This window comes from Clarias gariepinus, chromosome 14 (genome assembly GCF_024256425.1).
Source record: "Clarias gariepinus isolate MV-2021 ecotype Netherlands chromosome 14, CGAR_prim_01v2, whole genome shotgun sequence".
NCBI lineage: Eukaryota > Metazoa > Chordata > Actinopteri > Siluriformes > Clariidae > Clarias > Clarias gariepinus.
The window spans coordinates 14,651,269-15,227,984 of record NC_071113.1 but is presented as its reverse complement, the minus strand read 5'-3'; the positions used below and the strand labels follow the sequence as shown (position 1 = coordinate 15,227,984).

The 576,716-nt window shown below is 37.8% G+C and overlaps 32 protein-coding genes and 1 long non-coding RNA gene across 59 annotated transcripts; 10 read left to right on the top strand and 23 right to left on the bottom strand.

Annotated features, from left to right (window-relative positions):
* Positions 1-76,666: 76,666 nt before the first annotated feature.
* On the bottom strand, positions 76,667-122,208 carry spata20 (spermatogenesis associated 20). The gene is made up of 16 exons (XM_053511951.1): positions 121,719-122,208; positions 120,246-120,374; positions 119,996-120,060; positions 119,745-119,899; positions 118,241-118,384; positions 114,860-115,049; positions 114,558-114,688; positions 114,338-114,442; positions 112,800-112,874; positions 112,025-112,237; positions 109,338-109,530; positions 107,286-107,454; positions 97,226-97,434; positions 93,076-93,275; positions 92,342-92,422; positions 76,667-79,634 (listed from the first exon to the last, which is right to left on the bottom strand). The coding sequence occupies exons 1-16, from the start codon at positions 121,916-121,918 to the stop codon at positions 79,464-79,466; spliced, it is 2,430 nt and encodes an 809-aa protein (XP_053367926.1). The 5' UTR covers positions 121,919-122,208; the 3' UTR covers positions 76,667-79,463.
* A 48-nt stretch (positions 122,209-122,256) lies between these two features.
* On the top strand, positions 122,257-137,517 carry dhx8 (DEAH (Asp-Glu-Ala-His) box polypeptide 8). The gene is made up of 23 exons (XM_053511950.1): positions 122,257-122,414; positions 123,761-123,846; positions 124,859-124,931; positions 125,046-125,137; positions 125,253-125,359; positions 125,858-126,184; positions 126,383-126,527; positions 128,359-128,562; positions 129,111-129,198; positions 129,308-129,405; positions 129,491-129,638; positions 130,110-130,291; positions 130,451-130,645; positions 130,785-130,970; positions 131,280-131,490; positions 132,169-132,350; positions 132,444-132,584; positions 132,664-132,819; positions 132,954-133,091; positions 133,215-133,343; positions 135,594-135,790; positions 136,370-136,549; positions 136,655-137,517. The coding sequence occupies exons 1-23, from the start codon at positions 122,306-122,308 to the stop codon at positions 136,872-136,874; spliced, it is 3,594 nt and encodes a 1,197-aa protein (XP_053367925.1). The 5' UTR covers positions 122,257-122,305; the 3' UTR covers positions 136,875-137,517.
* A 152-nt stretch (positions 137,518-137,669) lies between these two features.
* etv4 (ETS variant transcription factor 4) lies at positions 137,670-162,397 on the bottom strand. 5 transcript variants are annotated; one of them, XM_053511953.1, is made up of 13 exons: positions 162,313-162,330; positions 161,636-161,743; positions 160,885-160,975; positions 160,609-160,656; positions 156,135-156,188; positions 146,102-146,231; positions 145,784-145,978; positions 144,895-145,187; positions 143,276-143,344; positions 142,591-142,638; positions 141,542-141,714; positions 138,736-138,837; positions 137,671-138,631 (listed from the first exon to the last, which is right to left on the bottom strand). In XM_053511953.1, the coding sequence occupies exons 2-13, from the start codon at positions 161,690-161,692 to the stop codon at positions 138,404-138,406; spliced, it is 1,488 nt and encodes a 495-aa protein (XP_053367928.1). In that variant the 5' UTR covers positions 161,693-161,743; positions 162,313-162,330; the 3' UTR covers positions 137,671-138,403. The 5 variants fall into 5 exon arrangements, with proteins under 5 accessions (XP_053367929.1, XP_053367928.1, XP_053367931.1 ...); XM_053511954.1 differs by lacking the exon at positions 162,313-162,330 and having other exon boundaries at positions 137,670-138,631; positions 146,102-146,228; positions 161,636-161,826; XM_053511956.1 differs by lacking the exon at positions 161,636-161,743 and having other exon boundaries at positions 162,313-162,397.
* Positions 162,398-191,166: 28,769 nt separating this feature from the next.
* On the bottom strand, positions 191,167-197,215 carry meox1 (mesenchyme homeobox 1). Its single transcript, XM_053511867.1, has 3 exons — positions 196,244-197,215; positions 192,161-192,333; positions 191,167-191,819 (listed from the first exon to the last, which is right to left on the bottom strand). The coding sequence occupies exons 1-3, from the start codon at positions 196,722-196,724 to the stop codon at positions 191,697-191,699; spliced, it is 777 nt and encodes a 258-aa protein (XP_053367842.1). The 5' UTR covers positions 196,725-197,215; the 3' UTR covers positions 191,167-191,696.
* A 57,107-nt stretch (positions 197,216-254,322) lies between these two features.
* On the bottom strand, positions 254,323-259,481 carry sost (sclerostin). The gene is made up of 2 exons (XM_053512343.1): positions 259,110-259,481; positions 254,323-256,693 (listed from the first exon to the last, which is right to left on the bottom strand). Exons 1-2 carry the CDS (start codon positions 259,342-259,344, stop codon positions 256,293-256,295), a joined length of 636 nt encoding a protein of 211 aa, XP_053368318.1. The 5' UTR covers positions 259,345-259,481; the 3' UTR covers positions 254,323-256,292.
* A 12,117-nt stretch (positions 259,482-271,598) lies between these two features.
* On the bottom strand, positions 271,599-280,321 carry dusp3a (dual specificity phosphatase 3a). The gene is made up of 3 exons (XM_053512330.1): positions 279,914-280,321; positions 276,926-277,158; positions 271,599-275,521 (listed from the first exon to the last, which is right to left on the bottom strand). Exons 1-3 carry the CDS (start codon positions 280,081-280,083, stop codon positions 275,313-275,315), a joined length of 612 nt encoding a protein of 203 aa, XP_053368305.1. The 5' UTR covers positions 280,084-280,321; the 3' UTR covers positions 271,599-275,312.
* Positions 280,322-301,047: 20,726 nt separating this feature from the next.
* Positions 301,048-303,843, bottom strand: arl4d (ADP-ribosylation factor-like 4D). 2 transcript variants are annotated; one of them, XM_053512346.1, is made up of 2 exons: positions 303,694-303,843; positions 301,048-302,876 (listed from the first exon to the last, which is right to left on the bottom strand). In XM_053512346.1, exon 2 carries the CDS (start codon positions 302,784-302,786, stop codon positions 302,184-302,186), a length of 603 nt encoding a protein of 200 aa, XP_053368321.1. In that variant the 5' UTR covers positions 302,787-302,876; positions 303,694-303,843; the 3' UTR covers positions 301,048-302,183. The 2 variants fall into 2 exon arrangements, with proteins under 2 accessions (XP_053368321.1, XP_053368320.1); XM_053512345.1 differs by having other exon boundaries at positions 301,048-302,923; positions 303,694-303,834.
* Positions 303,844-309,423: 5,580 nt separating this feature from the next.
* Positions 309,424-316,061, bottom strand: tmem106a (transmembrane protein 106A). Its single transcript, XM_053511824.1, has 8 exons — positions 315,864-316,061; positions 315,142-315,287; positions 313,613-313,676; positions 313,145-313,298; positions 312,886-313,026; positions 312,731-312,774; positions 311,911-311,964; positions 309,424-311,699 (listed from the first exon to the last, which is right to left on the bottom strand). The coding sequence occupies exons 2-8, from the start codon at positions 315,257-315,259 to the stop codon at positions 311,591-311,593; spliced, it is 684 nt and encodes a 227-aa protein (XP_053367799.1). The 5' UTR covers positions 315,260-315,287; positions 315,864-316,061; the 3' UTR covers positions 309,424-311,590.
* Positions 316,062-327,248: 11,187 nt separating this feature from the next.
* nbr1a (NBR1 autophagy cargo receptor a) lies at positions 327,249-337,203 on the bottom strand. 2 transcript variants are annotated; one of them, XM_053511134.1, is made up of 21 exons: positions 336,967-337,203; positions 335,560-335,622; positions 335,384-335,402; positions 335,216-335,238; positions 334,908-335,090; positions 334,587-334,664; positions 334,188-334,396; positions 333,939-334,058; positions 333,551-333,796; positions 333,136-333,295; positions 332,731-332,979; positions 331,851-331,976; positions 331,684-331,759; positions 331,486-331,596; positions 330,269-330,445; positions 330,030-330,164; positions 329,441-329,882; positions 329,261-329,352; positions 329,037-329,103; positions 328,324-328,426; positions 327,249-328,107 (listed from the first exon to the last, which is right to left on the bottom strand). In XM_053511134.1, the coding sequence occupies exons 1-21, from the start codon at positions 337,066-337,068 to the stop codon at positions 327,928-327,930; spliced, it is 2,961 nt and encodes a 986-aa protein (XP_053367109.1). In that variant the 5' UTR covers positions 337,069-337,203; the 3' UTR covers positions 327,249-327,927. The 2 variants fall into 2 exon arrangements, with proteins under 2 accessions (XP_053367109.1, XP_053367110.1); XM_053511135.1 differs by having other exon boundaries at positions 330,281-330,445.
* Positions 336,960-342,159, top strand: psme3 (proteasome activator subunit 3). Of its 2 annotated transcripts, XM_053511138.1 has the most exons (12): positions 336,960-337,072; positions 337,556-337,579; positions 338,149-338,181; positions 338,257-338,319; positions 338,411-338,515; positions 338,860-338,914; positions 339,552-339,670; positions 339,772-339,840; positions 340,300-340,367; positions 340,862-340,916; positions 341,178-341,264; positions 341,380-342,159. In XM_053511138.1, exons 1-12 carry the CDS (start codon positions 337,067-337,069, stop codon positions 341,458-341,460), a joined length of 765 nt encoding a protein of 254 aa, XP_053367113.1. In that variant the 5' UTR covers positions 336,960-337,066; the 3' UTR covers positions 341,461-342,159. The 2 variants fall into 2 exon arrangements, with proteins under 2 accessions (XP_053367113.1, XP_053367111.1); XM_053511136.1 differs by lacking the exon at positions 336,960-337,072 and having other exon boundaries at positions 337,442-337,579.
* Positions 342,160-342,928: 769 nt separating this feature from the next.
* On the bottom strand, positions 342,929-370,346 carry skap1 (src kinase associated phosphoprotein 1). The gene is made up of 12 exons (XM_053512201.1): positions 370,195-370,346; positions 368,632-368,737; positions 367,868-367,893; positions 367,636-367,749; positions 356,586-356,666; positions 356,412-356,495; positions 356,171-356,295; positions 355,983-356,046; positions 354,978-355,217; positions 353,601-353,654; positions 353,376-353,485; positions 342,929-345,468 (listed from the first exon to the last, which is right to left on the bottom strand). The coding sequence occupies exons 1-12, from the start codon at positions 370,232-370,234 to the stop codon at positions 345,376-345,378; spliced, it is 1,137 nt and encodes a 378-aa protein (XP_053368176.1). The 5' UTR covers positions 370,235-370,346; the 3' UTR covers positions 342,929-345,375.
* Positions 370,347-377,229: 6,883 nt separating this feature from the next.
* Positions 377,230-395,826, bottom strand: hoxb1b (homeobox B1b). 4 transcript variants are annotated; one of them, XM_053512205.1, is made up of 6 exons: positions 395,499-395,826; positions 384,988-385,057; positions 382,984-383,035; positions 381,138-381,570; positions 378,633-378,974; positions 377,230-378,499 (listed from the first exon to the last, which is right to left on the bottom strand). In XM_053512205.1, the coding sequence occupies exons 2-6, from the start codon at positions 384,999-385,001 to the stop codon at positions 378,165-378,167; spliced, it is 1,176 nt and encodes a 391-aa protein (XP_053368180.1). In that variant the 5' UTR covers positions 385,002-385,057; positions 395,499-395,826; the 3' UTR covers positions 377,230-378,164. The 4 variants fall into 4 exon arrangements, with proteins under 4 accessions (XP_053368180.1, XP_053368178.1, XP_053368177.1 ...); XM_053512203.1 differs by lacking the exons at positions 377,230-378,499; positions 378,633-378,974 and adding exons at positions 379,236-380,741; positions 386,792-386,941; XM_053512202.1 differs by lacking the exons at positions 377,230-378,499; positions 378,633-378,974 and adding an exon at positions 379,236-380,741.
* hoxb5b (homeobox B5b) lies at positions 388,442-390,370 on the bottom strand. The gene is made up of 2 exons (XM_053512206.1): positions 389,785-390,370; positions 388,442-389,312 (listed from the first exon to the last, which is right to left on the bottom strand). Exons 1-2 carry the CDS (start codon positions 390,368-390,370, stop codon positions 389,065-389,067), a joined length of 834 nt encoding a protein of 277 aa, XP_053368181.1. The 3' UTR covers positions 388,442-389,064.
* hoxb6b (homeobox B6b) lies at positions 391,600-393,983 on the bottom strand. Its single transcript, XM_053512207.1, has 2 exons — positions 392,322-393,983; positions 391,600-391,889 (listed from the first exon to the last, which is right to left on the bottom strand). The coding sequence occupies exons 1-2, from the start codon at positions 392,743-392,745 to the stop codon at positions 391,636-391,638; spliced, it is 678 nt and encodes a 225-aa protein (XP_053368182.1). The 5' UTR covers positions 392,746-393,983; the 3' UTR covers positions 391,600-391,635.
* Positions 395,827-397,106: 1,280 nt separating the features above from the next.
* Positions 397,107-409,166, top strand: LOC128541181 (uncharacterized). Its single transcript, XR_008365624.1, has 4 exons — positions 397,107-398,451; positions 406,995-407,100; positions 408,815-408,891; positions 409,037-409,166. It is a non-coding gene; the product is annotated as an uncharacterized LOC128541181 (long non-coding RNA).
* Positions 398,444-399,965, bottom strand: hoxb8b (homeobox B8b). Its single transcript, XM_053511456.1, has 2 exons — positions 399,237-399,965; positions 398,444-398,997 (listed from the first exon to the last, which is right to left on the bottom strand). Exons 1-2 carry the CDS (start codon positions 399,646-399,648, stop codon positions 398,690-398,692), a joined length of 720 nt encoding a protein of 239 aa, XP_053367431.1. The 5' UTR covers positions 399,649-399,965; the 3' UTR covers positions 398,444-398,689.
* On the bottom strand, positions 403,466-411,048 carry ttll6 (tubulin tyrosine ligase-like family, member 6). Of its 5 annotated transcripts, XM_053511451.1 has the most exons (17): positions 411,031-411,048; positions 410,831-410,942; positions 410,243-410,331; positions 409,000-409,155; positions 408,798-408,836; positions 408,545-408,663; positions 408,336-408,466; positions 408,066-408,222; positions 407,792-407,935; positions 407,535-407,620; positions 407,229-407,454; positions 406,906-407,084; positions 406,553-406,741; positions 406,266-406,425; positions 405,661-405,903; positions 404,568-404,838; positions 403,466-404,412 (listed from the first exon to the last, which is right to left on the bottom strand). In XM_053511451.1, the coding sequence occupies exons 4-17, from the start codon at positions 409,151-409,153 to the stop codon at positions 404,156-404,158; spliced, it is 2,355 nt and encodes a 784-aa protein (XP_053367426.1). In that variant the 5' UTR covers positions 409,154-409,155; positions 410,243-410,331; positions 410,831-410,942; positions 411,031-411,048; the 3' UTR covers positions 403,466-404,155. The 5 variants fall into 5 exon arrangements, with proteins under 5 accessions (XP_053367426.1, XP_053367425.1, XP_053367427.1 ...); XM_053511450.1 differs by having other exon boundaries at positions 410,831-411,040; XM_053511452.1 differs by lacking the exons at positions 410,243-410,331; positions 410,831-410,942; positions 411,031-411,048 and having other exon boundaries at positions 408,798-408,882; positions 408,980-409,133.
* A 2,245-nt stretch (positions 411,049-413,293) lies between these two features.
* On the bottom strand, positions 413,294-442,495 carry srcap (Snf2-related CREBBP activator protein). The gene is made up of 35 exons (XM_053512075.1): positions 441,728-442,495; positions 440,014-440,087; positions 437,025-439,915; positions 436,729-436,770; positions 436,262-436,471; positions 435,752-435,937; positions 435,490-435,630; positions 435,163-435,352; positions 434,869-435,038; positions 434,679-434,766; positions 434,481-434,570; positions 432,971-433,129; positions 430,836-431,044; positions 429,438-429,615; positions 429,180-429,316; positions 428,918-429,087; positions 428,572-428,764; positions 428,328-428,464; positions 427,962-428,148; positions 427,573-427,742; positions 427,305-427,456; positions 427,000-427,200; positions 426,738-426,899; positions 426,432-426,605; positions 425,497-425,802; positions 425,197-425,336; positions 424,764-425,074; positions 424,439-424,641; positions 422,987-423,156; positions 420,379-420,575; positions 419,597-419,711; positions 419,390-419,509; positions 419,077-419,256; positions 418,884-418,967; positions 413,294-418,775 (listed from the first exon to the last, which is right to left on the bottom strand). The coding sequence occupies exons 3-35, from the start codon at positions 439,716-439,718 to the stop codon at positions 414,705-414,707; spliced, it is 11,937 nt and encodes a 3,978-aa protein (XP_053368050.1). The 5' UTR covers positions 439,719-439,915; positions 440,014-440,087; positions 441,728-442,495; the 3' UTR covers positions 413,294-414,704.
* A 466-nt stretch (positions 442,496-442,961) lies between these two features.
* fbrs (fibrosin) lies at positions 442,962-454,297 on the bottom strand. Of its 3 annotated transcripts, none has more exons than XM_053512076.1 (19): positions 453,885-454,297; positions 452,195-452,788; positions 451,729-451,911; positions 451,394-451,426; positions 451,217-451,246; positions 451,073-451,121; positions 450,215-450,539; positions 449,809-450,026; positions 449,415-449,692; positions 449,257-449,301; positions 447,979-448,074; positions 447,631-447,714; positions 447,417-447,455; positions 447,252-447,323; positions 446,981-447,143; positions 446,589-446,669; positions 446,273-446,356; positions 445,972-446,179; positions 442,962-445,857 (listed from the first exon to the last, which is right to left on the bottom strand). In XM_053512076.1, exons 2-19 carry the CDS (start codon positions 452,489-452,491, stop codon positions 444,318-444,320), a joined length of 3,825 nt encoding a protein of 1,274 aa, XP_053368051.1. In that variant the 5' UTR covers positions 452,492-452,788; positions 453,885-454,297; the 3' UTR covers positions 442,962-444,317. The 3 variants fall into 3 exon arrangements, with proteins under 3 accessions (XP_053368051.1, XP_053368052.1, XP_053368053.1); XM_053512077.1 differs by having other exon boundaries at positions 447,631-447,699; XM_053512078.1 differs by having other exon boundaries at positions 451,729-451,893.
* Positions 454,298-455,975: 1,678 nt separating this feature from the next.
* Positions 455,976-460,231, top strand: chmp2a (charged multivesicular body protein 2A). Its single transcript, XM_053512103.1, has 6 exons — positions 455,976-456,131; positions 456,852-457,019; positions 457,114-457,293; positions 459,035-459,165; positions 459,274-459,335; positions 459,426-460,231. Exons 2-6 carry the CDS (start codon positions 456,852-456,854, stop codon positions 459,545-459,547), a joined length of 663 nt encoding a protein of 220 aa, XP_053368078.1. The 5' UTR covers positions 455,976-456,131; the 3' UTR covers positions 459,548-460,231.
* A 1,831-nt stretch (positions 460,232-462,062) lies between these two features.
* Positions 462,063-465,683, bottom strand: msl1b (MSL complex subunit 1b). The gene is made up of 8 exons (XM_053512090.1): positions 464,394-465,683; positions 464,038-464,231; positions 463,653-463,960; positions 463,492-463,556; positions 463,306-463,373; positions 463,055-463,182; positions 462,854-462,926; positions 462,063-462,729 (listed from the first exon to the last, which is right to left on the bottom strand). Exons 1-8 carry the CDS (start codon positions 465,039-465,041, stop codon positions 462,639-462,641), a joined length of 1,575 nt encoding a protein of 524 aa, XP_053368065.1. The 5' UTR covers positions 465,042-465,683; the 3' UTR covers positions 462,063-462,638.
* Positions 465,684-468,257: 2,574 nt separating this feature from the next.
* On the top strand, positions 468,258-469,287 carry gip (gastric inhibitory polypeptide). Its single transcript, XM_053512104.1, has 4 exons — positions 468,258-468,352; positions 468,475-468,612; positions 468,720-468,840; positions 469,110-469,287. The coding sequence occupies exons 1-3, from the start codon at positions 468,273-468,275 to the stop codon at positions 468,820-468,822; spliced, it is 321 nt and encodes a 106-aa protein (XP_053368079.1). The 5' UTR covers positions 468,258-468,272; the 3' UTR covers positions 468,823-468,840; positions 469,110-469,287.
* An 809-nt stretch (positions 469,288-470,096) lies between these two features.
* On the top strand, positions 470,097-472,599 carry snf8 (SNF8 subunit of ESCRT-II). The gene is made up of 8 exons (XM_053512102.1): positions 470,097-470,442; positions 470,557-470,607; positions 470,726-470,864; positions 470,960-471,064; positions 471,248-471,320; positions 471,908-472,049; positions 472,138-472,212; positions 472,300-472,599. The coding sequence occupies exons 1-8, from the start codon at positions 470,389-470,391 to the stop codon at positions 472,435-472,437; spliced, it is 777 nt and encodes a 258-aa protein (XP_053368077.1). The 5' UTR covers positions 470,097-470,388; the 3' UTR covers positions 472,438-472,599.
* Positions 472,600-473,085: 486 nt separating this feature from the next.
* calcoco2 (calcium binding and coiled-coil domain 2) lies at positions 473,086-479,574 on the bottom strand. The gene is made up of 14 exons (XM_053512087.1): positions 479,516-479,574; positions 477,720-477,930; positions 476,437-476,533; positions 476,015-476,163; positions 475,646-475,771; positions 475,434-475,568; positions 475,228-475,343; positions 475,045-475,114; positions 474,792-474,947; positions 474,498-474,668; positions 474,286-474,381; positions 474,002-474,176; positions 473,873-473,898; positions 473,086-473,751 (listed from the first exon to the last, which is right to left on the bottom strand). The coding sequence occupies exons 2-14, from the start codon at positions 477,894-477,896 to the stop codon at positions 473,590-473,592; spliced, it is 1,656 nt and encodes a 551-aa protein (XP_053368062.1). The 5' UTR covers positions 477,897-477,930; positions 479,516-479,574; the 3' UTR covers positions 473,086-473,589.
* A 116-nt stretch (positions 479,575-479,690) lies between these two features.
* Positions 479,691-488,328, bottom strand: stx4 (syntaxin 4). The gene is made up of 11 exons (XM_053512101.1): positions 488,191-488,328; positions 486,639-486,743; positions 486,114-486,213; positions 485,900-485,974; positions 485,738-485,808; positions 485,534-485,642; positions 484,648-484,721; positions 483,943-484,080; positions 483,637-483,747; positions 483,452-483,537; positions 479,691-480,468 (listed from the first exon to the last, which is right to left on the bottom strand). The coding sequence occupies exons 1-10, from the start codon at positions 488,218-488,220 to the stop codon at positions 483,457-483,459; spliced, it is 894 nt and encodes a 297-aa protein (XP_053368076.1). The 5' UTR covers positions 488,221-488,328; the 3' UTR covers positions 479,691-480,468; positions 483,452-483,456.
* A 1,389-nt stretch (positions 488,329-489,717) lies between these two features.
* Positions 489,718-496,841, bottom strand: si:dkey-220f10.4 (tubby protein homolog). Of its 4 annotated transcripts, none has more exons than XM_053512094.1 (12): positions 496,733-496,841; positions 495,626-495,809; positions 495,292-495,448; positions 494,075-494,302; positions 493,673-493,810; positions 493,391-493,560; positions 493,135-493,293; positions 492,596-492,708; positions 492,394-492,508; positions 492,114-492,212; positions 490,202-490,373; positions 489,720-490,066 (listed from the first exon to the last, which is right to left on the bottom strand). In XM_053512094.1, the coding sequence occupies exons 2-12, from the start codon at positions 495,671-495,673 to the stop codon at positions 489,933-489,935; spliced, it is 1,533 nt and encodes a 510-aa protein (XP_053368069.1). In that variant the 5' UTR covers positions 495,674-495,809; positions 496,733-496,841; the 3' UTR covers positions 489,720-489,932. The 4 variants fall into 4 exon arrangements, with proteins under 4 accessions (XP_053368070.1, XP_053368069.1, XP_053368067.1 ...); XM_053512092.1 differs by having other exon boundaries at positions 489,721-490,066; positions 493,391-493,563; XM_053512093.1 differs by having other exon boundaries at positions 489,721-490,066; positions 493,391-493,563; positions 495,626-495,684; positions 496,733-496,833.
* Positions 496,842-497,008: 167 nt separating this feature from the next.
* On the top strand, positions 497,009-503,541 carry snx11 (sorting nexin 11). The gene is made up of 7 exons (XM_053512100.1): positions 497,009-497,154; positions 498,523-498,574; positions 499,798-499,884; positions 501,749-501,849; positions 502,056-502,151; positions 502,513-502,737; positions 502,831-503,541. Exons 2-7 carry the CDS (start codon positions 498,530-498,532, stop codon positions 503,219-503,221), a joined length of 945 nt encoding a protein of 314 aa, XP_053368075.1. The 5' UTR covers positions 497,009-497,154; positions 498,523-498,529; the 3' UTR covers positions 503,222-503,541.
* Positions 503,542-506,392: 2,851 nt separating this feature from the next.
* On the bottom strand, positions 506,393-516,481 carry arsg (arylsulfatase G). 2 transcript variants are annotated; one of them, XM_053512088.1, is made up of 12 exons: positions 516,346-516,481; positions 515,724-515,961; positions 515,391-515,578; positions 515,139-515,184; positions 514,858-514,968; positions 514,631-514,768; positions 512,404-512,597; positions 512,209-512,289; positions 509,910-510,018; positions 509,711-509,831; positions 509,514-509,604; positions 506,393-508,083 (listed from the first exon to the last, which is right to left on the bottom strand). In XM_053512088.1, exons 2-12 carry the CDS (start codon positions 515,945-515,947, stop codon positions 507,806-507,808), a joined length of 1,581 nt encoding a protein of 526 aa, XP_053368063.1. In that variant the 5' UTR covers positions 515,948-515,961; positions 516,346-516,481; the 3' UTR covers positions 506,393-507,805. The 2 variants fall into 2 exon arrangements, with proteins under 2 accessions (XP_053368063.1, XP_053368064.1); XM_053512089.1 differs by having other exon boundaries at positions 515,724-515,895; positions 516,346-516,466.
* A 65-nt stretch (positions 516,482-516,546) lies between these two features.
* Positions 516,547-523,526, top strand: LOC128541597 (monocarboxylate transporter 7). Its single transcript, XM_053512091.1, has 6 exons — positions 516,547-516,610; positions 518,982-519,237; positions 519,351-519,494; positions 520,507-520,635; positions 520,813-521,616; positions 521,734-523,526. The coding sequence occupies exons 2-6, from the start codon at positions 519,000-519,002 to the stop codon at positions 521,973-521,975; spliced, it is 1,557 nt and encodes a 518-aa protein (XP_053368066.1). The 5' UTR covers positions 516,547-516,610; positions 518,982-518,999; the 3' UTR covers positions 521,976-523,526.
* Positions 523,527-523,657: 131 nt separating this feature from the next.
* LOC128541601 (archaemetzincin-2) lies at positions 523,658-528,867 on the bottom strand. Of its 2 annotated transcripts, none has more exons than XM_053512097.1 (7): positions 528,782-528,867; positions 527,975-528,332; positions 527,722-527,895; positions 527,383-527,511; positions 525,745-525,908; positions 525,354-525,530; positions 523,658-524,867 (listed from the first exon to the last, which is right to left on the bottom strand). In XM_053512097.1, exons 2-7 carry the CDS (start codon positions 528,255-528,257, stop codon positions 524,742-524,744), a joined length of 1,053 nt encoding a protein of 350 aa, XP_053368072.1. In that variant the 5' UTR covers positions 528,258-528,332; positions 528,782-528,867; the 3' UTR covers positions 523,658-524,741. The 2 variants fall into 2 exon arrangements, with proteins under 2 accessions (XP_053368072.1, XP_053368073.1); XM_053512098.1 differs by having other exon boundaries at positions 528,786-528,838.
* Positions 528,868-529,576: 709 nt separating this feature from the next.
* On the bottom strand, positions 529,577-536,083 carry gna13a (guanine nucleotide binding protein (G protein), alpha 13a). Its single transcript, XM_053512096.1, has 4 exons — positions 535,734-536,083; positions 534,890-535,116; positions 531,876-531,926; positions 529,577-531,746 (listed from the first exon to the last, which is right to left on the bottom strand). Exons 1-4 carry the CDS (start codon positions 536,011-536,013, stop codon positions 531,174-531,176), a joined length of 1,131 nt encoding a protein of 376 aa, XP_053368071.1. The 5' UTR covers positions 536,014-536,083; the 3' UTR covers positions 529,577-531,173.
* A 537-nt stretch (positions 536,084-536,620) lies between these two features.
* On the top strand, positions 536,621-547,440 carry rgs9b (regulator of G protein signaling 9b). 2 transcript variants are annotated; one of them, XM_053512084.1, is made up of 19 exons: positions 536,621-536,894; positions 538,553-538,649; positions 540,004-540,054; positions 540,335-540,441; positions 540,560-540,611; positions 540,799-540,857; positions 540,969-541,045; positions 541,179-541,260; positions 541,481-541,543; positions 542,058-542,087; positions 543,353-543,414; positions 543,529-543,642; positions 543,726-543,841; positions 544,090-544,177; positions 544,373-544,511; positions 544,606-544,688; positions 544,785-544,908; positions 546,132-546,553; positions 546,685-547,440. In XM_053512084.1, exons 1-19 carry the CDS (start codon positions 536,829-536,831, stop codon positions 546,839-546,841), a joined length of 1,989 nt encoding a protein of 662 aa, XP_053368059.1. In that variant the 5' UTR covers positions 536,621-536,828; the 3' UTR covers positions 546,842-547,440. The 2 variants fall into 2 exon arrangements, with proteins under 2 accessions (XP_053368059.1, XP_053368060.1); XM_053512085.1 differs by lacking the exons at positions 546,132-546,553; positions 546,685-547,440 and having other exon boundaries at positions 536,626-536,894; positions 544,785-545,532.
* A 990-nt stretch (positions 547,441-548,430) lies between these two features.
* mrtfab (myocardin related transcription factor Ab) lies at positions 548,431-576,410 on the top strand. 5 transcript variants are annotated; one of them, XM_053512080.1, is made up of 18 exons: positions 548,431-548,569; positions 552,729-552,922; positions 565,493-565,558; positions 567,303-567,358; positions 567,516-567,591; positions 567,876-568,022; positions 568,152-568,312; positions 568,459-568,575; positions 569,294-569,547; positions 569,686-569,863; positions 569,941-570,345; positions 570,557-571,435; positions 571,970-572,173; positions 572,263-572,379; positions 572,545-572,685; positions 572,823-572,909; positions 573,032-573,092; positions 574,972-576,410. In XM_053512080.1, exons 2-18 carry the CDS (start codon positions 552,805-552,807, stop codon positions 575,502-575,504), a joined length of 3,600 nt encoding a protein of 1,199 aa, XP_053368055.1. In that variant the 5' UTR covers positions 548,431-548,569; positions 552,729-552,804; the 3' UTR covers positions 575,505-576,410. The 5 variants fall into 5 exon arrangements, with proteins under 5 accessions (XP_053368055.1, XP_053368058.1, XP_053368054.1 ...); XM_053512083.1 differs by lacking the exons at positions 548,431-548,569; positions 552,729-552,922 and adding an exon at positions 553,904-554,105; XM_053512079.1 differs by lacking the exons at positions 548,431-548,569; positions 552,729-552,922 and adding an exon at positions 562,123-562,438.
* Positions 576,411-576,716: the final 306 nt, after the last annotated feature.

Below are 576,716 nucleotides of genomic sequence, written 5' to 3'. Positions count from 1 at the left end.
GCACGGACATCGGAAGAAACTTCCCCCGGGAGAGAACTGGCCACAGAAACAATACAATTTTTTTTAATGAAATGTGTTCTTTTTACAAATTGAAATTATTTATTAAACTATATTTCAATAATTTCAACAATTTCAATATCATCTCAACCATCGAAACACATCCCTAAGCCAATTAAAAGCCTGTACAGTACCAAAAATTTTAAAGTGGGCACAAAAGTGTGCCGTGTGTGGGGGGCAGCTCTTTGAAGTTGTGGCAGGGGCAGGGCAATAGACTCTGTGGTACACTCTAATGAGGATGAGGAGAAGGCATGTTGATGTAAAATGGGTTGACGCCAGGGTTTCGGTGGTGTTTGACTTTTCTTTAAGTTCAGTTTCCCTGAGGACCCAATAACGATACTATAACCAGCTCCACGTGCTACAGCAAACATGTTACATTTAGCACATCTTCATCACAGAAAACAAAATCGTATAATTATCTCCATAATTAATTATGTAAGGATCAGTGGTGATGGTGGCAGTAAAGTACAGTTTACTACTATGAAGAAATTACACAAGATCAATAAACACTTGAATGTTTAAATGAGCCATTTTACAGCCAAGTCATCAAAGCCCCAAATTCAATGTCAATTTATTTGTTTTTGATTAGTGATTAATTTTCTACATTCTACAACAATACTGGGGATTACAAAACTATGAAATAACACATATGGAATTAGGTAATTATGTAACAACAACAACAAGTAGTCCGTTGTTTTTTTAAACCACTGAGGTCAGCCTTTCTAAAATAGTTCTTGCAAGAACAGTATTGACAAGTACATTTGCAAAACCCATCAAGCACCATGATGAAACTGGCTCTCATGAAGACCATCCCAGGAAAGCGAGACCAGAACCTAGTGTACCTCTGCTGCAAAGGAGAAGTTCATTTGGAGTTACCAGCCTTAAAAATCACAAATTAACAGCACCTCGGGTTAGAGCCGTTATGAAGGCTTTACAAATCATGAGTAGCAGATACATCTCAACATGGCTATGGCTCATAGCTAATGAACTTTTTTTTTTTTTTTTTAAGATTTTTTACACAGAAATGTTGGACTGCAGAAAATTATGAACATGTACAGCACTCAGTAATTGGTCGGGGCTCACTTTGCATGAGGTACCACAGCAATGAGGCGTAATGTGGAGGCGATCAGTCTGTGGCACTGCTGAATGTGTTATGAAAGCCCGGGTTTACTCTGATATCGGACTTCAGCTCTTCTGCGTTGTTGGATCTGGTGCCTCTTCACAATATCCCATAGATTCTCTAAGGGGATTTGGTCTGGCGAGTTTACTGCCCAATCAAGCACTGGGATATCATGGTCCTTAAAACAGGTATTATTACTTTTGGCAATGTGGGCAGGTGGCAAACCTGCTGGAAAACGAAATCAGCATCTCTATAAAGCTGATCCGCAAAGTAAAGCAATAAATGCTTTAAACCTTTCTGATAGATGCCTGTGCTGAACATGAACCTAATAAAACACAGTGGACGAACACAAGGAGATGACATAGCTCCCCAAACCAGTACTGACAAACCATACACTGAACCGCAGACAGATTGGATTCTGTGCCTCTCCTCTCTTTTTCAAGACTTCGGGACCTTGATTTCCAAATGAAATGCAAAATGAACTTTTATTCTGAAAGGGGAACTTTGGCCCACTAAGCAGCCCTTTTGTCCTTAGCCCAGGTAAGATGCCTCTGATGTTGTCTCTGGCTCAACAGTGGATTGACACAAGACAGTTGACAGTTGAGCACAGGTCCTGGATATGTTACAGTATGTCTGTGTGTGGTGGCTCTTGAAGCACTGACTTTAGCTGCAGTCCACTTTAAATTCTGATTGGGCTTTGTTTCACAGTCCTCTCACCCATTTTTGAGGGTGTCAGGGTTTGTCTTCTGGACAACTGTCAGGTCAGCAGTCTTCGCCATGATTGTGTAGCCAACTAACCCAGACTGAGAGACTATTTAAAGGCTCAGGAAACTTTTGCAAGTGTTTGAGTTAATTAGCTGATTAGAAAGCGACACCATGATTCTCCAATATTGAACTTTTTCACAACATTCTAATTTTCCTTTCTGAGTTTTGTTTTCCATTAGCTGTAAGCCATAATAATCAAAATTAAAAGAAATAAACACTTAAAATATATCAGTATGTGTGTAATGAATCTATATAATATATGAGTTTTACTTTGTGAATTGAATTACTGGAATGAAGAAACGTTTCAGTCACTCATTGTCTTTACAGCTTAATCCTGTATACAGAGTCGCCGGGGGCCTAGACCCTATCCCAGGACCCACCAGAGGCAGGGATCAAACCTGGCTGGGAATCGAACTCAGACCCTGGAGGTGCAAGGCGATAGACCTATCCACTAAGCCACCATCAACTTTTCAATGATATTTAAATTCACTGAGATTCACCTGTGTAGGCTGTACGTTCTTGGACTGTAGAAGGAAACTGGAATACCTGAAGTCAACCAGCCAATAATAATAATTGTACATTTTTATGAATAATAAATTCATAAAAATGTACATAGTAAGCTGCAAGATATCCACACCTAACATACTGTATCGTTTCATTTTAGTCAAGAGGTTGAACTTTGCTTGCACCTTCAGCATTTCATTCCAAAGCAGGCTGTCTAAAGATCTGCAGGACTAAAAAGCATGAACATGTCCACTGTGGCTTTATCAGCGTACCAATTATCACCCAGCTTCCTGAGCCTTGTTTAAGCTACACAACCAGCATTAACAGCATCCCATAGGCTCATAATAATCCTGTGATTAAATCTAAAGGCCTGCATGTGCACCATACTGATGTGATAATAGCCCATTCATATAAAACTCACATAATCAACTGATAAGTGAAGCCAAACAGTGTGGAAAAGGAAATATATAATCAGTCTGAGGGGCTCTGGGTTCACCCAGTCCAGTGTGTTAATTATTTCCTCAGGTCCAAATAAACTATTAGCTTTGAGCTCATACCCCGGACGTCCTTGTCCGTTTTTGTTCATCCTTATCAGAGGATTCCGATTGCAGACAATCATTACAACATATGAATGTAGGTTGCTAAAATATATGTTGGCACACTGGCATGAACCGACCAATCAGTGAATTCTATAAAATCTCACCTGCTTTCAGATTTATGTAAGACATTTAAATATTAAATGGGAATGTTCTTTGCTCCGTTGTGTGTGCATAGGCACAGAAATAACACAACAGCCACCCGAGAGACTCACAAGAAGTATGCAGACAGCCCACCATTTCATTTCAGCCTTTGGGAGGCTCTACTAAATTAGTCTTTTCATTAATCCAGACATTGCTTGCTTTTTTTTTTGTGTGATTTTCCCTCAGTTAGCCTAATAATAGAGGAACTGCTGCAATGTTCGTGAAATTGCTGTGCCCTCTACATTGAATAGGTTTTTGCTGTGCATGTATTTGAAGGCCAAAAACATTGTCATTTCCTAAGCTGGAACACAAAATATAATGCATCACTGTACCATAAAATGAGTGTATTCAATCTGTCTGGCAAGATGTCTAAGGTATAAGCACACTCTGTACAATGGTTCTTTAAAACTCACACACACACGTAAAATGCAAGAGTCCCAGACATCTCTGGAAGCAATTCAGGCAAGTTTACATAGCATTATTATCTTTGCATGAGAAAACACCCACACAGTGGAGCGTATCAAACATGTCTCATCATTTATAGCCACCTAAGCAAAAAAAAAAACAAAAAAAAAAACAAAGCTTCACTACAGCTTCCTACCACAATGGAGAAACATTAAATGCAAGGTGGCTATAGAAAATTATCATGGGATATTATCATTGTCATCAGGACATTCTTATATTTTAATAGTTTTTTTTATTTTATTTTTTTTTAACGAAGAAAAAAAAGAAACAGCCTACAATGTACTTTCATTATCCTAGGATCCATTATTCCAGATATCTATACCTTATCTACAGTATATTTCACTGGTGCTTCCTGGCATCTGCCATTTCCTATAAAAGTGAAACCATGTGATCATGGTGATTACTCATAAACTGTAATGTTAATCCACTAGAAAAAACACTGTCTTTTCTCCAAGCTGTGTTCCTCGCAGAAGTCTGCATGATGAAGGCATGCAATGCTCAGGATGCCTACAATAATAGCAGCACGAGGCATGTGAAGTGTTGCCATCCACGCACCCCTCTAATAAGCACCCATTTCTCCCTCCATCATTACTTTAGGCTTCTCTAACTCTCTTCTCTCTGCCCTACTTTCATCGTCAGTTCTATTCTTCTCTCCCTCCCCCTCTTCCCCGTTCAAGTTTTAGACTTTTTTGCAATATTTATGAGGCGAGGTCCAGGGACAAGAGGAATATCTACCGATCTCTAATTTATCACTTCTCTGAATGAAAAATAGCTATTTCCAGTAGCTATAGGGAGGCAGACTGTGCATGCATCCAGTCCTGTCTCTTGACCTTTAAGCATTATTCTGTCCCTTCATTCATACTGTAAGTGCAGCCCCGCGAAGATTCCGGGGGAGAAGAGAAGCGCAAACATCCATGAGAGAGCAAAGAACAAATGTTGATGGCTGGAAAGTCACTAATGAATAATCCAATACAATGGAGTAGTGTAATACAGTGGCGGGCTTTGCTTTATGACGTTGTTACATACTGTACTGCTTAGCTTTTGGTGACAGCATGATGAAGATTTATCAGTTGCAGTGAAACTTTTGTGAGGTGCATCACATCTGTCCCAGTCGTGCTATTCAGTGACTATTTTGGTCCGACCGAGAACTTTTAAAGCGTTCGAGTGGGAACTGTTTTGCTCAGTTAAATTTCCATGGATACACAAACATAATCACAACACAGACGATCATAACACACTAATTTACTGTACTTACAGCCAAAGTAGTTGTTTGTGTAGCGGCCATATGGCAGAGCAACAATTTGTGTCGTGACTCAATCATCTGAGATTGACTACAGATTTTCTCTGCTGATTTTTTTTTTCTTGGCTGCTTACGCAATAGTTCTCTCGCTTGCTCCTTTGGATGAGAATTATTTCAAAACAAAACCATTTAGCCGCTGAAAATGATTTCAGAGCCTTAATCAAAGCAGGCACGAATGCACGACAGAGATAGCAACTTCAGTAAGATTGCAAAAACTATGTGCATTGCAAATGAAATCAAAGGCAAGTTCAAGCATGCTCGCTCGGCACGTTAAACGTGAAAATGTGAAATTCCGTTCTTATTATGGGATTTCTCCTCGAAAATCAAGCCCTCTCAGAATCAGATTACTCATTCACTGATTGTGCACTTCTTCCTGAAGATTTTTTTTCTATATGAGCCATCCACTGTCACACCAGAATGTCTAAACTAGGTTGAAGTAGGGTACCGTAAAAAGTGCTCAGGTCACTATGCATGCTCCACAGAGACAATTAGGCCAAATGATGAGCTTTTCAGCTCGGTTTTATGTCTTCCCATTAACACTTACACTTTTCCATATACTGTATGAACAGAGGACACACACACACACACACACACACACACACTAGTTGATTTTTGAAAACATCTGTGCAACTTAGGTGTATGGAACCAATATGGTTCACACAGAATATATCAAATCTACCAGCATCAAGATAACCAGCAGAGTCAGAAAAAATGTAGGTGGCTTTTTTTTTTTTTTTACAGCAGCACTTGGTGTCATCCTAATATAGTACTCTGTAGTGCTTCCATATTCTTAGATGGAAGAAAAATCAGACATTTCACAGTCTCTGAGACATAGCAATTATTCATCCTGTGCTAGCACGTTATCTTCCTGGCGTGAGGGTTTCATGCTTAAACATCATTCACGAAGGTGGCCATATTGTTGCCAAGCCACCACTGAAGGATTCAATATATCATGAGGTAAGATAAAAAAGAATTTAACCCCTTAAACTTTAATTTTTTTAGAACATTGCTTTCGTTCTTAAGTTTTACTTTGGTTGCTGAATAATTAATAGAAATATTAATAGTAATATTCTTTAAGATGGGGAACTGAAAACAGTGGTTGGCCCTTTGAACACGTTATGTCTCCAATTTGTTGCCAAGGCTCATGTTCTGGTTGTGTGAAAAACAAAAACCTAACATAATTGAAACAGTCATTATTTTATTCAATTAAATAATGCAGACTAATGAAAATGAATAAAAATAAGTGAATTACGGTTTAGACATAGTCTCCTTTCATGATTCTGTCGTTGATGGACAAATCTTTAATTATGTCCAGCATAGTATTTTTTCTTGGCTTCATCACTGTGTTCGGATTTCTCTGTGCTGCTAATGTATTTAATAGCCCGTTTGCCATTTATAAAAGTTATTCAACTAGGAAAAATGGTTCTTACTAATGATGGGTGATGTGTGTAATGCAGCAGGCAGGGAGGAGCGCATGGTTGTAGTATGTCACTATAGAATATATGAATAGCATGCTACAATCAAACAGATAAAGTTACAGTGCTTTGCAAAAGTCAATATGGTGGTTTTAATATGGTAATACATCAGCCTACTGGGGACAAAAGTCACCGCGCAAGAGTGACCACCAGAATGATGCAATGCATATAGTTATACACATCCAAATGGATAGTTCTTGTTATACTTAATGTTCTACTCTGTTCTTTCTTTTTGGCAGAAATTCATCAGTGGTGATAACTTCCCCCTCATTACCCCCTCTACCCCTCTTCTGTTGATGATGAAACAGAAGAACCAAGATTCCAAACCACATATGTACAGTATAAACCAAATAAACAACCACGATGCCCCAGCTAATAGAGGTTTCCTACTAACATACCATACACTCTCCTCCTTGAGACTGAGTTGAATCAGGGACCTCTGTTCTTGGTTTTGGAGAGCAAGCTTTGCTGTTAACCCCAACTTTAAACGATGAGGACACTACCTACAGTATGCATGCACGTTGGGTGTTCCCCATGGACAAAAGAAAAGGAGGAAAGAGTAAATGAAAAAAGTAATAATGTCATAAGCTACAATTACAATAGTAACAGTGATTAAATATGTTAATTTTTTTTTTTGGTCTTTGCTTTCAGCATATGTATTAGTGTTGTGTAAATGATTTACATATGTAAAGTACTCACATTAGAACATAATTAGAAAACATCCATAGCTGCTAGTGACAGTGTTAAACAAGTGATCTGGTATATATAAGAATTTGGATGACTGTATAAGAGAAATACGTGAATTCAGTGTAAAACATTCCGCATACATACAGTATTATCCCACTTGGTCACTAGCGTGACTAACCGGAAAACACAGGTTTCACTTGATTTTTTTCCAAGAAAATCACTCTCTTACTCATTGTCTATACCTCTTTTTCCTGTATTCAGGGTCGCGGCGGGCCTGGAGCCTATCCTAGGAGACTTTGGGCACAAGGCAGAGGAACACCCTGGACAGGGAGCCAATCTATCGCAGGGCACACACATACACTCACAAAACTCTGGGCAATTTGGGAACACCAATTAACCTAACCTACATGTCTTTGGACTGTGGGAGGGAACTGGAGTACCCAGAGGGACCCCACAAAGCACAGGGAGAACATACAAACTCCATGTGAACAGAAACAGAAATCACATCCCAGTGCATTCCTGTCCTCGACACAAGCCATTTCCATATGTTTGTGCCATTTAAGGAGTTCCTGGGAGCTCAACATTTCAGACGTGAAGCATACAGTCTGATGATGATGCCAGCGTGCTAAGAAAACTTTCTTCCCTAATGGTATTAACGCACTAGTTAAATGCTAGTAAAAATAATTCAATACCTTTTACCTTAAGCAGCAATAACTTGAATCAGTCTCTTACATTTTTTCTGTATAACATTGCTTCAGTTCACTGAGAATTAATAGAGGGGAAACACATGATTGTATTGTATGGTCAGTATTGAATATTGAGGTCGGTATAATAGAAATGACTGACAAATCCATTAAAAGCAATATGACAATCATAAACACACACCCCACCCCAACTCCGCCCACAAATCCATTAAGCAAGTAGACAGCCAGTTTTCTCCAAGTGGCAATGTACAGTAGTGTACTGAGCTTAAAAATGTTCTTTCACAAAAAGAAAAAAATATATACAGTAACCCTACTTCAGAATGTGAAGCTAGACACATTCTGCTCCAATGAAAAGTACTAATCAAGCCCTCCATGCATGATTTTAAACACTTCCTCACCCACGCAGTCTCTCACAGTCTTCTTGTCTTCTTATGTCTGTATGCCACATGTACCTGCTGCAAAAAATCTTGTCTAAAAACTCAAAATCAGCCATTGCCCTTTAACGAAGAGTCCAAAAGACACGCCATTTTACTGCGGTGTTAATTCAAAATACTCTACATATAATGAATAATAATAATAATAATAATAATAATAACTCACTATAAAACACTGACATCATGAATATTCCACTGAGGGTTGAGTCGGTTAGCTCTTTTAGTTCTTTTGTATGCAAGTGTGGACAGAGTGAGTGCATCGGGTGAAAATCCAATATCAGTGTTCCAAACAAGCTGAAGTCCAGAAGATGATGTAAAAGCTTGCACAGGAACAGATTTAGCATAACAGACTTACAGTAGGAATAAACCAGGCCACACAATTCGAGGGAGCACTGTTATGTCACTTGCTAGGTTGTGAGCAAAGGAAACATAGGAACCACATCACAAAAGCTTGTATGGATACAATAAAAGCTGAAGGGTAAGCATTATCGGAGCAACATATAACGAACAAAACATCAAACCAGAACATACTGTAGAGCTTCGACATGAGGCTTAGTTGGTTAGTCTTTAAAATGTGTGCTCTTTAATCAGCTCACTGGGGCTCAATCTAGAGCCACAAGGACTTTAAAAGAAACCGAAAGAACAAAGATGATGTGAAAAAAAGATGGAGTAAAGGAAGTAAAGGAGCCTGGATAAATCAGAATTGCTGTTGAGTTAATGTCCCTGAGAGAATTTGTATTAGACGTCTATAATATAATAGTGAACTGTCTTTCACGATAAGTTCTCGACAGATTTATTAGTTATAGCCTTCAGGTAAAAAATCTTCCCGTCCAAGGGTAAGAATGAACCGTAACCTTTCAAGAACCTTGTCTGTTGTCTGAATGTGATTATGGCCCACAATGCACTGCCTGTATCTAAGGCTCTTTTAGAGGGGAAAATGAGAGGAGCACATTAATAGTTTGCCAGAAAAATGCCCAACAACAATAAAGACAAAGGCAACTAGCCTGGTTGGGTGGGGGGTGGCGGAGAGGAAGTGTGGGCGGTCCTCACTGCACCCGGACCAGAGGCCATAAACAGCCACAGCTCGCATTATCACCATGTAATGATGCACCAGTAAAGCCATGATGAGATCCTCATTTGCAATTCATAACACAGCTAAATTAGCCGACACTGATTTATTTATTTTTGTTTAGCGAGAGGCTAAGCCCCTCGCCAAGGATTAAAGCGTGCCCCAAACTGATGAGCGGTCCCCATTAAAGCCATTAAAAGACATTATATTTAGATGGGTGCAAAAATATGCAGGCCTGTGCTTGCGCAAAGTGGGGCTGAGGTGAAGCACAAGAGGTATGCTGAATCTCTAACCACTACTTAAACATTTAAGGACTGAAAGACTTTGCTGTTCAAAGACTTGTTCTCAGTGCATAACCTGATAGCTGGGTCCTGTGGCACCTAAATTCTGAAAAACAGGCACAGCAAATAGAAAGGTCTATGACTTAAGACGTGAACACATACAATCAGATGAGAAAATGTAATTTATAGTAAAAAAAAAAAAAAAAAGTAATCAGGAGTGCTCTGAGAAGAACTAAAAGAATTCAAAATATCACTATTGATTCACTGAAGCTCTTATTAGCAAGCCTTGAGAACATACATAATCTTCTCAAGAGCAACACGCTCATTTCAAAGGGGGTAAAAAATGAGATCTGAAGAAAATATGCGCCAGAACGTTCAATATTCAACAGTTAAAACTCTTTTTTCTTACCCCACTTGACATTTTGTTTAAGCTTTATTTATCAGAGACTTTTTAGTTTCTTTTTACTTTATTTATCAACATCTTTTTAAAGATGCTGCCTTGATTAAAAAAAATAGGTTGATATGTATAAATAATGCAATAATACGTGTTCAACAGGAAATAAATTAAATTGGTTATAGGAATGCACACTCTGAGAATAAATCTGCGTATTGCTGTCAAGGATTTTCATGTGAAACAAACCATAAATTGTAACAACCACCATGTCTGTGATGTTTTGCTTGCAAAAAGTAGGCTTGATTACTTTCTTACAATTTGACACTTTTTTTTCCAAACCTGAGGCTGTTTGCACTGAGAGTTTGGTATATTTAGTCAAGTGTGAAGCTGGTGTAGAACCATTCTGCACCACGTGAGAAAGCAGTTCACGTCACAAGCTAAGTATACAGTACATCATCTCTTATTTTGTACAATTTGTATGCATTTCATATGCAAGTGATATCTGTGTGAAAAACAAACCGTTGTCTAAGCACACATGAAGCAAATGCACTGTTAAGATTCTGCAGCTTAAACACTGCATGTCTGCAGCCGGACAGTTCAAAAGTATACTGATTAAAAACCTTGACATAAACGTTAAATAGATGATCGAAGATCTCTAACACACAGGCACTCGAGTGGTGCTAAGGCAAGCTTGCCTGAGAACGGAGAAATGTATTACAGGGCAACTATTCATTTGAAGTAACACAGATTGCTCCGAACGCTCAGATAACATCACCAGGAACTGAAACGGACTAACAGGGCACAGGTCAAGAACGTAAGCTCCCTTTTGTTTACAACAGCTCTGAAGATATGAATGACAAATAAAACATGATAGATTAAAAAGATATCTGCAACACCTGATTACAATCTCACTTTCCCAAACCTTGTGCTATACTTTATTTTTCTCAATATTTTTCATCATGGACTTGAATAGCCTTGTATCCTTTTACTGTATTTCCTATAGGTCTATAATGTCCTAAACAAACAATAAAAATTTTATGCTAATGAAAAGACAGCAACAGAACTAAGCTACTATTTTTTATTTCAAATACATTAACAATGGCCGTTCAAGCCAAACTGGGACTTTCAATTGTGCTGAATAACATAACACAGTTATTACTGATACCCTTATTTCTCTATATAATCCCTTGCTACACTAAGGTATTTATCCTAGAGTTGCTTGGATACCATCAAGGTAGAAAGTTTCCCAGTACACCTAAGCTGTCTTTATCACTGCTGAAGAAGGAACTTTTTTTGGGGTTCTGTATGGGGTTGTAGCAATAACTGACAGCCGAGTAACCGTAATGTGCAAGTGGTGCAGTGGGTGATATGAGGTTGAGCATTCTCCTGAAAATAACAAAATGTCTTTTGTGATAAACCAAGCTGTTTTATTGTTAAAAGCAGTATGCACATCTTATGAAACCTGACAGTAGTTTGCACTGTTCATTTTGATGCCACGGTGTAGAAAATCCACATGAATGATGCAACGTTTGTCCCCAGAATGTATTGGCCACAACTTTTCCTGCAGATGCAATTGCTTGGGACTTAGTGTGACTGTTGACTTTCACTATTTTGATGCACGTTGTTTTGATTCTGGAGTTAAAATTTCCTAATAGGCAACAATGCAATCAAGAAAATCCTGGTCTTTCATGTCAAAACATTCCTTTAATTCACTGCAGATTAGCAGTGTTCTGTGCTGGTTGAGAGCATGGGCATGGGCTCTTGCTCTTGTAGGAGGATAGCTGTTTCCTCTGAGGGTGTTACATTCCCCTGTGATGCAGCACAAGCAGTAGTTTTGGTCATATCCTGGAGAAAGCACTTGTTAGCCTTCACCCAATCCAGCAAGTAGCTGTTTTATGATAATTAAGAGCTGGCTTTTGAGTGTGACTTGGGCAGTATCAAATTAGGAAATTAGCTCCCTAAAAACCATGCCAGGTTGTTAGACTATGATAACTTTGGCCTCAAAAGACATCAAATGATGCTATATTACATACAGTATATTATAAGATAACATTGCTGGCAGAGGGCAGAGAATCTGGGAAGAAGCTGTCCCGATCCATACAGTGTAGCTAATCTGGACAGTAAATGCACTGAGTTGAGAGAAAGGGGGAGAAATTAGGAGGTGAAAAACAGAGGAGAGATCCAGAGGTGCCCTGCCCATGCTTTTAGAGTGGGAAGTTGATTAGGAAAGAGGATGGCTGTCTGGCTCTAATTTCTTTATGGTTATTTCAGTGCAGTGCTCATTCATCTTGACTCTGATGAGTGGATATGAGATGCCATTACAGAAGTGGCTTAGTGAGAGCACAGATGCTTGAGCTGCGATGATAGCACTAGCACTACATGAACAAGATATTAGATTTAAACAATTGGATAGGTATAACATCATCTGGGTATATAAATAAATTATTACTGTTATTTATCTTTACAGCATGGACATCTCCACAGAGTACCTCTAATTAGGATTATCCTGAATATGCATATGACACAATCACGCCACAAAATGTGCTTAATGAGATCATATTTTTTATATCGTAGCTAATTTTCAGAGCCCCCCTGTAGAAGTCTTGCCCTTTAGAGGGTCCTAACAACTCCAACTATGATATCATGTTGGCCACAGAGATGCTCTGCTAATACAAATGGCTTTAACCCAAGGATCATTAAAATAGCTGTGATCTTAACAAGCAGGCAACAACACAATATAAAAATAATAATAATAATTGTGAAAGTGCTCGCTGGGAGTTTTGCAACACTCACATCTCAAAACACTGGATCTAAATGAATTATAAAAAAAAATATTTATGATAGGAAAAGCCCATTCAAAGCATTAGATGAAGAAATCAAGGTTGTCATTATGATTATAATTTAATAGGCAGTGCAGGTCTTAAAGTTATAAAGCTGTGCTGGTAAAAACAAAAGGCTGCAGGGTTGATATGCATATTTTTTATGACATTGAGAGGACTCCAAGTACCACCTTTAGTGCCATACACTAAGGAATTATTTGAGTTCCAATTTTATTTTATTTTATTTTATTATTCAGTTCATTATTTTTACCACAAATGTTATCTATATAAATCAAGGTTAAAAAAAAACATCTGTAGAATTTATTCACCACAAAAATATAAAAGAAAAAAAAAAAGCAGCTTCCCAAAAAAAATCCTGAATACTTATTTTAAATCTACCTCTTAAAACAACAGCTTTTTTATTTCCTCTTTTTTTTTTACTAACAGCATTGCTAAATCTGAATAAATTAAAGTAGAGTTGATTCATTTACTATAATAGTGCCTCTGACAGCAGTTCCGGCTGTAACATAAATGATTAATACTTTGTTGATTCTGTAGCAACAGCTCATTCCCAGAGACTGGTATGGACTACACTACAGATAATTTAAGGCTAATGCTAAACAGATATAATAAAATATATCTTATTTAACCAAGTTTGGTATTCTTTAAAACCTGCTGGGCATATAGTCAATCATTAAACGCTCAATCCATGCCTGCTTGATTGTTTCCTGAAGATCATGTACAGAAGATGGTTTCTTGACCGCTACTGACCGCTACTGATCACCATTGTCCATCAGTCTTCTATTGGGTTTAGGTTTGGAGATGACCAAGGCCATGGCTCCAGAACCTAAACACCATCGTCATATAGGCAGTTAATCATTAGTTTTGTAGTTAATCAGCACAACTATTCAGCCAGATATTAGCCTAGAACTAGTTAATGAAATCACCTCTTTTGTGCACAAGGGAGAACTTTTAGGCATATGCTACCTTTATACTTTTGTCCACCACTGTATTTTTTTTTTTTTTATTGACAGAATTGACTGGGATGGTTCAACTGGAACGTCTGTCTTGATTAATGTTTGATTACACTCTGTTATATTTTTATTGGTTTAGTCTTGTCTATTCATGTCTATATCTTGATTTAACCTTAATTCTGCCTTAAAGTTTACAGTAAGTAGTTCTGTGGTTTCTTCGCCACATCTACACATTAAATGGACTTGCTGTAGAGAAAAGTAAAGTTTTTCATGTCTGTTAACGATCAGACAGCTTGTAAGCTAAAATGTGTCTTGATTGTATGCAAATTAGGGAACAGCAAATTAGTGTGATTCCCAACTCTATATAATATAATAATAGATTGTGCAGCAATGATAATCTCATACATGCTGGAACATCTGCAGTGTACCCTAATGTAAAGAGCACTAACTGACTAGAACTGCATTTTTTAGGCGTTTAAACTACTGTGTGCACTTCTAGTGAAACACATTCATTTCGGACTGTCCTATTTGCATTAAACTGTCCTTATTTATATAGTGAAGCTGCACAAAAGGTTCTTTGAATAATGTGAAATTTCGCTCTGACCCAACCAGACAACTGTTTCTCAGTACAGTCATAATCACACATCATATCAGCAAGCTGTCCAAATCCTCCCATTTCTAACTGCCGTTTGAAAGAAAGTGTGATAACGAGCAGCATTACACAAGATGGTTTCTGATGGAAAAAGGAATTATTCATGGTAAGAGAGAGAAAACAAAGACAAAAGCCTGTGTAAGGAGGCTACGTACTGTATGTAAAAAAAAAAAAAAAAAAAAACAGGAGGAGAGAAAGGCAGAATGGCTTGGCTAAAGCGGATGGAAGAAATCTCTCCCTCGGGACATTCACACTGTTTGTGCCCATTACCTCTATTTATCAAATCCCTCATTCCTTGCCTGCTCACTTTCTTTTCTCCCTGCCTGTTTTGCTCACTCTCCATATCATGCAACCCTGGCATTTAAAAAATTTCCTCATCCAAAATCACTAGTGAGCTTTTTGAATGCTGGGTGGAAGTACAGTGCCCAGTCAGTGATCATTTAGAGGGTACTGGAGAACGCCAGTGACATTCAGAACACAGCAGTGGCCTTCAGCTTCCTCCCCAGTAGAATATCATCCTGTGTCCAGTGACAGAGCTCCTCTCTGAGAAAGAGTGCTAAAGTCTGGTGGTGGCACATACTGTACAGTGCTGGCACACTGATGGAAAAAAACAACAACCCAGAGACAGGCACGAGTGCTGTGGCAGCTATATGCTGAGGAAGCAGAGCAGGGATTGTAACTTTAACCCTGCCTTAGCTTTAACTATTTACACTAATGCTGCGCTCATGACATGACAATCCCACAAAGAATGCTTTACATACTGCAGTACATATTGGGAAATGCCAAGCTCCATCCAGGCAAGCTGGGGGTGGCCAAGTGTGTTTATGCAGAACGGAGAGTCTGTATAGACGCTGACTGTTGATGTGACTCAGTCTCACAACACATATATTCCCTCATGACAAAATCAACAATGTTATGTAACAGACAAACAAAAAGATTTGAGCCATTTACCAAAGCGACTGCAATCGATACAGCTATATGTCAAATAAGTCTACTGGCAATCCAAGAGGTGAACACAATGGTGCGTTATGTAGCAAGTGCTTTTAATACATGTGAAGTAACTACATACTTAACTGTAATGTAATTAATGAGGATGTGTACTCGTGCATACAGCTAGCAGTCAGTTGCTAATAGCAACATCATTTCTGTTTGTTTTTTAATACACAAGTATAATTTGTAACAGGATTTTTATAGTTTTTATCTTCTTTAATTTACTTTATTTCTTGATTGATTGCAACAGGATGTGTGGAATCACCTATGCTATTAGGGGCATGAAACTGCAGCTGCCCAAAATATGTCACATTAGCTAACATTTAGCTAGATGTGCTGCTTCTGTAATCCAACCAAAATGTCAGTTTTTTTTTTTTATATATATATATAAATTTAGTCCTGTCCAATTCTTTTTTCCCCGATTTTCTCCCCAATCTAGTCGTGGCCAATTACTCCCCGTCACTAGGGGGCTCCCACTCAGATCAAGGCTACTACAACCACTCAGTCGGGAGGACGAAAGCTATCCCGTGTTTCCTCCGAACCACGTGACGCGAGCCGACCGCATCTTTTCGAACTGCTCGCTCACGCACCGTTAGGGGTGGAGTAACACACTCGGAGGAAAGCGCTAGCCGCTCCTTCTGTGTGCGCGAGCTCACAGACGCCCCTGATTGGCTGTAGCGCCGTGACTAATGTGGGAGCGCAAGTACCTCTCATCCCTCCCCCCTGAGAGAGCTCGGCCAATCAGCTCTCTCTGTGCCTCCGGCTGTGAGAGGAAACCAGCATCACCCGGGGTTCGAACCAGCGCTCCCCGGATGATAGGGCGAGCGCTTTACCACTGCGCCACTCGGAGGCCAAAATGTCAGGTTTTAAACAAGTGTGTAGTTTTATGGTACTGTAACTAAATAAACTAAATACACAGTTTGAAACTTGTGTCATTTTATGTAATTACTGTATAGCTGTGTGAAAAAGGCTAATGTGTAAGCTAACACAGTTAGCTGTTTTAGCAAAAGTTATAACCCAGTTCCCACTGTCATTGTTTTCTACAGTAAGATGGCTTGTGGGGGAGTGTGAGGGTGACCTGTTGTGATCTGAAGCTTGCTAGCATGTGCTATGATTTTTTGGTTATTTTTGTTAACAATTAGGGATGGAGCTACAAATTTGAATGTATTTTATGTCCACCGCAGTTTGGCTGTATATTCCATAAGCATATTCGTTATCATCTGCCGTCTTCTGTAGTCAATGTTCCATGAGTTTTAGGCACCAGCATGTATCATTTGTATATGGAAATAAGCTAGAAATAATTGTTAAAAGATGTTCGCAGTAAATTAGCCTTTAGGCACAGCAAATGCTTTTGAAGAAAATCAAATATTTTCTTTTTTTAATATTTACTATAAATAGAGCAAACACATTTACTCTAAGACTGACTTGCTTGTGTTTTATTTGTATGGACTATGTGGTGATAAAATCTGTATCAACATAATGTTTGTAAATTTGTTCTTATTAGCACAAGTTCATATAAATTCTACAGTGTTTTTTGTCAATAATTACAGTGCAGCAGCAGAGTAAAAGGCATTTCCCATACTTTTAATGTATGTCAGATAATAACCTGGTGTAAAACCTGACGTTTTGTTCGGTTTCATGCTACACACGTAGCACAGCTAGCTACAGTACATGCTGAGTAAGTTGACACTTCCTGTGCGAATGCAGTGTAATTATTTTTAATAATGAAGGTAATTATGGACATTCTCACACTAAAAATCGAGAAGAAAAGAAAATGCCAATTCAATACAGTTTATACAAATGCAACTACCATTACCCTGCCGCATGGCTAATTCACCTAAAAAGAACAGTCTCTTGTGCTTTGTACATTAGTCATGTTATGCTGCTTCCATTGTATATAGTAGTGTTAGTGTTGGAAATACAATCAGCAGTTTACTACACTAGTTAGAGCAGCTGGCCATCGACATTCCACCCTACTTGACTTATCTGAATTGTCCCCTTGGTCAGCAGTAACAATTTGTGCAATGTGCAGCCCATGAAGTGATATCTGGAAGACATTCTGATAAGGCCAGACAGATAAACCTGTGTGGCATAAAGTAAAACAGACACATCACACCAACAGAAAAATAAAATGTTATGAATAATAGCAAAACCAAGCCAATATGGTTACTTGGGATTTTACAGAGCCTCTGCTGCTTTATGCAGTAGGAGACTTAATGCTTATACTAGAATCCCCCAGACAGCCCTGAAGGCATGACCTCTGACCCTCTGAGGACACTCCAATATCAGATGAAAGGAATGACGTAAGCCTGAGAAAGACTGGTTCTTCAGCTGAGTGGTCAGGGCAAGAGGGCAAGGAAACACTCCCAGACAAAAACAGAAAAAAAATGAAGTATGAGAGACTAAGAATGAGCATGAAAGATCTAAGAAATGTTGTTTGGAGAACAAACAGTACTACACTGGTGGGCAAAATCGATCATATATAACACTGCATCAAAATATATACTGTACAATATAATGTATTAGCCATGTCTCTGGTTACGAATGGTATTAATGGTGACACTAAGATGACACTGTGCTATGATTTCACCAATAAAAATAGGAACTCTTATTAAACATAAGAGTGTGATCTGTTTTTAAGTCTCTGGCATATCTGAATTGTAATGAGTGTAAAGGGTAATACATCCAATAAAAAATGATAATCTATGCCATCATCCTAGTACTATTTCTTAGAATGACCATTTAACCATCCTGTGAAGGAAAACAGAAATGCATAAATAGATTCATAAAAGAAAAAAACAGACAAAATCCCACAGCATGGGGAGAGATAGCAGTTCGGGCCGCATACAGGGCAAGCCCCCTGGGATAAAAAGACAGGAGCAATACGCAGACCTCTCCAGGGACCTTATACTAAGGCCGTTCTCATGACTGCTTAGACATCATTATTGGCATGCAGTGAACAACATTATGCAAATGTATATAGATTTAACTGTTTAGCTTTCGTTTACAATGCCTGGCTCGAATAAAAGTCTCACACTAATATTTCGTTCGACTGCCTTTTTCCAGTGATTATGGAAATAATTGCTCTTGATTCCAAAACCCCTTATTCTCAGTTTGAGTCCTGGAATACACCCATGGAATCAGGAAAGAAAAAATGCACAGGTGTACTCTGGTCATTCAGTACATTGAAGTCATCAGCTGACTTCTTTTTATTGCCAGGTAACATTTTTAATAAAGCAACCCATGTCATGCACACTCAAGCCGCGACCGGCACTAGGACCCGGAAGTAAGGCGGTCGCAAACCAGGAAGTATAAAAGGAGTAAACAAACCTCAGTACAACGCTCAGTCATTGAGTTGCCCGATGTTGCCTCGTTTGCGGTCATCTAACTGTGAGTACTCACCTTTTTGGTTTCGCTTTCTTGCTGAGTGTGTATTTATAGGACGCGGGTTAGATTGTGTCTTTCCCTTGCTCCCCAATCGTGAGAGTCCTTAGACTAACTGCGTGATTATCCTGCCTATTCGTGTCCCTCCGCGTTTGGGTTTACCAGTCACGCTACACAGGGCTAACCGCTAAAGCTACGTCTTCTGGTCATCTCAGGTTAGTTCTTGACAGAATGACTGAGCCTACCGCGGTGAACCCAGCGGAGCATGCGCGTCTCTGCGGTGTGGTGGATCAGCATGCCGCGCTCATCAATCAGCTAACCGGAGAGCTCGCTACTCTGCGTCAGAGCGTCCAAGACGTCGCGGCCTTGCGCCGCGAGGTGGCGGAGCTCCGGCGGGAGAACGCGGATCTCCGCGCGGCTGTTGCTGACGCGACGAGCCGGCCACCCGCCGCGGCGGCCGCAGCGCCGCCTCCCCCCCCTTCAGATGTCTTTCTAGCTCTACCAGATAAATGGGACGGCACGGACGGAAGATGTAATGTGTTCTTGACAGCATTAGATCTGGTGTTTGAGTTCAACGCCACCAAGTACTCCACCGATCGGCTTCGCATTGCTCTTCTCGTATCGTTGTTGTCCGGGCAGGCAGCTGAGTGGGCCACGGCAGTGCTTCGAGCAGACACCGATACCGCTCATTCTTACAACGAATTCACCAGCCAGCTCAGACTCACCTTTGAACATCCTGCGGGCGAGGTGGAGACCGACACAAAGCTCTACCATCTGCGGCAGGGAGGATTGTCCGTGAGTCGCTATACTGCCGAATTCCGAACCCTCGCAGTACAGACAGCCTGGGGAGACGCCGCGCTCCGGACATCCTACTACGAGGGACTGGCTTCACGCATCAAGGATGAACTGGCCGGACGAGAACTCCCCGCCACACTGGAGGGGCTAATCCAACTCGCCCTCCGCATCGACCAGCGCCTCCTCTCTCGTCCGAAGCCAGCCCCGAGGACCCTGCCGCCTGCTCCAATCCACGCCTACACGTCACCTCGACCATCCACCACCTTCACTTCCGCCATCACTGAACCTGTCGGATCTCCACCTCCTGCCGTGGTTAACACCGGAGCCGGGGAACCCATGCAATTAGGACGCGCCTCCCTAACCGTGACAGAACGAGAACGCCGGTTCCGAGAAGGGCTGTGCGCCTATTGTGGGTCAGCGGCCCATCACCGGGCGATCTGTCCGCTCCGCCCGGGAAACGCGCAGCCCCGGTGAGCAAGGGGAGAGACTCACCGGGCGCCATCCACCTCTCCACCACCACCCACACCACCACTTCGCGTCTCACGGTTCAGGTAACCCTCCAATTTGGCCACAAACGGGTCCGAAGTACCGCGTTCATCGATTCCGGTGCTGCGGGGAACTTCATTGACTCCACGTATGCCAAAGAAATGGGGGTAAAGATCGAGGCGTTATCCCAGCCGCTTCACATCACCTCAGTCGATGGTCGGCCCCTGTCATCTAGCCCCATCACTCACCAGACCCAACTTCTCTCTTTCATCATCGATCAGCATCACGAACAGCTACAGTTTTTCCTCACACCTATCTCATCACCTCCGGTCATCCTCGGTTATCCCTGGTTACTGCAGCACGACCCTCTCATCTCATGGGCACAGAACCGGATCCTTCAGTGGGGGCCGACCTGCACCGAGCTCTGCCTCCGGGCACCGGCTGGGACGTGTCCCAAGGAGTCCGAGGTCCCCGACGTCGACACCGACGCCATTCCACCTGAGTATCGAGACCTGGCTGAAGTATTCTGCAAAAAAAGAGCCACTCACCTACCACCTCATCGCCCATACGACCTGGCGATTGAACTTCAGCCAGGCTCCGCCCCCCCCCCGCGGCCATCTTTACTCTCTATCGACCACCGAGACACAGGCTATGGAGGAGTACGTCGCCAACGCCCTGCGCCACGGTACCATCCGACCCTCCTCCTCACCAGCCGCCGCGGGGTTTTTCTTCGTGAAGAAGAAAGGGGGCGAACTTCGCCCATGTGTCGACTATCGGGGGCTAAACAAGATCACAATAAAGAACCGACATCCGCTGCCACTCACCAACTCTGCCCTGGACGCCCTCTCTGGTGCCACCATTTTCACGAAGTTGGACCTCCGGAGCGCTTACAACTTGGTGCGTATCAGAGAGGGCGATGAGTGGAAGACGGCGTTCATCACACCCACTGGACACTACGAGAGCCTGGTCATACCCTTTGGACTCTGCAACGCACCCTCGGCCTTCCAACAATTTATCAATGACGTCCTCAGAGACATGCTGGGCCGATGGGTGTTCGTCTACCTGGACGATATTCTCATTTATTCCCATAACCTCCAGGAGCACATCCAACATGTTCGGGCGGTTCTTAAGAGATTGCTCGCTCACCAACTGTACTGCAAGCTGGAAAAATGTGCTTTCCACGAGCACTCCACCACGTTCCTGTGTTTTGTCATCTCGCCCCAGGGTGTGGCCATGGATCCTCAGAAGCTCGAAGCTGTGCGTCACTGGCCCCTACCCAGGACCCTCAAACAGCTTCAACGTTTTCTGGGGTTTGCGAACTTCTATCGTCGCTTCATCCGGGGCTACAGTACAGTTGCAGCACCATTAACTGCTTTGACCAGGCCCTCGCTTCACCCGTTTCGCCTTACACCTGCTGCCATCTCCGCCTTCCAAGATCTGTGTCATCGTTTCACCACCGCTCCCATCCTTCTCCACCCAGACGCCAACCAACCTTTCGTTGTGGAGGTGGACGCGTCGGATGTGGGCGCCGGCGCTGTTCTCTCTCAACGAGGTCCAGACCAGAAACTGCACCCGTGTGGTTTCTTCTCCAAAAAATTCAACCCCACTCAGCAGCGATACGGGGTAGGGGACCGCGAACTGCTGGGCATAAAGTGGGCCTTGGAGGAATGGCGTCACTGGCTCCAGGGCGCCAGTGAGCCGTTCATCGTCTGGACCGACCATCAGAACCTAATCACCATCAGGAACTTAAGACAACTGAATCCACGACAGGCACGGTGGGCTCTATTTTTCGAACAGTACGATTTCCACCTATCGTACCGCCCGGGGTCCAAAAACACCAAGGCCGACGCACTTTCGAGCCAACATGACGAAGACCTTCCCCGGGCGGATCCCGTGCCTGTCATCCCCGCTTCCCGGATCATCGCACCTCTTCAGTGGAACTTGGAGACGAGGGTCCGCCAGGCACAGGCCGCAGAGGCCGGGCCGGCAGGCGTGCCGCCTGGACGACTCTACGTACCCCAGAACATGAGATCAGACGTCCTCCAATGGGGCCACTCCTCCGCGATCGCCGGACACCAAGCGACGAGAAGGACCCTCTCATTCATCCAACGGGCGTTCTGGTGGCCGTCCATGAGAAGGGACATCATCGAGTTCGTCCAGGCGTGCCCGGTGTGCGCCAGGGCCAAGGACACCAATCAGCCACCCCCGGGAGAGCTTCAACCACTTCCTGTTCCTCGACGGCCCTGGACGCACATCGCCCTGGACTTCATCACGGGCCTGCCGGTTTCCGAAGGGAAGAACACCATCCTCACCATTGTTGACCGGTTCTCCAAGGCTGTGCACCTGGTGGCCCTCACCGGACTCCCATCAGCCAAAACCACCGCTGAGCTAATACTGGAACACGTAGTCCGCCTGCATGGGTTCCCCAAAGACATCGTCTCGGACAGGGGGCCCCAGTTCACCGCCCGGTTCTGGAAGGCCTTCTGCCGTCTGATCAATTCCACCAGTAGTCTGTCATCCGGATACCATCCTCAGACTAATGGTCAGACGGAACGGACCAACCAACAACTGGAGCGCTACCTAAGATGTTTTGTGGCCGACCGCCAGCGCTCCTGGGCCCGCTACCTCACATGGGCAGAACTTTCCCACAACCTACACGTCTCCTCAGCCACCAATCTAAGCCCATTTGAGGTATGCTATGGTTTCCAACCTCCGATGTTTGCCCATCAAGAACCGGAGGTCGACGTACCATCAGCCCAACAGTTGGTCCGTAGGTGTCGACGGCTCTGGAACCAAGCCAACCTCGCTATCCAGAAGGCCAATCAACAGTATACCACTCAACACCGCCGTCGACACCCTCCGGGACGTTTGTACAGAGTAGGTGACAAGGTATGGCTATCCACAAAGAACCTCCACCTTCATACCGAATCCAGGAAACTCTCACCTCGCTTCATAGGACCATACCGCATCACCCTAAGGATAAACCCTGTCACCTACCGGCTCCAGCTGCCTGCGGCGCTCCGGATCCACCCGGTTTTCCACACATCTCAACTCAAACCCTTCATCACCTCTCCAATGATTCCACCCACCCCCCCTGCTCCTCCTCCCCGCATCATTGACGGTGGTCCCGCCTACACCGTGCGTCGGATCCTCGATTCACGCCCTCGGGGCAGAGGCACCCAGTACCTGGTCGATTGGGAAGGCTACGGTCCCGAGGAACGATCGTGGATTCCGGCCCGGTTCATCCTCGACCCCAAACTCATTCGAGACTACCGTCGTCGGGTATCCTCCACCCCAGGACCGTCAGGAGCCGGTCCTGGACAGGGGGGTACTGTCATGCACACTCAAGCCGCGACCGGCACTAGGACCCGGAAGTAAGGCGGTCGCAAACCAGGAAGTATAAAAGGAGTAAACAAACCTCAGTACAACGCTCAGTCATTGAGTTGCCCGATGTTGCCTCGTTTGCGGTCATCTAACTGTGAGTACTCACCTTTTTGGTTTCGCTTTCTTGCTGAGTGTGTATTTATAGGACGCGGGTTAGATTGTGTCTTTCCCTTGCTCCCCAATCGTGAGAGTCCTTAGACTAACTGCGTGATTATCCTGCCTATTCATGTCCCTCCGCGTTTGGGTTTACCAGTCACGCTACACAGGGCTAACCGCTAAAGCTACGTCTTCTGGTCATCTCAGGTTAGTTCTTGACAACCCAGATCATAACACTGCCTCCAGAGGCTAGTAAAGTGGGCGCTATGCATGACTGGTGCATCGCTTCAGGTGCTTTCATTCTTACACTGATAAACTCATTGATGTGGAACAGGAACCTAAAGAATCTGTAGAATCTGAACCCATCAGACCACATTTTCCCATTGCTCCAGAGTATAATCATTATGCTCTCTAACTATTATTTTTTTTTAATTTCTTTTCACATTGGGCTTAGCTTTACTATGCAGCTTATTTTACAATGCATCATCACCAATTGTTTAAGTCATTTCTAATTACTATCATTCCGGATTTTTTTCAGCAAAGCTGACAGATCACCGCAATCATTCCAGGTTTTAATAATGCTTTAGACAGTTCTTAACAAGATTTCAGTCAGTTTAACAATCTCCTTAGCTGATTTTTTTTTTTTCTTTCTGGATGCAGGCCATTCTGAAATGGCTTTTTTTTGGCCAGGCAGTATATAAAGATATAAATAACAACTGACATCTTGCACCATTCTATAGGAGCAGTCACAGGGCACAGGACTTCAGTTGTGTGTGCTGTATGGAGGAGATGATGAGTGGGCTAAACCAGTAATGCTATTTTGAATCCACCAATATGCCACTGTACAGGATCCCTCTTGAAATTGCGCAACCGCTGAGGTATTTACTATCTATACCACCATAGTCAAACAAATAATAACTCAGTAGCCAAAGCTCTCGGTTCTCATGCCTCTGCAGTGCATAGCAGCAGGGGAGGCACAGAATGGAGCTGGGGAGGAAAGAGAGGGTAGAAGAACAGGGGGCTAAAGAAAGCACAAACAAAGAAATAATAATAATAAAAAAGTCAGAAAGCAAACCAAGTGAAGAACTCCCAGTGAGGTGAGAGATGGTATATCAATCTTCAGCAGGGTTAAATTGGGGCACATCAATAGGAGATCGTAAGCAGGAAGCATGAGCTTTATTGTGCTCCTAGCTTACCGACTGACTGCTGGGGGAATCGATTAGAAGGAAAGCTGGGTGAAATTCCATCTTGCACACCACACACTAGGTTTCCTCCATAGCCTTAGAGAAAGAACCCACTGCACAGCTTCCACTTTGGTACCAGTTTGTTTTTTGGTGCTGTATGTTTATTTTCTTGTAAGAAGTTAGCAGTTGCCATCACATTACAGCAGCATTTAAGGTTATACTATTGAGAAATCCAATGTACAAGTAGTAGACATTGCAAACATTGGACACTACTTTCCAGACAGCAATAGTTCAATGGCTTTGATAAAGAGTAGTGGAAGTTGAAGCTTTGGAGACCCATACATCTGAGCAAAACTATCCTGATGAGATGATGAAAGAGTTGGACACACGGCTAGGCTTTTCCCACACTCCTGACTGTAATGTCACAGACATTATTTATCTATGAACTGACTTGGTATCAGCTACGAAATTAGGATTTTCTTCCAAATCATCTCAGACAAAGAGTATTTACTTTCTATGATGATGATAAAAACAAACAAGTAAATACAAATCTACCTATTTTAATATAAAAACATAGACTTATAGAGCCCTGAAGGCATGGATATATTTATATAGATATTTATATATTTTTATATTCTATATACTGTAGATATTTATATAGCCTGATTACAGTAGATATATCTAAATAATTAAAACATTACTATAACACTGGTATGGGTGTTTAATATTCATTACATATACAGAAAGTACATCCTAATGACAAAAGTAATTCAACTTGTTTGGTGTAGCTTTAGGTTATTTTGCGTTTTTTTTTTTTTTTTTTAAAGAATTGTAGTTGGAGTAGAAATTTTGCTAAAACCTTGCAAACCACGACCCAGCAAAAGCTGTATTAGAGTTGTAAAGACTTGTAAAGACTTCCTCAAACATTCCCTGTCTGACTCAGGTTCATCTTTCACTGTTTTAATGCACAAATACTGTAAGGCGTAATTTTGACTGTCAGACATGAAAAGCAAACATTATTGGATTCATTGAATTCGTGATGAACAATTCAACCTTAGCACCGGCAAAAACATGTGCGGTGCATTATGTAAAGTAACATACTACTTATTCATTCTGTTATTTGTAAGCAACACAGAATAAATTGAATGAAGTAATCTGACATGGTCATATGGATAATGTATTGCAGTTTAATTTAGTTCGCAGCCACACAATAACAGTCAATAGTCACCCTACGGTCACCTCTAATTGGACCCATGCTGTTTCTTGCTCCTTCATCCTTTACCTTTTTTGTTCAGCTCTATTGTTTAACTGTTTGTTAAACAGTTTGTTAAAAAGATCGTAGAGTTTAAAAATCTGTTTTATTGCTCGACTGGTTGTCAAATACTATACAAATTATAGGGTACCATTCAAAAAACAAAAATTCTAAACAAAAATTATCACATTTTAAGCACTTAAAATCAAAGGTTGTGACTATTTTTTTTTAAAAAACTTTTGAGTAACTTAGTGTAAACATCTCTAAACATTTGTGCTCTGAGTCAGACTAGTTAAACCTTGGAAATCGTTAAACTAGAAGTGGGCATAAGCACATAAGCATGACACAGCACCGCTTTCCTACAGACGTCCCTTTTCTACCCTGCTGGACCAGCCACAGGATTTTGCTTTCTATCCAGCAATAAGTGTTCTTGTATTTTTAATGAATGATACATACTTTTGGTTGTTTTGGGAACTTCTATCTGTGATTACAGATCGCGCCAGCCATGTAGTCACATCTAATATGACAATCTCTACTGTATATAGACTATATAAAGTTGGGGGTTGGGGGAAAAAAAATGTCCCTCTTAATTAGCTCACTGTGCCTGACTGTGTCATTATTAAGTTTTGGTTATTGTACTTTCAATTGTTTACTTTTCATAATGTTGAATGTTTTCATCATTTTCGGGGGAAAGCTGACTTTAAAACATCTCATCTTAAGTTTGTATATTGTTACCCCCTTAATGAAAAGGTAATATGTGAGTATGTGAAAAAGGTTTTTTTTTTAAAAAGGAGAAAAAAAAGAAGGCACAAATAAACACACCTGAATTTTCAAACAAGACTTCTTAGACATGAAATGCCATGTTCTCTGCCACAAGGCTCTGTCTTAGGCCCTTCTGCTTTTTTAACCATAATAATTTACCTTAGATATTTACAATATGATAGCATGTATGACATAGTATTGTATCATATTGAAGATATTATTTGAAAGCATGCCATTAATTGAAAAGTTCAGAAAAAAACAAGAGGAATTTGTGGAAAATCAGGAAAGGAAGCTTCGGACCTCTTTGGTAAATAAAGATCAGTCGATTGTTGGTTATCACTTTAAGGTTGATGATGCTATAGGCAGCTTCTTTAATTTTTAAGATGACTGTTCAGCACACTGGCACTTCTTTTACTTAAAACTAAAAATATGAATCAGATTTTTTGTTTTCTTTTATATGATCCTCAGTACCAATAAGAGATGCATTCCAGATTTGGTTTGTCTCAAGCTTTATCCCTACATAGGTCATCAGAGGAAGTATTCTTTTAACCTCTACCCCCTTATTCTGTTCTATTCACTGAATAAAAGGAAAATAAAATTTCTGTTCACAAGCCCTGATAAGCTTTTTCAACAGGATTTTAAATGTCCAAATGTCCATTTTTGCCCACTGAGCCCTCAGTAAAAGCCATTCAACACCGAATCTCTCTAAATAATGGCTAATGGAAAGACTAGTGTCACTGTAAGGAGCAATGCAATAACCGCAGCACAGACCATTCACACTCAATCTAACCTAAGAAGCCTTGAGTTTCAATAATCCAACACAACCATGACACATGACACCATGAGACTCTGAGACACACAGTGATAGTGTGCAGGGCGCACAGGAGAGGAAACGCTGTCCCACTTTCATAAACTCATGATGGATAGCACTGTCTCGACACTTCTGCTGAATCCAGAGATTGCCAACATCTGCGGGTGGCTCAGGAACACAGGCTAGCCTAACTTGCTGGCCCATGTATCCGTCTTCTGATGAAAACAATTGGCTGAGATCGTTCATTCCCAGTGGCATACTTTGTAAAGCAAACTGCTTCTGCCTCCACACTTCATTATACTCGACAGAAATGGCTCATCCTGGTCGAGAAGCATTTTCGTTCATTATTCACAAAATAATTACAGTATCAAGGGAAGGCCTTGCACTGAAAAGTGCATAGGAACACCACCATAATGAATAAATGTCTCAATACTACTAGAATCACAAAGGGTTAAAGTTGTAACGTTTTCAACTTGTATAAGTAATAAGAAGAAGCAAGACGCCAGTTGAGAGACTCTGGTGAGACAGGCCGTGTAAACACTCAGATCTTTTCAAGCTTTCAGGGGACAACCGATGTGGAGTTGTTATAAACACAAAACATAAAAGTAAAACACACTGTCTGTGCTCTTTGTGTATCGCTTGCACTTACGAAGAGTAACACAGACACGTCTCTGTTAGATAAGAGCGATAAAGCATTAGCTCGGGGCTCAGCAATCGTCATGTTTCCTGAAAAGAAATTCAAAATAAATGCAGACAAAGCCGATTTTGTTGGAGAGGAAAAGCTGAAGCCTCCTATTGGAGTTGTGATTGCTGCCTCATGAGCAAAGACACTCAGCTCCAAATAAAGTTTGTCATATTAAACTGAATCTTATTTCACGTCTCTACCAACTTGCACTGTTTTCAACCACCGAAAACATTTCAGCATGCCTGAATTAAGTTACTGTATGAAGTTTTTATACCTTCAAGGGCTTAGAATATGAATATGCTGCGTAAAAACTATTTCAAATATTGACAACATCTTTAGAGTCACTGCACAAAAGAAACAAAAGGAAGCAAATTCCTCTAGTAATAGCTATCTACACTTCTGTGTCTCTGAGGTCTAATTTATGCACAGGCATCTGCTTTTATGTTTTGCAGTTACCAATCCGTCAATGAGAGTAGAAGTCAATCAATACATGCAATTTAGCACATCAACTTTTTTAGTGGATTTATGCGATATTACACAGGTGTTACTTAAAATACCTTCACTTCTCAGAGCTACAGATTAGCTGCTGGTGTTGCCATACACCATTTTGCTTACTTAACTGCTAAGCAGGCATACCTTAATGAACTATCCTTTAACTCAACTCTAAACTAAAGTGCTGCTGCCTTTAGAGAGACCAATGTATAGAAGACTGAGGAAAATGGTTCGCACTTGATTACATTTCAAACTGGTTTCCATTATTGTCTTATTTTCACACTTAAAAACTGAAAGAAAAACCCCTAGTTTTTAATAATATTACTCTACAAGGCATGACTTAGTTCATCAATATACTGTGTGGTTCACATTCTCCGTTTCCACGTCTTAGACGACCAGTCATCTGAGCTAAATTAGTGGGAGTAAATGCCCTCCCCCATACAGTATGCACACACGCAGACACAAACACATGCACGCGCACACACACACACACACTGATAGACACACTGATAGACACACTTTAGATAACTGTCATTAAAGATAATAGTGGTTTGAGGTGTGTGTGGTGGTATTTTCTTCTTCTGACATCCTCCTATAGTCCCATAGGTCACATTTGCACATCTTACTTCTCTGCTTTTCTTTCTACCCTTCAAATTTGAATTCTTGTCCGATCATACCAAAGGGAGCCAACGTGATATGGGATAGGCAAAAAAGAGCCACTCCTTTATACAAATTCCACCATACAGTCTGCTAAAAAGTCATTTTTAAAAAAGGTGCCTGTCAGTAATATGTTGCGTATTGATATACACTTCAATACACTTCAATGAGATGCACTGGAGCACACTAAGATATGACAGATGAAGGAGTAGAAAGGAAGTAAGTAACTAAACACTCTCTGTATCTATCCAGACTAAGAAGGAGCAAATGCAAATTAAGGCTTTTATGGATAATATTAATATTAGCATATATAACAAAACAAAAAGATCAGTACAAAGCACAATTTATCCCTAAAGTGCAGTCTTGGCCTGGTGAATATATTTCCAATGGTAATTTAATGTAAACTAGCACTTCTGTCCAGATGTTGACTAGCGGTGAAGACATGTTGAGTCTCTCATTAGGTGATTTACGGAGAGGTGATGAAATGGTGAGGCAAATGAAACACAACGAGCCATTGGTTTGTTAAGGCCCTGAGTGTAAAATGGAGTAGATCTGCATGTGCACATGCTTTGTGAACCATGCCAAGGGAGAATCTTCCCTGGTGTGTTGTGAAATTGAGATGGTCAGTGGAGACGTCAATCTGATGGGCAACGCAAAACTCAACATATGGGAGGACTGTCACACCTTAACTACTGCATGAAACCATAGCAACAAAGACATGGAGAGGTAAAAGGGGAGAAGAAAGGAATGAGACAGAAAAGAAAACTGAGGAGAAAAGCAGGAGGAGTAGGTTTTTTTTTTTCATAAAGGAGAACTGATTTCCATGACAACCCTGGCTAGGGAAGGGTGAGTAGCGAGAATAGCAGAAGGAAAAATACTCAATGTACAGTATTATATGTCTACTCATTCCAAAGCTTGCCAGACTTGGAACTCTCTAGAGGGGAAAAACTGATTAAAAAAGAAAGACGGCTGGGGGAAGAGAAGAGGAATGAGACAGGGAGAGAGAGACAGAGAGAGCCAGAGAAAAAGAGAGAGAGAGAGAGAGAGAGAGAGATCTGGGAGACCCATGGATGCATGCTAGTTGGCCGCTGTTCAGCACGGGAAGCTTTGACCTTTTGTGAGCGCTTATCATCATAGCAGACCAAATCAGAGGTTGCATGAAACCGAGATGTTGAAAAGAAGGTTAAACTATTAGACGAAAGATTAAAACAATGTAAAAAAAAAAAAAAAAAGCCACAAAGAGAAAAAAAACACACCATATTGCAGCGCCACTGGCCGCTGCCAAAAGCTCGTTCGACTGTCCTTCTCTCCGTGTGTTTAGATTTCCTAGAGGGAGGAGACCAGCTAAATAATTCACATTCATGCTTGATTTAAGGCAGCTCTTGTTTTTCAAAGTGCTTTTGTCATTAAAACTAAGACTTTGGTTAGATGCCTATTATCTTCATTCAGAACTGCTTTCAAGGTGGAAGGTGAGGTTATTATTCTGAGCTGCTATCGTATTAGCATAGAGCTAAAATGCAATTACAGTCATAGTTCAAGGCAGTTTCAAATTAAACACACCTTTAAAGAATTTGTCTGGTGATCGTGGTTAACCAGCATAAGTTTAGAAAGTCAATTTAAAAGGGGCGCTGCAGTAGTGCTGTTTTTGAATTACTTTGTCTATTGTATTACTAACTGGAAAATACTATGTGGAAGAAAAGTATGCATCTTAAAGGCACGCAGACATCTTGTCTATTGGCTTGTTAAGTATGTATAAATAATAATAATAATAATAATAATAATGATGATGATGATGACAACAACAACAATAATAATAATGATACAAAAGATGGGGTGTGGTGTTATAGGAACTCAATTCATTATATACCTAAGTTAATTTTTTTGCCTGTACTGCATGCTCTAAAGTGTTTTATTCTGCTTTCACCATGGCAATTGGCAAACACTTACTTTTATTATTATTATTATTATTATTATTATTGTTGTTGTTGTTGTTGTTGTCATTTAATTTTATTAACGAATGGGAAATCATACTTTTAGGTCATTAAGCAGCATTTACATGTTAACTTGGAACTTCCTTGAGAAATTATTCCCTGTTATTACTTATAGCAATGATGTCTTTCTTTTTTTTTCCTCAAAAAATAAACCCCCCTCTATTCTGAAGCTTTGCAAGTCACATGATAACATGAGCATTTCCAAAATCCTTTTTTTTATGTTTTACCTTTTGAATTTTATACGGTACAAAGAGATTTTCTTAAAATGCTGGACAATGCTCAAAATATCAAGTTAAATGTTTAAAACATGCAAATGTTTGGTACATTACACTGCAAAGCCTGTTTGCACCAGAAAATTGATATTCAACATGTAGGCTAGACGTTGCTACAAAAAAAGCTGCTTATACTTTTTTTAAAGTTGAGTTGTGATTTTATTATAGAGAATTAATCAACACTGTCTAAAAAATTGGGTTCAGGATTTAGGATTGTTATATCTGTGTGTGTGTGTGTGTGTGTGTGTGTGTGTGTGTGTGTGTGTGTGTGTGTGTGTGTGTGTGTGTGTGTTTGTGTGTGTGTTTGTGTGTGTGTGTGTGTGTGTGTGTGTGTGTTTGATCTTGGCCAGCTATCTGGTTCCGTGTCTCTAGCTCTGCAGGCAGTGAGGTCCAGCTCGAAGCAGGAGCCCTCTGGGGTGTTTCCCAATTCACTGCACACCACTCTGATGATTACATCCCACAAGACAAGATAAATAGTGTGGTATGACAGACTCTGCAGCCAAGCCTCTCATTTACTTCCCATGGGACAGTGTGTGTACCACAACAAGTCTGTGGCTTTTTCCAGTCCGTCCTCTGACAGGCCATTGGCTTGTTTTTATGATTAGAAAAAAGAAAATTGTCAATGAATATTCTGGTCACGTCACATGTTTGAACAGAGCTCCAGACTACTGTCAGCTTATTGATCATTCACAAATAGCATGTCTGCACTTTATAAATGGCAGAGTGTGGCAAAAGTTGTAAAATAAAGGTTCGACTAGTGGTATCTCTCACTACCATATGACTGCATGCTTTTGTTGTTGTTGTTGTTGTTGTTGTTGTTTGCTCTGTAAAAAAATTTCTCTTAATAATGCCAACATCTTCCTAATATAGTAATTATAATATAAAGTCAGGGTAACTACAACTATTAATTTAGTAGACTCATCTGCTCTTTTCAACATTAGTAGCCTTAACAATTGTTGAGTCATTGGGATCTCAGATGATAACCCGGTGGGATAAAGTCCCCTTCCATGAAGTAATCATGAGCACTATGCACATTGCACACAATTAAAAACAAGTCAGCCGAAGATTAATCTCAGTAAGTGCAGGGCTGGACAAATTATAAATTCATTAGCCAGCCCACCAGGCAAATGCAAGCTTCGATGCACTTACACAGTCTTGTCTTTTGGTTACCTTAAAACTCATATTAATTCGGCCAAAAAGAAAAAAAAGAATTTACATAATTTAAGTCAAAATCAAGCTGGGCTAGTTTGCGGGCTAAATGCATTAATATAAATAAAGGAGCACAATTGCCAGAAAAAAAAAAAAATGTTAATTAAATTCTTTAGGGTGAAGGATAATCTTTATCCTCTCCTTATAATGTCTTACGAAGCAGCATATCCGGTTGGTAGCAGTTAAAAGTTAAATTGAACAGTAACTGTATGTTGTCCACGTTTGGATAGTCTTGCTAGTTATGGGTTGACCCAATTCTGTCTTCAGAACTGCCTTAATTCTACGTGCCATAGGTAAAGGTGCCGGAAACCTTCCTTGAAGGTTTTGGTCCATATTGCATGATAGCATTACGTTCTTGGTGCAGATTTGCTGTCTGCACATCCATTATGCGAATCTTCTTTTCCACTACTTCCCACAGGTGCTGGATTGAGATCAGGTGACTGTGGAGGCTATTTAAGTGTATTGAACGCACTCTTTTCAAGAAGTTAGTTTGAGATGATTTACAGTAAGCTTTGAGATCTTAATGATTTAAGATGCCATAAAGCTTAAATCGTTGATCAGCAACACTGGTACTTATACCAGACTTAAAATAGTCTGAACCACTGCTATAAGGCAGAATAGATCCATGCTTTCATGTTTTAATACACATTCACACCTTGCCATTTGATTGTCGCTGCAGAAATCAAGGCCAGGCAATGCTTGTCCAATCATTAATTGTGCAATCTTGATGAGCCCCTGCAAATTGTAGCCTCAGTTTTCTGTTCACATATGACAGGAGTGGCACCAGGGGTGGTCTTTTGCTACTGTAGCCCATCTGCTTCAAGGTTTGACATGTTGTTCTTCGGCATACCCCTGTGCACAGAAATGTTATTTCAGTTACTGTTGCCTTTCTATCCGCTCGAACCACACTCGTCATTTTCCTCTGACCTCTGACAACTGCAACTTACTGGATATTTCTTTTTTTTCAGATGATTCTCTGTAAACCCTAGAGATGTTTGTGCGTGAAAGTCCCAGTAGATCCGCAGTTTCGAAAATACTCAGATCAGCCTGTCTGGCACCAACAAACATGCCTCGTTCAAATTCTTCCTTATTCTGATGCTTGGTTTGAGCTTCAGCAGACTGTCTTGACCATGTCTACATGCGGAAATGGATTGTCTTACTGCAAGGCGAATGGCTGATTAGATATTTGTGTTAAAGAGCAGTTAAACAGGTGTACCTAATGAGTGGCTGATGAGTGTACAGTATATGCTGTACTGTATACAACAAAGAGGATTTGTTTGTTTCTGGTTCATGAATGCATAAAAGGCATAAAGTAATCACTACATGTGCAACAGTCTAAACCTATCGAGCAACTGATTAACCTCTCATACAGTAGCTGGACACAGTGTAGTAGATGGTCATATAAATGGGGTGACATTAACAATAAAAAATAATACTAGAGTGAAAATAGACCAGTTCCTGTCTTGCTCTTTGAGGTTTTTTTTTTTATTATTCATAAACATAAATGTACTTTAAAACACATTTAAAAGAAACTTATAAAACATTACACACCACCATATGACCAGAAAGTCAGGGCTGATATATTACTTTAGCACACAGTGTTAGCTACTATGTAAAACATTAATTACTTTCATCTGTTCACTTCCTTCCAAGTATCTTATCTGATGCCACTCTCCCAAGAAACCGAAATGCAAACATTTTAAATGTGCAGCTAGACAACAAGCCCAGAATAGCGCATGATGCTCACTGCATTACCTTACACACACTGGGACTAAAATGAGACCCCATGAAGCAGTACACAATAAAAACTCTCACAACAATAGACTCCTGCCAAATGCTCTGGATTTGTTTCTCTGTTCATTTTTTCCCTCAATAACTTTGCTCTGCCAAATAGCAAGGGGAGTTAGGACCTGGTGGACTCACTCCAGAATGGTGCTGCTCTCTTGAAAATTAAAAGCAGACGCCTATTTTTTTTTCTTTCTTTCTTTCCTTCTTTCTTTCTCTCTTTTTGTCTTCTGACAGAGGGAGGGGGCAAGTAGGCAAGGTGAAGGGGGTCTGGAACTGTTTTTGTAGCCACATCTTGTAGGAAATCCTGAACAGAAAATGTTAACGAGAGACACGAAAAACCACCAGAACTGTGTCTGGTTTAAACCCCCCACCCTCACCACCACCACCTCACCCGCCCCATTCTGTGTGACAGAAGCATATACAGGCAAAAAGGCTAGCCCCAGCAAACCCCCCTCTCTCTTTCTCTATCCACACATATCCCACACACAAATTGCCTCGCATAGAGCATTAGAACATTGCGACTCTCTCCAAGGCACACACACAACTCCTCCAACTAAATTACAGCCCTACAATAGATTCCAATAAAGCATAGGGGGTTGGGGTTTAGAAAACTGAAACCGTATAAAAATTAAGACGTGTTCTGGGGAAGCCTGACTGCAACACTTAATCTAACCCAGATCACAAAGACTGATTTGTACACTTGTTGCATGCAAGGCTCCAAATTACCACGCACTCATGATAGCCTTGAACCTAAAAGAGAAAAGTTCAAAAACAATAAGGCGAATAATGAAGAGTTCAAACAGAGGACGATGAAAACAATTATCATGAGATGACTGCATATTTACATAAGACTTTCCACCCTTTCCAAATTGTGCTATTTCTACCTTATTTGCCCTTTTTAACATAATCACGTCAATCATAATCATAATCTCCTCTAGCATGAAATAACAATAGGGTAAAGAAAAATTCAGGTCAGGCCATAACATTTAGGTGTAAGATGGTGTCTCCAGAATCCTTTATGCTGATTCAGAACCAGGGGCATCACCTTGTGTATTTTTTTTCAGTAATGGTTTGGAAGCTGTAAATGTCACCCTCGTTTCTTGTCAACATGCCGCAGTAACAGCAGCACAAAAAGCCTGGGTTTATTGTTTGCCACTGCACGAGCGAAACACATCCCAGTAAAAAGCAATGAAGCGCTACATTGTAATTAGTGTACAGTCAAGGAATTTCGCCACATATCCTACCCCCTTAACTAGTCCTCAGGCCTGTAAAGCTGTGACTGTGTGCCACCAGACAGGCGTGATCTACAGGATAATGTGAAGCCAATTAGTATTTCATCAGTTTATCATGGTAACATAAAAAGTGCAATAGCGGGTAGAACTTGATATACAGAAGAGCTAGAAGAGTTTACGCTAAAGAGTTTGCTAGTTTGTAGGAAATATTTTAGCTACTTGTCAATTAACATAAAATCATCTAAAATCTGCATTTACATAACTGCATCCCATCAAAATGATAAAACATACAACATAATGAAAGACACAACACTAACTGGAACAACAATATCTCAATGTTTTAGCTTTTGTTTGGACAGCTTAGCCAGTTAGCACAAAGGCTTTTTGCTTTAAAAATTAAATCACAGAAATCCCTTTGGTCATCGACAGATGTTCTTTTGCTGGTGCTATGAGGTTGCTAAAATTTTGCTAAGATCAAACCGCAATAATGTAATATTACCACAGTTTAAATTCTACTTTACTCCAACGTCCCCAACAACACACACATGTGCGGCACCCACCCTATGACACTTCCAGTGCCATTCTTTGTTAAACACAAGGTGAGAGGTTCAGCTCATAGCAGATAGATGCAAGGTTCACAAGCCAGCCTACATTAACACACCTCTGAATATATAATTTCATACAATTACACCCCGGCCAGGGCTTGCAAACAAACAGCATGGGTTTATGCATGTTTCAGTCCCAGATTCTGAGATCAAAAACTCATTCTGCCAGTCACCAAACACCTTGACTAGTGAATCAATAGTATTCTTTTTCATGCGGTTCTCTTGTGCACCCAGGTTATGAGTTTGTGAAGTGTGGACTGTACATAATATAACAAATACATCTAAACCAAAGCAAACCTTCAAACCTTCACTCTTTGCCATGTCAACTGACAGATTTAGCATCCATCCCTATTTATGCATGTGGGTTATTTCATAAATTTTTATCTTATTAGCATCATTTAGTTTCTACAGTCAGTTTTAAAAGAAGAAGTGTGTTAAAAAAATGTGCCTTCACAACCAAATGCATTATATTAAATTATAATGTCTGCTGTAGTGTTTGGATAAATCCGATCATCTGGGTTGTTTTTGTTTTTAAGTTTAAAAACTAATAATTTGTATTTATTATTTTTTTTTAAATAATAAACTATTCCACTTACACATTAAAACAAAGAATTGGGAGTTGTAAGGCATGCTATGGCTGTCCTAGGGGTCACTACAGCACCCCAAATCGCTCCTTGGCACCGCCCATGGGTACTAGAGTTAGCTGTTCTATCCAAACAACTATAAACACTATAAACACATTTTTCATCACTGCAGAACCACTTTACCATGCTGTGGGACTGTTTAAACAGCTAACAAGCCAACATGGTGCTTTCGCTACACTTCTGTGTTAATAGATATAGCCCTTTACATCAACTCCACTTGGCAAGTGGTGCAGATGTGGTTGTGTTCGCTTATTTTTTTTTATGTTTGGAGCCTATATTTTTGCCATTCCCTGCTTAGAAAAGAGTAATAAAAACAGAATGGAGTTAATGGCCCTTGGGGAGAAGTCTATAATAAGACTGACATAAAGGACACATAAACACAACACAGCAGTCTCTGTTTTCAGACAGACTGTCTCAGCATTTGATACATTTGCTTTGATCATGTTATGTCCTGACATCATATATGAAATACATAGGGGAATAGAGCACTGTGTATGGGACACGCTTAATGATGTTGATATTAGGGGTGTAACAGTAAGGAGAAGTCACGGTTTGGTTTATACCTTGGTTTTAAAGTCACAATACGTTTTTGGTGAAGTGAAGTGAAAAGACGACATGACATTTTATTTTTTATAAATTAAACTTGGAAAGAGGAATTTGTAAAAACTTATAAAAAGTGGCAAACTGGCTAAAATTTCCGGAACCCATTAGAAATGCACATAAAGGCACATACTTTTTTTTTTAATTTATTTATTTAATTTTTTTAACTATGTCTAGGTATCTAAAAGAATAGTAACAGCACTATCTGTAGCCAATGGTGGAAACAATAGTCCTTTTAATAAGAGATATTTAAAGGATTTTAATAATTTTACTTAGACATTTGCTGTTGATAGTAACTCAATGAAGCATTCCTTCTGGAAAAAATGTAAATTAGGAGCATCTCTTTAATGACATGAAATGCTACCACAACTGAGTCAACGTGGGCCATTTTTTGAGTTACTAAAAGTAAGATTTCTTACTATTAAATTGATTATCCCTGCAATTACAAGGATTAACTTTGGATTACAGACATATTGGTTTGTTAAATCTAAAATGCTCACTATACAAATCGCTGTTTGAGAAAGAATATATACATCTGTTCTCTCAAATGATGGAATTAAAACTGCCGATATCTTAAATGGTTATATTTAGCAAAATTTTATCATCAGATTTTTTTTAAACAAATCAACATTGCCCAGACCACATTTCCTCTGCTTGCTTGCTGTCTTCCCCTGGTGCATGGTGGTACCATCTCTTACCCAGGCAACAATGCACAGCCACCTAACCGTCGATTAGATATAAAAGAAAATGTAATTTATCGCACCAGGCCACCTTCTTCCATTGCTCTATCATCCAGTTTTAATGCTCATGTGCCACTGTAGACACTGTTGGTGGTGGAGAAGGATCAGCATGGGTACCCTGATTGGTCTGCAGCTCTTTAACCCCCTATGCAACAAACTGTTATACATACTGTAGAGCTGTGTTTGGGAGGTGGGCTAGAAATAAGTACTGTTCAGTTCTGGGGTCCATCACTGTCACCTGGAACCCTTTGGCAGCTAAGCATGTCCAAGAAAGGAGATAAAAAGGATATACAGACAAGTCAGACATGCCAGCAAAGATTGATAAGCAATCAGGAATACCTCACCTCTTGAGCAGTGACAATCCCTCCTCACACTCACACTCACACACATGTCACCTCCATACACATTCATAATGTGCACTGACAAAGGCACACAAACAAGTTAGATGGAGGAAACGTAAAAATTTACTGAAAACAGAAGTACAGAGAAGAAAGTAAAAAGAAAAAACAACCTCGGATCTACAGCAAGAAAAACCCAGGACACTCTGAGACACATGGCCCAGTCTAACTGTGACCGGATAATACAGGAGGTTGTTACTTTTATCCTAGAAAAGTGTATTAGAGGATTGTTGAGGCTCAATCTCTCTGGTCACAACACAAAGAGAAAGCAAATAGAAATGGTAGAGGTAACAAGCTGCAGAGGCCATATGGGAATTTGGTTAAGCTGGCCAACATACATCCCACACCTTCCAATTCGTGCTCTCTCTCTCTCTCTCTCTCTCTCTCAACTACACCCCCCCGCCCCCCCCCTCATGCCATTCCACTCAGCCCAAGTCTCCTCCAAATCTCTAATGAGAAAAAGCTGGTAAGAAAATCCTGGCTTGATTCCTACATAAACTTACAGACATCTCACGGAAAAGCCCAGAGAGAAAGCGAGAAGAAAAAAAATAGGAAGGAGTGAAAGAGAGAAGTGGGAGATGAAACAAAGTAAAGAAAAATCTGACTATTGACAAAAACAGAATGAGCATGTCACTACCATCATAATATGGATGTTTGCTGATACAGTGTTTGTTCTTTAATGCTGTTTTTTAACATTAGTGCTTATTTGTCTAGAAGTGATAATGGGCTAATAGCAAGATAGGATTTATCACACAGGGCAGCTATCACTGTTAACTCAATGCATGTATTGATTTTGAACAGATGCACTGTACATTTTTAAAACACACAGACACACACACACACACACACACACCATTTTTTACACTTCTACATCATTTGTCAATACTGTTTTTTTGTTAATGTAACAAATAATGATTGTTTCTGTGGTTTTATTACCCAAACCAATATAATTTGCCAACAACTGAATTCTTTTTAATTATTATATAATAAAAACAACATGTAACACTTTTAATCCTTTTATAGTTACAGTTAATCTTGTGGAAAAGTCCACAAAACAAGTTCCACTTATGTTATAACAGCTACAAACAGTTGTTCCATCACCAGCTTCTTCTCTCTCTCTCTCTCTCTCTCTCTCTCTCTCTTGCTCTCTCTCCTCCAGCTAAGATGAAAAAATGCAACTTGTCTTATCACTTGGACCACAGAGTCCAAAGTCATCTGCCTTGCAGACTTTCCCGCAGTGTAAAATACTCAAAGCGTTGATGTGGAGTCTCCTTCTTTAAAAGTGAAACAAACACTCTCCAGAGCAACCAGCAAGCTTAACCATAGCAACCATTATACATCCACCCTTTCGATAAAAAAAAAGGATTCAAATTCAATTTAAGACACGTTATCTCATGCAAATTCAGATTAAAACTAAACAGGAATCTAAGGAGGTTGCTCACTGAATCTGACCAGTTGAACATTTAAAAATCAAGTTGTTTTTCCAACCTCTGGCACTCACTGAATGTTTTGTTTATGTAGTTGTTGTTTTTTCTTCACACTAGTCCATCTGTCACCAACAAACATGTCGTGCCCAACGATCACATTTTCTCCATTCTGATGTTTGATGGGAACATAAAATAAATGATTTTGTGCTTTGTAATGCTGTTACATGATTTTAACTAAACAAGAAGTTGATCCTTTTAAAGTGACCGCTTAGTCTATTTGCAGACAAAACCACACAAACCCTCATTCCTAAATGCTTCTTAGTCCCAAATAATAATGACTACAATAAAAAATAAAGTTCTAAAATTTTAGTTTTGACTTTTTTCCCTCAGAATTTTAACTTTTACTTTTCGTAGACTTCTGACTTTAATCTTATAATTCTGACTTCACTCTCAGGATTCAGATTTTTTCCTTAGAATTCTGACTTAAATGTCCAAATTCTTACTTTTATTTTTCTCAGGATTCTGACTTTACTTTGAGAAGGGTTTTAAAAAAAGGTTTAAAGTCAGAATTCTGAGAAAAAGTCAAACGTAAATAATTTGTTTATGTGGCCACAAATCCACTTCTGTACATTAAAAGTTCATTAAATGATTACAGAAATAAAATAACGCAAAGGAGAACAAAATGCTAACTTCATGGTCAAATGCACACCAGTGTTTTCTCCAAAAAGATTTTATATGGCATAATGCTTCAAAACAGAAGCTCTGCTACAGAGAATTTAGGTAGACATGAAACAGAGCAATAATTTAAAGTACAGATTAGCTGATGTGTAATTATAACTACCGTGCCTCTTCAAACTGCCGGCTTATAGATGACTTGTTCTGACAGAGTGTCATAATGAGCCTCTGTACATTAATTCAAGGCCTTGGCATATATGATATCCTGCCTGAAATGTGTGATAGGGAAAAAATGAAAAGAAAAAAAGAAATGATGAAATTATGAATTATTAAACAGAAAGTAATGGTAATTTTTCTGCACTGCAAGGATGTTTCAAAAACCTTTTAGACTTTAAGACTAAAGAAGGAATCGGCTGCTTGATTATGATTAATCGACAATAATTAAAGCCATAAATGCTACCGGAGTCAAATCGTCTCTCATAAATCAACAATATGATAGCATTTGGCAATGAGGTACCAATTAGACCAGGAGTAACAAAGCAGAAGATGTAGAAAGCTGCCAAGTTGAATGTGCTGCTGATATTATGAGAGTGCAGAGACAGTAGCAGGAGGTGCCAACAGCTGAAGCACTTTCAAACAGAATAAAAATCTAGCACTCGTGATGGGAACGTTTGCTAATGAACAGAGCGCTTTACAAGCTTCGTTCCACATCCTGAAAAATCTACCAAATCTAACTCATGTCTCTGACACAAAACGGCATTTGCTTGAATTATATGACCAGACAAGAACTTTTAATGAGTGTAGAAGAAAACTAATAGGCATTCCCTGAGATTTAGTACAGTTCTGGTAGCCTCAGGTAAAAGCGACTGAATAAACAAAAAGCAAAGAGAAAAAATATCACTGTCAAATCGAGAGGCACTGATTTTTTTTACATTTTGAAACACTACAGTAAATGCTACAAAGAATTTAAACAACCTAATGGTATCGGGAAGATGTTCTGCTCCCCATGACAATCACACACAGTAGAATATGCACGCATAGACAACTTCAGAATGACTTGGTGATACGAATAAGAAATCATCTGAGCTCAGGAGCTTTATTTTTGTATTGTATATAGCTTAGTCCCTAATATATAATTATGTACAAAATCATTCAGTATTTCCAAAAATAACTCCATATATATGGCTGTAAAGAAAAAAATATAGTACAAGACAGACCAGTTTTCAGATGGAAACACAAAACCTAATGTAACCTAATGTCCTGGGATTTGCATAAAAAAATAGAAAGGAGCGAGTGTGACAAAGTTAACAGAAGAACTCATATTCTCCAGCATGCTCAATAAAACCTAACAGCTATTTTCTTATAAAACTGCACAAATCTGTGTTTAAAATCCCTGATTTTAGGCAATGAGTTTTCACTTTGAATATTGACTGTTTATTTATTTATAAACATAAATGTTTATTATTTATTTTATTGCTTTTTATAGTAGTTTCTTTTATGCAGAAATGTGTTCAAAAGCATATTTTGCTTAAGCCATATTTTTGTATGTGCCCAAGACTTTTGCACAGTATTATAAGTAAAACAGTTGTTAGGTTTTACTGAGCTTGCTGGAGGATATGAGAATATAAGTTACATATTCTTCTGGTCTTTACAGCCATGCAGATATTCTCCTGTATTGTTTAATTTTTAAAGTTATATATGGAAATACTGTATGATTTTGTACATAATTATGCAGACATGATAAACATATATAACAAAATTGGCACAGCATATAATATGGTGCCTAAGACTTTTGCACAGTACTGTATATTTGTATAAAAAATATACAAGATCAAACTCTTAATGCAATCTCCTTAAGTAAGAATTTTTATTTAAAATACGAACAACTATAAATCACTTCATGCTTCTCAAAATGTGTTCTTATATTCCTTGTAAAGTTTGGATATGGTAAGTGCTCCAGACTTGTAAGCCAGCAGGCCAGACATTTTCTGCTGGTTAAGTAAGTGTTCACTTCATGTTCTATTTTACAGGCAGATTAGATAAGCCAACAACTATTTATTCCTTGAGATAGAAGTGAGACAAAAGATACTGGCAGAAAGGAAGAAAGAACGAAAGAAAAAAGAAAAAATACTTTGAAGCTAAAGTTTTCAAAATTCCTTTGTACTGTAGTAGTTTTAGTCTGAATAAAAGTGGCAGCGGTGCCATGAGAATTGCTCTGGAACTATCCAGGCACTAGCCAGAATAATAGGCGACACCTAATGGAATCCTGTGCATCTGCCCCGCACTCAGTCATTTTTAGCGCCATTAGTGAAGATTTTCCAGACATCAAACTGCAAATCATTCACTAAGTACTCAATCTCTCTCACACAGTCACACACAAGCTGCACCACAAGCGCCAAGTGTTAGGTGGAACCAGAATACGTCAGACTGACAGACAACCGCTAGCGCTATAACATGCCATAAGGAACTGAGCTATAGCAGTGAGTAAATGATGCGAAGACACAAACAAAATGAATCATGAGGCTTAGGTTATGATGAATGTTTGGAACGATTATGCAGGGTTAAACGTATGATGCTAAAATGCATCATTTATTTTAGGGTTTCTAAAAACACTACAAACAGCATTCGAACCCTGTCCGGGATCATGCGGCAGTTAGGCTGAGATTCCCTTTTCTCCAGAGAATCCAGACAAGTTCCTGTTTCCTATGATCACAGTGTCTAATCAATCACACCTGCATTATACAAGTATTTTAAAACAGTGACCTTTATGTAATGGCTTGAGGGACTAAATGGCAATTTTACACTGTACCTTTCGATGAAACATTTATTATTGAACATGTACCTGGATGTACCGGGAAGAGGCACTCATCACCCAGAGCAAGCTACATTATATATTTGCAAAAATACTTACTCTTATCTTACATTTTCTTTGCTTCTTATCCTGTACAGGGTCACGGTAGGCCTGGAGCCTGTCCCAGAGAACAAGATGGGGTAAACCCTGGAAAAGGTGCCAGTGCATCGCAGGGCACAAGCACACACTGACTCATACATTACAGGCAATTTGAAAACACCAATTAGCCTACTCTGCATGTCTTTGGACTGTGGGTGGAAACCGGAGCACACACAAAGCACGGAAAGAACATGCAAATACAGATCCAAAAGTGGGATCCGAGCCCGTACTGCTTTATTTTTTGCAGCCATTTCTGGTCAACAAAATTTCATCTTTGACAATCCAATTTTGCAGAATTAATGGTAATTTGAATACTGGAAGATTTACTCCTTTCAATACTGGAAATCTTGCTCTGGGATACAACTCAGTCACTATCTTTTTCTATCAAACACCATTTCAAATAAATAAACAGCCTGCCAATGTATCTGTGTAGGAGGATGAATCTGGGACAATGAATTTCCTATCGCGCACTTAATGAGGTCCCTTTTGGGTCCTTTCTCACACAGACAAATACATGGGACCTGAGAAGCAAGGGAGATGTAGAAAAAATGGTGGCCTTTCAATGATATGGAAATATGGAAAGGCGAAAAGACCCCCTTTTATCGGTGAGGAATCACAGACATCTAATACCTCTATAATAGCTCAGGCCGAAAAACCCACATGTTTTTCCTAAAGCCAGTTGGGGCCCTTGACAGCCATTTTGCATGGATGTAGGCTTCTGTGGTGAAGTAGAGAGCGTGAGGACGACTGAGAAACAAGCAAAGAGTAAGACAAGTGTGTTTGATTGGGCAGCCTTTCAGAGCCCGCAAGAGCGATCATATTTCCCTGCGAAGAAAAACAAAGAATCTGCACCCAGACATCACAATCAGGTCCAGCCCGCTTGCCTGTCCAAAAAGGCATTCTTTCCTTTGGAGAAACTGCTACGAGTCCATCTCAAACCAAACAGAGCACCTACACTAAGAAGAACCCCCCCCCCGCCACACACACACACGCTGCCTGCAAGCCCCCTGACTCTCATATGGGAGCCACAAAGATTTCTGTGCCAGCAGCAAACTCTTAAAGTCTTTTCTGCTTCCAGTAGACAACTTTTTGAAATCATAAATTGGAGATTCTGAACATCTAACAACTACTTAAAGATGTATTACTATAAGAACAGAATTACCTTATGTGCTGGACCTTTGTAAATCAAAAGGTTTGTAAGCTGACTGAATTTCATTCACACAGTGAGACAAAGGCGGATTATTGTCTCATCACCTGTTGTTTTTAATTTATACCTACTGCAGATAATTCTGAACTCATTCTGACTGGTGTATTAGGTAAATCATGTAAAAGACAATGTTCCCCATTTTCCTGTGCTGAGCAGAAGCCATGGTGCCAGACAGCAGGTGTCTCGTTGAAAAGCCTCTATGGAAACCTGTGAGACAGTCACACTACAGCAAAGCAGCTGTGATTCATATGCAGCCTGACTAATACTCTCAGCCATGCAGGTACAGTAAGATTGCTGAAAGGTGGTGGCTGGTTGCATGGCCTGGATGAATTCACAGATATACATGGGCCTGGAAAGTGTGTCTCAAGACGGAGATCATTGGGGCCAGTGAAAGTATACTTTTAATGCATACAGAGATCAGGCATAAGCAGCCAATAACCCAGGGAAAAAAACAGCACTGCTTTCTCCGAAGTGTCCTTAGTAATCCCTTGTTCATGACAATAAAATACACCCAGTCAGCAGCAGAGTTCATCAATGTGACACTGACAAATTAGGAGATTTTATGAACAGCCCCAGACAGACAGCGACTTTGCTGGCTAATGAGGTACAATGACTTCCCTTGGCTTGTCTGTCAGACTTACGTTGGAATACCACATTATCCATGCAGTCAGAAACTACTGTGATCATATTTATACCAGACAAAACTCATAAAATTTGATATCTCATCACTATCTTTACGTCTTGCAGAGAAAGTCATGCCTAAAGCTTAAAAAAAGACAACTTATTAAACGCAATCACTAAAGCCATGAATGACCAATATTCTTTCATATTAGTAGTCTACAATATTAGTGATCTAATATGATCAAAATTAAACAGCATAGCAGGATTCAAAATATGCAAATGCCTTAGGACACACTGCATTTAAAATGAGAGCACAGAGTAAAAAAACAAAACAAAAAAAACAGTGCTTAATTTCCATAATGCTTTTAGGCCAGTTGGAAGGATTTTCATACTTAAACTCTCAACAAAATGAGTCACATCTGTTATACTGCAGTCATGCACCATACCTGCACAGGTGTGTGTACGGTCTGAAACACACTTTTTCTCCCAGCCATGTGGCGCAAACAGATTAATGCTTTGAGAATGAAAGGATATGGATTGCAGACCATTTTCAGACACCAACTCCGAGGACGTGTGGTTTGCTTCAGGTAGAAGAAGACAACAGGTGCCAGCGAGGGATAGGGCAAAGCCTCTCCGCCTCCCTCGGCCGAAGCTGCTTCCTCGGCCACTGTGCATCCTGTGCTCTCCCTCCTCTCTGCTCCTTCATCAGCTTCATCATCAGCTCCTCGCTCTCCTCCACCAGACAGATCGTTCAATCGAATGAAGGTCCTGGGAAGAGAGGATGTCGGATCTTCTTGCCTCTCTGTGTGTTCCTCAGAAATATTTCCTCCATCCTCAGCCATCATTCACCTCCTTAAAAGATGATGGTGTGAGTTAAAAAAATATATAATCAATAGTCAGATGACGTCTTAGCATTAAGCATGTTGTATAAAAAAAAAGTATCCGAGAGGAAAAAACAAACTTTATTATTGATCAACTTTTTTTTTTTTAACTAAAAGGCAACAGATGGCAATCATTTTTATATCCCTCGTAGTATCATCTGTAACAACGTTACATTTCTATAATTTGTAAACATCAGTAAGAGTATTCTTTTAAGCCTATAATTATGCAGCCTGTTATTATAACTGGACGGGTTTCAGTGAGAACCACGAGCAAACAATTCAGTCATTATTTTATAATAAGCGCTGCCAGTAAGTTAATAGAACCTCACTGGGAAAAATGCTGTTAAACAAACAAAGACATTTGTGTACACTCAATGCACGTCGACTGTTGGACTGAAGAAAAAAACATAAAACAATTAATAAAAACATTCAATAAAATCGCAAAGTTTAGATATTGAGTCTGTAAAATGTTTTTTATGCATTTATATACCAGTGATCATCAACACTAGTGGTCATGATGATGATGATGAATGAAGAAGACGGGCACCGCGCGCCACACACACACACACACACACACACAGCCGGGTGTCAAATTGCGCATCGGTCCTTACCTGTAGGCTAACTGCTTGTGGTATTAACCCCGGACGGAACTCACTCATCGCATGATCGTGTTCAGTGACAGAAGAAAGTAGCCTGAAGACAGAAAGCTGGCGAAAAGTCAGGCTCGTGCGCGGAGCTTCCAGGTGATGCTTGGAGCGCAGGCGCGTTTCCGGGCGTCGCGCGACAGCCACATGCCCTCTAAAGTGCGCAGAGCTCAGAGATGCCTCAACCCGAAAAGCTTCTCTTCATCAGAACGACTCGGAGCCGTCAAAAAAAGCTTCGGGGAAACAGTTAGAAAGCGACGAGGAAAGCAACTGTCCAAATAAAATAAAATAAAATAAAAAACTGTTGGTTCCTCCAAGTGCGAGCTCCAGTGTTTCTCCGCCGAGCGCGTGCGCTTTCATTGAACATCAGGTTAAACACACACCAAGTAGTTTTTTTTTTTCTTCCTTTTTATTAATTGTTCTCCTGAAACACAGATGTGCTCCAATCCAAAGTGTCCACTAAATTTAGGAATCCATACATCTTTATGTTCTTTTCTGAAGGTGCGGTTATCAGTTTTAGAACGCTTCTCACAAAGTGTGGCGAGGCAAATAAGAGGAGAAGAAGAAATACTTGTTCTCTAGAAAATAATCGTTGTCCATTATTGCGAAAATGCGCACCGAACAAAATCTCCGCTTTCTCTCCGAGTCGGCAACAACGATCTAGCGCACGAAGGAGCCCATCCAAACGAATTCACAGCTGGATTTGGGTTCAGTTTGCAGTCCCCGCCTTTTCGGTAGCGCTGCAGCCAATCAAAAGCAAGCAAAAGTCAGCGTGCGCGTTTATAGGCTGAGATAAGTGTCCGTCAAAAATTCGACTCGCAGAGGGAAGGAGACACATCTGGAATTGTATTGTTTACCGTAGCCAGTAAAAAGCGGGGATTTATAATTGGACTTGGACACACTTTTTTGATTGGACAACGATTATTTTATGCAACAGAGTCCCTCATACAAAGAGAGAAATTAAATAGGTATGACTGCAACAGTAAAATATTGTGCATTTATTTTTAAGGCTCAGTTCAAGATTATGAGACGTCATTATGAAAAAGTGCAACGCATATATTTAGTGCATGCAGTTAAATGTTTTTTTTTTGCAGTACATATTTCAGTTAATAAATTGCACATTTAATGTAATGACGTGCCATATAGACGGTGGCCACAAAGTCTGGATCCATATGTACAATAAATAAATAAATAAATAAATAGATAGATAGATAGATAGATAGATAGATAGATAGATAGATAGATAGATAGATAGATAGATAGATAGATAGATAGATAGATAGATAGATAGATAGATAGATAGATAGATAGATAGATAGATAGATAGATAGATAGATAGATAGATAGATAGATAGATAGATAGATAGATAGATAGATAGATAGATAGATAGATAGATAGATAGATAGATAGATAGATAGATAGATAGATAGATAGATAGATAGATAGATAGATAGATAGATAGATAGATAGATAGATAGATAGATAGATAGATAGATAGATAGATAGATAGATAGATAGATAGATAGATAGATAGATAGATAGATAGATAGATAGATAGATAGATAGATAGATAGATAGATAGATAGATAGATAGATAGATAGATAGATAGATAGATAGATAGATAGATAGATAGATAGATAGATAGATAGATAGATAGATAGATAGATAGATAGATAGATAGATAGATAGATAGATAGATAGATAGATAGATAGATAGATAGATAGATAGATAGATAGATAGATAGATAGATAGATAGATAGATAGATAGATAGATAGATAGATAGATAGATAGATAGATAGATAGATAGATAGATAGATAGATAGATAGATAGATAGATAGATAGATAGATAGATAGATAGATAGATAGATAGATAGATAGATAGATAGATAGATAGATAGATAGATAGATAGATAGATAGATAGATAGATAGATAGATAGATAGATAGATAGATAGATAGATAGATAGATAGATAGATAGATAGATAGATAGATAGATAGATAGATAGATAGATAGATAGATAGATAGATAGATAGATAGATAGATAGATAGATAGATAGATAGATAGATAGATAGATAGATAGATAGATAGATAGATAGATAGATAGATAGATAGATAGATAGATAGATAGATAGATAGATAGATAGATAGATAGATAGATAGATAGATAGATAGATAGATAGATAGATAGATAGATAGATAGATAGATAGATAGATAGATAGATAGATAGATAGATAGATAGATAGATAGATAGATAGATAGATAGATAGATAGATAGATAGATAGATAGATAGATAGATAGATAGATAGATAGATATACCAAATGCTCTTATCTATAACATTTTATAATGTATCAGAACTGGTGAAGATTTACTCCCTTACCCCCTTTAGTGCAACTAACAAACAGGTACTGATAGACTACTGACTTAAGATGGCCTCAATGAATAGGCATCTTGAGTCTAAAATTAAAAGAAAGAAATGCCTATGGATCAAGACTTGTGGAATATATGCAGTTTATATATATATATATATATATATATATATATATATATATATATATATATATATATATATATATATATATATATTAATCTTACTATTTAGAATTTTATTTGATGCAGCCAAACAGTCTACTGTCTTTGGGCATCTGGTGAAAATATGTCGTGACAGCACACACACCATACTAATACAAGGGGAAGGCAAGGTAATCCCAACAAACATGTCTGATGAAGATAAAATAAACAAAATATTTCAAAACATACCAAACCAAAGGAACAAACAGTTTTATGATTCACTTCACACCGGCACTGAAACTTTCAACTTGGTGGAGCATAACACTACACTTATCAGTCGAACAGGACCACCTTTGTGGTGAGGTTTTACCACACTGCCACCTATGGTGAAAACGTATATGCAAGTAGGGAAGAAATAGACAAAAATATTTTGATTGCAGAAAGAGTAAGAGGTGAGCTGTGGTTGGTATGTGTTTTTAAATCTTTTGTTACAGAATAAAACATCATAAATCATGACTGTACTTTAGACTGCAGATGCAAATCTAATCAACTTATGGAAATAATTTCCCTTTACTGAATAGAAAAAAGCTTTTTTTATGTTCATTATAATTATCTATGATTTAATATGACTTCAAAGACAAATTCCAGTTTGGCTCTTAATCACGTACAGCACTTTCAACAAAAAGACAAGGATGTATTCTTCACTGCAGTGAATTAAGGGGAATTATAAATTCATTTAAATATTCTGACATGTCTTTTCCAATGATTGCTTGAGCACTTTATCTGTAGCTAGAAGGTAATCATTTTATTATTAACACAGATATTTAATACAAAATACAAGTTGGGATTGTTTAAAGGATTTACTTTATTCTTTGCATTGTCATGAGGCATATTAACACACACACACACACGCACGCACACACACACACACACACACACACAACACCCACACAAAACACCCACAGACAAAAGATTCTCTCAGGAACATTATACATCTTTTCTTCATGATTAATATTCTTCTGATTATCAAATGAATAACTCAATATGCATTCGCCATGGTTAGTGTCACATGGCTGAGTCAGGATCAACAAAAATACTGCCATATAAACAAACTCATGCCATCTGTATTGCACAGCTGATGGTGTCTCCCGTCTGCAGGATTTGTTCTAAGCTGAGCTATGTATTAGTCAGCCAATACGTTAAATCAACTCTGGCACAAAACAAATCTCTGACGTTCTCTAACAATTTCTATTTCAGAATTGCCTGTACTGTTTTCATGTCTGGCTATTTATTTACATTTTAATGAGTGGGTAGTACACTTAAAATGTTTTCTGAATGCATTCAGTAAGCAATCACTTATTAAAATCTTCTAAACCCATTAAATCCATTATATATTCATCCAGTTGGTGGAGTTGAATTTTTCTGCATTGCATCATTGGAGGGTGAACTTTGCACAGTGACCTGAAGGTCCAGTCTGAAAGCAAGAGAGCCTTTTAGGGATCTTCTTATTACTGTGACATGCTACAGAAAACTCAGTGGTAGACTCAATCTCTGAAATAAGAAGATAAGAGCATGGCCCAGAGCCAATATCTGTAGGTCACCTGCTGCTGGGTTTCGTCATGCGACTGCATTGGGTACTCTTCCTTCAATGTAGTACAATAGTAAATATTCAGTTCAATTCAATTTTATTTGTATAGCATTTTAACAATTGCCATTTTCACAAAGCACCTTCACACAGTCAAAAGAATTATTTAAGTTTGTATGAAATGTGAATGTGTATGAATTAAAATAATGAGATTGTCCCTGATGCGCAAGCCAAGGACGACCACTATAAATATAAATAAATAAATATAATTTACTTTAGTTTCAGAGTCTGCTGTTGAATAATCTGGAACATTACGTAACACTTTGACATCATTTTTAAAATTCTTTCTACCATAATCCATGTTGTTTGTGGTTGTTTTGTGGCATGCATTGTACAGGTTTAAAAAGAAAGTCACAGAAAAGGTTTTTTTTTTTTAAGTTTCAAATATTTATGGTGGGATATTTTTGTTGTCTGCCACAAAAATATCCATTAATTGAAAGTTCTGCTATGACATCAGGTTAAGTTTTCCAGCGCCAATTTTATGTTTGCGTGTATTTTTAAGGGTTTAAGTTGAAGTATGATTTAAATAAGATGTACATTTATATATAGGCTAACTCACACTGGGTTATTTAGTTTTGTCATATACAGTATAAAAGCGTGTTTCTGTTTGTGAGTGTGTATGTGTGTGTGTTTAATTATGAACATGATTTATTAGCCATAGTTGTAAAACCAAAGCATAAATAAAACACCATAATGATTCCTCCAAAAGACATTTTATTAACTTTTTTATTATCATTTTATAACATTTTTAAATATAATGTACAAAATTATTTCCTCATCGATTCTGTGTAGAACCTTACAATACATTCAAAAAAAAAGGGCAAGACTCATTCAAAACTCACAAGCAGACCTCTTTTAGTAAACTAGATCAGTTAAACATCCCATGAACCCATGAGGAACCATTTTATAAGACCGTACTTTACTTGATTTACTCTAAACCAGCTACAGCTACAACTTTTTCAGCACTGTTACCGCAACTGTATTTGTTTGGTGCATCACCTTGGAGGCGGGATGCCCTCGGTGTTGTATGATTTCCTCAGTTAATTAGGATGATATGTTTGAGAACAAACAGTCTGGCAGAGTTTTGTTTGTGGCACAGAAAGGAAGAAACAGAGCAAAGGCGCCTCAAAGCACCATCTTTCATCTTTCTTTGTGAGTTTCCTCCAGATCCCTTTAGTCAATGCTCTGTGAATCCACTCCTCTGTGGAATGTGCTAGGTTACTCTGCTGCGGTTAAAATCCTTCTCTCAGGGGTAGGAGACATTACAAACCCGGCCTTAGCAGTCAATAATTCACTGTGCAAACAACCTCGAACAGACAAATCTATTTATTTAATATATGCAGTTATTTAGAATTTCCAATATGTTTCATATTTTAGATGCTCCAGACAGACATATTATCTTGACAGAGACAGCTTCATATCAGCCCACACTTAAAAAAAAAAAAAAGAGGTTAAAGTAATGCTTTAGAGTAATGCTTAAGGTTGCTTTGTTTTTCCTCTTTCGAGAACTATTAAAAATGTTTTGCGTAGGAAACTAAAACACTGTTCCAAGGGTTCTACATTTGTCTAAGCTAAGAATCCTTAACTAATCCTTTACTAGAAAAACCCTTGAGGAGACTTTTTTTTCTCTCCCAAAAGCCTCCAGGAGAGTCAGAGGTTATTCTGCTTGTTGGCTTTTTATCTGCAATTGCTGTTACACAATAAGCTCAGCATAATAGCCTATATATTTTTAAAATGTACATTAGAAAGGATTAGTCTTTTGAGAACATGGTAGTTACATCATATATTAGTTATTCGTTTCTCTTTATTTCAGGAACATTTAATTATGCAAAATGCTTAAACGTCCCATATTTTATCATTTCTTTAACAAGTTAACACCAGTTACCATTTTTTTAACAAGTTAACGCTCAGAGCTCTCCTAAAGTGTATCTGTTAATGTTCTTGAAATTTGAAACCTAACCAAATTTCTGAACCTTAGGAATACAGCCATAATAAAAATGCAAGCAAGTAGGGTTTACACATTACCGGTTGTGTGTCATACATAATGTATGAACGACTAGAACTGGGGGATAGTGCGATGTACCATAGAACAAACGCAAAGCACAATTTTAACAAACAAATTTTAACAAAAGAGTTTATACTTTTTGGGAGAAATTCATGGCTGGCCACTTTTGGCATTTTAATTTACAAAGTAAAAAAAATTTTTTTTTGGCAGCTTATAGATAATATGTTACCTTTCCATTTTAAATATTGTTGGCAAATCATCTATATAAAAATAAGTCATTTTTAGAAAGCAAAAGTTTCTGTCTCACATAAAAAAATAAGATCACCTTAATTATGTACAGTAAGAATTTTTAAAGATTAGTTTTTTTTTACAAGATTGGCAGCAACACATTGAGTCACCATGCAATCTGGCGATTACACAGATCACCTTGAACAAAGAACTACACTGATGAAACCATCAGGGTTTTAGACAGAGACAGCAGGGCGGCTGGAGGGTAATGATTACAGAATAACGAGAGAAGTGGCTATTTACTTTACACCATCTCACCAACTGACAACAAATTCCAGTATTCTATATATAATACTGTATATACACAATCTATATAATATATAGAATGTATTAACTTTTTTAACTTTTTTAGTAAATCTATATCCATTTTTACTTAACTGTGGTCAGACATTAGCAGCAACTGAACAGTTGAAAGCAATTCATTTAAAAATGTAAAGAAAAAAAAAAGGTTTCACAATGTAAAACTTTTACTTTTTTTCTTTTGTCTTTGTACTGTAATATTGACCATCCTACTGCTACTTACTGTAACTCATACAGATCTCATATCGATAGACAGATAGATCTGGAAATGAACATGAAAGGCTACGAAAAGGATAATCGTGACATACAGTAGTCACAAAACAAACGAAAAAAAGAAAGAAAGATTTTTTTTGGCCCATGGTGGCTGTGTACTTTCCTTCTAGCATATTTTTAATAAAGTATGCTATATTTGTTATTACACCAGACTTATAACATTATAAATAATCTACTGATATCATTGTTAATTTATATATTATAATGTTTTCATTATCAGATTACTTTAACACAATAGAGACTCCTGAATAATATTATTTATAGCTCTCTTTGCACTCTCTGTTCTCTCTCTCTTTTTTAAAGTACAAAAAATTATAAAATGTCCAATGAAATTAGGGAATTATTTGATTGAGATTTGCTCTTATTTCCCTTTATTCTTTTATACATACAGTATATTCTTTTTACATCTTCAGCTGCCACTGTATCATGCTCAGGATTGCTTTTCTTTTGCTAGAAAATTAGTTTTGCTGCTGATATGATGTCACTTCTGCCATCTGCGGACCCAGTGCACAGAGCTATGAGCATGTGTAGAGAGTGTAACAGGCAATGGGCTATTCTGGCCTTTAACTTTTGACGCTACCTAACTCTTTAAGCACAGAGAGCTAATGGGACTCAGCTGTGGGTTTCCAAACAAGAGAAAAGAGGCCAACCCTGCTCCTTTTATGAGTTTCACCTGAACTGACAAACGGCTAATAAATAAATAAATAAAAAGATCTGGCTGTATCTTTCCTTATGGGAGTCAGAGTCAGGGTGATCACTCTTCTGTACAGTTTTATTTCTGCCTGTGTTTACCCCTAGACATAGGACAGATAGACATAGATAGACATTGAAGCAGGCACAGAACATTAGCTTGCTGAAGGACAACCTTTTAAAATGTGTACAGAAAAAAAACAAAAAAACAAGTCTGATGCGTTTTGTACAGTTTACTGACCATTAGCCTTACACTTCAGGGTTTTCTGGATTTCTGTGATTTCTTATTAACACTGCAATATAATTAGATTTTAAATGCAAAAAGCATTTAAACAGATGCAATAGAACTTAGTCAATAAATAACAATTGTCAATACAAATAGTTTATTGTATACACTTACTGTGCCATCTGCTTTACCAGGAACAGATTTGCAAATTCTCAATTATGCATGTATCCAATGAGCCAATCATGTGGCAGACGCAAAATGCATAAAACCACGTAGATGCAGATCAAAAATGTAAACATTCTGTTTATAAAAGAGAGGGCAGAAGAAAATGGCCAGAAAGGGTTTGGTTGCCTTATAGGGTTTATAGTAACTTATATAATTACTCTTCAGACAACAACAATAATCTGAAAACACTGGACATTTAAAAATTAAAAAGCAAATCACATGGTCTTTTCACAGTCTTTAACCGTGTAGTTTGGTGTGTCTGTATCAATGATAGCCTGAGATTCTTGTTTTGGACTGACTGGAGTGAAACCTGTCTTGGGGTTCTGCTTTTGTAGTCCATCCACCCCAAGGTTTATGGTTTAGAGATGCTTTTTCCTGAGTTGTAAAGAAGACTTATTTAAGTTACTACAAATTCCCTGTTAGCTGATCAGCCTGGTCATTCTACATGTGTTTTACAGTTAAAGTCGCAAAGATAACTTTGTTCCTCAAATTTGATGTTAGATGGATACAATAGCTGAAACACTTGACCTGTATCTGCATGATTTTATGCACTGTGCCACAGTCACGTAATTGTCTAATTAGATGACTGCATAATTGGACAAAGGTCCACATGTTCCTATTAAAGTATATGATGTGCATTTTTATATGTATGACAATTATATGTTATTACACACTTATTTTAGCACCAGTAGAAGATTTCACTGTACAGCGTAGTCTAGACTCATATACATTAAAAACTGGCTTGGAATTCTGTGTTTTCTTCTATGCTATATCATGTACAGCCTGCCTTAAGTCATTATTCTTCACCTCTTTGATTGTGGTTACACAACAGTATCACTATACATTAAATATTCAGGAATCTAACTTCAATTTAGTCCTATTTTCATTTTTTATGTTTATTTTTCGACCAGCTTAAAGACCACAGTTGTTAGTGAATGAGTATGCATGTTGCAGCGCTTCATTCTTCCTCGCTTGCCTGTTCTTTTTCGAGCTGCCGTGCCCATCTGTTCTCGTTCTGCTGGACTACAGGCCAGCCACGGTCACTAGGCTTGCGTGACTTTGTGGTTCTATGCGTGGGCCTCCCTTTATGTAAATTGTTGTATGATTTATCAAAGTGTACTGATTGAAATCACCATGCAGGAATGTAAATTGGAAGCAGTTCAGAGAAGTGGGACCAGGCTGAGCAGATGTTATAGGTGCTGCATATAATCTGCATTACATACACACACATACACCTGCTCTTTCACATCATCTGCCAGCTTCATCTCTTGGTCGCCGCAGTGAAGCTATGCAGTGATATTTCGGCCATAATAAAAATAGATTTTCTTTTTTTTGTTTTTGGTTCCTCTGGTGTGTATGTGTGTGGTCTGTCTTGTAATGCATAACATTACACACTTACAGTGGTCTTGTGTAAACATGCAAAGTATCAAAACATACACAAAACATAAGAATGTTAATAGGGAACCCTTTAAAACATAAAAAACTGGTTAACACATCTACTTTCTCATTCTTGTTGGGAGTTTATTGGTGTGGAAGGACACTATGCCACTGAATTAAGCAAAACATTAACAGAGAGAAAACTTTTGTACGGTCTGCTGAAAATACTGTAAGCTTCAAAATCCTATTACTTCAATACTCTTTAGATTTCTGTGTACTGTATGTGCAGGGAAACAAGCTTATGAACATTACAAGCTTTTCGAGGTAAAGTACAGTCATGAAGCTTAATATAATAGATAAAATAATTTATTTGCATTTTATACTGTACATTACAGTACAGTGATTTTTTTTTCACATATCCCAGCTTGTTCCTGGAGCAGGAGTTGAATGGAGCTGGAGCTTGAACCCCCAAACTTCTAATCAGCAGAGGTGGGTAGAGCAGCCAAAAAATATACTCAATTAAAAGTAGCTGGACTTTAAAATAATATAACTCAAGTAGAAGTAAAAAGAAGTCATATAAAATATTACTCAAGTACTAAGTAACTGTTTCAAACGTAATCAGTGTGTGTTTGTATGTACAGATTACAGATTAATTTTCAGATTACGAGCATAATTTGTTCCGGAAGTGAGCTCGTATTCCAAAACACTCGTAAAACAAATTTAATTTTCCCATAAGAAATAATGGAAACTTAAATTATTCATTCTACAGCCCAAAAAAATAAATACATAAAAATTATTAATACCAAATATTAAGTAAAAATAAAGCAAATTAACCTGCACATTACCTTTCAAAAAAGTAAAAAATAAATCCCGGCAGATAAGCGTTTCCCTTTGTGCATGCAGGTGCTGTGTATGTGTGTGCGTGTGTATGTGTGTGTGTGTTAGCCTAGAGTAAGTGAAGACTCTTGCTTTCAGCCCCTCCTGTCTCCCCCTTTTCATCTTACACATTAAAACTTGCTCCTCTTTTTTAAACAAACTCACACACGCATTAACGGAAAGACACTTCTCAACTAAATTATTAAAGCTTCTCCGCTTTTTTTTAATGTTGCTTGCGACAGCGTAACAGCCCGTTAATTCATGCTCATGTAATGATGAGATGGACAAACTTGTCGATGACCTTTCTTTTATTTTCTGCATTGTCAGGTTATAGTACAAACTTTCGGGTGGATCCTGCACTTAATTCCAACAAAAAAAACAAACTAAGAACAAAACTAAGGCTCAATATCCTAACTTAAATCTCACACTCGCGTTCACACACACCGGACTGCATTACCCACAATGCATCTCCCGCACTGGACTACATTTCCGTAAACAGCGGTCATAAATCAATGTCTCTCTCCCGCTACACTGTTTTATCTGAAAATTAGCAATAAACATCGCTAATGACACTCATGTGAGCGCAAACTAACAGAATCACTGCTGTAAAGTAAAACAAACAAACAAATGACCCAGCACCTTACCTCAGAAAAGATTTGCAACAGAGTTTCTTCGGAGAGCAGAGTGTGTGTCTCTCGCCTTCATTTCTGTGCGCGCGTGTGTTTTTGTGAATGGGTGGTTTCACAGCTGGCACAGTGTCTAATTACACTCGCTCGCACGCGCGAACACACACACACACCGCGATGAGGAAGAAAATAGATTTTTAATCTCTGTATTGAGAATTTTTTCTTTGTAACCCTAGGGTCACAGTGTTATAGTAAACAGTACACGCGTGCACAGATGTTGATTATACCAATAAGAGACGAGCACTAAGACCCAGCAGGGGAGACGATTCCGCAGTGCAAGAGAGAGAAAAACCGTTGGCTCAGTTGTGATCACGTGACGCTTGGCGTCAAAACAAGAAGAATGCGTGAAACATGATACTCGGTGCTCGTAAACCAAGACAATGCTCGTTTTTCAAGTTAAATTTTATTAAAAATCTTTGCTCGTCTTGCAGAACACTCGTAAACCGCGTTACTCGTAATCAGGGTTCCACTGTGTGTATATATATATATATATATATATATATATATATATATATATATATATATGAAGTGTGTCATATACTGTACACTATCGTTCAAAAGTTTTAGAACACTTGCAAAATTTCTTTTTTTTTTAGTGATTTATTTTCTACATTCTACAACAATACTGGGGATTTCAAAACTATAAAATAACACATATAGGATTAGGTAGTTATGTAACAACAAGAAAAACAACAGTTAGTTGTTATTTTAAGACACAGAGGTTTTAATTTTTAAGACGAGAAGTTTATTTAGAGTTATCAGCCTGAAAAATGACCAATTAACAGCACCTTAGATTAGAGGCGTTATGAAGTCTTTACAGAGCATAAGTAGCAGAAACATCTCAATATCAACTGTTCAAAGGAGATTAATGCATTTTTTGGACGCCTTCAGCATTCCTTTACAATGTAGAAAGAAATAAAAATCAGGAACCATCATGGAGTTAGAAAGTGTTCTAAAACTTTTGAATGGTAGTGTGTGTATATATATATATATATATATATATATATATATATATATATATATATACTTCTCTATCTGCCAAAACAGACACTGAAGGTGTGTCTGTTTTGGCAGATAGAGAAGACACTGCAGAATAAAGCTGTTTTTTGCAAGCGAAACATGCATTGTATATGATGTATCACACGTGTGTTGGCGATTAATTTTGTACAGAAATATACCTGTATATTCATAGACTGTTGAAGTAACATTATATGTACTATTAAAGTTACATACAACATATAATCACAACATATTATCACACAACATATAATCATACAAACATGAAAAAAAGGATTCTATATTCACTGCAAGTTTGTACACTAATTGAAAGATCCCGCTGGTAGCAGCATAGATTTATGGGCGTTCTGCAAAATTAGAGATCCAGAAATTTTGTTTGCGCATGCGCAGTGAGCATATGTAGAATGGATTCACAGGTAGGATGAATTTATAGAACACCGACTGAAGACCTGATTGGTCAAACAGAGTCATGTGATTATTATCTGATCGGTGAAATAGTCAGGTGATCTATCTACTGGCTGCATGTGTAGAATAAACGGTTAGAAAAATAACGAAATAATTTGGTGTAGCCAAATGTAGTGGAGTAAGAGTAGCGTTTCTTCTTCACAAATCTACTCAAGTAAAAGTAAAAAGTATGGTGTAGTAAAACTACTCATAGAAGTATTTTGTTTTTTCAAAATGTTACTCAAGTAAATGTAATGGAGTAAATGTAACTCATTACTATCCACCTTTGCTAATCAGTAATCCTAAAGCTTATCTGTTGAACCACAACTTCCCTATAACTAAAAAAAAAAAAAAAGGATTTTACAGTGCCTATTTTTTTTTTTTTGTGGCCTAGATGAGGTAACAAGATGAATTAGGGGAGCCTCAGCCCTAAGGCCCTGTGGGGTCTTAATCTGGCCATGCTGAAAGGACAATGTAATTGGTCATCTGCAAGGTTAGGCAAATGGTTTCTAACAGTGAAAACAGGCCGACCTTGGCAATGTTTAGCAACGAAAAGTACCAGACTCTGCACTGAAAGCTGAAAATGGGATATGCTGGGATTTTTGCCATAACCTGAATATGCAACATTGTTTTGAATATGCAACATTTTCTGATAAGTGAAAAAAAATAAGAGAACTCAACACCACATGCACAGATTTTTCTTAACCATGCCAAGCCGCGTATACCATCATTCATCTGAATGATGAATCCCACTTGATCTTTCATTAGAGATGCATAGGTTTAGCATAGGATTAGCATGTAATTAGCATAGGCATCGTTCCCTAAACACCATATAAGGACAGGTGCATGTTGGGCCATATGCAAATTGGGCACAAGAATTTGAGAGATGCCACCAAAGAAAGGAAGTAGGAGGAAGAATTAGAATTAGAAAAAGAAGAAGAAGAAATCAAAGAACTTTAAACAAAGTAAGCATGTGGTCTTTTAGCAGCAATGGCAAAACATCTGTGATGCTGTGAATGCCGTGTTATTAAATAATAAAAAGTAGTTTGCTGGCAAATGGAGTGAGGGCATAACATCCGTCACCTATGTTACAGTTAATAAATATCATTATTCAGGAGCCTCCATTATGTTAAATAATAATAAAAAAAAAATTAATAGCAGTTGAACTGGATAATGGTTTTCATAATCATGTTTTAGATGGATCATGATGATCAAAAATGTTTCAGTATCCATACATTTGTCTCATAAAATCTGTGTGATCCCTAAAATTGTGCTGACTTTGTAAGCCCTGGATGTCCAAAGCATGTAACAGCAATCTGTAAACCAATTAGAAGCAGTACACATGCAAGCACACAAGGGTTTTTTATAGTCGTCCCAAAAGTCAGACCAAAAGTATCTTTTTAACCCATAAACTAAACGATCCAATCATTAGGATACCTTTAAATATAATAACCCAAATTTGATTACATGATACTCTTTGTTCCTTAATTATACAACTATGTTTTCATGCATTAGACAAACAATTTACAGACTGGGAAAAAAATGGCAGTTTTTTTCCCCCTTTGTTTTGGTAAGAGTGCTTTCGACCACTTGTCATTTACTCGTACCTAAGAGAAGAGCAAAAATAAGAAAACATTGATAAATCCTAGAAATTTAATGGGTACCAACAAAATAAGAATAAGAATTTCATGAAAGCCATTGTATTATACCTACATTGATTTTTAAAGCTTAACAATAGATGTAATAAAAGCATTAATCCCTCATGAAACACTTGGTGGAAAATGAGCTGGAGGAACGAATAACTCTTCTTAAAAGGTAATACAATAAATCATTTTATATACAAAAGAAGGAGAAAATTGTTCTGTTCCGTAAAGGCTGGCGTGTCGTTGTGCATCTAAAAAAGGGTCAGAAGCGAAATACTCTGACGGCTGATTGTGGCACTGCATTTGAATCAGAAAGAACACTAGTGAGAAATTGAGACCACTTGTGAAAATGTATTGCTTTCACAACCTCGAACACTACACTGAGCTCCGATCTTATCGATAAAGATAATTCTCATTGCGTCCAACTTGGTGAAGTAGCTGGCAGCCAGAGGTTCAGACAAGTAATATGAGAAAGGAAGTGAGCAAGTGATTCAAGAGTAGTGATTTTCTCCCTGAGATCGCGGCACTCGATTAGCCCGAGCCGTTTTAACCATACTGTATCTGCAGATCTCATCTTACAGACAAGCCAGTTCACTGGGGATTTGAACACATGCATGTGTTTCACCTATACATCCAGCAAGGAGTGAGTCATAACATTTGCTAACAATAATGAGTTTAGCCAGATTAAAGTCTCTGAAATGCTTTCAATCACATTCATGCAGGAGCAAGGTTTTAATTTCAGCAACATAATGACCAGAGCGCATTCGAGAAGAATGTCTGGCCTTCTCTTTGCACAAAGAAATCAATGTTGTCATACTGTAGATAAGGTCTTAATTTCTGGCTTCTGCTGTATGAAGCAAGATTTTGAAGAAACACTTACCTGACCTTAAGGTGAACAGATCTGTGATTTATCAAAGCTAATGCTATGTGGACGTATTGAGCAGGACATCTTTGTGTATTTAGAAAAGAGTTACAAGCAAAATAGTCTTGTGTGTGGCTGACGTTGGCGCTGGCTCTAAATCAGGAACAATACCAGTGGTCAGATCCATGTCAGATCCATGTCATCTGCTCAAAGTTCCTGAGCCAAACCGGGCAGATGGTGCTGCATGTTGACATTTGGACATCAATATTCTTGCAGAGTTTTGATTAACTTCTCATTTCTCGCGTTTACATGTGTCCAGAAATGTCAATAAATGTCAAGGAAATGTCAAGGGCTAGTGTGGCCAGACCAGTTCTGGTGGTATTGGAGCATGCTCCCTAGCCACATGTGTCCTTCTCACAATCTCATCTAAGTGGTAACAACAAACTGATACTTAAGGGATATTACTTATATTATTCATTAATGTAAAAAACAAACAAACAAAAAAAAACTCACTGTTCTGGATTTAAAAAATTAACAAATAGTTATTAGCCAAATATTGCAAATATTGCAGTGACTAATATGTCTCAGCTATCAACAATTATACATTTGTTATCTTAAACTAATAAAGTGAGCAGCTTCTCATTTCTTAAACCAGCATGTCAGAAGATGCTTGTACTGTGTTCATGAAAAAGAAGTTACTGTGTTCACTGTGTGACTAAAAAAAAAAAAAAAAGAAAAACACTGAAGATATAATACTAAAATTCTTGTAGTTGGTTTAAGAACTGTTCATGCCATTATTAAAACCTGAAAGGATAGTGGTGAACCTTCAACTTCACAGAAACAATGCGGTCAGGAAAAAAAATTGTAAAAGACTGAGATCAAAGATTGCTTAAAAAATCAGTGAAGTTAATACCACAGCTATGATTGTGCCTTTCCATATACACAATGCAACAATAACTCACAGGATTGGGACTAAAGATATGTGTGGCCATAATAAAAATCTTCAGTTGGGCTGTGGAGCAATGAAAAAGGTCATATGGTCTGATAAGTTCAAATTGACCCTATTCTAAAGTGATGAATATGTCAGGGGAAGAAGCCATTCACCTATCATGCATAGCGCCCACTGTATAAGCCCCTAGAATCAGTGTTATGATCTGTGGTTGCTTCAGTTGCTCAGGTCTAGGCTCAGCAATGTTATGTGGCAATAAAATAAAGTCAGCTGATGATCTGAATATATTAAATGACCAGGTTATTATATCTATGGGTTTTTCCTCCCTTGATAGCACAAGCATATTACAGTGAAAGAGGGGTTCTGGGAGCATAAGAAAACTGTCTGACCCTAATCCCATCAAAAGTGTTTGGGATGTACTGGAGAAGACAGAGTGGTTCGACTCTCCTGTAGTCAATACAAAATCTCAGCAAAAAAAAAAAAGCAATTCTGGGTGAAAATAAATGTTGCAGACATTTATGTTGTTGTTATGAGCCATTCAGTATAGAATTACTGTAGCTATTTAAAATAATAATATTGTTACATAATGTACACATAAAAGAACATAAAGGATGAAAAAAGTCTAGTCAGATGAAATGTTTTGCATCTTTACTTCATGTTAATACACATTCATTTATTCATTTATCTTCTATATCATTTATCCTGTAGAGGCTCACAGGGAATGTTTGTGACCACATTAAAATAAGAAAAGTTTTTTTTGTTTTCCTTTTATTTTATCAAAAATAAATAATAAAAAAAAACAAAGGTTTAAAAATGTTTAAATAGTTTAAAGAAATGCGTAAATATTTAACATTCAAGATCCTGCACTATTTCTAAGCTCCTATTTAGGTCAGATTTTCCTCATGCATAATCTCTTTTATTGCAGCATGTGTTCAGATGAAATTGACGAAGATGACAACTTAAGGAGTCATGCCGACATAAGTGCACACAGTCATTAAAAGAAAAACAGGGGGAAACCAAATATTGACAAGTTATGAAATTCATGTAAATATTTCTAAATTATATTTTTCACTCATGTTGTTGTCAACAATGCTTAATGTAATGTTGCTTAAATAAATAAATCACCATGGGTTGGTATAACTCATTTGCAACCAAAGTTTACCAATAAACAATTTCGGTTGATGTCAGAAATGTTGGACCAGCATTTAAATAATAGATCAAAATGTCACTAATGTTACTAATTTAAAACAAACTAACCTGTATAAAAAGAACTGCACATGAACCCATAGCTTAAGTCTGGGAGCTCTGGTTGTCGCCATCTTGACAGGAGCTGACTCCACCTAAACCCTGGTTAATCCATAAATGGGCAAATGGCTAAAGCAAATAGAACCAGGCTGTTGGTTGGAACATGCCTACTTATTGTATTTTAGCTAAAATGTTAAAGAGGCTAATGTTAATTTATATGCTAACGTTACTTAACATTTGATTAAACACTGTCATCCGTACCCTATATGACCTGTGTCAACTCCTGCAAATGTTTATTTCCATTATAAATTTGGATATTTTAACATGGGGCTCTATAGATATTCACTCACTTTGGGAGCCAGCTCCCAGGTGACATTTAGGAAACTGCACAGTTTGGCATTTCTGTTTTGGAAATATATATACAGTATATACCAATACAGAAATGCCAAAATGTTTAACAGATTTGTGTAGAGACATAGAAATAGTGGAACCTCTTGAATATTACCTAGAAGAACTGCCTCCCACCCTACACACTGTATAAATGCAGATCATTTACTGCTTTCTGTTTCACCCAAATGAGGATGGGTTCCCTGTTGAGTCTGCTTCCCCTCAAGGTTTCTTCCTATTACCATCTCAGGGAGTTTTTCCTTGCCACTGTCGCCCTCGGCTTGCTCACCAGGGACAAACTGACCATTTTGATTCATACAAATTCAAATTCCATACAAACTTAAATAACTCTTTTGACTGTGTAAAGCTGCTTTGGGACAATGCCAATTGTTAAAAGCGCTATACAAATAAAATTGAATTGAATTGAATTGAATATTGACTAGTATTTATAGTACTAATAATGGTATTATTATTATATACAACATTTTGTTTGTTTTCACTTTTAAACAGTAAACAACTCATTTTTTCCAGTGTGGTCAATTATGGACCCCAATGTATTTTTTCGTGACTAAATTATTGCTTTTTATGTGCAAGTTAGACTAATAAGCAGTCTTTGTGTTTTTTTTCATAAGTTTGCTTAAAATGGACAATATACTGATCAATGCTTTACATCGTCTCTAGAAATGCGGTAGCTAAACTTTAGTTTTTCACAGAGCAGTTTTCAGTCTACCTTGCTTTGAATGACATCATTAATATGGCCAGATTGCTGTGACTTTGTGTCATCTGCTGATTAGCATAATAATATATGCCTGGCTTATGTCACACAGTATCATGTTTGTGTGTGTGTGTGTGTGTGTGTGTGTGTGTGTGTGTGTTTTGAGAACGAGCATAGTATTAGATGGATCCGATACCAGTATGAGTATTAATGCCTCTATCCCTGCCTCTATTTTTTTTATTCATGAAAATGTAATTAAGGGAACAAATATGCATTTGTATTTTGTAACCTTAATTAATAGTAGAATAAAGTACAATTATATAAGCAGGTTCCCTGTTGGCTGAGCTATTACATATTATGAGGTTACAAGAACATGTGACTTCTCAAATATAATTAAGCAGCCTTTATAGTCTACAAGGCAAACATAATGTGTGTGACAGAATTACAGTCATTCTATTTGCAACCCAAGGAGCTACTGTAATTGATATACAGTCTCTCTGGGAAAAAAAAAGGTTAGCAGGTATACCTGCAAATGATCGAGTACATCTACAGAACCGCATGTGTGTGCAAAACTGAAATAGAAATGTGTCAGTGGGAAAGAGGGTCAAGCCATGTATGTAGGCTGCCCAGAAATGTGCTGGGTTATTAGCACTGAATGTGTGACATGTTTAAGTGGCCCATTGCTCCAGTGCTACATACTGTATGAAGGCAAGGATTAATTTTGCACCGCTAAAATGATAAACTAGACCCTTTATTCTCCACCATCTCCCACTGATCTAGATAGCAAGGACAACAGATTTGAAACCTGTTCCTGAGGCTCAGTTAATACTGCAAACAAATCTACAAAGAAAATCAATACAAATCTGCTATCCCCATGACTAATATAACACATTCTAATGCAATTAGCTTTTTTTGTTTCTTTCTTTTCTTGCATGCATTAGCGTTAGGAATAAAAAATGTGGAACAGCACCTTATGAATACTCAACGACAAAGAAATCATCTACTGAAAATATTACACTGTGAAATGTAATAAACCTGATAAACGACAATAGCATTCTCATTTAATTTCCAGTGCATCTGGAATGGGACACAAATGATGTAGCGTCGGCTAATAAAGCATTTGCTCATCTCATCTTCCATTCTGATTGCTGTTCTTTGACACAGTGCAAAATAAACAGCAATTAAATCATGATCAAGATCCATAAAAATAAATGAGTCAAGATGCCACCAACTGCGATGACGAGAAAACAATCCAACCAAAAAGACTGGCTAAGTGCAGTAAGTATGTAATTGTATCTAACTCTTATTGTGTGCTTTCCCCTCTCTTTATTGTTGCGGTGAAGCACATTCTTTTTGCTTTGTGTTCAGTTTAGTGTTAGCACTGGTTTATATACTGGATTGATGCTTGTGGGAATTTTTTTATCCTTGAAAGGCTTCATTTTATTTTAAATACAGTGAACATGGAAGAGATGTAGAGCTGGCTATTTGTCTCAGTTTGGAGACACTACTATGGCTTTACTTTGCACTGCCTTTGTACTATGCCATCAGTATTTGATTCTACCATAGAGATGACAAGACAAAAAAATAAAGAGATATGGAAGAGCTCGGAGAAATACAAACACAACAATGATGAAACGCTTACAAGACGTCCACCACCATCAACCCTCTGACCGCCTTGTCTTTTTTTGATGAAGAGCCGATGGGTTCTGCACATATGCAAGGTATTGTTCTGAATTTTTGAAGACATGACTAATGTTTTTCATAGAGAATATTGTCATCTGACTGCTAAATTTAAAATAAACTGGAATGCTCAAATCTAATCTGGTAATTTTCTGAAAAGGGACAGGGACATCTAATTCAATTCACATTTTAAATACAAGCTTTAGCAGGTATGTTAGAACAGAAAAGTCACCAGATCTTGGAACAGGGATCTCCTGCATGTCCATTGGCACAGACAGAAGTGAAACTCTCAGACGATACTGCTTACCAAGAGTGTTGGGCTGCATTTTATTATTTGTAGTGTCTCCTAGCATTAAATCAACAGAGACAGCTTTTTGTTTTGCTAAATGCCTCCGGTCTGAGGCCCTGGCTATTGTGCTGGAAGATTTAAATCAGTGCAATCAATCATACATGTAGCCTGGACTTTGTCAAGTTGTTCAAGGCCACAATATCAGACAAGTGCCTTGTTAATCTTAGATGAGAATGTGGCTCTTAGATAAGACCACACGTTTTCAACTTAGATCACTATGTAGTGTAGTTAAGGGCTATATTGTACACTGCCTGGCCAAAATGTCACGATTTCAAAGGGATCAAATTATTGGGCCACATCAAGCAAAGAAAACAACTGAAGAGATTTAAAATAACCGGAACTGCATCAAGAACCCTTTTACACGTTATCAAAACCTGGAAGTCATGTGCTGATGAGGTAAGATTGAGCCTATTTCAGAGTGATGGGTAAAAATGGAAGTGCAGGAAGCGATGCACCCATCATGCATAGTCGACACTGTACAAGCCTCTGAAGGCAATGGTATGATCTGAGGTTGCTTCAGTTGGTCAGGTCTAGGCTCAGCAATGCTCACCATACCATATATGTATACCATATACAGGGTCACAGGGGGCCTGGAGCCTATACCCATATGCTCATTAACACACTACAGGCAATTTGGGAACACCAATTATCTGCCTGATCTGCATGTATTTGGGCTGTGAGAGGAAACCAGAGTATCCAGAGGAAACCAACCAAGCAATGGGATAACATGCACACAGAAACAGTTATTGAACCTGGCTGGGAATCGACCCTGAACCCTAGAGGTACAAGGCGTGAGTGCAAACCACCACCCCAGCGTGTCGCCCGCTCAGCAATGCTATGTAGCAAAAAAATTTAAACAGCTGATGACCCAAATGTACTGAATGACAAAGGCATCATATCAAAGGGGTTTTTCTTAACCAATAGCATAGGCATAATCCAGGACTTAAATTGTGAAATTCAATGGTTCTGGGAGCATGAGGAATGTTTTCACACATGAATTGGCCACCAATTACACTGTGTGCTGTAAAAAAAGATAAAGGTAATAAAATCTTAGAGTATGCAACTATTTATTTATTTATTTACTAGCTGTGCCCAGGACTTTATTTGTGTGGAATATCCCCCAAAAATGACAAACTAAAATAGCTACTCAAAATCTGTATTTGCAAGCCAAGTCAAATAATAAGTAGGTATAGTACAACAAAAATACAAGTCACAAAGCAAATTAAATAAGAACCTGGTTAAATAAGAGCAACTAAACTTTCCAGACAGCAATATTATCCAAATCACAAAGCAAACTATAGATTCGATTTTTGTAAACCAGGTTAACAATTAAGTAAAGCATTTTTTTGAACGTTGTATTCATTCCTTCCTATAGAGAACATGGAGTAAAAGCCACAGCGCCATCTGTTGAGTTTTGAGATAAACTAATGATTTTTTAAAAAAGATTTCTTATTCTGTATCAGTCATTAGCAAGTTTAGAATACACTCCCCGCCATCTGTGGCGTTAAAATACAATACAATATGCATGATATAAGGCCATTTTTTATTTAAATTTCAAAGTAGCAAATCTTCTCTTCCTGTGGCCCGATTGCGATGAAACAAAGCCTATATGTTACCCCAAGCTTGGCCACATACAGCTCTGAAAACCCCATTAAATGTAGTTCATTAGTTTTTACATGATATGTGCACAAACAAACAGACAAAAAAAAAAACATCTTGATGTGTTTTATTACTCATCTTATGGAATTTTGGCCCCAAATAACTTTTCCGCAAATATCTTCAATTTACAGACATGACAACTTTACAGTTTATTATATGTATAGACTGGCCAGGTAGTGAATGAATAAACTCAAGAATAAATGTAAGAGAATGAATTAAGAGGAAGAAAAAAATTATCCAAAGGTAATCATACTGGGTAATGGTTCACAAAGCATTATTCTAAGATATAATCAAATTATAGCTGGCTGTTTTTGCTCAGATGTTCAATCTAATTGTTTAGTCAAAAGTATTGACTTTAAGCAGATAATGAATGTAATGTGGCCATCAATTTATATGCTATGTGCTATACCCTGCATAAATCCATCCATCCACTGTGGGAGTTTATCAAATCCAACCATTTTCATGAATAGTGTCATAGCTGCATAGAGTTTGTCATAAAAGACTATTTAGAAATGTCTACCATAGGGAATTTTGCCCCTACCATGCATTCCATGAATATAACTGTCTTTCACCATGTGAAACAGTAATGATCAGGCCAAACCATATACAGTATATGAAATATACATAACCTCCTTCAGGGTTATGCTTGCTGCCTTGAATGTCCAGTTTGAGTTTTGAACAGGATGCAAAGACCCAGTCAGCTTATGCACCAGAGACCTAAAACAGATGGCACAGTGTGTTCATACCAGACGTCCCTTCATTTCCTTCACCTGCATTAACACTTCCAGGGATCTGAAGCACACCACTGCTGTGTCTCCTGTTGCTTGGTTAGCATTTCCTGTAAGATCTCTCTACCCATTGCTGCTATAGTTATGGACATGATCTTATTAAGAGCCAAGAGCAACTATGCCCTTTTTTAGGAATAAATCCAACAGTCGTACACTTTGCGAACCAATATGTCAGCTCTTTTATATCGGGTTGCATATCTCATTGATTTATGCGCAGGGCTTCATCAGGCTGTTCCAATAGTGAGACCATCAGTGTCTGTAGTGGAGGCATTAATCTCAACTTTAGTGCTTCTACATCTTCCACTGCAATCTAAATGTGTGTTATTTCCTCAGGCTGCAGCTACAGCAGAGTTTTGAGTGTGCATCAGGGCTTTACAAATGAATTTGAGAAACTGTGGGGTTTGGTCTTCAAATGGCTGTTTCAAGTGGAAGATCTAACTTTTGGTTTCATTTTAGTCTACAGAGCATTCATTATTAGTGCTGAGCTACATGCCTGCTTTATACTCTGAACATCAGTGTCTGTGATTATACTGTATATGAGGAGTTACTGTAATATGTACATAGGAAAACATCCTTAACGTCTTAGGTTTCTTAAGTTATGCATGCATTTCTGTGTGAACAGGTGACAAGTCAGGGAAAGTCAATGACTACTAGGCAGTGGGCAGTATTTCGCCCCATGGTCTCTGCTGATGTTACCTTTAGAGGGAAGGGTCATTGGAAATCTATACACCGTTATTCTGATTGATCACCTTTATCCTGTGATGAAGCTTTTCAAGCTTATCGTGATGGGAGTGGTCTGTCACGGAATGTCAATTTCACCATTCACAAAGCATCATGGTTCACAGAGGGAGTTGATGCATAAGAAAATAAAATAAATCCGACTCCGTGATATTCCCAGTTAGTAGATCCCGGACTTATGAGAGATTTTAGACTACTGTGTGAGGCTTTCTACACCAATCATTACAAACAACTGAGGGATTTTCTTGTTGAAAAGAGTGCTGTTCATCTCTCTCTTATGTAGTTTTAGAATTTAGAATATGACTTCTAGAATCTGTGCCAAGGCACATTGAAATTATTATTTTGTCCCATTTTTGTGGCCCAATATCATACATTATATTCTTTTTAGTTTACTTTTACATATAAAGTGTAATCTGTCTTAAATATATCCTAAAAAAAAAAAAAACTGTTCCAGATAATATAAGTGCATAGACAATGTAGAAACCTTTGGTTCTCAAACAGGCTGTTGATACACAGATAAGCTAATACACAGCATTATTGATATCCTATATTATTGTTTCTACAGATGTTTAGGCTTAAAAAATATCTTTGACCACTGCCCTTACCTACACTTTAATAACTGAATTATTTTGAATAGATTGCTGGCGGAGTGGTGGCTTGTGGATAGCACTGTCGCCATGCACCTTCAGGGTCTGGGTTCGATTCCCGCATGTGCATGCATGGAGTTTGCATGTTCTCCCTGTGCTTGGTGGGTTTCCTCTGGGTACTCTGGTTTCCTTCTACAGTCCAAAGACCTTTAGATAAGGATAATTGGCATTTTCAAATTAGGTCTCATGCCCCAAGTCTATTGGGATAGAGGCTGAGGCCCTATATATAGGATTAAATGGTATAGACGATATGTGAGTGAGAACCGCTGTTCTGTTTTACATTGCCATTGTTACATAACTGGCTGAGTTTATAAATGCATGCATGAGCAATGTGACAGGTGTTCTGCATTTATCTTAAAATCTGACTCTTTAAATTATTGAGAATATGCCCAAAAAAATGTAAACCAGCCGCTAAAGTTGACAGTCAGCAGACACTAAGAACATGCTGAGATACTAAAAGAATTCATTTAAATTCAACAGGCATCTTAGTATTTCACTCAAGTGGTGGTGTTTATATAACATCTTTTTCTTCATGTCAAAAAGGGCTAGTGCATTTCTACTACATGGGTTATCTTCAAAGCTGGTTTCTCCTTTATCCATCTGTGCACATTGTTAATGTCATCATCCCCGTAAACATGTGCAGTGGGAGACCATCAACTGTGACTAAGGGGATTTTTAAAAAGTATTTAAGAGCTGGGTTCAACAATGGCGCCAATGCATCGCTTGATGTGTGACGGAGACTATGTTGAGTAGTACCTTTGTATAGAGAATGTATTCCTCTACCAACATGTGCATTTGAATAATAAAAAAACTATGCCCATTTTGGCATTACATTTGGAACAGCCCTCACATTTAAAGGGCACATATTATGTAAAATTGGATATTTAGATAGGTCTCTAGTGTGCAGGCACAGACAAAAATGTGAAAAAAAAAAAACATTCTTTGCTTTCTGCCCTTTTTCCATTTCATATTAACCAGGGTTTAAACAAGCCAATTAAATTGTCCCACTACTGTGACCTCATATAAGATGTTTCCCTGCCCTGTCCTGCTGGTAAGGCATGAGTAGGCTCTTGTTATACATACACACTGAATCAGTGCTTTTGGAAGAGGATTACAACATCCTCAAGAGTTGTTTTATCCTGTTAAAGGATGAGGAAAATCTGAAGGTTATCTTGGAAAGACTGAACAGAAGAGTAAACACTCTAAATAGGAGGCCAGTCCATCATAGTGGCATTTACCTTTACCAGCATGGCCACTCACCAGCATGCTTTTGGACAGTGGGATAAAACTTGAGATGTATTAGACAAACCTCATAGAGAACATGCTGTACGTTGTACTGTCAAAAACCCGAGCTCAGGATTGAAACTGGCACCCTGGAACTACTGTATGTACGAGTCTTATTTTATTCTTCCTACACCATTGGCTAAGGTTGGACTTGTTTTGCAGAACCATTTAATAGAACATACAGTAGGTGACGACAAAGTGCTGACTGAGTTGAGTCTCAGCTATGATTTGTATGCATATCCGGCCACCTGATTAGCAAGTAATTATTCAGATACACAGCATTAAGCAGTAGGGCCCAAGCTAAAATGACAGGTAGCTCCCCTCTGGCTTGAGTGCTCAGGGTGCTACAAAATGTCACATTCTACAAAGGCAGCTTAGTGAAGTTAAATTACCGCTTAAGCACAGTCCCCAGTGTTTGTGCTCTCATCCTTTTCTCCGACCTTCTTCACTTTTGAATATTGATGTGTATCTCCTGTCCTCAACATCACTATCAGCTCCATCAGCTTCGTCTCTGAACAAGGCCATTGAGAATACTAAAATTAGATCAGCTGCAATGGCGACAGAGGATAATATCCTATCTCAGAGCATTTAGCTGGTTAGAGAGGAAGCCACAAAAATCACAAACTAAAATATGCATGCAGGTTTACTAATGTTTTGGTTCTCCAGCAATCTGGACACATGTGTCTGATCAATGTGGTGACAGTGACATTAAATTCTAAGTGGTTTTCCTCAATTGATCAAATGGCCATAAGCCGGTTAACTACATGCAGTGGAGTGTGATCTTGTAGCGAAGAACAAGACAGAGGGATGGCTAATTGCTTCCCTTGGGAAGAACAAATCTGGGGGAGAAACTCCTCTGCGGAATGGCATTCGGGTAGCTTGATGAACCAGCAAAAAGAGCAGTGACTAACACTGAGGTAGAGCACCACATGAAAATGACTCAGGTAATTAAACCAGTGAATGGTTATATTAAGTAGTCCTGAAACTCTTCAAACATTTTCAGCCGTGCATTATCTTTCTCCAGACATTGAGTAACCATCCAATTTACAAGAGGGTTAACAAGCTGCAATACATGCAACATTTTAGTGAAAATGCATCTGATCTAAAGTTTCTTTCATCACTCTGAGGTTATATAGCTTGATGCCTATAGAGAGCGAGTTACCTTCCCGCTCAAATGATCAATAGAATATGGATCTATAATCAACATGGCATGAGCAGTGGGTTTCACCGCCTCCTTATGGGGCAGATACCCTACCGATGATCAACCAATATGCCACAAGACACACACTGGAAGAAATCAATGCCTGCCTAACCTCCTGAGCAGTCCTTAAGTGTGTGTCTCCAGCCTGCTATAGACAAAGTCTGATGAAGCCTTGGCACTGCTGGAAACATTCCTTTTATAAGACTGAGTCATTCATGCTAAAAAATCTGTGAAAGTCAGAATGTTGAGAAAGAAAAAAAAACTCTTGTTTTGTCAGAGTGACAAAATGAATACCATTACAAGCACACCCATACTTTTCAAAAGGAAGAGTAAATCTAGCAACCTGTAAGAGGTTTTTAGATAAATTTATTTAACAGAGTGGGTGCGTTTCCCTTTTTTAATTGCATATGCTGGTTGTCCTTCTGTAAGAGCTCCTGTTTCTAATGTTCTAAGGAAATAAGGAAAGGTTTCAGGTATACAGAACTAGCAGGAAATTGATCACGCTGAGCAGAAAAGCACTTCAGTTCACACAACATGGCAAACAGTGAGGCAGAATGGCTTAAATAGGTGAAGACCACATCAGGTTCCAATTCTCGTCAGATTTCTAGGAAGATTTGCAAAAGCTTTGACGGTAACAACCTTGGTTTCGTTAAGCCTGTACCCACTGTAGCCTCCTGTTTTTGGGCTGATGGTGATGGTGTCTTGACGTCAAATAAACTGCCGCTTAACTAGAGGCATGGATTTCGTCCCACACTATTCCATGTCAGTGTTGTAAGTGAAAGATGACTGGCAGATGTACATGCATTCCCAATGAAGTGAAAAGTCTATATACAGTATTTATACACTATATTCTACATATTTTTAGAATTATTTATCCTGCTTCCACATTGCTTCATCCTACACTGGTCAGTCCCCACAGGAATTGGCTCAGAGATGGTGTAAGAAAGAAAATAACCATAGTCAACATCCCAAAGCTTTTGTCAGAAAGGCTGTACAATAAACATATGGGAGGTGGTGATATCATTCTGCATTTCAGGGCATTTGTGCCTGTGCATTTATTAATGCTGCTTCTGTTGAGAAAAACAAAAGAGGAAATCCTATTGGGACAAAGCCCCCTTTGAAAGCAGAGCAGTGTCCAAGGCACCTCCTGAGCTCAGGTTTGGCCCTGGAAACCAGCAGCCCCAGCTGACTGAAGCAAAAAATAAAAAGTGACATTGTGGTGTTTTACATGGAAAAATGGGTACATCTGCATCTAGTCTGAATTTAAAAATAAAAAAAGCAGTGTTGTTGTACCTACAGTACATATGTCATATTTTTCCCAACATGCAATTTTATTCTTTTTAATAATAGCATTGACACTAATTATCCTTTGGTACAGGTTTCCACTAATTCAACTTATTTTTATTTGACCCAAAATAAATCATTACCATCATCTGACTGGAGTCCAGGTCACGTGATTCTAGTCCACATATTTCCTACATTCTGTACATTCACTCTTTGGCCACTTCATTGGCTACAGCGGCTTGTAATGGTGGAATGGTGTGGGAATATTTTCTTGGAACACTTTGGACCTCTTAGTACCAATTGGGCATCATGTAAGTACCACAGCCTACCTGAGTATCGTTGCTGACCGTGTCCATCCCTTTATGACCACAGGATAATATGCCAATAAATCAACTCAAACTTGTTTCTTAACCATGACAAAGTTCGCTGTATAGCACTTTTGGGATGTGGTGGTACGGAAGATTTGCATCATGGATGCACAGCTGATAAATCTGATGCTACCTGTCCAATATTGCCCAAAATCTTAAAGGAATGTTTCCAGCACCTTGTTACTTCTATGCTAAGAAGAATTAAAGCAGTTCAGAAAGCAAAAGGGAGTCCAAAACCAATAAGGTGTACAGTACCTAATGGTCAGTGAATGTATAGTATGTATCTACAAGATGTACATAAAGAGACAAGTAATAGCTCCATCATTTTTAAGAATAGTTAGCTTGCTAAATATTGGAAAAAGGGTAACCAGGACAATGAACTGCTTTGCATCTAAAATAGGATCGTCATTAGCGTAAAGCCTAAAGAAAAACAATTAAATACATAAGACCAATCACACACATAGCTTCTTTCTATACCTTGCTATGTATGCCTAGTGTCCTGCTAAATATGCTACTGAAAATATCAGCAAATACAGGGGTAAAATGAATGACAGTTATTTGCTTGCATGCTTGTACAAAAGTACAATGTATGCTGTAAATTGCAGTGTAAGAAAATGTCAACTCATTGAAAATCATGGAGATTCCAGGAGTGAAGAGGCATCCCATGTCCAGTCTCTCAGTGCTGTCACATTCCTACACTTACTGTAGATAAAGGTATGACCCAATGTCCACAGGGCCTCAGGTGGCCTTATTACACAGGTAGCCGCTAAAGGTAAGGAGGCACTGATCTAAAACCCACTCACGGTAATGATCTCCAAGGGGACCTATGCTTCCACAGCTCCAAGGCGGGGTGGGATCCTGAAGCTTTTCAGACCGAGGTAGGTACTGGAGTTTGGGGTATTGTTACAAGTCATACTCGACTCATGACTAAAGAAAGAAAAAACCCTAATCCGTTAGAACAATAAAAAAAACTAAATTATAAAAACATTAGAAGCTTTGTTTGTCAGCTCTGTAAATGCCATACACAATCCTTTATTTCAGTGTTACTGTGCAGCTCAAAGTAGTTAACTACAGTACAGTATGTACAACCCTGGATTAAAAAAAGGAAGAAAAACAAGGTAAAGTACAGTGTTGTTAGCAGAAATGTGTTCACAGCAAGTCACCAAATGTAAAGAAGCAAACCGGTAAAGCATCAGTTACAGAAAATGTAACTAAATTATATAACTAAAATCCAAATTCTTTACCTATCAAAACTACTGTATATCCAGGATTTTTGTTTATCTTCATTCAATAAATAAGGTGAATGCACTATTTGAAAGCTAAGCTTAACACAGAAACTAAAGTGGTGGCTATTATTACTATCTCTTTCTGGTTACACTCACTATAAGTTGGAAGAATTATTGTTGTGCTTCTTCCCAGGACAGCGTGGGAAGCGTTCAGATGAGTCGTGATAGAAATAGATTACTATATTAAACCTGAATAAAAACATGACTAACAGAAGACTGATTGTTTGAGCATTACAGTATATTTGAGAAAACAATGTCCAAAATGTGCATACTATATTTCAAATGATATATAATTCCACAGTCTTTCCGGATTAAAAAAAAAATCATTGTAAAACAATGCTAAATCCAATACATGCAATGATCTCCAGAGAACAATTGATGTTGAGATGTGTCTGCTACAAAGAATGTAGAATCTTCATAATGGCTCTAACCCAAGGTTGAGTAAACTGGTGATTTTTGAGGCTGGTAACTCTAAATGAACGTCTCTTCTGAGAAGAGGTAAGTTGTGGTCTTTCTTTCTTGGGATGGTCTTCGTGAGAGCTAGTTTCATCATGGTGCTTTATGGGTTTGGCAAATGCACTTGACAATACTGTTCTTTTCCAGAACTATTCCAGAACAGCTGACCCTCGTTCTTAAAATAACAACTGAATGTTATTGTTGTTGTTACTAAATTATGTAAATCCATATGCATTATTTCATAGTTTTAAAATCTCTAGTATTGTCATTGAATGTACAAATTAAATATATGATTCAGCATGTTAAAAAAATGTAAAAAAAAAAAAAAAAATCTAAATAAATCTTGTCTAAACATTTGACCTGTACTGGATGCTTGTTTTCATGCAATGTATTAGTAAAATGGTGAACCTGGTGCTTTATATAAAAAAACAGTTTATTACTTTGAGAAAAAAGCTACTACTATTATTATTATTAGTCTGGTCTATGTCCCCTATATCTCTCACTCTCATTCTCTATAACACTCATCCTGTCTGGGTCGTGGGAAGCTATCCCAGGGAACTTAGTGCACTTTCCAGGGTACACCTTGGATGGAGTGTCAGATCACTGCAGGTCACACAACCACACTTAAAATACTAGAATCAATTTGGAAAGACCAATTAGACTGCTCTGCATATCTTTGGACTATGGGCTAAAAAATCTGAGGAAACCCACCAACCATGGGGAGAACATGAAAACTCAACACGCACAGACCCAAAGCAGGGACTCAAACCCTCAACCTGAGGCCAGAATGTTAACCATTACGCCACTGTGAAACCTATGTCTCTTTATCTTCTGTGCAATATACTGAGAGTGAAATTTTCAATGCTTTATATTTTTTAAAAGATGAGGCTTCAATGGAAATGCAGCAGTGTACTTTATCTGACCGGCTGAGGAGTTGTGCTAGAAGCAAATGCAGAAGATTTGAGTAAAGCTGAGCTGTACAGACTATTGATGAGGACTGACTGAAGAGAGGACAGGACAGAACTAGAACACAGCCCCTCCTTACCTGCTTTCTTTGTAAAAGCTTGCTTGCCAGTTCACATTTACTGGAAAACGTGGCTCCCAGCGGATCCTGGGATGCCAGGGAAGGAGTTGGCAGTGACAATCAGCGCCTACTGATGGCATATTTGTCTGGTTCTACTCTCTTTGCTATTATTCATGGGTAGGACAGATTTTATTTTTTTTGCCTGCATCTTGTTCGGTTTCTATGGAGAAAAAATTGTAGCATAGACCTAATGCCAGAGTTTTATTCATTGTTTTCTATTTTCTTACATTTGTTTCCATTTGTTTCCTCGCAGCTGTGTTGCCGTCTGCCATTCACATCACACTAAAGCCCTAAGCTCATATTTAACCACATGAAGTCCAGATCAGAGACATCAGATGAGAGAAATTATGAGATTTCCGAATGGCCTTAATATTGAGAAAGAATGAGATTGAACAAACGACTTAATTTTGACTTTCCATATTACACAATGCTTGCGTCAGTGCAAAGAAACTGGAGCTGTATCAGAGTAATGCGAGTTACATTCCTCAGGCATCGTTTAAATTATGAATCCCACCCATACTAAGAGAATGTCTTCATGTTAAATTCTATCCATCAATAGATAATAAGCAGCAGACACACACTAAGAGAGACTGCATGTTAGAAGAATGCTACTCAAGTCAGAGTTTTCAGTATTGTTTCAAGCTAGAGCTTAGTTTAAACATTGCTTGCTTTAAATATTGGTCTTATAATCTAATGTGGAAGAGCAGGATGGGATTGAACCAAAGCTGGATCACTTTAATTGTATAGACTGGTTGATGGAAAACATGCTGGTTTATTAAGTGCATTCAGCTGATACTGTATATTCCCTGTGGCATTTAACAGGTTTGGTTATTGAATTTTCTTGCAAATTCTTGGCTATAGGGTATGTTTTGAGCGTGCGAAGGCAATACAGAGCAGTTCTGTCAACACATGTACAGTACTTAAAGAATACAACAACCTATAATGCCACTTTAGTAAGATCAGTCCTTACTCTAGCAGGAGTCTCCTGAGCTCCTGTGGGCATGTGACGGGCAAGGCACAGGTAAAGTCCTTGCACACGTATGCAGTAGCTTTACCCTCTTGCTGAATCAATGAGGTGAGGACAGGCAATTTCTTGTAAAGGATCCCTTCTGTATTCCCATCTGCCAGTATCAGAACCTGGAGAGAGAGAATAATAGATGCATAGCTAAAAAAAAGACATCAGTAAATGTAGTTAAGTGGTAAAGACATCAATGTGGTAGTAATTTAAACTTCTAAACATCTAATAATCCAGAGACTTACAAAAAAAGGGGAAAAGGGGTGATCTACTCAACATTTAAAATCTTAGAATGACTGATCCACTCACACTATACCATTATAAAAGTTAGGAATGATTGGCTAAGGACATGCAGGATCATAGCTTTCCTGCCCTGCAAAGAAAACAAGAGGTATAATGCTTCCATTTGTCCTAACTTTCCCACACAAACAGATGGAATATACAACTAAATTTATTAAACTGATTCAGAATTTCATGCAGAATTTGTTCTTTTCTAGACTCTCACTGTTCTTGCTGCTAGCTGCAGAGGGTTTTACACTACAGCATTCCTCACCAAGAAAAACAAACACGCTAGAAAATATTGGAGCCCCTGCAAGCATGCATTGAGCAGCAACCAAGCTGGGAGGCAGACGCTGAGCCGGCAGTTAAAAAATATTAGTCGACCACTGGGAAACCATAGCTAAATAGAGCAGTGTGCACTAGGCTTTAGTGGCTCATCTCTAGTTGTTAAGGCTTGTATATGGCCCTTCCTGGCATCTAGGTAGTATCTACACAACTACAGAGACAATCCTGGCCTCTCTTAACCATCCTTGTATATAAAAAAGTATATAAGTTTTAACTAAGCAAACATACAATCACTGATAACAATACAACAATATAGTCTCTGTGGCACTGGTCTACTAAACAACACAATATGAAATCAAAGCATGTATAATTCAGTTTTATTGATTTTCAAGGGTGGGGTTCTGTCTGTGGCTTCATGTCCCACAAATTTTATTGAGAGAGAAAAGCCTGAAATAACTCAATCAAGGATGAAGCCAGTCAGGGGGCTGGCTGACAGTCAATGCATTGCTGCAGGTCCAGTTAGCACAGCAGCAGGGATGGCCAGTGGGGTAGTCATGCTGAGTTTTCACTCCTATAACAGAAGGGGAAAACTTATTGGCATTCACCTTCCACCCAATACAAAAGCAGCAGGAGGAAACAAGCATGCTTAGGCACAGAGAGGAAGTTGGAGCTACCCAGGAGCAGACAGTGACTGGAGGGAAATCTACATTCTATCCGTAAATACCAAAAATGCGGCCCTGTTTTGCAGAATGTGACAGGGGTTACTTGAGAGAATATTCTGTGAGCGGAAGCATCTAGTCAGCCATGAAGCAGCAAATCCATTTGCTTTCTTTTCACCTCTCTTGGTGAAGAAAAAAAATTCCATATTGTGATCTTTTGACAGTCATGGTAACAACTCAACCTTCTAAAATCTTTTTTTTTTTCTTTTAAATCACCCAAGCAACAAAGCTTGTGTCTAGTGTTAAAGATCCAACTCAAAGGCCATGGAGAATTTTACATCATGACCTCTTCACTAGCAGTCTGGAGCAGCTTCCTGTCAGACGTGTGGGGACATCACATGGGCTGTCAGGAGCCAGACTCGGAGAGTAACAACACCCCACCAAGGCCAAACACAGGACGAGTAGAGACCCTCTAGGGTTACAGAAAGAGACCTTTTTTTTTCTTACATCTTAGAGATCAGCATAGTATTACATAGATGGTCAAACATTGTGTCTCACACAAGTCCTTTTCTAAACATACTGTATGGTGTATGAGACTCTGTCAGTGATTCACCACATTATAATAAAGAAGTTACGGGAAGAACTTGAGTCAGAAGAAACAATTCTTTAATCACTAACATGTAAACAATTCCAAACAAATATAATTTAATTTGTTCTAAATCTCAGCTCTCCTACCAACCATGAGATGAGCAAACTAATGCAGTAATAACCATCAATTTATTTGTCTTATGACTCATTCAGTTTTTTTCCATTACTGATGGAGAACTGGAACATACCCCATTCTTACACCTCACTCCCTGTCTAAACCTCTCACTAATACTTATCTTGCAAAGCGATTCCCATCTCCAAGCTGTCAAGATTTCCACACACAACACCTACTAGTGGCCCTCAATTCCCTTGAGCTATCTAACCCATGATTTCCATCACTACCATCACATTGTGATATCCATCTTCCAGTCTGTCAGCTCTTTTTCCTCTTGTGGGTGCGCGCACACGTGCACACACACAGGCGCGCGCACACACACACACACACACACACACTCGATTAGTCTGGGGAATTTCATCAGGTTTGTCCCCTAGCAGACTAGAACTGCTTCAGAGAGCTTGAAGCTGTCAGCACACACAGGTGGAGCACATGGCCATTACTCATTTCATTATCTGCTGTTAGTTTATTTCTGAGTGCATGAGGCATGGAGCATGTCAGCCTCATTCCACTGTCTCCATTAACCTCTCCCAAGATAGAGAGCTAAGGCGCAATCATGCCAGGCAAACTTAATAAGTGAGTAAACTTTTATTAAGTAAAATTGTATTATATATACATAACAATCTATTAAATATATTAACTAATAAATGCTTACTAATTTACAGGCCCCATCTGTAAACATGCTAATTTATGCAGTTTTCCAATCAACCAAACATGTGGCAGGAGTACAGTGCATAAACCCATGCAGATACAGGTCAAGAGCTTGAGCCAGTGTTCACATCAAGCTTTATCTGTCCTGCATGGTTGAGCATGTGCCTACTGCAGACTGAGATCCTGTTATAACAGTTTAACCTGATGCTGTTGTAGCCCATCAACCTCTACGTGTGAGGTGTTGTCCTTTCTGAGGCACTTTTCTGCTCAAGCTAGTGGTAAACAGTTTATATTTGAGTAGCCATAGCTGTCCAGTCAGGTCAAACGAGTCTAGCCTTTCTGACCAGCATTTCCTTTTTGTTTTATACAACATCTGGCACCAACCTTCATGCAACAGTTTAAGTCACAAAGGTTACAACAATTAACAATTCACAATTTATGCAAATGGTTTTACATCTTTATTTTTTCTGCCTGACATGCAGCCTAATTTCTCTAAACCGTCTTTATCCCAGATTACTGTACTAAAATCCACATGGAGTCTAAAATGAGGAAAAATTAAAAATCCACACAAAAGACAAAGATTCTTCAGCTCGTTAAGGGCACCTGGCATCATAAAAGTGTATTTGGAACCTATGACAGGTCTCCTGCACTAACAAACAGCATCCCATAATGTTGTTTCGATAGGGCCGCCCATGACCTGGCTACTTCTCCACATTTAGCTCTTTACTCTTCAACTCTCTCCAGGGTTTCTTCCTAATTGCTCACTAGATTTCATACTGCAGCAAAGCAGCCTTTGCCTTTGAGAATGAGTACTTGAGGGAACGCTCTGCCAGGGATAATGAATGCTTTCTGACAAATCCAGGGTTAAAGCTTGACCGGTCGATGTTTTTACTCCCTAAGGTGACTTTTCACAATAAAAGTGGCAGGTCTACACCTCAGCGCTTTTATAGTAGATAAAGCGACTAACAGGATTTTATAAAACACTCTTAAATTCCTAAATCTGACTGGTCAGGTCAGAAGGCCTTGATTAATTTTCTGTAACAGCAGTTCTGACAGTTTTGCCAGCTGTAATTCAAATGATAAATTTATACAAAATGAATTGAGAAATCAGGTAAAAATGCAAAACATTGTTGACAATTAATAATAATAATAATAATAATAATAATAAAAACACTCTATTTCCGAATACATCAAATGCATCTTAGAGCAGCACAAGTTATAATACACCCACACAGACAACATATCAAGTTAGGACACACAAACACACCACAAAATGTTTCTAGGACTGTGATATCTAAAAGCAGATATATATTTTTCAGGAGGCTTGCACCTGCTTTCTTACACCAGAAAATCAGCAAACAGATGGCACTTGAGGAAATGAGAGGCTCCAAATATAGGCAGGTGGAGAATGCAGCCATTCTTTATGACATTAATTAACAAAGACAAAGATCCTGTTTAATCTGACAGCAGATGACAACAGAAAAAGAAGGATGCAGAGATGGCACTTAAATCTCCAGGAGAAATCTGGGTCATGTTCTGAGGCACCTGAGGCTAGGACACTTGATACCTGGGTCTCTGGAGATCAGCATGAGCATGGTCATGTGTGGGTGTATGTAAGAGAAAGTGTGCGTGACAATAAATGATAATTGTTGTTAAGATTGTTGTTAGCACATTTTACAGCATTTTTATTTAATAAAAATTATTAAATACCACAGTTAATATTAGTAAATACTAGTAATATGATAATGTATTCAATAAGTAATGATAATTATGATCAGTAACATTTATTTTCTCAAAACATTTTTCAGTGTAAATAATGGGTCATTAATAAACATGAAGCAATATATCATTTTATGCATAAATGTTTTAATTATTAAATATAAACAATGTAACCTTGGATTGCGAGTAAAGTGGTTTGCGAGTGCCAGACAACACAGCACATCACCAATCAAACCTGAGTGAAATCAAACCTGAGTGGCCAGAGCTGCCCAGACAGCAGAGAGGGAACCTACACGATACTGTGCTTGTTTTAATGTTATGGCTGATCGGTGTATACACAGCACGCATCGCAGGGTCTTTCAATAATTGTGTCTTTGAGGAGTCTTTTGGATTCTATTTGACTGAGAACCGCTAGACAGCATGTACAGCCAAATTTCCAAGAACTTCATGTACCACGAATTCATGAACTTAATTTAATATGCTGTTAATGCTCGCTGTAACAGATGAAACTAATATTCAGAGCCGAAGAAAGCAGAATACCTAACAAGGTAGCAGTGTTCTCGGCACATAAGCATTTTACAGCAGCAAGACAAGAGAAGACCAAACTTATTTCACCATTTCATCAGATTTCCTTAAATAGGAAACTCAACTCCTCCACTGTGGCCACCTGTCTGACATATGCTATGCAGTCAATTAGTTCTTGCAAAAACAGTTTCGTTACTGTAACTAGATAGATCAGTTCTAGATTTCCAGTGGGAATAACATTGTACATTATTGTATTTGTAGAGAATGTTAAACATGTCTGATTTAATCGATTGTTCTATGCTTACCTACACTAAGCATGCTATGTTTGATGAAAATAAGGATACATGATGACAAAATATGCAACAAAAGACTGCACAAAGAACTGATATCAGCTTGAATAATAATAATATTAATAATATTAATAATAATAATAATAATAATAATTGATACAGATACATATGGATTATCAGATTTTTATGATACAAGAGCCTGTAAAATTTCCGTAAAATGCTGAGTAGTACTACCTAGCATAACATTTAGTGAATCACTCAGAGAGCGAATAAAAATGAACAGCTGTTCTGGTTTAGCAAATATTTGTTGTGTTGTTTGAGAGTCTGCAAGTCCTGCCTGGAGCTCGGTTGTGTTTAATTGCCTACCCTCACCCCTTTCTTTTTCTCTTGCTGCTCAGGATTCCTCTCTAAACCTCTCTGGCTGCTGTCATGTCTCTAAGGTCTTGTTAGAGAATCACATTTATTCATTCCTATAATTCCTTAGTTTAACACTCTTTGCATCCTGAAAGGTCAAGACTGCAAGTCAGGTCCTAATGGCCTAGTTTATGTCCAAGCTTGCCATGCAAATAAAAAGAGATACATTTGTCTTCTATTAAAACCCCCTTATAAATGCTCTTAACCAGCTGATTATAATTGAGTAGTTACAATGCATACTCGTGACCAGGGCTGTAGTGAAGGCTCGATGAATGTTTTAAATTTGTGAAATATTGTTTACCCACCTATAGCATTAATGCTGCTTTAAAATTGAAATTGAAAACTTTAAAATTTGTTAAAATTATTCCACGAACTCAGATTATTCATAGTGTTTTGTCAAATCAAACTGTAGTGTATCTATATTGCTGTACATTACTGTGACTCTTGTGCCAGGCAGTTGATCAGTTAATGTTTGCCAACATGGATATATGATTAAACGTTTTTTGAAACGTTGAAATTGTCTCCTCTTGCCAATGCCAGCAAAAAGACCACAAACACAAAGTGAGAATAAATGAAAATTATAAAACTGTGTTGTGAACATTCTTATTATATTTTTATCATAGGACTAGACAGGTAGTATTGGGTAGCTTCAATTCCCATTTTTTAACCAAAAACTATTCCTAATATGCCCTGAGAAGGTTTGGCACCCTGTTCAGGGTGTGCCCCGCCTCGTGCCCTAAGTCTCCTGGGATAGGCTCCAGTCGCCCCACAACCCTAAATACAGGATAAAGTAGTATAGGTGATGAGTGAATGAGTAAGTGAGTGGGAACTATTTCTAATATTTTTACTGGTATGCTGTGGTTTGCCTTACCTTGATCACATAATTCATAGTTTTCATCTTTTCTTCTTTTCTAGTTTTTTTTTAAACTGCTATAGCCCTATTTGTGACACAAAAAGCTGGTTCTAAAAGTGGGCTCTGGGAACACCAGGGTTCCGTGAAGCATTGTCAGCTAGTCTGTTTGTTCTATTTATAATCAAGTTCTTATAACTTTTGACCTATTTGACTTGTGTCTTTATTGAGTGCTTCTAGTCCAAACCTCAATACCACCCCAAAAAAGTAATGTCAACAGGGAGCCAATGTGCTCCGTCAGTAGGACCTTCTATGATAGACAGAAAGCTCTATGGCTAAAGTAAACAAAATATTTACACTTTTAAATATAAATATGTGGGCTGTACATATTACTTTACAAGTAAAAAGTTCCATGGCAAGCAGCACGGTGGTTCGATTTCCAGCCAGGCTCGATTCCCATCTTTGTGTGCATGGAGTTTGCATGTTCTCCCCGTGCTTGGTCGGTTTCCTCCAGGTACTGCGGTTTCCTCCCACAAAGATATGCAAGAGTCCAAAGATATGCAGGTTAGGCCAATTGGCGTTTCCTAATTGCCCGTAGTGTGAATAAGTGTGTGAGTGAGTGTGTGTGCCCTGCGATGGATTGGCACCCTGTCCAGGGTGTACCCTGCCTCGTGCCTAAGCCTCCTGGGATAGGCTCCAGGTCCCCGCGACCCTGAATACAGGATAAAGCGGTATAGAAGATGAGTGAGTGAGTGAGTGAGTGAGTGAGTTCCATGGCTCAAAAAAAGTTTGAGAACCCCCTTATGAAAGTACAAAGTTCTACTAAAATATAGCATCATAATATAGCCTGTCTGTCTCCGGACATGGAAGTCAGAGTACTACCGCCAGCAGCTGGCTGCCATTATCAGAGTGATAGAGTGCTACTTCCAAAATATTCAGCGTATTAGAACCATTTTCATGAAACTACATACTTGTAATCACCATACGCTCAGTCTGATCACAGCACAGAGAGATTCGTCCCAGCAATTTTAATCAATCTTAATTTTCTACACTGTGGTTTGCGCTAAATTGATTTAGTTGGGGGTTGGTCCAGATTCAAGAGTCTGGCTGAAAATCTGAATTGAATAAATATGCACAGATGAGATTAAAGAGGCTGAAGATTCTCATGTACTGTAGTTCACTCCTTGCAATTACACCCTGTTTTTGAAAAAGAATGAACAGGTAACACGATAATTAGATTTAAATTAAAACGCATTCTTAAATATAGCTGGTTAATGGATCGGGCGAAATGCATTTTCAGCTCTCTCATCAAAAACAATTAGTCAATGCTCTAAAGGATTAGCTTCATAAAAATTCAATGCACATGGACCAAGAGTTCACGGGAGTTAAACAAGCAATTAGCACATGGAGGGAGTTTTACACTTTTATCCATGCTAACTTGATTAAGTTCTTGGTGGTGATTAGGCCAAACATTTAAGTCTTTAAAATTACCATGGGTGTGTTCACTGATTATGATTAAAGAGTACACATTTAAATATGTCAATATGTAAATACAAAGCTTCACAATATGAATAGTGGCAAGTGAAATGCTGGTTTAGTAATGTTCATTGTACAAAAGTACAAAAGTATTGAACAGTTCAGGGTAGAGACAGAATTCAAAACAAGAAACTTTGTGCTGCAATGATTTTTGGATTTGCCCATTACGTTCAAATTTAGTCCATCGTGGAGACAATCCAAACTACAGTTTGGTAATGGAGTGCGTCACAGGCTGCCCAGCTGCTTGTGTGGTGGAGAATCCAGTGGTATTTCAAATTCATGTTTGAGACGAAAAAATATTATCCACTACAGTCTCTGCGATTCTCAATGTAAAACTCAATTTTCTATTTTGCACATGAAAGCAGTTCTCCATTGCTTTAGGACGTGTGTGAGTTTTTAGATTTCAGAGATATTGGTATGTTGACATATTGACCCCTCTGAAGGAACATATGACAGTAATATAAACAATGTATTGAGTGCACTGTTTAAAGAATATCTCTTTTAGTTGAAACTGAAGCCATTGCATGCCGACCTTCTTCAGTCATCGATGCCCTGATTAAAGTCAATGACTTTCATTAGACTAAATTCTAGTGCTGACTCTGCACATGAAAAGCATCAGTAGTTTTAATAACCTTCCCTTACTTATACCCATCCAACATGGAATTAAATAAGGCATCTGTTTCTGTTTACATTACATTATGCTTGAAGTCTTCGTAAAGTTTTTTTTTTTTTTTTTTACCCAAAACAACATTTACCGCTACACAGATCACATCATTTCACTGTGCAACACTGATGGACAACTTGACACCAAAATATAACAGCATTTTCCCTGGGTCTCTAAGAATAGGCCCCATACCCAGAGGATTTAGGGTAAGGATGATGATTTGCCTGCAGGTTCAGCTCAATAAGAGAAAGTCATCTATTTTTCAAAAGGGTCTTCCAACAGTGCAATCAACAGGGTGATGAGATTGGCGGTCATATCTCAGTCAATTAAACAAACAATTCCGGCCTGGGCCCATGTGAGGCTTAGCCTCTGCAGAATAGGCACCTGTGTGGGCTGGCTGATTTCTTTATCATCACCTGGACAGATGAAATTCTATTCAATCTCCTTTTAACTAGCATCACTAACTCATTACTGCCAGCTTCCACCACCCTATGCTCAGCTGTGTCTAGGCAACAGCCTGAGGTCTCCCCATTATCAAACCCAATGGAACTGTGAGACATGTTAAAATTCTGAGCACATGAGAATAAACAATTGAATTTGGGCCTAAATATAATTTTCTGCATTTCAAAAGACTGTAATCGTGAACAGTATCTATAAATAGACTGGGAGCCAGGTGAATCTTAGGAACCTCTGTATCCTTTTAGATACCAGATCTATGTCATTCAATATGCATCTAAAGCAAGTGGGCAGATCATCCACCATGGGTTGTATTCAAAGTTTAGACAGGAGGGAACAGTATCTAGTTTTTTTGTACACATACTGTAGGTAGAACTAAAGTGATTTAGCCATTTGTGGCAAATATTCTCACTTCCCATACACTTTCTTGTACACTTGAGAAAATACAAGGGGACTTAAGACATGAGGCAGGGCACACCCTGGACTGGGTGCCAAACCATCGTAGGGCACAAGGACATACACACACACACACACACACACACACACACACACACACACACTACAGGGAATTTGAAATTGCCAATTAGCTTACTTTATGTGGTTTTGGACTGTGGGAGGAGACCCGGAGTACCCGAAGGAAGAATGTGCAAACTCCATGCATACAGACTTAAGCGCGGGAATCAAACCCGCCTAAGCCACTAACCTGTAAGCCACTGTGCTGCCCAATATGTATTATATACTGTATATATACAGTATTATAAAACTAATTCCTTATAACACTAACACCAATTCCTTTTTTTCACACAGAGGATATTAAGTTTAAATGCAACGTGAACTATAAGTATGAGTGCTTGTTCAGCTCATCCTTTAAACTGCGAGCATGCTTTCATAGCAAAATACCTTACACTTCTCGCTCTCTCACACACATAACAATTCCATGTCCTTAATTTGGTATCTCATTTTGGTGTGCACAAACACAAAACAAGTGTTATTTTTTTAAGTTGGCAGATACTGAGCACTAAGGATGGTGGCGGAAATGGTAAACCAAACTTGCAGTGATTCATGTGATAATTGCAATTAGACTATTCATGTACCTATACATTGATAGTATATTATCTATTAGATTTTTATTTCAATGCTTTATTTGGTGCTCCATGTTCATTTATATGGGCTTGTGTTAAAAGGTTTTGGTCTAGATGATATTGAGAAAATGTGTCTCTTATGCTTCTACTTAAGAAACCAATGAGGTGTGAAATAATCTGAATTGGGAGCTCAGGAAATTGACTTTTGGGCTGCGACTCGACCCTTATTTGTGATTATTTAGGTTATATGAACAACAGAATGATAAATCATCTAAAAATATTTTTTTTCTTTTTATACCTTACAGTCACAATGGTTTTTAGTGACAAGTAAAGGCAGACGAAGCTAATCGGAATGACGGCAGCAGGACAGTGGAACAGGGGGCAGCTCTGTGTTTCTGTCACTACACCACAACAAGCTTATAGGAGCTGACATTCTGTGTCTTACATAGTGAACATTGACAGCTATGAGTCAAGTCAAAACCAAGATCTGATGTTAACAACCTGGGGAGACTGGTTGAGGACATACTGAGTTCAGTGCTAGGCAAAGCAACAGTTATTTCTAATGAGTCAGTTTATATGGGGAAGTTCATATCACTCATAAAACTCTTGCAAGGATTTCAGTGCAACAAGCCTAGACACAGGAAGCATATAGCAGACTTTAAAGTTAGCGTGAAGTCACTTATCAATCGAGTGGCATGGATAAGTTAGCAAGAACAGGTCTGTTAAGTAACTACATTGTAAAACGTTTGGACATAGATATTCACCGATGCAACACGCACACACACACACACACACGCACAGACGCACACCATTCAGCTAGCATGATGAAGCACAAAAGCAGTCGAGGCTGTTCTTCCTCCTCTACACTGTAGCTGCCGCCTTTATATCTGTAATCCACTTCACCTTATCTACTTTATTTAAATCTTGTCACGTTACTTATATAACAGGATAAACGTGTATCTAAAAGTTCAACATAAGATTTCCCTGGATAGCCAGCTTCAATCCTATGAGAAGGGTAAACGCATTAGAAATAAACAAAGAAGGAAAAAAAACAGCCCTAGTGAGGATTCTCTCTCAGTACTTTAAGCAGTTAAAACCCTAAAATGTCAGCTTTATTCCCTCTCTCTCTCTCTTTCTTTGTATGTGTGTGTTTGCTCTCTTTGTCACAGATATTGAGTGAGGGGCCTTATGTGTAGATTTGAGGAAAAGGGCAGTCAGAGTGAAAATCTCTGAGCTATGATGACCTTTACAAGAAACAAAAAAACACAAAGTCAGGTCTCCAGCTGCTTCTACAGTAACCACAAGTTATTTACTAATTATTCCCAAATCATTCTGCACATGTTGTGCTGTGCAGCTATTGTCCCACCTCAGGCTTTAAAGTGTGCATGAAATTTAACAACTTGACCTTTTTGGTTATCACTTTTGGTCACTCATTAACACTGGTGCATTCATTCATGATCACTGTGTCATTTAAAAAATACTGTTCTTTTATACAAGAAACAAATTACACAATCATACATTGATCAGCCATGATATCGAAACCAGCTGTCTGCACAACAGCCCTGACCCATTGAGGCATGAACTTCTGGAGGTGTGCTGTGGTATTTGGCACCACGATATTAGCAGCAGATCTTTTAAAATCCTATAAATTAAAAGGTGGGTCCTCCATGGATCAGGCTTGTTTGTCTAGCACATCCCACGGGTGCTCAATTTTATTGAGATCTGGGGAGCTTGGATCTTTCATCAGCTTACTCTTTGTCATGTTCCTCAAACTATTCCTGAACAATTTTTTAAAGTGGGTCAGGGTGCATTTTTTTGCAACTGCTTGAAGTCCAGCAGGTTTCCCAAGGTTTCCAAGCAGAACATTGGCCAGAGCAAATCCCAGATGAGCTAGTTTCCCGTGTTTCCCTGTGTCCATAACTGACAGTTGTGAGCCCATGACCCTGTCACTGGTTCACTGGGTGTACCTGGACTAAATTTTGGTAGTTACTAACCAGAAACACCCAACAAGACCTGCTGGTTTTGGAGATGCTCTGACCTAGTTGTCTAACCATCACAATTTGACCCATGTCAAAGTTGCTCAAATAATTTTTTTTGCCTATTGTTCCTGCTTTCAACACATCAGTTTCAATCTCACTCGTTACCAAATGTACCACAGTAAGAAGACAATCAATAAATGTTATTCACTGTCTGTGGTTTTACTGATTATGTATTAATATAATATGATCATATAATCACAAGATTGTAAACTCAGCAAAATGAAAAAGTGACAAATCTGCAACTTTGGAAAGATAACACGATGGCTACTAAAGGGTGCTCCCAGTTTAGTATACTGAAACTACACTAAACATGTGGTTAAGGGATTGCATCCAACCTTCTGGCCACTAGCTCCACAAGCTTCATCCACTTGGGACTCAATTAAAGTGACATGAAAGGTGCCCCCGCTGGAGCATAAAAAAGAGGCAACTATCTAGGCTCCAGCTCAAAGTGAACTGCTGTACTCCCCAATCCCTTCTTTCTCGCTACACAGATTCTACAGACCATCCGAGCCAATCTTAGCGATGCTCGTTCGTCCTACATATCCATGAGAAAATACTTCCATTTTTAAAAATATTACATCAGAAAAACAACAATAATAATAATAAAAAAGACTTACTTTATAGGGAAGAAATAGGGAGTTGACACATGCAATAAGATTGGCTGTGTCCTCTGCATCAGGCTGGCCACAGATGATTATCTAAGAAATAGGAAGAAGGAGATTAGTTCTGTCTGTTGCGGTAATGAGGGGGGGCAGGTGTGCTGAGGTCCAAACTGCCCTTGCCTAGACTCTCAGTATGTTATTTTCTCCCTTTAAAAGACTTCTCCTCACTGCATAAGCTCTAGTAGCCTATTACATCTTCACAAATTTTAAACTGTTTAGCAAACTAAGCAGATATTGTCTTTATAAAACTGCATAAATTGTACCTGAAACTATATTTTAAGAAAAAGGTAATGATCCCAGTTATTAACCTTTTTTTATTAATTACCATTTAGAAACTTTTTAGAAGTCTACCTTGCTCTACAGCAGAGTAGTAGTAGTCTACTTTTGCACAGTACAGTACATGACGTGATGCAGTGTAGTTTCTATACAGGCCTTTCTGTCACGCTTTGATCACAAGATGGCATTGATCCATTATATGAAGTAACAATACTGACATGTTTAATTAACCGACAAGACATGTTACAAGCCTGTGGTTAAAAAAAAAGAGAACACAAAATTAGAGACTCATTTGCACCTATGGTCAATTTAGTATGACCAATTTATTTACTGTACCTGCATGAGAAACCTGGAGAAAATCAAAGGATTAACTGTTCACCGGGACACTGAAACTATGTGCTTTCACTGATTACCTGTTTAAACGCATTCTGATGTGCCATAAGGCCACGGACCATCTCAGGCAGGACAAGAGGCACCTTCAATAGCCTATCTGAGAAGGCAGTCAGCAGTTGCTGAGAGCGCTGCATCCATTCTTGTTTACCCGTCAGGTGTGAGAGGCGCAGCAGGTTCATTGCGGAGACAGAGTTTGCACTGGGTTCTGCACCATCCTGATCTGAGCACAAAGAGATCACTATGAATAAACACACAGTAACCGTAGCAACCAGGCTATTTTCACAGCCTGATATAAACATAGCTGTTTTGGCAAAGTAAGTGTCATTGCACTGATGTATTATTCAAATTATCTATCGACCTTTGGCTATTTATCAGGCTGCACAGGGCTTAAAGTGCCTGATATTGCAGGTGAAGTGTGTGACCAGTCATGAGAATGGGTTTATCTTCTTTGTTTGATTGTGTGTGTGCGTGTGTGTGTGTTCTATGCTCTGACCTCATGCAGACAGATCTTTTGATGAGCTGGTGGCACCTGGAACTGAGGTGATGACGGACATATAACACAGCACAGTCCTCAAGTAGGTGCAATTATAGTATTAACACACTCTCCATTTGAGACACAGACACATGATAGTCATGAAGACAATTTTCTGTTCATTCTTTCATTCATTGTTTTGTATATATTTCTAAAAAGCTTAAATAAGTGTAATAAATTTTTTTGCCTCTGCAAAAACACACAATATGACTAATTAACAGTAATAAAAATATATACTATTTGTATGCTTTTATTTGTAATTTTTGTCCCAAGATATCTAGAACAGGGATGGCATAATTTTTATTATGCTATTTTTTTTGTAAGGAAAACCACTAGTATACATTAAAGGTCTCATATTTTCCTACTTTCTCTTCAACCTTGTGAAGAATTACAAAAAACGTTTGACCTCTGTCATTGCCAACAAAGGGGATATAACTATAAGTATTGATGAATTATTAAGTATTGATTAATTAAGTTATTCTTATTTTTTACTTTCCTACTTTCTTTTACCTTCCTTGGAGTATCGGTTCAAATTCTGTTTGCAGATATCCAAACGCTTCTGTTTATGCTCTTACTTGAGGTGTTTTAGCAACAGGTACACATTCAGACCACAAAAAAAATAAATAAAATAAAATCACTCCATGCTGCCCTTTTTTCATGCAAACCACCAGTGGGGTATCCATTATTGCTTACACTGCAGTTACAAATTAAGTGATATAACACGTTCACATGGGGTAATCCTTGCCCAATATAAAAATGGACAAAAAGCTGAGATTTTTTTTCTCCTCGCATCTTTGTACACAAACATTAGAAACCCATATAAATGTCTAAAAATTATTAAAACATGAATGTTGCATAACAGGTCCCATTTAACTCTGACCGATATACAAACCTCTGAAACAAGATGTTACTCATACACAGGAACAAAACATAACTGTATCTAAGTTATGTTGCTGCTATGGAGAAAAGAAGACTAAATGATTGGATGGATGATTAAATAGAAACTGGCATGTGTTTAGTGAAGTAATCCATCTTCCAGTGACAGTGTGGTGAAGGAACAATGTCCTGACACACCACAGCTCCACATAGCTCCTAATGGAACTTTACATGCTTGGATCACTATATAATGGCACAGTCACTCACAAAAGATGCCAGATCTGTCTTATGTCCCATTTAATTTATCAGCGCCAGCAACAAAAGCATTAGATCTCCATGCCTTCATCCATATCTCGCTGGTGTCAGTGTCATTTTCACAGTGCCATGTGGAGCAGACCAAGACACGGTGACATGTCTGTGTGTTACTGTCAGCATGTTCGTCCAATTCCTTGTCACAAAATATGGAACTGAGTCATTCAGGGCATCGGGACCTAGGCTCTAATACCAGCAGCTTTTTTTGGCTTAAAAATACCTAGAGGAATATACTTGTAGTATTTTTTAAAAGAGAACACATGAAATGTGCAATAAATATGAACAATTAAAAAACATTAACATGTCTGAAAGATGAAAGCAGGAAAGAGCATCAAAATAAGAGGTTAGAAGGGGGGCATTAGAAAAGGTGACAGTAGAGTAATGAAGGGTTCCTCTGACTTTGCTAGCATGCTATCAGCCGTGGCATGATGAGAGTGCTATGCAGTGGAGTGATGCTGAACTCTGAGTGACAGCAGGAGATCTGCATCACCCAGTGACTCACTCCCTCATACTCCCACACACACACACACACACACACACCCCTGCACAATCAGCCCATCTGAAAGACTACGGTCCTTCCACATTACAGGCTACACTTCATGCAAGATATGTCATCACCCAAAAGTCTTATTATGCAGATAACATGCATCACTATTAAAAGATAAATCTCATATCCGCAAGAAAAATGCAATCAAAATGTAATGTGTACCCAGTAATCCCAAAGTAATATTTGTAATCTAATGCAATGCAATGTAATAAAAGAGTTACAAACAGAACAGATGAATTATAAATGCTCATAACTACTCAACACTGGGCTCAGAAGGGTAATGCAAATCTTTTGAAATCATCTCTGTTTGTTCCGTTTCACTTCTACTTCATTGTAGGACTCCTACCGCATGGATGGTATACTGTACAAGTGACAAGACATGTACAGTGGGGCAAAAAAGTATTTTGTCAGCCTCTAGTTCTACAAGTTCTCCCACTTAAAAAGATGAGAGAGGCCTATAATTTTCATAATAGGTATACCTCAACTATGAAAGGCAAAATGAGAAAAAAAAATAGGATTTTTAAAGAATTTATTTGCAAATTATGGTGGAAAATAAGTATCAAAGAGCCAGAAATCTTGCTTGTTTGTAGGTAAACAAATACTTAATACTTCTCTGACCTCTGTAACAACTTCTTTACCTGTTTTAATGGCATCTGTTATCAGTATAAAAGACACCTGTCCACAACAGTCACACTCCAAACTCCACTATGGCCAAGACACCAGAAACCAAATTGTAGACCTGCACCAGGCTGGGAAGACTAAATATGCAATAGGTAAGCAGCTTGGTGTGAAGAAATCAACTGTGGGAGCAATTATTAGAAAATGGAAGACACACAGTACAAGACCACTGATAATCTCCCTAAATCTGGGGCTCCACGCACGATCTCACTCCGTGGGGTCAAAAAGATCACAAGAACTGTGAGTAAAAATCCCAGAACCACACGGGGGACCTAGTGAATGACCCACAGAGAGCTGGGATCAAAGTAACAAAGGCTACCATCAGTAACACACTGCGCCGCAGGGACTCAAATCCTGCAGTGCCAGACGTGTCCCCCTGCTTAAGCCAGTACATGTCCTGGCCCATCTGAAGTTTGCTAGAGAGCATTTGGACGATCCAGAAGAGGATTGGGAGAATGTCATATGCTCAGATGAGACCAAAATAGAACTTTGAGTTTGGAGGGGAGAGAATGCTAAGTTGAATCCAAAGAAGACCATACCTACTGTGAATCATACAGTAGGGCTGGAAACATCATGCTTTGCGGCTGTTCTTCTGCAAAGGGACCAGAACAACTGATCCGTGTAAAGGAAGGAATGAATAGGGCCAAGTATTGTGAGATTTTGAGTAAAAACTTCCTTCCATCAGCAAGGGCATTGAAGATGAAACGTGGCTGGGTCTTTCATCATGACAATGATCCCAAAACACACTGCCCGGGCAACGAAGGAGTGGCTTTCTAAGAAGCATTTCAAGGTCCTGGAGTGGCCTGGTCAGTCTTCAGATCTCAACCCCACTGAAAATATTTGGAGGGCCAAAATACCAGCAACAGTGTGTGAAAACCTTGTGAAGACTTACAGAAAATGTTTGACCTCTGTCATTGCCAACAAAGAGTATATAACAAAGTATTGAGATGAAATTTTGTTATTTACCAAATACTTATTTTTTTACATAATTTGCAAATAAATTCTTTAAAAATCTTACAATGTGATTTTCTGGATTTTCTTTTCTTATTTTGTCTCTCATAGTTGAGGTATACATATGGTGAAAATTACAGACCTCTCTCATCTTTTTAAGTGGGAGAACTTGCACAATTGGTGGCTAACTAAACACCTTTTTGCCCCACTATACAGTATGTGTGTGCCCGAGTTTGAGAAATAGCACTATAAGAAAGAGTGTGTATTGTCTCACCCTGTTTAAGAGACAGCAGTATAGTGGGGTCTGAGGGGTCACTACAAAAGTAGCCACTTCCCTGGGCATCCCAGAAAAGCTGGTCCTGCATTTCCTGTAGTTTCTCAGCCCACTGAAGCCACCGAACTGAATGTGTAGCTTCAAACAAGTCCAGGAGGCCGCTCACCACAAAAGCATAATCATCTAGGAACCCAGCAATGGGTGAGTCACTAAACAGAAAGACAGGGAGAATTTACCAGTCGGGTATAAGCATGTAGAAGACAACTCAATAAGAGATCTTAGTCTTAAATATTGTTTGTAATATTTGTACTATTAGTATATAATCCAATATGAATTCATTATTCTATGTGGTGTTCCAAACTAATATAAATAGAAGAAGGGTGTTTTTCAGAACACATCTTATACCAAAAAGTAAGTGTGAATGAGCAAAATTTATCATACAGCACAAAGCAATGCATTTACGGCATTTATTTGGTACTTTCTTCATCCTTAGTAACTATCTGGTCATACCTGCAGTGGTTTAAATTAGGTAACTATTGGTTCTTGTTAAGTTTAAGTTGCTTTTATTGTTCGCCAAGCCTCGATATACTTACTGGCCAGCGCTAACACGCTTCTTCTTGCACACAAGCTCACACATACACGCAGCACACATGATGCGTTTAAAAGGTCTATCTCGTTTATTCACTGGAAAAGAGATACTTAAGCATCAATCAATTACCTTCTATGTCTACTACATCAAAGCCATTCATATGTTGTATAGAAACAAAGGGGCTCAAAGGAAAAAAAGGATTCTGGCGAGCCATTAGAAGTATTGCCACATATGGAATGAGGACGCAATTAGGGTTTTTTTAATAGACATATATACAAAGAGAAATAAAAGGGATAAAGGCATGAGAAAGATAACAGTTTATAATAATAATAAATAAAAAACCAGTAAGAAAAGTAAATTTATCATTTATGACTAGTATGATGTACCTGAGCTGGAAGAACCAGAATTCACAGCACATACTAACAGTACTGACATTTCTCCTTTTTAGTTCTTTTCCAATAGTTTTCAGTGTTTTTGGTGACAATGTAAATGTATACTTTTTAAAACCAAAAAAAACCTTTGGATATAGTCCAAAGCCAGTTTAGATTTAAATCTAAAAAAAGGTACAGATATAAATATTTGTAACATCAGGTGTACAGAAGTACTAACAGTGACATTGTATAACACATCTATAGATATACATAGAAGGCCTAAGCAGTTAATGTCACAGCTTGGCCTTGATCCACTGCTGGCATTTTGTTTCATTTATTTTATTCTATAATTTTTATTTATTTATTTATTTTTAGAAAACTATGAATGCCAGAGAAGCGTTCCTGGCACCAATGCTCCTAGCAGAGGGACAAGAAAAAAAACATTCATTTGTACAGAATCCCTGCTGAGTCCGGCCCAGACTACAGATCCAGGTGGAAACTATTATATTTGCCTTTACAATATATCTAACCTATGGCTGCATTGCTCTATCTGCTATGTGCTTTTAATATGTTTCTTTCTTTCATTGTAATTCTCTGGACATTTCGTGAACAAGAAAAGTGTCAGACCTGTTCTTTTACTGTAGGCAAATGCAAAACCTAAGGTTAAGAACATAGAATGATTAGGTACTTTTTCTGTTGTATTTAGTAGACTGATGTAAATCTGCCAGCTTACTGTTTGTGCATTCCACATCCACACACCTTTTGGTTTATTTAAAGTTGAAATCACTTCTAATTACCCTTATTTATTTGGATCAATACTGAAAATACAGCAAGGCTGGTGCTTATACTTTCAATACTGCAAGGCTAGAAATAAGAAAATAGTAAAAGTAATGTAATCCAGTCAGAAGACTACATGCCGTCAATAGCAAAGGTGAAAGATTTTGCTTGGTGTGGACTCTTGTGAACTGCAGTGACCTTAACTTTACAGCATGAGTCTTAAACTGTTTAATAAATAGCTCAGAATAAGATCCAGCAGTAATAAAGTGTATCTAAGCCATAAATCGAGTAGTTTTGTGAAAAACATTGAATATAAAAATTCTGAGATCATGAAGTTTAAAAGGATATGTTTTATATGATGCTCGTTGCCCCACTCTCACTATTTTTTTTTGTTTTGCTTCTCTAAAGAAAACGAAAAGTGCGTGAGAAAAAAAACTTTTAATCGTGAAACTTTGAGAAGGAAACGTCACAGATAGTTATGAAGCACTAGATCATTCACAGCTTCTTTATTCTTGTACTGTCTGTGCAGTCATATTAATTTCAAGTTCTGCATTGATCATAGTGTTAAAAGTGTAATGTGTGATATGATTCTTTAATATTATGACATAGACTCTAATGCCATCTGCATTCATATCACCTTAAAACTTACCCATTTTTAAATCAGTGCAAATGAAAAGGTTCTAAATGACCGTAGGTTCTTTTACTTGGTCACCTATTTAGACTAATATGCAATGTAAATGTTGTTCATCTTTTGACTGCTCCTGTTAAGGGGTCGCCACAATGCCCTTATAGTTCCATAGATAATGGAACCTTAAATAAACAAAAGTGTTTTTATTTAAGGTTATTAATAACTGTCAATTAAAGAAAAATATATAGATATTGACTAAAGAATATACGATACATGGACTGGCACTCTTAAAAATCTTTCAAATAAAATGCAGGCAAATTCTTCTTCTTCTCCTTTAGGATCTCTGTTGACTATGACATGTTCTCTGAGATATAAACCTTAACTTAAGAAAGCATTACTGACACCACAGTTATAAGCACATGGTGAAAATGCACAAAAAAAATCATTCTGCCAGGAGGTTAAAATTTGCCCACAGTTGGAGAAGAATAATGCTGAATCAACACAGAAATTGAGATAGGACAGGAAGTCAGTGTTCTCCTATATTCATACTGTATTATTCTTCTGATCTGAATATTATTAAGACATGTAAATATAAGATGAAGGTTTATCAAATATCACTTGTGGATATGCCAATAATATGCCAATGCTAATATTTTTAAAACTGAAAGAAGTATGATAATATTTTATCTTTCAAAATATTGTATTGAATGTGACTGAGCTCATGTTTATGAAAGGTGCCATTCATTTTGGAACTGACTGTAGCATTGACAATAGCGTTTAATTAATTAGAACAGAATATAGAATATATATTCCTTTCACAAAACTGGATTTAACATTTAGCTTTCTTATGACCTAACTTGAAAATAATTGTCAGTACTACTAACTTCTATGATATTAATGTGGAGCAAAGATGCCAACATGTTTTGATATCTACATAAATTAAACATAGGTTTTGTCTGTACATTGGACAAAACTGAATGAAACTTTTGCAGTACACAGATATTTACTTGATGTTTAACCTGTACCATAAGTGAAATCAAAATGGTGAGTAAGAGTAAAAATAACCTTGTAAATTTTTATTTTGTTTTATTTGTATTTAAATAGTATTTTTATGTATTTTTAGAATTTGTATAAATTTTGTATTTTTTTGTTTTTGTTTTAAGACAAATCTAGTTTTTCGATTTCCTATCTGTGATTCACTCTCTAAACTGAGTGTAAACAAGGCATAATACTCAACCTTTTGGTAAAATTTTATTTCTTTGTATTAAAAAGTTAGACAGTCCTGTTGTACTGAAAGACAGGCAGACATGTACATGGGCTTTAACCTGAAATAATAATGTGACTGATTACAGTAAAGCGGATCAGCTTATAGATTTTAGCTTTAACTTTTTAACTATTTACAAACCCTTTATCCCTCAACGACGGGTATTTCTGCTAGTAATTGAATAAAAACAGGAAAAAGACTAACAATAAAAATCTATTAAAACTAAGTGATAATTTTTGTAATTCCCATATACATTTAACAAGCACATGTAACATTTAACATTTGGAGTCTCATGGTCATTCAAGGAGCTGCACAACTGCGTTGGACACATTTTTTAAAACCAGAGCTTACCCTTGGTATCAACTAAACTAATAGCTTTGTTTTTTGTTTTTTTTTAAAGACATAATGCAACTGTTTTTTCCAGATACAATATAAAAATAACAATAATAACATTTATACAAAAAAAAAACAATTTTACAAGGCCTTCTTTGGAAGGACAGATGTCTTGGAAATAAACTATACAAGGACATCAACAGGACATTGATATTAGTAAGCGCTGCAAAGGTGCATTGAATAACAAAGGCAGATATCTAATAACATTCTTTGAAGCACTTTGTTGATTTAAAGAAATATATCAGGAACCTTTTATCTACAGTTCTCAGGAATGTCAACTGAGGTGACAGTGTATCTAGCTGAGTGTGGGAGAAATTTTACAGACAGAACTGAAGATAAAACTCTATTAGGAAGTAAATTAAAGGTCTAGGGCATAGAGTGACCTCCATTTGTTTGTCATATTAACGTAACATAAATTCAAGTAAGATTTGTATTTCATTGATGAATAGCTACTGTATGTATGAAAAGTGGGGCAGTGCCTAGATATTTACATTCAGTAGTGAAAGTCAAAATGCGATCGTAAATTGTGATCTATAGATAGAAAACCAAATGTATTCATAAGCCAAATTAGTCTCTTGTACAGTAAAGGAGACTATACCTCAGGATTTCTCTGTTCACAAGAGAAAATCACATTTTTTAAATAAATTTTTTCTCACACTGTTTGTTTAGTTGACTCTACAACTCTACTGGATGCTGCTCTGTTACTATAAATAACTACAGTTAAACCTTGGATTACGAGTATATTTTATTCTGGAACCATGCTTGTATATCAAAGCGAATTTCCCTATAAGAAATCATGAAAACTTTGATGATTCATTCCACAACCCAAAAATACTTATATAAAAATATTTAATACAAAATTTAAAGTAAAAATAGAACAAATTAACCTGCTCTTTACCTTTGAAAAGAATCCAGATAGATCAGTGTTTCTGTTAGTGTGTGTTTGTGCGCATACGCGTTTGTGTGTCTGTAAAAGTTGTGTATGTAAAAATAAACAGTACACACGTGCACGGATGTTGTCAATAGGAGTGATGCGCACACACTGAGACTGAGCATGGGAGACATTTACCCATAATCCCGCAGCGCACGACAGAGTAGTACCATTGGCTCAGTTGTAATCACGTGACGCTCGGCAGACAAATCGCATACGTACTACTCGTATATCAAGACCTCGCTGGTTTATCAAGTTATAATTTAATTTATTCGTCTTGAAAAATGCCCAAGTTACTAGAAATCCAAGGTTCCACTGTACATTAAATTTATACAAAATTACACGTTTCTAACCAATTTTTAAGTGAGCAGTCCATTCTGTGATCATCATTCCTTTTTGCCACTTGTAACTTCATCAAAATACAAAAGTTGAATATATACAGTGAAACTATTACTATTTACTTAATATCTATACAGAATAAGGTATCTAAATGCAAATAAAAATTGTGCAGCATATGGAGATCTCCTCTTCATGCAACACACATGCTAAACAGGATGACAGATACCTCAGAAATGATTTACAACTTTCTATCACAGTATCTCATCCAGACATCACAATATTATTTTTTTAATTTATGTCATAAATTAACACCTATTCAGGATTTTTATTTTACTTTTTTAACTATCAAGAAAAACTGCCATCTACCTATGAAATAATCACCTATTTCACTCTGTACAATGGACTTTAATTTGCCATGTAAAATATTCATAAGGATGAGCAGAGAAAGGAAACGATTCCTTGGGAGGAAGAACTAAAGTGGGGCAGCAACACAATCAACAGACGTGCTCCAGTGTCTCCTCTCATGTAATTTAATCACCTAGTCTGCCTCTGCCTTTCAGATTCAGAGAAGAAAAGTCCTCCAGCAGCAGAACATGGCAAATTAAGAGCAGCTTGACATCCAGAATTTCAGCTTCTGGGCTCTATAAACAAAGAGTATTGTGTGTTGTGGCTCATGCGAGCACAACGGCATGTCAACTCTTTTAACTGTATTTACACTCTGAAGATGACTTTGATTTCTATGATGCAGTATAAAAATCTGCAATGTACAAAAAGTACATTACAAGAGCAGTTTTAAGATTTATACTGATTACTCAAACATAATTTAACAGATATCTGGATCCGGATCCAGACTTACTCAGGTGCATAACGTAATTTTCTGGGTTGCCCATTTAGATTATTAAAATTACTTGCTTACCTCTAAGATTGGCAGGCATTTTTAGTAAAACTGCTTCAGCAGAAGACTACAGTTGCATCCATTTAAAACAAGCGCTTGCCTTTAATTTTAACCCCAAACAAATTAGGCCATAGAAAATGCAGCATAATAAATTAGACCTCATTTCAAGGCTGTCAGATACTCTAGAACTTCAATGTTTGATGTTTTGACTACTGCAATAAGAGAATTACAAGGCAAAACTCCACAGAATCCTGAGACATTAAGTTAAGTGTCATGAAAAGTTCTAGTCATTATAAATACAAATTATATAAAATATTACTTATAAATTTCATGTATTGGCATTCGTTCAAATTTCTAGATAAATGAATTTTTTATTTAAAAAAACTATACATGTTCACCTCCGAGATCTCTTCCCAAGATGTGGGAAGCATCAGTGAAATGTTAAGGAGAAACAATGTGACATTTTGGACAATTATTAATGATTATTCAATTCACATTTCATAATGTCAAATTTATATATTTAACTTGGCTCTGGAACTTTTGGCCACAGTGAATAGTGCACAAGAAAATAGAAAATAACAGGCACAAGTGTCTGAGAAGCCCCCACATTTAATAAGAAATAGCAATTAATCACTGTGAGGCCTGGAGTCATCTCTTAACTATAAGAATCAGGCTGTATACAAATACTGGAATGGGCAGAATACAGTCCACACAATGGAATGGTAAAATTTGGATTATTTAAAACTACACTCTCTCGCCACTTTATTAAGAAAGGCTGGTGATCTGCACATACATATTAGAGTACACAACACATCAAATAGATGGGCTACAACAGAAGACCTCATTGCTTTCCTCTTCAGTTAGTCAAGACCGAAAATATGAGGCTATTATTATTTTTTTGCTTTTCGCCCCATTTAGTGTAACTCTACAGACTGTTTGTGTAAAAATCCCAGTGTCTGAAATACACAAAACAACCTTCTGGTACCAACCATCATGCTACGAACAAAGTCACAGAGATCACACATTAATTAATTCTGATGTTTGAAGTAAAGCTTACCTACAGCCCTTGACCTGACTTTTTTTCACTGCTGCTGCTTGATTGTCTAATTAGATAACTGACATGTTGAATGTGCAAGGTTACAGATATTGCTATCAAGTTGAACAGTGAATATTTAATATGTATTACAATACAATTAATTAAATACTATCAGGCAGTATTTTTATTGCCAATTTATTTATCACATAAACTACCAATATGCATGCTGATATATTAGAAGCATTTGCTATGTTTGCATACTTGGTGGCATACCCTTTAAGTACAGCATTATAAAATATAATCTGAATGCATTTCAGTTGTGACACCTTCATTTCTGTACTCAAAGTGTCAATAAAGTAGAAAAGTTATGCTTATATGAGAATCATGCTAATATGTATAAATAGGCTGCGATATATTAGCTTTGGTATCTTGGCCCAAGGAACCCTGTACCCTAACCCTAACCCAAGGAACTCATCTTCAGCATACCTAGCCGTGGACCATTTCAGGCCCCAACTTTGTGTATATATATATATATATATATATATATATATATATATATATATATATATATATATATATATATATATATCTCCAGGTCACATGGTCTTGTGCCCACTGCAAACGTTCACAGCGGTGTCTTGGTGTCAGTGGAGTCACCTGCAACGGTCTTCTGGCATTCAAGCCGAAGCAGTGGAGTCGGTTGCAAATGGGTCTGGAAACCCTAGTACCCCTCACATCTCTTAAATTGGCTTGCAGCTGTGTGGCAGTTGCATAACGATGTCTGAGTGCATGGGTCCTTAGGTACTGGTCATCGTTGTGGTCTGTCACTCGTGGGGCTCCACTCCTGGGTCTGCCATGAACTCTGCCAGTAGTTCTGTGTCTTGATGCAAGTCTGCTGATGACACACCAAGTTCAGGAGCAATATCTGACTGCCTGCCACCGACCCGAAGGCGCGCCATGGCCAGGTGGCGCTGCTTGTCCATTAAGTGACGTTGTCTGTTCATGTCTGTTTAAATGATGAACTTGGAATGACTTACTGACAATACCATCTTTTTTATACCCACAGAATGTTGAAATTGATGTCACATTGAAAAAGGTTGTCTTTTGGAATTGGCCCCAATATAAGGCACACCTGTACACAATGAGACCATTACATGGAAAACACAAAATGAGGTGTGTCTATTACCCCAATACAATTGCCTTCCTATCCCAAAACAGTCTAAAGTGAAACAAACACCGTATGTATGACATCCACTTAGTCTCTTAAGTAGTGTGCATATATGTCTACCAACACATGTATATTTCAGACCTGTGGGAAACACACTTCAATATTTAAAATTTCCTGCAATATAGATATAGGTAGATGACTTAAATCTTGATAGCGCTTACATAGTTAATCGGGGGCATGCACTTTTTAGATGCTCACTTAACTTTAACTGGTGACACATGTACGGTTGAACTTGATTCACTGTCCACTTTAGAGAAAGCCAATACTCATCTTAAAATTTTTTTTTTATGTTTATTTCGTAAGAAATATGAGAGGGAAGATCAAATGTGCAGCGGATGTACCCAACATAAAAAAAACTCTCCACAGTTGAAAACAGCATGCGCACAGAGATGCTGCTGTGTTTGGGCGCTCGCCTTTTCGCCCACTGTATAACTGAAATATCTCTATATTTCACTTTGGCTCGCCTCTTGCTGCTTCACGTCTAGTCTCTGAACAAAACAAAAAGGTGTTCTGCACTCTCTCTGTTTACATTGTAAAATTATCAGTTATTTTAAAATGCTGGCATATTCCCATTTTTAAAACTTTAGTACCATAGTACTTTTACAGAATACCATGCAACACTAAAAAGCAGGAAGATGTTTCTGAATAATACATTTATACTTCTGTGTATTAACAGTAATAGTTTCATCTTAAGACTCATGGTGCATAAATTAGTTAACTAATAGCATGCCAAGCCTAACCATAACACTAATATACTGATTCATTATTTATTGGCATGAAACCCTGACATAAAGCGATTGCTTTAAATTGCACTGCCCTAAATTTCTACTTGACTAAAAAAATAAAAATAAAAAAAGCACTATGCAAAAGGAATGTAAAGTGCAGAGAGAATATCGCTGTCTGCCAAAAATGAATTTCAACTGCAGGTTATGCAGCATTTTGGGTTTGGGAAAAAGTGGAGAAATGAAAGGATGCACTAGCCACTTTGAATCAACAATGGCTTTTTTTGTGACTTTCTTTCTAAAGCAATGCCTATTTCAGCAGTGCATTATATTTATCTTTCTTATAAAACAAAGATCCTGAAAACAGTAGTGAGTCCAGGTCTGGGACAAATGGAAAATTAAAATAAAAATGTACAACAGATATTTTATTTCTGTATAATACTTTGATAAGCACCAAGCCGAAAGCACAAAAAACAAGGGAGAAATTCTGAAACCAAAGTCAATGCCCATGTGCATTTGTTTTTACTGAATCTGGGTTATTTCTACCTCTACTAAGGCAATAATGAGTACTGAGTGTGCAATTGGAAACAGTATGGAATGTGTGCTAGTTTTCCTGAATAAATGAAAACACATTTTGTGTGCTACAGCCTGCACTCACTACATACTACTATAACAGATGACCGTTTCCTTTATAATGAGCATTTCTGTTGGAGAAATGTCTGCTGTGAAACACTGACATTCATTCAAAAATAACACTTTTGTGAAAAAAAGAGAGAGAGAACTCATTCCTTTGTGTAAAAGAACACAGTTCTCATCTGTGTTTGCTTCTCATGATTTCTGTAAGCGTGTAATCCAATCATGAGGGAAACTAAAGAAATATTCCTTACGTTTGCACGACCTCCATGTTGTCACCTCGGTAACACAAGCGCAGCATGCGCTGTCCTTCCTCATCCCACAGGTGCTCTTGAAGAAACTGTGCAGTCTGTTCTGCTCTCTGAAGCAGAATCTGGTCTCCTAATACTGCCCCCACACGGGCAAATCCTGACAGCATCAGCCCTGTTACAATATGTACAGATACAGTAAATGTCAGTCATCCATTCAACATACAGAGCAATATTCAGAGCTAAGCTTACACACTAAGGGTTTTGTATACAGACGCTGAAAATACACACCCTGATATTCAGACCTCAGCTGTGAATGTGATTCTGAGATAAAACTTTTTAGACTGTTTGGAGGGCCATACCAGGTTACAAAAATTCACCAAACAGTTTAAAAAGCAACTTAATCTGAGATGTTGCTTATCCCAAAAACAGATAAAGGACTTGATAAATAAGTAGAATTTAAGTGAGCCATAAATGTATTAAAGTAAGTATAAGGTCAGCTTATTGTCAACATGTAATCGTTACAAGAAAGCATGAGTTAACCAAAGCACTGGAATTCTGTTATTACTCCAGAACATAAAACAACTCAAAAGCGGTGTCATAAAACAGCTTCCAACCCATCCATACATTATTATTTCATCACCTTGACTGATTAAGTCATGACTAGAAAATAAAACCAAAAATAAAATTAATGGATGTACTGGATCATGAGAGATTTACAACATTACAGACTATTTATAAACCATTATACTGACCAAAAAAAACTACATTTATTTTATCGTAATAAAATGTATTTAATTAAATCTGTCATATTTTAGGTTAAACATCATACGATGTTCAATTCGTAAATATTTATCCCTTGCTTTTATGTTATAGCACATCAAAGAAAATAAATAAAATCTACAGCATTTTCTATTCCTGAAATTCCTACTTGCGTTTAATGGCAATGATCTATATGCATAAGAAAAGATTAATCTCGTACACTCAAAAACTTCAGACAACTAAAAGCAGGTGACTGCATATTTTTAATATTTTCAGAAAATTAACTTCATTTTCTTATACCATCTCTGAACATTCCCCCACCCATCCATACTTTCTGTTTAAAAGTTTATTAAACCTTCTCTAAAAAGTCTAAAGCCTAAAAAAAAGTCAGCATTACTAGAAATATACCCATCAGTTTTTCATTTATTCATAGAAGTATGTGAGACGCTTTGTCACTGATTAATGCAAGTTCCTTCAGAGATACAGATACAGTCCTAGTGAATTACCAAAGTAATGGCATGTATTATACTAAGAACTGCTGTGATTAAACATGTCTCATATTTCTTCAGTTTAAAAAAAATTACTTCATTAATCACTATGGGAGCTAAAACTGTGCACAGGGCTCTGAAAGGACCAGGGCACCCGCTGAAGGTTTTGATAGCCTTTCATTACCTCAGCATGTACACAGAACAGAATGTGCTGTGAAAAATAAATGTGGCACCGCATTAGTCAATCTTAAGAAAATATACACAGGAGTGGTGCTGTTAGGAAACATAATGGTGCAATTGTGCATTTAAAAAACATGATCAGTGTATGTACCTCCAAAGCAGGTTGTGGAAAATAATTTCATTACCATTTTTTGATAATTAGTTGTTTTAGCCATTTTCGAATCACTATATAGATTCTCATGAATTAAGTTTATCTAGAATTCTTTAAATTTTGGGTTCTGATTATATAAAAAATAAATTTTAAGGAAAAATATTTTAAAACACAATGAGACGTCATATGTTCCCAGTATACAATATGAGATTTATAGAGTTTATAAGGAAAACTGATTTATTACAACAAAAAACTAATTGTAAATGCTAAATAAGTATACAATAGTCTTGAGCCATCCCTCACTTCTCCATATTAATTAAAATTAAATGACATAGATTAAATTAAAGAAATGGCAGCACAGTGGAACAGTGTTTAGCACGGCAGCCTTGGTAACCACTGAATCCGGTTACATTTATTAATAGCTGCATAAGCCTGAGTAAAAAGATGGAAATAGATTATGGTGCATATGATTCGTACCATTCCATGAGGCCAGCATCTTAGTGTCCCGGTGAGGTGGAGGCCGTGCTCTGCGCACATCAGCCAGTCTGGCCCTGGCACTGGTAAGCACTTCAGTCAGCTTATTCACACTCAGGCCAAAGTGCGCAGCAGTGAGCTCCACTGAATAACGCACGATCAGCACATTCTGACCCTGCAGCTCTCCATGTGGATCCTACACGTACATATAAACCCAAAAGAGGAACACAAAGTCTTGATGATGCATGCATATTACATAGTAGAAACTAATCTGGTATATGATAAAAATATAAACATGTTTTAAGATTTTGGACGAAGTGGATCCCGAGTGACACAACTTAAAAGCAGTCACCCTGTTGTCAGGAGACTGTGGCCACAGCTATGCATGGCTGAGTGTCAAGGGAACAAAAGAGGCCATGTTCTCTGCTTGGGAGGGTGTATACTCCTTTCCTGCAGCATGGACAGCAGTTCCTAAATATGTGGTTGGCTGTTTTTATGTGCCTCGGGGGAAACAAGTTACCCTTAATAATGAAAGAGTCCAATTATAATACTGGAGAAAAAAAAATAAAAAATAAATAAATAGAAAGTTTCACATAAGTTTAAAAAATACTAATTGAAAACTACATTTAACTGCAATAAAAATAAATTTAATTTTTTTTTCTTCTGCAAAGTGACAAATGTTTAAAAAATTTATAACCATGTGACTTTATGCGTATGTCTGAGCATATGACTAATTTATGTTGCCATCCCGGTCACATGATTTTATATTACTATGCAGTTAATAATAATGCAGGCCATGTATCTTTGATGTATTTATGATGTAATAAATCCCTCTTTTAAGAGCTAATCATCCACATTTAGGATTATAGTATCTTCTGGCAGTGGGGGCATGCTCAAGCACTGGTCTGTGAAGGGAGAGGGGAGTTGGGAGAGTTGAGTGGCAAAAGGTTGCACCTGTGGGGAATTTGTTTGATGATTGTTCTGTGCTGCAGTGAGCCACAAAGGAAATAAGGAGGGCAGAGGCGAGAGTTCCGTAAGGAAAAGCAACACAGAAGTAAAAGAGAGACTAAGAAAGAAAGGAAGAGAGAAAGTATCACATTTTTGCAGAAAAATTCTAATTAAGAAAAAGGACAATAAAGTCACTCCTGTGACTCACAGGTTGCTTCCTGCCCTTCAGTTTTGAACTTGCTATACTAGTTCCAAACCCCAGGAATTGAAGGAATAGGGTCTTCTGCCCTTGCCAAAATCACCTCGTTCCTTGCCAGCATCCACCAAGTCCAATACCAGGAGCTTCTCTAACTGTGGGCAGAGAAGTAGAACTGCTTCCAGACCCAGACTGCTCTAGACACAGTCAGAGGTTCGGCAGGTGCTCCTTAACCTGGTTTATTTCAGGGTGCTATAGGTGCTAAACTCATGCACAAGTGCTACTTATGAAAAAGGGGCTAGAGAATATCTCAGAGGACCTTGAGAATCAGACTCTTTGAGAATCAGACAGACTTTGAAAGCTGTATGTAGGAAGTCTTGGGCACAAGAATGCTCATAGCAATTCCAATCCTAAACACTTTTCAAGTGATTTCAGGCATAAGCCATCACACAAGAAGTATATTAATGCAATCCAAAGCCATCTTCATGGTTATTAAGAGGAACTTTCCCTAATTATCACAGGTTCTATAGGCAGACCATATGAGCCGTCCTCAGCAGCAGTTAGGCGTCGCAACTCCAACCAGAAACAAGGCACCAGGATGGATCAAACAGGTCCAGAGTGTAGTTGCACGGAGTGATGCATTAAACAGAGGATTGAGAGCCATGTTGTCCCAGGATGAGGAGAAGTGCCTGGTCCTATACATCAGCTACAAACCCTCAATGCGAGGAGCCAGGTGCAGCACTGCTGATCGGTATCCGATGCTTTCATTCAAGGTGGTCCAAAGGCAGAGGTTCAGATGTCCATGGCAGATTTCGTATCCCACCAATGGAGAGGTGGGACACAGCAGCAAACTGGATATGTTAACAGTGAATATGTTCTGACTGTCCATGCTTCAACTTCACATGCTGCAGATGGTTTCTAAATTTAGTGGGGCTAATGTTGCTAACAGTATCTTGTTTGCATGCAAAATAAAACTGTGGGCTAGTAATTTAAAATAATTTTCAGAATGTACCAGAGAATTTCACCTTTTTTTTAATCAACTTCATCTTATTATTGTATCAGGGTAGTCCTAACTATTCTAAAAAATGTTAGGGGACAAAAAAGGGTTTTAGCAGCAACAGATCTATTGTGTGTGTGGATATAAGAATGCAATCTATTTTTATATCTGTTTAAGGGTTAAAAATGAAAATGTGTCTTGTGTGAGCTTAAGAAAGCTAGGTTAGATATTAGTGGTTGGACTGACAACGGGAGGGAAATGCCTGAAACTTGAAATACCCAAATATGGTGGGTTAACCCTGTTTCCATTTCATGCATTCTGACTGGCTAGATAAATCCACTTCTATAAAAGAGATAAAGAGGCAGTTACCCATTTGCATTTTAACGCTACAGACACTAAAACAGCACATCTGAAACAGGAGTAAAACAAGAAACTTCTGGGATCTATGATCTATGTGATATTTCAACAGGAGCATTAAAAGCCACCTTTTGGAGACTCTAAGACTTGTTCAAAAAGAATTACAATATTTGACCTTTAAATAAACTCAACCTGCTCTGGCTGGACATTGCCTTGTTCTTTAACACCGTAATGATGCATAAAGATGTCAGCTTGTGTTGCACGTCCCTTAGCCTCCTCCACCGTGTTTGAGAGCAGCTTCCTGATCTCTGCAGCTGTCCACACACAGAATGCCCCCTCTTTCTTCTCGCTGGACTTAGCTGTGGGCAGAGAGTCTGCATCCTCAGCGCTGTAAAAGCCACCAGACTGCAGGGGGCAGCACAGTGTTATAAAATAAAGTGAATTTCTTGATTATACAGTATAAGGCACAATTTTAGGATTTTGACAGAAATAAAAAAAATTGCCTGTATTAATACAAAATTTTATTTTCCATGATAAACAACAAGGACAACATACACATGAATTGATTATAGATATACTCTGCCAAAAGCTCTAGATATTCCCAGGATGCTTTATTAAAATGGATCCTTAGAGACTGAGGTACACAATTAATATGAAAGTTTTTTCTGAGCCTTGAGATGTATCCTTATCCTTTTAGTGTAAATGCACAGAATCTGCCCTGTGCCACAAGAGCTCATGTAAACACACCCACACAGTTGTGGTACAATAGGATGAGAAATTCTATAACATATAACCCTAATTCAAAGGATTTAATGGCCTTTTATTCACTGACAGTGAACCATTTGTTATAGTTAACCAAGTGCATAAAGGTGGCATGACTTCAAAATGTGTGGAGATTTCCCCCCTATCTGCTTACTGTAACTCAGCAAAGCAAAGCAAGTAAGAACTTAAAAGATTGATGTTGCACCTGATGGCTAAGGTCTCTGGAGACGTAGTGCAACACGTCGCGGGACACATCTGCAAACAGACGCTCGCCAGACACCTGTGTTAAAAAGCAGCAACAGTAACATACCATAACGAGTGCTGAGCTAGGCCATAGTTTTCAAGGAACACCAGACTTCATAAATCACATGATTATCGATGGAAGTAAAGAAACATTTAAAAACAAATAGAAATTAATAAACTTAATAAAATGGCCATCAGCTTAACGCCAGTTACAGGAGGATATATGTTGGCAGAGCCCAACAATTAACAAACAAACCATAATCTGTTGATAATAAATGGCATATGTTGTATAAAAGCAATATCAGACTTATGGTTGTGCTGCTGTACAGAATATCAGTACTGCTGTGAAATCTTCAGCACTCGGCCTGCTCCCTCATGCCACATCACTGCTGTTCTCATATTTAGTGCAACAGCACTCCCTCTCATGTGATATTGCTCAACTATAGAACAGAGCTGTTGAAATTTAATGTAATATTTTCTATTACATCATGGCTCTAAGAGTTCTTCCAGCTGTGACACAAAAGACAGATTTATATTAATGTGCTTGTCCTAAATGTGATTCTGTTCCTATAGTAACTGTTTATTCGCAAAGAAATTGTATCACAAATACTACATATTAACTAAAGATAATAATTAATATATTTAAAAAATCTATGATTTTTTAATCTTTAGGATTCCTTATTGTTCAATAAAGATAAACAATAAGTGAATCATGAATTAGATTAGTATGAAACATTTATGGAATGACTATGAGCGATTTTTAATAATAAATGATTACAGAAACTTTAGAAAGGTTGGAAATTACAATCACTGGCAAAAAGTTGTGGCATAAGAAAAATAAAGTGCGTCTGTTTATGATGTTATAGGAAAATAATCCCTTTTGATTTTCGTTAGGCTTCGTGAATTATTTTCTTATAACGGCAAACCCTAACATTTTATGCTTTTGGTTTTATTAAGAGTCACATAAACATTTGCTCACTATCCTGTTCTTTATTATTTTGTGAAATTAGTAAAACCAAAAAAAAACTTCTTATGGCACTCAAAATTAACTTTACGCTGCAGAACTTGCCTTGACACTTACAAACCAGAGAATTTCATAAAATGCCAAAATGTCTCTTTGTAGAATACGTGTACAACGTGTACGTTATATTATTTTATGTGGAGACTCAGCTATTCTGCTACAGAAAATTATGCATATATTTATTCAACAGAAACTAACACATTAATATGAAGCTTGCAAACCATACAACTGTCAGAGGTACTGTTATAGAAATCCACAGTGCTGGATAAAATAAACTTCTAAACGAACACTTACAAGCTACAGTATACCTATCTGTAGGTCTCTGGTATTATTTAAATAAAAAGTGACATCTAAAATATCTTCATGCAGATTAGTGAACTAAAATGTTTGCATTTTTGAAAAAGGAAGTGTTTAAAAAAAGAAAAACATACAATTTGTTCATCAGACATTCACAAACATAGCCACATGCACAGACCGACCTGATACGCAGTGATGTAAGCCACTGCCAGCTGCGCCTGATCATACAGCATCTTCTCAAAGTGGGGCACATGCCAAGATGAGTCTGTAGAGTACCTATGAAAACCCTGAAACAGGCAAAAGAAAGAAAATGAGATAGACAACAATGGAGACTTGATGCAGTTCTATATTGTGTTTTTTGCCCTTTTATCACCACATATCTTACAAAGCCTGCAAATTTACCTGACCTATGTGGTCATGAATTCCCCCTAAAGCCATCATTCTGAGGGTGTGAAGGGTGATCTGCAGTGCCTCCAATCCTTCTGTGGAACCACGATTTGCAGACCAGTATGACATCAGGAACATCAGGTTTACTGGAATGGAGAAACAATGCCAATCTGCATTTAACTGTAATCAACACAGCAGTGAAAAACACCACAGCTGTATGCAAACCCGCTACATCTGCAGATCAAATCCATGTTTATCCATAGCAGCTCTTGGGGTTTGTACCTATGTGCCTTCAGATCCGTCGAGCATTTGTTTACCTGGCGTAGGGAACTTGGGTGCATCATTTGAATCCTCATATGTCTGGGCCAGCTGTTGGAAACATCTGTGAGACACATCTTTAGCTGAGGGTAGAGTTTCTTCTGAGTGAGCAGAAATGGTTGTGGCCTTCCGCAGAGCATCCATCACGCGTTCCCCACCGGATTCAAGCGCTTCTCTGTTAATCTTCCACTGAAATGGATATCAGCATAAATGAAAAGTCAGACAAGAAAACATCCACAGCAGACCTTTTCTTTGTTATGGTTACTTAAATCTGTGTATCTGACATGATGCTTCATGTGTATTCATGCTACTGCTTATGATGTGTGCATAGTAAAATAGCCAATGACCTACAATAATACCCTGGGCTACTTACTGATTAACCCAAATGCTGTTTCTGCTGTGCCCCCCGCATATTCTCATTAGCCTGCAGACTGGTTATTTACTTTATATGTATATATACATATACAGTAAAACTTCGAACTGTGAGTAACACGGTTTACGAGTGTTCCGCAAGACGAGAAAAGATTTTTAATACATTTTGACTTCACGAGCAAGTCTTTGCGTTTACAAGTACCAAGTATCATGTATCACGCATGCGCTTGTTGTTTTGACGGTGAGCGTCACGTCAACTGAGCCAATGTTTTTTCTCTCTCTTGCGCTGCGGAATTTGGGGTAATCATCTCCCCTGCTGGGTCTTAGTGCACGTCTTTCACTGGTACAATTAACATCCGTGCAAAATCCATTTTCTTCCTCAGCCTGTCGTTATGTATGTGCGCGAGTGTAATTTGACACCGTGCCGGTTCACACACACACTGTCTCTCTCTCTCTCTCTCTCTGTCTTTGCCTTTAGTGTGTGTGTTTGTGAACCGGGACTGTGTCAAATTACGCGTGCGCGCACATACAACGACAGACCCAAAAACACACACAGAGCCTTCGCACATAAACGGAAACACTTAGCTGTCGGGATTTATTTTTACTTTCTAAGGTAAAGTGCAGGTTAATTGCCTCCGAGTGGCGCAGTGGTAAAGTGCTCGCCCTATCATCCGGAGATCGCTGGTTCGAACCCCGGGTGATGCTGTTTTCCTCTCACAGCCGGAGGCATAGAGAGAGCTGATTGGCCGAGCTCTCTCAGGGGGGAAGGATGAGAGGTTCTTGTGTCCCACATTAATCACGGCTTTACAGCCAATCAGGAGCGTCTGTGAGCTCACGCACGCGGAAGGAGCGGCTAGCGCTTTCCTCCGAGTATGTTACTCCGCCCCTAATGGTGCGTGAGCAAGCAGTTCGAAAGGATGCGGTCGGCTGGCGTCACGCGGTTCGGAGGAAACACGTGATAGTCTTCGGCCCTCCAGGCTGAGTGGTAGTAGTAGCCTTAATGTGGGAGCCCCCTAGTGACGGGGAGGAATTGGCCACGACTAGATTGGGGAGAAAATTGGAAAAACCCAAAAAATAATAATAAAAAAAAGTGCAGGTTAATTTGTTTTATTTTAACTTTATATTTTGTATTAATTACTTTTAGGTATTAATGTTTTGGGTCTGTAGAACTAATAATTTGAGTTTCCATTATTTCTTATGGGTGAATTAAATTTGTTTTACGAGTGTTTTGGAATACAAGCCCACTTCCGGAACGAATTATGCTGATAATCCAAGGTTCCACCGTACTGTATACGTTTATTCCTTTTTTATATATACAAGTAGCAATCTCATGCTTTGTGAGGTTGAACAGCAAGTAGTGGCCAATCAAGTAAAAAAAGGGTTGTTTTTCGATGCACACAACCTTTTTAATTGAAAATACCGTTGAAAATCATTAGAAACATTAAAAACAATACACAGTTTACAGCATTATAAGCTTCCTAATCTGCCAGGCTTACTTTTGCTTCTGGCTCTCTATCATAAAACGAGTTTGCACCGTTTGACCAACAGCTTCCCACCACAGTTCTTACTACATTATGCCACAGAGTTTTGTTAAGTACGAATATATTGCCAAAAGTATCTTGCCTGCCTTCTCATGCATATTAACTTGAGTAACATCCCATTTTAAATTTTGCTTTGTGGATGGTTGCCCAGTCATGTTGTAACAGAAAGAGGCCATCCCCAAACTGTTTCCACAAAGTTGGGAGCATAAAATTGTCCTAAATGTCTTGGTATGCTGAAGCCTTACGGCTTCACTGGAGGTGAGGGGCCAAGCCCAATGACTGGAAAACAACTCCAGACCAGTTCTAACATGACTTTACACCAGTACACAAAGCGAGGTCCCTTAAGACAAGGATGAACGAGTTTGGTGTGGAAGAACTTGATTAGTCTGACCTCAAACTGATTGCACCTTTAGGATGAATTAGAGCGGAGACTGTGAACCAGGCCTTCTCGTCCAACACCAGTGCCTGATGCAATGCACTTCTGAAAGAATGGTCAAAAATTCCCATAAACACAGCCTTGAAGAAGAGTTGAATCTCTTATAACTGCAAAGGGTGGGCCAAAATCACATTAAATTAAGAATTGGATGTTACTCAAGTTTATTTGCATGTGAAGGCAGCTGAGCGAATATCAATATGGTGTGTATAACCCTAGCGTCAGTACCCGTCGTTGATGGGAAAAGAGTGTGTAGAAATAGTTAAAAGCTTAGAGATAAAAATGAGCAGATCAGCTTTAATGTAATTAGTCATTTTATTATTTCACGTTGAAGCTGATGTCTGCTTGTCTTCATGTATAGCAGAACTCTCTGCCTAACTTAATATTACAAAGAAATAAAATTTTCTAAGGTTGAGTATCTTATGCCTTGTCTACGCTAAGTTCAGAGAGTGAATCACAGATGAGATATTGAAAAAGTAGATTTGGTAAAGATAAAGTTTTGTCTTAAAATGACTCCAGCATATTACAATTCACTTAAACCAACTGTAGTGCTGTTATTTCAGTACTGCAAAGGTTTAATTTAATTTGGTCTAGCCAATTTTGTGTGATGCTGTGACATAATCTTGCAGCATCTGTATAAACGATATCATTGAAAAATCGAGTTCTGACCAATGAACAGACAAAAACCTATTTTTTTTATACAGATAGTCTTTGAACAACATCCCAATCGCATAATGCCCTATTTCATAAAACATATTGCAAATGTTAGGCAATGGTAAATTAGTACCTGTAATTTATTACTGCCGGAGTGAAAGTAACAGAGTACTGTAACTGAAGTGACTGCAATGGCAAGTCACAGAAGGAAAACTTTATTTTCTTGGCTTAAACTTTCTCCAAAAACCCTTCGAACACATTCAAACCACTCATAGCATCTGCTGTGTTGCACAGGAAGTATCTTTAGATTCACTGATTACGTGAAAGAAAGAAGTGTTCATATTAAGTGTGTAGTTTGCAAAGGTTCATTTGTGCTGTACCTGCTCCAATATACGCAAAAGCACAGTTTTAAATCCAGGTCTCCTCCCCAGGTCTCTTGGAGGGAAATATGTAGCTCCAATAAACGGTCTCAGATCTGGAGTAAGCCAAACACTCATTGGCCAGCCACCGCCTTCAGTAGTTGCCTGATGAGGAAGAGAGAAAAAAATGGCATGTCACATCTCTAATGAATATTTCACCAACCCATAATATTACAACAAATAAATGAAGCAGGCAATATGCAAGCAATAAATCATAATGAGACATAATGCTATAGGAAAATAATCAGCAACGCTGTAGTGCGATTCAGCATGTTACCACTCTGAAGTTTTCCTTTAAAATCATGTCCTGGAGTGTATTTGAACAACATCCCAATCGCATGATTACTTTGATTAACTGAAGAATGATGTAGCTTTTTAGCCACTTCTATTTAAGTATAAAGTTGTAAAATATCTGTAAAGACAAATTAGTTGCCATTCTCATTATATTAACAACATTTATAAGAATTTCTCCTAAATTTCATAAAGCAAAAAGGTGTTTTATGTTACAGACAAACTGAAAAGCAGAACTACCGCCTGATAAAAAGAAATCACACTGAAGACTCCTTCAATAAACATTAAATTCAAAGCTCCTAAAAGAAAGCTTCACCAATGTCAACAATATTTCCATTTCTTGTTCCGTAATATTTTCCAATAACCTTAAATTATAGTGAATTATTTCATTATGAATGAAATAATTATAAACATATTAAAAAGAATGCTTTAATATAAACCAGTAATTTCAACTGCATTACTTTCAGTTGTTATAATTACACCATAAACACCATCTGACCAATTAATTCAACAGTGCTGTTGTATAAGACAAAGATAACGACTTATCATATATATTTTCTTGTGAGGCAGAATAAAAAGCCTAAAAGATGCGTTCAAGTCAAAACTGGACTTGTGATGACATTTCTTGTGAATGAAGGCATAAAACCGATTGTTTAAAAGAAGGTTGTACATCTACGAATGAGGTGCAGTCAATCCCATAAACATTGAGTGGAACACCTCAGACTTGAAATTCAACAAATAACTTGCTAACGTCACCAACTTACGGAAGAGAAAGATCTGTTTGTGGGGACTTAACACACAATCATTTACGAACACCTCTTGAACAATACAGGATCTCAGGGTTATTGCCACATTCTCTATACAGCCAGTTCTACATGTTTGAGTTTCTGGGAGACCAGTGTTTCAGAAATGAAGCATGCAGTCCAGTCATGGCGGAAGGTGTACTGAGAAAACTTTCTGCATTGATGATATCCGGGGCAAACGTGAATTGGTGTAGCAATTACAGTATATTATATAGAGAAATGAAGGTAGTTTTTACTCTCATAACTGTGTTCTGTTATTCTGCAAAATCAAAAGTCCCAGTTTGACTTGAAGACACTCATTTATAACGTTAGGGAAAATTAGTTATTCATCAGATACTGGTACCACTGATGTTTTTTATAGTGAAGCAAACCTGTACAAATGTCATGTAGACTTTGTCAACATCAGGTCTCTCCTCCCTGTCAACTTTTATACAGACAAAATTATCACTGAGGATCTTGCCAATCTCCTCGTCTTCAAATGACTCTCTCTCCATCACGTGACACCAGTGACAAGTAGAGTAGCCCACTGTGACAAGATGAAACCATGAATGTGAAAAAGGATTACGGGGATTACAAGATTACAGAAATGGATTCTGGTTTATACCATCTGATGTGTGCTTACCTGATAAAAATATGGGTTTATCTTCACGTTTTGCTTTGTCAAATGCCTCCTGACCCCAGGGAAACCTGGAAATAAATAATAAATAATTATAGTTATTATAATAATAATAAAAAAGGTAAGCTCTGAAGACATGCACTTATTTAAAAAAAAACAGTCAAATATAAAATAAGTGTATTGTGGAGTATGTGGGAAAAAAAGGTTTGTGTTTACTACATTTTTTATTTATTTATTTGTCTCGGCAGTTCCTCACCAGTCCACAGGGTTGTGGGCATGCTGCTGGAGGTATGGGGATTTCTCTTTGCTCAGGCGATTTGTGCGTTTTGGTGTCTTTCTTCCATCGCTTCCGGAGGCCATACTGAAACACACTACCTGAGAAGTCCTAGGATCAAACAGAGTTAGATTTATTGTAATTTAGGAAGCCTATTTACAGTTGCCCCTTAGAGATTTGCAACATCTGGGAAAATTCTAGTTGGATATCTCACTACACTTTTGCTAGTGTTGAACTTAATCGAGGATACAAAAACTGAAAGTCAGCCTGCTTTATCCATTACATAACCAGCTTCAATGGGTGTTTGAAGTCATTGTCCTGTTGAACCATTCAATTTCAACCATGTACAGTAAGAAGCTACCACCAACATTCTTAAAGATAAGATGCCTCACTTTTACTCCTTTAACTACACCTTATGTGTAGTTATGACCAGAGGCTAACCGTAACCTCTGGTCATAACTTTCCACTACAAGGTTTTTTCTTCGTTAAAGTGATCAGCTGTTTAAAACTTCAGCTTAAATGTCTTGATTTTGAAGCTGGAGCTTCTTTCTTGGACAGCAGCATTTCAGTAAAACTCACTTGGGTGTAAACTATAACAGTGGAGTTCCAGAAGCTTCCTTGGCAGGCCTGTGGCTTGGTGGTTCGTGGGTTACTCCTTACCATTTGAACAAATTTTCTCTCAGCTGAAGGTGACAGTTTGTGTTTTCTTCTAGACCCTGGCAAGTGGCCAGTCCAATTTTTAAATTGTATCTTGAGGCACTTTGCAGCCTGTCACAGTAAAACATTTGTTTCCATTTCTTTTATTGAATTTACATTATTTAGTATAAAGATATGAGAGAATGTTGTGCCAACATTCTGCTCCAGAAAAATACAAAATGAGTGAAGTCACTACAATACCAATATTGTCATAAAATTTATGTTGCACGTACGACTGTAACTGTAACGTAGAGCTTCAAGCTGGTCAGCGTATTGACATTAGTGAACCTGTACAGAGCTGAAGTTTAGCAAAAAATGCACCATCAAATAAAACTAATGGCACATTATACACATTAACTAATCAGACCACCATGTTTGGAAGGCTGTAGTAGTAAGGAGGGAGAGAGACACATTATTATATATATAGAGAGAGTATTTATATTGTTAAAGGCTTGGTCATTCACCACTGGGGGTTGAAAAGCTTTCAGTAAGAACAATGTGAGTTATATCTGTCTCTAGCCACTCAAACAGACATTCTGACATGGTGCCTGATTTAAAGACAACTCTGTTAGACATCATGTTTACAAAACACCCCCGGGGAAAGCAGTTTGTTTACGTCGGTTAGCCTGCTGATTGGGACAGAGAGGCATTCAGCATGTGTGACACTGCGTGAAGAAGCGCTTGTGTTGGAGCGACCCCTCTCCAGTGACTAATATTACAGTGAGGAACAATGAGCTCCTGGTGTTTCCGGTTTGTTACCTGAAGCTGGCCCGGGACGCAGTGCAGTGACGACTACAGTAGCTGTCGGTGTGTACAGGTGTGTCTCCACAGTCCCGCCTCTTAGACAGAGTGACACTCGGGGGAGTGTGTTTTTTAAAGAAAGCTGCACTGAGCAGACTCGAAGTCGTGGGAAAAGTCGCAGACGACAGTGTCCGAATGCGGAATAATCTGAGCATCATAAAGCCCGCAAACAAACAACAGCACTGTCCGGAATCTCTGATTCAATGGGAACTTCACAAATCAGTCACTAGAGGTCACTATAGGACCGTTTACTCACAGGTTGAAAAGAACGTTACACTTTTCCACAATTCGACGTCCGTTTAAAGAAAAAAAGACTAATGACCAAAATCAAACAATCAAGAACAGACAAAGCGGGACAAGCAGATAAACTCATATTTTAGTGTGTCTATTGTACGATTATGCGGAACATCTACTCTCTCCACACGAGGGCGTCATATGCGTCGTGCTGAAAATACCCGGAAGTAAAAGTCCTTTGCCCCGCGAGTAGAGCGTTTTTACTTCCTGTGGTTCGTAAAAAACAACAAAGTAGATAGATCGAGTGCAACATGGCCGACCTCGGTGAGGATGAACTGAAAAAACTTGAATATTTGTCTTTAGTGTCTAAAGTTTGTACCGAGCTTGACAACCACTTGGGAATCAGCGACAAGGACCTTGGTGAGTTTACATACATTTACTAACGTCGAGGTGCTTTCTTCCTCACTGACTGTTACGCAGTGCCTGTTAGCTAGCGAGCTAGCCGCTGAGGCTGCTGTTGAATAAAGCGCGTTAAATCGCACGTGTTACTGGGAGTTATTATCACTTCATATCGTGAATAATGTCATTTTTCGAGTCAGCTGGTAATACGGATGGCTGTTTTGGGGGCCTAACGTGGCCTGTTAGGAACAGCAGGAATGGGAGACGGCTGGAGTAACTGTTACCTGTTTACAAGCTGTATGTATCCCTGATGGGATTAGAATGGACTTGAGCAGCTGACTGAAACACAGTGTAGTGACCCAGCAGCAGCGCCGTTACACATCAAGGAAGAAAAACTGATTCACTCTCTGTTTTGGTTAGATTTTATGTAACATGATGTGTCGTGGTCTTAACTCAAATTGTGGTAGATTTTTCGACTGCTCTCGTCGAAGGGTCGCCACATGGGACCATCTGATCCGCACACAACTTTGGCACAGGTTTTACACTGAATGTCCTTCCTGGCGCCACGCTAAAGTTTTATCTGATCTTGGGACCCGCAGTTCATCCAGTGGTTTGGGGATTGGGTTGGAATTTAACCTGGGCCTTTGGCATGGCAGGCAAGAACCTACAATTGAGCCACTAATGCCTAAGTCTAGCCAAAGTTTAACAAGAATTTTAAAAAGTGGTCTTAAATAGAGTATATGTATACCTATATCTCAATAAAATATCTTTTTGATTAATTGTTTAGGCGTGGGCCGGTGTTTGTGATGTTTGCACAGGTGGTTTAGACACAAACGTCCTTCCCGAATGTAACAGCAGCCAGTGTCACATTCCCTAGGAACAGTGAGGGCCGTTACATTTGGTGACGTTCACAATGTGATGCTGCCAAATGTAACGTTTTGTTGGCAGCGGCAGTTCCCTCGCCGAATGTTATGGGCCGGTTCACATCGAACGTCAGATTAAAATGCCACTTAAATAATTATACTGTGGGCGTGTCACAGAAATTGCTCAGTGAATCTAACAGTAGGCAGAATTAAGGGCTGGCAAAACATTGAAGCATTTACAGCACACTCCAGTAGGAATGGTAGCACGCAGGCATCAGGATCTGCATGTAAGTGAGCCTCGAGTAATCTCTAGTCAAATACAAAACAAATTACGTGTTATCTAATATATTGGTGTGTTACCCTGTAAACCAATGTAATTAATCGTCCAAATTGTTGTTAGGGTTTCGGTAGGGTTTTCTCCACCCTGCCTTGTAGAACAGTACAGATTTTGCCATAATGCAAACACTCATCATTGTCATAATACTTTGTGTTTTTTATTTGCAGCTGAGTTTGTCATCAGCCTAGCAGAAAAGCACCCAACATTTGATAATTTTAAGTCAGTGCTGATCAAAAATGGAGCAGAGTTTACAGTAAGTCATGTTTATTATTAAACAAATAATAATTTATTAAAACAGTGAAGTAATTGTTTTAGGATTGGCCAAAAATGTCACCCTATCAGAAGGGTCAACTTATTTAGCAGTATGAATCAAGGAAAACAAATAAGGAGATTTTCAATTATTGAAGCTGGTTCAACTCAACTTTGTGGAAGAAATGTGTTTCGGGGGAAAAAATTTAAATCACTTAAACACTTGAAGCTGCATGGTAAAAACTTAACAGTAAAAAGCACAGCTATTTTTAATAGTGAAAGTAAGAGCATTTCACAATGTGATGAGGACTCAGGATTGGGTCTAAACAGAGTGATTGAATGAAATATTGTTTTTCTTTTGGGGGGGTAGGCAGTCAGGCATAATTTACAGTATGTTGTGAACTAGAATAATAATCAAAGGTTAGTGATATGTTTGAAAAAGGTGATATAGGGTACTATTAATGTTTTTTTTTTGTATTTTGTTAATGAAGGACCAGTAAAAGATTGAAGCAATATTATTCAAATTTGCCTACATTTGTTTGTAATTAACACAGTAATAAAAAAAGAAAATGTGATTTTAGAATTTGATATCATGATTTTGAAATTAGGGCAGCACAATTTGATTATTTTTGACATATTGTGAATTGTACTGCAAGATGTAACTATTAAATGTGCTGTTTTGTGTTAAGCAAATGTATTTATTTTAACAGTAAATAATTACACACATGATCTAATTAAGTAGATATTTATGTATTAAAGAAAATATATATTGACAAACTCTACATGCACTATGCATAAATTACTTGGAATAAGTTGCAGCGTTTTGTGATTAAATAGTTGCCCATATTGCTGTTTTCATTTTTATGTGATTAATTGTGCAGCACTAGTTGAAGTAATAGTTTGCCAAAAAATCATGTTTGTCTTCCAGTACAGGTTTATTTTTAATATTTCTTTTTGTTTTAATTAATTCATATTATGGATATTGTTTTATATAGTCCATGTTCTGTTCCTTACAGGACTCACTTGTTAGCAATTTGCTCCGTCTCATTCAAACAATGCGACCACCTGCAAAAGCGTCGACTAGTAAAGGTAAGTAGCCATTTTGTTTGTGCTTAATATAAAAAGTTTACATTTTCAAGGACTGCTTAAAATCTTTTTATTTTATTTTTTTAATGTAATTTTGCCCTTTGATAATTTCTGCAGGAAGTGAGCCTGTGGTCAAGCCAAAGAATGAAAAAGACCGGTTAAAGGAGATGTTTCCTGCCTTGTGCAGAGCTGATAATCCCATCACCAGAGTGAGTTGTTCTTGCTTGCTTTCTTTTATTTTATTTTTTTTAATGTGTTTAAAATATTACAAATAGAAAAATAAAATGTAAAATGGTGATAATAAATCTGTTATTTATTGACCAGACTATGCTGGACGAGGATGATGTAAAGGTTGCAGCTGATGCTATGAAAGAGCTGGAGATGTTTATGCCCAGTGTCAAGACCACAGACTCTAAGAGCAGCAAACAGAGGTGCGATTCATGCTGTTCATTGGAAAAATTTAACATGAATAAAAATGGGCTTTCTTGTTAATATGTTATATTCAGTCTAGCTTAGTTTTACCTTGGAGAAGGTTTGGTAATGACTGAATAAATCTGATCTAAGTAAATTTGCTCAGACTACTGCTGATAGTCTGGATTCACTACACATTCTTCCCTCAATAATGGAACACGCCACCAAGTGTATGCTTAGAAGTAATAAGTACTCCAATAAACACTGAACATAAATAGCTCTACTATGATTGCTTTTCAGTTTTCTAAGTTCATGCTGATTAAAATCCTGCATTTTTGGTAACAACTTAAATTAAATACACTTCCTAAGTAAATGTAATCCAGTTCGGACTTTGTGACTTTTATGTGAAAGCTTATTGTTCACAAGACCAAAATTTATTTATTTTATATTTACTTATTTATCTATTTGTGAAAAGTATATTTAATTTTTTTAATACCATTGAAATCTGCATTGTTCAGATCTGAAGCGAGCAGCAGCAAGAAGAGTCGAAGAAGCAGGAGCCGAAGTCGGGACAGGGACAGAAAGAGACGCCACCGCTCTCGTTCTCGGTCGCGTTCCAGATCTCGCTCTGCTGAGAGGGAAAGGAGAAAGCGCAGGACTCGCTGGCATTCCCGCAGCAGATCCAGGAGTCCAGGCCGAGGGGACAAAGAGAAAGGCTCAGAGCGCTGGAGGGACAAACATGTGGACCGTCCGCCCCCAGAGGAGCCTGCTGTGGGAGACATCTACAATGGCAAAGTCACCAGCATCATGCAGTTTGGTTGCTTTGTGCAGCTTGAAGGGTTGAGGTTAGTTCCAGTACTGTTTTCCCCTTATGTCTGCATTTGATTTGCTTTTATTCTGTGAAACTAGTTGAGAAAGTAATAGACATTTTAATTTAACCGCATTTGTATATGACTCTTTTCTTTGTGTGTTATTTGTTTGCATACAGTGAATTCAAGGCTTTTTTATTGTCATTTAATGGATCTACTTGCATTTGAATATAGGAAACGCTGGGAGGGCTTGGTTCATATTTCTGAGCTTAGAAGAGAGGGCAGAGTGGCAAATGTGGCAGACGTAGTCAGCAAAGGTCAGAGGGTGAAGGTCAAGGTGTTGTCCTTCACAGGTTCTAAGACCAGCCTGAGCATGAAGGTAAGTGGATTTAAAATGCCCATCCAATATAACTTATACAGTGAAACCTTGAATTGCAAGTAACTTGGTCTGTGAGCATTTTGCGAGATGAGCATTGCGAGATTAACATGGTAAACGAGCAAGGTCTTGACATACGAGTAGTACACATGCGCTTTTTTCTGTCTGTTGCGCGTCACGTGATTACAACTGAGTCAATGTTTTTTCTCCTTCTCGCGCTGTGGGATTATGTGTAAACGTCTTCCATGGCCAGACTGAAAAAATAGCTTTATAAATGTGTGCATTTTGCATGTACACTACATTTTCTGCACTTTGAGAAGTTGGATGTTAATGGCATGCATACTTTTGCAGTGATGCTTGAAATCATTGGTCTTCCATTGTTAACCATGGTGACCTGCAAAGAAACGTGTGCAGCCATCATTGCGTTGCATTAAAATGGCTTCACAGGCAAGGATATTGTGGCTACTAAGATTGCACCTAAATCAACAATTTATAGGATCATCAAGAACTCTTGATGATCCTATAGGCTTCAGGGCGTCAGCGAGGATTCAGCTGCGGGATCGGAGTGCCACCAGTGCAGAGCTTCAGCGCATCTACACGCACAGTGAGGCGAAGACTTTTGGAAGATTGCCTGGTGTCAAGAAGGGGAGCAAAGAAGCCACTTCTCTCCAAAAAAAACATCAGGGACAGATTGATCTTCTGCAGAAAGTATGGTAAATGGACTGCTGAGGACTGGGGCAAAGTCATATTCTCCGATGAAGCCTCTTTTTTGATTGTTTGGGGCATCTGGGACAAAAACGTTGAAATTTTGGGTCCATGGCCTGGAAACTCCCCAGATCCTAATCCCATTGAGAACTTGTGGTCAATCCTCAAGAGGCGGGTGGTCAAACAAAAACCCACTAATTCTGACAAACTCCAAGAAGTGATTATGAAAGAATGGGTTGCTATCAGTCTGAATTTGGCCCAGAAGTTGATTGAGAGCATGCCCAGTCGAATTGCAGAGGTCCTGAAAAAGAAGGGCCAACACTGCAAATACTGACTCTTTGCATAAATGTCATGTAATTGTCGATAAAAGCCTTTAAAACGTATGAATGCTTGTAATTATATTTCGGTACATCACAGAAACAACTGAAACAAAGATCTAAAAGCAGTTTAGCAGCAAACTTTGTGAAAACTAATATTTGTATCATTCTCAAAACTTTTGGCCACGACTGTACACAATGCTCCTGCTGCACAAGCTTAGCTTAGCCGTCAATGTCCTGCCGAGAAACACAGTATCAGTATGCATAGGTATATGCAAATGAGTTGTATGTTGAACCCCGAGAAGGACATACCTAAAAATAATAATAAAAAAAACATGATTCTATTATACACTATTATCTACTAACACTTGGATAAGTTTTTGTAAATAATAAAAATTAATTTTAATGAAGTACATGTAAAGAAATAATTCAAATAAAAACAAATTGTTATTTACAGATTTTTATTTAATATTGAGTGAGTAATGGTCAGGCATTGGTGGTAGGTTTCTCTCCTGCCATGCAGAAGGCCCAGGTTCGATTCCCAGCCAATGTCCAAACCCCAGCCACTGGACCCAAGCCTGTATAAAATGGAAGGGTTGTGTCAGGAAGGGCATCCGGCGTAAAACCTGTGCCAAGTTGTGTGCGGATCGGACAGTCCGCTGTGGTGATCCCTTGACGGGAGCAGCCAAAAGACTAACAACAAAATTGATTTGGTACTGTTGAGACATTAGCTTGACATGGTGTTAGCCTGGCGTTAGCATGACTAATTTGTTTCAGTATGCAAGACTGATTTTTACTTTTATATTTGGCAGGATGTTGACCAGGAAACAGGTGAGGACTTAAATCCTAACAGAAGAAGGAATGTTGGTGGTGAGGGTCAGGAGGAGTCAGCCATGAGGAATCCAGACAGACCCACCAACCTTAACCTGGGTCACGCTCCTGAGGTCGAGGATGACACACTAGAACGCAAGAGACTGACCAAAATCTCTGATCCTGAAAAGTGGGAAATAAAACAAGTATGCTTTTCTGCACAACTGATTTTTGTTGTTTTAGTCCATTCTCAGCTGCCAGCACACATGATTTTACTTATCAACTAATCAACATTTTTTTTTTATTGTAGTGGGTGTAGTAGAGCAGGGAAAACCACGAATAAGGTTGAGAACCACTGGCATAGGCGACACATAAGAATCACTATCCATCATCTCTTGCCTTCACACTACTCCTGAAACCAACTCCTCTGAAAACCATTCCTGGAAATTTAACCAGAACCTTAGAAAGCATTGATGTATACTAGCTGTTTCATTTTCTAGTTACATAATTTCCATCTGTACAGCATTAAACATGTTGCACTTTCGGTTGACAGATGACGTCTTTTTTAGAACACTCACCTCCATTTATGTAGAAGGATTTTGTCACTTCTAATTGTTTAGTTTTTAGAATTGGCCAACTGGGCACCAATAAATTCCTCTTTTTCACTAGTGAAAATTGTGCTGCCGCAGTAAAAGCCCATTGAATTATATGTTATATGTGTGGATATTTATTTATTATTCTTTACTGTCTGCAGATGATTGCTGCGAATGTTTTGTCCAAAGAAGAATTTCCAGACTTTGATGAGGAGACAGGAATCCTGCCTAAAGTAGATGATGAAGAGGGTATACTAGAGTGATCTTTTCCTTTAGGGCTCATTCATTTATTGAGCACTATAAACCTTTATGTACATGTTGTGTTCACTTTGTTTAACTTTGTTTGTTTATCGCTCAGATGAGGACCTGGAGATTGAACTGGTGGAAGAGGAGCCACCTTTCTTAAGAGGACACACCAAACAGAGCATGGATATGAGTCCTGTGAAAATAGTGAAGGTAATTAAACTTTTTCAATTAGAAGATGTAAGATGTGACAAAGGTTGTTTCTGTAAATCATGCTCTGTTTTTGTTTTGTATTTAGAACCCTGATGGCTCGCTGTCACAGGCAGCCATGATGCAAAGCGCTCTAGCTAAGGAAAGGCGGGAAGTGAAGCAGGCTCAACGTGAGGCTGAAATGGACTCCATTCCTATGGGCCTAAACAAGCACTGGGTGGATCCTCTACCTGACGGTATGATTGTATTATGTTTGAAACTGCTGTTTTAATGACGTCAGTTCTAGCTTTAGGTAGAGGCTTGAAATATTGAACATGTATATAAATATAAATATACAGACCTGCATTCTAGAGGCTTGGAAGAATGGCTCAGTGTTTCTAGACACCTATTCTGATCCCCAGTCAAGATTGTCCTGTGCAGTCACCGCATCTAAAATGCTCTTAGACAATTTTTAGAGAAGTAGCCTTGTATGTGCAGTTTCTGAGCTTAACATTATGTAACAAGCACTGCTCTAACCAAGCATGAAAGGGGGTACTGTATGCTTTAACAGTGGGTTTGATGCTCAATTTGCATCTTGTTAAATGGGTTGATTTGAAGCTGATCTAGATTTTTCTTGGATACCTATATGTTCTCCTGTACCAATCATTAAATGCAATCTCTCTCCGATCTCCCCTCACCTTTATTTACCTACACACACACACACACAGCTGATGGCAGGCAGATCGCTGCTAACATGCGGGGTATTGGCATGATGCCCAATGACATCCCAGAGTGGAAGAAGCACGCTTTTGGTGGCAATAAGGCCTCATATGGAAAGAAGACACAGCTGTCCATCATTGAGCAGCGAGAGAGTCTGCCCATCTACAAGCTTAAAGAGCAGCTCATTCAGGTTTGTGTTTTATAGCTACAATACATTTAATTAGTATCTGATTCATAATTATGATGATGAAAGCATTACTTTGGAATGTGCTGTTTTTTTAATATGTTTGAAGGGTTTTGATGGCAACATGGGAAATAACTCTGCTTTGACGTTGACATATTGTTGCAGGCCGTTCACGATAACCAGATCCTCATTGTAATTGGAGAGACGGGCTCAGGGAAGACCACACAAATCACCCAGTACCTAGCTGAGGCTGGATACACAGCACGTGGAAAGATTGGCTGCACACAGCCTAGAAGAGTGGCTGCCATGTCTGTGGCTAAAAGAGTGTCAGAAGAATATGGTTGTTGTTTGGGACAGGAAGTAAGTAAGCTATTTTAAAATTCAAGACGTTAATATTCAGCACATATGCCTGCCAAATTCATTTGTTGCCTTTAGTTATTTAATCCTTGCTCTGCCTGGGATAGTCTCAGTCATAACATCATTCTTTGTGTTTACACAGGTGGGCTACACTATCCGTTTTGAGGACTGTACAAGTCCCGACACGGTCATCAAGTACATGACAGACGGTATGCTCCTGAGAGAGTGTCTTATTGACCCTGATCTAGGTCAGTACGCTATCATTATGCTGGACGAGGCTCACGAGAGGACCATCCACACCGACGTGCTCTTCGGCTTGCTCAAGAAGGTAGGGCCATTACAGGAAGTCTGTTGGAAAGGAAATGAGTGTTTTTTGTTTTCTTGAGAGCACTCTGTTGCCCGTGGAGTGTAACTGTCAACCTAATTAGTATAGCAAGAGTAAAATAACTTGGAGCACCTGTGATTTTTTTTGTTGTTGTTTTTTTCCCCCTCATTAAAAGTTGGCTAATGATGATGGTAACGACTTTTATAAGTTAGTGGCTTTTGTAAGTCGCTTTGCATAAGAGCGTTTGCCAAATGCCTGAATGTAAATTTAAACCTCATAGACATCACAGTGTTTTGGATTCCTTTTATGCAGACGGTACAGAAACGCACAGACATGAAGCTAATTGTTACATCTGCTACACTGGATGCCGTGAAGTTCTCCCAGTATTTCTACGAGGCCCCCATTTTCACGATCCCAGGTCGTACGTATCCAGTAGAGGTGCTCTACACTAAAGAGCCTGAAACAGATTACTTGGATGCCAGTCTAATCACGGTCATGCAGATCCACCTCACTGAGCCACCAGGTAAGCTGTAGTATTTAAAATTGACCAATGTAAGCTCTGTATTATAATTGCCTGACATGTTCGGACAATTCAGTATTTTGGAATGGGTCTGAATAAAATCAGGGACATCCAGCATGTCTAATCTGAGTGATCTTTTTTCACGTGTACAAACATCATGAAAGTCTCTCTTGTAATAAGTACACCAGGATAGAAGTTCCAGGATACAACCAATAAAATCTAATTCAGTGGTGGTAAAGTGATCGCCCTATCATCAGGAGATCGCAAGTTCGATTTCCGGTTGACGCTGTAACCTCTCGCAACCGGAGGTCTAGAGAGAGCTGATTGGCCGAGCTCTCTCGAAGGGAAGAGGGGTACTAAGTGCTCCCACATTAATCACGGCTCTACAGCCAATCGGGGGCGTCTGTAAGCTCTCACAAGCAGAAGGAGCGGATAGCGCTGTCCTCGGAGTGTGTTACGCCGCCCCGTTAGCCGCAGAAAAGATGCGGCCGGCTAGCGTCTTCGGCCCTCCCGACCGAGTGGTAGTAGCTTAATGTGGGAGCGCGCCTAAATGACGGGGAGCAGTTGGACATGACTAAATTAGGAAGCAAATCGGGGGAAAATCCCCCCCAAAAAATTAATTTATCATAATCATATCAAGTGAGTAGTTATCACATCAGTAACATTTGTCTGAAATTGTAGGTGATATTCTGGTGTTTTTAACGGGTCAAGAGGAAATCGACACAGCTTGTGAGATCCTGTATGAGCGAATGAAATCACTGGGCCCTGACGTACCAGAGCTGATTATACTGCCTGTGTACTCTGCACTGCCCAGTGAGATGCAGACCAGGATCTTTGACCCAGCGCCACCCGGCAGTAGAAAGGTAACAGCTTCTGTCGTGTAGTAGCTAAGTACTGCACCCTTACAACATTAAACAATTTTTTTACATCTGATTCTTTGTCACCTATTTGTGCAGGTGGTCATTGCAACAAACATTGCTGAGACTTCTCTGACCATTGATGGGATCTACTATGTAGTGGATCCAGGTTTTGTCAAGCAGAAGGTGTACAATTCGAAAACCGGCATAGACCAGCTTGTGGTGACCCCCATCTCTCAGGTACATGCATGTCACTGAAGGATAAAGTTTAGGTGCTGTAAATCTGTAAAGGTTTAACTGTGTTTCTCTGGTGTTTTAGGCCCAGGCTAAGCAGCGAGCCGGACGTGCAGGTAGAACGGGGCCTGGCAAGTGCTATAGACTGTACACAGAACGTGCATACAGAGATGAGATGCTCACCACCAATGTGCCTGAAATCCAGAGGACTAACCTGGCCAGCACTGTGCTTTCGCTTAAGGTTTGTGTTTGTATGACTCATACACATTTAATAAATTTTAGAATAAATGATTAACATAGACGTGCTGTTATTAATCAAAAAAAAAATTTTTTGTCGGCGCTACTTTTGTTAATCCCGTTTTTGTCATTGTTTAGGCTATGGGCATTAACGACCTGTTATCATTCGACTTCATGGATGCTCCTCCTATGGAGACGCTAATCACAGCAATGGAACAGCTGTACACGTTAGGAGCTCTGGACGACGAGGGCCTACTCACTCGTCTCGGACGCAGGGTATGAGTTATTAAAGAATGTGTGTGTTCTGTTATGTTTATTACAATTATTAAAAGAAACTTGCGTTCTCAGCAGTTTCTCAGAATGATTGCTAAAGCAATTCCTCGTTTCTGTTTGTTTCAGATGGCCGAGTTTCCTCTGGAGCCCATGCTGTGTAAGATGCTCATCATGTCTGTCCACCTGGGCTGCAGTGAAGAGATGCTGACCATAGTTTCCATGCTCTCTGTGCAGAATGTCTTCTATAGGCCAAAGGTAGTGTTCATTAATCACACTTGCTCAAGGGTCATGCCCATGGCCAGTGTGTAATGATTCCATTTTCCTTTTTTTTTTTCCACCACATTTTTTTATTTTCCCTTTCATATAATTCATACTTCCAAAAATGTCAAAAGTGGAATCTTTTTTTTTTTTTTTTTCTTCTTCTTCTTCTTTGGGCTGTTCCCCTCCAGGGGTTGCCACAGCGATCCATCTGCCTCCATCTAATCCTATCCTCTGCATTCTCTTCTCTCACACCAACTAGCTTTTGTATTTACGTAGTTTCTAACCTTTTTTTGCAACAAGGACCAGTTTTGTGTTATAATAAATACAACATACAGTAACAAAAGTGGGACCCCTGAGCTTGTTTCCCTGCCCGAAACCCGAGATGGTCCCATCTACTGTAAGAGCGATGGGAGATGCTGACACAGTGTTTTCCTTATTCCCAGTTTGCTCCATAATTCCAAAATTTTCACAAGAATAGTTTGGATTTTCAGTGACGTACTTTAAAGGTCACCTCAATTATACAGAGCAAGCTTGGAACTTGTGAATCACCAGTTGAAATAAACCTATAATTTCGGTAGGACTCTTGGCAATTTCTTTTAAATGCATATTTTTGTTAGCAATCACAAAGTCTCATCTGCTGTCTAATCATTGTATCTTTTCTCTGGTTCAAAGATGCTATATAGAGAAGTTTATTTTTATACTCATTTTATACTTATTTTATACTTTAGCTAGAGGTAGCTTGTAACATTAGCTTTATGTTATCAGGCATCAAAACCTATACAGAAGTATATAAAAGAGACACAGAGAGAAGCCAATGGAAGATGCTCTGATACTTTTTCAAAATAAAACACTCTGCAGATTGCAATAGTGAATAAAATGAAAATATATATTTTTAATTATTTCTGTGTGCCACGCTACCTTGGCTACATGTTCAGACAAAGAGGTGTACTTAATAGACAAAATTGTTGGAAATGCCTAGCATTAGTGTTTCTGTTTCCCAGCCCTAACCTAAGCTCGGTGATGAAGTTAATCTAAATATCATCTTGTGTGTGTGAGCGTCCATGCCAAAAACCTTCAACAAAGTGAAGTATGACTCAGTATGTGCAGTAAATACCTCTGTCATACAACCATTTTCCCCTTTCTTTTTCTTTTGTCTCCCATGTTTCAGATTATATAAATACCAAAAACACTTTTCCCTAAATTAAGACCTACAGCATTTGTGTTCTCCAAAATTGGTGATGGATTTCTCTCATCCTTAACTTACAGCACCTTCTTTTTCATAGACCACTACACATCTTTTAGCTTTAGTCAGTCTTGTTTTTGTTGCTAGCCTTATTAACTCTTATTCTCCATGTTTGTTGTGTGTTGTTACAAAATAAATGTTTGTATACCTGACTAGCAGGCATGTAGTGGGTCTTTAAGTCTCTATCACAGTTGAGTCATATCCACTTGCCATAGCATACACTGCAATGGCTGTCTACATTTCCCCCCATCGAGAATCAGACATGACTACTCACTGCCAGTTTAATTAAGTGCTTTTCCTGCATTATATCATGCACACTGCTGAGCTTACTGATTTTTCCACGTCTCTGGGAATTGTGTTTTCCTCCAAACAATATACTCCTGTTACCTTTGCTTTGAAAAGGTTCGGCTAAGGAGCAATGCACAGTGCTTCTTTAAAATAGTGTTCCTTATTGTTTTTCTTCCTAACACAGGCATTGAAATTCTACCCATAATCCTTTTGTCTTTCTGTTCTCCTGGGTATTTTTAAATATTATACAAGCAGCCATGTCTTCCATGATTTCTACTGGCTTCTGGATATTACCTTATTTGGCCCAAAGAGCTTACCATGATCCTCTCAATCACTGCTGTTTTAGAGGTTGTGAATCTTTTATGTATGTTCCTGTGGTACTTAGAAACCCCTGGGACTCCTTGTCATTTGAAACTACCCAGTAAGAACACTTGAGGAAAGTCCAGGGAAAGATGGATGTTTGCCAGTGGTATTTATTGCAAAGCCTTGCATATTGTCATACATCAACTCCTCACCTTGCTGTACCGCTTCAGTATGCACACAGTCAAAGGTATCCAGGAGATTCCCACCACTCAGATTATCAGGCGTTCACAGCTATTAGATATGGTCCGAATCATAATCAGATACTGAAACACCAGGAGAAGGAACAACAGTATTGTGTTTCTAAATCAATACAAAGTAATGTTCTTAATCATCTCTATGCTGCATTTCAGGACAAACAGGCTCTAGCTGACCAGAAGAAGGCTAAATTCCACCAGCCTGAGGGAGACCACCTCACTTTACTGGCTGTGTACAACTCTTGGAAGAACAACAAGTTCTCCAATCCCTGGTGCTACGAGAACTTTATCCAGGCTCGCTCATTACGCCGTGCACAGGATATCCGCAAGCAGATGTTGGGCATCATGGACCGGTAAGGAATTTTATGAAAGTTATATTTATGGCTTGTACAAAATACAAATTGCATTTATAGTACTAATCAAATTTTTGGACACACCAGTCGAAAGTTTAGACACAAGTTTGGATTTATTTTCTACATTCTAGAATAATACTGTATTTTTCCAAAACTATGAAATAACACACATGACATTAGGCAATTAAGTAACAACAACAACAGTTAATTGTTTTAAGACATGGCTGTTTTTGGAATAGTCCTTGCAAGAACAGTATTGTCAAGTGCGTTGGCAAAACCAATCAAACATCATGATGAAACCATGAAGACCATCCAGGGAGCCAGGCTTAACAGAGCTTTCATGGTGCCTTTAGAGCCTTTATAAAGTAGCAGACACATCTCAATAACAACTGTTCAAAGAGATTATTGCATATTTTGGATGCCTCCAGCATTGTTTAACAATATAGAAATAAATAAAAATGATGACCATGGGATTAGAAGGTTTGTCCAAACTTTTGACTGGTATTAGAGTTTTATTGCAGTTGAAGCTGTGCATGCAGTAAAGTGAATAGGTTTTGAGGGTTCTGTCATTTTTTTCAGACACAAGTTGGATGTGGTATCATGTGGCAAGGCCACAGTACGTGTGCAGAAGGCAATCTGCAGTGGTTTCTTCCGTAACGCTGCTAAGAAAGACCCTCAGGAAGGCTATAGGACTCTTATAGACCAGCAGGTGGTTTACATTCACCCCTCGAGCGCTCTCTTCAACCGACAACCTGAGTGGTACGTCTACATCAACAGTGGAAATTTATCAGCCTGTAATGTTGTGTTTTTGTTCCTCTCTATCCCTCTGTCCTCTGTGTAACATGCATTTTCATCTTCCTTCAGGGTGGTATATCATGAGCTGGTGTTGACCACCAAAGAGTACATGCGAGAGGTGACCACAATCGACCCACGTTGGCTGGTAGAGTTCGCGCCGGCCTTCTTTAAAGTATCCGACCCAACTCGACTCAGCAAGCAGAAGAAACAGCAGCGTCTCGAGCCTCTTTACAACCGTTATGAGGAGCCCAACGCCTGGAGAATTTCCAGAGCCTTCCGCAGACGCTAGAATGCTGTTACAGTATACTTGTGGTCTGGCCGTGCCCTTTAATGCTACCAGTGATGCATTGAAACCATTATGGACAGATCTTGAAAGCTTTTTTTATATATTTAAAAAAATATATAAAGTTCATTTGTTAGTACCTAATATTTGGCATTTGGAATGCCCCTCCTTACATCTCTATGGGACCTTTTTGTCACTTTAAATACAAAATCTAGTTTTCAAACGAGTAAATGTATAACATTTTGTTGCATTATGTATTTTTTAATGTAACCTCTTTTTTTTCCTGAATACTTGGGATGACCTGGTATTGTAAAATAATGTACAGAACGTCTATTGTGTTCTGCAGCTTAAATGCAGTTTGAAACGCATCTGATTTACTTTTATCAGAGCGACAGTGATTAAAGTGCTAAAAATGGAGTTTGTGATAGATTTGGTTAGTATGCTGTTTTTTTTTTTTTGTTTTTTTTTTAAACACCACCCTTGTTTAGCAGTTAAGGTTATTTATTAGCTGTTAGACCATGACTCAATTTTGGTTCCAACTAAATTTTTGTTGTAATAGTGTTTTACAAGCTTTTTATGTAAATCATCCATTGTATTTTATGGTTTTGGAGTCCTTGTGCTGTGTAATAAACTTCAAACAGGAAGACAAGATCAGTATCATTTCTTCTTTTTTTTTCCATTGTATCATGAAACACTTCCTCATAACTGGAAGTCCATTCAAAACATAATCAGAAAATAAATATCACAAGGAAACACATCATGTGGTCATACCATAATCTTAATAATATATAAAATATTGAAAATAAAAACACTGGAGTATGGTTGATAAACATAACTGTAGTATTTATTTATAGTTTTATTCAGGTTATTTGGATTATACTGTTACTGCTTAGAGAAATGCCCTCCAGGACTCCTGGTTCAGCACATCATTCAAGTCACAAGTCAAAGGTCTCCTGGCTCTTTGCTGAATGAGTAGTCATGTGACAGAATATTTACATCCTGGAGAGCAATTCTGGGTTTAGTCGCTATATCAAACAAGATTTCAAGAACACTGGGAAATATTTACGTGAAAGTGACGTATTTAGTGAAGACTTTATGCTGCTCACATTTTTGCGAGCTGATATATTAGAGGATTTGCATTATGGCTTGTTTACATATGTTTGTTCATAAAAGAGCCCTTTGCGACTAATTGATCACTGGTTTCTTCCAGCAGGTTGCATAACTAAATCGTACATAATTTCCTCACCTTTGTATCCTGAACATCCATATCATAACGCTAATGTCCAATACCAAAGTGGCAAAACAGTCTTGTTTCAGGGATAGGAATAATAACTGGGTCTTTTTCTTAAGCACTTTGCTTGAACCACAGGCACGTGTTTGTATCGAAGAGGCCACAGAGCTGAGAGGATGTCCCTAATGATATTAATTTAAACAAACCAAGAAAAAAAAAATAACACCATAGCCTTATATATACAAGTGGATGGGGTTGACATGTGCAATAGGTGCATGGGGGAATATCAGGGCTGTAGATGGCATTAGTACATGTAGCCTTTGGAGTAGGCCTGAGGGCCCAAGTTGGTGGCAGCAGGTTCGGAGGGGTAAGACACTCCTTCGTCCAAGTGAGACAGTGGCACCGTGTCTTCCTCATTGACATAGCGCTCAAACTCGGCCTTCACGCTAGGCCGCTGATTGTCAGGGAATGCCAAGGAGATCAGCGCCTCCGGTTCACACACAAACTTGTAAACGTAGCGCTCACCGGCCACCTGAACACAAGAGCAATGATGTGGTCAGTTACATCATGATTTATAAATATATATGGAAATATAGTATAGAACAGAAAAATTGTGAATTAGAGTCCTACTCATACCTTTTGCATAATTCCTTTCTCATAGTAGTAACGCAAGGAGCGACTCAATTTGTCATAATTCATGGCTGGACGGTTTTTTTGCATCCCCCAGAGCCTGGCGACCTAAAATAAAGAGAAATACACATGAATGATTTGAAATGAGCTGCTACCATGAGAACCTATTCACATATTGTACCTTTTCAGTTGTTGCAAACTTGTATGCATGCTGTTTTTTTTGTTTTTTTTGTTTTTTTTATTGAAAATGGGCTTGCATATAGAATGATACAGCTGGAGGCAGAGCTTTTGGGTACAAAGACCTGCAGTTGTGGAAAACGTTTTTATTTAGTGTTCAAGACTCAGACATAGTCTCAGTGCATCAGTGTAGGCTAAAAAACATTTCTTTAATCAAGCCTTTTGTTAATATTGTATTCTTGGGTAAAAGAGCAGATCTGGTGGATTTATCAGCATGGTGTGTTTTAGTGAATAGAAATGTTTGGATGCAGTCATTCCCCCAACTCCCACACATTCACTCAGGTGTGTTGGTGGTTGAGTGGCTGGCCACCTTACAGCCCCACGCACCCTTATATCTGGTATCTGGGCTCCTTTTGTTTAGCCCTTTTCCTTATGCCATCATAGCTAGTCTTGCAAGAGTCCCTGCTTTCACTTTACCTGGAAGTTACGAAGTGTGTTCAGGTCAAAGTGAGACTTGTGATGAAAATTCTCACCGATCCTTGAAAATCAACTGATAACTTGTCATCTATCTGTAGGAACTGTAGGCCCAATCATTCATGCACTTTACAGGAACTGTACTGGGAGTTATTGTCATTTCCCCTACTGTATGCATGCTGCAAGCCAATTCCACATGTTTGGGCCATTAGCCGAGTTCCTGGGAGGCTAGCATTTCAGATGTGAAGTATGGCTCTGGTGTACTGAGAAAACTTTCTAACCTGATTGTATCCAAGCACTAGTGAAACGCTGAGGTGAGTGCCTTATGTGTAGCAGGTAATTATATAGGAAATATAATGGCAATTTTTTACTCCTTGTACATTGACTTTATTCATCTCTTCCCCCTTCACTAACAAACCTCAGTGAGATGGCTCATTGACAGTCCCACTTAGAAACCATAAAGATGGCTTAGGGCGGCAATTGCTATGAACAGTTATGTAGCTAAGTCTCCATCATTGAGCAGTATTTTTTTATCACTTCCTTGCACAGTAAGATCTGAAGTCTTGTTAGATTTTTTTTTTTTTGCACTGACATACGTACAGTATATAGTACTGTATACTTAAATCAACAGTCTGGGTGTTTATTTAAAACACTGGAGATTTGGCTGTGCATAAGCTCATACATTCCTGGTTACACAGTGCACATTTGAATCAACTTAACCGCGTACCAGTAGTGAGAAGACAGGTTTCTACAGAGCAATGTCTCTTACCATCAGCTTTTCAGACGAGTTTCCATCTGTAGGAACTACAACTACCCTACCCATACCTCAATAACAATGTTAACCATTAGGAATGTTTTCTGCGTACATGGCCCAGATGAACAACTAATGACATTTTCCTTCACATACATTTCTATAATGTTTAAACATTACATTATTAAATGTATGCGAATCTAATACCACCAGCAACAATACCTGCTGTAATGATATTTCGTCACTAGAGGGAGTTACTTACTGTGTCCTGTTTTAAACTCTATTTTATAAATAAGTTTGGACATTCCAATGTGGTTCTTTTTTTTTCTGTCACTAAACTGACTCTTTATATACAACACTGTAAAAGAACCCTCACTTTCTCTGTACAAACAGACCGGCCAGTGCAAAACTGGAGCAGACCTAAGGATCTGTCAATTATCTCTTCATACATTAGTAAAACATACTTCTTAACTGCTCAACAAATGCTACTTGAGACTTATGAAGCTGTCCCAAAGGTGCTGGTTTTGTCTGATCCCTCGGAGAGCTCCCAGGTCTAATTGGCATAGTAATACCCCAACACTAATGAATGATTAATGCAGTACAGTAGAACTGGCCTGATGGAGGCATCTCTGCGTGACCGTCTGCTGACTCATGCTATTTAGCCGTCTACTGATCACAGACAATGGGAGGTTAACATTCATGCTCCAACCACAACAGCTTGCTTTGACTCGGCCAAAGTGGAGGTCTGTAATATTTAGTAATGGAGCCACACTCCATTTTGTTTCCCTCTATCGTTAAGTGAAGTAAATAATGCATGGCTGCTAATGGAGGCAGGCTTTGTGTGGGTGGGTGGGTGGGTAAGCCCTGGGGAACAGCTTGCTGATCACAGGAAAAATCTTTTCATCTTTAGATGAACCGTTGAAACAAATTTACTTACGAATACGATATCTATAAAATATCCATGAATTTTCAGTGATAGGTCAATAAAATAAAAACAATCAAGTATTTTAAAACCAATAATATATGTATAGTTTTTTTTTTTCAAGCAAAACAACTGAGTGTGTAATCCTGAGGATGTTGTTGCCTCCTTATATTTTTATGCCTTAAGTCCAGGAGTCTTGGTCTGCCATTATCTATGAGTATCTTTGCTAAATGATCATTCAATCGTTTCTTCCTTCTAGCGAGACTCAAAGTGGATCCAGATCCAATCAAACAAACACTGGTTATTCCAAGTTTATTAATATATGTAACTTCATTTATTACATTTTTTTTGGGATGGTCAGAGCAAACCAGAGGAAACCTATGAAGACATCATGGACAACACTACTAATCCACTTTGCCACTTTGTTGTCTAATAAGTCTGATTGCTAACATCAAACCAAAGGTACAGGCGATCCAATAAGACCTTACCTCTTCTGGCTCGATGAGTTTGAACTCCATGCCACGACCAGTCCAGGCAATAAAGTGTGCATTGCCAGGATCATCCAAGAGAGCTACCAGAAACTGCCAGAGCTGCAGAGAGCCACGCCGCTGATAGGGGGCGCCATCTCGGAACACACTGCTGCCCTCCTGTTTCACCTCACCTACAGACAGAGACTTTACATTAAGTGTCCCTTAACTGACAAAATACAGTACAGTTGTTTAAAACAGAACATTATTTAATACGATCGAGTTATGTACCTCAACACCATACATAACATCTTCAGCCTTTAAAGTAATAACTGTATCATTAGATCCTTTTTTAAAAAAAATTCGTATAAATAGATTTTGTAATCATTTTTATTATCTAGATAATAAACATAAAGTGATGTGGCAGCTAGTCTTCTCTCGGATCCAATAACTAATTTATGCTAAAGGCAATGTAGCCAGTTTTGTTAATAAGTATTAAATGTAAATATTGTATTTACATTTAAAGTATTTGGGATGTGTGGAAAATACTCCAGACATCATTAAGAAAAGGCATTATTAAAAATAATTGTTCCCATGGTGTTTTACTTCAGCCTGGTATTAATAACCCTGTGCTTAAGGAAATCAGACCGTGAGAACTTTGCGGGTTAAATGACAACTTGATTGCACTTCTACCAGTTTAGCCAGTGAAATGATCTAAAGCTATGCAAGACCCATCAATCACCCAGACCATGGGAACTGACAGCTCTGTTTCCTTCAGTGCGTCACAAGAGCCTAGGACATCATCATGCATGAGAAACTATAGTGTGTGACCCAGCTCAAGATAACACATGCTGCTCATTATGTATCGTGGTGCTGGATGCTTTTGAGCAGTAGATGATGTTTCAGAGAAAGGGCTAAAATCATTCTAGTCAGTGTTAAGGGTTTTGTTTCCTTTCCCGTGGTGTTAGACTGCATCGTCTTCTACTGTGAAGCAAATCTCAGTGATAGTGTGAATGTTCGAAGAAATGAAGAAGTTTAAAATACATGTGAAGTCCGTATGCTTAAAATACCTTCGAATTTCTCTGGAACAACGCGGGCATCACTTTCAAACATGTAGCCTAAAAACAGGACAAAGAGGAGTGCATGGTCACTGCTTTAGTAATGTTATTGTATCATATCATGGTTAGGTCAAGCTAAACACAACATGATAAAATAATGGCAGTAATTAAAAGAAGTCATTTCTGTCTGCCATCTAAATACATGCAAGTTAACGACATAATTGTATAGTTTCATAGCCATTCAAGTATATTGGACATTTTCAGGCAAGTCAAAAGAAGAAGTAATTACATTCTCATTAACTTTTAATGTACTGTGCATTCAGTAAGGAAGTGACTAAATGTCTATAATTAATGCCACATTAAGAAGTTGCTTGCGACTAAAATGACTCAAAATGGTGCGACAAATAGTTCTAGGTGAGCAAAGAAGTGGGGTATTTGTCTTAGCAACAGGAAAAATACTGGCCCTGTCCAGTAGTAATATTTACCCTGGACTTCATCAAGCAGCAGTGAGACGAATGCTTGTGCCAGTGGAAACACCGACCTGCTGACTTGGTTAGCCAATGACCGCACTGGCCAATCCTAGCCAACTATGACTGATGTGTATGAGATACACGCCTCCTAAACCTGAAATTTTGTCTATGCCTAAAGTCACGAAAGGAACTAAAATTTAGCAAAAAAAAAAACAACAGAATTTTACCCTCATTGTTGTGCTGGGGATTGGGGTAGCCTTCGTTGTGGTGGTACATGGAGGTGCAACCAGGCACATCTGCAAGGCAACACAAAGGGATATGGCTTTGAATGACAATGTAAGGCCTCATATTACTCACTCGAAATCAAATCTGACCCTTCTCATTCTGTCGGAATGAGGTTTGTGAATCTGCTGATGTGATAACATTTATCTCTGAATGAATCAAGGACGAAAGCTAGATTCATCATATCACCTGTCAACCAAGATCTTTTTACAGCCATGACCAAATGAAGCACAAGGACATGATATTATTGTCGGTATTGTTGTTATTATGGCAATTCATTTCCTCCCAAGCTTAAAGTCTATTAAAGTACTAAACAATCAAGACAAACTCTGTCTCTGTCGCATGAGTAAATAAGTACTGGGGAGGGTGTAAGGTGGAGCAGCCTTGGGTCTATATAGTTACTCATTCCTAGGGAATGCAGTGGCACAGGCCAAGATGAGATAAGATGTCACAAGGGAAAACAGAGTTCTAGCTTCAGAGGTTAAAGAGCTATGTCATTTATAAAGCTAGCAGCTTCGCTACTGTATATGCATACTATCAAAGAGAATGTCATGTAAGAATATTTCTCATTTAAAGGAAAGGTTTCTGATTTGTTTAAGGAAAAAAATGAAATGTTCACACTCTTCTTGGGCATTCATGTAGTGCAGCCACCACAGCTGAACTGGAATGGTGTTTCTACTGATAAACTGTGGAGCATCATCCAAGATAGCACACAGACCAACTACTTTGTTCTCATGCCTCAGTGACCCTTATTCATGTGTTCCTTAGGTATTACATGTTACAGCTATGACGATAAATTTGTTTGTGTAAACGCACCCCGTAGTCTTGCAGAAGAACAAAGAAACAAAAAAGCTGCTGGTTTTTATTCGTTCCCAATGAGTTGTGTGTCCGTGCAGTTTCTGTGACACAGCAAGGAGACAGCACTGGCTTGCACAATGCAGTAAATGCTAAAGCTGAATGTGGATGGTCTACTTTTTCCTGCATCTACCTCACTCTGCCCTGCCCCCTGGCTTCATACTCATGCCCCCTTCCCACCACCACTGCAGCTCACATTACCACCGCTACGCTTGTTTTTCCATTATGAGTTCATCTGCCTGCAGAAAAAGGAAGCTGCTGCTGCAACCCAACACCCTAAAGCACTCCAAAGGGGATTCTAGTCTTTCCAGTGCCCTCCATTTTCTCAATGAAATTCCTATGCCTTGCTGCCTTTCACAAAGTTTAGTAGAGGAGGGGTGGTGAAAAGACAGGGAACAGAATAACTGGACAAATACAATTGAGACCTTTACAAAATGACATGGATGTGTAAAAGAGGAATTTCTACAGTAATAATAATTAAAAAAGAAGAAAATGACTTTTCTGTGCTGACAGAAGTTACCTCAAGCATCTTTTCTCTTAAAGAAGGATACGAGATGTGTCATCATTTTAATGGATCTCAGCATTGTATGGTTAATGCATGAGTATACATAGTTAAGGCTTTCTGATCTTAAACTTTCCTTGCGCAATGTGTAATGTGTTTTGTGAGTTATATCCAGGCCTCCATGCTGTACCACATGATAACACTCACCAGGCTCATAGGTGTAGTCAGTGGGTTCCTGCTTGACCATCATATGGGCTGGAGGGAACCTCTGAGGGGCCACTGTGCCCATATGGGCTGCTCGCTCATACAGCGGGTCCAGAAATTCCTGCTTGAAGCTTTGCTGGAGGTAGGGCATGCAGGGGTCTGAGTGCTGTCGGTGGTACCCGCTGCTACCCCCAGTGCCTGCACCTCCTGCAGGTGTAGAGGGCATACGCTGCAGAGCTTGACCTGGAGGTCCAAATGGAGCACACATCTCTCCTGAGCCTGTTGGGAACCTGGAGCTAGAAAGAGTGAATCAAGGCAAATCTTAAGCCATACATGGAGCAACTGAATTTCCACTACTGGTTTCTCAAGGCAGAATATCATTTCCATAAGAATTATACTGCTTTGTTACTTTATTTTAGTGGTCACCACATTGGCTTATTTGATATACTAGATCCGGCACAAGTTTTATTTGGATGCTCTTCTTGTTGCAATCCACTCAATATCTCAGGGCTTGGGACCGCCACTGAATCTCAGTGACTGGATATACATTTAAGCAGTTACAGTTAGGGACCTTGCTCAAGGAACCAACAGTGGTGACCTGGCAGTGGCAGGAATTGATCCCCTAGCTCTCCATTCAGCAACCCTGAACCACCACCTCATTCATCGCTGCTAAAGTTTTGAATTATTTCTTTATTTGCATATTCTGGGATTTAAAAACAAAATCTTAGCTGCTGAGCTAAAAGCAATAGTGGTAAATAGTAGTGCTGACACATTTATCCAAATCCACCACTACTATAAGTAACTATGTTTCCAAAACATACTGTAAAGACTTATTAATTTATGTGAAGTTGGTTTACATTGTAAAATACAGCCATTTTCCTGGTGGCATTACCTGGGATTCATGGGGTAAGTCTGGCCATGATTGGGGTGTGACTGAGTGGCAGAGGGCGAGTTCATGTATCCCGTTTCAGGTCGGGTGCCCACCAGTGGTTTTGGGGAGTAATGCTGCATGGGGGACATGGGAGTCCCAGGGCAGGAGTTTTTGGGTCCTGCTCCTGCTGCTGCTGCTCTCTTCTGTTCATAGGCACTGTTAAGACAGGCAGCATCACAAACCATTTAAACACATCAATACAACAGAAGAACTCTAGTTATCAGACATTCGAGATTTTTCATCCTTTAAATCAGTCTAAACAGGTGAACTCCTGCTGACCTGGCATAAAGGCACTGCTCTCCGCCGGGATAGCTAAAGCTCTGCTTGTGACTGCAGGACTGGCTGGGGTCTGAACCTGGGCTCTGGGGTTCCTTTTTAATCTTCACCGGCGGGCTGTGGAATGCCACTGCTGCAACACAGACAAACAGGTTCATTAATATAGCTACATTCCAACTGAGCCCTCTTAAGCTTAAGGAGCAGCCCTAGGACAAATACTTTTGTCTGCACTGGAAATACCAGACTAGTTCAATGAGTCCCCAGACCAAAACAGGACCGGAGATATGTGACACACATACATGCGTTCCAACTTCTGTTAAGGAGATGGTTAGATCCTCATTCCTAACTCACAGCAAACACAAAACACATCAGACACACCTAGTGTTAATTAATGCATTCATCTTCACTCTTCTACTCCAGACACAACACAGCTATTAACGCTTCATAAATATTCAGTCCTAAAAAAACATCTAGTGATGGACAGAGTTCGTGTGCCAGCCTTCTGTTGATGGTTATATCATTGAAACTGGGGTGTGTCATTTACTATTTTCAGTGGTAACATGCTCAAACTCAAACCAAACATTTCAATTGTAACACTTCGTCATATAAAAGTTCATTATGCTCTTTAAACATAATTTTTTTTATTATTTTTATTCCTTAGTTTGCCTAATTATTCAAATAACTCCATAACACAGTGCTTCTGTGATTTGTCATAATTTACTTTATAAAATTGGTGTTTATTCAAGATCAAAACATGCACTATGAAATACACCATAAAGTGTTAGAAACAGAAATGACACACCTTCCAACTCCAATTCACAAGCACTGCTTACAAATGATCATTAAGTCAACAGACTGGTACGAAGGAAGGGAAACAACAATGACATTTCCTAATAGTTCCTCTTTGAGCTTGTCAAAGCATGTCACTGATGACAAAATACTAATATTAATAATAGACCATGCTCGAGTGAGTGCACTTGTCATGGCCAGACCCAACAGATATCCATTAAAGGTGGACTTCCTTTACGTGTAACCTGTTCACCTTGTGTTAAATCAAGACTTGTCATAGGAATAGCCAATGATCAGGCTCCGCTCATTGGCTATATTGCTGTGTGTGGGGCCTGGGTCTGCGCAGCAGCGCTGCACTGCTGTTTATTATTTGAGGGGAGCAGCCACAGCTCTCAGACTGTGCGGTACAGGATGTTTTTCTGGGCCGCTCAGGGTAAACAGCAGCAGCTGCGCTCCTCCAGCTGAGCCCCAGCCTATGTTTATAGCTGTTTATGTGTTGATTGTCGTGGGTGCAGACCTGACTGAACAGGCACGGTTGAAACCCAAGCACAGGTAATTACACAATACCGCTTAAGGACGAAAGATGAAGAGAGAGAACAGCCTACTCTTACTGTACTACTGCGACTAAATTAACAGCCCTCCCACATGCATCAGACAGACAGACAGACAGACAGAGAGAGAAAGAGAGAGAGGAGAAAGAGAGAGAGAGAGAGAGAGATGGCATTTTCCCATGCTGGCCCGGGTGACATGGAAATGTTGGCTTAGGATAGAGCTCAGAATGGATTACAGAGTATTTAAGGTGGCTTTTCAGACAGGGAGACAATGGGATAAGCTGTTTAATACACTCAGCACATTAAAAAAGTGCCATACAGTCTACTAATATTAATTATAAGGTTATATATATATTGTGTATAAACTTATAAGCTAATATATAAGAAATAAACTTCTAACTATGCACAAAAGGTTGTTCAGGGTTTCAAAAATTGTTAACTGGTAACATTCTGTAACCCTTCTTGACAAAATACCAAGTAACAAGTTTATATCTGAATAAATATGTTGTGCATTAACTTACACTTGCGCTGTCTAACCAAAACATATACACTGTTAAAAATATTGTTTCCAGATAAAACTTATTAATCACAGCAGTAATTTTTTAATTAAATGATTTTAAATATTTGCTTATTTAAATCCAAACAACCATCTTAAACCATGTAGACAAAAAAAAAACATGGTCGAGGAAAAAAAGATGAGGCTGTAAAAAAAAACAGGAATGTGAATGTGAATCATGTAAACACTTGGTAAAGTTGCATCATTAAAAGAAATCCAACACTAGAAATCACAGCTATGATTAATAGTGAACATAAGTGCATTTACACACACGCACAATATGATAAGAACTCAAAAGGATTAGTGTTAAACTTCTGTGTGGCCATAAAAAAAAAAAAAAAAACTTGTTACTGAGACTAACCAGAAGGAAAAATGCTTGAAATTGCTAGGGAGCAAAAAGATTGGATTTCGAAACAATGGGAAAAGGTCATGTGGTCTGAAGCGTTCAGATTCACACTGAGTAATGGGCACATGAGGGTAAGAAGTTAAGCACATAAATAAAATGCAGCCATCATACATAGTGGTCACTGTACAAGCCACTGGAGGCCATGTTATGATCTGGAGTTGGAGGTCAGGTCTCAGTTCAGCAATGTTATGTCACAATGAAATAAGGTCAGCTGACTACCTGAATGTACTGAATGACCGTTACCCCATCAATGAATATTGTCTTCCCTGATAAGCAGGAGCATATTCCAGAACAAAGATGCTAAGATTCATTGGGCCTAAATTTTGATTGAAAATGAGTGATTCCTTTTTTATACATGGATTGGCCACCACAGAGTCCTAATCCCACCGGAAGTCTTTGGGATATGCTGGAAAAGAATGGTTTGACTCTCCTGTCTTCTAGATGCTGATTTCAGGCAAAGATGTTGGAAATAACATTGTTGAAATAATGGCATGGTGAATGCACACCGTAATCAAAGCTGAAAAATTGGTGTGCCTTTTTTCTCTCCAAGGCAGTGTACTACATTTTGTACCTGTAAAATGTCGAACCATGGCCCATTAATCTAAACAAGTGTCATGGTTGGAAGAAATCCTTGAGAAAATGTAACATTATCAAGACATTTCCTGCTGCCATTAAACCTGCACTGAGTTTATATACCAGTGGCAGGAGAGTAAACAGAGATGTGACACTAAAGGTACTTTGCCTTATATTTTTCCTCTCCTCTTTTTGCAGTAATTTGACGAAAGCAGCCAGTCTCTGGTTTCTTTCTTTTTTCGATTCATTTAGAAGTTACATCACATTTCCTTAAACCCTCTCATATTTCACAGGTTTTGTTTCTTGTAAGGGAGGAAGAAGGATCATGAATCTGAATGTGGATTGTGACATCTGTGTGAAGTGTTTAGATATTCTCAATTGAATGAAGTACACAGTACATACACAGAATGTGTTGCAGATTCGGAGGTTAAGCACCAGACTAATCTTTCCACCAATCTTGACAAATACAGAAAACAGTATCAAAATCGAGAACATGGACATCTTACTTTACATACTGTATATGTTCTTCTCACATCCTGAATTGCCATTCAATTAAATGGACATGTGATTGTGTTAAACACCAATTTCTGCTTTTACTCGGTCTGGATCTTCCAATCAAAGGCTCGAACTCAACGGGCTGACATGACAATTCTGTCGTTACTTTGCATTGACACCTCTCTTCAAGAACCACGCATACGTGTGAAAAACCAGTAGCATTGTGCGTAAATGACGAGAATGTCTCTCTATTGAGAAGGGCTCTAAAGAGAACCTGGACCTTACATATGTAAATAGCATGCTTCAGAGGAGAGGAACAGGGAGGTGAAGGGGGATGGTCATGGTTGAGTACTTTAGGAAGTGTGGATCATTATGGAAAGCCATTCAGACAACTCCCACCACAAACAAATCTCAGGACCCCGATACCCCCACTCCCACCTCAGACAAAAAGACAGCCACCAGCTGTGACAGATGGAGGCATCGTTGGCTCCTCGAAAAAGCCTCTTTAGCTCAGACACGTGGACCTGTCTCAACATGAAACCTTACGATAGAGCATCCAAAAAAATCATACAATGTTTCGCTTCTTTTTTATTTCTGCAGTATATGGAAGAATTCTAACACCATGCTCTTGTTTAGCATAAGGTTCAATAGAAAGCTAAACTCCAAAACGGTTCATACTAAAACTGTCCTAAGCCAACCATATTTTTTCCCCCTGTGGTCAACCTCAACACCAGTGAAGATCTGGACAGTTTTAAAACATTGTATATTCATGTCAGGATTACTTCCTGCACGTTTTCAGTTCATGACAGCTGCAGACGAGGCCAGCTCCTAAATATCTCAACAGGTACAGTGATTCACCGATTATGGTACGTTTATATCACAGGGACTATAAACACACAGCAGTGCACCAGAGCACAGGCCAGAACATGTGACAGCTGCAGGCTGTAATTTGTTACAGTGAAAGAGCCTGGAGAAAAGAAAAAAAAAGCAAATGAATATAAGTAAACATTGTGCGTGATAAGATTTAATTCAGTCCAGCATTTGTAATGGACTTTGTATTCGAACCAATATTCTGGGAGTAAATATTCTTTTCCCCATGTGGGTGTATTGGATTTGTTGTTATGTTACAGTATATATATTAGGCAGAAGTGAGAGGCGGACTGCTTGACTGGTTAATATATCTACCTTGCACCCCACTGGGCCACTCCATTCAACAGTGATGAATTAATGTATCTGACCAAGCTACCAAATGTGAAAGAAGGGCTTCAAAAGATAAAATGGACATATTGATTTTTGGTATTCTCCTTAACACAGCGACCCATCACTCTGAAATCAGTAGCTGTCAAAGCCTATAGTACCAGACTGTGCACATAATGGTGATGTGAGAGTGTAATGAGTGACAATCACAGCTGTCACAACCCGTCTAGGCAAAACACTTTCAATGGAAGAACGCCAGCTTGCCAAGATGAGGGCTTAGTTATGAATAGAAGTTTTTCATCATGTATTTCCCTAGATTTGAGCTTGAGAAATACTTCAAATATGAGTCAAGTGCTGGCAAAAAATTATATTTCAAGGTTGGGATCTGGAGACCTTGTTTGATTTTACTTAGGTTTTTTTTTTAATTTTTTATGCGTATTCACAGTCTGTTTTTGTATGTAACTCAATCTTCAACAACATAATTAGTGGAAAAGTCGAGTAAAAAGAGAGGGACAAAGAAAATGAGTGGGCTTCAGAGCTTTTAAAGAAACAAGTCTGCCAATTCCACAGAGTACAGGAACATGTGCTGGACATGTGGTGCTCAGGTCAACAAGCGGAAAGAGAGCTCATCTCTCAGTCAGAGAGCGCGCAATATCTGGCTCACCTTTAAACTGTGCAACCCCCCTCAACACACATACACACAAGGTTTGGATATCACTTTGAATGGTCTGCCGATACTGAGGTTCTCACTGCGAAGAGCACCATATTGTATATACAGTACCATGTGCAATATGTATAAGATAAGATTTCAGAAAAAAAAAAAGCTAGTGGCGCTTGCACAATTCTTCACTCTTCACTCACTAAGCTCACCTTTCTATATTTGTAAGTGTTAATAGATTAAAATATCACAAACAAAAATCTATGAAAGTAAACTGATGCAACGTCTCAGTAATTATGCGGGCATGCGTATAAGAGTCACCCTTTGCATGTGACAAGAGTGATGCATGTTGCCAAATTCAACAGTTTCACTTCCCTTTACAGAGGATGAAGGAGCCAGATGGATTTGGTTTATTGAAATACAGAATTGTTTCCACCACCATCTCATATGTACTCGGTAAAATGTGTAGAAAAATAAACATGGGAAAATGTTTAACCTTATGGAAGAATACTAAGATTAAACAGGGAGTAAAAAAACATGAACCACAAAGTTAAGCATGGAATGATGTAATCTTATGCAACTTGGACGTCATAATGCACGTATATGCGTGTGTGCATGAGAGGGAGAGAGAGAGAGAAAGAGATATGAAATGAGACTGCATGAAATAAAACGTGTGAAGACGTATGTAGGAGGAGTAATTAATCTCCCTCCCCCCTCCCAAAGCTGCTCTCTTTAAATGTTTAATGCATTTATTGATTTCTCTCGCATTGCAGAAATTATATAAAGAACCACACGTTAGAGATATCCATTCAGAGCAGTGATGTGTGGCAGGGAAAATGGTCTCCTTATCTCCTGAGAGAGATAACACATACCCATCGAATTCCTGTCAAACTCATGAGAAACACATTTCCACCAAGACCCCGCTTACTCTTGCTTCCAGTCTGGATTGAAGTCTTAATTATAATAGTTTGCATAACAGAGACACTCAGCCTGATTCCTGCTGTCTCTCATCTACACTTTGATTGACTAATCCATCATTGCTTTTCCAATATATTGTATGACCTGGTGTGTGTCAGCAGAACCACCAAGACCTGCCTAAATGAACGGGAAAGACAAAACTGAGTCAGAGAAATGACTGGATATGGATTTTACCACACACACACACACAAAAAAAAAAAACATAATCGGCATCAATATAGGCTGTCAAAACTCAGAAATACAGCTTCCAAATGGTGGTTGTGACAGTGGTGTGATTCCCCAGCAAAGGCCTCCTGTTCTCCACACTCCTCTCCCATGTGTTGTTAGATATACGGCCGCCTTGTTATCATTAGTACTCCCCCACTATTGCTTTTTTTTTTTCTTTCAGCAGCAGAAAGGAGGGGAGCGGGAGGGGGTGAGCAGACGACGTCCTGGGCTGGTTTGGCTTTTGCATTCTCCTTGCTCTCTGCCCTCCCTTCCTCCATCTCCTTCTGGCCCAGTGAACGAACACACACACACACGCGCACACACACACACACACACACACTGTCCATTCAGTATGCTATACCTCTGCTTGACTGAGCTGGAGGGGGATGTTCCATTTATGTCCATAACAGTTACAGGAAATATTTTTCACCAAAACACAGGGATTACAGAACGTTATGGTTTCAAGTGTAAGCTTGTTTTAGAGTTCTTCATTAACAAAATGGTTTAGTACATTCGTGCAGTAAACGTAAAAAAAAAAAAAGGAAAGAAGAAATAAAGGAAAGCATAATGAAGGAAGGAAAGCATTACTTTCTTTTGGTCACAACTTTTTTTGGGGGGCAGCTGGATTCATGAATGGTGATCCCAATTTCCCTCAGTGTACTGCCTCAGCCAGTCCACACAACCAGCTCATTCATACAAATGTGGGGCTCAAGCATGCATCAGGTCTCTGTATGTGTGTGCACGTGTGCATGTGTGTGCGCGTGTACGTGTGCCTGTAAATGAGTTGTTTCTCTGCAAAAAAATAAGGAAAATGAGGGAGGGGGGAGAAAGACCAGCCCTCTCTATGTGATAGGACGAGTGCTTTCTGCGCATTTCTGGCAGTTATGAGGATGTTTTTGCAGACTTGTTGCATAGCAGCTGTATTTTGGAAAGTTTAGAGCCTTCTAGCAGTACAAGGAACCAGGGGGATCATAAGACATGAAGATTTACTGACATGAAAAATACAATAAAAGAACAAACAAAATGCAACATAACTTCTAGACTACACAAAAACTGTGCTCACTGCCTTCACCAAATTTTCATGGTCGTTTCCTCCATGTTTCCATTTTGATCAGGGACTCGTCTTTGCAAATCTGGATTTATAGCCACAACTGCCTATATAATTACTCCAAGGCACAAGACCAAACAATCAGCCCACACAACACTGCAATTGGAGGATTAGATCACATCTTGGAACATTCAGAGTGAGTAAGAGAGAGAGCGAGCGAGAGAGAGAGAGAGAGAGAGAGAGGAAAAGAGAGAGCGCAAAACAGATTTTCACATTTTCGACTTGGTAGAGAAACAGAAAAAGGGAGGGGTTAAACCTCCATTCAGAAAAAGGAAGCGTGAGGGTGGAGCCTGCTGTAAGACTTTTTCATGAATGGAGAGTGAATTCTCTGACTGATGAGATTAAAAGCCTTATTTTCATAAGCATATTTTATTTTACATCATCCAAATCAACAGTAAAAGAACAATAACATTTGAACAGTGGTTTGATCATATTTTGATCACTTTTAGATGGTGTACAGAAAATCAGATGAAATACATCTGCCCCATGAATTAATGAATAAACATAATCAAAGTGTATAGATTATTCGATAAAAGCCTTTGAAATAGAAACATCTCATTTATCATCCTACACATCATCAGTTACATACAGAGTAAAATGGAGTTTTATAACTGTCTTGGTTTATAACGTCTAATACCAAACCCTATTTTAAAACTTGTAACTTGTTAAAGTCTATAACATTGTTCAGACCCTGCTGAGATCTAGCATGGCTCTAAAAGCAGATTTGCGAGTAAATTAGCTGGTAGATTTTCTGGTAAATTGCTCTCTACAGACCCAGTCAGTGGAATGTGCATCTGGAATAAACAAGTGTACACTAGTGCAGCAAGCCACAAATTTGGAACACCAATCTTGTCTTTTAAAGGATATCTTTCATCCACTGTGGGGTTTGTTCCAAAACACAACAGCATAAGGTCACAGATGCTTCATATCAAGGCAAGGATAAAGTCAGCATGGATAAATGTACAAAATGGAGAGAAAAAAAACTGTGACAGTTTTTTTCCCCCAGCCATGTGGTTATATTGCACAAGAGCATGTACTGCACTGAAAAAAAGAACATTCCAGCTTTCCCAGTGCACCATGTGATCGCTACTTCTCAGTTACACTCCTATTGCAACAATATTAATGAAGGAAAAGAAACACGGGGCAACACGTGATTTGATCACGGAGTGTTTTGATTGTGATGTGTTCACAGACAAAACACAATGAGACTGTTATGAAATGTAGTATACTGACATGACTTATAAGGCTTCTAAAAAGATAGGGCTTAAATGTCAGATTAGCTTCTGCCACATGCGTCACTACAGTGCTACCGTACAGAGTACAGTTTCATATCTGTAAAACCAGTGGTTTCAATATATCTCCACTACGGTAACCACAACCATGAAGAGCCCAATCTTATGTTCATGGTCACCTTCACCTCTTTTCTGAGTGAACACAGACAGCCAAGCGTACATTTGTTATTACTGCATTGTATAAGTATAAAAGGGTGGGTATAGCTGTCAATCAAAGCTTAGCTCCACTTAGTTAATAAGATGGCGCTGTCAAGCTGAGCTTCCATTGCCTTCAGGAGTAGCTGTCACTGACACACCACACTGTGGCAATTGGTTCTGCCCTTAATGGGGTTAAGTAGACATGACCCTCCAATGCCCCAGAGTTCATCTCCACTTCCTCCTTCCCTTTGTGAGACCACAGACAAAAACAATATGTTGTGGGAGCATCTGTCACCACAGGTCAGGTGCATGATGGGGTTAAATAGCAATGTTTGCATACAGCAACTTTAAGCTTGTGAGACATAAGATTCGGAGCTCAATCCTTTACTGAACTATGGTTAAGTTCAAGTTACAATTTCTGTTACGGGAAAAAAAAGGTTATTTGTATGACTCACGCCTTGAACTCTGTAACCTCTTAGAAAAATGCCAGCAGTGTTTCCACAACAGGACTTGCAGACTTGCCACCGTGGTAAAGGCCCAACCCATAAGTCTGAATGGCTTCGACAAAAGGTCCAGGAGAACTATTTACAGAGTGCACACCCCTCCACAAACCCTGGCACGCCATTGTGTGGAGACAACAAAAAAGGAAACCAGCTAAAAAGGCAGCCTTGGCGTTGTGCGGTACAGGAATTTGCTTTCCCATTTACACCTCTGACAAACACAAAGGCGAATCTTTGTGTGCAACTTCTGAATGATCTTTTACCGGTTTCCTGAGCTCCTCAATTGAGCCTTTGAAGCACATGCAAATGAAAGGTGCTCTTTAATACGAGCATCCATATGTATATGTTATAGTAGCAGGTTGTGGAAAAAGTGTTTCTCACAGTGGTTCTTACGCCGAGCTCCGGGACGATGCTATTATATCGCTGATAAACACAACAACCACTCCTAAGCCTCAAGCAGTTTCTGAATCAGTCACTCCCTATCTCTAAATGAAGAGCACTAACGTTCTATCTCGTGTTTTTTTGACCCATTGATAATTTAAGCATACTGTCAAATGTTGCCAAAGTTTTAAAAGAAGATTTACTTACAGTTTTCTGAGATGAAGTCAGGAACAAACTGCTCATCACTGTCAGGTACTTGAGCTGTATTTAAAAAGAAAAAAAAAGAAGAAAAAAGAAAAAAAAACATGCTTATTTTTTGCATTTACACTTCTAAAATATCTTAACAAAATGAAGACACAGGACAAAAGACAAATATGGAATTGTGAGACTGAGAATGTTATGGTTCTACAGATTGTTTTGTAATACATTGTTCTTACTACGCAGGTGGAGGACCAGAGTCATAATTTGTCTTTACACAGAGCCATTTGTTGAGTATGAGCAGTACTCTTAGCAGAGGAATAGACTAAGTGTGTCCATTAGGCTGGCCTGTCTCTCCCTTCATCTTCATCTGGGTGAAACCTGAGTTACTGCCTCTGGACAGCCATGTGACCTTCAACTCTACTTTCCTCTGCGCCAGCACTTTTCCATCGGCGGCAGATCAATACCTCGGTTGAATGTTGCGTGTGTGTGAATAGTTTAATTTCAATCAAATATACAGTAAATAAGTTTTTTTTTTTCTTTATTTCAAACCTCTGCATTTTTATTTTTACCCGAGCGGGAAGAAACTAATAGCAAAATTGTTGAGTTGTTATTTCGATGCCAGACATTTTGGACATCACATCCTCTTTTGTGTTTAGTCATTTTGTAACATGCATACACATCCACTTGTCGGAAGAAACACATTTGATTTGACTGTGTGACAATTTATCCTTTGCAGTTATTCAGAACCTGTCAAGCTATGTTTCGCTATACAAGCACGCTCTGCAGTTTATTGATCCAACTGATAGTGGATCAATACTAGAGCATTGGAACTGATGGTCAAGCCGCCTAACACCATCCGATACGCTCAGCATCAAAGTGTCTGGTCTTATCTGGCTGATGGACTTTCAGAGCTGACCGATGTAGCTAATATATGGGCAAATCTCATTCAGCATATGTTCCGACAAAATAAGAAGTGGAGAGATGTGCTGAGTTCATGTCTAATGTCTCCCCTTGCTCATGCCCACACCGAGACATCACTCTGACCAAGTTGATGTGGTTAGTTAAATGAAGGGATTCTGGAATTCATCACTTGATTTAAGCCTTATGAAGGCTGACTCTTAAGGTCAATTAAAAAGTGGTTATAGAGAGAAGCTTTTTCATAAAAAAGAAAATGTGTTTAAGAAAGTGGTCATCTGACCTTTTAATTTTTTTTTTTTACATTATTGTAAATTCTTAAGAGGATACAAATGTTTGCTTCAGTTGAAGAACAAGTTACATCTGTAAACAAGAATATTAGAGATTCTCAAATTTCCATTGCTTCAGAGGTCAAACTGAATAAAGCCAACGCACAGTTGGAACTGGAATCTTATATTGCTAAGTGATGCACAAGAAATGCAATAGGAGTCTGCAGTCATGTAAAGTTTGCATTTTATAAACTTGCAAAAGAACATGCTGGTTCAATAAACGACCATTATCTCAAGGAAAGAGAATTGTCTAAAGTAATTCTGGCTCAACCTCTCACCCTGACCTTCAATCACATTTCTTCCAGCTCTAGAACAGTAACTGGAGTCTTTCCATGACTTGGATGACTTTCATGAATGATGACTGTGCTCTTCTTTTTACTGAGACAAAATCATCATTCATGGTCATTTACGTTTGCCAATTAGAAATCTGAATAGATACGAGTTACAGACACACTTGTTATGCAAAATAATCTTTTTGTGGTTGCAGGTGCACCATTGCCATTATCACAGTCTCTGTGTCTTTCTGTGGACACAACACACTCATTTACTCTCCAGTGAATCTGAACAAGGAGTGAGAGAAACAGAGAGCTCTAGGCAGTGGCCCTCTGTTGACATGCAGCCCAGGTAGAACTAAGATTCGGAATAAACCAGATCTTGCTGCAGTAACTGTTGCACCGCCAGTGTTTTTAATATTGACAATTAGCCACACAGTCAATATCATAAAACACTTTTTAAAATGACAACACCCGTAAGCATAAAAAAAGTTTTTGTTTTTTTTATGTTTCTGCTATTTTTACTATAGGAAGATTGCAAATTAGGGTCAAGCATGATGTAGTTAACCAGACTGCAAAGAAAAGGAAATCAGTGTTATAAAATCGCACTGTAACAATCATAATCCAAAAGTGCAAGTGGAAATAAACTGTAATAAAAAAAATCTTAAACATGTCACAGCTACATTGAAAAAGCTGATTTTCCTGCACCACTGACCTTTACTTTCCTTGTATTGCAAGAAGGAGAAGCCTGACTGTCTAACAGGCCTCATGCCATCTTTCCTTTCTTTTTAGCCAACACGCTATAACACAGAAACTACAGGAGCAATACTGAAACTAAAGACCATTCTACCACATCCTGTTTGACGAAAGTGCAGTTTCTCTTTTGGGCATACTCGGTGAAATTACATTAATTTCCTACATACTGCCCCGTCCTACTGATATATTGTAATTTCATTAGTCCCACTCAAGTTTTCTTCTATTTAGCCCCGAGGAAGAGCACAAAGCTGTTTTTCATGAGTCAGCGCCAATATTTGGTGTTCCAGATCAAACAATATATCATTCAAGCTAGTTTCAACATGCCTTAAAAAGAGCACATGCAATGTGTGTAAAGGAAAAAAACAACAACAAAAAAAACATTAAGAATTGTCTGGACATTGATGCCTCTGGCTTACTAGTTTCTGGAGCTAGACCGGATCTTAACCCAATCTTCTCCTCTCCTTCTCTCTCTCACTATGTGTATGTGTACGTGTGTGTTGTGCGTCAGTTCACTTCCAGGAACGTCTTGTCGAGGGCTTTGAAATGCAAGTCAGCACAAGACTGGAAGTGTGTCTGTGCAAGCATGGAGACATGTTTCCTTTTTCTTTGAGGGAGGCTGAATTTATTTTTTTTTTTTTGGGTTTTGGGGGGGGTCAGGCGGATCCTGGGAGGAGCCAGGAGGTTTTTTTAAGCACTAAAGGCTAATGACAAGACTCTACAAGCTTCCCCATTCACAAATTTCTTGACCTCCTTCTCGTTCTTGCTCTTACCCTTTGAGAAAAAGCCCTAAAGCCGCTGTTTTTGTTTCAGTGTAGTGAATCATTCACAACCACAAATCACCTAATAATAAGCTGTTCAAACAACTCACTTAAAAAAAAACAAAAAAAAAAACAATCACACTAAGAGGGGTAAGAGACGAAGGAAATCCTACTGCCTTTTTAACTTCTAATAAATTACATAGATAAGTCTAATTGTTTTTTATATACTAAATGTAGTGCAATGCAGTGTATGTAATAATTTACCTTAGCACACAGCAAAATAACTCTCTCTCTGATTATTATATAATGACCTTCATAAGTTACTACATCTTATCTTGTTTTAACTAAAACTTGTTGGATCTTTGACTAAACTTGAGAGATGACAAACACAAATCATATACTAAAATTTTTTTCTCATAATAACAGAAAGTGAAAGAAAATATGGAAGGAAGTAGCTGTGAGGCATGAGTTATGAGTTTAAGAAGAGTCAGTTAAAAGTCTGGAGAGTCCCCATTTCAAAGCCCTGAGCATTAATCACCCCAAGCATTAATTACAGCTACACTTTGACGTGTGGCCATTGACCTTGAACTACAATAGCACACTGACTGTGACCCATTCTTATCCCCTTTTTCTTCATTTTAATAAGCTGTCCTGGGGAACCTGCTGTTTTACCATTAAAACAAAGTTTACTTTATATTCATGTCAAATATTTAATTCCATAAAACCAATTGAGATTTTGAATAAAACAATTCTATGGTTGGGTTTGTTAATTATTAAAATGTCACAATTATCTGTAGATAATGTTTATAGCTTTATAAAATACACAGACAATAAAAGTATTAGTGAATTTTGTTAGCAATTTTTTTTTTTTTTTAAATCATAAGTTCTTTTAACATCCTGTTATGTTTTTATCATCAACCCAGATACTGTATAATGTTTCTACCAAGCCACATTTCACCTATTTGTTTCCTGACCTTCCATCTATAATGCTACCTATTTGCATTAACTGTAAGAGTCCATTACAGACTAAGTAAACATTATGTCCAAACATTATCTATATCTAAGTACCAGATATTTTATAATCAGATAACCAGCTTTAAAACCCACATAGAACCAAACATCCTTTAAGCATTAAAAATTGACCGTTAATAATAAAATAAGCTGGGCAAGATGTAATATGGTATCAGATTCATACGCGAGTTAAAATCCCATTTTCTCTCTGATAAAATAGACACTAGACACTGGCCAAGAGTCAAAGAGATCGTGTTTCAGTCTATGCTGAACTATCCAGCCATTCATCTAATCAAAGGAGCCATTCCTTCTTGGTATATAATTAATCCCTTCTTTGCCCAAAAGCAACCAGACACAGCTCTACCTGGGTTATACTTGAAAATCCCAAATAGCCAGCACAAGCAATAGATATGATACACAAAGAACATGTCGGTCTCACCTTCTGTGAGCCATGTCTCCTGAAGCTGACTTAAATCTTGAAAGAGGTCTATGGGGTAAAAAACAAAAAATAAAACCTATATTAGAACATTGTGTACACTCCTCAGAATGTGTGGAAAATATCAACTTATTTAAAGTTTTATATATATATATATATATATATATATATATATATATATATATATATATATTAAAACAAACATATATCTGTCCTGAGTGTAATGTCCGAAATAAAGGCCACAGTAAGTGCGTTTCCTAAACTCGCTTGCTACTTTACCTTCAGATTCCTGAGGGGGTAATTCGGTGTCCATGTATTTCCTTTTTGCTGCCACCAACAGTCTATTTAGGGGCCCATTTCCTTGCGACCTCTGGAAAACACCAGGAATATTATGTAAGCGGAAACATATTACAAATGTGGAAGAAAAACAATTGTCATTATGGCAACATACAGTACACTATGGCCAGGTTGTACTGGTAGGCGTACATGTAACATTTAAATACACTTCATAATTCTTTTTCCATCTCAGAGCTGGATATTAAAATTATAATGCCATCATTTATTGATATCTAAATTCCTATTAGGTAGACCATAAAGTGCTGTAATAGAGTTATGTTTAGTTACACAAAACAGGTCAAAATGGGTCTGGTCATTCTTTGTGTAAAGTGATTTAATTCCTGATTTTCATACTGACCATCACATAGCTGGAAGAGACACTTTCTCTGGAGAGTCGTCATCATGCACGCGCACCATTATGCCGATTATAAACAACAACTTTTTAAACTAACTGCAACAGCTAAGCTACAACTGGACACAAAACAAACGGTACATTTGAAATAAATGTTATAATTAATAAGTAGTACACAAGTTTTACTGAGTTATTTAGGTGTAAACTCGGAGCGGTTTCCCATCGCAGTGCTGCGTAGCTCACACACACACTCACACACACACACACACAAACACAAAAACCCCAGCAGAAGCAGCGCGCGCGCATTCCCCAAAGCTGTACTCTTTATAAAGCCGTACTTACATTAGCTAAAGTGAAAGGCACTTGCTGATCTAAATATCCATCCATGTTACAGTCCATGCGTTAACCGTTCGCGGTCATCGAGGCTGTGTGGAGCAGAATCGGAGCAGCCTGCACGAAAAGAAGGCAGTGGGACACACGCACACACATGCACACACACACACCACGAGCGCGCGCACACACCATACACACAGACAGACAGCGGGAGTTGTGAATGGGGCGTCCAGAAGGCTGCATGCGTAATGAGCTCCATTCACAAAAACACACTCTCAGTGCTTGCAAACCCTAGCCTAGTTAGCTTAGCCTCGTGCAGGCAGTTAATACAAACATATCATGCTTCTGGTATTAAAGAAAAGCTTTGGTTAGATCGCGCGTTTCTATTATTATTATTTTTTTTTTACCGTTATGAGTATACAGTAATATAACAGTAGTGTTTAGAATTGTTTTGCAAACGTGTATAACCCTGTTCACTAAAGCATGGATTTAAAATAATTATATATATAAAAATATATACTAAAGTGTAAACTTTTTCAAACTGTTTATATTTAAGTGTGAATGCAAAGCGTATCATGTAATTTAGTTTACATGGTGTTAACTGTAAATAGATTTAACCGTAACGTTTTATTTACGCGACCGGATGGCACACGTAGACCTTATAATAATTTAATGAAAAACTTTACTGTTTTCTTTACTGTTGCTCTGGGTAGGAGCTACTTCTCTGGCTTTTCGGATGTCCGCTCAGTCGTAAAGCTTCCTGATTGGTGAATTTCCTCTTTCAAGAGCTCAGATTTCTCTCTTTGTCCTAATGAATGGTCTTACTTATGAATGAAGCCTCGACTCGTTCCTGTGCACCAATCAGATTCAAAACTGTACCAGAGCCTAGCAACGTGGGGGCGGGGCCTGGGTCTGTCTGACCAATCACCGGTCGCGAAGCCAAGAGTTTTCCTTCTAGACTTTGCAGTTGTTTTTCATTCACAAAAAGGAAGGAGAAAGTGGAGGGAGGGGAAAAAAACCCATTCATAAAAACTTGCCCTGGCATGAATGTACTGAGTTGTTTTCGCTCTATCAACAACAGACACGGTTGGGAAAAAACAGCACGAAGTCCGTCCTTAGCAAACCTGTACTGCAGTAACTCATCTGAATGCCCTTGCTTTACTGACAATGGCTTAGCGTCACAGTGTATTCAAATGGCATTTAGCCCTGTTTTTCATCACGAGCTGCCTCAAAAGAGGGGTTAGCAAGAAGGAGTGTTTCTTATAAACAACTATTGAATGTCTTTGTGTTTTTGTAGGATTAAAAAACTTTTTTAAAAATTTAAAAAAGTTTTTAATTGTTTCAAACTGTTAAAAGATCAGAGGAAAAGGTTAAAATGTAAAAGTTTTTCTTGTCAGTATTTTGTTATCCATACAGTATATAAGCTTGGACTTATTTAGTACAGAAGTACAGTATGGTTTTGACATGCTTCCTTCAGATTTGTGAAGGTTCCAATATCCTAACATTTTTATTTAACTATGAAAATGATTTTATCATAGCATTTAAGTGATAGGTTATGATATTGTACAATGATTTTCCATTAAACTCAGACAAGACTCATGCATATACAACCCACCCAACAAGCACTGTATTTTAACACAAATGGTAATTTTACTTGTTTTCAAAAGGGTGACAAAATCACATGAAAGAACCATTGTGTATTAGCTTTATTTGGGGAAAACACTGACGTAACTCCATAGTGTATGTCTCAAATAAAAATCTTTTCAGCTTTGCTAATTTCACCTAAAACCTGCTGACAAACTTGGGGTTGTTGAAACCCATGCTATTTTTTATGATTTAATGGTTAAAGCATTAAAGCAGAGGAGGGCACTGGGTTAGCATTCTGCACTTTGACCTCCCAAGGAGATTCCCATTATCTTCCAGAGCTGAGCCATTTGTGTGAGGCATGAAGCAAATGTTCACTTTCTATCCTGCCAAATAACTGTGTACACAGACAATAACCAAATGTATACAGACACCGTATAAAGGTTTCATCTTACTATACCCAACTAACCTACATCCTTTACATGTTTAATACAGTGTCATCTTCTTTGTTGCAGACTCCTCCTTTAATCATCCATTAGATCTTTTATTGACTTACTGGGGGTTAAGTCTGCAAATCCATTTTACCATAATGCTTTCTGTGGAAATCACTTCAAGTGTTTATTCTATTCTATTCTATTCTATTCTATTCTATTCTATTGTGTCAGTACTGGCCAGCACAATATGGAAACATATGTGATCATTTCCTAGCGCAAAAAATATATTCAAAATCAATGTGCATTATATAGTTAAGAGAACTTTTTGTGTACTTTTTACACAACATTATTATCATTTAACATAAATGTGTGCTTAAAGGATAGCTTGCAAGATATTCATCTAACTAAATCTTTTTTGGGAATAAAATGATGATAGATTGATTGCAGGCAACAGTGTGATTGCATGATTAGTATGTGCCTGGTTTCTTTCTTCTTTATTTCAAGATATAATTAACATTATATTGTGCAAAATATCTTGATAATTAATATAATATTTTAATATTTATTTTATATGAGGATAATTTCAGAGAAATAAGAAATAAGAACGCCCCACTTCAAAATGACCTTGTGCAAGACTGGGGAGAGACATTGTACACACTGGTGGGGAAAGAATTTTTCCTTCAAACTTCAGACACATGCAATGACTAAAAATATTCTCTGAAAACGTTTGACTGCAGACTTATCTGACATGCTTTTTCTGCCAGGTTGCCAAATTAGGTCTTGTATCCTGCACTGTGCTTGTCCAGATGCATGCCAATGTTAACTCTAGGTTCCTTCAGTTGTCACAGTCAAGAAATTTTCACTTCAAACATAATATCATCACCATAGTTTTTTGTTTAGACTTTTTTTTAAAGTAAAAGTTCAGGACAAACATTTTTAAAAATGTAAAAAAAAAAATAATAATAATAATAATTAAATAACCTGGTGTTAAACATGCTCTAGAAATCATGTATACAGCTTTGCACATCATTTTGATTATTAATGAGCATAGATTTTATAATGACAGCACTTTACAATATATTGTTTATGCTGGCAATTCCAAATATTTAATGTGTATCTCCGTAAATGGATAGCAAATCATTTTATTACAACTATTCCTTTCATCTGTTTTACAAGCCAGCAGCTTACTAAGAAAATAGCAGCCATAAATAGTGACCACAGTCAAGTGCATGGTTTGTGTAGAGTGTAGCTGTGGTTGTCTGTGGCTGGTTGTAAGTCATTGTCAAATGCTGTCAGATTTATACCCCTTGGAACTGAGCCTGTGTGTCACTTTGTGTTTGCCTATACCCACCCACATTAAATGATTTCTCACCAGGCCCCATGGAATGCCTGGCACCGTGTCACACATAACCAGATGAATATGAGGCCTTTTTATATCAGCTGCCACTGTATGTGTTTGCCTGTGCCTGTTCGTGTGTGAATGTGTCTGTCTCCGTGTGTATATTTTGTCCATTGTATAAGTACAGCTGTGCGCAAAAGTCCTGAGCGCATGCAAAAAATAAAAGCTATAAGCAAAGATTGCTTAATAATAAAATGTAGTGTTTTTACATAAAAGAAACATGCATAATTAGCACTAAAAATAATAAAATACACACAATGAATAGTTGGTGTGTAAACACTTGCATCTAATTTCATGTGAAAGTCTACATTCGTTTTTCCTGTAATGTTGTTATTTAAGTTTTTTAAATTATGTTTGGAAATATTGAATGGTTTTGTGCTTAGTAATGCAGACATGATAAACATCTATAGCAAAATCTGTAGTAAAGATAACTTGGGTGTGCAAGACTTTGGCCAAGTACTCTATTTCCAGACCTTATGTTCCCCCTGTGTGTTTAGAAAGCCTGCTTAAACGTGCTAGTGCATATGTAGGTATTTGTTGTGCTGACGGGTGTTTGTGTGCTTTGATATTGCAGCCTGCCTGTTAGTCATTCCTGCTGTGTGTTTGGTTGTTGCCTGGATGCCTGTGTGTGTGTAGGTCTGGGCAGGAAATGTCTCTGCTGGCATTTGAGAAACACTACATGAATCAGTCCAAGCGTGGCATGAGCACCTGCAGCCCAGCATCCTGCTCCACACAGAGGCTTGTTTGTCAACAGGCCTTTTCCCTGTTAAAGTCAGGGTCTCTCCGTAAGCACTGCGGTATGGGAGATCAGTTAGACCTGAACAATGGAGTCCTGCTTAACATGCCCACCCTTCAGCAAAGGCTTTCTCATGCCCACACAGCTGCACCAGCCCAGCTGAGCCTATATATCAGGACAATGTCCCTACTTTTAATTCACTATTACCATGTATCTCTGGCCACCTGCCAAACAACAACAGATCATAAAAATAAACTTTAAAAAAATAGTTTAAATCAAGAAATATTACAGTGCTGGGGGCACACAGTAATGTGTTGTTAGAGTCACTAACACTGCTCGTTTTGTTTAAAACTCAATTGTTGGCTCTGCCAAAGTGCTGACACTTACACTTTGGCACATCCTGTTTTCCCGTTTATTCCTAAGTCAATCTAAGGACAAAGTAAGTTCACATGTATGTTAAATATAGTGATTTCCTTGTATCAACCTTCCGAGGGAAAAAATGTCATTTGGCAGAGGATATGTTTTAAATTTAAGCTCTTAGTCATTGTTAAAAAGTGAAAAAGAAAATCTATTGACTAAACCAATCCAGCCATAGCAATGCATTTATTAAAAATACTTAACCTAAGAAATTAAATAGAAAGTTTCACTATGTAGTTAACACAAACTTCTGCCCAGAAGCAGCAAATTATTAGAAAAAAGAGAAAAATATTAGGAACTTACTACTGTCATGTGGGCACCAGATAGCAGCTAAAGATAAAAATCAAGGGGCAAAGACCTTGTCGAATGAACATACTAAATTTTCAGCAATTATTCCTTCATTTGTCATAACTGCCAGGGTCACTGCAGAGTGTTACAGAGGTTTAAATCCTAATCTCTGGTTTAGGCTACTTGCACTTCAGATTTAACGTTAAAACACAAACATTCACAGATCTTTAGGAGTATGCATTTTTTCACATTACACACATAGAGCATATTTACAATGGAGACTGTATTCACTATAAACAGAAATAGATGCTTAAATTATTAAAAATAAAGGCTGCTTTAGGTAAGTAAAGGCACTTAGATTCCTAATTAGGACCTTCTGATAGGAATATACACATATCATATTTATATTTGAGAGAATATTGTTTATGATCATTTATAAGAATAGGAATATAGAATTATATAAGAATTTAGTTGATAATAAGAACATAAGAGACTATTGTTATTCCATATGTATGTTTGTGCTTTTATAACACTTTGTGTGCAAAATGTTTTATTTAATTCTAAATATTATATTAGACTCTTTACTGTAATCAAATACAATGATTTCTTTTCCTTTCTTGATTTTTTATGTTTTCCGAGTGGATTACTGCTCAATCAGTCCAACTGCAAGTTGTAATTAGTCTGCAGCCCTATAAGCCTAGCTATATAAACAAAGCAGAGATTTCCCTCTAAAGCAGTATGGGGGCGTTTGAGAGACCAAACAAATCAGCCTCCATGTTTAGCTTGGATTTATTCAGTTATGTGTTACCTGATAAGCTTCAGCTTGAGCACAGATGTTCAAACCCTGTATAATAAATGCAGATGTACAGTATATGGTGTAACTAATGGTGCATAATTTTTTTTATCCATATTTACCATGTTTTCCACTTGTTATTGAGTTCTTAATAGAGACCCTTTTAACTATGTATGCTTGTAAATTTCTCAGTTGCATTGTTTTTGATGGTTTGTTCTTGTTCATGCAGTAGCTTGTAAAGAATAGACTTTAACTTTCACTGAACCCTGTAAATCACAGCACAGGGAACGTGTGAACAGTGGTGTGAATCGCTCATCATGTTACACACCAGCCTGTAAAAAGCTGATGGCGGAGATGAGAGGCAGCTGGAATGTAATCTTTGTGATCAGAGAGGCATGTGGAACCTGTGCTCTGTAAGTGCTCAGATTATCAAACGTGCTAAACATGCTTACACATCTTAGTATACTTTTATGCTGAAGCCATTCTAATTGATGAAATTAGTCCATTAATAGTGCATGCCCCCCCGAATAAGGGGAAAAAATCTCTAGGCGTAATGAGAAATCAGTGGTTGATTATTTGACTAGCAGAAAAAACATTTTTAGTGTTTCTAAAATATTTCTGTATGAACTCCTAAAATAACTATTTCTTAACCATTAATTTACCATTATGATTTTGTAGCCGCCATATTACATGACCAAACAGTCCTGGTGTGAAATTTACAAAGGGTCCCCAAGAGAACACACACATGCAATGTTTGAGTAGACAGCTGTAACACTCGATAATACTGTAATCCGACTCGATAAATGTTGAATTAATTAATATTGTATTGTTGCTTTAACTTTTTACAGTATTTGTTAAGACATATTTGTTACGACAACAGGTTCCTGAAAACTTTGAAATACAGACTGAATACCTTCCCTGAGATGCAACCATGTGATTTTATAAGACAACCCCCTCCCCCCATTCCCCCGTGCCGGACAGACACATGGTGGTGCTTCAGTACTCGTTAAGTTAAGGGATATAAAAATGCCCGTGTTAGTTTGGCTTCCGAGTCGTTCATGCTCATCTATAAGTGTTATCAGATATCGGTTAACTTATCTGAATGAAAACCGAATTCTCTTGTTCTCTTTAAACAGAGCTCCGATGTGGAGGATTGGGTCAGAGGGGTGACGGCTGGGCTTTTGGATCTACTGGAGGAGCACGATCATGGTGTTAAAGTTGGAGTAGGTCCTTGAGGGCCTGGGTGACTGACTATGCAGCAGCTTTAGGTGATGTTTTGCCAGGTCTGTGCTCTCCAAAAGGACTGCACGTTCGCCATCCAAACCATTTCTATTGGACTTGGAGAGACACGCTCCCCTCAGATTCACATGTTGGGAAACAAACTGTTGCCATAGAGACTCTTTTTTGTGTGTCTGACACACTGGGAAAAAATCAAATCTTTGCTAGGCTTGAAAAATGGTTATGATATTGTAATATAAAAAAATCACTGAGAGAGTGATATGCATCCGATGTATTTTACTGACCTTTAAGTAAAATAGAACATGTATTCTCCTGTTTTATGCAGGTCATTGTTTTAACTTTAATTAGTTTTGAAAGAATAAAGTTTTTGAAGTAATTTTTTGTTGTTTTAATTGTTGGAGTATTGTGGGGCCAACTTAAAAAAGCTGTTCAACTTGTTACCAAACCTTTTTATATTGAGGCGGCCGGGGTTTTTTTTTTTTTTTTTTACTGTGTTGTGCTTAACTTGTGTGAAATCTTTTTAACATGTCAAATTACCATGAATATAAATAACCGGAACCCCTTGATACAAATTATATATTTTAGACAGATTTATTTTGCATACCAGTAAATTATTAAACCCTCCTCGTCCCTCTGCTTGTCCTGACCCCAGGAAATCTTCCAAACTAAATACAGTATAATTATTTAGTGTAAAACATCCACAAGCAGGAGAGTAATAGTTACTAGTCTTGCAAACAGAAGTACAACTGTGTGTCTCCTACAGGGCTTTATTTATTAGGCTCGTTTGAAAATTGTATTTGCCAATATATCTTCCATACATAAACTGAGGCTACATTTACCAATAAAATGTGTTTTATAATAATAAATACTTTGAATGTTTTCTTTTAATTGCAATATGCTCATTTTCCATTCAACTTTTCGTGCCATTACAAATTATTTAAAAGAAACATAGCCTTCCATCACAGGACTGAATGCAGGTACACTCTGATGTCAGACTTCTGCCCAATGTCACTGGATGAAGTCAGTAGCATGAGATCATTTTTCCATTCCCCCTGCACACAGGACTAGTGTAAGGGACACCTTCAGCTCAAAGTAAGTAACGGAGACTCATCAGGTTCAACTTAGATGAGCACGCTCTATCATGTTTTGTCACCCTCGTGCTAAAGCTTATCACCCTGCCCCCCTAACACACACACACACACACACACACACACACACACACACACGCTCACACACACATGTGGCATATCATTGTATATACATATAACAAAATGTGCAACTTTTTCCTTTTATATCTTCAGTCTAATATAAGCTCCTTTCATTATGAAGTGATATTGTGGTGGGAACATATTATGAGGAATCATATAATAACAAGAACCTGATCAACATTTCTTTCTGCTCTGCCCCTAGTTTATCTATCACAACATGACATCAGCCTTTGTCTCAGTTACACATCCTCCCCAGTGTCCTGATGGCTGAGATAACGCAGGAAAGTCACTGATTAGCTGGGAATCTCGTTACATTAGAGCAATGGATCCCTCCCTTCCTCTTTGTCCTAATTGAGATCAACAGAGGCAAAAAAAGCAAGCAGGTGTGTGGAAATGCAACTCTCTCTCTATCTTTTTCTCTCTCACTCACATGTTGTGGCGTCTCTCTGTTTCTCAGATTATTTCTCAGATGCTCACAGGCTAATTTCTTGAAAAAATAACCTTGCCAATCACTCTATCGAAAACCATTATAAGAGCACAACTGATATAGTGCAATTCGTTTAAGGGGACCTCAGAATGGAATAATATATTAGTCAGCTGCAGTGACCCAGATACTAGGTTTGTACCAAATAAAAGAAATGAGACTAAATCACTCGTATATGCACTAAAGGTTTTTTTTTTAAAAAGTCCTTAAAAAAACTGAACAACTTTTATCAATCATGCACATGTGGCTCTGTAGACTGGGTGTATATTCATTCTTGGAGAAATGAAGAATCATAGCATGTGTCATACCACTTTGATCTTTCTACAGTGCTGATGAGTTTGAATTATGGCATTTATTATATAGTTTTCCACTTTTAGCCATATCACATCAGTCATAGAGAGATGACACCTGTTATTTTCATCTGCTTTAATCCGTCTGAGTAATATCTAGCTTTCTTTGTTTCTATTATCTGCAATAGGGATTCTTGGTTTCATACAATGCCTTGTTTATGCTATTCTTAATTATGTAGGTATTAAAGAAAAGTTTGAGATGTGTTGTTTAAAAGAGCAGTTTAACCTGAACATATTACTTCCCCATGAGATCCAGTTACATTACCTTGAGCATTATAATGCATTGCTTAAAGAAAATTTTAACAGCTTCCAGAAACAAGTTACAACATGAGAAATGCAACAGCAAACATATTAACACAAGCTTTTAAAAAAATCACATGAAACCAGTTTTCAGGTGGCTCCACTAGCTTCCTGTTTACTTAGAATTGTACTCAGAATAAAGTGTTATTGCTGATTTTCATTATTTTAAATTATATACCACCTTTATACACCATCAGGCCATATCTATCACCGGTTAAAACAAACAAAAAAAGAAGAAAAAACAAGAACTTTTAACTACCTTTGTCTTGTTACTCAATACATTATTTGTTGTATTTATATACTTCATACCTCTACCTTAATTAGAAAATTCTGATTTTGTAGTTGTTCTTTGTTTTTATTTGTTATAATTTACATTGTTAGAATTTTTGTTCTTTGCACCTTACATATTATTTATTTCATTATTTTTCATTTCATTTTATCACTTTATCTATTTGCCTATTTTATTTTTGATTACCTTTTTCCAGCTTCACCCTGTAAAGCACTTTAATTAGCTCTGCATTTTAAAGGTAATGACATATAAATAAATTATTATTGAGAGGGAATTTAGACACTATCTGTTATTAGGGTTACCTTGCTATAAAAGATGGTATGTACCGAACTGGTCAGACGTTTAACAACTGACTAGATCATGTGTTGAAACATGGTACAGCTCAAGTGAATTGCATTCGCTCCACATAAAGCCCTGGGTATCAGGTAGCTCCTGTTTTGCAGTATCATACTCCAGGACGTAGTGCCAAGGTGAATCTCAGTCAGCGTATCCTGTGACCTTTGATCAGAATAGTGGAGTGTATCAGCTTTACCCCAACCCATCGCATCTCATTCAGCTCTGGGCAATCTATGAGGTGAGAAGATCTCTAATTACCTATAAGCACAATATGTCCATGCAGTGGGGAATGTCAGCACTAACCTTTTTAGTATCATCAGATAGTGCCATCAGGTCACAAACACAAAGTTATATACAGGCATCTACCATGAGCTATCAAAGAGTACTCATGTGAGTTACAGGTGTCAGTCAACGAGTTTTTTGAGGCAGTAAAAAAAAAAACGCATCCTTCTTGGCACCTCGAAACACTTTAGATATTATCCTTACACCTCATCTATTAACTTAATTAACTTTTTTACACACATAACGATCATTTTATCAATAACTGTATATGTTTTACATGCAAATGCTAGAGCATGATGTAAAAATCCCAGGAGATAATTTGTTCATTAGCAGTTAAGTGGCTAAATGACACGAAATTAATACACGTTTCATAAGTTCTTATTGTTCCCAACAAATTATGTATGCGTCCCTAAAATTAATATCCACCCTGTCATTTTTAGGTAACTACCTCTTTGGGAAACTAGCCGATGTAATCAGTGATATCATGATAATCATTTTCATCTTTCCTCAAGATGAAACATCTGCTTTATGTAAAATAAGTACTTGCACTTACATTTCCTAACTTTTTACCATATTGTGTTTGTAGTTTTAGTAGACAGTGTTACAGTGTAGCTTTTCTCGGTGATTATTTCCTTGCAAAAATGCTAGGGCTAAAGGTTTGGTTAAACGCAGCCTCCACTAGATGTAGTTTGATGTTGTCAAGCTAATACATATAAAACTTTTCAGAAATGCAAAATATATGTGATGAACAGTACACAGTCAACCTTAACAGTGAATCACTGTTCTACTGAAACTCCACCATGTATTCATTGAATGTAAACTTTAACAAAAATGTTCACCCTGTCATGGATTCTTCTGATTATTCCAGAGGGTGGACATGTGCACTTATGCTTTGCCACATTTTGGGTTAATTTGATTTTATCAACAGCTTTTCCCATTAAATAAAATATATTGTTGAGGAGGGGACAATAAACAGTGTCCTTCTAATACGTTACTATGGAGACAATGTATGTACTTTACTTTGAATTTTTCAGGATGACAGGATGGACATATTTTGTGATTTGTATTTATAAAAAAAAAAAAAGTGCTTGAGCTTGACCAACAGGGATTTCTAATAGCCTGAGATCTACTTACTAAAGTTAAATGAAAAATCTCGAATAGTGAATAGTGAGTGTATACAGCATGTGTAATGTCACAGGTAGTAATTCGTCCATTTTACATTCGGTTTAAATATGACCAAAGTCTTGGTCATTAAGAATTTCTCGGAAATTCTTTGACTTTAGTATCAGACTCTTTAGTGGTAACGGATGCCACCACGTGGTCAGAACTGGGACACATTTACACACATAAATGCGCGTTTTCAGGCTGAAGGTTTTAACTGGAAACGCTAGAGCATGTTGTGTGTGAAAATCCCAGGACATCATTAGTTTCTAAAATATTTCTATAATATTTAATAAGCCCATCTATTGGTGACTCTGCCACAGTTTAAGTCACGATTTAAAAGTGCCTTTGGTTTTCTCATCCGAAAGGAACCAAGGAAATTCTGAGAAAATGTTTCGTTATATCTGACCAAACATTAATACGTACTGTATATCAGTTAAATTATAAGTCTCTTAAAACGTGTTTCCTTCATGTTATTTGACTGGGTCTATGTTTATTTTTACACGTCCTACATGCTACTCTGCTAACTTCATTGAGTGCAGTTAAGTGGATAAATGACACGACAATAATATACAGTACTTTTCTTAAGTTCTTATTGTTCTTAACAAATTATTTAATACATCAAGTCATTTAGATTTACATGCCCTTTTCATACTACTACTACTACTACTACTAATAATAATAATTATTATTATTATTATCTTTAATCAGTGATATCATGACAATCGTTTTCATTTTTCCTCAGGATGAAACAACTACTTTATGTAAATTAAGTATTTGCACTTACATTTCCTAATTAAAAAAAAAACAATTTTTTTTATCAAATTGTGTTTGTAGTTTTAGTAAACAGTGTTACGGTGTAGCTTTTCTCTGTGATTATTTCCTTACAAAAATGCTAGGGCTAAAGGTTTGGTTAAACACAGCCACCACTAGATGGCAGAAAAGCTCTCACTTCACTGTTGATCTTTAATCATCGTTTATTACTAAAATAACAACAACGAATGGTTGAAATCGGTATATAAGTCGATAAATCAGTATATTACTATTTTACTATTTTAAATTATTGTGCTATTTTAAAATAATAGTTTTATAATATAATAATTGTTTTATAATTATATTATAATAATAGTAGTGGGACATGATGGCACCTGCAGGGTTTGGGTTCAATTCTCACCTCGGGTCTCTGTGTGTTGAGTTTGCAAGGGCCCCGCCCCCTCACCCCAACACCCCCCACAGGGTCTCCATCAGCTACTCCAGTTTCAACCCACAATCTAAAGATTAGGCTAAGTGGCATTCGCAAGTTACTTGTTGTGTGTGAGTGTTGTAAAAAAAGGAAAATAACTGCAATGGTCACCATTGACCTCCATGGGCCCTAGTTGGACTACAGAGGTTGCTAGCTGGATAGATGCCATAATAATAATATCTTTTATACACAAAAAATTTGTTTTCAATGTTAGTAGTAACAGCAGCAACAACAACAACATAAACAGTATTTTTTCTTGTTTGTGCTATTGTCAACTATGATAAAATCATACCCTTCAGTACAGTCTTTTTAAACATTTGAAGCCAAATTATGTGAATAGAGTAGGAGTTTGTGTAATTAGACATGGACAGACTCCCCCATCATGGGATTTAGTGGGATTTAGAACAATTTTATAAGCGTGAGTGGTGAAATCCAAAGAGGCTGGAAATACTTCATCCTTTCCAAATCTATCAGAAACAATTATTCCTCAGTATGTTGTGTACACACACACACACACACACACACACACTCACACACCCACACAGGCAGAGAGAGAGAGACACACACACAGGCAGAGAGAGAGTGAGAGAGAGAGAGAGAGAGAGAGAGAGAGAGAGAGACACACACACACACACACACACACACACAGAGGCAGAGACACACACACACACACACACACACAGAGGCAGAGACACACAAGCAGACACTATTTTTAAAATCATAATACTTTGAGGTAAACATCTCAATAAATCACCTTAAACAGAGGAACATTATATTGTTTATATTTTCACAGAAGTAAAGTAGAATAAAAAAAATCTCTTTTTCACTCATATATCTGAAAAAAACATCTTTATTGTCTGTTCCATCACCGACAATCCTCTTCATCTCCTCCTCTTCACCACTCAACGTTTTCCCCTTTTCTTCACTTTTTCTTTTCTCTCAGGGCTGTCTGCATTTTCCCTTCCTTCCTCTTGTTCTCTGCCTCCTCCAAGGCATGTCTCGAGTGAAATATGGGCCAGAAAGATGAGTGAAAGTTTGGCTGGAGAGAAACACATGGCTTAGTGTGAAGTGTTGAAGGCCAGCAGGTAATAACAGAAGCTTTCTTTCTGGCACAGGCAACAGGATTTCAGCATTTTTTTTTTTGTCTTTGAACACTGTATAGACAGCAGAAGCCTTGGAAATGTACAAGAAAAATCATCTTTATAAAACTTTTTGGTGTAAATAGCTATAGCTGAAGATCAGAAAGAAGCTTTGTCACAAACTTATCAATACTAGTGTTCAGTCTTACACTGAACTGGCTTATCAATACCGGACTGGATCTGGTATTGATAAGCATCCAGTTAAATTGACTTGTTAGTCACTTCATCTTACTTTGACTTTCTTAAAGCCATGTCACTTACTGCAGCTCTGTTGTGTTGGTTTGTTTCTTGTCACTTGTGAAGCTTCTCCATAAACTTGCTGTGCTTGTGATAACCTCAAGCCTGCAATCCCTCACGCCCTGAATGTGTCGTCTTTTCACTCCTGCAGTATGAAATAGCAGCTTATTACACGTTAAATGTTTTAGAGTCATGGTTTTCAAGCTGGAGCTATACTACCAGGGTCTGACAATTGTATTAATATAATATGAAAATTTAATAATGTTGCTATTAATGTAGCTATTCTAGTTATTATAAAAATATTTTTGTGGCTATAAATTCAGTTGCCTGGTCACTAAAAATGAATGGCATTACGTTTTTGTCTTAGCCTTAACATTTTAAAGGTTTGATTTTTTTTTTACTTTAAAAGTAATGATTTTAACTTTTATTAAGTCTTTTGTAAATGATTAAACATTCAAGCTTAAAATGTAATACTTCTTCATTTTTATTTGCAATCGAAATAACAGCAAGTTATAGCAATGACAGTAAACAGTGTTGAGTGATAATAATTTGTTGCAAAGTTTCCAGCATATTTCTTTCTGCTTTAAAAGGTCTCATAAGTTGCAATCATACATGGGTCAAGTGATAAGCTATTGTGTTATCCAGGACTATTAAAATGATATTATGGTTTAGTGTGATTGTTCAGCAAGTGTTTAAAGATTCCCTGAGTAGTAAAAAAAGATCCTGCTCCCCCTTTGCCCCCATCTCCCCTTGTACCCTCAGGCCAGGCCGGAGTGTCAGCACCCCCGCTGGGTCCTGGCTGTTTATCTCTTCCGAAGTGGCTGTGATTAATGAGGCCCTGAACACATCCTCTTTCCCCTGAACCAGCTGAGTAAACAGGCCACGTTATTCCAAGTCAGACCGCTTTGGGAGCACAGCTACAGGTAGCCAAAACGCTGCAATACAGACCGAAGTCCTGCCCCCACATCCCTCCAGTTGGAGAGGTTAGGAGGGAAAGAAGTTCTGGTCAATACTTCTGAGTTATTATGTACAATTTTTCTGTATACAGTCAGTAATGCATTTAAATAATAATAATAATAATCAGCCAGGGGAAAGATGCTTGGTGTTAATAAGAAAAGTGATTAAAGTGACATCTGAAATTGGCGTAGCAGGCAGCATGGTCACCTCAAAGCTCCATGATCCCTGGTTCAATCCTGAGCTCAGATTTCTGTCTGCATGTTCTTCCTGTATGTTTGCGGATTTCTTTTGGATTCTCATGTGATCCCCCATCTGCCAAAAAACATGAATGCAGGTGGATTGCCTAACCAAATTTATTCCACAGGTGCAAATGAGTGTGTGTAAGTGTGTTTAGTGTCCGGCGCGTGACTATGCTCACCCCACAATAAGCAGGATAAAGTGTTTTCTGAAGATAAATGAGTGATAAAGAAAAAATTTAGCTCTGTACAAAAGACATCATTACATATGTCTAAAAAACATACGGTTAAAAAAACAGCTGTTGAGAAAATGTGACTGAGAACATCAGTGCAGAACGTATTCTTACTTTAAGCAAAAACAAGCTGCACAGAGAAAGATAATATAATAGACATGCAGTGCATAAACATGTTCAGTAAAAAGACAAATTATTTGACATTTTAATGGTGATATAAAAAAAATACACCAAAGAGAATAGTACAGGCTGAATATAGGTGTGAATCCTGCACTGAGAGGGTCTAATGGTAATGTTATTGTGAGAGAAATTTTGCAGCCATTGTTTTAGTTCACTTGTTCCTTTAGAATGGTCACTGAATATCAGTACTATGTCATTCTATAAAACACTCGTTCCTACAATCAAACATTAAGTAGCCTCTCCAAAGCTGACAAGGTCCTCATGCTCAAGTGTATGAGGGTTTTATATATTATTGCCTTAACAGTCACCACATCTCCAGTCACTGAACTGTAGACTGACATGTTAGTCAGTGCACCCAACCACTATTTTCAAAACAGTCATTAAGAGAAATATCTTTTGTAAGACTGGTGTTCATCCTTTCAGTAAAATTTTAAAGATGGGTCTAATTTGTGGTGGTCCAACAGACATTATACATCTGAAGAGTTGAGGGCCTTGCTCAAGGGCAATACAGCGGCATCTTAGTGGTGGTGAGACCTTAGAATATGTAGTCCAATGCCTTTACCCCTGAGATACTCCTGCCCCTATTGAGCTTGAGCTGTCTACCTTACTTCTTTTCCATTATTAAAATGATTAGAATCATTAGTGATTGGCTTCAGTCACTGCATTCCTAAGATAAAGTAAATTTGATCCTTTCTATATATCTTTTTTATTGACGCGTATGCATTTAAATCATTCTACTCACCTCAAGGCTGGACAACTGATGGCCACAGGCCTAAAACTTCACTGTCACACTGAAAGTAATCGAGCTGCTTTGAGCCAGTGTTGACTGTATTTATTTAGAAGATTACAGAGTCAGATGTTTGTTTCTCATCCAAAGCCCAGGTGTTAAACATTGTACTCTTCACTTAGCAGGGGGCTTTTCACAGTGATGGTGTGAGTGTTATGGTGGTTGTTCCCTCGTTCCCATTCTCAGCTAACATGGTAGGGTTTTATGTTCTGTCTGTCATCTCACGTTTAGACCATTTGTCCATAGGCATTTCCTCCTTCATCTGTGTTTGTTTCTGCTTGGTGTCTGACCTCACACCTTTTAAACTGAGAATAATCTTAGAATTTGAATTAGAGCAGAACCTTTACACAGCAATGAGTGGGAAACAGCTTGAAAAGTCTCCCTCACTCACTTTACTCATCCTGGTCAATTGCACATGCTGTTTTTGAACAGTTTAATGCATGTTCATTTGAGGTGTTAACTTTGTTTAAAATGCTATATAAAATCCTTCTTTCCCTATCTGTAAGGGAAATGCATATATGAGAAAGGTATTCTGTAAGGTATGCATATATGAGAGACTGCAAGCTTGCTCAAGTAATTTCTTTTGCTGAAACCAAAAGGTCCTGCTTGTTGTTGTTGTTTTTTTTTTGTAACTAGTTGAGCTGAGAAGCTAAGTTTTGCATTGGGTCTATGTGGCTTAATGAAGGGTGTAGACCTATTCCTTAGGCATGTATTACTGCATTCATCATAGGCACTCTTATACAGTATTTATTTATTTATTTATTTATTTATTTATTTATTTGTGACTGGGTGATTGATTATTACTCCATCTCAAAGTAAAAGATTGTATGACCAGACATATGACAGGCTAAATGTAAAAGAAATCCTCATTTACAAACACTCTAGCAGTTTCTAACAGATGCTATAATATGCCAGAAAAATGGTTGTCATGATATTTTTCATTCAACTTCTCTGTTATTCTAAATGGAGGTGTGGGCTGAGTGATAGGGAGAGGGCTGAAAGGCCCAATAGTCACTGGTGACAAGGACTGGAGACATTGGCAGACACATCTCAGAGGCACTCCGTTCTAACCACGACTTCTTCCAGACTCGAGTTTTGGAGTACAAGAAACACATGTAGCCTGGTGTTCCATGGTGTTCTCATTACAATCAAAGTGACAAAGCTAAAGTGACAAGTAATATTTAACATAGGCTTCTGTGGGCAATATAAACCATTAGGCCAAAAAATAAAATCGCACACTGTAATATTTCAGTGGACCACCTTTTGCTTTGATTACGGCCATGCAATGTCACAACTATCACAATAATGTCACAATTTATTTCCACCCAGAGTTACATCAATTTTTCTATGTAACTCTGATGGTGTTGTTGCCGTGTAGAAAGAAAAGATCTTTTATTGATGATGGGAGAGACAGACCAATGCAAAAAGCCTTCTCCAGCACATCCCAAAGATTTTTAATGGGGTTAAGGTCTGGACACTGTGGTGGCCTATCAATGTGTCCTTCCTGAACCAGCCTTTAACAATTTAAGCCAAATTGAGCCTGGCATCATCATCCAGGAATATGTCCATTCCATGAGTGAAGAAAAAAAAACATTGCTGAAAAAATCTGGTCATTTAGGTAGTCAACTGACCTAATTTTCTGCATAGATAACAGGGTCAATGTGGGCATCAAGCCACATGATATTTTTCCAATGCTCCCCTGTCTATGCTGTATGCTCCCTTGAAGCCTTTTTGTGAATATTCACACTGATACGTAGTTTTCTTAATGCAAAACAGTTGTTTAGTCCTAATTTCTTGAGTTCCCTTTACATTGTATGTGTGCAAATGCTCCTACTTTCATTAGTAATCATAGTTATAAGTTCTACCTTTTTATTTTAAATTCAGGATGTTTTCCCAACCACATTTTTCTTTAAAGGTGAGGGTTCACCACTATGCTTCCAGGTTTTAATAATGCTTTTTACAGTTCATAACCCAATTTTAGTAGGTTCAACAATCTCCTTAGTTATTTTCTTTTCTTGCTGCACGCCAATAATTTGACCCTTTCGAAACAGAATAACATATTTTCCATGACCACAGGATATGTCCATTTGACATGGTTGTTGAAACCATGAAATTAGAAGCTAGTCATTGCATCAGTTAGGGTTAAATGACTTGTTTTTGGCCAGGCAGTTTATATGAAGTTGTGTTAAAATTAAGAAAGGAGTTTTAAGTTATAAGCAAATACAAATAAAACATCTTCATCAATAAATACAAACAACATGAAAATGCCACATGTGGTCAGTTGGACTGTTACTTTTTCCATCCTCTCACAATATCTTTGCTAACATTATTGCATAAGAAAATTAGCAGAGATGCATTATATGTTGCTTATTTGCTTGGTTGCATGAAGAGAAAGGGTTTTGTCCGTGGTCTTGTGCACTGCTAGGTGCCAGACATGCCTACATGGATGCTAATGTTAAAGATATGTGGTTTTAGGAACATGGTGTCACACTCATAACTTGTTTGGTAACATTTTCTTGGTATGTAACATTATGGTATGTTATAATATCACACAAACATTACATTAAACCTAATCTTTACTTATCATAATCAATATTGGCCTTCACGGTCCCTATTGGACTACAGAGGTTCCTAGATTAATGGACGGATGCTGCACTAGGCTTGAAATATTTTTAAAAATAATTTGTCATAATACAGCAAAAAAAAGTTTTTTCAAGTTACTGATTTTGTTTTTGCATAATTATCACACTTAAATAATTGCGATCATCAAACAACAACCTGGGTAAATGCAAAATTTAGTTTTTTTTTTATTACGATTTCATTAATTAAGGAAAAAAGGCTGTCCAAATCTACCTGGCTGCATAAGAAAAACTGATTGCCCTCTAGCTAAATCATGAATAAACTGTGAGTTTTTGTAAGCTGAGTCAAATTTCACTTGCCACACCCAGGCCTGATTACTGGCAGGCCTGTTTAACCAAGAAATCATTTAATAAGAACCTGTCTGAAAAGTGAAGCATGCTAAAAGATTTTAAAAAGTAACATGATGTAAAGAAATACAAGGAAAAATTTTTTAATTAAATGTCTGCATGTGCCAAGCAATCCTGGTGGTAGCGGGTCAGCTTTACAGCTTCGGGAACTGTATGACTTGCCATAATTGATGGAACCATAAATTCTGTGTTCTACCTGAAAATTCTGAAGGAGAATGTCCGGCAATCAGTTTGTGACCTCAAGCTCAAGCGCACTTGGGTTATGCAGTAGGACAATGTTCCAAACACACCAGCAGGTCCACCTCTGAAAGGCTTAAAAAAAGTAAATAATTAGGGTTTTAGATAAAGAAAATAAGGTTTTGGAGTGACCTACTCAAAATCCAGAAATCTGATTGAGATCCTTAAGCAGGCTCAAAATCCCTCCAATGTGGCTGAATTAAAACAGTTCTGCAAAGAAGATCCTCCACAGCGATGTGGAAGGCAGTTATGATGAAACTCTTGATTGCTGTTGTTGACACCCACACTGGCACAACTAGTTTTAGGGGACCAATACTTTTTCACATAGGGTAAGGTACATTTGGATAGCTTTTTTCCCTTAATAAATGAAATTATCATATGAAAAATGTATTTTGTATTTACTTTGGAATAGGTTTTTGTACTATTAAAATAAGCTTGAGGATATCAACCATTTAAGTGTGAAATTAACAGAAGTTAACAGTTAACAGAAATTAGTAAAAAATTTTTTTGATAAAAGTCAAATCAATCTTTTCTGTGGTGTACATTTCGAACACACTGTGTTAACTGTTTCTTGTCTTTTTAAAAAAATATTTTTTTATGTAATAGCTTATTACTGTATATTTATTATTATATCTTATAATATATAGTATATTAAATGACCATCAACTATGTTACATACACTGTTATTGTTTACATATTTTTTTATTATTTTAATTACATAATTTATTCAAATATGATATTAAACTGTTCATGCAAATGAGATGTGGTCCACCAGGAAAGTCAAAACTATGGGTCAAAATAAGAAAATTGTCAACTATGTTACCCAATTTATATGCATAATCTAAAATAATGTTAATTGTTAAGCTTTGCAACTAGCAGATACAGTATGTTACACTAAGTAAATTTATTAACAAACATCTATTTGCTCTATTGAGAAAGAATATGGTTTTTGTACTTTTTTACTTGTGAAATGTGCCCTAAATTAAATAATACCTTTATTAAATATCCCCATTCACTTTAAGGGAGCTATTGTGTTAGACCAAAAGCAGCGTGACAATTTCAGCAACTACACAAAGAAAAAATACTTTAAGAACCTTATGGACAGGACATGCAAACTACATGCACACAGACCTGAGGTGGGACTCCAACCCTGGAGATGCAAGGCCACGGTGGTAACCACTATTCAACCGTGCCACCAAATATGGAAGCGAAACAAGCGAAATCTGTATAATTGCATTTTAAAAAATGTACTCCAATCTCCATGCACTAAACTGGTGAATGTCAAAGTGTGGAAAAAAGCTTATTACAGCATTCACAAACAACAGTCAAAATAAAAAGTGCAGAGAGAATACAAACTTGCGAAAATAAATAACCCAGTAAATTAACAAGGGAAATAATGAACCGCAGGAATATGTTAGAGTACAAGAACTAGTATAGCAAGTTGTTGGCACCATTCTTATTAACTCACACCATGTATGCATTCATGTTTATGTCCATGCCTGTGTATATGTTGAGGTATGTGTAGATGGGGTGGAGGTGGCAGACCGTGGCCTGCGTGTCGCCTCTGTGTATTCTCCCGAGGCTGTGGGCTGATCTGTGGAAAAGTGCTTGACGTTCTTCCTCGCATTGGCCTGAGACGAGCCAGTCCAGGAGAACACAAACAGAGGTGCTGCATGAGCCACAAATCCCTGCTTCCTCTGAAACTTCCAACCCACTTTTTTCCTGTCCAAATTCCAAAGCCATTAAACTTTCCTGGCAGCCGTTCAGAAAACAGCGGCGTAAACCTCACCCAGACCCCCACCACCCCCACCACAGCACTCCTGTCACGACCCTCTACCCCCTATACACCAGCGGCTCAGGATATCAGAGATCTGCCGCCCCACTCCTTAAATAAAGATCTGACTTCATAGTTGTTTTTGCTGAAGATCAAGTTTCCTCCAAAGTGTCTACTGGTTTTTACAAAGGGTCAAGATGAGGTGTGGGTGACTGGGGCTCTCTTTCCACATGTTTAGTCTCAGACATGTCTGACTGCATGCCCTAAGAGAACAGAGATGACATAAAACATGGTCATATTAATGCCAAGTAAGTAAACAGCTTTATGATTTCAGTGCTGTTCCAACAGCAATCCCTAAACTAAGTGGTGGCTGTTAAATCAACACCTCAGGTCATTCATGGATGAACCTATACTGTGAAGAACTTGACTGGTTTAAATATTTTCCTTTTTTTATGTCCATTGTATTGACAGCAGATAATAAAGGTCAATGTTTTTTATTATTATTATGCTTTCTATCTGAAGAAAACATTATTATTATTATTATTATTAGTAGTAGTAGTAGTAGTAGTAGTGGTAGTATTAGTAGTAGTAGTACTAATAGTAGTCAGGAATTTAAAATAGCTGCTACTATATAATATAGAAATTTTTTCATCTCAACAGAAAATTAAAGAGTTAAAGAGTTAAAGTGTCTATGTTAAATAAAAGACTCATAAGCCCCAGGCATTACACATTATAATCCCTACTGCTGGCAGTAAATAATAGAATTACCTTTCTCCTTGCATTAGTAAGAAAGATGTGACAAATATAACTGATGACATAAAACTAAAGCTTTTTGGGACTGAATTCTGACATTAATGCATGGATTTTGGTTAAGCTGTGTTTCAACAATGTGTCACAGTCAAGGCATTCATTGTACACAATAATGATCCTCATTTCTATCTCTGTCTTATATTTTACCCCATTTATTTACTTCTCCAAAAGTTCAGTGGAATCAATGGTCAGCGCAGCTGCTGTGAGCTGTAAAAAGCTGGGCGAGAGTGATGATGAAAAGTTCAAGGCCAGACCAATATAGCTAAAAGGCCGTAATGTCTGTAAACCAAGAGTCAAACCAAAAGATTTAAAATGAGAGACAACAATTCTATTTGGGGAAAAACGAGAATGAGAGAAAAAGAAATCATTTCTGACACCTTCAGTGAAAGATAGGCCAGAATCTGCTGGCTCTCAGCTTCTGAATAGGGGCTGCATGGGGGTGAGAATGGCTGGGCTCTGATGGGCCATGCTGTAATAATTCAGAGACTAGCTAGGAGAAAGCTAATAACCTGCTAGGCATTGGTTTACAGTCATTCACCCTGAGATCTGGACTTCTGGATGAGACTTTCCACTCAGACGCCAGTAAATTTCATCGTCATCGCTGTGAGTGTAGACTTCCTGTCTTTCTCTTAGATGGATGGAGGGAATGAAAGCCGGTGGCAGGTGCAAGTAGGGCTGATGACCTGGTCAAATGAGTAAGGCATGCAGTTCAGCTCAAACAAGTAGTATTGTTGGCTACATTTTTTTTTTTTGGTAGCTCCTGATTTGTGAATCAAAGACTAGTTCATATCAAAGGCAAGTGTTGTGTGGGATTAGGAGTGTAAGTCCATCACCAGTTCATACAGCTGCTAGAAGTTCCGTCTCATAATCAGACTGTCTGGCTATTGATGTCTGCTGATGTGAACGTAATGGCTGGGAAATTTTACACCCAATGCGCAGGTGCATCAGTTCTGTCTTTTAGATTTAAAGAATAAATAGGCTTAAAATTAAGAACAAACAGATTTAATAATGTTTGGTACATTGCAAAAATATTTGTGCATTTACAATATTTATTTTACAGTTATTTTACAAGGTAAATCATTGGCACTTTATATTTCCAGTAAAATGCCTCACATGAAGTGAGAATGGTAAGGGTTCTCTGCGAATTAGTGGGTAATTATTGTTTTTGTTGTGAATCAACTACTACTAGTTTTGCAGGGAATATGTGACTGCACATGCTAGGAGTGCCCTGGTCGTACACACAAGCTGCAATGTGTCTAATTAGTAAGCCTCCTAACTCCCCCTTCTGACCTTGGCCTCTTGATTTTCCCAGTGTAGCTCCACATTGTGTGCAGCTAAATGTTCTCAAATATCTCATTTCAAACAAGGGGAGGCTAGAGAGTGAGAGCTTCTCTAACTTATCCTACAATAAGGGTCACCAGCACTGTTCCTGGCATTTAACCATGTGGAAGAACACAGTTTCATTAATCAGTTACTTCCTGATTAAGTTGGATCAGACCTCTATGATTTGGTTTCGAAGTGAATTGCGCAGTAACAGGCCATTGTGCTAGAATGAGAGGCAGGCATGGAGCATGTTGTGTTGAGCAGAGACACCGGAAAATTTGATTTATTCATTGGAAATTTTGCTTGTACCATTGGGGAAAAAACTTCAGGACATTTCCACAACTTCATGCATTAATACAGGACCACATGCATAAATCATGGCATCACATTTCTTTTGAAAAACCTCTGAATCTGGTTTATGCATGCTCTAGCAGTCCCCTGCTTACTGTAGGTGATATTTTTTTTAAATAGCAAAAGCAAGTGCTATAAGTTGACTGAGTAAACCAATTCTTAGAACTCTTGCAGTATTGCTCTTGCACATGTATTGAACATCTTTATCTCTACACCTTTGCCCAAGCTTCTTTGTCGAAAGATAAATGCCGGGCAGTGTGCCAGGGTAGCTGTCCACACGTCGTCCGTGCCAGTCGGGTCAATGTGACAACAAGGGCCTCTGTGTCTGTGGCGTGGGGTTTGGTGTGCTGGAGACGTGAGAGAGACACACAAGCAGGGAATTACTGCTGCTTCCACACTAATCCTACCCAGACCAAGAAGCTTACACGAGCCATAGAACACGTTTTTGAAAGCAGGTGCTAATTAGAGGCAGCTTATTGAAGGGGCGGTATTGGTGGCTGTAATGTGTATGTGTATAAAACAAATGCGTCGGCGTGCTGTGACATCAGCGCTCCAAAATCCCCGGCAGAGAACAAGAGAGAACGCAGACACTGACAGGACCTCCATTGTCTGATGAACACATAGGTCCATGTGTTAGAAATCATCCTCCCACGTGGCGGAGGCAGAGATGCAGACTGTAACTCAAGCCTGGGTCTAGAAACATGCTGTTGATGAAAGACAGTAGGGGAAGGAGAATATTAAAGCCAAGGCTCCAGAAATCCCAGCCTGTCACGCCACAGCTCAACCCTTCCCCCGGGGCCTTATGGGAGTTGAAGTCTGACCGTGGGCGCAGAAAAAAAGCGAACAGGAGGGAGGTGTGATGGGGAGGAAATGAGGAACCGTGTGATCCATATCAGCACTGGGTCCGTGGATAAATTTTGCTCAAATATAGGTTTTGTAAAGATGTGGACAGAACCAGTACAAAGTGCAAATGTTTAACATCTCCCATCTCCCAACATACCTGTACTAGCCTTCCAGTCTTCTTTTTTGTTGGGAGGGTTAATGAAGATTCATACTGTTTTTAAGTCATTAAGTCAGTTTGTAAAAATAAAGTCAATCCTAAGCATTTTAAACAGGCAAATATTTTTAAAATAACTGTAACATTCATGCCAAATCACAACATCCGATTGCTCATATGACCTTTAAAAACAGTGTATGAATTGTGTGTGCACAATGGTCACACTGCTTTATTTTTAGATGCAGGTCTTGCATGACGGTCACTTCCCACAGCTGAAGTGTTCCCATGGACTTTCTGAGCTGAGTGATAGATCATGAGCTGACCCAGAACAGAGGCTCCTTTGGTGGCAAGTCACACTGGCATACATGCTCAAACCAGATCATTGACAACAGTTAAAAAAAAACAAAAAAAAAAACCTTAGACAGTATCTTAAGACATGGTCATGTTGAAATAAAAGTCAGCTTGAAATAAAATATCACTTGAAGTGGCAATAACTTTAAGAGAAATGGAGTGACTGCTGAGACATACATTTTGGCCTTTCAAAATATGTATTACAAAAGCCAAGTCTGGCATTTAATGCGGGCAGTAAAACAAAGCTAAGCACAATCGTTTTTTTCTTTCTTTTTTTGATGAGCCTTGGAATTCCCTGTAAAGAGTATTGCTGTTACAGTATTTTACAGAGGCATTGTGTTTCATTCACCTGGGTCACATGAAGCAGCACCTTATTTGGGAATTGAGGTGATGGGGCAGGCACTCGATAAGAATCTGCATCAAGTATTAGACTGGATGATCAGGCATCAAGTATTAAGCAGAGACCTTTGGGCTTCTGGTGCATTTCTCAGAGTGATGCACCAACATGGATAGACAGACAGATAATTAGATGCTGGTACAAACAGATGAAATAGGCTTACATTAGAAATCATCATAAGATAGTATAGACCCATTGATTGTTAAGTCTATTTAGTAATTAAGAGTGCAAGAAGAATATCAATTGTCTGGGTTGCAGTAATGTAAGAGCAGGTCATCTTCAGCAGGTAGAAATATTCGGTTTGTCTAGTCAGACTGACCTCATGCTTTCCTGCTCCTTTCAGCTATAGGATCCATCAGAGGAGCATTACAGGAAGTCTCGCATAATTTAAAACTGTGCTGTGCATCCCTGGCCCAACTTGACTGATTGTGCAATGGAACCGCAAGATTTATTTTTCCTGGGGGTCCCACTAATCATTAGAGCTGCATTTCGGGGGAGGATGGCCTCAAACGTCCACTGACCACATCCTACATGTACACATACATACAAGCTGTTTAAACAGTCATGCTCACAAATACAGGCAACATACAGTACAATGCAGTTTATATACAGAACTACAAAATCCTGGAATCACACACAAACAGACAACATGTATTTGCATTCCAAGCTACACAAACCTGGAAGCATGCAAATGTACCTTGCATCCTCTTTTTAGTGCTACTGCTGTCTTGGGAGTCCATGCGGAAACCATCGCACGTTTCCTCTGGGCTGCTTTCCTCCCATCCAGAGGTTTCTCCCGCTTGTTTGAGGGCAAAACTCAGACTGTAGTGTGGGGAAAGGGGAAATAGGTTTGCAGGTTGCTTAAAATAACACTGCAGATGAGAAGAATGAGCAGCAGGCATGTGCCTGAGAGGAACTTTTAGAGACTCTTGTTTGCCAGATATAGGCCAGCGTCCCTGGAAATTTAAGGGAGACCATTTGAGAGAATGGGGTGTCAAATGACTCGGTCTCAGGACGAAACTGGAAACAATATCGAATAACAATACATTTTAGAATATCTATCTTTTAGGAATTAAATTTTTATTTACTTATTGGTTATTCAGTACATCAACACATTGGATGTGAAATTAAGTACTGAGCATAAAGTATAAATTGAAAAAGTTGAAAAGTTAATTTAAAAGCATATACTGCTACACTTGTCAAATAGGCATTTTTATATCAACATCAAATTTTAAAATTCTGTTTTGTATTTAAAACAATAAACAGGCACAGAATGGTCTTTTTTATTGCTTATTTCAGGAATATACTTGGCAAAAAAAAAGAATAAAATAAAAACTGAAGCAATTTTTTTTTTACTACATTTAATAAATTCTAATTATGAAAAGTGGAAAAAATACATTTATTTGACTAGAGCAATAAAACATGAACAAAAATGAATATTAAACTTAATACTTTTTCTGTGGGATAAATCTCTAAACACTGGCTTTTTGTTCTTTGGACTATCAGCCAAAAACTGATATCTCGTAACTTTTTTTTAGGCCCATGAGAAGAATTTCTTTAATGAATAACTCCTTACCTGTGGCATAGTTAAGCATACACAAGAAAATCAGGAACAAATCTTATATGTTTAAAAAATTTGAAACCGATAAATAAGGCAGTGCTTGATATTTTCTATGCTGATGCTCTGCCAAGTCTGTTTCTTGCTTAAGGGGCTTTATGCCTATTTTGAGTAGTACAGAGTATTCTATATTTTTACATTGTTTATTCTTTGTCTTGCTGCAAAGTGAAATGTTTAAATATGAAAAAATAAATATGTGCAACACTATTTGAACATGCAAATTTTTTGCCTGGATTGGCATTAATAAATGTGTTTATTGACTGTCCTACAATGGCCTGGAATTCTAACCTCATGGCTTTTTAAAAAGAACAAAATCAAGAAACTTGAAATTATCCGCTTATATATATATAAGCGGATAATATATATATATATATATATATATATATATATATATATATATATATATATATATATATACTGTATATACTGTATATATATCAATTTTAAATTTCAATAAGATTACTACTTTTTACTCTTTTGTACCTCTTGCTGTTTCAATGAGAATGAGAGAACATTAATCTTGTATGCAATTACTACAAAAACAAAATAGGATAATCCTTCCTCATTCCAATATCTGGAAATCTTTTTAACATAAAAAGCTGTTTAAATGTGCTTTTAGAAACAATTCATTCTCCTTACATTGAAATGACATATAAAGTGAGGTCCCCTGGTATTTACCTAATTCTGCACAAAAGTGTTTTGCGTGCATATTTATTTCTTTGGTAACAGAAAAAAACATTTGCAAACCCTATATGCACAAGCATCTTTAAGCTGTTTAAAGAAGTAAAGTAACCATATACTGTATCCTAAATTAATATTATGGTTTTCTATTCAAATTATATTACCATTAATTAAAGAACAAATGCTAAACTAGAACAAATCCTAAACTATTTCTTGTAAAGCACACTTTCATAAATGTCTTCCCTTCTGTTAAGACTAATCTAATTTCAATAAATTATTATGAAGTAATATATAAATATCGGCTTTTTGAACAGTTTATAATGTCATTTTAATTGCCAAAATAAATCGGAAGTATGCACTATTTTTATTGTAACTTAGTTCTTTTTCTCTTCAAATTAATTTGGTAATGAAAGAAAAAAAATCCCTATCCTTTTTTAAACATATACGATTTAATATCCTTGCAAAGAGAAATTTAATATATGTTTTCGTACAAGAATATTTATTTTTGAAAATGTCATAGGTGTAAATGAACCATTAACCACGATATGTCTATTTTCATTAGGAGCTTTAATACTATAATTATGCTTTATGTGTAAAGTTTATTTTGACAGCCATTACCTCTAATACAATAATAGTGCTCATAAGAGTGGAATGCAGAGGAAGTATAGCAGGATGGGCTAAGAGGATCTGTGGTTGGCTGGGGTCAGGGGTGCTGGACTAGTTTGGACCTACTGTGGGTGTGTATGGAACCATTCCTACACCAATCCAGCGCAGAGGCCAATCTCAAGGTGTTGTTTGGTTGGACGACAGTAAAGGCCCACCATTGTAAAGCCACTGGATGTCGGATGCCTTAACACTTTTTTTTTTAAGGGGGAGGCAGGAAATTAGATGACTGGCTACCTGCTGCAACAACATCCTGTACTTGAGAAGTCATCTTTGCACCCTTACCCACCTATTTTTTCCCTTCTCCTAAGCACTACGCCAGTGGTCAGCCGCCAGACTTCTGGTGTGTGTCAGACTCCCACGTGGGATTGTCCAAATTCCAGTCAGGGCTCAGATCAATTCTTGTATCCAACCAGATGCTTCCGTTAAAGCTAGAATCAAGGCCAAGTCTTGGTTTGAATCCAAACAAATGTAGATACTATTTAACACTAAGGTAGAGTGAGAGCCCTCAGGCAAGTACCTGGTTTTAAGTTCTGTATTCAGTCAAAAAGGACCAACCACAGCGCTAAAACATGTTGCAGCTTATAGTAGCAATAACAAAATCCAGTATCTCACACTTGCAAATGATCATCCCTGGAAAAAAGGTTATTCATCTTAATTGGTGAAAGACTTCAATATCCATAGCACGCATCCAACCATATGCTCTGCTCATACATGAAAGTGGATTATATATTGCTTTAAATGTCATTCTTGGCCCAATAAATTTCAGGCATAAAGTTGTAATATGGTCCCTTGTGAACTATGAATCATTTTTTAAATTTCAATTTTTTTCAAACATTAGAAATACACATTTGTCTAAAAGGTTTAAGAAACTGTACATGTGTACCCCAGACTACTGAACAAAATGCCAGATCCTACACAGTGTCTCACTGAAAGCCAAGAAGTATGGCTTCATGATTTCAAATTATAATTCAACATTTGCAATTGTTTCCATTTTTAAGTGATTTATTAACTTTTTGCATTTTTCAATATGCAACATCTGTGTCTTATCAATTTCATTACATTCAATGGAAAAAAAGAGGTAAAACTATTGAAAACAACTGTTCAACAGAAAAGGTATTTTAAAAACAACTTGACAGCATGACTTATAATAAAACAAAGAAATGTAACATTAAGGACTGGTGCATTGGCCTCAGATGAGCAATCCTCATCTTCTGAGTGATCCTGTGATCCTTGAACAGTCAGGCTTTAAAACCTCTGCCACTGCAGTGTGGTTACATCGACTTGTCATCACTGGGGGCAAAAGGTATTAAACAGACTTGAACAATGAATATGAATCACATTTACGTTTGAGAAATATATTCTCTGATATAATGTTCTCAGCTTGCGAGTGAATGTCCACACCATGTCCACACCAGTGGCCAGTAAGAATGGTGTCCATCCAAATGTGAGAAATATCCTCCATGAAACAGTTTATCTGGATGTGTAAAGGGACTGGAGTAAAACCTGACATGGTGTTCATTTTGTTTCATATTTATGGCTCCTCTGTAGCAGTGAAAGTCAGGGTCATCACTCAGAGCTGGGTGAGGCTGCAGAATCCAACTCATCTGCTTCCAGATCATGAGGGGAAGCAGGCTGTCCACCTTTCACCCTCTTCCATTTCATGCGTCTGTTCTGAAACCACACCTTTACCTATAGAGAACGGCAATTATTACTATACACAGCATTAGTATCCATTAAATTTTATATTTGGAGTTGCAAGTTACTCTAAGCACATTTTTTATTTATCTATGTTTTTTTTTTTTTTCCAGAAGAACCGAGAACTATTACGAACCAGTTTTGGGATCTAGCATAGTTTGTGTGTAGGGTTTGGATGCACATGTACTTCTGGGCAAGGTCTAAGTGATAAAGAGTAGGCCTTATAATTGTTGCTAATGTTTCATTTGATTCAGTCGGATTTGTGTAAAATTCATAGCTGCTGGAAATAAACATGGATTATATCGTAGTTCAAAACTGTTGAAAAAGCGATGTACCTGTCTCTCTGTGAGGTCCAAGTTAACAGCAATTTCATAGCGGCGCAGGCGAGTCAGGTAGTTGTGATGAGTGAACTCAGCCTCCAGCTCTCTCAGCTGCTCTTTAGTAAAGGCTGTCCTTTCCTTTCTCGCTTTACAGTTTGAGTCAGGCTTAAATCCGGAGTCCTGGATATCTGAAATAGACAGGTCACGAGAAAGGTCTTTAAGGCTGAAGGAGTATTCTTCATATTCATAATAATAATAATTATAATTATAAAATATTAAAGCATATTGTGACTTTCCTCATTTATGTATACACAGCATTTTGCTCTACGTGGAATTGTCTTTTAAAAGAACATCAAAACACATTCCAACAGCTGACCTCTATTTCACACATTATGTTTAAAGTGACTCCCATGTTACGATATATTTGCTGGTTGCTGTGACCCATCCAGGCCACACACTTCCACAGAGGTGCAGGAAGATCAGAGGAGTCATAGGACCGAGTTATATTGTGTCAAGGCGGTAGGGAGCATGCCAAACAGGCTACAGAGGTCTTGCATTAAGAAGGAATGCACCGAAACATTGTTAAAATTGCTACTAAAAGAACAAAGGGTTGGACAGGTACAGCTGAAGTGTGTGTCATTCTTTTTTTTTTTTTTTATCTTGGTGGGGACCAAATGTTTCCACAAGGACAGGAAATCTGACATTTTTGACCCTGTGGTAATTTGTCTTATTCCAGTGAATTAAAAAAAGAAATCTATTTTAAATTAAATAAAGTCAATTTCATTCAGTCTATTTAAAAAAAATAATAATTTATTTTGTTCCTAAGATCACAGTTACATATAGGCGTAAGTAAAACAATTAATTAGCTTTATTATTAATTATGTTCAAACAAATGTGTGTGTGTGTGCGTGTGCACTTGCGTTTGTGTGCGGGTGCGAGCGTGCATGAGGGAGTGGATGTGTGTGTTGTGTGGTGTGGTGTGCGAAGTCTGTTTTCATGCCCAATGCATTTCTTACCACAGTAATTTAACATAATCTGACAACTCACAATGGAGCAGAAACAGAAAATTTACTTTGCTGTGAAGTGGGAAAGTGGAGACTCTGACTTTTGTCAAGCTGTCCATAAAATACTTTAAACAGCATGTGAGGACATGGCAAGTTAAACATTTTCCATTACAAATGAATTGGTTGGTCGAATAAACTGTTTGCGCCACCCAGGCCTTACGAAGCCAATTAACTCCCGAATCATAGATCAGCATCTAGCAGCTCCACCAAGAAGTGATGCAAACCCTGCAAGTCTGTAATTTGTGAGAATAACTGAGAACTTGTGGTCAGGGTTCACCAGATTCACACAGTCAGACTGAAACAGACTGCAGTCATATGGACAGATGTGAGTGCAGAAAAGCACAACAAAGCAACGTTCTTATATGACAAGATGTCAAGATGTGTTGTCTTAAGATGGTGCATTATTATTATTATTATTATTATTATTATTATTATTATTATGATAGGAACACCATTAGTTAAAGCACATTACCACAACTAGTACATGGACATGTGGTAGCAGGTTGGGGTGAAACACCTGGCATAGTGTGTGCATGTGTATGTGTGTGCGTGTCCACCTAACAGTCTGTAATAAATTTCCTCAGCAAAAGCCTATAAAGTTTTACTGAACAGCCCTAACCTCAGCAGGGAGCTTGGAGGACAAACGACATTTGGCATGTTCTCAAATTGTTGGTCCAAATGAAGCCAAATAAGTCTGCAAGTTATGTCAACAAATTAACAGCAGTCAATTGGTTTTGCCGCATGCATTTAAAGTCATTATGACAAGTTTGTCCTCTTCAACGAAAAGCGGCGTTGCATAGTATTTTGGAAATACTTAAATAAATACCAAAAGCAGGAATCCGAAAAATAAAAAATTGTAAGAAATAATTTCACATTTCTCTTTAACTATATTAATTAAAAAAAACAATTTTCTTGTTTACTTCATTTACTTTTCTTTACCTTTTATTTCCCATTCAGTTATAATTAAGATTTCACTGTGATACTGGAATAATCACATTTCTTTTATAGATAGTATGTCTGATAACAATTATGTACAATCAGTAACTGTTTTGTTGTCACATAATGTGAAAACCCAATAAAAATGCAAACAGAGCTGGCAATGATTACCTTGTCATCATTTCTAATTTCACACAATGTTTCATATTATTTTATTCTTTTTTTTTTCACAAGAATGCAAAAGCGTCATACACTTATGTATGCCAAATATTTCATTTTTAACTCTGAATAGATTTCAGAACGGTGCATTTTTCTTCAGTCATTTCCACATTGAGTTCAGTGAGGGTTCTGTTACTGCTTAATGACAGGAAAATGTCAGTAGGTATGAGTGCAGGAGTGGAATCATATGGAACTAACATTACAGATGTGGTCTGGCAAGTTTCTACTGTTAGTGAGTTAGGGTTACATTAAGGTAAATCTAAAAAGAGGCTGCAGATATTTATATTGCATATGAAGTCATAAGGAATGGGTGACCTGAGGAGATAGGAAACTTCAGAATGGATTTTTTTTTATATCTAATCATTTCTACAAACCACTTACAATTGTTTTAGAAAGAGAAAAATAATTTTACATTTCTTTTTTGGCCACTGAATTATAAAACCACTCAAGCACTATTTGGGAAATATATTTATCTTTGAGAACGTTTTCTTTATTCCAGAAAGGCTGCCCTGTCTAAGTTTCCACAGAGAAGTTGAAATTAATGCCTGCTCCAGATGTGCCACAAACTTTGACGTTCTATTTTCCTTCAGTCAGAGCAGTACGTAATTGGAAGTGTGCAAAAAGCGAACTTCTCAAGCTATTACATATATTTAATCATTTCTAAATAGTATTAACTATAACCATAGGGATCCCTGAAATTCATAGTCCTGTAATCCTTTTCAATGTGATGGTACATTAACACCAGACAAAAAAATACTTTTCAAACAGAAGAGAAACTATTAGGCAACTAGAAACAATTGCTTCGAATCTATTCTATATAAATCTATATGTTTTTTGTTAATACCTGTTTATTAATATTAAACTAAAGAATTAGTATCAGATTCATAACCTCAGAAGATAACACGGTTAAAGTGTGAACGTTGGCCCATAGGCCGCTGTTCTCAATTTAGCGTTAAATGTCTTCTTTATTGGTGTATTTATTATTTTTAGGTTAGTACTCACACACACACTATATATATAAAACAATGTGGGTGTACCGAAAAAAATGAAACAATGGAGGGAAGCTACACAATAATAAAAAAACATATATATTAAGTGATCTTTCTTTTAGGGGTCACATGCTACATGTATTTCTATACATTCACTTTTCCTGTAAGCCTAAGGCATTATGCGTGAGCATATAATTATATTCAGTGTTGTCTTCTGGCAGGTGCAATATGCTCATTGTTACAGTCCAATGTTGTTTGTTGTTTTTTTAACATGTTGTGAAATAATTACTTCCTTATGAGGAGGCACTATTTAGAATTTACATAAAGCATAATTTAAAAATGATAACTTCATGCTCTTTTTTAAAAAGGTTGATTGTGTGAAATATACAATATTTCATGCGATAATTTAAAGGTGGTCTATTTTTGTTTCAGAATTTAACAAATAATTTAAAAAATTATCAGAATTATTTTCCAGGGCTTAAAAAAACAATTTCATCAATTGCATATATTTGTGCAAGTTTACCATCTAGAGAGAGAGAGAGAGAGAGAAATTTAATTTATGAAAAGCGTTTTTTGATTTATAAAATGCAACATGCTTGTAATCTAACACACTATAATATTTTGACTGTAAGAAATTTCTATACAGCTTCCAATATATAATGCGTTGTATCTTAGTTGTATGTTGCTGTAGTTGGACTTTCGGCTACTCTTAGTTTTATATATTTTTTGAATATCAGAATTTATGTGGCTAATTAAAAACAATATATTGATTAGGTTTTAGTGTGGTGCTGATCACATGATTGATTAGGTATTTTATGCATCTTTTGATTGACTGTTGTTTGTTGTGCCAAAACTGACACACCATTAGATTTCTATTCCATAAGACTCACCTGTGAGTTCTCGTTTCCTCTTGCAGCTCTTCTTCTCTGTATCAGTAGTGGCTATGTTCTGAGGCAAGTAATCTCCCTCCAGCCCGGATGTCAGTGTTTCAGGCAGCCGGTCTGTTTCTGCGCTGCTCATGTCTGTTCCTCCAGCAGCTCCAACTGTCACAGCAGCTGTATGACAGGGCTCCTGACCCCTGCCACGTGTCTCACATGGGCTGAACTGCCATTCTGCCCGCTGGTACATGCCTTGTGCCTCCTGGTACAGCCTTTCATCCCGCGGATACGAGTGCGGCGCTGGCACCAAGCACGAGCTGGAGAAGTCTGTGTAGGTCAAGAAGTCAGGTTTCTGATGCAGAGAGAAGGCAGCTTGCTGGTACGGCTGTAGAGCGCCTCCGGAGACACTGGCAGGGTGAGGGGCTCTGGCACAACCCCAAAGAGCACTGCCAGGATGAGAGCTTCGCATACAGCTGCTAGCTGGTTGATCCATGCTGAATCAGAAATGGAAGTTTAGAGGCACTTACACACAAACACCACTACACACACCAAATATGAAGCAAAAGTCCCTCAGCGAGGCAGCTGGTTGGCGCTGATGCAAGTCTGTGTGGGAAACGTCCACTTTAGCTTTTGTTTTTATACACGGATCGTCATCTTGCAAAGTCAATCCTGTCAAATCGCACAGTCACTCGCCAAACTTCTCTCCCACTGCTTCAGAGTGTTGGACTATAACTTAACACAAAGTGTGAGGTCAAGGACCCTCTAGCAGTGGTGTTACTGCAGCATCTTTTTCTCTGTATCTCTCTCTCTCTCTCTCTTACACACACACACACACACACACACTCCTTGGCTCTCTGAAAGAGTTGTGTGTGAAGAAGTTGTGGCCCACACTCTCACACCCTCTAATTCAGCATTAAGGTTAACCCACTGTATCCACTCCCAGCTGCATGGGCCACTCTCGCAGTTCTGAAGCATTCCTGTCAAGTGATCCCACCTCCCTTTTAAATGCTTAGGTGGGAAAGAGTGGCAAGTTTATGGACTGTAACGTGAGCTTACAGAGGAGGAGTCGTCCAGACCACATGTTGGTACCCTACAACCCAGCCCTGCTTCATCTACTATTAATCATGAAGGGAATTTTATATGCACATCTAATGGGATTTCCAGGCACAAGCTTTTAAAGGGACATTGTCTGTGAAATATAAAATGAACACCCACATGGGAAATCAGTCCAACTCTTTTCTTTTTGTTCTCCTTAAAACCCCATTTTCATCTCTTTTTATTTGTGTGCAATTTAGGTTTAACCCCTAGATCATACTGTGTGTGTGGTGGCAGTGGCAGTAAGAAGGAAATGACTTCCTCCAGAATGATATAAAAGTCACATTATGGTACTTTTTTCAGATACATTTAAGCTTGAGACAGGAAAAAATATGAAATTACATTAATTCACACAAGCAGCAAATTTTTCAGAATAATTTAAATGACATCATTATTAAATACCAAAATCTGCATGTATGATATGACCATTTATAATATGTACTATTTCTGTCTGTAATTTCAATTCAATTTAAATGTAATAAGCTCCAGAAGGGGTTGACCATACTCTGAAAAAACCTAAAAGAGAAACTGATTTCTTCTTTTAATTTTGAGCAAAATATTACTTTTACTAATTACTAATGTGTATTTTTTGTACATAATAAATACTTGTTATAAATACTGTAATAATGAAGGATGTGGTAGACTCCCAATCACCCCAAAAGCATTTGAGGTACATTGTGCTTACAACGCGTTAATCAAAGTTAATCACTGAAAATATACAATTTAGGCACGTTTGCATGATTTTTTTGTAAATGTGGTCAGACTGTTATTTCCGCACAAAATTCAAACAGTTCTAAAATTCTAAATTCTTGCCGTAGGCTCTCTTATTGCATCAATCAGTTTGAATTATTAGTGAATGTTTACACTGACTCATTGCTCTTAGCTGCTGTTCGATCTCCTCTGTTATTTCAGCCCATTTGAGGTTTGAATCCATCTCAAGGGCTCAAGCCTGTTGAGAATGATGGAAATTATATGTTTACATTGCTATTTGTAAATAATTGTGGTTGATGCTCCAGCTTTTTCCTCATACTGTTCCTTGGCTCTCTGAGCAGACGGCCTTCTCCTCACCTCCAGCAGAATATTCATCTGAGCCTAAGCGGGCTGAGGTCAGCTTGAAATTTTTTCTCTTTCCCTTTAGCCAGCAAATATCTGAGCCATGAAGCATTCCTCTCTTTACTGGCATTGTGGGCCATACCATAACCACAGGGGTCTGGGGTTACCTAGCATTTGTGGTTAGTGAAGGCCATCTGCGGGAGAGCTGTGTGCATGTGTGTGTGTGTGCGTGTGTGTGTGTGTGTGCATGTGCGTGTGCGTGCGTGTTTGTGTGTGTGTGTGTGTGTGTGTGTGAGCGTGCGTGCGTGCGTGTGTGTGTGTGTGTGTGTGCAGTGTGCATTTTTGGAGGGAAAGTAGATGTTAGTCATAAGCTGATCACCCCAAACTGAAACCTGTTGCTGTCACTCTGGCAGGGCAGTTTCAGGGCAGTGAGAGTGTTTTCATGTTTTTGTTTGATCCATCTTCATGACACAAGGGAAGATGAAGTGGATGGGAGGCAGGAGTATGGCCACACTGGGTCATCTCAGCCTGGGGTCAGAAAGCTGTGGGAGCCCAGAGGAGCCTATGGGCCTGCTACACCCCTGCTGATGTCCACTTCTCTCAGCACAACTGGCTCTACACATGCTGCATTGCAAGAGCTTAGAAAACATTTATCCATCTTATATCCATAGATTGATTAAAGCATGTCATAAAATATTGAAGTTTTCAATAAAAAAGTAGTATGTTTGTTATAACGGGCTTCTCAGTGGTATTAAGTATTACTTATTACTACTTTAGAACCCTGAAATCACTACGGAAACTTATAGAGATAAAGATGATAAATCTTTTTACATTGTTATTTGTACATAATTGTGGTTGTTGCTCCAGCTTTTTCCTCATACTGTTGCTTGGCTCTCTGTACACGAGGTCTTCTCCTCATATAGAACAGAATTTCCATCTGAGCAATAAATGATTGTGGTCAGCCTGAATGATTTGAGTTGCTCATCAAAAATTGGGAATTTGGCTAAAACCTATTTTTATCTTTTATCATTGGCAGCATTAAGAGGGAAATGACTACATTTAAAAAAAAAAAAACAACAACACACAATTCAACACTTTTCACACAAATTTAAGCTTTAAAAAAGTAAACCAAAGCAGGTTTTCTCCAGGATCTGCAGTTTTCTCCCACTTCCCAAAAACATGGCAGTAGGTGAGATGACAATCGTAAAATTGCCCCTAGATGTGAATAAGCGTATGGGTATGGACTGTCATTGTGTTTGGGGTATGTCATGTTAAGTGATCTGAGGACAGGCTCTAAATTCTTCACAAATCCTGGCCAAGATAAAGCAGTGACTGCAAAGGATAAAATTACTGGCTGACTAAATCCGTATTATGTATGAATTAATATAAGAATGAATTAACTGAAAAGAATATTTTAATGAATCAGAATAAATGCAGGAATTGAATAGATAGATAGATAGATAGATAGATAGATAGATTTGTTTTATTTAATTAATATTAATATATACATATATCAATTTTGCTTATATATTGGTGAATCATTTTGAATTAATTCAGGTTTCAGGCAGTCAGGTTGGCTTGTGGTCCCCCATATATGTATATATAATATTTTTTATTGTACCCCAAAATGTGCAAGGAAGAGCTTCTTGAGGCTTATAGCGCGCTGATTCAGGAATGAAAAATAAATTTATGCTTCCCTCTTGTGGTGGAAATCTAACAAAGTCCTACATATTTGAACAGCTTCATACAAAGGTCCTTGAGAAAATGCATTTTATTTTTTTTGCTATGTTTCCATTCATATTACAGCGTTGCAAAATATTGGCAATAGGTTTGAAGAGCTTCTTTTATTCTTCTTTGGTGTTTACTATGCTCTAGGGAGTCTCATTGGGGCTTCAGGGTCGACTTGCATCTTGTTATGCTGTGTGTTTGTGGAAAACCTTCCTGTCCTGCCCTACGCAGCCCAGATCCAGACTTCCTGCAACGTAAATTGCTCTTTAAACCATACGTTCAGTCGCTCTCCTGAGGCTTCAGCAATGGCCTGCTAAATATCCTGATTGAGAACTGCCTCTGCAAATATTTCCTACAATTTCATACAAGTATGCTGGTTACTTGAAAGACTCATACCAACACAACCCTCCCCCCTCCTTGCGTATAGAATCACCTGGCTTCCACCTCCTTAGTCATCACTGCTATGTCTTATAATCCAGCAGTTGAATTCTGAAGACAATTGTGGTTTAAGATCTAAAGTGTTCTGTTTGTTGAATCAGGAGATCTGGTTCAGTGCATCTTAAATGTATCATAAATTGTTGTTGCTTTGTGAAGTATGTTATTCATGGTCGTGGTATTTTTCTCTGCCTTCAGCGGAACATCTGCAGAGAATGAGCTTTCCTCTGGAGGTCTACTGCCCCTGACAGTGAGCCACATCAGCTCCATCGCAGGACTCTGCATCTATCACTTTCTCTCAGGCATGAATCAAACCGAACATCATATATTTCTGGTCAGGTTCCATTGCATCAGTTCTTAGCTGCCTTTTCAACTCCACCATATAAAGTATCAAATTGTTGGAGCAGAATAATGCCAAGGCTTGGTTTGTTTTGGAAGGAAGCACACTACGCTCTCTTCTGTCATTTAATTTTCACAATGAATTCCACATGTGCTGCTTATTGTGTCATCATCATCATCATCATCATCATCATCATCATCACTGGATGCACTTAATGCAGGCTTGAATTTCTTTTTGGAAACATTTGTTTCCAGGGTGATAATTAATATTATATTCTTTAGAGGATAGTGTGTTGCACTTCTCTATTGTTTTACTAAGCTTGGAATTATTTTTCTTCCTGATTAGAGTGGAAGCTGGTGAAAAAAATGATCTACTATATGTTTCGAGTCTGTTTTTGTACAGATGATTAATTTATTGGACAAGTTGGTCTGCTAATTCTGCCTAGTATTTAACTTACAATAGCATAGCAACACAACATTTAAATGTTTGCCTGAGAAATCTATTCACTCTTATAGTTCATACAGCTCCAGCTCCATAGGAGAGCTTCAAAAACTGAACTTTGTTTATAATTGGAATTATATGATTTAAGAAAAATGAGTCATCAGTAATGAAGAAACTGTTTTTCAGTGATGCTACATGATAAAATAAAGAAGAGGCAGTGCTGGGTGCTAATCAAACTCACTCTTCATTTAAAAGAAAAAAGAAAGGGAGGAGAGACATTCCAGATGTCATCAGTAAACTTGGCGCAGCTCCGGTCTCTGGCCACAGGAACACTACGTACCTGCCCTGCTAAATCCATTAGTCGTCTCCTGCACAGAGACCCACACATCTTGAGAATTCTCGGAAGTCTTTCAATCGGACTGTGCCTCCCTTTGCCAAGCTCTTCCGAAAGGATGTAAAATAGTGGGTGGTTAAACCTACAAACTAATGTGGTGTTTGGGAAATCCATAGGTTAAAGTGTGGGAAATGGCTATGATTAGATATGGACTGTGATTAGATGTGGCACAGCCTTGATTTCTGCTCTGCTTTGACTTAGCTCAGCTCACTTGAGCTGGTTAAATGGAGGATAGCAACACCTGACTAGGTTACAACAGAACCAGCGCAGGTGACACAGTTTGTCTTTTGAGAGTGCATAATCCAGTCAGTCAGCACTTTACTTTAAAGAATTTACTTGAAAACTCCCCAATTAGTAAAGTTTTGTTGGAAAAAAACAAAATGACAAGTAGGTGAACAAAATAAAGATTCGTTAATGAATATGTAATGTTTTAAAATTTCTACCACATCCTACAAAAAAAATATTACTTGCCTATGCTTTACGCTCCTTGCTTTGAAAAGAAGGCAGAAACAAAGTGATGTTTTTGAAAAAAATATTTTATTTGATCTTCCTGAAGGCCAGTGAAAACTTTTACTGCCTTTGTTTTTGGTTAAAGTTTGACATACTGGACATTTATGCACATTATGTGTTTGAAGAAAAGAATTGAAGAGTCAGTGTTTTAAAAAGGATAACTTTGCCCAGATGAACCTTACAGCAAAATTCTAACAATAAAAGAGTCAGGTAATTTTCCGGCCGCTCAAAAAGTCTCTTCCGATGTGTGAGTTCCAACGTCCACATTTTAGATCCAACTTAAAGATCTGATTCCTGCAGCACATGCAATATTCTTTTAGTTTAGTTTAGTTTTGCTTTGTCCAGAAGATGATGGAAATAACTATTGTCTTTTAGTTTGTCGGTGGTATAACAATAGCTATCAATTTGAATATTTATATCTAGATGCTGGTTTTTCTGTCACATAGTCAATATAAAGAAACGGCATCATTGATTATTGACTTCATTAAACTTAGCCATGACATGCAGTGTTTCAAGCACAGGTTAGCATTGTTAGTATACTTCGGTTTCCTCCCACTCGCACAGTCCAAATACATGAGATGTAGGCTGAAGGTAATTTTCAAATTGTGTGTGTTTGTCTCCTGACTTACGTGCCTAGACATCCACTGATCAGAATAAAGAATGCAATGTAGTTGAGTAAATAAATAAATGATGATAATTAACACTGAAATGATGAGCGTAGCGTTACAAAAAAATATTAAACATGCCTAAATTTAATCCCTGTTCTTTAAGAGCACCTTTTATGCCCACCAGAGCATCACCTCATTACACTCACATATTAGTCTGTGTGGTTTAGAGAAGGTTTTTTTTTTATTTTTTATTATTTTGTTTTAGTTCTCTTAATTCACTTAATTGGATGTTTATTTAATAACTTCGTAATATGTGTACATAGCTCCATCTAGTGGATACCAATAAAGTACTGCATTTTCAATTTAGTCTACAGTGTATCATAACACCTTGTAAAACTCAGTGTTCAAGCTATAATAGTTATAATGTATCATACAGGCTCTTATAGCATCTTAAATTAATCACGTTCAGACAGCATGTTTATAGGTGTGTATAGATGTTTGATATTAAAAAAATATCCTAGCACAATGTGCAGTCAAAGGCAGACAGGCGTAATACTTCCACTATAAAGGCAGCTGGTGGCCAAATCACTTACAGATTTCAATTTATTTCTTGGTAAGGGGGAGTAGTGTGTGCTTTCTACACATTTTCAGTCAGAACTGTAAGAAAATGTCCAGATGCACTGACATTTCACCTTACACACTTTGAAAATGAAAGATTATGACTTTAAGTTTAATATGTCTAACATTGTGCTATGCTGTGTTTTCAATATGTTTCTATCTGGCATCGCAGTGCTGCCCTCAGCCATTAAGAATAAATGTGTTGCAGTGGTGCATGATTTATATATGTGTGTGTGTGTGTGTGTGTGTGTGTGTGTGTGTGTGTGTGTGTGTGTGTGTGTGTGATATCCTATGGACTGTGGTGCCTCAGGATGGTGGAATCAACAAAATTATAAACGTGTGTAACATATGATGGATGGGGTGACATCCACCACACAGCTGTTTAACTACAGAACACACATGTAGAATTGCAGAGTCTGGTTGGCTTCGGGTTACACAAGCATTGGAGTCTGTGATATAGCCATTAAATGGTCTTTATCGATGTGAGTACTGAGAGAGTACGGTCAGGGATGCCCACCAAGAATAGAACAAGAAAACCTTTTTAGATGAAGAAGTAATTGCTAAGATTAGCTACGTGACCCAGTTGTTGTCATTTCTGGTGACGTTATTCTTCATTGAACGTGACCTTGGCCCATGGGTATTAAAATTAAACCCCAGGATTCTGTTTATAAGCACTTTCTAAGAATCTTCTACATTACTACAGTTTGGATGGCTGAAATGTCCACCAGGGAATACATTTATTCACTGTATTGTCAGGTTTATGGATTTAAAAGTTTAAAACACAGCAACATAACATACTGTATGCTCCCTGTTGTAGTGGCTATGTTGAAACCATGTTTTTATACTCCCCTGAGTCTAAAGTTGACCTAGATTACACCACCCAAGAACTGTTTGCATAAGAACATCTGTCTTCAATTTAAACCGAACTGGCCAAAATCATTTCTGTCATTATTCATAGACACTGAATGACCCTAACATTTTTTTAATTTGACTCCATGACATTACATCATATTTATTTACATTTTACTGAAACGTACCATATTGAGAGGAATACTCTTTAGCATACACAGGGCACATACTGGATCTGGTAGTCCTCACTTTTATTATAAATAAATCTAAATCTAAATATATAATGTGAGGATATTGACACTTATGGGACAGAGCAGAAATCATGCTCAAATTTGGCTCTGTTCTCTCCTATTGCTAGGTGTAATGAAAGTGCAAGTGCAGTACTACAGCTTTCCACTGGTAGATGCTCTATGACTTAGGTTCACACGCTCTCACTAGCAAAAGTTCAAGTCCACATAGAGATCGGAATATTTCAAGGGATCTTTTAATACTTATTTATTTTGATACTCAATAAAACCTATTCCCATATTGATTACATGGAATGCATAAAATACAGTAGACTATATTCTTAATGAAGATGACCTGATAGTGATTCTTAAGCACACATTCTATTTAGGTCTCTCTATTATATATTACTTTACTTTGTTGTTTCAAATATTTTATTAACAGCAAATAGAAGAAATTCTTTGAGAACAAATAGAACATGATTCATGCAGTTACAATGTGACCTGGTGCACAAGGTTCTCCCGAGCATTGTATCATGCATAGTTTGGCCATTTTTACATTTCACATTGTTTCAAAGCCTTCCTTTACACCAGAGTACAGTTTCAAACATTTGCCTCAGTAAACACATGTCCATAAATCAGCTCAGAACTAGCAGTTATATGACAGTTTTGCACTGCACTACAATGTATTTTGCTCAGTTTTGGCTGAACAACTGATTCTTTGCAAAGCTGCAGCTCTGTGTCCTTGTCTGTAGTTTATTAGGCATTAACATTCAGATACAAATAATGCAAGAGCACATTGAAGTATGTAAATATGTAAATAAATGATGTAAAAAAAAAAAATAACAAACATGTATAACAAACTTAACAATCTTGTTTTTTTTATTTCTGGTTGGCTTTTAATGATTTCTTTATGTTTCATTCTTTGGAGCACCCAAAACTTGTCTCTGAAAAATTTCTGTCCGTATGTCTGTCTGGATGTCAGATTTTGACACAGCATCATGAAAAAGACTTTAATTAAACTCTGGCAGTTATTTGGTATTTGCCTGAAGTTAAACCTGCACCATAAATAAAATGTTAAGCAGAAGTACATTTATGAGCAGTTGCAGTACGTGCCAGATTAGAAACCGCAAGTTTTGACAGTGTACTGTGCATGTGTCAAACTGTGGCAGAGGTGGGTAGAGTAGTTGAAAATGTACTCAAGTATACATATTTGGCAGAAAGAGAAGAAACTGCAGTATGAAGCTGTTCTTTTGCAAGCAAAACATGCTTTGTATATGATGCCAGGGATGCTTTACACATGTGTTGGCAATTAATTCTGTACTGAAATATACTTATATATTCATAGACTGTTAAAGTAGCATTATATGTACAATTAAAGTTAACATATAATCACACAAACATGAAAAAAGCATTCTATATTTATTATAATATATCCCACTATTATTTTGTAACATGGATTTATTTATGGGCGTTCCGCAAAATTAGAGAAAGATGCGGAAACTTTTGTTTGCTCATATGCAGTGAGCATATGTGGGACAGATTCACAGGTACGATGAATTTATAGAGCACCGAATGAAGACCTGATTGGTCAAACAGAGTCATGTGATTATTGTTGCTGCGATTAGTGAAACAGTCAGGCAATAGATCCACCAGCTGCATGCGTAGAATAAATGGTTAGAAAAGTACTCAAGAAAAGTAAAAAGCTTTTTTTTTTTTTTTTTAAGTTACTCAAGTAGATGCAACAGAGAAAACGTAACTCATTACTACTCACCCCTGAACTGTGGGCAGGTCTGAAATTGACCTCTGGACAGAGTTTATTGAAACTTTTGCAGTATGCCTACTTACCTATCTACCTGAAGTTTAACCTGCACCATAAGTAAAACCAAAATTCAACATTTGCGATGTTAGGTACTGGAATTAATAATCTACTTAAAAGAAAACTTGCACAATGTAAACAAACACCTGCACAAATAGACATTAAGTAGAAAATTATATTTTTTACTGTAATTACTTAATATTTTCACTGCTAAAATAACAGCTCTTTATATAAGTAGATTTTAATATGCTGGAGTCGTTTTAAGACAAAACTTAATCTTTATCTAATCTACTTTTTAAAGACAGGCAGACATGTATAAGGACCTTAACCAGAAATAATAATATCACTGTTTACATTAAAGCTTCTTTTTATTTTTAATGTCTACAGACATCTCAACAACGGGTACTTCCACTAATAATAGTTTTTTAAGCATGTCAAGGGCATTGGTTGAACTCGTCAAGGTAACAGTGTTTTTGCATTCATGAATATTGGTCAGTGTTAAGTTAAAAGCCTTTACACTATTAAATCCATTATTAAAAATTATAAGAACAACCCAGAATTGGCTGACCTACAAATGATGAACAATAAAGAGAGAGAGAGAGAGAGAGAGAGAGAGAGAGAGAGAGAAGCAAGAGTTGTTATATGTAAATGTGATACTACCACCACCATGCATCACTGGGGACTGTTATTTAAAAGTGATTATTTTTTATCATATTTGACTATCTCTGCCATACTGTATATACTCTGTAAGATTCTTTTTTGTTTATTTGCCATGACTCCTCTTCAAATATCAGCTGGTTTCTTCTCCTAAAGCTTCAGAATCATGTTCTTTTTAGGACTTTTTGAAAAAGCCTTTCTCCTCAAACTTTGTGTACCCCTCTTAAGCATTTTACTATCTATATATTTAATACAGAAGTTTAATGCAGGTACTCTATATTTTTAGATACTCTCATATATGCATACACATGTTGATGAATGTCTTATTACATTAATCCACCATGTCTTTTTGTGTTGTCTAGACTTAGAGGATGCTGGCACTGTGTGTCTCTGTGTGATTCTAGTATGAGTGCAGTTCCATGTTCCCTCTCTCATATCCTTTCACTCAAGCATGTCAAACAAGGGGGTCAACTTTCTGCCTCCGTTAGGAAACAGGAGGTACTTATTGTCTACCAACTGAGTGACATCGCCCGCATATTATCTAACAATACCAAAATGTTTGCCTTCCTCCCACCCTCTTCTTAAAACACCCTCTCACAATCCCATTTCCGTATCTTTATCTGCACCTTATTATATGTCTCTGTTTATGATTAACATTCACACCAATGGAAATTTGTGAAATCCCCACTATATCAATCTGTCTAGCTTTTTCCATTTACCCATAATCTCACATGTCTTATTCCTTATTTTATGCTTTAGTTATCATAGAAACAGGTCCAGTCATTCAATGGTTTATTTCTCTCACTGAAGTTATGTACATATGCTACAACAGACTACCTCTAATGTGCAGAGTTAAGTGTTTATTGCGGGCTTTTTGCGTGGGTGGTTGCATGGTGCTTGTGTTCACACACTTTTGTGTGTGTCTATGTGTGTGTGTGAGAGAGAGAGGAGGAGAGAGAGAGAGAGAGAGAGAGAGAGAGAGCTTCATGAGTGTTGTATTGTAATAGACAGACTCCGGCGGCTCAGCACTTTAACATGCTCTGTTGTTCTCCTCAAAAATAAACAGTCTGCACCATAGGAATGTTATCCCAAAGCCACTAATTTGCCTTGATTGCATTAATATTTTTCTACTTAAATTGCCCTTTTCCCCTTCCTATTCCTGTTCTTCCCTCTCTCCTTTGCTTTTCTCTCTTCCTTCTGCTCTTGCATGGCTTTCTCTATTAGAGCACAATTAAGGGCGATTAGCTGGCAGACAGATGCCCTGCAGTTCCGGTCTGGCTGTGAGCTGGGGTTAAGCAAGATACAGGGTAACTCTCTGGAGATTATAGTATAGTATCATATTACAGTGTGGGTTGAAAGAGTGAGTGAGATTAAGAACAAGAGAAAGAGAGAAAGACATCTAGAGAGGAAGCGTTAGGGACAAAAATAAGAACCCGGTTATCATTTCCTCTCTTATCCCAGCATCACTGTCTTGGACATTAACCTGAAATTTCCCTCTCTGGGGTTGTGTATTAAATTAAGATACATTTTTCTAAGATTCACCAGTTAAATCCTCCCTCAAATCCTGTAATTCATCCAGTCATGTTTCTGGCTCTTGCTGGTCATGTTGTGTTTTTTTCTGTGTCCGTTTATTGGATCTCTGCTTTGCTCTTTCTGTGTAGTACTGCCCTAACATAAGTCATTTTCTCGGGGGGTTTCCGAGGCAATGTTGTGTTTAAATGTTTTTCCCGATCCATGCTGACTCCCATAAACAATATTGCTATGTATGTGCAATGAAACCTCTGACCTGTGAAACTTGCCTGGTCTTTGCCTGTTTCCTGAATGGGAGTGCAGAACTAGAGCAAATGAGCACAGTTTTTGCACTTTCTCTTCAATTGTATTGCCATACACACCGGCTTTACTCCACTGATACCAAAGTGCAGGTGGTTCTTCACTCACAGCATTGTTTATGCTGCAGTATAATTTATCCGTTAATGATATGCACAGACATGGGCACAGGCGGTTTATTCTGTCAGCATCACTAAGAATAGTCAGTGATTGCAGAAGGTTTAGCCAGACAGCCTATTGCATTGCAGTAATAGAGCAAAGTGTTGGACTCAGCACATGTTCTACACGCATAACATTTCTCACTGTCATATACAGTCAGCTATTCACCAGATGGTTTTGCTTTTCAGCACCAGCAAATTTGTGCATGAGTGCGAAACATCTTCTTTCACACCTGGCTCGAGTGTGCTGCTCGGTCTTTGATGAACTGGGCCAGGCATGAATGAGATTGGGAACAAGAGATGCAAGGGGGTTAAGGGAGAGATTAAGACACTTCTAGCATGACCAGTCAGCAAGATGCAGAATTCCAACAGAAACTCCCTGTTTTCCTTCCTCTCTCTCTCTCTCTCTCTCTCTCTCTCTCTCTCTCTCTCTCTCTCACACACACACACACACACACACACACACACACACACTATATCATTCTCATCTCTCTCTCTCTCTCTCTCTCTCTCTCTCTCTCTCTCTCTCTCTCCCATCCTCAGTTCATCTCTCTTTCTTCATTTCTAGTCTCTTTCAGGACTGAAGTATGCACATGTAGTTAGGCACATACCACCACTGGTTGCCTCAGTGCTAGTCTGTTTGTTATGTCAGGAAAAAAGATTTATTACATAAACAGATTTTTATGTGTCTCAGAGGCAAGCCTAAATATTTGAAAAGCACCATGGCACCCCCTCCACTCTTTATCAAGACCCTAATGATCATTCCAGATCATTCAGACACTAGCACTATCCTCAATTAAATATAACTTTCAAAAAAGATAGGTACAAGGGGTATCAATCACTTCTTGTTTTATTGCATAAGTGAATGACCAAATTGTAGAGTTCTGTACACAGTGGACTATTAAGAATGTATTTCTGCATGTGTACATGTCTGCTTTGCTCTAGCTTTCAATTCTGTAATGCGTGTGCAGTTCGTGTGGACGTGCATTCAGGGGAATCTGCAGGGAATTGGCCCATTCATCCGAATCATGCTGTGTCTATCTTTTCTGTTTCCCTATCTTTACTAGCTTAATTACAGACTTCCAATCATGTTGTTTACACAGAAAATTTACTTTTTGAAGTCCTCTTTGCTGTACATTCCTATAGCATTCATCACTAATATCCATCACTTTAGTAACTAAAAATAATAAATGTATCAGGATAATTATGGCCTTCAAAAAGCTTTTAATATTGATTTGCACTTTATGATTTTCTAGAACAATGCTTTTACATTTTCATTGCAATGATTAAAAAAAAAAAAACAATATAACCCTATGATTTTTTTTTTCAGAAATTAAGTAAAGGGTCATCTTAAACTTTTACATGGAAAATGCAGTTGCATTGTCAGTTCTTCTTCTTGTTTGTTTAACCACCAGCATGCATATTCTCCAGTAAGGTTCCCCTGTGTTCCCCAAGTTTAACATCTTTGAATTTTTGTATGGGCAAAAAGCCACAAGGAATGTTTTAATTAAAAATTGTAAAAAAAAAGATCTCTTCCAGTGCAACATCTAAACTTCAAATGTCTGTCCTGTCCTGTTTAATGTAATTGGACAATGACAGTTTGCTCCAAGCTCCAAGCAACAGAGTAATCCTTTGTAACTTGCACAGATGTGACATGGTGACCAAGGTCACTTGGACTGAGGTTACAATAGTGTAAGAAAAGCAAGGGACCTCTGTGGTTATACTATAAAGTAATCTTGAACATATGATGAGGCATACCAACCAAAAGGGTGAATGTTAGATAAATTATACATGTATGAACTACCCAAAAATGTGGAGAGTGAAACTTGTAATGCTGGAAACCACACATATGATGAAAGATTTATGATGTCTCAAAATTAACTAATACCATTCCTGTCCTTGGATGGCATCTCTTTTAAACAAAAGCATCTTTTTTAATCACCTAGTGATGGGTTTTGCCTGACTGGATGCAAACTTCATTTTGATCAAAATAAATTGTCCTCGAGACATGGATTTGTTGCTATACCTCAAAGAAAAGCAGTCTGGGAATAATTTGCAAAACAATTTGATTGGCCCCATTGTGCTTGTACCTAAGCCGGATGAATTGTTCCATTTCTATGCAGACTGCCATAAACATAATGCAATATCAAAATTTGATGGATATACCATGCTTCACTTCAATGAACTATGACCACAATGTCCGTTCTACCTGTCATTTCTGTCTGTGTAGCACATTTAAAATCCCACATGCTTCACTTCATACATATGGCTAATATAAAAAATAATTTTATCTAATGTTGAAACTTCTTATGGGTCACAACTAGAATAATGATTCTAAATGATATTAGCCACAATAAGGTGTCAAGCCTTCTAAATAAGGTCAGTGTTAATACTAACCAGGATCGTTGTAGGGCCTAGAGAAGAAATTGAATCTGTAAAAACCAGTGAATAGATAATATGAATATTTCATCTGAGTGCATTAAATGCAAAGACACTGCATAGCTTCTCATTGCTGAGTGCACTGGGTCATTAGAGCTAAAGTATATTTACCCATAAGATCTGTACATGGGTATCATATGGACATTGTGACTTTGTATTCCAACAAAGAGACCCGGTTTATTATTATTATTATTATTATTATTATTATTATTGCCAATAGGTCTTGCCAATAGGTTTTTCCAATAAAAATATATAAGTGATTTGCCAATATAAGGAATCCAGTTGTTGTGCAAACATTTGTGTGTGTCTGTGTGTGTGTGTCCTGTGATGGATTGGCACCCTATCCAGGGTGTACCATGCCTTGTGCCCTAGGTCTCCTGGGATAGGCTCCAGGCCCTGTGACCCTGTACAGAATAAGCGGTATAGATGAGGAATGATGGGGAACCGTTAGCTATTAAACTAATAGTGTCTAACTGTTTCTCTTTAAAATCTCTTGTGTTCCTGGACATGGACATTAAGACTCCTCCACTAAACCCACAAAGGTAAATCAAATGTTTCCTGGTTTTCCCAATGGCTACTGGGAGACTGTGAATACAAATATGCCAAATACTCTTTGCTCAGAATTGTCTTGTGTACAAAAATGTTTTCCACCATCCATGTTAACACATACTGTAGAACTACAGTCTGAGCTCTGGAAATGAGGAGGTTTTCAGACAGGGTTAAATGGGAGTGTGATCAGTCCCAGCTGGACCTCTGGCTTACATAAATCTGGGATCAGTTCTACCTCATCAAGAAAAAGAGGAAGAGAGTGAGAAGGTGACTGTGTAAGAGAGTCGAATTTGGCCTGTTCAGTGGAACAGCTGAGCTCACTACTTCTGCACTGTGTGATTAGTTGTACCAAATCTGTTTCTCTATAATCAGAAAATGAGAAAGGACGAAGAAAAGTGAGAAAGGAGAAGAATAATACAAAATGGAATCTGTTTGTCTGTGTGCCATGTGAAATTAAAGATGAAGTGATGTATAATCCAGCACCATGGTTTCAGAGTTACACCCAAAATAAATAAACAGAGAGCTTGGGTGGTGAGTATGTGTGTATAGCAGTTGCATTTTTGAGCCCTTTCCACGTGTGTGTGTGTGTGTGCATGTGTGCATGTGTGTGTGTGTGTGTGTGTGTGTGTGTGTGTGTGTGTGTGTGCGCGTGCATGTGTGTGTGTGTGTGTGTGTGTGTGTGTGTGTGTGTGTGTGTACACAGGAATGTGCGTATGAAGCTGTGCTTGACTCTGTGAGAATGAGCACGAGTGAGTTGGCTGCTGGAGCTGCTAAAGAATCTCACAGCTTATTGTGTCATCTTGATGGATTTCCCCATCTAAAGCTTTACATTAGCTTACAGGAGAGAGGTAAAGGGAGAAGGCATAGAACAGATAAAACAAATGTAAAGGTGTCATTAATAATTACGAGGCCATGAACAACCCAAGTGTATCCCAAAATACCTTTCATGCCCCCTCACATTTCATGAGCTATGGCCCGGCACCAGAATAACAGATATATGAATGTACTATAGGATTTATGTACTGTATGCTGAGGCTCTGTCAAGACTAAAGACAGTAGATGACTTAATATTTTTTACAACTTTAATATCTACTCAATGACAGTTTATCTTTTATCTGAGCAGACGTGCAGTAGAGTGGCCACTCCAAATTTTACATTTAACTTTCTTCATTGTGGTTCATATTTCAAACATTAGTTCCAAAGTTTGCCACATCGCACGTGCTTTTAATTGGCCAGAAACAAAACATTCAGGGCTAAGAAGAGGGCAACTTTGGCTCATACCTTCCCACACAAGTACACAAGGTACAGCTAAGGACACACACTCACTCCTGGACACGGAAGCGATTTAATTGTATGTGGGAGCAGTGAAAATGAATATGATACACCAAACAGGGGAAGTACAAGACAGCAGCTACTGTATGTTCTAAAAAAACATTTACTAACTTGTTAACATACAACTGCCCCTGGCTCTGTCAACACTCTTTATCACACCATTACGCGTTGTTTTTATAAACACTTTGGAGATGACAGGTGTTGAATGAGGGATAATCTTGCTTTTCCCCCATTCTTCTTGTACAAAATCATCAAGGGGGCTCTAGAGAGGTATACTTTTTCAATACCCAGACAATTTGTTTAACTCTTTAATGTCCGATGCTGCACCAGGACTTATTTAACATGATTAAAAAACATTTTTTAAAAAGACAAACCAATTGTTATTTTGACTTGGATGGGAAGAGGTATAAATTATATAAATTATATAAATCCCTCTCTGGAAACCCGGCACCATGAGCAAGTCGGTGAGAAATCTGATCAACAAGCATCCCAGCTTAACCTTCATTTGGCAGGTTAGACAGCTTAACATTTTACTGAGATTTAATAGTTGAGGCCTAATATTTACATGCATCTAGGACATTTAAGACAGTCAAAGTCACAATTGTACACATTTATTGTCATCATACATTTCCTATGTTCAATCAATTAGGGTTACAGGCCTTGCTCAAGGGCCCAACAGGGACAACTTAGTGGTCGTGGGATTTGAACCTGGGACCTTTCAAGATGTAGTCCAAAGACCTAATCACTGTGCTACCCCTGACTCCCACTTGACTCCCACTTGATATGTGTAACGGAATTTTAAATTAGTGAATTCAAAATATAGTAAAGCAAGTAAGCGGCCCTATAGGCTTTGTTCAGACTGCAAGCAAATACAATTTGTTTTACAAATCTGATCTTTTGGACTGACTATCCACACTTTTATTTAAAAGTGTTGAGGTCGGATTTGGCTCTTTTTAAATGGTCTTAACCACTGAGCTACACATTGGTGACCTATCTGTTTTGGTGCTGTAGTAAACACACCAGATGCTCACATGCATATTTCCCCATATATCACCTTGTTTCTGTGAATTCCCTTTAGCTAATTAGCTAACACTGCAGCTAAATCTAATTTAGTCACACTGGAAAATTCAAGGTTATGGCTTTTACATACTTAGTAGTAATAGTGCCAAAAGTGGCTTTCCGCACCAAGAACCACTACCTTAAACTGTAACAACTTAATCTTCTACAAGATTTTAATTGTTTATTTCCACCCCGATTTCTTAAATCGTCACCCTGCTTGTTTTTCAAACATGGATGCATGTCCCATACCATGATCTTGTGGAATTCAATGTGATTTCAATCCACCTCTGTAGGTGGTTCAAAACAGATTTGCAAAAATGATTTGGGCTAGCAGTCTAAACAAATCCTTAGTCTGAATGATCACCCCCTCAAATCTGATTTTAAACTGTCCATTATATCACTCAAACCTAACACAAACATTATAACAATAAATAACCTTTAGACAAAAAGCTCAGCATCCTTCCATTACATCTGTGGTTTTGGTCCTGGGGACCCCTTTTGTGCATACTTTAGGGTTTTCTCAAGTCAGTGGTCTTTCTCCATTTTTATTTCTCCCCTCATTGTAAAACAATGCCGAGGGCATCCAAAATAGTTGATGTTGATTGATATATATATATATATATATATATAGATGATAACTCTAAATAAACTTGAATGAAATGAATTTTGGTCTTTCTTTCCTGGGTTTTGCTCTTAATAATAGTGTTCTAACGACCTTTCCAGAACAGCTAACCTTTATGGCTTAAAATAACAAAGGACGATTGTTGTTGCTGTTGTTGTTACTTAATTGCCTAATTCCATATGTTATTTCACGGTTTTGAAATTTTTGGTAATGTTCTAGAATGTAGAAAATAAATAACTAAACCAAACACACTGAATTAGAAAGTGTATCCAAACTTTTTAATGTAGGCAGCCTATAGGACGAGATGTATTCTTAATATGTTAATAAACTTTTTGTGTGTGTGTTTTGAAAAAACAAGGTAGTTATTTAGAAATTGTTAAATTGTAATTATCCTCCATACTTAACTAAATGCTTAGTGTTAGCCCAGAATTGCAGAGTATGCCTGCAGAGGTTGATTTTGGCACACTTCATGGCGTGAGGTGGATACATTTCCTGTCGATAAGGACTATGAAGTTTCCCATGTGAATATGTATAATTGCTTTTATAATTGGGCAAAATGTGTTTGAAATGTGTGTGTATGATCTTCGATAAAGGAGCTTATCACTCAGACTCGATACGATTCCACCCCTTCCTTCAAAAGACGGGTACAAGTAAGCTGCAGGAAGTCTACAAAACGTGTCTTTGGCGAAGGCAGGTACATATTTGGAGGATGTTGTGTAAGTGTTGGAGTAGCTGTTTTGTGGTACCAGCGGTCAGTGAATGGCTCAGCCTGGAAAGATAAGATCTGCTGCCGAGCTGCATTTTACAACAAACATGAGCCGTGATAAATGACAGCCTATTTACCCTGCGCCGCAGACATAAACAAAGGCCCACATGGCTGTGCTGCACTCATTTAGATATACCACCACTATTATTCCAATTAAGGTTCAGTGCCTATGAATCCATTGAGGGTTCTCTGCTTGCCTGAATTGAGAAGGGGAAGTTGACTAATGTCACACACGCTCTCACACTGATAACAACAGCAACAGTGCATAAGGAGACATTCAACTAGATTGGGTAGTCGGTCTGAAAAATCTGCTTGGCGGTATGTCACACAGATGCCTTTGGGTGATCAAATTCCATGTGCTGGTGATCAGAAGTGTACTGGAAATACACCAGTCAATTTAAATTTGGCCCATTTGTTAAACTATTTAATTTCTGGGTAAATGGCAGTCTGGTCATATAAATTATTTCAGTAGTAATTAAGTTAATAATAATAAAAAAAAAACATTAGAAAATAACAAGTCACAACAAACCAGAGCAGTCAGAGTGTAACATTCATACACAGACAAACACATACAAGGGGTATTCAAGTCGAATCAGGACATGCAATGAATTTGTCATGAATGTGTAAAACTAATTTATATTTACAGAAGACTTCAACAATGTATAGTAATGAGACTCTTAGCTAAAGTAAAACGTTTGAAGATCAAAACAGCTGTGTATCCATGATCCCAGCCAAGGTGTTTTAAACCCCACTGCAGTCGTTCCCGTTTCATTCAACATTCAGCAAGTGGAACGCCTGATTCAATGGATAACTTGACGCCAACTTGCGGAAGAGACACATTTGTCTGTGGGAACCGTACACACAATCATTCACAAATGCCACCATTACAGGAACTCAGCTGGGAGTCATTTCCACATCTCCCATACAGTCCTTAATGTGCATAATAAATAAAAGAAGCATTCATTACAAACTCAATTAGGAAATGTTGAACTTAAATTCATATCAAAACAAACATTACTAAGCACATGATTTATAAACCGTGTTATATGAACAAATCTTTTGCATACTTCTTATTTTCTTTGTTTAAACAGTCACACTAAAATAATCACTACAGCAAGCAAGGCACAAATAATTAATATAAGAAATTGCGGCCATCAAAACAACAGCTGAAGTTAAGCTGTTTAGAAGTTTAAAGCTGATGTAGAAGGGTGTTCACAGTTTGTTGGCGGTATAAGGGTAGCCTCACCTGATTTTTTTATAAAGGGATACCAACTTTACCCTGACATCCCTTGACATGATTCTGACAAATCACAGTTTGAAAATGCTATAAGGATTCTTATCTTATTGGTCTTTTGATATTTTAGAAAGGAAAGCCAAAGAAAGGAGAGTCAAATTGGCCTGGCTTCACTTTGAACATGTGCAATAAAATGTTCGGTAAAAGTGCAATAAAATGTTTTACCACACATTCACCACATAACATTATGGGGGCCATGGCTCTGCTTCACTCACTGTAAAATACTCAGTGAAACACAGCACAGAAACACTTTTAAACTGTGTGTGTGTGTGTGTGTGTGTGTGTGTGTGTGCGTGCGTGCGTGCGTGCGTGTGTGTGTTTCAATATAATTAAAATGACTAGTACAGTCTAAAAAAACTGGGGAAGCCTATCTTCCTTGGGCTTCTGGGAGAAAGCGCTGTTGGCAGCAGTTCAATGCATAACATCATGTAGATATGGGCCAGCAGCTTGCATTTATGTTTATATCAACCCTTAGAATAGGGAAAAAAATTATCTCAGTGATGTTGATTGTGACCTAGTTGTTGGTGCGAGGCTGGTTTGAGTATTTCTATAACAGCTTTTTACCTTAGATTTATACTCAGAACATTCGCTACATGATTCGCTCCTATGATGTCCTTCTGGTTATTAATCTAATGTAAGAATACATCTAATGATGGAAACTTCAAAGCTATTTTATAATCCGTTCTGTAAGAATCTCTGCCAGATCCCTAAATGTAAATGTCAATGTTCTATAGAATTTACTGAGAATTATGCAAAAAACATATCATCCAGTGAACAGGGGTTTTGCAGACAGAAACACTTTGTTGATAAAAGTGGAAAATTAGGAATGGACAGACTAATTCAAGGTACAGAAATATTATATTTTGTTGTGAGTAGAAAAGCATCTCATAATGCACATCAAACTTTAGGATACAAAGATCAGGGCCCATATTTACTAAGCGTCACAAAGTAGAAAATCTATTAAAAATTCTCAGAATGACCCACTTGGGTCCTACTTTCAGGAGTAGGAGGAAGGGCTATTAATCAAGATTCTTAAAATAAGAAATCGTTTTTATCTTCACCAAAAGAAGAGCTCCAGAGTTGTCCTAATTGGTTAGGGAGGTAATGTCATTCAGGCAGGGATGCACATGGAGGAGAAATGTTTTTAACAACATTGAGTGACGGAGCAAAAAAAAAAAATTTTTTTTAAACATTGTCCATTGGTCCATTACTGAACATTTTGTATGCTGTTTTTGCAGACAACCGCTATTTTATGGTTTATTAGTAACAATGGAGATTAAATAGTGCTTAAATACTTAGCACTTCATCACTTAATTAACCTGGTGTATCTCCATGTTTTACACTCCTCAGGGGTGCAGCAAACTGACAAGGTGGCATTGATGCTTTCACAAATTGCCTCCACTCACTTTTTATATTTAGAGGTAAGCGTAGGGCAGAATTTTGCTTTAACTATCTCTTTATATTTTACTACCTCCTCCAGCTTCCCTTTCATCTCGAAATCATGTTTACCCAATTATGGCAGTCTATAGGTTTTGTCTATGTACATAATGCTTTCACACAACTGTAGGACTGTTGGACTGCTCCTTGGAAAGTGTGTTATTAAACTGTTTATGACACTAAGAGCTGCAAAGTAGGCTACATATTATAGTGGGCGTATACTGTGAGTTTTGACATTTTGTTTAATTTGAAACAGTGGAAATTCAAAATAGTGAAAACAGCACCAGTGTTGTGAAAGTTATCCCTGCATTGTTTCAAAATGTTTAAAATGACTTTGAAATAAAAGAAGAGACGGTTTGCTCTTAAGGGAGGTAGTAAAAAGTAGAAAAAGAATTAAAGGAAAGTTTTGCCCTATTCTTTCCTCTAAAGAGAAAAAAGTGAATGGATGGCACTATGAGATACCATCAATGCCACCTGTCAATTTGCATACTCCGAGAGGAGTGTAAAAAACGGTAGTGTGTCATATTAATAAAGTGATGAAGTGCTGCTTATAACAAAGAATCTGAAAAAAAAGTTTGATTTATTATGTTCAACATTGTCGATTGTGACAAACCCAAATCATCACTGTTTCAAATCTGCATCATTTCTGTTACTTAAAAACATGAATTAGCAGTCACCTGTGGAGACAGAATACATTGATGGACCAGTTGCATACCACACACAATCTGTCAAAATAAAGTATTCCATGCTTGTCCAAATGTCTCTTTTATGAGCTCCATGTCATTTAGAATGAAAATGTCTCTCTTCTGTGAACACCTTTTTCTTGCTACTCCTAACCAGTTAGGACTCCTCTGGAGCTCTTCAACATTTTGGTGGAGGTGGAAGTTATTTCACCTTATTTTAAAAATCTTGATAAATTGCTCTTTCTTCTAGTACCAAAATTGCATAACTTTTAGAAATTTTGGCCACTTCTATTTTTGGCCACTTCTCAGGATCTATTTCGTACTCTGAGATACTTAGTAAATATGGCCCAAGATCCAATTTTATCAGCCAACAAACAGAAAACTAAACACAAAAGAGAGAAGCTCAAGCCTGGGAAACATAATGTGATCTGGGCCTGTTTTAACTAAGCATCTCACACTTGTAGGAATTGGGCTCAATGTTTATTTAGGACTGAAAATATTCTTAGCTCAAAGTAGGACAAAAAAGTCCTTTAGGAAGCTTCCTATTTGTTTTTTTTTAACTGTGGAATTGTAATAATTGTAAAAGTGATATGGTAAAATCAGCGCCAGTTGTGTGAAATACAGACAAAACTTTTAGATGCACGACTTGGCTGCATGACATTATCCTAATCACGTTAGGCCTAATACTTGGCCTTTCCAATCACAATCACAATGGTTCCAAGCCCCTATAATAGACTGTCATAATCGACACTAGAGAGACGATGAAAGTGTTTTGCTTCCAGAGGAGGTAGTAAAAGAAATAATTGAAGCAAAATTCTGCCCTACTCTTACCTTTAAACACAAAAAGTGAGTGGATGGTAATTTGTGAATGCATCAATGTCAGTTTGCTAGACAGATCCCAGAGGAGTGTAAAAAACGTGTAGTGATAATGATGTGATAAAATGCTGCTTATAACAAAGAATGAAAAAAAAACAGTTGTGTACACTCAAATAATTTAATATAAAAATGAAATAAATCATGTATAAATATGATTATTTTGATATTTATTTAGCATTCACTTGCAGAGATAGCATACGACATCCCACTTACATATCTCACACTATCCTCCTTGCGCATCTCTGCCTAAACATTATTTCCTCAGAGCTATCCTACATTTTGGTGGAGATAGGAGTGATTTGCTATTTTTAGAATGTTGATGGATTGCTCTTACTCCTACTTCTAAAAGTAGGACCAAAAATTACATCACTCTGAGAATCTTTGGCCATTTAGGAGAAATGTCTTACTCTGAGACGTTTACCACTGTAAATAAATTGATGAATCCTAATTTCTCCAGTTACACACAGATGGGGGGTACAGTAAGTGTTTGGCACCAACAACATGGAACCATGGACCCAACCTACGTTGTGTCAAAAGTCCAGACTGATGGAGGTGATTTAATGATGTGGCGAATGTTTTCTTGGCACACTTTAGGCCTGTTAATACCAATCAATCATCGCTTGAATGCCACAGCCTATTTGAGTATTGATGCTGACCATGTGGATCCCTTTAATCTTCCAATAGCGATTCAAGCATGTCATAAAGCAAACGTTTTTTCAGAATAATTTTACAAACATGACAATGAGTTAAATGTTCTCTGACAACCTTCACAGTCAAACAATTTTTTGTAAAAATTGTATAAGGAATTTTTTCAAATATTTTGTGGAATTCATTTCATAAAGAATTGATGTTGTTTTAAAAGCAAAGGGAGAACACATCCAGTAACCATTTAGTGTTCCGAATAAGGTATTCAGTGGGTGTAAATTAGATCATTTAATTAAATCAAATTACATCTATTGTTGGCATTTTAATGAGGCCCATGTGTTTAGTGTGTGGGAGTGTGTTGGGCAGGAGACAGACCCGGGGGCTGTAGAGACCCGGAGGCTTCCTTCCATTAAGGAGGAAGCCAAAGAAGCCTCCGATCTCTATTTTACTAATTGCACTCTCAACAAACTCTATAAAGAAACATCATTAATTATGTGTTAACCCATTTTCTACTTTTGGTAATGACCAAAACATGGCATAAATATATTATGCCTAGAATTCATGTTCAGCATTATGTCTATCAGCCAGATTAAGTTTTTCTTTTTTAATGCTTTTTTATATTTCTGGAGCAGAGAGATATTTAGTTTTTTGAGGTTGAGAATGAGATTGGGTGGATGAGTGATTACTTGCTAGATTGCTTTTCTTATGTACTTGGTAACATTTATGTGAAAACTGTTTCATTTATTAATTGTTTAATTGTTTCCGGCCTTTAACCATAATTTGGTGTGTGTTTTTATTTAGGTAAGGGTAAAAGATATTATATTATACTTTGCTAAACACTCTTTGACCTCCATCTCAAGTATCCTCATTTTCAAAGTCCTGGTTTGTCCTTTGTTAGAATATCTGTGGAAAAAGGTCTTTATTTCAAACAACTTTTTTATTATCGTTTGCAGATGTGACAATGCACTGCAATGCGTCCAAGTCATTCCCCATGCTCTTAAAGTGGAGTGTTTCATCTGTTAAGTCATGTAGAAAGCTTTATAGGGTCACCCCAAGAAGGAGAGGCCAGAGGGAACTGGGGTTAGGGTGCTTATTTCAGGATTGGATTAACATCTCAGGGAGCAGTAATACTTGTTAAATTCCCTTGCCTCATTGCAATCAGATCCTCTTGTGTTGTTTTGGTGAAGAAAAGGTCTTCGATGTCTACTTATTTGTACCACGAGGATTTTAAATTTGGTTTTGCATTTAGATTGGGTAACATGGGACCTGTACTGGTTCTTTTTTTCAGCTTACCTGAACTACTGGAAATGAAATGCTGATAAAGCTGCATGGTGTCAGGCTGTCCGCTGGGTCTTGCTCCCTTCCTGAGCCGGAGCTGACTGTGTGAGTAGAAATGATGGATGGAGAGCCCAATCCTTGCTCCAACCATGCAGAGGCCACGGTAATGTGAAAAGCAAAGAGCAGTCACATCTGTGCTACGTCTGTCTCCCTCACTTTCTCTATTTCTTTCTCTCTCTGCCCTTTACAGTCCTTTGCAAAAGTCACAACGTCATTACAAAAAAAATTTTTTTTGCTGAGGAGCATTTAGGTTCAGGCCCAAGCCAAACTGAGATCTTGGGACTGTAAACCAATATCGTAGTGCTACGTAACACTGATTGCACAATAAACATTACGCATGGTCGTGTAGACCCCCTTGAGAAAGTATGATTGATGAGACATCTCTCAAGTCTCTGGATTTGTCCATTTTATGTAGTTTTATCTGTCCTTGCATATCTGCCATTTTTTCAGTGCTTAAACGTGTGCCTGTAAAAAAAAAAGAAAAAAAAAAAAACAAGCTAGAGCCCCCCTCTGGGCCATTCCATGATATGTATCTGTAGGCTGATGTTTGGCGTCTGAGTGATTATCAGCATTTTGTAAATAGCAACTCACCAAGTCAGCATGAGGAAACGACTCTGCCACAATCAGCGCCATCACTCCCTTCTCTAATGGTTTCCTAAAACAGCCCAGATCAGCTTGTCTGTGATGCATTGCTTTTTCCGTTTGCAGATTTAAAAATGTCAGACATGATGAATCACAAGAAGCCAAATAACTTTCATTTTCTGGTCATGATAAATCTGAGTGGCTTGTTGCAGGATGATAAATTGCACCATATGAAGCAACTTTCTATCAGCCCAAAGGATTAGCATTCACCTCCTGTTTTCTGGTTATGTCATATGTCCCTGCTGTATATGGAAGTAACTGCACTGGAATTAAGTTGCAATCAAAGTGCTCTCATATGTCTCTTCTGTGTATATCCTTCTTCTTGTAATCTTTTAAAGATAGCTTCATTTGTAAGAAAAAAAACAATTAGCGATTATAATGAAATCATACCAGTGTGCAAGAACAAGTCTTGTAATGTGGTAATTTCTATTACTCTTCTGTTCAACTCAACATATAATGTATATTAAAGTTCTCAAATGGCTTAGCTTCACGCAGAGAGATGTATGTTAAGGCTGAATAAGCTTTGCTAGTCAATGGATTTGTGGGATTGACAGACAGGGGTCTCCTTTGTAGTGGTCTGCTTCATGCCTGGGCTATTCTGAGTAGAATGTGGCTCAGGCGAGTATCCTCACTGCCAACCCAGACCACAGTGTGGTGGGAACATGTCTGTCTGTTATTGTACACACAATGAACTACTCATGACTCATTTGTTTATACCCATCATCAAATAATGGGAACATTAAATATTTGGCTCAAAATAATGATATTCAATTTCCTCAGCAAGAAAAAAATTATTATTTGAGAATAAAAAAGCAAACAGACTGTTGAATTGTTTTATTTTTTAGAGCTAATACAAATCAGATTGTAAATTACCTTCAGTTTTTATTCTTTGCAGGATGTGAACTGAATTTGGCACTGCTTGATTATCAGCATTTTGTAATGCTGATAATCTATTATGCATCTATTATGCCAGCTTCACAATTTTCCAGGACAGAATTAAATGCTGAGTGAGCTACATAGTACAGAAGATCAAAAGAGACATATGGTGGTAACAGAATACAGCTTGTGCACTTTTGAGCCTGATTTACACCAATCAGCCACAATATTATGTCCAATATTGTATGCATTCTCCTTTTGCCCTGGATCAGCTCTGGTCCATCTGGGCACGACTCCTCCAGAACTCTGCTGGTGTGCTGTGGTGTCTGACACCACAACCTTAGTGGCATATCCTTTGTGTGCTGTGATTGTGGGGTTGGGCCCTCCATGGACCAGACTTGTTTGGCAGCGTATTTCATGGATGCTAGGTCAGACTGAGATTTGGGGAATTAGCAGGCTAGATCAACAACCTTGAACTCATTGCCTGCTAAGCCCCATATGAAGCAGTCTGTGGTGCACTGGGTGTTCTGATACCTTTATATCATAATTAACATTAACCTTTTATTTAGCAATTTGTGTTGCAATGGTGTTTTTGCAAGATCGGGCTGGACATGCTGGTTGTTGGTCCCCAAAGGGTGAGCTTCCCCAAAGAGTTCCCCACAATCCTTGATAATTCTAATGTTGTTCAATTTGTTGTGGTTACAGTTGTGGTTGATTAGTGTAAATTGTTACATTGATTATGTCACACCAGCTCCAATGGATTTTTTAAATATTTATAGAAATTATCCTTGACTATTAAGTTGCAGTGTCCTTTTTCCATGCTCTTGAGCAAGGCAAAACTGTTTTCATTGCTGTCCTTTTTAGTTTTAATTAGTCTTCCTTGACAAATAAAGCTGAGGGGTTTATTTAAAATTCCACACGTGTTCAGGTTGATACATAAGTATTTGGACAGTAAAACAAAATGTTGTAATTGTAGCTCTGTAATTTGGTGCATCTGCTCCTCTTTGGATTGAATATTTAGTTTTTAGCTAAATTAGCATGGGAATGTATGTGAATTTGTGGCTTATGTGGTATGTGTCTACGAGTGCATAAGAGAGATGAGAGAAAGAGAAAATTGTTCAGGGCTCTTTAATTCGAATTTTTGAGGTTTCAGCTGTTTGTCTGATCGACTTGTATAACTTCAGCTGTATGGTAGGGGAAAGCTTCTCAAGTCCAGTTGCATGGTCAATTATCCCATTAAACACTCAAGAATATGTCTACCCAGTCTAACTCCTAAACATCCACCAGCATGCCGGGGAAGGCCTCTAGATTGGGTACAGCTGGCACAGGATGGGTGTAATGGATCTCGGGCTCATGTGCCTTTGTAAAAAATAGAGGTGAAGAGCTCAGCTCAGGGGTCCAGAGACCAAGGTTTAAAGTTCATAGTGCAGGAGCAAGAAGAATGTGCAGGAGATGCTAAATGTGAAAACAGCACACAAGAATGGCGATGCCACTCGCCCCAAAGACTTCAAAGTCGGGTCAACTTAATGCCACTATTTGATAGACACGCGGGAGACAGTGGTTAAAGAACTGCATGAGCCGCAGGTGCACTTTCATTCTTGCTGACATCCAGCCTTCTCAATCCAGCCACCAAGGAGGAATAGCCCACAGGAGCTGGTGCCTACCTCTAGACAACCTCTAGACACACGTATGGACAATCTCACTACTTTCCTTCCCTCCCTTCCTTCCTCCCTCCTTAAATCTCTTCCTTTCCTTTTTTCCTAATAAAACTATTCTTTTTTCATATGATCTCGCCTCATGTCTGTGTGTCTGGGGTGCTGCCCAAGTCAAAAATCTTACATCTATATCAATTAGGTTTACATCTATATTTTTATTGTAACTTCGCAGAACATACCTACGTTTTAATATGAGGTTAGTCACTGATATTAGACAAAGGGGGATAATATCTGCAAGGTGTTCATTGGGGTGAAATCAGGGTTATGGAGTTCTTCCCCAATCTTAGCAAGCCATGTCTTCATGGACCTAGCTTTATGGAAGGGGCATTATCATAGCAGAACAGGTTTGGGCCTTTCAGTAAAGGAAGAATTGTATTGTTACAGCATACAAATACATCCTGTACAGCTGTTTGCTTCCAAGTGTCTCAACAGTTTGGGAACAACCCACATTTGGGTGTGATGGGCTGATGGCCACAAACTTAACATAATTTATAATAATATAATACATTATTATAATCACCAATCAGTCATAATGCTAAAGATTAAGCCAACGGAGTAGCTCTGGCCCCTCAAGGCATGACTCTGCAAAACCTGGTGGTGTACTGTGGTGTCTGGCACCAGGATGTGAGTCGCAGATCTTTTGGAGTGCTGTCGGATATGGAGTGGGGCCACGATGGATTGGACTTGTTTGTCTGGCACATTCCATCAATGTTAAGTTGGATTGTGAGCTGTGGAATTTGGAGGCAATATCAACAACCTTAAAGTCTGTCTGCTAAGCCCCCATATGCAGCAGGCTGTGATGCATTGTGTTCTGATACCTTTCAACTGTGGGGTTGAATTGGACAGACTGGCCTTTGGTCCCACAGGCATAGATCAGCTTTGGGTGCCCATGTCACCAGTTTACTGGTAAATAATTTATAATTATTATTATACAGTTCACTGGCGGTGGTGTTAATGTTGTGGCTGATCTGTGTAATTCTCCCTATATACTTTATCCACTTTTGTATCCTCTGTTTAGGTTCTCTGCTTTAACTTGGCACACAATTGCTTTACTCTAAGTCCTTTACTCTAAGTTCTTAAGTCCTTTCTATGCCAGCTCATACTTTCAGGTTGACGTTTGAAGTGATAAAGGTCTTGTAATTTGTGCCTGTGTTCTCCCTTGGGCTGAGAGCTGTATTAAAGGGCCAAGATGAGGACATTCTTTAGAAGTCCAGGCTTATGAATAATGCTACCTGGGGCCTTCGCTAGTCACTTAGCTTGCCAGACTTTTCTCAACACCCTTGCATATCGACTGCAATCAAGCCAGCTTTCTGGAGGGGAAGCACAGCAAGTCATAGACAATTAACTCAACACAAGCCTCTCTGGTCTGACTTACACCATGCTAATTTAAAGGTGAGGAGAGGGTGTGCTGTTTCATTTGGTTTCAGTTTTCAGGCCATTTATACTAAGGTCATTTTGTAGGCCTGGATATTGTTTGAAACACTTAAATCCTTTAATGTTTGTGTGTCACAAATACTGCCAAAAGGACCTTTAACATGTTTTTTTTTTTAAGTTTTAACCTTATGACACATCAACATAATAACACATACACTAATAGCAGGTTGTATGTATTTGTTGAACAGTGTTTCCTATGTAATTGTAATGATGTCCTTTGCAGTCTCTCTCTCTTTTTTTTTACTATGAATGGGACACAGGTAAACCCTGGGTGGGTCCTTCCGTTTCATGACATATTTTGAAAGTATAGGCTTTGCTTTGTGTTCATAGGTACAAGAGAGAAAAGGTATACTCTTTTATGCAATTCCTCTAGAGTGAGTCAGTACTGTTAAAGGAAACTCGATACAGAGTGAGAGTAGTTAAAAGTGACTACAGCGTGTTTTTCCTAACCTGTTGCTCTAAAATGAATATGCTATCTAAATTTTGCTGATTTAATGGTCAATATACGGTTCATATCATTCAATATAATGATGCAACTATATTACCCCTTTGGAGAGCAATATAAATTATAACTTAGAATGTGTAATAAAGAGGAAAATATTTATGTTTTTGCCTTTAGGAATATCAACCATGGCAATACTTCATAGTGTTTTCTTGTCATTTAATTCCTGTATGAGCACCTAAGTCATATATCTTCGCAATGTTTTTTTCAAGGTGGATACAGAGGAAGTGAGAGAGATACAAGTATATTATGAATAAGGCTGGTTGGAAAAACCTCAAGAATTTAAATGATTTTTGAATAGATTATAGCATCTATGTTCTTGCTCTCCTCTTGGCCACTGAGACTTTATGGTTGTGAGATTCATAGAGAACTCATAGTTGTGAGTTTTTTTCATGTGATCGGGATTTATCAGTTACAGTGTCATATCTTGTGTGTCTTTCAGTCAGACTAAACTAGCTTTGCATTTACAGTCAGGTCCATAAATATAAAAATAAGACAATGACCTAATATTAAGACAGTGATTAAGGTTTAGACTTTCAGCTTTTAGCTAATTCATGGGGATTCATGAAACTATTGCATTAACTATTTAGGAACTGCAATGATTCTTTATAAATGTTTTTCCATTTTCACAGGCTTAAAAGTAACTGACAAACTAACATAATATAATATAATATAATATAATATTGTAGCGTTTTTTACGCCGGGAAGAATGCTGGAGAGACGAGTGAGCTTATTTGCTACCCAATGCAATGGCTGGGAGTACTTTATTAAGCACACAGCATGTAAGGCATCACTCAGGAGCCTACATCCAATTCAGCACTATCTTGAACTGGAGCACATTTCACACGTCACACCCCCCTCACACACAACAGGGCCGAAGCCACTTACCCAAACACCTTTCCCCATCACGGTGAACACACCGACATTCCCGCAAGGCATGCTGGTCGTCAGCCGCCGCCCCGCCCCGCCCACGCCACAATATAATATAATATAATATAATATAATATAATATAATATAATATAATATAATATAATATAATATAATATAATATAATATAATGTAATATAATATAATATAATATATTTTTTTCAAAAACCCTGCAGAGAAAGATTGTCCGAAGTATGGAAGCTATGGGCATCATCAAGTTTGGAAAAATTTGTCAGTGTGTCACTGTCCATGTACTTATTTACCTGAATGTTAGGATTCTCAAACTCCTTGGGAAGTCTTTTATCTGAATCCAGAGCAATTTGTTTACCAACCATCTTTGGTTTCATTTAAACAATTGTTGCATATTAACACATTTAGGCATGGATATTGCTTAACCTTAATTTGTAGAATGTTTAGATTTATCATTTTGTGTGACACTGGCATTTTAAATACCCAGAAATTCATCTAAGTGTAACTTTTTCTAAATCTGCATGAACCACACAACTCATGACTTGTCTTAGAATCAAAGGCATAAAAATGATCTGATGAGTCGGATCAGGTGTGTTAGCCATAGGGAATATGATACTTCGCAGACCACTGATCTACTGTCTTTAGCATTGTTTTGTCTTTGGATATTTTGACAAAATGGGGAACCCCACCTTAAATCTATTTTCTTTTTGGCAGCATTTTAGCTCAGTCCCAGTGTGCAAAGTTGACTTATAAGGTGCCAATGGAATGAACCTGCATGCATGTGCTGTACATATTACTCCTGCTTAGATTTTAAAGCATGATGGATACATCCCTGGTTTTGGAATGTAAAGAGAGAAATGGGAGAGCAAAAGAAGAGAGATTAAACCCATGCACTTGGTTTCTGGGTGTTGTAGGATTGTTTCCAGTATAGTGAATACCTCATTGCAGGCAGGCATTTTGAGGGATCATAGTTTCCTGACATGTGTATTGTCAGGGAAGGAATAGATTAAGCCAGCTCCACCCAAGTAAGCAAATGAAATTGAACAAAAACAAGAAAAGGTTAAATCAATGGCGCTGTATCTTTTGGTCTAGCTCACTAAACATCAACAAGGATCTTTCTTCAAATAGCTGGTTACTTGACACAGCCTAGGTACCAAAAACAGTGGTTCTGGAAAACAATGAACTTGCTCACACAACATTATATTCTGGTGTGTCTTTTATAATCCACCACCAAGAGTTTACTATTGCCATTGTTCAGCTCACAATGGAGCCTCGTTCATGCCACACAGCCATTTCCTCTCGTTGTGTGTTGCTTTTCAAGCTATTGATGTGTGATTTTATAATGATTAAATACTGTAGAAGGTCGTCCTTTGCTACACAGTCCTCTGTCCGTGCACAGTTGAGATGACACGAGAGGAAGCATTCTTTTCAAAACTCTCTTGCTCTTTTTTTCTCAACAGTGTCTCATGTCTATCCCATGGGAGGAAACACCTTTGACTGATTGTATTTACTTGGCAGGGTGCAGCATCAGAGCTTCAGTTTCTCCTTGTACCTAAATCCAGCCATTAATATCTATTGCCGCAGGATATACTGAAAAATAGGTGCACTAAATGTTGTGTTGCAAATATACTGAACTAATTATAAATAGGTCATGGCACTAGTATAATTGAATGTTGGTATTTCAGTGAGGATGGAGAAGGAAATTGCCAGGTTTTACAGTAATGTCTATTTTTTGATGCATCAAAGATACTCAGATCTAGACAGATACTTAAATTAACAAGTTTTAGTTAATTTATTTGTTTGCTTCAGCTTCTGTAATTCTTTTTTAAAACAAATATATATTAAATTTTTCCATTACTGAAGGACGACTGAATTAAAGCATGTGGATTTGTGTCTCATGATGTTAGTAAGCCTCAGATATCAGGTTTTATTTTATCATTGCAGCTTCTTGAATTTACCAATAAAACCATTGCTGGCTTTCTGCATAGTTATATTAAGAAGTTCATTTCTTACTGAACGTATATAACTTTTAAAAATGAATCTAGCTGGAGAATCACAGCCTGTTGTATAATTTTTGCCTAAGTCATAAAATGTTGATTTACAGATTTAGTCCCACAGTGCTCTCTAATTCAGGGGGAATTGGGGCTAGTGGGAGGATTCTTCCCAGCATTCCACATGCCTCAGAGAACGTCCCAGCAACCCCTGCCAGGCCCAGCACTCTGCCTGCACCGACCTCCTTCAAGTTGGACCTGAACTCCTGTACTGAGAGAGAGCAAGAGCCACAGAAATTAAAACTGCCTTCCCACAAGTCCACTCAACAGGCACCTCATTAAGCATCTCGCATTCCAACATAGGGGTGGGGGAGGGGGAGGGACACATATCGAACACTCACACTTACACACACATCCCCAACACATTTAACAGCCATTTTGTTCCCCCTGCTTTGATGCTGTGATGGGTGCTGGAGATGACTCTATCTCACCACATCAATAATAAATGTTTTGCTTTGAACATTGATCAAAGAAGAAGTGAAACCACAATTTTTCCTTAGTATTGGGGCATTCCTTTTTTTACGTGAATTGCTTAACATAGTGTATCAGATGGAATTTGGTGGAGGAAAGCACATTTGTCTTAGTCAATAAGTTCTGCTTATTTAAGAAATAATCAGTACAATTGTTCCTTAATCTTGTTTTAACAGTGGCAAAAAACTTGGCCTTGCTTGGTTTTGATTCTTAGGCATTATTGATGTTTGTGTATTTTGGATAGAAATTGATAAAAAAAAAAAAGTTATGGGATTTAATGTTATCTTAAAAGGAGTGTGAGAAATTAGAGCTTTAGCACCATCAGCAACCAGTTTTGTAATGTGAGAAAACACAAAGGAAATGCAATCACTTCAACAAAGGAAGTAAAAAATTAATCCTGTAGCCTGCCACAAATGCATTTGAGTTTCACAACCACCAGCAGTGATCATTTTAGAAATAAAATAACTAAGCTGTAAAGGATCTTAACATGTTCAGTTAGAGGAGGTTGGTGGTTCCCAATGAAAATACTGAATTGATGAAAAAAATTATCGGAAAGAGATATGTTCTGCGACAGATGGACATATTTTGGACAAAATGCACAACTAATTGTCTCTGAAAGCATCTATTATAATATGTTTATCTTTCCTGAAATGTCCCATTCCCACCAGTGCACTCATGTGCTGGCACTCCAGTCAGTCCTTTCCCATGGACAGACTCTATCTGTCATCCAGCTCTTTGACCCTTACAGATGGGTAATTAAACCAGTAACAGTTTTGCAAGCCAGATTGTGGAGAGAATGGTCTTTTTGCTTTAGGTTTCTAGGACCCAATGTTCATAAAAGGCCTCCCAGCAATAGGTTAAGGTGGTATAGAACTACAGATATGAATGTATAAATAAACCATTTTGTAAGTTCATTTGTAAGCAATCCATAATCATGTCCCAAATGACTAATTTTAAAAACAAATAACTTAAAACTTTCTGGATAAGCAGTATCTCTCAAAAGCACCAGTGTAATTACTGTAAGTTTGTTTTTGTTCTTTATGTGTGAGGGGATAAAACAATACAGCTTATTAGCATCATCAATTGGACTGACATCAGTTATTCTGAAAATTATGTTTCCATGCCCCCTGATTACTCAAATTAATCTCTAGTTTAAGGAAACCACTGTCCAGTGGTTGTACAAAGGAACAAGACTAGTCTGATAGGAAACCATTTGGAAGTATATTATGAAAACTCTTGTCCTGGCATTAACCCCTATTTTCAGTTTAAGTAAAAAAAACACCCCTTCAACTAAAAATTGATCAGTGGCTCCAACATAAGACTTTAATTACTATGAAAATTAATCAATGGATTTTTAGTCTCCTTTTATGACTCCAATGAATTAGTTACAATAATAAAGTGTACCTGTCATTTATTGTCATATTTATATTTATATCGATGTCCAAAAATGCTACTAATATTATAATATTATAATTATTATTTATTATTTGGTCTAATTTATATATAAAAGAGATGAAAATAGATTACCTGTATCAATTAGACATTTGTAGATAAGTACAGTAGTTAACAAAATATGAGTATTTATGGATTTTGAATGCAGCTTGTACTTATAATAACACTATAATAATCTACTAGTCAGCCAATTAGATCTCTTAGTTAGCTATCTGATTTCAGTAAAGTGTGTTGTTTATTTTTGTTGTGTTGTTAATTTATGTTGTTGCATGTATGTAGCACCTTGGTCATGGGGGAACGTTGTTTCGTTTCACTGTGTACTGAACTGTCTATGTTTAGATTGACAATAAAAGCCTACTTGTTTGAATTTAAACTATGAATTCAACTACCCTAGATTGTTAAACTTAGATTATGTCTTTCCTTTAATAATCTGGGCCAGGAAGAGAATTAACCCCATAGAACTTCCATTGGCTCAGTCCCACTCAGAGAATATATTTAGTTGGCTATGCCACATTCAGTTTCAAGATTTCATGAAGAAACCACTGATCTAATGATCTCTCCTTGATCTTCAGTTTCCAAAACAGCTATGTTCTATGAGAGATAAAAAAGTAAACCAGGACACATAATTGTCTTTGAAAATAGAAGCTGCTTTTAATTTGAGCAGATATTTTTTTCATTACAACTTAAAACAAATGAAAATAAAAATCAAACCTCTGAGAGAATATGGTCATGGTATAATTATCCAATCGTAATCAGTATTTTGAGTTTTCTAGGTAAACCACAAAAGGCTTTGCTGCATGCTGGGTCTCATGGGCCTTAAACTAAAACATATTTTGGTACTTTAACATAAAGCATAAAGCTAAATTATGTTAGCAAAATATTAACGTAAAACACCTGTGTCTACTTCAGTGACTATATCAATTCTCTACATGCCATACAGCTTTTTATTTTTATTTTATTGTAATGAGCAATTAGCAGTGTACATTTTCACATTTAAATAGACGATGAGGGTATTGGGAAATAGTTATCTGACAAAATGGAGATAAAAGAAATGGACTTTCCTGGGATAGGAAAAGTCTCTGTTGCCATGCAGATTAGAAGGAACACAGGAAGAATTTAACTCTAGTCACTGCTGCTTGGCCTCTCATCCATCACTCTTCAAAGAGCTTGACTGACAGCACTCTGGCAGGAGTGTTGGAAAATTAATGGATTGTGTGATTCCTTGGGGAATATTGACAAAGACACTCATTAAGGGTCTCAGACCATTGTCATATTTTAGTCCCTGACCACATCTCTATACCACAAGCACAAACACATGAAAGTGACAAGGAGCATATTTCAAAACAAAGACTGACAAATGCAGGAAAAGACGAGGTGAGAGATAGGGAAGCAAAGCGTTTACTCCTTAGAACTACTTAGGGGCACATAGTTATGAAGTTTCCGGTGGCCTTGCATGGCTGCTGGTACTCTGTACACTCCCTCAACACTTGAAAAACAATTTATTGAGGAATTCTAGTTATACTCCCTTTTATCAGATGAAAACTGTTGCCAAGAATACGCTGCTTGGTTCCCTGATTTACACACATGACAATTCATGAATAGGTATAGACTCAACATGCCCTTATTTAGGAAAGCAGAGTGAGTGAGTGAAAAAGAGTAAGGATGAGGGAGTTTGACAGACACTCAGCACTTATTGCTTTGGGTCTTGACCTCCACACTTCATGGGTCCTGTGACTCTCATTGAGAATTACGTGATGGTGCAGATGAAACTGCAAGATTAAAGTCTAATAATGGGCTTTATGTCACTGCAAGGTCTATATCTCACTGCTTCCTACACATGTGCATACACATAAGGAATATATGGACTTGTGGGATTTCTGGAGTCATAATGCTTTTTAGACCTCACCCTTCACCCTAGGTCATGCTAATTGCCCCATTGGAGCATTCTTGCCATACCTCAGAGACGGACTCAATCACTGCCCTTTGCAATGACCCCAAGCAACCTTGTCTCATGTCTCAAGGATATACAGAGGTCACTATCTAAATGAAATCTCCATCTACTAAGGATTGAAATCGCTCAATAATGTTTGCTTAAACCATGTGTGGCATTTGGGTCTCTTTTTAAAAGTGGACACTTGGTTGATTTTTTTTGGTGTTTGCTTGTACTTTAAAATAAATATGGGGAATAATATTATCACTCATAATCATTATACAATTTATTATTGCACACTGTTCATTATTTCATGCTTAATTGTAGCCATTGTTAATTTATAGTTATGTTTTATATCTTACATGTGGTCCTATATATACAAGTGAAATACAGGCAGAATCTGGCAGGCAGTAATGTTATAAGAGTCAAAAATCCAGATGAGGAGGCACAGCTGCTTGTAGCTGGATTTATCCCCTACATATTGAGCCAGAGTCCTGCTCATCCCTAGCCTGGCTTGTTTATTCCCATAGTTCTATCCTGTCATTATTAGATTAGGCTTGTACCTGTTGTTCCTGTGAGCAACACATGAAAGCAGTTACAAAGTGTAAAATTAAGTCAGTGGTTCCAGTCAGACCTCAGTCGAAACAAAGGAAACAACTGTGATCTGAAATCTCAGGAATACTGATGCTTTGGATATGTCAATTACAATCATGAATGTCCAAGACATATACAACACACACACGCATTCATGTGCGCTTGGCCTATGTTATTTTTTAAGCTTACCTGCTTATGTATGGCATAAATATAGTAATAATTTGGTGATAATACCAAGACATTCAACATGACAGTTAACCCCTGCTTCTAAGATTTTACTTCTTTAAGAAAAGTTGCACCTCTTGGCATTCTAGGAAGGGTCAACAGATGTTCACCAATCCGTTCTGTACATTTTCTGAGGATATATGATAACAAAAAGTGTGGCTTCATCACCCAACACAGTCTTTCTTAGTTTTGTAGACCTGTAAAATTTCTTGTATTACACTACAGCAATGCAAGTATTTTGCAGGAACTTGCGGACAGTGTTTTACAAAACACTGATTAAAAGTGATCACTAATCCAGATTCATTTACAATCATGATGGTTGACCCCTAGCACTTTAATTGCCATTATGTGACATACTGCATGTAAAATAGCCAGACGCTTTTCAGGGTCTTGTGTGAGCAATGCATCAATATAGCTTTATATATGTACAATATAAAATATTACATTTTCATTTAAAATCATTGAGCTTGAGATTTAATGCTACACCACATCTTAATTTACAATGCTGCATTAGAAACTTTAAATATTTTTTACTGCCAATAAATAAAATGAAAGAATATTAGGCAATATTAGACAATAGGCAAGAATATCAATGTGTTAAACCTCAAAACTTACAGTACTGTACATATGAAAATGTATTTAACTCACTCACTCATCGTCTATATCGCTGAATCCTGTATCCAGGGTTGCGCAGGCCTGGAGCCTATCCTAGGAGACTTAAGGCACAAGGCGGGGTACAGCCTGGATAGGGTGGCACTCCATCCACTGGGTGCAAACCACATGCACACAGTCACACACTGTGGGTAATTTGGGGTTGCAAATTAGCCTAATCTGCCGTTTTTTTTGGACTGTGGAAGGAAACCGGATTACCGGGAGAAGACCTAGCAAGCCCGGGGAGAACATGCAAACTCCATGTACACAGACACGGGAATCGAACCTGGCCAGGAATCGAACCCGGGCCCTGGAGGTGCAAGGCAACAGTGCTAACCACTACACCACTCAGCCGCCAAAATGTATTTAAATTAAATACAATTAAAATTTAATAAAGTAAACTGATTTTCAATTCAAATAATCAACAATTTTGGAACATGGACCAGCGAGTTTTTGTTTTGTGATTAATTTTTTACATTGTACAACAATACTGTCATATATATATATATGTTCGTTTTCAATCAAAAGACATGATTGGCATTTCCAAATTGTCCAGGTTTTTTTGGGCTAGTTTATGAACAGGTATGTGAATATGGGTACAGGCACCACAGCCAACCTAACAAATGGGGTTACTACCAAGAAGGATCCTGCATTGTGAGTTTTTCCACACATTTAGATGTGCGTATCATAAAATGAAAGCTGGAATACTTATCTACTGCTTCTGCCTTTTGATTTCAAATCCAAATGTCTTCAGCGTTTAAAAAAGTAAAAAAAAATATGGCCTTGCTATTCTTATACTTTCAGAGGGGACTGTAAATGACAAGGGTGAAAGGCTGTTAACTTTCCTGCTTTTCAACTTCTTTTATGCACTTACATGGGGCCCTATTATAAGATTTCTGCTTCCCCCCCCCTCTCTCTCTCTCTCTCTCTTTCTCTTTGGACATTGTGTCATTTTTTTACGATTTTAAGCAAAATGCAAATTCACCTCACCATATGTGTCTTCACTAGTGGAAAATATATGCATCACTGGTGGAAAATAATGCCAGCTTTCATTTTCAATTAATTGTTGACCGAGAGAAATTAATTACATGGAGATTTACAAACCATGAGGAAAAAGCAAATCTAAATCCAGACCAATACTACTTTTTTGTATAAGTAAATGATGGCAAAGACCAGGGCTGAAACCATACACAAGAACAGCTTGACAGCGAACTACAATAATTGCTTTTTGGCAAATTGCTTTCCTCCGGCACACATTATTGTCTATAATAAGGCTTTAAATTGTGCTTTGAATGTACACATTTTAATATCTATAGGTCAGAATAGAAAGCAGCATATTATGTAAAAGACTTCTTTTCAGTCTAAATAAAAGTTTCAGGGTTTTGCATACATGAAGAAAGAAGACAGAAGTTCTCGAAAGGTGCATCTGGTTCTGCAGGATGTTCAGTAAAACCAAGCAGCTGATTTCCTTTAAAAAAAAAACTGTATAAATAAGACTAAAATACACCAGTTATTGACTTTGTTTAATTAATTGCCGCTACAGTATTTACAGTATTTTTTTAAATAGAAAAACTTTTCATTCATTTTATAAAAAAAAGAAAAATTATTAACAAAGAAGCCATTTTTGCTCTACAGCAGTTATGCTACGTATATTGGAACACCATGTGTTCCAACCACATCATATTGTCCTCCTTGTGTTGTGTGCTAATATTTGTTTCCACTGCTTACTCAATCATAAAATTTACTTATAAGATAAGTTTTTAAGACTTCTAAAGAAAAAAGCCTAAACTCTCGAATTATCTACTTTATATTTATCTACTTAATAATCCATTCATCTGTCCATTACTTATACTGATTGGCATGCAATCCCAGGGAATTTAGAGCACAAACTCTGGATGGGGTGACACACACACACACACACACACACACACAATCTCAGTCCAACACCATGAGTAATATTCACTTTGATTCACATTGCCAGTCCTGATCTTTTGAGTATTACAGAACTAATCGACTTTGTTGATCAAGGCATCACTAATTACTCCTCCCAGATCTTTCAGCTAGCATTACATGCACTAAAACACCCTCTAACAGTGCAGGCACTGAGTGGCAAACTTAAAGAAGGAGGCTCTGTTATCCACTGCACTCAATCCATCACACTTCAAGTCATGGTGAGAATAGCTCCCTCCTCATCACAGTGGACACCATGTTCCCCACCATCCTTGAATTACAATAGACGCAAACTCCTGACCTACAGATATCTTACACATTGGAAAGATGTAATGGAAAGATATTAATTGGAAAGACATATAAGCCTCAATCTTACTGTCAATATTTCTTGATATATTGGTAATCCTGAGGTTTTACCATGATTGCCACTCTGCTCACCTTGCTCCTCGAGAACAATGCCAAGCATCTCTAATAAAATCCACTAAACATTTGAACTCCTGTTAGATGTGGCGAGCCATTTCTGCCCTTTAAATTTTATGTTATCCTAGCATCCTGCTCTAAGAATGTAGTACCCAGACAGGGAGAACAGCAGACCACAGCATCAATAATTCTTACTTTATCTTTTCCTGTGTTGCTTGTGCTATACCAAAGTACCCTGGACTCTGCCTGCTGGTTAGCCCATGGCCATGCCTAGGACCCATGATCATGGCCATTACTGACAACGACTTCAAGTGCTTCAACTCCCTGAGATGGCAATAAGAAGAAACCTTGAGAGGAACCAGACTCAACAGGGAACCCATCCTCATTTGGGTAAAACAGAAAGCAGAAATTGATCTGCATTCATAATGTGTGTTTGGTGGCAGACAGTTCAGCATAACAGTTGATGTTAATTGATGTTAATATGGAGTCTTTTTCTTTGTCTTTCGGCTGCATCTGCCTCCATCTAACCCTATCCTTTGCATCCTCTTCTCTCGCACCAACTAACTTCATGTTCTCTCTCACTGCATCCATAAATCTCCTCTTTGGTCTTCCTCTAGACCTCCTGCCTGGCAGTTCAAACCTCAGCATCCTGCTACCGATATATTCACCATCTCTCCTCTGAACATGTCAAAACCACCTCAATCTGGCCTCTCTGACTTTATCTCCAAAACATCTAACATGGGTTGTCCCTCTGATGAACTCATTCTTGATCCTATCCATCCTTGTCACTCCCAAGGAGAACCTCAACATCTTCAGCTATGCTACCTCCAACTCTGCCTCCTGTCTTTTCTTCAGTGCTGCTGTCTCTAAGCTGTAGAGCATCGCTGGTCTCACCACTGTCCTGTAAACCTTTCCTTTCATTCCCGCTGAACCTCTTTTATCGCACAACACACCTGAAACTTTTCTCCACCCATTATAACCTGCCTGTACCCGCCTCTTCACCTCCTTTCCACACTCTCCGTTGCTCTGAACTGCTGACCCTAAGTACGTAAAGTCCTGCACCTTCTTTACCTCTGCTCCCTGTATACTCACCGTTCCTCTTGGGTTCCTCTCATTTACACACATGTATTTCATCTTACTATGGCTAACCTTCATTCCTCTGCTTTCCAGAGCATACCTCCACATCTCCAAATTTTCTTCCCCCTGTTCCCTGCTCTCGCTACAAAGCACAATGTCATCTGCAAACATCATAGTCCATGGAGACTCCTGTCTAACCTCACCTGTCATCCTGTCCATCACCAGAGCAAACAAAAAGGGGCTTAGCGCCAATCCTTGGTGCAGACCCACCTCCACCTTGAACTCTTCTGTCACACCTACAGAACATCTCACCACTGTCTTACAGCTCTCATACACCACTTGTCCTGCACCACTCTAACATACTTCTCTGCCACTCCAGACTTCCTCATACAACACCACAGCTCCTCTCTCGGCACCCTGTCGTACACCTTCTCTAAATCTACAAAGACACAATGCAACTCCTTATTACCTTCCCTGTACTTCTTCAACAGCATCCTCAAAGCAAATACTGCATCTGATGTACTCTTTCTAGGCATGAAACCATATTGCTGCTCACAAATGCTCACCTCTGCCCTTAACCTAGCTTCCACTACTCTTTCCCACAGCTTCATTGTATGGCTCATTAGCTTTATGCCTCTGTAATTGCCACAGCTCAGCACATCTCCCTTGTTCTTAAAAATCAGCAACAATACACTTCTCCTCCATTCTTCTAAAATCCTCTCACTCTCCAAGATCTTGTTAAACAAACTTGTTAGAAACTCTACTGCCACCGCTCCTTAGCACTTCCATATCTCCACAGGTATGTCATCAGGACCAACAGCCTTTCCACTCTTCATCCTCTTCAACGCCCTTCTCACCTCACTTCTACTAATATTTGCTACTTCCTGTCCCACAACAGTCACCTCTTCTACCCTTTGTTCTCTTTCGTTTTCCTCATTCATCAACTCTTTAAAGTACTCCTTCCATCTTCCCATTTCCCCCCTGGCATCTGTCAGTACATTTCCATCAATATCTTTAATCACTCTAACCTGCTGTACATCCTTCCCATCTATATCTTTCTGCCTGCCTCTACAGATCCACCTCACGCTCCTTACTATCCAATCTAGCATACAAGTCCTCATATGCTTTTTGTTTGGCCTTTGCCACCTCTACTGTCACCTTACGCTGCATCTCCCTGTACTCCTGTCTACTCTCTTCAGTCCTCTCAGAGTCCCACTTCTTTTTAGCTATTCTCTTTCCCTGTATACACTCCTGGACTTTCTCATTCCACCACCTCCTTGTCCACTTTTGCCTTACCTGATGATACACCAAGTACAATGAAAGCCAATGAAGTGAAGATAAGATAGGGGTGATGTGCCCGTATCTTCTGGTTCTAATGAGGACTCTCATTGCTGCATTCTGAACTACTGTAAATGAAGCTTGTTTATGCACCTAGTTGAACAACCAGACAGTAAGGCGTCACAATAGTCCAACCTAGAGGTGATAAAAGCATGAACTAATTTTTCTGCATCGTTTAGTGACAATATATTCCTTAACTTGGCAATATTTTTGAAGTGAAAGAATGCTATCCTGGTCATATTGTTTACATGATCTTCGAATGAAAGACTGAAATTTATAATCACACCAAGGTCTTTCACTGTTGTATTTGATGGAACAGAAAGGCCATCTAAAGTTACAGTGTGATCTAAAATCTTGCTTCTGGCTACATGCAGTCCTATGACTAGAACTTCTGTCTCATCAGGATTAAGCAGAAGGAAGTTAAATGGCATCCAGTCTTTTATATCCTTTAAGTATTGCTCAACTTTAGCAAGTCGTTTTTTCTCATCTGGTTTTGCTGAGACGTAAAACTGTGTGTTGTCAGGATAACAGTGAAAACTAATACCGTGCTTAAAGATTATGTTGCCCAAAGGAGGTATGTAAAGGGGAAAAAGTAGTGGCCCTAAAACCAAACCCTGTGGAACACCAAACTCCACTAGAGAACATGCAGAATAATTACCATTTAAATCTAAATACTGATAACGATCGGTTAAATAGGATCTGAGCCATGAGAGGGCTGTCCCCTTAATTCCTGCCACATTTTCTAATGAAGGGGAATACTATGATCAATGATGTCAAAAGCTGCACTGAGGTCAAGTAACACAAGCATAGTGACGCAATCCTGGTCAGAGGCCAATAGGAGGTCATTTACTAGTTTAATGTGTGCTGTCTCTGTGCTGTGATGAGGCCTAAATCATGACTGATACAGTTCCTACAGTATGTTATTTCTATGTAGAATGAAACTGGCTGTCTCAATAAGCTAATGACAATTGGAGCAAGTAAATGAAGGTTTATGACAATTCACTGAGATTCAGGAGGATTTGTTACAATTTGTCCCGAATATGATCAAAACCTGCTCTGACACTCAGAAACCCAGCTTTCCCTCTTTCAGTGAGTGTTGGGCTACCAGCCACCACTAGTCCAATGGAAAACCACCAATTATGGGAGCAAGCAATTATGGGAGCAAGAACACCAGCAACTTAATCAAGCTGCCCAGGCAAATAAGATATTTGCTAACTAGTGTAAGGGAGAAGCCCTAATTTGCGAACCAGGTTTAGCCTTCAACCAGGGACCTGTGCTTGACTAAAGAGTGCAAGAAATTAACCCATCACTACATTACACTACATGGTCCTAATTATTCACCCTCTTGACCGTATCAATGACCACAGCTTAGTTTGTGTTTTTTTGTTTTTTGTTTTTTTTGCAAAAGAGGGGAGGTTCATAATATGTTTATTACTAAGAAGGTCCATTGTTAATTGTCTTTTTTTATTCTTAACTTTACAAATAAAATGCTTGACAAGCTTCAACATTATGGGCTAAAGTGACCTGAATTTCAACAAAAAACACACACATTTGAGATATTAAGGCATTAAATTAAGAAGCCTGAGACAAATTCATCTTGAAAAGCTTAGAGTACATCAGTGCCAAGCAATTGTAGTCTGATAAGTTTCTTTTTAATAATCTCTGTGCCACAATGCCCATATGTACTTAACCAGAAGGATGACCTCCCACCAAAAACAAGGTTGACAAGGCCAGGATTAGAATACTAATCTTGGTTTGGACAATGAAGTCTCCCACACCAATGGAAACATTTAGTAAAAAGCTATGTGTGCGAAAACACAATCTAATTTACTAAAAGGGTTTACAAAGAAATGTGTCCTCTACATAAGCAAAACATTTTTTGTGTGTGTTAATGAATATTTATAAACTGTTTCTACCTTGAAAAAACAACTTTCACATCCAATTTGAGGCTTTGAGTAGTGTACTACTGACACCACTTAAGCAGGTCTTACCTCAGGCCATTGGCTTCTATGTCCTTTTCACCTAGCTCAAAACAAAACCATTAAATTCCGTTTCTTTAACAAGCTGTGACTCAGGGGCCAGCATTGACAGCATGAGTCTTTTTGGCCCATTTTAATTTAGACTTTTTAATCCAACCATTAAGGAAATTAGCTTTCTTTTTTTTCTAGCTTTTCTTTACTTTACATTTTGGGCTCATGGTTATTTTTCATTCATTTACCTAATTAATTCTAGGTAACAGTGAGGACCACTGAAAAGTATGATATTTCTGAATTAGTTTTGGGTTGCATTCATTGTATAATATTTTATAAAGAAATGCAACCCGATTGCCAACTTATTTTGTGCGTGACCATATCATAGCCTAATTCTAGGACCAGTTGCACAGGTAAGTTGGCTACACAACATGTTATTTTAACGTTGTGCTCTGCTGAATGTGCATGCTAGATGATGGTTGAGGTTATCCAATCAGGTAAGAGCTTCACCATAACCAAGTCTAAACCAATGCCATAGTAAAACCAAATGAAAGTAAGCACAGAAAGGGGGCATATGGCAGCTTGCGGCTCCAAAACAAGATAGCACATGCTTAATGGAATCTTGGTCATAGAATAGGCAGTACCATAGTTCTTAAAAAATAAAGAAACAGGAGAAAAATAGCCTTTTTTCAGGAAATTTGGCAAAGATGCAAGTGTTGAATGGTGCAAATGTTTTAAAGAAGGCCATAAGTTTATGAATGAAAATCCTAGCCAAAGTATCTTGAAGCCCACTCCAGTCATACCTATAAACATTCAACAAGTAGAATACTGGATTATATAAAATGGACGAATATCTTGCACCAACTTGCAACTTGCAGAGTTGTATGTGTCTGTGGGAACAGTACACACAATCATTCACGAACACAACTTGAACATTAAAGGATCTCAGCTGGGAGTTATTGCCGCATCCTCCGTACAGTCCTGACCGTACTCCAAGTAATTTCCACATGTTTGGAAGATTAAAGGAGTTCCTGGGAGGCCTGTGTTTCAGACGTTAAGCAGGCAGTCCAATCATTAGCTCCAGCATAATGAGAAAACGCTCTCCTTTTATGGTATCCAAACAATAAGAAGCATTAGTGAAATGCTGGGATACATGCTTTACCGTAGCAGGGGATTACATAGAGGAATAAAGGTAGTTTATAGTCTTATAACTGTGTTCTCTTATTGTGCATTATTTTGACTTAAACACCCATTGTATATACTGTGTATATTGTACATTATGTGTTGACTCAAATACAAATCTGTTTATGCTATAACATTTTCTCATGAACAAAACAAGGTAATGCCTATAGGTCTATGAGTTAGTCTTTACATCTCTCACTGTATCAGACAAAACTCAAAATGGTATACTCACTACCAATGACTACTCATATATGATTATATCAGGAATAGATGTTCAGGCGTGAGACAGACATACCATACATACTTTGGAATATAATAAATAGAGCATATGAATCTCTCTTCACCTTTTTATCTGTTCTGTTTGCATTACAGAAACATGAATTGGGAGACAGCAAATACAGAACATTTCCTTCTACAATGGGAAGCGCTGTAGTCCCTGGAGCCAGTGGCAGTAAAACACGCTCTCCATATGTCACCATCCCCTCATAATGAACCTATAAAACAGGCCTGTTCTGACATGCAGAGAACACAGCTGAGAGAGCAGCCTGTTTTAATCGGCCCTCCAGAGACAGGCCAAGACAGTTAAATGTTTCACAGAGTTCACAGGGATTGAGAATAGAGCGAGGGCCAGATTGGGTTAACGGTGACCGTGCTAATAGCACAGGTGCAGGTGTGTGTCCAGGAACACGCTCCCCTCAGGCTGCTCAGGAACAGAGTGTGTGAACAGACTTTGGGAGCCTGTTGGACAAGCTCTGTAGTTGTCATTGAGAATGAGTGAATTTAGGTCTGGCCTGGACACTAATCGAAATCACTGATAAAGTTGCCTACTACAAAGACAGAGTATGTAAATTTTTATGTTGTTCATTTTTTTAAGCAAAGTACCTGTTTCCTCATAACTAACAACCACAGTTAAATGTAATGTGTTTCTAAGAAAAACAGAACACTCTTTTGGAAAATCTATAGCAACAGATGCAGAAACACTTGCCAGCCACAGGTTTAATGAAATGAGTCCCTTGGATTTTTTTTTTCCTACTCTTCTGTCCCTTCTTTCGTGCTGTTCTTTCAAGGAAAATAAAATCTGTCTTGGCTACAGATTAAGCACTCAACTGAGAGGGTCAACCTGCCGATGTCTTTTCATCCTAATTTATGCACCATCTGTCCGCTCACTCAGCACTTCTGAGACACTGAGTTGAAGTTTTCTGGAGGCACCTCCAATCTTAATGGATATTGCAGCATTTCACAATTACTTCCAAGCACAAGTTTAATGTATCGCAAATAAAAACACTGACCGAGCACTAAAGTGTAAAGGTGTATCCTGTGCATTATTTATGTTTGAGAGTGTGAACAGGCCTCCTACATTGTAGAATTTATGAGTGTGAGTGCATTATTTATGATTGTGGATGAGTCCCCTGACAAGAAAAGTAGATTTATGTTGAAAAAGATGCATGCTAATATGTTTTTAACTATCGCTTGGTGAAGCCTTTTTCTGTTTAGTAAACTGTGAACTTTAGTAAAATTTTTATTTTAAAAATTTAATGTCTTTTCCTCAGTAAATATTGAACTATGGGAAATACTGAACTAAGGGATTGATGTTGAATTTTGTTATTTAACACATAATGCCCAGCTTTATTCTAGATGAGGGCTGGGTCATTAAACTGTGTAAAAGAATGATCTTTTTTTTATATTTCCATTTCCATTTATATGTCCACACTGCATCAAGTCCTGTACAAATTTCAGCAACATAAAACAATTTTTAAAAGCCATATGGTAGTGCAGTGGGTATCATTGTACATCACCTCACAGTTCCACAGTTTCTTGTTGTTATTGTACTGTGTGTGTGGGGGGGGGGGTTTAATAGGATATTTGCATGGTGATGGGTTTTCTATACATTCTCTGGTGTTCACTAATCATATTAATATGCTAGGAGGTTTATTGGCTGAAATTCCACCTAATTGTCTGTGTTCAGGAGATGATTCATCACTGGCTCAGATAGCATTCACCATAACTCTCTCTCTCTCTCTTTCTCTCCAAACTCCACACACAAACCCAAAGCAGGAACCATACCCCTGACCCGAGGTGTGCAAGGCCACCGCGCTAGCCACAACCACTGTGCCGCATTTACCATAACTTTGACCAGAATAAAGTGATTAATGATGATAGACAAATTAATGAACAAAAAAAAAAACAATAAGAAAATTAAATGAAGGGAAAATTTCTTTTGCAAACTGCTTCTGAGATTATTTTATAAAAACTATAAAATTAAAGAAATTAAATAAATCTAACCTTCAGTCTTTTTGGAGTTCTGTACAGTTTTACTGAATTACTTGCTTCATTTTTTTTTAATCTATGGTGCCTTTACTGAATTTATGGACATTGGCAAGAAGTTACTGACAATGTAGGAGTCAATGTATGCATTGATATTTGTAGTTTTTATTTCAATCAAAGTCTGTTTTAAGATAACCGATCTTGTTCTTGCATTTTTTGTTATTGATATTGTTCTTTTTCATAAGCTAAAAAGCTATAACTCATGTTCATGAGCTGTCTTTTTTGACCGGAGAGTACTTTTCCTCTGACAGATGTTTAGATGTTCGTGCTAGTGTTTCCAGGACCCTGTGTCCCTCCAGTGCAGTATAAAGGAAAATGTATGGGCAAAAAGTCAAAGTGGTGAAATAAAGTACTGGCTTGGTGCTTAAGTGAAGCTGAGTTAGCTCACTCATATGTCCTGCCAAGGTGTTGGCCAAGCATGAAATAAATGTATCACAAATATTTTAAGGTATTCTTCAACATGTCCTGATTTGGTGAAAGATTCTGTTTCTGTTTTACATTTTTACCCTTTCATTCTACTGCACCTGACAAGTAGATCATCTCCGTCGTCCACAAATCTTTTTTATTGATTCAAACAAAAGATATATTCAAAATATGCCAAGTAAAGTCAAAGATGGGTAATAAAACTTTGCTACAAGAATGATTTGTAAAAAAATTTCCACCCAGAACATCCAATGTCTTATCTCTGCTATTGACCTTTGCTCCCATTTGTTGTGAAATATAATCCACTTGAACCTTTTCCTCACTTAATTACACTACACGTTGTATGACATCATGGGGTCTAAAGCAGTGCTCTGGGGAGTGTTACAGTAAAAAGTGTCCTTGTGTAAAGGAGGAATCAGATCAGGGGTGGCTGATGGACATGGCAGCTGGAAGTGGAGGCACCTGTGCAGAGTAATGAAGCAGCAGCAGCACTGTACTCTGCCTCATTGCAGACTTATAGAGGCTGTCAGAGCAGCAGGGACACAGGCAGCCCTCCAGACGGCCTGATGGATCCCAGAACGAGTGCTCAATGTAGCTGTCTGCCTCTCAGGAGATTGGCCTACATGAGCTTGACCAGGTTTATGCTTATGATTTGTGTGACTTCACTTTGCATCAGCGGGACATTCCTGCTCTGCTCGTCTTTTAGAGCACTGCTTAGTAGTTTAAAAGCTTAAAGTAGCTCCTCTTGCAGCTCCAAGATGTTCATAAGTTAACTATTTAATTCCCACTTTTAATAGTTCAGTATGCTCAATAAGGCAAAACTGTGTTACAAGTTTTGTATCAGTTTTGCCTTATTGTCTAGTCGGACAATATCTAAATCTTATTTGATATGAGATTGTCATTTATAGAAGGTTATGTAGAATTTATGTAATGCTATTTATAAAGTATTGAATATGGTTAAGGGCTTGCCTGACAGGCCTTTGTGCCTTTCCAGTTGTGTGGTCAGGAAGAATGTGTGGCATGTGAGCTGTGGTTTAGAGGCAGTGTTGGAAATGGCCACCTTTGCAGCTATGCATAAGCTCCATTCACAGCCTCGCTCAAGGGGCCAACACCTGCTGCACTGTTACTGCTTTATTTCCATAGCAACCCAGTTCATTGCATTCTTTTTTAATTAATCAGGAAAGATGAAACAGCGCTAAATCATGAACTAGTTGGAGCGATGGCAGGGGTTTGGCTCATATTAGGAACCTAACTCTTTGTTATTTCTAGGCTTAGATAGCAGGAGGATATTTTGTTTCGTGTTCAGAATCAGATTTTAATAAACTGGCAGGACTACATTGAAAGAGGTGCGTGAATTTAGCCAGTATACTGGGCTAAGGCAACCTGCTGTGTTCTGCAGACATAGCAGTTCTCACCCATTCAACTTACAGAGTATGAGTGTGTAAGATGGACTTTTATCATTTTGTGGGTTTTAGATGACATGAAGTAAATAACATGTCTCTACTTATAGAGCAAAAAAAGGATGCAGGCATAAGTTTTAAACTGATTTAAAATAATTTAGTCAAAGCCTAGTAGAATTGAAACAGACTTATCCAAAGTGTCCAGCAATGCTGGGACAATCCTACTCGTGCCAGCAGGGAAAGCCTGCTCATCAGTTTCCCCATCCTTCTGCTAAAAGGGTTTGTAATGAAAGAAACAGCCTTGTAGCAAATGCAAAAGCCACCATGACATGCTGGTCCACAGTGAGAACCATTAAAGTGCATTAAGTCTGGGCTTTTAATCATCTTCATCATCGGGATCTCAGAGGCATAAAACTGATCATCTGTTACAGATCATCGGTTTCTGATCGTTCTTCTGTGCATCCTGAGTATGACAGTTTGAGGTTATTTTGGGATTGTCTTTACTGATTGGTTATGAGTAATGCTTTTATTGTTTAAAGCATTATGACTCAGACACACAGGAGAGTTAGACTCAGTTTGATGCTCCATTAACAATGATCTTTTTTTTTTATAAATCAGGAAAGTGAAGATGTTTCAATTGTTTTATGTTTAAGGTATAAATTGTAGGTTGTTCCAAATGCTAAATATGCTTGGAATACTGTTAAGAGCATTAATATGACTGATATGCCCTTTCATTATTTGATTTTAAAAAATAAACTGGCAAAGTTTGCTACAAAAGTCTTGTTTAATGTGCTGATCATCTTATGGTAAATGTTGGGAAAGTCATATGTATTTTTTATGCTAGGATCAGGGTTCCTAGATCTGCATCACAGCCCCGCCGGCAAGTAGCCAAATACGAAGTTTTCCCATCAAAATGGTCTGAGATTGTATTGAATAGAATATATTGAAAAATGAAAAAAAAAAAGATTGCCCTACACTCGCAGCTCAAAAAATAGCCCAGTTATGCTGTAAAATAAAGTGCATGGCAATAGTTTTGTACTGCTCTGAAGTTAACTTATGCTTAATTTTGGGAAGCAGACAAAATCATAGTTGCTCAATGTGTAGTACTAAACGAAATAGACACGTTTTCCTTTTTTTCCTCAGTTTTTTTTTTTTACTACCGTTTTTTTTTTTTTTTTTTTACGCAGCACTTCCACAATTGTATATGGGTGGAAGAAATGTACATTTGGATAGTGCTTAGTTCATGTAAAATGTAATTAAATTAAACAAAGCCTGAAGACTGGTGCAGCCACTTTAGTTTATCACGACATGTGAATGTTGGAAAATTTCATTTAATGTGTGCTTGAGAAATTTTTCATCTCCAGTAAAACACCTCAGTGAAAACACAAATGGACAGGTTTTTGATAATTAACCAGGCCAAATGTTAAAATATTGCTTAATAATAACTACACATATATCATTAGACTGAAGACTTGCATTCATTTCCATTCACTCATTTTGGAACTGAGTATGATTTTGGAAGTAGGATGGGTATCTTGTGTCATTTTCCTTCTCTGTTCTTTATGGGAGTGCAAAATATTCCCTGTCTGATAAATGGGCTCTGGGCCATCTGTTGCTAGAATTAGCCTGCTGTGGAGCTCCGCTACACTGTGGTGTAAAATGGGCTGTTTGCCCTCCTTTCTTTCTTCCTTTCTCAAAAACATAAACTTGGGAGATTTGATATGAAGGGAAGAAAATGTGAATTGAACACAAAGGCTGCTCTGCTCTCTAGTGCCTATTAAATAAAGAGAAAGCCTCTGGCAATGTATTTAAAAATTCTTAAGGATTTACAAAAATGCCTGAATACAGCATGTATCAAATTATTTACTTACTTTTAATAAAACGAACTACAAAACAAATTCAAATTCAGCTAACTAGATAGTAATAATTTGTATATTGTTTGTTAAGTTTTTAAAGATGACAGTTTTGCCAATACTATTCTGTTTAAACATAAACATGATCATGTTCAAGTTGACTTAAAAAAAAATGTTAAGATATATTTTGCTGTGCCATAAAAAGTTTAGTCAAAATCCTGAATTCCATCTTTGAAAAGAGTTGTAGGGACTTATATGCTCAGATATGTAAATTATTTTTTGTTATTTTTTGTATTCTCCAATCAAATTATCATCTGGACATGACACCTGTGCTAATATATATATAACCTGTACTAATCATATATAAGTCAATAAGATATTAATAATAATAAGTTGTCTGTAATTTACAATGATTTTGTAAGTGCCTTTTAAACAATTTTGGGTTTCAAACAGTGTTATTTGGCTTGTTTAAAAGACTTGCTCTTCCATAGACCCAGGCAGAAATCAATTTGCACCCTTTTCACACACAACTCTTAACATGCATTTGCTTAAGAATATAATGACCAAGAAATAAATAACCCAAGAAAAACACTCCCCTGCATTAAATTGCGTTCTTTATTAATTTATTAGCATAGTTTTGTATGTCCATACTCTTGATTGGACTGAAGCTGTAATCCACAAAGGTATAGTAAAAATCAACTTAATAGGTGTAACTATCTTTACAGTATAAACATCTATTCTCCATCTCCTCTGTGGGACATGCTCCCACTAGGCAGCCTGTGATATCATATGCATAATTGCTATGTACATGATGACATCATACATGCATGTGCTAGCCTTTACCTGGCCTCTATCCCCCCTCATGAATATAGGAATGTCCAGCACATGCTCTCAAACCATTTGGCATGTGCTTATTGTCAGAAAAGGGTAAATGTTCAAGGTGTCTGTTTGACTTGGACGAATTGTAATCTTTTAAACAAACAAACTGCAGTCTAAAGCCAGCATTCAACACCCTGTTGGCAAAAGTTGCAGAGCACAATATGATGAATGTTATCTTGCTTTCCACAAAAACAGATTGCTCAGAGCCCCTGTGACTTGACTGAGCCTATTTATTTGTATGAGGATCAGCATGTTTTGCTCTTGGATTTTCATTTTATTGATTCCAAATGGAGACAAGTAATACATGCCTCAGACTTCTATCATTGTTTGTGGTTACTGTTGTTCTGAAATATTGACTGCTCCTATCCGCCCTGCTGCTGATTTGTTTCTTACACATGATTAACCTTCATAGAATTCCTGTTCTTGGCCCAGGCAGTTGTGGCTCATTGGGTCCTTTTGGCCCATGACGTGCTACCGTCTGTCCCTGCACTCTCCTCCTGCTCTTTTAGCGTTTCCTACACAGCCATGCTGCATGGGCCATTGATGTGCAACCTGTTTAAGTGTGGCCTCTTGTTCCTTCAGGATCCAGGAACTCAGCTTTGATAACAATTTGTAGTCTCTGGAGGCTTTTGTGTGTTGAAACTAATGCTGTAGAACACACTGAGCAGCTCCGGTCTCTCCACAGCCCTGACCCAAGATTCTTCCTTCTCTGCCTGCTCAACATCCCTTTCTCTGAATTGTAACAATATCCCCACAGCACCATGCACCATAGAGGAACCCAAATTAGTTAAACTTGTGCTTTCCATATCTTCATGCCAAGTGTAGCTCTGCTTTAGATTTGTTCTAAGCTATTAGTGCACATGACCTGATAAGGCTAGTGTAGCAAAAACATCTTTCTCTGAATACACCCCTCATAGTTTCATGTGTTTTGAGGAAATGAGACCTTTTTCTGGATGACATTGACTCAAATATTTAGATGCGCGAAGAGGGACAAAACAGAATCTCAGGTTCCTGGTAAAAAATTTTGCAAATCATGAGTTGAAAAAAGAATGCAGAGGAGAATAGTAAAGCTGATGTGTAACTCTTGATGGGAACATTTAAAGGCTTTTCAGTCTGATCTGAACGAGACATTCCACATGCCATGAGCATCTGTTTATGTTTATTATTGCAGAACGAGTGAAGGACACTAAAGGTTCAAATGTTCTTTGCTTGCGTAACACAGCACACCAACTTTAATATCTCTCAATCATCTTTAAATGGTGATACTTGATATATTTAATTGATTTGTCTGTTGAATGAGCTTTTAGCATCTGAACACAATCAAACATTAATTGCGTGCAAGCTGGAGAGATGAGACATTTGAGCTCAGTATTATCAAGATCAAAGGAGATGGTAAACCTTAAAACTGCAGAGGAAAGCAATATTATATGCCAGACATGCAGCTTGCTTAAGACAAGTTGAGTGCAGAGGAGACTGAGGTTTACATGAAAGTGGTGAAACTTTGTAGAGGAACAAGCTTGTACAGTATATTTACTGAGCGTGGAAAAGGAAAGCTAACTGAGGTAAAGAGAAATCATAAATGAGGTCAGTATTAATTTAAAATTCATCCATATTCTGTTAAAAAAAATTGTGTGTGATTAACCATTTTAATAAAAATCTTAAATACTTATAGACAAAATAATACATATGTAGCAACTGTTTTATTAGCTGATTTAGTATATATACTTAGTATAATGAGTATATTACATAAAATATATATATATAATTTATAAAACATAAAATTGCTGTTTTCTAATGAATTCATTAATTATATTTAATTCCTATAAGGTAATAATTACAAGCAAAAATCAAAATGGGACTAAAGCTTTTTACACAAGCCCATGTAGTAGAAAGTTTGTTTTTGAGACATATTTGGTCGGGTGGGGGGGGGTTTGGGGGGGGGTCTTTTAAAAACCCATATGTGGCTAAACATGTACAGTATAAAGTCATTGAATTGAGTCTGTGATATCACTACTAAACTCTGATGAGAAGACTTGCCTCTGTAAGTAGATAATAACTGTAGTTTGAGAAATTTCTATATAAATTATGCTCTATCACTATGCAACTATTAACATTTGTTGTGATTTATATATATATATATATATATATATATATATATATATATATATATATATATATATATATAATATATATATATATACAGTATATATATAAAGACATTGCTCAGAACTATAGCTCAGAACTATAGTCAGAACTCTTTTTGATGAAATCTTTGTTTCATACAGACCCGAAACCTGTCTCAGAAAAAAGTCTTTCTGTCTGTCTGTCTATACAGTATTTATGTATGTATGTTCACAGCACAAAACTTGCTGGACAGAATTAGATGAAACCTTTTCAGTACTTAGATATCTGCCTGATGTTTAATCTGAACCATAAGTAAAATCACAATTTTGTTGAGTAAAAGTGATGTTATGAACAATTATGTTTATGTTTAATAATCTACTATAAAATAAGATGCTAATAAGCTACATGCTCAATGTGTACAAACACCCGCACCAATAGATATTAATTAGAAAAGCTAAACTAAATATTTTTTCTAATACTTCATATTTTCAGTAATAATATTTCAATATTTTCTGATGGTTATAGTAAATTTTAATATGCTGGAGTAGTTTTAAGACATAACGTAATTTTTATCTGACCTGCCTCTTTTGATTTCTCGCTGTGATTCACTTTCTGATTACTGAACTTAGCGTAAACAAGGCTTAAGATATTCAACCTTGCAAAATTTGATTTTTTTGTATTAATCAGTTAGGTAGATAGTTCTGCCATACAGAAAGATATGCAGACCTGTACTGTATATATGCAGACCTGTACTGTACGTGGGCCTCAACCTTTATTTTTAGCTTTAACCTTTTAACTATTTCTATCAACTATTTTCCGTCAATAACGGGTACTTACACTAGTTAATTTATAATTACAAGTTTTCAATTGCATAATTCATACATTACAGCAAGTATTATTGCGAACTCCTTACACCTGACTACATTTTATTGACACCTGATATTAAAGGACTGTGTTTAGAGCCCATGTGTTTGAGGCATTGTAGAAAAACCACTGAAGTGTTAAATACACTGTGAGAAGCGAGTTCTGTCTGACCTCTCCCACACCCCTGCCTACCCTCTGGTTTAGAAAGTCTGTGCCAGGTTGCTGCTGAGTAATTATTCAGTTATGGTGCTATAACTAAGGACAGATGCTTTGTCAGCAACAATTTCTTGAGGCACTAGTCTTGTGCCACTCTCTAATGCTTGTTTTTAACACACTCACTCATAAAGCTCTATTACTGCCAGCTCCATTTGAGTGAAAGCACAGCATGTCATATGATTATGGTCACAGCTTGATTGTGATATTGAGAATGGCTATAATGGATGATCCCTGGAGAGGAGAAAACTATTAGTTTGAGTCCTTTTAGTCTAGAAAGCAGTTTTAGTTCCATATATGTTACTTCTCTGTGTTTGATTAGTACTTTCGTCCATCTAAACCTTTTATGAATTACATCAGATTTTGCAAAACAGTCATTTGTATGATTTACAGCATAAACACAATGTTGTGTTTAGCACACTATGTATGTAGGCTGGACCTGGGTAGGCATGTGTTGGGAGTTACTTAATGAATGAGTATGTACACAGTGTTCTAGTGTATAACAACCATGACAAGCATGACTTGTCTAAGAAATATCTTCTTTATGGTATGAAGGCAGCTTAGGTAAACAAACAGCATAACATTGGTCTATAGCTGCAGTTCACCATACCAAACAAAAAGTAATCAAACAAAACATGTGCCACATAACAATTCTTTTGTGAAAACTCTTTTTCTCTCATCTATTGCAAAGTCCTGCTTGACATTCCTAAGTGCAACCAAACCTCTGTTTCCCGATTGCAGCACATTGTTTATCAAGGCCTTACTGAGAGACAGGCTTAGCGTGTGGGAGAGAGAATTCATCAGAGCACTCTGAAAAGAATGATAAACACACTGCCTTTCAAATATACTTTGACTTACTTTATTTGATTTCTCTTTTTGTTAGGAAATTCACTATTATATCATATACAGCAATAATGGCTATTAATTTATATTAAAAAAAGAGGTTGCATAAATAATTTAAATGTTAAAATTCAAAAATAAATATACAATTCATTCTTTGTAGGAGTCTCCTTCAGGACTGGAGAAGGTTGCAATCCTTTCATCCAGTACACATCAGAAGGGCTTTGTTTCAACAGACCAGGTAAGTATATTGTGTCCAATCTTGTTGTATGTACATGGCAATTTGGCTTACATGACTAGAAAAAAAACTTCCAGTATCCTTTTCAAGCATATTACTTGAAAAGCAAACACAGTTATGTATGTATTTTAAAAAAATGAGATGGGAAGAAAATCTGGACTTTAACAAAGTCCGGACATGCGTGAAATATTCTTCATTAGTTAAACTGAAGGCGAGACACTTGGATTGGAAGTGACAGGCATAATATCTGCACTGGGATTCCACAGCTCTCCTACTGTACATCCTGTGTAATATCAACATGTGCTAACATCCAGAGTTCAGTCCAGTATTTCATGTTTGTCTCTTAAAGCTCCCCTTAGGATGTTTGAAGGAACTGATTCTTTGGGCAGCTTCAGTTGTTTAAAAGCACACTGCTTTCCATGGCTTCGCAGGATGACATCATTGTCCTGTCAGTTTTTTTTTTTTTTTTTTTATCCAGAGCTGAAGTCAATTTCCAATTAATTTCACAGCACATTTGTAAAGCTTATACATTGTATAATATAATAGAAGCTTTTATAATTAAAATAGATATACTGAGATTACATGTAGTTGTACATGCTGTTTGTTGTTTTAATGTCCTTGCAGTTAAATCTAACTGTTATTACAATTAGATAACCATTAACGCTACTTAGTTACTCCAACTGGCCAAGAAGCTCCAAATGGTTTCCAGAGAATGGGGGCGGTATAGAAAAGTGCTCTGCCCCTAAGGTAACCACAGGCACAATTGTTGTAGATTCCTACATGCATGTGGGCCCCTTATTCTGCTATTCAAACAAACAGGAACTTACCATGTCTAGAGGAAATGGCTTTTTATGACTCAAATCCTAAACACAGGAATGGGTCTATTTAGTAATTAAGACAGGACAGAGGAACAGTGTTTGCTGCTTTTGGCCCTAACAGGCTCTGCTCTTGGAGTGCTGACACCACCCTTCCCACTTTCTGTCACTGACAGTGGGCTTAGCTCCAGCTGACAGTTCTTATAAGGTCTCTTCTGAAAAGGTAAGGTTGTGGGAATTCGGTACCACAGCCTGTCAGATGAGTTTCTTGCATGTGACAAGGGTTAAGAATGCTAGATTTCAGCAATGTGTCACCAGCAGCACGTTTTCTGAGCCCAGCACTCCTGGGCAGCTGGATTATGAGCTATAGCACACCCGAATGAGATGACTTCATTTCAGCTATACAAACATTCACCTCAGCCATAAGCTTGCAGACTTGCTGATGTAGGATTTGGTCATGGTTATGCTTGTTAACTCTGGTGTCAATGTTCATCTTGATCACCCTTATAATGAACTTCAAGAAAATTAGATCATCGACCCTCCACAGGAATACTGTGTATATACAGTATAAACCATCAGATTCCCTACACCGATCTCCCACATTGACAAACCTCATTTTAAGCAAAATTCCAAGCGTCCTCCAGTTTTCCGTTGTCAAAAATCTCTGGTATTGGGATTAAATCAAGCTGGATTGGCCATACAAAGTTTTTGCCAACACATACAACAACTTGTTGATCTCATTGAACAGTAAATATGCAGAGAAATAATTCACCCAGATTGTTGTCTCTATTTAGTCTTCTTTGACTGGAACTTGCGAATTGGCATTTGGACAAAATCTGATTTGATTGCGTGTGTATGTATGTGAGTGTTTGTGAGAGAGTGGGACAGTCAGAGTTAATATGAGCTCAATACATCAGTACGAGTTGTCGCTTCTGCCTCTTGTTTGCTGGAGACGTGCACGCTTTTTGTTGTGCCGCGTTCTTTGAGAAGTCGGATCCTTGGCATCCGACTGGTTGTGTTGTCGGGTGAAGCGCTTGCACTTGCATGAAGTCACCACTCGGATTTTGTAGGTCCGACTATTTCCATTGGGGCAGTGGAGCTGAACACGTTGCATTCGGTAGTGAGCTGGAATGCAGCGGTAGTCAGAAGAGTTGCTGCGCCACCATTTGCTCCGAAGGATGGAGTTGTGCATCAGGTGAGCAGGTAGGCACTGGCCTGAACACACAAGCTCATTCACTGGCTTGGCACTACGACATGAACCATCAGTGATGTAGCGTGTGGAACGTAGCTCTCGGCAGCTCAGCTCAGAGGCATCTACATATGGACAGGAAACAAAAGAGAAAATAAGCTTAGGACCGAAACTGTGCTTTTGTTAATGAAATTTCTGGTTAAATGTGTTTTACCTTGTTATTATAAGTGTTGGTTTTATTACTCGTATCACTTAAAAATAATAATTGGTTAAAAGGCAGAATTTCCCCATAAGTGTCATTTGAAAGGGCAAAAAAGTAAATAGTGTCTGGTTTATAATAAACTTATCAAATAGAAATGTGTAAATTTACAAACTTAATTTAACGTAGAAACATTGACAATATAGAAATATGTAAAAGTTTTTACTTTTTACAGAAGTGTAAATTCTGCCCTTAATTTTGATATGGCCATCCGTTAAATTTTTGGTCAGTGTTGAATTAGTGGAGAAATCAATTATTTCTAAGCCTTTCTAAAGTACAAAAGCATTCATACAAGTGATAGACTAAAACTAATCTTGCTTTATTATTAAAGTGAAGAATGTGATTAATTTAGCATTAGTTTCTCAGCTGGAGGTCAAGAGCAGAACACTATTATTCAATTCTCAGTGACACTATACTAAATTACCATACAAGATACTGGAAGGGTAAGCTCAAAAAATGATACTGGTGAGTGATTTGTTTCCTGCTACAGCTTAACTCAAAGAGAAACAACAAAAGATTTATGTGCGTGATAAGTTCATGTTTTCCCTCTTCTCGTTCTCAGAGAACTCGATCTGTTTTATGAAGGCCCAGTGATACCGTTCCCCTTCAAACTGCAAAGGAACTGGAGTTCAGCCAGGGAGAGGTGAGCATATTCAGCATGACCCCTTACTGTCCACTAGGGACTGCATACACCCCTCAACTCCAAAATCGACATAGAATGTGTGATGATCGCCGAAGTTTATCTTTTGCCTCAATTCTGTTTAAGACAGGATTAAAATTCTAAAATTACAAATAAATTTACCAAATTTTTTTTGTCTTGTTCATTTTGCAGTATTATCAAATTTATGTAATTCAATGCCTTTTTAACTTTTTTTTTGTTACATGACTTTGTTGAGCATGTCCCTTTAAGCATCTTTTTAGAGAGGTGAAAATTTTGATTCTATTAAACTATTTATTTAAACTAAAGTATTTAACATATCATACCGATATAACTAGACCAGATACTGTAACTCCCACAGCATTAAATGAATTAAATGTGACTCACAGCACGACAGTACTGGAAAACTACAATTCAGGTGAAAAGACTGTGTAGTACAAAGATTACCACAGGGTCCATTAACCACAGGTGGGAATCATTCACTAAAATACCATTGCATTTAAATAACAATTTTTAAAATACCCTTAAGAAACACTCTAGCCAACTACATTAGAAATTTGCTGCAAACATGCTGATGCAATTAGATAGTTATGTGGACCTTAACTAATTGTGGAACAGAGCGGAAATCACACACAACACTGAATTATCAGTGCATCACCTGATTGCAACAAGCAGACTCATATACATTCCAGTAACTTAATTTTGCATGTTTCCTCACAGTTCATAAATGTGCAATGTCATTTAATAACTTTAATTAAAATCTAATTAAATATATCAGAGCTAGAGGACATTTTCCATTTTTGAGAAAAAAAAGGAATGAAGGCAACAGAGAAAATAAAAAGCCAGGAGGACCGCTAACCTGACCTTAAATCATGCAAGGCTGAAAGAGGAATTATTCAACAGTCGTTATTGCTATGGTTATTATAAAGGATTTTATTTTATTTTAATGTTGTTGTTTTTTTCAGGTCTTCCAGCACCCTTTTAAGAAATTAACTTTGATTTATTCGATTTTTACTTGGCACAGTTTTTACTCCAGGTCACTGGGTGTCCCTGTGGGGGGACCATTAAAGTTTTGAACCTTACAAGCAAGTGAAAAAGGGGGCTTTATATTAAAACCTTATCAATTGTTAATAACAATTAATGTACAGAAATATCTTAAAATAGACCATTTCAAGAGTTTAGGATTCTCTCAGCAACTGATATGAAAGGCTGCCTGCAGCGTACAACTGTTCTGACAATTCATGTCCGACACATTTTGAAATTTCTATTTGGGGCCACAAAAGCCAAGACCTGTCAAACAGTGTAAGTTAAAACTCAAACATGTTTTATCAGACCAGACTGAAAGCAGCAAACCGTGAGAAGATATGTTTATAAATTCAATTAACACCTTCCAAATTGAATCGAAAACTGAGCTAAACAAGCAATTAAAGTACAATCAATTACCAGTTTAAAGTAGGGCAGCATTTGTACATTTTATTATAGCTACTAATGAATAGGAGCTACATTTCTTAATAAATTCGTGCAAAAATAAATGAAACAAAATAAATTTAGAGAGTGAAAATTCAGCTCTTTTTAATCTGAAAATCAACACAGAAAAAAGTTGGATTTAAGAGCCAATACTTGCCATATGCAGGGCTGTTATTTGACTGCCTCCTGCCTCCGTTTTTGGCGTCGTTCATCGTGTTGTTGTTAGACGACTGAAGCTGGTGGTCTGGGTGTGCTGTGTGGCCGGTGTACTCCGGAATCAGCTCGGTAGCGTCGTTCTTTAATTCTCTCCATCCTCCGGCGACGGCGCCCAGGCAGCCCTGCAGCAGCAGCACCACCACGCTCCGGTACATCACCACCCAGTTCACCTGCATGACTGAGCCACTAACACAACGAGCGAGCTCACACACTAACACACTAGCACTGCACTGAGGCAAACTTCAGCAGAACAGGACTTCACTGAACTCTCGGAGCTCTCCCATCCGGGAGCCGTTTAAGTAGCTCAGACTCCGCGCGAGCCTCGTAATTAAGTGGCCGGGCGCAGTGGGAGGATCCGCACGCACGCACACATAGACACGCACACACACACACACACACACACATAAATATGAGTAGAAGGAGGAGCACGAAGAGAAAGGAACAAACTATACAGGTTTTTATTTTCCTTGGTTAGTGAGGCCCATTATCTGCACCCATGTCGCTACTCACTTCTTCACAAATATCTCCACACATATCTCTGAATCCATGTATCTACTCACATCTTCACTATACCACTAGTTAAAACCCCAGAAATATCATCACTCGGATCTCTACACACTTCTCCACTCATATCTTTACTAATATTTCCATTCACATCCCCATTGATATCTCTACTCACAACATATCCACTATGATCTCCACTCACATTTGCACTCATATCTCCAATAATGTCTACACTAATATCTACAGTCAAATCTGCACAAACATCTCCAATGATATCTTTACTCACAACTCTATTAACATATTCACCTACATATCCACTAATAGGTCCAATCACATCTCCACTAATAATATCTCCACTTACTGTACTAACAAATCTCTACTAACATATACATTCTCATCTCCACTCACATCTATGCACCAACTGCTCTGGTTTCTCTGGTTTCTTCCCTAACTTGCAGAAACATGCCAAAAACTTGCCAAGTGTTCCCAGATTTTCAGCACCCATGACCTTGATAAACTAGCTGGTGATCTCAGTCTCAAAAGCATCTGTTTGAAACATCCTGTTTCTCTACAAACATTTACAACATCTATTGCATATAATGTCCTAAGGATGTAAATCATATTCGCAAATGAAATCTGTAGTTCACTCACAAATGTTTCTAATATTAATAGCCAACTAGGACTATCCTCCTATATCTAAATTTAGACTTTTTTTAGAATATATATTGCGCTAGTACATAAAAACAAAACTCAATTTGCATTTTTTGTTTGTGTGTGTATTGTTAGAACTTTAAAAAAAATGTAAAAATGTATTTGAGAATATATTTAACTGGAGGTCTCTGTTCTATTGTCACAAGATCTTGTGGAGTGGTTTGGGCTTGAACCACATAATAATACACAGGTTCTTTGTCAGTCACTTGGTGACATACTATTTAAACATGCTATATAGTACAGTATGGTTTAACATATACAGTACTGTATATGCCATCTGCTAGCCACTACAGTATTTATTTACATTAGCATTTCTTGTTCATAATTTCAAAGATACATACTGTATAAGTAAGAAAAGTTTTCATAACAAATTACTTTGTAAATACTAGATGTTTTACTTTTTTGCCTTAAAATAATATACCTATACTTCCTTTATCTATTATGTTTAATGATGCATGTGATGCATGTGTTGTTATTAAGCTTCTCTCAAATGTTTACTATGAATGCCATGACTATACTTACATAGCATATAAAAATGCAGATCTTCTGTATGGAAACAGACAAACTCAAGCACAGTTGTGACATTATATAATTATCTCAGGCAAGATAACTCATTTGTACAAATACTGCCCTCTTGAGGAAAACAAGAACAAAATTGCATGTCATCAAATAAAATCTGTTGATCTTATATTACTTCTTTAATGGCAAGGGAAAGCAAGCATACATTTAAACACATACTGCATAAGGTAGATTTTTTTAGTACCATCCTAAATCTGATCAAATTGCAACTATAAAAACCTAAGGGCAGAATTTTTGTCTGTGTCTCTTATTTTCTTATGAAAAGAAAAAGGAAAATGTTTGTGACTTCTCATCTGTTAGTTTTGTCATCATGACAGAATGGAAAATGGGTAGTCCACTACATTAGTACACTGATTGCATGCACACTTTTTCTACTATTCCGTGGTTTGCAGATAAAAAGGTTTCATGGATATTTTATCATTATATCAGATTTGAGCTAAAAAACTTTAAAATTTGATCCAGAATTTTTCCAGCAACATACAGCAAGTATTTAACTGCCTAGGACTGATGGCAGAAGAATTCTTAGACAAATATATTTTAGAGAAAAGCACTGCAATGACCCTGGATAATGTTAAAGCAAATATGTCACTGTTTCTTTGTGCCTATCTTCTTATTCAAGTATAAGAATATAAAGTTATCATTTCTCCTATTTAAAAATTTTAGCCAATAGTTATATATTATGGAGTTTTTAAGCTGCTGCTGATGCCAGATATGCTGCAGAATATGTTTAAAAAAAATAGACAGAATTAAAGCAGTAAAAAAAAAAGACTATCTAAATGCAATAATAAATAAATACTGTATAATGGTTTCCCCACTTATCATTTCTATAAAAAAGGGCGCCTTGTGATTTCTCCAGGTGTGTTTATAAGCAATACATTCAGCACTTGGATGGTGACCAATCTGTCCTGGAATATTTCATTTTACTTTCCTTCATTTTCCAAATGTCCAGAGGCCAATTTTCCACCATTGACACAAAACGCCTAAAATTATGGTATATAATTTGCATGTTCTTGCCTGTTTTTACATATTAAGAAATATAGTTTGTCCAGGTTACAGTGGTTGGAGCATTTATGTGTTTGGCTCCTACATTCTGTACCATGATGATGTACAGTACCAGTCAAAACTTTGAACACACCAGTCAAAGGTTTGGACGCAAGATGGGATTTATTTTCTACATTCTAGAAAAATACCAGTTTTTTTTTTTTTTTTTTCAAAACTGTGAAATAACACATATGGAGTTAGATAATTAAATAACAACAACAACAAAAACACTCGGTTGTTATTTTAAAAAAGAAGGTCAGCTGTGGAATAATTCTTGCAAGAACAATATTCTCTAGTGAATTTGCACTAGTTAGAAGGTGTGTTCAAATTGTTGATTAGTAGTGTATATAATCATTATGTTTCATGCTTGTCAAACAGTATCACAGAATAGTCCATCAACAGTTCTTATGTATTTTAAATGATTGTTTAAAAAAAGAGAGCAGCTAAAAGAATCTGGCCAGCATGATCTCAAAGCAAAATTGTAGCCATCCTTCACTGCTCAGTCTGTGCTAGATGTAACTTGGGTTTAGTTCAGCTGTGGTTTCACTGTGGAATTCAGCAAACCTCATAGCCCGCAAGGTCCATGTGTAAACCACCATGACTTCTCTCTGCCAGCTCAAATGAAGCCACAGGTGCTATTCTTACACTTGTGCTGAGTTCACATATGCTAAACTCCACTAATTAGCTAGGAAATTATTCCTTCCAAATGTGCAAGTCCGCCAAGTGTTCCTGCAAGAACACAGAGTGCAGTGAATATTATGTTATCCCTAATTAATGGGGTAACCTCTTGCTAGATTATTTAGCCCCATAAATGTTATCCACATTGGGATTTACAATGGGTTTTTATGAAGAAAAAAAAAAGCGGTTTGGAGTTGGTTCCATGAATTATGCAACATTTCTTGATTTCTTTTCATCAGAACTCTCACTGACATTGTTGAAGTCCAGATCACAATGTTCCGTACCAACCCGAGTCCAAAATTTTAAAGTGTGATTTTATAAAGAAACATTTCTCACGCCCTGAAATTCCTGTGTACTTTGAGTTTTGCATCATCTGATTGTTGTCACTGTTTGTTTACCCTTGTAAATAGAGGAAAATTAAGATTAAGTGTGTGTGTGTGTGTGTGTGTGTGTGTGTGTGTGTGTGTGTGTGTGTGTGTGTGTGTGTGTTTTCCATGATGGAATGGGTTTGGCGCAATAATATCCATATGGTTTATAAATGTTCTTGGTGTACTTTAGTTGCTTTATTAGCTACACACTGGAGTGATGCTCAGAAGAACAAGTCAGTGAAGTCTGATTGTGATTGTCAGCTGGGGCTGCATCGTTGTGCTCTTGTATTTATTCTTATCAATCAGAGAATGCAAAAAAAAAAAAAAACTTAATGTAGTTTGCAGGACATCGACTGTAAAATGATATTGTAGATAACATCCTGTTCATGTGGAAAACACTTAAATTAATTAAGTGTGAGTGAATATGATTTGATTGACCTACTATTTCTACTTTCATTGGGTGTCATTTTTGTAGCGAACTTGTTTGCTGGTTCAACAGCTTGGCTATAGTTACAGCAGCACATAATCTTTTGCAGACTATGACTCATACAATTGACGAGGCCAGCTGAAAACAAAGGCAGTACACACTGACGGTTACTTTGATGACAGGAAGGTGCAACAGCACAGATGTGGAATGTCATATTTTCCCCAGAATTGTAGAGAAAGGTGCATTAATTAACCATGAAAGCCTAAACAACTTCATCTGGTGAACATGCGGAATTTATGTGGTTTATCCAAGGGAGCTAAAAAGAAAATATTTCAAGCACTGTTTTGAAAAAGCTTCACAAGTTTGCTTTTTACAGGATTTATAAAACTAGATAACAAGCATGTGAAAATAATCTTGGCCTCAGGTGTGTAATCCTATAAAGGCTAATTATAAACAGAGCTAATAAATGGGGTCATGGATCTGTCATATGACAGCCCCTGAAGATAAAGTCAGAGGAAAGATATTCCATACTGACTGAAGCCCAGCATTAAACTGTCAGAACCAGAGTCTCAGTACTTGTTCTAAAGAGAAATTTTATTTAGAATAATGAATGTGTTATCACAGCATTTTCTATTTCACTTAGGTTTCTGAATCGGTTAATTTACAGTTATATCTAGAGTTATATTTGGACTTAGTTCCTCTTTATTGAATTACATGTATACAAGTCAGCTAAAACTCCATGCAACATTTTATAAATGATGTACTTTGTGCTGATCCACCTTTTTTCACACAGTAAAAGATTTCCACATCTCAAGCAGTTTTTATTTCATTCTCATTCTGTATGTTTTGACAGATTATAAATAGAAAATTTAAACACATAAATGTAATAGCCTTTATTTAAATATTAATAATAATTATTATTTTATTTCAAATTAATTATGCAATTTTATAATTTTAAATAATTTATCATTCTTTCAGTGATTTGATCATTTTCAAGTACCTCATAAAACAGAATCTTTGAAATATTTACATGTAGGCCTATTCTATTAACATATATACTGTATATAATTAATTATGACCACACTGATAGTGTCATTACAATGGTATATACAGGCATTTTGTCCCTGTAGTTGGTGTGTTGGAAGCATAAGAATTGGGCAAGTACCAAACAAGGACCATTGTGATGGTTAACAACTGGGTCAGAGCAACTCCAAAACTGCAGGTCATGTGGGTTGTTCCCAGACTGCAGTAATCAAGACCTACTGTTCTACTGTATATGTATATGTAATTATGATAAACACGTTATTAAAGACAATGCAACAGAATAAGTACAATTAAACAAGAAGGTTGTAAGATCTTTCATTTCTTCATTATTCTTTTCTAATTTCTCCTTTTCCCATCCAGCCTTTATGTTAGGCATCCATTACACAGATTTATTTTTTTTTTTTGCATACTCCCAGTCCTGGCTTTCTATGTTTTAACGTAACCCAGCAAAAATCCTGTTTCATGTGGTTATTGTGTCTGTGTATAATTTAAGGTCATTATGTTTGATCTCCTTTAAAAATGAAGCTGTGCTTCCGATGAATCTGTATCTTGGTTCTAGGAGTCTACTATTACTACTGTGTGATACAGGCATATTTCATAGAACATGTCTAACAAAATACTGAAAGAATTACAAGGCTTCCAACCAGGCCAGAAATCCTCTAAAGTAAGGAGATAAAAGGCGAGTCTGTTTTGTTCCAAATACAAGTGCTCCCACCAGTATCACAAACTGACTTGGACCCCAAGGAGCCAGGCAGCCATACTTGACTGTTCTTGCCATGACAGTTCCTTAATAAATATCAGGCGTACTTGGCAAAAGCCTGCATGATCGTCACAGTGCAGTAAAACAACAGAGCACACAAAGATGAAACAAGCAACACCACTGCGGGCGCAGGCGTTTGGAAGAGGATCTGACGGCTATCCATTCCAAGTGCGTTCTCTCTCCATATTTCCCAATAATTAGCACTGCTCTGCAGATGTTCCTCCTTTTTTCCTTTACTTAAGTTTTCACAATCGGAGTGTGGCGTAGAATGAGACGAATAAAAACGGGTGCTTCTCATTTAACAGAGTCATTTGAGATGGATGAGGGGAAGAAAATAATTTCTTGTAAGTGAGCCATATGTTTACTTTTTGATATTAAGGCGTCTAAGCTTTTTCCTCAAGTGCTTCTTTAGTATGTTGGATAGAAAAACTGATTATCAACATATATAAACATGTTCACAAAGAATAATAAATACATATGTGATTATCAAAACATTTTAAAATTTATCAAATTGACTTTTTATGTTTGTTTTCTTTGTGTTTGTGTGTGTGTGTGTGTGTGTGTGTGTGTACGCCCCTGAGGTAAACGATGGGGATGATGGCCAATTACAAAGCTCCCTCCTGTGTTTCTGGCAGCGGGTCTCTTTATCAGACTTCAGTGTGATGGGCCCAAGCCCAGATATTTTCTGTGAGTGAACATCGCCTCTACAGCCAGCTGTCACTGTGCAATGATAAATATGTCTAAATGCTTACTGGTTGAATGCATCTTCATTATATTTCAGAAACATGTAGCTTAGGTCATGGCTTGAAGGCCTCAGAAGGCTGTCACAGTTGAAGTATAAAGTAGAAATCCTTAGCCTATTCTGTTCTGCACCGGTGTGTTTCTGTGTTCTTCTTTTATTTCCCATACAGATCTGGCTCTGATGTCCAGCATGTCTCCGGTCTTTGCAGGGTGACAGGGAGGAGGCCCCTGGACAGTGCTCTCTGAGGAGGCCACAGCTGGCCTCAGGTAATTGCTGCCTGAACAGGTCCATGGAAAACGAGATTGGTCATACTGTCAAGCCAATTGACTTGAGCATTTTCAAATGATCCTTCTGGACATATGAGGCCAGGCCAGGTCATTCCCAGCATGCAGGTGTGCGATGTAAAATATGAAAGACCTCAAAGTCCATTTGAATCAAATCATCAGGAAATAGTAACGCAAATCCGCAATGGCGCTGTCTTAAGTTTTATATGTGTGTGTGTGTGTGTGTGTGTGTGTAGCAAGCAAGTCCATGGAACATTTCAACAATTCATGGGACGGTGGGTGCAGAGACCAAAGAGAAAAAGGGTTTAATTGCAGCTTTTGTCTCCATCTGTTGGTTGGAAGGCATATGGCCTTAAATCTTATCTATTATACTTTTTTTTTTTTTTTTACTTTTTTAATTTAAATAACATTCCTGCTTTACCTATTTCAATGGTCAACATATGGTCACTAAAGTAAATTTAAGAATTGGTGGGTGCTTTCGTTTTTTATTACTATATCAAGACAAATCTTTTACGAACCATCTGACTTGCGGTAAGTCATACCTCAGATTCTTTAGATATCAGCCACAATACAACCCACCATACTAATAGACGCACACACATAGCTTGTACTATAGAAAGTGTGTCTATTCCCCGATAAGTGAGAAAAAAGAATAAATTCGTTAAATCCAGCCGAAACAATCTGGTAACCATTAAACCAGAAAAAGCCCAAATAAGTAATCGAAGTCTACCTCTAAAGTTTGGACTTCTCAACATTAGATCCCTTACGCTAAACCAACCGTCTGCTAGCTGCATAGAGTCGTCACTCAGGGTTCACTCTATTGAGACTGTGTCTGTTCCCCGAGCTAAAAACAAATTTAGAAAGACTCAGAAAGTCTGTTTTAGTAATTTAATTAGTATAAAGACCACAAACTTGGATCAGACTGAATGCGCAGCCGGCACCTCTGATCTGAAGCTTGGACTGTTAAATATTAGATCTCTCGCATCTAAAGCAGTTATAGTTAATGAAATTATCACAGATCAGGAGTTTGATATACTCTGTTTAACAGAAACCTGGATTAAACAGGACGAGTATGTAGCTCTAAATGAAGCTAGTCCTCCTGGATACAGCTACATACACCAGCCTCGGTTAACTGGTAGAGGAGGAGGCGTCGCAGTTATTCACAATGATAATTTGACTATTGTACAAAAACACGGACACAAATTTAATTCATTTGAAATTCTTTATAGTAACATAAGTGTATTTAACTATATTAAGTCAGCTCAGTCGATCCCGCTAATTGTCATTTACAGACCTCCAGGGCCGTACTCGGAATTTCTTAGTGAATTTGCAGATTTCCTCTCAAACCTAGTCATTTCTGTAGACAAAGTGTTAATTGCTGGAGATTTTAATATTCATTTTGAAAACCCAGAAGACCCTCTGAGAACTGCATTTATGTCTATACTGGACTCGGTAGGAGTAAATCAGTGTGTAGTAGGACCCACTCATAAAGCAGGTCACACTTTAGATTTAATAATATTATTTGGACTAAGTATAAGAAATTTATTCACAATACCACTATCTGAAGTTATCTCAGATCACTATCTTGTCTCATTGCAAGTGTGTCACAATAATAATGTACGCACAGCGCCGCGCTACCGTATGAAACGTACATTCACATCAACTACCAAACAGAGTTTTATCAGTAATCTCCCAGAGTTCCCAACTTCGATTAGATCACCGTCTGACCCCACAGAACTCGATCAGGCGACTGAATATTTAGAGTCGACATTTCGCTATACCCTAGATAATGTAGCTCCAGTCAAAAGAAAAATTATTAGAGATAAAAAACTTGCTCCCTGGTATAACGATCACACGCGCACTTTAAAACAGACCGCTCGGAAATTAGAACGTAAATGGCGTCAAACTAAATTACTAGTATTTCAAATAGCATGGAAGGAGAGCATCCTGAACTATAGAAAAGCTCTTAGTGTAGCTAGATCAACATATCTCTCCACTCTTATAGAAGAAAATAAAAATAATCCTAGATTCTTATTTAATGCTGTAGCCAAATTAACCAGAAATAAGACCACTGCAGAAATCTCCACAACAACATCATGCAATAGTGAGGACTTCATGAACTTTTTTAATAATAAAATTGTAAATATTAGGCATAAAATTGAGGTTTTGAAACCGAACAATGTAATTGATGCAGATGTTAATCTAGCCATGTCAGACCAGAACCTAGAATACTTTACTCCCCTTGAAGAGAATGAACTAATTTCACTCATCTCTTCTTCAAATTCATCAACCTGTATATTAGATCCTGTACCGACACATTTTCTTAAACAGATAGTACCAGCAATAATAGAACCCCTGTTGAGAATAATTAATTCTTCACTCAGCATTGGATATGTTCCAAAATCTTTTAAATTAGCAGTTATCAAACCAATAATTAAGAAACCTGACCTCGACCCCTGTCAGCTGTCCAGTTACAGACCAATATCAAACCTCCCCTTTATCTCTAAGATCCTGGAAAAGATAGTATACATAGGATAGTATACATAGGATATATATACATAGGAATATATACATAGGAATGGCATACATGAACTGTATCAGTCAGGATTTAGGCCTCATCACAGTACAGAGACGGCGCTCGTTAAAGTAGTAAATGACATTCTATTGGCCTCTGATCAGGGTTGTGTAACTATGCTTGTATTACTTGACCTCAGTGCAGCTTTTGACACTGTTGATCACGCTATTCTTCTTCACAGATTAGAAAATGTAGTGGGAATTAAGGGTACAGCCCTCTCCTGGCTCAGATCCTATCTGACCCATCGTTATCAGTATGTAGACTTAAATGGTGATTATTCTGCATGTTCTCTAGTGGAGTTTGGCGTTCCGCAGGGTTCAGTTTTAGGTCCACTGCTTTTTTCCCTTTACATGCTTCCTCTGGGCAACATAATCCGTAAGCATGGTATTAGTTTCCATTGTTATGCTGATGATACACAGTTATATGTCTCAGCAAAACCTGATGAGAAAAAACAGCTTACTAAAATTGAGCAATGTGTGCAGGACATAAGAAATTGGATGCTAACTAACTTCCTTCTGCTAAATCCGGATAAGACAGAAGATCTAGTCATAGGACCGCATACAGCTAGGAGTAAAATTTTAGATCATACCGTAACTTTAGATGGCCTTTCTGTTCCATCAAATGCAACAGTGAAAGACCTTGGTGTGATTATTGATTCCAGCCTTTCATTTGAAGCACATGTAGATAATATTACCAGGATAGCATTCTTTCACCTCAGAAATATTGCCAGAATAAGAAATTTATTGTCGCTAAACGACGCAGAAAAACTAGTTCATGCTTTTATCACCTCTAGGTTGGACTATTGTAATGCCTTACTGTCTGGTTGTTCAGCTAGATGCATAAATAAGCTTCAGCTAGTCCAAAATGCAGCAGCGAGAGTCCTCACCAGAACCAGAAGATATGAGCACATCACCCCTATCTTATCTTCACTCCATTGGCTCCCTGTGAAATTTCGCATTGATTTTAAAATACTACTCTTGACATATAAAGCATTAAATGGTCTCGCGCCGCAGTACCTGAGCGAACTGCTAGTGTCTTACGATCCGCCACGCCTACTTCGATCAAAGGATGCAGGCTGCTTGTCAGTACCGCGTATTATGAAAAATACAGCTGGGGGCAGAGCTTTTTCTTACAAAGCCCCAAAGTTATGGAATAGTCTTCCAAATAGTGTTCGGGACTCAGACACAGTCTCAGTGTTTAAGTCCAGGCTAAAAACCTATTTATTTAGCCGAGCATTTTTATAAATAGATTTGCCATAGGTAAAGGAGCAGATCTGGGGGACTCATGGACGTAGAGTATTATGGTAAACTGGTATGTTTGGATGCTGTCTTCCTCACTCTCATTGATCACTCAGGTTTGCTGACGGTGAGGTGATTGTTTGCTTTACATGTCAGGAAGCCCTCATGTTTGTGTTTCCTTCTGGCTCCTCCCTTTTAGTTATGCTGTCATAGTTAGTCCTGCCGGAGTCTCTGCTTGCACGCTATAGTTAATATACATTCACATTATACATTGTGTGACTGTGACCATACCTAACTGCCATCTCTCCTCTTCTTCTCTTTCCCCCCCTCTTTCTTTTTCCTCTCTCCTCCTGTCCCCCCCTTTCACTCTTTCTCTCTCTCTCTGTCGAGCTACACATGTCGTTCCTGAGCTGCCAGTGATCCAGACTCCCTCTGCCCTCCGGACCTGTCTGACCCATCCTGGTGCCCCGCTTCTGGCTGAAGATCTCGTCACACATGGATGCCCCGTGTGTCTCTCTGGGATGCGTCTGGTGTCTGGGAATGATTCTCTCTACCTAGAAAATGGTTCTGGCCTTGACTGGTGTTGGCAACTGTTTCTCTGGGGACTTGACAGTTCGATAGTTCATGACTGGAACTTCTTACAAGTCTACCTGGGTCTTCAATAACTACCTGGACTCCATATTAACATCAATTAACATCAGCTATTATAGCTGAACTGCCTCCCACCCTACACACTGTATAAATGCAGATCATTTACTGCTTTTTGTTTCACCCAAATGAGGATGGGTTCCCTGTTGAGTCTGGTTCCTCTCAAGGTTTCTTCCTCTTACCATCTCAGGGAGTTTTTCCTTGCCACTGTCGCCCTCGGCTTGCTCACCAGGGACAAACTGACCATTTTGATTCATACAAATTCACATTTCATACAAACCTAAATAATTCTTTTGACTATGTAAAGCTGCTTTGCGGCAATGAAAATTGCTAAAAGCGCTATACAAATAAAATTGAATTGAATTGAATTGAAATCTGGCTATCTAGGAAAAGGTTGACACATGGCCTTTACGTAATGTATTCCCTCTTTTTCAGATATAATTGAGAGATGTTGTGTGCAAAGTTTCATCTGATCCATTTGCTAAATTCAAAAGCCCACAGGAAATGATGCAAAATGCAAAGAAAAGTAATGCTCTAAGAATAGATTATTGGCATGCAACACCACTTGTTCATGAGAAATAAACCCTACTCATAACCATATTTGCTATACCTAATATGAAAAAAATGCTAAGAACAAGAGATGATTATTATGACAGTGAGTAACAAAGGGGTACTGAAATAGCACTACATTAATTACATTATAATAATAACTGTTGTTATACATGGTTTCTTTTAATACTTAAGTATTTTAAAAATTAAAGAAAAAACTGAACATGAAGACAGAAAGGGCTTGATTGATAGCTTAAGAAATTCCATTCAGAAGTCAGATAATTTTTTTAAGTTGGCAATTTATTGTTCAACAGTTGGACATAAATACAATATTCACAAGGCAGGAAACAGATCATTTAAAATCAAGAAACATATTAGTCATTTAAAATCAAGTGCACTTCAATATATAAAGTGTTTGTAATAAGCTGTATATTTTGCTTTGTGGAGTGAGTACTTAAATCAAAAATATATAACCAGTCTTAATAGTAAGGCTTTATGGTGGGATGGCAGGACAGCTTGTGTGTCCTTCTCCCTCTTCTACAGTGTATTGTTCCTTAGAGGTTTGTTAGTTTGGGCCTTTAACATAAATTGAACTAAACACTTAAATTGAACTGCCTCACTATGAACATGTGTCTCAATCTGAACAATGATTTGGCAGTGTGAATATGTGTGCCAAACCCATCTGAAAAACACATCCAAGATAAGTTATTTTATAACATTATTATTACACACTATTACAATAGAATGGTAGGGTCTCTCGTTTGTTATAATACAATCATTCTGGAACAATAAACGAAGCATGAAAAACACATAACTAGTGTGTATACACATACGTTGGGGTAGATGTTTGCTTATGTAAGACAGGACAGCTTCTAAAATGTATAAAAGTACAGACAATACACAACATTGTTACACTTGTGCTGATCAGGATATATCATATTAACCATATTAACTTTAATCAAATTCTTCAGCAGTGCAGACCACAGGTAAGACAATCAATCAGATAGGCTCATTAAATATAGCATAGCATTTAGTAGTTTGGTTTACAACAACCATCTCCGGAGGCATCCTTATAAGTACAAAATACCATTATAGTAGACATAGTAGGACATTTAAAAATATATATCAAGCAGCATCACAATCAATTTTGATATTATTAAGCCATACAGTAGTTCATTACCAGCTTCAAGCAATTAAAATACATTTTATATGAAATATTATTAAATGACCATTTTATTTTGTAACAACCACAGGCGTTTGCCCAAGGGCAAGTGGCAGTGTATCTCTCCACTAATGCATTTACTTAGATGAGTACTAGATCTGTGGCTCACAGGCAAGAAACGGCACATCTGTACCCTTTATGTCCATTGAATAGGTGACCTTCCTACAGTACTTTGTACTTTCCACAAATTTCTTGTGGTGAATGATAAATTTCTTTAATGTAACAATGTTAAATAATTTAAGGATTTACTTAATAATAACCTCTAATAAGTAATACCTGCTCAGCATCCACATTAATACATATTATAGTGTAACATACTGTATAATAGTATATAGCATATTTCTTATGATGGCAGACAGGTTTCAGTATCTACAGTAGATTAGGTTTTAAAAAGCCTAGGTCTCCAGAATACAATATAGGAATGTTTAAGGTAAGTACGTTCTTATTACATTTTATTCTTTTGCCATTTAAAATAGGCATTATGGTAACTGGTGTAGAAAACTAAATAGATGGTGTTGATGCTTTGAGGTAGCCTGTGACAGTGTTAGCTTTGAAGACAGACTTTCACCCTCTCATGTAACATAAGGATTTTTTAAGAAAACATGACAGTAATAATACAAAATTGATTAATTAATTGATAGCAATAATAATAATAATAATAATAATAATAATAATAATAATAATAATAATAATACATTGACTGTAGTTTAAAAGATTTTAAGAAAAGTAAATCTTCAAAATAATAACTAAAGATCGAGAGCAGGGGTATTAAGGTAAAAGTTTGTCCAGGTTTGGCCACATAGCTATGTTTAGAAAATTGTCCTTTGGTTGTCATTTCATAATAAAGTGAATAACTTTTTAGAATAAAGTTAGTACAGAATACAATTTTGTAAATGCATTCACTTAAAATGCCTGCCTTGCTTTATGGAAAAAGAAAAATCAAGTACACACTCGTCTTTTAAAAAAGAAAAACCCTTTAAAAATTCCATCTGCTCATTTCTCTCCCAATAGAACAAAGATGTAAATGGGAAATTTCCTAGCTTAATGTCTTTACCACTATGGCTAACATCTGGTTTAGTGAGCTGCCATAAAGTTGGAAAACACACAACCAATTAACAGCGACAAAATGCATTTTGTATTGTTTTGACAAAGTGCTCAGTTCACCCTGCTTAAATCCATTACTGGTCTAAACAGTGATACCCCTGTTGTTGATAACCCCTGCTCTGGATGATCTGTATAACTGTATTATTAATTTTTCATTCTTGTAAATAGAATAATTATTAATCCTTATGAATATGTTAACATGATATAAATCATGGCTACAATAAGTTGGATATTAGTTTGCAAACACATACTGTAGTAATAACATACAGTTTATAATACATTCATATATGTCAACAACTAACTATTTATATACATGTACATATATCTGCATTGCATATAAATATAAAAATTGGAGTAATTGGATTTTTTTAAATGCTGTGTGGTTTCATGTGGTCTAGCTTTATAGTGGGTTCTAAGTGATATATGAGTCTCCTTCATCATTACAAAATGCAGGAAATACCTGTGGGCTTTACAGGTGACAAGTGAGCTTCACTCAGTTGATTCATGATTCTTAGATCTTTTTTGTGCTCTTGGTCCAATTGGAATTCAAAATCTGTTAGTCCCCGTTTGTAATTCTACTCTAAACATCAAGGCTATAAGGAAGCCCCAATGATGAAACTGACTTAAAGCAATTCTTTAAAATACAGTATATGTGCTGGTAATGCCCTGTATAAAGCATGGCTTAACCTTGTATTAGTTGCATGAAAGGGTAATAAATAATAATTACATAAGCAAGCACATAAATATGCTGATTTGAATGGTTCAGTTTCACTGTAATCTTAAAAAGTATACGGATTTAGGTGGTAAATTGACATGTCAGATCTATTTGATTTTCATGTTGCTACTATATGCATTATGGCCAGTGCTTTTATTTTATGTGTTGGCTGAATGGTGTTTACATCACATGTGTAACTTAAGTACAAAAAAGCAATGCTGACCTGAAAAACAACCTTTGGATACCCTGTCAGTGTTTGAACGTTCATTTAGTGAGCACTGATGCAAATATCTGTCAGCAGAATCAGATACAACCAGATGAATCAATATTCTACTCTTAATTCTAAATGTGATCTTGGTGCTTTTTTCCACAGAGGTCTGTGTACACTCTGTGTCATTTGAAATTCCTCCATATATAACTATATACAAAATGGAATGGGATCGATCACTGTGAAAAATCTGGCAGTGGGAGACTATGGCATGACTGTGCTCTAAATTACACCATTGTAAGCAGACTGGGCTAAAGAGCTCCAAAGATGTTAGACATACAAACAGATGGCAGCAAGAGTGTTTTACACTCCACATGTAAATGGAATATACTGTAATATTTCATATAAGTCCTATAATATATTGCAAAATATAAATATATTGTAAAATTTACAATTTTTTTAAAATCTTTTGCATGTGGCTACATACATCACTGTAGGAAATGAAATAAAATAGGCAGAGGAGCAGGATATTTATCATATCGAATGCAAGTTTTGTAGACCAACATACTGTGAAAGTGTATGTGTTCAATTAGTACTCTATATTATTAATTTGTGTGTGTGTGTGTGTGTGTGTGTAAGAAAGAAAAAGAGACAGAGAAAAAGAGATGGGGGGCGGGGTGATAGCCTAGTGAAATATTTTCACAAGACCAATCTCTGGTGCCAGAGGAGTAATAGATGGGTTGTTTATCATTTAGTCTTCAGCTTGCCTTCTTTGACCAGCTTCTCATTGAGTTGGCACAGCTGGCGCAGGAAACCATCATTGGGCCCAATTTCTCTCCTGTGCCTTACTGCTGCCGTCGCCACTCGCACATCCATTTTATGGTACAGCATGAGGTAAGCAATGACCATAGTCGGGGAACGGCTGTAGCCTTCTCGGCAGTGAACATACACTTTTCCTAAAGTTAGACCAGAGGGAAGGAGGCAGCTAAGCATACACAATATTTACCTGAACACAGCATCATCATAATACAACTTAATAGGTTTATAAGTTTTTTCATCACACACTCTTTCTCTCTCACACACATGTATATTGTATACGTGTTCATTATCGGCCACTTCCTATCCCTGCAACTTCTCTCAAACGCGAAAAAGAATCTGTTTATTTTGCAGATTTTTGCAGAGCATATGAAACTTAGTCTCTGTCTCTTCCACCCCTCCCCCATTCATCCCTTTTGCATCTTTTCCCCAAGGGATATATGTACTATGCATGTTTAAAGCAAAGTATAAATTATTACACTTTTTGTGTCTTGAGCATTGGGTGTGTAAGGATGTGTTAGGGATGTGTGTACATGATGTAAATACTGTAAATGTTGTAAAACTGCCACTTTAAATACAACCAATGCATACATTTAAAACAGACTTAAATCTGTTCCATGAGAGATCTCAGATACAGCTTAGTAAACTTTGGGAGCCTTAATAAATTTCGTCAAAATGTGGTTTTTAACCATCTTTATAGAATTAAAAATTGAAATAATAATGATTTAATGCTGCTGACTTTCTTCTGAAGTCTTGCAAAAAAAGGTATGAGAGAAATGAGCTAGTAGAATGAGTTGATTTGCATATTGCACATTATACAGCCATTGGAGTTTAGTCCAGCAATCTGTAGACAATTTTCCAAAATGTAAATGCACATGGTTTAAATCTTATCACGGCACAATAAAAATACAAGAACCATAAAATAATCAAGTGTAAAACGCTTCTGTCGTGATCTTATTACCAGTGACCATCCACTGACTATAACCTTTCTCATATGTTATTCCAAACCTGACCAGATGTTCTCTCCAGTGGAAAATCAATGCATGTCTTGTGCTCTGACACTCCCTGGTCTCATTAAAATTCAGTGACTAAGTCTGTTTACAGAATGTCACCAAACAGTCTCTGAACGCAACTGTCACAAATGTGAGCAGCAAAACAGGGCAAGGGTATAACAAACAATGCAAGATTCCTGTGTTTCTGCTCAAATGGCTCAGTTAAAAGATTTGTGTCCTGTAAGAATGCTGATGCTTCATAACTATTCTTCTGGTCATGTATGACATAATATCCATGCGATTACACATAAGGTAAAAGGAATGAATGAATGAATAAATGAATGAATATTTTTTCCAACCAAAAATACCAGTTACAGAAAAATGTTTGCATGTAAGTTATTGCATGTAAGTTTTTTTTTTTTAAGTGGTTCAGATGGAAAAAGAATCTGCAGACAAAATAGTGCTTAGAAAAATGTAGTGTTGTTTTTTTAATGATGTTGTTTTAGACATTTTTGCTCACAAAGTATATTATACCCAAGATTAGTGACGTACCTTTTCCATTTGCATGTGCCAAAGCCTTATCGATAAAGTCGGCCCCTTCCTCAAAGAAGGCACTGAGGTTAAACTGTTCCGTGTCATTGGCCTTTATGCCATGGTATGTGATCCCACTTCCTGCATAGAACTCTGCGTTGGTGTTCACATGCATAAAGGAGTTGCCCTCTGCTGTGTTGAGTATGTGTGTAATGCCGAGCCGCTGGAGACGCATCACATTCTGGGCCACAAATCTGATGAGCAGAAGGAGAACTCACATGAGCCTCGCTTACCCATAGGAATGAGGACCGTGTTGACATTGTTAGCCTTAACATCTGTCAGCCCTGCGCTTTGAAGAATAAAACAACTGAAAAAATATTTTATTTTCCCCTCTCACTAACTGGACTACATTAAATATGAATAACGTTTACATCTTCCTTTTTTCATCACAGGCACATGCACATTAATACTTTATAATAATTTATGTAATGGTGTTCTAACGGTTCTGTAATGGTGCTCTTACTGCTTAGGGTTCTTGGCATACTATAAAATCTGGATAGTTTAGAAAAAGCTTCTTCGACTTTCACTATTTGCTATGCTTAGCTGGAACCTGACAAGAATGAACTGTGGAGTCACTTTTAGACAGCAGAGATGTCAATCCATGTTACTGAACTTCAGGGGATGGCAGTGTTCTAAACCACTACAGACACAGCAACGGGATCTTGGCTGCTGCCCAAAGGCATATAAAGAGCCACAAGCTTTGAGCACCATGCCCAAATTAGGGCTTTCAGGGAAAGAAAGGAAGCTAGAGAAGAGAAAGAGTCACAAGCAGAGTGGGGTGCTCGGTCATCATGTTGTTACATTGTTTCTGTTCTGCTCTAGCACCTACAACACTTTCATCTTCATCTGCACCCAGTCTACGCTTTTTTATATCTCTCTCATATTTTCTATCATATCCTATAAAGGAACATAATGCAGTACAAGTAGTTACATAAGTGGCAATGTAAACATAAATGTGGGAATAATTACCTATTAACATTTTATTAAAAAATGAAAATTTTCTTCCATACAAAACAACTTAAAATGGTCTCATTTGCTTAGCACAAGTATAAGCACCATATTACACATGATTCGCTTAAGCAGCAAATATCTTTTAACACAACTTACAAATACTACAAAAAATGGCATAACCTCCTATTAAAACCTAACCTAAGTGCAGGAGTTATAAAATCACCATGATGCTAATGTGTAAAGCCTGTGAATGCCCCAAAACCCATCACTCATATTTTCTCATTGAACTAATCTATCCATCTGAAGCTCCATGAGAGTGCAGTCATATGTCTTATTGGCTTGCTGTGCTTCCTCACCCTCCGCTCTCTGCAGCCTCTACACATACATTATTAATGGAATCCTCACAAAAAGGTAAACAATACCTGGCACCTTACACGATACCGTTTTTACTGTATTTTTATTTTATGTTTACTGACAGAGGGCTGCGAGTTCAAATTATTATTTAGACATGAATTGTTTTGCATGATCAAAAGGTAAGCATGGAAGTAGACTTAAGATGATATTTACAATCTAATATGCTTTAGATCCCTTGTTTCTACTAAATTCAAAGGTTAGGAAATAGCCTGTGCTACATTGAAGGATTAGATGCCACATTGATTGACATTTGTGTGTAGGTCTTTTGTAGCCTAGTTCTATGTAAAATGTTTTGATTCAAAATGCATAAATTACAGTACATAGTACAATTTCCACCAAATGCTTAAATTAATACTCCCTTACTTTAGGTTGTTTATATATTAACTGAATACAAGAACACTAAACATTTAATAAAGATTGTTATGTGCACTGATGATTTCCTTCTTTAGGACCAAACCTCTTCTAAGCTGATGCTAATAGAGGAATGTTTTTAAACAATCCCTCCAAGAGCCTGGGTTGTGTAAGCTCTGGCTCTGTTGCATCTTCTATTTTTAGTGTTAAAGCTATCTTTGGTTCAAAGTAAAATAAATAAAAAAATCATTTCTAAAAATCAATTTTAAAAATGACTACAGATCCAAGCTTTTGGGCCACCCTGTCTAATTTAACAAAATCCATTAACATTACGTTTTACAGTTTGAATATGATCAGCAATGTTGTCTTCCCAGGACAGGTTTTTGCTCTGTTTGTATTTTCCCAAACATTTTTGCTTGTTTGGGTCCTGAAGATTTCCATTAGTCTCATGTCTTCTCAGGGGGTCAGAAACCCAACCTTCCCCCATCTTTATGCACTGTAATCTCTTTGCCTCTTAGCACTGGATGTACTGTACATTTAATATATTGATTTTGGCTAGCTGGGGCAGATAATAATACATAAAATGACCAGCCTTGAATCTATTCATATTTTTTGAGGGGGAAAATTACACAATACACCACTTCTGGTCTGAGGATACCTCTACCAGCAGGTGTGTGTAATCTGTTATGACAGAAAATAAGGTATGGTCATAATGTGAAATAGAATTAACTTGGTATTTATTTCTACTTGTAAAAAATAAATGAAAATAAGGTGTAGGCTATAGCAGATGCATCAATAGTAAATCCATTTTTATTATTCTGAGAAAATAACCCCTGTACATAAAGGTATAAGTTGATTTTTATTTTCATGTTTCTGTTTTAAATAAACAAACAAACTACCGAGTATTTTTTTTTTGGGGGGGAGGCAGAAAACAAGAGACAATGCAATTATTCTTATAAATAGTGGAGCCACTCTTATTTTACTCTTTCCATCCCAAAAGAAGAAAATGTGTCAATTAACCTAGAAGATTAGAGCAGTGATTTAACTCGTTGAGTGCCTTGCTTGAGGACTGATTGTGAACGGTTATCTAAATGCATTTGTTATGTTTCGATGGACAAGATTAGGTTGAGCCGATAAAGCACGGTCCACCTGGCAGTGTAATCTACTGCAACGAATGTAAACACAGGTAAAGTGTCGCTGATAAGAACAGAACAATAGGCCGCCATAACTTACGCATTACCGATGTAAATCCTAGGAAACACCTCGTTGAAATGTTGAGCTGGTAAACTGTAGAAGCCGCTGCCGTCTGACAAAAGCTCGTTGAGCTGCTGCACGGTAGCCTCGCCTTGTGGCACGCGCACTTCCGCGGCTAGCTTAGCGGGGCTTTGGTGCTGCTTCTTCATCTTTTCTAGACGCCTTTCAAGCCAAACAAGTGTCAGATCCGGCTTTTCAGTTTTCCATTGTGCTGCATTTTATCTTCACTGGTGGTGGTGTTTGCGCTCGGTGGCTTCTTTGTTTGTAAAGACACACCCTGATTCGCCCGAGGCGCTTAGAGACTCCGGAGAGACAAAGTGGAAGACAAACGCCGATAGGGACACGCGCGCCGATGAACGAGTCTACGAGCGCGCCATTAAAGGGGCCACTCTGTCACGAGCGCCAGTCACACACACCGGCACGTATAGACGTGTGACGAATTAAAGGAAAACCAGTGCAATATCTACTAAATGGGTCCACGTGTCAACACAAACAATACAAAGTTATTCCGACTGATCACCTTCATACTGTGATGAAAGATCTCTATCCTGATAAAAATGATCTCTTCAAGGGTGACAGTGTCCTCTCATCCCCAGGGTACTAGTGCTTTGATGAGGATGAAAATGCTGTAAATCATAAGCTGTGCTATGACCTTCACAGTAACATCTCAAACCAGTTGAACCCCTAGGAGAGACTTTTTCATAATAAGACATTCTGTCAACACAGGATTAAGTAATTGTTATTATATTGTGTGTGTGTGTGTGTGTGTGTGTGTGTGTATATATATAATATATATATATATATAATATATATATATTAATGGTGTTAGGTGGCAGCCTATATATGAACTAAATTCATTTATACTCCATACATTAAAAATGTTAATTTACTATATACAACCCTTGAAGTTACCGAGAACTAAAAAGAAATTGACAGATACACATAAGGTGATGTTGCATTGATTTAATTTCCTTTCTAGATGCTACATGACTGTATCGCAGTGTGCTTGTTGCGCTACACACTTATCATTACACCTAGCGATCAAAACTGGGAACTGCAACGAACACTAGAAGTCCATTCGGGTAAGAATGACACTGCCTCAGGCTTTGAGGAGAAAAGGAACAGTTTGTAAATATGATTTTAGGCTTTCGATCTATATGCCAATATGGACTGGTTAAAAAATATTCTATGGCTGCCAATATTTTTTTCCAGTGCCAGTAAATGGAATTTTATTCAAATACATTTCTCCGAAGACAAATTGTAAGTGCAGACAGTGTCCATGATGCACAGAACCATAAATAAGATAAATTGCAAAGATTGCAAGAAGGGAAGGGGGGTTGTGGCATGAATAATCTGTCCATCAGAAATAAATCAAAAAAATGAGCACTTCTGTGTATCTCAGAACATTTGAACATTGGGAAACAGTTTTTCATGATTTTATTTAAGAAGTAAAACTCATATTCAAGATTGAATAAACATCAAGTGAAATATTTCAAGCCTTTTTTTTAATATGATTTTAATAATTACAGCATACGGTTTATGAAAATCCAGAATCTCAAAATATTTTAATTATAGGTTTGAGCAATTTATTATTCACAGTAGAAATACTGTCTCCTGGTGTAGTCTCATAAATCCAATCACAATCATGGAGAAGGCTGCTGACTCAAAAGCTTTAAAGAGGGTGATCATCAACCAGGAGGGAAATCCGCAGAAGGTCATTGCTGAAAGGGCTGGCTGTTTGCAGAGAATTGTATTAAAGAATATTCATGGAAAATTGATTAGAATGGTAAAGTGTGGTAGAAAAAAACATGCACAAGCAACAAGGATAAAACACAGCTTTAAGAAGATTGTCAAGCAAAGCCGATTTCAGAACTTGGGAGAGATTCATGAGGAGTGGAGGGAGGCTAGAGTTCAGGGACTGAATCTTTGCTCAGTGAAAGTAGCTCAAAGTCCTCTTTTCCGATTGTATTTAATTCGGAAATCAAGTTTTCGGAGTCTTGATGTAGAGTGGAGAGACACAGAAACCAATTTGCTTGAAGTCCAGTATGAAGTTTCGACAGTCAGTGATAAATTGGGGTGCCATGTCATCTGCTGATGTTGGTCCACTGCATTTTATCAAGTGCAAAGTCACCGCTGCCATCTACCTTGAAATTTTAAAGCACTTCATGCTTCCATATGCTGACACGCTTTATGGAGATGATCATTTCCTTTTACAGCAGGACTTAACACCTGCCAACCGTGACACAATTACCACTAACTTGCTTGCAAACCACAATACTGTACTTGATTGGCCAGTCTATTCACCTGATCTGAACCCCATAAAGAATCAAAGCCTTGTTAAGAGGAAGATAAGAAACACCCAACCAACAATGCAAATGAGTTAACAGCTGTCAGCAAAGCGACCTGTTAATACCTCAGCAGTGCCACAGGCTAATCAGCACCATGGCTTGCTGCATTGATGCAAAGGAGCCCCGACCAAGTATTGTCTACATAAATAAACATACTTTTTAGAAGCTGGAAATTTCTGTTTTGTAAATCTTTTTTTGATTATCTTAAAAAATACCCTTAAATTTTAAGATACTGGATTTTTTTTCCTGACCTGTTTCATCTATTTTTGCAATGGTTCCAGATCTTGTATTTTTTTAGATGTAGCTGTGCTGGCTACATCTATTTATACCAAATACACAGTGCTGTTGTTTTGCATCAGCAGCTGGTCTGGAGCTGCTGCTGAGCATAGTTGCAGGGTCAGGTGGGATCAATGCCAAAGTTTACCTACACTGTTCTGGTGACCCAACAAACTTTAAGCAGACACTATTTGTGTTTTCCTTTAATTTGTCACCCCTCTATGGTAACCATTCCTTCCCCTGAAAGAAATGACGTAAACCGTTTTGCGTTTACATAGTTTACATAGTTTTATCCGCTCTGCTTATTTCACAAGACATCGGTCAATTTCCTTTTTTAGCCATAAGGGGGCAATGCTCTCACATTAATCGGTAAGGCTTCTTTTAAAGTGGAAGCTTATTGAGTTTAGGCTTGTCTCCATGCAGGCTATTTTGTTCAGATATCCCGTACAACAATTTGCTAAATTATGTCTTTTTTTAGTTTTTTTATTATTTCCTTTTTTTTCTAATCTTTAAACAGCACAAACACAGTGATCTCATAAGGCACGTTTATTTAACGTTTATTAGTCCTGTTGGCAGAGTCCCCATCCAATAGATCAGTTACATACGAACTGTATGCCTAAACTAGGAGGCCAAGCTGTCCAATAGCTGACCTTGCAGACGTGACTGATCAATAAAAGGAAATTGATTAGCTGATGTCTACCAATACATCCTACCAATCTCTCACAAAAGCTATTATGAAGTGTCTGAAAGAAGCACACAAAATATAAACACTACATACTTACTTTAACCACAGCTCTTGTTCAATATTTTCTGTTGCCATAGTGATAAAAAAAAAGAAGGTTTGCTTTACCATGGAGACAGACATGTCATGATGATTCCTACCACCTCATTTTATTTACTTCTATCTACTATCTTCACAATCTTTCTACACAATCTAGCTAGCTAGCTAGCTAGCTATGTGTCTGTCTGTCTGAGTAGAAGATTGTATAACCTTTTTTATCTACAGTTGGCATTTGTTGAGCAGTAGAGGTCTCTGTCTATCTCTGTAAAAATGTACACCATTATTACAAATATAGTTCTATATATAGGCTACATAGTGGTAATAAGGGCATCATTAATATTTCTTGCTTGACTTTGATCTGTCCTCTTTATGTGAAGTTTTCTTTGGTACTCTTTGAAACACTCCTTGCCTCATGACCTTCGAAAACAATCTAGTTTGCCCAGACATCACCTCAACAACACTGACTCATGCATAATATAACCATCTGCTAGCCAACACACATATGTTCTATTCTAAAGAGCAATCCGGACTTTTCAAAGGTGTTGGAGTGTGTGTGTTACATTTGAGAAATGAGGTCATGGCACTCCATGTTTGTCATTGAGATGATGTAATCTACCACAAAGTCTCTGTTTAGCATTCGTGTTTGCTTTTAGAAGCAGCCCACATGTTCATAATGTAAACACAAAGAGGTGTTTAAATATGGTGTATTGACAGGAAACAACGGTTCCTATATTTGAAGGTTCTCCATCTTGGAGATAGCTACATAAAAGGATAAGTATTACTTTAACAGCATCTAGGCCTACTTGTTAAATATTTTTTGTTTCAGGGCACCAAAGAGGGCATTTAAAAAATGTGCTGGCCATGTGTCTTTGGTAAGATATGATATGCTGATTGTAATGCAAGAATATGCCTGAATATTCTTCACCCTGACCCATTTGTAATGGAATTTACCTCAGTGGATTCCATGAAGTCTACTTTTTTTTTTTACCCCTCTATTGTAAGTGATTTGAGCCTTAAAATACATGAATGATACTGATCATTTTAACAAGAGCAACTTGACTTTTCACTTGGTCTAAATTATTTATTCAGGCTATGTAATTGTCATATTTCACCTTGTGTCTACATTCAAGATTCAAGATTCAAAGAACTTTATTAATCCCAGAAGGAAATTGCTTACATACACATAATAGTGTTAAAGACACACAGTACATCATTCTTCCAGGATAGGAACTTGAACATTCACTTTTAGCAGAATCAATTGCACAGTTTGAAAAGCCATACACCAAATTGCTACATAATTGTACTCCACCATGGGTATGTCGTTTTTCAGTTTTGTCACACAACACATTCATTTTAGATATCCACGGTATCCGCACCAGTATCAGCATAGTGAGTGATAATAATGATGTAGAAGGCTGTGGCATGTTAGTGCTGTGCACAAAAAGGGACACTCACTGTTTAATCAATCACATGTATCTTACTAGTTGTAGGTCTGTTTGTACAAGAGATTAATATTATTTACCCATAGAGCCTGTTAAATTTGTGTCAACAAGGCCAACCCATGGCTTATTTTAAACATGAATAATCAGCCTTGTCATTTTTGAACTTGTGTCAATGTGCAAAAAGCTGCCAGTGAGTGCAAGCAGTGGGGACAGTTACAGTACCTACATTCAAAGTATATATAATGCATCACAATTTACACTACATGATCTATGTTTTTATACCACTCGTTACCAAGTCATCTCTGTCTGATTGCCTGATTGCCTGATTGTATTTTGACCTTTGTTGAGTTTTGCAAGCCTAATAATAGTTCACGTGAAATTTACTATATTATGTATACCAAGCTTCTCCATTAAAACTTCTGCTGAGCTGCAATGTTATCTACCTGCATATCACTAACAGAATACTTCGCCTTCCATGTACGCCGCGGAAAAAGTAGCAAAGTTGCACAAAGCACTGGAGAATCAAAGTATATATGCTCTACTAGGACCACAACCAATCACGCCTACAAGCAAGCACAGTTTTCTGCTACAATGGCCCAGCTCCAGCAACCTCAGCCCACACATAGACTACTGCACCCTACCTGCTGTACTACTACACTCTGGTCCTGGTTCCCGCTGTCTTGGAACAGCACAGAGAATCAAGTGTTCAAGACCTGGTATTCAAGATGGAGATGAGTGAAAGATAGTATTTAACACCACCTATGGCCACGATGAGTACTGTCTCATACCATACTGGCTATCCTCAGCTCCCTCAGCGTTAAAGTGCAAGGCTTGTCATGTCTTACACAAACAACACCCTGGTTTACTCACCTAATCTAACCACCCATAAGATCATCCAGGAACTTAAGCATTTCTTGGCATTTGTTAGATTTTACTGGACATTTATTTTGGGAAAAAACGAACATACAGCAATCGATTATTAAATAAATTACTCTACTTTTATTTTCTGGTTAAAATGAGCATTGAGCAAACAATGCACTTAGTTCATTTTTATTACACGTTTGAGTCTGTAACACAAGTGCTGATGACAGATGCATAATGGAGGTGTCACCCAAAGTGGACTTAAAGATAGTAGTCCAAAAGGCGATCAGTGACTGTCACTGTATAAGGTCTTTACACATATTCTCAAATTAATTACGGCCCAAGCACTATGACATCAACCCTATGTCATCATAGTGTGTGAGGGTCCTCTTGTTATTCTAAGATTTCTTCTCCACCATCCTGGGCTTTTTGGGGGTCTTAACATATTCAAAAATTCATAAAACAGGTTGGAAACTGCTGATATTAGAATGCCTGAAAATCTTATACAAGATTTTGCTGCATAGCTCATGCACACATTCACGCATGCACACGAAACCCAGTACTTTAGAGTAAGTTAGCGTTTACTGAGCACCAAATTAGCCTAAACAACTGAGCATTTAGGCTGAGCATTTAGCCTAAACAACTTTCGCAATCATGTCATGGGCTTTACTCAACAGAAAGTTAGTTATTTCAGGTCATTTTCAAAATGCAAACCCATGGATTTTGATGTACTCTTAATAGGGGATTTATACAATCACCAAAAAAACGGGCCTATGTGATCTCAATACATTGAGGATGCAAATCTTTACAGGGTGCTTGGGCCCACTCATCATTGCTTGATTAAAATAAAAAAAGATTTAAATCAAATCTATTTTCTCATTAATTGTAGCACTACTATACTACTGATTCAAATTAGAGGGAGTCAGTAAAGACATTAATCATGTGCTATGTGGTAAACATTTTCTGAATACTGAAAAGGAGGGAGCTTTTCCTTTCATGTTGGCCTCAAAGTTGTGGCCCCATCTTCAGAGGGTTATGGGTTCACTGACCATGAACACACTAAACTGTCCCTTACAGCAAAGTTATGTAATTAAAGGGCCAAGGTCATATTCATTCTCAATGTACAAACTTTTTTTGTCTGATGAGTTGAAACAGAAATGTCTATTTGCATTTAGGCATGGTACATGAAAAACAGATGTGCTGAAAAACTTTCCTTTATGGCTTTTCTGACCTGATTGTTGTTTAAACTGCAGCCATTACCATATGGTTCCCAATTTTGTGTACTATAATTATGTGTTTCCTGTGGTCTGTTACTCACAGCATTTTTTTACAGACAGAACAATAAAAGCAAAAACACACTTTTTAAAAAAGTATACATTGGATATTTTATATACATTTGCCTTTATTTTAGAACACTGTACATATTATTGATAGATAATAATGCATATCATGTTTATCATATTGAGTTTAAGCTTGTTAGCCTTGCCAAAGGTTTAGTGTGCTTCAGTGGAGAGATTTCCAGCTCTTCCTTTAAGACAACAACTAGGCAAACACAGGTGTCTTGATCCAAATACAGACAGTTTACTAGCTATTGTAGCAGCACTACAATAGCTAGTATTGTTCTGGGGTTCAGTGCAAGGTTAGACCTATGTATAGCTCATGTCAACGGACTGGTCTTGCAGGCAGAGCAAAACTGTTTTAAAGACGCTGCCCAAACTGGGCCAAAATAGAGCAGTGCAGCGTTTCCAACCTAGCTGTGGTCTGTGGCTGAGCTGCTCTAAATCCAAAACTTGGCAGACGTGTTATGCACGTGGTAACCTGGGCACATTCTGTCATTATCCCAATTTGCAGATTATAGCACTTAGATATAGATTTGTGTTTTTCATCCATTTTAAACAAAGGATTTGTTGTTGTTGGGAAGAGTGATGACATTGTTAATAATGGATTTAATATTCAATTTTCTCTACATTAGTAACATTTAATATATTGCTATCTTAACTAATCTAATCCTTGTGTTGTTTATGTATATACAGTACACACCAATCAGTCATAACTTTAAAACAAAGAACATTAAAACCACTTAGGCCACTAGGGCAGCTCCGGCCCCTGAGGGCGTGTCTCCACAGGACCTTTGGGGTGTGCTGTGGTGTCTGGCACTGGGACATTAACGGCGGATCCTTTGGGTTCTGTGTGTTGCTGTGTGGAGCCTCTGGGAATTGGGCTTGTTTGTCTGGCCCATCCTATGAGTTATGAGTATATAAGACATGAGTTTCCTTATATGATTTATTTTAAGTATGAACTATTTACAAAGTTCATATGGATGACTGGTATAATGTGGATGTGTATAATTAAAATATATATTTTGATCATTTTAAAATGTGCTGTCCTTTCAGTGAATATAATACAGTGAGAGAATTCCCATTTGCGATTAAACCTTGCTCCCAGCTAACAGAGTCCAGTTCGTCCATCAGCATCTTCCGTAAAAGCCTCATTCTGTCCACCCAGTAGAGCGGACAGAATGATATGTGTACTATCCTTGTGCTGTGCCTATCTTTAGCTTGAACGTCCCTGCCATGCCACGTCTCCTAGCTCCCTGTTCACTTTTCCATGCATATTGCAGTTTCTGTGCAGAATAGACAGGAATCTCCTTTCTATGAAACATGTGTCACATTTTTTTAATTGTGAGTTATTAAATGTGCACCAAGTTGCCCTTGATTCCAGCCTTGGGGGGAGGGGTTCAGAGACTTCCCGTGTTCTACTTTATGTCTGCTTCTGCACACATGGCAAATATCCATAGTACATAATGACAAATAGATACATTCAGGCAAAGATCCATAATAGACAATCAATCCTCCCATTTAATAAACGCTGTAGGTGTGATGTCATCAGTAATTGTATGGTATTACACACCAAAACAAAATGTGTGTTCAAAATAACTTCTCAAGTAATAGACATGTTTGATTAAGTGAAATGGATGAGGCTGGTGCATTTGGCTTATCTAAAAGCATTCCCTGGTTATATCTCTTTTCCTCCCACACACATCAGGCATGCATTAGCTTAACCTTGTTCTGTGGGGTTAAATGAGGTCAGAGTTTCCTGCCAGAAGAAATCATGATTAGGTTTCTGAAGGGGATCACTCACATTCTACCCACATTCTCCTTAGTGTCTGCAACCTTGAGCACCTCTATGAGGAGATCAGGGTCAGAAGAATGGGGTATGTCATTATTATTATTATTATTACTATAATTATTATTAGGACACTCAGTCTCCAGATTGTTCCCTTTGTGTCTGAAGAGTTTAGAAGCACAACCATTTTATTAACCTTTCATCTATTTTACCTGTAAATTATTTAAGCATTTTTTTAAATAAAGAAATCCCTTTTTATTATTGATTTAAGCCAAGTGGATTTGCAGAAAGACTCTTAAGACGCCTTGTGTGAATAATTCATTTGGAGCATTGCATTCACTGTTTTGCGAGAGAGGCTTTGCTGACTTTGAGGCAGTGCACCTTGAGAGTGTGTGCATGCCTCCCCCTTTTCTCTGCAATGCTGTGTGTGAGGCTGCCTGGGGAGCTCAGCTGCAGAGTTTAAAGCTGCTGCTCTTTTCCTCTTGATGTCGTATGGCTGTGTTTTACCTCAGTAATATCTCACAGTCTCCAATGCCCCGTATATTTAACTCTCTGACAGTCAAGCTACAAGCTGTCAGCCTTATTAAAGCTGGGCTAGTGTCACTGTGTTTTGTGTTTCTCTATTCCTCTTTGCAAGCATTCTAAAGAAAATATTGTACTTGAAAGACAAGAGAATAGTGATTTGTCTTCTAATAGTATCTCCTGCTTGTTTTAAAAGCAGGCTTCTCCTCTGACTAACACTGTTCTCACTATCACAGGTGCTGAATACATTTATGCTGCCCTAGATTTTGTAAGAGACGGTACCAGCAAAGCAGGAGGAGTGGGATACAGGGAGGCAGGAAGTAGAGATGGCAGTATCCACTGATTTTAAGTAACGGCAACACTAGTGTCCTGGTACTGATAATTGTGCATATGAAAAAAAATTAGCCATACACACTCACTTTATTAGGAACACCAAGTGATTAATGCAGTTACCAAATCAACCTAATCATTATATGGCAGCAGGCAGAAAAAAAACTATGGATATAGAGCAAGAGCTTAAGGAAATGTTTCAAGCATTAATATAAAGAAAAATGTGTGATCTCTGTCACTTTGACAATGGCATGGATATTGGGAGCAGACAGGCTAGTTTGGGTGTTTAAAAAAATACTGATCCCCTGGGATTTTCACACAGAGTGGTCTCTAGACGTCACACACATTGATCCAAAGAAAAACATTAAGTAAGCAGCAATTATTTATCTGAAAATGAAAAAAGGCTTTCAGGAAGGAAATAGTAACTCATATAATCACTCTATATAGCCATGGATAGCAAAAATGCACCTAACTTTGAATTGGAATGGCTACAAGAGAAGGTTTGCTGAATCTGTGACCATGGTATCCAAAGATTTTCTTGTCTGACAAGAGTGGAAGAACTCAAAAAAATATTGTTCCTCAAATCTCAAATTGTGTGTGTATTTGTGTGTGTTGGTGTGTGTGTGTGTGTGTGGGGGGGGGGGGGGGGGGGGGGGGCACCAATCTGCACCAGTGAGGGAGTCGCTGGAGGGTGCAGTAATTCCTGTCCTGCATGTCAACATTACATCTTACATTTTATATTCACATTCTGTTTGAAGAAATAAGCTACCACAACATTAATATATGATTATTGACCTTTAAAAAGGATTTGGATTAAAATAATTGATATTTTGGTATCAGTCAGTCTATTCCCAGCAGATAGCCGTTAGGTCCCATGCACAAAGATTTTAAGCTGATTTTGGGTTTAAAGATTCATCTGCAGCTTGCACTCAACCATGCCAAAGAACATGCTTTATACTGTATGCCATGTTGAAAAAAGTCTTAGCATTCACCAAGAAGCCATATTACTTGTTTCTGAAAGTGAGGCACTCACTGCTGTATATGCACATCCATTGGATTTGATGACAATATAATGAGGGAAAAGAGAAACAATGAGGGGAACGGTCACAAAAGACATGGTCTACTCTGCAGGCACAGCATAATGTCACCATAAGTAGCTCATACATTTACACTGCACACATAGACACAGAAGCAATGATGTTGTGCACATCCTCATCATGGGTCTACAGTTATCTATCATTTCTGTGATGTCTCACAGCCACGGGGGATATGTCGTATGTACTACTTACACAAAGAGTATTCTCCTTTTTTTGCCCATAAAAAACATTTTTAAGCATGGAAATTTGCTTCATGATAGGTTCACATAGGTGGGTACATGCATTTTCTATTCATAATAGTGCACTAAGTGAAAGGTATTATATCTGGACCAGATTTCAATGTGAAAATGCTTATTAAACCACGGATGTCACAAGTTTTACCGTAAGCAAGTGAGATACCCATATTTTGGTAAGTTTAATAATGAAAGGCAAATCTCAAGTAATAAGGGCATGGTATAGGATAAGTAATAACTTACTCTGAAATGTAAAGTATTGAAAGTGACATATCAGTGGTATTTCAATACCCCTATGGTATCATGTGGTATCAGGTGCATAATAGAAAATATACCTATACCTATAGAGATTCACACAGCCTACCATGTTTGAGATTGTAAACCGTCAAGCTTTACCTTGGAAACAACAGACAGAATGGCTACTTTAAACAATAGTGAGCTATTATTTGCCAAATACACACCTTTGGACTATATACATCAGTAACATCTTTTGGCATATTAGACTACTACATTGCTCCAGTTATAATATTAAAACCATTAATGATTTGGAACCTGTTCCAGACCTGTAATACCAGACATTTATTAACTACTTGACAATTTTTCCATTAGCTTTCCCTAGAGAGAAAGTTTGCATGCACATAAGCTATACAAAGTGTTACATAAACCTTTTAGTAGTATTATATGGAAAGCTCAATTGTCAAACTAAAAATACTGTACAACTGTATTGGTCAAATATAGTGGCAAGAAAAAAGCATGTGAACCTTTTGGAATTTCATGGCTTTCTGCCTTAATTTGTCATAACTCATCTTCAAGTCAAAGAATATTAACAAATATAATGTGCCTAAAATAATAACACAAAAATTATGATCTTTAATGTCTTTATTGAGAACAACCATAAAAACCTCATAGTGTTAGTTGAAAAAGAATGTGAGCCAGTCAGGTGTTAGCATATCAGAAGTCTTGTTAAGAAAATAAGTTTGGAGGATGTGGACTAGTGCTTCTTTGATTGATAAAAAACACTCAAACTTTTTCTTTGCTCTGCACAAGAAGAATACATTTATGTGACCCATGCCTTGCCAACAAGAGCTTCAATGGATTTACGATGAAGAATTGTGTACAATCGTTTTATTGACAAAATTACTTCAAGAGCATAACAGAGACTCATCAACGAGGTAACCCGGAGTGACAGCCAAAGATTTAAGGGCATTGTCTGAACTGGCTGACATCTGCGTTCATGAGTCTACAGTAGGTAAAACATTGAACAAGCGGTATGTGCATGGCAGGACACCACAAAGGAAGCCACTGCTTACTTATAAGAACATTGCTGCATGCCTGAAGTTTCCACAGCAGTATTGGCAAAATGTTTTGTGGACTGATGAAATTAAGATTGAACTATTTGAAAAGAACCCACAGCATTACATCTGTAAAAAGGGCACTGCATTTTATCATGAAAACATCATCCCAAGCGAGAAGTATGGTGGAGGAAACATCATGAATTGGGCCTGCTTTGCTGCATCAGGGTCTGGCCAGCTTGCAGTCATTGTGAGGAAAATGTATTTCCAATTGCATCAAAAAATGTTTCAGGATAATGTGAGAATGTTTGTGCATCAATGACTCAAAACAACGGAGCATGTCCACAACAGAATGGCTTCAGAAAAAACACCTTTTTCAATGGCCAAGTCAGAGTCAAGGCCTCAACCCAATGTAGATGCTATGGAATGACTTAAAGAGTCATACACATGAGACTTTAGTTAAAGACCCAGTTAGAATGGGCCAAAATATCTCCCGAACAATGTGTTGGTCTGATCCACAGCTACAGAAAGCTCCTGTTTGTGTTATTATTTTAAGCACATTATATTTGTTAATACCCTTGACTTAAATAAAAATCAAATCACATTTTATGACAAATTAATGCAGAAAAACGTGAAATTCCAAAAGGTTCACATTCTTTTTCTTGCCACTGTATATAGGCTAATTTTATGAAATAAAATATGCTTCCATTGCGTCGAAAATACTATAAAGGCTATTAAAAGTAAGTATGTTCTATAGCAATGGTTATGATCACTACACTATATATGAATTATGTAAATGCAATTGGACCTCTGTTGGATGCTATTTTCTTCGACTATTATTTATGTCAATGCACATTAGAAAATATTGAATTATTTTGCCCATAGTGATCACTACATGACACCAATTCAGTTAAATTTAGATTTCACATCTGCCCCTTTTTATCTGTGTTGGTTAAGTTAATCACTGCTACCCAAAAAATTACCTATTTCCTTTGATTGTGACATCCAATTGCCAAACACATGCCCACCACTGTACAACAGTTATTGCTATCTCTTTATAATTTATCACAAACTGTGAAAGCTATACAACTAAGATGGCTACCTAAAAAACACCAAAGTGGTTTCTGGAGCTGTGAAGTTATATGCAGAAAGTATGCCTATGAAGTTTACTGTCTCAGCCACCTGACATGTTCTTTTGAATGTGGAAAAGTCTTAGTACAATGATTGATTTTAATCTGTGGTTTGGCATGAACTAGCTATTCGTTTGTATACAGACAGTGTAATTTAACCATGTAAGCATTTTACCAAAGGATTTTGGACATCTGACTATTACATGCATATGTGGGCATTCTCTAAACTGTTGGAAATACAAAATCGTAAAGAATGTCTTAGATGCTGTAGCATAAAATTTTCCCTTCACTGGGACTGGGAGCCCCGAACATGTTCCAGTCTGACAATGCCCCTGTGCACAAAGCAAGTTCTATTAAAAGACACTACTGGGCTTTCTTTGCTATAAAGTCGGTGTTGAGGAACCAGATGAGATTCTCTGCAAAGTGAACACTAAGGCATTCTCCATGGAGAAAGCCAACAATGTTCAGCAGAGAGTGGCAGATCTAGATACATCTTGGATCCAACTTCAGTTGGAAAAATAGGGGTTTAGGCACAGCAGGCACAGCTTTCCAAAGACTGCATTGGAAAGACTGTATTAAATGCTAAACATAAGTTTATGTCTAGGTGATTGAGGGCCAGAAGGAGGGTGGTAGTAAGGGCATTTTCTATTAAGCAGCTGGGAGAATACATAAACAGGATGAAGACAGCCGAGTCTAGGTGTACCTCATAACAAGGCTCTTGAGGCACTGTATCATGGTGAGTGTGAGTGCAGTGGGATAGTAGCAGGAGTTATTTAGGTTGGACACTGGAGATTTCTTGGGTATAGGCAAGATGTAGGTGTCCTTGAAGTATGTCAGAACGATGGCACTGCTCAAAGACATGTTAAGGAGGTCAGTGCGAACAATCACTAGCTATTCTGCACAACTTGAGCACTTGTCAGTAATGTTTTCTGAACCAGCAGCCTTCCATGGGTTGACTCAACAAAGATTTCCTCACAGCACCTGGTCATTAGGAGAAGGGGTGGTCTTCCTTGTCAACACATCTTTCTGCTTCTCGAACGAAACATAGAAGTTGGATATGAAAGCACATATGGAAGGGAGGCATTACTGCAACATGCAGTTTATGTCATAAATATATTTTATCAGTGTCTTGCACCAGTAGACACATGTCAGTTGTTCCAGTGGGCATGTGCTCTAAAAAATTAAAGGAAAACATTGGGTTAAGACACAAATTAGCACCGTTATGGATCTGGAGAACCCAATGTGTGGGTTACTGTGCTTCCATCTTGAAATACACACAGTTGAAGAAATAATTAGGGCATTGCTTTTTAGTATGAATTTCTAAAATGAATTCTGGCACAGTTCTGAAAAAAATGTCTGCAATTAAAAGAGGATCAGTGAAGGGAAAAGAATGGAAAGGATTATAAAACTTCTTCAAGAAGGAAACCCACCTCAAAGTTTTGCAAAAGATGCTTCATTCTGAGATAGCTGTGTGTAAACCTACGTGCAGGAATTAGCCAAATGGAAAGGTGAGTTGTAAAAGGAAACATATAACTATACCAAGGAGAACATCAAACTGTCAGAATAGAAAAGTCATTAAAAATACAAATGCTAAACAAAACAGATTAAAACCAAATGGGCATAAGGGATCCCTAATAAACTGTTTTAATTAAATTATATTTACATACAGGAAAGCCAAGCACTAACATCTATACAGAAGAACAGGGTTACAGTGAGCTGTGAGACGCAATCATGTGTGGATGACTGCATGGAAGTTATATCCAATGATCATGAATGTGCCTTGGCCAAGTAAGTGATGCTGGAGTCTTTTGTCTGGTGCTATACTAAAAAAGATGACTGTCTAAAAAAAAAAAAAAACCTTCTCCATTCAATTTTGATATGGGGGGGACGGTAAGCATTACCTCAACAGTCAATGCACAGGTGTACTTTTTGGTTAATTTTGGACTTCAATAGAAAATAGGTTTTCATTTATTAAAAACTATTCAATTTTAAAAAATCGTCCATGACAAGGCCTAAGAAACTGATCTGTCAACAACTATTGAAGAGGTTGGAACCAACTGGATGAAGAATATTGATTTTTTTTTTATAAAGTCCATGTCTCATATAATCCAGGCAAATGACTGCAAAGACAAGTGTTTATTTTTACCTGATTACCTGATATAAGAAAAGCATGACATTAATTTCAATAGTTTAATTTGTCTAAGGCATGCCTCAAAATACCAGAGTGTTCAGGTATTAAAATACATTTTTATGTTGTATATCTGAGTTGTTCATTTGCAATGAGGTTTTAAAAAAGCTGGAGGAACATCCTCCAATTGTGCTGATTCCATAATTTATGCCAGGGGTTATATATGAATCATTAGTTACACTTTTGCTTTCTTGTAGAAAGGGCCCCTAAAAATGCTAATATGCACCAATAGTAAAGAGTGTGCTTGTGTGTATCCATTGAACAGCATTAGCGCCAAGTGATAAAGAAATGAAAAAGAACCATGATTCTTGCAATGATTTATGCATGGTTGCCTATTGCGAATCTGTTGGCCATCTTTGGGGTTAATAAAACGTTAAATGGTCTGTGTTTCTAAGAGGACTATACTTAAGGAAGCTTTAGTAATAATTGCCCACAGCTGAGCCATTCATGTTCAATGAGAGGCTTTGAACTCAAAGAGTGGTGCCATCTCTCAGGCCAGAATCAAAGCAGATGACTGCCTCTGTAAATCGTTCAAGGCAAATCAACAGGGCGACTTAAATGGATGCCAGTAAATAACGACTACAAAAAATTCTGAAAAAGACAGCACATAACTGCAATGAACAAAAGCAGCTCTATAAAGGTGTCCATTCAGAGTCATGACAAAAGTACCCTCTGTGCTTTTTTTTTTTGCTACTCGCTGACAGTCATGTAAGGAACCCTATCTGTTTCCATGCCACAGCGCATGATTAACAGGTACATGAACACTCGCCTGAAAAGCCTGTCAGTTGGCATTATAAAAATGTTATGGCCATTGGATTTGAGGGGAGGGTGCTCGTTTTTCTAGGCTAAACCTTTGAAAAAAGAAAGAGTGTGAAGACCATGAAAAATGGAGCTTAGGAAAAAAAGCTTCATTGAGGTCAGGAAGGAGTACACGTGAATAGAAGTTTCTAACTTGTATAGTTCGCAGTTACTAAGGTTCAGCAGTACCTACACACAAAGATTTATTTTCTTGTGTTTTATCTAATATATAAACTCCTGTAAGACTGGTTTAATACAAGGTGCCAAAGGCTGCTGCAGGATGAGTAAAATAAAATAAATGAACTGTAAGAGGGTATCTCATCATTTTCTCCTTTAAATATACTGCTTCAATGAAGTTGATATGCAAATATGCTTCACAAACTCCCACACTCACATGGGCTTGGATTTGCACTTGCAATACACACTGTCTTCTCTCTTCCCATGGTATTATATATCAATCCCTGTAGATGGTTAAGTACTGAAGGCAAATTTAATATAGTGTTCACTAAGCTTGCAAACCTAGGGAACTACTGCATGGGCGGATGGGACAGTCTGCCAAGGAAAGAGAATTGTTTCACGCTTCTACAGAGGTATATTCATCAACATGAAGCATTTTACCAGGAGCACTGCAGAGGAGTGAGAGAGATCCCACCCACATTACAACTGCTGACCAGAGAAGAGTGAGCTACAGTAAGCGTGGGCATCCCCGTGGAGTGTATATCAATTCCTACCAAGCTAAAGACATATTTCACCATCAGTTGTAACTAACTTAAGGTTAAACTGTATTACTGAATGACTTATAGCAGGCACCGATTTAGTCAAAGATTATAAACTAGACATTTGTGCATTTTACAGCATATTCTTATAGAATATTGTTTATCTAAAAAGTAGGAGTGGAAAGCTACACTAACCCCTAATGAGGTTACTTCATTAAGACTCCTGAACATCAGCTGAATCAAAAGGTTCTCAGTTTTTATGACCTGCAACTAAAATTGAATGGTACCCATTGCCTTAATGAAACCAACAAGGTTTTATAAACACTTTTTGATTTCTATTTTCTTTAGTAAAGTCTTTATTTACAGGGATATTGTATAAGAATTTAGGCTTAATGCCTATTAAAATATTTTTCATTATTAAACTCAATACTAAAGCAATTTATAGTACAGTTGTTGATATTTCTGGCTCCTTCCACTCAAGAATAACAATAAAATGTTAACTATGGAAACAATTTCACTTTCTATTTCATTGAAAGCTAAAGGACAGACAACAGAAGAACCCATATAAATATAACATATAACATTCCACTGTCGGATTCATCAGAAGGGATCTTGTGTCCAGTGCAACGCAAAGACGGACAGAAAAATGGTCTACCGTGGTTCAAATATAATGTAAATTCAGATCAACTACATCTACCAAATGATCTGAATTTAGGGTGGTGGCTGGTGTTGTAAACTTGAATATAACCCAATATTAACGATAAATCTGCTCCATGTTTAAGTAGGACACAGCATTGGCATTGTCAAGTCCAAATTTGTGGGCAATTTGTTTGATGGTATTGAGATTTGTCCCTACAGTGGTCATCCCGGGAATGTGGGAGTGTCAGTTCTGTGTTTTGTTTGGACAAGAAGCACAAAAGGCAGCTTCAGATGGTGAACAATCCTCTTCCATTTTAAGAAACATTAGCCCAGGTGTGCAGCCCAGTAAAAGACACTATACAGTGACTTGCAGCTGTTGGTGGCTTTCACTAATATTTTATTCAGGCAGCCTAACAGCTTGGCCTTAAGAAGCCTTCAGTATAATAACAGAATCAATTGGTCCTGTTGGTCCATTAATTAAGAATGCAATCTATGAATCCATAAAGGATGCAAATTGCTTTGCAAGGCTCAACAAATATTTAGAATGACAATGACTGGACTAAATATAGTGATTCCTGACATCCAAAAAGAACAAGTAATCAGACTGCCACACCCTGAATTTCTTGGATTAGAATGCTATAAACATCTCCTTTTTGTGAACAATAATTATACCGTAAATGCTCTTCAGCTCCACCCCATGATTAAGGTTCGCTATTCACAGTTAGGACATGCAGGCAGAGGGCTGGCTCACATGGCACTTCTGGATCAGGATGTACTTCTATAGGCCTCCAGGGAGAGCAAGTGTGCAGTACATAGCACTGCTGTGTAAAGCTGAATAAGCACATAGATTTATGATACATAGTATCTGGCTCTGGGATTCACACTGATTGCCCTTTTCCGTTTTATCCCCAGTCACCAACCCAGCTCGCATTTCAGCTTTATGGCTTTTGAGGGAAACAATGCTAGGTGGACAGGCCATCTGACATCAACAGCAGGGCCAAAAACCCATGAGCATCCACTTTTAGAAGCCAATGTTGGGAAGATACACTTCTCAATACAAATCCCATGCATGGCAATGAAGCTAGTATTAATAGCTTTACCTTGACAGACCACATTAAATATGATGTAGCTTTCAGTATTGCACTTTAGTGTGTCCACTCTGTCCAGACAATTAACAGCTCTTGAAGAGCTTAGATGTCACCCTTGGTTACAGGCTTACAATAAGGCCATTTGTGTATGCTTCCGCCAGATGGAAAGCTCTCTTACTACCTAGGTACTCAGTTTGTAAGGTTGCAGTCCAAGTGAAGCCAATATTTTAGCTTTGATTCCGTTATCGTTAATATTAAATATCCCTATAAAATAGTATACAGATAAACAAACTCATCAGCTTTGAACAGGTGGCATGAATGTAAATTACAACTAAAGGATGAGCATAAAGTTTGTTCCTGATTTCAAACATTTATTACACAAAACCTGTGCTAGATAAAAACATATGGTTTACTTTAAATTATAATTAAGTATTCTATTACTTGGTTTCATTTAATTCAGTGAAGTGCCTGCTCAAATTGTATATGAATTTTCTACACAGAAAGAGAAGCAGTCAGGAAAGCCTTACGTATTGGAAGTATATGGCAGCAGTAAGTGAAATAATAGAGGGAACAGGAATAGAATCTTAGGGGGACACTCTGTCTTCCTCATGACTCGATTAAAAGATGAATCACTATCCAATCCCTGTTAATACCTTAGGTTCTGTCTCTCTTGTTTATTCTATCCATCTGTACCAGCTAACTACACCTAAACACAATACCTTTAAAGATTCATTCCTGCATCTTCAGTGATTGCATCATCCTGGTCAGGGTGACAGTGAAGTGATAACCTATCCCATGAACACTAGGCATGAGGCAGGAACACATCCGGAGATAACTAGAGTTTTTAGAGTAAACAGTACACAGACAATATGTGAATGTTTTTAAGGGTGTTAGGGAAGTATACAACCCAAAGAAAGAACAGGTGAGACTCCATATGGACAGTAACAAACTCAGGATCGAGCCAAGGAGCCTGGAGCTGTGAAGGGCAATACTACACACTGCCAAAGCCAAACATGTGCCTTAATGTGATGTATGATTTTGATGTCATTTTCCTGTGTCTGTCTCTCTCACTTTTGTTAACACCAAACATTTTTCAGTTTCCCCTCTGCATACCAATTATTTAAAGTTATCAGCGATGCTGTTAAAATTCCACTGTGAAAGCATGTAAAAGATGTACATAAGATTTCTGACTCAGCTTTTTTGGTATTCCCTTTTAAAATGGTGAAGTGTTGGCCAAACTAAGACCCAAGAAGTCCTGAACTGTTTTCAAGTACCACTCTTTTAGACATACTTTGTAGCTATGCCTACACTAAAATTATTATGGCTTAATTATTCAGACCATTCAGAATAACATTACATTTGTGTTTTTCTGGCCAATGTTTTACCAAAAGCCCATTTTTAGAATTAACGCAGAAGGGATTATTTTTGGATGGATTTCAACAATACAGTAGAGTAATTCTTAATTAAGCAGCTCAGCAGGACGCCGTGCCTCTTATCATACATTCTTTAGATAACATTGTTGGGTGAGAGAACTGGTTTGGTGAAATGCCATTTTTCCTGTCAAGCAGCACCATTTGTAGTTTGTCAGCTGCAATCTTTCCTAAAATCCCACCAGAGGTCACAGTGACATAAGGGCATTAATAAAAAACAAAGGTTCAGAAATGACTGCAGTGGTCAATAAAATCATTAGCAGTAGAATTGTGTATTGACCGACATGATGCTAGGATGGAAGGAAACTGTTCTCAACTGTATTCATACATTTCTCTTAAACAAAAGTCCTTCAAATAGGAATAAAATTGTCTCTATATTAAATATCTCGGCAATTAAAACTCTACAGAAGGCAATGTGTATATATGATTCAGCAATATTTGATTAGAAAGAGCAATAAAACAATCCTTTTTTAATTAGTTTTACATAAGAAATGAATTAAAAAAACAATCTGCCTAATGGTCCAAGATATCCCTTAACATCGCCACGGCAAATATACTAAAGCCTGGCTTCAATAAATCAATCTTGGTTTATTTTCCCCCTGCGGTTTGGTCTAGCCCAAAACCAGATTACTAATTAATCCAATCAGGCCTGACGCAGCTGCTTCACTTGGAAGTAAAATAAATGGATTTAGTGTCTGTCCATGCTCTGGTGGGGGTTGGGCCTCACACCATTTGCTCAAACAGTGATGGCCAATCCAAGACAGTAATATCTCACCTATTTAAAAAATATCAAGCTGCTGTTTTTCCATGCTTTCACTTTTATTTAGGTCTCTGCATAAATAGATATAAAACAAATATTTTAAACATTTTAAGACAATGCTGACTTCATTTACAATCTTTAACTAGTGCATTTGTTTTATTGTCATTTATACAGTAAGCGTTTAAAAAATATTGCTTTTAGTCTTAAGGTCACTCTAAATATCCTTTACGGATCCTTTAGGGCATTTTTAAAACACACTTACAGGCCAGCAGTGACATTAGTACCAGCATTGTATATGAAAATAAATTTGGGACAACTGCTATTTCTATATCGTTATTCTGCTTAGGGACTCAAGTGCATTTAGGAATAATCTGTTAGATGTTTTAATCTGGATGAAGTTCCTCACTGAAGGCACTGTTCAAAAATGATATATGTGCACACAAAAGGTCTATTGACTAAAAGAAATCTGCATATAAAGAGAAGTAAAAGTAAAGTAATTCAGAGTTACCTTTGAGCCAGAAGCTAGTATATAATTCTAAATGCAACAAACAAACTATTTATCCTAAAATGTTTCATACAATAATTTCTTAATGTCTTAATAAGCAATTATAGTCTCACAAAGATAAATATGTCATCTATGCATGTCTTGTGTCAAAGCCATCCATAATTTATTCATTCATTAACATTACAAAAAAAACTATTTACAGAATGCAAAAACAATATTTACTAAACTTCATTAGAGTTGTGAATAGATTTGTGTGTCAAATATTAATTTTTCCAACTAGCTAAATACAATTATTAATATGGCATTTTTACTGAAATAACATAGTTTTGTAAATAGGCTCTAACAGCAAACCAAAGTTTTGCCAAGTCATAGTCTTAAATTCAGTCTCTTTCCTTACTTGAGGAAATGCACATGAACAAAAGGCATGGGCCTAAATTCTGTTGATTTTAGCCTTTTCCAAACTGTCGCAGTCTTTAAATATAAACCACAGGTGCACATAAACTAATATGAAAAGCAGCCCAATACTGTGTGATAGATAAAGGTCAAAACCATTTTGACTCCAAGGCCATCCGAAAGGATTTCTTAGTTTCCAGAAAAATCCTGCGATGGCGCAGAAAACTCTGTGGAGGTTTGCAAGTAAGATAGCTGTGCCTTCAGGTGGTGGGTGGGTGGGGCTCCTTAAGCTCCTTATCTCTTTTTCTTACTGTGCCTTACCACCTTTTTTCTTTTTAGGATCATCTCATACAGTTTCTCTAGTCCCTGCTGAAGGCCTTGGCCATCCACAGCACTGCAGCCTTGCACATGGTGAAAGGTATTAGTGCTCAGTTCATGCACAGCCAAAATCTTCTCCACCTCACTAACAGGCAGGGCAACCGGAAGATCCTGTTTGTTGGCCAACACAAGCACAGGCACACCCTGGTTTTCTGACGTGCGTGTGATTTTATGAAGCTCCACCTTGGCCTCCTCCATACGCTCTGCTTCAGCAGAGTCTACAACGAAAACCATGCCATCAGTGCGCCGTGTGTATGACTTCCACAGTGGCCGAAGTTTGTCCTGACCCCCCACGTCCCACACCTGGAAAGTAATGGCTCGTCCATTTCCCACTGGCATTTTGATCTTCTCCATGTTGAAACCCTTGGTCGGAATAGTTTTGACAAACTCCTTCAATTTGAGTCGGTAAAGCAGAGAAGTTTTGCCTGCTGAATCCAAACCAATGACCACTACATGGAGGGAGTGAAAAGTAGGCAAAAACGATGTGTTGGGAGCCATCTCCGTCAGCTGGTTTCCCATTGCAATCAGATTTTCTCACTATCCTGTGAGACGAAGCAGACTTGACTATTAAGCTTTAAGTGTGTGGCATTTGCACCTACTTCAAAGGTCCTGGAAGCAGACAGAAGGGCAATGAATCCACAAGCACAGTGTTGAACCTAATCAAAGCAAACACAACAGCTGGTTATAATCAGAGAGGCCCATATATGCTTGTAACAGTCTTCTTAAAAGGCTGGTTACACATTTAATCCACATTGTTTAAGGGAATAAGATACTTGGATTGGGGGGTTGGGGGGTTTAAAGTGCAATTATCAGGCTAAACTTGGCCTACAGAACCTAATCCTCTTAACGTTGCACAGGTAATATAGATGTTTTATAGATCTATATTCCTAACCCACCGCTGTCTACGTGTTTAAAGTTTACGTTTAATCCACACACCCCACAGAATAGGATGTGTTACAAGTTTTTAAATGCAGGTCTTGTCAGCACTGGGAAATCTTGGAATTGTCCGTTTCAACAAAAACCTGGTATACACTCTTGACACTGAAATTTCTGGAAAGTCGAAGGAGTCCATTGGTTGTCCCTGTAGGGGAACAGCTAGGAGTTCTGTGTAACACCCGACAAAACTAAACTAATTTAAAGAACCCTTGCAGAAAGCTTTTTCTGAGAGTGTAGAGCAGGCGAGATTTCATCATCCTCAAAGACTGACTAACAAAAAGTCTACAAGTTTTTATTCTTTTAACATGTCACAAAAAAAGTATTCGTTTACATACAAAGATTTATGTCGAAACATTAACTTTTAATTGGCAATTCGTGTTTTATTTTTTAGCACCTCCAAAAACACCGCAGTGCAGAATTCCCAGCACAGTCATCCCTACGCTGCTTGTCAGGGACGATTTGCAAATCAAAGCAGTTCAAAACTCCTTACCTAATCCAGTTGGTATCTCATGAAGCATGATCTAATCGGCATCTTAATCTAGCGAAGTGCTGACACCCAGTCGACTCTTCGTTTCCAAACAGCCGTCATTTCTCCGCACAGTTGAACGCGGCAGTGCTCGCTACTCGTCTGACCGGCAGGCGAAAACAAACGGAGGAAGGAGCGCGCGAGCTCTGGAACGACAACCTGCACGTGACGTCACCGGCCTACTTTCCCGTGTTCAAAGGCGCGACCTCTAGTGGTTAAATGATAACGTTTGAAAGCACTCCATGTGCGCCCCCTAATGCAGCCTGTACGTTCTTACAGAATGTCATGGAATTACACGATTTTTTGCCTTTAGCTTAGGTTAACCTAACCTTTAGGTTAGTTGTTGAGGTTTCTATTGTAAAATGAAAGCAGAGGACAGTACATTTACTTCCTTACATATTCCTTGCATGTTACATTCACTTTAAAATAAATTTGTAAAAAACAACAAAAAGTTTGATACACATTTATATACAGTATTTGGTTATACCGCATATATTCACACGAGGTTTGGATTATTTCGATAGATGTGAACGTTAATAGTTGTTTAAAATATATTCCTTCATTGTTAATTCAAAAACAATACATAGAACTTTCTGGATAACAACTGTTGTTAACTTATGTTCTTTTTCTCCTACTCATCTGGTCATTTATTAACTTGTTTGTTTGTTTGTTTGCATATGATAACTTTCTGTTGTTATCATTTTTCCATTCTTGATGCCACATCCATTTATTTGGGTATCTATTTTTTAAGTAATAGCAGGCTACCTTAGCCTCAGTTTATATATACACTACCGTTCAAAGTTTTAAATCACTTGCAAATTTCCTTGTTTTTGTTTAATGATTTATTTTCTACATTCTACAATAATATTGGGGATTTCAAAACTATAAAATAACACATATGGAATTAGTTAATTAAATAACAACAACAAAAACAACAGTTAGTTGTTATTTTAAGACATAGAGGTCAGCCTTTCTGTAATAGTGCATTTGCAAAATCCGTCAAGCACCATAATGAAACTGGCTCTCATGAAGGCCATCCCAGGAGGGCGAGACCAAAACCTACCTCTGCCGCAGACGAGAAGTTTATTTAGAGTTATCAGCCTAAAAAATGACTAATTAACAGCACCTCAGATTAGAGGCGTTATGAAGTCTTTACAGAGCATAAGTAGCAGACACATCTTAATATCAACTGTTCAAAGGAGATTAATGCATGTTTTGAACGCCTTCAGCATTCCTTTACAATGTACAAAGAAATAAAAATCAGGAATCATCATGGAGGTAGAAAGTGATCTAAAACTTTTGGTAGTGTGTGTGTATATATATATATACACTGCGCAAAAAAAGAAACGTCCTCTGACTTTCAACTGTTTTTACTTTCAGTAAACTTAATGTGTAAATATTTGTATGAACACTAAAAGAGTCAACACTATAAGACAAACTAAAAATGTTTCACAATGTGTCCCTGAATGAAGGGAGGCTTAAAATCAAAAGTACCAGTCAGTATCTGGTGTGGCCACCAGCTGCTTGAAGTACTGCAGGGCATCTCCTCCTCATGGACTGCCTATTGCGGACAGTCTGAGCACTGATGGAGGGATTGTGTGTTCCTGGTGTGACTCAGGCAGTTTCTGTGGCCATCCTGTACCTGTCACGCAAGTGTGATATTCGGATGTACCAATCCTGTGCAGGTGTTGTTACACGTGGTCTTCCACTGCGAGGAGGATCAGCTGTCCTTCCTGTCTCCCTGTAGCGCTGTCTTAGGCGTCTCACAGTGCAGACATGGCAATTTATTGCCCTAGCCACATCAGCAGTCCTCATGCCTCCCTGCAGCATGCCTAATGCACGTTCACGCAGATGAGCAGGGACCCTGGGCATCTTTCTTTGGGTGTTTTTCACAGTCGGTAGACAAGTCTCTTTAGTGTCCTGCGTTTTTAGAACTTTGACCTTAAATGCCTACTTTCTGTAAGTTGTTAAGGTGCTAACGACCATTCCACAGGTGCATGTTAATTGACATGTTAATTGATTATGGTTAATTGAACATGCATGGAAAGCATTGTTTAAACCCTTTACAATGAAGATCTGTAAAGTTATTTGGATTTTAACAACATTATTGTTGAAATACACAGTCCTGAAATATATATATATATATATATATATATAAATAAATATATATTTGCTGAATAATAATATATTTTGCTGAAAATTATCTATATAATAATTACTGCATGGTGATATGATAATATATATTTATGTTCTGATAATTTGACTTAACACTTTTGCCTGAGAATTGATCTAAACTGTGTAAATATAAAATCTTTTTTAGCCTTTAGAGAGGTTCCTAGATTATGTATGGATATTTTAGACACATACCCAGCCATGCTAAATGAATGCTTATTGCTAAGTAATACAAATGTTTTGAAGAGAAGTCAACAAGATGTATTATAATAAGCACACCATCCCTACCATCAAGCATGAAGGTGGATTTCTAATGTTCTTGGGTGAGCTGTAGTGCACACAATATTTAGTCAAATTATTGATTGCAAAATGAATGCAGCATTTTATCAAAAAATACTTGTGGCCAATATGCATTTATCTTTAACTTTCCAAAAGTAAAGTGATCCAAAGCTCAGGCTTACGATGATGCTTCAGTGGCTTAAAAAAATTATATATTTAAATTATTATTATTTATTTATATAAATTATTTATATTATAAGTTCTGGAGTGGCCATCACAGTTACCTGACATCAGTGTCACTGAGACAAAAATGGTCTTTGGGAAGATTTAAAACATGCAGTTTATGCAAGACAACTCAAGAATTTATAGCGCCTAGTGGCTTTTTGCCAAGAAGAATGGGCATCTTTACAACTTTATCAATGCTAATAGCACTATCAATGCTAAAGGGGCAAAAGACTAGGGGCATGCAGTCATTTGGTGGGGACAATTTAATTATTTCCTTATTGTCATGGTTTGTTTAATGATTGTGTTATCCTGTGCTGCCTTCCAGTTGAGTCCCATTAAAAAAAACACATTTTCAATTATATATAATTAAAAATGTTTCATATAAAAAGTTGTTATTAATTAGAAGGTTCATTCCACAACCCCATAAAAAGTATTCTTCTACTTTGATAAATGTATAATAGTTAAACTACTGTGGCGCCATCATGAGTTAGTTTGATGTTCCTACATAAGCTGGATAGTTCAGTTCTTTTATAAAAACTGTTCAATGAGAATCTCTGTGGACTAACATTGTTACAACGTTTCTTCATGATATATTCATTAGATTTTGTGACATTGCAGTTGCTGTGTCACTCGTTCCTCTGTTTTGTAGAAAAGTTGCTAGGGAACACACAAGCCATTAGACGTCACTGCAGCTTTGAGGTCAGTGTAGGCTGAACTGTCCGTAGTCTCTGCAAGGGGCTGATGGTAAGTTTCATGCTTCTATAAATGCCCTTTTAAAGATGTCTTTTTATCCCATGTTCTGTCTATTTCTTTATACAAGGATAACAATGTTCTATCTATTTTTTTCTAAATTTGGTATATCAATCTTTATTTCACTGAAGTTGGCAGTATAGAAAGATTTTTGACCCTGATATTGGATTCCTTTAGATTAATTAAAACATTTCCCTTGAGTATAACAAATAAGCAGAAAAAAATCTGTCTTGCTATTTGTTTTGGGGAATTTTTAGGTCCTATCAGTGGACACTTCTCAGTGTTTAAGCTTGAATTACATTAATCAGGAAGGGGTATCTCGTGTTACGTTCTGCTGACTGGTCACATAAATCTCCTTCTCAGGTCTTTCATCAGCTGGTGTAAGATGTCAGCAATGCACTGGGAGGCTCGCCGCCGGCAAAATGTGGTGGACCGCAGGATCGCCATCAAAGCCAAACAGTGTCTCGCAGTAAGATGAATTTAAAGAATAATGTTGAGTATTACATTTACATAAATAGTTTTAAAAAACTTTTAGTGTAGGGTTATTTATAACTGTATAATCACATTAAAACATGTTTATTTATAGAACATCCTTGATAACAAACACAAAACTGTTTAAGAGAGCTTTATACCTTCTGTGGTTTTATATTGGTTCCCTGATCCAATAACTGATGTCACATGTTTGCATTTAAGTCCAGCCATGAGTTCTTTCCTTTGCTGATGCCTTAGGAAGACAGACAGAACCAAAGTACTACAGAGGAGGGCCCAAGGGAGACAAGTCTAATACTCTCAGGGTCAGCAGTGAGTACAGAACCTCAGGGTATGTAAATACAGCATACAGTATGATTTTTCAGTATTTCATGACTCTGTTATTATGAACCAGTTGAGCTTTGGTAGTTATTCATTACCCGGTTTAGCACTTACAATGTCTGCCATAGTTTTTGTAATCTAATACAGTGGAAAATTAGCAACATTACTTCACTACTTCAGCAGTGTTATTTCAGCTGTGAAAAAATTAACTAATCCCAGTAAAAATATTAAGTTTAGCTTTCCCAATTAATATGTATTGGTGCAGGTGTTTGTTTACATTGATCAAGTAGTTTATTAGTAGCCTATTTTAAAGAAAGTATTAAGTCTGGCACATAACTGTTTATAACATCGCATTTACTCAACATTTTTATAAAATTTATGGCACCTTGAGATTTACCTTGATAGATTACCTTGGTCTGCAAGTGTTTTGCAGGGTGAGCAAAAATGTAAAATCAATTCTGACCCGGTAAAAGAGCGAGGTCTTGAAATATGAGCTGTACTGTGGGTAATCGTCTCCCATACTCGGTCTCAGTGCATGTGCGTCACTCGTATAGTCAACATCCATGCACACCACGTGTGTGGCATATTATATTATGTTTTATGTTTGTAAATGTGTGTGTGTGTGCACGCACATGCTTGTGTAAGTGAGAGTATGTCTATAAGCAAGTGTATGTGTGTAAAAAAAACTCTCTCTACCTCTACCTCTATCAGAAAGCTGGTGGGTGTGTATGTGCGCATATGCTTGTGTGAGTCTCTATTAGGGAAACTGGTATGTGTGTGTGTAAAAGTACTACACAGTAGCCTGTTTCCTCCATGTCTCCTCATTTTGGCTCTGTCAGAACGCTGGTGTGTGTGTGTGTGTGTGTACACGCACACTTGTGTGAGTAAGAGTCTCTATTTATTTGGTAAACTGGTGTGTTAGAGTCATACTACATAGTAGCCCCCTTCCTCCTCCTAAATTTTACTCTACTGCAAAAGTTTTATTAAATTCTGTCTAGCAGTCAATTTCAGACGTGACAACAGTTCAACGCATGTGCAGTACTGTACGCTGTTAAAACATGCAGTTCATAATATAGCACAAAACTGCTCATAACATTAATTTTACTCAATATTTTGATTTCAATTATAATGCAATGTTCAATTTTCATAGTGTACATTTGTAATCCATGAATACTCGTGCTGTTTTGTTTGTGTATTGAAGATTTTGCCAGCTTGTAGATGCATTAAGGTTGCATACTCTGCGTATACACAGGAAAACTATTGCGTTGATTGGCTCTGTTGAGTGACACATATTGCCACGCCCTCCTCGAGGCAAAAGCACTATATGAGTAAAATAAAAAATTAAAAATTAAACCCGCTAGATGCTGATGCTGTGACGTAATCTGACTAGACAGACATACATACAGAATTTTTTCTGAGACTGGCTTTCAGATATTGAAAGAACGAGTTCTGACTAAAGCACGGACAAAACCTTTCCTTTATTTATATAGATGAGTAAAACACTTGCAATACTGTAAGTGATATTTCGAGCTGTTGTTTGTAGTCAGAATGTTAAATTTGCATTCATATTAAAAATAATCAGCAGGTTATAGGTTACAAACTCAATTGTTTAAATCGATTGTATGAATCCGATATACACAAATATGTTTCCTTTCTGCATGTTACTGCAAATACACAGGGCCCTGGAACAGCATCCTCATCATTCAAAGTGAGGCCAAATGTTCACTCTTAACATGGTGTCAATTTTCTATACAACCGCAACTCTACTAACCTAAACCCAGTCTATAATCATCATAACAACACAAACATACAAGCAGCAGCTGAAGTTTAGTGCTTACAGTTGACATCAATGAAAATCCCCCTTTTCCCACTTCATCTGCAGTTCTAGTTTTGGCAGCCTGCCATTTGGCTTTTCTAGTGCTAGGTTAAAATGTTGTTTTATTTATAATAACAAATACATTTCGAACCACCATCCTCCATAACTGTACCTTCCAACATGCTAACTGCAATATCAGAACACAATAGCAATGTTGATATGTTCTTATGATTTGATTGGTTGGAAGCCAAAAGATTTCTGGCTTCCCCTGGCACAGAGTTGACAGATCACAGTTCGTCAACGTTATGATAGTAGCCTAATATGATTGGAAAATCGTTCATTGTTTTCCACCAAAGGTAAATATAGTGCTGACCAATCAAAGGTTGATTGTTTTTCTGTTTATTGTTTTCACACCAAATGTTGACTGTTTATTACTCTTTAGTGCTCTTTATAGAAGTTTTTTTAAAGATATTTTTGTTTATGCCATTTATTTTGTACTGTACTGTAGTACTGTTAGTAAAACAGTTGGTAGGTTATACTGAGCATGCTGGAGAATTTCGTCTCTTCTGGAAACATTGTCACACTTATCCCCTTGCTATTTTCATGCAAAACCCAGCATAGGTTTTTATATATAATAAACATCTGATATAACATCTGAAAACTGGTCAATTTTGTGATATTGTGGTTTCTATACAGGCATGCGCATATTCTTCTGTAATGTTATTTTTTAGTTATGCTTAGAACTAGTGAATAATTTTCAAACATAATGCAGACAGATAAACAGATCACAATTTGTGCTAAGGACAATAAGCCGTGTTAGTCCTTTGCTAAGTGGACCTTGCTGTAGTTAAAAGCAGTATTACCTGCTCAGGGAACTGAGAGCATGAATACTTGTTTGCATTTAAAATATTATGCTATTATGAAAGTTTTAACACAGTTTGCATTAACCCCCTTTATTTATTTTTTGGAACCCCTAGTGGCTGATAGAAGGATCATCTGCAATTGTCATCCAGTAAGAGAGCAATATAACACCAAGATTGAAAACAGATACACGGTGAGATTTATAATCACTTGTTTTATGCTGTTTTTTTAGGAAGATTGTGATGACAGAATTAGAGTAAGTTTATTAGTAATTGGTCTATTATGTGCTATATAAAACATTATTAATTGTTGGAGTTTATAAACTGTAATTTAATTAAGTAATGCATTTAATTATTTACATCTTCAGAAGGTTTCTCATAACTCTCAAAAGTATGCCAATATTCTTATAAATGCTGGATGTTTTGTTTGTTTAGTCCACACAGTATTCCCAACAGTGGTGATGTGGAGGACCAATCTCACTGCTGTTCCAGGGCCCCATGCATTTGCAGTAACATGCAGAAAAGAAAAGACCACAAACCACTGACCACTTTGAGTTTATGACTAATATTGATCAAAATAATAAAGATAAATACGTCTTATTAATTTCAATGCATTTGCCATTATTTTGTCTGTTCTGCACTATGTAAGAACTATTTACAAAATTTTATTACTTTATTTCCAAGTGCAAATCAAAGTCAACATACATTTTTAATTTCAAATAATCTCAATGTGCAAATCCTGCAATCGACCATTGAATTAATGTTAAATCAAGCCATCTGCAGTAAAATATACTACTCTTGTCATAAAACATTTAGAAAAATACACATGTATTTTATACTTTAACAAACTAAACACCAATTAATAGCGAGTTTTAATAGCAAGTAACTGTTTTCCTTTAAGATCAGCTTTGGCAATTGCGTATTTTTCAAATCCAGGATGTCAGGCAAGTTATGGAAAAGGATGAGGAATCGTAGTGTTTCTTCCACAATCTATGTACTGAAAAGTATCTAATGACAGCTGCTCTTCATGTGACAGGTAGTAGGCTTTTACAGTCATTCTGTGGAGAATAGGAGCATTTATTGCAAGCATGCGACAGGTCCCACGCTACCACATTTATTGTTTTATACAATTTTACTGCTTTATTTCTATACACACAGTAATTTATAAAGTACAAAGCTGTATAAATTCTTAAAGGTATGTGTTAATCATCCATCCGATTCAAAGGCTATGTAGTAATTAAATATGAATAAAAAAAACCTGATACTTACTGCAAATGTACATACAAGGTGTGGGGCCGGAAGACACCTGTCTGACAGTAATAACTGTAGATTTTTTTTTTAATAACAAAGAAATCAGATCTTATTTCACGGGCATAATATTGTAGAATGAACAAGAAAACAAAGAAATAAATACTGGACTTAGGTATAGTTTATATTCTAGAACTGAGATTTTAGATTTGTCCAAGATGTGTGTATTAGCCTTGCTTCCCACTGGTGGTAATACGTTGAATATTTGTTGCAAACACCAATCTGTCCTTTGCTGAAACAGCAAAACACTTCAGCACTACCATTTCCTGTAACCACATCCGTCTGTGTGTGTGTCTGTGTGTATGTGTGTTCATGCAAAATAGCCAACAGGTTGTCATTTTTGCTTATGGTCTCACTCATTGACAATACAACTCTACCAGGGACACGGGGCAGGGGGAGACTGGAGCCTATTCCAGGAGACTTAGGGCAAGAGGTGGGGTACACCCTGGACAGTGTGCCAATCCATCGCAGAGGATGATTGCGCACACACACACTGGTCAATTTGGGAATGTCAATCAGCCAAATCTACAGGTCTTTGGACTGTGAGAGGAAACTGGATTACATGGAGGAAACCCAACAAGCACAGGAAGAACATTGAAATTCCATGCACACAGACCTGAACTGAACCTGGACCCTAAAGGTGCAATGTGACAGTGCTGACAACTAAGCCACTGTGTCGCTCCTATGCTTTTAATATTCGACAAATAATTTTAATTATATTTTGTTGATATTATTATAAATACTTTTTATGATTACTTAATTATAAATAACTAATACTTACACCAGACCTGGCTCATCAATGGTGACATTAGTCACAACAGTAAACTGTAAAAGAGAAAAAGAATGCAGAAGAAAAATTTGTATAAAAATTTCAGTCCATATTTCCTGAACTTTTAAACTATTTTCAACTAAATATTTTAAGTTTGGAAAACCCACTGTTCTCTGTGAGCGTGGGGGAACAGTGGTCACATTTGAGATCTTGGTCCTACCAACTACAACGTCAATAATCAGGACTTGTAGATCCAGATCATGAGTCTCAGTGCTGACAAAGTTTTGATTGCTGATGTTTAGTTTGTTCTGCAAGAGTAATTATTTCCTGTTAAAGTTTTTGCTGTGTAATTGCAGTAATGTTATGCAACAGCTGCCTAATAAAAAAATTACATTTTGAGGACTTAAATAACCTAAAACACCATACCGTGATTATCATTTGAACACTTTTGGAAGTGAAATAGACGAAGGACGACTGAAGATTTACAGGAGACACAACCAAGCTCCGAGGGAAGAGGAAGAACAGGACCAGGAAACAGATCAGAAGACACAATGCAACCGAGATACACACATACAGCTTCCTGCAGGAATAGTATGCATTATTATTATTTTCTTTTGCCCAAACACAAGAAGCACATTGCTGATATCACATTTATTCCATAAGGTAATGCTTATACTTAAGGTACCATTTTAGTAAATACTATAAAAAAAGTTAATATTATTACTAAAACTGCATACACGGTGTGATGAAATAATAGTAGACGAGTGATACAGTCCCAAATAAAATTAAAATTTGATTTGCTACAGATTAGATGTGTTTGACATTATTCTGTAGCTGTGCAAATTAAATAAAAAGATTTAAAGCAGGAATAACCAATCACCATGTAATACTCACGTACGACTGGGCTTCAGCCTTTGGTCAGTGCATGGAATAACTGCTACCAGCTTATCCTCCTCACCTGAACACAGATTGTGAACAATCAAAAAGCTTTCTAAAAAGAAAAACTAAATGGAATCTAAGTTTAAAAAACTGACCTCTAGATCTCCTGACAAAGTACTTGACAAATGTGTTTAAATACTACATACTACAGTCCGCTCCAGACAAACATTATGCAAATGAGCATAAATTAAATTGGGGAAAAAAACATGTTCAAGATGCACTATTTAGAGCTTAAATGCCATATTGTTTGTATTGACGTTTTACAGACGCTTTCTCATTCTGTGTTTTTCCTCTACAAATGATAGACATTAAATTATTAGCACCCATAGAGTTTATGAGGCTCCCGTAGAGCCTTATTCCGCAACAGAATAAAAACTCTTCCAGTTCTCAGAAAGAAATATTTTAAGCATGTTTATATTCTTAGGTTTAGCATGAGGACTTAGCTCTGCAAAAGAGCTTTTTAGATTTTGATGTATCGCTAGGTTATGAATGTGGACACGTCTAATGCAAAATATTTTTCGTTTGTCTGCAACTATTTGTGTTAATCTAAATGTTTAGGGCCATTGTTTATTGAAAAAAGTATCTACATCCAGATGCAGAGAGAATTCAATTTAATTTAATTCAATTTTATTTGTATAGCGCTTTTAGCAATTTTCATTGCCGCAAAGCAGCTTTACACAGTCAAAAGAATTATTTAAGTTTGTATGAAATGTGAATTTGTATGAAATAAAATGGTCAGTTTGTCCCTGGTGAGCAAGCCGAGGGCGAAAGTGGCAAGGAAAAACTCCCTGAGATGGTAATAGGAAGAAACCTTGAGAGGAACCAGACTCAACAGGGAACCCATCCTCATTTGGGTGAAACAGAAAGCAGTAAATGATCTGCATTTATACAGTGTGTAGGGTGGGAGGCAGTTCAGCTATAATAGCTGATGTTAATTGATGTTAATATGGAGTCCAGGTAGTTATTGAAGACCCAGGTAGACTTGTAAAAAGTTCCAGTCCTGAACTATCGAACTGTCAAGTCCCCAGAGAAACAGTTGCCAACACTAGTCTTGGCCAGAACCATTTTCTAGGTAGAGAGAATCATCCCCAGATTCCGGAATAAGGTTTAGGACAAATTACCAGGGTATCAGAATTATTCATGCCATCAATTAGTGTCCCCGGATGAGTACTTGAAGAGCATCATTAATGCTTTATATGTTTGAGTTTTCTCTGTGTTCAGATTTCACTATATATGCTGATGGTATGCTTAGACAAAGTGTTGTTTTTGGTCTCATAAGATCACAAAACTTTTCTGTTAGAAATGATTTCATTGATTTTAGACAGATTAAATAGATTAAACGTAAAGTAACAGTATTCATAAAACTGGAAATGGAGTGCATGGATTCCTACCTGTTATTACTGTAAGTTTTTTTATTTGTTTGTTTGATTTTTGCATAAGCACAACTAAACACACAGTTCGTGACCCGTAATATCAAAGCCTACCTCTAGGTATTCGTCCTAAGCCTTGGCAGGTAGGACATGTTTCCCAGTCGTGTCCTCCTGTGATGCTGCCGTAGTCCAGCCACCTGGAGGGTTTCTGTTTGTCTTTATTGTGGGTCATGATGGTTGCTTTACTTACTCATGAGGAGCTGATGTAAAATGGATGCAATTTAGAAAGATTTGCTTGAGTTGTTACAAGGATTCATTAGAAAGTTAACAAGTTTATACTTCCTGAGGCTTATTTCTGCATGCCATTTTATTTTTCATGGGTTAAACAGTGAAAACATATTGAACCACTAGACTGTTAACTGGAATATTTGACAGGCATCTGCGTTCATCTAGAAATTTGAAAAACTTTTTGTTTGTTTTCATTTTTAAATACAATATATATATTTCTAAACTCATCAGGCCACAGTCACTTTGTTTAAAGCTAGACATCTAGAATCTCTACAGTTTATACTAACAGTGACCAAAAAGTGCTTGTGTAATTGTTTGAGGAATGAAACCCCCGCCCCCAGGTTTCACTTCCCAAATAACAACATTTTGTCTCTTTTTTTTACTTCTTTTACTTAACGAAACTGTAGCGGATTGGTGTAATTAATGTTCACTTTGAATAAATTATAAGTTTTTACGTTGTTTTTAACATATAATCTGCCGCAAAGTCACGTTAGTCAGCATTAGAAATGATTATCATGTGGCAAACGCTTACAAGCTGTTACACTCACCGCGACATGTCTGGGTCTCACACACACAGCAGGCTATCTTACAATAGGCCGTGTATTTTGGTTAATCCCATATTTTTTTGTCCGGTTTATAAGTAATGAAAATAAATGATCTTGCTTTCCGTGCAGGCAGACGGAGACAGAATGCGCAGTCTCTTCCTATTTGTGTTGAGTTTGGTGCTGATCGCCGCGCCGTGGCTGCTCTCGGTATGACTAGGTTTTTTACGCAATTCATTTCCGGAATGATTCGCCAAAACTCCGCTCCAACACTCACTCACTCACTCTTACTCCGCTCCAACACTCACTCACTCACTCACTCATACTCCGCTCCAACACTCGCTGACTCACTCACTCATACTCCGCTCCAACACTCGCTCACTCACTCACTCATACTCCGCTCCAACACTCACTCACTCACTCATACTCCGCTCCAACACTCGCTCACTCACTCACTCATACTCCGCTCCAACACTCACTCACTCACTCATACTCCGCTCCAACACTCACTCACTCACTCACTCACTCATACTCCGCTCCAACACTCGCTGACTCACTCACTCATACTCCGCTCCAACACTCGCTCACTCACTCACTCATACTCCGCTCCAACACTCACTCACTCACTCATACTCCGCTCCAACACTCGCTCACTCACTCACTCATACTCCGCTCCAACACTCGCTCACTCACTCACTCATACTCCGCTCCAACACTCACTCACTCACTCACTCATACTCCGCTCCAACACTCACTCACTCACTCACTCATACTCAGCTCCAACACTCGCTCACTCACTCACTCACTCACTCATACTCCGCTCCAACACTCACTCACTCACTCACTCATACTCCGCTCCAACACTCGCTCACTCACTCACTCACTCTTACTCCGCTCCAACACTCGCTCACTCACTCACTCATACTCCGCTCCAACACTCACTCACTCACTCATACTCCGCTCCAACACTCGCTCACTCACTCACTCATACTCCGCTCCAACACTCGCTCACTCACTCACTCATACTCCGCTCCAACACTCTCTCACTCACTCACTCATACTCCGCTCCAACACTCACTCACTCACTCATACTCCGCTCCAACACTCGCTCACTCACTCACTCACTCACTCATACTCCGCTCCAACACTCGCTCACTCACTCACTCATACTCCGCTCCAACACTCGCTCACTCACTCACTCACTCATACTCCGCTCCAACACTCACTCACTCACTCATACTCCGCTCCAACACTCACTCACTCACTCATACTCCGCTCCAACACTCACTCACTCACTCACTCATACTCCGCTCCAACACTCGCTCACTCACTCACTCATACTCCGCTCCAACACTCACTCACTCACTCATACTCCGCTCCAACACTCACTCACTCACTCATACTCCGCTCCAACACTCGCTCACTCACTCACTCATACTCCGCTCCAACACTCGCTCACTCACTCACTCATACTCCGCTCCAACACTCGCTCACTCACTCACTCACTCACTCATACTCCGCTCCAACACTCGCTCACTCACTCACTCATACTCCGCTCCAACACTCACTCACTCACTCACTCATACTCCGCTCCAACACTCACTCACTCACTCACTCATACTCCGCTCCAACACTCACTCACTCACTCACTCATACTCCGCTCCAACACTCGCTCACTCACTCACTCATACTCCGCTCCAACACTCACTCACTCACTCATACTCCGCTCCAACACTCACTCACTCACTCACTCATACTCCGCTCCAACACTCGCTCACTCACTCACTCACTCATACTCCGCTCCAACACTCGCTCACTCACTCACTCATACTCCGCTCCAACACTCGCTCACTCACTCACTCACTCATACTCCGCTCCAACACTCACTCACTCACTCATACTCCGCTCCAACACTCACTCACTCACTCACTCATACTCCGCTCCAACACTCGCTCACTCACTCACTCATACTCCGCTCCAACACTCACTCACTCACTCATACTCCGCTCCAACACTCACTCACTCACTCATACTCCGCTCCAACACTCACTCACTCACTTATACTCCGCTCCAACACTCGCTCACTCACTCATTCATACTCCGCTCCAACACTCGCTCACTCACTCACTCACTCACTCATACTCCGCTCCAACACTCGCTCACTCACTCATACTCCGCTCCAACACTCGCTCACTCACTCACTCACTCACTCATACTCCGCTCCAACACTCACTCACTCACTCATACTCCGCTCCAACACTCACTCACTCACTCATACTCCGCTCCAACACTCACTCACTCACTCACTCATACTCCGCTCCAACACTCGCTCACTCACTCACTCATACTCCGCTCCAACACTCACTCACTCACTCATACTCCGCTCCAACACTCACTCACTCACTCATACTCCGCTCCAACACTCGCTCACTCACTCACTCATACTCCGCTCCAACACTCGCTCACTCACTCACTCACTCACTCATACTCCGCTCCAACACTCGCTCACTCACTCACTCATACTCCGCTCCAACACTCGCTCACTCACTCACTCACTCATACTCCGCTCCAACACTCACTCACTCACTCATACTCCGCTCCAACACTCACTCACTCACTCATACTCCGCTCCAACACTCACTTACTCACTCATACTCCGCTCCAACACTCGCTCACTCACTCACTCATACTCCGCTCCAACACTCGCTCACTCACTCACTCATACTCCGCTCCAACACTCACTCACTCACTCATACTCCGCTCCAACACTCGCTCACTCACTCACTCTTACTCCGCTCCAACACTCACTCGCTCACTCACTCACTCTTACTCCGCTCCAACACTCACTCACTCACTCACTCATACTCCGCTCCAACACTCGCTCACTCACTCACTCTTACTCCGCTCCAACACTCACTCACTCACTCTTACTCCGCTCCAACACTCACTCACTCACTCACTCACTCATACTCCGCTCCAACACTCGCTACTCACTCACTCTTACTCCGCTCCAACACTCACTCACTCACTCACTCTTACTCCGCTCCAACACTCGCTCACTCACTCACTCTTACTCCGCTCCAACACTCACTCACTCACTCTTACTCCGCTCCAACACTCACTCACTCACTCTTACTCCGCTCCAACACTCACTCACTCACTCACTCACTCATACTCCGCTCCAACACTCGCTCACTCACTCACTCTTACTCCGCTCCAACACTCACTCACTCACTCACTCTTACTCCGCTCCAACACTCACTCACTCACTCTTACTCCGCTCCAACACTCACTCACTCACTCACTCACTCATACTCCGCTCCAACACTCACTCACTCACTCATACTCCGCTCCAACACTCACTCACTCACTCACTCATACTCCGCTCCAACACTCGCTCACTCACTCACTCATACTCCGCTCCAACACTCACTCACTCACTCATACTCCGCTCCAACACTCACTCACTCACTCATACTCCGCTCCAACACTCGCTCACTCACTCACTCATACTCCGCTCCAACACTCGCTCACTCACTCACTCACTCACTCATACTCCGCTCCAACACTCGCTCACTCACTCACTCATACTCCGCTCCAACACTCGCTCACTCACTCACTCACTCATACTCCGCTCCAACACTCACTCACTCACTCATACTCCGCTCCAACACTCACTCACTCACTCATACTCCGCTCCAACACTCACTTACTCACTCATACTCCGCTCCAACACTCGCTCACTCACTCACTCATACTCCGCTCCAACACTCGCTCACTCACTCACTCATACTCCGCTCCAACACTCACTCACTCACTCATACTCCGCTCCAACACTCGCTCACTCACTCACTCTTACTCCGCTCCAACACTCACTCACTCACTCACTCACTCTTACTCCGCTCCAACACTCACTCACTCACTCACTCTTACTCCGCTCCAACACTCGCTCACTCACTCACTCTTACTCCGCTCCAACACTCACTCACTCACTCTTACTCCGCTCCAACACTCACTCACTCACTCACTCACTCATACTCCGCTCCAACACTCGCTCACTCACTCACTCTTACTCCGCTCCAACACTCACTCACTCACTCACTCATACTCCGCTCCAACACTCGCTCACTCACTCACTCTTACTCCGCTCCAACACTCACTCACTCACTCTTACTCCGCTCCAACACTCACTCACTCACTCTTACTCCGCTCCAACACTCACTCACTCACTCACTCACTCATACTCCGCTCCAACACTCGCTCACTCACTCACTCTTACTCCGCTCCAACACTCACTCACTCACTCACTCTTACTCCGCTCCAACACTCACTCACTCACTCTTACTCCGCTCCAACACTCACTCACTCACTCACTCACTCATACTCCGCTCCAACACTCGCTCACTCACTCACTCATACTCCGCTCCAACACTCACTCACTCACTCACTCATACTCCGCTCCAACACTCACTCACTCACTCACTCATACTCCGCTCCAACACTCACTCACTCACTCACTCATACTCCGCTCCAACACTCGCTCACTCACTCACTCATACTCCGCTCCAACACTCACTCACTCACTCATACTCCGCTCCAACACTCGCTCACTCACTCACTCATACTCCGCTCCAACACTCGCTCACTCACTCACTCACTCACTCATACTCCGCTCCAACACTCGCTCACTCACTCACTCATACTCCGCTCCAACACTCGCTCACTCACTCACTCACTCATACTCCGCTCCAACACTCACTCACTCACTCATACTCCGCTCCAACACTCACTCACTCACTCACTCATACTCCGCTCCAACACTCGCTCACTCACTCACTCATACTCCGCTCCAACACTCACTCACTCACTCATACTCCGCTCCAACACTCACTCACTCACTCATACTCCGCTCCAACACTCACTCACTCACTTATACTCCGCTCCAACACTCGCTCACTCACTCATTCATACTCCGCTCCAACACTCGCTCACTCACTCACTCACTCACTCATACTCCGCTCCAACACTCGCTCACTCACTCACTCATACTCCGCTCCAACACTCGCTCACTCACTCACTCACTCATACTCCGCTCCAACACTCACTCACTCACTCATACTCCGCTCCAACACTCACTCACTCACTCACTCATACTCCGCTCCAACACTCGCTCACTCACTTATACTCCGCTCCAACACTCACTCACTCACTCACTCATACTCCGCTCCAACACTCGCTCACTCACTCACTCATACTCCGCTCCAACACTCACTCACTCACTCATACTCCGCTCCAACACTCACTCACTCACTCATACTCCGCTCCAACACTCACTCACTCACTTATACTCCGCTCCAACACTCGCTCACTCACTCATTCATACTCCGCTCCAACACTCGCTCACTCACTCACTCACTCACTCATACTCCGCTCCAACACTCGCTCACTCACTCACTCATACTCCGCTCCAACACTCTCTCACTCACTCACTCACTCATACTACGCTCCAACACTCACTCACTCACTCATACTCCGCTCCAACACTCACTCACTCACTCACTCATACTCCGCTCCAACACTCACTCACTCACTTATACTCCGCTCCAACACTCGCTCACTCACTCATTCATACTCCGCTCCAACACTCGCTCACTCACTCACTCACTCACTCATACTCCGCTCCAACACTCGCTCACTCACTCACTCATACTCCGCTCCAACACTCGCTCACTCACTCACTCACTCATACTCCGCTCCAACACTCACTCACTCACTCATACTCCGCTCCAACACTCACTCACTCACTCACTCATACTCCGCTCCAACACTCGCTCACTCACTCACTCATACTCCGCTCCAACACTCACTCACTCACTCATACTCCGCTCCAACACTCACTCACTCACTCATACTCCGCTCCAACACTCGCTCACTCACTCACTCATACTCCGCTCCAACACTCGCTCACTCACTCACTCACTCACTCATACTCCGCTCCAACACTCGCTCACTCACTCACTCATACTCCGCTCCAACACTCGCTCACTCACTCACTCTTACTCCGCTCCAACACTCACTCACTCACTCTTACTCCGCTCCAACACTCACTCACTCACTCACTCACTCATACTCCGCTCCAACACTCGCTCACTCACTCACTCTTACTCCGCTCCAACACTCACTCACTCACTCACTCATACTCCGCTCCAACACTCGCTCACTCACTCACTCTTACTCCGCTCCAACACTCACTCACTCACTCTTACTCCGCTCCAACACTCACTCACTCACTCTTACTCCGCTCCAACACTCACTCACTCACTCACTCACTCATACTCCGCTCCAACACTCGCTCACTCACTCACTCTTACTCCGCTCCAACACTCACTCACTCACTCACTCTTACTCCGCTCCAACACTCACTCACTCACTCTTACTCCGCTCCAACACTCACTCACTCACTCACTCACTCATACTCCGCTCCAACACTCGCTCACTCACTCACTCATACTCCGCTCCAACACTCACTCACTCACTCACTCTTACTCCGCTCCAACACTCACTCACTCACTCACTCTTACTCCGCTCCAACACTCACTCACTCACTCACTCTTACTCCGCTCCAACACTCGCTCACTCACTCACTCATACTCCGCTCCAACACTCACTCACTCACTCTTACTCCGCTCCAACACTCGCTCACTCACTCACTCATACTCCGCTCCAACACTCGCTCACTCACTCACTCACTCACTCATACTCCGCTCCAACACTCGCTCACTCACTCACTCATACTCCGCTCCAACACTCGCTCACTCACTCACTCACTCATACTCCGCTCCAACACTCACTCACTCACTCATACTCCGCTCCAACACTCACTCACTCACTCACTCATACTCCGCTCCAACACTCGCTCACTCACTCACTCATACTCCGCTCCAACACTCACTCACTCACTCATACTCCGCTCCAACACTCACTCACTCACTCATACTCCGCTCCAACACTCACTCACTCACTTATACTCCGCTCCAACACTCGCTCACTCACTCATTCATACTCCGCTCCAACACTCGCTCACTCACTCACTCACTCACTCATACTCCGCTCCAACACTCGCTCACTCACTCACTCATACTCCGCTCCAACACTCGCTCACTCACTCACTCACTCATACTCCGCTCCAACACTCACTCACTCACTCATACTCCGCTCCAACACTCACTCACTCACTCATACTCCGCTCCAACACTCACTCACTCACTCACTCATACTCCGCTCCAACACTCGCTCACTCACTCACTCATACTCCGCTCCAACACTCACTCACTCACTCATACTCCGCTCCAACACTCACTCACTCACTCATACTCCGCTCCAACACTCGCTCACTCACTCACTCATACTCCGCTCCAACACTCGCTCACTCACTCACTCACTCACTCATACTCCGCTCCAACACTCGCTCACTCACTCACTCATACTCCGCTCCAACACTCGCTCACTCACTCACTCACTCATACTCCGCTCCAACACTCACTCACTCACTCATACTCCGCTCCAACACTCACTCACTCACTCATACTCCGCTCCAACACTCACTTACTCACTCATACTCCGCTCCAACACTCGCTCACTCACTCACTCATACTCCGCTCCAACAGTCGCTCACTCACTCACTCATACTCCGCTCCAACACTCACTCACTCACTCATACTCCGCTCCAACACTCGCTCACTCACTCTTACTCCGCTCCAACACTCACTCGCTCACTCACTCACTCTTACTCCGCTCCAACACTCACTCACTCACTCACTCATACTCCGCTCCAACACTCGCTCACTCACTCACTCTTACTCCGCTCCAACACTCACTCACTCACTCTTACTCCGCTCCAACACTCACTCACTCACTCACTCACTCATACTCCGCTCCAACACTCGCTCACTCACTCACTCTTACTCCGCTCCAACACTCACTCACTCACTCACTCATACTCCGCTCCAACACTCGCTCACTCACTCACTCTTACTCCGCTCCAACACTCACTCACTCACTCTTACTCCGCTCCAACACTCACTCACTCACTCTTACTCCGCTCCAACACTCACTCACTCACTCACTCACTCATACTCCGCTCCAACACTCGCTCACTCACTCACTCTTACTCCGCTCCAACACTCACTCACTCACTCACTCTTACTCCGCTCCAACACTCACTCACTCACTCTTACTCCGCTCCAACACTCACTCACTTACTCATACTCCGCTCCAACACTCACTCACTCACTCACTCTTACTCCGCTCCAACACTCACTCACTCACTCATACTCCGCTCCAACACTCACTCACTCACTCACTCTTACTCCGCTCCAACACTCACTCGCTCACTCACTCACTCTTACTCCGCTCCAACACTCACTCGCTCACTCACTCACTCTTACTCCGCTCCAACACTCACTCGCTCACTCACTCACTCATACTCCGCTCCAACACTCACTCGCTCACTCACTCACTCATACTCCGCTCCAACACTCGCTCACTCACTCACTCTTACTCCGCTCCAACACTCACTCACTCACTCTTACTCCGCTCCAACACTCACTCACTCACTCTTACTCCGCTCAAACCTGGAGCCTATCCCAGGAGGCTTAGAGCACGAGGCGGGGTGCACCCTGGACAGCGTGCCAATCCATCACAGGGCACACAGACATACACACACACGTTCTAACACTCCCTCCACTTATTGCGCTGAGTTACTAAAACATGTGCGTAACAATTTTTTTACTACTTCAAGATTTTTGGGATTAACATATCCACTTGTACACCGATCAGCCGTAACATTATGAACACTGACAGGTGATCTGAACCACATTCATGACCAACTATACACCAACATACTAGTGACAGGATCATGAGATCAAGGATCACCCAAGGCTCACCCATGCCTCTGGGGAACAAAGGCCAGCCCATCCTGGTCTGATCACACAGAAAAGTCAATGCAGCACAAATCAGCAGCCAAATGCTGGCCACTATAGTAAGGCACCAAAAACACCCAGTGCACCACAGTCTGCCACGAATAGGGCCCAGCAGGCAAAGAGCCAAAGCCTGGCAACTGGCCTCTAAACTTTTGTTTGCAATTAAAAACTCCCCCAATCAAGCACTTATGGGGTGCCCTGAACAAACACGTCCAATCCACAGAGGCTGCACCACGTAACCCCCAGAACCAAAAGGATCTGCTGTCAATCTGATGCCTGCACAGCCCCAGGCCCAGCAGAGCCATGCAAGGGAACAGAGACACCCTGGTAACACAAGTGGTTTTAATATTAATGGCTGATCAGTGTATACTCTCACATTAATTAAATGTGACTTCTATCAGGCTTTTTTTACTGCAAGGACCCAGGACCATAATCTCATAATTGATAATGCTTAGTCACATGACTATGGATCATTATAATATGTGAAAAAGAAACATGGCTAACACAGAGCTGAAAAAACAGAGACACAAACAAATGGTGCAAAAGAGATTTGCATAAAGTAGAGTTCACATAGGACAACAGTTTAAAAGATAGCATTCATGACCTATCACTTTGCATATATTTGTATATGTTATGCTTTAGCATAACTTATACAAATATATGCAAATATATATAACCCCTAAAGTCATGCACATTTTGAAACAAAAATGTAACGTTTACTAGTCTGCATCATATTTACTTTGCCATGTATAAGGCCCGGATTCGAATCCAAGCCAATGCCCAAACCCCAGCCACTGCATGCAGTGTTGGTCCTAAGCCTGGATAAAATGGGAGTGTTGTGTCAGGAAGGGCATCCAGTGTAAAATCTGTGCCAAGTTGCTGTGTGGATCAGATGATCTATTGTGGCAATTCCTCAACGGGAGCAGCTGAAAGAAACAACAAGTGAAGGATATACATAATAAGAACAAGGGTTTTTGGAGACCTGTTCATTACATCCATATGGGGTTCTTCCTTAAATTTGGCCACAAAATTAGAAGCCCACAATTGTAAGGGATGTCTTTCTATCCAGTAGCATTCCACTATTCTTTCACTGGAACTAAGAGGTCTATGTGCACAAAGCACGGTCCATTAGTCAAGGTTAGAGCAGAACAACTAGGGTTTTGAAATCCCCTCACTAAAATTATTTTGGATATTGACTGCACCCTCAACCAACACCAGTGTGGATATCACTAATGCCCTTGCAGTCTTAATGGTAATTAACTTCCATCTTCCAGAACTTCCAACTTTGGACCATATATTTTATATAAAGTAAATGGCAACCACAAGCCACCAGAACAGCTTCAATGCACCTACATAACTCTGGAAGTGCACTGGTGGGATGAACAGCATTCTTCCAAATGATATTTCCACTTTTTTTTTGTATTTATAACCCAGGGGCAATTCTAGAAGACACAGGGCATTGTTCAAGATTTTGGAAATTATGCTTAATGTTTTGTAAGCCATTATGTATTTCTAACTTAATCTGATTTCCCATGGGGCCCTTCCCGGCTGCTTTCTGGGCCCTCCTGTGTGAGCCCCCAGCCCCAGCCCCCATGTATTATTTAAATACATGTTATTTCGCTTTTACACATTTGCTTCTTTTCCTTTTGCCATGTGGATTGGAAAAAGGTCACCTGGGCTTTCTGAGGAATTTTATCCATGTCCCTTTAAGTGCTCAATTGTATCATTGTATCAATAGCCGTATTATTTTTCCCCACTCATTTACTTTTTTTTTTCTTTAATTTAACCCTGTTGGTAATCACTGGTACTTGTATAATGCGCATTTTATCTCAGACAGCATGGTCATGAACAAAACTGATGATGAAGTTAACACAAATATCTAATATTCAGTACATACTGTCCTTTAGAGGAGTTATGCTGTGCTGTTTTGTTTTAATTATCATTATCAAGCTTTTCTATATTTTAATAATTTTCTATGTCATTAAATGACAGTTTAAATATCATTAGCACTGTGGCCTTAAACCTCCATGGTCGATGGTTTAAATCCCGCCTTCAGGTCCGTGTGCATGTGTAAGTTTTCATGTTCTTCCTGTGTGCTTGGTGGGTTTCTTTGGGATGCTTCAGTTACCTCCCAAAGGTTCAAACACATACATGTTAACCTGTCCAGATTTCTCCCATTTTGTGTGTGCGCGCGCGTGTGTGTAAAAACTAGAATTTCATTTTCTTCACTTACAGATTTACAGATTATTTATTTATTTTCTGGTGCTACTAGTGCTAAACTTCAGTTTATATGTTTATACATATTCTATAATTTATAATTATAATGCATAATGTTTTTTATTTATTTAATTTAATGATTGCAATTGTGTACGTTAAGTTTACTAAGAAATGAAGTAATCCCAACTCCAAATTACTATGGAATGTTTTATTTCCTGGACACCAAGAACCACATTAGCTCCATGAGCACATTGTTAGTACACAGAGGACAACCAACACCTGTTGTCTAGCAAAATTTTTTTACCAATCACTGGCTATGTTAAGCATGATTCAATATGTCATTGCACATTTTATGTGTTGGAAAACCACCACCTTAGTGTCACATAGTTAAACATTACAGCAATTAGTGTTAGTCAAAATGAGATCAAAGTCACGGTGACAAAGCGCATAAAATACTGAATGTGTTCTTACATGTCCTATAGCTGATTGGCAACTTTGTAGAGTTTGTAAAAGCAGAATTTTTTTAACAACCACATGACAATCTTAAGGCAATCTTTCCCCTACTATTGTGTGTATCTTATTATATTTACTAAGTCTGCAATGTCTTAGAACACTACTGTGCTTGAAGAAATATAGATAAATCAGACAAATAGATCAATTTCTTAGATTTCCCATTCATGTGCTAAAAACATACAATTGAAAACTATACAACTGAATAGTCGCTGTCAGTTGAGTGTGCTAACACTGCTATATTAAAGCAGTCCTACACTAAAAAGCAGACCCCTGACTTAAACAGACACATCGCAACTTGTCATCTCAGTATGTTATAGACACCTCTTATATCACTTTTATCGAGGTTACTAATTCTATCTTTAATGCCTCGTTGTGTACCAATCATTGTCGGTCATTTGCACCAACTCATTCACCACGTCCAGCAGATTGTACTGATGCTTTCTCAGCAGCTTCTGATTTAGCAGCTTGTTACTGAAACCCATCTCTTGTAACACAGCTATCAGTGAGGCTTCTTTAGACACTGGGTCTACACTGGGCCGCTAAAGGAGGAAAAACATGCCAAAGATCATTCTCAGGGTTTAACAGAACACTGTCAACAAAACACTGTTCAACCAGAGGACGCTACGGAGGACAGTATTTTTAAGCACATGTGACATTTCTTTGCCTAATTTTAGACATCTGCATTTGGATACGAAAGCTAAAAATAAAGTGAAATCAGGAGCAAGTAGGTGTCAAGTTGCTATAAGTGTAAGTACCTGTGTGGAGCTGCTCTGGCCTGTGAACAAAGCTTTGTAAGCAGACGCTGCCACTGAGAGTGCTCCCTTCACAAGCCCTTCAGTGAGTCCCCCATGACGTAGCCTGCAAGCAAAAACATTTGCAAGAAGTGGTTATCAAAATCTATCCTTTTATTTTAACAGTAAAAGGACACCAACTTATGGGCATAAAATAAAGAGAACAACATGCAACAAGAGCATAGGTCTAGAGCTACTTTCTTTTTGCTGCACCTGAATTTAAAAGAATAACATGCTACATTAATTCCTCCATTAATCATATTACTCATGGTTTGGCAAACTTAGTTTAAGAACTGTCCACTGTATCCAAATGAAGTCTCTTAAATTGAGGCATATTTCAGACAACAATAAAAGATCAAGGTTTGTGGTTTTTATTTAAATGAAGTGCACATTTTTGTATGTGGCTCTAAATGCAAAAGGTCACAGATATTCACAGCTTAAATAAATCTTTACATTTCTGTGTGTTCCTTGAGGTGTGTTAAAAGGACAAAATATAAAAGAGAGAGGGGGGAACTACTAAGAATCATTCTGAAAACATTTAAACTTAGGACGACATAAATGGGAATCTTTTTAAAAACTTTTTTCAGAACATTACATAAAATTATCAATTGTATTTAGCAAATTCTTAACCAACACCAGAAATGCACATCATATCTTTAAGTGATGGAAACGTTTACCTTGGATCCTGAGAGCTGCCTGTCTCAAAGGCATTGTCATGGGCGTCTGGATGTGTTGAACCTAATCCTGAGGCAACAAAGAGAATATCTTCACATGAGAAAGAAAATTATATTACATCAGAATTTTTCAGAAAAAAAGGCAACAGAGGTCACTGTCAAGCACTGGAATTCTTTACGTGTATGTGTCAATACTTGCTTTTTGTGCTTCTGTCAAAAAAACTAACCATTTGTTTTGTTCTCAGCTGGACATGATCTGTTCTCTTCACAGTCAAGATTCCTTGAGACTCTATTCTTAGTCGCAAAAGGTTGTATAGACCTGAAAAAATTTATAACAAAATACAAAAATCAGTACACTAACACTTGATTTAACTTAATAATAAGTTTTTGGGGGCCAGGGTTCTGACCTGTGTGTGCGGAGAGTTGGGAGTAGTGACAGGGAGGCAGGGACAATTGCCACTTCAGGAATAAGTGGCGGGGTGTTCAATATCTGAGAGGTGCACAGCAACCTGTTGACACTGTTTTGCATAACAGTTGCTGGTTCCACTGACTCTCCCTCTGTTGTTGTCTGGTCCTGTGCTTTCTCAGGCTCTGTGCTACAGGCGTTTCCAGGCAGGGACACAGCTGAGCTGTATAAAGAATCTCCCAGGGGTTTGGAGGTATCAAAGCAGTCAGGCAAGACAACGAGGTATTCTTCCGAAGAAGCTGAGGATGCCTGGCTGCTCACCTCATCCCACTCTCCTGCCTCTTCCTCTTTATCCTGATCATCCTTCTTCCCTTCTTCCTCCTCCAGAGCAGCAGGGTCAGTGTACAGGTTTTCATTAGAGCCAATCAACAATTCTGAAAAAACTGCATATTCCAAAAGTACATAAATTAACTACATAATGCACTATTAGTTCATAAGAATATGAAGTTCTGCAACTTTACATAATTTGTCATTTAGTTGAGAAAACAAATGCGAGCAAGCTCTCACTGTAAAATGGAATAGCTTTTCACCTGGGAGAGCAGGTTCTTCAAGTATGATGTGTGGTTGAACTGGGAGTGGAGCTTCTGGCTTCTTTATAATCGGCAGGAGGGGTCTATCAATCCTCTCCATCATAGCCCTCTCATTAAATGGGGTGGGTTCATGATCTGCATAAAAGTCAAACAGACAGATGTATTTCTGTCATTGTAACAGTTCTCAGGGGAGAAACATATTTTTTGTAATGGAATATAACATGCACAGGTGTTCTCACGCTCAGGCCTACTGTGGTTGGCTCGACCTCGTCGTGGAGGTTTGTGTTCAGGCTCTTCCTCCAGCGTGAGGGACCTAATCACAGTCTCGCAGACAAACTGAGTTCCACTGATGTCATCTTCACCTTCATCATGAACTTGAAGATCCACATTGTCAGAGTGTCTTTGAGGCTGCACAACTAAAACACAACAAGAATGTGTCCAGCCTATGTTTAATATTTATATCCAGTGAAGCAGAAAAGTATATTAAGACTTTAGATATGAAATTTGTTTATAATGTTTATTATTGTTTACTAATAATGATTTTTATTTACATGCAAGTAAACCGGTGAAAGGTGTTAAACCAAAATGCTACTTATAAGCATAAATAAAATATAAATAATTTACATTATTTTCATTTCATTACAGGGTTGAAACCTGGCTCTTTACCTTAGTATATTAAAATCAGGAGATACACTTCTTGGTCAAAAAAGTACACACTATTTTTTCATTTGACCACCCTAAGTTTCATGGGGTGCAATATGGTGACCAATTCATGTGTTCAAAACAAAAAATATATTAGGCACTATGTATGATGTGTGCATTGCTTCATGTGCTTCCCTTCTTACCCTGACACACCCATCACAATGGAATAAGGTCAATGTGCACTCATCAGACCACATGACCCTTTTCCACTGCTCCAAAGTCTACACTTTATGCGCTATAGCAAAATGAAGACTTTTTATTAGCTTGAACTAACTGGTGGTTTTCTTATGGCCACACAGCTCTTTATTACCAATCCTGGGCAATCTCATCACATCGTGTATGTGGAAATGGTCTTATTGTTTGTTTGTTGTTTTTTTTTTTTTATAATGCAACTTTACCAATCATTTAAGTGATCTCCGGTCAAGGTCATTCATGACATTTTTACCAACCACATTTTATGATTTATTTCATCCACAACATTGACAGCACTATCCATCTAGGTTTTAGTCATGGATGTTTAAAGCAATTCTAGCAATTTAATTATTTTCATTGCTTGATGCAGGCTTTTCTATCCTAGTGATTTTTGGGATGCTGGCAGTGAGAATCATTGTAATTCCAAGATTATGCTGAACCTTTGATATGCCAAATGATGACCTCTTGTGGACTAAAACAGACCTAGCAGAATTTTAACTTTCTTTTATTTGCTGTTCTTTTTCTTCCTTTTAGTCACTGTTTTATTATGTGCCATACTTACCTTGGAGGTTTTTCAAGCCTGTGTGTTCTGCATTCTCTCTAACTATGCCCAGTCCCTGCTTTCCACATGTAGTTCCATAATGTGGGACTGGGGACATGCATGGAGTCATATCTATATAGGCAAAATAAAGTAATAATAATTAATCAGTGAACTATTATAGCCACAATTTTACTCCACAAATGACAATCTAAAACATACCAGCTGGAGGGTTAGCTGGGACCTTCTCCAACTCTTGGACAATATTTATATCCAGCAACTCAAAGGAGAGCAGATCCTTTAAAAAAAAAAATTACGTATTGTTTATTACAGTCTTAATACACAATGAAAGCAAACATTATTGTAGCTTTTCTTGTGATCACACACACCTGTGCAGTAAGCAGGTCCACAGAGGGCATGTAGTACTCTCTCTTGCTGCTGGAGGACCCACGCATGTCATCTCTAGAACCAGTCCAGCACATCCCATCTATTCCTAGAACACTATGTTTATTCATCTGTACAGCAAAATAAAATAGTTAACAATAATGATCAATTAATATATTCACTCATAAAGCTTTGAAAACAATATGATTTTTACTTAAAAAAAAAAAGATTTTGCCTAATGGTGCACCCAGTAACAAGATTTTTGGATAAAACTATCCCATATACCAAAGAGTCAAAGAACCACTTAGTCCTTAAGCGTTATTATAATAAAAACAATTTTATAATCTACAAATTAACATCATCTGCTAGTAGCTTAAAAAGACATTAAACACACATGCTTTTGTTACTTTTTATTGCCTTGACATGACTTGACTCACTGATTTTTTTTTTCAACTTAAAACAAAATCAGGAAAATAACTCTTGACAAGTAAACATAAAGTGTGGTCCAAAAGTTTGAAACTACTCCAAAAATCTGGGAAAGCGAGAAAGGATCTTAGAGTTTTTAAATATTTGAAACAAAAAATAATGTATTATTGATTATTATTATTATTATTATTATTATTAAAATTATACTGTTATACTAATTTAAAAGCAAATTTTTAATATTGACCATTTCAACTGCTTTGGTCAGTTTTTCCTTATGGCAGTCTCCTTAACTGAAGCATGCATTCAGACAACAACATAATTGATCCAAAATAGAACGTAAGGTTTTGTAGTAATTTAGAAAATAATGTAAAATAGAAGCATTTTTACTAGTAGTCTCAGACTTTTGGGAGTCACTGTACTTTTTTTAATGAAGCTAATTTAATGAGATGTAGTACTCACAAATAATTTGCTGGAGTGGGAGTTGAGTTTCTGGCCTGAACTGGGGACTACTACAATGCTGCACCACACTCGAGGGCCAAACTGAACCCCGCAGTGTGCCAGGCGCCAGTGTGAGGTATAGGTGCCCTCTAGCATGGGTGCCACGAATGCCACACTCACCATACCAACCTGGCCTGGCTTGAGGAAGGGTACCGCCACCTCCTTCTGATCCTGTGACTCCAAGGCCAAGTTTCCCCACATGAACTTTAGCTATTGAAACAAATACACATGGCCCACATGCAAGCAAGGGAACACAAAGAAAAACTCACACAAAAAGTGAATGTGATCTGCACATTTCTTTAGCTACAATGTGAAAAATGCATGGACACTGTTTTATTGACTGTAAATACATTATTGTTATAATACCTTTGTGTCAGAAGTCCAGCTGATGTTGCCGGTATTCCTCATCTTCCAGTACTTGATGAACTTGGTGCCAGGCTCCAGACATGTTCCGTCTGGTAGATTCTCATCCAGAAACAAGGCTGTCATTGTGGGCACCAAGGTGGAGCAGGAGACCTTGGGACCCCTGGTTTGAGTGTACAGAGCATTGTGAGTACAGCTTTGACTCAGCTTCTGTCTTTTTCTTGAAGCTCAAAGCAAAAAGTTTTTTCTAAAAAAATGATGCAATACAGTAAAGGCAGCGAGTGCATTTGAGGTAGTTCCATCCACTTGCCAGCGATAAACGCAACTATAACAGACAATGAGATAATCTTGATAAAGACTGTTCTAGGCTGGGGAGGTAGATCACCCAGCCTTGAGCCCTCTCACTTATGGCCCTTACTCTGGACTGGAGGCCTGAGGCTCTGGGCCCGTGGCTGCAGCCGCACCAGGAGCAGGGGCAGGAGCAGGAGCAGGACCAAGACCTGAGCTGCTAGTGCCGTTGGTGGCTCCACTCCACAGCAGGCCTCTCTTCTCCAACCTCAGCTTCTTCTTAATCTCCTTCACTTCGGCCTTCAGCTGCCTCCGCTCAGCTTTCAGACGCTGGCGTTCAGCCTTGCGGACAGTCCTGTCTCCGCGCCGCAAGAACCTGAGAGATCAAAGCACAACCACCACGTAGGGATTTTAGGGAGATAATATTCAGAGTATATATATTTATATTTTTAATTACTGAACACTGACCGAAATACAAAAAATAACTGGAACTATTTGACCAGTTTATATGAAATTACCTAGGCTCTGGGGTTACTCCCCGTTCTGGAACAGACAATGGAGTCCTTGTTCTTTTCAAGTTGTGGCTGGGGTCATGTTTGTGACTGCATGGCTCACACAAGATGCAAGAAGGACACACGCTGAACAAATGCACAAAAACTGATCATTTATTCTACCCAAATAAATTAAATTTAACCTGACAAAAACACAGCCCTGACTTGGACAACAATTTTAAAAGAAGACTTTTAAAATGTAGGGAAAAAACACACCTGCAGTGATATCCTCCTCCAGTGGCTGGCCCCTTGCAATTGCTGCAGTTAGGTGTTGAGGTCCTCTGTGTTGTGGAACTCACTACCGCCAACTGAGTTCCAGAAGTTCTGGGCTCTTCTGGGGGATCAGAGGCTCTGTGTGTACAGCACTGGCCAGAAAATTCACTACACATTTTGTCCACAACTTCCCTCACTACCTGATCTTTGAACTAGAAAAACAGGAATTGTAACATCATTTATTTTACATTCATAATGTAAGGAAAAATAAATAACAGAATTAATCATTTAAATTCTGAAAATTTCCTATGATCCCATAGATTTTGGATAATGACATCATAGCCAAGTAGAAAGACGAATAATTATTTATTTATTTATTTTTTATAAATAAAGTGCACATACTCTGTCCATGTAAGATTTAAACCATGCTGGGACAGCCTCCTCTTCGACTTTATTGACTTTATTTTCCTTCACAACCACCTACAAACAAAAATACCCACTATCAGTGTATTAAAAACAGTTGGAACTGTCAAATTAAGTTTACAATACAGCTGCAATGGTTATTGATTAAAAAGCAAAACAGAAGACTTATGGATTATGTAGTACTGAAAATTAGGAAAAAATGGAAAAAAGATTTGCACATAAGAGTTAAAATAAGATGTTGCACATTAACTTTCCTCATTAACATCTGAGCCTGATTTTGTACAAATCATAATTTCTTACCGAGTCCCGCTCAGGGGTCACCTGTGTCTCTTTGTCTGCCATTTTCACTCTGGCCCGATATGGTGGTGCTGGTCTGGGATCAATTCTGAGTTCTTTAACTTCAGCTTTAACAGGCCCACCTTCAGCCTGGCCTTTCATCTTATACACATTCATGTGAAGCTGATTGGCTTGCTTAAATGCACTCTAAATAGAATATGTTATAACTATGTTTAATTAGATAACATTAATTTGACACTAAGAAATGATAAATCTGCAGATGCAATGATCTACAATGATCACTTTGATATTTATGAAAGAAAATCCTTTACCTTCAGCGCCTCAGTATACTCATCTGATGAAAAACCATAGCAAAGCATTAACTTGTATTTTCATTAGTATACACACAAAAATACATACAGTATATACATACAGTGTGAATATTTACATTAGGTTTAAAGTAATATTTAACAAACAACAATGTAGATATAATCACATACCTTGGCTGTTTATAGAGATCTAGAAAAGTAAGTGAACACAAATATTAAGGGATCATATATTCTGATGCTATAGCGACTATTGCAATAACTACTGCCTTTTTAATTAATTGGAATGTCATCTTTAGCATAATCATAATTTGTTGGGATCATAAAATGTCAACTAGCCTAATACTTACCTCTTCATTCTCCTCGTCAAAATATTTAGCTTGAAAATGGGATAAACCAAAGGTAGTTTTAATCTAAGGAATAAAAAAAAGAAAGAATGGTGGGGTTGAGCCAGGTAAGTAAACAATTAGCACCATTTATTCACTGATTTGACCTTAAGCTTGGAAAGAATTCTATAAATAAAGAAAAGAAAAAGCAGAAGACGAACAACAACAAGAAAGATACATGCGTGTTGTTATTATTAATATAATTCTCACAGCCTCAAGTCTTTGTGCATGGAGTTTGCATGTTCTCCCCGTGCTTGATGGGTTTCCTGGGGGTACTCTGGGTTTCCTCCCACAATCCTAAGATATGCAGCCTAGGCTAACTGGCATTCCCAAATTGCCTGCAGTGTGCGAATGAGTGTGTATGTGTGTGTTTGTACTTGTCTTTGCTCTGTGTTTGGCACCCCATCCAGGCTGAACCACACCTCGTGCAAATCTTCTGGGATAGGCTCCAGGTAGTAACACGTTAGAGTACTTGGATTACTTTTTTGATGTAATGAGTAATCTAACGCGTTAGGTCTGCCATTTAAGTACTCCGTTATTATTTTTTTAATCCATTATTTAGACAATGTATGTAATCCGTGAGCCAGACAGCAGTCATTCCCAATCCGTTAGTGTGCGTGTGTGAAAGTCGTCCTACAAGACCCGCCCCCGATAACCCCCACCACGCCCCACCCCTGTTATTCCTGCTGTTATACCCCTATCTCACCTATGCAGTTTGACTATGCCAGGAACGATGCACGAAAAGATGGAACCCTAATCACAATTTCTGCAATGGAAAGTACCCTTACTAGTTACTTTTATTAGAAAGTAATGCTATAACGTAACTGATTACTTTTTAAAGACGGTAATTTTGTAATGGAATTAGTTACTTAAAAAAAGTAACATCCCCCATTGATGTATAAATGATGAGTGAGTGAAAGATAATAATAATAAAAAAAATAAATATAAATTTGTAGCATATTAATTACTAGTGAGAAAACAATACCAATTACTGTGATTCACGCGTGTGTGGTCATTAGACCAGATGACACTAATAACAAAGACGCCTTCACGTGGAAAATGTTTAAAGCTGCTAGTTTACATTATAAACTGCACAACCGACACTGATCCATGTTTTAACACAAAAAGTTCGAGGCAACCGACCGTTGTTATGTTTATGCAGGCCTCAGTCTCGGCCTTCTGGGATAGTGACTGCAACCAAACCTGTACACTGGCGTAATAAACAATACGTCAAAAAGCACGCCATCTACGGGAACATACTCTCCTACCTAATATACTGTGTAGGACGGGAGTACGCGTTTGCGGATATGCTCCAAGATGCGTAACAGAGCGCATACAGCAGGTTTATAAAGGTTTATGAAGGCAGCTTACCCAGGCCTCTACTGTCTCCCACTGCGCTTTGTCTGTATCAACCACAGGAAACTTCTTCACGCTCCCACGGAAATTCACTTTGACGGTAACTGGGTGATTCATGATGGTAAGTCGGAATAACACTAGATATCCAATCTGTAATTACAACACATTCATTTAACCCAGCAAAGCCAACATTATAAGAGGCCCTTTCTGTCTAGCCGCTCTCTTGTTTACATCGTTTAACATGTACACTCCCCCGTGTATACGTAACAGGAAATATGTCATTCCTTTCTTACGTGTTTCTTTGGATTATTACATGCGAAACTATACAACAAGAAGAACAACCACATTATAAAAACGTTATAACTTGAAACACATATTATAGGCAGATTTCTACGGCATGTCAGTACGCGAAATGCAAATTATTGTAAAAGAAAAGTGTTTGATTTACGCATGCGTATAACGCGCTTATTTTCAACGTCATCATCCAGCGCGCGAGTTACCTTGTGGCTGACAGACAGGAGGAAGCCACACGGTTAGTTAATGCTGTTAAGACAATCTGTAGCTTTTCTCCGTTATTGATTGAAAAATGTCTTCTCTTTTAAAGGTGGACAGTGAAATCAAGTCAAAGGTAAGCTAGTCAGGCAGAATTGTTATTATATTTTTGTTATAAGCATTAAGGCATTATGGATCGTTAGCAGGCTAACACATTTGTAGCTGTGAAAGCCGGTGTGCGTGTGACACATCCAGCGAGCTAAAGCTAGTCGGCTAATTTTCCCGCCCGCCATTATCGATAGTTCTTTAGTTGCAACTCTTTATTTTCGATTGCCGTTTCGTCGTATTCAGACTTATTTTAACTGTCATATTCCACACATTAGTTGATCAATGAACATTTATATTTTGTATGAAACTGTAGAACCTGCTGGCCATCTGTTGTTCATTAGCCGGCTAGCCGCTTTGCTTTATGAACTCGTGCCATTTCTTGCTCTCGTAGTCTGCGACAAAACAAATTTAGCTATTAGGTCGCCGGACAGTGCTTGGTAAGAGTTTCCTAAATAACTCTGGATTGTGCGGTTTTTTTTTTTTACTTCATGATAAAACAACCAAACAGTAACACAACCAGCTGCAAAGTTAACCCATCAATTTGTTTACTTTATTAACTTGTAACTTGTTAGTTAATGTTATGTGTTTTCACTTTAGGTTGATGTTTTCAGGGAACGGATTACATCAGAGGTAAGTAACGTTACTCATATCATAAGATTAAGACGTTTCTTTGATAGCCTTTGATGCTGATTTTTTAAAATGTAGGCAGAAGATCTGGTGGCAAATTTCTTCCCTAAGAAATTATTAGAGTTGGACCAGTTTCTGAAGGTAGAGATTGTTTGTTTGTTTTAACACTTTCATGATTTTAAATTATATATTTTTTTCAATTTAACTATATTAATAATAATTGTATTCTCAGGATCCTGTAATAAATATCCGTGAACTGAAAGAAATACATTCTGAGATAAACTTGGCTGTACCAGACCCAATTCTGCTTACAGACATCCATGATGGCCTTGAAGGAGTAAGAGATCCAGTTTATCTAATACTTTAATATGATGTATCTTAAAATTATATATATAAAAATAATGTGGGTGTATGTATGTATGTATGTATGTGTGTATAGAGAGAGAGTGAGAGAGATATGCAAAAAAAGTGTGAGGATTTGAGTGAATTGTGATGTCTAGACGACTGGATCAGAGCAACTCATAAAACTGCAGCATGTTGCCGGTCTGCAATGGAAGGTCCTGACCTGATGTGTGTGTGTTTGTGTGTGCGTGCGTGTCTCTCTAAAGTGTGTATATGTGAAAGATATGTGTTTGTGTGTTTGGATGCCTAGCAATTAAACGTCCATTGTTTCATTAACAGCAAAATGCCAAGAAGAGAAAACTTGGTCCAGAAGATGGTCCAGGAGATGACAAAGGTGAGCTTAGCAGTGTATAAGTACAGTGCCTTTTGCAGAACTTCCTACTTGTATGATTCTAGCATAAAATGTATAATCATTCGCATGTAGTGTATTTAATGCAAGTCCTAACCTTGCGGCTCTTTTAACTTCCAAAATGGGTTCTCAGCCTAAACATTTGAATTTTATAAGTGTCCAAAAAAAAACACAATTATCAGTAGTTTAAATTTCTTAGCTGTGTCTCTATCCTCTTTAACCATTGTCTTTTTACAATTTTTTTTTTTATAAACGTGGTCAACATGCATTTGGACAAAAATGCTGTTTTGCCAAAATAGCCATTTTAATTGGAAGGCTTTTTCAACCAAATTTAGGCAGATGGTGTGCTTACAATCATTGATGAAGAAAAAAAGGTTTCTGAGTAGGCCATGTAGATTTGAAGGCTAAGTAAATTGAACATAGCCACTGTAATGGCCACTGACATGCATACAAATATACAGTAGTAGTTTTTCAATTCAGTCTCCTTTTGTAAAGGTCACCATACACAGTACTTGCACACATTGATTCTAAATGTTTTTCATTTAAATTGTACACAATTGGTAGGTCTGCTTTTGCTAAAAAGACTTTTGTAAGTTATACAGCATCCTCTTCCCTTCTGTAGTTGGTGGGACCAAGGTGTATATAATGCCTGGTGGAATGATGAAAAGCAATGGCAAGCTGGTGGAACTGATTGAGAGAGTTAAGCCTGAGATCAGAACCCTCATAGAGAAATGCAACACCGTAGGTCCACGTTATAATCATCAGCAGACATGATCATAATAACAGGCTCTTGACCAAGATCTCGTGTAATTGTATTCGCATGCTATTTATTATTGTTTTAGGTCAAGATGTGGGTGCAGTTGTTAATTCCAAGAATAGAAGATGGCAACAATTTTGGTGTTTCAATCCAGGTATAAAGAAATATAAATAATTGTCTTGTTTGTCATTTTATGCTTTAGCAGAAGTAGATTGTGAAAAAAACTGTAATGTAAATGTTTCTTTTTAAATAGTTATAAAACTACACAACAAATTTTGAATAGTTTGATTGTGATGCATAGATACATACATTAGGTGTACTTACCTAAACATTAACCATTTGCATAACATGGAATTTGTATTAGGTCGGTCCCAGTAACCTTCATCGATCACTTTCAACCCAGAACATTTGTGTTCTTGTTTAGACATGTGTATGTCTAAATAAATCTGTGAGAAACATTTACATAATGTAAACATGAGCTTTGTCTTAATGACCAAAAGACAAAGTGTTTATGATATGACGAAGCCTCAAATGTTACATATTTTTATTTTATATACATTATTGCATACATCTGAAAAAGTTTTTTCTGACTTACTGGCATAATTATCAACAGGAGGAGACTGTGGCTGAGCTCAGAACAGTTGAGGGAGAGGCAGCTTCTTACCTGGACCAGATATCCAGGTACTGCCCTCATAATACTTCTGTTCATAGTCAGACCTAAAGAGTCCCTACACCTTATTTTAATGTTGATAAATAACTTCAGTGCATTATCACTATGTATTGAAATCTTAAACTTTTTTTATTGTTATTTTTCGAACTTTCTGACAACAGGAACACATTAACTCCAGATTAGCTCTTTAGCTTTGAGTTTAACCCCCTCAAAACAAGTAAATGGCCCCAGTCTAAGTGCCCTCGATTATTGCTCATGATTATTATATATATTTTTTCTTCAAACATGATTCTCTAATCATGTAAATGTCCTATTTTTTCTATTGCTCTTTTTTTGTTAGCATGAGCATTAGGATGTCTATAGATAGTGCCTAGATTGCATGCTTATGTTTAATGTTGTTTACACTGTTGTAAATTTTAAATGCTGTAGTCATTTCAGTCGAGATATAGATATATATCTTTTTTTTTCTTCTCTTATTTTCTTTGTTTTCATTTCTTATATGCAGATACTACATCACAAGAGCAAAGCTAGTTTCCAAAATAGCAAAATATCCACATGTGGTAAGTATCTTTTAATATACCATGGGGGCATTGTGTATGTAACTGGACAAGGACAACTTTGTGCTAGTTTGAAATTAAGAATTTACAATGCAAGTAAAGCACTGCTTATACATAAGCAGCAAGCTAGATAAAGGTTTTGTCCAGATGTGGTGTTAGCATCTGGATTCTACTAGTGATGTGTTTCACAAAATAAGAACAAAACTTTCATCAGTAAGCAGGAAGTTTTTTATTCCGAATGATATATGTTTATTTATTTACCAGGAGGACTATAGGCGCACTGTAACAGAGATTGATGAGAAGGAGTACATAAGTCTCAAGATCATAGTCTCAGAACTGAGAAATCAATACGTAAGTTTTCAAAAAAAATTGTGCATTTTCTTATTCTATTTTGCATATCCTTTGTATGCTTGAGGTGTGGCTTTGTGGCACTATGCAGGTGATCAGTTTGAACTTTTTTTCATAGGTAACGTTGCATGATATGATTCTGAAGAACATCGAGAAGATAAAACGACCGCGAAGCAGCAATACGGATGCCCTCTACTAAGAATGCCACTTTCTGATCTTCTAATCCTTTTTGTCCTTGGGAATAGTTGGAGCCTTTTGGACTGGTTCTGATGCATTAATGAACACATTAAAACCAGTCCAAGACAAGCTAGCTTCATCAGGCCGTTACCGGAACTGTTATATATTATCATTATTTTAAAACCTTTACAAAAAAAACCCCTATCAGTTTCCTAGTGGACAGTGTTAATGTATGGAGAGTCCGAATGTGCATCTTGAGGACATCGCCTCAGTTGTTTTCCTATTTAATTAAACAAATATCTTAACATTTGGGGTTTCTTTAATCTTTTATGAAACCAAATATAAAGTATCGATGTTTTGGGAGGGGTCTAAAGCATTTCACATGTTTTAGAATTAGCTTAGAGACTGACATCACTGAAAGACACAAAAAGCTCATCTGATGATCAGTTTCAACAGCTGAGTTGTGAAGTTTTTATCAATGCTGTATTTTAATTTTTCCACTCATCTAATATATAAATGTAGTCCAAGATGAACAGCTGTACTGGTGGATCATTTTACATAATTTCGGTTCTTATTTCATGATGCTGCAATGCAGTTATATTTTAATCTTTTTTTTTTTTGTCATTACTGACTCACCAAGTTCCCAAAGCTTCATATGGCTTTTATTTTTGTCCAGTTTCAGAGATGTGTTTTGCTGAATAAAATGTCTTCTTTTTTTCAACGTGTTCAGTTAATGATTTTTCTAATCTCAAGGTGAGAAATATCAACAGTTCGATCAAGCTGAATGATGTTTGTTCTTTAATTTAAATTGATAGTGTTACTTAACAAGGCGGCATGGTAGTGTAGTGGTTCGCACCTCTGGGGTCTGGGTTCGATTCCCGTCTGTGTGCATGGGTTTTTTCTGGGTACTGGGTCCAAAAACATGAAGATTGGGCGACATAGTGCGTGTGTGTGTGTGCACGCCCTGCGATGGATTGGCCTTGTGCCTGGGATAGGCTTCAGCCTTCCGACCCTCTACACAGGATAAAACAGTATATAAGTGAGTGTTATTTTACCGAAAATGTATGAATGAATAATTAAAACTATAGACTAGAATTCAACAGCTCACCAGGGCAAAACAATGAAAACGGCTCCTTTGTAAGCTGTAGAAAGTTTTTGCAACGCATTTCAAATATTTTCCATATCCAGTCATATACTGTTGTATAGAACATCTTAGAGCAATTCACCGTGTGACCAGTAGATGGCATGTAAACCCCCAGCATAATGTGTGCAGATAATCTGATAGCCTTAGATATAGATATATAACGTAGATAACCAGCTATCTATGTCTATTAAGAGACAATACACACTCACTGACCACTTTATTAGGTGTATTTATTTGTGCAATTAGTTAGGAGTAGAAGCCATGACTTCAGATAATGTTTATATCCCACATCAGAATGGGGGGAAAAGTGGCTTTGACTATAACATTGTTAATAGTGCCAGACAGGCTGGTTTTAATATTTTAGAAATTATTTGTATTTTTCATGCACAATAATACAAAAACATTTAGTGAGTAGCAGTTCTGTTGATGGATACTCATAGTGGTTGATAAAAGAGACCAGAGAAAAATGCCCAGATAAGTTTCTGTAAAAGGCTACAGTTACTCAAATATCCACCTAAAACCATGACAAGCGGAAGACCAAATCAAGTTCCACTCGACCAAGTTGCCATTCTTCACCCCACATTTGGCAGGTATACTGGATGAGAGGATGTATGGGAACATACACTGTAATGTGCCTTTGAGACGTCATAATTTCACAAAGAAAATGCTGAGATTTTCACTTCATGTTAATTTTATTACGCAGTTTTTTTTAACAGCCTTTGACTGTTAAAAATGCATGTTGGTCCACCTCCAGCACTTAAATTTACTGCAAGACATTATGCAAGCAAAATATTTTTACCCTATCATGGTAAGATGTAGACAAGAGTAAATAGGCCTACATTTATTTTATTTATGTTTGCTTTAGTGAGTATCAAATGTACATTTTCAAAAATATATTATGGTATACAATACGGCATAATATTTTATTATGTATACCATATTGTGTGCCATAATCAATGCTAAATGCAGTCAAACAAAATATTGATATACAATTTTATTTTTTCAGGCCAGGCAGTGACGACATGGTGAAACTTAAACCTTGGCATGATGGGATTGACCTTATTGTGAACTAGAAGAAAACACATTATATATATTAACTGCAATACAATTTGTCTGATACCCTATTTAGACATCATAACATTGCCAAAAATAATGCCATTTTTGTTATTTTTTTTTTTTTAATTATGGAACAGTAAGAAAATTCAGATTTTTTTTCATTGGTTTTCAATTTCAGTTTGGCATGGAAGCAATTCTCTGCATTCACCCTAAATGGCAGTCAGGCTAAACTGGGCATGCCAAACTTGGTCATTTATATTTGCAGTATTTCTAAAATAAATAAATAATGAAACTGGTTACATAGAGACTGTTTTGATAAAAAAAAAAAGCCATGGTGATTCGACATTGGACCCTCTTAGTATAGTAAAGGATTGACTGTATGTGTGAAATAACTTGTCATGGACATGGAAGGATTAACGAGTATGGAAGGTTGATGAGTACCCGCATAGTGAACCTTCATTGTTGAAGGATTTTATTGTTGAATGTGACTACCTACAGTTTATCAAATATCTTTAAATTTTTCTTATAATGGTTTTACGTTAATTAATATTTCACTTTGACTGGGGGAATATTGTACATTCAAGAACATTAAATAAAAAACAACATGATGATGAAAAATATAAGTGTAAAAGATTTAGGTACCCGAGCAGGTGTTTCCTTAGCAGGTGATTCAACTTCCCTTTAACAAAGACAAAATGTTTGTTAAAACATTTAACAAAAACATGTTTTAAAAAACATTTTAAAACATTTAACAAACATTTTGTCATGATTTTTGTAATCATGTTTGGCACTGATTACATCTGCTAGGTTCTTAAAATGGTAGGTACCACATAATGACAGTATATACAGTAATTTCAAATGTTTAATATTATTATAAAAAATGAATATAAATTAGCAAAATTAGTTGTTTTATCAAAGAAATTGTCGAGCACAATAAGACCATACACAGATCAGTCCTAATATTGCAAAACATTATGCACAATATTGTGCCACCTGTATGGCCCCTAAGGGCATGACCTCAAGGGCATGTGCGGTGGTGTTTGGCATCAGGATGATGGCAGCGGGGTCCTTTTGATGGTGTGGGTTGCGGAATGGGGCCTGTGTGAATCAGACTTGTTTGTTTGGCGCATCCCATGGGTGCCCAATCAGATCGAGATTGTCGAATTGCCTGATGGGCCTTGTGATAGTGCTGTGGTGCACTGGGTGTTCCGATGAATTTCTATTATGGCCAGCATACTTTTTGACTATACAGGCTGGCCTTTGCAGTTACCCATTCACTGGTATAAAATTGACAATCAATGTTGATGTGATAATGTTATGTCTTGTTAATTTTATAGCTAATTGTTGTATAAAACGTCTTTACATTTCGTGCCATTTACCCACTTATTGCACTCTGTGAAGTTAACAGAACAGCATGTAAAACATGGCAAAATCACATACATCCAATCACACAAAATGGTATAAAATGAGGGTAACACATTTTACAGACATATTATTGTACTGTTATATGCCTAATTGTTTGGTCCTATATAATGAAGCCTCAGAAGTGTCTGGTGTCTTTGAGGAAATATTATATATTTAATATATTCTCAGGTAAGTATATCCTACAACAGAAGTCAATATTATATATATATATATATATATATATATATATATATATATATATATAGATATAGATAGATAGATAGATAGATAGATAGATAGATAGATAGATAGATAGATAGATACTTTAACAGTTTAAATAATGTATGCAGGGTGCAAGAAGTCTTTGGGTACAATGCCAATATCACCATCCAGCTCACCAATCCACCAACCATAGATGTTGTACTCCTATGATAAAAACAGATGCAAAGCCATGTTAGAATACATAATATCACTATACATCTGGAATTAAATATTAAAATACAAAGAATAAAAGTATAGAACATGAATTGTTTAAAAATATGTGGTATAAATGCACATAAATCAGAAAAGAACTGTAACCACTCTCTCTCTCTGTACTGACTTAAAAATATATATCCTTTCTTGAGTTTTATCTCAGATTTCTGTCAACTACATAGTTAGGGCAAAATTACATTCTTATTGTAATTTATAGAGCATTGCCTCTTTTAGAAAAAAAAAAACAGACAAAGCCTACTGCAGGTCACAGCCCATCAAAAGGTCTATAGGGACATAGTGATAAATTTATAGAAATTAAATCATAAAAGAGGTTTTCATCTTATTGGGACTAACAAAGCCACAAATGTTAAACAGCTATATAGATAACTCTCTCACATTTAGTTACTGCATTTCCTAATCAGGATTAATCTGGAGCCTGTTCTGAAAACACTGGTCATACCACTTTCTATCCCAGGGCACTGTGCACACACACATTGACACTAAGCACAATTTATCTACTGAAAGTAGATTACTATCTAGAAATCTACTGCCATGATTTAAAAGGAGGGAGGATACTCTACACAGACAGTAACCTGAGCCCAGAACTGTGAGCCCTGGAGACGTTCAGAAAAATCTTACCTGCTACACTACTACACCACCATGCCACCCATACAACATTCTTTAAAAAACCTAGATAACTTCATTTATATATATATATATATAGCCTATATAAATGGAGTTATCTAGGTTTTTTTAAAGAATGCTGTATGTATTTATATATATATATATATATATATATATATATATATATATATATATATATATATATATATATATATTGTTCTCAAAGAATGGACAGTTTTACATGAAAACTTTATATCATGCGGTAAATTAATAAATGAATACCCTGATGCAATGTTATTAATGCAATATTAACAACATTGCATCAGGGTATAAAGTGACAAAAGGGAAACCTGGTCAGATTATTAACATATATTAGAAAATGTATATTGGCAGTCATTTGCCATATACAGAATACCTCAAAGCATGCATGCACACAAACACACACGCACACAGTCATTTAAGCATTACAAACAGCCTTGTCTGATATGGATTTACTCAAGATGTATAAAAGCAACACCTCTTCTGCAGCAGCCAGTAAAGAAAATGGCTTCTTTGACAAACAATCATTCAGAAGTATGCATTTTACATCAAAGTATTAATGCAAGAAGGAATGTGGGCACAACACAGGTGTGGCAATTTTAGGCTAGGATTTTAAGGATTTCAGTTTGATGGCCTTGACACCTTCTCCAGGCAGCATCTGAGCAAAGCAGTCACCTAATTAGTTACTGGCTTGAAGATGCTCATTACTCCAACAGGGCAATGTGTTCCCTCTGGTTATTAATCAGACCCCAGCAAGACGAGGGGCTTGGCACTTATGAGCAACTAGTGGACAGAGTCCCAGTCTTTGTTTTTGACAAATTGACATGAAGAGGGGGGGTATTATCAGTGTGATGGCTGGAGAACACAGAGATGGAGTGATGGGGAAAAACTGAGACTGTGTTCAGAGTGTTTTAGCATTCCACAAGCACACGCAGTACATTTAGATGTGATGAGCTTGTCATCCATCCAGCGCCTGCAGAGGAGAGTGGGAACTAATTACCATCTCCTCACACACAGCGCCGCAAGCCTAATGTAGTCTTCAGCCCATGCAGACGAGCTGCTCTAATGATGTCAGGAGGAATGAATTCCAAGCAGGGGAATAATCTAATGGGGCTACCAGCAACCACATTGCCATTGTATATGAGACTTCTGTGAACTCATGAGTTTTGTTTTAGACCATCTAGCCAAAGTTGATTGAATGTAAGTGAAAGTGAGGGACAGACAGAGTTGATAGAAAAGAGCAAAAAAAATCTCTCCAGGGACTGCTGCAGGGCTGTTCTCCTTCTTGAAATGAATCAAAGTTAATTTTACCTCTTCTTAAATTTTTGATCATCGACCACACCATTTTAACACAGGTCTAAATTATACTGTTACAATATTAATGAGTGTTGCTTCTTGACACCTACTGTATTACAGGGTGTCATAGATTTGCACAATCTCTCTAATGATGACAGATTAAAGCTACTGCAAACAGTATTTCTCTGACAGTTATCAATTCTCAATCACACCAGTCTTCTTTCACTCCATATTTCTCTCTCTCATCTTTTTTCAGTTGTGTTTTCATCTACTGAAAACAGAGCGCACATCTGAGAGTGAAATGTTTTTGAGTGAGAAACAGAATGTAGAATGATGGGCTCATCTGAATGTGAATTAGGTAGCAATGCTATTGCTATTTACTATCAAATTCAACTTGAAGGGGTTATGAGCAAATCAATCACATCCTCTCGTCTCAGTGAAGGAGGAGGAGAGGTGTGTTCCACTTTGACCTGTGTGAAAGCACATCTCATAAAAGCTATAAAATGCCAGTGTGTGCCACTTAGGGTGGTATGAGTGAATGAAACAGTGTAGCACTGCAGATGACCTCTGTGTGACTGCTCTTTTGCAGACGGGTGGGGTTGGCATGGGGAGCAGCAGAGAGTGGGTGTTGCTATGGCAACACCTGCAGTCTGCAGCGTGTGGCTGATATCATTTATTTCTCACTCAGGGGGCTGGCGAGCGCTGGTATTCAAATGGGTCCATCAGTCTCAGGCAGCCGGAGAACAGACTGGCAGCTAATGATGCTTTCAAAAGGAGAGGCTTAACTAGAGAAATGTCATATGGCATATGACAAGGTGAGGAGTAGCTCATGTGTGTAACACACCACAGCAGCCAGGAAAACCAAATACAGACTTCTTATCCAGCCCCCTATCCCATTTCTCTTTTCTATATAATCCATCTGTATTTATTGCCTTTTTTCACTGGCTCTTTTCCTCTCTTTTATTTGTTCTTTACCATTTTCTTTATTATCTATCCCAAATTCCAAAGCTTTGGCACTTCAAGTTCTCAACCATCCCTTCTTTAATTATTTACTTTATTTTCCTACTCACCTTGTTCGCCTGTATTACCCTCAGCAACGCACACACATACACACACTTTTTCTGTAGAGGCAGGAGAGATGCTAATAAGAATGAGACATGAGGCCTGTGCCGCAGGCCACCAGCTGACTGAGGTACGCCTTGGGAGTGATGGAGCGCAGGAAGTCTCTCATTGCCCTGCCGCTGAACCCGCTGCTCAGGCCTTGCTGCTCCCCCTTCCCTCCATCTAGCCCTCCCTTCCCTTTTTTCTTGCTGTCATGCACTGGAGTGTATCAGCAGTACACATACCCCGGCTGCTGAGCATCTCTAGCTGTCATTACAAAGAGCATGAACACACTGCCGCATTATATGACAGTTAGAGCAAATGAGAGCAAACAAAATAAATACCCTGCAGCGGCATTCTTTATTTATAAATGCATCCATCATGTAATTATATCCTGATCAATGACTCAGTAACTAATGCATGTTCATTTTCAATTACAGAAAGTATAACTGCATTTGAAAATGTGAAGCCGTACACATCTAAAATGGCATTTGACACATTTAAAATGATCTGATAATTAACAATTACAAGAAAGATCCATTCTTAAGGTAAAACCCTTGAACTTTATAATCCATCACAGTCATGGCTATTCAGCTATGGATAGTACGGGATGATGACCAAAACTGTGGATGAGCAAATAAACTAGCTGCCGTTGTAAAAGTACGCTGGGGATTACTGATGGCTCTTTAACTTAATAGGCATTTAAAGTGGATTGTGTATGCTGCTGAGTGCCTGTAATGATGGCTGTTTACGTGGCCTCCCATTTATAATAATTAGGCAGAACGGGAGGGGGCTGCCGCCATGCAGTTCTGGACTATTGGCTTAGGCTCTGAATAATGACCTACTGTAGTTGACCGGGAGATGACCGTTGCCTTCTGCATGACCCCAGAACCCCAGACTCACCCCCAGCTGATTCTGCTGGTAAATAGAATGCCCAAAGTGTCTATATAGTGTCTTGGTGTCTGTTGCAATAATGAAAGCAAGGTTGTTTTTATTTTGTGTGTGTGTGTGTGTGTGTGTGTGTGTGTGTGTGTGTGTGCGCGTGTGTGTGTGTGCGTGTGTGTGTGTGTGTGTGTGTGTGTGTGTGTGTGTGTGTGTGTGTGTGTGTGTGTGAGAACAAGTGCAGGGTGTGCCCCCTGTCTCTTTTCCTTAGCTGTTCCTTCCCTTTTTATTTCTCCCCTTTCCTTTTCTTTGGACATTTTGTAGGATTGCGACCCCCTGGGTACTAGGGCAGCTAGAGCTTCCATTTTTCTGCAGCTTGTGAAGAAATGACCCACTTGGGAGAGGAAAATAGTCTCTTTCTCTCACTCTCTAACACACACACACACACACACACACACATCATCATCATCATCATCAGTGAGACATGACTTCTCACATACTAATACATCATACACATGTCCTTCAAAAGTTACTTCTATCGTGAGGTTAGGGGATAGGGTACATTGTACTGAATGCTTTGTAGACTAACTGTCCATCTGAGCAATGTTCTTTTTGTAAAATAACACTGGCAATTAATTTAGATTACAAACCTTATCTATTCTGCATATTAGCTATTAATTATAAAACATCTGTAAACTGATGTCATGTGAAGGAAATGTGCACAGTGAACCAGAGGGTGTCACTGGTGTACACTACTAGTCTTGCCAACAGAGCTGGTGTGATTTAGGCAGCTGAACACTTAAGGCTTCTGTCTAGACCAGCGTTTCAGCCTACTTTATGACTCCTGGTTGGAGGGGATTGTTTGGTGTGAAAGTGCAGTGCATGCTTCAAAAGACATGGAGGACTGAAAGAGAGTGCTGTTCGGTGGCCTGCATGTTAAACAGCTCCTGGAGAAGTTTGGCCTACATCTTTGGAGCTATAAATCTTTCGATGTATCACTGCAGGATTTTTTACGGGAATTCCACTGGGAACTTAGGCATGTGAGCCTGACCTCAAAAGTCATGTACTTTGAAACTGGGAGACATGAATAAGCTTGCAGGAATGCAAGAGATTGGGATGATTGAGGAAAGAATGTGGAAAGTAAAGCCGGTGCAGACGTGTTGCTCTAAAAATCCTAAACTCCGTTTAAAAGTTTTTTTTTTTTTTTTAATATATAGTTATAAAAAATAATAATTTACCTTCACACCGTAACAAGAAAAAAATGAGTTGGCAGGATGTGATGCAATTAGCAATATCCTTTTTCTCATGCATCAAACTACCATTGAGCGCCATAATTAACTGCAAGCACACTAGGACAAATAAAAGCGCGTGTGGTGGATTAGAAAAGCGAGTGTGATGTGATTAGTGTGGGGAGAAGAAAGCCCTGAACATCCTGCTTTGCTGCCATCAGTGGCTATTCTCTCCAGCGCTGAGGATCAGTGAGGCTGCGTTAACGCTGCCAGATGGATGCTGGTTCCGGCCACTATTTCATGTTATTCTGTAGCGAGGGAGCCGCTGAAGGCAGAGCTCTGGGACTCTTACAGCCGAGCAGCTCTGAGCAGCGCAGCGCAAAATTAACTCCGCCGAATTAATCGGGGCAAGATTGAAAATGAAACTCGGATGCAGATGAGCGAGCAGCTCGGCGTGTTTGTTTATTCTGCCACCACAGGATCCCCGTGCTCGTATACTTTACGACGCCGGAGGGCTGAACATACAGAGGCCTGCTTTCATACACACACACACACACAGAGAGACGCACACGCGCGCAGGCCTAATGATCATATTATGAGATCACAAGGTTTGTTTGATCTGCTTGATTTCCGAATGAGATTCTATAAACAAATAGGTATCCTATACTTCCATGGATAAATTTGAATAACTCATCAATTTATTTCTTATAATCAAATAAGAATTCACTGCACGGCGGCATATAAGCATGGGAATGCGTTTTTCCTCTGCGCACGCACTTATTTGCTTACTCACACACGCGCACCAAAGCAAGACATATATGATGACACAAGACACATTCAGTACAGGGAGGAGGAAAAAAAACGGTCTACGTGATGGATCGATAATAACCGATGGGAAAACACGCACAGTTTGCATGGTCTAAAGGCTGGAAGCCAGACAACTCATCTGCGCTCCTCTCTGCTTCTCCTGTGCGCTTTAGTACTTCTCGGCATTCAGTCATAGCGCTACATTACAAACCTGTTGGTTAGCACCATTGATTTAGCACTTCTCACGTCTTTACCACCTCGTAATTACGCTCAGCGTTGACACAAATACACACGGCCTCCCCTCCACGCCTCTGGACAGCAAAATTTACGCGCTCTTATTTTATATGCACTGCTTTATGAGGGAGACTGTTAGAGGTAGGCTGCAGTTCTAGCCAGTCGCACATATATCATTTGCTGAGGTCAATGGTCCAGACAAGCACTCGTAAAACAAAAACACCAGACCTGCCTGGTCTAAAACAACTCAGAGGAGCAGGAAAGCGCGTGGTCAATGAATGGCTAAGTAAAATCATATTCTGGTCATTTGTATTGTTTTATCCCCATTAACCAAAGATTATATGATGGACCAGTGACAGCAATTAAATGTAGAATGTAATAAATTTACATACATGTGTAAATGCATTTACAGAATGATAACCACTTGTTGGCACAGTCTCACAGCCTAGAGCTCCAGCATATGCTAAGCAGAAAATAAATTATCTATATGGCAATTCATTAAAAGTGGATGATAGACTATTTCATGGTAATGAGAATTAGAGCAGGTAAGCGATTAAAAAGCACATAAAATATGTCATTATATTCAACATTATGTAGACATCAAGTATTATAACGTGTTATTATTATTGTGCATGCTGTGTAAGTATTTTATTAATTACGTAAGTATGCTCAGTTACACCTGACATAATGCAAACGGTTCCCAGAACAGTGAACGGTCTTCTTTAAAATGTTGTGCATTTCACTTTTGTTGGGAGTCAAAGGTAAAATTAAATCACATTGATTTCCAGTTGTAAGAGACAGCAAGCCTGTATGCGTATGCTGTTGAGACATTGTGCTTGTAAGACATGCGAGCTATAGATTTATAGAACACTAGATGCTGAATGCACAAAACAAGAAGTTATGCATGACTGAACACATGACTCTATCTGATACAACCCCTATAATGAATTAACAGCCCATTATTGTGAATCTAGCTATCAAGCAGTATTACTCCAGTGACAAAGAAAAGTGTTATCGCAACATTATGTGTATTTGGCACATAAGGGTAAAAAGCGCTGACTCCACAAACTTGTGTTTTACAAGCTTGCGTTTGTTTCTTGGAATAATAAAGGCAAAATATATTACATTGGTGTTTTAACATTCCTTTGATTATAGATATTGTTGTTCTATTGTACAGTATATCCATAAAAAACTAGACAGTAAGGTGTGCAGAGTACAAAATATAGCTCGAAAGTATTTTTTATAGAACCTTTTAAAAATATATACATATATTTATATACTGTGTTATATGTAATACATATATATATATATATATATATATATATATATATATATATATATATATATATATATAAAATGTGTTACTTGCAAAATTATTCATTGAAAACCTCTTCCTTTCTAGTCTAATTAACTAATTCTGAAGATCAGGTAGGCATAAGATATTTTCACTACATAGCACATGTAACTGTGAGAATAAAGAGAAAATATTTTTTTTCCTTTTATTTAACAAATCACTCAGGGACAATTTAGATGTTAAGAGATATTTAGATACTTGTAATGTATAACATGGGAGAAAATTGAAAGTGTGATAAAATGAGGAAGAAAGCATGTGTTTGAATGCAGGTTTGTAACTACACAGGCACTGACCTTGCTCAGAATGTAGATGAGGTCTCCTCTATGAAATGAGAGCTCATCTGGCTTGTCTGCCTCACAGTCCCACAGGCCTTGATAATAATTGGCATAGTCTGATGATGGATCTGATGAGGAAACCCACAGACACAACTATTAAAAAACTCATTCGTAATTTTTTAAATATATATGTATAAAAGCACTAAAACCAGACAGTATGACAAGCATAATTATATTTCTCACCTGCTCTTTGGCTCTTCTTGGTGCTTTCCTCAGGCTGGTCAGCCAGGTCATCTTCTAAAAATGTAAAGAACAAACATGAGAAAAGAAGGCCCTAACCAGAGTTTACGAGTAAAAGGTCCCTATGTACTGCTTAATTTTAACACTAAATTTTAGTCAATTTAAGGTAAATTGTTTTAACACAATAGTGCAATTTCCTCAACTGCCAGAGGCCATAGGTATTATATAACAGAAGTGCAGTTATCAAAACTTTTAGGAAAGATGCCATTCTGGATTCTCAGTAAGTGTGTCAGGACAGACAGGGCATTGATTCAGGGTGTGGCACCTCTTGGTCTGTGAAGTGACAATGATAGCCTTGCTGTCTGTCTCCCACATCCATCTTCACCCTGTCAGCCTGCCGATAAAGCCACCACATAGCAACCCTATACTTCCCACAGCACAAATCTGCCCTCCGCTTCCAGGAATTGTGAAGAAAAAAAGAAAAACACAGGAAAATAACTACTGTAAACCCATGGCCTTGACATTCCTGGCCACTCGTGACTTTTTTTACCAGCTGGATCATTAAGTGTATGTTTTTAATTTAACACTGAGTGAGTAATTTAATCATAAGTATTGTTAAAGATATAATCTCTGACCACTGTGACCCAAATTTAAATGGCTTAATGAATGAAAATTTTTCATTTATTTAAAGTTGCATTTTGTTATATTAACTTACAACAAAGAATAAATTCATAGGCTCCCAGTGCCCACTTCTACGAAATAATACCAGATATTTTATTTTTTAAGTGCAGCAATGAAAATGAAACTAGAAAAAACTACTTGGTCCAAAATGGCTCAATAGCTCCTTCAGCAAACTAACACCTTTTTGTCCTTTGAAAAATCACAGCACATTCATAACATACTATCTTTTAAAGATATTACTGTAAAACTTTTCATAGCTAGAGGAACAGGAGGTTAAAAAGAGAGATGGATTAAGGATGAAAGAGATAGTCATTTGATCCACCATCTGTGGGCAGCTCAGTTCCAGTACACACATGGCTGAGAAAGGTGAAAATGACAGCACTAAGGACTGATGTGTTTCTGCTCTGGGCTCTCCCTAAGTGCTCTGCAACTGATGGTCCCATCTTGGGGGAGCAGATCTTCACATATTCAGTTTAGCACATGGGACTGGCTGTGACAGGGTGCCAAGTGATATAACTTAGCCTTTAGCTTTTTTCCTGGTCTCACTTTTTCCCTAAGTTCAGTGTTCAGTGTTCTAATGTGCTCTAATGTGTGTCCGCTGCTTTTACACAGTAATTAATAATTTCACAATAATGTCAAGACCACTGAAAGATGATGTAGGTAAAAAGTTATTATTATTATTATTATTATTACTTATACCTGGAAGCACTTCATAGATGTCCTCTTCCTCCTCATCCTCTTCCTCTCTGACTGCTCCTGCTCTTTCCATCTTTTTTTCCTGGCCACCAGGTGGTGGTGCTGGAGCTGGGGCAGTTGTAGAGACTTGCCCAGGATGTAGTGGTGGAGTTGTTGCCCTTTCTATATCATCATATGCCTCCTCTTCTTCCTCCTCTTCCTCTTCTTCATCATCATCAAAGGGAATGAAGCTAGAGCTCAGGTCTACATTTATTAAAGGAGTCAAAAAGACAAAACAATAACTACTATAAGGACTATATCCACATACATTGTGAAAAAATTAATAGCCTGAAACATTTAAATATTTGTTTGTATTAAATGGTGTGTAGTAGTTCATGGCTGGTGCAAATATAACCATTTTAAAGCAAACCTAACAATACATATTAAGGTATATTATATTTAATGTGATAGAAATCACAGTTTCATATGGCCAAGGTAAGTGGGAAGAATGTAAACAATCTGAGAGGTGTTCATTACTTCCCGCAAATCAGAGCCTCACAGGGAGCCCATTTTAGAGCTGTGGCCATGCTCCAGATCTGTCTCAGATGAAGATGGGGCCTGATTGCAGGTGACTGAGCTCTGTAACACAGGCTATCGCATCCTCACTGCCTGGATGCCAAGCAGGGCCAGATCAATGCCAATGAAGAATGGCCCAAGCACAGCCTAATCAATTTCCCGTAAAGAGCGCTGTGCTACGCGGAAGAGGAGGCAGAGTGAGACACGTGGGACCCAGGAGCTGCATGACATACTTTATGAGGAGGTCTACAAAGTACCTGATTGGCTGAGCTTAAAAAAGGTATTTATAAACATCAATATTAAGCAAAGCCTGTCCTCTTTTAGCCACTGACATTGTACAATTGTCCAGATAAGAAGGTGTAAAATGATTGTGGTGCATGGAAGTATAATTATTCAGTATAATGTATCAAAGAGTGTTTGCAAAATAAGAATTTTGCACCCCATGTAACCTACCCTTCAAGACAAAATTGATTTGGTCCACCCATTCCCTAGCCTCACGGGGGCTGCTGGCAGTGAACTGCAGAAAAAAGCCATCATCTCAGAAATTAGTGTTATTATTGTAAATAAGCAGTCCTTGCTGTAATTATGCAAACATGGCACTACAAACAACCAAAATTGCAAATAAATGTGGATGGACAAACCTGGAAAGAGCGCCTTCCAGGAGCATTCATCTCAAAGCAACAGTTTTTCTTAGAATCTTTACGCAAGGTGGACACAAGCTCTGCACTATATCCATTGATATAAAAAGAGCCTTTCTGCTGTTTGTCTGTAATAATAAATTCCAGTCTCAGTAAATAAATCTCAGTAAATCTTATATATATACACACACACTGTATATAATATTATACCATAGCACAATTCAGCTGATTTAAATGGACAAACCTTTTTCACTTCCAAAGTAGTAGAATATGGTATTGTTCAGGACACACCACCTTTTCTGCCACTCCATGCTGAAGAAGCTATGATCTTGTAAACAAATTCAAAAATTTACACATTTTTTATAATAACTTATCTAAATATGAGTACCCTGTTTTTTTTTTTATGTTTTTATCTTACCACGTCTTTTTTTCTCCAGATAGCCCTGCTTCAGAATATTACTGAGATCTTGTGCTGCCGCTGTAGGAATTTCTCCAAAATCTAAAATAGGAAAACCAAGGTGGGAAACCTAAATTAGAATTCTAATTAACATTTTATTTGCTATATATGTGAAATACTTATCAGTATGCAATAAGATGAATAATCTATCAGCAATTTCCATTGTATTATTAAAAGAAAATTCAAGCTCAATGCTCTCCTGGTTGAAGGCCAGCAGAGAGCTGTGAAGCTGAACTTGGACAATGTAAACACATCTCTCATTAGGAATTAGAGATTTTATTGCAGCTTTCGGGAGCAACATGGATCAATAAATATAGAGTGGTACACTCCAGGCAAGCAACTGAGCAACTATAGCAGGATTAATGTGGGAATCTAGATTAATAGGTATTCAGTAAGAGAGTCAGGAAATCTATTGTTCGTCAAACATCTCAATGCATATATCTCATACCTCTTAATAATCTATGGTGGTCTTTATATCTATATCTCAATCACCATATTTTCTATTTAATTTTCTAAAGGTTTTACATTATTTTTTAGTAGAAGTAAAAGAATCGTGATTACGATAAAATGTAAGAGTCTGCTAAGCTGAAGCCTCCCTCTATTAACAGAAGGAACACAAGGCTAAATTTCCTCAGCTTTAGACCACAATATTCAACACTAGATTGATGTAAACCCTATTTATAAATGTTCAGATATTTAAGTGCACAGATGACAGTGGATACTACTCTTTAAGCTGGTTGTATTTCTGTCACTTGAGGCATAATGAATGTAGCACTGCATTGTGTGTCATAGGAGATCTAAAAAAAAAATTGCACTTTCAAAGTTACTTGTAGGTGGTGATGTGAACTTCATAACATCACCATGATAGATCCTTGTCATAGAGTGGATTGCATCAACCCGATAAACTTGCTATGGTGGCCAGGTGCCAAGTGGTATTAATTGGTTCCATAAATAAAATTTAATCTATTGAAATCATCAAAATGAATAGTGACGCAACACCTGGAAATGCTGCCCTTTCTTGACACCATCACACAGTATCATGACAAATGTCTTTACTGGCCCTGGTTTTCAGACAGATGAAACCGAAGTTCCCTGACACTCGAACACTTACAGGCACCTTCACTCAGAAAGCAGCCTGTTCGACACACACTTCAATGTCCATGTCATCATAAATACAACTGCAGTACTTGTTTGTCACAGCCAGCTTGATATATCAACACCAAAAGAGCCCTTAGTCCACCAAATGATCCATCCTCCTTTCATTTTTTCCTCTTGTTCTTTCATTCTGACACCTTTTAATCCCCTCATCCATCTAAACTCCCCTTTCTTCATTTATCTAAGAGGTCAAGCAGTGTTAATAGTTGAGCGGAAATACGATAAACAGAGAATAGGTGAGAATGGATAAAAATGAGCTGACGTGGAAAAGTCTCTCATCTTCACACACCCACTGACAAGACGGCTAGAGTGGTCAGCACATACATTGGTACACTGATCCTTGAGCAACAACTGAATGAATTAAAGGAAAGGGCTATTCCATAATAAATCTTGTACTATCTTTTCCATTGATACAGGCAAGTGGTAACTATGGAGGCCCATGTTATATTATTCTTCCACAGGGTAGCAGTGTAGCCTAAAATTTCGTTTTCACACAAAAGCAAAGTAGGCACACTGGTCTGTTCATGATCCCACCCCTCAATGCAAGATTCTCATTGGTTTAATTCAGTATCCAACTTCAGACATACAGTCTTCACAAACCAATTAGAGGTGATGTTTTCATATCTAACAACAAAGAAAGGTCAAAGCTAACTATGCAATGATAATGACAAGATTTTTAGAGGGCCACATGTACTAATGGTACTCAGGTTTTAAAACTTCACGTCCCAAAATAGTATAAGGGGCAAAAATATTTTTTAAACATCAAAATATGTAAAAACTGTGAAGAACTAAGTAATACGACTTCATAAAAAATGCAAAAAAAATCCATCAAAGTGCCTCATATTTTCACTTTAACTACAAATTACTTTTTAAATAATTTAGAACAGTGTGGTTTTGTAATTTTCACCACTAGCACTGTTCTATTTTTTGCTAGCATCATGCTAATCATTTCCACTAAAATATACTAAGGTTAGCTATTAATATTTCAGGATGCATTTCTATTGCTTTAATTAGCACTTTAATCCAGCAATGCCTGAATTTATCCTCGTTCCATTATTTGAATCTATTGTAAATCCCACACATTTATGTAACTGAGATGCTAGTCAGTCTCATATAAATTTTAAAGTAAAGGCATCATAGTAATTATGGTAAAATAGCATGCACATTACTTCTCATATTAAATAAACTGGATTTTTTTAAAGAATTTTTTTGAGAATATAATTTTAAAAATCCTTATATTTATATAAAATATCATGTTAAGATCCACAGTTGTGGTTCCACTATCTGCAGATTTGTTGGTCCACTGGTTGATAAACAGAGCACTGAAGAGAAGAGGAAAGAGGTAAGAGAGGGAGCGAGACAAAGCTAATGACTTTCCCGCGGGCGCTCTCTGTTGCTGCCAGAGATGGTGACGTGATGCATGGTACTGCTGCTGCTCTGTGGCAGGGGAAGATTGGTGGTGGTGAGGCATGGAGTAGGCCACGCAGGGCTGCGTTTATCAGTGCCACTGCACTAGTGGAGCTCTGCTTGCTCTCTAAGCTAAACCCAGTGGCCTGGCATTTCAGCTGGAAAACATCTCTAGGTCAGATTGTCCCTATCACACCATTACATATTGCCTGGCATTTACGTCTTGGTTATTGTTCTTTAGGAACCTGTTCTGCACTTGGGCACATGGACCACTCAGGATGAAATAGCATTAAAAGCAAATGCAATCAGTGACAAAGAAAGTTATAGATAAATCTATGATACATAACAATTCTTCAGTGAATAACATAATTTGAACAGACCAAATACATACTTTTGGAAAAGCTCTGAGGTGCATTCACTCAGCAGAGTTAAGCTGTAAATTTGATAGTGCTCCTCATCTACTTATTATTATACTCTCAGCAAGGTGTTATGAGCTCAGCTGTTAATCCTGCTATAAAATGTGATTGATGTTATTGCAACCTAAGGAAGTTAATATACTTAGCCATTATTTTCCACTTCATTTTGGCTACAAGTCAATCAGAAGGCTGTGTTAAACCAAGGAAGGAAGATGTACGTGTGAACACTGTGTATTTACCTTTATAGATTATGTGATAAAAAAAATTATGCAATCATGCTGTACACACATTTCAGTTAATGTTACAGTTGTGCAGTGTGAAATAACTTTAAATTACTGTCAAAACAACAGCAAGGACTTTATTGTAGGAGAATCAGGACAAATACCTAATCGAAGACCGAATTTAAGCCTGAGGGTCTTCCTGTGCAGGCCAGTACGGTAAATGCACATTTTAACCCACCTATCAACTTGACAATCCCCAAATTCATTTTAGATAATTACTAAATTAAGTTGAGAGAAGCAGATTTGTAATTAAATCCAAACAAGGATTTCAACCAATACAAATCCCATATCTAAACTAGAAAGGGGGGTAATCCACACCAAGCCACTGGTCTTTCTGTGTGTCTTTAGCTTTGTGCAAGCCAAGCACGGGTCCAGTACCTGACCTCAGTTTGAACTCTTGTGATGAGGTGAAACAGAAGGCACTGGGGTCCCTGGGGGCCGGCAGAGACTGGAGAGGAATGCTGATCAGAGAGAGAGAGTGGAATTGCTGCACTCTCATGCACTGCACTTGATTAGGAAAAAGGATCCACTCATGGCATCCTTAAATTCCCTCGCCCCCGCCAATACTCTAGCTGCATATACCAAAGAGCAAATTGACACATTTTTTCTCATTAAAGCCAAGGCTATGGTCCTGGTGCTTTGCCTCAACATAGCACAAATCAGCAGTGATGGACACAGAGATATAAAATCACAGAAGGGGAAGAGAAAGAAATGCCTGGATGAAAACCACAGTAGGAGGTACCTGTAATCTTCATTCTTTTTCCCACATCAACAAGGGTTGATGTGCTCTGATTGCAAAAAATAAAATAAATGATTATTCCAAAAATATGCATGTACATAATGCACACATATGATAAAAATTGTGAGTTCAACAACAGTTAAAACTGGAACAAAATAAAAACTTCAGTGGTACAAACTTATCTCCACACTATGTGTGTAATTTTCTTACACTGCTTTTTATGACTAAATAAAATTAGAATTTAAGGAATGTGCAAAAAAAATGAAAAGATTAAGGCCTTTGAATTTATATTCAATGTGTTATAATATAATTTCAATTGCTGAGCTAAAAGAAAAATACCATAAGTGTGTATTTGTGTAATTTAATTCAGGATGGAAAATTCTGGAACTTATAAACTGTGATAAATTTAAATGAAATAAATAAATCATTAAATGAAAAGCCGCGGCTCTAGTAATAATTTTGTATACCGATTAGCATTTCATTATAGGCGTATTTTTAATTCCCCTAGGGTTAGGGAAATTGCTCTTTACCGTTCACAGGTCAAAAGTGAAATTTATTCTGGTGTAATATTAGTTTAATATTTATTGAAAACATAGGCATAACATTCAAAGTAATAATGCGCAACAGACTATAAGGTTATTGATTTATTGTGAAGTTATTTTAAATTAATATAGTACATAATCAGTCTGTGCGACGTCTATAGTCGGCTATTGCTTTCTTTCTATTGATCATGGGATGATGGTGGACTCGGATAACCTATTTCTTTGCTCTATGTATAAATGTGTCATTGTAAAATGTTTATTAGCAATTCTTCAGATGCAAAAGTAACGTATTTCTAAAATTTCTAAATAAATTAATTAATAAATAGATGGATAAATAAATAAATATTAGTCAATATCAAATGTTTATCTTATTAATAAAATCATTTGAAATAGTCGACGAGGGGTGCGCGATGAGATACACATGCTGTGTGAGAGTGTAACGCTAAGGGTCTTTTCCCTTGAAAGAGCCTAAAGCCTACATACGCGTGTCGCTTGTCTGTAGAAGGTAAATAAAGACACGATAATGGCCCTCAGTCCAGGAGGGAATGCATGCCGGGGTCAGAGCGCGAGATGTGTCCGTTACCATCCCGCGTTTCCGAGTGTCTGAAGAGCAACAGAGAGCAGATAGACCGCAGGTCTGCGCGTGCACCAGCAAAGGCCACCGACGCAGTATTGTAATCTAGTCAGGATGTAGCCAGCATGGGTCATATTATAAATTGTTAACCTGCTCTTGACAGTTGACCAGCACATTTTTATTGACACGTCACAGAAAGAAAGAATAGACTAAATACTGTGGTAGCATGAGTAGTAGTAGCAATAATAATAATAATAATAATAATAATAATAAATAGTAAGAAATAAAAACGTAAGAAATGAATTATTATAAAACAAATAATAATTACTTGTTTTAATAAAACGTATTAGCCTACTTTTTTCGCATTTGCATTAATCTGTTCTCAATTTATGAGTTACAAATAAAACACCTTCGGTCATCGTACAGAAAAAAAACGTTAAATCAGTATTAAATGAGCAGGCTACTTAATATTCTTACGGCTGTTAATATTTTACGGCTATTAATATTGTTTAGGTTATTGTTAAAGCAAAACCTCAAAGACGATTATATTACCACAAATCGTGATTAAGCTCTTTCATATGCTAATAAGCTAGGTTTTAATTTAAGTTAGGTGTTTACTAAACTCAGTCTTTAAAAAAAAAAAAAATCCAACTCTTAAGTCTACTATAGTAGTTTGAGAAATAATTGTAGAATATTTTAGGCATTGTATGTGAAAGATTTTATTTGAATTTGTTTTTAGGCATCTTTTGCGCAGATGCTCGTTTCCTAAATGCCACGAATAACATTTTCACTTTATTTTTAAGTATTTCTTTAGTTATTCTTAGTTTTACCATGTTCTAGATGCTGTGCCTTTTTATTTAATATTTTTTATTTTTTTGGGGGGGGGGGGAAATATGACATTGTGAACTTTGTGAAAATGGCAAAAGCAAACAGCGATAAACAGCAATCAAACAATTGATCGTTTAAAGTCGTTCAGCATTCAGACCTGCTCGCTAATGCGTACAGAATCCACAGGGCTATTAACTAGGTGCCTGATTTAGTTTAGTCAACATTAATGTACACAATGGAGCACTGCTTTTAAGATTAGAGCGATGAAACGCTAAGTGAGTGCTAATCCTCCACTCATGACTACACTATGCATTAGTTATATCATGTATCTTATTGTCTTACAGAACAAATGTGAAAGGTTACAGGCCTGTTGAGTTTGCTTCCACTAGCGCTTCTTTGTAAAATATGAAGGAGGATAGGGGAAGTTCCAAGGAAGTGTTTGTATTGGCTAGGTCTAGCTCATGGCCAGCAGCCAGCCATTCTCTCTGCATGAAAAATCACTCCTCGGTAAAGCCTCAGGCTTGATACTACCATCACTTCTTCACTTTGGTCTCTTGCAGTTGTCTAGACTTCGTCCAAAAAAAGATATGGCAAAATAATACACTGACACTGCACCACATTGGTTGTCCTAAGTCCTCGGTCAAATAGCACACATGATATGCTATTGATGTACAACATGATAAAGTTTACATATAACAGGATATGTATAAATGTAAAACTGCTGTACTGTCTAAGTGTTGGATGGTGCCATAATTCTTACATGGAATTTTTTTTTAATGTTCTTTTAATCTTAGACATACACCGAATAATATCGTCAAATAACCCGGAATACCAGCTCTGCTGTGTCATTTAATTTTATAAGTGTCAGTTAATTTGTACACACACAGTGCAAGTCATTCATTTATGTGAACTTGCTACAATTTGAGAGAAGACAATACTTTGGTAAATTACAGTAAGAACACCGTGTTAAATTATTTTAAATTGTAACATAGCCTTAATTCAGACATGATGAAGAATAGCATCACTGTATGCAGGAGAACTGTGTTCTCAACATGTCCTGCACATTTTAGTGTATTCTCTGCTTCAAGCACACCTGATTTAACTAAACAGCTAATTAACAGCCTTGGCTGAATTCAGGTGGGTGTGATAGAGCAGGGAAAGCAGTAAGATTGTAAATGGCCGGTCGTCCTCCAGGATCAGGGTTGAAAACCACTGCCATAGGAAACAGTCTGCACAAATAAAAATATAAGTATACAAACACAGCCCAGTACAGTGATTGCCTAAAACCTAAAACAGACATTGAGACAAAAAATGGAAACAAATGCCTTTCCTGTGTATGTACAGGCTCACACACCTACACAGTCTTCATTTATTTCCCTAAGAAAGCATTGGGCCACCTGGGTCTTGCATTGAAACTTCATCAATCTCCAGAAATGGAATCCAGTGGAGAGAAAAATCAAATTCTCATTTGCAAGATGGTGAAGGGGGGGCTAGGCACCGATGGAACATTGGACAGTTTACATTTGTTTACATTGGATCCTTTATCTTGAGTTTTTTTTTTAAAAAGAGAGAGAGAAAAGGATCAAACTGCTAAAATAGATAGGAAGTAGTACAAAATATCCATTCTTCTTTTTAGTGCAATGAGATATGTGACAAGTACCATAACCTCCATCCTAAAAATCCCCTTGTGTGGGTATGCATATGGGGAGGAGGAAATGGTATGGTTGTCGGTAAAAGTGTGTGTGGGAAGGGGTTGGTAAGAGCAAGAGTGAGTGAGAGAGAATAAGAGAGAAAGATTTCCACATTTTCAACAGTACAACAGCCTTCTGGATTGAACTTTTGAACCTATGTGGCACAGTGAAATACATTAGATATTTGGCTCTCTAAAAATGTCGAAATTTTCAGATATATAGTCCAAAATTATATATATGGTAGAGAGAGAGATGGAATTTGTAGCAGTTTGTTCTTTATTGCACACCATGCTAATAGGAGAACAAGTGTATCATTAAGATATGGAAGAAAAAATGCAAATATAAATTGTAAAAAACTAGTAAAGTCCTAAAGCATGAAGAAAATGATCCCTTTGGAGGTCAATAATGCAGCCACACAGACAAAAGTCAGACAGGGTCATAAAGTGACCAGCATAACACCAGAGGTCAAAAGTTTGCATAAGGGAGGAAGCTCCACTCAAAGTCTGGGTACACACAGAGTATGCTTTAAAGGTTGACATAAGACCCTAAAAAGCTGAGTATCAGCAGACCAATGCTCCAAACCAACCTGTCTTCTGCAATGTATGAGCAAACAATGAGGTCACTTAAGGTGGTAAATATCCACTATACGTTTTGGATCAGAAACGAAGAACGAAAATGGTAACAAAGAAAACAGCATGAAGTTTAAATTCATACTTTGGACCATGTCTTTTGGTAAACACATATGGTTGTGTCCTTTATTAAAAGTAAAAAAATAATTGATAAAACCTCTTTTAAACTCTCTAGGGATTAATTACAACAATCAATCTACTAGCCAATGCCTTCATTAATATAGGCCTTGTACGCCTCTGACAAAATCAAATTTACATCTTGATCTAATTTGTGATAGAGATTTAGCACAACTGCGATTCCTTTTCCTACCTTCTGATTGGTTTCTTCAATATTGCTGTTTGACCACTGTGAGCCGAGATAACAGCAATGGCAGAAGCTTTTGTTTCAATGCATAAATCAGTCAGAGAACACAAAGGGCCCTGGCCATGTGCGGTGTCTGATACCACCCAACAATTTTCACACACAGACCACAACCTGTACAACTGTACCCACTTATTCTGCCATATAACCACAATCTTAAGAAGCAGTGTATGACGTTCATCTTAATTAAAACAGCTACATTTAACATTTAAGACAATTACTAATAAACATCATAAGGATGATCCACTTACAATATCCTTATCACTAGAAAGAAAAATATGCAATGTTTCAAATATAAGCCAGGTGTCTAGCTGAAAGTTTACTGTATGACAACACCCGTGAACTCCTGCATGACTGCTGTCATCCAGACAAGGGCTACAAGAAAGGCTGCATGCACAGCCGGGTCAAACGTGCAGTCTGTGGGTGAAACTTAGTTCACATTACCATACAGACAGGCGCCCTGACAATGGAGCGCCCATCTGTTCCTGTCAGCTATAACAAATCTGGTGTCAGGATCCTCTCTGGAGATGAGGAGGCAGTCTTTGCTAAATGAAATAACACTGACTCCTCCTGCCTGCCAGCGAAGCACCCTCCATCTCCACTTGGTTTAGCGACTTCCTCAGCTTCCTTTCCATTCAAATGAGTGGCATCACAGAATGGGATATTTACTTTCCAATATGAGCTTCATTCTGCTTGTAAGATTTTTTATTTAATTTTTTATTTTCAATACATTAGACACCTTTATTTCATTTATTGATGTCTTTATTCTTCATTACAAAGAATTAAAAGCATGAATGAAATCATATTCATCGTAAGAGGAAAATAAATTGAAAATGAATTTAAATTCTGAAATGAAACTGGACGCCCAGATTTAAGCAAGCTTGAATGTTCCCTCTTACTTTGTCTTGAAGTCAGAGTCCCCATTCATGAACTAAACATGAACCCTGAACTGCACTTGCCCCCTCTGGTCATTATCTTTTTTAAAGAAGTGTCAAGATGTGATTCTCCACATAAGCTTTGTCCCCTTCCTCTTACACTTCTTTTACCGCCCCCACAGTTGCTTTTTTTCCTATAAAATAATTGTAACAAAGAAGTATTTTTTAAATCTGCTTCTTTGTATGACTACTTTTTACAAGATTACAATGTGACGTATTGAAGAACAGATAAATGTGACATTTCTTGTCATTGCATTACAAAAGCTTACATAATTATTCAATTTTTTCTGGAAATGATCAATGATCCTTAAAGATTTGACATAGAATTTGTTGATTTAGGAGTAGGGAGTCTTTTTGACAGAGTAAAATGATGAACTGAATGTTTTGGGGGGGGGGTTTATCACTACAACTACTATTTCCTTTTTTAAAGAAATAATAATAATAATAATAATAATAATAATAATAATAACTGTATTGGCAAATGAGTGCCCAAGTATCAAGGGGAACAGACACAGCCCCTCAGGTAGAGGGTTGTGTTTCAGGCCCAGATGGTAAGAGAGAAACTGGGGATGATGATCAGTCATGGCTCTGGCTCTGGCCTGGAGCTAAAGTGCAGACACATTGCAAACTGATTTCTGGTGATAAAAAGCAGCCAGGGCACCAGGCAGTGGGCAGATGCAACACCCTGGCAATTTTCAAACTGCTTTACATCATTCCACTCTCTGCATGGCTCAGGAGAACCTTTTCCTTTTACACTTTGAATTTAATCTCAAGTTGTCCTGGGAAGCTCTGACACTTAGAGACTTCAATAACAGTGTGTTTTCCTACCACTAGAGGATGCTCTTCATCCCTTTTCTGTTGAAGCCTACCAAGGCAATGGTGACAGACACCCACATCCCCACCCCCACATCCACTTCTCCATATCCTAAACTGGCACATAGCACAGGCGTGGGAATCCACTAGAGGGTGATCTGTTACCAAACACACCACCACGCTATAGTTTATCATCACTCTGCCAAATAAAACACTGACATTCGTCAAGGATATTGCTCCCTAAAGTTCTTAAAGAAACTACGCACATCTTGCATGCCTTTTCCCTTATGAGCTGATTGCACATATACAGTTTACCACATGCATGCATGTAAATAATGAAACAAACTCTGCTTTAGAGTGCCAGCTTGAAAGGCAAAAATAACATTTACATGAATTGTATATTATTTAACTTTATTTATTTTTCCATAATCTAGCGTTCATACTGATTTGATGTCTGCTGGTATACTTTACATGCTCTTGTATGCTTATTACAAAAAAATATATTTTTGGAATATTTATATATTACAGGAAAGTTCGATTTTTAAAATAACTTAGCAATGAAAAACGACATTCATACATTAGGGTACTAATTTATATAGCACCTTAATGAAGACAAACACATAGAGTGGTTTGGACTCACATTCAGGCGCAGTGTCCTCCTGATAGTCTGATGCCACAGACAGATCATCAGAAGGGGCAGAGCGTCCCAGGCTACTGTGGTTGTCATCGGAACTGTCCTCATGTCTGAGATCAGCTGGGAGGACAAATGAGAGAGCTTTAAATATTTGGGAACTTGAACACAACTATGACATTTAAATAAATAGTTAACAAGGTTAAAGTAAAACAAATGCAAAAAATATATACTAACTTACATCTGTACGGAAATTCCTGTGGATTTCTGAAAAAAAAAGTAATTGGACATACATTGGATAAGGTACAAATAATAATCACAGAAAACATGTTAAAAGATGTTTTACTTAATTACATATTGGATTAATTAATTGTTCAAATGATAGATTTTTTTAAGCCTATTTAGAAACAGAGTAAAGAAATAAAGAACTGGAAGACATGGAAACTAGTAATTGTAATTGTTTTTTATTCATTTTTAGTGAATTATGTTTTTTAACATCATATTTATTACAAAATATTCATTCACCCTTTAACCATATTTAGTTACATTGAATATTGTAATATACACGCTATACTGGTGAGAGCAGTGTTAATTTATCTCTTATGCCACTACAGTGGCCTCAAAGGTTTTGTTGCTTTGCATCTGTTACAGTCATACAGGGTGTATTGTTATATTTGTTATAAATTCAGAGTGTAACACACTACAGTGGAAAACAAGCATGCTACTCCTCCTACATGCAGCAAAACCACAAAGCAAGCAGATGCAAGTGCATGTGCAATTAATCTCTACAAGCAAGCAAAACTAGATGTGAGTTTCCTGTGCAGTATTTGTTAGTGAGATCATTCAACATGTTACTGCAATTGAGAAGACATTCCTTGGCTTAGATTGTTTTTATTTTTTTAAATCTTAAAATTTATGAAATAAAGAATAAATGACTTTACTATATAAGTTTGCTATACATATGATGTACAGAGATTGGATGATCAATACATTAAAAGTGCTTACCTGTTGTGGACAACTCGAAAATTGTTTAGCAGTATTTCTCTTGTTTCTTGAGCATGTTTACTAAGATTTTCATCCTGCAAAATACTTGAGACAAACAGCTCACAATCTAAAAAAAAGACCATTCATACAGACACAGACAAACACACACACTCAGAGATTGTTTATTTTTCAATGTGATAATTAAGTATTAACGTATTACACATGTTATACATGTTATATAAAATCTTTCTCTTTATTTCATGCTATCTCTTAAAGATATGCAAAAAAAACTGCCAGTGATCATGTTCCAAGGCCAGGTTAATGCAAATTCAACAAAATGTCAGTGTGTGTGTAACTGACAGAAGCTTTGTGTTTGAATGAGTAAGATCTTAATCTAAGGGTGGCAATCTGTTGAAGTGGATCTGAATAATGCATCCACTTCCCTTCAGTATACAACACTAACAGAGTATGGATTAAAAAAGCACTTTGCAGAAGTCATTCTCAAACATTATATAATGAAGATTCTACTGTTTGCATTCATACTACTACTACTACTACTACTACTACTACTACTACTACTACTAGGACTACTAGGACTACATGGGATATAATGGCCCACCTGGGTGATGTGGCCCACCTATTGTCATCTGACAGTCTAGGCTTAACATTATTATAAAACCATTTAGAAAGAAACCCATATTACAGCCTATATATACATTATACCATTGAGTCAACTTGCATGTTAGGCAAAAGTAAGCTTGCTATGACAGCCATGTGGTTAAGCTAGATCAACACTTACTACAAACAGGTGTGTGAAGCCAAATAACTGAACTGCACCATTTTGCCTCATCTTTTCTTAATACCCTTTCTTAGTACCATTAATACCTATTTAACATTTTATTTTTAAGCCTTCTGAATTCAGACAACACAGTTCTCTTATATTTCCAAAAGAAAGAAGAAATACGTATGCATGTATTTTATGTATTTAAACATGTATTTATGTTTTTAAGCATAGTTACATTGTGTTGTTGTTTTGCTTTTATGTGGTTGTATTTTTCTTAGGAAACTGAATTGTTGTTGATTTCCAGATAATGGAACATGAATAAAATGTACAATCGTTTTAGTACTTCAGAACCATCTTAGCTCATGTTGTACAATGAATGGAGAAAACGGCTTCAAAAGCACATGGATTTAAGAAAAATAAAAACTAAATAAAAACTCTTTGTATAAAGTAAGTGTAAGTACTTTTTGGGGGGAAACATTAACTTAATTAGCAATTTAAATTGACCTTAAAGTTTAAAGTTGGTATTGCTATCACTACTGCTAATAATAAAAGATAAAGATGTTAAATATGTTAGTAAAGTCAAATATCATTTTCAGGAAGTAGTTTGAAAATATGTAAATTGCTCAAAAAATTTAAATGAGGCCAAATGTCAGAAAATGTTTTTTTTAAAATGTCAGATATTTATACCAATGAAGAAATAAAACTTTATAACTGAAAAAACGCAGTTTTAAATGCAATCAATTCTTGTTAACCTGACAAAGGCACATACATAAAACACTAGAAATGTCTTGAGGCAGTACCTTCAAGAAGCACTTTGATGTCATCAGAAATCGTCCCCATTAATTCCCTGAATGCAAGAAGCCACAGAATTCTAATATTTCTTTATTGAAAAGATGTCCAGGGAGAGTATGTTTCCGTTTCAAAGTGCCAAAAGACACTACACAATGTGGCATCACAGACATCAAACTGACTCAGTGTTAGAGGAAGAGCACAGCACTTTAGCTAGGTTGTGAAACTGAAACTAGTTTGGTTAAACAAATTTGAAGAGTAAAGGAAAGGTTTAAGGTTTAAGTTTTAATTGTTAAGTATGAATCATCAGCAAAAACAGAAATTATGTTGATTTGATTGAAAATGCTATTGATGATGATGGTATTGCTGATGACTCCAAAATTATAATGTATTTGGTTCTAAACACAATACAAGGAATGTTCTGCACAAAAAAGGTATTTTAACTGTAAACAATTTATGTCATTTAAAAAATAAAATACATATGTTTAAAGCAGTGTGATTGTTTTAGTCTGGTAATAACATGACTACCAGGTACCTCTGCTGACAATGTGGTCTTTTTTTACAGTGTAGCAAATATCTTCCGTACAAGTTTGTTATGAAAGCAAAATTTTAAATCTGTGCCCAATTTATTATTTTCATGGTTTAATTATTATTCAGTGTCTCTATACTTGTTTATTGCTTTGCTTTTATTCTACATATAATCCAGTGATATCATAACAACTGTTTAATGTTCTGTGTAAAACTATTGCTGCTTTGTGAGAATGGTAGTCTTGATTGCTTTGTATTTTTTCTTTTTAATTTTCATAAAGTATCATTTGATAATAGGTCCCATTTGTGATATAGCAATTTCATTTATGTTATTCTAGACAGTAAATGATCAAAGTATGTATAATGAAGATATAGAGGTTTTGATAGGTATTAAAATTGATGCCACAAATGGCAAAAAGTTTTCAGCAGTTGTATTTTGTATTTTGTTTTTTTGTATTTTTATTTTGGTCCATGTTATTTTACTATACACACAGAGTACACACACAGAGTACACATACATATATATACATACATGTGTTTACATTCATTATATGCATTAATTTTCACACTGTGAATAATTTTGTGTCATGAAGTGCATTGTAAAGCTAGATTTGCCTGGAGGTTTTTAGGCAGGTATATGGCCGATACAGGGTGGTAAAGCAAATGTGAATAGAGCAAAGAGGGTAGCATTCCTAGAGAAGGACGTGACCGTTTGACCCTTTCCTCTCTGTCCCTGTAGCTACAGCCCCTGGTGAAGGTAAAAGGAGGAATGAGCAAGGCCTCCCAGCCCTCCATGTGCACTGCCTCCTGCCTGCTGGGCATGGCCATATGAAAGGAAAGAGCCATTGTAATCCACCCAGGATTACACCGCCCAACAATACACAGCTGAAAGGGTGACAAAGACCCAGTATCAAACACAGGCCTGGGCTGATGAGAGGAACCTGCTATGATCTCCCACCACCAACACTGCCATCAGCACCTCTCATCTCCCCAAGAGAGCTCTTTTGCCATTCGTTGACTCCATTCTTCTCTTTGCTTATCTGAAGATGCATGCTTTTTCATCTTGGCATTCCTTTTCATTTGCGTTTCACTTGGGGGAGGGGGTATGGCTCTCTCATCTGAGTAAATCACCCTCCTCCACAAAAATCACACTGTAACAGCAATGCTTTCCTCTATAGAGCCGGGGTCAGTTTGAAGGCATCAGGGGCAGACTTTATGCATGCTACTTGTCGATATGGAGACTCTATTTGTACTATTTGTAAGTTTTCTTTAAAGTCTCCTTTATCAGAGTAAAAAAAGTAGATGCACACATTGCTTTTTAATGCATTTCAGACTTTGGTTCAGTCTTGCTACTATATTGACCTTTTAAACCATAGACTACTATTTGCTGCTAATTAACCACCTCTCTCACAATCCAAGAAAAATTAACAGGCTTCACTAAAAAGATATTTGAGGTGATATTTAAGAAACTGGGTGGTAAATATTTTCTAAAAGGCAAAAAGGAAGACAGTTTGCTCAGGGGATTTTGTAGGGATCAGTATATGTCAACACCCAAACCTCAAGCAAGTGTTACAATGCAATGGAACAAATATGAAGGAGAAATGTTATAAATAAATATTTTTAGCAATGATGAGTTAATAGAATTTTCATTTAAAGAAAAAAGATTAGGAAAAAGAAAGAAAGTATTTTGAATTTTAGCTGAATATAAAAATAATAAAACAGCTAGCTGGAACATCATCACTAACTCAATCATCATCTATACCGATTTATCCTGTATTCAGGGTCGCAGGGGGCCTGGAGCCTGTCTCAGGAGGCTTAGGGCACGAGGCAGGGTACACCCCGGACAGAGTGCCAATCCATCGCAGGGCACACACACATACACACACTATGAGCAATTTGGGAACAAAATCTACATCTCTTGAGACTGTGGGAGAACACCCACCAAGTACAGGAAGAACATGCAAACTCCATGCACACGGAGACAGGGATCAAACCCAGACCCTGAAGGTGCAAGGCGACAGTGCTAACCACTACACCACCATGTCGCCCTAGCTGGAACATAAACGGAGTAAAATACATTTCCTTATAAACATGTAAGTTTCCTTATAAACATGTAGTGTTTTTTTTTACCAATATTTTATATTATAAATTAGAAATGGACCCTGTTTCCCAGTGTTCAACAATATTTTAACCATGTAACTGGAAACAAATTAAAGTGTAAAGTTGGAGGTAAGTGTCAAAATAAAACAATAATACTCTGAGAATCACCAGAAAACTGAAAAAGAAAGGAAAAAGTAGTCATAATGACACTGTATTGCTGCAAATTATAAAACAATTGCTTTGCCCTCATCATCTGATAGTAGAAACTAAGACATAAAGTAAGTTAGATATAATTCCTACAGAAATTGTGAAGTAGGGGCACAATTTGGACACCACTTTTCCTGGGCTAAATGCTGAATACAGTTAGCCTACTGTACATGATTGCAAAGATGTAAGATGTATATACTGTCTGTGACTATATGCAATCTAAGGGATTGTGTGTGTGTGTGTGTGTGTGTGTGTGTGTGTGTGTGTGTGTGTGTGTGTGTGTGTGTGTGTGTGTGTGTGAATAAATGGGCCATGGCTTAGGCCACTCGATGCAACCGCCCCTCCCCCTGAACGCGAGACTCATAGTATCCAGTATAAACTTCAAAGCCATTGGCCCTCCTGTGCTACTTAAGCAATAACACATGAGAGAGAGTGCTGTTGTGCTGGTTATCAATATGGATCTGATGTGGTCATGAATACGAGTGCACAGCTCTTACACAACATTTCCACAAACACCATTTATTATACAAAATATGATCAGATTTTTTTATTTGACCAGTTATTTTGCACCGCCAAGACTCTCTTGCCTGGTAGAACCAACTAGCCATGACTGGAAAGGCTGGCGACTAACAGTGAGGGGAAATTAACAAAAGCAAAAGTAGTTTTTACTAGTAGTTTTTAAAAGTTCATTCTTACTGGTACTATGAAGCCAAAAGGTGAGAAGAATAAAACAGGGTGATGGTCGATAATTTGTGAAACAAAAGTTTCTCTTTATATTTCCACTTATTCTGTTTTAGAATATCAGCTCAGTTAAGCTCTGTGTTCCGGGGTTGACCCCAAAGAACATTAAAATTGAAAGTAAGTGCACTGGGGTGTAAAAACTTGCTCAACACATCAATTAGTTGCCCTTGATTAGAGGTTACAGAGGGATTTGGGATTTAGCCTTATGTAAGATGCTAGTTAGCTGGTAGCTTTTTCAGGTTTCAGACATAAATAAAGTAATACAGTGCATTCAGAATATATAAGAAGGAACTACTTAGTAGATAAAGTGTTGATTAAGATGACAACCTTATCAGATGTGTTTTATTGCTGGAAGTGCTTCCATGACTGATTTAGAATGTTGGTTTTAGGTACTTTTATCTGTGCTGTGACAGTGTAATTAACAATTACAGAACCCCTCTGATGTGAAGTCATACATCTAGTTAAACGTCCCAGTCCTTTTACCATCTATTATCACCATTCGTTGAATGGCACTCATCCAATCAAATTACTTGGTCAGAACTGACTGTTCACTGTGTTCACTCTAGCAACTCCATTGTAGTTTATGGAATGATTTCGCAGTGAATTCAGAACAATTTTAGGGGTATATTATTTTTGATCAACATGATTTTTTAGCAGCGTTGAAGCTATTTGAGTCCTTTGGCATTCAGTGTCTTGTTTTCCAATTGGATCAAAAGTGAGAGAGCTAAGAGTCAGGAGGATCAAAATGGTTCAGCAAGGGTAACGAATAGATCCCCCATTATTTAAAAACAATCTTTTTGCTTTTTTGGGGGCAGGATTTTTGTTCACAGGGCAATACGGCCGCCTTCCCTTAATGAACACCGAGGATATTTAAGAAATTTGGCAGTCAGATCCCTTACAAAAGTAGTAGCATTTGTCACAAAAGGGGAAACTGTACAGAGTTGAGGAAGAAGACCTCAATTAATGGTTCTTTTCAGTAATGGTGGTGTTTATTTGTATGAAGCCTCTATCCTTACTTAGCAGACTGTCTGTCAAAAGTAAAAAGACCTACAAAGTGTCCATTTCACACTCTCTTTTAAGTCAGTGAATAGAATATACAGTGGTCTTTTTGTCCTTTTGATTTCAGTTACCCCTGTGGAGTGACATGCTTCAGAAGGACTTGAACAAGACTCAGGAAGTCAAGCCAGGCATTTGACTTGTAAAAGGCCATGTGACACCATTCCCCAGCAAGCACAAGAGAAGAGAGCACACAAAGGGTCTTCAACATTACAGATTCACCTGACAGAATCTAACACCCAAATGCACTCTGATTATAGTTCCACTTGTTTGATTTCTCTAACTTGACCTCCTGCATCTCACAGAACTATAAAGCATATTGTTTATACTGGAGATGAGTAATGGCTCACATACAACTGAGCTGAGTGTGGCCAAACATCAGAGGGAACACAAAGAGGGTTGCATGCAATAACAACATTCTTAAAGCTGTTTCATTTATATCCTTCTCTTATCATGTATTACCTAAATGTTACAGCCACATTCTGTCCTGTGTAAATGATATTATTGTTTCTCACTGATCCCCCCCCCCCCCTCCTTATTTTAACCTGGTATATCTTTGCCTTCCCACTGTCCTTCCCACATCTTCTCACACCCTACAACACTGCTGTGTGAGGTTTCCTTGCATGCTGACAGGCTAGTGAAAAAAATCCCTCTCCTGCAGGCAGCTGAACATCTGTCTCCATAGGGCTGTGGCTCTGCCTCTGACGTCTGCAGATGGGGTCCCAGTGGGAACTGAGAGATATGCCATCCCGAAGACCAGGAAAAACACAGTAATAATCAAACTCCCTCAAACATACAATATTTATAAACATCAAAGTAAGGCACATATGAAATATATAGTCTATGTCTATATGTTTAACTGCTTAAACAGCAAATCAACATATTTTCCCCCAGTATTCTGCAAAGATAATTATAGATCATTTATTCTTACGAATTGTTCTCTTTTCCAGTTCCTCAGTTGTCAGTTTTTATACATGACTTTTTAATTATTTTTAATTATTTTCTCTTGAAAAAAAATTAAACATTGCTATACCAGTCTTTACAATAGTACTATAGTATTGAATGATTTTATCATTCTCTCTATCATTCTCTAAGTTTTTAGCATTCTCTCTGAACTCATTATTATTTATTATCCAATAATGTAGGTACATATATGCCAATGTGTATAATGTTTGATATTATTATATAGTCTATTGCTATATATTGATATGATATAATAAATTGCTAGTGAAATACATACTGTTTTATATCAGGAATAAACACAAGACTGCCAAAAAAACATGCAGGATTAATGATGTGGGGTGATAAAATCATCCATGACCTTTGGTCTGACACCCTTCTCCTCTCTTCCTGGACAAGCCTGTGGTCTTACTGAATTAATTCATGCCTGACCTCTGGATGAACCTGGTCAGTGAAGAAGGTGCTGACAGTGCATTGCTGCTAGGGCACAAACTGTGCAAACCCAACACCCTGAGTAAATATTGGACAAGTCCATCAGATAATCAAGAGAATACAACAGAGTTGTTAAGTTCCCATAAAGTTTTAAGTGATGATGAGGCTTATCAATTAAACTCCTGTTTTGTTTCAATTATTTTCTTTCTGTCTTTTTTGTTTGTTTATTTTGTACATAAACTGGACACATTTAATGCATGGCACTGTGCAACAACATTTACAATAATTTCTGTAATTTTTATTTTTTTATTTATTAAAATATTTTTAAATATGTTTAACATTTTAGTGCTGCAGTCTGTCTAGTGTTCTGGTACAATATCAATAATATTGGTAGATTGTACTATATCTAAGGCCTTTACAGTAGCTGCAGTAACATTGCGTTGGCTTTATTGTAATAACACAGTAAACCAATTAGTATAATTAATTCTACTGCGAAATTGAAGCACCAAGCATTTATGTCAGGCATATTAGAATTTAATTTTTCTGTTTTTTCTTCCAATATTTTGTCATCCTAGGGTTTGATTTTGTTGGGTTTGGTAGTAATATACAAATATGTAAAAGTTATACAACAATGTGCCAAAACATACTGTCAACAGCCATTACAACCACAATGCCAAATATATGAATTGCAGAGACAATCTTGCAATTTCCTCTTAATATCTAATAGTAAACAAACAATAAGATTTTCAAGAAAAGATTGTTGATTTTAAATTATCCACTGTGCTATTTTTTTAATGTTAAGTGTCAAATACATATGGCAGTTAAATATTTAGTGCATCCTCAACTATGAATTTAAAAATATTGGTTTTAAAATGTAATTTTAAATTTGATATTTAAAATAAAAATATCTGCCTGTGATTCATGCTCAATTATGATGCAATTATGTAAAATCATAAACTTTTATTATTAGTCTTCATAAACCTTAAATGCTATACAGAGAATATTTGTGAGGCTGATAAACTTTGAAATGTTGCAAACTGTTGGTGGAAAATGTGAAAATAAAAATAGGAAATAGAAAATGTGGAACACAGATCACGTGATATGGTTCGGTGTTATAGCAGTGAACAAACAGGAGTGTTTACATGTTTAGAAGTCCTGCAGGCAGAGTAAGGTGAAAAGGTCATAGGAAGCCACCTGGGGTGTACTGCAACATTCCGCTTGTCAAACTATACATACTGGGGTAGTCTTGATTTAAATTAGCCCCATTGTATTGTAATGTCCCTTAACAAAAGACACTGTCGTTTATTACAACATAATAGCAATCATGGCTCCTTAATATAAAATAAATGTAAAAATAAAAACAGAATCAATGTGCTTTATCATTTAGTTAATACACACACGACTTTTTTGAAAAATAAAACACTTTTATTCAGTTACTACTACTTCGTAAATCAGGCGATCTTATATATACATAGTGTGTGTGTGTGTGTGTGTGTGTGTGAGCACGACGTTTTTGTCCAAAAGTACATTCATAGTGCAAATTATAAAGCATCACATTTAAAACAGCCACATTCTGTTGCACTGTATTGCGAGAGTTACACACCAGAGTTAAATCTGTTGCACCCAATTGCAATTGTTACACATCAGAGTTAAATGTAGTACATCCAATAGACTCAGTCTTTTGGCCATTTGCAAAGCAGTCATGCATCATCACAGAGCAAGAATGTCCTTACTGAGAGAGAAAAAGTGACAAAAACAGTTTTTTTTTTTTTTTTACATTTGGTCTGAAACAGATATACAGTTTTGATGTGTCCCTAGCAACAAAAACTGAAAGATTTAGGCTCTTTTACAAAGCAGGTATAAAACAGATTTCACACCACAAGCCGCACTAAACAGGAGCACGGTGTGGATTGTTATTTAGAACTGTAATATGCAGTATGTGTAGCGTTAAATGTCCTCAGTTGCCACTCGATGAGTCTGAGATGGGAGATGCAGCTGGAGATGAGGTGGTGGAGCTGTTCGTGTTTTGTCCAGCAGCGCAGTCTGTTGTTCGATTCATGGCCGGCACGGTTCCTTCTCGCTCGCGTTTCTTCTGTTTCATTCGGCGATTCTGAAACCAGATTTTAACCTGTGTTTCATTCAGTTCGAGTGTAGCGGCCACCTCGACTCTCCGCGCCCTTGTGAGGTATTTGTTGAAGTGGAACTCTTTCTCCAGCTCGGTGAGCTGCTTCGTAGTAAAATTTGTGCGAATAATACTTTGCTGTCCGTGGCTTCCGAATTCAGTGACCTTAACTGTAAGAGAAAAAACAAGTCATGTTAAGCACTAGAACACATATACATGTTAAAAATTCGACAAACAGGTTTCGATGACATTATATTGTCTTGTCAGACGAGACTACTGAGTAATAAACATGCTTCAGCTGACCTGTTTTAGGCGGGTTCCTTTTAACTTTCATCCAGTCGAAGGTTTGTGCTTGGTTGGGACTATTCTTTGAGTCACTATCATTTTGGGTTTGGCCGGAATATCTGCTGTACGTAGCATAATGTGGTTGCTGTTCTTTTTCTCCGTATGGATATGATGGATATTGAACAGGAATTTCTCCTTGTCTGCAACTAGACTCGGCCGCTACCCCACTGTTGTTGCCGATGTTTAGCACAGAAAAGCCAGGGGACGGCAAATACATGTGTTGTTCTCCCTGACTGAGAATGGCCTGATGGCTGTAGTCCAGGTGAGATCGACTGTGCTTGCCGTAGGTTACCTGATGGCCTGTTGTAACAAGATCCAAATTTATTTGGCACGGCTGGGATGCCTGGTGTGTATAGTTCATGCCTTGAGTTTCGTGTAGCGTCGGTGTAAAAGAGTTCCCTCCAATTGGCCTCCCCTCCGCAATGCAACTATTAGTGCTCCCACAAGCACCTTGCATGTACTCTTGATCCAGGCCGTAACATCCAACTTTTGAATTTAAATGGTTAGGTCCACGGCTGTAAACAGTGTAATCTAGGTAGGAATTCATTTTCAGTTCTCCACCAGTAATTGTTTGATTGGTCAATAAATGTCGTCGTGTTATCCCAGTGCCCTACCACCTCTGCGCAGTATGTCAAACCTCAAAAGTTCTGTTGGGCTACATATCAACCGAGTGACAGATCATGTGACCAACTATCCACCAATAGTGTGCGACCTGCAGCGGTACTTTGGGCGTTGCGAATGTCCATCAAGTAAACTCGTATTTACATGACAAACACATGAATGGCACCTTCTCATCAGTCAGATAAACGCACACACTAGCAGGCTATTTCTGATTACAGTAATAAGACCAGTTTTACGATTTTACAACATTTTCTCTAGAGAAATTAATCACAGAGAAAACAATAGTTTATTTATGGATAGAACGTTTTTTATAGTCAGAAACAGTGATTTCAAAGGACAAAGTTCCAGCTTGCAAAAATCTCAACCTCTAAATTATATGGGTCTATTTAAAAGTTTCTAGAAAACCAAGAAAGACTGCCGAGTAATAATTGATCTTTTAAGTGACATTAAAAAAGTATTTAAATAAGCAAGATTCAAGCTGTGCGTAACGAGAAAAAAATACTGTAAATATACATGTAGTTCCCAAATAACTAAACGAAAACACGAAGGGTGACAAAATGGAAATTAACACAAGCAATTTGCTTTCTTTGCATGTACTTCTTAAAATTATGTTATAACTTGTTTATTTATTACAACAAAGGCTTAACCCAAGTAAGCAGTTTTATCAGAATAAATAATTTGAATATCTTATTTTACATTTTTGTATTTTGATAATAATTTTAATACCATCCTGTATTACATGAAGGGTTAATACACTATTACAACTAGCATATACAAAATCCTGTTTTATGTGAACCTTAGAAATAATAATAAAGAAATGTGAGCTTTCTGTGCGTAAAAGTGTTTCAGACGGTTGATTGCTTTCACTGTTCTTTGGGGTAACTTAGGGGCCAGATATATTATGAGACCTATGATGACTAAGCCAGCACATTTGGGGTTCGGGGAACGGTATAAAATCCTCACAGTTACCCTTAAAATTATCGCAACAACCTTGCCTACTAAAGGTAAAACTTGTTTCATCATTTGTAGGTCTACGTTTTTGCGCGTAAGGACAATGACTCCCGGATTTTCTGATAACCTGGCTCATCCAACATGTATTGTAATTACGGACATGGCTAACAGACGTGGGATACACGTAATTCTTCGTAGATGATTTAAGTGAAGACCTACTGTCCATTTGCATGGATGGTGGAATACATGCTGTTGGAGAAGGGGGAGGACCGGTTTCTTTTATGTGTTCGCATTTTTTATGCCTCATCCTGCGGTTTTGAAACCAGATCTTGATTTGTCTTTCGCTAAGCCTTAATAAGTTGGACAGCTCGAGGCGTCGTGGTTTGCACAGGTAATGATTGAAATGGAACTCTTTTTCCAGCTCCAGCAGTTGACTGGTGGTGTACGACGTGCGCGTCCTTTTACAGCCACCTGAGCCATCATGTCGGCTCTCTGCTGCAAAGAAAACGAAGCAAGAAAGCATTAACTCTAAAATAAATGTAAAAAAAAATAATAATAAATAAATAAATAACGACATTTCGATAACTAATAAATACCTACTCTCCTGATGTAATTTTGTAAGTGGAAGTGGACACCACGGAAGGTGTCATGAAATCCAATTCTGGAAGAAGCCCTGAACCCCCAGAAGAATGCCCTGCACCCATTATCCCTGATGCAGCCGATGACATGATTTAGAATGAGCTAATTATTTCTCTCAGGCGTATTAAATGTATGACGATCATTTGATGTTATGCGTTTTCCGCCTATGATTGCTAAATAATATTACGTGTTGTACGTTGGTTTCCATTTACAGTACCATAAAGTCTACTACAACAAATCGGTTGTACCCACCACTGACGGAGGCATCGCAAAAGCTGTAACTTTTCTGCCTGAATTTTTTCATAGATTTTGTCATCCAGGGGAAGACCAGCTTGCTGTCAATAGTAAGGTCCCCGATTGAGGAGCTGTGAGGTTCTCCTGTAAGGGATATGAGGGGTGTTTCTATACAGCTTCGAGAAAGTTCACTTGGAGTGCAATGAGAAGTGTCGTCTCTGGCAGTCTTCGGCAATGAGCAAGCATTCATTTCTTCATCATTTTCCCGCAGTGGCAAAGAAGGTGAAACTTGTGTCGCATCACTGTATCCAAATGTGTCGTCCCCCTTAAACGAGTCACTGCCCAATAATGAAGTGTTCATGTTGTCAGTCTTGTACTGCATTGTGTACAGCTTCTTGCAAAAACTTGCGTCACGTGACAGATCCGTTACAGGGGCCTCTTGGTGGGAGACCTAAAGGGTCACAACAAGGCATGGCATGAATAAAGTAAAAAAAAAAATCCATCTTCACAACTAAAAGACCAGATGACATGGATACGAATATTTTGTTGCTGCAAAATGGTCTACTAGTATTTTTACAAATATGCTACAACCGAAATGAATGATGTTATGATAATGTCCAATTGTATTAAATAAATAAATAAATAAATAAACTTATCTCAAATAAACTTTTAATTAAAAAGTAAATGTTCCCGGTCAAGGTAGAACTAGTAAGATATGACTTACGCGTCAAAAAGTCATCATGTTACACATGACCGGTATGAATAAATTATGAGCACATAAATTATAACCGTGATTGACAATAATAAACAGGCATGATTTTATTGTTAAGCGCTACAGTTTAGGCAAACATTATGTGGGCTATGTTTTGTATCTCATTGAATATAGCGTTTATCAAATGAATAAATGTAAATCAAAATATAAAAATACATTTTAAAAATAAGTAAGGAGTACAGAACACTATTAAGTTGATTTAATAGTATTTAAAATCTCGTGAATATCCGAATCTTATACATTAATCTGCAAGAAATGTAAATATATTACTGCAGACGCTCAAGTATACATTGTACTTTTATAAACATAGAAATGTATTTCGTATATAAAATAATAAATATGACAGATTCTACATAATTACGTTTTTATGATGACATTTGGAACAAAAGGGCTTATTTAAAATCGCAAAAACAATCAAAACAAATAAAAAAGATTTCTAACATATATCACAGATATTCTAAAATTTGGTTTAAAAATAACGCTTTTAAACAGACATGGGCATATTCTCAGTTATGTTCGTGGTGACAGAAGTAATGCAGAATCGGTCGTAATGTGACAAATGAGGACAAGAAACGAGAGAGCGACTATGTTGAGCGAGGAACAAAGGCTGCTGAACTCATCGTGAACCCGAGCTCAAGTAATATGGCGATAAATCACACGGACATATCCGCCATTCACAAACTGACTGAGTCTATTTCAGTGCGGTTCGCTTATTGCGCTGGATTGTCCTGAATCCATACAATCAGACAGTGTTTAGCATCATCTTTTTTTACCTAATCAGAACGATATTAAAATACTTCTCAAGGCAACATGCTATCGAATCAAAAAGACTGAATGATGGATCCGATTACATCCGATTTTTATTAAATGTAGCTATACAACACACAAGCTGATATACCTTAATGTTTCTGTATACTTCCTTATCAACTTGTGTGTATTTTTGTTTCATGACCCCTGCCATAATGTTTATAATGTTATAATTTGACATCACGCCCTTATGGGAAAGCTAAAATAGGAAAGCTCTTACAGCAAAAACCAAATTATGCATCTTAGTTAAATTTATTTAATATAACAATCTCTTTGCCTACTCACCAAACAGCTCCTCCGCGTAAACCCTGAGAACCTCAGACAGATAATATCGTACCTAAAATAGAAAGATATCGTTAATCACGTTATCCATTCAAAATAATACCAAACAATATCTATTTTTTACATAACATTTGTAGGGAACAAGACTGAAACGTACTGAAGTGATGTAAATTAAGATAAGCACACAGCCTAGAAACGTTTTGTGAAAACGCACGCTCAATTTGTAGGCCTATTGAAGAGCACAGAATGATGAGAATGTAGAAGTGTGTTGTTGCGCTGATGTAGGCTGCTTTCAACTCCACACCCTGAATCTTATGAATATAGGCTCGAAATAGCAGATCGTTACCAAACAACCGAGAGAGGAGCAAAGGACCCAGGAGCTGACCCAGGCAAATTATGCTGTGACTCAGAGTAAGCAATCGATATAAATTGAACTGCGAATCAAACAAAAATTAAGCAATATTAGGAAGCTATTCTAAAGTACTATTGAGGAACTGGACAAAATAAAAAGACCGCCCAAAATAGAACTCCATTAATCAACGCAAGCTAATATGTTGACAAGACAATGACCCTCCTGTTTACACTAATACCAGCTATGACATTTCCTGATGTCTGTGTCGCCATTCTATATTTTAGCAATGTTTAATTTATTTTACGTAGCCGATTAATATGCTTTCAAATGTTGTGCTATAACTGTTTCCTGCTTTATCTTTAAATTTGTGTTATTTGGATGAGACTAGTAAAATTTTTGATATTGTAACTTGATGGTTTAGTATAAGTCAGTTATTTTAGTGCTAATACAGAAAACCACAAAATTTGTATGTCTGAATGCTTCCACACTACACAGTCGGACAGCAAACGAAGATGTTAAGTGATTAAACGTCTATCACATAGAAATGTAATTTTAAATGAACAAAACTGAGCCTCTAAAAAAATCAGTCAATATGATGTTAAAGTCTTCAACCAGAGTTCTGTCTGCAATTGTCTAGGTCTAGTCTGTTGTAATTGCCGTCTAGTGGTGGTCTTCAAATCAATTCCTTATTGGACAAGAGGCCTTTGATCTCTCAAGTAAATCTGCTGCGTTCCGTTTTCTTGCACCCACACTGTGTGCGCAGAGAGGTTAATATCTAACCAAGGCAATAATAAAGTCATTGTTTGATTACTTAATTTCAATTTAAAATGCATTAAAATACCTCAAAACTTTAAGACCTAATATAGTCTATTGTATATCACTTGGCCCATAGCCTACTAGCTAGTGTCTCATCCCTCACGTTTAAAGCATTTTATACGTTTTTTATGTACTGGTCTAAAACGTACTGGTCACTGTATTCTAGTGAAATTGACCACTGGACATTTCACAGATTCCCTCTGTTCATCTCTTTCTGAAGTATTTTTTCTTCATTCATATCCACTTTCCTTTTTTTCTTTTTTATGTGATCATACAAGGTGGACTTTGAAAAGGACACTATAAATGCATTATACAGGTTTATTTATAAAAGTAAAGTTAGAGTACAAATGCTAGTTGTGGTCTGTAACTTTAGATATATAATAAACAATGTATTAATATTAATATTGAAGAGGAGAAGTCCTCACGGCTTATATTTAATCAAAAACCCTATGCTGACAAATAAGCATTCAATTCGTCAGAAATGTAAAGCTTTGCTGTCATGTATAAACTGTCGCTCTTTAAGAGTAACTCAATATTTAGTTTATTTCAGGTGCAGATTTACTGACAAGTCAGGAGTACTCATGCCTGTTGATTAAGTTTACATTAAAGGGGCTTTATACTAGCATCCTACACAAATGACACACGCGTGTATGTTCTTTATATTATATATTTTTCTTCAAATGTATTGGGGTTTTGTTTCTCAGAATTTCCGCAGTGACAACAGAAAAACTGTCTGCTACTCTAAAGAAGCATATGATAAACAGGCGATTTATTCTAAATGCATTCATGTTTTATATACAGTATGTCATTTGCATGCAAGCGCAAATTAAATTACATACCTGCGGTGTAACATTTTTCGTTTTACCTTTTTTCGGAGGGGGGAATTTGAAGGGATAAGTTTTCTGTTGCCTGCAAAGTAAGAGAGAAAACTATCAAACAATCATTATTTTTAGAATTGTTTGTATATATGGATATAGAAGGATAACAAGACGGGCAATAACTAACGGAACAGCAACTTTTTCATTATGCCTTATTTAGGTTAGTTAATGGCTGTTTTAACAGTAAAGCCCGTACATTTTCACCTCCTTGAATCTGGATTCAGTATACAAAAATTAGAGATCACCAAGATAGCAAGAACCACGCTGATATATAAGAAAATAATTAAACTGCATTTGCATTTTGCTGGATTTCAAACGTGTCCACCAGCAAATTCAGCTGAATGTTTGAATGAAAGAAAATGAATAAAATAATCCAGAATATTTAGACTCCCATTTCGACGCTGAACTTACATCAACTACATATTCCCCAAGACACGAATTTGCGAATAATGATTGTTTCACACAAATTCGGATCTACAGGGTATATATAGATGACAGATATCACCAGTTTGACTGGCATGCAGGACTTTTCAAGTAGATATAATTGTATCACTAACGAGTTACAAATGTCAGATAAACTGAACACAGTTATAGCAATAGTAGAATGGTAAAATGTCACTGTTTCTGTGTAAATTTATTCAGTGTTAATCAAAATATCAGCAACATTTATTTCCCCAATGTTATCTTTATAGTGGACGTCTTCTGCCTTAATACAGTGTTTCATAATCATAACAACATGATTATTCCACAAGAAAATGTTTTGGAGACACTAGTGATCCTTTTGCATTCCTGATAATCGATTGAAGGAGAGAAAAAAATAAAAACCACACCAGAAGATAAACAATATTGATCAACTTTAGACATTGGGAATCCTCATGTCCTTTGATATATTTTGTTTTCTGTGGTAAGTTAGAGGTAATGGGTTGATTTTATATAGTCAAAAATGAAATCTATTCTATTTAAATTTAAGATATGATTTTGATTTCAAAAAGGCTTTAATATGCGCTTAATTTACTGGACTCAGAGCCTGTGTATTCTGCTATGTGCATTTGTTGTAAAATGGCATAAAATCGTGCAGCCGCTTGGTGACCTCAAGATGAACTCAACTCCCATTAACATGCGCAGAGAAGTGTGACTTAGATTAATTTGTTGATATAAAATCATTTTAAAGTAATCTCGCCGGCGTTGTAAATCTAACTGTAATTTTATATCTTAAATACTATTTAAGCCTTTTATATACAAAATCACAGAATCAATAAAATTGCCACTGTTCTTACCATCTCCTTTATGCTATGAACCTACACTTCAAATGTGTAAATAAATTAAGGTATTGACCGTGTTTATGGTATTTACTGTGTTTAAAATGGTTTAATTATTTAGTTATTTAAACAAGATATTCTGCAACAAAATCTTCGGTGTTTGAGTGAAAGGAGGACAAAACGACCAGGACTTCGGAGTAAGGCGAGCTCTGCTGGTCACGCAGGAGCGTTACATCAGTCAAGAGCACCCTCTAAACCAGACTGATTTATTTTATTTCATTTTATCCTTGGCACAATTTAACAGGGTTTGCTTCGAATATAATTAAAATATATTATTTATGGACAGTAGATAAATTTGCTTATCCACAATAAATAATAATATAATACAATTCATTAAATGTTTCAATTAAATGTATATACAATATATGTATATACATTTTTGTTATTCCAGTGAAGAAATTATAAATAAGGGCAAAATGACAAGAACTCAAAGATTTCAAACAAACCTAAATATATGATGAAGTCTACATTTCCTGAGCCTGTATTTCTTGTAATGGCAGCTTGGCACGGTGTGTGTCTCTATGTTCAGTAGTCTCCTGACCTCGCAGTGATCCCTTCTCCATGAATAATTGATGAGAACAGCGCACAGATTACCCCTATCAATATGCAAAACACATTATAGGAGTACAATGAGACTTTAATAGTTATGAATCCCGCAACCATGTTTATCGCGAGAAATTTGGCACAGTTACATCATGTTTTCAGTCCATTCAGTTTTATCAAATTTCTCAAAAATACAGGATTACGAATGAATTTACCCTCTCCCAGACCCTCGAAATGACAATGCATAAATCAGCAATAGAGCCGACAAAATACATTTAAAAAAATGTTTTGTCTCTTAATAGCCGAATTCTGTTTTGTAGACACGACCGTTTGGTTTTCTGTATACAAAACCATTCGAGTTAGGTGAAAGGAATTTAGTATCTGGTAAAAAAAGAACGTTCAAATTTTTTAACGTATGGATAGTTTATTTAAAAAGATGAGTGAGGCCAACATTGACACGATTACTGTAGTGGCAAGCAATCTCTAATCATTTTATATATCGGTTATAGCCTACATGAAAATACATATATTACATACACAAATAAATATGATAATATCCGCAACTCTTTAATTATGTAAATTACATCTGAAGCACTAAAATCAACCTACATAACATCACAAAATATTTTGGGCCTAATAATATAGGCGTTTCCACTGTTATTAATATCCAACACAATCCAACTCTTTGCAACTAGACAATTAATAAATGAAGGAAAACTTACTCTGAGACGTCTTGCCCCAATCCAACAGAAAAATAACAGTGAGTCGCCAAGTGAGTGTATGACATTTTGAGTGGCCGAAGGTAACTGACTAAGAGCATATCACACGCTGTCCACAACCTTTAGAATCCCGCTGAAGCAGTGAAAACGTCACTTTCATTCAAGAATGTGAATTATGTCGCACATTGTCAACCCCCCAAACCATAAAACTAACTTTATGGACCTCACGTGACTTGTTTAGCAATACAGAGAAGGACATGTCTATGTTGTGGACTGGACCTCGCGAAACTAAAATCACCTAGAAAAGTCAAGGCTGTATTTCTGATGTAATAACTAAAGCAATATGAAAGCAATTCGTAAGACCCATGCTTCCGTGATTTGACCATTTAAGAGGTAAGTTCACAGGTTCAGTAATTATTGGACACTTGCTGCTAAAATAATCATTTTAAGTTTTATATATATTTTATAATTATAATACACCAGTGATATGACATTTTATGCGAAAGTCTGGACTAAAAGAATCGGAAACAGCAAAATACTGCACCCTATGGAACCATGTCAATGTTTAAACTCAGATTTAAATGTCTTTTTTTTGTCTGCTCGTCTGCTTTAGACACTGGTAGCCCTACATAGATTGCAAAGATTATGTTAATACAACAATAACTGTATGTGAATTGAACAAGAGTGGTGACCTACTGTGAAGGTGACTGGTCCCACAGGTGTAATGATGTGCAAAGAGACATTAAAGCATGTTGAGACTAAAAGAAATTTTATTTTTCAAATTAGTTTCATTAAGCATTTTAATCGATACACAAATAGAAAAAAATGCCGGCTGGCAAAATTCCCAGCATATCAACATTAAAACATTTTTCTTCGCTTTTTTAACACGAAACGTTCACCACTCACATTGTACAAATAAAATTGGTCACAACTGTACATAAAACAAAATTCACTCATCATGGACACAGAATCCAGTCCAGAAATGTTTAGATGCAACATAAAGTACATAACTGTATTCTAAGTGCGAATGCAGATAATCTTTTCGCAGTGTACCAATACTATCCAAGAAATTAATAAACGCACAAGCATAAATGTCTTGAAAACTGGAAAACAGTCTACACTGACGTCCCTATACAAGTTCATAAGAATACAACATTTTTTGACTAGATGATATAGGTAGTTCGCGTTGATACTGTACAATATTCCTTTTACGTATTTAAAGTTGCGCACAAAGAGCTTACATGGAACATGCTTTCTTCCACGAAAGTATAAACTTGATACGTAGCATTTACACTTAATTTACGGCGGCTGTTAACTGTAGCCCTATGGCATATGGGATAGAACAATACTAAACGGTTGACAATTCGTGTTACACCAGTCACACAGAGAAATGATGCCTGATAATGACAAGCAGAAAGGTGCAGTGCTATAACAGTAGTTGAATATCCTCAACAAATTCAGTTTTGAAAGGCGCTTCCTCCCGTAGCAAGACTCATGCTTTTTAGCTTGTTGTCCTTTTTCCATTTCATCCTCCTATTCTGGAACCATATTTTAATTTGCCTCTCGGTGAGACAGAGAGCATGGGCTATCTCTATCCTCCTTCTCCGGGTCAGATACCTATTGAAATGGAACTCTTTCTCCAGCTCTAGCGTCTGATAGCGTGTGTAGGCAGTTCGAGCCCGTTTCCCATCAGGTCCAGTCATATCTATAACACGGACAAGGACAAAAAAGACAATACCCTTTAGTTACAATAGCAACAAAAATCGTATGCTAGACTCACAATTACAATCGCACCTACACTAGCATCCATAAGATCGTAACATCTTAAAATAACTATTAAGTCATAGTACAGTCCTATTTACTACTTCAGAGGTGGTCTGGAATCAGTAACATGTTCCATGCATGTTGTGATTTTTCGCACTCTATATTTTTTAGCACCGTTGCAAATATTAGGCTTTTTAGTTTATTTAACCTTCTGCATAGCCTGCAAATGCACATGGAAAAGGACACATGTAGCGGAACTGTTTATGTGTTGCTATAACACGATATTTAATTTATTGGTTTAGATTAAACATTTTGCGTGCATTATGTTATTAAATACTTAAGAATTCTGTTTGGAAACAAGATGACAGTCATTCAGTAACATCCACAATTCAAAGCAATGGAAATGTTTATACCGTGGCTAATGTGAAGTTTCCGCATCCATGGAAAGATCTGTGGTGTTTGGCCGTCCCCGGGTGTTGTGGTGGAAGGTGCCGCTGGTTCTTGTTTCTGAGTGCGTGTAGTCGCATGGTTAGCTTGCGCGCCTTCCTCAGGCTCCGACGAGACGTTTGCCTCGTCCGTTTCTGCAAAGTGTGTGTTGTTGCTGAGATTGCTGCTGTTGGTGGTGAGTGCACTATTGCCCCCGGTCGTGGTCTGGTCAGAGGAGCCAGGGGTGCCTTTCAGGTTCAGACTGTCGCTGTTGGTGCAGGGAAGGGCGTCTGGAGAAGCAAGAGAGCAGCTCGTTTGACGGTACCGGGTGTCCGTGCCCGGATTCTGGAAAGCACGGCCGTTATCCCCAACCGTGCCGAAGTGGGCATTGTTGTTAGAGCGATTTACACTAAGGTCGATCCCATTGTAGGTGTAACCGAAAGAGCCGGAATGCATGCCCGTAGAGTCCCGGTAAGAGCCGTTCATTGCGCCGTTAGTCCCATAATTTAGTAACTGATAGTCGGACCCATTCGGATAGCGCCCTGAGAAAGAGTTTAGAAAATAGGAGCTCATTTGGATATTCTTTAAAAACGCTCTCGATGAGCAGATCTCGGTCGTTAAAATCCTGCGCACCCCAATTTATGATGTAAAAATGAATTATAGCAATGCACTGTACTTCGTTTTTGCCAAGTATGCGGCCAAATATGGGAGCGCGTTAGGGCATCACGTGCCTTTGTTGACCAGTCGTAAATTCTCTCTGATGACTTCAAGAGGTAATTCATGCTCTGTGGTTACAAATGATGACGAAATGATGATCGTTAGATTCAACTCAATGGTGCCTCCCCGCTGCGCGCCGCATCCCATGTTAGCAGAGGGCGTCACCTACCGGGAGAACTGGAAAATGCCTAAACACCTGCACGTATCTTTGGCACACCACTTCAACATATGAAAGCACATTTTTGCAACGAAGTAATACAATTCACTAAAATCACAAGTTAATATTTTTCTTTATCAATGCTAAACGTAACGTCTCGACTATAAAATCACTTACAATAAATGGAGAAATTTATGACAAAAGTGCAGCCATGGCCTCTCATATTTTTTGAATATTCTGCATTTGCACGTTGACGAAATTATTTAAAAGTGTGGACACATACTGCTTAACTATTTTTTATATGAGCCAACTTATATTTGCATGATAGTGAATTCAATGCAACCAAGCGGTTTAAAGTGACGCTCTCTATTCAACGATAGAGAATTGCATTCTTTGTATTATATATTTGGAATATTTTCTATTTTTTATTACATAATAACATTGCCTTTGGCTTTGCAGCAAACACAAAAGAGTAAATAGACGTGGGTAAACATTTTATTGGCAAAATGACATTGCTTACAAAGGGTACTATCTTTTTCATCAGAGCATCCACATACACAAACGTAACGAACAAAAAATAATAATAAATTACACAAGAGAACGTTTAAAAACACGAATGTCCAATATGTCAGCAGTAAAATCTTTCACCTTAGCTTTCACTATAGGCCCGTTCAAGCTTGTGGAACCAAGAGTGTGAATATTCCATTCATTTTATGCCAGGTAATAAAATTGGTCTACTGGCGGCAAATAGTACACAAGGGGGCTAAAATTACAGAAATTACAAAGATGCATGTTTTACAACCCTGCAAGGGTTTCTAGCATTTGCACTTTAACAAAGCCTTAAATAGATAACTGTTTAGTTTAGCTATTCTTACATATACATGAAAATACTATAGCCTGTGTATTGTGGGTAAAAAATATTGGACATGTTTATTATTTACAACACAGTGCATATCGAACTCGTTTATCCCGTCTTTCCACCATCCTCCTCTTCGCTGGTCTTTTCAGAGTTCATTACTTTATTTTCCTTCTTCCACTTCATTCTTCGATTCTGGAACCAAATCTTTATCTGTCGCTCTGTAAGACACAGAGCATGCGAAATTTCAATCCTGCGCCTTCTGGTCAGATATCTATTAAAATGGAACTCTTTTTCCAGCTCAAGAGTCTGAAACCGAGTGTATGTCTGACGACCCCTGCGGCCAGTGGTGCCAGGAATGCCTGTCAAAAAGGATGAAAAGACAAAGAATTGATTAACACAGAGTCAAAAGTAAAAATTGTATTAGTATTATTATTTTTATTATTATTATTATTGCTACTACTACTGCTACTACTGCTGCTGCTACTACTACGACTACTACTATTACTGCTGCTGCTACTGTGACTACTACTGATATTTAATTCTTATTTTTATCAAAATTTAACTATAAAAAACATCCTTTTCAAAATACCCCTCTCGCTAACCCAAGAATGAAACGTTTACTTTGGATTTGTTTGAAAGGGCAAAGTTTAGGATACATATAGATACACATGGGAAAAAATCCATGCAATGTGATAGCCTGTAGCCTAGTATATTTCATATGAAAAATTAACATTTACTTTGCCACGAAACCCTACAATACAATGAGTAAGCAAGATGTAGACGAGATTTACCGCTACACGAATTCATCCTCTGCATCCACGGGTAAACAGGGGCACAGGGTTTGGTTTCGCTGTAGGAATAAGTGTCTGAAGTGTGGTCCGAGCCCTCCGTCTTGCTATGCCCCTGTGTGAGAGCCAGCGACTCCTCCAAACCTCCGAGAGGACACGATGAGCGCTCCGTTTCTCTGTAGATACTGGACGCAGCGTAATCGCAAGCAGCCCCTGAACCGCTTCTGCCGAACACTCCGCTAGGTTGCTGGTAGTATGAGTTGGGGTATACCTTCTCCTGGACATTGTTTGCTCCGAACGTAGCGCTTGGATAATGTCTCAAAGTGTCGGTATATCCAGAAGAATATAACGGTAACTGATTCAGAAAAGAATCCTGTCCCCCGCCAAGAGACACGGGAAAAGTTGAGTTGACGAAGTAGGAACTCATTGGGTGGCCACTGTTATTGTGCGAGTGTTATGATTTGTTGTGTTTTATAGTCCAAGTGTGTTTTGCCATTACTTTATGTGAGGTTTGGTTTTAGCCGAAGGGGGTGGCGAGGTGCCAATGTGAGCGAGTAGGGAAATGCACCAGCTGATCATTGTCTGACCAATCCTGAGCATCTCAGCCAATAGAAAAGCATAAAGGGAGGGGGACTGTTGTCGCACTGGATGGAATCCCCAGTGCATACAAAATTCCGTAAAATCCTATGCATTATTATATTTATATAATTTCAATTGCAGTGATGCAAGTGCTTCTTAAAATAATAAAGGGGAAAAAAACAGCAGACAATAAACTGTAGATGTATTGCTAATGGACATTTAAAGTAATCCCCTTGACAGGTGTAAAATATTTTTTTTCTGTGTTCGTTAGAAATATAACATCGAACCGTCATATCTGCCAGGAAATACCATGCTTTAGTGCCTTGCTTTACAAAAGCGAAATTACAAAGGGCCTGTCGGAATGTGTTTCTTTTTACGAAAGAATATATATATATATATACTCACAATATAAAGGCCACTTACGGTTTTTATAAATGGGTTAATTTATCGGTATTTAAACTAAAATAAATAAAATATTTACTATAGGAACATGTCCAGTATGTAAGTTAACGTCTTGTCTTTTTAACAGTATTTTGCTTAAGAAATATGTATGTCCTAAATTAACTCACTAAGAGGGTTTTTCTTCAGGAATCACACAAACAATTTTTGATTATAACTTCATGATTGTACTTTTCTCTAATTTAAAGTCAATTCAAACAATTAAAACCTTTATAAAAGCTTCGAAAAGTAAGCACACATCAGTAACGGTTCAGCATAACGGACATTGGAATTCGATAACCTAATCTATTTAAGGGGCATTGCAGATAATTTATGGTCCAAGTTAAATCGTTTTTGCGATATATTATTTTATGTTTACAGAATAAAAGAACAAATAATTTTCTAATTTTATTTTTACAAAATGTTACCTATAAAGTTGCAGAAATATACAAAAGTAACAAGTTGATTGTTAGGGGTAATATGCCATCAAATGTGGCATTTGAAGCACCCATAGAATAATTGTACCTTTATATTTTGTCACAAGTATGCTTTTAAGAAGCTATCCAAAGTACAAAAATTTTACCAAGATTCAAAATGCATTTCACATGATTAAACATTTTAGCAACTTACAAACAGACACAGGCCCAGATGTACACTCTAAGAAGTAATGTAAAAACTCTAAATCTCAATGCTTTTTCAGTACGCCTATTTTTGTTTCGTTCCTATAAAAATACATAGTAGCTCAAACAAGGTAATTGTTTAAAAGCATCCAATTAAGTTTTATATCACTTTACCCCAAGCTTTAATGATTTTACTTACTAAAAGCATAGTCCGTGTTTTTACTGGACTATGTTGTTACAGACAATCGTGATATATATATGATCTAAAAACAATCATTTAAAAATTAATTGAAAAATAGACTTCGATATCTTATCGATAAGCAAACTTAGCATACGACACAACAGTAATCAAACTCACCATACTATACGTGTTTTTTTTATTAGAATGTGCTATTCAAGGTCAAATAACCAAAATAACAGAAAATATACAGCAAATATATAGGACAATTACTGCATAGGTAAATTCGCACAGTTCTCTCGTCACTAGATGGCATTACAGAGCAAAAAATGAGGTAATATTGCGCCATTAGGGTAAAAGCACTGTATTTTGTTGTTTTGGCATAGTCTTAACATAAAACTATTGACCACATAATAATAGTAGGTTTACTTTAAGGTACAAAACAATTAACAGCAATTCAGTAAGTCTTTCATAATGGAAAACATAATAATAAATTTTATGCTTATGCATAGCCTAAATCAATTCGTTGCCTGACTGTAAACTCGAAATCTCCATTATCTAAAGGAGGAAAATTATCTAACGGAGTACTAAAAGAAATGCTTCATTTTGAGCTATACGACCACAACTGCAGCTACTCGCTTCATCATGACTAAGCAGTTAAATAAGAACCATAACCAATATTAACCGGTGTTTATTTTAATCGGTAGTCGACAGTAGCGGTTCAGTTATTTTCACTGTAAAATGTGTAACAATGTAACCAATATCAATTCCAGGATAATGCAGCAACAATGAATAGATCAGCGCCCATTAGTGGGATACTGTAGGCTTGATCACACGGACTACCATACCACATAAGTCATCCAAGTAATCAGTCATATTCAGCTTTTAGAAACACTTATCTTTCGGCTAAGGATTTTTTAAAATATATTTTAATATAATGAGATAACTTAGGTCAAGATTTTCTTAGAAATTATTTTTATAACGAATAACCATAAAACCGTTCCATGCGGAATTTGCGTCTAAGGCTTTTATTATTGGTCATATCCGCAAATAGTTCATAGAGATTATTAATTTATCTTGAATGGCTTTGTTTACTTATCAATCTGTAAGTCAAATGCATCAAGCTATAATCATGCAATGTCCTTCATGCTATTTGGGGTCCTCCAACATTATTTCGTCTCCGTTTTAAAGCCTATACTTTCAATTTAGCTGCAGTTTTGTTCTGGTTAACATCCCATTAAATATCCCACTGTTTTACAACAAGCATTCTTGTACACGATAATAGGCCTATCATCTCGTAGGTTACATAAAACACACACATGCACTGGTTAACATCTCAGTGAGAAAGACTGGAGTAGGTCCTACCTTTGTCGTTTATCACCGGCTTCCATCAGTGCTTTAAAAATTAGCCAGTTTTTTTGTTTTCGATCCCTTAAATCCGAATGTAATCGAGAAGATCCGCTTGAGTAGCCACATAACCGAAAGATCAAACATGTTTTCGCTTTGTGAGTTTTGACCCATTCTCTCATCCTTGACTTCTCTGAAGGAATCAAGCGGCTACTAGCACTGTCTTGGTAACCTCCAGCCATCTTAAAACCAATTCGATTAAGTCATTTATAATTTTAATACACACTCTAATAGTAACAACGAAAAAAAACATAAACACGAAGACAGGGGTGTTACTGACTGCGCCCTGACCAAAAGAATGCTGCATTATAACCACTTGGGAAATCATAAAAAGTTCATGTTCACAGGGAGCTGATCACGTGACCACGTCTAACCAATCCCATCGCAGAGTCACACATAAAGTTCTAGCACAAAGTTGTAAATTTTCATAAACAACTGGGAGTTTATTGCTTTGCTTCAACAGTAGCTTGGTGGCCGCCATCTTTTTTCGTTAAGTAAGAAAGGATATAGACTACTGGTCTTAAAAACCGCTGGATTTAAAATAGATTTTATTAAAATTTTCTCTTTTTTTGAGAAGAAAATCATATCGCATAATGAGTCGTCAGGGAATTAACCAAAACTAAATCATATTTTATAATAAATAAACTATTTATTTGCTATACAATTTTAACCAAATGCAAATGTAAATGACACTAATAGAAATATTAGGCCTTTTAGCCAAACTAAGCTTAAATTGGCTTTGGAATAAAGCAATAGATATAAAATAATTAATATTATATTCTTTCGTTGTTGCGTTTTTAAAAGACTGTGTTGGTTCCTATAGAAAGTGAATAGACAAACGGAAAGTGTAAACATTTTATAGCTCTAAACATGCCTGGTGGAAACAATGACTTCCTGAAAGAATAAACAGTTAGACTATTTCCGACATTTATTGGGGCAATAAAGCAGTATAACCCAAAAGCGACCTATGGTTTATCTAAGAGCCTCACAAAAAATAGGCAACGTCCTTTCAGGATAGTGAGCTGGGTAAAAGTATGTCAGATGTGTACCGTATTAATAAACATTCTTTTTTTATTATTAATATTTGAGAGCGCTTGCAGTATCACAGAAGTAGTAATTAATAGTTTCTAATATTAAACCCTGATTGTACATTATGTATTATCATTAAATGAAAAATAAAAGGCGATACATTTTTAACAATTGCTAAACTTAATTAAACCTAATTAAGAAGAAACAAACTAAAAACATTACTTAATAAAAAAAAAATCACTAAGTATATTTAAAGCATAGAGCGATTTAAAAACAAGTTTCGTGCATCTTATGGGTTTAAGAAAAACATGGGCCTTAGGTTGTGTTGTTGCGTTATTATTTTATTGTTAGTATACACATACATACTATGTATTTTTTGTATACTATATACGAACACACAATTACACACAATTATAAAATCTACAAAAATCTACAAATTTGTAATTTCTCTTACGTGCTTTACCGTACGAGGAAAACTAAAATGTGGGATAAACTGGGGATTAAAATGTGGGTGTGAGTGAGTGAGTAATTCTTATTAATGTTTTAGTCAAATTCTAAGTTTGCAGGCCATTTTAGAAAGAACGTCATATAGTTTATATATAAATTGTATACAGTTAAATTGATAAATTTAGATTTTTTGTTATTTTTTTAAAATAAAATAACAAATAATAATTAGCTATGATAATGACGATGATTATGATGATAATGTTGCATAACAGAATTACATAATAAACATTAAATGCATTATAAATAAATAATTATTGTGAAAATAAAAATTAGTCCCTACAATAATTGCACATGTGAGGCCATGTGCCCATGTGCTTGTTTTTTGGTTTTTATTTGGTTTCGTGTTCTTGCAATACTTTTATTTTTAGGGAAAAGTTTGGGATTGTTGATTTTCGCATCCTTTGCACAAATAGGCTACACATAACTACGTTCTTCTGACAACTATGTAAATCAAGCTTTGGTGGGTTTCGTTTTTTTTAAAAATGTTTTTATTATACTGTTTTTCGCCCAAAATTTACTATTACCCTTGATCTTTGCACTTAAGCAGAGTTAAATATTTCGCATTATCTATCTATTTAGATTCCTGCCTAAAACGTTTCTTTTAAAAGGTAACTAAAATTGTTTTTGGGTTAATATTTGCGTTTAAGGTTTTAGCTTGATGGTATTACAAAGCATATATCCATTGTTACAAAACACATAAACACATACCTACATACATACATACATAATATTTTTATCTTTTGACAACCAGAAACATAGTAATAGGAGCACAAAGGATTCTTTATTAACTTTATACACATACACCTTAACCACAAACAACAAAGAGAAAATAAGACAACAATCAAGTGTTTTCACATATATTTAGATGTAGGCCTAAGTTCAGCTGTGGATGGAAAATTTACAGTAGGTCACGCAGTGTGTTTGCTCTTACTGGACTGATTCACTGAGCTGAGTTACTTATAGGTAGTGTTTATGACATGATAAATCTGATTAAACATTATTTTTACCAGTCAGTAATCCCAAGTGCGTATTAGGTAGTCAGTAACTGCACACGTTTATTCCCTGATTAAATTGTAAATTACGTTGTAAAATAGCTACAATGCTTCTAAATTCTTAATAAAACTGAAAGATTTATTTTTAGTCGTGCAGTATGTGAACAAGTATCAGCGCAGTTCTTAAACAAACTTTATGCAACATAATGGGCAGAACTGAGATATGGTTGTAGTAAGAGACTTACTTCCACATACCTCAGTGCGCAAGTGCTGGAGCGCGCATATACACAAGCACGCACACACACACGACCGCACGCGGGCACGCACTCACACACACACACAAACAGAACAGCTGCCAGCTATGAACACTTGGCACTTTAGAGGTAAGAATGCAATCAGCTTCTATGAAAGAAATAGGAATTTATGTAATGTATATTTACATGATTATTATTATCATTATTATACGCCAAGTGCCAATGGAAAAGGAAATATCCTGTTTTGCTTGACAAGCTTAGGACAAGAACAAGTGCTTAAATTACATTGTTTTATCTTTTTAGCTGACTACAGAAATGTTATATGGCTAATCACAAGAAGTCTTAACTCGAGCTATAATTCACGGAGTTACGCGTCCTCTGAGTCTCCCTCTCTTGGCGTACGTTTTCCTGAATCATCGACGCATTCGCGTTTCTGCTTCTCAATCTGCTCCTGCTCAGCCCTGTTGCTAGGGAACTTATCCTTGTTGTTTTCTTTTTTCCACTTCATGCGACGGTTCTGAAACCAGATCTTGACCTGGCGTTCGGTCAGGCAAAGCGCTCGCGACACCTCCACGCGCCGCTTGCGGTTCAGGTAGGGATTAAACAGGAACTCCTTCTCCAGCTCGAGCGTCTGGTAACGGCTGTACGTCTGTCTGCCTCTCCTTCGGCCGGTACCTATGAAAGAAATGAAAACCACATATTGATGATAGGTTTAAAGAAGAGATTTGAAAAAAAAATCCTTTATTTCTGGGCTTTGAGTACCAAAACGTGGGAAAGCTGACGCTCTTTCCATATGGGCGTTATTGCCTAATTCGCCTGTCATAAAAGGTCTAATTGGGGGTCATAAGCAGGCCTGCAACTGTTCTAAAGGGCTGTCTAAAGAGAAAGGGGGGTTTCCAGCCGTATCATCTCACCTTGTGGTCGCATCCAGGGAAAAAGCTGCGTTGGGCACGTTTCTGCGCTCTCCAAATCATCACTGATGTAGCTTGCCTTTACACAGTAGTCTCCAAATTGGGCTAAATCCGTATCTTGTGTACCGAAAAAAGTCTGTCTCTGTAGAGCGTCCTGTGCAAAAAGGTTTGCGGTTGGCTCTCCGTGATACTGGCTGTGCTGGTATGGTGCATGGGAGAATGTAGAGGTTCCGTGGTGATAAAACTCTGGAAGCTGGGCTGTGTGTTGAAATGTAGCTCCAGTACTGTGTCCGTACAACACAGACGGTCTGCCTGCAAGCTCCTGTGTGTACCCAGAACACTCGTAGTAGTTTGGACGCAGGGAGTCGCTTCCTTTGAATTTGCTAAAGATAGAATTGACGAAATATGAACTCATCTTTCTTCTTTCGACGGCTTTCTTAAAAAAGGCTCTATGAAATATTAGGTCAAACCAGTCCAGGTTTCGAAATATCTTAAGTCATACAGTCTAACTTACATTTACGCGCAAATAAAGACAATATCGCTAATATTCATGCGCGGAACAAAATTTCCAAGCGAGTGTAATCAGATACCATTGCTTTTGTGATGCGATTTCATAAAATAGTGGCTTTCTTCCCTCATGCAGAGCTGTACAGAATTGTTTTGCATTTTCAGCTTAAATGACTGCTTTTTCATTGGCCGCCTCATTTCCAAACAGCGCGCTGGTGATAGCAGAGTGAACAGGGAGAAAATGGAAAAGGAGAGATGGAGTTGGTGATGTGTGGTTAGAGGGGAGGTAGAGGGAGGGATGACACTGCTGGAAAAACATTTCAGTGGAGAGGGCTCATACGACACATTCAAAATTCAGAGTCTGTAACCGCAAACGCGTTGATAGCCCACAGCTATACTCTTTTCTTTAACGTTTGACTTCAATACATAAAATGTGGAATTTAGTCTTAAAGCGTAAGCTACTTCTAGGCAGTAACAGATCAAATTGTGACGTTTAGGCGAGTGACGTACATTTTAAAATGTAGTAGACTTTTATACTCCTGAAGCATATGAATTGAAAATTAAACACTGATCATTTTAGTTTCAAACAAGACAGGTTTCATCAGACATTTTTGCGCAGTTAATATTTATTAAGATAGATTATGAACAAAATCTCAGTAACTCAATATTCCTAACAGTCTCAATTAGAAAGCAGTGCTGTTAGTTTTACATGTGATATATTCTTATGTTGTATTTTTATCCGAATGAAACTATTTAATGCGATGTTATTTTATGTTTAAATAATTGCCATTAAAGTGTCTGCATTTTATCAGAAATGTCTCTGAACATGAATTTAGAACAACGCTGCCGCTATGCGATGAGAACTGGTAGTGCATTCAGTAAGTGGAATGTAAACGCACAAGAAGTTCAATATAGATTAGTAAACATTTTCATTTTTTTTACGTTCTTCTCATAATCTTTTTTTTTTTTGCTGTTGAGAAGAAAGAAAATACCATGTCTTGTTAGTCGCATCTGTTCATAAACTTTTTATGGTTAATAAATAGAGAAAGCTGCAGTGCCATTTTGGATCCAACCTAGTGATCAAATGCCTTAATACAGCTCCATACACCTTCTGTTAACTGCAACGTAAGAGACCCAGATGACAATAAGAGACCTTTAATGCTATGGTAAAAAGTCATCCTTGAAGTCCAAATGACAATATAATTTACAACAATTCAGTGAGGTATAAAGGAATAAACGTGTTGGCTTTCGTTTGTATTGCATGACCAACTATATTGAATGGTATTGATTCATTATTATTATTATTATTATTATTGCTATAGCCAACATTTGTGAGAGAACTTGTGACAAAAGTAGAGTTTTAGTGCCAAGTATGCCTTTTTTCGATTCAGTTGGTTCTTGTATCATCTATAGAGGTTCCAAGTTATTGTCGAGATTTGAAGTTAAATGTTTATGTCTCTTTAAAGCCAACCGCCACAAAAACAACCGCCCTGGGAATAGGTAATGATGTGCGTTTTTGGCTTCCGACCCCATATTTTCACCTGATTCTATTCTGATTCTTTATAAGAAATAAGTTGTACAGCTCAAAAATGTAAGCTATAGCCTTTTTATAATTTGTTTATTGAGTGTCAAAAAGTTGATTTTTTTTATCGTAATAAATCTCTGGAATCTTTTTTAATGTGTTCTAAGTCCCCTGGAAGAGTGGGTGCCGTCTTCATATTAACGTCTCATGTAGCCGAACTTGTTTGAAAAGATTTTAACCGTTGATTTCATATACTGTATGACATTCGGGAAGAGAAACTAATATCTGTTTGTCTGTAGTCTTTTTCCTGATCTGTAATATACTTTTTTAAACGCACATGCGTCGTAAGGACGTCGCAAGATTGGTACTTAGAAAATTAAATAAGATTTTCCCCCAAAGACTTTACTGACAATTGCACCGTTATCGACCCGAACCTAAAATTTACCTGACCACTATCAACACTATCCTTAGGCAAATTAAAAAACCATCTGTCCTTGTCTTCGTTAAGAGATTATGGACCACGAATATTTTGTCTATTTGTCACTGTTATTATTATTATTAGTAGTAGTAGTAGTAGTAGTAGTAGTAGTAGTAGTAGTAGTGATCCACCGTAAATGTTAAATTAACTGCCAATTTCAATTTGATAGTTAACTACATTAAATGGAAATAGTACTTTGAATTGCAACAAAACAGATCAGCATATAGAACAGCTGCAAATCCGCACATTGACACGCAATACATTTTAAACTTACCAGAACGTATACTTGATTATCCGAAGGTTTAAAAAAACATATATGTGTGTGTGTGTGTGTGTGTGTGTGTAGAAAAATTCATACAAGCTGTCATTTTGAGAACCATTAGTTGCTGAGAACGCCTTTTTTTTAGCTGACTAAAAGCTGAGCATCATAGCTTAATATCAAAAAGAGATTTATTTGGTTGTCTGGTTTACGTAGACGTATTCTTTAAATTAGCTATTTCATACGTATTTTTATTTAGACGAAATGGAAGTTTGCAGAATGTGTATAATCTATTTGATAAGGGGTTCTGTGTCTGTTAGTAATATAAGTAAGTCCTAATACTATTATTTCGTTATAATTCTTATTTTTATTATTAAAAAATAATTAGGTTCTTTAATAATGTAATCCAAAAATATCAAAATGTCAGGCCTATTTCAGTAGCCTGCATCAGACTGTCAAAATTAGTCAGACAATTACAATCCAAAAAGATGATAAATCGAACACAGAAGGCTACAAGCTCAGCAGAGAGACATGAAGTGTTGGACTGAAGGATCTGTGCATGGTACTACGGGGAAATCTAAAACCCATTTGTAGGCAGACACTTTTGTTTTTGCACTGGGCTTTTGGGATGATTTTACTGGCGTGCACTTCCGTGCACTGTGGGTGCACAATAATATTTTCATTTTCACCAAATTAAAAAAAAGACGTGCCTTTAGTGCTTCAAAGCATTTACAAATAAAATATGAATTAACCCAAGGAGAGGTAGGTTCATAAATAATTTAATCTAATTTCTTGTATGGAGCAAGGAAAGAAAGTTGTTTTACACACGCCAAAAGAAATCTACCACGCTCTACCACATTTAACTTGTATTTTACGTTTATGAGATAAACTGGTGCCAGTGATGTTTAAGCATGCAGTTAACTATCACGACTGCACGGAGAAGATTTACTGTATGCCAATAAACATCACAGCTCACAAAAGACCATGAGTTCAAAATAGTCGATTGTTTTGTTCGACTCAGATATTTTTTTGTCATTAACTCAAAACTTTCAACCAACACAGACGGTCGAGTTCTAAAATCCCTGAAAATAGGGATTGTACTATTTTATCAGACATGACAACAATCTTCCGCGATATCTGAAATTCTCTACATCCTATACATTATGTTTAAACATATTTTAAATGCAAATATAACGTTTTTGATACTTAGTTTCATCTTTGTTGTCTTATGTTAGTGTTCATTAATTTTCTTTAATTTCATAGCTACCGGGTGCCCGTGTGTTTGGGGGGTGGGTGTGGAGGTGGGGGTTTGAGTTAGTTGGGTGCGTGTGTGTATTTGAACCGTAATTATATGTGGGAGAGAATTCCGTGTGTTTAAAAAGAAATGTCAATCATGTACAGGATGTTTAGTAAATAAAAAAGTTACTTTAAATAAAACGTTTTGAAGATTTTTTGTACAATAAATGGAAATGAAATAAATAGGTTACTAAATAGAAATTGCTTTATTGAGTAAATAAAAAATAAGAACTGAAGACTTGCAGTACCTTCATTTTATTTCATTAACTGAAAGGTTAATCACAATCATTGTCAGTAAATCTATATGATAATATGTACATGCATCTTTATTTACCTATTTTATAGAACTAAATACTTGGGTTGCGCTGTCTTGTTTTATAAACAAATATTTTATATATTTTATATTTTGTGTATAATGGTTTTCTTATTTTGCGCAAACTGTTCAATAAAGCAATTTGGGCCCATATTCTTACATTTCTAATCTGCTGCCACAATAACCATAATATAATTTTCTAATACAAAGATCCAAAAGGGAAGTATTGCTCCACAGTTCCAAGCAAGCAAATAACTCTTATTCAGATATTTTCTTTGCTTTAAAATATATGATGGCTCACCTATAATTGATTCACATTTTATTAAGTTAATGTAATATTTTAAGCCAAAAAATAATTAAAAGATAAAAATACATTGTTCATTTACAATGGTCAAACTTGTATTTTAAAAACAAGTACATAAGACACTGCATTTATACCTGAACAATATACTGAAAAATAATTTGATTTCATAGTGATTGACTGGGAATTAAAATACTGCACAGTGAGAACCCTAGGCCTGGCTGTCGAGCAGCAGGGACTCCCACATCAGTGGCTGTGTTCTTGTTGGGAGTTTTTGCAGCGGCCTTTGTGGAGAGTGTAAGAGTGGCCTGGACGTGGGACAAGGGGGGCTGAAGTGGAGACAATGACCAGATTCTGCAGGGCTGTACGGTCAGAGGACATGGAAGCACAACACAGGTGCCTTGAAACCAGCTGTTGCATTTTCACAATTGAAGCTTGTTTCCTTGACTCCAAAAAACATGATCTAATACATGTTCTCCCATGCCTGACAAGAGGGCTAGTAACTGGCAGAGAGGAAGTAGAATTAAATGTGCATATAAAGGTAAAGTAAATGCAAAGCATTGTTCTTTAATTTTAATTTAAGTTCTGGGTAAAACATGTATGCTAACAGACCTAGTAAAGTTCAGAGGTAGGGTACTATCACTTTAAATTTACTTACTTGTCCATGGTACCCGATGAGCACTAGTAACCCTCTTGTGATCTGGAAGTGCTTGCCACACAACATCTGATGCTGTTGTTGTTTCCAGGTTTATATGCAGGAAACTGGTTGGCTTGCTTTGTACTGCCCGTGGAAGGTCCCACAATGGTGTGCAATGTTGCATGAGGGTAGAGTGCAAATACTGCAGGCAAGGCTTGTCTCCTGGAGGACCTCTCCACTGTCTCCCAGTACAGGGTAATTTATGCCTCCAAAGCTCTGTCAGAGAAGCCAACTAGATGAATAGATAAAAGCACATCAGTTTCAAAAGCCTAAAATGTTTTCTTAGCCACAGGAAGCTGAAATAAATAAATAAATAAATACATTCATACATACATATATACACACACACATATACATACTGTACATACATACATACACAAACACACATACACAAATACATATATACATACATTACTGTACAAAAGTCTTGAGCCACCTGTCATTTTTTCATATTAAATAAAAAAATAGAATAAAATGTAATTTATTAATATAAATTAAAGAAGTCAGAACAAATGTTTTACTGTGACCGATACAATCTCAGCAGCACTCTAATTTCCCTTCTCAAAGGTTCCAACCACTCAGCATTTAGCATCACCAGTGTACTAATTACTGGATCGATCATCTGTCATCATCTGCACCTGTTTCTCATCGATCATCTGTCATCATCTGCACCTGTTTCTCACTGCTTAATGCTTTAAGTTAGATGTTTTCATTCTTTAATGATTCATAGGTCACCATGTAACTTATGAAACAAAAATATTAATATGAACATGGCCGTGTACATGGGCTGGACTAAAAATGAGAGCAAAAACTATTTAAAAAAAAATAAATTGTCTTTCAGGAAGCTTGGAAAACTATTTCTGAGTGGCTCAATATTTTTAGACAGTACTGTACATTCTACTACTACCACTACTACTACTACTAATAATAATAATAATAATAATAAGAAACTGTAATTAATACACATACAGTTTTATTTATTTGTATGTCTATGCAGTTTTCTGCGTAAAATACTGCCAATGATATTCAGAATTCTACCTTTCTGTTCTCATACCTTGTTGGTGTTGTCATGTGTGCTGCTCCCTTGTTTATGTGGGGTTTTGGTGGGATCAGGCTGTGACTGAGCACCATGTATCAACTGATAAACCTGATCAACCACACCCATATCACGCAGTAAATGTTTTCGTTGGAGAAGTGCATTGACTCGTTCCACCTCCTCTGCTTCCTCTTCTTTTGAAACTTCCAGAAACAAGGAAGGCATTCGTACTGATGTTGAAAGTGGAGACATGGCCACAGGCTAAAGAAAGATCCAGAATTTGACAGGATGTCAACTGTGGTTAAACTTGAAAGATTAAAAACTTTATATTAAAAGATACAGACATTTTAATTTAATTAAATAAAGCCAATAACATAAAAAAGGAAAAAAAATAATTAACTGATTATATTTATTGCATTTGTTCTTTAGACATGCTCATTTAACCAGACATTTGCCCCCTCTAGTGGCTGATCAGTGTAACTATGTATTTAATTTATGTATTTTGAATACAGTATATTTTTTCTTTAAAGTGAACCAGAACGTACCTTAAAATATTCTAATCAAGCTTTAAAAAGTTTAATTTATAAAGTTATTTAAATAGTTCAGGAAGAAAGATGACTTACATCTTCTTTAGAGCTTGTTTTGGAGTGTATGTGGTGAGTTTGCACTTTGTGGAGTGGTTTGGGTCTTTCTCCTGCAGATTCTCCTTGAAGATCCTTGTGATTGCCTTTATGCTTTCCTTCTTTCTGTTCCTGCTTCAGACGCAGTTCCTGCAACTGCTGTCTAGATAGATGCATACAATAAGTAAAGACTGACTATAACACCATAAATATTTTATAACATATTCTTAATAAGCAAGTCTTTATCTATTTTACAAAGAAAAATGAATGAATTCAAATTAAGCACAAACCTAGAACACTCTTCTCTTGCTTTAGAGGCAGCAGTCTCCTGGAACAGAGAACTGCTGTGTTTAAAATATTTCTCATATTTATCTCCTCCCTTTGTGGGATAGATTGGACGGAATCCACCAAGGTGATTAGCTTCATATTTCTGCATCTGCTCCATAGTTGCAGCCTGGGCCTGGCGAAGTTCCTCATTCCTGATCACAGAAGAGAATCATAGCCACACAGACAATGAGTAAATATAGAGAAATATGTTGTAGAAGCGCTTAATATTTACAGCATCCTAGGTGAAGAATGACATCTGTATTGCTGTCAGTGTTTACTGTCACAGGAGCTGTACGTGAAAATGACCCCGAAGTACCTCGCCTCCCGAGAACGATTCTGTTGTAGACGCTCTTTCACTCTACGCTTCTCTTCTTCTGTGATCTTCTTGCGATCACATGCCCCCAGGTTAATCAGCACCAGAGTGTCATACAGCAAGCTGTCCTTTACCTCACGGTCCAAATGAGAGTCTGTGGTAAAGCTAGGAGAATGATTGACCTATACAGACACATAGGTAAGGAAATTCTGAATACTAATGCATATACAGTACACAAGCAAACATACACAGACCTTTTTCTATGAAGAAAGTCAAAAAATATTTATACGCATTATCTCGATTAATTATTTCAATAGAAATTCTACCTCCAGCAGCCAGGGCTTGAGCCGGTGGTCCAGCAGCACATCAAAGCCCAGGATCTCAAAGCAGGCATTGCCTGCTGTATGATTGGGGAAGCAGGTGTTGTAGTTGTGCTTGATAATAGGATGAGCTGAGATGAGGGCTTTAATGATCACATCATCAATGTCTGCCCATACCCTTTGTGGGTCATAACTCATGGACTCTAGATAATTGTTGAAGGCTGAAATTTTCCTATGAGGAAAAAAAATGTAATTTAAGAAAATCCATTTTAAGGACTAAAAATCCTTTTAAGTACTTTAAAAAAATATTACCGTTTGCTTCCCCTGTCATCATCATGGACAAAATTCTCACTGTGCTTGTTGATGGCATAGTTAGTCAGGTGCATGCAAACATCATCCTTCAAGCACATGAGTGACATAGAGAAACATTCTTAAGGATTGCAAATAGCAAATTTGATACTTGATATTAGTGATTAGCTACTTTTAAATTGTTGTGCAATAGGCATTGTATACATATTTTCAACCATAATATACATTGTATTGTGTTTAAGTTATCTGCTGCCTCTCACCAGGGTGCTATTAGAAGGCTCCATATACAGGTTAGTACAGAAACGAGCCAGTCCCTCATTATACACAAAGATGCGGAAGGGATCACAGCTAGTCACCAACACATAAATGCGCAAGTCAAACTTGAATCCATCAATTATAAATGGCTATGGAAAAATAATAAAGGTAAAAATGTTTTAATCAGGAAATTCCAGTTTATAATAAGTGAATACTCAGTATGATGCATAATGTGTAATATGCATAAAAATAGAGTCTGGCCTAGAATGCATGTCTTACCTTGGATATATACACTTGGCAAATCATGTGTTCACCAGATTGGATGTCTTTGCTGGACTTGCTGAGAAAGATACCACGACCTTGGCAACCTGACTCCGGTTTGCAAATAAAGGTTTTATGTTTTTTGGCTCTTGTGTAGGCTTGAAAATCACTGTAACTGAAGCATGAGAAAAGGAGATAATACCAGCATTGTTATTTAATAAGTATATGTCAACATTAGGGCTACTAATGTTATGGATACAACATTAACATTGCAAGCAGAACACTTACTCTGCAGGAAGACACCAAGTACGGGGAAAAAATTTATAATCTTTTGGAAAGAGCTTCAACATACGGTTCAGGTTTTTTGCAAGGAGGTCTTTTCTACATATCTCATTCATTCCGGGAAAATGGTTGATTTTCTGACAAAACATGTAAAACCACTAAAGTTCAACAAATGAAACAGCGAAGGGATAAGGACAAAGATTTAATATAATTACCTGATATCGCTTCATTTCCATTACTCTATCCAAAGACACTGAAAAATCTGTCCAAAATAAGGTCCAGTCTTCTCCTTCTCCAGCCTCTCTCAGACCATATTTGCGGGCAGCACGGCGTACTTACGGTAATGGGGGGGAAATGCAGCAACTTAAGTCGTCATTATATCATTGTACACAGCTATTAAGGGTGTTAAACACTGAAATTCTAAACAAAAAAACAAACATTTTACTCATACATCTGGACTAAACTTACCACTTTCGTATTTACAGTTAGTGAGATTGATCCACAATCATCTGAAAGAAAGGAGACATGCAAAAGGACAGACCTGTGCTTTGCTCTGAAGATGGTAAAAAAAAAAAAAGGAGCTACCATGTAACGCAATGATAATATTCAGTGTATGCAGTGGTTTTCATTACTGTTAAACAATAGCCTACATCAATGTTAACAGCTGACCTCTTCTTTCTTTTCTTCTTCTTTTTGCTTCCTGTAAGATTTGAGGTAAAGCTCTCAACATGACTTTCACTGCCCCAGCCCTCTCCTTCTTCCTCTGCAGTGGGTTGGTATTGAAAAGAGTCCTGGATCTCTGCATCTGCTACAGGAGAGCCCATGCCTAGAGTCCAAAAGCAAGAAAGAAAAAAATTGTAAAATAAAATATCTGTTATAAATGTAATTAGTTAGGTAAACAATTATGAAATGCCTCAACTTATCTCTGACTAAGAAATAAACATTCTGTTCGTGCTGTTACAGTAAATGTTGCATAGTAACATTAAAAATTAACAATTTGGTTATTAATATGTCTTGTCCAATGGAAACAGGAGCACTTGTTATTTTTTTTCTTCTTTTTCTCACAAGTAACAGTCATAGTAAAGTGATCATGAACATAGGAAAATAAATATGAAGCGCAAAAAAACATTCCTGAGATGACTTCAGTTAAAACAGGTTGTCGAGGGACATTCCAGCAAAATGTGGGAGGCCTGGGTGCTAGGTAACTGTATTTCGATCCAGTGAGCTGGATAACCCTGTCGTTGGCTCGTAGGACATCTGACCTAACACAGGGGTAATATTACCACTGAATATTCTGGTTCATTTAAAAACCTGTATAACCTGTTTCTATACCTTACTCTAATAAATTACCAAGTCTATTGCAAAAGGAAAACACACAAACAGAGGTAACATACATTGCCATTATTATTATTTTGCTAATGTTGACAGGTCACTTTTTAATATGTGTCTTGCACAACCATGGTCATTACCATTCCTTTATTACCATTTATTCCGCTGCTCTTATTGTTCTACATTTCTTTATATATTGTTCACATATTGTGAATGTTATTACAGTATATTTGTGTACAGTTATTTTATTTTTAACTTTTATTTGTATTTGTATTTTTATTCTTTCCTAGTTAAATTTACCCTTCATTTTAATTACATATTTATTTCCTATTCTTTTAATCTTAGGTCACGAGCAATTGTCTAAGCATTTCACTGCATATTCTACTGTGTATGTGACAAATGAAATTTGAATTTGAATTTAAGGTCCTATCAAGGTTGTAAAAATGGGAATAAATACAATGGTCACCATTGGCCTCCATGATCCCTAGTTGGATTACAGAGGTTCCTAGATGGATGGATCTATGGGGAAAACATATATTGTTTAGTTTCTGCACATTCTCTAATATGGAATGTTACACACTTACCTATGAAGTGCGTGGGAACAGGGAGACAGATGCCTTTCAAGCAGGTATCTAATGGGTCACATGTCTGTCTCAGAGATGCCACGTAGTCCCTGAAACAAATGAGAACTTAATTTTGTCTGCGCAAGTGGATCACTCAGATAGAGACAGATAGATAAATATATAGATAGATATTTAGATAGATGCACCATGATAAAAGGTGAAACGTGAGATAATGGAAAATAGAAAAGCGTAAAGAATCCCTTACAGTTGTCTGAAGAATTTACACAACTCGTTATACTGAAAAACATTTCCGGAACAATATGTCCGTGGTTTAATTTTAAAAGCCGATTAAACTGACAGTAAATACGATCTGGGTGTAAAAAAATAATTGATAAAAAGGTCTAAACCATTTTGAACTAAACACAGGCTATTTCGTCCAACAAATATATTCTTACAAATAACCCACAGATGAGACGCGGTGAAAAACATTACGTTCTGTTCTGGTTATACCTTCATAAAGTTTTTAACGTTACTTGACAAGCTTTTGTAAAAAACTCAAGAAAAAAAAGTTCTTTAAGTATTGCATGACAGCGCACATAACCCACTTACCTGTCTCACATCCTCGGGAATGTGTTAACAAAAAAAAAAACCTTTACAATATCAGCGTGATGTCTCGCGCATAGTGGTGTTTTCACCGTTGCTATAGCAGCAGAACGAGGCGCTGGAAACAGATTAGCCACGAGTTACTGTAGCAAACCTAATGAAAGTAGATAACACGTATTAACGATCAATGTATACACCATTCACACCTGTCTTTCCTAAGAGTGTCGAGTAAGGAGAATAAATAAATAAATCTTTCTGATGTGGTCGATGTGTTACGTCAGGCAGGCGGGCCAGGATATCCAATCGCTTCCGTGCTCGAGTAACTCACATGCTGGTTGGCTTTTAACATTAAATGTGAAAAACATCAACACTTTCTTGACAACCATTGTAAAACAAACGTTTTGAACAACTAGCGAATTTCCAGTTAACGCACTATTGATGAGATTTTATTTAGTCACCTGATCGGCTCAACAATATAAGCCTCTTTGCTTTGGTGTCATTTTCTTTGTAAACTCAGGACTGTAGTCTAAACAAGAGGCAGTTAAGTATTTGTGAGGTCGATGAGGACTCTGACAGTACGCCCAGAATACCATCTATCAAGCATGATCAAAATAAGCTACAATACATACAGAAAAAAATATTTATAACATATACATATTTAACCCACCCTGCTTAACTGTTAATGTTTATTCGGTATCTTCTGAATCTTTACAAACACATGACAGAATTTACTTCTGTTAAGTGGTCAGTCAGGGTTGTGGCAGTACAAAACACACTATAATACAGAAAGTTGCAATTATTATAAAATTATCATTTATTAAACAAAATACCACACATCTTAATACTTAAACAATACATTATGGATGATATTTACGTTATGTTGATTTAGTTTCCCCAAAAGACATAACTGTACAAATGAATGTCGAAGCTTTTGTAATACCATGTCGTTTTATTCGGTGTCGCTCCTCGCTAAACCCATCAGCTACAAAAATGCCATACTGACGTTATTAAAAGTACGAGCCCAAAAACAACACACACACAACACACACTGCCAAACTTGGCTTAGCTTGCCACCTAGTGGTTCAAATGCTAGTTGACAATGTTCAATATATTTCAGCTAACATTAAATGAAAATTAAATACACAGATTAGCTATAACGAACACCATCACCGTCTCAAGTTAATAATGATGATTATCAATTATATACCAGTAAACTGGCGACAGAAGCAAGGGCACCCAAGGCCCATGCACCTCAGGAAACCAAAGGCTAAGCTGCCTGGCCAGAACCCACAGAAAGTCCGATATAGCTCATAATACTGGACACAAGGGGAAAAAAAGTCAATGCTGATCACGACAGAAAGGTACCAGAACACTTAACACATCACCGCTGCCGCACGTGGGGCTTAGAAGACAAATAGTTCAAGGTTGTTACCCCGAACACTTCAGCACCAAAGAGATCTCATGCCAATATCCTGGTGCCAGGCACCACAGCACACTTACAGCAGTCCTATGGAGCCACGGCTCCTAGATGGTTTTAAAGTTATGGCTGATCGGTGTACATGGTCAGATTAAAGTATTCTGATGAATCACGTTATCTTGTACATCAAGTGGACGGCTGGGCAAACGTGTCGCTTACCTGGAGAACTTGTTTATGACTGTCATAATTCCCATGCATTTATTCATGTTGATAATGCAGAAAACAGTAAAAGGAAAAATCCATGAATTAGGGGTCCAAGCATTTGACAGACACTATATTTATTATAGTGCACATCCTAAGAACTTCATGGTCCATATTTGCTGTTATTCAGAATGATCCATGATGTCCCCAGACTTCTGAGCATATTACATACACTATTTTCATGCATATCCAGAATGCGGTAAAGTTACAAAATTATGGAACCCCCCCACAAATTTAATTATTGTTGTCATTCCAGTTGATCCCCAAGATGATTATTTGGGCCAAGGGTAAGGCTCTGTGCAGGCTTTAAAGTTCTTACACTTACAACGATGGCAATATGTTTATTGATCTCACCTTGTGCACAGGGGCACTATCACACTAGAGTAGTTTTGGACCCCTCAGATCCAATGAAGCCAAACTGTAATGCTACAGCATACAAAGACAGAATACAAACTATTCAAAATCATTTGATTCCAACTGGAAACTTTTCCTGTAACCCTAAACTTGTTTGCATAAAAAAAATATCCACACAAATGTAAGTCACATGGCATTTACTGTACACAGATGGCATTTACTGTATCCTGCTTATACAATAAACACCTAAATGTACAATTTATTTTAGCCAGTTTATCTACTGGCATGTTTATGCTGTTGGGAAGAAACTGAAGAACCCAGTGAAAACCCACATGGCAAAACAAAAGGCAACCCAGGTCAGGATTGAAATTGGACCCAGTAGCTGTGAGGTGGCAATAATGCCCATCCATCCATGCATCTATTCACACATGACAAGATATTGATACTTTTGGTCTTTTTATTCAACTGACTTTTGTTGTTTCAATCGTTCAAGTAAAACAATGTGGAATTACATGGGAACAAAAGGAATGTAACAAATTTGAAGAGACAAAAATAAAATAAGACTATCAGCACATCTACCCAATCCCCAAAACAAGCATCTACCCCAAAATGGGATAATAGCAACTGACTGTCAAGATTTTTGCTGGGAAAAAAACCCCCAAAACAATTAAAACGGTTTATGCAGAAATTTTTTAGTTCATCAGAAGAAGGGTGAATATAAAAAAGGATGATAACAGCAATTTACACTAAAGAGGTGTTTTCTGTTTGGTTTGGACTTAAACACATACTTTCTGTGGCTCTGGATGGAATTTTTTTTATTACACTTTAAACACTAAAATCTTTAAAGCCCAAATTTGTTTTCTAAACAAGGCATACAGGGATCCAGTCCTATTTGGATCAACAGGCACTCTCACTTTGTCACACTAACTTTAGACTGGTTGACAAAAAGGTATACAAGAAAGTTGACCACTAATACTTGAAAAAAAAAGAAGGTTGCATTTCATCTCTATTTTGCCAAAAAGCAAAAGGACAAACAGGCTTTGATTTTTCACAAGCTCAAAGATATACATAGTGTGAGGTACCAGTAATTAATTAACTTGATTGCAAGTGATTCAAAACTAAAACATCTGGGGGAATTATTTAGGATGTGCAAATGGAGAAATGCAGGCTGAATTTAACTTATAGGGAAAAAAATACACAAAACAAGGAGGTCTGAGTAGAGACTAACTCCAGCATAGTGCAGCAATATCACATTTACAGACCTGCTCTCTTCATACCCTGGAAGAAACCACAGAATATTCTTAATTTAACTGACTTGAAACAAACAATAGTCAACAGCTAGACAAGCATTTTGTCATGGCCCAGCTGCTTAAAATGTTTAAACAATCACTCTTTCAAACATAGCATAAATTACTTTATGCAATCACCTTTGCAGCACAAGTAAACTCTGTATAAAGGGTACACATGACCCATCTTACAACAGATACTTCTTTTAGTATTCCAGTCTTTAAATGATTACAGTACATAGTGTGAACTAAACAACTCTTGCCCCTTGCCCACCTGTCCAAATTCCTTCTAATATAGTTAGGTAAAGTCCTTTTGATCTTATAAGAAAGACCATATCAATGCCTTTTTTAATGGGTAACCTTCTCCCCATCTTTCCTGGATCTCCATTTGCTCTGCATTCAAGATGGCTTAATAATTGAGAATGCATCCAAGTTCAGTTCTTATTGCAAAATGCAACAGACTCGATTCAGCATCTCTCAGACAGTGTTAAAGAATTGCAAATTTGATCCCCAATCCTTAAAACCCGTAAAAACCTTCCTCTCATTACTGTTCAGTCTTAGATCAGGTTTTGGAGTGCCGTTGTTGACTAGAGGAAGAACGAGTGTTGCTAGCTGGAGTGCGAGCCTGAGCCGCTGCCAGCGCAGCAACACTTCTCAGCACCCTGTCTGGGGTTCCCTCACTTGATCCAACACTGGGCTCTGGCTTCCCATGATTTTTGGAATACCTCTCTCTCCTGCTTTCACGGCCTCGGTTCTCTCCTGTTTTCTTCTGCCTGCCTTTCCCTTTCTCAGTGTCACTACCTGATGAAGGTGCTCTTGAGTGTGAGTGTGGTGGACCAGTACTCCGTGAGCTCAGGCTGCGAGTGCACTGGCTGCTGTTGCTACTACTCCGGCTCCTGCTGCTACCTGCCCCTCTTTCACTGCTTACACTACTGCAAGCACTGTGTCCTCTTGAAGACCTTGTCTCTCTATTTTCTTCATCTACTTCCTCCTTCTGTTCTGAAGACCTTCTCTTTTCCTCTTTCTTGGCTCTCTTGGCTTCAGTATCCAAGGGAGGCACAAGATTGCCTGGTCGCTGCCGAGTAGAGCGGGAGGCAGAATGACCTGTACCAGCAGTGGACTGCGGGGAATCTGTTAAACGAGTAGGGGTTTGTCGACTACTCTCATTTTTATTTACAACTAAATTTGTCTTAGGGGACTCATGATCTTGTTTGCCCTTAGACTTTAAACTAATTTTTTCAGAAGGGAGTTGCTGTCCCTGCATAGGCTTAGATTTGGAACTGGAACCTGGTGGATCTGGTCCCTTTCCTCTCATAGCTAAAAGTTTAGCAGCAGCATTAAGTGCTGAGCAGCGTTTGCCCAAGACCTCAGGCTCCGACAAGTTTGGAGAAGCCAGTTTTGAAATAGGTTGGGTGCTTACGGATTTTCGAGTTACCCTAATGGGTGTTGCTGCAGCGGACTCTACTTCTTTGGTCGCTTTCTTTTCAGACCTCCTTTGCCCATTATTGGTCTTGTCACTCATGGTCTCCTTTTCCAGACTTTTTTGTGATGAACGAGTAAGACGTCTTTCTTGACCAGTGGAGTCTTCAGAATCTGAAGAAGTGGAGTTTGAACACTGACCCTCAGGTTTCACTGGCTCTTGATCAGACCCTCTGTCTGCACCATCCTTTTCTAAATCTCTCTCCATTCGCTTTCTCTTTGCTGGCATACTGCTCTCTGCAGACTTTTTTGATCGAGATGAGAAAGTACCACTGGAAGAAACAGAAGACGGAGAGGAGGAGCGAACAGATTCCTGACTGCTTTGTCGACAAACGTTTCTTTTCTTGTCTGTGCTTTTGCTCTCTTGTTCCTTTGTCTGACCCTCCTCTTCTAGTGGTGTATCAGCCACATCAATCACAGGAGTGGCTGGCACCACAGTTTCTGAGAGAAAGGATGCAGCAGGTCCCTGATCCTCTGGCAAATTCTCCAACTTTCTCTTTTTCGGGGAAAAATAACATAACTGGCTATTATCTCTCTCCGCTTTCTCAGGCTTTCCAAAGACATCCATTTCCATTTCTTCCTTAGATTCAGTTAAACCATCTTCCTTTGACACACTAGGGCCTTGCTGATTCTCAGTTCTTTGTTCTTCAGCTGGTGCAGATATATGTTTAATTCTCTGTGTAGACGAAGGTGACTGCTGAGAAGAGTCAGTTGCCAATTCAAGTGTCTCAGGAGATGATGTAGGGGCAACAGGTGTTGAGCATAAATGTGTGGGGGTTGTTTGTGTTACTTCAGTCTGGTTCAGATTAAATGTAGTTTCCAATGATACATCAGGTTGCACAGAAGGCTGAGTCCAGTCAGGAACCGATGTTGGATGAAGAAAACCAGATTTCACAATGGGTTCAGAAGGAGTCTCGCATGTCTGGGCAAATGCAGTTGATGTGGCACCAACAGGGGTTAGTGGAGGACTTGCACCCGATATGTTGCTTTCAAACATTGGTTCTGCTAACAATTCAGAAGGTGTAGTTGAGACTTGGGGATGAGCTGTATACTGGTTGGATTTCACAGATATCTCTGAAGCAATGTCTTTGTCCGACACACTTGAGAGCTGTGATGGAATTGTGGTTTCTTGACTGCTTTGAATACCTGAGGATGTAGATGAAGGTATGAACTCTTTGGCAGGTCTTGGAGCAGAGCTATCAAAACTCTCACTTGGAGTGTTAGTAGGCTGTAGTGATGAAGGTTTTGAGTTGGTTAGAATGGCAGTTTCTGTCTGTATAACTTGTGCTAGAGCTGTAAATGAAAAGTCTTGAGTGACATTAAGAGGTGTGGCCTTCAAATCTTTGAGATCAGAAACAAGCTCCAGAGTAGATCTTTGCTTAATCTGAGATTCACAAGATGTTTGAGCTGGGGGTTTATTGAATTGGATGGATTGCATGTCTGTTTTAGGAGATTGGTTAGAGTCTGCAGTTTTAAACAATTCAGTCACACGATCAGCTACAGAATTTATTGTTGGGCTCTCAGGAACAGATGGCACAACTAAAGGTCTGGTTCCAAGACTGGAACTATTTAGGTTTACATTTACAGGAGAATGGCTTTCTTGTGAAACAGAAGACAAACCTGTAGGACAGCTTGCTTCTTTTTCAATTTTACCACTGTCTAATGCATTTGTAGAAGAATCTTTGCGAGGTCGTCCTCTCTTTCGCTTTGGTGACTGAGGTGGACTTTGATCTTCACTTAATGATTTCTGTGGTACAGGGAAATCCTTTTCTAGGGGTTCAGGTGGCTTAGGTGACATTTTAGGAGGCCTACCCCTTTTGCGCTTCCCTGTTAAGGAACAGGTTGTATTAGCCTCAGATGCAGCATTAGGGGTGGTACTGATATCTTTAGATGAAAAAGGCTCTTGTTTCTTTGGTGACAATGGAGTGCGTCGGTCAAGCCCTCTACCTCTACCCAAGAACTGTTCTCCTAATTGAGCAGCCATACGAGATTCTGTTTCTAAGCGCCGCCGCACAGGTAAGTTCCGAAGGACAGGCATGTCTGGTGAATGGTGTGTAGGTGAGTAAGGGTGGTAACCTCTACCTGGATTTGCCAGTGACGAAGGGGAGGCCTGTTCCTGTCCTTGCTGTGTCTCAGGGGGTGATGCTAAAGGTGATTTTGAAAGAGATTTATCATTATGAAATTGACTTGGGGAAAGGGAAACCACATCTTGTGAGGACTCAGCCTGCTCGGTCTCTTCAGAGGAACCTTCATTATGCATCCCTCCACTTCCACATTCGACCCTTCTCCTGCGCTTTGGTTCCTTATCTTCAACCACAGTGACAAGGCGACCAGGAAGCTTTCTAAGGACTTTTGCAGATGGAGAATCTTCTGGAAGACCCTTTAAGACCTCTTCATCAGCAGACTGGCGCTTACGAGGTGAACGAGAATGTGGAGAGGCCACTGAAGGAAATAGTGACTGTTGGCCATCCTGCTCTAAATGATGTTCTGGAGAGCAAATAGATTCTGAGGATACAGATGTCTTCCTTTCTCTTCTGATCTGTTGTGGGGTGTTGGTCTCTGTCTCTGCCTCATGTTCATCCCTTGTATCTCTAAATACTGTAGTTAGTGATGACACATGTTCACTGGAGTTCCGGTCCACTAATGAGGCAGTTTCTGAAGGCACTGAACAGAAGGGCTGGTAATGTTGTGATACTTCTCTGGATCTTTCTGAATCAGAAAGCTGTGGATCATTTGAGACTTTCAAAGGTCCTCCACTGGTGGATGTTGATGTTGCCACTTCTCCGTTTCCTGCTTTACCTCGCATACCACTACGGAGCCTTTCAGGAGTTTCTCTAGGCTGGGAGGACTTCAAACTGGAACTAGGCCCAGTGGTAAGGTTTACACTTGTCTCTACTTTCCTCTCCCTGTCTGGGGATGGATGTGTTGTAGACATATCATCGTCCAATGTGGCTGGTGTACCTCTAAGCCGGCCACTAACCCTTGTAGAAGGGGCACCTTTCTCTCTGTGTCTGCGTGTGCGACGGGCTGGAGGGTTTTCTTCAGGAGTGTGAGGCATGGAGTCATCATCATCATCATCATCAGATGACTGATGTAGTTTTAACCCCTCCTCTTTTGCCTGATCTAATCCTTTTCTTGCAGCTTCAACCTGTTCCTGTTATGACAAAAATCACTGTTAACTACAATTACATTTAGTCATACTGTCGGATGGAATCTGATTATTCCAAGGTTCTGAAATAGTTTTCAATTAATAAGAGATTACCTCTGCCTGTTTCAGTTCTTCTTTGCAAATATCCTCAAGAGATGCCTCCAGAAAATTCATGGCATATCTCTCTATGGGAGTAAGCTGTTAAAAAAAAAAAAAAAAAAAAACAGCAAAGTTGATCAACAAACAAAAAGGAATACAAAACTGAAACTTAATTATAATAATTTTTTTTTTTTACATAAACTGTTACCTGTTCTACCAGAGCAGCAATTTCCTGCTCAGCTTTGGAAAGTTCCTCCTCTTCTTGGTCTCTGCTCTCACCATCATCGAGAGGAATATTTTCATTAAATTCTGCTAACTCAGCCACCTGCTCTGCCTTGGCTTGGGAAGCTGCAACTATGTCCTCTTCGTCCTCAGCACGACACAAAGCCTGAAAAGAGAGTTAAAGACAACTGTTGCAAATACTTGAAAAAACAAAAACAAAAAACAAACACAAACTATTTAATAAATTTGTACTTAAATATGTAAAAGCTACCAATGTTTTGCCTAAAGAAAAAACACACCTGCTCCAAAATATTGGTTTGCTGTTTGTTGATTGATTCCTCATCATCTGACAGAAGTACACTTGACTCAGCTTCCTTCTTCTCGCCCTCATACAAATCAAACAATTCTCGGATGGTTTGCTAAAATAATACGGCACATTTATCATAAATGTCATTTTTAATGGTGTGATAAATTATAAATAACTACACATACAGGTATAACTGTACCTGTTTGAAAAAGGCAGTTGTGAAGTTGCCACCTTCAATTGCCATATCTCCCAACATTCTTTTCTGGTTGGCTTTTTTCAAAATGTTTTCCTCCACGGTCCGTTCACTGATCAGTCTAAATAAAATTTAAAGATAGACATAAAAAGATTCAATGAGAAGATTCTTGATTCATTTTTCACAATAGCTACTGTTTTGACAAGAAAGTACAATCTGCAAAGACTTATGATAAATATACATTACATACGGATTACTCATAACCACCTAGGTTTTAGGTTCCCCTAGTGCCACCAAAACAGCTCTGGGTCCTTGGTGCATGCCTCCTTGTGGAGACAAGACCTCTGAAGGTGTGCTGTGGTATCTGGCATCAGAACACTGGCAGCAGATCTTTTATGTGCTCTGTGCTCTAAGCTGCAAAGTGGGGACTTCATAGACCAGATTAATTGTCCAGCACATCCCATGGATTCTTGATCGGATTAAAAATTTAAAGGCCAGATTGGCCTTGAACTTTTTGCCTGCTAGGCCCATAACACAGCAAAATGTGATCCGATACCTTTCCATCATAAACAGTATTAACTTTTTTTCAGCAATTCGTACTACATTACGTTTTCTATGTGATCGGAGTAGACAGGGCAGCCTTTAGTACCCAAGGACATAAATGAGCCTTGGGTGCCTGTGATGCTGCCACCAGTTTACTGATATATAATTGATAGTGTTATTCAGGTCACTTGGCAGTGGTGTTGGAATTAATCCCAACCAATGCATATTTGAATTATAAACAGTACCTATAGATGTGAACATCCCTGGTTTGTCCAATACGATGACAGCGGTCCTGAGCCTGAGCGTCCATGGTGGGGTTCCAGTCACTATCGTAGAACACAACTGTGTCTGCCCCAGTCAGATTTACTCCTACACCACCACTACGGGTAGACAAGATGAAACAGAAGATTCGACGGTCTGCATTGAAGCGTTCCATCAGGGCCTAAGAGGCAGAGAATGTCAAAGTAAGCCAAGTGAATCTGGGTAACTGCATTGCTACAAAAAAAAAAATCCATAGATTTGATGTACAAGTACCAAGTAGACCACCGTAATAACCCTTGGCCAAATTGGAAATCCAGGTTGCAAATTTAAACATAAAATGGTAAAAATTAACATAAAACTCAAACGATATCAAACTATTTAAAAAAAATAATAAAAAAAATCAATCAGGTGGAGCAGTTATTTATTTCTTTTAGCTATGCCACTCTTCAAATTTTATGTTTATAATTGGACAAAAGCTACATTACAGTCCATAAATAGAGTAGGAGGTCTTCCAAATAGTGCAAATGTAGATCTAAAACTGTCACAGAATCATACAATATGCAACTATTTAAAAGAGAAATAACTAATGGACATTAGAGGGAAAAATATTACAGGCAAAAAAGTTACATATCGTGATTCATGTGTGCGCACGCGCGCGTGCATGCATGAGATATACAGTGCATCTGAAAAGTATTTACAGCGCTTCACTTTTTCCACATTTTGCTATGTTACAGCCTTATTTCAAAATGGATTAAATTTTTTATTTATCTCAAATTCTACAAACAATACCCCATAATGACAACATGAAAGAAGTTTGCTTGAAATCGGCAAATAAAAAACTAACAAACATCGAGCTCAGGTGCATCCTCTTTTCACTGATCATCCTTGAGATGTATAACTTGATTAGAGTTAACCTGTAGTAAATTCAGTTGATTGGACACTACTTAAAAAGAAACACATTCAGCTACATTAGGTCCCACAGTGCAAGTCAGAGAACAAACCAAACCATAAAGTCCAAGGAATTGTCTGTAGACTTCTCAGACAGGATTAGATTGATGCACAGGTCTGGGGAAAGGTTCAGAAAAAATTTTGCAGCACTGAAGGTTCAGTTGAGCACTGTGGCCTCAATCAGCCACAAATGGAAGAAGTTTGGAACCACCAGGACACTTCTTCGAGCTAGCCATCTGACCAAAGTAAGTGACTGGGGGAGAAGGGCCTTAGTCAGAGAGGTGTTTTTCTGTGAAGAGAGATGGTTATTTACCACAGGTGGACTCCAGTCGAGTTGTAGAAACATCTCAAAATTGAGCTCAGATGCAGCCTCTTTGCACTGATCATCCTTGAGTGTCATAGCAAAGACTGAATGCTTATGTACGTGTGATTTTTTTTTCTTAAGTACATGTGTTTTATTGTAATAAAATTGCAAAGATTTCAAACAAACTTCATTTATGTTGTCATTATGGAGTATTGTTTGCAGAATTTTGCGTTTATTAAAAAAAAAAAAAAAATTAATAAATGATGAATCTTTTACATTTTCAGATGCTTTGTGGTTTAGGAACTAGTTTAGCATGTACACCTGCAGGATTAAAGAGAAACAGCAACTTCAGATCCTTGGTAATTCCTATCTCTAGTGGCAATGGGCATTTATATGTACTGTGTCACTTCTTAGAACAGTTTTAGTGACAAGGGAGATCTGCATTTTCTTGGCACTTTGTTCATCACTCACATTGTGGGAATGCAGAAACACAAATATTAGCAAGTGTACAAATATATATATATTGCTCTTATGAACTTTTATTGCTATCATTTTCCTTATTACACATATAAAATAGTGTTTATAGTATTAGGAAAGAGAGTAATAAGAACAAAAATGTTGAAAAAAGTTTAGCTTCATTCTCTTCATTAAGTTAATCAGCGCAACTATCACTCTTCAACTTGCACAATGAAATGCAGATTTGGTCATCTTCTTGAAAGAACAACAGTTCTATAACTTGGTCTCTGTTTAAAAATTGCTTAAGTTTCTTCATAAAAAAAAAGTGCCACCACAACTGCCTTAAACCCACCAAAAATTTGCCCATTATTTCTCTCTCTCCCTGAGCATCTTATCCACATTGTTCTCCCACTGCTATAATCTTCTGCATACCTATGCATGCATAAATATATGTTCTATTATATTGTTTCATTTGGTCTATGTCAAGCAAGCACTTTAATGGAAGTTGATAGTAATTCTCAATGAGTTTGTTTTTATGCTGTGAACTCCTGATCTAGCCACTTGATCTAAACTCTACAACTTTTTTTTTTTAACACTTTAGAATTTTTTCTGTCTCATTTATATGATACTATCTCCTTTTTATAGGACCATCAACATAAAACAACAAAATATATATATATAGCATATAGTTTCAAGCCAGCTATATTGACAAAAATAGATGGCAATGCTCAAAGTGTTGTTTTTATGCTCTCATGTCACAAATCAGTTAAGTGATTTGATAACACTAATGTGGAGTTTGACTCTTCAAAGTTAATAGATCTTAGTTTGTATGTTTACCTCAATTTACTAGCTGTTTAATTCAAGAACCAGAACTCTTCACTTACCTGCCTCTGTTCTACTCGTGTGCTGCCATCCAACCGTAAGTAAATGTGCCCATGGTAGTTGAGAAACTGCTCCAGTACATCCAACATGCGAGTCATTTGCGTAAATATGAGCACTCTATGGCCTTCAGACTTCAGTTTCCGCAGCAGAATATGTAGAGTCTGCAACTTGCCTAATTAACCACAGAATCCCACCGTCATACAATTGAATTAGGTATTTTTGGCTAAACTGTAATATAAATACATTATAATTTATTTATTATAAATGTAGCCTTAAGCTACGTTTATTTCTAGAGTGCTCCATGTGGCATCTTTAAACCACCATGACTTCTAAAGTTCCTAATAATTAGTGGTGCAAATCAATCATGTCATGTACCTTTAAATGTTTCAGAGAAAAGCATGTGATAGGCTTTACCCCTCCCTATTATTGGCTGTTGTACGATAAAGAATCCCTGACTGGTAGGTAGAAATTGGCAAAATACAGAAATAAACAGCTTTACCAAGTAAGCTTGTGAAGTAGTGTAGGCTACAAGAATTCTAGCTCCTAGGATTATCCCAATTCATTGAGGTCAGGTGTAAGGAAGTACTTTGGCTGCCTAGTAAATTACAAATCTGATGGCCAAGAAGCAGTGATCTTGTATGTTACAATGTGCCAAATGTGTACTTTTATACTGCAGCGTTTAGTAAGTGAAATATGGAGCCCTAAGGAATCTACAGTATTGTATAGTCCCAATCAAAAGTTTAAAACCACCTGAAAAATGACAAAAAAAAAAATCATATTTTGCATGGTTGGATTTTAACAAGGTTCCAAGTAGAGCTTCAACATGCAACAAGAAGAAATGGGAGTGAGACAAAACATTTTTTGAGCATGCAATTTAATGAAAATAACGATTAAACTGAAACAGGCTGTTTTCAAGCTGATTTAGGACCACATCTCCAAAAAAAAAAAAAAACTCCCATTTCTTCTGGTTGCATGTTGAAGCTCTACTTGGAACCTTGTTAAGATCCAACCAATTTTTTGCCATTTTTCAAGTGGTCTTTAACTTTTGATCGGGACTGTAGCAATGCTTATTTTTGCTATATCAAAAACAGATCCCTATCAAATGGGAATTATTTAGATAAATACGAAATACTGCTTAGTTGATGCATTTTAAAATATTTGACAACAAAGTTTTGGTGTTTGCCACTGTGCTTGTTTTGTCATGGCCAATATTACTAGACTTCATATTAATTCATATTAACATTGTTCAGGTGATGCATCAGTTAAGTGGGAATGTAGTTACCAAGCATAACATTAAGTAACAGTCATTATTTATCATAGACCTATTCTGGAATCTGATTGTGTAGACCATGGTAGTTATTTACATATTATGCAAACAGACCTCTTACTAGACCATCGCATACAAATAAGGCAATTACAAAATTCTATAAACAGGTCAAACAACTGATACTCACCACAGTCATACTGGATAAGTCGCAAGTCAGGAAAATGTGTCCGCATATTGCAGTGTATGTGGTGCAGCGTATGCATGAGGGGAGAAAGAAGAGCTGACATTCTGGAGATAAAACGTGACTGTTGGTAACTGAAGGAAGGAGGTGGATGGCAGCAGTGCATGGTGATGGGCTTGGCCTCCACTGGAGGGATGGCAAACGTGAACCTGTGAGGTGCAGAGAGGAATTGGTTAAATAACAATTTTCATACAAAAACTGAACTCCTATACCATGGCGATGTAATCATCTCCAAGTATGTACAGTGTTAAGGATGAAACTTTAGTCATACCTGTCTATGACCTCAGACATCAGGTGTAGCCTTTGCTCAGAGCTGTAAATGGCTTCTCGCAGAAATTTGCTCTGGTCCAGATAGTCACTCTTATGTTGTGATTGAGCCTTGAGACATGCACTGTGCCCCGACTGACTCCACCTTGAAAGAATGGGCTGAGCCGGAGTTGGACAAGGGCCTGGAAGGAAGGTAAGAAAATCCAGAACCTCCTGACCAAACACAGGTTTTACATTGCAATGCAATTCATTAATCCGAAAGATCTGAGAGATCCGGTCGTCTGTCTGGACCTTGTGACGATCTGCAAGCCATGACTGTCAAAGAGAACATAAGTCAGGTTAATTGATCCTATTTTGGCATTATAAGGTTATCTTCTCATTAATGTCCAATATAATGGCCCTCTATGTCACACTCTTGTCTTTTATTTAACTCATACCATGTAAAATGGGGTTCGAGGTGGAGGCTGGATTCGAGGACGCTGAAATCCAAATGCACGGCTTTGACGTGAAGACAAAGGTTTCAGAGTAGGACCATCAGTATTGCTCTCTTCAACTGCCAATGAAGCATTTGCCTTAACTACAGGACAAAAACAACAAAGAAGATTATTATATTGTATACATGACACATAACGTAAGAATAAGTACCAAGCGTACCATGCACTACATGATTAAAAGTTCTCCAAAAATAAATAAAAATTTTATATCTATGGAAATATTCTGATACAGGTTTTGCTCACCTAACCCTGTGCTTGCAGATGTTCCCTCCACCACCTTAAGAACAGAACGTGAAGGTTGGCCAGGGCTTGAGGTAGGAGGGGGAGGGGGAGTAGGATGAGCTGGAAGTCTCAGGGAAGGCTGTTGCGGAGTGGGTGGCCTCAGAGAAGAGCTTGGGGTCCCATGTGGGTGCAGCAAAACCGACTGAGTTGCGGCAATACGTGGAGATGGAGGCACAGCCAAAGTGGGGACCTGTCCACCTTCCTTGCCTGCTGCTTGGCGAACGACAATCTTAACAATTCCTGGTCCACTTACCCTGGGTGATGAAACTGAGTAACAGAATGACAAATAATATAAGTCACACACTATAACACTCTTGACATACACATGTACACGTGCCAATTCTTTTGGACTGGGCACCATACTATGGATTACAGTAGCAGAGCTAATTCAGTTGCTGGGTCTGCTGACATGATTAGGTTTTAAATTTCTTTTATCAGCTGAGTAAGAAAATTAAATAAAAACGGAAAAGTGGAAAACTTAAGGACCATTTAGACATATTTAAAATGCCTTTGAATCTGTATTACAAAAGCAAAACATGTCAAAATATTACATCACATATAGTAGTAAACATAATATACTTGATTTTAGAAAGAACCACCAAAAATGCAACATCCATGAAACACTACCCTGTCACTTACCATCTAATAATACACCTCCGTCTCATTTATGTACTCATTATGAAATCCTTACTCAGTCTAAGATTGAAAAATAATTTTATTTCTATCATAGAGGCCTTGTAGCATCAAACTATTGTTTACTTCTCCTATGACCACTTATAAACCCATATCATGCTCTGCTGAGTAACAGGTAGTTTGGTACCCAGGCTACAACACTGCAGCCATCAAGGTCAGAATGGTTGTAATAAACTCAAGGACAGCAAGGACAGCGCCAGTACCTTGAGCGGCAGTGAGGGGCACTGCTAGTCCAGAGCAGGTTGGGATTATGCTGGTTGGGTTGGGATTTGCTGGGATGCTACCTGACTGACTAAGTGTATGGAGAACTGCAACCTGAGCTGGCTGACTAATAAGGTGGTGCTGCCCACCGCTGGAAACCAGATGCATTACATTTCCTAAAGGGCACACAACCACAGGACAAAGTGTTAGGCCATAAACTAAACGAGTACTTGCAGACAGGAGTGCAGGAAAATAAACCTAACCGCAGCTGTTCATGCAGGGCAATAAACCCAAAAGAATTAACTCACCTTGGATGGACCGTGGCTGGGCAACAGGTACTTGAAGTGGAGCACCAGATAGGGTGAGTTTGTTACCCTGCAGTTGAAATGTCACAGGCTTGCTGCCTTGACTGGATGACACTGGACGACCAGCCAAAGAGGCCAATTGGGCAATACTCACCACCTCTCCAGCTTTTAAAAAATATTGAAATGATGTAAAAATCTCTTAAAATGCTTAAGAGCTATCGATATACTTTCTTGTAAAATCATTATTACAGTATAGGGCACTTACATGGTAATCTGGCCTGCATATCAGGGCTGAGAAGCACTCTCTGCGTCATGACATTGCTGGGGGGTTGAGGTGTGACAGACAGGGTTGGGGCAGTGGAAGGTACTGCATGCCGAATACTCATAACTGTGTTTGCAGGCCCAATGGAGGTAACAGTCTGACACACAGGGGCTTGTGGAACAGCAACAGGAGTGACAGGGGACACTGAAAGACAAACTTGAATTAAGTTATTAAAAAATTTTTATATATATTTATTATTGTTCCACCTAGTTAGTGCTTTTTTACATGAACTAAAATACCATGCTGACCTTGAGGTGCGAGCTGAACAGGAGCCTGAGTGACCTCTGTAATTAAAGGTGGTTGTGGAGGTTGGACTGCAAGAGGGACTGGACACGTGGGCCGTGGGTTATTCGACGTTGTTGCTGAACGTCCATCAGACTTGGGAAGAGGCTGAAACATCCTTTATGTAAAACAATTTCAATAATGTTATTGGGCAGTCATGTTTTGACAATGGTCAATGATAAATTGATGTATATTGATTGTATATTGTATGTAGATAAACTACAAATCAATTACCTGTTAACCTTCATGCGAACAGGTTTAGGTCTGGGTGGAGGTTCAGGAGACTCCATGATCTCCTGGATAAGCTGGCGTGTTACTTTCCTTTGAGGAATGTAAACATCTGCTTGGTACCGAGAGACATGGCCTTCCAGGCTGACCAGGTCAAACATGGAGAGATCACAGCGCTGTGAGGAAAGACAAAGCCAATTACTATACAAAGCAAAGTAACAATCTTTTACAGGAGACTGTTACATTCATGCCTGAAAGTCAGCACACTGTGTAAATGTTTATTTATTTATTTTTTTTTTGCATAATAAAACAAATATTAAAACTGACAAAGGACAACACAAAACATGGCTACAAATGTTTAAAGTGATAAAAATTTAAATGTTGAAAATGTTCACCTGAAAAGGGGAGGTGTCTAAAGCCTTCAGAACCAGGGAGGCAGTGGAATAGGTTATAGTTTCAGTGATAAATGGCGACTGGATTGGCCGGGGATCAAACAGGTTAGGATGGTTACACACTTTACGCAGCTGCATCAAGATGTTGATTACAGACATGAAATGTCCACTGGCTAGGGTTTCCTTTGTTCTGGTGGTCATAGATAAAAAAATGAAGAGAGATAAGTCATCTACAAAATAGGATATATTGACCAACAACGCTGTTGCTTATTCTCTGCAATTCCATCAACAAAATGTTTTATAACTCCCAAGTATTTTTTTTCCAAAATTAAAGCATTCACTGCATATTTGCAAATTCACTGTACTTACGATGCCTGTGCCATAAAGTCATCATAGAGAAAACGTTGTCTTTTTGATAAACGACAGCGCACAACATGCTCATATTTCTTGGGCATTTGTTTCTCCACATCTGCTTTGATTCGCCGAAGCAAAAAGGGTCTAAGCACCTAAGGACAAGTATTTACATTAAGTATGTGATTTAACGAGTTTCAAGCCATTGCAGCAAAACCATTTAAGGGTGGGGGCCATTATTCAAGAAGTTAAGGATAATCACCTTGTGCAGACGTTTGACAAGACCCTCGTTATATTCTTGGCTGCCTTCAATCATCCCAGTCAGTGGGTTGGAGAACCACTCCTTAAACTCACGGTGGGACTGGAAGACATGCGGCATGAGAAAGTGCATAAGCGACCACAGCTCCATTAGACTGTTCTGGAGTGGGGTACCAGTAAGCAGTAGGCGCCGATGACTTCATGTGCAACAAAAACAGAAAAAAAGAAAAATCATTCCAGAGCAGTATTAAGGCAAATAAAAAGAAGTGTGATATCTGGTGCAGAAAAGAATAAAAGGAAAACTTTATATTTTGTTTTTTCATGATTTTTGAAAAATGTTCTGTAAGCACCTGTTGAAGTTTAGTAGACTTTGCCAACGCTGGGACTTGAAGTTTTTGATGTTTTGGGCCTCATCAAGAATGAGGTATTTCCAGGATTTGCGTCTGAATGCCTGATGGTCTTGCAAAACAAGCTTATATGAGGTGATGCACACATGAAAAGCATTGGGTTTGGTCCAGCCCTAAGCAAAAAAAGAGGAAAAACATCAATCATTATATAAAAAAAAATACTGTAATGTAATTTTGATGCTAGTGAATAAATATCAAAGCTTACCTGTCTCTTAAGTTTACGCTCTTTTTGACTGCCATAATAAGTGAGAATTTTAAAGCCAGGGCACCAGCGTTTCAGCTCCATTTCCCAATTCAGCATTACACTGGTGGGAACAATGATTAGGTGAGGGCCCCAGTTACCTGAAAGAAATACAAAAAATACCCTTAAATGGTACAGGGCTAAATAATGGTTAAATGGGAGACACCTACACATTGTAAGAATAATTAGATTTTTTAAAGCAATGGCTACATATTCTCATACCTTTTTCACAAGCCAGATGTGCCAACAGGGCAATAGTCTGAATAGTTTTGCCAAGTCCCATCTCATCTGCCAGGATACCATTAAGCTTCTTTTCATACATGGTGACCAGCCAGTCTAGTCCAATGTGCTGGTACTCGCGTAGGTTGCCATGAAGTAAGAATGGAATAGGTGTATTTACCTACAAATTGCATATTTATCAAATGATTAATCCTTACCACAATTAACTAATTATTAATTCTAAATTTACCATAACTGATAACCTATAAATAACAAACTTCTTTCTCTTTATCTGTGGCAAACTGGCCATAATGCCCTCAACACATAAGTAAGACATTTTCATATTTTATTATATATGTTAAATAATAGACATATAGCGGCACTAAGTGTGTGAGTAGTAACATTATCTACAGTAAATAAAAACAATGGTTCTATTAAATAGGGGATATTTAAAATTATATTTTAAAAATCAATATTTGCACTATTTCCTATAGTTGGCACAATTTCTATTTGTCTACATCCCAATAAATCCTACCTCTTCTTTTGATGCCTCACAAAATCCTAGGTGACTCGTATGTATACTGATCTTTTACATTGTGATTTCAAATTAATAACAGGCAAGACTGAATTCTTGTAACTAATTATACCACCTACAGCAGGATTTCTTGACCTCAAGAACAGTTTTGCAATCAATATTTTTATAATTTCAATATAATCCTTATTTTCTATAGATCACCTAATGACCTTCAACCATACATGTGGTTTAGCTTTCTAACCGATCATAGACAAAATCGATTTCGTCTGCACAATCACAACACAGGGCCCCCCACCCCCTCCCTTCCATATATTTTTTTTTCCTCCTCTGGTTATGTCTCTTTCATACATCTACCTTCCATGTTTCACGAAGGACTATTCCTCAACACCGCAAAAAAAAAAGAAGAAAAAAAAAGCAGAAGTTAGTGAGAAGTTATCTCTCCAAATTTAACTAGGTACAGTAAAGCGCTCGCCTATCATCCGGGGAGCGCTGGTTCGAACCCCGGGTGATACTGTATTCCTCTCACAGCAGGAGGCACAGAGAGAGCTGATTGGCCGAGCTCTCTCAGGGGGGAGGTACTCGCGCTCCCACATTAATCAGGGCAATCAGGGGCATCTGTGGAGGAGCGGCTAGCGCCAATCTAAACTGGGAAACCCCCAATTTAACAAATTAAAACTAGCTGATAAAATTTCACTAGTTAAAGCGGAACTGTATTTACTTGGTTTACGACACTCACCAAACAGGACGGTACAAACAGGCATACCATTACATCCCTACAAGCTACTCAATTTGTACGTCATAAAGCAGCACATCTACAACTAAGCCTTACGTGTACCATACATTAGGAGCATGTCAAGGACCCTTACACTTGTTGTGGCCAGTGTATATCCTTTAGGCTGAAGGCTTTCAGCAGTAGCAGCTATATGGCTGATCTCTTTTTTGGGGCGTGGGGATGTGGGACCAGAGGGGCTGTGATCTCCCTCCCTTAGTAAAACCTCCATCCCCTCTCCGCCATCATCCTCTTCATCAGTTTTCTCAGCTTCAGTATCCTCCTCATCACTGTTTTCTGCTGAATCTAAACAATAAATTTAGAAAAATAAGAATTTGAGAAGTTGAATAACAAAAAATTTTTTTGTGAAACCTCAGATTATGAGTAACGCAGTGATTTTTAATATAAATTTTGACTTGGAAAACAAAAAAGTCTTAGTTTTTACGATTACCGAGTATCATGATGCACGCATGTGCTTCTTGTTTTGACGCTGAGCGTCATGCGACAACAACTGAGCCATTGTTTTTTTTTTCTTTCTCTTGTGCTGCGGAATTGTGGGTAATTGTCTCCCCTGCTCAGTCTTAGAGTCTTAGTACTGGTATAATCAACATCTGTGCACGTGTGTATTGTTTACTATAACACTGTGACCATATGTGTGTGTGTAAAACATCTTATATTTTGTGTTTGTATGCGTGTGTACAGCGCGTGTGAACTGTTTATTATAACAGGCGTGTGCACACGTAAAGCAAAAGCAAGTCTCATTAGAGAGGTTAAAGATCCTTTTACTCTTTCCCCCCCTGTATCAGGCTGCATTGTGTCATTGGACACCAGGACCCTTCACACACACACCTCCCCTCAATTTCACATACACACTCTCTCTCTCTTTCTAAAATAGAAACACTGCTCTGATGTGATTCTTTTGCGCTCACGGGAATGTCATTAATGATGTCACGGGAGTGTCATTAATAATGTTATTTTTTCAGATAAAACTTTCTTTCCGTTAATGTGTGTGTGTGTGTGTGTGTGTAAAACTCAAAAAAGAGAGGGGAAAAGGTTTACTGTGTAAGATGAGAAAAGGGAGAGGGGTCTAATTCCTCCTCTCCTCTTACTTTAGCTTCACACACAAACACAGCGCACTTATCTGTCAGGATTTATTTTTACTTTAAAAAAAAAAAAAAAAGTAAACGTGCAGGTTAATTTGTTTTATTTTTACTTTATATTCTGTATTAATTATTTTTATGCATTTATTTTTTTGGGCTGTGAAACGAATAATTTAAGCTTTTATTATTTCTTATGAGACAATTTCGCTTTTACAGGTGTTTAGAAATACGAGCACGCTTCCAGAACGAATTACACTTGTAATCCAAGGTTCCACTGTATTTAAACTCTTATTTCACAATTTATTAAGCTTTTCCTCGCCAACTGTTCTAACATATAAAGAAAAAAAAAATTAACCTGCATTTTACCTTCGAAAAGACTCATGGCTAGAGTAAGATGAGAGAGGAGAGAAGGGGAGGCTACTGCGTAAGACACACACTAACGGAAACACTGCTCTGTTGGCAAATGTCTAACAAGGAACCTCTCTAAAGACATTTGTTTTTGCCTCCTTTTGAGAAGTTGGAAATGTGACACTGCATTGTCATTCAATAGATTTATCTCCTGCACTTCTATAGCCTTTTTAACCCTTTTCTTTACGGGGCTGTTGTTTCAGTACAGTTACCAAAGAACAGTCACTACATTTGGACACAAAATAAAAAAAAGAAATACTTTTACGTGCAAGCCCAAGTGGTCACAATGTTATAGTAAATAGTACATGCGTGCACAGATGTTGACTGCATGAATGATGTATGCACAAGACCGAGCATGGAAATGATTATCCACAATCCCACAGCCTGAGAGAGAGAAGAACCATTGGCTCAGTTGTTATCACGTGAGAAAGTTTCGTTTAGTTAAAATTAATTCAAAAATTTCTCATCTTGCAAAATGCTCGCAGACCAAGTTACTCTTTTACCTGTAAATATACATATAAAATACATATATGTATATTTACAGTGGAACCTTGGATTGCGAGATTACTTTAGATAAAAACAATGTTAATGTAAATGCTACCGACAATCAAGGTTTGCATGCAAAAGCCTAGCATGCCTTTACATTTTTGGGGAAAAATAACATGTTTTTCCATAAAAGAATAACTTATTCCCACAAAAAAAATTCTATTCGTCATCACTTTACCTGAGGAGGCATCATCACTTTCATCTCTATCGGTCTCGTCTTCTTCATCGTCAGTTTTCTCTGATAGTTCTGAAGACTCTGGTGATGCAAAAGGTTCTTCAGTGTCAGAGGCATATGCCCCTTTGTACTTCTCAAGCAGCTCTTCCATAGTCATCTCACCTGAGGATGAAAAATGCAAAACATAAGCAAAGACAAAACGCCAAACTAATCCTACATGGCAGGGAGTTAAAGCGTTATGACTAAATGCTTTTGTTTACATTTTAAGCTGTCAGTAGGATTTTATTGGTAGCTTTAAAGATCTTCCAAAGTCACCCAAACGAATGTGTGTGCCACCTGCCCACTGATACCTAGTGCACCACTATGTTTTCTAATAAAGATTTTGAGAAGGTTTGGTCAAATTACTCATCATAATCAATGGTTTTGGAGGGAGTTGCGGATACCTGATTTGACAGTCCCCTTTTGTTTATGTGTAAAAATGTGTCTTTTCACTTATTTTTTTTTTTCAGGCAAAATTTGCCTTTTTATTTAATTTTTAAGTGTGATGACAATGGACAACGAGACAAATGTGAGATGACGGATTCTCATGCATCACCTAGGCTTTGCAGACAGGCGACACGAAATGAGGCAGCAACATATCCTGTAGTTCTATTTAAAATGCATAAAAAAGAATAATGAAAAGTAATGTATCCCGCATTCCAAATTATTACGCAAATGACACATTTCTCTGATTTTCATATAGTAAATGACATTATAATTGTCAGTATTATATAGATACATCTATATAGATATAGATGTCAGTATAGTTTTTTAAGTCAACAACCATTAGGGTATAATTCAAATTTTACTGAACAAACCTCCTAATGATGACATTTATTTTAAAACTAAAAACGCACTGTTGCAAAATATTATGCACAACAGAGTTAAAACATTTTATAGGATGTAATGAACTGAAAATGGGTTTTTGTTGAATTTCCAGCAGTAGGAGACCATTTTTACAGAAATCAAAAGCTATTTAAATCAAAAACATCCTAACAGAGCATGTTACATCTTAACATAGGACCACTTTTTTGAGATCACCTTCACAATTTTTGCATCTATTGAACTTGTGAGTTTTTGGACAGTTTCTGCTTGAGCTCAAGTGCTTCAACAAATAGCATCACTTTTTGGGTGATGCTATAAAACAAAATTATAAACAAAAGCTAGAAGGAATATATTGCGAATACTCCATGTTTGAAGAAATGGCTAAACATAGCAGTAGGTGAACCGGACTTTAGTGGCAAAGGAAGGCTAAAAGCAAGATTGAAAGAAACAAAAAAACTCAAGCCAAAGAAGTTGACTGGGGAAAAAAATGCAAGGCTAGTTATTGAATAATAAAGATTCAAACTCAAGTTCTCAACAACTCAAAACCTTACAGCTTGTGTTAAATTCCATCATATTTATCACAACAGCTATAAAAAAAAAAGGAAAAAAGAAAAGAAAAACTACAAAGGTATATGTAATCACTGGTTACCCTCTCTTGCCAAGTCATCAAGCTCCTCTGCATGGTCTCCATCACCCTCAATCACCTCCTGAGCTTCAATTGTGTCTTCAACATCCTCAGCTTTTAAAAGTGAGAAGGATTAAATAATTGTTAAAGGAATGCCACCAATTGATTAAAGATAAGAACATGGATAAGATGATGGAGTAATAGTTAGAAAATAAAACATACCATCTTCCTCATTAGCGGAAAACTCTTTGTCTTCATCTTCAACTATACACGAGGATTTATTTGATGCTTCATCCTCAGATGCAGCGCCCTGCATGATAATCATAGTTTACAGCATGCACATGTCTAACACAGACACACCTAGTAATAAGACGAAGTTAAAAAGTCTTGCTTGCTGTTTTTTGTGAATTACCTGGGGGAGCGCGAGAGTACTAAGTAGCTGGTCCAGTGGCAATGTGCTCTCCTGCTTCAATAACTCAATTTCCTTTCTCTGAGTTTCTGCATCATTTCCGTCCTGCTGCTCCTCCACCTCAATTGTCTCTTCATCATCTTCCTCTTCACATGGAGGCTCAAAGTCAATATCTATAAAGAACAAAGGAAAAAAAATATTTAGAACACGCAAAAGCCCATCAAAACGTTACCTGCAAGTCGTCCAAACCATACGAAATGCTTACGGAACATTTTTGATGCAGGTGCATTTTCTTACCATCTTCCTCAGGTGCGTTAGGCTGACTGCGTCGAGAGGGAACACTGGTAGGGGCTGCAGGTGTGGCTTGCAAGGACTGACTAAGCAGGTCAGAGTAGCGCTCTGTCTGGCCGACTATAAAGTCGAGCTGCAGATCCAGAGCTTTCTTCCGTTTCTCTTCAAGCCTTGATTGCTGTTTGTACTGCACAACCTGTGTGGTGTAAACATAAAAGAGACCATCAAATAAAAAAAAAGTTAATCGTTTTTACACTTTCAGGTTAATTTACAAACACAAAATTGTCCAGCTTTTAAAATTGTAAAACTCAGCACAATAAGCCAACAAATCACCTTCTCAACACTGCTCCAAAAAGCACGGACTTCCTTTGCAATGGAAGCAGCGATTTTCCTCAGCTTGGCATGCTCTTCACGCTTTGCTCTCTCCTCTTTCTGCCGTAGCTCCTCATGATGCCGCATCACCATGCGTACCACCTGCAACCAACCATTTCGATTTATTTACACTGTAATTCCCATTAACTATACTTCGTATTCAAACATCTAAATTGTAAGTAAATGGGTAGTAAACTATTTAATAAATGGCAAAAAAATTTACTTTTCTGGCTACGCCTCTTTTCCAGCGCCTCTCCTGTGCAAAGTCAGCAGAAAGCCACTGCATCTCCTCACAAAGGTAATCCCAGTGCACCTTTGGCCGGAGTGGCTCAGCCACACGGGATAAACGTTTTAGGGACCAAAAGCCCTCACGTTTCAGCGCAAGTGTTCGATGCTCTATCTCTGCCTCCTGTGATAAATGTAAACATTGCTCAGTATCTTTCAAGCCAATACAACCTTGCAGGAATCCACTGTCGTGTGCTTTTATAATCAAGTTATCAAGACTAAAGAACTTTTTTTATTTTGAGATTTGTTTGAGGGAGTAAAAGTCTGTAACTTGTTTGAAGAAGATCTGTTATTTAATGGTCCACATTTTATGATGAACATATAATTAGTTTAGGTATGCTGTCAAATGAAGTTCTTTAAAAAAGAAAAAAAAAATTAGACAAGCAGAATCTGCAGGAAAACTGCAATCGGTGCATCTATAATTAAGAACATAAAATATTTTACTTACGTGTTTGGCCAGTTCTGCCATATCAGTGTGTTTCTCTGAGCGAGGCCGCTCTTTCAGCGTTTGATCTGACTGGGAGGCTAAACCAGAGTTTTGGGGAGAAGGTAGAGCGTGTTTGCAGTCTATAGACAATGAAGTAGGAGTTGGTGACGGTGTACGAGACGTGGAAGGAGTGGAGCTTGATGTACCTCTGCCTGCTATCCACTGGCGAACCTAAGATAAGAAAGGGAACACAACGTAAATAAAATCTCGGCCAAAATAAAACAGACAAACTACGGAGCATTTTTTACAAGATTACTGGTTCTATACAGGTTTTCAATCCTTGTTTATTTGTGTCCTTATTACAAAAATTGTATGTTTTTCACGTTACACTAAGCTTTAGGCAAGTTAGAATTTTGAGACGTGTCATCTTGCAAAGTGTGATTGTCTCAAAACAAGAGATGTCAAGAGAAGATTATGACACCTCTTACCTTCAATAAAAAGGACTGTGTGTCTTTCCTGCTCTGTCCATGCTGCAAAACACACATGGCTCAAACATGCAGCCAACTAGGGCATCATAATCGGATGGAATTCACATGACAATGTGAACATGCACACAAAGTAGACTGAAACACTGATGCTTAACAGTTGGCTAATGACAAACTTTGTTCTGATGCGTGAATAGCTCTGAAACACATACAAAGACTAAGCAAGCAATTAAAGAATCTAGCTTACACAGTAATGCCTAAAAATAAGGAAGGAGAAACATCAAATAATATGAGCATACCTTATTTTGTGCTGGACTAGGAATAATAATTCTCTCGTTGCTCTGGGCCTCTAAAGAACCATCAGCTTCTCCTTCGCTGCTCTCTCCTATGGAAGCATCAAGTTGCTCCATGGTGTTGTCCTGCGCAGTCTTTATTTCTGTCAAATGCTGAACTGGTGAGTGTTGTTCCTCCACATCCAACAGCACAGAATCATGGCATGGCTGGTTAGCAGGACCTTCAGACTGATCAGTAATGGAGCTACACATACTGCCCGACCTGGAAGGCAGTCTTGGTGAGTTATGGGTCGGAGTTTGAGTAGATGAAGCAGAGTTTAAAAGAGACTCATTTTGGGGAATCTGTTTTTCAAATGCTAGACAATGTTCTGATTTGATTAAGGCTTGTTTTTTTATCTCATCCTTTAAAGATGAACCAGTAACATTACAAGGAGCATTTAGCACATGAAAGCTAAGAGGTGTTGGGTCTGCCTTTTTAGCTGCAACATCTGTAGTTAAGTCAAATTCTGAAAGGCACTCTACAGAGAGACTATCTAGGCCATCACTAGTGGTATCAGATGGGCTCTGGCTTTTGGGAAGTAGAGCCAACATTGGAGGTTGTTTGAGGAGAGCCTCACCTCTCTTTAGTATAAGCAACTTTGGATCAATAACACTTGATGGAAGAGAAATCTGGGACACATCAGAGTTATTTTCTGTGGACTTCGCTTGCTCCTCTTGGACAGCAGAAGGACTGTTGATTAGGGCCGAATCTAACATGTTAATTGTATTTTCAGCACTTGAGCAAACGATATTTTGCATACAAATATTTGCTGAAGAGGTAAAAGGGGTTGAGAAAGATAGAACATTCTGTGAAGCTAGTGGATGAGCGGAGTCGGTCAATGTTTCTGTTAAAGGTTCGAAAGAGTGTTTATCGGCAGATACTTCTACACCTTTTTCTGGTAACAGCAACTTAGCAGCTTCATGAACAGCATCTTGGGGAAAGCAGGGTACCGTACACTCATAGACAGCTACAGGTGTCTGTGATTCAGAACAGTGTCCCATACCTTCTGTGCTAATTTCAATCTTTTCAGCATCCTCTGTGCTTTGACACTGCTGGTCTATCAGTGGAGAATGATCACTTACCACTAACCATGTGTCCTCCATTCCTGGCTGCACTAGAATACCTACATCAATTAAATCTTTCATTTCAACAGCGTTAAGTCTAGAGAAAGTCTCTGAACCCTCATCATGCACTTTCATATTATCAGATGTTGAGAAACCATCATTTGAGCATTCCATTTGTGGGAGCTTATGACCTACTAGAATGGATTCTTGCCCTTGTTGGATTAAACAATCATTTTTAACCTGAGAGAGACATGGCTCACTTGAGTCTATTCCCTCTAAATTTGTACATTTGTTTTTACGCAAAAGTATATAGCTCCCATCTGGCTGGTGATCTTGATATGGACTCAATTGCATACTTTTGGCACAGTCGTTATGCTTAACAATTCCATGTGATGCACTACAAGCTTTGGGGGCCTGTAAATTTTGACTATGTGTCACAACCCCCAACACCTTTGGTTCTTTAACAGAAATATCTTGACATAATCCTGTTCCATCTAAAGAAAGAGATTTAATCTCCTGCCCTTCACTTGCATTAGTCTTGTTCCCTGTTAAAACAGATTTAGAGTTTCCACTGCAGTTTATACAGTCAGGACTCAGCTGGTTCGCTTGTGTAACTTGTGTGTTTTGAGGATGGTTAGAGGGATTGGGTGTTTTCTGAGGGAAGGCAACATTAGAGGTGGAAACCGCAACAACAGAAGTTTGCTGGAGACTTTGAGACAAGCATCCTTCATCCTCATCTGTGTTATTTGAGGCACCATTTCCATTTCCTGTGGGAACAAGAAGTCTAAACACAGATTCTCCTTGTCCTGCGGAAAACCCTCCTGAGGCAGAGTGATGCCACTCTTTTTCAGATGCTGCTGAAAATAAACCAACACTCCGTTCTTCATTGGCTGCAAGTCCCTCTTTTGTGACTTCATCCATGGAATTACTGGCATTACTGGACTCATTAGGTATTTCTGTGTTGGCTGTGATGATAGTTGTGGTAAGAGGCTGTTGCACGATTTGCCGGACATCAGACTCGGGAAGTAAACTGCTCTGAGCTGGGTGCAAGCATGGTGCAGTTTGGAACTGCGCTGTGTCTCTAGATTTGTGGTCTCTGTCTGCTGCTTTATGTGCAGTGAACTCTGCTGAGCTAGACTGAGTTGTGGGGATACAGGTGCTCTGTCTGGCCGTGTGCTTTGTTCCACATACTTCCTCTTTATCAGTCTTTGATTTACATTCCAGATTAGCTTTTTCTGAAGCCATGGGTCCCTTTTCCGTTTTAATGACAACTCCTGGGTTAGGGGTCCAATCCTGGCACTGGTCAGTTCCCTTGGCCATTTCTGTCTCGCTGTGTTCAAAGCTTGTTTTCTCAGTGTTATACCCATAATGCAAATCCTGTCCTTTTCTAACACTGCCTGTGTCACAAGCTGAAGGTCTTTCTGAGAGATTTTGTGAGTTTTCTGCAACCATGGACATGTGTTGTCTTTGTGCAGCTTCTGTACTGCAGTCCAAGGTTGAATTCTCCTCAGACTCCTTGGTATTGCAGTTTTGACAAGCCATTGTGGTGGTCTGCTCTTGATTTGTAGCCTGCACGTTTGCTTTCGGTTGCTCCATCTCAGTGTCAGGGCCAAGCAGTGGTGGTGGTAGTGAGGCAGCTGGGACCGGCTGCAGGACATGCTGGGGTGGCCCGGCCACATTCTGTGTAGCCGCAGGGATGCCACCCAGCACAGCCACAGCCGGAGGGGTGCGCTGCTGCACCACCTCCTCCCCAAGTCTTCCTCCTTCTGGACTGCTTCTGCTACAGACTGCACCTGAAAGAAAAATAAAATACTAATAAATTCAACACAATTAACACAAGTATGTTACAAACAAAGTAGGAATAACAAAGGACTAGAAGGCAATGCATCACCTGTATGTGGTGTAGGCCCAGTCTCTTCTGTACTTTCCACTTCCAGGATGCTAAGATCAAAGACACCACAGCATCTAGGGGGGGCAAAAACTTTAAAAGTGAAACCAAAATTATTGGATTAAGTTGATGCACTATTTGCTAAAAATAAATGCACAATGAAAAAAAAAAAATCACAATCTTCCAGGCCTATTATGTTCACGTGTTAAGAGGAACCAACTTCCTACATCTACCTTCCAATTCCTCACGTGCTTTCAATGATGGTGAGCCAGAAACTAAACAGCACAAAGGTAGTCATGTTATCCAGTACAGTAGACTTATAAAGATTTTACCCCATGTGGTTTGGTATTGACAGAAAGTGTAAAATATCAATTTTTTCGATGTGCAAGAAATACAATCTTAATTTGGGCCAATTAGCGCGCTTATTAAGGAGAATATTCCATGGACATGTAGCCAACATGCAGGACTGCATCTGCGCCCATTGTAGCTAGCAGTGTTACTTAGGTTAAGTAGCTATCTGAATAATATCAGAAATAGGTTTTCCGAAACAAAAATCAGCTTGTTTAAAATCCAAGGCATATGTACAACAGATCATTCCTCAGTATTCGACAATAAGTTTGTGAGAGGCGGCAAATCTTTGCGGCGGTGTGGCGCCTGCGAGGTGCAATACACAAGGGCCTGGACATTACCACTGAGAACCATAGAGCAGGTGTGCCGGGACTTAATGTAACGCCATATGCAGCTGTTTAAGCGTGGGAAAGAAATGTAATTGCTCGGTGCTTTGTAAGCAGCTGCGATAAAAAAAAAGAGGGAAAAAAAAGAAACTTGAAGACAGCGCGGCTAACACGGCGGCTAGCTAAGCAGCTCACGCGCCACCTCAAGCTTACACGACTCTTCCTTACGAAAATGAATACACAAGCGGGTCTGTTTTCTGGGTTATACGAAGACGTTTTCGTCATGCTGTGTAACACACTGTAAAGGTAACGTCCTCGTACTTTCACACATAGTAAGCCGTCTGCTTAGTTGGCTGTCTAGCTCGCTAGCGTTAGCCATGGGGGCAACTCGATGACGTCACAACGCGGGGTCATATGCGCGTTGATCATAAGATGACTGTCAACATTTATAATCCTGCAATATGCTTTAAACCAGGACCCTCGTCTATATGATTTTCTTTAAAGACACCCAAAGGACAAAAAGTAGGATTTGAAAGTGGTGCGACAAACTAACTTTATGTGGACTGACCGGAGAAAGGGATGTTCAGTTAGAATGGATATTATCATCCAACAAATTTGAGTTTATATCCCAAATAAACTGCTGAAGCAGACTGGATCTCGGATCTCATTTCTGTTTTGAACTGTCACTCACTGCAGCATGTAAAGCCAGGCAATGTTAATCTAGCTTTATAATATTTTATTTAACTGAATTCAAAGTCCAATCTAACTTAATGCCTCTAACAAAAGTTTAATAGCATTACCTTCAGGTTAGAAAACAACCTTTAAGTGCCTCTAATCTGGTCACAAAAGTCAACCTAATATGCAACTTTTTGAACACTGAAGTTTTATTCGACAAGGCTGCATTTATCACATGAATGCACAAAAGTGAACTTAACCCGCCATATCAAAGTCCCCTGCTGCCTCCAAATACCCCGCTCCCTCCCACCGCTTTCAGTTTTTCCCCCCTCCTTCCACCGTCGCCGCCATCTTAAGTTCCCACCTACCTGGAATTTCCGAGCAGTTTTCTTTTACTAAATTCTCGTTGAAGGAGTCGCCATCCGTTTCAAATCGCACTCAATCCGTGATTGGAGTTTTCCAAACTATCTCTCGGTACCCAACGAGGTACTGGCAGGTTCGTTTGAGCAAGTTAAAGACCGGTCCGAGAGAGACTGGGTTTGGATCGCTGAATCTAGCGGTTGCGGGGAGGAGACTTTCGACGCAGCGAAATGGAGGAACGAGCGACTGCTGACAAAGTGCGGACCGGATCAACATCTCGCGAGATTTGTGTTACCGCGCTATTTCCGCATCGCGTTTCAGACCGCTAACTAGCTACCTCTTTAGGTAGATGTGGGTTAATTTGGTTTTACACACAATGGTTACTTTAGCTGTGACAGGATCAGGGTTAACAGTTTAACTACTGTTAATGTACGCGCTCGTTTTATTTCGTTCTAGAAACTGCGAGACTTGCTGCGTGCAAGCTAGACATGTTACCCGTGGCTAGCTATAACATTAAATGCGCCAACAAGGTAATTAAGTTACTTCTTCACTTTTACGTACCTTTCACGTGTATCTGACAACTGTACGGAAACGTACATATAAAACCGTCTTGAGAATCATTCTTTACCTGAAGTTGTAACTCTGACTTTTCAAACATAAGTAAAAAATATTTCGAACATAAATGATGTCTGACTATTTTAAAGAGTTACCACTTAAATAGTACAACCCAAGACCAGCGGTCACACGTCCTCCTCCACTTTATATCAACATAACACGCCTAAACACAGCACATTCTTCACAGATTATTAGTTGTTTCAGGTTGCCGCAATAAAGATCTACATTAAGAGCACTCCTCAGGAGAACTTCACTGCAACAGCGATCAAGGGTGCACCAACCCCAACAGTTTAGCTTTTCTACTGTTTAGTGAACTCTCAATCCCTGCATTTATGGGTTTGTCATGGTAAAGGGGATTTAAAGTACACTGGACAGGAGTGGAGAGCTCCTGCCTAGAATTATAAGTACTTTTTAAAAAATCCCAAGGATGAAAATCTTATCCCCCCCACCAAAAAAAAAAAAAAAACCTCCCAACTCAGACAAGGGATTTATAAGAAATCCTACTAGACAACTGAGAAGAATACAGAAAATAGCAACAATTGCTATATTTAAATTAAATTTGAAATCAGTATAATTTTAATGCCACACAGGGCACTACATACAATGAAGCAATACATAACACACATGTAAATAAACAACAATTTTGTTTAATAATTATTCTTACTTGCTTTCTTTTCAGGGGAACATCTTTAAGGATATAAAAATGTTTTGCTCAAATAGTTACCCATTAATGTCTTGTTCTCCATTTATAAGTCCCTTTAATCCTGCTATTGGTTTGCACATACAAAACCAGCATCTTTTTATTCAGTTGCTGTTCCATGCTCCTATGAAATGCATCTTTTATGGAATATGCTTGCCCACATAATGCTGTTTAGACCTTCATCCTAAAAGTTTTTAATTTATAAATATTTTAATTGATCAACAGCTAGTAGGACAGGTTTTGTACAAACTCAGTTCACAGGCATTTGCTATACTCAGTTTCTTGAAGTAATTTTACTGTGCTTTTTTTTTTTTTTTTGGAAAACTGTCTTGGTTTAACAAGGGAGCGCCACTGCTGAGACCTGAAACAATGACATTATAACAAACAGTGAATATGTTTATTATATAAGGTAATTAATGTTAACAATAATAATTACAAAAGGAATATCACTATTCTACTGTATTCTGTTCCAGCTCATGTAGAGTCAGAGTGTAGGAAATGGGAAAGTTTGTTTTCCATTTAAATTTTAAAATATCAAACAAGATGTACAGTTAATAATTTTTTTTCTTAAAGATTAAAATAAAATAATTCTGCAGACGTTTATTGTAACGTTCATGGAAGTTGTGCCTGTGATCATGATCTTGCTGTAGATGCACTGAGAGCAAAAAGCAGACGATGTGTTACATTAAGTTCATTTTCCAACCGTGCTGTTTCTTCAATCTAGTTATAGACAGAGCACACACTAGACAAACAGAAAAGCACTAATTAAGCTGAAACTCCATTTCCCACTTCTTCATATGCAGATCTCAACCTCCACAGCTCCCCCCGTTTTTTTCTTTTTTTTTTACAACCATAAGTTCATAAATTGGAAATACATATGTCACAATTCATTACAATGCAAACTTCTCTGACTGCACATCTGAAGCCATTAGCCCGAAGACAACCCTGCGGGGTTTTTATGTATATATTTCATATTAAAGAACATAGCCTTTAGGCTCCGAACATCCACAGGCCTCTTTAAGAAAATCCTAAATATAAATTGAAAAGCACTGGATTGGGAGAGGGGGGTCTGTAGGGAAGAGTACCTTAAATTGCACCAAATATAACCACAGTGGATAAATATATCAAGCAGCCCTCTGCAGTGTCTCTGCCCTCCACTCAGGTAATTTAAACACTCATGTATAATAATTGTATCTTCAGCAGGCTTGTCAAGTGTCCTGCCAAAACTTCTACTTTAGGTTTGCAGTTCAGGACCAGAAAATACCATACTCCACTGCCTAGTACTATCTAGATTCTCCATCCTTATGTGAGCTGAACAGGGACAAATCTCCAGCCCCACCAAGTCTGGAGCTGCGAGGTGGAGTGGAGGCCCTGGTCACCGATGGAATAAGTGGAGGGGGTGCCCCAACTGACAAGGGTGGAACTAGACTTGGCGGTTTGGAAAGAATTCCATTGGGAACATGAGAATGTGGATGCAATTGCCCTAAGCGGGAATAGAGGCTTGGGTGATGTGGTGTGGAACCACCTGAAGGATGAAGCTGTGTGTGAGACAATAAGCCTGCATGCAGCTGGTCTAGGTGGGCTGCATGAGATGGACTAGGCAGGTGAGACGCAGAAAGGTGTGGATGTATCCCAAAATAACGCACCCTTTCAAAGTCCTCACGCAATATCTGGACACGCTGTTCTTCATCCAGCATGCCACCTCCAGGGCCACCGACCTGAGGAGGACGATCAAAAGGATGAGACATCAACCCAAACTCTGGCCGGGCTGCAGAAGATGAGGCTGAAGTGGAAGTAGGTACCACGGGATGATGGGGGCCCACTGCCACTGCTGCTGCTACAGCAGCTGCTCTCTCTGCCTCCAGGTATCGGGCATGCTGATGCTGAAGTAGGCGGGACAAGTGCGGATCTGTGCGCAGTGCAAGATGGGGGTCTGAACGTTGGGCTAAGATTTCTCTACGCTGCTGCTGCTGAGCAGCAAGTTCCCTCCAGGGATCCCAGGGGAAGCTGTGAGGACCCTGTGAGTGACCTTGAGGTGGTGTATGTGGATGAGCTGTAAATCGATCAGCTGGAGGTCCTACAACTACAGGATAAGGCTCAAGAGCCAAGCGGCTGCGATCCAGAATTGGAAGATGATGGTGGGTAGGATGTGGAGTAGGAGGAGGAAGAGGTACTCCAGATGTCGGAGTCAGTGAAAGAGTTGAAGAAGGAGTTGAAGGATGGTGTGTGTGGCGACTGTTAGGCCGCTCAAAGCTATGAGATGGTACAGCTGGATGCTGTAGGGAGATGGGGATTGGCTCAGGCTCCTCCTTTCTCTCCTCCTTTACTTTAACTGGGGGATGAAGCAGCCCAGGAGGCAGATTAGTGGGAGGCTTAGAAACCGGGGTCGTTGTCCGATCAGGCTTCTTGCCTGGAAGTGAACTGACTGAGGAGGAGGAAGAGGCTGGACCACTGCTCTCTCTTTGGGATGGATGGGAGGGTTCTGAGCTAAGAGCATGTGCCTGTTTACCAAACAAGTCCAGAGGGGATGCTGCTGATTGGGCATTTGGAGGAGGAGTAGCAAGAACAGACGAAGTGGATGATCGAGGTCTATCTGGTGCTGAGGAGGTTGATGCTGGTACTCTGGTGGATGAATGCTGTCTTTTTTCTGACTCTCGATCTCGCTCCCTTTCTCGATCCCGTTCCCTGTTTTGTCCATCAGACTGAGCAACAACTATTCCTAGGGGGCCCATTCCATTCATGTGAGAGCTAGGAGTGCTGCTGCGGTGTTTGAGTGCACCAGGAGACATTCGCACGGACTGACGACCATAAAGTAGACTATCCCTAAGAAGTGATATAAAACATAGTAAGTATGGAGACAATTATATACAAAAATCTGTTCAAATAGTTACCTTCACATACATGCAAAAGGCTTACACAGAGTTGTGGCATATCTACCTGTCTTTTTCATCTTTTATTTGAGTCAGTTCTCTTCCTCCCATGTCCTTTCCTCTATCTCTATCATCCCTCTTTTCTAGTCCTTTGGCCCAAGAGGGCCCTGGGAGGAAATGAGGGCCAAGGCGACTCCATGGTTCGTGTGGGTTGCCCAATCCTCCTACTGCACTTGCCGAGGATTCTGCCTTATGGCCAAAAACCGAACTAGCACCTAAAGGAAATAGAACAAAGAGAAAATTTATCAATGTTAAAACTGCTTTTAAATAAGATACGTTTTCTTAAGCAAGTAAACATTTTGACATACCCAGTGAGGGGCTACCCAGTCCCCCAAAGGCACCAGCACCCAGTGCTCCCAAAGGTGGAAAGGGAGGTGAACGACCATAGGGATCTGTAACGGACACAACCAAAATTAGAATCAATTATGCCAGTCTCAGTAACAGAAAACTATACAAAAATAAAATTTTAGCTGCTTGCCTTGGATATTTTAATGTTATGCCCAGTTTTATGTTTTATGCCACTCATCAACTTTAAGAGCTTGATTAACTTTCCTGTATTATATTAATTTTTTTTTTAATCGCCACAGTTAAGCTTGTACTCGGCTTACTCATCCAATCTCTTACCCAGATGTGTTGGTGGGGTGAGGAAAGAGGAGTGGGGTGTTGATGGAGGGATGAAGGAAGTGGAGGACGGATTGACTCCACCTGAGAAGACACAGAGGTCAACTCAAGTATTTAACACCCTTTAATGGAATACCATTTAATGTTTTTATTTCAATCGATTTTTAATACTCTGATGTTAAATCCTCTCCAAGCCATTTAATAAAATAGCAACAAAGTTGCTTGTGCATGTGAAACAGTACAGTTTTATGTATTATCCAATGCCAAGCAAACTGCCTATATCTGAGTTATCATAAGTTCTAATAATAGCCTATTGAAAAGATGTCCTCTGATGTGATTGGATATATATATATATATTGCTGGGATATTAATGTACACAAAAGAAATACACATACTAGCAGCTGCAAATAGACTGCCGGGTCGAGTGAGATCAGGGGTTGAAGGCAAAGGACCTCCAAGTGCTCCTAGATTGCCTATTCCTCCAATGCCACCAGGACCAGGGAGACGGGGTAGTAAGTCATTCCGTAATTCCAGCTTTTGAGGATCTGCCTGCATCAACTGAAAGAGTAGCAATAATTTAGAAGAGTATTATTATAATATCAATAAAGTTGAGAAATACTCTACTAAGGAGAGAGACAGACAATGGGCAAAATAAAATTAACAAACCTTAACTTTCTCCTGATGCCTCAAAATCATCCATGCCACACGCACATGCATAGCGCACCACTTTCCAGGCTTCTGCAGTGTCATAAGAAAGTGTGAATCTTATTTATCAAAAATGAAGTGGATAAAAAAAATTAAATGTATGAAAAGCAAAGACGCCAAACTTACATTACTGACTTTTAGTGATGGTGCAAACGGGTCAGTTATCTGTGTAAATAAAATAATAATTATATCTTTCAAAGTTATATGGTGCATCAATTTACTACAAATCAGACAAATACCATGGTAATATTAATAAAAATAAAAAAAAAAGAATAAGAAAAAAAAAACATTGACCAGTCTTAGAAATACTTAATGATAATGGGTATTGCAAGCTCCATACCCTGGGGTCTTTAGGTTGGAGGTGGGGAGGCACAACTCCCAGGCGAGCAGGCATATCTGGAGCAGATCCCTGGAGGGCAACAAGCTATCACAAGACACCGTTGTAAACCATTACAATTACCAAAGCATCTAACTGGATTCAATAGCTTATTTTTATATTTTTTTTACAACTATATATTTTTTTTTATTAATTATGTTCCTACATAAAACATACTGTATTGTAAACCATAAAAACTAAACTGTTAGTAGTGGAAGATTACATTTAATATGTTTTGGATTGACTACGATTTTTTTATTTCTTTAATACACTTCAATTTTAAAATACTAAGGTAATTTTAACATTGCTTACCTTGGGTTGAAATGCTCCTTGCAAAGAACTAAAAGGTCCAGTTGGGGGAAGTACAGGCTGGATTCCAGGCACAGGTGGTCCATACTGAGGAAAAAACTTATCGCAAAATAATGCAATGTCAGATCAATATCACCTCACAAGTATGACTCTGCCATATCATAGTTCATAGACGTATGTCATACGGAGACATAAGTTCAACATCAGTGTTAATCTGTTGTCATACACTTATCAACCATAACATTATGACCACTGACCAATGATGTGAATAACATTAATTATGTCATTGTAATTGCATCTGGAGGTGGGTGGGATATATTAGGCATTATATAAGTGGACATTTTGTACCTGCAGTACAAAAATCGGGCAAGAGTAAGGATTTGAGCGACTAAGCTGGATGGTGAAGGATAGACGATTGGCCCAGAGCAAGTCCAAAATTGTAGCTGTGAACAAGCACAAGGCTTACTGTTGCACATGGGGAGTGAAGGCTGGCATATATAACCAATCCATTAGAAGAGCAATTTTAGCTCAAATTGCTGAAAAAGTTGATGCTGGTTTCATCAGAAAAGTGTCAGAAAACACAATGCTTTCCAGTTTGTTACGCATGAGGCTACATAGCTGCAGAGGGTGTCTATGGTGACCCATCACCTAAAAATGGGTACATGAACTGGACCACAAGAAAATGAAAAAAGGTGGCTTGTTTTGTCTGGCTTCTTTTACATCATGTGGATGTCCAGGTGTGTATCGCTTACCTGGTGAAGACATGGGACCTGAATACACTATGGGAAGAAGGCAAGCTGGTGAAGGTGGTGTGATGTTTCTTTGACACATACCACCACACCTAAATACTGTTGCTAACCAAGTACACCTCTTCATTGAAAGAGTATGCGCTGATGGCAGTGGCCATGGTTCAAGATGGTGACATGGCCTTCAAATTCTTCAAATCTCGATCCAATCAAGCATCTGTGGGATGTGCTGTAAAAACAAGTCTCCATGGAGGATCCACCTCGCAACTTACAGGACATAAAAGATCTGCTACTGAAGACTTGCCACTACTGCTACTGCTTACTGAAGGTGCCAGATACCACGGCATACCTTCAAAGGTCTAGTGGTGTTCATGCCTCAATTGGGCAGGGCTGTTTTGGTGGAAAAAGAAGGACCTACTCAATACTGCGCGAGTTGTCATATTGTTTTGGCTGATCAGTATACGTTACTTTTTTTACTTTTGGCTTTTGCTAATGGGCAAAAATGTTCTGTTGATTTCAAAAGCACAACACTTACTGGGTGTCGAAAGAGACCATCTAGCTTGCCTGGGAATTTCTCAAACTAGAAAAGAAATAAGATCAGTCAGTAAAACTACATAAATATTACCCGCAGCATGATTGTTAGCAAATATCTCAACAAGAGGGATTCTGAAATGAGTCACAGGCACTCCTCACCATTGGTGGAGCTGTAGCGGGTGGATGCAGAAAGTGTTGGTGTGTGTGGGTGTGCTGGTGTTGATGGTTGTGCTGATGGAATTGGTAGGCCATTGGAATAGAGTTCTGGGGTTGCCCTGCCCTGTTGGAATTCCCAGAGCTGGACGAGGAAACGGGGGCAACGCCTGATGCTGAGCTAACACTCACTCCGGCACTGCTCCCAGAGGGTCTGCCTTCCCGATCTGGGGCGTGAGGGGCCAGGTAATGTGGGTTTTGCTCCTGGCGTAGCAGCTCAGAATCTATATGCATCGAAGAGCAAACAATTTATTTTATCAGTATCTGAGTATTTGAGAAACTGTAGTACAACAATCTAGACTTCGTAGTTGTGTGTGTATATAGGTGGAGTGAAATGTACCTGCTGAAGAGCGAGGGGACACCTGCAGAAGAGGAGGAGGTGGAGGGAGAGCAGGTGGAGGGGTGAAGAGCGCACCAGGGCTTGGGCGTGATGAAGGCCGCAGCACACCAGATGGCCCAGATGGGCCTCGGCCTGCAGGCACACTAGTAGAGGGAGTGGGTGGTCGAATTGATGAGGAAGGGGCGGATGAAGATGGAGTCTTAGTTGAGGGACCGTTCCTGATTTAAAAAATATATAGAATAAATAAAAATATACTGTAAGGAAGTACTCTAGCACACTGACAAATACAATGTGTCTTACTCAGCAAGTAGGTAAAAGAAGTACTTAGCTGTAGGCACTACCGTCTATCAATCCTTTTATTTTTATTACAGGTAACAATAAAAAGTCGACACTTAACATAACTTACCTGTTGTATATTTGTGAGCGGTTAGGGAAGGCAAGGAACGACTTGTGTTTATGCTGTGGGGGACTGCAGTCATGGCGGTGATGTGGTGGAGCATTTCCATTTTGTTCGGCCAGAGAGGTGGCGACAGACGCCGGAGAACAGGGCAGCAGAAGTGAGGATGAGGTAGAGGTGGCTTCAGGGTATGGCAGCTCCAGACTCCTCTCCTGACTACGCTCCAGGCCAGAGACTCGGGGAGTCACTGACAGGCGAGGTGGCCCACTGTTTGAAGGCAATAGTGCGCAGCCATTGCTCACAGTAGAGGCCATACTTACTTGGTTGGAGGACCCTGCAGAAAAAGTAGAAAAAAAAAAAAACGATTTCCCATAAGTTCTCTACCACTGAAGCATTATTGTGACAGTAATAAAACTAATGTTTCCATGCATTTTAGGGCATCTATACAGTTAAAAAGAACAGATTTTTAATAAATAAGAAAAATAATATATTGCGAACTAATGTCCTTCCTAAAAAGGATTCCAAGTGTCAGTAGTAGTGACTGAAAACTATGATTACAAAAAAAATTATAATAATTCAGGATAATTTTGAAAGCAATATGTAATTACATAAACAGGAAATGGTAAATCACTGGTAAACCAAAAGCTGATTTTTTTTTTTTTTTTGCAGGAGAAACACTTCAAGCTTTTTGCAATTTTGCATGTTTGCATGTGCATTAGAAATGACCGGCTTTCACAAAAATCCAAATTTACACAAATATACATCTAAACTTTTATGTAATAACACTACAATCTAGACTTTAACAGATATTCTTCTGCCAACTGTAGCTTAAAAACATGCATTCAGTAAAAGAATACTGCAAGATACCTTCTCTAGTGCTAACGATAAACGTAGGCTCAATCTCATTGTCCGAAGCCTAAGGAAAATAAACAAACAACATTTGATTACATTAATTACAAATTAGTTAATGCAAAAAACAAAAAAACAATCAATACAAAACAAATGACTCACCTTGTCCCCTGACTCACTCTCTGCATCACACTAAGAATAAAGTGACAAAGAAAATAATCATATGCTCTGGTAAAAATTTAATATAATCATGTAAGAAACATCTCTATATATACAATTTACAGTCTTATGTATGGTACAAAAGGATTTGCAAAACCAATAATAAAAGACATTTCTTACAATGTATCCTGTCTCCATAAGGTTTCCTGACACCTGTGAAACAATTCATAAATATTGGTTGCAAATTAAACAAGTGTTTTAAAAAAGCATTACCCACAAGAAAAAAGGCTTCGTAGGAGTCAGATTTTCTTTCTGCATTCAACATATATTGGATATTATATGTTTAAGTGATCATACTTATTTATGGTTTGGCAAGTATGGTACTGGCCAAGAAAAAAATCAAACAAAGAACAACACTAAAATTGATGGTCAGCTGAACCATCAAATAAAGTTCTAATACCAGACAATAAACTAATATAATGACAAATTAGAGATGATTAAACTCTGCCCCTCACCTTGGCCTCTCTCTTTTTCTTCTCATTTCTACGCTTCTCCCAACTACTGGTGGTGTAAGTAGCTGGGGCTCCTTCCTCTGGCTCTGTGAGTGGCCCTCCATTCTCATCCACACCTCTCTTCCTTTTGCTCCCTCTCCCCATCAGCATACCAGCTCGCTCTGGCGGCTTCAGAGAACAATCCATCTTTTAGAATGCACATGCAGAAAATAAGTTATCCCATTAATTTTTTTTTTTTTTTTTTTTTTTTTTTTTAAACCATCCACGTATTATGTAACGTTAGCAATTACAAAAATATTAGGTGCAATATACTAAGGAAACCCAGCCTAAATATCACAGCTTTACAAGCAAAGCAAATAAATCACCCACAGGACAAACAGCAAGCATAAGCACACTCAACAGATCTAATTACTACATCCCACTTTCTAAAATAACTGCAATGTGTAAATTGACTACTAATCATACACACCTCCAAAGCCTCCAAACTTATAAAGCTGGCTATGGCAAATCCATCAATGATGTCTTCCTCACAAGACACAGATTCCCTCTTTCTCCGACGTGGAGGCCGGTGCCTGGCCCCAGGAAAGACGGGCCGACATTCTCCACCACTAGCACCAAGGAGGGAGTCTCTGCACCGCTCTTGTTCGGAGCCAGAGGAAGGTGACGAGGCCCCAAGGTCCGCTCTCCTCCTGCGTCGCTCTCTATCCCGCTGAGACCGGGAGCGACGGCTCTGTCTCAACCCTCCGCTTCGACTTGGCCCATCCATGTCAAAGCTAAGCCTGCACAGTCCGTTCAAAAGGCACTAAAACCTCGGTCCACAGAGGGACCTTACTTTTACTGAGGGAAACCAACACCTCCTGGACCAATGTAGGTATCCCAGTTCAAAGTGGAGTTAATACACCTGCTTAGAGCTTTGTGGCCATTGAAAAATGCATGCCATCAGTACACTGCTGTCTGATGAGGGATCACTGAGAATGTGTTTTCCATAAAAACAGGCTGTTGTATACTTCAAGCGATTTCCTTCCACATTACTGTCTTTGCGTCAAGACATTGTAAGTGTCATCTGGAAGAAAATACAAGTTTTTATTATTAATCTATATAGACATTTACATAACACAATGCCCAGATAAATGGATAAATACATGTTTAAAAAACATACATCAGGTAACTGTTGAAGGTATCTTATAAAAATTGCAAATTAATAAACACAATAAAAAATATTTTGCATGGAAAATGTTCACGGTTTCTTAAGAAGTACAGTAGGATATTATTAAACAAACAAGATAGTCAAATATGTGTTATTTAGCTGGCTATATTAAAATTGACAGCTAGCACTCAGGATAAACAAGACATTACAATTTGGTGCAATTGTGGTTTTACAACCGGAAAAAGGGCACATGAAAGTTTATTCTTATGTCAAAACGGAACAAAAGCGTTAGTGAACAACCACGACTGAATAAACAAGCACACCACATACACTCGATAGATGGTTGGTTAGTTAGTTAGTTAGTTAGTTATCTGGCCTGTTAATTGCTCTAGCAAGCTTGCTACCTACAAAAATGACGGTAAGGTAATTAACATATTGCTAGCTTGCTACTTGTCCTGTGTAAACATCGTCATTAAAATCTACTACCGATTTACAACACGGTGCCCAGTGTAACAAAAATATTCACAACAGTGTCTAAGGGTTGTGCATCTTTCAGACAAAATGACTAAAACAGCTGGATAACAGGTCAATACAATTTAGCTATTTGCTAACTCCGCTATCCCATTACGCTAGCTTAAGTTGTTTGCTAATCAGCTAAATTTACACCACACACTTGCCTAAGCATCGATGACAGGTTTATGCTGACCATATTACCCGTAACAGCACCTAATTCAACTAACTCCATCAAATCCTTAAAACTGAAGCACGGTAAATCTGTTTATCCGGTTAAAAATACTAGCCGTACTGAACTAACCTTAGCTATGCTAACTCCGCTAGCGCTCCTTTGACGAGCAAGAGAGAAAAAGGTGAATTCGTCTGAACCACTGGTTGAAAATCGCTTCTCACTGCGTGATTGTTTACCATGTAGGTGTGTATTAAACAGAATCAAAAACTCGCTCGTTTTGTTTATATTAATATTAGAATAATATAATGCGATCCGGAGATCACCCACCGCTCAAAAGGTGCCAATGAGAATGATCGTTCTCGCCGAGCTTCTGCTCGGTTGGTCCAGTCTCCATTAGACGACAGCGGTGTAGGCCCCGAAGCCTCGGGCTCGGTTTACGCGGACATGCAGCTTCGGCGTCAGCGCCCGTAACGCAGGCCAGCCTACTCCTCCCGCGGCCCACCGCCTAATCTACTCAGTCCGGGAAAGTTCAATTATCTCCCTGTTTGCGCAGTTGAAATAACTGTTATTTCTCGAGTGCGTCCTTTAAAGGAATTTATAAAACGTTGCAATAAATCCCGATCGTCAAAACCAGATAAATGTATACAAATTTTTTCATGGTAGCTGAAAAGCTGGCAATAACGTGAATCCTGGGTGGATAACGCTACAGTGAAACTGCATTGTGTGCTTCAGTCGATTTTTTTTCCCTCTATGATTCACGAGCAGCCGTATAAAACTAACGTTAAACCAGCACTGCCGTCTACTGGTATGAAAGAGAAGAGGGTGTAACGCAAAGTCACTACTGCTATATACAATAAGTTTAATTTCTAAATATCGTTTATTATATAAACTTGAATCATACAAAAAACTAATATATAACTAACTCACTTGTCTATTTTATATCAATATGGAAAATTTACTGTTTGAGGGTTCTATATTTTCTTTTGGTAAAAAACAAAACAGTGGTTGTTTTAGTAATGTTCCAAACTCGGATAAAAATAATAAATAAGTTACATGTTTATACATTAATACAATGAATATAACAAATGGATAAAAATACTGCATATTAAATATTCAGACATTACGAACAGGTTTTCCTTTTTATGCATTTGTTATATTGATGGTGTTAATGTGCAAACTTACTCACTTTATCCTGTATTCAGGGTTGCAGGGAGCCTGGAGCCTATCCCAGGAGAATTAGGTCACGAGGTGGAGGACAGGGTGCCAATCCATCACAGGGCACACACATACACACACTACGAGCAATCTGGAAACGCCAATTAACCTAATCTGCAGGTCTTTGGACTGTGGGAGGAGAGCTGTCTCTTTGTGCATGGATGGAGTTTGCATGTTCTTCTCTGCAAACAGGGAAGAACATGCACACAGAGACAGGAATCAAACCTGGCCGGGAATCAAACCCGGACCCTGGAGGTGCAAGTCGACAGAAAAATATTTCTTTTGGTAAAAAACCCAATATGCAAAACTCACAGAGTAATGGAACATGCAAATCAAAAGTCAATAACAATTATAAATGAATAGAATTAAAGGAAATATCATACGACAGTTACATAAATATTTAAGTGTTCAATCAGAAGTTTTATAAAAAAAAATCCAAAAGCTTATTTTTAGTTGTTGTTTAATAAACAGAGTGATTTAAGTAGACAATTCAGTTCTATAAAAGAAATCTGGAAGTTTAGGGAGTGAAAATTTCTCACTCAATTTATCAGTGAACAAAAAACGACACATGTCCATTTTATCATTTAGTATAAACAACAAATTAAATGACATTTCGAAAAGCTAAAGAAGACAAGTATGATCCACTGGTGAAAGCATGACAAAGGTAATTCTGGGTAAGCACATGAGAACCCAGGCTAGCTCATGTTGTGACGTCTAAAAAACAACAACACTCACTCATCTTCTATACCACTTTATCCTGTATTTAGGGTCATGGGGACCTGGAGCCTATGACAGGAGGCTTTTTAGCAACAACTTATTTTTAGTTGTTGTTTAATAAACAGAGTGATTTAAGTAGACAATTCAGTTCTGTAAAAGAAGCCTGGAAATTTAGGGAGTAAAAATTTCTGTCTGTGAATAAAAACACATATAGAATAATGAAATAGAGCGCCATCATCTGGATTATCGTAGTACCACATAAAAAGCAGCGTGAGACAATTATACAGTATATAAGGTTAAAAGTCTAGACAGAGTTAGCACTTTACAAAAAAATATATCATTTTGAGCTTTTTTTCTTTCAAAGAATGAGATTTTTCCCGTATTATGTTTACAAACGCTAAAAAAATGTCTGTACATTTCGCAATAAAACAGTTAGCAGCGTATAAACAGTGAGGAGCTTTAAATTGCACTACGTACATCCGATGACGTCATATGAACCGATTACATGCGGAAGTAAAATAAGGAAAACAAACGAGCCATTAACTCGTAGTTTAGGGGCAGCGAGCGAAACTGGCCTCTGGTTCGACAGGTTAGGTAGCAATCTCTCCTGGACATTAAGACTGAAAAACAACAAAAATAAAGGTAAACACTAAAGTCATATTTTTGTCGAAGTCCTTAATGGTTTACGTCAACAAAATGTTCCGTTTAGTGTTAGCTGGTTTGCTAGCAATTTGATGTTGCCAGTTATTTAAGCTAAATGGTAAGCCTAGATCTTTTTTTAAAAAGATATTTACAAACCCTTGACATGGCAAGCCAATATTTGTTTTTAAAAAGGACACTTTCAAATACGAAAGGAACATAAATTCAGAAAGTATTTATTGTAGGTAATGTTTGCTTTTATTTGCGTAAATTTTCGCTAATTAGCCGTTGTTGTAATAAGTATATTATTATAACATTTCTCTCATATAGTGTTTTTTCGCTTAGCTAAACAGTCAGTAAAATGTGAACACTCATTTTGTTTAGACATGTCATAAAGATCTAATGTAGTCTCTGAAACTGATGTAGAAAACAGTGTATCTATTTTTTTGTTTTTTGTTTTATAAAGCTATTACTACCCACGATTACATGTATTGTATTTTTATATGCGCCCTTTAAGGGTGTGCTTTGTAAAAAAAAAAAAAAAAAGTAAAATGACGTCACAACATGAGCTCGTCTGGGTTCTCATGTGATTACCCAGAATTACCTTTGTCATGCTTTCACCAGTGGATCGTATTTGTTTTCTTTGGCTTTCAGAAATGTCAATTTAATTTGTTGTTTATACTAAATGATAAAATGGACATGTCGTTTTTTTGTTTATTATAGATGGAGTTCTTATTTGGGCGGAGAAAGACCCCAGAGGAGATGCTAAGACAGAATCAGAGAGCACTGAACAGAGCCATGAGAGAGTTAGACAGAGAGCGCCAGCGGATGGAGCAGCAGGAAAAGAAAATCATAGCTGATATTAAGAAAATGGCGAAACAAGGACAGATGGTAATGTCACAGTTATATAATTACATTTACATTCTGTCATTATTATCAACAGTTATATATATCTGCATATATTGAAACATCTTGATGGTTCCAGGACGCTGTTAAGATCATGGCTAAGGACTTGGTCCGCACAAGGAGATACGTAAAGAAGTTCATCATGATGAGAGCCAACATCCAAGCAGTCAGTCTTAAAATCCAAACCCTCAAGTCAAACAACAGCATGGCACAAGCCATGAAGGGGGTCACCAAAGCCATGGCCACAATGAACAAACAGGTTAGAAACCTAAGGGGAAACCACTTTCACGATTTCTGCTTTCTAAAGTAGGGAGGTATATTAAGGTTTTTATATTAGGATATTCTTTTATTAAAGAATATTTGGAATGTACTTGAATGGAGCTCTGATGCTGGAATACCAAACTTGGAAACCAGGCCCAGAATTTATATAATTTTATATGTCCACTTTATAAAGCCGAATTTTATATTTTCGTGTAATACATAGGAAAGTGCCAAATCCAAAAAGGTGATGTTTCTAAATTAGAAACACATCTTCCTCAAAACAAAACTCACCTGGGTCTGTTTTATAAAGCAGGCTTTATTGATTAGCTAGATATCTGAGCTTGGTTTAAATTCTTAAATATATTCATTGATTTTCTGCCTTCCAATTAATTTGCTTTACATGGATTACATCACAGGCTTGACAGCTATCTATACTGAACAAAAATATAAATGCAACACTTTTGTTTTTGCTCCCATTTTTAATGAGATGAACTCAAAGATCTGAAACATTTTCTACATAAACAAAATAACCATATCCCTCAAATATTGTTCACAAATCTATCAAAATCCTTTACGATGAAGAACTGGAGTCATGTCGAGACCTCAATGAGGACGACGAGCATGCAGATGAGCTTCCCTGAGATGGATTCTGACAGTTTGTGCAGAAAACCTTTGGGTATGCATTTCGATTGTTTCAGCAGCTGTCCGAGTGGCTGGTCTTAGACGATCATGGAGTTGAACATGCTGAATGTGGAGGTCCTGGGCTGGTGTGGTTACACGTCGTTTGCGGTTGTGAGGCTGGTTGGATGTACTGCCAAATCCTCTGAAACACCTTTGGCTTATGGTAGAGAAATGATCATTTAATTCATGAGCAACTGCTCTGGTGGACATTCCTGCTGTCAGCATGCCAATTGCACGCTCCCTCAAAACTTGCGACATCTGTGGCATTGTGCTGTGTAATTCAACTGAACCTTTCAAATTGGCCTTTTACAGGTGGCCAGTCTAAGGCACACCTGTGCAATAATCATGCTGTCTAATCAGCATCTTGATATGGCACACCTGTGAGGTGGGATGGAATATCTTGGCAAAGGAGAAGTGCTCACTATCACAGATTTTGACAGATTTGTGAACAGTATTTGAAAGATATGGTTATTTTGTGTACTGTATGTAGAAAATGTTTCAGATCTTTGAGTTCATCTCATAAAAAATTGGAGCAAAAACAAGTGTTGCATTTATATTTTTGTTCAGTATACTATGGGAAATGCACTTGAACCAATCAACTGTCAGGCATATTATGTTATTATATTTATTTATTAAATTATTAACTTATGTTTGTGACATAGACTAGACTTCTACCAGGTCTTTGAGAATCCTTAGGAACATGAAAGGTACAAAGAGGTATTGAAAGTCTCTGGGCTTTCTGTTATGTCAGAGATTAGGAATATTGTATCACATATTTACAGCCCTTTATAGAGTGATGTTTGCTATTACTCAAACATGTTTCTCATGCTAAAAGTTTTTTTTTTTGTGTGTCTCCCCTACCATTTTTGAAAGCAAGAATTTCAGAAATTAAATAGCTAAGCACTGGATCACTAAAATCTGAGAAGAGTTAACTGTGAATGCATTTGTTAGGTATCATTAAGTACATACTTGATAAAGAACCCAGGCTATATTAACCCTGCTTTGTGAGAAGAAAAGCCTAATATTTCCCAAAAATTGACTGGATTTTCTTTACACAGTTAAAGTTGCCACAAATTCAAAAGATCATGATGGAGTTTGAGCGCCAAAGTGAGATTATGGACATGAAGGAAGAAATGATGACTGATGCAATTGATGATGCAATGGGAACTGAGGATGATGAAGAGGAAAGGTATGATCACTTACTTTAGATTAATTTTAGATTAACTATGAATCTGCATCCACAAAATTGCTATATTGTACTTCATTTGCACTATATTATTATTATTTTGCTTTTTAGTGATGCTGTGGTTTCCCAAGTGCTGGATGAGTTGGGTCTGAATCTTTCAGATGAACTTTCAAGTATGTAATTGACATTGTATATCATTAATATATACATTTGCAGATGTCATTTGTTATCATTGTGCTGAACATGTGCTTGTTTTTCAACAGACCTGCCACCTACTGGGGGAAGTCTTTCAACTGCTGCTGGGAAGAAAGCTGAGCCACAGGCAACTTTGGCTGATGCAGATGCTGACCTGGAGGAAAGACTAAATAACCTCAAAAGAGACTGAAGGAGACAATGTTAGGTTAAGGCTTTAGTGTGGAAACGTGCATAAAGTTTTCTAACAGGTTGCTATAGTGTTCAGACAGTGACAAATGGACACTCCAGTGTTGGATTAGTGTCTTTTTTTTGTTTCTTTGCTTTAAGCATTCTTATATGAATGCTTGTATTCATTTTTTCTACTGTAAATGTGCTGTCTGATGTTATTCTACCAAACAAGCGCTCAAAACAAAGATTTTACCCTTAAACAGTTTTCAGCACTTTGCTGGCACTAGCTAAGGTCTAAACACTAAGTACTACTTTGAAAATTATCGGCTGTTTAGTTATTGAAATAAACATGAATAAAGCTGTTATTTTATACAGGTGATTTCACAGTTATACAATTGTGGTTTTGTTACAGCACTGTAATTCTTCCATGGCTGGTGGTTTGTAAGTTAATTATAATGTTTAACCTCTGGTTATTATGACATGATTAGCAGAAAATCTTTTGCTACCTTTTTTCTGAATGTTTTACACACTCTATATAATAGGCAATTAGGTTTTATGTATCTAAAATTTAAATTCTTAATTTTACTTAAAATTAAGTCAAACAGACAGATAAATAAAGGATTGCTGGTGTACTTTAGTAATATAATGAAATGAAAGGGGGATGTTTTGCCTTGTTTTCTTTCTTAATAAATATTTTTCACAATTATCAGAGACTGATTAAACCTGGTGTTTTTAAAATCAATATCCTAAAAAGCAGAAGTGATCCTTGCCAATTTAAATATTTTTAAACATCTCACTAGATGTATGAAACTGTTTAAATGTTGAAAAATATTTTTTTTCTTAAATACAACCTAAAAATGTAATGGGACAAAATCTTACTGTTCTCAAAAAAAAAAAAAAAAAAAATTCATGTCAATCTTAAAAATAATAAGGTTACTATGGAAAGCAAGATATGGTTTTAGATTTTGTAGTTTTTTTCTTGCTATACAGTTGTGGCTGGAAATATTGAGACGAAAGTAAAATTTGCTGTTTTAATTAGTTCTTTTTTTTTTTTTTAAGATTTCTTATGCATAAATATTTAACATACTGTGCGTCCACCTTTTCCACATTTTGTTATGTCACAGCCTTATTCTAAGGACTCTTCCTAGAGCTGGCCGGCCATCTAAACTGAGCGATCGGGGGAGAAGGGCCTTAGTCAGAGAGGTGACCAAGAACCCGAAGGTCACTCCATCAGAGCTCCAGAGGTCCTCTGTGGAGAAAGGAGAACCTTCCAGAAGGACAACCATCTATGCAGCAATCCACCAATCAGCCCTATATGGTTGACTGACCAAACGGAAGCCACTCCTTAGTAAAAGGCACATGTCAGCCTGTCTGGAGGCACCAGAAGGACTCCCAGACCATGAGAAACCTCAGGCCTGATGAGACTCTCTGGCCACTCTACCAGAAGGTTCTCCTCTCACCAGAGGAGCTCTGAGAGTCTTGGTGGTTTCAAACTTCTTCCACTTACAGGTGATGGAGGCCACTGTGCTCATTGGGACCTTCAAAGCAGCAGGAAATTCTCTGTAACCTTCCCCAAATTTGTGCCTCGAGCCAAACCCTTTCTCGGAGGTCTACAGACAATTCCTTTGACTTCATGCTTGGTTTGTGCTCTGATGAACTGTCAACTATGGGACTTTATATAGACAGGTGCGTGCCTTTCCGAATCATGTCCATTCAACAGAATTTACCACAGGTGGACTCCAGTTAAGCTGCAGAAACATCTCAAGGGGGATCAGGGGAAACAAAGCGCCTGAGCTCAATTTTGAGCTTCGTGTCAAAGGCTGTGAATACTTATGTACATGTGCTTTCCTAATTTTTCTTTAATAAATTTGTAAAAACCTCAAGTATACTTTTTTTATGTTGTTATTATGGGGTGTTTTGTGTAGAATTCTGAGGGGAAAGAAAGAATTTAATCCATTTTAGAATAAGGCTGTGACATAAAATGTGGAAAAAGTGATGCACTGTGAATACTTTCCAGATGCACTGTAAGTTCCTCAATTCTTCCAAACCAGCTGGATCCAGATGGGCCAAAAGTGAAATGTGTGCAATACTCTGTTGTCACTTGTTCAATCAATGGCTTCCCAAATATCATGTAGAGAAGATTGTCTCTTGACTGCTACTGCCTCCTTTGCCATTGTCCAACAGTCTTCTTTCGGGTTTGGAGAAGACCAAGGCCATGGCTCCAGAAGTCGACTACCACCATCACAGACAGTTTATCACTAGTTTTTCAGTTAATTAGCACAAATCACCAGCCAGATAGGCTAATATGCACTAATACATATTATACATATGCCATCTTAATACTTTTGGCCACCACTGTATGAGAAAAAGGTGATCATCAAATTTTAGGTTCATATACTGTAACTGACTTATCAGCCAGTTACTTGAGAAAAGTAATATGCCCTTTTTATTTATGGAAATGCTGAATATGTTAACAGCTCTAGAGAGGTTCAAAAAAAGCTCACTACTGAGACAAAAGCACACACAGGTTATTTAACTTAACTTTCTGTTGGTTAACATTTTTAATTGAATTGAAATTCGGTACAATGTGTCAATAGACAATCATGCATTCTAAAATTTAAATTTAGATTTGGAGGACATTAGACTCGTACTCTCACTGTGTGTATTCCCGCCATTATATGGTGCATGTATATAGAATTTGTACATTTCAGCACTGTTTATTCAAAAGTCCACTGTGTGCAGAATATGACCATTCACGGCGTTACATGCAAAGTATGCATGAGATATACAATACCCACAAGGTGAAAGCATTGCTTGAAGCAATGTCCCATAATACCATTTATATAAAAATAGACCAGGACCAGAACTATTTTTTACAGAACTCAATGACTAAACACAATAAGCATTTCAAAAGAAAATTACAGGGCATTCTAATGATGGATTCGTCCCAACAAACAGTAACATAAATAGATCTGCAATGCAGCCATTTTCTCATAAAGTTACATGGCATTTTATTGCAGTTTAACTGTAAACCCACACAAATCCATGAAGTTGATCAAGTATCCTGCAGCATTCAACATTCAGCGTGTGCACTCAAACAGTGCTGGACTGCCTTATTTCCGACAGGTCCTATGAGGAGTTTGTTTTTTCTGATTTTCTATACGGCAACGACTTCTTTCATCAAGCCATGGCAGCTCAAAGTTCCTATGGGTGTGAAGGGGGTGGAAATAGGGGAGAAAATCATTCATCCATGCATTTATGCTATAAAATTTTACTTAAGGTCAGACTATAAGAACAAAGATCTGTAACTGTAATACGAGTTACTTACTGTGGAGTCAGCTTGGGTAAAGGCCGGCCAAAGGCCACCACTGGCAGAAATGGTGTTATAACAACAGAATCCACTGTAGGGGGAAATAAGTTGTAAAAAATGAAATTTAGAATAGAAAGTAGAACGTTTTGTTATGAAAACCAAATAAAACATGCTCATATACATATTAGACAGCTTCAAACTAAAAAAAACAGCACATACCGTCATCCGCATCAGGATAAAATGAGGAAACCTCTGGTTCACACTCCTGAATATTTAGTTTTCTTTTTTCCATGCGCTGTTGCAGCCGTTGAAGCATGCGCTGTTCCCGTATCCTCTGAATGTCCCATCTGATGTGAGAATAAAGGTCAATAAGAGACCGAGTATGTAAAATGACAAGTTAAAATGCAAGATTCTATAACAAGTAAATAAATAAATCTACTGATAAATTCCTATTGTGCATCTACCCTTACCTTTTCCTTCTCTTTTCATCCAGCTCAAGCTTTGAGTGACGTTTCAGAAACACCCCATCCTCAAGATTCTGTTATTAATTGACAATTAAAAAGATATTTCCTTGAGATACACGTGTTCAGAAATCATGATCTGAAACAAGTGCTATGGAGTGTAATGGGAAAAAAATACAAAATATGATATGTCACCTCTGAATTATCTAAGGCATCCTCCTCCCTCAGAGGCTCAATGCTGTTTTCCCGCCAGGATGGAACTTTACAAAAAAGGGTCAAGCACACATGAGATATAATTGTACCAACCAAGTTGTCCAGATTTGTATGGGACTAAATGCTGCATCTGAAAAACTTACTGGCAACATCGTCCTCTTTCTTGGGGGATGTCTCACAGAGGGGAGAGACAGGAGGTTGGTGCCAGCAGCACAGGTACATTTCTGTTGTTGTCATGTATGGAAAGTCTTCATTTTCACAGCTCTCTTCTGCATCTGCTGACATCTCCGTCGAGCCTGATGATCTCCCAGGCGCTGTCTTCTCTGGCGTCTCTTTGTTTCGCAGCTCCCTCTGACATGGAGAGGCTGCACCAGTGTCAGGCTTCTGTGGGGTTAACCTGGAAGACTTCCCCTGTGACCTCTGTATTTTGGAATCCAAGAACCCACATCTCCTAAACAGGAAATAAATGAAATTATCCATCCATCAAGAGACATGCATAATTCGTGTTTTTTTTTCTTTCTTTTTTACCTCTTTTGCGCTTTGCTGCTTCGACTAAAGGGGGTCTTAGGTGTGGTGGTCTGAGGGCTCTCTCCTACATCTGAATCCCAGAAGTCATCAGTGTCTGGGACCCATCTCTCTAAGGGTTGAAAAAGACGCTTATCCCGTGGTTCCTTACTCATCAACTGTAAACGCCGTTCCATCCTCTCAATCCGTGCAAGCAGCTGTGGCATAAAAAATATATTTTTTAAAAGTAATGTAAATGAAAAGATCACTCTGTGTGGTAGTTACTTAACTAGTGGTGCTTGGACAAAAATTGTAACTTGAAACAAGATTATTGTAAAAATAACAATATTGGTATAATGATATATAAAAACACCACATACCGTGTCTCTATCCGCTTTTAACTCATCTATCTCCTTGTCCTTAGACTGTAGCTGCTGCTGCTGCTGCTCAATCAGGTCCAGCTGAAGCAAAAGTAGCTGATGAAAACAGTTGGCTTGTGAACTTGGAAGGCTAGAGGTCTTCCTCAGGTTGTTTCTTTTGCCTTCCGTGTGTTCATGAGGCGCCACGCTGTGAGCCCCCATAGTTTCGAACCCCTTTAAGCTGTCCTCACCACCAGAATCTCTAGAATTGTGGGAATTCATTGAAACAAATTCTGCTTTATTATCAGTAGCACTGGTATGTCCAAATGGAGTTTTGCTTTTAACAGGGGTTCCTTCGCCCCCCATTGGTTTGGTTTGAGACGCTGCTTTGTCTGAGCTCTCAGAGCAGGTCCCAAAAGCACCAGCTTTGTTTTGTCCCACTGGCAATAAAGGCCGAGCAGCTTTCCCACCCAGATCCTTGGCCAGGTTTCTTGATTTAACAAAACGCTGCCCCGCGTCCTTGAGAGTGATAACAACAGAGTCATGCGTTTCTTTCAGCAAGGTGTGGGAATTTCTTTGGACACTAATAGTGTGTCCTTTTGACAAGTACAAACTCTTTGACTCGGAACGCAATCCCACGTTTGAGATGGACTCAGTCCGCATATTCATAACGAAAATAAGCCACAGAATGAACCATAGCTTTAATGACTAAACAAGCTTTAAAAGAGGGCTAATTTACTCATCAGTCAACCATAACCGTAATAAAACAGTACACTGTAAACTATAAATAAAGCACGTCAAACCTACACATTTGCCTTGCAAATCCGTCATGATGTTGCTGGAAACAGCCCGGCGTAAGCTTAGCTAATTAGCTTAGCCGCTAACAGCTAGTAGCTTCCCATCATGCATAAACAATCACCGCAGGACTAACATTATTCGACAAGAAACCGAGAAGCGCAAAATGTTCTGCTTAAGAAGCTACTCGGAACTTCAACAACTGCCACTCGCCCTTATTTTGGATCGCGATAGTGAACAACTAGCTGCTGTGCTGCTAAACGCTAACTAGCTTAAAAGCTAGCAAACCGAAGAGAGATGAAAACAATAACAATTACTTCCAACATGCTGCAGGTTAATACCCACTGAAATCCATGCGTCTATTTAACATTGGTGTTGAACTGTCACGGTTTATTCCACGTGTGTTCCTCGTTGGCGGAGCGAAATAATGTTTAAAATGATGGCATACTTCACTTTTACTACTATCCCCCATTTTCTGGCGTGATCCTGAGCACCATGTTCTTCATACGTTCGATTTAAAAACCGAACACAGCGCATGCGCACAGCCTAGAGCTGTTTACAAGTGTTAGCAGGCGGAGTTTAGCGGCGTGTTTGAAAAGTTACTGGTCCGGCTGTTGGCCAATTCGGAAAACATTAAACACCATTTTATTACCTTTTAAGTCTTACAAATTCACTAAATTGTAGTAAGTGTTAAAATATACATAATAGGTGTTGCTTGGACTATACAGTATAATTGAAATCTCTCATGAGCCCTGATTTCTTTTTACCAAAACCCAAAGGACCCACTAAAATCTTCTACAGAGAGAACGTTGCACTACGTTGACGATCCTAAATCACTTTTAAAGGTTCACTGGAAATGCTCTTGAGAAAACATTGAACAAGAAACATTAAAATAATTATTTACTATTTGCTTTTTTAAAATGAAAACAAACATTACACACAGAGCAACCCCCAAATCCTGAGAAATTTGAATACAGTACAAATTCTCATGCTTTTCTGTAGACAACTTTTTCTAATACTTTTATAATAATTTATATTTGTCATATACAGGAAGATGCACGGTGTGATATGCAGTAAAATACTTTCTATGACTGCATGTAACCTTAAAAAAAAGATTTTCCTACAATTAAATACATTTCAATGGAATTCTTCAATAAAAGTAATATAAGAGTAAGAATTTTTAATGTAATAAACAATTAGGTTGAGAAATGTACAATATTTACAAAAGTTACAAAGATAAAATAGAATTAAAATAGTAGGATATCGATTATGCAGGATATAAAGACTATACATGGTAGTCTGTACTATACTGTAAATGGTAGAAGTATGTACCCTACTGTAGTATGTACAGTATGCCATTGCACTGAAGTATGTACCATCTTAAGACCATGTATCATACTGTGGTACATGTAATATTTTAGCAAATAAGTACCACGGTATTATCAAAAACAGCATGGTATCATATGAAGTGGTAAAATTCCTTAAGGGGCTTAAAATATCAAATAATGGAGCCAGCATTGTTTGCCACTTTGTCATTTTGTTAACCGGACCAATGTTGGGCCAATCAATAGATTAGTTATACCTACTGTAGAATGAAGTCAACTCTGGCCCTATGTAACTTTCACTTGAAGGACTTAACAGATTAAATAAAGAGATTTGGTCATCTTTTAAAATGTTGTCTGCATCCCCAATGAATAAAGTTTTTTTGTTTGTTTGTTTTGTGCAGTTAATTATATAAAATGTTTTTGATTAAGATTTTCATGTTGACTTTCTCCATAATTGTAAATTTTTTTTTTCAAAATTGGCAAAATATATATAAAACTAAAGTTTTGAAAGTGCTGATTTGCTTTACTCACATGCATATGTTGATTACCTGTACAGTGCAAAATGCACTCCTGACACAGCTAATATGCATTTATTGACACCCACAAAACTCCATGAAAAGTGAAGCAGGGGACGCTTAATTATTACTAAACTATAAAAGAAAATACAGAAAGGAGAAGCATAAAGTATTCTTATTTCTATGCCAGTAAAATATTTAGCAGTGTTAATATGTAACCTGAAAATGTTAAAATATAGGTGCAAATTGTAGAAAAGGTGAATTAATTGTGAAGAAGAGGTGGCAAAAATGTGTCACTTAAAAATAGAAGAGAAGAAAGAAAAGAAAAAAAAAGATTAGGCACACCAAACACTTTACATAGGGTAACTGCTGTGACTGCTTAAATTGATTTATACTGTATGTCTTGGCTCAGTAGTATTCTTAGTACCTAACCTACTGAAATAATATGAAGATGTTTTTTAATAGAGACTCCAAGACTTTTTATGAGTCACTCTAAATAATGGTGTGTGCTAAATGCTGTAAAAATAATAAAAATGAGCTATTTAAATTTGACAGTAAAATATATCTTTAAAAGTGCTATAATCCATGGACATAAAATAAAGTTAATCAAATTGAGGGTAACATTAGTTAGTCTTCATGCGTAAATTTTACACACATTTAAAAGCACAAGTACGATATGACTTCTTCTAAATGAACATTTTGATAAATAGCATTTTTTTCTCTTCAACTTGATGAATGAGATCCAATATCTGTTTGCTCGTTTAACTGGAAACATTTATTTTACCTTCAGTCATTAACCAGATAAGTTCTATTTTAAAATAAATGCATTGTGGGCTTTACATCACATGAAAAGTTTAATGACCATTTTTCCTTTGGAAATGTTTAACTTAATGATAATTTCCTACAAATCAAAGTATACAGATTTCCATTTACAGTTCAGGTTTTTATGTGCATAATCAGCAAACAGAGTAAAGACGTGTGAACAAGCTTATCAGTATTTACACGTTTCTACTTTTCACATAATTAATTGCTTTAATGATGTGGAAGTAATTTATTTTTCAAAAGGTTATAGCATTTGGAATGTATAAAAGGCTACTGCAGTTCACTGTGAGGAAACCAACTATTTTGTTCCATTATTGCTACAGCACTTCGTAAGGTAGGCCTTGTTCCTTGAACAACCACATTTTTTAAAAATAAAAGCATGAATTATTTTACATTTGTAAATGCTTATTTGTAATCTGAATGTCAGACTGTGACAGATCAAGATGAAGATAGAACTGTTGTCACTGGTTTTCCTTTGCTTGGGTGGTATGCTGGCAGTCAATGCACGATCAGTTGACAGCAGGCAAGACAGAACATTCTTTTTATTTTTCAGATAAATGTTTTGAGATAGAATATCTTTTTTTTTGTACATAATTACTCAACAAAGAAATACAAACTTGTAATTTTTTTAAATGTCACAAATAGTTCTGCAGATGATGACCAAATCCTGGCGCGTCGCTATGCTGAATCCACTCTTGCAAGTGATATGAGCAAAATAATGGACTCCTTGGTGCAGAAGAACTTTGTAAACTATCTGCTAAATCATAGAGAGAAAAGGAGCGAGTATGTGTAAATATATTAATTGTTTATTATGCTCTAGTTTTGTCATAGCATCCTTCTTTGAAAGCGGCCAAAATATGAAATTACAGTATAATTTTTATTTTTTGAAGGCCAAGTGTGATTTTTGAGGATTCCGAACCAAACTTCTGCAAAGACCTTCTAGAAAAGGAATTTGCTAATTGGCTTCACAGCAAAGTTGGTGAATCCAAGTAGTCTTCCTCTTGACAAAAGGTGAGCAGATTAAATATCACTGACAGTATTTTTGTGCTAAGTTAAATTTTTATATAAAGTTTTAATTTTATTTATTGCCACTATATGTTTATTCTCGCAGCTGCTGGACAGTCTTACACACAGTATGCACAATATTTGTACAAATGTCTTCTCTAGACATACTATTTTGTCTTATATACAGTATATACCTGGACACTTGGATTTTGATTGTAGACATTTTTCCCTTTCCATCCCATAAGAAATTGTGTATCTTGTGTTCTGTCCAACAGGGGTCGCCATTGGTCAGTAGGACATGTTGCTGCCAGAGAAATGGCGAGCAGCAGCAGAATTAATGCAGTTCAGTGTGCAGCTCAAGACAATAAATGACTTGTCATGCCTTATTTATAATTGTCTCATGCATTAAAGTATGTATAATTTCCGCAAATTCAATAAAAGCATATTTTGGAATCAAAACCTATTTTGTCTTAAATTGTAGCCCAACAGATAAGTGTTGCATTCTTACAAGCTTTTTGTATTTTTTTTTTTTTTACATATTAACAAAGTATCCAGCTGTCATTTTCTTTGGGGGGTATTTTCGCTCTCTCTCTCTTTATATTGAACATTATATTAACAGTAAAATCTATCTAAATTATTGCAAAAAAATGTATTTAATCTGCCAATATTTCATTAATATCAACGAAGGCTTATTATTATTGGAAACTAGTATTTAATAGGTGATAAAGATGTGAATGTATGTTGGAATAAAATTTTAATATACTGTAGATTATGGGGGGGGCGCATTTTAGCGCATAACACTTTATATTTAACAGACCATTAAGCAAAATCCGATTTTAATGCACTGTACATTGCTAAACAACAGATAATACGTTTTACTTTGGTCCAGCGGGCTTGGATAAAGTGGAGCACCTGCGGTTCAAGTCCCTGTGAATAATCTTTTTTCAAAAATGCATAGATAATACGCATAGATAATACGGTAATTAATCATTAATAATTGATAATGAACGCATTAATATTAACCTATCGTTCATGTTACAGCTGTGTTGGTGTGTTCGTATATATTATCTGATCCATCAAATTTGGGGATTTAACAAGTCTGTAAATTATTCTTAACTAACTAACTAACTAACTAACTAAATAAATACTCAAAAGAGGAACTTCTCAAGTACAGGAGTGGCTTGGTCATACTGCAGGCCGGTAGGTGGCAGTATGGAGATGGTGATTGTTTTGGAATATGTCATTAGTACTAGAAGAAGAGTCATTTCTTTTTCCTGTATCGTGTACTTCCTTAAGAGAGAGTAATAAACTGCATAACACACTTAAACAGAGAAGGAGTGTTTTTCCTACGTGAAGATGATCCGGTAATACTAAATTCGAGGGAAAGTTTTTTTCCCTTTTTATCGTGTTGCATGTTGTATGTCACTTCCCAGCTAATCACAGCTAGCTAGCTAAGAGAGTGATACACACCTGCAGACTCAGAGTCTGTTTACTCATAGACCTGACAGCTAAACCGAGGGGACTTATAAAACAGTTCCAGCATAATCCAGCAACATGCACAGAAGAGGAGTTGGAGCAGGAGCTATAGCCAAAAAGAAACTTGCGGAGGTAAGTTATAGGATAATTATAAGCGATTTGTTATCTTTTTGTGTCTGTATGATGAAATTGGATGAGTTGAGATTTATTTGGGGATTTAATAGCACATGCATTTTGATTTCGTAGGCCAAGTATAAAGAGAGAGGTACAGTCTTGGCTGAAGATCAGATTGTACAGGTAAGGACCTGATCCCAAGAAAATAATCTAAGAAGTACTGTGTACAGTATGTATAAGTAGGCTGTATTTGGACCCTACTATGTACAGTATATATATTTCTCCGCTCTCTTTTCTGTAGATGTCTAAGCAGTTAGAAACATTTAAAACACATCTGGAAGAGTTTGCCAGCAAACACAAGCAAGATATACGAAAGAGTTCACAGTTTAGGGTGCAGTTTCAAGAAATGTGTGCCACAATAGGAGTGGATCCTCTGGCATGTAAGTAATTCAAATTACCTTCTCAATGCATGTTATTTTATTCAACCTGCGCAGTCTTTTCACTCTTCTGTCCTTATTGTTTTCACACAAAACAGCTGGTAAAGGATTTTGGTCTGAGATGCTCGGAGTTGGAGACTTCTATTATGAACTTGGTGTGCAGATAATTGAAGTCTGTCTGGCTCTAAAGCACAGAAATGGTGGTAAGTTTAACCTGGATGTATTTAAAGTACCTGTTTCTTATTTTCAAGAACACTAGGTCTGTATTCTTTTGGAATCAATATCCAGTATGTTTTTTTTTTGTTGTTGTTCTTTACTAAGAATTGACTAACATGTTAAGTAACAACATATTGTTTTAAATAGGACAATAAATTGTCTTTTAATAGGACTTATTACACTGGATGAACTTCATCAGCGAGTATTGAAGGGAAGAGGGAAGTTTGCTCAGGATGTGAGCCAGTGAGTAATTTTGCTTTTTGTCTACTACAACATACTCAAGTCTTCGCCTTTAACTCACCATTTAATTAATTGTTGGGTTAGAGCAAGGAAAGGCCAAACTTTGACACTGAACAGCCATGACATTAAGCTCCCCTCCTTAGCATTGTGTAGGTCCCCCTTTTGCTGCCAAAACAGCCTTGGCCCATCAAATTATGAATTCCATACAGTCTTCTGAAGGTATCCTGTGGGATTTCAGTGGATCTGAGTTGTTTTTACAGCGCATCCCACAGGTGAGGCAGCACGGTGGCTTAGTAGATAGTACCGTAGTCTTGCCCCTCTACAAGGTTGAGGGTTTGATTCCTTGAATCCTTACACTTGCCTATTGTTTCTGCTTCTAACACCGCAAGTTCAGAGATAATTGTGGGATATAAGATAATCATTGTTATTCGTTTCACCTGTCAGTAGTCAAAATGTTATGGCTGACTGGGGTATATCTTCTACCAAGTGGACAAAGTGGAGAATTTTTATAACAGTATATCAACAATTGTGTTGTTAATTTATGTACAAATTTCAACACTGCCAACAATTTTTTTTTCTTTCATCCCCAGAGATGATTTGGTACGTGCTATCAAAAAGCTTAAAGCAATGGGTAATGGCTTTGGGATGATTCCTGTTGGAGGCTCTTATTTAGTACAGTCAGTTCCAGCTGAGCTCAATATGGATCACACTGTTGTTCTTCAGCTGGCTGAGGTAATCAGTGTTGAAAACCAAGGAAACCTCTCATCATAAATACTCACCTTTTTTGATTGATACTAAAATTACTTTATTATATTTGCAGAAAAAGGGATATGTAACAGTAAGTGAGATCAGAGACAGCCTTAAGTGGGAGAAAGAACGGGCTTGCCATGTGCTTGTAAGTATTTCAGGAACAGACCAATGTTCAGACGAGACAAGGCTTAAGTTAATATTGAAGGTATGATACGTGTTGCTTTTGTTTCAGGAGCACCTATTGAAAGAAGGGCTGGCATGGTTGGATACCCAGGCTGCGGGAGAGCCACAATACTGGCTGCCTGCCCTCTTCTCTGAACTTTCTTCTCGTGATGTCACGCCTGAGGAAGCGAATCAGATGACACCATGATTAGAAATGTATAGGAATATGAATTTGGTGGAAGGAAATCCTAAGTTACATAATTTACAATACTGTAATTTAAAGAATCGAAATTAAGTTGGACATTTCTTTCATAAATACATGCCAAATTCAAGTGAAAGAATAGTAATAAAAGCATTTATTTTCTTTAACGATATTACAGTAAGTTTTTAATCTGAGGCCTTAAGCATATCTCCAGACAAATGCATTCTTAACTTGTCTTTACTTCTAAAGATAAATCCAGTACAATTCGCATTGCATTGCATCTTTAGACATGTCGCACTTTTGTAGTCTTGGAGCATGGACATTTAGTATAAATAGTGAGATCCAGTTACCCTGCAGCTAAGGCACATCTTTTATAACTCATAATAGCACTGGAGATAAGATGTCTAAAGTCTAAGCGTGAATAACTAAAATAAAAGCTGCGAGAGCACTTTATTTAATTACATTATGTGACCTGCCACAATTATCTAAATACATTTAAATAATTACCAAAATTACTGACTTGAATTGCAGACTTTAAATATGTTAGACTTTTTTGCAAGAAACCTTTATAGATTTTACAAACCGATGATTAATTGACTAAATTAGTAAATGTTTTTTGAAACAACAACTTCAATAATTTGTATTTGTCTTGGGTGTGTTTGAAAAGATAAACCTTTATTATTCCCAAAAGTCTAAAGTCACAGATTTGAGCATAAATATTACAGCTGAAATCTAGAACATTTAAAGGTCCTGTTTAGAACCCTCCAACATCATTTTCCTATCAGATAAGGTTTAAAGTAGAATCATCAACCAGGGATGTAGGAATTCTAGGTCCTATAGAAACAATATTGTTCTGGCTCTGATACCTAAGAAATGTATGTTTACGGTTGAAGTTCTGTAAATCGCTAGATTTCCCACATAACTAGAAACTGAATACAGTATAAACAAATTGAGTAAGATCTCCAGGGCAGTGTGGTTATACAACTAGCAAAATCCCTTTTTTAATTTTATGTTTTATTATTTCTTATACAACTTTGAAAGACAGAAGATAAATAATACAATAATATTTTCAAGTGATCACTAGGAATACAGTATTAAATCCTTTAAGGTACAAGGTCTGGGTTATTCATATAAGAGAAAACAGGTGCTAAAGTATGTCTATTCCTCATGGCTATAGACGTGGTTTTCAAACTCCTGCTGTCCACAATCATCACAGATGAGTGTGCAGAAAGGGCACACCTTGTGGGACTGCTCATGGATCACCAGCTCATCTTCAGTGATATCGGGGAAGATCACTTGGCAATAACGACACACCTTTGCCTATTAATAAAGCAGAGTTAAGAGAAATACTCCTTTGTACCAAACCAACCTAATTTAATGGTTTGCTCAGAAATAACCTAAAAGAATGTACAATGTATGCACTTGGGGAAAAATACACTACCTTGTTTTCTGCATTAGCGTGATTTCCTAAAAACAAGAAAAAGTATAAATTTACTCCTAAACTAACTGATGCAAAAATATATTGTCTGCATTCTAAAAACTTTTTCATTTTTTCATTTTAAAAACTAACCAAAGGATCCAGAAATTTCCTCATAGTAATGTGGGACTGGCTGCTGCTGGGTGTCGACAGGAGATGCAGGCACTGGACTGAGAGGGGTTTGTTGATGCTGAGTGCCGCTCACATTTGCTCCTGATGAGATGTCATATATTAACGTCTTTAACCTTTCTGTTTCACGTTTGAGTTCCTAGCAAACAAAGATTAAAAAAATAAAAACTGTTTATACAGCCTCAGACTGTGCACGTAACTACAGACAGCGCTGGTAGTTATTTTCATGTAACCCAACAGGAAGTCACCTTGTTTTCTTCAGACAGCTTTTCATTTTCTAATCGCACAACCTCTGTGATGTTTTCTTGTTCACTGATTCTCCTACGAGCTTCAACCAATTCCGTCTAAAATAAAAATACATTATGTCCAAAATATACTTGAGATTCCCGAGAACACCAAAGATGTATTTTAAAACCTTTTGATTAAACAACATTAATATTAAATAAATATTAATCAACACCTCTTTCTGACTTTCCTCAGTCACAGTCCTTTTCTCAAGCTGCTTCTGAAGTTCTTTTAACTCTAGCTCAGCTTTCTCTGCACGTTTGTTAGCCTCCTTGCTGTTCAGGATCTCTTTACGCAGTGAGCCTCTGGCTTCTGTAAGTTCATTGGTCAGGGTCAGCATCTGCATCTACAGTACATAAAGGAGAATTTCACAGATTCATTACAAGCATTTATTTAAACAAACTAATCAACACACACAATTTTTAAAAACATAAATTTACGTTTAAAAACGTATTGATATTTTCAATACCTTTGTATCACCTTTGTCCCCCATAGGAGGTCCTTGCTTGGAAAAAGTCGCATGTAAGGACTTGTTCTCTTCCTGCACTCTTTCCAGGTCCTGCGTCTTTCGCTCTTTTTCAGCATACAACCTTTCCTTCTCTTTCTGAATACTTTGCATATCAACCTAAAGCAGGAGAGGAAACAAACATTACAGGAAACAGTGCTATTTTATGTGTTTTCTGTACGAAAACCTCTGTTGTATAAACGAAGTTTGTTCACACCTGTTGAAGCTGGAATTGATCTTGTAATCTGGTATAGTCTTGTTCTAGCTTTTTTGCTTTGAGCCTCAGCCTGGATGGATATGGAACAAAAATACTTTCTATTTAAACATTCCAAAATTTGTTTCATTGTGTATAGTCTTTATATTATTCTGTATGGGGTGTGATGCTATGGTAAAGCCTCACTCTGAAATCTCTGTATCCTTCTCCTGGACTTGTTGTTCAAGCTGAACTTTATCCTGCTTCAGCAAGTTAATCTTCAGCAATGCTTTCTCATACTTCTCATGGTTAGGGGTCAGTGACTGCAGAAGAAGATGGTATGCTCTTAAAAAAATGTCTTATTATAAAATAGACATTTAAAATTACTTTTTCTTTTTTGTATTCGCTGGCACCTCTTCTGATTTGGATTCTGCCATAGCATCAGAGGAAAAAGACTGCTCACTGATAACCTGCTTGGCACTTTCAGGCTGCTCTTTAAGCGGAAATGTGTCATCTGTGCTATTGGACTTCAGCATATCAATGTATATCTAGAGGAAAAAAAAACCTTTAGTGATGGCTTTGCAACAGTTGCAACATACATTTGTACAAACAGCATAGAACTGACCCTGAGACGGCAGATCTCTTGAAGTCTTTCATCCAACTCATTTTTTAAAATAGTTTTTCCTTCTTTTAATTGTTCGATCTCAGTCAGTAAGGCCTCTTTTTCATTCTCCATCTGCTGCACTTGCTCCTGTATGCACAATCACACGCTATTCTTAATGACTGCCAAGTGTTTTGGTTTCACACCTCAGTAAGAGAATGAACTTTAACTGAAAAAGGAATACAGTAAGACCAGCAAATTGTGCAGCGCAACTTCTCAGTAACAGTGTTGAAATGGAAAAATGGTAAAAGTTAGATATCGAAATATGCCCATGTTTAATAATACATTACAGGGAATATGAGTCAGATATGAAGGAAGGTGTTACATATGTACCGGTGTTGAGATCACTAAAAGGCTACAGTCCACGCTTGTTTCTGCTGGGTTTTGGAAGCGGAATGGTGTGCTCGCTCCTCGCACCTTTCCACTGCTTTCCACGTAACAGAACTGATAAAACTCCCCATCATCTTTAGGGAGATAGGGTTCTAAAACCAAACGTAATAATGAACACAAAAGTGTAAGATGTTGTAAGTGATCTAAATACGACCCACCAAACCTAATCTTTAAAACGGTATGTAATTACACAAATATTTAGTTGTGCCCTACCATGGCAATGGCTCTATATCATTAAATGCATAAAGTAAGCATAAAAATGGCTTAAACTTTACAAAGCCTGAGTTTAGCTCCCTAAATATGTAAAAGTGATTGTGTGTACCTTATCTCAGATAAATCTCAACATTAAACTGTTGGCCACTTACCCTTAAAGACAACTTGCTGATCAACAGGATCAAGTCCTTTATATTCCGAAGAAGTGTATTCATAAGAATAATATTTTTGTGTTGATTCCCAGCCAACCTAGACACAAATAGGATGGACAATATTTATATTAGTCAGTATGTGGACTAACAGCATTGAAATCCTTTAAGCTGTGTGTACCTTGTTATCACACCTTAAGTCAGCATTATTAAAATGTAATAATTGTGCACTTACTTCTAAGAATACAAGCATGCTTTCTACACCATATGTTGTTATTTAGACCTTAAAATGCTCGTTACAAATCCTGAAGGTCTTCTTTTACCTAGCCAGTGGTTAACCACATTTCATTTACATTTCAATTTACAGCATCCAATCGAATTTATCAGGCCAACTCGACATGTGCTGTGATGTTCTCCTGCTATACAATGCTATAAATATCCATGTGCTCTTCTCATGCAATGTTAGATTAGCATTAATTCCAGCTGCTATGAAGGAAGTCAAATTCTAACTAATGCTAAATGTTGGTTATTTACATGAAATTCTGCTAATTTCATTAGCCAATGGGGATGTATTATTCATGCATATGTCCAGCAAACTAACCATCAAAACAAAATTTTTTACCTAAAATGCCATAGTTGCCTCGAACACTTTTAAATATGCAGCAAATGGTAGTTTTACATGAAAATACAGCACCAGTCAAAAGTTTGAATATAAGTTTGGATTTATGTTCTATTTTCTACATTCTAGAACAACACTGGATTTTGTTCAAAACTATGAAATAACACATATGGTATTAGGTAATTATTGAATAACAACAACAGTTAGTTGTTATTTTAAGACACAAAGTTCAGCTGCATAGTCAAATGCATTTGCAAAAATCACCATGATGAAACTGGCTCTCATGAAGTTCATTTAGAGTTACCAGCCTCAAAAAAAACACTAATTAACAGCACCTCAGATTAAAGCCGTTGTGAAGGCTTTACAAAGCATAAGTAGCAGACATTATACGATGTAAAAAGAAATAACCATTAGAAGAATTATCCAAAATTTTGACTGGTGGTTTATGACATTACTGATTTGAGTTTAAGTAGGTTTTGACTTGATGCTTCCAATTTTTATTAAGTAAGTGCACACATTATCTACTGTATATATTTACTTAAGTAAATTATTTTCTGTTCTTTTTGCACCCTTTCCTAAAAGTAAAGATTGGGCTACTAGATATATAGAAAACATAAACAAATCTTCCTTTCAATAAAGCATCAAGACAATACTACATTGCATCCACCTTGTATATGCCTATCCAGTCTTTATTGTTGGGTGTCAGACCTCCTGTCAGCTTGTAGGAGCAGATCACATCAGAATGAAGTGGATAGGCATGTGGAACATCAATAAACACCACCTGAGAATACACAGATAACTCCATGTCCACCAGCACCGCATCCTCCTCTGTGCTGTTGCTCATTTTCAGTTTTGAGTTAGAGACAAATCTGTAAGACCTGTCATGAGGCATACATTACATCTGTTTAACATATATAAGTCATTCTATAATTGAGGGTATATTTCACATAGTACAAATAATGGTTCAAGTCCTGTGACATAGGTGTAACATATCTGCTAGTTGAAAAGCTTTAAAGTTATTTTTCAAGTTAAAGGATGGTTTCATGACTCAATTTGTCGAGCATGTTACTCACAGACCATCATACTGTACCTCAAAAAAGATAAGTGACCAGACTTATTATATACAGTACTGGTACTGGTACCCTGTACTGTATATAATAAGTCTGGTCACTTATCTTTTTTGAGGTACAGTATGATGGTCTGTGAGTAACATAGTTTTGATCATTGCATAATCAGGACACTTTCACAAGTTGCAATACACTGCTTGCGGACCCCACACCAGACATTTAAAATGTATGCCACAGAAAAGAATGACATCTGAAATGACATTTGATGCTGGTCACTTGGCATTGGGACAAATCATCTTTGAGTTCTTTTAGTAACTTATTTGACTTAGTTGTAAACATTAATACATTGATATATTGAAATTATTTAAATGAGAATTTATTTAAATAAAAAATAATAATTTTTCAAATAAGTAAAAAAAATGTTAACTCTAATGATTTTTATTCATTATTTTAAAACAAAGAAAGCCTCAACTGCAAAAGCAATTGACCATTTTGTTTGTGTGAAATTGTAACATGCTCTTCCTCAATAGGTAGGTGTGTATTATACACCAATCAGCACATTAACATTGGTTATCAATTATATATCATTAAACTGGTAACAGGATCATGCGCACCAATGATCATCTATGCCTGTGAGGACCAAACAAATATTAGACTACAGAAAAGCCAATGCAGCTGAAAGAAGTCAATGCTGATCACTATAGAAAGGAAACAGAGAACTCAGTGCATTACATTCTGCAACAAAGAATTGGTTTACAAGGTGGTTGAGCCGGTCTCCAAGTTCCCCAAATCAATTTGAACAGGCACCCATGGAATGTGCCGGAAGGACAGTGCTAGAACACACAGTTTGAGATACTTTGTGTGTGTGTGTGTGTGTGTATATATATATATATATATATATATATATAGAGAGAGAGAGAGAGAGAGAGAGAAAGAAGGTAAACAGAGTAGGTGGGACACCTCTTTACATCTTTGTCACACAGTTTTTCGGTCACTTCACCTTCACAAGACACCTTTATGAAATGTTCTACGTTATAATGTTCAGATACAAGTGTAGAGGAAAAAGCCAGACAAGTCTAAAACGAAAGGATACAGCCAGAAAAGTTTCACTTTCACTTATTCACGGAAAGTCGTGACAAATCAAATTTCTTACTTTGCAAAACATCTGTATTTACAACTTTACTAATTATTTATCGTCTTATATAATGGACGATTAAAAAACTAACTCAATGATTCTGTTTCAGTTTTAGAAAATATAAATACGACTTAGCCTGTAATCAGTGTAAATAAGTCACATCTCTTAAAAAAAACATTTACTACGATTATTAGTAAATAATTACTTTTATGATTTTGTTGACAGTCAGAAAAGTAAACTTCCAAAAATAACCTGTGTTACCTGATCTGTGTGGCGACGCCGCACTTCTCTTCCTGATTGCTCGGCGTGTGGAAGTGTGTGTGTTTATGCTGAGGCTGCTATGCATGATGGGAAATTGAGTTCTATTAGATCACGTCACTCACATTTTATTATTGGGGGTTTCTTTATTTAAGTTAATTAAACACTTAGTCAAAAAACAGTTTAGTATAAGATACATTTTTATTTTAAAATATTTCTGTATTAAAATTACAGATAGTTCAGTATAAAATGACAAATCATGCACCAAAATACTGCAGTACTCTGTCTGATATGACCTGTCACTAAATTCATACAGATTAATTAGGGTAAAGCACCAAGGCAAAGGCACAAAAAAAAATTACTGACTGTACATAGCAAAAACTTCAAAAGCAGCTCTACATGATCTATTTGGGACAAGGCCCAAATAAATAACTTGTGGCGCATTTTTAGTGTGTTACGATTAGTCAATAAACAGTTTCTACAGCTGAGCTTCCTTTGTAGGCTGCAGCTCATACTACAGATCAACATGTAGAGATGTGATTAGGTAACGAGGACATGACGACATGATAGTAAATTATAATTTTACAAGCAGAAACTATAAAATAAATTTGACATAGCATCAAAAATACACACAATACTAACAAATAATATTTTCAACAGAAAGATAAAAACAAAGCTCAAGTATCTTACAGCGATTCTGAGGTTCTTCTGTATGCTTATATATTAAAATCTGTTTTATCATTTGGGGTTTCCTGAGAATAGTTATTTCTATGTCAGTGTTATTTAAAAAATATTTTTTAATATTTATGTGATCCTTATACACATGTTGCAGCACAGATTCAAAACCAAATGTTCATCTGGGTCAAAAGGCCGTTAATCATTAAATTGGAAGGGCATTAGTGAAAAACAGGGCTTGTTTAAAATGCGAAGCAGAGGAGACCAGCAGAAAGAGGACACTGGGGAAGAGGAAAATAAAACAAATTATTAGCAACAACCAAATAAAAATGTAAGGAATTGGTTTTACAATATTTCACCGTACAAGCAACTTGACAGACTTTTTCAGAGCTGCTTAAGTTTGCCAAAACATGTTTTGTAACAGTGGTCTTTCATCTCTTTAGCTTTTGGTGGCTTAAAATTTTATTAAGATAGAATGTATTCCCTTTAATATTTTGCCTGTATATAAATTCCAAGTATGTGAGCCCCTGGCCATCACACGCATTTGTGCTCACTAAATCCCATTCCAAACCCATGTTCATTAACATGGAGCTGGTCCATATCCTTGCTGTTATAACATAATTAGTTTCCCAGGAAGGTTTTCCAACCTTTGGGATTTCTGGAACAGCTGGAAGAGTTTGGGCAAGAGTGATGGTCAGGGGTCCACAAACATATTATACAAAGTATGTTATTCACACAAAATTTAAAAAGAAAAGTTAAGACTTCTCCAATTTCGGTTTAGAACACCAAAATGCTATAAAAATTTATTATTTTGAGATTTTTTGAGAAAGATTACCTCATTTCACCTTGTTGTAAAGCAAGATATGTGTGGGTCCAGGTATAAAAGTTCATAAAATGCCTTGCAAAAGTATTCATATCACTTGAACTTTTCTACATTGTGTCAGGTTACAATCAGAACTGTAAATTTATTTTATTGGGGTTTATGTGATAGACCACCACAACATGATACATGATTGTGAAGTGGAAGGCAAATGATAAATGTTTTTTCAAGATAAAGCCCCTCTGGGTCACCTTTGTAGAACCACCGTTCAATGCAATTACAGCTACAAGTCTTTTTGAGGTATGTCTAGTGAATTTTCTGCCCATTCATTTTTGCAAAATAACTCAAGCTTGAGTCAAGATTGGATGGAGAGTGTCTGTTAACAGCACTTTCCAAGTCTTGCTACTTGATTCTCTGTTGAATTTAGGTCTGGACTTTGACTGGGGTATTCTAACACATGAATATGCTTTCATGTAAACAATTTCATTGTATGTTTAGGGTCATTGTCTTGCCCGAAGGTGAACCTCCACCTCACTCTCAAGTTTTGCAGAATCTAACAGATTTTTTTCTAAGATTGCCCTGTATTTGGCTCCATGCATCTTCCCATCAATTTTGATCAGCTTCCCTGTCCCTGCTGAAGAAAAGCATCTCCACAACATGATGCTGCCACCACCATGCACAGTGTTAGTTTTCTGCCACACCTTTAGGCCAACAAGTTAAATTTTAGACTCAGACCAGAATATCAGCAGTCCTCCACATGTTTGCTTTGTCTCCCTTATGGCTTGTCACAAAAGGGACTTCTTATGGAACTGTTCTTCTTGCCACTCTACCATAAAGGCCAAATTAGCTGAATGCACGATATATTCTCCCACAGAATTAACATGGGTCTCTTGGCTGTTTCTCTGATTAATGGCCTTCTTGCCCAGCTTGTTGGTTTAGGTGGACAGTCTTGGTAAGTTTACAGTTTACATACTCTTTCCATTTTCAAGTGATGGATTTACAGTGCTCCGTGAGATGTTCAAAGCTTGGGATATTTTTAAATAACTTAATCCCGCTTTAAACTTCTCCACAACCTGACCTATCTGATGTGTTCTTTGAACTTCATGATGCTGTTCATTCACTAATGTTCTCTTACAGAACAGCTGTATGTAATGGAGATTAAATTACATACAGGTGGACTATTTAATAATTTGGTGACTTCTGAAGGCAATTAGTTTCACTGGATTTTAGTTTGGGGGTATCAGAGTAAAGGGGGCTAAATACAAATGCACACACTTTTCAACTTTACAATTATGTGCAACTTTTTGGTCTACCACATAAAATACCAATAAAATAAAATACAAGCATAATTCGTTCCGGCAGTGGGCTCGTATTCCAAAACACCCGTAAAACAAATTTAATTTTCCCATAAGAAATAATGGAAATTTAAATTATTTATTCAACAGCCTCAAAAAAATAAATACATAAAAATTATTATCACAAAATATAAAGTGAAAATAAAACAAATTAACCTGCACTTTAACTTTAAATAAAAAGAAAAAATAAATACTGGCAGATAAGTGTTTCCGTTTGTGCGCACATGCGCTGTGTACGTGTGTAAACCTAAAGTAAGCTCCCCTCTCCCCCTTCTCGTCTTACACAGTTACCCTTCCTCCACTCTTTTCACACATGCATGCGCACACAATGGAAACACTGTTTTATAGCAAAAGTAAACAAGAAATCTCTCTAATGACACCTGATTGAGAGACACACTAACGGAATCACTGCTGTAAAGTAAAAATAAAACAAATTAACCTGCACTTTAACTTTGAAAAAATTCGTAACAGAGCAGTATTTTTCTGTAGACCATAGAGAAGGAGTGTGTGTGTGTGAAGGCGAAAGTAGGAGAGGTCTGTCTGTCTGTGGCACAGTGTCCAATGACGCGCGCGGACACAGGCAAAGAGCAGGCTAAGCCTTGAGCGGAGAGAGAAAATTGATTTTTAACCTCTTTAATGTGACTTGCTTTTGCTTTACACGTGCCGACACAAAATAAAATATGTTTTCCGCACACACACGTGGTCACAGTGTTATACTAAACAGTACACGCATGCATGGATGTTGATTATACCAGTCAGAGACGTGCACTAAAACCCAGCAGGGTAGACGATTACCCACAATTCCGCAGCGCAAGAGGGAGAAAAACTGTTGGCTCAGTTGTGATCACGTGATGTTCGGCGTCAAAACAAGAAGCGTGATACATGATACCCAGTACTCGTAAACCAAGACTTGTTCGTTTTCCAAATCAAACGATTATTAAAAATCTTTGCTCGTCTTGTAGAACACTCGCAAACCGCATTACTCGCAATCCGAGGTTTCACTGTATATAAACTACTATATGTATTTTTGAGAGAATGGGAATTAAAGTTTAATACATGATGCCTTGTTATATTTGATGAAATACAAACCTGCTTTAAGTGCCGAGGGTTGCAGCCAGGGCAATGACTATTATTAAAACTAAAATTGCAATGCACAATGCAATCCAGAGTTTTTTCTGGGGAGAAAAAGAAACAAACAAACAAATGAATCAGATCACAGAATTAGAGATCATTTTAAATGCACTTTGATGTCAATGTTGGTTTATACTACTAACCTTTCTGGCTTTTTTTTGAGAGACAACAGCTGCCTCTGTGTCTTTAACAGCCTTCTCTACATAGTTGGTGGAGTTAATTATGTTGTTCTCTATACGATTAACCATTTCCCCCTAAAAGTATTACATTTCATTAACAGAATACCAAACACTCATCTTATCAATAGAGATATCTTTGATATTTGATATTTGAAGAAGTACCAAACTATTATATACTCTCATCAATGAATCCATTGGACTTCAATCAAACTTGAATGGCACCGTACAGTATATTTACACATAATTCATTTTGCTATTTTCTAAACTCACCTGTGCCTCCACTTCCATGGCAAGATACTGAAACATTTCATGAAGGTCTCTGATGCTTTTCTCCAGTTTAAGAATCTCGTCATGTCGTGACTCAATTTCATTAAGTGCCTGCCTGGTGGCTTGGGCATCTGTTAAGATCTGTGTAAAAAGATAAAACACAGATTAAAGCATAGTGATACATGGCCAAGTCTTCCACTACAACATGACCAATTATGGATTATGTCAACTTTGTGGTTGGAGGATGATGGACATAATGGATCATGCTTTTTTTAGACATGCGACACATGAAAACAGAAAAACAACAAAATCTACATTCACTAATGTCATGGTTGCCTATGAAGATAATAATTACATCTACTGTATCTAGTGAATTCAATTCTATGAGAAGCTTCAAAAGCAGAAGTTATTTTTATTGTGCAAACTATCTTACCAAATCCACTTTGACTCCTCAGAAAGCAAGAAAAAGTACTTGAATAGAAACACGCAATATAAAACATAATATAGTACAACTGTAAAGTTTTGATTACATACATGATTTTCCTGATGCCCCTACCATTTAACCTTTACAGTACAGTTCATACACACTAAGCAAGATATAAACCTATTCAGTTATTACAGCAACTCTAATGTAGGAGTCTAATGACAATACAATACTCGAATGTATAATTTTAGTTCATTTAAAATGAAAATGCTAATGTAACTCACATTTTGTGTGAACACATCTGTCTGTCCACTTTCGAGCATTGACTCCAGCTGCTCATCAGTCACATTATTGCCGGCTATAATGGAAAGAGGAAGCACATCAAACTCCAGGTTGGTATTTAACTGATACTGTAATTCATCAAGATGTTTTGTTTTCTATAATAATCAATCAAATTTAATTACATATTATAACACTCAAATCAAGCTGTCATTTGGTTTGTGATATTTTACTTCCTGGTAGATCATCCCCTTAAACTTATGCTTTATAAAGAGCCATTTCTTACCAAGCTACAGTAAACAGAACTTCATTAATAAAAAAAAATATATAATACATATTAAACTATAACATAAATAAAACTATGATATAAAATAAAAACAAAAAGAGGACAAGAAGTTAAAAAAAACAAAAAAAAAAAAACAGTCCCAACAATGACAACTCCCTTAAGTTTCATTACCCATCCACCCGGTCACAACGTCATAAACCAACTCAGAGAAACCAGTGACCTCAAAGTTCATTATTTTGGAAACTATTCCATGCATAAGAAGTTGCATACTCAAAGGAGTTTAAAGAAAATTAAGTTTCCTCAAATTCCAGACTTCAGCTAAACTCAGGGCTAATTATTTACTTACTGCCACCAAGATATGTGATGGAAAAACAAATACAAGTTCTTCAAGCCAAGAAGATCTCTCAGCCACTTACATGGATCAAAATAAAGACTTGTGTGGAAAACACATCAGGAAATATAAGTCTCTCTATTCCTACATCAATGCTTTAAAAAAAAAAAAACTTTCTGATTCTCTGACTCCATCACAAAGACAGCGTGAGGCATTAGAACATGTTCAAATGTAAAAGTCTTACTGAAAACTAAAAAAGAAAAAAGAAACTCACTGATTTTGAGTTGCCTTTGTATCCTCTCCACATTTCTATCTCTGTACTGGGCCTGAATTGTGTTGCAGTAACTCATTGCCTCAATAAAGTCTCGAGACAAAACAGCATGCTGTAAACAAAAATTTTTCAAAGGCAATTCAATAAGAGCAGTGAAAAAGGTTTTAGTGAGAAAATTCATCACAACATATTCATTAGATAATTTACCTGTGTTTTTTGCATTCTTGTGTTTATTGGAATATATTTCCCATCCTCATTTATTTTCTTGGGTTCAATACCTAAAACAATTAATCAAACAATTACATTGTTTATTTGGAATTTATACCTGCAGAATGTCCTATATGATCAGATTTTATAAATTTTTCTTACTTTTTAGATTTTTCTGGATTTGGGTAGCCAATACTTTAATCTCATCCCTTATAGTCTGAAGTTCCTTTTTCATACCTGAAAAAAACATTTAATAATATTAATCAAATATGATGCAAAGGAATGCATTTGAACATGTCAGGTAAAGTTTAAAAGAAAAATAAATATACAAAAACACCCAAATATTTTACTATTTATATATCACTAAGCTACTAACTTTCCTCTGGAAGCGCTACCCCTAAAACAGTTTTTTGTTTGTTTTCCAGTTCAGATACTTTCTTCTTAAGAGTTTCAAGCCCCTCTCGAATATCACAGACCTAAAAAAAAAAAATTAAAATCAGAGTATTATTTAATAATATATATATATATTAGTAAAATATTTTTGTACACTAACAGCACTTTGTTCTGACATGCTTGACTACATTTGAATGAACAGATAAATGTGGGGGGGGGTTGCGTAAGGAAGGGCATCCGGTTGGGAGACCGCCGAAAGACCAACAACAACTTAACAGTAAATGTATAAAATTAAACTAAATTAATAATACATTCTAAATTGAATATTTTTTTTAATACAATTTAATTTATGTGGTGTATAAATAAACTGAATCCTTTTATTATCACTTCTGCTAGAAAAAATAAGGTAGGGGAGCTACACAGCAGTACAAGACCATGAACGAGATTGTTTTGAAATTTTAAGCTGTTTTTAAAAAAATAAATAAATAAAAGAGAGAGATAGGTTTACCTTTCGAAAGAAAGCATCATTCTCTCCTTCCTTTATGGAGGTCCCTGTGCCTGGTTTGATCATGAGTGCCATGCCTTCTTCATCTTCATCTGAGGTATCTGCAGGCTTGAGTGGACAGAAAAAATAAGGTTTAACTACACTGCCAGGTCAAAGAAAAGAAAGCTGCACACTTCAAGATGTCATTGACCTCCTTTAGCTTTTATTATAGCACACAATGTAGTGGCAAGCTCATGTGTAAAATGTTTTCTCATGCTCCCAAAATCACTTTTTCACAGAATATGTCTGTAACATCAGGGAACTAAAAAGCCAATTGATGTGATAACCTGGCCATTCAGTACATCAGCTGCCTTATTTTTCCCCCCACAACGTTGCATAGCCTAGACCTGACCAACTGAAGCAAGTCCAGATCATTACATTTCCTCCAGAGAATTGTGCAGTGCACTATGCATGACGGGTGCATCGCATTGGAATAGTCAATCAGGACTCATCAGACCGCATCACCTTTTCTATTGTTCCCAAGTACAACCTTTATGCTCCCTAGCAAATGTAAGTGGTTTTTTTTTCTTTTTTTCCTCCTGATAAGTCTCACTAACAAGTGATTTTCTTATGGCCACACAACTGTTTAGTTTCAATCCTGTGAGTCAAATTGTGCATATGTAAATACTTTTACTTTCACTGTTAAACATTGCTCCGATTTCTACAATCATTTTTTTTTTTATCAGCATCTTTACTAAGCCTTTAAGTGATCTCCATTCATGATTGTATTTACTGACCACATTTGGTCAACGAGGCTAAAAGTTCAGTAACAATTCTTACAAGTTTTAATACTATGATGGACATATCTTAACACAACTGTAATAATTTCAAGTCTCATTGACTCGTTTTCGGTTCACAGTGAGAACGGCAAGGAAGGGAAGTTACAACAACACAGAGACTTTAAATCTACCAGAAGTGTTTATGGCATATAAACAAGAATAAGTATAAGAAATAACAATGAATAAAAAACAGTTTCTGATAATTATCATTATAATGAGGCTGAATACCAGTTACTGTACATGTCAAGTTAGTAAGAATGTTGTGCTGAAATTCTGTGTTGAGGTCTGAAAGAAATTTCTCTCAGTAAATGACAGCCCGTTTAATAACTTGGGCAAAATTAACTCCGGGGTAAAAAAAATCACTTTATTTATTTTGACTGTAAGCTAGTACGCAGCTCTGCTTGATGTGCTAACAGATGTAGCATGAGCTAAATAAGGCAGGCAGCTAGCGGTCATCTATACCGAGCCTCTATTTTCACTCTTTAACTTACTCTGCAAGACACGCTCAATTACACAGAAGCATTTAACTATATATATATATATTTTTTATTTATTTAACTAGATAAATGCTTTTCGGGAATAAGACTACTGCATTATATTTGTTTTAACTGTATAATAACTGACCACAGGCATTCTAAGCTAAGCTACTACGTTTACTGAGTAGCGTCTCTGTCGCTTGCTAACTAATTAGATTTTTTTTTGTGTGTGAAAAGAATTGCGTCCATTAATTCACTTACATTCCCCAGTTCTTTGGTTCGGTCGCGCATTTTTGCTCTGTTTACAAACTCCTTCTTAAGTCCGAGTTACTTCATCTAAGTTACCAAACTCTGACAGTAACGAGAAAGAAAAAAGGGAGTTTCCATTCAAAGTCGTTCCGAGCATGGAGGTATAATAACAGGAACCGACATGACGTCATTTTGCTGAAGGCGTTTCGTTTATAGGCGGCCATATTGGTTCACTCAAAACATTTTATTTTGTTTAAAATGTGCTCAAGGAAATGGTTAAGGGGAATAAATATCGGGTGTTTTTATCTATTTATCTATCAGTATATGTATCTATCGTAATAGTAAGGTAAATAATCTTATATCATATCTTTACGTCACTGCTAAATTTGTAGGGCAATGCTTTGTTTTAAGTTATCTAACATGGCGCCAGGCTTTGCTCCTGAATTCAGTCACCAACAGGCACAAATGACCTGATATCGTCTCCTGCCATAACACCTCGATGTTTCCGAGTCTCTCTTCTTCTTTTGTGGGAGTCATGCTGGACCACGTATATATATACTTATTAAATATATAATATAATACATATTAAATAAACACCCACTGTCCTGCTTATCTCTAAAGCTGCACATTCATGCAATTATCCATCCAATCTGTCATGGTGTAGAAGGGAAATGCATAAAATGATCCAAATACAATTCAAGAGCTAACGTTCACCTCAGACATTTATGATGTTGATGGGTGAGATCAGAGTGGAACGACTCAGATCTGGTTCGATTTCGCCTCAGAGCTGTGTGCTTGGTGGGCTTCCTCCGGGTGCAGGGGTTTCCTCCCACAGTCCAAAGACATGCGGAGGCTTATTGGCATTCTCAGATTGCCTGTAGTGTGTGAATGAGTGTACAATATATGTGTGTGTAACCTGTGATGAATTGGCATCCCGTCCAGGTCGTACCCTGCTAATTATCCCGGAATAGAGTACAGGCCCCCCGCGACCCTGTATACAGGACAAAGCATTACAGACGAGGAATGAGTGAGTTAACCTGCCCCCTTGATAGCCTTAGATTTCTGTTTTTGGCTGACAGGAATGAAACCCCATATTATATTCTGCTGTTGTAGCCCAACCACCTTAAGGTTTGATGTGCAGATGCTTTTATGCTTAGCAAGTTTGTAAAAAGTGGTTATTTAAATTGCTGTAGCTTTAATATAACTGCATGAGATAATATAACATGCAATGAAAAGGTCTACTTCTACAAGTTGAGAAAATAAGAAATACAAAATCATCACTGAAAATAAATAAAATGTATCCCCATAAATAGTTTTAATTAGTACAACACACTTCTTTATCATTTAAACAAACTCATCAAGAAGGCTAGCTCAATACTGGGCACTCCCCTGGAATGTCTTTATCTCTTTAACTAAACTTAACTAAATTTTTACCTCATTAATGCACATTAATGCAAGTGTAAACTTAATTGCATGTGTTTGTGTGTATATATTTATACAAACCTTAAAAGAACATTTTTTTTACTTTTGTTTTTAATGTGATTTTACAACTTACATTGCACAAAATATAAATAAAATTAATAAAATGTACATACACATTAATATTAATACATACAAAAGAATATATTTTTTATCTATTGTAAAAAATATATAAATAACTAGCAATGTATATCAGTAAGTACACATCTTTAATCATCGAGCAATAGAAATGGTACTAACAATTAAAAAATAACTAATCTAATTTAAAACTGCATTTATTCACAAGCCAGTTTGTTATCAAATGAGGACAAAGTAATAGCAAAAGCTTGTAGTGCACAAAAGGGAAAGCTGTAGTCCATGGAGAACACATCTTCTGCCACCCTTCCAAACTGCATAACAATGTAGTCCTCTGGATGCAATAAAAACATTAAAAAAAAATTGTTGTATATTTGTGTACCTTTAACAGTGAGAGCACAAAAACAAACATTGCACCTTTACATTATCCCTTTATGCAGTGTTGTAATCTGTACTTTGGCCAACTTACCATTGTCAGGATGTACAATCTGAAAATTCTTGACAGATGCTTGTGTAACACGTCCGTGAAAGTTGAGCACGTAGGATTGTGTTTGATCGTTCCATGTCGGTGATTTGTTTACAAGGCAAACTAAATTCTCTTTGTTGCCATTTTCATAACGAGTTAGAAGAGATTCGAGCTCCTGAGGACAGCGATACAGGTTATTGAAAAACAAAAAAATAATTTAAAGGTACTTGTGTAAAAAGTGATTGACATTACTGATGTTTATGTTATTTTGAATTTATTTAAAATATGAAATAGGTAATTTTCTAAACTTTGGTGCATTAAGGTGCATTAATGAATAATGTTTATTTAGATTGACAAATTCTTGATAAGAAAATATAATCTTTTAGCAAGTTTTCACAACTACGCTAAATGGTTAAAAGTTGGACGCAACCATTACACCCATATGTGCTTTTTGAATATTAGAGCTGTCAAGATTTAATTCCCGCTTGCTGGTATAATAAACTCATTACGTTAGATTTTGAAATGTAGCTGTCACGATTTGCCCATTTACAGGGGTAATAGTGAGGTCAGGCGGGAATCCTGTATAAGGAGGCCAGGGCCCGTATCCCTAAAGATTCTGAGAATCCTCTCAGAGAGCTCCTAACTTAACCTTAAAAGTCCTTGCCAGGAGTTTTAGCTTAGAAGTGATTCCAGTACATTTTCAGTGAACTCTGAGCAAGGAATGGATGAAAAATCCTATCTTAGTGAGGAGGTGTGGTTGACCCTGTTGCTAGGTATGAGTCATCATTTTAAAAGCCGTGATTGGTTGATCCTACAAGTTTGATGAAAATGAACTTTTGGTGATAATGAGCAAATGATGTACCCCCAAATCAATAAACATAATTATACACTCTAATCTTATGCAGACTGTAATTGTAAATAATATTTCACATTCAAGAAAATATCTGGAAAATGAATAGTAAGCTGTAGGGGTTATAGCCTAACATTAGAATCTAAAATATGTGAAAACTTAAGCTCATTACACCCTGTTCAAATAATGATTCGTGTCTTATTTGCTCATATTAATATCCTAGCTGGCATATTTTGTACTTTCACTCCCATATGGACCCCATTAAAAAACAAGATGGCCTATCTCAAGGGGCTGTCCTTAATGAAGTAGAAATTACAACGTTACAACTCAGTGTGGTCTTAACGAGGGTAACACGGCTCAGCTTTTATCAATGTCTGTGATTACTTTCTTCTCCGGTGTAATAGCGTTGTGGCGTCGAGTTGGTGAAGTAATTGCATCTCTAAGGAGATCAACCACAAACATGATTCCTGCACGATCCAATCTGTAGCGTCTCAATAATTCCGTCATCCAGTGTTTGCAGGACATCTCTCCTGCCTCCTCTGTTGGCCATTTTGTGCAGCTGCTTAGGGGAACTCCTAAGCCAATAAAAGTCCTCTTCCCTGTTCTTAGCAGATCTCGCGTTAGGAGCCTTTTTAAGCGCTAGGAATCTTGAGGAATAGCTTTTATATTAACTGGGATTTTTGTGTCACTTTTAGGGGAAATTCTAAGAAAACGTCATGACTTTGAGAATTTTCTTAGAATTTGGCCGCTAGGAGCCACTTTTTGCACAAGAATTCTTTAGGGATACGGGCCCAGGTTCGATTCCTGGCCAGGCTTGATTCCTGTCTCTGTGTGCATTGAGTTTGCATGTTCTCCCAGTGCTTGGTGAGTTTTCTCCAGGTACTCCGATTTCCTCCCACAGTCCAAAGACTGTGATACAGGATAAAGAGGTATAGACGTTGAGTGAGTGAACTTTTTTGCAGCATAGAGGTGTGATGGCCAGGTGTCCAAAAACTTTTGGCCATGTAGTGTATCTTCAGTGACATATTTGACAATATTAATTTATCTGAACGTTTTTACATTTACATTTTTCGGACGAATACAGACTCTTTCATCATTCTCATGCATCCCAGGAATGATAACTGTCATTTTCCTGGGGCCTTTTAAACCAAGCACATTTTTTTCCTAAAAAACAGGAAATATGAGAAGATAATTCAGGAAATTCATAAATCAGTGGATGATTCAAGATGACATGAGTAAACAGAATTATATTTGGTGGTAGTGTGTAATGCAGGGTTATGACCTGTCGATTTTTTTTTTTACTTTTATTTTGAATGATTGTCAATTATTGACCATTTTAACATACATAATATATAGCTGCAAGCTCTTGTCGAAGTGAATCCGTCTCCTTCACAAATGTCTTCCTGTCTGGATTCACTCCATTATCATACACTGTGAATTTAGTCCCTAAAACATTTGACCTGAAAATAGAGAAAATAAATTACTGCCAAACAATATAATTAGCTATCTAAGATATTATTATTAATACATTTTTTTATAATAACAACCTTATTTTGCCTATATAGCTGCTGGTGTCTCGAGATAAATCAATAGGATCAGTTGAGATCAGATAATTCGAAGTTGTACTTTTTTTACGTTTTCTTCCTGCCATGAGAAAGACCTTATAATAAACAAAATAACAAGGAAAGTTAAGAGAACATTGTAGAGGAAATAAAAACAAAATCATTCTCAATTCAATCAACTCAATTCTAGAGTGATTTATCTGGTTTGTGATGGATCCAGAGCCTATCCCAGAAAAGTTGGGAGAACGCAGGAGTACACAGTGGTTGGGCAACTAGTTCATTGCAGTGTAGTGTCTCTCTCTCTCTCTCTCACATACCCACACTCAGGCTCTCTCACATACCCACACTAAGACTTGCCATTTTAACTCCTGGCCTGATTTTATGATGTTGGCGGAATCCAGACTATCTCTAGGCCATCCACATGGACAGTATTCAGCAATCAGTTTTGAAACATAGAGCTATAAGGCACCAACACTATCCTCTAAACCACCACCACACTATTTATAAAAAAAAAATTCTCTTACTTTCTTTCCATCTTCCTTCTCCATGTGAAGGTAATATGTTGGATAGATTCCTCTTTCCATTCCTCTTCTGTCTCTGGTTATTCTACACTGAAAGCTCACATCTCTTGGAGCAGGGCAAAGAGCAAACTGTTCTAAATCCTCTAAAGACACCGGTGAGGACTGGCAAACACAGAAGAATTAGGAAGAAAATAATAACACTTTATAGAAATATAGAAAATAATAACACACTAACATCCAATGCTTTACACATTCTTACCTTTTCCATGTCCGACAAATCACTCTCTGATGAGAACCGCCTATAGTTAGAATTTAGTGAAGCATGATCATAATCGTTTTTCATAGTTTTTGCGAGCTTTTTCTGTGTTTTTGGGTTTTCCTTCTTATTCTCTTTGAGTTCTCTTTCATCATCCGAGTCAGTCAGACATGCTGCTGTAACAATATAGTTTCATATTGTGTAAAGGATATCTGCCTTCTATAATGTAACAGTAAGTGTTGTTGTGGAAATAAAAGAAAACATCAAATTTTTATTTGAACTCACAAGCAGATTGTGCAAGTTGTGTTTTCTTCGGTGTAGGAGGCACAGGACCATTTGACCAGACCTTTTCATCCTCATTCTCTATTTCAGTTTTGTTTTCTTCCATAATGGTAAATTCCACCACTGAATCAGTTTCAATGGCTAAAGAATGCAGAGATGACATTTGGTATTAATTTAATGTTTCTTATACAAAAACAAAATAAAAGAACAACAATTGTAATGTTAACCCTTTGTGCTCCCTCTCTCATCTTCCTTTCCTTATTTTTTCATGGTTTCTTCACTCTCATTTCTTGTTGTTCCTCAACATCATAAGGCTCAAGCACTTCTTATTTAAATTATTTATAACAGTATATAAAAATATTTTAACAGATTTCTTAAAAATGCAGCTACACGTCAACAACTTACCCTTAGCTTGAGTCTTAACTTTTTTCTTGGATTTTTTTTCCTCTGATTTATTGGGTGTGTTTGGTGTGTGTTTTGGACTTGTTTGACTATCTGTATTTAAATCAATTTTCTTAAGCATAGGTGGAAGTGGTGGCATTGTGTCTTCTGGCATCATTTGAGAAGAAATTTTCATGTCATCAAGATTGATCTCTTCAATCATGTTATCAAAGCCCTGTTCCAGCTGGGTGTCTAAAAGGAGAAGTTGGACGGACATCAACATGGTCACAAACAGGGGTATAACGAATATAATACTGTACCAAACAGCGATACACTACTTGGCAAAATATATTACAAATTAAATATCACTATTTAGAAGCATGACATGATTGATCAGCATGAAGTAAAGAAAATATTAAAATTAGTGCAATTCTATTTAAAACTGTCCAACACATTATTAAACAATCAGGATAGTGGTGAATGGTGAAATATATGGAAATGTGATTAGGAAAAAACATAAAAACATGAAATCAAAGACCAAGTAAATGATTGAAGTTGCATCATAAAGAAATGACAGTAGAAATGACAGCCATGTTTAATAATGAAAATAAAAGCATTTTCAGATGTGTGATGAGAATATGTGTTGAGAATATGTGATGAGAATTTACAGGATTGGGACTAAACAGCTGTGCAAACATAAGAAAACACCTTGTTAGTGAGATTAATCCGATTTTTTTTTAATAAAGATTGAAGGTCAGGTCTAGTATCAGCAATATTATGTGGCAATAAAATAAGGTTAGCTGATGACCTGATTGTACTGAATGACCAGGTTATCACATATATGAATTTTTGGGTCAAATTCGTGGATTCAAAATGTGAAAAAATGGTTCTTGGAGCAGGAGAAACATTTTTATATGTAAATTGGTCACTTCACTGTGCTGCATTGTACAAACTTTTTTGCCCAGCAGTGTATGTAGAACCCGCGACCCTAAATACAGGATAAAGCGGTATAGACGATGAGTGAGTGAGTGAGTGAGTGAGTGTACAGTATGTAGAAATATTGTCATGCAAGTTTTTCAAACACTAGCTTAAAAGGATAAAATTTATCTTAATTTATCACATTAGGAATATACAGTATATTTCATTTTCTATACATTTGTTTAAAATCTATAAAATCTCAATAAATGTGAAAGAGAGAAAAAAGTGGCAAAGTATGTATGCATGGGTGTATGTTTGCTTACTGTTAAAGGAGCTGTTGCTTGGAGATTGACTGATTAACAGAGCTGTGTCTTCAGCTGCAGGTTTTTGACTACGGTTCTTTGGTCGAGCATCAAGATTTGCTGTAATCATTTGTGCATTAGCTCTTCTTTTCTGCTGCTTCTTCATCAAAAGTGTTCGCTGTTAATAATAGTGAAGCATAAATAATATTAGTTAATAATAGTTACTATTCATTTGATGCTCACATTACAACAAATTACATAGTAATACCAGAGGAAAACAGAGATTTTAAAATAGAAGACAGAGAAGTTAGAATAAAGATGTTCAAATGCTCAAGACGTGGAAATTATTTGTCACCTGTTTGTCAAGCTTCTGTTGCCACATCTTATGGTCATCCATTTTCATTTGTTGAAAAGCTGTTTAATCCAAAAAGTTAATAATGAGACGGAAAATTCATACACACTGCTGAGGCACATGTCAAAATAAATCAAATACAAGACATGTTTGATTCTCTTCCTCAAGCTCCATCCTACTCCCCCACCTGTATACAACAGACGGGTAAGAAGATTAGGAGAGATAATGTTCTTATGCTCCATACAGCTCAGAGAGTACACTTACAATTAATAACATCTCATGCTACTCAGTTACACTGTATACAGGAGCTTTATGGGAGGAGGGGGTTAAGAGTAGAATAAAAATCTACATGAACATTAGTAATTAAATAATTGAATTTAATAGTACCATAGTTATGACTACGCACCAGTCTCTCTTTTGCTTTTTGTTGTTTTATTTTTAGTTAAGTTTTAAATTCAAAGTTTATTTGTATTGTTTAAATGCTGCTCTTGGTTTTTAATTAAGAAACTAATGTTATGAGGAACAAACTACATTTAAAAAAAAAATTAATTTAGTTATAAAAATGTTAAATAAAGCTAAGATTTTGCATTGACAACTTTTTTGAGATTCAAGGTCTCAGAATTGTAACAAAGTTGGAGAAAAATACTATTTAAAGTATTGAGATTTTTTAAATATATTTATAGACTTGCAATACTAATCGAATCAGCTCCTAGGTAGTGTGATAACATTGTATCAGGTGGTCCCTGGTGATTCCCATACAGTACCTACAAATTAATATATACTGTACCTAGAACTTGGACTGGAGCTGATACTGTTGTCATGGTCAAGCTGACCAGCCCATCCTTTTACAGATCATATTAGAAACTTTGGTGTGATATATTCTGCTTTAACGTACATTTATTACATAATTGTTAAGGATGCATCATGTTCCAATGTTTTTTTTAATTATATGTTTATATTTAATGTAAAGACAATTAAATGAAAGCTAATAATAAGAAAATGTACTGAGAAACCAGGAAGTCCTGAAAAGCCAAAAGGTCCTGACTTTCTTCACGTCAGAAAAGTTAAAGGCATTCTGTTAAATTTTAACATCACAGTATAAACACTTACTTCGAGTCAGTGCTGAAAACAAATACGGAAGAGCAAAAATACTGCTGTGAAAAAAAATTAAACAGTCTATTACACAGTCGGGAAAAAGGATCGACGAAGGAGATGGGTATAAACAAAAGGAACGTCCTTCCTTAGCTACAGTAAACAGTGAATACTCACGCCTGGGATTATAGGATACAGATTTGTTCTGTTTTCCTCCGGACCAGCAGGTGGCGCAAAACTTCATACTGCGGCGTTACGCTGATCTGATTCTGCTGGTGACGCCGTAACGCGGAAGTTGGTTGTTGCCTCGACAAGTCTGAACGGTTTTAAGATTAGTTTTATCTGTTCCGTGGACGTTCGTTATCAAAACATGGCAGCAGCGTAATCCATGGAGGTGAGATGTCGAAGATATATGGTTGTCAGCGATATTTATGCTAAAGGTAATGGCATTTAACAATTATACACATAGAGCCTAATTTGCTGGTGAAGTCTGATATTTTTATTTTTCGGTTTAGAGTGGCCAAACCACATTGCATAAGAACAGCTAGAAATTTCTATCACAGCAAATCACAGCAGAAGTTTGTCTTATAGCTTAGGTGACATTTAGGATCAGAGTCTATTTTGTAAAGGATTTCTTTTCATATTATTTTCCTGTGTGTTTATTTGATCAGATAATCCAAAGTATTCAATGGAAATTCTTAGTTTTAAGATATCATGCTGTTTCTAACGCTCCTAACGCCCCAAACGGCCTTACATCGATTAATGAATGTATGTGGAAAGCGGCGTTTTGCTTGACATATGTGTTTGCTCAGGGAGATAGGCTCCTTTTTTTTTTTAGTCAAACATGTGCTTTACTTTATCAGTGTTTCTAAACCTGATTACTGACCTGTGCTGATGTCTGAAGGAGGGGAGGGGCTGATGCTCAGGGGTAAAAAGATCAAGAGCAATGATCCGTGCAAGTCATCCTCACTGCACATACAGACAAAAACAAATAGTTGGAATGTTTCCCGAAGTAGAAGTAAACGTAGAGAGGAGATATTCCCCTAAAGGATTTCTTAGGAGACTGTTAAAGCGCTTCAGATTTCGGCAAACTCGTGACACAAAAAGTTGCACGTGAGTAGATCTTCCTTGAGCAGCATTGCTTGTAATTGCAGGGATCAAATTGCCAAAGATTTGTAATTTTCTTTTAGAGCAACTGAGACAGTGAGAACATTGAACCAGTCATGTCTGAAACACTGTCATCTTGGTCAAACAAGGTGCCAAATGTGCTTCTAGATATGAGGGAAAGATTTACCTAATCAGTTATCATGGCAAACTTTACTTAACTAACCCGATTATCATAAGTAACATAAATGTAGAAGACAATACGATAACCATACAGCCATATAAGCTGTATACAGTGTTACTCGTAAATTCTATAGTCAGCAAAACTGTTGGAGTGTTTTACGGTAATATGGTGACGCCCCTAATAATATGCGACAGATGTTTAGCCATTAGAATAATCACTGATACTATTTGGAAAGAGGAGCTGGAGGTGTGGAAATAATTCTGAGGAGTTTATTTCCTATATTTAGAAATGAACCAATAGTCATGATTTTGTTTCCTGGTGTACACTTAAGGAGGGGCTTTACCTTTAAAGGTCTAAGTGAATTGATTATTGTTATGGTGAACACATGGTGAAAAAGAGAACTGTTTGTGCATACAAAGAGCTGATACAGCTCAATGTTAAAGGACAAAAATGTGATCTCTGATTTTCTTTTTTTAAGCAGTATAGTCATTTCCTGTGTTTTCCTTTTCTTATTTCACAGATGTCATATGTGCTCAGTCACAATTGGCAGGATGATCAAAAGTCAAGAAGATGTAAGACCTCTTTTTTTATCTCTCCTTTTTATTCTCTTTCTTTTTATCCCTGTCTTTCATTGTCTTCTTGATTGCCACATTTTCTGATTAATGACAGAGTTTGTGATGAGTTCAATGTAAATGAGACTGTATTCAGAACAAAACAAAGCAAACTGCTTTAATTGTTTATTTTCTGATTATTCATAAGCCGATTCATTTTAAACTCTAGTTGGTACAGTAGCTGAGCACATCTTCGTAGAGAGTTTGTTTTATCTTATCTGGAGTTTGCCTTGTAGATTGTATATAAACTAAAATGTGACCGATCCCATTACATCAAGTATTAAGTTGCATTTTGGATGATTTGTGTTATGCTTATTATCAGATTCCTTTTATTACTGTAATAAAGTTTATTACTGTGTCATGTCCAGTTGCTGGAATATGACCATGAGGGCATTGAGGAAATGAAAACCATTGAAATCCTATTTTTAAAATATTCAATTGAGCATTTCATGATATATTAAGTAAGGGGGAACTCTCAATATTATCTTGACACCAGGATTTCCCTGTTACCCCTAAAAATAACTTTGTCAGTAGCATGGGTTTATAGTGAAAAATGATTGTTTTTTTCACAGCTGGAGAAACCAACCTAGATAGTGTTCATTAGAAAGCTTTAAAACTATGCTTTGGATGAAAGGTTTATGGATTCTACTGAAGGATCAGGAAGATAAAGTATTTATCAACTTATTTTTGCTTAAATTAAATTTGATGCGTTTAATCTACAGCATGTAATTTTTTTCCTCCCTTTTTTTAGGATTAGAAATTTTACATTGCAGTAGATTGTTATAAGAATCTTTAATCAAGATTTATGTCAACAAAAGATTTCAGACATAATTATTTAATTTAGCAATCAGTCTGGTTTTGTTTAGTTTTATCTTAATTTTAATTCTAAAATATCAGGTATTGGTATGGCCTTGTGGTATACAATAAATACACAAAATTAAGACTTACAGTACTTTTATACTTTCTGCATTAATCCTGATGCTGTATTAACTTAAAACATAATTAAATACATTTTGTAAATAATGGGTGCAGTTTTTTTACATTATCTTTAATAAGCTTTATTAGATTAAATAACATAATATCAATATAGATTATATAGATTACCATTCATCTTCTGGCAATAGACACGGAACAGCACTATCTTGGTACATTTTATGAAACTTTTTTTTTTGTTACTTTTTTAGGAATTTATTACTGTGAGAGTTCAGGACCCTCGTGTGATGAATGAAGGATCATGGCACTCGTATGTGGACTTTAAGATTTTTCTTCATGTAAGTAGTTCCATAAAGGTCTTATGGAATTTTATCTTAAAATTAAATGCCTATTAGTTTCTGTATGGTATTGTGTAAAAAATAACAATAATTAAAAATACAATGCAGGAAATTTTTATGGGGGGCGTCCCAACATTTTTTCTATTCAGAGTTGGAAACATTTTTTTTTTTATTCAAGATGGGAGAATTGAACCACTCTGTAACTTCTTCTTCAGCACATAACAAAGTATTTTAGTAGGGCTAAGGTCAATTTATGTGTGAAAATGATTTTTCATGCTCCCACATACTGAGAGTGTTAATTCTTGGTATTGTCGTCTTGAAATATGCTTATGCCTTCAGTAAAGGAAAAAAAATGCATTAGTTTGATTCCCTAGTCATTCATCATTCAGTACATTCGGGTTGTCAGAATAAACCTGGCCAACTGATGCAACCCCAGATTATAAAACTCCCAGAGGATGGTGCAGTGGGCACTATGCATGGTGGCTCCATCATTTCATGCCCTGCCTGTTCCCTGTCAAATGGGGTCAATCCAATCATTATGCTTCCCAGCAGATTGAAGTGGTTTTTGTGTTTGCATTGTGTTTGTGGAAATGCTCTTACTTTAACACAGTTGTGATTCTACTGACAATTTTTACAGTGTAATTTTACCAAGCGTTTAGGTAATCTCCAATCACAGTTCTTTATGAATTTTTTCATTCGGACCCATGTTGATGTTTCAGCACTATTCTTCCAGCTTTTTAAATTGAATTGAAAAGTGGACTGCGGTTCGGAAAGTTCCAGGTTTAAATCCCACGACCCCCGAGATGTCCTAGTCGGGCTCTTGAGCAAAGCCCTTATCCTTTAAGTCGCTCTGGATAAGGGTGTCTGGATAAAATGGATAAAATCGCTCTGGATGAAATGCTTAAATGTAATTTCAGCAACCTCCTTAGCTGTTGTCTTGGCTTGATGCCTGCTGACAATTTAACTCTTAAACACATTAACATCTTTTCCACAACATTTGTATATGTCCTTTGACAGATGTTTAGGAAATGAGAAGCTGTTCAGTACATGAATTTATGTCAGCTAAAAAAAATGGGTACACTAGAAACAGAATGTAGTAGTTTTCTCATTTATACTTAATTTATATGAAAAGGAGCTGCCACAACTTCCTCTTGCACAAAAGTGAGGAAAAAAATCATAAATTAGGAGGTGGGTAGAAAAAGTACCACACATCTGAAAATGCCCCTAGCAACCATTAGGGAAACAGTTAAGACAAAAAAAATGGACCTGTAATGAATCTGTCTGAAAAAAAAAGTAAGAAAAAGCAATTGTATCCCCCCCCAAAAAAAATATCTTTAAAGGTTATGGTTTTTGACATGCTGAAGATGCGATATAAACATCTACACAAATGTAAGATGATACTGGAACCTTTTACTTTGGCTGGCTAAAAATAAGGATGGCTGCATAGGAGATTCTCTCTCAGGAAGTTATAGCTGGGTTATTGTCAGAATTTCTAGCCATTATAATTCAAAACAAAGCAGCAAAAATGTTTTTGAACACAGTCAAATTTTTTACATAGTACATTACCTAGGCCTTATTGAAAATCTTTGTAGTGAGCAGGAGGAGAGTCCACAGGAGAGGATCGATGACCCTGCAAGATGTGAAGAGATTCTATATTTTTGCATAAATTACTAATGATGGAGGTGCCAATTATTGTAAAGCATGATGTTTTGGTTAAAAAATGCTATAATTTTAAAAAAATTAAAATTAAAAAATTTTTTAGAACTACTTCACTTCTCTCATATGGTCCCTAAAGCAAATAATGTCATAGTTTTGCCCAACTTTACCAAAGATGTAAATAATTTTTTTCTGTCTTTGTCTGAAGACCAACAGCAAAGCTTTCACAGCTAAAACCTCCTGTGTGCGTCGGCGATATAGTGAGTTTGTGTGGCTGAAGAGGAAACTGCAGAAGAATGCGGGTCTGGTGTAAGTAAAAACAATTGAATCGAAGCTTTTAGTAAATTATAATAATGACAACATAATGCATTTATAATACTATATAATACGTTTATTTCAGTTGGCTCCATAGAAAGCCAAGAGGTTATTTCATACAACAGAAACAAAAAATTTTGTGTTATATCAGTATGACGGGCTTTCTTTCCAGTAATTTAATATTCTTAACTCTCATACAGACCTGTTCCTGACCTACCCGGAAAATCTGTCTTGCACTTCAACAACACAGACTTTATCGAAAGGAGGAGAAAGGGTTTACAGAGCTTTCTGGACAAGTTAGTGTCATTTTCCTATTCTGTAATGTGACCGAATTAAGATAAATGTAATAAGCATCACCTCATCATCTTTATGTTTTTTTTTTGTTTTTTTTTAATGATAAAGGGAACTAAGTGTTGATGAATATTGCCAAACTAAGTTTAGTTCTGCATTACATTGACCTCAGATGAGTCAGAGCAGTGTTTTGGCTAAACCTTTCGACTAACTCAAGTCAACACAAAACCAGTATTGTTAAAGGATTTTAGTTCAGCCATGTACTGGAAATCATGACTTTAAAATACTGAAATGATATTGTCAGGATAATTTCTGTCACTCTCTGTGTACATAGTTTCAGTTTATTGTATTATTTTCAACCCACAGGGTGGTGCACATGACAGTGTGTCTGTCCGACAGCCAGCTTCATCTGTTTCTGCAGACTCAGCTTCCTGTTGGTCACATTCAAGACTGCGTAAAGGGTCACACTCCTTACAGCGTGACTGAGGCGATTCTAACTTACGCCACATCCAACCGTGGCTGGGCTCAGGAGGAAGGGGGTGGCCCACTGGAGCCATGCCCAACACCAATTTCCTATGAATCAATGGAGAGGTACAGATAACTTTTGACTTAACAGAAAAACTGTCAAATAATGAAAGGTATTCAAATTGACCACTTATTATTTTGTGTTGTTGTCATTTGTAGCCCCCTTCCAAACGTTTCTCCTTTACGACATGAGGAAGGAGGTGCAGATGAGCCTGATGTAAACTCTGTTGACCTAAGGCTGCAAGATGACGACGCACCTTTAAATAATGCAGCTCACAGAGATCGGCATGAAGAAACAGTACAGAATGAGGAGAATTGTGGATATCTGCAGGTGGACGTCCATCAGCATGTTCCTATTTTGGACAACCAGAACACTAAAGAAAGAAGTGATATCAGTATACTGGATGAGCAAACAAAAATCGACAATAATCTAAAGGACACCAATGCTAATGGAGTTGGATATGTGGTCACCCAGTCACCCACTGCAGCAGATAAGTCTCAGCCAAACCATGTAGCTAGTAATAAAAAATTGGTCAACTTTTTTTTCTAACCATATTTAATATTCTGAGAAAGCTGTTATAGATTTAAGGAAATCGATATCATGATTTGAACCAAACCTAATACAGTACTTAAAGTAATACACTACATTACAACTGTTTGTCATTTTGGCAGGCCCAAGCTCTTTCTCAGACAACTACTTATATGTGGCAGGTGAGCTCATCAGACATGAACATCTAGTAAAAAGCAAAATCAAGTTAGAACAAATGACCTGATCAGTGGAGGTCTCTGCGACACCAATGGAGAACAAAGTCTGATCATAAAGATTTTCCTCAACTGAACAGAAAAATGTTAGTTCTTTTCTCCACATTTCAGTGATACACTAAAAAAATACAGTTATGAAAGGTAATACGTGTAGAGTGTACAGTGAAGGGTGCATTGTTTGAGCCCATGTTGATGTATAATTAGCAAAACAACATGAAAATAAAAAGCTCTGACAAGATATTTAAGCCGTGTGCCCCAGAAACAAAGAAACTCAATCTTTGGACACCCCTGTAACAAATATGACTGTTTTTTCAGACTAGTGATAAAAAAAAGAAAAGAAAAAAAGATAACCGAGGGTTTTATACTTCCTCAAGATATTGAGTAAATAAATAAGGGTTAAAATGCTGCTTTGTAGAGTCCAGACTTTTTTCTTTTGTTTGTTTTTCCGCTCAGCTGTGAACTCTTGGAATTTGGTGTCTAGTTTTAAGATGTTTTTTTTTCTTTTTTTTTTTTCATTAAAATAATAGACTTTATTCGCATTGATTTGACAGATGTGTGACCTTAGACCTGAGCACCCGAGTTCAGTTAGTGCAAATGAAGAATAGAATGATTTTAGGATTTAGGACGTGCAATCTTTAGAATGGCATAGTCATCAGTGTTCCCTATACAGGAGATTGAGGTAAAGTCAACACAGTATTTATCTGCACCCATCACAAAAACAATATGCATATGCATTTCTCATTTGAGTTAAGAGCTGTTTGGCTTTTCCAGGCAGATGACAAAGTACAGTATTCTAGAGTAAAAACAAGGCATTTCAAAGCAGATTTAACTAATGTTAAGTCATTAAGCTATGTAAGTGAGTGGCAAGTGGGGAGGCCAATGTATTGAAAAAGATGCAAGTTCTTGATAGGGTGCTGATGCTTCTTGGGTTGACTGCGTGTTGCCCATTTATACAGAGAATTTTTTTTTTTAGTTTTTTTTTTTTCATGTTTACTACATGTTTTACTATTATGTGATGGCATTAATTAAATTCTGGTGTCATGTCATAGCAAAGGCCTAGACATGAAGCATGTTCTGGGTTCACAGTGCATTATGGATATTCTGTATTACTGTATTTCTTGATTGCACTGGACATTTCTTTACAATGCTTTGAGACATGGCTTTAAAAAGAGACACAAAACTTCAAAATAGTGCAATATATTGTTAAAAATCTGACTAGAAAATCATTTCAGTGTCTGTACACCCAGTGATTCATAAAAGCTTCTTAAAGCAGCGTTTCCTCAGTAGAAGAGTCCGCCATTAATAAATAAACCTCCATCCAAAATGATGTCCAATCATAAATGAAAGGGCAAACATTACACAAATGAACACACTTTATACTCTTTTAGTTTCCTGTCTAGTATAACATTATTTATTCTCCCCAATAGACTGTACATTTTATATTTTGGAGGTTCTGTATGGCAGAGTATGACCTTCCAGAGCTCTAAAACCTTCAGAAAGATGCCATTAATGCTCAGGGAGGCAAATGTTATGAAGTAAAATAATAAAAGGGCCTAAAAGAACATTTGTTGCTGCTCGAAATTTCAAGATAATAGATTAATCATTGTCCATATTGACCATACTCCATACTTATTTTACGGGACAGTTGGTGTGAGTTATAAATTAAGTCTAATTCAGTCTTATGTACAGTAGTAATGTCCCCTTTGTCCACTCAGCCCTGTGTATATGACTTTGTTTTCTTAGTTATATGATTTTTTTTTTACCTCTCCTGTAGGTGTACACTGTTTATTTACTTAAGCTTATTGTATAATTTTGAGACCACATGTACAATGTTCTAGAAGAGATCTGTTGCTCTCGCTGATTTAAATATTGCACTATGCAGAACCACATCTATATGTCCAGTCTAAAAAGGAATACATGAACACAATATTCACAGATTTTTTTGATGATGCTGTATGTGAAACTTGGAAACAGGGATTCAGTGCTTAGCTTATTTTTCCATATTGTTGGCTTAATGCTATGTTGTTGTTTTTTTGGTTCCTTTCCCCAGTGGATTGCAGAAGGTTGCTTAAACTGTTCTAGGGACAGGGAAAGCACTGTAAAGAATTAGTAGCAAAAATACTGTTCATGTTAAATGACTGTTTCTGAGCATAACTGTGACTACTATTTTTTGCAATTTTATACTGCACATGATATTGTTTCTCTGGCTTAACTCTGGACTACAACGTAGTACACTTGGTTTTCGAGCCAATTAAATTATGCTAGACAGAACTTACTTTTCTCTCATCACTGTGTTTTGCTTTTATAAAACTTCATGCTGTGGTTTTTAAAAAATCTGTTTAAAAAAGGAGTGTAAAAGGTCAAACTTTTTTTGTGCACTGAGAATCAAGGATGTAAAGTGATTGTATGTACTTATGACAAATAAAGGTGAGAAAAATAACTAGGGATTTTGGCATATTCTGTACCTCAGGTATCTACTTTTAAACTAAAAGTAGTGTATAATTTTACTCTAACCACATCATGGGAGAAGACGCTGACATCATAAACTTTAAATGAATAATAAACTTACTTAAAACAAACATACAACTTACTTTCAGAAAGGCTATAGAGAATAAAATTCCACATTTTCAGTTATCAACAGTTGTTGTCCTGCAGAGAGTTCAGAAAACACAGTTGTGCTCAGTATGTCTACAAGTTTAACAGGGACAAACAAGTTTTTAAAAAAACTTAGTTGTGTTTTGACAGCTTTGCCCCATCGGGAGTTTACAAAACTCTCTAATCTATTAATTTTATATAGACACTGATGTCAGTTAAAATAACTTAAGTAGAAATTACTAAATACTATTAAATTATTTATGAGCACATTTATTTCATTAATTTTTTTATTTAGGCAAAAATTTTATGTCTAATGAAAAATGTGTGAACTGTTAACAGTATCAAAATATGTTTCACACCATCATTGGGTTATTTAACTTTAATACAATGCCGCATAATATGAAAATTAAATACATTAATATAAGTCATACTTTTTTGGGTGTGGTTTATTGAGAGCATATTCTGGTAACACTGGGACCAAGGTGGGAGAATTTGCACTGGACAGAGCATTCAGCCCATCTTAAGCCACCACCCGCGTTCACATACCCATTCATACCTGGTAGTAATTTATTGTGCCCTATTCAGCGACCTGGAGTTTTGGACATGGCAAGACCGAGAACTCAAAAAACACAAGAAAACTTCCAAAAATATTGAATGACAGAATGGAACCTTGGAACTAAGAGGTAGCAACACTAGATCAGATCAAATCGGAGTAGCCTTTATTGTAATTAGTCAAAGTACAGTGCATCCAGAAAGTATTCATAGCGCTTCATTTTTTCCATATTTTCCTATGTTACAGTCTTATTCCAAAATAGATTAAATTCATTATTTTTCTCAGAATTCTACAAATACCCTATAATGGCATTGTGAAAGAAGTTTGTTTGAAATCTTAACGAAAACCAAAAAGACACATGTAAGTAAGTATTCCCAGCCTTTGCCATGACGCTCAAAATTTCCTGCAACATTGAAGGTCCCAATGAGCACAGTGGCCTCCATCATCTGTAAATAGAAGAAATTTCAGGACTCTTTTTGTTGTTCTTTTTTATGTTGTCATTATGGGGTATTGTCTGTATAGTTTTGAGGAAAATAATGAATTTTTTTTGGAACAAGGCTGTAACATAATGTGGAAAAAGCGAAGCACTGTGAATACTTTATAGATGCACTGTACATGTACAAAACCAATGAAATGCACTAAAGCCAGTAAAATGCACCACCACGTTTTTTTTGTTAAAAAAATTTAAAAAAGGGTATTTTGCCCTCTTACAATTTACCTTGCTGTAACTTTTCTGGAAGACTGAAACCGTTTACAGCTGTGGTTAAACTTGTTTCTTTTCAGGGTTTAAATGATTTAACAACATGCATCTTTAATAGAAGACTTACACACAATGATCTGAGTTGATCTTGGAACCTACTATCCTCTTTCCCAGATGTGCACTGAGCTTCTTGGGCCTTTCCATCGTACTATGTGTTGGTCACTAAATGCTGTCAAACACACCATTTTAATTTTGGCACAGAGATCTACCAGCAGTAGACAATCATGATTACTAACAGGAACCTGAGAAGCTTTCAGCCTGGCAAATTAAAAGACATTTTAGGACTTTCAAAAACTAGTGAATTAATAATCTATGTGGGTGTATGTACAATTTTGACCATGTGCTGATATCAGAAAACCCTAAATAAACTTTAAAAAAGATCAGTTAAAAAATATATATATATATATATATTGCAGTGACGTTCCCACTCATGAGGAGCAGATTTAAACTTCTGGTCACTGGGTTTAGCTTGGGCTATGGCATCGACAGGCAGGGTTCTGTGGTTGACAGCAGGGGACTGCACTCTGGGATACAGTGTAATCTGCAGTAGAGACATTATCTGTGGCAATATCCCATAGCAACTCCTCATGCTCTCTCTCCACTTCCTTGAGGATGAGCCGATACTCTACGCTGGCTGGGTCCAGAGGTGACTCTTCTGCTTCATCCTTGTTTAAGTCAAAAATCAAAGGGGGATCATGAAGCTCCTGGCTGCCACTTCCTCCACCGCAGGCTTCTGCACCACCTGGAAAAGTGAAACAGAAGTTCATGCCTGCAACACATAAGGAACTAGCAAAAGTATGAACATGCGTATTGGAAATAATGTGAAGAGTTGTAATGTACAGTATGGCGGAGTATGAAGTATGGCATAATTTTAATGTTAATGTAAGAATGTTAAAAAATGATGTCTAAGGGGACTATAGTGTTAAAAACAGTGGCTTGCAAAATCCAGTGGAATTGGCTTCAAAAGTCACCAAATTTGTAAATAAAGTCAAACTGTGTATAATTCAATCGCAGTATAAATACAGCCATTCTTTGGGAAAACATTACTGAACAGACAGCATCAGGAAGTGAAAGGAACACTCCAGACAGGTGTCTGTTTGAAGCAGGTTGGGTTATTAAAAGCTTAGGAGCACTGTTTAATCCATCATGCAAAAATGGAAAGTGTACGGCACAACTGTAAACTTACCAAGACATCGCCATCGACCAGAACTAACAGGCTGGGCAAGGAGAACTAATCAGAGAAGCAGTTAAGAGTCTCTTGGTAACTCAGGAGGAGCTGCAGAGACCCACATCTCAGGTGGGAGAATCTGTTTACAGGACAACTATTAATTGTGCACTAAACATGCAGCCAGAGCTATAATGGATGGTTTATATCATATAAAGCATATTCATGTGTTAAAATGGCCCAGTCAAAGACCTAAATCCAAGTGAGAATGGGTAGCAATACTTGAAAACTGCTGTTCCCTAAATATGCAAAGCTGGAAGAGACATACTCCAAAAGACCTGCAGCTATAATTGGAGTGAAAGGTTGTTCTACAAAGTAAGTAAATGGGGGCTGAAGACAAATGCATGCCATACATTTTTAATTTATTTATTTATTTGTAAAATAAAATTTCATTTTCCTTCTATTCACAATTTTCAAGTTCAAGGGGTATGAATACTTTTGCAAGCCACTGTATTACTCACTCTCACTTAATCATCATCTATGATTCTCTCATCTGGATTACTGATTGGAATGTCGAGGACTGGACCATTTCATTATAGATTGGGTTGTATGTTTAGGGTGAACCTCACATCCCAGTCTCAAGTCTTTTGCAAACACTAACAGGATGGAGTTTACAGTATATGTTCTCCCCATGCTTGGTGGGTTTCCTCTGGGGATTTAGGGCAGTTGTGGCTCAATTGGTTAAGGCTATGGGTTGCTGGGTTAATGGTCTGAAGGTTGGTGGTAAAAATCCCTAAGCATTGAGAACATGCAAACTCCATGCAATCAGACCTGAGGGAGAAATCGAACCCGGCCTGGAGGTGCAAGGTGACAAGGCTAACCGATAAGCCACCATGTCGCTGTGTGTTGTTTTGGTGCATGTCGCTGTGTTAAATTATTAAATTTGGTTTGTTTTGTGTTAAAATGTGCCACTGATTATTCAAAGTAAGTCATTAATTATACCAGACCTGTAATGTAAAAAGCTTTGTAATGTCCCACTCTGACAGTCTGTAGGTCTCCAATCTGTCCTGCTGCCCCGCTGTTTGGATGTGCGAGACGCTAATGATAGAAAACAGCAATAGTTATTGCCTGTTCTATTCTGTATCCCATATTGCTTTTTATAAACTTTTGGATGCTGTGGTACAGTTTCTAAAAGTGGTCCTACCTTATGTCCTGTATCAGACTCATCGAGCAGGATGTGTGTTACATCAATCCCATCATAACGTCGGTCTGAAGGAGGGTCAACACCAGCTAAGGAGAGGATTGTGGAAAAAATATCCATGCCACTGGAAAAAAATGTAAGAAAATAAGTATTTATAAAATTTGTTTTTTACTTTTATTAACTTACCATAAAGTTATTTAACCTTAGCAGAGCACTGCTGGTGGTATTAGGTGATATGTGTCCCGGCCAAACAACCACTGATGGAACCCGATGGCCTCCTTCCCAGGTGGTCCTCTTGGCTGATCCTCCACCTGATCACCAGAGATTTCTATAACTTTACTCTAAGAAAGCAGTACCCTTTACCATATAACCCTAACCTTGTATACATAGAGATTCACAGTGATTTTAGCATATTGTAGCTCCTACAGAAATGGGCCCTGACATGCTACAATACACAAATCAGCCATAACATTAAAATCTTGCACTGCATGAAAAGAGCTGTATCCAGACAAATATGGTATGGGAAATCCCTGCTAAACGTTTTGCCAGATGTATGAGGCAGAGAGCTTGGAAAGGTAGAATGCAAAGGAAATTTTGTGAAAAGACCAGATACCTCATGTATGTGGATGTATACGGTAATCAGTGAAACTTTCTAGGAAATCTGACAGCATTGAGAGGTGATGGCTGTGAGGTGTAAAGGGCTTTTGTATGTTAATGACTAGCAGGAAGAGGTGCTGTCCTTCTCATCATAGCCGGGTGGGGGGGATTAGCCATGGTGTGCCGTTGTCTCCTTAGCTTGAGGGTTTGAAGGAGAAGCAAGCTGCACACACTGCTCTTCTCAAAGAGGTTATCCAGCGTTTTGATGCATTTGAGCGCAAGTTTGATGAGAGAAGACCGCAGGAAGAGTCAAGCCATGTGCATAAAAGAGCTAAGAGGGCGCATAACGTGGGCATTGCGGTAAGCATTTGGCTACACATCTACTTTTTGTTACTTGCATTGTTGTAGGTGTCCAGCATATTTAAAAGTTTGTCACGTCTGAATTATACAATGTTGGGCCTATCCACATACCTGCCCAATAACCAATCAAGTCACTAAGTTTTGAGGGCTTGGGTTGGGCTAAATAAAAGGTAGTGACTGGGTAATGTCCCAATAGATGTCAGGGTTTTGGAATTTTTTTTTGTTTGTTTTTTTTTAAATAACCAATCAATGTTGAGATAAGAAACCAATAGGGAAGAGCAGAGTTGGGCAAAGGTGTAAAATGTAAATGGGGCTTGAGGTGTGAATGTCTCCTGACAAAATCCTTGAGTGGATTATTTGCCATGGCAACAAATGGCTGTACCATGGAAGGATTCCTCAGTAAGATACATCCGAAATTAATATCAATCCGGGAGTATCCTAGCTTGGTGGAATTTAATGTATACGCTCAGTGGTACTTGTAGATACTTCCGAAAATCAGTGGTGTATACGGGAGTTTCCAAGTACACGTACATCCTTTTCATGCAGTGTTGGCATAATGGCAGTTGTCACAGGGTGAGATATATTATGCTTTAGATCAGTCATTTCTCAAACACGCAAGTATAACGATTTGAGCAACTTCAACAAGGACCAGGCGGATGGTAAATCAGTGGTTAGCATTGTCACCTTGCACCTTCAGGTGCAGGGTTTGCTTCCCGCCTCAGGTCTTTGTGCATGAAGTTTGCATATTGTCTCTGTGTTTGGTGTGTTTCCTCTGGGTACTTCAGTTTTTCCCACCATCCGAAAAACATGCAGATTAGGCTAATTGGTGTTCCCAAATTGCCTGTAGCGTATAAATGAGCCTGTGACTGAGGGATAGCCACCCTATCTACGGTGTACCCTGCTTCAAGTCTCCTGAGATATACAGGGTAGCCACTGCATACCAGGGTCCCACGAGACCGTGTATATAAAGTAGAATAAAGAGGTATAGACGGTAAGTGGGTGAGTGAGTGACAAAGACCAAATTGTGATGGCTAGACGATTGGGTGATGTTCCTGGTATGCAGTGGCTAGTACATACCAGAATTAGTCTAAAAAAAGACAACCAGTGACAGGGTCATGGGCACCCCTGACAGTATTTAATGCATTTGAGCAATGAAGGCTAGATCATCTGCTCCGATCCCACAGAAAAGCTACTAAAACAAATAGCTGAAAACGTTTAGGCTGGCTTACGTAGATAGAAGGATATCAGGACACATGCAGTATGCAGCTGTGTAGCTTTAGAGTGCCCATGCTGGCATGGCCATGTGTGGATCAAACATCACAAAAATGTAAGGAACATCAAAATGTGAATTAAGTGATTACTTGGTCTTCAAATTCCTTAAATCTTAATTTGATTGAGCATCTGTGGGATGTATTGGACGAACAAGCCCATTCCATGAAGGCTTGACTCCAGCCCCAAAGAATAAACCAAATAACCCTTACTGGTTCTAGATTCTCCTTCTAAGAATGTATGAATATTGTTTGCAGGTGATTTTGATTCATTACCTCTACTGGTCTGCCACTTCCCCAGGAAAGGGCCAGTGGTCCCTGCAAACTCACATTTCTGCTCCCATGGCCCATTATCACCTAAAAGATTCATAAATTGACTTAGTGAACCAAAGGCTCTCACTGAAAATTGAATAATAATTAAAATTACAGCTAATGTACACCTCATAATTACAAATGATATTTGAGCCTTACCTGTAAACCATATAAGTGTGTTATTTATACTAAAGGCTTCAGCTGCAAGTTTTATACTCCCCACTAAACTGTCCATATCACGAAGACTGGCTGAATAAGCATCCTTTTCGGTCATGTTCAGGAAGCGATTATGGAACAGAGGAACATGCATATGGGCCAGAGCCACATACAGGAGCAAAGGCTGCCCCCTATTCCTACAAAGACAAAACATACACCATCTACATAGATCTCCTTTATGAAGGTATAAGGATTGATTTTATATATATATACAAAGTATATATAACATAACAGTAAGCGATTTATAGTTAAAAAGATAAAAAGTAAATAATTTTATGTAAAATGACATTTAAATATAATAAGTTCAACTAATAAGCATTTCAAAACAAACCAGATGGTGTTAAACAGATGTTATTTTTGTAATTTTCTTTAATAATGCACCTTATTTTAGTGTATACTAATACTATTTCTACTTATGACACGATAAAAACACTACAATTACACATGTACTATGGGGTGTCCCAAAAGACTCTATACATAGGAAAATAAACATTTTTAGCTAAATGTATTTACATTTTTCCTTACTAAGGTTATATTATCTATATAAATAAAACAAAGATTTTGTCTGTACATTGGTCAGAACTTGCTCTTTTAAAGATATCTTTATGTTTCATACACTGGAGGACCCTAAACCAGACTCAAACAATCTGTTTTATGTCTGTCTGTCTGTCCAGCCAGATTACATCACATCATCTAGCGCTTTTCTGGACGAAAATTTCTAATTAACAATTTTACTAGAATTACTTTATATTTTTACCACTGAAATAACAGCGCTGAAGTGGTATAAATTAACTTTAACATGCTGGAGTAATTTTAAGATAAAACTAAAACCTTTATACAATCTACTTTTTTAATTTTTCATCAATGATTTCACTCTCAGAACAGGGAGTGTATTTGCCTGACAAAGAAGTGTAAAAAGGCGTAAGATACTTAACCTTACAAAATGTTATTTAATTGTATTAATAAGTCAGACAGAGAGTTTTGCTATACAGAAAGACATAATAAAATTCACTATCAAAGCTGGATCAAGAAGCTGTCACATTAGAAATGTATTCCCAATGTGCAATTACTCCCAAGAGTGGGAGGGATGAAGCTGTGTTTACAAAGACATGGCAATCATGTAGAGGATATTTTGTGAATAAAGTTTAATTTGCCTAAATTAAACTTTTCATTTCATTCCATAAAGTTTTCATTCCCCTGATGGAGAATTTCGGTACAACCTGTATTAAATAAGAAATTCAATTCTTACTTTTCCGGCTCTGAATCTGTCTTAAGGATTAGCATATATTATGCAGCAGCAATGTGAAAAAAGAGAGGCTTTACAAATATTCTGGCCATTTGTGATCTATTCTTTTCAAAGGTCAAAGTCACAGCTCAATGCTTGGTCAGTTAAACCAAATAGGCCTGTTTGCAGACTCTGCATGTCACAATGATCAAAGTCTCCCAGCTTCTTTAGACTTAAACTATTAATTTTGAACTCTAGTTAATTTATAGCAAATATCCAGATTTTGTTCTGTAGATTTGGCTTTTAAAACATCTTGATTTGTTTTAACAGATAAACTGAGCAACAGAGCCACATTTACCTTTTTTTCCATACCCAGTAACCATTGGGAAAACTGCTTATCAAAAGTCTAGGATTGAACTTAGTAAACAAAACAAATGTAAACAGTAATGTTGTGTATCGAAATTTATTTTAAAAAGCTGCAAATTTACATCTTTAATTTACATCTTTTAAACAAATAAAATGGCTAAGCTACATGACAAGAACATTTAAGCCTTATCAGAAATTCAATATTAAATCATATTGACTTGCTTTTCCTCATCACTGAATAATTCCAAGTGTCTTAATGAAATCCCTATTTAAAAAAATCAAACAATCAAAACTTCTATGAACAGCTGATTCTACACGTTTTACTGGACATTTCAATGTCATAAAGACACAATTCAAGAGGATTACTTTAGCAGTAACTTAATCACTTAAATTAGCTTGAATGGGCAAACTTGTTTATTATCTTTACTGATTATTCACAAGTACAATGTATGAATATTCTGAAGAAATACTTAAAATACATGAAAAACACAAATCCAATATTATTATTCAATTTGTCTTTCCTGTTCAATTAATATCTACAGTATGCACACAGTCACTAGATATTCAAAGGTTACATACCTTGCGGTCAAAATCTGTGTGGCTGCTGCTTTAGCATATTTTTCTGTAAGATCCCAAAGATCCAGCGGTTGTTCAACTATACTCTGATTTTCAAAGAGAGGTAATGCTGTTTTTGTGTCACATCCTCCATATTTTCTTCTGTGTAGAAAATGAATACGTAGACATGAATTATCTATATCTTGTGCCATAGATGCGCAAGATAATGTATGTGACATATGTCATCTCACCTGCTGTGTTTACTTTGCTCACATGGGAGACAACTTGGCAAGTCAAAGCCAGGTTTGTCAGTGCAGCCCATATCATTACTATATGGTATACCGAGATAATATTCAAAACCTGTTCAGAAAAACAAGCAGATCATGTTGGTTAAATCTTATTAAACTACCCTTTGTAATGACATTTAATAATTTACAATTTTTATGAAAATCCTGAGTTTCTGGCATCTTTTGGCACAAACACAAACAAAGTTCATAAAATTCCAACAAATATGCCTTTAATACACTTAACTCTGTGGATTGGATGGTAGGGACCATTGTGTCCAAGATGCCATTTTCCTACGGCCAAAAGTAGGGACATACTTAAACAAATTTCCACAATAAAACGCAGCATATTTGATTATTTATTTTTGTCATCCAGTAAACTTGCATGCATTAATCAGTAGATAATAACAATAATCTGGCCTCTTTAAGCTCATTCACTGCAAACTATCAAAATGTTAGACCTATTTGCACTGAACAAAAATCAAACCATGTTGTGTTACCAATCATGGCAGTATAATAGCCAGCATCATGTAGGAGCTGAGCAAATGTTGTCTCATTAAGTGGGAGTCCTCCAATAGACCCCTTCGCAAAATTGTGAGTGACTCCGTTGCGCAAGCCGTGTCTACCAGTCAGTAGTGCAGCACGTGAGGGGGCACATGTGGAAGCTGGAGAGTGGAAGTCTGTAAACCTGCAAAACAACCCGGATTCAACTTAGTCACTAGTGACCAATTAGCAACTGTCATGTAATGTTTCTAATTTGTTCCATTACTAAAACCCTGTACCTGTAAGATTCAATTGTAAAAATAATCATTGTGATTTTATCTGCATTATACCTTTTGCCTTCCAACTTTAACATATTCAGCCAGGGGGTAGTATTGTCAAACTCATTTATCCAAAGGTCTCCCCATCCAATATCATCAGCTAGGATAACAATAAAATTTGGCCTTTCTTTTATCTTGATCTTGCCTCCGTGTTCAAACAAAGTGTTAAAGTAATACACCAGTCCTGAGAACAGGGAGCAAAATAAGAGCAGCACACAGACTGTAGCTTCTGCCATTTGGAATCCAAAATCTATCAAAGAAAATAGTTGACAAATTGAAAAGTGTTATATTGAATTCGGGAACTTATTTCGAAAATAAATTAAATGGCTTACAAAACTAGAATTTTTATTCTAATTATCTAATTCTAGAGAAACAAAATTACTATAAAACAGTGCAAAAACTATTTAAATTAATATGCAAAATGACAATACATATAATACCCTCAAGCAACTAGCAAAGTTTAAAATTTACTAACAAACTAAAACGTCTCTAACTCTTCAAGTTTTCTTCTCTTCCATGAGTCCCAAGAGACCTCCTAGTATAGCACAAATAATTATTACATAACAGACTAACAAACATTGCTTAATGGACCTGTCCTCCTACAAAACTAAATTTCAGTAATTAAATTCAGTACCTTGTTACCAGCTCGGCATATCATACAATATGATTTCAGCACCAGTTCATGGGAGAGGGCGGTTGAGACGTGGATTTCTCAATCAGTGAAGAGTGTACCATTGTAACCCAATCCTCGCAGTCCACACAGCTGTAACCTCCTACCAGACGAGCAACATTTTTTTTTTAACAGTGACTCTACACACACCACATGTACTCTTAGCTGAGCGAACACAACATAGGCAGGCCACCAACAAAGTGACTATTATCCATAACCTGGAAAACAGGTAAGAACATTTAGATTCTAAATTAAACTGTAACAGCTTTAATGCAATAACAACAACAATAATAATAATAATAATAATGAGAGGAGTAAAATGCAATGCGTATAAAAAGTTTAGGTAATGACTATTAACCTAGTTAACCCAGTGTAAGTATGTATCCAATTATGTAAACATTAAAGCACTTTTTGTAAGTCGCTTTGGATAAGAGCGTCTGCCAAATGCCTAAATATAATATAAATGTTACCTAATATTTGTTACCTATATGAGTGTAACATGAATGAACTAAACGCCTTCAACGCTATACTGTCAGAAACCAGTCGATATTTCTATGGGATTTTTAAAATGTTTATAAATCCTATATATTTTGTCGAAGGTTTATTCTAAAGATACATGCATTTGAAAGAGAATATGAGAAAAGTCTTCAGGAATGAATATTCTTTGTGTTTTGTACAGCCTGATAACTCTCTCCAAAAAATGTTTAATAAACTATACTTTTGGTTGTTGCTATAGTGGTACCTTTAGTACATATCACTCACCTGTAAATATGGGTACTGTAGAGTACCTTTTAAAGGACTTTGGCTACATAATTAGTTTTCAGAATAAATACCTTACATATACAATATATACAGTTTGCTAGGGATACTGAGTATGTATGAAGTAATGTATAAAGTATTTAGTACATCATACATTACCTAAAAATACCATATCCAATGAGAACATCAAAATGTTCTTAATAGCTGACTAACAGATCCTTTAAATACATTTTCTTACTTGGCCATCAACTTGGTCATTTTTACAAAATACGAACTACATTTACAAACTTGTGGCCAATATTTTTCTCAAACTGTTCCTATACTGTTTGTACTTCACCGGTCACCCTTTCAGGATCCAAATTCAAATGCAAATTTCAAATTCAAATTAAATTCACTATTAATCACTGCATTTCTCTAATAATTACACGCGCACGTGTTGGAGTTTGGGCGGACTAGAGCAGGTCACGTGGCCTATACGCCGCGCACTACATGCGCTGCACTATACTACTGTACGCATGCCCAAAAACTCCAACGGCATCCCGTGTCCGTGTGGTCTGGAGTTCTGCAGCTGCCTAATAATGTCCTGTAGCGCGCGACAGGACAGCGCGAATGAGCAACTGCGCGCCGTAGACCTGTTGTAGCTCCATACGCCGACGGCTTTCATCGAAAGTGATTTAAACACTTCTTACCTACAATTAAAACACCATCCAAAAAAACAAACAAACAAACAAAACACAGCAGCAGCGCACTCGCATTCCGAAGCCGAACAGTTGTGTTACGTAAACTACGCTTCGTGAAAGGCTCTTAGTAGTCACGTGGTGACAAACAAACAGGAAGCTTACAGTATATTCGTATTTAACGTTTAAAACACACATTTTGTGTCGAGGCTTTGTATCTGGGTGGGCTCTGAACCCTGAAAACCAATAATTGTTAGTAAAGAGCATTAAGCATAAGCTCTGCATAAGTGCATTAAGTATCTATCTATCTACAGTATGTACTGTATCATTTGAAATAATAATACACATTCATAATATTTGCTTTTCTAGAACTTTTCTACATTTTGTCATGTTACAACCACAACCGTAAATGTATTTTATTGGGATTTTATGTTATAGACCAACAAATAATAAGTGACATAAGTGTGAAGTGGAAGGAAAATTATTATTATTATTATTATTATTTACATTTTTCTTTAACACTGGGCCATTCTAATACATGAATATGCTTTGATCTAAACCATTCCATTGTAGCACTACCTGTATGTTTAGGGTCATTGTTCTGCTAGAAGGTGAACCTCCACCTCAACCTCTTCTTTTGCAAACTCTAACAGGTTTTCTTCTAAGATTGCCCTGTGCTACATCCATCTTCCCATTAACTCTGAACAGCTTCCCTCTTCCTGCAGAGGAACCACGAATTTATGGTCTATACTTCCACTTATGTTCAATATTTTAATATTTAATCCCATATTACGTCTGGATAAATGGGAGTGCCAAGTTGTTGTGCAGTTCAGATGGTCCCGCTGTGGCGACCTCTCAACAGGAGCAGCCAAAAGGCTAACAACAAGAAGGAGTCACCCTTATTATTCTCGTACAACATCATTAATGTCTAGTCATACCATAAAGCTAATATGCCTCACAGCTTCAGGGGCCAGGGTTTAACCTAAGATCAGATTATTCTGTGTGGGCCAAAAGTTTTGCCCAGCGATTTCCCCCATCTCAAAAATTGAAGATAGGTGGAGTTGCCATGCTAAACCCACGGTAGCTGAGAATTAGTGGTGATAAATGTCATCCTGGTGGGGTCTGATTAATGGGGAATTTGAATCAAAAAATCTTTCTACACAGGTTTTACAGCAAGTGATCATGGTATGGTGGATCTTCAGCTCAAGAGGTTGCTTGGGACCTAAAGTATATTCTGAGGTACCAGATGGTGGATGGGGTTGGGTTGTGGCTGTAGCCTTTTTTATTGTGGAGGCCTTCACATATGGAGTCATTAAAAGCTTTGGGATATTCCTCAATGATCTGATTGGCGAATTTAATGAAACCAACAGTCGTGTTTCATGGATAATCTCAATATGTGTGTTTGTAATGACTTTCACAGGTAGGATATATGTGGGCCTTTTTCAAATCTAACATTGAATGAAAATATAATTACTGTCTGTTTAGCCACTTGCATAACTTTCTCATCAATCTACATATTGTTTGTTTGCTCAGCACCATTGTCAACTGCGCTCAGCAACAGATTTGGTTTCCAGGCTGTTGTGATCATTGGAGGACTCCTAATTTCCCTAGGAACAATATGCACTGCATTCACCAGCTGCATAAACCAGATTTACATCACAATTGGGATAGTTGCAGGTAATCTGAGTAATTTTCTAATAGTATGAAGTACATAAGCATCTAAAATAGTGTTGAAATGGTAGTGCAAGGTTAGTGGATATCTGTGAAATACTTTCACAGAAACTATGATTGCGGCATTGGTGGCTCAGTGGTAGGTGTTTTAGCTGCCATGTGGAGGGCCCGGTTTCAATTCCCAGCCAATGGCCAAACCCCAGCCACTGGATGCAGTGCCGGTCCCAAGCCCGGATAAAATTGTATGGTTGCATAAGGGGGTGGGGGTGGGGCATTCGGGGTAAAACCTGTGCCAAATTGTTGTGCGGATCGGATGGTCCACTGTGGCGATCCCTTTACAAGAGTAGCCGAAAGACTAACAACAACATTTACAGAAACTATAATTAAATAGTTTAAGAACCTATATAATTCTACACCTATATAGCACATTCATTGGTTGGCATGTACAGCTTGGATTTAATCCCGTAGTGCTGCATTCAAAGTTGACTCAAAATCAACTCGGACATCTATCTATCTCATTGTTCTATCCTAGTGACGAAATGGGTGTAGCAAAATTAAGCAGCTGTACGAGATGGTACACAGATGATGTAAACTGTCTGCAAGAAATATAATGGCTGGTTATAAAAGGGGGCATGTGGTGGCTTAGTGTGTTAAGGCTCTAAGTTACTGATTGGAAGGTCAGCAATTCAAGCCCCAGCTCAGCCAGTTTGCCACTGTTGGGCCTTTGAGCAAGCCCCTTAACCCTACCTGCTCCAGGGGGATGTATCATGGCTGACCCTGTGCTTTGACCCCAGCTATGCTGGGATATGAGAAGAAAGGATTTCACTGTGAAGTAATTTATATGTGACAAATAGAGGCTAAACTTAACTTAAAAACCATTAGACCAGAGGGTATTTCTCTAACCAGTTAGAAAAGTTCATAGGTTTGCTAAGCTATGCATAACAGATACATTTAAGTTGAAAGTGCAAGCATGATGTGTTAAGACTTGTCAATAATTTCTGATTATGTATCCTTGTAGGACTCGGATACTGTTTGACATTTCTCCCTACTGTCACCATCCTGTCCCAGTACTTTAGCAGACGTCGGTTCCTAGTCACCTCCGTGGCCTCCACAGGAGAATCTTTTGCAATATTTGCCTTTGCACCTGGTAAGAACAGTCATGCACAACAATTTCACTACTGGTAATAAGTCACTTAATTTAAATTCACATGATTACAACAATAGTAATTTAATTGTTATGCATAATTAAATGATGAATACTAGTGCATGTCTAGGTAATATCGGATGACAAAAAGTTTCATTGTCTTTATTGCAATTTTTGCAGTGTTTACAGCAATTAAGACACATATTGGCTGGAGATACACAATGGTGGTACTTGGAATGTTGCAGGGTTCCATACTTGTCTGTGGACTTCTGCTTCGCCCCATCATAATCAAGCCAAAGACTACAGAAAGTTCTACCAAACCGCTAAGAAGACAGGACATTAAAAACTCTGTCTGTGATACTGAACTTAGTGGCTCAAAACGTTCCAGAGATTCAGGGGTGCAGTCATTCAAGGAGCAGGAACCGGGCCTCCAAACGGAAGGACAGCAAGAAGATGGAGGCACTTTTCAGACTCATCGATGTCAACAGGATAGGCAGCGCAATAACAAACTTTTGGACTTTTCTGTATTGAGGGAAGGTAGCTTCTTATGTTATGCTGGATTTGGCCTTTTTGCAACACTGGGCTTCTTTGCCCCACAGCTATATGTTGTAGAGCTTAGTGCAAGTATGGGAACTGAAAGGAACAAGGCAGCTTACATGCTGTCAATAATGGCAGTGGCAGAGATCTTTGGACGACTGTCCATTGGCTGGATCCTGAGTTGTGGATGCATTAGGAAAATATTTGTCCTACTTGGGTGTGTGTTGCTGATATGTCTAGTGTTAGTGCTCTTCACACTGGTAGAGGGCTTCTGGGGCCTGGCAGTCTGCTGCATCTTGTATGGCTACCTGTTGGGCAATATTGCATCTACACACATCCCCATGATGGCTGAGGATGATGTAGTGGGCATTGACAGAATGCCCTTAGCTGTAGGTGTCTATGTATGCATCCAGAGCTTTGCAGGACTTGCTGGGCCACCTTTAGGAGGTATACAATTTGAATCCCTGCTGTTTTAGTCTTAACTCTATTTTTTTTAAACAAGAATTATGACTGTTGAATGCATGTTAATTTGATATTTTATCTTTGGTTTCAAATGTTTTGCAGGTTTTTTGGTGGACATCACACAGAACTACAGCTCTGCTTTTTACTCCTGTGCTGCTGGTACAGGGATTGGTGCACTCTTTCTAGGAATGGTACGTCCAGCAAAGACTGTTGTTCTGTGCACAAAGAAAGATCTCAGCACTTGCCAAACAAGCCGTGCTGTTGAATACAAGGGTCAGGACAAGGTCATGTCTGAGGAATTTCGAGAGGTGGACAATCTCCCTAATCCACAAGGTCAATCTTAAAAAATACAGCCCCCTGTTTATAGTTGGCAAAGATTCAGAAACTGGCAAATGTGTGGATGTCTGAGCATAGAACAGCATCAAACTAAGCTGAGGTACATTTCAATCATTACCTGTTTTTAAAAAATACTTTAAAGGACAGAAAAACAGCAATATCCTTTAAAAAAGAGTTGCAAAGTTTGAATATTTGAGATAGAAGAAGCTTGAGGATGAAAATGTTGTTCTCTGTTCCTATCTAGATAGTACAGTATGAGGCAGTTGTCCATCATGTCTATATTCAGCCATATCAGTTGAAGAGAAGATTTCAGGTTGCCCAAGAGATCCATCCTATATGTCCAGTCATGTAAAACAATTCTTTTAAGCTAGAAAGCTCTTGTTGAGAAGCCCCTACTCTCATGCTTCTATAGAACCCAGATCTTTAACTAAACAAAAAGCTGACAGTGAAGTGAGTCACTGTTAAATCCAGATGAAAATGTAATGTAACATGACTAAGAACGGATTAAACATTAAAATATGTTTATCTGGAAACCAAGCACAATGGACACTAGTCAAAAACGGCTTTGATGTGTTTTATGGAAGTTTGAAAATAGAACTGAAAACCTGATGTGATGTACTATTTAGTTTAAATGCAAAATATGCAGAAAGATCAGTTTTAATGGACCAATAACTGTGATAAAACAAAACCAACCAACATTTGGTAGTACACTTATTGTGCACATGAACAAATAATCACTTTTTAAGTAGACAATATAATATTATTTAATAGTTAATTATAATGCAAACTATGCTGAAAACCAAGTTGCAACTTTTTCAATTAGATAATAACTGGCCATATTACACAGTGTTAAATAATCCAAGTTATTTTTTTTACTATTTAAGAAACTAGCAATTTAGAATTCATAGTTCAGTGGTTAAATGAACAAGGTGGTTGGATGGGAAAACAGGGTATGTTGTCATGTCTTTTGTTACACAGTTCATGACCAACACTAGGAGTCTTGATTAAAAAACAATACTTTTGAGTATGTATTCTAAAGTCAATTTCCATAGACATGTACTCAAAGTAACTCCAAAAAGATGAAAAAGAAAAATTATTTTTGAACATATTTAAACATTTTAGTCCCAAGCAAGGCATCCGGGGGACAACCTGTATGCAGATCAGATGGCCTACTGTGGCTACCCCTTGCCAGAAGCAACCAAAAGACCATTGAAAACAACATATTATAGTAATTATACACAGTATGTGCATGTTTCTACTAACAAACTGGATTCACGCTTTAGTGTGTAAGGCACAAAATAGTCATATGTATGCACACAAACTCACATACACATGAACACACAATGCCATGTACCCCTTTTAGATGTGGTCCTAGTGGCTATTAACTACTTAACTGTCTGTAACAACATACAGAAATAAGATAGGAAGATATATTAAATAACCATATACTGTATTACTGAAATTTTATTATTTTATATGTATGATATTTGTACTGTCTCTTGGCCAAGAAATGTAAGACAAAGAGAAAAGTGTGACAATTTACCCTGCTCTCCTCACATTAAATATTTGTATCTTTGACTATGCTGGAGTTCTGCATTATAATGCAAATGAAATATCATAGCATAGGTAAATTAATAAATACAATAATTAATTAATACAAATTAATTAATACAAATTAATTAATACAAATCAATTTGTTTAATAATCAGATACATGAAAGTAATGGTGAACATTACAATATAGACAATCTGCATGCAATTTATTGGGTGTTTTTTGCAGTATTAGGCCAGTTTACCTGTTAAACAAAAATTCACTACAAAGGTTATAGTACAGCTGTACACTTCATTCATTTTGTCTCCTTTTGACTTTACCCAGCTTTTTATTCCTGAAGAATTGTAGCCAGCATCTTAAACAACTGCAGCTCCAATAACCCCATATTTGTGTACCAGTTATGTTACTTTCTCCAAAGACATAATGGTGCTTTTAGGTCTATTTTCAAATAATTTCAGGTCTACATAGTCTACTATTGAATTACTAGGCACTTGTGCTATTGATCATCTGAAACCAACAAGTTTATTGAATAAGTGTGATTGTTAGATTCATGGTGTATAATATGACCTTAACTGTGAACGTCTTAACATTCAGTATATCAGAGTGACGAGAATGGGTGTGTCATTTTTACTACAATGCTTTTACAATGATTGTGCCAGAAATGTGACAGTTATATGGACAGCTTAATCAAAATAATAATCATTCCAACTGTACTAGAAATACTTATAACGTATGAAACTATTATACAAGGTCTGTCAGGAAAAAGTCCAGCCATTGTTAATATAATGAGAACGTTTTGTGTGGCATTGATGTAATCTGGCAGCCAAGAAGAGTGGAATGGTTGTGCATACATTAACTATGACAATATGAAAAGGATTGAAGACTGACAGTGCGGGAACTGAAAGCATAATTTAGTTTATTACATGTGATCCAGTCACTACATGGCTGGATAATTTCCGGACAGACCTCGTAAAACTATTTTAGGCATCTGGAATAGCAATACACTATGACTAAATATTTATTTTTTATTTTACAGTAATTTATTTCAGCCAAATATAAGTGTTAATTATTTGCATCAACTTTTGAATTCAACATCTTTTTATTACATTCATATTTCTACATAAAAATCTAGTGTCATCTTGTTTAATGTAACAATACATATTTCCTGTACATTAAATATAATTTCTGCTTTTTCTCCTTACTAACCTGTAAAAGAGTTACAATTATTTACCTTCCAATATGCTCAAACACTTACATAACCACTGTTTGAAGTCTTGGAAAGCTTGTGTGGGTTTGCCTGACTGACATTCAGAATTTCCACTTCCATTCTCTATCCACTGTAGCAAAGCCTGCAAGAGACGTTTCACATTAACACAACATTAACTTAATGAGCACTTTATCGAAATATCTCATACAACACAGATCACTAAATGTACAGTACTGGCTTTGCACTGTGAACACAATTTCCTTTCAGATATCAGAGACTGTTAACATTTTTTCATGGTCTATCACCATGAAACTAGGACTGTAAGATTTGTTTTAAAAAAATGACATTGCGATTATTTTGGCTTATATTGCAATTTTAATTTAAACTGTGATATGTTATTAATAAATGTACCATTTTTGTATTTAAAAGTATGTATCCAGGCTAACAGCATTAAGAGGATGCTTGCCAATATATAAAATAAGTAAAATATAGTCAAAAGTTTGGACACAGCATCTTATTCAGTGTTATGACCTGTAACAAAGTGCAGACTTTTGCGATGAAATAATGGCACGGGTCCATATTGCCACTTAGGCGATTAATTGTGCAGCACTACATGAAACCCTCTTACCTTGTACCTTTCTGGAATCTTAAAGCCAATGGCACACTGTAGTTTTCTGAGGCAGATGGGACAAAGGTCTAGTGGGCGACGGTCTGATTCCTCTAAATGGTTGGAACCTTGCATAACACACTGGAGCCACTGACAGTGCTGGATACCAAATATGTGCCCAATCTCATGAGTCAGTGTCTGCCAAAATAACAGGGAAAAAAGCCTTAAGAATCTTCCTAAAATTGACACATATCAACAAACATTGATCTTCTAAAATTATTTACACAAACTCTAAGAATTAAATAAGTATTAAGGCAAATAAATATACAAAGATTGAAGTGACATGGCACTTATTCTTAATTAGATTTAAGAATACTATTTTAGAGTCCAGTTATGTGTCAGGTTGTCATACCTTACACGAGCGGAGGAGCAGAGTGCTGCTAATGGGAGGTGTGTAGTAGCCCTGGAAAACAATGTAGTCCCCTGGCTTGAGGTTTATCGCTTTCTTCAGCCGCCCAGCATAACTCTTTTTATAGAAGTCATCATCATACCTAGCAAAGCTAAAAACCCCCATTCCTGCAGCACAGAGAGCTTGTATTCAGACCAGCTGTTCACAGCAGTTTTTGTACAAAGAAAACAATAATAAATTCTCTGTTATATAACTTTGCTGTCTCATCAAATGCAATCATTTAAAGTTTAAATGTGTGTATTTTAATAGCTAATTTGAATACAGTCATTTTAAACGGAAGGATTTCAACAGACGATTAGTTTTCATTATGGAAAAAACATATTGTCAGAAAGGTTTCTCAACACTGATGTCAACCATGTGTTTAGGATAAATTGGTTAAAAAAAATTCTTATAAAATTAGTGGGTTAAAATTTTTGCTGTCTTGTGATATATTTGCCATGCTGATTGCCTATAAAGCTGTCTCAATTCCATGAGCAAGCACTGTTAGCCTGGAAAAAGTGCCATGCCCACAATTTCTCTCCACATAAAGCTTTATTATGGAACAATTCTAATATTACCATCCAAACGAAGCATTTTTTCTTTCAAAATGGCATCTAAAAGACATTACATACATATATTTGCTACTTGATGATTCAGGTTCTGTTCTAGCATATGCACAATTCATAAACAAATTAGATTTTTTTTATCCTGTTTAGATTATATAAATTAGTAGTTAAAGCTATTTCAAGGGTCTTATTACAACAACTTTGTAAATCACACCTTAGTTTGTGGGAAATTGTAACTACGTACGATGAACTAACCGCTGAGATTCTCATCATTGATAGAAAATGTAATAATAAATATATGCTTCAATCAATTCATAATTTAAACAAGAACGTTCCAAGAAGTAAATCTTAATGGACTTCAATAACTGATATTAAATTGGGAAAAAAATATCATGGCTCATTCCATACAATTATCCTATTCCTAACAAGGTTAAAGAAGTTCACTTATATATCAAAATATTACACTGTATTTACCCTGTTAATTCCATAAATACAAAATATGTGGACATTGTGGACCTATGTACATTTACGAAAAAAAAAATTTATTTCTCATCTTTTTTTTACTTGTGGAGCGGTACAAGTGTTTTGGCAGCAACTTCCGAGGTTATAAGTTCTTATTTAATTTATGAATCTTACATTTTTGCAATAAAGGACATAACTATCTTTTTCTGTCACAGTAACAAATTATTTGAATACAGCATATTGTCCATTTCTATATTTTAATGGCAAAGTTCTACATTCAGAAATGTAAATCTCCTAAACGATCACCTTTCCTCTGTGAGATACAAAACCTTTTAAAATCTTTAAATCTAACAGAAAATCATAAATCTTTTTTTTTTAGCTATTTAGTTAATTATTTATTTGTATATTTTTTGTTAAGTTGGTCTCTAAACACAATTAACACTACTCAAAAAATGCTAAATGCAAAAACACTAATTTAATAATACACAAAAAAATATGGAAATTTCAACAACAGAAATGTTACTGTGAAGAAAGGTAAATCTGCCAATAACACCTCAGTTACAGTAGATATCACCTTCAGTGAGAGATGCTTGACCGAAGACAAAATTCCAGGAGTCTTTTGGGTACAAATCAATCATGGTGATCCCAACAATGCAAAATGCATCTTTTGGCTTCTTCTTTTTTAAAAAAGCTAAAAGGTCTCCTATGAAAAAGAAAGATGATATTTGGAGATAAAAAGACTTAGTGTTAGTGTGAGTACAGGTGAAGATCAGCAACAATCTAAATTCCACTGTTGACTTTTCTAAACACTGACTGCCCTCTGCAGGATAGTGGGATTAAGTTTCTTAAATTGATCTCAAGACTTTCCAAGCAGCCATGATTAATACGGCGTATGGTATGTGGTGGTACTCACCAGCATGAAGCTGAAGGTTATTTGTGTTGCTGTTAACACGAAATGTGCAGCTGGTGGCTTCAACAGACACTGCTGGTAAAAGCTTCACGACTAGACCGTAGTAAAAAGCCTCACAGTATTCCCTCAGCCACTCCACATACTGCTCAGTGATTCCAGCACTTTCCCCAAATGAGCCTGTGGAGCATAGAAACACATTACCCAGCAGCGTATTCTGTAAGCAACACTGCATCGTCATATGAGAACTTTGACCAACCAATAGTTTGAATATAAATGGTCTTGTGGCCGGTGTTGGGTGTGCTGCGGTATGGGTTGCTGTAGAAGCTCTGGAAGTCTTGAGGGGCTTCAGGGTGGGCAGGAATCCAGTCAGATTCAGAGTGAACAGTAATGGCAGTGAAAAGTGAACTGCCAGGGAGAAGACCGCCCTCAAGAAACCGCTTTTCCTCCCTGCTATAGTGCTCATAGGCTGCTGTCAGATCCTTACGAGTAGAGAAAAGAGCTGAGCGCAGTTTCTCCACAGAATATTCCAGGCACTGCATCTGGAGTGTAGTGTCTCAGCAGTTAGGATTGTATACAAGAGAGCTGCAGACCTTTAAGATCTATGGATGAAACTTCTGCAAATGCAACAAGACATCAGTTACAAATTCATTAAGTAACACTTACATACACAAATCAACTCAGGTCTAACTCATGGGTTCTCAACCCCAGTCCTGCATAGTTCCTAGGTCCTGGAGATCAACTGGTTTTTGTATCATATCCGGCATTAGTGGGATTATGTGTGCTGAAAGCAACAAAATCTTGTAGATGTGCAGTTCTATCTTATGATATTTCATAGCCTGAGAAAGGTAGTTCACAAAGCACTTCTCTCTTACTCCTTCTGTTATTCGGGTTTCGCTGCTTAGAAACATTTCCGTTCATCCATCCTGACACACAAATCTCTTACCACAGTTCTGATAATGATCTTAAACGGCACATGTTGCTAAATTGTGAATTGATTTTTAAAGCTTTTGGTCAAAGTGTTGATAGTGACTTGCAGTAGTTCACATAAAATACTCAAATATACCAACTGTCTCGAAAGTTGCCAGAAACACCACAGCAATTCATAAACATTACGTCAAAAAAAAGAAGCTTCTAACGTGTAGGCTTTGACGTCAGCGTCACGACAGTCACGTGTTATGTCCGGTGTACATTTTGTGTCTTCCGGGTTAGAAAATAAATTCCAAAATAAAAGAGCGAGATTTTAGGATAAAAGCGCGAAACGCACAAGAAAAACATGTTAAAACTAAATTAAGACTAGACTTTTTAGTCTTTTAATGTATATATTAATTTACCCGTTCTTTTAAATTTGTTTTCAGTTTTTAATAAACCATCTTACATAAACCATTTATTTCAGTTTTCACTTTACATTAGGTTTAGCTACATGGAAGTGCTACATACATAATATTCACTCTTTCAGTAACTTTTTCTTGCTTTATCCTTTATTGCTTTGTTTGTATGTATTGTGAAGACACTCTGGGTGTGATCACAGGGCACCACACACACACACAGTGAGGGGCAATTTATCTTAGCTGATCCCACTGGCATATTTTGGGAGATGAGAAGCAAACTAAAGAACACACAGGAATAAACAGGCATGAAAACCATTAAAGAAACCCTCGTGTCAGACACTAAACCGTGCTTGGATTAAGACCATGACACCTGGGATTTGAATCAACAACCCCACTTGCTGTACCACAATGCGGCTGTAAATAAAGCAGTTTGTTATTAATTTTTATCATCATCATATACGTTGACACTGTATCTTGATTTATATATACACACAAATGAAAATAGATGAAAGACACCAACAACTCAAAAATTATCATCTTTGTAAAATAGTTTGATTTAATGAACCAAAGAAAGTTATACAAAAAGAGTGAACATTATGAAATGTATACTGTACATGGGTCATATCTAAACAAAACACTTAAATTCTTTTGGTGAACTTGTACACCGATCTCAGTTTTCATGAAATGCCAGATCACAAGTCAGATCGCAGGATGGTGATCCTGCTTAAATAAATCAGTGAACTAAGACAAACTGTGAAATACACCTGAGATATTAGTTATAGTGCACAAGGCCGCTTATTTCAGTTTGAGGAGAAAATGTTTTAGTCTATGCTGGAAGCCGAATATACTTCATAAAAAAAAAATCAGATAAAGGTAAACAAAAATCCCCATAAACCAGAAAAATTTATCATGTGAGTCTATTTATTAACTAGGGTATAAGGTCAGTTTAGCCTCTGTGGCATCTGCACTGAGTGGATATGTACATACATCTTATTTTTGGTAAATTAATTATAATGAAAATTATAATAAACCACCATCAGAAGGTTTTCATACACAAGCCTGGCCACACTTCACTTTAAATAGGAAGGTGTAAAAGTGAAAGATAACCAGACAATGGTTTAATAAAAACAAAAACTATAGACAAGGGATCTATACAACATAAATTCTGTATAACAAAACATTTTTAAGAGTCTCTCTCTTTGAACAAGGAACAAAGACAATAGTACTACATACACAGGTACCTTATTAATAGGGCCACTACATTTTCTGCATAATCTGGGATATTACAGGACTTCCTAAATGGTGAATCCTGAAATAGTGAAAAGGTGTTTAATCCCAATAAGGGGAGGCCACTCAAGAATAATGTGCCTATAATGTATATTTACAGCCCCTGAGTCTTAGCAGTTATTATGCATCTTGGAGTGTGTCTGCTAACATTTACCACTTTGCTTTAAGGCATGTCAGGACAAATCCTTTTTTTAAAAAAAAAAGATAAAACTGATTTGATATTTCTTTTAAAATAAAGTAAAAAATAAATAAATAAAAAATCTTTTGAATCAATAGGTCTAACAGTGGTAGTGGGCCTCTAATCAGGGCAGAGACAATAGACATTAAATCAGAATGGGCCCTTAAGCAAAACTCTTAACCCATAACTACTTATTTGTATAAATGAGACATAGATTAGTCGATTCTTCTAAATTCAAGTGTAACAAAAAACATCTGAAGGTTGTATGTGATGGTTTCTTTGGATTAACACAAACTGGAATCTCTGCTCTGCAACAGTGGGAAACTCCAGCCTTGCTAACACTGCTGTATTAACTGGTGAATAATATATCAGGAGATGCCTTGTTTTAGGTTAAATCACCATGGTGGTGTTTTTATGGTTTAACAAAATTTTACATTATTTTAAAAGTGACAATTACAGCAGTAAAACAGACTAGTGACACAGCTGAATAGACTGAAAGGGACATTGAAATTGGGCTAAAAAAAAGAAGAAGAAAAAAGTAGTCTTATCAAAAGGGGAACAATCTGCCTACAGGTGTTAACTTCAGGGTCTTTTTGAATCACTTGCACTAGAATTAAAACCTCATTAAAAGTGGAATGGTCTAAAACCTTATTGCAAGTCTCTCATTGTAACATAAGCTGCTTCAAATTTTCATGCAAGATTGTGTCTTTGACATCTCGGAAGACAAGTCGAATATTCTCGGTGTTAATGGCCGTGGTAAAATGATGGTAGAAGGGTTTCACCTGCTGCTCGCGCCGCTTACCACGAAAGCATTCTGCCAGGAACTTTTGAACATCAGCAAGATTTTGGGGCTCTCCAGTGAAGTCGGGGAAATAGTCACCGATAGACACCGTCTTTATTTTTTCCTCCAGCAGGTCTGTCTTATTGAGGAAAAGAATGATGGATGCTTTAGAAAACACACGATTGTTGACAATCGTGTCAAATATGTTGAGCGATTCCATGAGCCGGTTGGTCTGACGGTCCTCCATAAGAACTTGGTCAAACTCGCTAGATGACGCCAGGAAGAGCACAGAAGTGACGCAGTCAAAGCACTCAAACCATCGTCGCCGCTCTGACCGCTGTCCCCCCACATCTACCATTTTGAATGGAACGTTCTTAATCTCAAAGTCATACTCGTGGATGCCTTTTGTAGGCTTTCGAGCCAGAAGTATGTCCTGTTGGGTTGGTAGGTAATCCTACAAGTAAACCGGAAAAATAAATTTATTACCAAAATAGTAAATTATAAGCACAAAAAAATCTTTAGTATGTGTACACATTTTCCTCTTTAACTAAGACTCATTGTTCAGTTTTAAAATAGAATTTACCGGCTGTCCAATTCTATCCAAACCGTCCAGGAAATATTTCACTGATTCACCCTAAAGACAAAGGGAGGAAAAAAGGAAACCGTCAACATAATTAAGTAACAAACACTACCTAGAAACGTTTTTATATTTGCACATGTCAGGGGGTAAGTCATTACCCCAAGTCAAGGAGTTTAAGTATCACTGGGTCTTGTTTACGAGTGATAGAACATTGGAACGTGAGTTTGGCCGGGGAATCGGAGCAGCGGGGGCGGTATTGCAGTCGCTTTACCGCACTGTTGTGACAAAAAGAAAGTTGAGCCAAAAGGCAAAGCTCTCAATCTACCGGTCAATTTTTTGTTCCGGCCCCATACCTATGGTCAGGAGCGTTGGGAAAGGAAAGATCACAAATACAAGAGGCCGAAATAGGATTTCTTAGAAGAGAAGTTGGCTTTTCTCTTTTAGAAATGGGTTGAGAAGCTTAGTCATCCGTGAGAAACTTAGAATAGAGCCGCTGCTCCCTCACGTAGAAAGGAGTCAGCTGAGGTGGTTCAGGGATCTAGTAAGCATATATATATACCTTCCTAGGAAGGTGTTCTTGGCACGTCCATCTGAAATAAGGCCACAGGGCAGACCAAGGGCTAGGTGGAGAGATTTTATCTCCACACTAGCCTGGGAACACCTCGGGATCCCCCAGTTAAGAGTTACCTGAGGTGGCTGGGGAAAGGAATGTTTTGGGTTCCCTGCTGGAACTGCTACTTCCGCGACACGATTTTGGATAAGCGGTTGAAGATGGATGGAAGGATGGATAATTAAATAATGAAATCAAAACAGCAAGTCTCGACTGAAATAGAAAACCCAATATAAAACACCTTAGAGTGAATAATCATCAATAACTAGATAAACATTAAATTCATTTAAATGTTTTACAACAATTTAAATGGAATATTTTTTTTATGAAATAAGACATGCAACACAAATTCCTGTGCATTATAAGCTTCTTAGATGATTGCTGGCATAACAACTGTGACCCTTGACCCTCAGTACTCAATCATAAAGCTTAAACAGTAAATCTCCTTCAGTTTTTCCTGAATCCTTTATTCCCTCTTCATGTAGTGAGAACAGAGCTCCAATCTAACCTTCAGCCTGTACTCTCAATCAGATTGATCTTACTTACATTTGTTTTTGGATCTCACAAATTCCACAAATCATGAATCCATTTAAATGCATTTCAGATTTATGCAAATAAAAAGATAAATTTTAAACTTACACGGGTATTACCTCATCTAAAAATTTTATTCCAACAAACAAAAAAAATGATAAAGAAAAAAGAAAAGGGAACGAGAAAATATTCTGACCACATGACAGGAGTTTCACTTTCTGTTTTGAACCACTGTGTAACGACTCCTTAAATTACCTCATACGTAAGAGTGCAGAAGTGAATCAAAAAATGTTATATCTAAAACTAAAGTTTTAAAGCCTAAAACATCCACACATCATCCAAAAACCTTTTAAAGATCTTAAACAGACATACCTATTATTTAATAATGGGTGACTTTGGACTAAATAGTTCAGCACTTATTCTGAATGAATATGGTCCAATAGTGGCTACTAAGGTGTGTCATAAAAATGGAAATACATTATTCAGAATATACAGATAATGGGTTCTAAATAGATATGAATAGAATGTGCATTATTGATTTTTTTCCCTCCATCATCAGTGATTTGCTCAAGAAGCCAAACCAAACACTGATTTATAGAGTTCCAGAATTAAACCATTTTTGTTTTTATACTAAGAAATACATTATTTAAAAATGCTCAAATTCACAAAGGAAATTGTTGTATTTCTTAAAGTCACTGTTACAAATTCAGGGATTTATAAAGTACATCCATCTCCCTGCATATCTACCCATTCATATAAAAAAGGTACCTCTTTTAGCTAAAACACGAACCAACACATTAAACTGACATATAACATCTGTAGAAACCTAACAAGTTACAAAACATTTTAACAGCAAAAACGTGGTTTAGATTAAGTTCCTAATCCAAATACAGGTACAGACTTTATTACTAAATTAAACCCCCTTATGCAAATAGATTAGAGATTATTGGTATATGTATTATACTATTATAACTGTCCATGTGTATGGAAGTGATGAAAATGATTTCACTGCGTGTGTCATGTGGCTTACAGCCAACTATATATCAGATAAAGCTTTGACACCATCATACTAACTGTAAGATAGAGGCACGAGTCTGTGTTACAGCACGGACCATATAATTAAAGCGTTCAGCCTTCCTGTACTAAAAGTATAACCTCCACCATGACAAAGTTAAAATCTTTAGAATAAAAACATTGCATCAAGCATTCTGCATCTACACAGCTTTTCAAGACCATAGCTTAAAGAAAACTAAGTGATAAAAAAATGCTTATAATGCTAATACTCAGTCAGGGCTCTCTCATGGAAAAAAAAAAAAAGAAAGGGTTTTCAACAAGCCGGCAGAATGGCGCACACTTATTAGCACATTAATATTTTTATCCACAATAATGATAATATTGCAGCAACAATGTAACTGAATTAGTGCAGTACATTAAATATTCCAGATACATGTTTAATCAATAAAACCAGTCTTACTGACTAAATTGTTACTCTTATATAAGGTTTTTATTCTTATATATCCTTATATACAGGGGCAGTGGTGGCTCAAACATTTAAGGCTCTGGGTAACTGATCGGACTGTGGGTGGTTCGAGCCCCAGCATTGCCAAGCTGCCACTGTTGAGCCCCTGAGCAAGGCCCATAACCCTATCCGCTCAAGGTGCACTGTATCCTGGCTGACCCTGTGCTCTGACCCTAACTTCCTAACTGGGGTATAAAGTAAAAAAAATAATAATAATTTCACTGTGCTGTAAAGTACAAGTGACAAATTATTTTATCTTATTCAGTTTTTTTATATTTACAGTACTTGTTCCATTGATCTGTAAGACTCTTGTGACAGTAGGTGGGTTGTTTTTTCTCTCTCCTTTTTTATACTCACCAACTGAAACTCTCTTCTCCGGTCGTAGGCGCTCTGGATGCTGCTGTCAGCCCACAGGGTGTGAATGGAGGGCAGATAATGCAGGAAGACTTTGGTCTCTACGTTTCCTTGAACCATCATGGCCGAGCGTGTGTCAAAGCCCATCAGGAGCTCGCCGTGTGTCTGGTTAGAAGGGTCACCCCATGGGATGTGCAGCTTCTCTCTGGCATCTACCAGCACTCGGATTCCTACACACACACATTACAGAGCAGCAGAAAGTGATTACATATACACACACACACACACATTATATATATATATATATATATATATATATATATATATATATATATGTAAAGCATGTACATGGTGCTATTATTCCCTCCAGCTTAGGCAGGTTTCAGACAGCAGCCTTAGGCATGTAGGAATGTAATTTTGAATAACAAAACATGGAGCTTAGCGAACTAGCTGAGTGCAAAGGACCTAGAACAACGAGCTGACAATTTTGCAATAATTTATCAAGTACTGGAAAGTTAAATTTTCATCTTACATGTAATACAATTTAGTCCTTTATTTAAAGAAATAAACGCGAACTATAAAGGTTTATCGGAAAACCCCACAACGCTTAGTTGTGTTTAGTTTTGTTTGAAGTCCAAGGCGTGGCGCGAACAGTGTGCAGAGCGAAGCTACTACAGCTAACTCCACTTCTGATGGCTTTTGTACGTTCAAGCTCGACTCTTATCGCTAAAGTTCGCCACAGAAATCACTCTCACCGCGAGATAAATGAAAAAGCGTTGCGTTTGGACACAACACAAAGTTTCACTAATCGACAAACACGGTGTGTTACGCGTTTAGAAAGCACTACCTTTGATAATATTGCTGTAGATTGTAGCCCGGAACTCTTCTCTGGCCCGCTGATCGAAGTCCTGTCCGTGAATTATGCGCATTTGCTTCAGGAAAGTTGACTTGCCGCTCTCGCCAGCTCCGAGCAGTAAAATCTTTACTAGTCGCTTCACGTAGGTCTTCTCTCGGTTGATACATCTGTCTATTTCTTTAGATTTCCTCTGCTGCTCGATTTCGTTGCTAGACAAAAGACAACTGGGGATACAAACTATCGCCGTCCGGGAGGGCAGGAAATCAGCCATTTTTGTAGTAACAACTTCATGGATCCATCACTGACGAGGGAGCGAGCACCGTGCGCGTGCACAAACTTGGGCGGTAACTTCACGACGAGTTGTTCAGGTCACTTTCAGTAAGAGCTCGGATACTCCTTAAAATAAACGATAAAACAAAAGTATTTTTGATTAAAAAAAATTGTCTAGTTTTATATATATATATATATATATATATATATATATATATATTTTTTTTTTTTTTTTTGATCCTACCTAGGTTATCTATCCAGCTTAGTAGATAAACCAGTAACAGGGTTAAACATGTTAAGATTTGATCAGATAATGTGTATAAACTGTGCACTGATTTGTTTGCAAAGATTTTTTTTTTTTTTTTTTACCAGTGGGAATAGAACTACCCCATAGAACTACATCAAATAAATACCTCACAAAATGACATTTGTTAAGCTAGGCCACGAGTCTTGTTCCGTGCTTAAGCCTGTTTAACCAAACGAAGGACACAAAGATAAATTGCGCCCTCTGGTGGTGTTCTGTATAGAGAAAGCGGTGCCCCGATTGTCTTCTGTGTGTCAAATACCGCCATCTGGTGGTGGTATAATTGTAAAGCCTTCCCTGCATGATGAGACAGGCTTTAGTTGTAATCGCGGAGCTGCTCGCTGATTGGTGAAGATCAGCATCGCCTTTATGGATATTAATATGATAATAAGAGATTTAGACGCCGGCAGTATCGGAAATCCTCGCACGTCTGCCTGAGGTATCTCTGCATTTTATCTCTCGGTCTTTGCCAGTCATCAGACTGTAAGCATTTGCAGGCTAAAGACGCCAATATGACTATAAGAAACGTGCGGGATCATGGGCAGCGTTACAGACCGCGGATGGCTTGTCTGAAAAAGGTGGGTTGAAAACCAAAACATCATCATCTATGCAAAACATTATATCCTGTGCAGCACAAAGCCCAGGTTTACTCGCGTCACGTTTCGTATGGATAGGAGGTTTACGCGTGAATTACAGCGTGAGTGTATCATCCTCAGTCAGTCTGGGGTTATTATACACCTTAATACAATAGACTACATTAACAAACCCGATACTTTAGTGGGATTACTATGTATTTTTACACATCTGTCCAACTCCATACTTCACACTTTTGTATATAGTAAGTAACTGTTGCTTTTGTACATTCAAGCATATCTCAATCTTATTAATCTATGACTATCTGGTTAACAGGGTTGTTATGGTGCCAGACAGCATGTCTTGTGGAAGCATCAGTTCTGTTCGAATCATATGAGCTACTGTGAACATCTGTGTGTTTCTTGGATCCATATTTCCAAATGAAAGCAATTTGCTTCTATATTTCATTGGGTATCTTTATAAAAGAAAGGTTCCACCAGCAAATAAATCGTCCACTCTGTCAGCATGTTTAGACCTGATTAAGAACTGGTAAGGTGACCGGCGCTTATGGATATTATACCAGACCCCCTTATTGTCATAATTAAATATCCACAAAATGTAAATCACACCATTCTGTGTGATTTACATTTTGAGGTAAATGCTTTATGGCTGTGTGTTGAGCCTAATAAAAATCTGACAGTTGGTTGCTGTTGGGATTGTAATAAACCAATCATTTGGCTGAGAACTTTCTGTGATCAGGATGAGAGTGCGTGATTCCCCAAATCATCTTCAAACGCCATACACCGTGAGAAATCTAATAGCAACTTCAAACAGCCACAGAGAGCCACCAATCAATCAGCAGATATATTTCAAAGGGTTCAGCTATGAGGGATTTAAACGGCATGTCAGAGTCCAGCAGGGATAAATTCATGCTTGAATATCGCAGTCTTCAGACCTTATAACAGATTACTTACAGACAGGAGGAGGCAGTGCTTTTTTGTTGCTATGAATCAGTTTGGATTTTATGAAGGTCATTTTAAAGATGTTAAATAAGTGTGCTAAGTAAATGTTTATGAGTGAAAAGGTTAAATACATATGAGTATGACAATATGGAATGGGGTTGCATGTAATGATCTACACACAGCGTTATAGATTTAATGCCTTTTTCTGTTCCTCCCATGCTGTTGAGCTCACAACAGCATGGGAGGATGTGAGCTCAATGAATGATGGGTGATGGGTTCTGTCATTTCTATAGGTGGTTCAATGGTGGTTTTTATGAGGCTGGGTCACTAGCCTAACGACTGACCCTGTGAATTCTTGTTGACTCATAATTCAGGATGCAGTGCGGGTAAATTATATGCAGACTGATGAAAATTAACCACTTAATTTGCACATGTGAAGAAAATAAGCTTGTTATAAAATTGAACGAATGACGACCTATCGCTTTATCTATCTAGGACAAGTGGAAGATGGGTAATTTATAGATAATTTATACAACATTTAATTTATTTAGTCCACACAAAGCAGCAAAAGAAATTTCTTGTTAATTCTTGTTATTTATTCTTCACACTTAGTGTCTGGCGGAAATGGTGCGGCAAATTAAATGTTTTCATCCGTTTTTATGTTTTTTATTTTGTATGTGTATATATATATATGATGGCAGATGGAAGCAGTGGTGTTGGAAATGCAGGACCCTAAGACTGGGGTACGGTCTCAGACCCAAAGACTCGTCATCACCACCATCCCTCATGCCATCACAGGTGAGAGCGGAATGATTTACATTTCTTATTGCAGTGTGAGTTTGCAGATTGTATCTTGCAAGAGAGCATCCTGTTACATACACTTTTCAGTGCAATACAAAGCCGCTGACACTATTAGCTATGACCCACAAAGAGACTCTCCCACATGCATTGATTTCTTGATTGCAATTACTCCTTAACATTGCTAGTTATTTTAGTGAACCATGCATTACAGACCTCTTATGCATTATCCATTGCCATGACAACCTCAATGTGGCTGGCTGCAATGACTCCCTCCTTGAGGCTGTCTAGTCTCAGGGAAGAAAGGCTTTTCTCTCTCATGCTTTAGTCCAAGCACATGAAAAATCTAATATGTGAAATGCGGGGAGCCCAGATTTCTCTTATCTGTGATTACAAAACACGTTTCTGCTGGTGTGATTGTGCAAAATGGTTTAAGTTATTTTTAGCATTGTTTGTGGAAAATGAGTTTAGCATGGAGCGGACACCCGAGGTGTTGATGAATTATTTAGTGAAATCACGTGGATTGGATCAGCAGGTCCACCCTCCCTCCTCACTAATGAAGCTGCTCTGATTCACTCACACAAACTCCTGCTTATTTGGCCCCAATTAAGAGAGCTCACGCATCACCTTTTATCAACACCCCAGTCGTGACAATGTCAGTTGGTAAAAGATGCTCCTATGAGATTACCCAAAAGCCTGTGTTTTTAGGCAAATAAACATGTCAATTTAAAGTGGTGGTTATTTAACAGAGGCACATCAGCATAAATCATAAATGTGCGAAAACTCATCAGTTGACTTCTGTCAAACAACTGAAAATGACAGAAAGACTAAATTTTAGACAACTTGTTGCAACTATAGTATGATATACTTAAAACAAGACTAAACAGAAACCTTGCTTACTGTGTTAATTAAGCTTTAGCCTTTTCCTTGTTTCCAGTTAGGCACATAAATGGTTTATTACAATAACAGTGTTTCATATCTCAACCCCCATGTGCAGTGGCACTGATCAACAGCTAATTACCGAGTCTGTCATGAGCGGAATTAAGTGTTTCCGAATAGAGGAAAAAAACTGTTCTGTGCAGGGGAGCAGTGCACTGCATTTCTCTGTGTATTAAACCATCATACCTCTGTGCTGTCCGAATTCACTTTTAGACAATATGTGTACTATGTGTTGTTAATGCTGCAACTAATTAATCTGCAAATCTTGTAGGTACATCAGAGAAATAAAACCAACTGTCCTTTTTCCTTTGACATTGCAAGGGCTATCAGTCATGTCTTTCACACACTATGTATGTGTGTTGTAATGTCATATTTTGTTATACTGACATAATATTAGAAAAACTTTCTCCTCCAGGAGAAGACATTGTTGAATGGATTTCTAATCGTTTCAAAATAGATGTGGCTGGTAAGTAGGGGACTTTTTCTTTTTGTCAGTTAAATGAGTTAAACAAATCTGCTTGCTTTCTTAGAGAGTGAGAGAAAGAGAGAGTACAAAGATACAGCAAACAATACTTGCATGTTTTAAATTGACTGTGATCAAGTAGCTTGGTTGAATTTGTTCCTTATTAATTTATATGTTAAAATGCAAATTGTTTGCAGAAGTGTGTAGTAAAAAGCAAATGTACACATACTGTATAAGCTTTAGCATTTTGTGTGAGATAACATTTCTGCCTTACTGCCTGAAGAGGCTAGAGTATTGGGCACCATGATGGTGGCCTTCGGATACATTTACCCACTTCAGGATCACAAGAAACTCATCATCAAATCAGATCCCTCACTTTATCGTTTTCAGGTAACACTAATACATCTATTAGTGACTAAAAGAACACAAACACTGACACTTTTATGTACTCTAAGTGTTTTTTCTAATGGTATTTATAAGATGAAAGTTGTTGGCGATTCTTTTACAGACACCATATTTCTGGGCTGCACAGCAATGGCCAGTGGAGGACACTGATTATGGTCAGTATTAAAATTGGTGGTTTTGTTGCTGCTAATATTTACATATGAATATACAAACAGTGGTACATGATAATAGGTTTTACATGTAGTAATTGCTAAACATCTGTCGCCGAATGCTCTGCTGTTTAAAAACTGAAATTATCATTGCCTTTAGAAAATCTAATGTTTATATTTCTGAATTTTCAAGCAATATACCTGGCGAAGAGAAATATACGTAAAAAAGGGATGTTAGAACTGCATGAGCAGGTAAAGACTAATGTATTCATCAGTAATCATATGTGCCTCAAATACTAAAATAAAACAATTAAGGGTGCTGTTTCCAGGGTGTTACTTACAAAGAATATTTTTTTTTATCAGGAGCAGTACAATCATCTACATAAATGGATGAACCACAAGTGGGACTTCATAGTGATGCAGGCCAAAGAGCAGTACAGGTCTGTCAGTGGCGTATATTATATTTTTCAGTTTACAAGTGGTGTCAGTTTCAAAGAGTCACATTCACTGTTACTCTTAAAAGCTCAGGTGATTGATTTTTTTAAGTGCTCACTGCATTTTTACCTCACGCAGGGCAGGGAAAGAGAGAAAGAAACCAGATCGAGTGGTTTTTGACTGCCAGGAGAGAGCCTACTGGGTCATACACAGACCACCGGTGAGATAATAATACAACAGGTTGTTTTTTTTCTCTCACTAGTAAAAATGGGCTAAATTAAGATCTGTACATTGAAGTGATCATTAAAAAACATACTACGTCATAACATAATAATGCAGTACATAATAATCTACTTAATATTATAACAATCTACATAAAAAGCCTTTTGTTACATTGCAAATGGATTTTTTTTTTCTTTCCTCTGCTGTAAACCAAACAGCCAGGAACAGTTAGTGGGATGGACTATGGATTAGAACGCCTTGTAGATCCCAATCAGGATGAGGTAATAAGGTAAGTTACTTCAGTGAGTTTTTTCTTTGGACAAGCACAAATTAGGAATAGTGCTTAGATTTAAAATGCTGTAGAAGAAAGTAGATACAGCTAATCTGTCAAGGACACATTTAATCTATAATCTTATATGCAAGAGGATTTATGCTATGCTAATCTCACTGTTACCGCAGAAGAAAGCTTGCTAAAAATAGAAATGATAATCCTATCATTTTGATATATAATAATTTTAATAGAATATATTTTTTAAATTAGTTTGATGTACATGTTATAGAACTTACTCTATTGCTCTGCTTTTAACTGTGTTTTTGTTTTTTCTCTTTTACTTTCAGATTTTACCCCCTGAACTATGAATGAAATATCACCCATATGCAAGAAAAATGTGTTTTTGTTAGCATATTGTGACACTAAAAGAAAACTATGAGGCTGCTGTATTTAGTGCTACAAAACATTATTAGTAAGGTTTAATGCTTTAAGAAGCAGTAATTTTGTTTTAAATTTTCTTTCAGAAAAGAACATCTGACTTCTACAGAAGAATAGTAAGCCGTGACCTCACTTATGTTTTCTTTGCATGCTTACTATCATTGTTCCAAACCATTCTGTGTAGACTGTGGTCTACACAGGATATCAGCATTTTGAAATTTCGAAAAACAACCATGCCCTGGTTAAAATCACTGAGATCACATTTTTCCTCATTCTGATGTTTGAGGTTAGCAAGAAGCTCTTGGCCAATATCTGCATGGGTTTTTGCATTGTGCTGCTGCGATATGATTAATAAAGTGCATAAATGTACAGGTGTTCCTATTACAGTGGACAGTGCACACACATACACACACACACACACACACATATATATATACTCAGCAAAAAAAGAACCGTCCCTTTTTCAGGACAGTGTATTTCAACAATAATGTTGTAAAAATCGAAATAACTTTACAGATCTTTATTGTAAAGGGTTTAAACACAGGATCGGTACATCCGAATATCACACCTGCATGACAGGTACAGGATGGCCACAACAACTGCCCGAGTCACACCAGGAACACACAATCCCTCCATCAGTGCTCAGACTGTCTGCAATAGGCAGTCCATGAGGAGGAGATGCACTGCAGTACTTCAAGCAGCTGGTGGCCACACCAGATACTGACTGGTACTTTTGATTTTAAGCCTCCCTTCATTCAGGGACACATTGTGAAACATTTTTAGTTTATTTCTTATGGTGTTGACTCTTTTAGTGTTCATACAAATATTTACACATTAAGTTTACTGAAAGTAAAATCAGTTGAAAGTCAGAGGACGTTTCTTTTTTTTTTTGCTGAGTATAAATATGGGATTTTAAAATGGGATACAATAACAAAATAGAAATTTTGAAATAGTTAAAACAAAAAAGTTATTGTTTTAGATTCAAGATCTTATAGTATTTCTAGGTCATTATTTAAATGCATTCACATTTATGATCTTGACCATGTTATGTGCTTTGAACAAGTTAGATTTCCGCCATGCCTAATCTCTTCTATCGAAGCATGTGCTTGACCAACTCTTGATTTGATAATAAATGGAGTATAATATTTAGCATTAATATGTGGAGTTCATGTGATGCAATGCAACATACTCTGTCATTAAGAAACTTAAAGTAGGTAAAAATACAAAATAGAACCATTCACTAGTGGTCTCAAAGGTTTGGACCCCATTGTGTGTGTTTTATAGATATTTTAATGCACAGTATTTATACTATTGCAGTTACTACATTACATTATATCTGACACATTTGACCACTAAGTATTTCATTTTCCACCTTCTGCAGATCATATTCACTCAACAGTGCATCATGAGGCCAAGAGTGAAGTCATCTGTGTCCATTGGGGCGTATGTCATATATCAAAACATGCATACTTTTGCATTGTGGAAAATATTTTTTACATTTTTACCTCCACAAATTACAAATATAATTATATTTTATCCCTATTAATTTCATTGCAGCCTTGTCAAGTACACAACAACGTACAAACAACATGACCCCTTCCTTTATCCATGCCTTCCAAGCAACCCATGGTTAACAGATGATATCACATACTGGGATCTTAACATGCCAAAGTAGGTCCATTATTTTTTCATTGAGTTTAAATCCGTATTTGTTGTGAGATTAAATAATAAAAAACATGCATTTCTGTTGTAAGTGTTGAAAATCCTACAAAAATGAGAGTGGAGCGCTGGACTTTTAGCTTTGGTGAACTCCTTTGTGATCCACGTGGACGGGCGGATTTTCGTCTTTTTCTGAAAAAGGAGTTTAGTGGTATGCAACACAAAATAAACATTAACCACATTTACACATGATGTGATGTAAAGTAATATAATTTTACATTGTGTTAAAGTTTTGGGATGATACAGAATATGACAGAAAATTTCACATTTATTCAAAGAACATGAGACTTAACTAGGAACACGATGACAATAATGTTATAAAACACATGACCTTGTATCAGTCTTTCATTGTTTTCAATAGTATTATAAGAATAGGACATGGTTTCTGTTAATAAATAGGTGAGAACCTTGCATTTTGGGAGGCATGTGAAGATCTAAAATGGGGGGCTGCAGCTACAATGCAAGAGAAGGCTCAACAGATTTACAAGTATGTGAAACACCAAATACTTTTTACATTTCTAAAAGCTGTGCATACAACACATTGTACACAATCTCTCCACCTGATGGTGCTCGCTGTAATTTAATACTAACCCTGTTTGTATATGCATGCACCGTTAATATTTCATTTGAATAGCTTTTAATAAAAATATGTTTTGCTAATGTATTATTTGCCTATTTTTAGGACATTCTTGGCTCGTGGAGCACCTCGTTGGATCAACATTGATGGAAAGACCATGGAGATCACCGTCAGGGGTCTGTCTCACCCACATCGCTATGTCCTGGATGCTGCCCAGACTCACATCTACATGCTCATGAAGAAGGTCAGCCATATGCCCTGAAACCATCACCACCAATCATCTGTATAATTTACTGATGGGTTTTACAACCATGAGCTTATTTTTGACTTGTATTCAGGATTCTTATGGGAGATATCTGAAGTCTGCTGTATTTAAGGACACCCAGAAAAAGGCTGTTGCTCCTGAGCCACACAAATTTAGGTTAGTGCAAGCTGCAAAAATTGGAATGGGTCTGTGCCAAATGACATGTGCAGATCACAAATGTCATAACACAAATGACATTTTGTCTCCTCTCAGTGATGCTCAGCTGGAGCAGAACGCCAAGAAGCGAAGGCCCAGCCTGAGCCCCATCATCCTTAGGCAGCAGGAGGAGGCACAAAAGGCCAAGCTGGCTGCCAGTGGCCCTATGGACATCACACAGGTTATGAGCAAACTGGCTCAGAAAAAAATGAGTAAATAGAATAATATAGCCAAAGTAATAATCTTAACAGACTGTTATAATAGTTAAATTAGCACATATTTTGCTATAACTATATATACGTGAGTTTTAGGCACTTTACTTTGTAAATGTAAATATGCTGAATAGAATCTATTAGGTTAAGAATATGATTATTTCGTATATTCTTGCAATTAAGTACATTCCTATAAATTTCACTGCAGCTACTGAATAACATGCTTTAAGGTAAATAAGAAAATGAAAAAACAGGGGCTTATACAGTATGTATTACTTTAAGGGTTAGTATATTGAATGTTTGTTCTGTAGCCCATATTTCTGTTACATCAGATTTTGTCATTTTGTGTTCAAACATCATCATTTAAAAATAGTCCCATTTACATAAAATCACTGTCCGTTTCTGTTACTTCTCATCTGTAAAATAAAATTATACATATTTCCCCAAATTGTTTCTGTCTTGTGTCATCATATCATGTATCTGTCATTCATTATATGGCTTTGTTTATTTAGGGGGATGCATGTTTGTTTTTTCCCCATAATATTGTTACTATTGTTGCATTGAAATGTTACAGTGAAAACAAACAAAAATAATAAGGCATTATGGTAACTAGAAACTTCTCTTTACAAAATATATGCAATATGATGTAATAATTACCGTAATAATACACTGTGATTAGTAATAATTATTATAAATCTATAATTGGTACCACGCTGTTTGAAATGGGTTCAACAGAGGTTAAATTACAACCTTCTAAGTCTGGATTCTAATTATTTAAAGAGGTTCCTGAAAACCTTCTGTATCGTAATTCTACACGGAACCTTTAAGGGATTCACCAAATGGACCAACTGAAGTACTATTGCATACTATCAAAATACTAAGAATATAATTAGATAATGAACAGTATTTAAATACATACTTATGCATATCTATCAATATACACATATTATGAAGATAATATTACGATTGCAGTTTATTCATAAAATGCCACTGCACAGCCAACATTTTATCATTAACTACCATCTATGTAGTGCTTCTCTTTTATCAAAAGTATGTTGTAGAAGGAGAAATGACAAACTAATTATAATTTACAAAAGTAAGACTAGTATTTAAATATGTTTTGATTTGATCTTCAAGTTTTAATACCTTTTGGCTTTAGCAATTTAAACTTTGTACCTTTTGTGCATTTCAGTTGTGTCGGTTCACAGCACCTGTGCCACATTTAGCCGTGTACACAGGTATGTGTGAGTCCCAGTCCACTGCCTCTCCAGGACTAATGACCCTGCCCAACAGTGCCGTGTGTCCTTCTCCAATAAGTGTGGCCATTGACAGCACCCCAGCCTCTGAGAGGAGATTTGATGGTGGTGCACCTGCCTCATCTCACTTCCCATCTATTAATGAATGCACAGAGGCATCTGTGTCAGAGGAGAGTCAGCCTCAGGCATCCAAGTCCCGTGTAGCCCTGTCTCTCAGCAGAATCCTTCGGCGAGGATGTAATGCCCCGTCCATGTTCGCCAGTCTCTCACCGAAATGTGCTGTGTCAGCAGGGGGAGGAAGAGTACAACCACTCGGAGTGGAGCAAATAACACAGCCCCAGCCCAAGAGGATTGCAAAGTTAGTACAACCTAACAAATAAGAATTACAAAATTCATATTTTAGCCATTTTGGCTTAGCGATTGATAATCTTATTATTAAATTATAATTACATTAACTTATAATCTTATAAATACATGCCATTGGTATAGTTTTTTCCAGATCAAAGTTGACATCCCCCCTGAATGCCGCATCTACCCCATTGACTCAGAGGATGAGGATGAGGAGAGCCCGGGTGCAGCACAAAGGGGAGTCAAGGAAATTATATGTCCTTGGGAAACTGTCACCAAACATGATGGTGCAGGGTAGAGAGATACATACCACACAGAAGAAATGACAGACATGCAGAAAGATACACATATATTAGAAAGTGATCATCGTTTCCACCTAGGCATGCCCTGGAACAAAATGTTTGAAGTAACAACATGTCAAACATGTCTATATTTCTGATAGCTTTTAGATAGTGCCTACATGTTCTAGTAGCTGGTGGAAAAGTGCTTGTAATATGGTTGTGGGATTTTATTATTTGTATCTGCCTGTTCTGTTCGTGGGTATGACAAAGTCGAGGCCTTATTTTAGAGGAGCTTTCTTTTAGCAAAATCATCATCAAGGTGTTTAGTACTGCAAAGGTTTTGTACTTGTTTATTATTTTGTATTTATTAAAGATGCATTCATATGCACCGGTAAAAGAAATCATTAATATTTTCATAGTTGCACTTAGTATCTCCAGGAAGACAGCACATGAGCAATGTGCTGTCTGAATGTATTACCTTTAAAGCGTTTACAGTTCACTACAGAATGTGAATGTGGTCATTGTTCATATTTGACTTGTGTAAGTGCCTAAATAAAACATTTTAAAAATGCATCTACAGCAACTATAATTAAACTTTTGCAAATTACAAATTCAATGCATGAACTTGTTGAGTCCATTAAAGATCACATAAAATAATAATGTTTTGAATATGCAATAGGTAATACTGCAGCCTCATAGTGTGTGTGTGTGTGTGTGTGTGTGTGTGTGTAGTAATGTGTCCCATTCATTTTGGGATAGGGTCCAAATCCCGAGTGGGATAAATAGAAAGCCTGTCAAAATCTATAACAGCACTTTTATCCAACCTGGTATAAAGCTGGGGTCAGCAGAGAGTGTTAAGGGCCCCAACTTGGCAGTCCCAAAATGCTGGGGCTTGAACCATATTGGTTTCCAGAGCCTTTTACGTTTGAGCCACCACTAAACCTGGTCATGGAGTATTCCAGATTCTGCGCATTTTAGTGCTTAAATCTAAAAGGAGCAGGGGGATCACTAGAGATTAATGGCCCCTTGAAAACCTGATACACTGGACCCCTAACCTTGAAGTCTTTTTAACAATCCCAGCCCCCCTCACTTCCTTACGGGGTATTAATTAGATGATATGCCTGAGCAGAGAAAATACTAAAATCTCTAATGTACATGGGACTCCAGTACCAGGATTAGGAACATGTACCACCAGCAGATGGCGCATAAGGAGAATGTGGAGAGATCTGGGCGAGACCATAAACCCAGACGATGGTAAGAAACAATGCAGTGTCTTAAGTTTGTTTTCTCAGTGTAGCACAAAAGCATCTAATCTCACATAAACGCCTGTTAAGTATCTGGTATACGTTCACAAGTACAGTTTCCTCTTTCCCCAAATCACAGCTAACGTCACAAAAGTAGATTAGTATAAACATTTCCGTATGAATACATAAGATACATAAGAGTGTCAGTTATACAACGTAGAAGACTTAAGTGTGGCTGTCATGATATAATCATAGTAATGAAAATAATTATAATAATCATCATGGAAAATGTAAAATACATTTAACTCGAATGTGGTCACCCGGAAGTAGTGGGAGTACACACACACACACACACACAGACACACACACACTGCGGAGGCGCTGCTTTAGTCAGGGTCGCTGAACAGCACAGCTTCATGCTAACCATGACGGCACAGCTTTGGGACTAAATGAAGCGTTTCGATATCCCACTAATTACTTCAAGTAGATCCCCGCAACCCGGTAAGTTGTTTAGACATAGCTGGCGAAGTTACAGGCGTTATTTAGAACTTTAAGGGAAAGTATGCAGCTAGTTGTTTAGTAAGTAGTTAGCATTGAGCTAGCCCGCTGTGACTGGAGGAGTGCTGCAGGGTTTGCGGCTTGTAGTGAAGCGCATGTCGCTGCATCACAACGCCAGCCTAGGTTTTATAACCCACTATCCGAGCTGTGGTGTTTGCTCTACGTCGTTATAACTTCATATTTGTTCTGTTCGGGTCGTATTTATAACATTCTAGCTGTGAATTTGTCGGCATTGTTAAAGAAAAAAAAATAAGAAGGGGGGGGAAATATGTTTCTGTTGTTCGCATTACACTTCCTGCCCTATCCCCCGTGACAGTCATAATAAGAGGCTAGCTAACTCTGGGATCTCTGCCCTGAAATCTAAACAAATGTCCATACACACTTTCATATCCATACTGATATCTGATTAGAAAACGAGTGTCATTATGTGTTAGCACAGGACACACCTACTTACACTCAACACATCATGCAGAGATCCAGCTTTCTGCATGCTGTGTAGCAACAGAGGTACATGAGAAAAATACTAAGTAGGATAATAATTCCTGGGAGAAAAGTAATAATATAATTATAAAAAAACAACAACTCAGAAGTAAAATCACATCACTGACATGAAGTGTTCCTAACATGTCAACATCAGATTAGGCTTTTGTCTTTTGTCTTTCTTTTTTTTCCTGAGCCAGCACATTTCTCATCCACATCCGGTTAGGAAGATGATTCAAGAAACGTTATACTTAGTTCTTTCACCCTGTGCTTTTAATTTATAACTCACTCTAGTACACTGTTCTGTTTTGTGATTTACGAACATGGCTGACATTTTCATATTCTGCACTCTAAAATCATAAATCAATAGATAACATTACATTTTAAACATGATCGGCGAGGATAAACAACCATCCAAGGCTAACTGTTATCCTTGATGTTTGCTGATGTACTGACATTACTGTATTGCTCCTAATTAATAACATCCTCGCGTGATGGCTGAACTTTTACTAATTTAACAGGTTAAGCTGGTTCCTAATGTGCTCTCAGGGGAAGAAAAGAGACCTATTTTGTTTCAGCAACCGGCTAGGTGAAAGCATTTATTTTTGGCGTCATGGTTCGAGGTGTTTTTTTTTTTTTTCCCAGACAGGTGTAGACTTGCATGATGAGGAATGTGTTCTTCCCCATTACATTGTTAATAGAACTTCATGCTACGTGTCTGAACACTGCCTTCACTTCCACTGGAGGCTTGTGCAAACTCCAGAGGGTGCATAGATGCAAAACCTTGAATAAGTTTTAATATTTTTTTATTTGCAGTGATTCAGTTAAGCCACCGCGAGACACCAAGATGCATGCATAAATGTTTTAACGAACCAAGCTATTAAACACACAAGAGTTTCTGATTTTTGTTAAATTTTATTTCCTTAAAAAAATTCAAACAGTTTACAGCTACGTTCAACATATGCGCTCATGTTGGCCATTTATTTTACTGCTGTCTCAATTTGCATGTACAGTATGAAGGCAGATTTATATCACTAAATTTCACAGTTAACTCATACTCAAAGTAGATGTCAATTTAAAACTCATGATGGGTAAATGTTGACTTAGAGCGTTATGAACATATTCGAGGAGTCAGTATGATCTGGTTTATAAAGGCTTAATATAAAAAAGACAGATTCTGCATTTGGGTCAGTTACTAATTCAATCAGTGGTTGACCTCACAGCAAACATCCATTTATACGATTTATATTTGGAAGCAGAACAGAACACAGAACAGGGAAAAGGTGTTTACCTCTTTAAAGTGGGCTAAGAATAAATATACACTACCGTTCAAAAGTTTGGGGTCACTTGCAAATTTCTTTGTTTTTGTTTAGTGATTTATTTTCTACATTCTACAACAATACTGGGGACATCAAAACTATAAAATAACACATATGGAATTAGGTAATTATGTAACAACAACAAAAACAACAGTTAGTTGTTATTTTAAGACACAGAAATCAGCCTTTCTGTAATAGTTCTTGCAAGAACAGTATTGTCAAGTGCATTTGCAAAATCCGTCACGCACCATAATGAAACTGGCTCTCATGAAGGCCATCGCAGGAGGGCGAGACCAAAACCTACCTCTGCCGCAGACGAGAAGTTCATTTAGGGTTATCAGCCTGAAAAATTTCCAATTAACAGCACCTCAGATTAGAGGCGTTATGAAGTCTTTACAAAGCATAAGTATCAGACATATCTCACCATTACCTATTCAAAGGAGATTAATGCATTTTTTTGGACGCCTTCAGCATTCCTTTACACTGTAGAAAGAAATAAAAATCAGGAACGATCATGGAGTTAGAAAGTGACCCCAAACTTTTGAACGGTAGTGTATATAACAACGTTGATAATTTACATGAAATTCTTGGTAGACAAAGTGGTGCTGTATAGGCTAATACTATTGTATGTGTCATTAAAGTGTTGCTAAAGAAGGATTAGATTAAAAGAGTATGTACTTTTATTCCATGTTCATGTCAGTTTCCTTGGGTTGATATATATTTTTAAAATGGTCTGCCACATTCTGACTTTTTTGCCACATTCAAACTTTTCAGCATTTGAGTATTTAAAAAAAAACTGCTGTGGAATTATTGCAAACTGTTTTAGAAAGAATAACTGTAAGTGTTAATCTTTAAGATTTTTATCTATTGTGAGAATGCTGCTTTTTCTGAGGAACACTATGTTATCAATTCAAGGCATCTACCTGCTGTACTTCTTGAGATGTAGCATTCCAATACATGAAGTTTAGCATATATATGTGCGTAATTTAAAGCCTGCGGGAAGAGCTGATTTATGACGCACTTGGGAAAAAAAACATTGCTACTGTATAAATTTGAGTTCTAAAGGTTCTTTCTGGTACCAGTTCATTATTTTTATATATATATATATATATATATATATATATATATATATATATATATATATATGTGTGTATGTGTGTATGTGTGTGTATATATATATATATATATATATATATATATATATATATATATATATATATATATGTGTATATATGTATGTGTATATACATATATGTTAAACCATTACCATTGGGGATATGTTTTTTTTTTTTTTTTTTTACCATGTTGTTGTATGTTTTTCATCACACAGAGCACCTTGGTACTTACTAGAGTTGGTCATTCAGTTGGTATTTATAGTGTGAGCTACTGTACATCGATTGTCGACATACTACTCGGAAGGACATATGACTTATGAGATTTTTTCTGTTTTTGTTTACACTTGAAGTGACACCTTTTTCTTTCTAGTAATTTAAAGGCATTGCTATTTTTGTCCTTTTCAGACCTCTCTTTTAGCAGTGTAAACAATACACCGATCCTGTTCTGATATTTACTATGTAAATAAAAACCTGCATTGGCCACATCATGACCAGAGCAAATTAATCACTTGTATTTAGCACGTAAAAAATGCTCTTCAGGGAAACTGGCCAGTTTTGTACTGGACAAATTTCAAGAGACCCGGCACATTCTCAAATATAGAAGTAATGGATGAACGACAGTTTTTTTTCTTTACAAACTGCTGGAGGACTCAATTTTCTAGCTGATGTTATTTGGGGTGTGTGTGTTATTTGAGTTGTTATTTTGTATTGCACAACTACGGCTGCACTCCATGAGGCATGCCTGAGCCCGCCAATGGCTCCCTCTTTCACTGTGAGCTTTTTGCAAGGTTACTTAACATTTTCTTAGGATCTATTAGAGGACCCAGAATAGTACCTGATTAATTTACCAGTACAGAATAGTACCAGTGGTTTGCTATTGGTAATTGATATGGCAGCACTACAATATAATTAAAAGCAGTTTAGGAAACACCCATGCCACATCCTTAAAATGTATTGTTCTTACTAACCTTACTATATCATCTTGTCTTTAGTGACGCACTTTTTACATCTTATTTCAAAATGTAAAAGTGTAGTTGAATTCAGATTTGTCTTGCCCTTTATTCTAAGATTCTGGTGTTTCTATAAAGGTTTACTTTAGCATAATTTTCATAATTTCTTAAATAATTCTTAAAACCAAGTAAATTAAATCCCCACTTATGATTATTCACTGTTTAAATTCTTTTACAGGTGTGTTTGTTGCCCCTCACCCATTACGCTGGCAGCGCAGGGGGTCCAGGGTGGGAAGGACCTGAATGTCGGCAGAATGTTGCCTGCCTCAGGCACTGCTCCCAGCCCTCAAAGTGAGGCCGTGGCCAGCGGGCTGCAGGAGCTTTCGCTTCAGCCTGCCCCAACTCTCCTGCCTTTGAGCGAGAGGAAGAATGGTGAGTCAGTAGCACACAGATATTCTACTTCCAGTAAGTTTAGCTCTAAGGCTGTTCTCATTTCTTCTGACATGTGTTTTTTTATGATTCTGAAACTGATCACTGTCTCCTTTATTATGTTGTTATTGTTTTACAGTACTGCGGTTGATAGAATAAGTTTACCTCTGAAGAAATGCAAGTTCTGATACACTGAGTTGTAACTCTTGTAAGAATGAATTACAGTGACGGGGTTTTGCTTCCCTGTTTGGGGCATGTCCAATTTCACAGCTCCTGGCCTTTAGCCACCACTCCTTTTTTTTTCATACCTTTACCCTGGAGCTGTACCTCTACCAAGGACTTTCTCATAGTTGAAGACATGTTATAGCAAGACCCTTTCATGTCTCTCACCCCAGACACATTCTGGTATTAGACTTGTTGATTAGATTTAAATAACTTGACTTATAACAATAATTACTGCCCTTATATTTCTCATGCAATTCTTTGCATTGCTGTATAAATTTGGATTGCAGTTAATTTGTCTAAAAGATGCTCATGCAATGCATTAGCACACCATTGAACTAAATCTGAAGTAAGAGCTCCAGGAAGTGTTGAAAGTGTGGGGGGAAGGGTAACTGGGAGGACCAAAACAGGATATTTTTTTTCTTCCTAAGGACAGCATTGCATAACTTTGTGCAGAGACCCAGGCAGTCAGTGAGAAAATAGGAGGGAGCACTTCGGGGGTCAGAGGTGATCTGGAATGCATCTGCATACCAATGTTTTTCTTGTTGCCTGAGTACTATTACTTTTTAAGTCTGACACAATGCAAAGGGGCTGATGTTGGCTTCAGTTTAAATTTCCCAAAGAAGTGGGGAGATTTGAAGTTAAAAGAGAATCAGAAGGAAGAAGCTAGTTAGAAAACTTGCACTGATACACACCCATTTGTGCTGGGCGTGCACACACACGCCAACTCAGGAGAGGTTGGATGTAGTCAAAGAGAAGGTGAGCTGCATAGAGAGGAGTTCCACAGGTCTTCGTACAGCAGCTCGGATTTTTTTTGCCCCTGACACATGCCTATTGTGCTAGTTGCTTCATTCATTATCTAAATAATTCCTAATTTGTTTCATTGGTTATTCATCCTTATTTATTCTACTTAACTGATCTACAAATGGATTCTTGAACAAGTGAATTATTTTACGACTTTCAGGTAAGGCATTGCCACAGATGCGGGATCATTCCTTGTTCATGTTGTGGAATTATATTTAAAGGAGGATGGTGGTTTCAGGAGTGGTGGCTGTGGTTGACGGAGTGTTATTGAAGTGTTATTGTGTAAGCTTGCTGTTGTCCAGGCTTTAATGCTTTAGTTTAAGACTTTAATTTGTTGGAGGTTTTTCAAGACTTATCTATTTAATTACATGAAGCCACTGGCAGCATATAGTGTTGAATGGGAAAAAAAGAATGCATGCAAAAACATTACAATAGGGAAATAAAAATAACCAGATGTTAAACTAGACTAAAAAGAAGTGTGACGTGAATTTCTAGATGACACTATACACTATGCGCTCACCAAGCGCTCATTTATGCTTAAATAAAACTTGTACATATTTGAAGAAGTTTTTTAATCTGCTTGTTCTTGATGCATTCTGAACACGCTAAATAATACTGTATGATGCTGTATTCAGAGTTGTTCCATCTGGGAGGGGCGTGGGTGTGGGCTGAGTCCTTTACTGTTTCTCTCTTCTGTAAACCAGCTGTCTGCTCTTGGGGGACTGGGAGTGGGGCTCAAAGCAGCGAACATAAAAGTGAGCTTTTGCAATGTCATTACGACATTAAGTCTGGCCTGGAAAAGAACCAGAAACATGATGTGTAAAATCGTCAGACACTGGTGCTAAGCTTGCCTTAGGACAGTTTTTGTAAGAGTTTTTTTAGGGTCTCTCCTCCTGCATTTACCTAAGGATAATACTGCTTGTGTTTGCAGATTTCTTCGTAGTACAAGGGAAATCCATTTTGTCGTCCAGAATCAAATAATGTTCTGGTAATCCCAGGTTCCTGGCAGAGAGAGCTTCCTCTCATTTTAATTATAGTTATCCAGAGTGCTTTTACGCACTTCCGTCATCATATCAGTACCAGTAACTTGTGCCCATAATTGTCAGTTATTATGTTGCCCCACTATTGATTTACAAATGCATTAAAACATGGATGAGATTTTTGTTCTATCACTCAATCTAACATTTTAGACATTTGTGGCTTCTGCAGCAGTACTGTTCCTTCGTCAGTGGATATGTCAGAAGAACATGACCGCTGGCATCACTTTCGAGCATGGCATTCAGCAATTCAGCTCGTCACATCTAACAACTAAGATGGTATTCATCGTTTATAGTTTAAGTTTTTAGTTTTATTTTTACTTAAAACTTAGTTCAGCTTCAGTGAGTTCAATTCACATTATGTGCACATATTGACATTCTTTGGGAGTCCTTTTTTTTACACACAGATTAGTGTGTTGACGTTTGCTAGTAACCTTTTGGAATGCTGGCATATCCCATAACCTGAAGTAAGTCTGTGTCTGTGTCTGTAGAAATAATACATTCATTGTTTTCATTAACGTTGTCGATCTGACTAGAATTTATTCACACATACATGTAGATGAAGTTTAAGTTTCCTGGGTACTTTTTATTTTTCACACACAGTATGTTTGACATAAAACATTGTCATCTAATGGCACTATATTTAGGCTCTAAAATTAGTACTGTGAAATAGTTTTCATGTTGAGTCAATAATTTTAGTGTTTGGGCTGTTTATACTTTTAAGGTGCTAAATAAATACAAATATAATGTAAATACAATTATGAGTACACATAAATATATTGGCAAATACACCAATTAGCTGTAATATTATGACCACCTGCTTAATATTGAGTAGGTCCTCTTTTGCCACAGAAACAGTAATGTATTGTGTACTTCCACATTTCTATGGGAGTTGCTCTGACCCAGTCTTCTAGCCATCAAAATCTGGCCTAGGTCACAGTAGCTACGGTTACAACATCTTATTACAATGGTGATTTGAAGGATGTGGGATATATTTGGCAGCAACCTTTTGTTCCTGAACTTGATGTGTTGGAAGTAGAAAAAATGGGCAAGCTAAAGATTTAATCCACTTTGACAAGTGACGAATTGTAATGGCTAAACTACTGCAGAGCAATTCCAAAACTGCAGCTCTTATGAGATGTTTCCAGTCTGCAGTGGTCAGGACCTACCAAAAGTGGTCCAAGGAAGGACAACTGGTGACAGGGTCAGGGTGTCCAAGTTTCAGTGGTGTACCTGGGGACTGAAAGGTGGCCAGTGAAGTCTCATCCAGTAGAAGAGCTACTGTAGCTCACATTACTGAAAAGGTTAATGCTGGTTTCGATGAAAAGGTGTCGGAACACACTGCATCTGTGTTTTGGTTGCAGAATGTTAGGCAGTTGGTCATAATGTTATGGCAGGGTGTGTAAGTGTGTAAGTGTGTGTGTGTGTGTGTGTGTGTGTGTCAAATCAACACAATCAAATCGTGCAGCCCTAGTACTTTTAGTTAAAGTTTTATTTTTTCCCTGTTTCAATTTTTTTTTAATTCAAAAATTAGGATTATACACAGATGGTTGAGTTCACTGCATATCTTAAAACCAAATAAGGCAGAAAGAAATTTCCAAGAATCTTAAAGAAACATTATTTCCAAGAATATTATGTCATCTGACGTAAAAAAAAATTTTGGAATATTTACAGTTCAGTTAGTTATTGTTTCTTTGGAAATCAGTACATTAATTAGGCATTATTTTATAAATACAAAAAACCTTGTGTTGTTTTGAGAGAGATTGATCTAAAGAGATGGCAGCAAGCTCTCTGCTTTTTTTCTTAGCTACTCTGAGGTTTTCCGTGTTATGTAACTCTGTGTGATGGACTCCAGCTCTGGCACGCTTACGCAAACTCAAAATGGAGTGGGATGGATGAAGTGGGAAGAAGAGAGCAGAATAAAAGAGTGCAGACCTTTCTTATCTGCACTAACAAGATGAGACATGAGACTGCATGAATGCAGTTCAGCTCCTTCATACCATGTCTATGGGAAATGACAGTGATTGTAAAATGATGCAAAATGGCTGAAGGTCTTTCTGTTTAAAAAAAAAAAAATGCACACATTGCATCAGGACATGAACTTGTTTTGACTTGTGTGATTTCTATTTTGGTTTGGTGAACTGAAGCCAATGGAACAATCATATCCCTGAGCTATAGAAAGTATTTCATCACCTAAATCAAACAACATTTTTAACAAGTTCAGTAGTACTGGCTGTGAAGCTGAGCAACTTTAACATGTATTGTGATAAAGAGAAGACGAGTCTGAATGTATTGGACTAGATGGATTTATTTAAAAGCTGAGGAGTAATGCACGAGTAGTGGAAAGATGGAAAACTGTCCCTATGTGTGCATTGAACCTTTTGTATTGGTCTAAAGACTGTTTTATCTTTGTTAAGATAATATGCATTATATATACTTGGCAGAAGTAATAGTTTATCAAGTTGGGGAATATCATTGGGGAATGTAAGCCATCTCCTAACCTGGGGCTGATTTTTAAATGTTCACTTCGTCATACTCATAGACATTGCACTATAATAAACATGTTTCAGCTTTTAATAAAAACATCTATCACCTTGTTTATGTCTAATTACACATATTTTGCTGATGTAGGAGGTATTCAGCGATCTTTATCGTTGACTAACCACATTTTCACGCAAGGGCAGCAAAGAGTTTGTCACCACCCTGTACTTGACAGTAATGAAAGTATTCAGCTAATGCATTAAAATCATACTATATGAAGCTGGGAAGAGGTAATCCGCTGTAAACAATAAGAAGCAATGTACATTATGTATGTTTTCATTACTCATGGTGGTTGTGACCTTATTTATATATATATATATATATATATATATATGCAGACTCTAACATAAAAGAGTAAAAAAAAAAAGAATAGTCAGAAAGCAGTATGTGAAGTTGCTTATGTGCTTGTTTGTTTGCATGGTTTGGTTTCGGTTTGAGTTTTAATAGCTTTTTTTTTTCCAGGATGTTTCAGCTAGGACTGCTATCTGGGCTAAGCATGATAACGTGTAGGTTTTGTAGGTTAGGAGCTTTTTTTCTGGGCTGCAGGTGCACTGTTTCCTTTATTTCAGGGTGTGCATAATCTCTAGGTGTCTGTGAACATTTATTGACTGTTTTTATGTACATATTATATTCAAACGCTACGTTTTGTCTATATAAAACATCCTGCTGTACGGTTGTCTGGGTGATCTTTTCTAACAATTTTTGATCAGATCATGACTCAGACATCTTCTAACGTTTCTTCCACTGTGAAATTCTGCCCACATTATATACGTCAGTGGAGTTTATCTCATTTCACATGTGGTCAGCTAATCAGAACAGAGGCCAATTATTTAGTCTTCTTAAAAGCACAGAAACAATAAAATCCCTTTTAATAGTAATACATAATGAGAGGTTAGAAAATGGGTGTGTAAAATTAATAACTACCCCATTTGGTAAATAAACCAAAAAACTTTATAAGTGGTTTTCTGAACAAAGAATATAAAAGAGGAAGCATGAAAAATAGAGTCTCTTTAACAATAATCTAAATGTTGAACACACAATGTAAATAATTGAGATGAAAAAAAAATAATAATCGAGCCAAGAGTCATGGCATGTGTAAACTACTTGCTGTCTATGGCCTGTACCTGGTGGGTTTAATATCCAAAGCCTTCAGGAAATTTTTTTTTGAAGTCAGGTTAAAGCTGTGTGTCTGTGTGTGTGTGTCTGTGTTTCTGTGTGTTTCTGTGTGTTTCTGTGTGTTTCTGTGTGTGTCTGTGTGTGTTTCTGTGTGTGTTTCTGTGTGTGTGTGTGTCTGTGTGTGTTTCTGTGTGTGTGTGTCTGTGTGTGTGTGTGTGTGTGTGTCTGTGTGTGTCTGAGCGAGCGGGATTGATGAACTCCCTTTCCTTCCTAAGTACACCACAGCATGTGCACAGAAACAGTGAGGAATATATAGTGTAGAGTGAAGTTTAGTGGTTTATGTTACAAAGTTTTCCTTTAAAAGAAAAACATTCATGAGTGAGCACTGTTTTTTCCGCACGAACACTGTTTTTAAACAATGTTACAAAGCTCTAAACAAGGTTTGAGATCACTAACACTTATTTTGCTGTGTTTCCGTATTAGTTTGTTAGTGGGTGTTAAACCTATTTATGATTGGGCCCTAAATGCAAATTTGACCAATGTGTGAAAATCAGCTCTGTTTGGCCAATGCCAAAGTGGAATTGTCTGTTTGCTTACACTACATATTAAATTTGCACCATTATAACACAATAAATCAGTATTGATCCTTGCAGCCTTACAACTGCATTAGTCATAAACAGTAAGTCAGTCTATTTTCATTACTGTCTGTCCTTTCTTTGTCTCTGATAGCTACAGTGTGTATCCGTGACACTTGTGGACTTTGTTTTCTATTCATTGCTTTGTTTGTGTAAGGTGGGGTGTCTGTTCTTGTGAACCACAGATGTAAAGTAAAGCTGACCTACAGTCAGGGCTGGTATGTATAAAGCTGCACAGAGTAAAAATTAATTAGTTAAATTATTAATATTAATAAAAAATAAAACAAAAATGTAGGGGCTGTTTATTGTTATACTTGTGTAGCATATGCAAACATTTTTGCCCTGAAAGTGTTTTGGGGCGCTTTTAAAGGAGGCAGAAGCAAAAGGTGGCAGCACAGAGACAAAAAAGACGCACTTGCAGTCTTGAAATGTTCTTTGCAATTTATGGACGATGCAGAGCTTATAAACTCCTATTAGGCCATTGACAATGTAGCTACTTTTTTAATTGCATGTTTGATTGGTAATTTAATATCTTCAACATTGTAAAAAAAACAAAACAAGCAAGTACCACATGATTAATGCAAATTATTTCAGATGTAGATTTCAAATATTAATTATTATGCATTTCTTGGCTGATAACTCTCATTTAATCACTAACCACTATTGCTACACAGTCAGTCACATGAAAAATGCAGTATGGCCCTGTTCAATCACAATTTAATCACAAAAGGCTGCAATTTATCCCTAACCCTAGTCAGGAAGTTAAGTTAAGTGTAAAGTTTGTCAATAATTTTAACTATTAAATTAACTTTGAATTGCTTTTGAGCTGAAAAATTGTTTGGATTGCGATGTGTCAAAATAATTGCAATGCCTTTTTTTCCCCATAAAACTTTGCCTCATACCATATATTCTGGTATATATTTTAATTGGAGATTTTAACAAATTCTTGTTTTTTTGTATTAGCCTGATTAGACTTTTTAAGAGCAATCTTTAGAAGGTGTACAAATGCAGTTTCCAGAGCTCCAAAAGAAAGATCTGGTGTATAAAAATGTGTGTGCTCAGAGATAGCTAGGAAATCTTGAATTTAACAACATACAATTTGCGTCTACAGTAAATGTAATTATATTACTAGGATAAAGTGATGAACAGTAAAATCTAAGGGCTTACATTAATTAAATTAATGCTTTGCACGAAATGTTTTTACATTTACATCTCTAGTTAATGAGGTGTCTAATCTGAAGAATGAGGAATCTTTAGCCATAATTGTTTCATTTTGTTGTTCAATTTGTCAGCCTACCTGAACAATAAATGCATAAAAAAAATAATGCATCCAAGGCTAGTTAGGATTATGACAAAAAATATTAATATTAGGATTGAAATTAGGATTGCGAAACTTACTGCATTGGCCTAAAACGTAATCTGTAAAATTTTGTTATACGGTTACCTATGAAGGTCTGCCACTTTCTTAAATTCCTCTTGAATGACAGTGGTTCAACAAAACCTTTTTGGCTGGGTATTAAATGTTATCAATATATCAAAATTTACATTATGTTATCAATTTCAGAGTGTACCATCGAACTGAACAGGCTTTTTAGAATACAAATGCACCATGAATGCACTAAGAACTATTTTTCATGAATTTCCTAATTTCAGTTCAGCTTTGACTGGAAAGCCCCACAGTGTATTGGAAATCGTCTTCACAGTATGAAGAAGTGGTACTGTATGATGATGAGAAATGAGTGTATATGCTTTTAAGTAAGTCTGGCATATCTACCAGCGGTGTCGTTTGTTCATTTGTTTTATTCTGCACATGTTGCATGTGTAAACGCATGTCTGCTTAATTGTGAGCGTCTTAGTGTACGAATATCCCTGAGTAATTCTATCCAGTGGTTGCACAGGTGATGTTAAGCTGAATATAGAGCCTTTTGGCCAGCTGGCCATACTATTTAAAACTGGGAGAGGACCCAAGGGCTGGGAGGGGGTGAAGTTTGCAGGAATGACATGGAGGATTGAGAACACACATGGGTGGTTTTCAAGAGCTGGAAAGCCTCCCTGCAACTCATGCACCTTGTTCCATGGCAGGAGTGCAAAGGTCATCAGAGATTCCTATTATCTCAACAATCTTCTTCCTGTCATTTGCTATCAAGTAGTAATGAAACCAGGAGTTTCTATTTTAATGTACAGTGCAATATAATGAGAAAAACATGATCTCTGCTTTTTAACCTCCTCTTGAAATACGAACTATGATCAACCCATTAATATCCAGTGTTGGACGAGGGCTGCTTGATCTTTTTTTAAACACCTTGTGTAGGTCAGATGAGTTTCTATCACTAATATAATAATTTGCACTATATGACTATGTTAAAGTCTTAAATGGTTTTGGTAGAAGTCTTTGTTTTTTAGTGTTTGTGATGTATATAAAGTGAATTTAGTTTGGGTTGGTGTAATTTGATATTAGCCAGAGACTGCAAGTTGTAATGAGTGAACGAGTGGCAACAGCTGAGGTGGACAGTGCAGTCATTGACTCTAAGTAATCTATTCCTCAGACTGTCTGTGTGTTTGTTGGGAAAGAGTGAGTGGTGCTCTGAGAAGGTTTTTCTTGCTGATAGCATGTCCCTGTGCTCTTTGTGGCATCTTACTTTTTTTCCTGGGTTCTCTGGATGCAGTTCATGGGTAGAACCTTTGTGTTGTGTGTGGAGGTTTGTTATTTACCACTGCAACAAGAAAAGAGGAAAGTCAGAGGAGAAAGAGAAGCAGAGGCGAGTTGTCATTTTGACTAGACAGAAGTGGAACTTGTGTGCTATTCATAGTGTGAACTTCTTAATCTTTGAGTTGGGGAAGAAAAAAACAAAACATCTTGTTATAAGCAAATATAATTATTAAGGACACCTTTCGCTTCTGTCAGCCACCGCAAATGTGATTTCTCACACCTCAGGAAAACGGCTGTGATATTGGATGCTGATTCCTGCTTTCTTAGTTTCCATGCTAAATTGAGACCATAGCAGGATCACTATCGTCAATGCTGGATTCAGTCATGCTGGACACCAACCATTGCTTCCACTTTGATGCAGCCTCTTTTGATGATCAACCAAACAGAAGTGATCAAGATAAACAGCCTCTCAGGCTGGACTATGACAGACATGCTTATCATAGCCTTAAAGAAGGTATGCCCCATTCTTTCACTTTCCATTTGAACATTTAAGTGTCAGAAATCAACAGAGACTGTACAATTTTGTGTCGATCTCGACAATTATAATAAATGGGATTCACACTGAGTATGTAGATAACAGCTGCCTTGATGAGATTGTTGTGCCGTGTCAGGGTCTTTGGGGGCAAGAGCCTGGTTTAATTGAGCTTCTCGACTGGCAGGTTTAGCAGTTAACCCAGTTGGCTGTTGTGGGCTTGGGCTCTTAATTCTTTCTAGACTCATAAAGCCCAGCTTGCTAGAGATATTAGAGCAGGACTTGTCACTGGTAACTCTGTTCTTAACAGTTCTTTATTGTAAAAGCAAAGAGGTGTTGCTTATTAGGTGTCTGATTCTCGGTAACAGTCCCCCATTTCCTGTTCCAATGAGGTCTGGGGTGCTGTGGATTGTGTTTCTTTAATTAGGACAAAAATAGTGGTGGTAGGAGAAGAGGTTTAGGTTTTCAAAGGCTAAGCGAAAATGAGAAGAATTTAGATGACACAAAATAACAGTGTGGAACTAACAGAGAGTGGGAAAATAAAAGCAAGGGCAATGATCTATATATTCATGAAAATGCATTTAGCAGCTGTGCTTGTACATTGTTTATTGTGTTTTGGCATTCAACTGTTGTGTGGCACGTGTGTGTACAGTGTATAGCGTGAATGGTACTGTTGCTCAATTAAATGCCAGGACTAAACCCCATAAAAGAGTGTCTATGAAGGTCAGAACAGCTGATCAGTAAACACAGCAACAACTGCAGGACCATGATGATGTCATTGCAATAGGATGACAGTCTGGCCATATATTCCACAAAGGATTCACCTTCTTAACCAGAAGGGATTTTAATGCGGGTTTTCACAGGTGTATTTGGCCGAGCTTGTGGTGACATATAGCCTTTTTTTTCATCGCAGTCAGGCCCACTGGAAGAGAACATAAGCTACTTCGAAATTTAAATGGTAAACCCCCTTATATCATAAAAAAAGTCAACCTTGAAAAAAATATCATTAATTTATCTTAAAATTTATTCGCTTACGAGTGTGCATTTGAAATCTACTTAATAAACGCAATCTCACACCTTCATTCCGCCCACTTTGAGGTAACACGTCAAAACTTTAGTTCATTCCCAAATTCAACAGATGGCATTGTACATTTAAAAAAAAGAAATGCGCTCACAAAGTCGCGGGCAAATTTACACCTATATATCTTTTATATATAAGCACCTTTACTGTCTACTTTATTAGGAACATCTGCACGTTTAGTTATGCAATGCATAAAATCATCATACAGATCACAAGCCAATTTTCACATCAAACACCAGAGTGATGAAAAATTGTGATCTCAGTGACGTGGCATGGTTAATGGCACCAGATGGGCTGGTTTGATTTATTATAGAAGGTGCTGATTTCTGGGTTTTTTCACAGATAACAGCCTTTAGACTTAACACAAAAAATGTGTAAAACAAAAAACCCTCCAACAGAGAGTCTGCGAGGCTGAAACGCCTTGTTGATGAGGGAAATTAGGGGAGAGTGACCAGAAGCCCCCTTTACAACCATGCGTGAACCCATTCTGGCTCAGTAACAACCCAAACCCCAAATCCAAATCAACAAAGGCATGGCCTCCGAAGAATAACAATTAAACAGTTTGTAGTTGTCTGTTCAGATAATTCTAAGACAATAAAATGATTCATAAGTGAGCAGACCTAGCTACAGGTGTTTCTATAAAGGCCAATAGTAAGTACATTATTTAAGTATATTTCTGTGACGAGTAACTTTACAAGGTGCAGAAAAATATAGCATTCTGATATTCCATAAACACTGCGTCCCCTCCAAGTATATTGGAACAGCAGGACTCATTCTGATGTTTTTGCTATGTACTCATGACATCTAAGCTTTAGATTAAAAAACCTTTTTACATCTAGGTGTGTTAAACAGCATAACACATGGTATCTTTGCTTTAAACACACCAATTTCTTTTAAGTGATCAGAAATATTGGACCATGAGACAATGTTTCTTATTGCCTAGGTGTACCTTGTTAGTCTGATAGTTTAATATTAAGTAGTTTTGAATGTCTACTCTTAAAATTGTTATTTCTCACCAAATAATTATACCAAAAATGTAAAACAACCATCAATAAATTCTAAATATATAAAGGTCAGCATGTGACATTGTTTTACTACAGCTTTGAAACACTGGCACCATACATGAAAAATGATGCAATATACTCGTGCTTTCTGTGAGTGTTTTTGTTTGTTCTTTTTTTGGGTATCCATGCGCAATCCACTGCAGCAGAAAACATGTTTGGGAAAACATAACCCTATTTTTTTGGTTGTTTCTTTTCCAATCCAATGTATACATATTTAAAGCATGAACAGGAGAGAAGAGGGCAGGGTTTCCAGGCAGGGTCAATTCATATCAGGGAGTTTAAAACTAATTATTCTAGATCAAAAGGTTGATTCAACCGATTTACTGAGGAGAAAAGGCTGCTCATTTTAAAAGGCAACTTATAACTTCCTATAAAAAAAGTCTGTAAAGGGTGGTAAGTCTGGTACATATTTTATTGGAATAAACATGACGTGAAATCATTTCGCTTTTATGTCATGAAGTGATTATTAACATATCTTTAATATAACTTTCATGCTTAATTTTTAGTGTTCGAAACAGGTCTTATAAATCGTAATTTTACAGTTTCACTTTTGTTGAGCAATATGGCGTTCATTTGTGCCAGCGTTCCAGTGTTCCTGTTTTTGACGCTGACCCTCTTCTGTTTTGCACAGTATGGTACACTTTTTGAATCAAACAAAAGTTGAGCATGTAGAAACAGGAAGTGTATGAGCAAACAGCTTACACTGTCATGGGCCCTCCCCTCTGCATGTTACCGAAGCCAGACCCAGGAGTGCGTCTTTTAGACTATGTGTCGAGAATCTCTAAGACGTGCAAATGTGAAGAAGCCGTTGAGAAGCGAGACATCATAACCAATCTGATGTGATTAAGTGTATTTTAGTTTTCTTAACACTGCTCTTCTGTCCTCATGCAGTCCTCCAAATCAAATTACAGCAGAGGAGGACAAGAGAGGAGCTCGTCAGTCAAGGAATCATGCCGCGTAAGTCTTTTTCCTCAGCTTTATGACATTTAGCTGTAAATTTTATTTATATTTGTGCACAGTGTTGCAGAGAGATTCTGTTGGTTTTGTAAAAAAGTCTAGCTACGCAACAGGCATATTTTGTTAAACATCAAGTGCAGCATTGAGGAATCCTTAACAAAGCATGTTAACAAGACTTAACATACCTATTTACATATTTATTGTCCTCAAATTTAAATGAGTACGAGAATTATTGTTTCCTTTATTTAGATGGCTTAGCAAACATATCAACTGCCGAAGGGATTTACAGTTACACATGATGTGTTGCAAGACTTTAAGCGATGTTTGTAACTTCCACTGCTAGTGCATAGTCTTCTAAAGCAAAATCCAAAATTTTAGCATAAGCTAGGTGACCCAGGTGCCCCAGGTGACCCAACATTTAACATCCTGATCCTGTTAAAGTTATTTAGTAAAACTGCTGAGAAATTGTAAGCTGTACATTTCCTGTAATCGATATTTTCACAGTTGCATGCAGCAAGCCATCGTCAAAATCATTGTTTGGTTCTCATGGTTAATTCAGCAAATGTAGTTGTACATCTATATGTCTCTGGGCCGGCTTAAAATTTTGTATGCTCAGTCATTGTGAAAAGGCCTGCGTGTGTTATCTGGTGGTCCTGCTTCCCCCTCGGTTTCCACTTCCGTATTCTGGGTTCTGTTCATCAGACAAGAAGAGGTACACTGTTCACACTACTCTCTGTTCTGTGTGAAGGAGGAAGTGATGCTGTAGCAAGTGCAACTAAACTATGTAGCAGTGAAAAGCCAAAAATGGCTTCCCTAACACATGCAGGCCGTGATGTAACAGTAAGAGCAAAGAGCAAACAAGATTGCAGCTTCGTATAGATCCCATCTGCCATTGAATCCACAATGCGTGTAATGAATTTGGAAAGATGCTATAAAATCCCAAACTCTTGATGTCAAATTGATAGCCATATGCTCAAAAATAATTAAAGTATTTTGTAAAAGGGAAGAAAGAGACAGACAACAGGTGTAGGGAGTGTCTGTTTCAGTTGGCATGTTATGTTCATGTATTATTTCTCAAAGAGGAGACTTGCTTGCACTAGATTCATCTGGTCTTCTCACACAGGTTGAATTGTGATGAATACTTTTAGGTCAGTGTCCACTTCTCTCAGTGAGGAAATCAACTGTTACCCAATCAGTTTTCTTACACAACGTGTAACTGACACCCAATCATTTGTCATTGTTTCTATATAATCGGTAGAAAATTTTGAGAGATTTGTATCTGCTTGATTTTCTATTTGACACATTTTCTTTTAAGCAGAAACATACAATATCGTTTTCCATATGTTTTATTCACCACGTTTATGATTTGTCCACACACTATTTTTATTATATTTCATTTAAATTCAGTAAGATGGTCCGAACAGAAATGTCCTGATCTAGCTTAAATCCTGGGAGACTCTCTGCACTGCACACATTTGTTTCCCGTTTAATAGTCATTATCTCTGGAGTTAAAAAGCATTGGATTTGGGTTAGATCATTAGACAAAACACATGTTTCTTCCATAGAAATATTTTTTAAGCCTACAAGCTAGTGTTATGTAACAAGTTCCTTGTTAAACGTTCCATTCGGAGTGTGCAACTGATCCAGTATTCTATAAAACAGATAGTTTTGCATTAAATTTTTTCCTTAATATCAAATATGACTGGTGCAGTCTAACAGTAAGCACACGTTTTTCCACCTACAGCACTGAAGAGTCCCGCTGCCTTTCATGAGCAGAGAAGAAGTCTGGAGAGGGCACGGGTGAGTTCGTCTTTGAGAATAAATTTTGCAATAGAAATTAAGGTTCTCACTTGTTAGGGCTTGTACATCACATACAACCATGTCACTTTTGTCTGTCTGTGTGTTTGTCCATCTATCTATCTGTCTGTCTGTGTGGACTCTCCCTTCTTCCCTTCAGACTGAGGATTATTTGAAGAGAAAGATTAGGAGTCGTCCAGAGAGGTCAGAGCTGGTGAGGATGCACATACTGGAGGGTAAGTTAGGTGGGACAGTTCTCTCTAACTCAGAGTTATATAACTGCAGGAAGATTGTTAGCGCATTTTGTGTGCAAATGTACAAGGGAGCCATTTCTATTAAACTAAAATAAAACTCATATGCCTGGGATGACCTTAAACGAACTATAAAGTAAAATGCAAATTAAAAAAAGGAAAGTAATTTTGTAAGATACCAAAGTATGATTGTTGGTGTGGTTTTGCTGTTGCTCTGTTTATGCGGTCTGTTTGCAAGTTCTCTTAGTTTGCCACTGTCCTGTCTACAGAGACATCAGTGGAACCTTCTTTGCAGGCCAAACAACTGAAACTAAAGAGGGCTCGTCTGGCAGATGACCTCAATGACAAAATCTCTCACCGGCCCGGCCCTATTGAGCTCATCCATAAGAACATCCTGCCTGTGCCCACCCTCTTAGGTCAGCATTACACACAAAAATAGACATCATAACACAAGCCTCTTTACTGTTAGTTAACTGTACATCTGTCAGTAAAGTAATATCTTGCTTAATTCCTACAGCGATTCTATTTTTTCTCTCTCTCTATAGGTACAGGTTCTCCAAAGGGTGAGAATTCCTCATTGGATGAAGACAGCAGTGATGGCTTATCTCCTGAACAGCCAGGCAGCCAGGACTCTCCACTTAGCTCTGTCCCTCAGCACTCCCCTTCTGATATGCTTAATCTGAACAGAAACCCTTCACCCACACAGGTACATTCCTGGTCTCATGCCTGGTCTCATTCCAGGACATTAACTGTTCATATTGATATTGAAGTATATGACATTGGCGGAACATAAAAAAGAACAGCATGTAGATAACTAACTGAAATAACAAGCATGTAAATTCCACTCTCCAGTTCCTCGCTCAGCCTGCACCATCTCTGCTAAATGTCTCTGAGTCCTGTTCTCCACAAAACCTGACCAATGGACCTGCAATTGCTGCATGTTCCCGTCCTCCTACTGGATCTGCCAAAGTAAGTAACAGCTAGTGTGTGCACATTATTGCACATTATCTGTCGTTTATTGATCATTTGCTAAACCATCTCTTATAGGTGGATAGATGGGTACTTAACATGTACATTATTGTGCGAAGTAGGAGGCGCTACCCCTAATTTTCTTATATTTTGCTCACAAAGAGCCAGACTTTGTGTTTTGTATTTTATTTACTTGTAAGTTATATCTTGTATGTAGTCTTAATGAATAGTTCTACAGGCTTTTTGAAGCACTTTTTGGCTCTTGTTTTTAGTTCAATTCCTGTAAATGACCAGTTTCAGAGGAATGTGTTTATTTTGTTAAGCCACACAATGACCTGTTAATCATTCAAGCATAAAAACATCTAACTTAAGCCGTGAACCTGTAAGAAACAGGTACAAATGATGACCGATGATAAGGCCGGTGATTAGTATACTGGCGATGCTGAATGCTGAGTGTTTGGAACAGTTGAGGGGGGAAAATGAGGTTGCTGCTGAGGTTGTTCCATAAACGAGCAATTTAAAAATCTTTAGGCACCTTGCAGTCTGTCACACTTTTCCCATTAATTTTTATTTAATCTACTTCATTAAGAAATAAGGGGTAGGTCAAGACTTTTACACAGTACTATGTCTTTAGTTATTTATATACATAGATAGGTAGCTTTTATAGTATTTGACTTTTTTTCACAATTAATGCTTCTTCGTCTTTTCACTGCAACAGTCGCATTCAAAGTCTAGTGTAGACCGGTCTGCCCAACGGACGAAGAAGCCTAAAGAGAACAAACCTAAAGTGAAGAAGCTCAAATATCATCAGTACATTCCTCCTGATCAGAAGAATGACCGTGAGCCCCCTCCCCAGCTGGATTCATCTTATGCCAAGATCCTTCACCAACAGCAGCTCTTTCTCCAGCTTCAGATAATCAGCCAGCAGCAGCAGCACTACAATTATCCCACCATCCTACCTGCTCCACCCAAGTAAGTTTTTAATTTGGAAGAGTTTTATATATAAAGATTATGGGTTTATTTATATATAAGATTATGGGTTTATAAATCAGGAACAATGTTGTTCTATAATATTCTGAAAATAATGTTCAATAATATTGCTCCACCCAGACTTGCTTCTGAACCACAGCCGCAGCAGCAGCAACCAGCCAATGCTGGTCCTTCACCTTCTCGATCGGTCCCCGCATCTGTTGCCGCATCATGTCAAAATGGAGCTAATCGGTCAAGCCAGTCAGTGGCAGGAGGGGCCAAGCCAGGGGTATTGCCTGCAAACTTGGATGAATTCAAAGTAAGGCATTTTTCCAATGGGTCATTTTTCCCATGTATTATTGAAGTTAGTATATTATTAATGTATTGTTTCTTCAGGTTGCAGAGCTTAAGCATGAGCTGAAACTGAGGGGTTTAACTGTGTCTGGCACAAAGAACGACCTTATAGAGAGACTGAAGAACTACCAGGAACAGAATGGTGGTTCAGTACTAGCACTCATAGGGACTGGACCTGGGAAAACGATTCAAGTTCCTGCTCAGGAAGTGACGGCTCAGTCTTCCATCTCTGTTCCTGGCACACCCCAGTCTAAAGACCCCCCTGGAAATGTAGCAGCCTACTCAGTGGGAATGAGAGGTGGTTTTCAAGCTGCAGTCCTACCCCAAATCGCACGCTTCAACAGTACAAGCTCTTCCCCTCCTGTGTCTCCTACACCATCTGAGCGCTCAGTGACTGGAATGAGTGCCGATGAGGCTAGCTGTAATGGGGATGTGTTTGGAGAAATGGTTGGTTCTGTTTTCCCACTTAGGAAGTGTGTATATATTTTTGATAATGCATCTATTGTTCCATGCTGACCTTAAAACATCTCACAAATGTTTCAGTTCATGTTTCATTTTGTTAGTATATGCTATTGTATATGTTACTGTCCCTTCTTAACAAGAAGGTATATTGTTTAATTATATAATTTTATTAATTTTAGCTTCTCTTTTTAAACAGGTTAGCTCACCTCTCACCCAGTTGAGTCTGCATCCATCCGCAGAGCATCCATCCCCAGTAAAAGAGGAGCCTCTTGGGCAGTCAGCATGCTGTATGACCCACCCCACTGCTGCCCCTTCTTCATTTGCTCAGTCTCATGTGCTCCCAATTGCAGCCCTGTTGCCCTCAGCATCTCTGGACAAAGACCAGATGCTACAAGAAAAGGATAAACAAATCGAACAGCTGACCCGTATGCTAAAGCAGAAACAGCAGCTTGTAGAGACTCTGCGCTCACAGCTCGAACAGGGCAAGCGTGGGTCGACCATAGAGGAAATGGACATAACTGTTAAGACTGAAGGAGTAACCCTGGCCAACAGAGAGGGTGTGAAGGTAAAAGAGGAAGCAAAAGAGGACATGGAGACATCAGCAGAGCCACAGCCACAACCTCAGAAAAAGATGCAAACACAATGTTCTCAACAGACGCTGCTCAAACTTCAGCAGATCCATCGACTGCAGTTACAACAGCAGCAGCACATGCAGTCAGAGCTGTCAAAACAGCAGCAGCACATGCAGTCAGAGCTGTCAAAACAGCAGCAGCACATGCAGACAGAGCTAGCAAAACAGCAACAGCACGTGCAGACAGAGCTGGCAAAACAGCAGCAGCAAATGCAGACAGAGCAGTCAAAACAGCAGCAGCAACTGCAGACAGAGCAGTCAAAACAGCAGCAGCAAATGCAGACAGAGCAGTCCAAACAGCAGCCGCCGCAGGCACTGCAACAACAGAAGCTGCAACAGCTTATTATCCAGCAGAGCCAGCAGAAGCAGCTACAGGCCAATCAAAAAAAGCAGCAGCGGCCACAAAAACAGCAGCAGCAGAAACAACCATTACAGACTCAACAGGTCAGTCAGAATGTATTGAGTAATTACTTGGAAAAAGTATTTAATATTTATCGATAAGGCACCCTTACTCTAAAAAGTTTATGAACTTTTGTATGGCTTACTTTTATTATATAAATTAGCCTTCGTGTTAAATTCACCCCATTGGTTTATTTCATTTTAGGTTACTTTCACTATAAATAAAACCTAGTCATTTCTTAAAACGGCTTATTGTCTTGTGGGTAGGCTTAGTAATTTGTTAGTTCATAATTTGTGGCAAAGGGCTCTTCACTTTAACAGTTGCTAATATGGTGTCTGCTCTAAACTCTGTGGTGTGTCAAAGAGAATAACGCACCAAAGGGGGGAAAACTAATATAATCTACTCAAGATAGTAGAGAACTGTTGTAGGCCTGTTAATCCAAAAATCCCAATATTGACAGAAGGTCCTTTAATATTATTATTATTATATATTTTTTGTGTATATTTAAATTCAGTATTAGCATCCTTTAATGCCTTGTGCCTTTTGTGTTTACTCTAATCAATCCTGTTGTTTTTTAGGTCTCCCAAGTGTTTGTCAACCAACAAGCTGGAACTCAAATTACCACATCGTTCCCACTGGATCTTCTTAAAGCTCATCCAACTCCTACTCTTGTCACAGATGGTAATGGTAACCATTACCTCATTGCACTTACCAATAACAGTGTGGATAATCGGAACAGTGAATCTCCACAAAACAAACCTAATGGACGCATCACCCTACAGGTAATATATACAAATGCATAGTCTTAATAATAATAATATAGTTTTTATTCTGTTAAATGGGCTCATTTATCTTGCATGATTTGTTTCAGAGAATGCAGTCCACACCTGTCAAGCTCCCCAGCCAATCACCCAATAAAGTTGCACATCCTATGAGCAAATCCCAACAGCCCCAACAAACTGCTCCAGTCAAACAGTCCACTTCAAAAGTACGTCAATATTTAATTAGCACCATTGGAGTATCCCATTTGTTGTACATTTGTGATGGTAATTTCAGTAAGAAATTTACTTGACCTGATGTCTATTTTTAACATGCATTTGATCCAAGTTTGTTATAGTTATACATAAATAATGAGCCTTAACTTAATTTCCAGGTACAAAAAGCAGGACTGCACTTACAAACTCCTCCTGTTCAGGAGTCAAGTCAGTCATTGTCATCCCCACCCAAACTTCATCCTTTTATCCTTAGCGAAGAGCCCCAACCTCTCAAGCCTAGTTCCCCTACATCTCTCAAGGTACACTGTTATGTAATCCAGCCAGCTTTGCATATCATTGTCTCGTAACATCTTATAACACTTCCTATTTCACATTTCCTTTTCCTCTTTTTGTAACCCATCTTTCCTTTTTCCACCATGATCTCCCTCTCTTTCAGGGAGAGGTATGTCCAAGCTTTGACCGACACACTATATTTACACCTCCGTCTCCAAAACCGGAATCCCATAACCCCCATCATGTCAAAGTATGACCCTCTTTGCGCTTTGTTCATCTTCATCTGCTTTGTCTGCTCCATTACTATGATTCTTTCTCTTTTACTGATGGTGAGGTAGAGCTACAGATTAAATAATATTTTTGTTCCTACAGGAGAATGGTTCCAACAATCACCATATAGACGATTTATTTGACATCCTCATTAAGAGTGGAGGTAAGAGAACAATTCTTAAAATATGTTTTGAGTATAATTACAATGTGCATTAAGACTATATGAACCTTTTCAGGAATCCAAGAACTTACTTTAATTAATCTTTTTAGTTACTGTACTTATTTAGGCGCTTTTCTGTGTACAAGGAAAAGTTTGAGTTTGCCATTCTGCATGTGGATTGTTCAAGTATAATCTCTTATAGCTTAAAATCATAAGGCTGGTTTAAAAAATATAAGTAGAGTCATTATCCGTAAGAAAGTCAAAGCAATAAACAACGGCCTCTTTCAACTTTCAATGTGTTGCCGAACCTTCGCCATGACCATTAAGTGATTATTTTGCATCACTTTATATTTTTTTATTCATGGTGTTTGCAGTGCAGAGGAAATGCAACACAGGAACTGAAGTAGTTCTCATGTAGATACAGTTGTGGTCAGAAGTTTACATGCACTCATTATGAACACAAAAGTAAAGTTAATATTGGACTTGCAGTTAACTTTTGAATGTGTCTTTTTCTGGAGTAGAATGATTGTAAACTATCTTTAATAAAAGCTTAAATAATTTGGAGCACAATGTTTAATTTATTTTGGGCGTACAAATTATAGTGTGTCAAACATTTCCATACACCCACAGTGGTGCTGAACGTCTCAAAATGGTTTTTAATTTGTCAAGCCCAAGGCCCTCAACTTCCTGTTAGTGAACATGATTGACTATGGCTTTTCTGTGCCAAAATAAAAATGCTTGGTTTGACAGCACTCACTGGATTGATCAACTCTCAGTACAAGGGGAAAGTCCAGTGAGTTCAGTGAAATCTGACAAAGAGGATGGTAGATTTACACAAGTCAGGAGTGCCTCTTGAAGCTGTTTATAAAAACCAAAAAGATATATATAAAAAAAGGTGCAGATTCCAAAATCAGTTCAAACGATTGCAAGTACAAGTTATTGGGAGGGAGCCAGTGAGCTTTGTTCTAGAAATAGACTCAATCTCTCAACCTCAGCTGTTCAGATGGTCAAGAACAACCCAGAAACCACCAAGGCACAGACCTGCCATGAAAAGAAAAAAATTAGGGTACTTACCCCTAAGACCATTTCTACCAACTGATAACCATGGTGGTGGCAGCATCATGTTTCTTTTTGGGTTTTTTTTGCTGCTAGTTGAACTGGTGCTTTCCACAAGTGAATGGAAAAAGGAAGAAGGAGGACTACCGCAGAATCCTTTATCATTACCTTAGATCATCATCTGTAAAATTGAAACTTAAAAGTTCGAAATTGAGTCCTTTAACAGGACATTGAACCCAGTCATCAAAAGTTGAAAATAATGAAGCAGGCAAACATTAAGCCTCGACCTTATTGAAATTTTGAGGACTATGCTTAATATCATTGTTGTGCAAGGAAATCAACTGTTTTTTTTAAGCACTAACAATTCCCCCAATAAGAGAGACGATATATCCAACTATAATTCTGCCAGAAGCTTGTTGTTTTCAGCAAAAACATTTTCTAATGGTAAAACTTGGTAAGTTACATTCAACCAAATATTAGATATGTAAAATGTAATTTTGTCCCTATTGTGTTATAAATAAATTTAAAAGTGTAAGTAAACTTCTGACCGCAATTGTATTTTCAGAATCATTTAGTTCCTCAAAAGGTTTCAACATTTCATTTCAGTTTAATTTATATAGTGCTTCTAACAATGGTTATTATCAAAAAGCATCTTGAAGCATCAGAATAACAAACTCTGGAAATTAGTTTGAAAAGTGTGAGGAAATATGTATTATTCCTAACTTCAGTGTAAACATTCCTGCAGTCAATAAAGAAATATACGCTTATAAATAATGAAGAATTTTATGCCTCTGCTTTCTTCTACCTCTTCCTGCAACTGAACCAGAAATCTCAGCAGGATTCAAGGCTAATCCGGACCCTTCTCTCTCGGAGCTGCACTCCAACCCTCCTTCTCCTCCATCTTCCCCACTTCATCTTTCACCCCCTTCTCCTCCAGCTGAGCCCACCCCTTCCCATCAGCCTCCTGACACACAGCATCGGTTCTATTCAGGAAGCGGACGTCTAGAGGATTTCCTGGAGAGCACCACAGGCTCACCTCTGCTTGGCGTGGATCCTGATGGCCCGCTCACTCTGATCGATGACCTCCATAACCAAATGCTGAGCACTTCTAGTATTCTTGATCATCCCCATTCCCCAATGGACACCAGCGAGCTGAGCTTCTCCCCACACCCTACCAGCCTGGACTTTGAAGACCCTGTGCTTGATGGCATGGACTGGCTGGACATATCCATGGGAGGAGGAAACAGCACAGGAGGGACAATCCTAGTTCCACTAAGTTCCCATACACCTCCCAGTGTTTTCTCAGCAGACTTTTTGGACAGTTCAGACCTGCAGCTCCACTGGGATTCTTGTTTGTAGCTTTGGTCTTAATTGCTTAGCAGGCACAATGCAACCTAGCACCTTTGCTCATACGCAGTGTACAGCCTTTACACAAATGCACACATGCACTCCAACATACATGCTGTTTAAAAAGCTAAAACCATTGAAACTGGTGTATGATATTTATGCATTGTACTAAAGCACTGAGTATTACCCAAACCACCCTCAACTGAATATAAACATGGTACAGTTCACTGTGTTCTCCAAAACGTAATGTATTAACCCTAACCCCGCCCCAATGCCTCAGAAAAATCCCATAATTATAATTGTCAAGCATTTTCCCTTCCCAGTAAAATGGTTGCATCATTCGCTTGGGTGGCTATGTAATGGGGATTTTTGAGCTCCTACATCTGGTTCCTCGTGGCCCTGAATAAATAGTGTTTGAACCCTGGCAGTTTCTTAATGTCAGGATTTTCTGGAGTTATACAGAAAGACACTGTTTAACTGTACCTCCCTCATGCCATATCGCTTTCACTCCATCATACTTTCTCTGCTGGCACTGAGAGACCTGGGCACATTATGGGAGGAAAAATTAATCAGAGAGAGAGAGAGAGAGTCTCCACCTAATTTCTAAGACTGGCTTTGGAATAGGTTCCCAAACGCCAGTGCTTTCAACTTTGCACTTACGCTGACCTGACCAGTGTTTTGGTCTAAAGAAACCTCCAATCGAACAAACTCTGCTGGGAAGTGGGTTTGGTGATGATCACCTTACTCTATGCATTGCTGTATTTGAGGTTCATGTTAATGACTTAAGCCTTTCTCTTCTCTGATTCCATAAATGAGCTACTGGACATCATGTTTGGGATTCAGATATCAAAATATTTGAAATTATTATTTTTTAAAAAGAAAAAAAAACAAAAAAATATAAATAAAAGATGGAAATGAGTTTTGGTGTCGGATTATTTTGTCAAGCTGGTATTTTGTCTTCAAAAAGATTATTAAATGTTATAGCTTATTTCTTTGTCTGCAGTACCGTCACTGCCCAGCAGAGGGATTTGTAGCCCTACATGAGCAGCAGAGGTGTTGTCACTTTGCAAATAGGCTGCGTACTAAAGGACAGTATGTAAAATTTGTCCCCTCAAACAGCAGAAATTTAAAGCAGTGTGTTTTCTGATGGGACATGAAATTATCTGTGCCATGCAGAGTATGTAAAATAATAAAGCAATTCTATTTTCATATGCTGTTGAGTAT

Bases quoted from the DNA above. Each gene is read 5' to 3' on its own strand.
- LOC128541597 (XM_053512091.1), top strand. From the start codon at position 519,000: ATGGTATGGTGGATCTTCAGCTCAAGAGGTTGCTTGGGACCTAAAGTA. The intron at 520,636-520,812 runs GTAAGAACAGTC...CAATTTTTGCAG, and splicing joins AATATTTGCCTTTGCACCTG to TGTTTACAGCAATTAAGACA. The intron at 521,617-521,733 runs GTATACAATTTG...AATGTTTTGCAG, and splicing joins TGCTGGGCCACCTTTAGGAG to GTTTTTTGGTGGACATCACA.
- dusp3a (XM_053512330.1), bottom strand. From the start codon at position 280,083: ATGAAGAAGCAGCACCAAAGCCCCGCTAAGCTAGCCGCGGAAGTGCGC. The intron at 277,159-279,913 runs GTAAGTTATGGC...TCTGCTCATCAG, and splicing joins AGGATTTACATCGGTAATGC to ATTTGTGGCCCAGAATGTGA. The intron at 275,522-276,925 runs GTACGTCACTAA...GTCTAACTTTAG, and splicing joins GGCACATGCAAATGGAAAAG to GAAAAGTGTATGTTCACTGC.
- snx11 (XM_053512100.1), top strand. From the start codon at position 498,530: ATGTGCTCAGTCACAATTGGCAGGATGATCAAAAGTCAAGAAGAT. The intron at 499,885-501,748 runs GTAAGTAGTTCC...CTTTGTCTGAAG, and splicing joins ACTTTAAGATTTTTCTTCAT to ACCAACAGCAAAGCTTTCAC. The intron at 501,850-502,055 runs GTAAGTAAAAAC...ACTCTCATACAG, and splicing joins CAGAAGAATGCGGGTCTGGT to ACCTGTTCCTGACCTACCCG.
- mrtfab (XM_053512079.1), top strand. From the start codon at position 562,294: ATGCTGGATTCAGTCATGCTGGACACCAACCATTGCTTCCACTTTGAT. The intron at 568,023-568,151 runs GTCAGCATTACA...CTCTCTCTATAG, and splicing joins GCCTGTGCCCACCCTCTTAG to GTACAGGTTCTCCAAAGGGT. The intron at 569,548-569,685 runs GTAAGTTTTTAA...TGCTCCACCCAG, and splicing joins ATCCTACCTGCTCCACCCAA to ACTTGCTTCTGAACCACAGC.
- spata20 (XM_053511951.1), bottom strand. From the start codon at position 121,918: ATGATGCTCAGATTATTCCGCATTCGGACACTGTCGTCTGCGACTTTT. The intron at 97,435-107,285 runs GTAAGGAATATT...CTTTCTGTTTAG, and splicing joins AACATGGAGGTCGTGCAAAC to TGACTCACCCATTGCTGGGT. The intron at 92,423-93,075 runs GTAATCAGTGAA...CCTATTTCTTAG, and splicing joins ATCAGAATGCGTTTAAACAG to ATAATCATCTGTGGCCAGCC.
- si:dkey-220f10.4 (XM_053512092.1), bottom strand. From the start codon at position 495,673: ATGAAAATGGATGACCATAAGATGTGGCAACAGAAGCTTGACAAACAG. The intron at 495,449-495,625 runs GTGACAAATAAT...TATTATTAACAG, and splicing joins AACAGAAGCTTGACAAACAG to CGAACACTTTTGATGAAGAA. The intron at 490,067-490,201 runs GTAAGTTGGCCA...TATTGCATCCAG, and splicing joins GATTGTACATCCTGACAATG to AGGACTACATTGTTATGCAG.
- tmem106a (XM_053511824.1), bottom strand. From the start codon at position 315,259: ATGACCCACAATAAAGACAAACAGAAACCCTCCAGGTGGCTGGACTAC. The intron at 313,677-315,141 runs GTAGGCTTTGAT...ATCTGTGTTCAG, and splicing joins CTTAGGACGAATACCTAGAG to GTGAGGAGGATAAGCTGGTA. The intron at 313,299-313,612 runs GTGAGTATTACA...CTATTCCTGCAG, and splicing joins AGGCTGAAGCCCAGTCGTAC to GAAGCTGTATGTGTGTATCT.
- hoxb8b (XM_053511456.1), bottom strand. From the start codon at position 399,648: ATGAGTTCATATTTCGTCAATTCTATCTTTAGCAAATTCAAAGGAAGC. The intron at 398,998-399,236 runs GTGAGATGATAC...TTTCTTTCATAG, and splicing joins TCCCTGGATGCGACCACAAG to GTACCGGCCGAAGGAGAGGC.
- ttll6 (XM_053511451.1), bottom strand. From the start codon at position 409,153: ATGGGCTCTCCTGTAGCAGATGCAGAGATCCAGGACTCTTTTCAATAC. The intron at 407,621-407,791 runs GTGAGAGGCAGC...ATGTGCTTGAAG, and splicing joins AGCCTTCTAATAGCACCCTG to GATGATGTTTGCATGCACCT. The intron at 406,426-406,552 runs GTTTGTGCTTAA...GCATCTATCTAG, and splicing joins GCAAGAGAAGAGTGTTCTAG to ACAGCAGTTGCAGGAACTGC.
- meox1 (XM_053511867.1), bottom strand. From the start codon at position 196,724: ATGGATCAACCAGCTAGCAGCTGTATGCGAAGCTCTCATCCTGGCAGT. The intron at 192,334-196,243 runs GTGAGTCTTATG...TGTCTATTTCAG, and splicing joins GAGGAAACGAGAACTCACAG to ATATCCAGGACTCCGGATTT. The intron at 191,820-192,160 runs GTACATCGCTTT...CGTTCTCTATAG, and splicing joins TGGACCTCACAGAGAGACAG to GTAAAGGTGTGGTTTCAGAA.
- nbr1a (XM_053511134.1), bottom strand. From the start codon at position 337,068: ATGAATCACCCAGTTACCGTCAAAGTGAATTTCCGTGGGAGCGTGAAG. The intron at 334,397-334,586 runs GTATGTGCACTT...CTGTTTTTCTAG, and splicing joins TTAAATCTTACATGGACAGA to TTCAAAGATCAGGTAGTGAG. The intron at 329,353-329,440 runs GTCAGAACCCTG...AAATTTTTTCAG, and splicing joins CCAACTCTCCGCACACACAG to GTCTATACAACCTTTTGCGA.
- psme3 (XM_053511136.1), top strand. From the start codon at position 337,538: ATGTCTTCTCTTTTAAAGGTGGACAGTGAAATCAAGTCAAAG. The intron at 338,320-338,410 runs GTAGAGATTGTT...TTGTATTCTCAG, and splicing joins AGTTGGACCAGTTTCTGAAG to GATCCTGTAATAAATATCCG. The intron at 339,671-339,771 runs GTAGGTCCACGT...TTATTGTTTTAG, and splicing joins TCATAGAGAAATGCAACACC to GTCAAGATGTGGGTGCAGTT.
- arl4d (XM_053512346.1), bottom strand. From the start codon at position 302,786: ATGGGAAACCAGCTGACGGAGATGGCTCCCAACACATCGTTTTTGCCT.
- calcoco2 (XM_053512087.1), bottom strand. From the start codon at position 477,896: ATGAGCAACAGCACAGAGGAGGATGCGGTGCTGGTGGACATGGAGTTA. The intron at 475,569-475,645 runs GTCAGTTCTATG...TTTTTCCTCTAG, and splicing joins AAGAGATCTGCCGTCTCAGG to ATATACATTGATATGCTGAA. The intron at 474,948-475,044 runs GTGTGAACAAAC...CTCCTGCTTTAG, and splicing joins ATCAATTCCAGCTTCAACAG to GTTGATATGCAAAGTATTCA.
- arsg (XM_053512088.1), bottom strand. From the start codon at position 515,947: ATGGCAGAAGCTACAGTCTGTGTGCTGCTCTTATTTTGCTCCCTGTTC. The intron at 515,579-515,723 runs GTATAATGCAGA...GTTGTTTTGCAG, and splicing joins TTAAAGTTGGAAGGCAAAAG to GTTTACAGACTTCCACTCTC. The intron at 510,019-512,208 runs GTAATGAATCAA...TCTGGTGATCAG, and splicing joins GAAGTGGCAGACCAGTAGAG to GTGGAGGATCAGCCAAGAGG.
- srcap (XM_053512075.1), bottom strand. From the start codon at position 439,718: ATGGAGCAACCGAAAGCAAACGTGCAGGCTACAAATCAAGAGCAGACC. The intron at 426,606-426,737 runs GTGAGTTAATTC...TGTGCCCTTTAG, and splicing joins CCAGCCACGGTCCATCCAAG to GAAATGTAATGCATCTGGTT. The intron at 419,510-419,596 runs GTACAGTTATAC...GTATTATTTTAG, and splicing joins CAACTGCCTTTTTCAAACAG to CAAACCATCCGAGAATTGTT.
- hoxb5b (XM_053512206.1), bottom strand. From the start codon at position 390,370: ATGAGCTCCTATTTTCTAAACTCTTTCTCAGGGCGCTATCCGAATGGG. The intron at 389,313-389,784 runs GTATAAACATTT...TCCGTGTTATAG, and splicing joins GAAACTTCACATTAGCCACG to ATATGACTGGACCTGATGGG.
- skap1 (XM_053512201.1), bottom strand. From the start codon at position 370,234: ATGGGGACGATTTCTGATGACATCAAAGTGCTTCTTGAAG. The intron at 368,738-370,194 runs GTACTGCCTCAA...TCTTTTTTTTAG, and splicing joins CATCAAAGTGCTTCTTGAAG to ATTGTGAGCTGTTTGTCTCA. The intron at 353,655-354,977 runs GTATAAGTAATA...TTACATTTTTAG, and splicing joins CATCTATGAAGTGCTTCCAG to AAGATGACCTGGCTGACCAG.
- snf8 (XM_053512102.1), top strand. From the start codon at position 470,389: ATGCACAGAAGAGGAGTTGGAGCAGGAGCTATAGCCAAAAAGAAACTT. The intron at 472,050-472,137 runs GTAATCAGTGTT...TTATATTTGCAG, and splicing joins TTGTTCTTCAGCTGGCTGAG to AAAAAGGGATATGTAACAGT. The intron at 472,213-472,299 runs GTAAGTATTTCA...CTTTTGTTTCAG, and splicing joins AACGGGCTTGCCATGTGCTT to GAGCACCTATTGAAAGAAGG.
- dhx8 (XM_053511950.1), top strand. From the start codon at position 122,306: ATGGCCGACCTCGGTGAGGATGAACTGAAAAAACTTGAATATTTGTCT. The intron at 123,847-124,858 runs GTAAGTCATGTT...TGTTCCTTACAG, and splicing joins AAAATGGAGCAGAGTTTACA to GACTCACTTGTTAGCAATTT. The intron at 129,639-130,109 runs GTATGATTGTAT...ACACACACACAG, and splicing joins GGTGGATCCTCTACCTGACG to CTGATGGCAGGCAGATCGCT.
- hoxb1b (XM_053512205.1), bottom strand. The intron at 381,571-382,983 runs GTGAGTAGGCAA...GTGACCCTTTAG, and splicing joins TTACGCGGAGGAGCTGTTTG to GTCTCCCACCAAGAGGCCCC. The intron at 378,500-378,632 runs GTCAGCTGAAGC...TTTCTCTTACAG, and splicing joins AAGGAACCCGCCTAAAACAG to TTAAGGTCACTGAATTCGGA.
- gip (XM_053512104.1), top strand. From the start codon at position 468,273: ATGAAGATAGAACTGTTGTCACTGGTTTTCCTTTGCTTGGGTGGTATG. The intron at 468,353-468,474 runs GCAAGACAGAAC...TGTCACAAATAG, and splicing joins GCACGATCAGTTGACAGCAG to TTCTGCAGATGATGACCAAA. The intron at 468,613-468,719 runs GTATGTGTAAAT...TATTTTTTGAAG, and splicing joins CATAGAGAGAAAAGGAGCGA to GCCAAGTGTGATTTTTGAGG.
- gna13a (XM_053512096.1), bottom strand. From the start codon at position 536,013: ATGGCTGATTTCCTGCCCTCCCGGACGGCGATAGTTTGTATCCCCAGT. The intron at 535,117-535,733 runs GTAGTGCTTTCT...GTGTGTGTGTAG, and splicing joins CTACAGCAATATTATCAAAG to GAATCCGAGTGCTGGTAGAT. The intron at 531,747-531,875 runs GTAAATTCTATT...GTTTACTTGTAG, and splicing joins TGGATAGAATTGGACAGCCG to GATTACCTACCAACCCAACA.
- msl1b (XM_053512090.1), bottom strand. From the start codon at position 465,041: ATGAATATGCGGACTGAGTCCATCTCAAACGTGGGATTGCGTTCCGAG. The intron at 463,374-463,491 runs GTGACATATCAT...AATTAATAACAG, and splicing joins ATGCCTTAGATAATTCAGAG to AATCTTGAGGATGGGGTGTT. The intron at 463,183-463,305 runs GTAAGGGTAGAT...TTCTCACATCAG, and splicing joins GATGAAAAGAGAAGGAAAAG to ATGGGACATTCAGAGGATAC.
- hoxb6b (XM_053512207.1), bottom strand. From the start codon at position 392,745: ATGAGTTCCTACTTCGTCAACTCAACTTTTCCCGTGTCTCTTGGCGGG. The intron at 391,890-392,321 runs GTAAATCTCGTC...CCTTTTTGACAG, and splicing joins GAGGATGAATTCGTGTAGCG to GCATTCCTGGCACCACTGGC.
- chmp2a (XM_053512103.1), top strand. From the start codon at position 456,852: ATGGAGTTCTTATTTGGGCGGAGAAAGACCCCAGAGGAGATGCTAAGA. The intron at 457,294-459,034 runs GTTAGAAACCTA...TTCTTTACACAG, and splicing joins TGGCCACAATGAACAAACAG to TTAAAGTTGCCACAAATTCA. The intron at 459,166-459,273 runs GTATGATCACTT...TTTGCTTTTTAG, and splicing joins GAGGATGATGAAGAGGAAAG to TGATGCTGTGGTTTCCCAAG.
- sost (XM_053512343.1), bottom strand. From the start codon at position 259,344: ATGCAGGTGAACTGGGTGGTGATGTACCGGAGCGTGGTGGTGCTGCTG. The intron at 256,694-259,109 runs GCAAGTATTGGC...GTCCATATGTAG, and splicing joins AAATAACAGCCCTGCATATG to ATGCCTCTGAGCTGAGCTGC.
- LOC128541601 (XM_053512097.1), bottom strand. From the start codon at position 528,257: ATGCAGTGCCTGGAATATTCTGTGGAGAAACTGCGCTCAGCTCTTTTC. The intron at 527,512-527,721 runs GTGAGTACCACC...TCTTTTTCATAG, and splicing joins TAACCTTCAGCTTCATGCTG to GAGACCTTTTAGCTTTTTTA. The intron at 525,909-527,382 runs GTGATATCTACT...TCTGTGCTGCAG, and splicing joins TCAAGCATCTCTCACTGAAG to GAATGGGGGTTTTTAGCTTT.
- rgs9b (XM_053512084.1), top strand. From the start codon at position 536,829: ATGACTATAAGAAACGTGCGGGATCATGGGCAGCGTTACAGACCGCGG. The intron at 540,442-540,559 runs GTAACACTAATA...ATTCTTTTACAG, and splicing joins CCTCACTTTATCGTTTTCAG to ACACCATATTTCTGGGCTGC. The intron at 542,088-543,352 runs GTAAGCCGTGAC...CACCTTCTGCAG, and splicing joins CTGACTTCTACAGAAGAATA to ATCATATTCACTCAACAGTG.
- etv4 (XM_053511953.1), bottom strand. From the start codon at position 161,692: ATGGACTGTAACATGGATGGATATTTAGATCAGCAAGTGCCTTTCACT. The intron at 146,232-156,134 runs GTAAGTAAATCT...TCTGTGTTGCAG, and splicing joins TGACTTCATCTCAGAAAACT to CAGTGGCATTCCACAGCCCG. The intron at 141,715-142,590 runs GTATTTTAAGCA...CTCTGTCTGTAG, and splicing joins TGTTCCAGAGAAATTCGAAG to GTGAGGTGAAACAGGAGGGC.
- fbrs (XM_053512076.1), bottom strand. From the start codon at position 452,491: ATGGATGGGCCAAGTCGAAGCGGAGGGTTGAGACAGAGCCGTCGCTCC. The intron at 448,075-449,256 runs GTAAGTGTTGTG...TTTTGCGATAAG, and splicing joins ATGGTCTCTTTCGACACCCA to TTTTTTCCTCAGTATGGACC. The intron at 446,670-446,980 runs GTATGTGTATTT...GTGTCTTCTCAG, and splicing joins CAGTCTATTTGCAGCTGCTA to GTGGAGTCAATCCGTCCTCC.
- stx4 (XM_053512101.1), bottom strand. From the start codon at position 488,220: ATGCGCGACCGAACCAAAGAACTGGGGAAT. The intron at 486,744-488,190 runs GTAAGTGAATTA...TGTCCACTCAAG, and splicing joins GAACCAAAGAACTGGGGAAT to CCTGCAGATACCTCAGATGA. The intron at 485,975-486,113 runs GTTAGTAGCTTA...TGTTTTTTTCAG, and splicing joins GGTAGCGCTTCCAGAGGAAA to GTATGAAAAAGGAACTTCAG.